Source organism: Lepidochelys kempii, chromosome 15 (assembly GCF_965140285.1).
Source record: "Lepidochelys kempii isolate rLepKem1 chromosome 15, rLepKem1.hap1, whole genome shotgun sequence".
Lineage (NCBI taxonomy): Eukaryota > Metazoa > Chordata > Testudines > Cheloniidae > Lepidochelys > Lepidochelys kempii.
In genome coordinates this window covers 8974288-9511284 of record NC_136394.1, presented here as the reverse complement: position 1 = coordinate 9511284, position 536997 = coordinate 8974288, and the positions used below count along the sequence as shown (strand labels likewise).

The 536997-nt window shown below is 49.5% G+C and overlaps 5 protein-coding genes and 1 non-coding gene across 19 annotated transcripts; 5 read left to right on the top strand and 1 right to left on the bottom strand.

Moving 5' to 3' along the window:
- Positions 1-13910: 13910 nt before the first annotated feature.
- On the top strand, positions 13911-32858 carry VSIG10 (V-set and immunoglobulin domain containing 10). Of its 7 annotated transcripts, none has more exons than XM_073312564.2 (9): positions 13911-14101; positions 17571-17855; positions 25003-25308; positions 26704-26991; positions 27935-28228; positions 28918-29028; positions 29992-30004; positions 31105-31277; positions 32172-32858. In XM_073312564.2, exons 1-9 carry the CDS (start codon positions 14020-14022, stop codon positions 32435-32437), a joined length of 1818 nt encoding a protein of 605 aa, XP_073168665.1. In that variant the 5' UTR covers positions 13911-14019; the 3' UTR covers positions 32438-32858. The 7 variants fall into 7 exon arrangements, 5 of the variants coding, with proteins under 5 accessions (XP_073168665.1, XP_073168667.1, XP_073168670.1 ...); XM_073312566.2 differs by having other exon boundaries at positions 31851-32265; XR_012155026.2 differs by lacking the exon at positions 29992-30004 and having other exon boundaries at positions 32172-32261.
- A 2516-nt stretch (positions 32859-35374) lies between these two features.
- Positions 35375-55710, top strand: WSB2 (WD repeat and SOCS box containing 2). Of its 2 annotated transcripts, none has more exons than XM_073313437.2 (9): positions 35375-35572; positions 42446-42617; positions 45068-45303; positions 47245-47382; positions 48726-48826; positions 49496-49668; positions 50328-50441; positions 51731-51838; positions 53124-55710. In XM_073313437.2, exons 1-9 carry the CDS (start codon positions 35530-35532, stop codon positions 53284-53286), a joined length of 1248 nt encoding a protein of 415 aa, XP_073169538.2. In that variant the 5' UTR covers positions 35375-35529; the 3' UTR covers positions 53287-55710. The 2 variants fall into 2 exon arrangements, with proteins under 2 accessions (XP_073169538.2, XP_073169539.2); XM_073313438.2 differs by having other exon boundaries at positions 35388-35572; positions 47245-47376.
- RFC5 (replication factor C subunit 5) lies at positions 53446-71581 on the bottom strand. The gene is made up of 11 exons (XM_073313439.2): positions 71434-71581; positions 69291-69355; positions 63911-64047; positions 63274-63353; positions 62194-62267; positions 61430-61589; positions 59759-59840; positions 58398-58527; positions 57714-57791; positions 57053-57107; positions 53446-56695 (listed from the first exon to the last, which is right to left on the bottom strand). The coding sequence occupies exons 1-11, from the start codon at positions 71487-71489 to the stop codon at positions 56599-56601; spliced, it is 1014 nt and encodes a 337-aa protein (XP_073169540.1). The 5' UTR covers positions 71490-71581; the 3' UTR covers positions 53446-56598.
- Positions 71582-87106: 15525 nt separating this feature from the next.
- KSR2 (kinase suppressor of ras 2) lies at positions 87107-370565 on the top strand. Of its 3 annotated transcripts, none has more exons than XM_073312611.2 (20): positions 87107-87308; positions 118782-118922; positions 126712-126862; positions 152237-152741; positions 201512-201693; positions 239874-239943; positions 249635-249702; positions 249876-249974; positions 252434-252552; positions 263366-263534; positions 272262-272303; positions 274086-274152; positions 283161-283209; positions 285729-286096; positions 322096-322192; positions 331429-331562; positions 345504-345635; positions 352647-352776; positions 353537-353670; positions 357821-370565. In XM_073312611.2, exons 1-20 carry the CDS (start codon positions 87129-87131, stop codon positions 357825-357827), a joined length of 2844 nt encoding a protein of 947 aa, XP_073168712.1. In that variant the 5' UTR covers positions 87107-87128; the 3' UTR covers positions 357828-370565. The 3 variants fall into 3 exon arrangements, with proteins under 3 accessions (XP_073168712.1, XP_073168711.1, XP_078705049.1); XM_073312610.1 differs by lacking the exon at positions 357821-370565 and adding an exon at positions 243699-243782 and having other exon boundaries at positions 353537-353674; XM_078848923.1 differs by lacking the exon at positions 357821-370565 and having other exon boundaries at positions 353537-353674.
- Positions 118116-118279, top strand: LOC140899030 (U1 spliceosomal RNA). Its single transcript, XR_012155196.2, has one exon. It is a non-coding gene; the product is annotated as a U1 spliceosomal RNA (small nuclear RNA).
- Positions 370566-387500: 16935 nt separating the features above from the next.
- NOS1 (nitric oxide synthase 1) lies at positions 387501-536431 on the top strand. 5 transcript variants are annotated; one of them, XM_073312326.2, is made up of 29 exons: positions 387501-387651; positions 466861-468092; positions 481782-481911; positions 491404-491541; positions 492458-492603; positions 493257-493419; positions 494669-494760; positions 496272-496413; positions 497146-497285; positions 497839-498013; positions 499450-499551; positions 500670-500864; positions 502102-502187; positions 506061-506205; positions 506693-506797; positions 507471-507529; positions 512068-512184; positions 514450-514624; positions 515896-516034; positions 517215-517293; positions 518302-518495; positions 519157-519326; positions 520261-520471; positions 521478-521565; positions 522056-522177; positions 522991-523139; positions 523887-524081; positions 525439-525557; positions 526339-536431. In XM_073312326.2, exons 2-29 carry the CDS (start codon positions 467374-467376, stop codon positions 526352-526354), a joined length of 4311 nt encoding a protein of 1436 aa, XP_073168427.1. In that variant the 5' UTR covers positions 387501-387651; positions 466861-467373; the 3' UTR covers positions 526355-536431. The 5 variants fall into 5 exon arrangements, with proteins under 5 accessions (XP_073168427.1, XP_073168429.1, XP_073168426.1 ...); XM_073312328.2 differs by lacking the exon at positions 387501-387651 and adding an exon at positions 442121-442195; XM_073312325.2 differs by lacking the exon at positions 387501-387651 and adding an exon at positions 442294-442751.
- Positions 536432-536997: the final 566 nt, after the last annotated feature.

Genomic DNA, 536997 nt, shown 5'->3' with positions numbered 1-536997 from the left:
TTTTTTTAACCAAAGTCCTTAAAACAAAAAACCCTACTAGGGTCTGACCAAATACCCCACCCATGGCCTGGGAAGCAACGCAGCCCATCAATGAACTATGGGTGCCCCAGGGTACACTTCCTGCTGACAGTTACAGCCATGATTGGAATCTGCTATTGTGTAAGGGGTCTGTTGCCCCCTTACTAACATTCAGTGGGGGTGTTTTGGTTGGCTAGCTCTCAGTACTAAAAAGGGAAGGGTCTATGGGAAATCAGGACACTGAGACTGACAGTCCCCAGGAACAATGGGGGAGAGGCCAATGCTCCAGGTCAGTCTGAATGATGGGGTGGGCAGGCTAATCAGGGAGTCAGGAGGCCAGGGAGGTCCTGTCCTCCATGTGAGCTGGATTTGCCTGGGTCAGACAGAGTGGGGCAGAGCTAAGGAGAAGGCAGGGGCCCGAGCTGAGCTGGGGAGCAGAGCCGTGCCAGATCGAGAGAGAGCAGCCCCTGTCCTGGGAGCAGAGCTGCAGCCCCAAAGCCAGAGGCACAGCCCAGAGAGAGCAGACTTGCCCTGGGAGCAGAGCTGCAGCAACCAGAGCCAGAGCGGCCAGAAAAGCAGCCCAGGAAGCAGGTCAGTGCTGGGAGCAGAGTCACAGAAGCAGCCGGCAGAGCAGACCTGTCCTGGGAGCAGAGCTGTAGCAACCAGAGCCAGAGGGGCCAAAGAAGCAGCCCAGGGAGCTGGAGGCAGAGCAGCGGCTGGAGCAGTCTGGAGCTGGGTGCGGTAAGCAGCTGGGGAGACCGAGGGGGACCCTGGGCAGTGGGCCCAGCACAGGGAGACGCCTCAGCCAAGAGGCTCTGCAGGCCAGGCTTGGATCGTAACCCCGACAGGGTGGGGGTGACACTGGGAAGAAGGGTCCTACCACTTAGAGCCTGAGAGCGTGTGGCCACCACCAGAACGAGTGTCCAACCTACAGCATCCCTACAGCAAAGCCAGGGCCTGAGAAGGAGGCCTGGGACTTAAAAGGAACAGACTGTGAACTGCCCTGACATTCCAGAGACACTGTTTGTGATGTTCCCTGCCACAGAGCGGGTTGATGTGTTTCCTTTAACCTTTCCTATTTTTCCTTATTCTTTTTCAAATTAATTGTTGATTAAATAACTTGCATGTGTTTTAACTTGTATGTAATGGTCAGTGGGTCAGAGAAGTGCCCAGTGCAGAGAGAGTACCCCGGAGTGGGGACACCCTAGCCCCTATCCTAGGTGACCGCAGCAGGGTTGGGGGTCGAGCCCCCCAGGAATCCTGGGCCCAGCCTTGTTGGGGTTACGAGGACTCTACCAGACAGGAGAGTGGAAGGGGAGTCCTCAAGGGCAGGGAGGCCACTGGGTAAAGGAAGTGGGAGCGAGGACTCAGATCCTTTTGCTAGCCCACTTCACCGGGGTAGTGCAGAAGCCAGGAAAGTTCTCCACAATAGCGGGACTATTCCCCCGGCTTACAATTGCATGGAGGTTGCTTGAGGTGAATGATGAATTTCCTCACTGGTTTAACCTGGCTACTCATCTGATTAATACTAATGACTTACGTCCAGGTTACTATTGTAAAGGGTGTTTGGGTAGCTAGCCCTTTTGTGACACTTCCCTGAATTCTATTCATTTGACACCTTTGCAGTGTTACACTTAAACCATACAGTATAGAAGAAAAACAAATTGCGTCACGAGAATCATGTGCCTACCAAAATACAGTACTGTATGTTAAGGCACTGGTTCTCCTCCCTTTCTACACTGGGACCTCTCTACAACCTCTCTCGTCTAGCTGGCATCCCCCTTCCTCTTAGCAATATTGGAAAGGGCAGGGTGGTTGCAAACCCTGACCACGGTTTGCAGCCTTGGTTGAGAATCTATTAGAGTGTTGTTAGGATTGTGCTGCGTATATATGGGGCAGGTAGCCAGGACTCCTGGGTTCTCTTCCTCACTCTACTACTGGCTCAACTTACGTGTGCCTCAAAATTTCCAGATCAATAAAATGAGGATAATAATTCCTCCCTTATATGGGGTGGCATGAGTTTTCCAAAGGATCCCAACACGTGTCAGAGCAGAGGTTGGGCCTGGGAACCTGTTAGCGACAGAAATTCCCATGTCATTTACTCGTAGCGGAGTGTGGTATTTCCAGTTGCAGTTGCAAAGGGAAGGCTAGTAGGGAAGCAACAAGGTCACTTCCTTACCTGTCTCCCCTGATGCAGGCAGGCAAGTGTGACCTTTTCTCTGGGGGTCCAGGCCTCAGGCTGTGAATCACCTTGTTTCCCCCACAGGGTGACCAAATGTCCCGATTTAATAGGGACAATCCCTATATTTGGGGCTTTGTCTTATATGGACATCTATTACCCCCCATCCCTTGGCCCGATTTTTCAGTCACCCTACGAGAGAAAGACAGACAGACACAGACAGACAGACTTGCTTGAGCTTAACTGGGTGCGAACTCTCTGACTCCACCAGTCTGCAGTGTTCGCCACCCAAACAATCTCCTCTGGGCTCTGCCATCCCTCACTTTGTCCTGCAGGTAAGAATAGATGCACCCAGCCCCTGAGTCCCTCCTAAAGCATCCCCCTGTAGCGCCCAGCCCTTAACCACTGCACACTCCCAGCTGTCCCCAGAGGAATAGGGCACGCTCCCATTGGTTTGATTGAACCGAGATCAGCTCCGCAGTAACATCACAGCACTGAGTTACATTTATGGAGAAAACAATCATAAGTTTATTATCAACGGCTAAGGTGTAAGAACTGGTGAATCAGAACAATGGAAATGGTTAGCTATAAAACAAAATCCTAACACGCAAACCTGGGTCTACACTTAGCAGTGGTCACTCCGCTAAATATAAGGGGACCAGATGTCCTGTTTTTATAGGGACAGTCCCGGTTTTTTTGGACTTTTTCTTATATAGGCGCCTATTACCCTCACCCCTGTCCTGTTTTTTTCACAGTTGCGATCTGGTCACCCTACCTATATAACAATGTAGATTTTCCCCAAAGGTGCAGTCTTTTGCAAAGCGAGCTGGTTTAGGACAACGCAGGATGCAAGCAACCCCCTCTGCCAGTGCCAGGGGTTTTCTGCAGTGAATGAATCACAAAATGTCTCCTTGCATTATATTTATGTTCTTCAAAGTTCATTTTTTGCCCCCCAGAGACAGGACAACCCCCTGGGGTTTAGTCTTCCCACCCTCCTGTTGATTTCGTAAGTATATTGGGCTCCCATTCTGTTGGCTTACAATGCTTAATCTCCACGTGAATGGAGGCAGACAGGTGAGCATACGTCCCTCTGTCTGGCAAAGCCTGTTTGTCAGCCCTGCTAGGACACAGACAAAACACATTTTTCAGCATGTAGACACAGCCCCTGAAATATCATCTCTACCTACGTCTTGCAACGACAAGGAGGGTCAGTGTGGCACAAGCTTTTAGTAGAGACCTCATGTGACCCTTCTTGGAGCAATACTATTAAAGCAATGTGTTAGGCGTAGTGAGTTTGTCAGGCCTGACAGGAGCTGCTGTTAGAGAACAGTAAGCCTTTCGAAAAGGAGGACTTGTGGCACCTTAGAGACTAACTAAGTCTCTAAGGTGCCACAAGTCCTCCTTTTCTTTTTGCGAATACAGACTAACACGGCTGTTACTCTGAAACCAGTAAGCCTTTCGCCAGCGAGCATCACAGTAGCATGACTCTTTGTTGCTGTCAGAGGAGTTATTAGTAGGAAAGTTAGTGTTTTGGTCAAGGTCTGCTTTATTTCCTTGTTGCACATTGGAATTGGGAGGCACCTGCATAACGTGTATCTTGACGTGCCCCGGGTAGGGTCAGTTTGAGAAGCTGCACAGTGTGTGGTCTGATCTGCAAATGCCTATAGATGTTTGAGTGTTTCTTGTCCTTCTTGGTGTCTCTGCAGTAGGGAGTGCTTTGTACAATGATTCATGGACAGCAAGGCCAGAAGCCATTATCCCAGTCACTTCCTATGTAACACCCCATGGCTCCTGCATCCAGCTCGCTAACCTGTGGTTAACCTTGTTGCTGGATGGTTCTGGCTGGCAGAAGTGCCACTTAGCTGTTTGCAGCAGGAGTGGGTTTCTGAGGAGTTGTCTCTGCGTGGACTTGATCCAAAAGCCATCGACATCAGTGGGCCCCACATGTCTAGAATACACTGTTGTTAGTAGCACGTGTGATGTGGGAAATCAAAAGCTGTGCACTCAGGTGGATGTGGACTATTCTGCGTATTTAGAGCTAGACATGCCCTTGAAATCTGTGCGCAGAAGGGCTCCCCGGGTATGGCTTTCACACTCCTGTGCGTAAAGAAGGAGGTCACACAACACCTCTGTCTCTCCCTTTGAGGCCCCCTTGCAGAGCTCAGCTGTATTACCTATAACTCAGTCTTCCTCTGCACTAAGGAAATCTCACATAACGGGGGGAGATGTGATCACGGGAGGCCCTACCAGGCACTGGATAGGGTTAGCAGCGCCCCAGAGCCAGCGTGAAGTTTGGGGTCAGAACCATAGTCTGTTTCACAGGTGGGTTGAGGGGGGAGAAACCTCCCTGCCCTACAAGGCAGCGATCAGAGGGAATCCCTGCAAAGGAGTCCCGACAGGGGCCTGCTATGTCTTTTGCTCTTTGCACAATACACATAAAATAAAGGAATGACACGGGCATGGTGGGGTTCCAGTAACACAGCCTGCAAGCTCTAGCTGCTGTACACACTGCTGCTTTGGCTGGGTTCTGGCAGCTTCTCCAACACAGAACGCGGGGAGCACCACTAAAGGGCTTGCAGACCATTTAAATGGAAACCCTATTCCTGCACACTACAGGACCTTCTCCTGCAAGGGCTTAGCGGGTGCTGAGCTTCACGTCAGTGGGTTACTCACATGCATAAAACCAATCACACACGTAGATCTTGCTGGATGTTGGGTCCCAGCTTTCTGCCGCCTTTGGAAGGGCAATCTTTCCTTTGTCTCTTCGAATGCACTACAGATTAAAATAAATACGGCAGGGTAGAGCGGAGTGCCTGAGGTGTGGCAAACCCATCAATGCTGCAGGCTCAGGAAGTTACTCTGAAGTGGACAAAAACCAGAGAAGAGCCTGGCTGCTTCCTCCTGTCCCGTCTGACAAGCGCCTGGTGGAGAGCATCATTCGTCAAAGGCATATTAACAGAGTAACCATAAGGAATTGGATTGTCTGTTCCACGGGCGACTGGATGGCTCACAAGCTTGGTCGTGACCAATTGAACATGTCGCCTGTGGGTGGCTGGTTCAAATCTAGGCTGGGCTGGGTGTGACTGACACTGGTAGTGGGGTAAGGTTGCTGGGGGACCTATGTGAAATAAGGGAGGTGGGTCTCGGTCTACTGAGAAAGTGGTAAGTGTTTGGTGTTTAAGGTTCAGCCCTCACTGGGCACCACCCTCTCTGTGTCTATAGTCCTGTTCCCTGTGTATTCTGGGGTGACGTATGGCTGCAGCATGTGAACAAATGATCAGTTACAACAGGCTCATCACTTAGGAGACGAGCCCAGATTCACCTGTGTACTGGGACTAGGGACAATACAGGGTCTGGTCTGGTTGGGGGTTAGTTTGTGCCATTGCTCCCATGCATCAGGAGTGAAGACTCACCAGGCTATAAGAACATTGGATAGTTTCTCCTCCCTCCCACAACATGGCCCTGGCCTGCCCAGGAATGCCCCTTGTGCTAGGGCTTCTTGCACCAGGGGTATTTGTGGGGCTTTACAGCCCCTTTATGTGGCCTAGCAGTGAATTGCCCCCAATGTCTGTTGAGTGGCATTTCTCCCATGGTGTGCAGAGCCAGTGCCCAGGTCAGTGCCATCCCCTTGTTACCTCTGGTAACAGCAGAATCCTGTGTTCACACTCCAGGTTTTTTACCCTTGAGAGCAGGGTTCCCTGGCATGCAGCAGCTGGAATTCCTTTGACAATGGAATGGTCCCCTGGTGGCCCCCAGCTCATGGGAGGGGAGCGGCAATGTGTGGCAAGTTAAGACTAGGTTAGGGTGATGCATGCAGAGGGGCTGGAAGGAAGGAGTGTAGAGAAGTATGGCAAAGCAGAGAAACTACGGGAGGATGTAAGAAAGGGTTTGTGATAGCAGGCCACCCCCAGCTCACCTTCTAGCTCCTCAGCATGTAAATGACCCAGCGTACCCCATGCACTCACACATTGGGATGAGGGTGAGTATGCCTAAGGGATCTCTGGCACCCCGTATGCACCCTCTCTGATCTTGACCCAGTGAGTGTAACTAAGAGCAGAATCTGATTGTAAGCCAAGTTCTTATCCTTGTTTGCACAGTCGTTGTTAACGAAGTGACCTAGTAGGAAACTCCACGCCTCCCTGTTTGAAATGAAATGCAGGCCGGTGTTGCATGGAGATAGGTAGGGGAGTGTGGCAGGTCCTTAGGAACTTTTTAAGAGCATACCAGATATTTGGCCCTTTTGGTAAGGAAGTGCTGTATCCTGGAGGGTTAACGGTTAATGGCCCTTCTTCTTCATGGCCATCTGGGACGAGCTAGGTGCTAGGTAGCCAAGGGCAGGGGTTGCAGTGATCAAGGATTCTGATCTATAGACTCATGCTATTCCCTTTGCTGTGAAATTGACAAATTAAGAATCTCTCTCATTGTAAATTTCACCCCCAGCTCCTCAGTCTCTGTATCAGAGTTTAGCCCCTTCACCCTGGCCAGCCTAGCAATGTGGAGTGGAGATGTAGCCCTGTGTGTCCTCCACCATGTGGATGATGCCAGCAGAGGGCAGGATTCCTGTCGGATAAGTGTAAAATTAAAGAACTAAAGTAAGCTAAAGTTTGGTTAAGAAAATAACAGTTTCCCTTATCGTTCATGGCCAGTAAGGAATAGGCCCCAATCAGCAAGTAAACGAAGGGTGTGAGCAAAGCAAGTAGTGTTACGTGTAGTATGGGAAGGATGTATGGTTCCAAAAGTAACTAATAAAGTAAAAGAGCTGTAGTAACAAAATAAAGGAAAACTATCTTAAAAGAAACAAGCCCAAACCTTCCCACTGTCCTGCTGGTAAGCAACAGGTGGTGGGGAAGAAGGTAAGAAAGGAAAGGCCTTAAGAAGAAAGGAGGGTGTAAATCTTCTTGAGATTAAGACTGGAAATAAGGATGAATTGTCTCAAGTTGGTTTTTAGCTGAAGTCAGTAAAGGCAGTGACATCACTTGTTTGTTAAAGGGTATAAAAAGTAAACTCTTAAAGGGTTTCATTAGTACCTCCCTGGCCATGCTGGAGCCAACCAATATGGGTCGAAGCACCCTGGGTTTAGCCCATTTGTAAGTATCTTGATCAAATGCGTATAAATGGTTTGTTACTGTTTGGATGTAGCACATTGCTTTTTAGGCATGGTTAGAGCAATTGTATAAATACCATTTTGGCCTTTGGATTTAATAAAGGAGTTTATGGTTAAATTAGTATTTGCTGGCTTCCCATATCAATATTAATAATTTCAAACAGTATTAATCGTTCCAACAATTCCCAGGCCAGGGCTGGGAGCAAGAGGCTGTTTGCACCCCAGATGACTTGGAGGGATAGGCATGCACCTAACCTACCCATTCAGCAGCATGTTGGCAGGCAGCTGCTGCAACAGCTGGGCTCCCCTCCTAATGCACTCCTTTGTGCTGAGGGTCTGATCCAGCTCTCACTGAGTCAATGGGGGTTGGATCAGGCCCTGAGGATGGATCCTGCCCTGCTTTGCTGGGATTGGGGGAGGGAAGGCAGACTTAGGGAGCTCCCTATGTCCTCTCACCCATTCCCCACACCAGTGTAACAGAGGGCAGGACTGGTTTCAGAGTAACAGCCGTGTTAGTCTGTATTCGCAAAAAGAAAAGGAGTACTTGTGGCACCTTAGAGACTAACCAATTTATTTGAGCATGAGCTTTCGTGAGCTACAGCTCACTTCATCAGATGCATGCCGTGGAAACTGCAGCAGACTTTATATATACACAGAGAATATGAAAAAATACCTCCTCCCACTCCATTGTCCAGCTGGTAATAGCTTATCTAAAGTGATCATCAGGTGGGCCATTTCCAGCACAAATCCAGGTTTTCTCACCCTCCACCCCCCCCCCCCACAAAATTCACTCTCCTGCTGGTGATAGCCCATCCAAAGTGACCACTCTTTACACAATGTGCATGATAATAAAGTTGGGCCATTTCCTGCACAAATCCAGGTTCTCTCACCCCCCTCCCAAAAACCACACACACAAACTCACTATCCTGATGCTAATAGCTCATCCAAAGTGACCATTCTCCCTACAATGTGCATAATTCTTGACATTCTTGCTTCAGGTTGCGGGGTTCCCCGCAAATACTCACCAACAACCACATACCACACAACAGAACCACTAACCCAGGAACTTATCCTTGCAACAAAGCCCGTTGCCAATTGTGCCCACATATCTATTCAGGGGACACCATCACAGGGCCTAATAACATCAGCCACACTATCAGAGGCTCGTTCACCTGCACATCCACCAATGTGATATATGCCATCATGTGCCAGCAATGCCCCTCTGCCATGTACATTGGTCAAACTGGACAGTCTCTACGTAAAAGAATAAATGGACACAAATCAGATGTCAAGAATTATAACATTCATAAACCAGTCGGAGAACACTTCAATCTCTCTGGTCACGCAATCACAGACATGAAGGTCGCTATCTTAAAACAAAAAAACTTCAAATCCAGACTCCAGCGAGAAACTGCTGAATTGGAATTCATTTGCAAATTGGATACTATTAATTTAGGCTTAAATAGAGACTGGGAGTGGCTAAGTCATTATGCAAGGTAGCCTATTTCCTCTTGTTTTTTCCTCTCCCCCCCCCCCCCCAGATGTTCTGGTTTAACTTGGATTTAAACTTGGAGAGTGGTCAGTTTGGATGAGCTATTACCAGCAGGAGAGTGAGTTTGTGTGTATATGGGGGTGGGGGGGATGTGAGAAAACCTGGATTTGTGCTGGAAATGGCCCACCTTAATTATGCACATTGTAGGGAGAATGGTCACTTTGGATGAGCTATTAGCAGCAGGATAGTGAGTTTGTGTGTGTGGTTTTTGGGAGGGGGGTGAGGGGGTGAGAGAACCTGGATTTGTGCAGGAAATGGCCCAACTTTATTATCATGCACATTGTGTAAAGAGTTGTCACTTTGGATGGGCTATCACCAGCAGGAGAGTGAATTTTGTGGGGGGGTGGAGGGTGAGAAAACCTGGATTTGTGCTGGAAATGGCCCACCTGATGATCACTTTAGATAAGCTATTACCAGCTGGACAATGGGGTGGGAGGAGGTATTGTTTCATATTCTCTGTGTATATATAAAGTCTGCTGCAGTTTCCACGGCATGCATCTGATGAAGTGAGCTGTAGCTCACGAAAGCTCATGCTCAAATAAATTGGTTAGTCTCTAAGGTGCCACAAGTACCTTAGTTGGTGAAGTTGGGTGAAGTTCTGTGGCCTGCATTGTGCAGGAGGTCAGACTAGATGATCATAATGGTCCCTTCTGACCTAAATATCTATGAATCTATGAATCTATAAGTACTCCTTTTCCTTAGAGGGCAGGACTGAGGTCTCAGGGTTGGTTTCCTCCCAAGTTTCATAGGCGAGGCCTGGGCTCTGCTGCTGTGACTCCTGATACAGGGGGGTTGTGGTTTTAAGCATAGACGTGGGAATCAGGAAGCCCAAGTTGTAATCCTGGCTGTGACACATAACAAACAGTTTAAGATTGGGGTTGAAGATTATTTTATCCCGCGGCGTTGGAAGAGTTTGTACAGTGGGCGTGCTGAAAGCCATTGAACCACACTGTAAACCTTGTATATGATGGAAACCACTTCAAGCCGGGGTGCTACTGCATCCCCAGCACTGCTCGTTCCAGCTCCCCTGATCTTATCCAAGTGATGCTGCAGAGGCCATGCGGGTAGGCAAGATGACCTGCATAGGAATTTAGCCAAGATACCAGATCAAATACCTCCAACTCTTGCAAAGAGATGAAGGAGACCTTTAAAGACGCAAATGATCCCAGCCTTGTCTTGTGCCTCATCCAGAAGACAGCTCCATAAGTACCATAGCAACATCTAGGTACGTGCTGCTGTGGCAACAGATTGTGAGCTGATCTGGAGGAAACCACCTTGTGGTTCTGGTTTGTTTGTTCAGCACTAATAATCCAAAATTCCCAAACTGTGGCCTGATGGTCTTGGAGAGCAGGCTGACCATACTGTGTGAACTCCCAGAGATAAATAGAACTAAAAGAGGATAAGAATACATAAATCCTTTGCTAATATTACTCTTCTATGTGAGCAATCGCTGTAGTTGCCACAAGATTATGCACAGGACCGTCTCTCCTAAGATGTTCTCTGCTCTGTGAAAAAGTTCCTCAATCTCCAATCTCAGACATTCCCAGCAATACCCACATCAGCCTGGAGATTGCTTTTTGTTGGGGTCTCATCTTGGCAGTTAGCAATGTAGGGGCATTACGTCCACCCAGTATCGGTTTGGAGGGGGGCCCTGCCCCCCTGGGACATTTTCCTCTAATATTTCTGCTGTTGATTGTAACAAACTAACTAAATTTGTTTTGTTGTAGAATCCCCAAATCCAAAGGGCAGATTTAAAATAAAATCCGTCTACCTTTCTCAGTTCTTATTCTTCAGGCTTTACTTTCTCCTTTGGGTCCTTTTCCTCTTTCCTGCTTCCATCTCTTTTCCTTGTTCCCCTTTCATTTTGCTGTCTCTGTTGTTCCATTTCCTTTCTTTCTTCTGAGCTGCTTTCCAGTGACCGGCTTCATTTGTTCTCTCTGCACTAGAGAGCCTCATAGTATTTTAATTCTTGTTTATTATTATTATTTTTATCTTCATCCTTCCAAGCAGCTTTTCTGGCTGTTGAATCCATGAAGTTTGTTCTTCTCTCCCAAAGCCCATGTGTGATGGGGGGAGGATTGGGACTCTGGGGGTGAAATCCTGGCTCCGGTGAATTCAGTGGCAAGCCCCGAATTGAACATCAGCAGGGCCAGGATTTCACTGTAGGAGCTCGATTTTCAGAGGTGCTGAATACTCCCAATCTCAGTTGAAATCAGTGGGAACGGCAGGTGCTCAGCACCTCTGAAAATCAGGCCTTGACTCTCTTTAACCCCAAGGTGGGTTTATCTGTAACTCGGCACCCCCCAGAATGAAACCTTTGGGCAACATTTAGATCTGGTATAAGCAATTGCAACTTAAGACATGTCAGTGGAGGTGCATCCACTTACCAGCAGGTGTGAATTTGACCCTGTGTCTTTCTATGCAGCTCTGTGGCCAATTCACCTCCCCAGCCTCTTTCCTTTCATGTCAGAGGGTCACTTTCTCTTGTAGCTGTACAAGTGGGTGCAGCCGGCAGAGTCATCATTCACCGGTACGTTCCTCACAGCTCATGTGCTGAGCCCTGCTGTCAGCCAGGGACAGCACATCCACTGCTGGGTCTGTGCACTGTAGCCCTCTGCTGACAAACTGTGAGGCCCTTTGCTGTGCCCCCGGGGCGTATTTATTGTGGCTCTTTGTTCCAAGCCTGTTCTCCCCTGAGTTCTGTGCCTGGTGTCTAATCCCTGAGCCAAACCAGGGCGCAGGCTGTTGCTATGACACCTTTGAGAAGTAACAAAGAGGGATAAACAAAGCGGATCAGTGAGGCAGAAGCAGTTGACACAAAGGTAGAGCCTGACTACAAAACACCTGTGAGCAGGGCAGGGCGTGGGATTGTCATGGCCAAAGCGTGCAGGAAGGAACGCATATGAGGACAGAGAGCTTGATATGAATGCTCAGTAGGAAACGCTCCATAGAAAAGGGTAAACACAGGAGGAGGGGAAGATCACGGCCAGTGTGGAGAACACACCTGAGTATCAGTAAGGAGATGGTGTGGCTGAAACTCTCTTTTTCTGCAGGGCGACTAAGCAGGGAGCCAGCTCCCAGGGCACTGAATATGGTCAGACCTCGCTGTGGGGCCTTTCTCTTACAGGGCAGTTGCACAAAAGCAGGCTCATGAACTAATCCATGTTTAGGGTGGGCACTCACGAGGTTTTCCAGGTGAAGGGTGCAGGCAGGAGGGAGGCACGGACAGCATGAGCTGAACAGAGGACAGACACCAAGGAAGACAGAGAAGGGAGCTGTTTCTTGCCAATAGGACAGGGCTCCTCCATGGTGCCTGAGCGGGTTTGTGGCAATGCAATTGCCTGTGTGTGCATTTGGCCACCTCTCTGCAAAGTTAGCAGCCTTTTGTAAACAGAACATCCTCAGGGACCGTGCCAGGTACTTCCCCTTCCAGTGAGAAGCTGACCCCCTGGGTAGCCCTGAATCTGCTACTGCTCGGAAAAGATGCAGCAGTATCAACTCGGGGCCTTAGGGCTATCCAAGTTTGGGGCTTGGAGGTCCTACTGATGTTGGTGAAAGCTGTATCTGCAGATCTAAGACAATACATGGTCCTGTGCGGTGCAGGGTGGTAGGCACTAATGGGAGACGAAGGGAGTGCTAATGATTAATTGTCCTGCATCACATGCACATCTAGGGTGACCAGATGTCCCAATTTTATAGAGACAGTCCCGATTTTCTGGGGCTTTGTCTTATATAGGTGCCTGTTACCCCCCACCCACTATCCCGATTTTTCACACTTGCTGTCTGGTTACCCCGTGCACATCTTCAGTGTAGCATTGTTATAATGCTGACTTCCCTTCCAGGGCCCTATCCAGCAGATGGTGTGGCAGAGCTGGTTCAGAGGAATTTCTAGTACATACCTTGCTGCTCTGTTAGGATCACAAAACTTATCTATAAGCTCTTTGGGGCAGGGGCAGGTACGCACAACAGGGCCTGATTGTGTTTGGGAGCAGTAGGTGCTACTGAGATAGAAAAGGCCTCTTAGACCACTGAGTCCTTTCCCCTGAAAGTGCCCGACACAGTCCCAAAGGCAAAAGCAACCGTACTGTGCCCTTGCAGAGCACCTTTAACTCAAGCATTAGAGCACTGTGGCCAAGTGTTGTTATCCCAGGCCTACTGACAAGGAACCAAGGGCTCGCCCAAAGTACCCCAGCGACCAGTCCCACTGATGGGGAACCAGTGGCTCGCCCGGGGTACCCCAGTGACCAGTTGTAGTGGCAGGGAACTGAGGGCTCACCTGGGGTACCCCAGGGACTGGTCCTACTGACAGAGAACCAAGGACTTGACCAGGTTACCCCAGCAACCGGTCCTTCCTCCTCCAGTGAGCTGGCCCAGGGTACCCCAGCCACCGGTCCCACTGACGGGGCCCCGAGGGCTCGCCCGGGGTCCCCCAGGGACCGGTCCCGCTGACGGGGCCCCGAGGGCTCGCCCGGGGTCCCCCAGCGACCGGTCCCGCTGACGGGGCCCCGAGGGCTCGCCCGGGGTACCCCAGCAACCGGACCCGCTGACGGGGCCCCGAGGGCTCGCCCGGGGTACCCCAGCAACCGGACCCGCTGACGGGGCCCCGAGGGCTCGCCCGGGGTCCCCCAGGGACCGGTCCCGCTGACGGGGCCCCGCGGGCTCGCCCGGGGTCCCCCAGCGACCGGTCCCGCTGACGGGGCCCCGAGGGCTCGCCCGGGGTCCCGGGCAGGCAGTGGCAGAGCCGGGAACGGACAGGGGAGTCCTGGCCCCGAGCCTCCTGCGGGGATCAGGTACCCCAGGCTGCTTCATCAGCTCCACTGACACTCGCCGCCCCTTGGCCTCCTCCCAGCGGGGCCGGGGGCCCGGTGCGCCAGCCTCCAGCGCCCCGCTGGCTCCCAGCAGAGCCGGGGCTGGGATCGGGCCCCCGGGCGGCGGGGGTGGCGCGCCGGGCCCCCCTGCTCGGCTCGGAGCCCGGGGAGGGCGAGCGGCCGGGGCGCGGCTGCGGCGGAGGGAGGCGGGGCGGCTCCGGCGGGGCGGGGCGGGGCGGGGCTGGGTCCGGGGCCCGGCCCCCAGCGGGGCAGTGCCGGGGCTGGCTGGCGGCTTGGCCGGCTCGGGCACTGGCTGCGCGGCGTCTCTGTGTCCGCCCGCCCGCTCCGCCGTGCACCGATGCGGGTCCCCGGCTGGAGCCCGGCCGCCCTCCTCCTCGCCGCCTGCCTCTGGCGGCTGCCGCCGGGCCGGGGCGCTGCAGGTACCGGGACCCGCTCCGGGGCTGGGCGGGTGAGGGGCCCTCGGCGCCGGGACCTGGCTGGCCGGCCCGTGCGCTGCTCGCACCCACCCAGCGCTGTGTCCGGCGCTGCACCTCGGTCCCTTCCAGCCTGCAGGGCCCGCCCGGGGACGGGCCCCCTCCTCTGCCCGGCCCGGCCCGGCCCAGGCGGCATGTCTGAGTGCGCTATTCCCCTGGGCACGGCTCTGGGCCTGGCCCCACAGCGACCCGGGGATGCGCTGATCGCGTCTGGCTTTGTGCTGGCCAACGCCTGCAGGGCGGCCGGGTGGGACCTGCGCCTCCTGGGGAAGCGGAGCAGCTGTAACGTCAAACGGCCTCTGCTCCTTAGCCCTGGCCGGCTGCGGTAACCATCGCAGCCACGCTCCTCGCTGTGCAAAGCGGGGCAAAGTCTCGGGATGCCGCTTGTAGACATTAGGGAAACTGAGGCAGGGAGCCTTCCCGGGGCCGGGGCACAGCTGGGAACGCTGCTTTCAGTCGGACACGATCCAGGCTCGGGTATCTGGGGCTGTTGTCGAGCTACAGGCTGTAGTGTCCGACTCCGCTCCTGGACCCTGAAGCTAGGTTTGGTTTCACAATGCCTTGTGAGGTAGGGAAGTGTTAAGCCTATTGTACAGGTGGGGAAGCTGAGGCACAGAGAGGTGAAGTGAGCTGCCCAGGTTAGTCTGTGGCTATGACAGGAATAGAATCCAGCTGTCTTGGGTCCTAGTTGGGTGTTTTAACCAGAGACTGTCCTTTTCTAGATCTCTGTCCAGCTCCTAATGGAAAGGTGTCTACAACACCCAAATAGTCACCTCCGTAGCTGGCACTAATTGGCCCTCTTGCCAGTCAGTCTCAGCAGAGAAGTTGAGAATTGAAGGGGTCATGGATACTCCCAGGCTGGGAAGCATTTGCGGGGAGGGATGTGGAGTATGGAGGAAAGGTGCCTTACCACTGCAGGTGCAGTAAATACAGCGAAAACTTCAGTGCCCAGCGTTGTCACGCACTCCTGCGTGATCACTGAGTGCGCAGGAAGAAGTGTGTCAGTTTTCTCTTAAAGTTACATGGCTGTTGGAAGCTTCCCCAAGAGCCTTGTTTGACTGACAGGACACTGCCTGTTGCCTCATGGAAAAGCCTTCAAAGCATTTCTGTTAGTAAAACTTTATCGTTCCCCTTTTTAAAACAACCAAATTATGTACTTCAGTGTATCATCCAAGTGCAGAAGTAGCTATAGTTCTCATAGACCAAACAACAAAGAGTTACAGGAGGCAGCGTTGAATGAAGCATCGAACTGGGACTCCGGGGACTGGGGTTCTGTGCCCAGCCCTGTTGCAGGACTCTGAGCAAGTCACTTTCCCTGCCCGTGCCTCAGTTTCCCACCTGTGAAATGCAGATAACTATCCTCTGTAAACTGGCTTGAGCGAGATGGATGAGGAGAGCTATATCAGAGCAAGCTATTATGATTTATTACAAATAATATGATAATACAAAGTACTTTTCATCATAGATCTCAGTGCTTCACAAAATGGGTAAATGGTGCTATCCCCTATTTGTAATTGAGCCACAGAAAGGTTCAGAGACAGAATTTCACCGGCAATTCCTATTGACTTCATTGCTGTTATTTGTATATACACTTGTATTTTGGTCGTGCCTAGAGATCCTGACCAAGATCAGAACTCCTCTGTGCAGTACTGATGCATAGTGTTAGACAGCCCCTGCCCTTGGAGCTTAATATTGAAATAGGGTGGCAGGAGAAACAGAGGCACAGAGAGGCCAAATGAATTGGCACAGCAGGGCAGTAGCAGCGCTGAGAATAGAACCCAGGTTTCCGGGGTCCCCGTCCCGTGCTCTCTCCACTAGGCAGCCCTGATCCAGTGGAATGGGCGAATGCCCAGCCCGTCTCAGAATCGGGCAGTTAGCTACTGGCCTAAGGGGAGTGGACGGTCGGGCTGGGCATGGAACACCGCTCTTCTGGCTCTGGCTCTATGCTGAGGCCCCAAGCACGATGATTTATGGCTAACTGGAACCATTCACGTAGCCTGCTCCTCCCTGCTGCCCTGAACGTGTTTCCAAAACTAGCTCCACCCGGTGTCGAGGAGTGATTTAACTACTTATTATATATATAGCCTCTGGAGAATGGTGCACGTAGGAGAGAACAAACACAACACCATTCTTGTCAGTTCACCTTCCTTGTTCTGTCCTCTTCAGCCTGGTTGCAGTTGCGCTCTGAGATATGTTATCAGGGCTTCCGGTAAAGCACAAAGAGAAGAGACTTTTACCAGATCATCTGTTCTTTCCCTTCCCCCCACCCTCCTCTTTATTGTGTAAACAGCAAGACATTCTATGCAGAGACGGTTTTAGTGGTATGGTCACCACCTGCCTGGTGTTAGACCAGGAGACCTGGCCCGGGTAAGCGAGATTCCAAGGCCTGTTTTCTGAGCGTTCCTCTAATCCAAGCCTGGCCTGCTGCTTTGGGATGCAGTGCTGGGTCTGCTGCTAGAATACGGTGTCTTGATGGGAGTTCTGCTCGCTGGTGTTGGCCTTGGGCCAAGCAAGCCTAGCTCTGGTCAGAGGTTGATGAGGACAGTCAGCGGGAGGACTGGGTGGCGTCTATCGTCTTCCAACAGCTACGGATTCTGGAGCAATATTATTGCACTTTTACGGGAGGCTGGCTGACTCCCCTGCCGGTGTGAGTGTTGCAATTGGAGCTGCTACAAAGGAGGAAAATGGGAATGATGCAGGGAAATGGTGGCTGTGAATGCTGAGATGGATTAGTGTCTTTGAACCCTACTCAGACCAGATAAATGTAGACCCCAGTCACTGCTGGCCGTCCATGCACAGGTCCCAGCAGCCCAGATGAGATTTGGCTCCTCCCAAATCCCTCGCCTGCCGTGCTGGTGGGAGGAAGGCAGCAGCTAGCCCCGTATCTTTCATTTACAGCCCAAGCGGGGTCCCTGTTTCTGCTCACTTGTCAGCACTAGGCATCTTTAGCTGCCCAATGCATCCCAGAATCCTTTGCACTGGTTTGTAGCAATGCTTCAAAGGAGGCACCATGGCAGCTGTTGCAAAGGATACTGAGATAGAGACCCAAAGACAGCCCCTTGTGCAACTGAGCAGAAAGAGGGATGCAGATTTGGAAGGGGTCTTGGGTGGGCAGAAACTCAGCAGCCAGGGAAACATGCCTTAGGATGGGCCTGTTGGTGAGTGGCCAGGGTGGTCCCAGTGTTCTTCCAGCAGCATGCCCACATGTGGCATCTTAGATGGCCCCCTGCTTAATCAGGAGTTTAGCCCCCACTTTGTTTCATGGACGAGATGGCTTCCTCTTTGGTGCATGGCTTGGGGGATGGAAAATCCTTTGCTGAGATGCCCAGGGGGATTCACCTGCCAGCCACCAAAGTGGGTGGTGAGACCATGGGGGCACGGTGCACATTCTAACGCTCTCCTTCTCTGCGTGCAGGAACAGAAGAGGTGATCATCGGGGAGGCCGGAGAGAGCGTCGTCCTCTTGTGCCGAAATGTGTCTGAGCGAGCGGACGAGGTGGACTGGTTTCACGGTGACCCTGGCACCGTGCCCCCACTCTTCTCCTCCAACGCCAAGCTGCCCCAAGATGCCCGCTTGTCCCTGGTGGACAATAGCTCTCTGCACATCTTAGCGTTGCGCCCGCAGGATGAGGGCAATTACACCTGCAAGGACGTGCTGAATGAGATAGTCCGAGAGCACAGAGTCCAGCTCCTGGTAGCCAGTGAGTTCCTCTACGCGCGGTGTCTTGTAGCTGCAGGGGGCTTCACCTCACGGAGTCCGAGAGTTTAAAGCTAGAAGGGACCGCTAGTTCACCAAGTCTGACTTCCTGTACATCGCAGGCTGTCTACACCAGCCAGCGCCCACACGCCAAACCCAACAACTGAAGTGAGACCGAAGGAAATGGGACCCACGGGAGATTAGATTGTTCCATGCTGTGGGCAGAGATTAGGAGGGACTGAGGTACGCCAGGGCCCGAGGCCCCTGCAATGGTAGGGAAATGATTAAACGAGATATACCCAGATAATCCTGGCAAGTGACCCCCACTCACGGGGTGCAGATCCCTGCCAATCTGACCTGGGGGAAAATTTCCTCCCTCCCCCACATGGCGATCTGAGCATGTGAGCAAGAACGTGGCAGCCAAGCCCCTGAGAGAGAGAATGCTTGGTGCCATCTCAGAGCCCTGGCCTGGGCTGCAGATGTGGGCGGCCATAGCAGTTGTGCAGGAGGTAACGTGTGAAATGGCAACCTCACCTCCATGGCACCCCGGTTAGAGGGTGGTAAATACTAGCCACAGACAGCCCTGTGCCCTCCAATGGGAATGGCTTGCGGGGTTGGGATAGAACCAGCCACCTGAAGGGGAGATGGTCTTTATCCCACCCCCAGTCCCCTGAGCCACTTGTCTTTCCCTCTCTCTGAGTCCAAGTTGCCCTTTGGGCTCTCACTGTCTCTCCCCCGTTCCATGCCCGAGCGAGTCCCAGGTGCTGCGTTGTGTAGATACACGGTCTCCCTCCACAGAGAGTTGTTCCTTTTGAACAACAGTGAGGAAACCCTGACGTGTCTGGGCCGAGGCGGGGAGAGCTCAGTCCAGGGGACGATAGGGGATGTGAACGGTGAGCAGAGTGAATGCCTGGGAAGAGTCGGGAGACAGGCAAAGCCACTTGCGTCATTGAAATGGGGAATGCGTTCCTGCCGGCAGCCGTCCCACCTTGGGCTGCCATCCTGGTAGACTGCTCCGGCTAAACCAGATTGGTTGGTGCTTGGTCGGCGAACACAGGCTGCTGCAGGACGTGGGGGTGTTCATTCAGCAGATGGCCCTCTTCCCGCTGAGTCAGTATTGAACCAGTGCCCTGTGGGGTTGTGGGAGATGAGAAATAAAACCAAGGTCCTAGCTGCCTGTTAAATATCCCGTGGGCCTCTTTCCTGGCCAAATTTTAGCTGGGGTGATTGTATTCGGCTGATAGAAATGGAAGCTTCAGCTCTGGACAGAATTCTTTTTTAACTCCCTGTCCTAAACTGTTATGCAGTAGGGCTGGGCATTGTTAAATGGCTATTGGGTTCTTCCCCAGAAGTGGCTGCATTTCACTGGTGAAGGTTCCTGTGTGTGTAGTCTGGGAAGTGTGTTGGAATCCTTTGGAATGAAGGGCACTGTGTAAATATATGGTTAATTTAGGACACCTGCAAGAGGGGTCTTAGTTTCTCTCCATTTCCAGAATCTGCCCCCCACTCCTTCCTGTTTCCAAGCCCGCTGGATCACTGCAGGGTTGTCCTTAGAACTCCATCCAGGGTTTTGCCCTACACGAACTGGGGATCTAGTGGTGGTGGGAGGTGCCGGGAGGCAGCACAAAAGTGCAAAACTTAGAAAACCTGCAGCGCAGGCAGGCAGGACCTCAGCCCCTTGCAGTTCCTTGCTGATGTGCCTCACCTCTCACTCGGCAACAGCCACCTCTAGAGCTTAGAGAGGAGCAGGGTCTGCCAATATAACTGTTAGCCGCTCTGCTGAGTCTAATTGGGTGCAATGGGGACTCTGAGCCACTAGGGCCTGGACTGTGACCACCACTTTCATTGTATGCCCCCCTGCACAGCCCAGTCCGTACTGCCGTGATCTAGGGTCTGGCTGCATTCGAGCTGGAGGAGGCATTTCGAGCTTGCGTAGGCACATCTGCGCTAGCTTTGATCCAGCCAATGTGCTAAAAATAGCCGCAAGGCCACAGCAGCATGACTGGTGGGATGGGCTAGCCGCCAGAGTATGTGCCTTGGGGCCCAGGCGGGATTGTAAGGGCGGGGTAGTCACTCTGCTACTTCGAGCGGACTAGCTCAATCCAAGCGAGTGCGCCTAGGTCCACCCAAGTCGACGCTGGAATTTACACCTCCAACTCAAATGAAGACGTACTCTGGAATGGGGAATAGTCTGTGTCCTGCTACCTCTTGAGCTATCCAGTGCCCTTGTGTGTGACGTTCTGCATTAGCTCCTTTCTTCCTTGTTCGTTACCTGCTGTGTGCAGGCTATTGTATCCTTTGTATCCTTTCTCTCAGCCTTATTTCCTGTTTGTGTTCAGAGTGTTCCTCTGACAGAGAGCTGCTGCACCTATTTTGCCCAGAGCAGCGCTCTGAAAGGTTGCGCAGGGAGAGAGGCCCTTCCCAGTGCAGGGAACTCCACCATGGATTTGACACGAACAGCTGATGTGTGGAGTATTCAAATGCAAGAAATAAACATTAGGCTGCTGCAGCATGTGGGTTAGTGGTTTGAGCATAGGACTGGGAAGCAGAGACTCTAGAGTTCTAATCCCAACCCTGCCGCTAATTCCCAGTGATCTTGGGCAAGTCATTCAACCATTCTGTGACTCAGTTTCCCCAGTTGTAAAAGTATGTAACCACCTCTTAGGGCTGCTTGTGACCCTTAGTTATTTACACTTGGTCGAACACCACAGACATGGTCTGTATTATCATTGCACTGGGGTTTTTGTGTTTGTTTGTTTGTTTTGATATTTTGGTGTTTTACCTAGAATATATAAAACAGGACCCAGTTCATGGACTTCCTGTTAAAAGCTCAGTCTTTTTAGTTAATCCAAAGGAAGGTTAAGAGTGACTTGGCCACTGTCTATAAGGACCTACAACAGGGACAGATTTCTGATAGCAGACAATGCTTTAACCCAGCAGAAAAAGGCAAAATGAGATTCAATGGTTGGAAGCTAAAGCTAGACCAATTCAAATGGAAAACAAGGGACACATTTTCCACAGCAAGGCTCATTAAGCACCGGAAGAACTTACCAAGGGATGTGTTAGTTTCTCCATCGCTTGCAGTCTTTCGGTCGAGATTGGGTATCTTTCGAAAAGAGACACTCTAGCTCAGCCAGAAATGGTGCAGGAATGATTGGGTGAGTTCTCTGGTCTGTTGTCCAGGAGGTCAGACTGGGCCCTCAGAATGGTCCCTTCTGCTTTAAAATCTAAATGAAAATATCAGATAGAATTAATTATAGCACTCAACAGGAGTTCAGTTGTGGCTTTTAGCCATTGTCCCGTGTTTGTGGTGGTGCAGAGGTGTGTGACTTGAGGGGAAACGCACACCCAATCTCCTGGAATGTTCATACTTACTTTGGTATCAAGGGTGGCTCATCACAGGTGAGGACAGTTCTCGAGTTGCTGTTTTGAAATGTGTCTCGATGCCAGTCATGTTCTATTGATGTCAGCCAGGAGTTCAGAGGCTAACAGAACACTAGTTCAGGTGGCAGATTCCAAGACCCAGCACAAAGATGCTTTTCCGCTGAGTCACCCTAAGCTCAAGTACTTGGACCCTGAATAAAGCTGTGGAGTAGTTTCTGATGACTCATGCTGGCAGGTCACTCCACCAAACGTTGGACTGGCTCTTTGGATCCAGGGCAGTGGAAGTTCTGCAACTAGAAACATCCAGTTTTGGCAAGAAAGCGTATACTGAGGCTTATGCTTAGTCACTGGAGTTACCAATAAAGCCAAATCCCGAGAAAGGATGTGTTTGCAGTATAGAGACTGTTCAAAGCAGGGTGGGGATTTCACCTGCTTCCAGCTACTTTTCCCTGAAAATCTGTGTGAAGTGGGTGAGTCAAAGGAAACAAATGTTTTGTTTGTTTATACTAGTATGCAAATGAGCTCTGGGTGAGCCTGTGCAGCCTTCCCTTGTCAGTCCTTAGAGATGGAGCAGGGAACTGGGCATCGGAGTCCTGGCTCTGCCACTAACTCTCTGTGTGATTCTGAGCAAGTTGCTTGACCTCTGTGCCTCAGTTTCCCTATCTATAAAATGGGGATAATAATTCTTCCTGCAGAGGGGCCAGTGAAGCTTAATTACTTCGTGTTTAGAAAGTGGTGTGAGCGCTCTCAAATGGCAAGTTCTACATCAGGGTAAATGTTTTCCCTAGCGTACATAGTTGTTGTTATTTATGAGCAAAAGAAACCTCTCTCTCTCTCAAGCCCTGTGCACAGCATATAGCCTAATTCTGCTTCCTAAACTCCATGCATAACAGAAAGGAAAGGGAGGCTGCAGGTTTGCTACACTCTGTATCCTCCCTAATCAGCCCAATGGAAAAGTCCATACTGGGGCTGTTGATTAATCACAGTGAACTCACATGATTAACTCAAAAAAATTAATCATAATTAAAAAAAATTAATCACGATTAATCACAATTTTAATCACACTTTTAAACAAGAGAATACCAATTGAAATTTATTAAATATTTTGGATGTTTTTCTACATTTTCATATATATTGTCTTCTGAGTTGCAATTGAAATCAAAGTGTATATTATTTCTGATTACAAATATTTGCACTGGAAAAATGATAAACTGAAGAAATGGTATTTTTCAATTCACCTCACACAAGTACTGTCGTGCAATCTCTTTGTCGTGAAAGCGCAACTCGCAAATGTAGATTTTTTTTTTTGTTACATAACTGCACTCAAAAACAAAACAATGTAAAACTTCAGTGCCTACATTTACATTTGTAGGCGATAATGCTGCCCTCTTCTTATTTTCAATGTCACCTGAAAGTGAGAACAGGCATTTGCATGGCCCTTTTGTAGCTGGCATTGCAAGGTATTTATGTGCCAGATACGCTAAACATTCAGGTTTTGGTCACCATTCCAGAGGACATGCTTCCATGTTGATAAGGCTCGTTAAAAATTAATGTGTTAATTAAATTTGTGACTGAACTCCTTGGGGGAGAATTGTATGTCCCCTGCTGTTTTATCTGCATTCTGCCATAGATTTCATGTTATAGCAGTCTTGGATGATGACCCAGCACATGTTGTTCATTTTAAGAACACTTTCACTGCAGATTTGACAAAACGCAAAGAAGGTACCAATGTGAGATTTCTAAAGATAGCTACAGCACTCAACCCAAGGTTTAAGAATCCTAAGTGCCTTCCAAAATCTGAGAGGGGCAAGGTCTAGAGCATGCTTTCAGAAGTCTTAAAAGAGCAATACTCTGATGCAAAAACCACAGAACCCGAACCTCCAAAAAAGAGAATCAACCTTCTGCTGGTGGCATCTGACTCAGATAATGAAAATGAACATGCGTCGGTCCGCACTGCTTTGGATTGTTATCGAGCAGAACCCATCATCGCATGGACGCATGTCCCCTGGAATAGTGGTTGAAGCATGAAGGGGCATATGAATCTTTAGCACATCTGGCACGTAAATATCTTGTGATGCTGGCTACAACAGTGCCATGCGAACGCCTGTTCTCACTTTCAGGTGACATTGTAAACAAGAAGTGGGCAGCATTATCGCCTGCAAATGTAAACAAACTTGTTTGTCTGAGTGATTGGCTGAACAAGAAGTAGGACTGAGTGGACTTGCAGGCTCTACAATTTTACATTGTTTTATTTTTGAATGCAGGTTTTTTTTAACATGATTCTAATTTGTAAGTTCAACTTTCATGATAAAGAGATTGCACTCCAGTACTTGTACTTGCAGGTGAATTGAAAAATGCTACTGCTTTTGTTTTTTTACAGTGCAAATACTTGTAATCAAAAATAAATATCAAGTGAGCACTGTGCACTTTGCATTCTGTGTTGCAATTGAAATCAACATATTTGAAAATGTAGAAAACATCCAAAAATATTTAAATGGTATTCTATTATTGTTTCAGTGCAATTCATCGCAATTATTATTTTTAATCGCTTGACAGCCCTAGTCCATACTCCTGCCCAAAGGAAGCAGACACTCCTTACTTAGAAGCTGCTCCTGGTTTGGGGTGTTGCTGGCAAACTATGTTTGTTGTTTTTGCTGCCAACTGGATAAATGCTCTACAGAGCAGCCCGCAGATCTCCTTTCCCTTGGGCCCTCTCCTGTACAGACTGCAGTGCCAGGCTTTGTTTGACAGCCCCTGTGTCAACAACTGCTCTCTAAAGATAGAGTTGAATTAGGAGTCGGGTTGCGCAGGCTGGTGCGGTAACATAATGTGCTAACCCTGAAATCCCCAAGACTATTACTAGGGGGAGTTGTTTGATTACTGTTTGAGTGTCAAAAATACACGTGAATGGATGTGGAACTTAAAGCAAACAAAATATAGACCGGAAATAAGGAGAAAGCACGCTCCGCCCCACTCTTTGCAACAGCTGGGAGCAGCCCCCTGTCCTGTGTTCCACCACCCCCATCCTCTCACCCCTCTGCGAATGTAGCAGTCTGGAGCTTCAGATGGCTCTTGACTTGCTTTACCCTCGCTCAATTCTTTCACTATTTAAATAATAACCCAAACATAATCCCAGTTGCTATCAAACCAACAGTCCTGGAAGAAGTCCAGAAATGACTTTCCCTAGGTCCTCTGGGTTGTGGAATTTGCCCCCGCAGCTGAATTGCAGTTTGTACGTTGATCTGGGCTGCAGAGCACAGCTGGCACATGCAGCCCTCTTGCAGCAAGCGGAGTAGGGCTGACAGAAACGGAGGTGGCCTGGATCTGGGCCCAGGGGCTCATTGCTAAGACCCCGATCCCGCAAGCTGAAGACCCAGGCTCCCATCCTGCTAGCTGTTCTGTGGCCACATGGGGCGCCAAAGTTTAGCCTCCTGCCTCAGTGCTGGGCTGGCAGGTTTCTTCGTTGCCAGGTGCATTGGGAAGCACTCACGCTTTGGCTGCAATGGGGGCTCCTGCAGCTCAGGGCTGCAGCTGGCTACTTCCCCATGAGGCCTTTAAAAGCCATTGGAGGTAGATCGCACAACATGCATGGGCATTGTCAAACTGGGGGAGGACCTCTTCAGAGCTTGTGGGGGACCCCAGATAACCAAAATTCCCCAGCTAAATATTGGGCAAGCTTTGCCCAGACGTAAGGTAGCACTTTACGCTGCTTTGAGGGGACTGCTTTGTTACACACCCCAGTTCTGGTTTCTCCTTGCCCATTTCAGGTGGCCCCAGCAACGTGTCTGTCAGCATCTCCCCTGCCGCAGCGCTGCCCAATGGCACGGTGTACGTAGACAAACGCGACACTGTGATGTTCAGCTGCACTGGCAGCTCCCACCCGGAGCCCACCATGGCGTGGACTTTCCAGCTGCCCAGTGCAGCCCCAGAAACGTTTACTGAAGTCAATGGTTCCTCCACCGTCTACACCCTGCAAAATCTATCCTCACGCTTCCAGGGGAACTACTCGTGCACAGCAAGGAACCCTCTCAGTGGCAGAAGTCGGACATCAACCAAGGAGCTCCTGGTCTACTGTGCGTAAGAGCATTTGCAGTGTTATGGCTTGGGGAAAGGAATGGGACGGGGGGTGCTTTTCTGGTGTTTTCTTTGCCAGTAGGTCTGGGTGTTAGCACAAGGGGTAATCAGAGTGGGAATGATATCCTGGCTTTTGCCTCTTAAAACCTTTTGCTACAAAAAAATTGGGTCCAAATGTAAACCTCACCCCTGAACCCTCCTAAGGGTGGGGGTGGGTTAGAATCTCGGTATCCAAATCTGCCTCAACCATGCTTGTAAGTCTGATCCAGGATAGGCATATTGTCCGAATCAGGTTTGAACGGATGATCTTGGTGATCTGGGCCTCAAGTCTAACCCTGAGCTGGAGCTGGGTCTAACCTCATCTATCTTGTGCAGCTTTGCACACAACTGGAAATAGACATACTGATCATTTCTGAGGCACCAAATGTCATCCCATGTCATCGAACTGAATGCATTTAGCACGTGTCTTGTCATTTTCCACACGCTGTGGGTGACTTGATAGATTTCACTCGTGACCACTGATGATGATATTTACGGTTTGCAGTGTTATAGCTGTGTTGGTTTCAGGATATCAGAGAGCTGTGGTGGGTGCGGTTATACCTTTAATTGGATCAACTTCTGTTGGTGAGAGAGACAAGCTTTGGAGCTACATAGAACTCTTCTTCAGCTGTGGGAAAGAGAATTCCCGGAGCTGGAGAAGAGCTCAGTGTAGCTCAGAAGCTTGTCTCTTTCATCAACAGAAGTTGCATCAATAAAAGATATAACCTCACCCACCTTGTTTCTATGCTGTTTACTGACAAGTAATATTTGTACAGGGCTCTGAAGCTGTAGGGCCCTATTCTCACCTGGTGTAAACTGAGGTAGCCCCTGTGAAGTCAGTGCAGCTATGCGGATACATGGCACCTGAGATCTGGCTTGCGAGGGACTGTGTGCGCACCACAATGCACCAGGAAGGACGAAGGTGTGATTGCTAAGACATGCTGCTGTATTAACATCAGATAACGCACATGCTAAAACCAAAACGGCCCTGCACAGCATAAGGATGGTTCACTGCCTAGTGTTTAGGGGAACAGACTTCCTTGCTCCCTGTGAGGGCTGGGTTGAGATTGCCCCACTGCCTTTTCTGCTGGGGGCCTCATCCCAGGTCTCCAGTGGTTGCTGTGTGCTGCTATGAAAAGAGCACACATGCCCCACCCCACCCCGAAGACTGGTGTGGGATTGCAGGGAGGGAATTGAGACAAGCGGAAAGAGAGAAGAACCATAAGATTTTTAAAAGGAGCTAGGGGGGAAATAATACCTCCCAGGCTAAAGTGCTGACACTGTGACGGTTTCACGGCGTGGTCAGTCTCAGTAGAGATGACGGCGTCTTTAACCGCGTGTTGTTTTGTCGTTAGATCCCCCGCTGTCGGTCCCAAGGTGTTGGGCTCAAACTGCCCAAGTGGGGTTGATGCTGCAGTTGTTTTGTAACTGGCCCGGGGGATACCCGCACCCCGTCCTCCAGTGGACAGAAGAGGGGCGAGACCTGGAGAATTCGAGCTGGGTCGTTAATGCAACGGGCACTGGGGACACCCACGTGGAAACTCTGAGCAGCTCTCGCCTCTTCCATGGGAAGGTGTTCAAGTGTGTGGGGAGCCACATCCTAAAGCAGGAGGAAGAGGAGCCGACCTGCACTGTGCAGATAAGTGCGTCAGCCTGTCCCTCCCTGGTTAGCCATTAACGAACCTGTGCATGTGGAGAGCCAGGCTGCCAGCTTGGCTCCACTGAGAGCCCCAGACACGGGTCTGAGGGCAGCGAGTCATCCAGGGAATCTGATTCTCCCCTGCCCTGCGCCTCCTGTTGCTATTTCTAGCAGTGGAAAGTGCGGGGAAACACTGGGATGGGAGCGTTTGATATGACAGTAAATGGTTATGTAGGGCCCAAGGCAGTGGGGATCAGATCCTGTGGCCCAGAGCCTCTGCCGGGGCATAACTTGATGGACACAGATAGTTCCATGGAGGTCCGTGAGATCACTCACGTGCATACAGCTGCTCAGGCATGTACGGGTTTGCAGGACTAGGGCCGAGAATTTAAAAAGTCCCTAATGATGTTGGCAACCTTGATTTTTTGGTTGCCCAACTTGAGATCCCATAAAGGGACTGGATTTTCAGTGTGTGTGTGCTAGGATAGGGAAACCGAGGCAAAGAGAGGTGTAGTGCCTTGGCCAAGCTCACCTAGGAGGCCAGTGGCAGAGCTGGGAATAGAACCCAGAGCTTCTGAGGCCCAGTGCAGGGCTCTATCCATCAGGCCTCACTGCCTCACAAAGTAAGGGATCCGGCCCTGTTTCAGCAAAGCATGTGCTTAACTTTGAAGGTGGGCAAGTGCTTGGAACCAGGGCCTAAGAGACTTGCCCAAGGTCAAAAAAGGCAGTCAAGCAGAGCTGGGAATTGAATGCAGATCTCCTGAGACCCAGGCCCGTGCCTCCTCTAATTATCTGGGTGGGCAGTGGCTGCCTGTCAGTGTGGACCCAGGGTTCTTGTACATACACCAATACATGAGGTCATTTGAAAGTTGCTATAGAAACATAAGATCTTTTTACTATAGGATTTTCAACCTCCTTCTCGACTCCCTTCCTCCCTCCCTGTTTAGAAGCCCCTTTGCTGGCGACGGAGCCACTGAAGACCTGCTTTGTGGGTGGCACCGTGTCCCTCACGTGCCAAGTGATGGAGAGCAATCCCTCTGCGAGAATCAGCTGGCTTCGGAATGTGTCCCAGCCTGAGGTGGAGATCCAGTCTGGTGGGAGGTACCTGGTCACCCAAGAGGGCAGCGTCTCCAATCTCACCATTCAGAACTGCTCCCACAACGCTGATGAAGGCTACTATGTCTGCAAAGCTGAGAACCCCGTGGGGCTGAAGGAAGCCTACGTTTCCCTCACTGTGAAGAGTAAGTTAGCAATGCTGTAGCTGGGGAGTGGGATAGCTGAAGCAGGATGCGAGGAGCGGGAGCATGACATGAACAGGAGCAATAAGTGAGTCTCTGATGTAACGACCTGGATTCCTCTTCTCTAGGGCTCCCCGTGAGACGTACAACCCCAGGGAGAGATGAGCTTATGCCTCATTTGTGTGGGTTCATAGTTGTCTCCCATGTACCTCTGTCCATACCTCTGTCCATTGGAGCATTCCCAGCTGCATGGGGTGGGGGGGCGCAGCGGACACTGGCTGGCAGAGCCGCGATCTTAGTCTAGTGAATGGGTCCAGTTGCCGGAAGTGACAGGATCAGTGTGAAAAACGACACAATCCGGCCTGATGTGTGAGAGAAGCTGTTTATGGGTCAGCTGAGTGACTGGTGTGGTCCCTTCCTGAGGCCTATTGTGTAGCTGTATTAAACGCACCGGCTGAAATCTGCAGTCAGTCGGAGCCTAGCCGGGGCAGTTCCCATGGCACACTGCAGTGGTTTTCATCTGCATGCGGTGTGTGTGCGTGATGGCGACGCACCCATCTTGCCAACGGAGCAGGCCAGTTACAGGGTAACCGTTGGCCTCAGGGCAGCACTGTGACCGGCCCCATCACCTGCGTCTAGCCAGTGACAATCCCATAGGCTGAGCTTCTGCGTCTCTCCTCTCCTCCGCACAGAGCCGGTGAATATAGTCGGGGTGGTGGGAACAGTCGTGGTCCTGCTGCTGCTGGGACTTCTGGTCATCGCTGGAATCATTTTGTACTATAACCCCCTCCTGTGCCTGCAAGGTAAGAGGAGCTGGAACCCCCTCCACCCTGGCACCCCCTCTGCCCTCCCAGCCACAAGGCGCACAGATGAGAGCTCTGCTTCTCCAGACCTGACCTGGTGCAGTCCTTCAGTTTTATCCCCACCCTGTAATCCTGGGGCCCTCCCCACCCCACTTACCTGTGTCCACCACTGATGCGCACACCTTACCTTGGGCTCCTTCCCCTAGCCCCTGTAGGAACTGTGTCCACTTCAGGAGCAAGGCCAGAGGTACCCAGAAAGCGGGGGCACTTGCATAGCCGATCAAGAGTGGATGGCATGGCTGTCTCTCTGCGGGACCTTGCCCAGTACTGGAGATCATAGAATCATAGAATATTAGAGTTGGAAGGGACCTCTGGAGGTCATCTAGTCCAACCCCCTGCCCAGAGCAGGACCAATCCCCAACTAAATCATCCCAGCCAGGGCTTTGTCAAGCCTGACCTTAAAAACTTCTAAGGAAGGGGATTCCACCACCACCTCCCTAGGTAACGCATTTCAGTGTTTCACCACTCTCCTAGTGAAAAAGTTTTTCCTAATATCCAACCTAAACCTCCCCCATGGCAACTTGAGACCATTACTCCTCGTTCTGTCATCTGCTACCACTGAGAACAGTCTAGATCGTGTGTGTCTTGTGCTAAACCGCCCTCCCCTTCCCCTGCAAAGTTGTATCTGATGCTGTCGTCTCATCCGTCTCTGAGCTGACCACAGCTGCCTTCTGCTGCTTCAGTGGGACAGCACCACCTCCCCGAGGCCTTCCACCACCTTCCTGGGCCGTGCGTCTGTGTGGCGATTGCCTGGATGGTCCCAGTTCAGTATAACAGACAATATTGCCAAAGGCAGCAAATGATCTTACCGTGAAACTGCCTTTGCTTTGTCTGAGGAACCATGTTTATGAAGGCCTCTTAAATCTTTTTTCCCCCTCCCTCTTCTTTCCCCCTCCCCCACAGGCAGCATATTCAGGTGAGTGTTTTCCTTCCCCCGAGCTCTGTGCAAACCTAGGTATATCCGCAGTCCGGTAGACTTGCTGCGGGTGTAACTAGGATAGACGCGACCCAAGGCAGGAGCTGCACCAACTGAAATCATCGGCTAAGGTGAGTGCAGTTGTACGGATGCCACGTCCTGCACAGAACCAAGGACCAACGCCACAGGCCCCAGTCACTTGAGCTAACCGAGACTCTCTGTTAGCTATTGCTAGTAGCCAGGCTTCTGTCACCTGTGGAACAGCCGCTAGAAGGGATGAGATCACGTGTGTTACACTGACCCGAGTGACTGTGCCGCCTCTAAGGAAGGAAACACCAATCTAAATTCCTCTCGTGCTGTTTGGTTCAACTAAGTTGTGGGGAAGAGGGAGGGATAAGGTAACGGACACTCCTTGGCTGTTCTTGTTATGCAATGACTTTGAGATTGCTGGAGAGGCCCTGGCTTTTGAGTCACATCCCCTGCTCCCTGAAGACAAGGTAATTCTGCCTTGTTCTTTGTAGTTTAGGGAGTAAATAAAAGCAGCAACATGCTGCCTCTCTGGCTGACAAATAGCTTCTCCACCCCAAGTGACATCAACCCCCCAAAACAAGAACTTTCCTGGGGTCGTGGTGTTCTTCACCTCAGCACCCTTTTCTAGTGCTTATTGTTCCTCCCCTCCCCTTCTGGGTTCTGTCCCTGGCTCCACTCTTGTGTGGCTTTGGGTGATTTCCTGCCCCACCTGCGTGCCTCAGTTTCCCCACCTGTGCAGTGGGGAAAGTACTCACCTCACAGGGTGATGATGGGGATTTATCCATGAATGTTTGTAAACTGCTCTGAGGACTTTGGATGAAAAATGCTGCCAAGCTGCAAAGCCCTATCAGCACTATTGCTGTCAGTGAACTCTGAGGGCGTGGTGCTGCCCTAGCAGCTGTGAGTACAGGACTTGACAAAGCAGCCACAACTGGCAACACCCGGTTAGAGCCACAGGTACAATTCTGTAGCCCCCTGGGGGAATGGAGGAAGGCCGGGGGCTGGAAGAAAGAGGGAAGGGGCAGCCCTGCAGCATTCTCCATCACTTTCATTTGCTCTCCTGATCGCAGGAATCAAGACTCAAATGATGTCTTCGTGCTGGTGGATTCAGATGGAGAAGAGGAAGAGGAGGAGGAGGAGGGGCAGAAAGAAGAAGCGACTGGCAAGTCCAATGTGCATCGAGTGACGGCCCTGGTGAATGGGAACAGCACCCAGGCTGGTTATGGCCACCATTTTACTGAGAGTAAGCACCTGGCTTTGGAGACGCATCGCTGCACAGTGAAATAGGCTGCCCCATCAAGCCGCTGAGTAAAATTTCTGTGGGTGGGAGGCCACCACTTTCCCCGTGTCCTTGCTCAGCGGGCGGTGTCCCAGCAGCACCAGCTGGGAGACGGGAGGAGCAGTGATGGACTTCACCTCTTCTCTCCACCCGCACATAGTGCATGCAGTGACACAGCTGCTGGAGTTAGGTGTCGAGGGTCATTTGTATTGTGAGCGTCTACAGGCCTCCGTCAGGACCAGGGCCCTGTTGCTGAGGGCACAGCACACACCTAGCGAGAGAGAGAGAGCGAGAGAGAGAGATCCCCGGCTCTGAGAAGACGCTCACAGTCTGAACGGGTAAACAGAGGAAGGACGGGGGGAAAGGAATGTAGCGAGGCTATTCCACACTCCGTGGCTTGCTCTCCCCTCACCCCTAGACAAATACACACTAATAACATGACTACTACACCTCAGCGCCCTGGGTGCTTGGCTTGGCCGGGCCATGGCTCTGGTCGTAATGGTGTGCTACCGTCTCCTGCCTTGTGATTTCTTCTAGGTGACATCAGTGAGCGGCACAGTGAGCTCTCAACAGAGGAAGTGGAGAGCGAAGAGAGGCCAGCTACGCAGAGGCAAATTCTCCCTTTTCTTGATGAAATGGGTGGAACTGTGGGTGGAAGTTAAACTTCAAATGCATCATTGATATGTGGCTGCATCTAGGCTGTTAAAATTCCTGCAGTGGGATTGGCCTGATCTGGTTGTTAGTTTCTTTCTTCCCTCGCCCCAGCCCTGTTTTTCATTCTTTCGTTTTGTTTATTCTTTCATCTCATACAGTTCTTTTTTTCTCTTTCTTTTTGGCTATTTCTTCCCTTCTCTCAAGTTTTCTTGTTAACAAGAGGAAGTGCAGAGGCAGACAGAGTTCAGGAGGAACGTGTCTCTGCTTCAAAAGATCTTGTCCCCTGGGTATCCTCTTCATCTCTAAGCCTGCCGCTGACCGTGTCCGGGACACGTGTGGAGTTAACAGGAGGGCAGTTCTGTATCACGAAAAAGGCTAAAGGCAATCCCAGCAATATACTTGTATGTGCAAGATGCAGCAAATACTGCGTGGGGGGGAAGGGCTGGAGGAGTTTGCTTCCTAACTGCTAGATTGTGCATGGGTCTGTTTTTGATGAAAACGTTCCGATGCTGGAAGGAAAGGTCAGGATGTACTCTGCGCTGCATGGCTTTCACAGGGCCAACTGGCCTGTTGTTCTGCACTGAGGAAGTGAGAAGACCTGCTTGAAGTTTTACAAGTGATTTTGATCCAGAGACCCGACTCCGCTCTAAAAGCATCATCCAAGCTATGGGATACTCCTACTGCCAGCTCTGCCTAGTGGGGAGGAAGAAGGATGTTCTTGTGGTTAACATGCAGGATCTGGGTTCTGGTTCTTCTCCTGCCACAGACTTCCTGCGGGGCAAGTCTCACAGGCTTGAGTTTTCAAAAGTGGCCACTAATTTTGATGCCTCCATTTTGGACTTTCCAACTTTAGACGACTGTCAGAACCGTAACTTGCCTTCGTGCCCTTCCACTTCAGCCGTGCTACTGCCCCGGGGAGGGAGCAATATGCTCGGAATGGTCTATGACAGGGGTGGCCAAACTTACTGATCCTCTGAGCTGCATACGATAATCTTCAGATGTTTGAGAGCCGGGCGCACCTGCTCAGGCCTTCTACCCACTGGGCAGAAGCCCATAGCCTCACCACCCTGCTGCAGGGCAGGAGCCCTGAGCTCCTCCATCCCTTCACCCCCTGCAGTCTGGTAGGTGGAGAACGGGGGCATGGGGGACTCCACGAGCCACACCTGAACTGTAAAAGAGCCAGATGTGGCTTGCGAGCAGCAGTTTGGCCACCCCAGTCTATGCCAATCTCCGAGTCACACAGGAACGTAACCCACAAGAACGCTCAAAGAGCGCTGTGAGCTGACAAGGCCCAGGATGGAAAGGCGCTGTGGGGCGGATTGCTTGCTCATCAGGGGCTGGAGCCCTGCCTCAGCAAAACCTTCTTACTCAATAAATGCAGCTAGTTATTCCCCATCTGATAGCCAATGGTGTGCTGCCCTTGCCGCAGCTTCAAAGGGAAGCTCTCTCTATTTTCCCGTAAAACAGAATGTTCCTAGCGCTATGTGGATGTGATTTTTGTTTATAGAATAAAATTATTTTTCTGACACATCTATCTGCTCTGCGTTTCTGCCTGGAGACGGGAGGGGGCAGCTGTCCCTTTTCTGAGACATAAACATATTCAATAACTCCGATTTGTCAATGGCTCTCGCTCTGCTGGGGCCTTAGCTAGAGGTGCCTATCGCAGTGCGTGATAGGCACCTCTAGCTAAGCCAGAACCTGCACAGCCAGCCCTTAACAAAGCAGGAAATGGTAATGTTTGCCAAGCTCACTAGTGTTCCTATAAACCTGTCTGCACCAGTTTAGTTAAACACATGCAAAACTCCTCTACGGCTGTTGGGTTAGAAAGGGCATACATTGCTCCAGCTGAAGTTAATTCCTTAATGGACATAAACCATGTCGACATGGCTCCGTCCAAGGGGCCACGCAGGGGGCTGCACTGGTTCGGCTAAATGGCTGCAAGCTGATGTGCAGACAAGGCCGAACGCCCTATGTGCAGGTAGCGCAGTGAGTTGCTCCCCGTTCTACTTTCCCGACCCCCCCTCAGTTGTCTGACACGAATCGAAGCCCCTGCCTCCAGCCCTGCGGTGCTCGGCACAGCTTCTGCTGAAGCCCCATAAGTAGTGGCACTCGATGCATTTTGCTGGCCAGAAGACACGGCTGGCAAGTGCTACCAGGTATTCCCCCTGCTCTGGGACACCCCTGAGTGCTCTCCCAGCCTGGGGCGTGAGAGGAATTGCTCTCTCCATTGGGGCAGAGGTTGCTGTGGCCATAATACTTCTGGGTTGCAGAGTGAAACAACCCTTCCCCAGAGAACCTGCAGACCTGAACGCAGATGCTCTGATGTGTGCTGCCCATTAGGCTCATCTTACTTCCCCCTTCCTCCCGCCCCCATCCCTTCTTCCTCACAGATACATCCTATGCAGTGAGTCTGGCTTGGCTTCCGTTAGAGTCTGATTTTCCTGCCTGTGTGCTCTTGCCAGCTGGCTAGTTTCAACCTCAGGCTCTTCCACTGACATCTCAAGCCCTGTAACATTAATACCAAGGACCGTAGGCTTCTGCTTTGCAAAAACACCTGCTTGCTGGGGTGAAGTGGATGCACCAGAAGCTCAGTGGATTGTTGACAGGAGACCAAGGCCTGATCTCCTTTGAATGTAGTTCTGACCGGTAGAGGGTGGTTCTTTGGCCTCCTTCCCCTTTACCTAGTTTCCAGGGGTTTGGCGATCCCTTGGTTCCTATCTCACAATACAATTTCTGTTTACCCGTGGCTGCAGCCTGGCTTCCCTTCAGCAAAGGGTGCAAAGCGTCAGTTTGTGGCGGGTGGGGAAGTGCACTGAATGGGTGCAGAGTTTTAAAATCTCTCCTGGCACCCTAAGGCCCGGGCTACACCGCTCTGTACTGGTGTAACTGTGCGGGTGAGGGATGTGGCTCCCCCGTTAACAGGGAGACCAGTGCAACCCCAGTGTGCCAGCAAGTGTAAAGGTGCCTTATGCCAGGGGTTCGCCACCTTTTTCCTCCTGAGAGCCCCCCCAACATGCGATCAAAACGCCCCGGCCCCCCGTGCCACAGGAACTGGCTTTCGGCAGCCGAAAGCCAGGCCCGGCGTTAGGGGCCAGCAAGCAGGGCCCGGCCTCGGGGCCCCTGCAAGGCTCAGGCTTCGGCCCCATGTGGTTGGGCTTTGGGGCCCCGGCGAGTCCCAGGCTGGCCCCGCGGGGCGGCCCCCCTGAAACCGGCTCCCGGGGCCCCCGGGCTGAGAAGCGCTGCTCGAGCACAGGCCCCCTCTCGGCTACAGACCCCCGGGGACGCGCCCGCAGAACCGGGGTCCCGGCTCCGGCGGCGGGGCCCGGCCCCAGGCGTCCCCGCCCCCGGGCCGCCCCGAGCGCCGCGATCCGGGCCTGGCTCCGCCGCCGCCGCCCCCCCGCGGCCATGTGACGGGAAGCAGCTGAGCGCGGCCGGGCGGCGCCTCCGGCTCCCTCCGGCCGGCCCCGGCCCCCCGCGCTCATGGGCCCGGCCCCGCCGACGGCCCCGGGCTCCCGTCTCGGCTCTCCCCGGGGCGCCCCTGCCCCCCCGCCCGCCCGCGCACATGGAGGCGCCGCCCGGAGGCACCGCGGCGCAGGAGGCGGAAGGTGAGGGGGGCCCGGGCGGGGCGGGGCGGAGCGGAGCGGAGGGGGGCCCGGGCGGAGCGGAGCGGAGGGGGGCCGGGGCCGGAGCGGAGGGGGGCCCGGAGCGGAGCGGAGGGGGGCCGGGGCCGAGGGGGGCCGGGGCCGGAGCGGAGGGGGGCCCGGGCGGGGCGGGGCGGGGCGGAGCGGAGCGGAGGGGGGCCGGGGCCGGGGCCGGGGCTGGAAGTGGTTTCCGTCATATCCAGGGTTTGCAGTTTGGTTCAATGGCTCTCAGCCCCCCCGCTGTACACACTGCTCCAGCGGCACTGTGGGGAGGGGGGGTGCAGATGGGGCAGGGAGAGGGGCGCGGATGGGGGGTGCGGATGGGGGGGATGTGGGGGATGTGGGGAGGGGGGGTGCAGAATGGGTGGGGAGGGGGGTGCGGATGGGGGGTGCTGTGGGGGACGGGGGGAGGCTGGAGGGGGTGCAGAATGGGCAGGGAGAGGGGCACGGATGGGGGGTGTGGATGGGGGGGTGCTGTGGGGGACGGGGGAGGCTGGAGGGGTGCAGAATGGGCAGGGAGAGGGGCGCAGATGGGGGGTCCTGTGGGGGACGGGGGAGGCTGGAGGGGGTGCAGAATGGGTGGGGAGGGGGGTGCGGACGGGGGTGCTATGCGGGACGGGGGGAGGCTGGAGGGGGTGCAGAATGGGCAGGGAGAGGGGCGCGGATGGGGGGTGTGGATGGGGGTGCTGTGGGGGACAGGAAGGTTGGAGAGGGTGCAGAATGGGCAGGGAGGGGGTGCAGATGGGGGTGTTTGGATGGGGCGTGCTGTGGGGGACAGGGGAAGTGTTTGGAGGGGGTGCAGATGGGGTAGAGAGGGGGCACAGGTGGGGGTGTGGATGGGGAGTGCTGTGGGGGACGGGGAGGTTGGAGGGGGTGCAGAATGGGCAGGGAGGGGGTGCAGATGAGGGTGTTTGGATGGGGCGTGCTGTGGGGGACAGGGGAAGTGTTTGGAGGGGGTGCAGATGGGGTAGAGAGGGGGCACAGGTGGGGGTGTGGATGGGGAGTGCTGTGGGGGACGGGGAGGTTGGAGGGGGTGCAGAATGGGCAGGGAGGGGGTGCAGATGAGGGTGTTTGGATGGGGCGTGCTGTGGGGGACAGGGGAAGTGTTTGGAGGGGGTGCAGATGGGGTAGAGAGGGGGCACAGGTGGGGGTGTGGATGGGGAGTGCTGTGGGGGACGGGGAGGTTGGAGGGGGTGCAGAATGGGCAGGGAGAGGGGGCACAGATGGGGGTGTTTGGATGGGGCATGCTGTGGGGGACGGGGAAGTGTTTGGAAGGGGTACAGATGGGACAGAGAGGGGGCACAGGTGGGGATGTGTGGATGGGGTGCTGTGGGGGACGGGGGAGGGAGTACTGGCAAGGGGAGTGTGTGGCGGAGAAAAGGGAGGGGGGCACACAGGGTGTTGGGGGGCAGTAATGTGAAGAGCAGGAGGCAGCTGCGGGAGGGAGGCAGGTGACCTGGGGTCCTGGGGGAAGTGGAGTGGAGCAGTACCGGCCTGGCCTCACAAACAGCCTGCCTGCTATGCCCAGGAGCCCTGATGGATTTGGGGGTAGCTAAAGTGTCCTCCTTCCTGCCAAGCGTGATCCTACCCCAGCCCCCAGCAGTGCAGCACGGGCAGCAGAGTCCTCGCCCCCAAAAGCCCCCTTGGCAGCTCTCCCTGCGTCCGGGTGGATCTCTGCTTCCCCTGCACCCTGTGTCCTGGGGCAGGCAGCACTGTGCCTTCTCCCTACGGTGCTGAGAAGCTGCGTGAACCTGTCCGGGGGGACAGCAGTGGGGGTGGGGTCACCTCAGTGTGGCTCTTGGCGTGGGGGGGCTTCACCTGCCCTTGTTTGGTGCACATGGGGGCGGATTTTCGAGGGACGCTCCCAAGTCAATTTCAGAAGATCTGTCTAAGATGCATTACCCAGCTGAGTCCTCTGCCAAGCTTAGTGGCTGTACAGCCACTTGGTCCTCGGTTTCAGGGTTTCTTGCCCCTGTTGCTGTGTGAAAGACCCAAACAAACCGAGCTTGGGGGAGAAGGGACTGAAGGCTGAGAGCCGTTTAAGGCACCATGGAGAAGAATCTTTCTCTGTCAGGTGCAGCAGCCTCGGGGTTACCTGAAACAACAGCAGGTAAAGCCTTTCCAGAGAGAGGGGTATTTTGGGGGTTTTTCTGGATGTGGTTACTCTCAGGTCACTTAAATTGTGTTGTTAGCTGGGTGCACAGGGCTTGATGTGTGCTGGCTCCTCAGCAAGGCTCCGTCTGCCTTAAGAGGAAGAAAAGAAAAAAAAAAAAAAAAGCATTTCAGGAAACGATGGCTGGGAACACCTTGTATCTACACGCCAGGCGTTCGATGAGGGTTGGGTTTAAGGACTGGCTGCACACTTCGGAATAGGTCTTCAGCAGTGTCCCGTTGAGTCCATGCCGTCTACAGGGGGGTGTTTTTCTGTCCAGAGAAACAACAAGTGTTGCAATTGCAGTGCTGCATGTGGCGGTCTTATTTCCATCCCGCAGCCAGGGAAATGATCCCACAGCCCCTGCTCCTTGCACCAGGGCTGTGCGCTCTGGGCCAGGAGTCCCAGACTGTGCTGCTGTGGGGGCGATTTTCAGGAATGCTGATAACCCATATATCTCCCGTTGACGCCACACTGCAGAAAACCAGGCCTACTGTGTGTAAATGGTTCTGTTCAAAGCCGTGTTGCCATGAGGATGTGCGTGATGGTTGCAGAGATAATCATGGCAATAAATCATTCAATACACAGTGGCTGTACCTGCAGGAATCTCCTGCTTTTGAGCGGACATGTCTTCACTCGGAAACCGAACCCACGCTGACAATGGTTGTCAGTCATGGAAGGTGTTGAAAATGGTTTAAAGGCTAATGTAGACCAGAGAAAAAACATTTCACAAAGGAGCAGAGGCTGGATGAAAAGCATTTTCAGTAATAGGTGAATTTCCTAGCGTAGATGGCCCTTAGGAGACCTCTCCATTCATTCTGCTGACGTAGGAAAGCCTCTCTCAGGGGTAGCTGTTGCTGGGGTTGCAATGGGGAGGGGGAGAAAAGGGAATAGATAATCTTTATGCTTATAAATGGGTAGCCCTATTCTTACATCATATGTTACAGCAGGCATTTACCTTCACTTTTTGAGGGGTGAAATGTAACTTCATGGTCAATGTCAGACACTGGTATTTTATCAATATACAGTTTGTATTTAAAACCTACCGATCTCCTGCTACAAATCAGTAACTATACTGTATCCATTTGTTGGTATTAGATTTTTCTGTGTGTGTGTGTGACCGGCGTGTTATGGAAAAGCCATATTAAAGTGCACAACTTCTCTGTCCCTGTTGCAATTGTTTATTAAGCTGTACATTTTTTCCGAATGTATCTTTCACATCCATTCTCTGAAATCTAATACTGGGGAAAATTGCAAATGGTCATGATGGCTTGAGGGTCTCAACCAAGATGTTTCCTGTTCTACATACTGATTATGTCCCAGGGTTCCTTTGGTAAGAGTAGTGGCTTGCACTGCTGTTTTGGCCTGGAGTTTCCTCTCCCCGGTTGTGCAATGTGGCGTATATCTGTTGCCACCCTAGAGGTGGCTGCATTTCAGTGGTGGTCTGGGTTTGAAGTTTCTAAAAGGCTCTGGAATCAATTGGGATGAGAGGTGCTATTTACATATAAACTACTGTCACGCTGCCAGTCAAAACCGAATTGGAAAGTAACGTACTGCATTAGTTTTGGGGCATTGCCAGTGTGATTATTGTACAGTTCGCTCTGGTAGCATCTTCCATCCAAGGTTCTCAAACTGCATTGTAAGGTTCAATGAATTGTCACCTCTCCCAGATTTCCAAAGTAAGTGGTGATATCCCCGTTTTGCAGTTGGGGGAAACTGAGGCACAGAGGCGACGTGATTTGCTCAAGGTCAGAGTGAGTCTGTGACAGAATGGGACTAGAAACCTGGTCTCCTAGTCTGGTGTCCGAGGCACTGACATCCAGTCTCACTGAGTGCGGTAGTGCTGGGCCAATAGCTGTTCCGGTTTGGGATAAAGATGAGAATGGAATGGAGAGGGCTCCCTTCTGATTTTTTTTCAGCTCTTCCTGAAATCAACAATCCAAGATTCACTGAGGAACTCTCCCTCATTGCAAAGTATCAAAAAAGGGCACAGTCCCCCTGCATATCCCCCCCCCCCCCCGCCCTTTTCCCTTTGCAGGTCACTTTCCAAATCCCTTGCTGTGTAAAACCTAGGGGTGACAGTGGACGAGAAGCTGGATATGAGTCAACAGTGTGCCCTTGTTGCCAAGAAAGCCAATGGCATTTTGGGGTGTATAAGTAGGGGCATTGCCAGCAGATCGAGGGACATGATCGTTCCCCTCTATTTGACATTGGTGAGGCCTCATCTGGAGTACTGTGTCCAGTTTTGGGCCCCCCACTACAAGAATGATGTGGAGAAATTGGAGCGAGTCCAGCGAAGGGCAACAAAAATGATTAGGGGCCTGGAACACATGAGTTACGAGGAGGGGCTGAGGGAACTGGGATTGTTTAGTCTACGGACGAGAAGAATGAGGGGGGGATTTGATAGCTGCTTTTAACTACCTGAAAAGTGGATCCAAAGAGGATGGATCTAGACTATTCTCAATGATAGCAGATGACAGAACGAGGAGTAATGGTCTCAAGTTGCAGTGGGGGAGGTTTAGGTTGGATATTAGGAAAAACTTTTTCACTAAGAGGGTGGTGAAACACTGGAATGCGTTACCTAGGGAGGGGGTGGAATCTCCTTCCTTAGAAGTTTTTAAGGTCAGGCTTGACAAAGCCCTGGCTGGGATGATTTAGTTGGGATTGGTCCTGCTCTGGGCAGGGGGTTAGACTAGATGGCCTCCAGAGGTCCCTTCCAACTCTGTTATTCTATGATTCTAGGTGCCCCAAAGGGAATGAACAGAACAGGTAATCATCAAGTGATCCATCCCTGGTCGCGCATTGCGAGCTTCTTCTGGCAAATACACTCTTGTGTCTCGTCCCAGAGTTCTGGTTTCAAACGTAGTTTAGCTCACAGGGGAGAATGAGTCATGTGGTGTCAGCCTAACACCTGGAGGGTGTTTCTCCATGTTACAAAACCATTGCTCAGCTTGGCGCAGTGGCTGGCCAGGAAAGTTTTCTGCGTCAAGGCTGCTTTGGAGCAAGGGCCTCATTCTGTTTCGGGCTTAAAGTACTGTCGAACTGCAGAGTTACGAACCCCTCGGGAATGGAGGTTGTTCGTAACTCTGAAATGTTCCAACCTCTGAACAAAACGTTACGGTGGTTCTTTCAAAAGTTTATAACTGAACATTGACTTAATCCAGCTTTGAAACTTTACTGTGCAGAAGAAAAATGCTGCCTTTCACCATCTTAATTTAAATGAAACAAGCCCAGAGACAGTTTCCTTACCGTCTCAAATCTTTTTTAAACGTTCCCTTTTATTTTTTTATTAGTTTACATTTAACACAGTACTGTACTGTCTTTGCTTTTTTGGGGTCTCTCTGCTGCTGCCTGATTGCGAACTTCTGGCTCCAGAGGAGGTGTGTGGTTGACTGGTCAGTTGTAACTCTGGTGTTTGTAACTCTGAGGTTCTACTGTTTGTTGCAGGACTCTAGGCAGTAGGTTGGTCTAGTTCAGTGACGGTAAATTTTACACGAACGTAAGGGGAATCTGTTGTTTAAAAAGCACCAATGCAGCAGGTGGCCGGTTTAATGGGATGCGATGTGACCTAACCAGCTGAATTGCCTCCCGGTGCCCTTATGAAAAGCTCCTAATGTGTACTTCTGGTATGGTAAAAGTACGCTGTTCATTGGTAAGGATGACCTCTTCTGTATGCTGTAACTGAGCTCAATGAGGGGCTGAGAGATTGTGTTGCGGGGAGGGGAGATATAGGCCCATGTGTCCAATCTGAAGAGCCCACCTTGGACCGTGAGACCTCCCTCCAAGGGAGCTCGCTGGGTTGATTCTAGCCATGGGTAACAAGGCCATTTTACGCAAAGCTATAGGTCTCAGATTCAAACAGGGATTCTTGAAGCTTCTGAAGAGGAGCCTGTGACATTGGCAGTTCCAGTCTCTAGCTGGACTAGCCGCGAGAGTCGGATATGTGGTGTTTAACGTCTAAAGTGGCAAATCTTGGGAGCGCTAAAGCAGAACAGCAACCAGAGCCCGGCAGTAGAGCGGTTGCTAGTAGGAGACTGAGCCAGTTAGTAGTTAAATAATTACAGAGCTCATCACCCAGAGCCCTCAAAGCATTCCACACCTGAATATCTTCACAAATCTGGCTTGGGGTGACTTGCTGAAGGCCACACAGTAGCACTGGGAATAGAACTCGGGTCTCCTGCCTCGCAGGCTGGTGCCCTATACATCAGCCTATGCATGATACTCTGCTGTGGGAGGTTTCACGGGGGCTGCTTTTTCTCAAAATACATTGACATCTTCAGCTGGTCCTTAATGTTGATTTAGTTGGGGATTGGTCCTGCTTTGAGCAGGGGGTTGGACTAGATGACCTCCTGAGGTCCCTTCCAACCCTGATATTCTATGATTCTATGTCTTGAAAATGTGGTCTGGTGGGCCCAATGCTGCCCTGCTGAATTCCGTGGGAGCAGGACAGGGCCCAAAGTGACTCTCCCTAAGCTTGCAGAGGGAATGTCAGAGCTGGGGCTAGAATTTGGGAAGCCCAGTCCCCATACTCCAGCCACTAGACTATGCTGTTGCTTGCACGGCCTCATGATTGCTGCCGATCCTCGGCTTGGCAACGCTGCCATCCCCACACGTGTGCGTGGTCTTGGGTGGATGGTTAGCCCTGTCGCATGCTCTGTGAGTAACCATGCCATCTTGTTCCCCAGACGAGCCTCTCCTGCTGGCAGAGCTGAAGCCAGGGCGACCCCAGCAATATGACTGGAAGGCGAGCTGCGAGACGTGGAGCGTTGCGTTTTCCCCAGACGGCACCTGGTTTGCCTGGTCTCAGGGTCACTGTATAGTCAAGCTGATCCCTTGGCCGTTGGAGGAAGCTGAACTGTAAGTACCCTGCGGTGGCTCAGAGAGGGAGGACGTCTCTCCTGCTAGAGTCCATTGGCTGCTCTTCTGTAGCCCTCTCGCTCAGCGTCCCTCAGGGCTCAGCAAGCAGGGGTTAAGGAAGGCGAAGGACTGGAGATTAAACGAGGCCTCCCATAGCTCCTGCAGCATCAGGGTCCATCCCTCCGGGGGGAATTGATCCATGGGGTTAGCAGTGTCCTCCCATAAACCAGCCATCAAGGGAGTCTAGGTGCCCCCTAATAGGTGCTGTAACAGCTGAGTCTGGGTGCTGTTAGGGCCCCTCAGAGAGCTCTGCTGAGCCATGTTACAGGACTCTCTTAAAGATCCCCGCACCATAAGCTCCCAGGAGAACACCCAGCTGGAGCAGTGAAGGATTCCTGTTCACCCTACTGCGTCAGAACCAGCTCTGCTAGACAGAGCATGTGGCGTTTGCAGGACTAGCCACCGAGGCTGAGATTACAGATAAAGCGATAGGTAAGCTTGGGAGCGCTAACGGGGCAGTCAAAAGCCAAGGGATTCCCTATCACCACCACACCAGTTTAACCTTCCTGCATGCAAGAAAAGGAGTACTTGTGGCACTTTAGAGACTAACCAAGGTGCCACAAGTACCCCTTTTCTTTTTGCGAATACAGGCTAACACTGCTGTTACTCTGAAACCTTCCTGCATGCCCCCCTCTCACTATCAGACCACCCTGGGAGCTTGCTGTCTTGTTAACTGGCATTGCTCTGTGCATTCTTCTGGTAACATGTCACCAAATCTTCTGCAAAGGAAATGCTCCCCTGAGCCTGCAGCTATGAAACCTCATCCCTTTTATGGGTTAACTTGCTTGGTTTTGGCTTTTTTTAATTGGAGAATGAAACCTTTGCAAGAGATCACCTCAGCGAGGCAGCCATCCTGTCTTCAGAGACCACATGCCTCAGTTTCCTTCCCTTCCCCTGTGCTGGAAAACTACCTGCATTAAGCAGTCTGTTTTTGTCAGTCCCTTGAATGGTCAGATTTCACTGTAAAGGGGCTGTCCATGAATTATGTAATGCATCAGGGGGTGGGTGAGTCCTTCATTTTTCATGTTTGTTTCAGTGTTACAAAGGGTTACATGGGCATGGTGGGTCTTGAAAATCCCCCAAAATATGTTATGTAATATGTGGACAGTCCCAGACACTTCACTAATCATGCTTCACTGGAAAATCCCCACTCCATTATCAAAGTGGTAGGGTTAGTCACTTAACACAGGAGATGGTGCTTCAAGCTGTTTGGTTGAAAAGCAGCTTTCTATGCAGAGTTCTACGAATACATAGACTGGAGAACAGATTGCGTAAGGAGGTAAAATCCCTGAGGTGTGTCCCTGGGTGGGTGGTCCTTGCCCTTTTATCGGGGCTGTTGCAGCCTCCTGGGAGAGAAGAGAGGGGCAGTTCAGTTCTGCGTTGCTGGCTCCACTGACTCGTAGGCAAACCGGAACATGGGAACTTCACTTGGGGTGGGAAGTCAGGGTGTGGGGGAGTGAATCAAAGCTTGAGAAGGAGGATTCCTTCCTTGACATTTGAAGGGTCTTAGGGTGAAGTAGCAACATACAGGAGGTGCTGGGAGATCTGGTTTCAAGTTGGCACCCCTCCCTACACTGACGGCCTGGCAAGGGCACCTCTCTACCCATGGTACTTGTCTGGCCCCCATCCCGTAGTACCTGAGCACCGCACCTCACCTGTGTGGCAGGGCAGTGCTATTGTCCCCTGCTGCAGATGGGCAACTGAGGTACACAGGCTAAGTGACTCACCCAAGATCACATGGAGTCTGCGGCAGAGCAGGAAACTGAATGCAGGTCTCCTGAGTCCCAGGCCAGTGAATCCCTGGCCCTTCCTTCCTCTTCCCGTATGGCTTTCATTCAGCTGTCCTATGCACCTGCTAAGTTAAGGAGCCAAGTTAATGACCCCAAGCTGAGCTATGTGCCCCTGTTACGGGCAGGAAGGCAGCCCCGTGGTTGGTCTGTTTGGGGAGAGTGAGTAGATCCGGATAGGACAAGAATTTTAGAAGAGTAAGCAGCGACATGCTTTGAACTGTAAAAGCAGCTGTGCTGGAGTGGTCCGAGTTGTCAAAGCTTGTCTGTAATCAGCTCTGCTGAGGCCTTCTAGAGGATCAGCTCCACCTAGGGCCAGACACACAGAAAAAGCCCTGGTTTGACCAGACAGCTTCCTCTGGTTTCAGGCAGGGCAAACGACATTGGTTTAAACTGTGTCTTCACCTGCCTACGCTAGGGAGCTTGCTCCTGAGTCTGGCCACCGCTAGCTGAAATCCCCGGTGCAGACACAGCCCCTGAGCCACGCCTACCTAGCCGCGTGCAGTAGGCTCTAGTTCCCCTAGAGTGAATTAGGGTGGGTGGGGGAGGACGAGGCAGCACCTGCAGCTGCTGTAGGACCCGACAATCCTCTGCTCTCTGCAGAAGCTGCAAAGCCTCTGAACGCAAGAACCGTGGCGTCAAAGCCGACGTGAAAGGCGGAGGGGGCGCGAAGGAGAAGACGCTGGAATGTGGCCAGATTGTGTGGGGGCTGGCCTTCAGCTCCTGGCCTCCGTATGGCGATAAGGAGCAGGACGGCCTGCCGGCTCCGGGTCGGTCCTGTCTGATCCTTGCCACGGGACTCAATGACGGGCAGATTAAAGTCTGGGAGGTGCAAACAGGTGAGTGTGTGTGTGCGGGGGTTGGGGTGGCTTAAATCTGTTGGATTAATCCAGCTCCTGAGGAGAAGGATAGGGGCATCACTTCGTCCTGCAGTAGCCCTGCACTCGCTGTATCCCGGAGGGGGCTAGACAGTCTCTGCCTGCCTCTCCCCCTTCTCCACCACCCATGGAGTTTTTCTGGGCCCCTGAGCATGTTGGACTATAAGGTGGATAGAAAGCTGGCTAGATCATCGGGCTCAATGGGTAGTGATAATGGCTCCATGTCTAGTTGGCAGCTGGTATCAAGTGGAGTGCCCCAAGGGTCGGTCCTGAGGCCAGTTTTGTTCAATATCTTCATTAATGTTCTGGAGGATGGCATGGACTGCACCCTCAGCAAGTTTGCAGATGACACTAAGCTGGGAGGAGTGGTAGATATGCTGGAGGGTAGGGATAGGATACAGAGGGACCTAGATAAATTAGAGGATTGGGCCTAAAGAAATCTGATGAGGTTCAACAAGGACAAGTGTAGAGTCCTGCACTTAGGACGGAAGAACCCCATGCACCGCTACAGACTAGGGACCGAGTGGGTAGGCAGCAGAGCTGCAGAAAAGGACCTAGGGGTTACAGTGGACGAGAAGCTGGATATGCGTCAACAGTGTGCCCTTGTTGCCAAGAAAGCCAATGGTATTTTGGGATGTATAAGTTGGAGCATTGCCAGCAGATCGAGGGACGTGATCGTTCCCCTCTATTCGACATTAGTGAGGCTTCATCTGGAGTTACCTTGTCCAGTTTTGGGCCCCACACTACAAAAAGGATGTGGAAAAATTGAAAAGCATCCAGTGGAGGGCAACAAAAATTATTAGGGGGCTGGAGCACATGACTTATGAGGAGAGGCTGAGGGAACTGGGATTGTTTAGTCTGCAGAAGAGAAGAATGAGCGGGGATTTGATAGATGCTTTCAGCCACCTGAAAGGGGGTTCCAAAGAGGAAGACTCTAGACTGTTCTCAGTGGTACCAGATGACAGAACGAGGAGTAATGGTCTCAAGTTGCAGTGGGGGAGGTTTAGGTTGGATATTAGGAAAACCTTTTTCACGAGGAGGGTGGTGAAACACTGGAATGCGTTACCTAGGGAGGTGGTGGAATCTCCTTTCTTAGAAGTTTTTAAGGTCAGGCTTGACAAAGCCCTAGCTGGGATGATTTAGTTGGTGTTGGTCCTGCTTTGGGCAGGGGGTTGGACTAGATGACCTCCTGAGGTCCCTTCCAACCCTGATATTCTATGATTCCTAGTATTCCCCAGCTCTGATTCTCACATTGCAGCTCCTCTCCGATCCGAGCGGGCCTGGCCTGGCCCAGTGTGCCCCTTGAACCTGTCAGTGCTGCTTCTAAATCATCTGGCAGCAGCCATTCCAAACCTTCCCTCCCAGCCTCTGCTTGCGTGAGGAAGTAGGAGAGCTAGCCATGGCTGTGGTGGGTGGGTCACTGAGCCTGCCTTCTCTGTTACCACTACGGGTCCCTTTCTCCTTCTGGGCAGCAGATCAGAACTACAGCGGCCACTCCCTGCCAGTGGGGATGGCCTGGGGGCAGAGGAGACAGGCAGGTTGGGACTCCTGCCCATTCTCCCACAGGAGTAGCCAGTAACATTGACGTTCTGTGAACTTGACATTTTGCCCACCGTCTCGCTTCCTGGTAGCGTGGGACAGGCTGCGTACATAATCCTTAGGGCAATAGGAGTTTGCTGGTGGCTAACGAAACTCTGCCCCGTGTTTGACTACATCCCTCGCCAGCTTTCGCAATGCCCTCGAAGCTGGAAAGTGCAGCTGGCAGCGAGGGATGTGTGTCCCTGGAGCTGCCCTGACGAGCACGTCTGTCCAACGCAGGCGGCGTTCCTGCAGGCGAGGCGAGACACGCTTGTGTCTGTGCCCATGGTGAGACCGTACTGAGCTGTGTGCTCGTGTCTGCAGGGCGCTTGCTTTTCAGTCTCTCCGGGCACCTGGACGTCGTGAGGGACCTGAGCTTCGCTCCCAATGGAAGCCTGATTCTAGTCTCTGCATCCCGGGACAAGACCCTCCGCATCTGGGACCTGAGCAGAGATGGTACGAGTAAGTGCACACGTCCCCGGGGGGTGTTCAGGTGGTGGGCCTCAGACTCTCAGGTCGTTACGAGTAAGGCTACGATTTGGTCACGGCAGTCACGGATTCCGTGACTTTACCGGACCTCTGTGACTTCTTTGGCTTCAGCTGTCAGTGGCTTGTGGCGGGGGCTGTGGCCGGAGCTGCGTGCCCTGCCCTGCCCTGTGGCCGGGGCTGCAGAGGGGGCAGTGCGCCCCCCTTAAGGCTTCCCAGGGCCGTGCGCCTGTGGCTGGGGTTGGAGCCTGGACTGTGTGCCCCAGCCCCGCAGCTGCGGCTAGCTCTGGAGCAGGTGCTGTGCACACCCCTCCCCCACCCCGTGGCTGCAGCCACTGGAGCCATGGCTGTACCCCCTCCATGGTGGGGTGGCTCGGCCTGTCAATCCCCCCACCATGGGACTCTAGCTATCATTCCTCTCCCCCACCTAGCCCTGCCCCCCCGGTTATTTTTTGTAAAGTCACAGGCTCCTGTGAATTTTTGTTTATTACCCGTGGCCTGTCCCTGGCTTTTACTAAAAATAACCATAGCAAACTCTTAGCTTTATTTATGAGCCCTTGTGCTACACTGGTATCGTCCAGAGGAGGGGCTCTGCTCTGCTTGGATGCCAGCAGGACTTTGCTGTCAGAGGTCCGCGCCCCCATTATGAAGGCGCTGAGCAGTTCGATCCCAGCTCATTGAAAGCACTTTGAACCTAACTCTGTGGAGACTCAAGGGAGCCAGGATCGAACACGCTGAGTTACCGTAGCACAAGTGAGCAGCAAGTGGAGCGAACTCCTGTTTTCCCCCTGCGTGGGTGAGGGATGCCCAGCATGTTAGGAATGCTGGAGGCTGACTGAGGGCATGTCTGCTCTGCAATCCAGGGCGTGGGTCTGGCTTGAGCAGACCTGCCCGAGCTAGCTAGCTTCGCTCTAGGTAGCATGGGTGCCAGAGCAACAGAGCTTCAGCACGGGCTGTGCCAGCCCCCCTGGAACCGTGGGTAATTACTTGCGTGGCTAGCCTGTGCCAAGCTCCATGCAGCCGCGGCTCCGCTACTCCGGTACCCAAGCTAGCTAGATTAAAGCTAGCTTGGGTATGTCTACACAAGCCACAGTCGCACCCGTGATTGCAGTGTAGACACTCCCTGAGAATAAACCCAATGCAGCAGAGAGAGCGTCCGCATGGGGAAATCTATCGGATCTAATCTAGTCTGAGACACCCCACTTCCTTACTTGGAAGGCTGGCTTCAGAGAGAGCAGGTGGAAGTAGGAATGAGCCCTCCAGCTCTCCCTGTCTCTGGACTGGAGGCTCTTCTCACAAACTGTTACTGCCATCCCCAGGTAAGCAGGTCCAGGTGCTGTCTGGCCACACGCAGTGGGTGTACTGCTGCTCCATCTCCCCTGACTGCAGCATGCTCTGCTCTGCGGCTGGAGAGAAATCGGTGAGTCTTGCCTATTATTGGCGGGGAGGGAGCGTGGTTTCATTTCTTGCCCGTTCAGCTGTCGGAGAGCCCACCTGCTCCTCCGTAGTGCAGACAAGCTGGCTTAGTGGTGTGTGCTGGCCCTCAGGTCAGCTCTTGTGAATGGACCGGCCTTGTTTTTATGCCCCTGATTGTTACCCATCTTGCTCTTCTGCCATCCCAGCCCTTCTCCCTGATGCACTGGTGGTTCTGTTCCATGGACTGGTCAGCAGGGGTCACCCTTGTGCATTGTACCCCTGTCCCATCCCTCACAGTATCTGCCCTTTGTCTTTCCCAGGTGCGGTATCCTGTCCTCCCCCACTCCACGGTGCTAGAGTCCCACAGAGTCCAAAGCCTCGTCCTCTTCGCTGTGTCTCACGCCCAGGGCTGCTGCTTGCTCAGCCCATGGGGGATGAGGGGAAGGGGCGGGCTGAGCCGAGAGCTGGTGTGCGTCAGAGTGGTGATGCCCGCATGAGCAGTGCCTATTTCCCCCCCGCCCCCCGGTGTCTCAGGAGCGAACGCTTGGCTGGTGATGTCCCATGAGGGATGATAAGAGAGATCCTTCTCTCCCTAGCATTCCCAGTCAAGGGGCTGCTCCCCTCCCATGAGCTGAAATTGTAACCCTCCCCCTGTGCACTCCCCCCCCCCCAGGCCTTCCTGTGGAGCATGTGCTCCTACACCCTCATCAGGAAACTGGAAGGGCACCAGAGCAGCGTGGTGTCATGCGACTTCTCCCCCGACTCTGCTCTGCTGGTCACCGCCTCCTACGACACCTGTGTGATCATGTGGGACCCCTACACAGGGGAGCAGCTGAGAACGCTTCGGTAAGGAGGGTGGCCCCGGGAGCTTTCTGGGCATCAAGCGAGCACAGGGGTATTGGGGAGAGGGAGCGCTGGCGGAGAGCACGTCTGAGGGTGCTCCGGTATTTGAAGCTACTTGGCCTAGGGGCTCCTGCACGCTGCTAGCTGCATTCCCCCTGCTGTGCATATCGGTCTGTGCCGCTCCTCCCCAGGAGGGAGAAGAAGGTAAACGAATGGCCCTTTCCCATACACGAGGGTAGGTGGCTGCCTGTTACTGCTTTGTGTTGCTCTCACAGCATGGGAGGGAAGAGATGGCCCCAGCACTTTCCCCGTGGTGCATTGGAGTCTGTGATGAGTGCCTGGCCCTAGCCCCCCCACTGCTAGCACTGGGGCACTTTCCTTCCCAGTTTTTAAAGAGCAGCCCGGGGACTGGGCAGCTCTCGCCATGGAAGGACACGCAGTCTGTGGCATGCTCGCGGCCAGGGAAATGCACGTTTCACAGTGACACCTGTGAACTGTGCTCCAATACCAGTGACGAGGACTCTCGGAACGCAGGAGCTCTGATTTACCATGTGTCCATCCCCCCAACAACACCCCCCCCCCCCAGCAGCCGTACGGGCCAGGGCTCCAGTGTAGCTCAAATGGACGTGGTGAGTGAGCTCTTCCTTTTCCCTCCTGCTTAGCCACGTGCCGCTGCCCCCGGCATTGGACTATGGCAGTGACATCCATGCCAGCTCCCTGAGGTCCGTGTGCTTCTCTCCGGAAGGCTTGTATCTTGCTACAGTGGCAGATGACAGGTGAGGGACTTGGTATCTTATGGCTGCCTACTGCAGGGTCTCTGCCAGAGCAGTTAAGATGAGCTGCAGAGCTCTTCTCGGCTTCTGGTCCTCAGCTTTCCAGCAGGGACCTCTGCCTTTTGAAGCTGGCTGCTTCTGCCAGTGCCGGGGCTTTCAGAGCAGCATGACTTGACTCTGGTCTTGGTTTGATGTGTCTTTGGGACCTTGTTCGTTTGTCCTGACACCACAGCTGCCGGGGGCTGTAGACTGCCCATCACAGGTAGTTGTGTGTAACTCCTCTTTGGACATGGCTGCCTGGTTGCCATGGTGACAAGGCCTAAAAGTAGGATGAGCAGGTAAACCGCTGGCTCAGGTGTGTATGCCAGTGCCCTACCCAAGAGGGGGGTTGATGGGTGTCGCCACCATCACCTTCCCAAGACCAGTGTCTTGTTGGGCTACACGCCATGAAGCACTAACAGCATCCTGACTTGCCATAAATTAAGTTCTGCTGCCTCTACCCCCCTGGTGCTGTCAGCTGCCTTGGAAATCTGGGGGGGAACCTAGAGAGGATTCCTTGCAGATCGAGAGCCTATTGTGGGCTAAAATCAGGACTGTAACTTCTTGCTACTGCTTTTTGTCCAGTGTCTGTCCACTGTACAGGCAAACTCCCCAGCTCCTTGTCCCAAGGGGCTTTGCAAGGTTCTGTGTGCTTTTACAGAACCATTCTTTTTGCATGTCGGGGTTGGTGACCCTGGGAATGTCCCTGTGGAGATGGGGCTAACCCTGCTGTTGAATCATCAGCCAGATTACCGTCTGAGCCAGGTCAAGCTGGCAAGGGTGGTGTGTGTTGGTCCTTTTGTCCCAGCTGGTGCTGGTATCTCTATTACTTTTTTTGTCTGGGAGAAGGGTTAGGTAAATGGAAGTTCTCAGAAGCGGAAACCTCTTCCATCCACCCAGTTCGCTTATGGGCCACGGTCACAGTCAAGATACTGGGCAAGGTGGGCCATGGTCTGACCCAGCATGGCTGCTCTTCTACGTTCTTATGACCTTGAGCCAAGTCGCTTTATCTCTGCCTCAGTTTAAGCCCCTCTAAAATGGGTATAATGCCTGCCGCACAGTGGAGTCATGAAGCTGAAGTAGCCTTGTAAATTGCTTGGAGGCCTATGGATGAAATTTTCTTTAGAAATGTGTGTGCTTATTTTAACTTTGACGGCTGAGAATTTATTTTAGCTGATGCAGTTGGAGTAGCTAGTGCCACTTAGGTTTGTAAACTCCAGGGCCATCATCGTGCTTTTCTTTCTCTCCTTTAGACTCCTGAGGATCTGGGATTTGGAATTAAGAACTCCAGTGGCATTTGCACCCATGACCAATGGCCTGTGCTGTGTCTACTTCCCACACGGCGGGTTTATTGCCACAGGGTGTGTATGTTCTGTGCCAGCCCGTGGGACGTGCTCTGCCGAGAGCACACTCTGTTTGCGCTAAGTTTGGGGTGAGGGAGGCGGGGGAATGGGACTCCACCTTAACCTGAAATGGCTGCTGTTGTCTCAAAAGTGGGCATCCTCAGGCCCGGTCTCCGCTATAGGCTTCTGCCAGCACACAGCTGGGCTACACCCCTGACCGACACAGCTGCGCTGGCAGAAGTCCGAGCGTAGATGCTAGAGCAGCCCTTCTATCAGTAGAAGGTGCTTTGCTCCTGGGGGGTGGGGGTGTTTGACCATACCAGTACAAAGCACAGGGCTGCTGGTATAGCTGTGTCCACACTAGCACCTAGCTGGTGTTTTACAACACGATTCCTATACTGGAGTAGGGCTCCAAGTGTGGACATGACCTTGGTGCCAGGAAAGAGCGATGTTGAAAAATCCTGTGCTTGGAGCATTGTCTTCCCTCCCAATTCCCTACTCACCAAGCTTGGTTGGGTTCCTGCCTTATTCTTCCATCTCAGCTAGCAGCCCCCCTGTGCGTGTCCTGTCCCCCCCCCCGGGACTCTAGGGTTCAGCAGTGAGCTGGGATGTTGCAGTCAGCCTTTCTCCTGTGTGTCTGCAGCAGCCTCTGCCGGAACACACCGTGACAGTCCAGCTTTCTCAACCAGGCATGAGAGGCCTTGAGTGCGAGGTTTCTCTGGAGTGTGCAGGATGGGCTCTCATGAAGTCATCCCAGTCAGGGGTGGGGAAAAGGGGTGCGAGTGAGAGCCTGTGGTCTCCCATGGAGAGGAAAATCTGCAAGGAGGTTGCAAGCGCGTGGTCCGTGATTGATGACTATCCACTTCCTAAAAGCCCCGTGAGGGCAGCTTTTTCTTTCCTCCCCATGCAGGAGCGGGGTCAGGGCCACAGTCGCCAACTTTCACAATAAGCCAAAAATCAAGCTCATCCCATTTCAAAACAAGCCAATCCCTAAGAACCCCAACACTCTGTGACTGGCCCCCCCGGCATGCAGTCTGGGACTGTGGGGGGCCCTCTGTACATCCCTGACTCTCTCCCCCCTGGCCCCTGCTCGCTGGGAGCTGATTTAAAAAAAAAAAAAAAAAAAAAAGCTGCTACAAGCCAAAACCTAGCCAAGAGGGGAGTTGGATTAAGCCAAAAACAAGCCCAATTTCTGCTTTCCCCCCACTCCCGGGTTTGGCATGTCTGGTCAGGGCACACATGCTGTTTGTTCAGATGCTGAGCTGCGTGGATGCTAACCTTTATCCTTGGTCTCTTGTTGCAGGACAAGAGATGGCCATGTCCAGTTCTGGAGTGCCCCCAAGGTCCTCTCATCACTTAAGCACTTGTGCCGTAAAGCTCTCCGCACCTTCCTAACAACGTACCAGGTGCTAGCACTACCCATTCCCAAGAAAATGAAAGAGTTCCTCACCTACAGGACCTTTTAAACCCTGTGTAGTACATGGGGTCCAAAGAAACCTGGAGGTGGCTGGCTTCCTTCCTTCCGAGCTTTGTTCTGGAACGGAGGAGCAGCTGGGGTTATAAAATGGTCACAAAGACCCACTATGTGCTATGGTTCTAGTGCAAGAAGGATTTCTGTTCCTCTGTTTGAGGCGTATCTTTGACCATGTAGGTTATTTTAATAAGAGAACCCAGCAAAAACATGCAGTGGGCTAGTTGATTGAGCTTTGAATTTGTTAGAACTCAATTCTCAGACAAGGAGGGGCAAGAGTTCTATGCAAGTGATTTATCCATTCAAGCAATGGCTGTGCAGGGCGTTGGATTCGGAAGGGCCCTGCCAACAGCAACGCAAGCTTCAATTCTCTCTCGGTGCTTTCACGTCAAGTGCAATTGCTGAACATTGTGTGTTAAAAGCTAGAGGGCTCTGAGAAGCCGCCTTCACTGGTATGGCAATCCAAACTCAAACCGGCACTTTCATGAATGGGAAACTGTGTCCCCTAGTTGAATTACTAAATGAGGCAGTGGCTTTCATGTTTATTACTTTCTTTGGCCTGGTTCCAAGATGGCTGAACCTGAACAAGTCTCTGTGTTGTGGGCAAAGACTTCAAAATAAAAGGTTTGTTTCCCCCTTTTGAAGAGTTAGAGATGCTCTTCCTAGAGCCATTTTTTGGGTGACAAAAGTACACGGCCCTGAGGGAGACCCAAATGTTCAGTTGCAGGGGCCTGGTGTGGAGTGAAAGATCCCCTTAATACTAGTGTGGCTGCCAGAATGAAATTGGCTTAATCAGCCCACTTGGCAGAAACACAAGTACTTGTGGTTTGGTTATGTGGTGTAAGGCAGATGTCTCCTGTGTGTGTAATGGAAAGATGAACACCTTAAGGACAGTGACTGGGGGTCAGGACGTGCTCTGCACCAAGCCAGCTGCTGGTCTGGTTTTGTGAAAATGATTTCAACTTTGGGCAGCTTTTTAATTTGTATCCCCCTGGCATACACTAATTGTGACAGAGCCTGGCTAGTTGGCATTATGGGGGAGGCCAAGCATGAACTTGTTAAATTTGCAAATGTGTGTGTGTGTCGGGGGGAGGGAAGGGGCAGATTTAATAACAACCACTAACTACCAGAACTGATTTGTTCACTTATTTTGACAAGTCTCATTGGATAATTCACTAATGTACTATCCCAGTAAATGTTCTGTGGCCCTGTTTTTAAGAATGGTGAATTCTTGGCACTATAGTCACTTCTTACACTTGGCAGAGAGACAGCAGCTGACAGGGCTCTATTGTCCTGTTCTTGTGCTGCTTGCTCACTTTCTCTCCAGCCAAAGTACTGCTTTTTGGAGTCTAATTTCCAGGGAGTTTTCCAGGCAGGGCTAATGACTCATGTGTACTGTATCAAAGAGGGGTGTGTGAGAGAAGCCGTCTCTCATACACCTGTTTCATTTGGGCTAGTTTCTGGCAGCAGTAACAGTACATGCTTTGTCATAATTGCTCCAGTCCCCCTTTTTATAATTACCCATGTATATACTGCCGTGCAACTGGAAGGGCTGTAAGCTACTTCAGAACACATGGCCATGACTGACAGGACAGGCTAACAACTTCCCCTTTTTAGAAAGATTAAATGTGGAATCTAGCCTAAAGAGACTAAGCTTTTAATATCCTTAAATCTTGCAAAAATACCCCCAAACCTTAAGTGCCACTGGACTTTCTGTTAAGGAGCACAAGTGACAGTATGGGTTAATTGGAAGACTGCTTGCTGTCCACACCATGCTGCTGTAATAGTAAAACAAAGGGGAAAGTGCCCCCTTTGAGTGGCGCGCCTCAGATTGGGTGAAGCTAGGTCTGATCCAGCGAACCTAAAACCAATGTGTTCAAGTTCTGAACAAGAGCTCATTAAAAGATCACAGCAGCAAAAGGAGCCCTTTCTCTAATGCTGGGAGCAAGGGTAGTGGGGGGAGGGAGCGTTGTCCCTTTAAACTAGCAGTTTTCTTGAAGATAGATCTTGGCCAGCAACTCTGAGCCCCATATGTGCACTGAACCTGTCTAGCAGAAAGGGGTGGTGAAATCCCCATCTGCACTGAAGAGCAGTCTCAACAAACCAGCCACTTGTTATACCTCAGTACCACAGCTGACCACCTCAGCAGCACCATGGGTACATGGAGCATCGCTCTCTAAGCTAGTAGAATGACTGGACCCTATCACTCACAGCTCTTCAATTGTGAATTTCTTCTGCATTGTATGTAAAGAGCATCCTGGGACACAGATGGGCCCAGTCGAGCATCCTGATTGATGAAGTTGAAGATGGCCTTAATTTTTACTTGACCACGATCTGTAGTATTGCTGTCATGTACACAGGAGCCGGAGATGTTTTTACAAACTTCAAGAGGCAAAATAAATGTTTCCCTTTCCTACAACTGATTACTAGTATGTCGTCATTCCTAGGCTGTAACTACACTAACCTACTGCAATTTAGGACGGCAGGCCTGAAGCACCTACTGTAAAGCCAGTTTACAGAATGTAGGGTATTGATTAAATCAAGAGACCCCTGTATTCTGCACTGGGTAATGGTACACCATCTCTGTTTAAGTAGATCCTTCTGAGACCAGTTTAGGCTTCCTGTGAAATTGTGTCATGGGAAACCTCATTTAAAGTCTCAGATAAGGGGAAAGCTCCAGCACCCTCTGCTATACACAATTCTGCCCCTAAAGTTCCTGCAGGCTAGATGGGTCAAATCTGCTGCTGCTGTAGGAGTGCCGTTCCATTAGTCAGGGAAAGTTAGATATTTAGACTGATGGTGAATTTTGACCAAAGTCTCCCAGTAGAAGCTGCTACAAGTAAGAGCTGGAACAGTGCTAAATATCAGCTCCCAGTAAATGAAAAGAGCTTGCAGCCTTAAAACCCAGCAACAGCCAGCTTCAGCTACACACTGTGTGCCACAAAGTCAACCCCTTCCTTGGGTGTAAGGGAAGAGATGAACCTACCTTACTTCCTTTCAAAGGTGTATTTCATGCTGCAGTGTATACACAGACAGTGCTCAGAAGTTGTCCATCGCCTCACACTTTGCTGCAAAGGGCTAAATTCTGCCCTCAAATGCTTGTGCTGAGTTTCTCTTAAGTCAGGAGCAATGAGGTGCATGTATCTGAAGGCCAAATTTGTCCCCTACATTAGAAGCCCCCTATACTGATAATATAGTGGATAAGGAACTGCAGAAGCCACTGGACTCGTGTGTTCAGACAAGGACATTCTTCTTTTTTACTTCTTCATGGGAGGGTGTAAACTGTGTTCGCAGGAAGCCACTGGACCTAAGCCTCAGCTACGATCAAGTCCCTGGTAACCTGAAAAGCAGCAATAAGGGAGCTTAGCTGAATCTTCTCGCTTGTCCCTGCAGCCAGTCTGTGCCTAAGACAGAAGAAAAGCATAAATGTAAATACTCCATTTGGCCAGACCCTACGCTGCAGGTATTGCTGGGTCTGTCCCAGCACAAGCTGGGCAAGATGTGGGTTTTACAATTAAAACAAAAACAAACAAACAAAAACCCCCCATGGATTTCATGGCAATAGCTTCTGGAAATATACAATTTGTGCTAAAACACATGCAGGGGCCACTGAAGAGAGTGGGCGCAGTCCTGTGGTGAACCAGGGGTGCAGCATTAACAATAAATTTCCCACCGGAGGGGTTCAGACAGGCCAATCATCAGCAGCTTGAAGATAACTGTTAGTGGAGAAAAGGCAGCAGGGCAAGCAAAGGAATACTCACTCGATGTCTGCCATTTTGATCAGTAGCTGGATTCGGACAGAAGGTGGGAAGTCAACTAGGGAGTGAGATGAAGACAGGTTAAGTAAATGTGGCGTTTTAAAAAAAGAGTCAAGCCATGTAAGGCTCCTACATGGACCTGCTCCACCCTGAGAGGAAGAATGGCTATTTGAAACAGTAACTGAAGATGGCTGCATAGCCCTGTGTTAGCTCTGCTTAGGGAGACAGCAGTAGCAGCCCATCTCTCCCGCACCCAAAACACATGCTGCTAATAGCCAATGTGTCACAGCCATAAAGACCGTGCGCCACAAAGCGAAACAAGGCGGGTCAGACAGTGCTGAACAGGAAGTAAAAAAATCCAAGCTGAGCTATTGCTCTGCAGCCAGCTCCATGCCAGTTCTTTCCCCACCTCTGGCCCATTGCAGTCTAACCAGTGAATGGAACCATGTACGGTGAGGAGTTACCCGTGGGGCTTCCTCTTCCCATAGCACAGACACAGTCTTCCTTTGTTACAGCCTCACCCAGGGTCCCCAGACCGTAGCCCGGCCCCAGAGGGATTAGTTGCCTATGGGTTAATGAGGAACACCATCTGCAAGCTACTTTGGTGGATATGCATGTTAGGACAGGGTGACCACGTGTTGTGGTGGCCGCCCAGGAGTATTACCTCGGTGCACAAACAAGTGGATCTGTGTCAGGATGTCATGCAGAGCCAAACCCTTCAGTGTCTTCAGCTCCAGGATTTCTGAGGAGAGAGTCAAGGGATTTTCTTGCACAGAATTCCAAAGCCTAGGAGTAGATGCCACCAAAACAAGGGATTCCTGTCCCCCCCGTTTACTGGATCCTTGGTGGGGTGAGCAACATACCAACTGGCACTCTTGTTGGCAAACATATAGGATCCAATCATGTGTGATGCCGCATGCCCTCAGCTCTGAATCTACAGCTGTGTGGGAGCAGGATCAGGCACTAAGCTCCCTGGCAGCGGTGCACAGTGCTGGGGGGCTGGAAATGAAAGGAGCTGGATCACATCAGCCCACAGGACAGCAACACCCAGAGCTTCACCATGCAGGGAGAGTGGCACTAATGCTGATCACCGGGAACCAGTGTCCCACTGGGAAGCACCACTCCCCGTGAGAGAAGGTGAGATGTAATTGTACCAGCTGGGGATGCTATAGAGATTTACATGAGTTACTTGCGTGGCCAAGTGTCTTATAATGCAAAAGCCTCCCTTTTCCATTAGCGCTATTGGTGAAAGAGGCCACGTGATGCCATCCCATCACCACCATGTTAGTCGGACAGCCCGTCTCACTCGCCCCTCAGGGCGGCGTAAGGAGGATGATCAAAAGGATACTTTTATAGGCAGTGGTGAAGTCCTGGTTCAGCATCCAGTCGAGAGTGTTGGCAATGTCAGACTTCAGGGGATGCCCCGTGCATGTGTACACAGTGTCCTCCGTCACCTTCCCAAAGGCCATGGTAGTGCTCTGCCAGGAGAGGAGGAGAGGTTAGAGGGCAGCTCTGGCCGGTGTGCATCAGCATCGGACCTTTCGGGTACGTCAACACGGGGATAAAAGACCCGCGGCATGGCCACGGCTGACTCAGGCTCCTGGGGTTTGGCCTGTGGGGCTAAAGACTGCTGTGTGGACCTTCAGGCTCAGGCTGGAGCCCAAGCTCTGGGACCCTTCCCCCTCGCAGGGTCTCAGGCTCCACCCAAGTGTCTACGCAGAAATTTTTCAGCCCCAGAGCCCAAGCCCAGCCAAGCCGGGCCAGTCACGTGTTGTTTATCCCCGTGTGGATGAACCCTCTGTGACTAGAACTGCTTTTCCCTCCCCTTAGCCCTGCAGGACCCATGCACCATGGAAGACCAAGCCGGATCCTGTTCTCCTTTGTGCATCATCAACAGAAACTGCTCTAAGTGCACAGATATCACCCATTATAAATCTAGGCTAGGCAACGGGGGCTGTGCGGGTGTCACTGGGCCCGTAAGAACCCAGAGACCGTGTTTTAGGAAGGAAGGACTCTGAGCTTGCGGTGAGTTGCAAGGAAGGTAGTTGGGGGAGCCGTTCTGCTTGTCATCTGAACCAGTCACTAAGAGGCAGACATGGAACCCCACCCACGGTGCCATTTCACAGTCGCTTCAGTACCAGGAGTGAAGAGGAATCTGCCGTGGTCTCTCTCCCACCCCTCCAAAGACAGTCTGTGCAATCAGTAACCGAACAGACTAACTTCCCCACCCGCCTTCCCTGTATACCATCTGCTGCTGCTGCAGCATTACTCAGCCACTTGCCAATGGTCCTCAGCCAGCGCTGGTTCCCCACAAGTCACTGCAGCACTTCAGGGATGCTGTGGGGAGAAGGGCTGAGGGTTCTGGCGGGCTCTGTGGCTGGAATACCATCTCTACCTGGCTTCTCCTGCTGCAGCCAGTCTCGAAGGAGACCCTGGGCTGGAGCCGAGCCAAGGAAGCGCACGCTGGGAAGCCTAGGCCCGCAGTGCACTCTTGCCTACAAATACCATCTGCAATGCTGAGTAAGTGGAGGAAGAGCTCCTGAATCTCTCCCTTAACCATGGGGATGAGGATGTTGCATGTGACCAACGGGTCTGACTCCCTGTGAACCATTCCACGCACGTGTCAAGGGAGGAGACGTCCCTCTGGCCATTACACAAGTGGCACCGTTGCCATTCTGAAATCAGCAATGCGGATACATAGGACTGTACCTGCAAAATATTCAGAGCTCTGCGCATGTCGCCGCTGGAGAGGGTCACCAGCGCTTTCATCCCATCTTCACTCACGTCAGCCCTGAAAGAGACAGATTTCAGGATGCACAGCAGGGGCCCTGAGCCCTGGAGAATTGCTGAGTCACAGAACAGCCACCATGGGACACCCCAATATTTGAACAGTCCTAATAATGTCACAAAGCAATGTACGGACATGGCACCGTGACAGGTTTGGGGCCCTCTGTCTCTATGCAAAATGGTATCTTTGCTTCACTCCTCTTCCCGGCTGCCAGGAGCAAAGACGACAGATCCTGACACCTCAGGATCATTTGTTCAGGCCGAATTAGACTGACAGACCGTCCATCCCCATGTGAGCAGGCAGCATGGGGACTGCTCTGCCAACTGTATTGCCTGGAGCGGGGCTGTGCAAGACAACCTTCAGTCAGCCCAGCAGACTCCAAGAGGTGTATGCAGGGCATGGAAAGAGCCATGAGGCTCTGGAGGCAGAAAGCAGGTATTCCCAGGGGAGAGGCCTAGTGAAGTAGAGGTGAATTTGCTGAGCCAAAGAGAAGCACTGGCTAGAAGCAGGTGTGCAATATCTGCCCCAGCGACAAGCTTCCAGCACACATGGCACTCATGCCTCACCTACAATACACCTGCTAGTCCTGTGGCCAATCACGTCAAAAGGTTCATATAAAAAAACCCAATACTTGGGACTAGGTTGAGCTCAGACTTGTTTCACTTGCTACCCAGCTCTTCAGAAGTTAAACACCAGCCCACAACTCTGCTATGCCACCATGGTTTTAACCACAAACCATGGCTGGTTCCATTTGTCTTAAAGAGCAGTTATACTCAGACAAGGAACTCTGAAGGGACACCCCCTTCTCTCCCAGGGCACAAACCCCCTGGGTGGGCACACAGGCAGATCTTTAGTATGAAAAGTAAGGAGCCAACGCAGCTGTAAGAGAGGGAGTGAGCTGGTTTCCCCTCTGCCTTGACCATTATTAACACAGTAATTAAGCTCTAATTAGAGCCTGGTTTTGCTGTGTTGCACCTGGGCAGGCCCACAGTCAGTGGAGGTGCTATTAGGGCAGAATCTGGCCCTGCAGAACCTTCATTGGTGGGGATGAGGGTAAGAAGAAAATCCAGCTCAAGTTCACACAGCTGACAACCAGTAGAGGGGACCTGAGCAAGTTTGCTCTGGAAAACCACAAACAAATAGGACTCCAGGAGGCCTCTCCTCTTTTCAGTCACTTTTCAGCCCTACATTTGCATTTGAAGCTCCAAAGCAGCTTAAGGAAGGGACCTGCTCAGAGACAGAGCCCCCAAGGACCTGCAGGCATCTCTAGCTGCCAAAGGTTGAAGGGAATTGATTTTGAACGGAACAAAAGAAGAGACAGAGGAAAACTACAGTTCCCTGCAGGGGGAGAAGTGTGTGGAGGAAACTGGAGAGAAGGAAAAAGCCAGCTGTTACTTCCAGAGGTAAGAGGAGGATTTAGGAGAGCCAAGAGAAATTGGGGAGGGAGGATTTATGGAAAGCGGTGAGGACACCTGTGATTGCATGAACAAAGGCAAGAGGCAGCTGAATAGGTCAGATGCTCCCTCGATGCAAAACTCCATTTCCATTTTGTTTTGTCTCCCCTCCCTTCCCCAACAATGTTTTTTACTCACATCTCTTCCTTAATGACATGCTGCAGTCTGGGGACCATGAGTTCTGGAGTCAGGGGGCCAAACCGGAACCTTGTGCATCTGGACTGCAAGGCAGGGATGATCTTGGAGAGGTAGTTACAGATCAGGCAAAACCTGGTGTTCTCGGTGAATTTCTCAATCACTGCAAAGGGGGGAGGAGGGGAAGGGAACTGCCAATCAGAACTTGCACCAGCCTGTGTTTGTGCAGTCAGAAGAGAGTTAGCGAACACACGTAGCATGAAATAGCTTGGAATTCCTGGAGCTAGAGTTTCACCTCCCAGAAGGCTTGACTCAAGCCCTTTATCCTTCCTTCCAAAGAAGGAGTTCCAGGAATTTACTGTGCGTGGCCCCTTTGGTCAAGACCTGGAACACCGAGCCCATGTCGTTATCATGAAGATACCATCCAGATTCCTCCTCTCTCAGCTGCCTTCAGGAGTTAACGTATATTGCTCCTTTCATCCCAAAGCATGGTACCGATGGATATACGCAAACGCACACACGCCACTTCAGCATGGGAGATGCAGTCACTGGAGTGTTAGGCAACAGCTACCTTGCCTACAACACTGCTACACACGCTGTCGTGTCCCATGCGCAGCGTTACTACTCGCTTGCTTGGAAAAAGCCTGAGTAGACAATTTGCTCAGGGTGGGAGGCAAAACTGCATGAAATCACAGCTGGGCCCTGTCTCAACAAGTTACCCTGCGCACCACCGCACCCTTATCTGTCACAAGCCGAATGCCACTCACCTCGCCGTAGGGCATTCTGGGCATCCTGGGTCATTGCATCTGCTTCATCCAGGATCACAAGCTTAAAACCTTTCCTAATGGAAAGAGAGGGGATGGCTGCTTCAGTCATTCCTGCCTGCAGCAGGTTCCCTGCCTCAGCACTCGAGCTGGAGGAAGCCCATGGAGTTGAGCCAAGCTTGGCCCTGGGAGATTTAGAGCTTGGAGAGACCCAATCCTACCAAAGCATTAACTCCTCCTTATACCCATCCCTTTTTTGGCTGACATCCAGTATTTCAAGCCATTGCTCCCAAATGATTCACACCATTTCACCCCAGACTCATGTACCCTTTACATACCCAGAATCCTCTATCTTCTCTCCCTTCCGCAGCACTGTCCACATACGGCCGATAAACAGACATTTCCAGAAGTGGCCATTGAGTGTTGGTGCCCAGCTCGACACACCCAAGGGCCTGACTGCCAGAGTTGCTGAGCTCCTGCAGCTCTCGTGACTTTGGGAGTTGATGTTCAGCATCTCTGATAATCTGGCCCAGGATGGGGCCCCGGAAAAGCAAGGCACTGCATGTCAGGGGCCACTTCTGAGTATGTTGGGCCTTGATTCCATTCATCTTTTAGTCCGTTCCCTCCACACTCTCATCCCAGATGCTCATCTCAGCACTCTCCCCCATCTTCCTATAGTAAAGCGCCCAAAAGAGAATACCAGACTGGAGCTGTGGGGACACGCTCCTCCCCTGTGTGTTACAATACCCCCCAGAGACTGCAATAACTTTCTTACTTATCTTCCTGAATACTCTTATTTCCTCCTCCCCTATCATGCAGACAATACTTTCCACACATCTCCTGTCCAGTCACTACCTACCCCACCCTGTAACTGTGTGTAACAGGTGGTTAGAAAGCATGTGCTTCCCCCCAAAAACTGACCATCCCCTTTTAAGCCAAGAGCGGTATTTCAATGTCATACTTTACATTCTGTGGACTCCTTGTGACTTGGTGCAGGTCAGGGAGGAGAAAGGGGCAAAGCATAGATAAAGGGAGAAACCACCTCTTGGGAGGCGAGGGATACCAACATGTCATGGCACTTACTTAAAGATTGTCCTTGTGCTAGCAAAGCTCAGGATGGGTCCTCTGACAACATCAATTCCTCTGTCATCCGAAGCATTCAGCTAGAGAGAGGGGGAGGGAGATGGCATTATTAATGCATCTTTGCACAGGAAGAGCTTGTCTACACCTGAAAGTTGCACTGGTGACACACTACGGTGGGGATTTAGATTTAGTTAATCTGGTGGAAGCCACTGTATGGACACTTATTCTGGTTGAAGAGCAGCTTAAGTTTACCGAGATCTACTGATGAAAAGTGCTACATATGAGCTATGTGTTGCTATTATTGTTAACAAGAATAATTGGGACAGGTTTAAACTAAATGGACATAAGCCTCTCAAACTAAAATAAGACACAGTGACTTATACTGGTCTAACTTAAACCAGGTCAATTTCCTTGGGTACACCAGGCCTAAGACTGCAGCGTATATGCAGGTCTCGATATCTAGAGAGGCAAAGGGAAACTGATCTTTAGCAGTGTTTGTTTATGGAGAAGCAGCACTCCAGGATGCTAACTAACCCTGGCTAGCCCTTCACTATACCGGGAGCAGAGTTATGGGAGTTGGAAAGTACCACCTTCAAATGAACAAGAGCGCCGGGGCCAGCAGGACATTGTGATTTACCTCTAAAACCATGGCATTGAATTCCTTGTCTTTATAGAGCTGTTTAGCACAGGCCAGAATTGTGGAGGTCTTGCCAGTGCCAGGTGGTCCATAGAGGAGAAGGTGAGGCAGACGATCTTCGCTGATGAACTTCTGAACTGATGAGAGATGGGTTAGAGGGTGAGGAAAAGAAGAGGCCCTTCTAATTAGATACTAAGTGAGCAGCTGTTGGTCTTCCTGCTCTTAGATTTAGGGGGCTAACCTGTAGCATCCCCTGCATGCTGAACTCCAGGAGCACTTGTGCTGTACTGCCAGATGCCTTCAGAGTGCAGCACATGCTCACTAGACCATTTTGAGAAGGGCACATTTGAAACAAGGTTTTTTTTTGGGGGGGCAGCTCAAAAATGCTTAAAAGTCCAGCTTGGTTTTGACACAGTAATCTAGTTTAGAGGTGTGCCCTTTGCTCCAAAGCATTTCATCAGCTATCTAGAGTCCCCTTGCATGACAGCCACCCATGGAATGTAGGGTTCATGAAGCCACAGAGGAGGTGGGAAGAGGAAACTGTGGCTTAGAATATCCTTGCCCTTACAAACAGTGCCATAGGATCTTAAGTGTCCACACAGTGCAGAGGAGGAAAACTTATCTGTGCTTACCTGAAAGTTTCTTTTCTTTGAGTAGAAAGAGCCACAAATCTCTTACAATGGGTACTTCAGCCTGCCTGCCTGCAGCTTGGAGGCAGAACTAAAGCAGGCAGCCATTAGCAGTAGGAAAATGCCTCACACCCTGAAGTTCCCTCTAGCTCAGTGGTTCTCAACCAGGGGTATACATACCGCTGGGGGTACGCAGAGGTCTTCCAGGGAGTACATCAACTCATCTAGATATTTGCCTAGTTCTACAAACGTCTATGTAAAAAGCACTAGTGAAGTAAGTACAAACTAATATTTCATACAAGGACTCATTTATACTGCTCTATAGAAGTACAATAGTTATATTTCAATTGATTTATTTTATAATTATAGTAAAAATGAGAAAGTCAGCAATTTTTCGGTAACAGGGTGCTGTGACACTTGTATTTTTTATGTCTGATTTTGTAAGCAAGTAGTTTAAGTGAGGTGAAACATGGGGGTACGCAAAACAAGTCAAACTCTTGACACTAAACTGGGGGGAGTGGTAGATACGCTGGAGGGTAGGGATAGGATACAGAGGGACCTAGACAAATTAGAGGATTGGGCCAAAAGAAATCTGATGAGGTTCAACAAGGACAAGTGCAGAGTCCTGCACTTAGGACGGAAGAATCCCATGCACCGCTATAGACTAGGAACCGCATGGCTCGGCAGCAGTTCTGCAGAAAAGGACCTAGGGGTTACAGTGTACGAGAAGCTGGATATGAGTCAATGTGCCGTTGTTGCCAAGAAAGCCAATGGCATTTTGGGATGTATAAGTCGGGGCATTGCCAACAGATCGAGGGACGTGATCGTTCCCCTCTATTCGACATTGGTGAGGCCTGATCTGGAGTACTGTGTCCAGTTTTGGGCCCCACACCACAAGAAGGATGTGGAAAAATTGGGAAACGTCCAGCAGAGGGCAACAAAAATGATTAGGGGACTGGAACACATGACTTATGAGGAGAGGCTGGGGGAACTGGGATTGTTTAGTCTGCGGAAGAGAAGAATGAGGGGGGATTTGATAGCTGCTTTCAACTACCTGAAGAGGGGTTCCAAAGAGGATGGATCTAGACTGTTCTCAGTGGTAGCGGATGACAGAACAAGAAGGAATGGTCTCAAGTTGTAGCAGGGGAGGTTTAGGTTGGATATTAGGAAACACTTTTTCACGAGGAGGGTGGTGCAGCACTGGAATGGGTTACCTAGGGAGGTGGTGGAATCTTCTTCCTTAGAAGTTTTTAAGGCCCGGCTTGACAAAGCCCTGGCTGGGATGATTTAGTTGGGGATTAGTCCTGCTTTGAACAGGGGGTTGGACTAGATGACCACCTGAGATCCTTCCAACCCTGATATTCTATGATTCTGTGAAAGGGGTACAGTAGATTGGAAAGGTTGAGAGCTACTGCTCTAGCTAACGACTTCCACAGCTGGGATAATTCCATTCTACTTTCCTAAATTACAGATTGTGTTAAATATTGATCAAAAAGCACAACAATTTCTCGTACTGCAGAGCATGGGGATAACCTCCCCTAATGAAATAAACCTGAATCTTTGGGTGTCAATTTCCATCTCTGTTCTGGATGACCATTTGTCTCCAGGGTGTGCTGGATCTGTGGATCCTATTACTCAAAGAAAGGAGATTTTCAGGTAGAGTGAAAATAAATGTCCCTATTCTTCACCATACTAAGGTCCCCAGCTTCATTACAACGGGGCTTTCATGCAGCATGGCTCTGGGGGCGGGGAGGGGGGAAACAGGATCATCTAAACAGATAGTTGTCTCCACGCCTCAGTGCCCTTCCCCTGGGCACTGAGGCGTGGAGACAACGTCTGCCAAAAAAAAAAAAAAAAGGTATTGGCTAATGAACAGATGACCGATACGTAGTATTTGGTGAAAGTATGCACTGATGGCCATTTAGTCACCTTGCAGCTCTCAATACAAGAGAGGAGACTTCTCTGCCCTGAGATTGTCCATGCCCCTCGCAGACAGGTGTTTGATAATTGACAGAAGGAAGAATAGTTCTTGAATTCGCTTTGGGAATGAATACTGACACAGTCGTGAGGACTCCCGGTCTGAATTCTAAATACAGTACTGGGTCTCATCTGAGAGCACTCCCATGGCCTTAAACAATGGACTTCACCTACTTAAGCAAGCTTCATTTGTCGACATCTTACTAGGACCCAACTGATCATCACTTCCTCCAAGGATCCCTTTTTAACCTGTCTGGTGCTGGTTGGGGGATTGGATTTGGCAACAGCAGCCCTCCTCTGTGAGGCAGAGACAGAGGAAGGTCCCACGCTAGGGTAATCAGACCTAAAAGCCATCGCCTCCTCAGCCAGAAAGACAAACAGTCCCACTGCTGCTCTCCCAAAGTGGTGGGAAAGGCGAGAGACATTGTCCAGCTTTAAATATGCCATTCACTACCTCACAGCTGGGGTCTTGACACACGTGGAGGCCACAGGGTGCTTTGCTGCTGTTTCCACATACAAAGTGGTCAGTCACCAGCCCACCAACCTGACTTAAAAACGAGCAAGGATATTTCTGGCTGGAAAGTCCAGTTTGCTTAATCCAACCACTGTCACATAAATCTTGGAGTTGCTCTCAGGCAAGAGAGAGCAGCTACTGACCTCCCCTTGGCACATGAAGTCAGGCGTGCTGGAACAATTTTTATAGGAGGAGAGCTAAGAGCCATTGACCCAAACTGTAAACCCCGTAGATAATGGAAACCACTTCAAGCTAGGAGGTGCAGCAGCACTCCACGCTCCCCTAGTTCCAGCACCTATGCCCGAGGTTTGTTCCAGCTGCCACTTGCAAAGTGGTATCAGGACCCCTTCAGCTTGCCACATGACCTGTACTACTCTCCTCAGCATCCAGCCAGAGCCAGGACTGTCAATCTACTGGTTTGAGGACTCTAACTAGTCTGAGCTTCCCAGGATCTCCCACGCGAACATGAAGAGAGTTGGGAATAGATCTGCCCAAGCGCCAGATTCAATGCCAAAGGCCCCTATTACCTGTAAGAAACAGACTGGTGTCCTGCTCTCCGTGACAGGGAGGTAGGCTCTGACATTTTGAGGCCGAGAGGCCAATACTCCCCCTACCATCCGCCAGGTCACACTGCCTGTGACAGCAGGTGGAGGGGGTCAGATGACATGTCATTTTATTATTATTTATTTTTGTTGTGGGGCTGATGCCACCCGAGAGCTTCCCTGCCCAGGGGAGGGGGCTGAGGTGACACCAGCCTGGGCGTGGCTGCCCGCAAAGGGCCTGTCTAGTGAGACCACCATTCCTTCCTGTTTAAAAAAAAAAATCTCCCCCAGTTCAAAGTGCTGAGTCCCGCACCAGCAGGGAAGGCGACTGCGTTCGCCTCTGTAGTGACTGGTGCACACAGGGGAACCCTCAGGCCTCCTAAAACGGAGGCCAAAGGAGCTAGAATGTAGTAAATGGTGCGGCAAAGAGGCCCCTTCCTGCTTGTTTGTTCTTCCACCGCAAGGCTGCTCTCCCTCTCATCGAGCCGCTTGGCCCCGAAGCTGGCTATACCAATCCCGACGGCCTCTTTTCCTTCCTGGGACAGGGGGCTGAGACGGCCCCAGCCGGACTGGGCTGTGAGGGGGGAAAACTGTGCTCTGCCCACACAGCTGGCCAAGCTCCCCACCACAGCTCTCGATGAGAGGAGTGAAGCAGGACCCACAGGCCTTGCCTTTTGCCTCTTCTCCGCCTAGCTCACTTCCGGAAACCTGCCAGGGCAGCAGCGACTATAAACACCGCAGAGGGGAAAAAGAGCTGAGGGGACAATCTCCCCAGGAGCAAAAACACAGCCCTAGGATGTGGCTGGGTATAAGAGAGAAATTAATTAGCAGTCATGTGAGCCAGAAATCTGAAGGGGGGAAGATGGGCGTGTTCCTCAGGAAAGCTCTGCAGCTGGGTGGTCTGGCCAAGCTGCTCCTTGCTGGGGAGGCAGATAAAATCAGGGGGAATTTCAGGGCATTCCCCAACTGCCAGTTGACAGACAGGTCTAGTTCTTCCCCCAAGCAGGCTGAGGTACTCACTGTAATGGATCAGTGGCCCCTAGCACCAAGAAGAAAGGATGATGACAAAAAACAAACTGCATGGAACTCAAGACTGTAGAGCTGGATAGACTCTCCAGGAAGAGGCATGTTAGTTTACAACAGTTATGCTGAAAGGCTGATAAGGATACAACAGGAGGCAGAAGGGCATCCAGTAAAGGGTGCAATGAGGACCCCCTTAACAGGTTAATTCTAAGCAACTGTGACACCTTCCACCTCTCTCTGCAATTTCGTACGGCTCATTATAGCATCTAGGTCCCCTCCCATATAAAAGAATCAAAGCATTTCCCCTAAAAAGGTTCATGCATGCCCAAAAAGGGTTTATTAGGAGAGACCCATGTTAAAATAATGGCAACACATCACTGATCGGATGTGATTCGATTTAACAGGCTTCTGTAAGCTTGCCACCAATTATAAAGATGTTTGTTTCCACAGCGAAAGAGAAGCTGCATTATCTAGCGGCTGGCACGTAATGTGGAGCCAGGACTCCTGGGTTCAACTACCAACTCTACCACTGACTTTGTCAGTGACCCCAGGCAAATCATACCACCTTTGCCTCAGCTGCATTATCTGTAAAATGGGAATTATAGTTGTCTACCTCAAAGATATCACGGGAACTCATGTCTGCAAAGGGCATAGAGAAGTTCAGATGAAAAATGGTGGCAGTATTAAATACTCACTGGTGCTCAGAATGTCCTGATGAGAAATTAGGTCACTCAGTGTCTGAGGACGATATTTTTCCACCCTAGAGATAAAGATATTTTAATATAAATGCAGATGAAGAGCTGAAACTTCAGGCATTTCACAAGTGTTGAAACCAGGTGTTCCAGGCATGAAATTTCTCTTTGTTCCCTTCCCAGTGCTGGACAACAACCCACAAGGCTAGATTAACACTCACCTTCAGTCTACTCTGTATTTGGAACGGTGTGCTGACATCAAAACCTAGTCCCCTGGTTCCGGTTACAGTTCAGAGGGGTCTGTTTTCTGAATCTAGTCTAAGATGGCAAAAAACTTCACAAAAAGAGCTAAGCTTGTAATTTTTCTTTCCAAATCCTGGAAGGGGTAGGCTCTGGCATTATCAAATCCAAACCCCAGCTGAATCCTAACACACAGAGCCCAGTCCAAGCACCACCTCATCCCAGCTGAGGACTTTTTAAGTAGGATTACTGCTGCAGTTCCCTCTTAAGTTTGGAAGCCAAGTGACTCTTTTGGCATCTACAGTATCTTTAAATACTCCAAAGGTTTGTCTTGCCCTATACATTTAGAAAAACCCTTGCATAAACCAGTTGCAGTGACATCACTTTATAGATGCTGCAAGAAGCACACAAGTTTAGGGACTAGATCCAATCCCATGCTTTTAACTGCAAGATACTATGCAAGTTCTAGGTCTTCACACTGGCCTTTACAGGGGATTGATTGGAGGTGGGCAGAGGAGATGCTGGAGGCAGCTTGAGCTGGGAGTTGCAGTATGGTCCCACCCCAAAAGAGCAGGTAAGGTGTGTTCTTGTGTGGCCGAGTACAGGACTGGTAGGACACCCTGCTTTATTATTTTTTTTAAACAAATGTTTTGTATTGAGCTTAGAGTGGACCAGGCCGAGTGAATGCAGAACTAGGGAGCCACCAAAGCAGGGTAGCCTTATTTCTATGGATCCCAAGGGTACTGGCTTTGGACAAATTGCCCCCGATACAGAAATCCATTTCCCATGCCAGGAGAAAAATGGCATTTGAAGCCATAGAAGACTTTATTGTTGATTTACCCAAGTGATCTCCCAGATGAGGTCCATGGAGAGGGCAGGCTACTCCAGCTCAGACCAGGCGAGCAAACCAGCTGGTCCCAACTTAGACAAACTAAGTGCCTGAGATCGATTCTGCTTCCCCAGCATCTCCTCTTCCCGCCCCTCGGGAAGGAATGGCTCTCTCAGCTGGACGCTGAGCGTAGGGCACAGGGAGTGGGTTTTGACAAAGGGGGAGGGGGGCACGCTCAGCTTCCCAGCCCCACTGACCCCTGCAAGAGGCCTTACAACCCTGCACTCCGGGGAGAGAGGCTCGTGACACTGCACAACCCCTTGCAGGGAGCAAAAGTTATTCTGACCTCAGGAACTGCTGCTTCCCTGTGGCTCACCCCATGCAAGGCTCCATTACAGAGCTGCTGCCTCCAGCCAGGGGCAAGAGGGAGAAGCGTGCTGGCTTTGAGCGATGCCCTCCGTGCAGACACCGCCGAGAGGACAGCTGCCCCACATCTCCCAGGCCCGCTCCTGCATGCGGCGGGGGGGTGGGGCTGGCTCCCCCCCCGCAGCTGGGGGGGAGCGGAGGGCCCCGATCCCCGCACACCCCAGGCCCGCTCCTGCATGCGGCGGGGGGGTGGGGCTGGCTCCCCCCCGCAGCTGGGGGGGAGCGGAGGGCCCCGATCCCCGCACACCCCAGGCCCGCTCCTGCATGCGGCGGGGGGGTGGGGCTGGCTCCCCCCCCGCAGCTGGGGGGGAGCGGAGGGCCCCGATCCCCGCACACCCCAGGCCCGCTCCTGCATGCGGCGGGGGGGTGGGGCTGGCTCCCCCCCCGCAGCTGGGGGGGAGCGGAGGGCCCCGATCCCCGCACACCCCAGGCCCGCTCCTGCATGCGGCGGGGGGGTGGGGCTGGCTCCCCCCCCGCAGCTGGGGGGGAGCGGAGGGCCCCGATCCCCGCACACCCCAGGCCCGCTCCTGCATGCGGCGGGGGGCTGGTCTCAGCCGCCCCACGGACCCCAGGCCGGTGGCTGCGGGGGCTGGATCCCCGCTGCCGCATGCAGCCGGAGGGGCCCGATCCCAGGCGCGGCGCCTCCCCTACCATGGCAGGTTCCTGCTCCGGCCGGCCGGCGGCGGCTTGGGGGCTGCAGGCTCCATGGGGCCGGGCCGGGCCGCGCCTCCGGGGCGCGCGGAGCAGCAGCAGCAGCAGCCGCGGAGTCCGCCCGGCTCGCGCTCAAACCGCTCCCGGCTCTCGCGAGAGCTCCTGGCTCCGCCCCCTTCTCGCTTCACCGCGCGGCGCGGCTCGAGCCCGGCTTGGCTGGGGCGGGGGGTGGGGGGAACGCGCGGGGCGACCCGGCTGCAGGTCACAGGGGGGGTTCCCTACGCCCCCCCCATGGGGTGTTTACCCCCCCCGAATTTCCCCAGCACCCCCCCCAGTCTTGTGAACTAGTTACGTGCCGTGTTGCCAACTTAGAGATTGTTTGGAAATGTGAATGGAAATTGAAACATTAATCCAGGCTGGAAAAGCCTGTGTAAAATAGTGTGTCTGACAGAGTGTCACAGAGCTGAAAAGTAAGAGCAGGGGCGGGCTCCCTGAACAGCTGCTGTTTGTAGGACCGTGAAGTGCATTCATTTGGGTGATGTTGGCCAACCTAATAATTTCAAATGATGCTTTGTAAGCGAAGTCTAAACCGGCTCTCCCTGGCAGCTAGTGACGGGCTGGGGCTGGGGGGAAGGCTTCAGGACCAGATTGTATTTACAGGCACGCCTAATCTACCGAGGTATCCAGCAAACAGGGCTGTGTTGCCCAAGTGATAGATTCTGGCTGGGGTTGGGTTACAAATCACTTGAATGCAAAGGGGGGGGAGGGGGGTAAAGAAATGTTGTTATTCTTATTGTCGGAGTAAAGGGCAGTAGAACTGCACTTAGCCTATGCTGATTGAGGGCAACAAGAGAGAGGGTGGGGACAGGTGTTTTGCTTGATGGTCTGCCTGACTCCCAAGTACTGTTTGACCTGCTTCTCTCCACTGTTTAAAGACAGAGCTGATTAGGCTCCATAGGGAGCCTTTTGTTGTGTTAAGTGACCCCTACAGCTGAAATCACTGACAATCAGGTCTAAGCACTTAGACCTGCTGTGGGACAGCAGGTGGGTTTCTACTATGGTGGGTTTCTGTGGAAGAGACGGTCCAGTCTGCACTAGCAGTGAGGTTCCTGCACTGAGAGCTGGGTGGAACCTCAAGAGACCAACTCGCAGAGGCCACAGGGGCAGGTGGCAGCAGAAGGTGACGGCGCAGGGCCATTGGCAACAGAGCGATGGAGTGAACGGTGGCACAACGAACAACAGTGGCCAGAGCGAACAGTGAGCAGCAGGAGGAACGAGCAAGGCGCCTTCTTGCCCCACACCGGGGAGGTGAACTCATGTGAAAGCACCTCTGAACTCTGAGTGTCCGCTGACCAAGGACACCACCGGTGAGTTTCAATGAGGCTGTTAAGAATGTTGGAGACTCAACACAGTTCATGCAAACAAACATGGCTGTGGCATCGTACTTTCTATTTAGGCAAGAGATGCCACACACTACAAACTGGAGGCCAATGTTAAGGGCATTGTCACTTGTTCATCCTGAAGTTGAACGCTGGTTCCAAACAAGACCAGCAAATGCTCGCTATCTTTCTGCAAGAAACTCAACTGACTGGCTAGATGCATGTGGTGCAACAGTGAAAGACTCAACAGCTGAAAAAAGTGAAGAACTCTCTCACCACATTCAAAAAATTTGCATCCATGGCTGATGAATGCACCAATGCAAATGGTCATCAAGTATTAAGTCATTGTGTATGTTATCTTGATGTCAGTGGTAGGCCAGTACATGCATTTCTAGATGTTCAAGTTATAGAAAACAGATTGACTGCATCTGTGACAACCCACATCTTAGAAGCGTTAAATGCTTGTCAATTGGACCCCAAACAGGTGGCTGATTGTGCATCTGATGGAGCTGCAAACTTCTCTGGAAGACCTGGTGGAGCACAAGCTTGGTTCAGAGAAAAGTGTAACTCTAGTCTCTCCTATACACGCTGCAGAGGCCGTTTTCTCCAACTAGCGCTAGTACGAGCTGCAGACTCTTCAAAAGACATTTTAAAAGCTATAAATTCAATGTCTTCATTATATTCTTTTTTTCAGCAAGAGTCCAAAAAGACTGAATATCTTGGAAAATACAGAAGATACACTGGGACTGAAGTTCAAATTAGTCCAACCTGGGGAAACCCTCTGGCTTTCTCATGAGCGATCCTTGCCTGTTGTCTTAAAATTACTCCAGCCATTATTACTGGCTTTGGAAAGTATCTACCAAGATGGGATGGATCTAAGTAGTGAGGCTGGTGGATTACTTTTACTACTACATTCAGAGAAGACTATTGCCATTCTCTTTCTTATAAGTCTACTGTTGAAACCACTTGGGTCATGAAACAATGCCATCCAGGCATCTACTACAACAGCAGTAGATCTTTGTCCAGCAATAGAAGCTATGTTTTGGATCAATCAGCGAGCTATCCACTGAAAAAGTACTGGAAGAAGCAGAGACTTCAGTCCAGAAGTTGACTAATGAAGGCATTTATATTGAATCCTTAAGCGAAGAGGACAAGAAGTGTTTGTTAAGACAACTGAAAAATTACAGACTTGATTCTTAAAAATCGACAACAGCGACTTCTAGATTCTACTCAACCTCTACGTAGCTTTTACAGATCTCTGTCTTATAAAACACCGACAGTTGAGTGGAGTGAGTCACTACCAGCAATGGGGCTGCCATGTGCTCAGGCAGAACAGAGAATATGAACACAGAGTGGAAAATCATCTGACGAGTGAATGAAGATTTGACTTCAACTTCTTTTTTTATCATCACTAGTGGCTTGACCTGATCTTTGTGCTGTGTTTCCTGGGCTGAAAGAAGTGGGAATTCATCTCTTGCTACTCCCAGTCACAACAGCTACAGTCGAGCGTTCTTTTTCATCATTGACTAGAATTTTGTGTTCTGAAAGAAGTCGCCTTCTGCCTGATCATGTGAATGAACTAATGAGCATATCAACTGAAGGAATGGAAGTATCGGCCACACGAGAAGCCACCAAAGATGACTGCATTGCATTCAAGAAGTTTATTAACAGAGTTGTGCAAAATTATAACAAGAAACCAAGAAGGACGTAGATGTAGTGTTTCATAGAAGGCTTGAGTAGCCAACTTTAATTTGTGTGATGATTTTAAAATCTAATAAAATGGTCATGAAACATTTTTCAGTTTTTGCTGTGGTGCCATACAGCCCACCTTCACCCCTCATTGGCCCTGACCCCACCCCCCTGTAAATGTGAACATCCCCCCTCCCACCCTCCAATTTCAAATCCTGGGGAAACACTGCAGGGGAGCCCACCCCCCTGGCTGGTGCCCCCCAGGGCTGGCTGTGTCTGGGGTCTGCCTTGCAAATCACTAGCCCCTGGGGCAGGGCCAAGGCTCGCAGCAGCTCCCTACTCCCACCAGGCAGGGGCTTGGCTAGCGGGGCAAGGGCAGTGTCCCCCCTGCCTGCCCCGGTTCCCCCCAGAGCCAGTCTTCCTCTGCTGGCCCCTCCAGGCTGCAGCTCTTCCCTGCCCACGCCCAGGGCTGGCCCCACATGTCGGGGGAGCCTTAGGAATCCAGAGATTTTATTTTTATAAAGTTATTAAATGTTGGGTCCTTTTTGTCTGGTGGAGGAGGCTGGAACAATGTGTGTAGCGAGGGGGGGAGGGGTTGAGAGCCATTGAAAGAAGCTGTAAACCCTGGATATGATGGAAACTGCTTCCAGCCAGCAACGCCCCCCCCCCAGCACCCCTAATTCCAGTACCCCTATGTTGGCTGTCTGATTTCTGCACCATCGGGGTATGGTTCAGTCTGTCTATTCAAGCTTTTCTCTGGGCTAGGAGCTTACTTGTTTTGTTTTTCAAAAACAAAAGCTGAGATTCTCATGAATCCAAGAGGTGGGACTTGAAGGAGAAATACCAAGTATCGGGAGACTCGTGACAAAATCACCAGAGTTGGTGATGCGGGAAACTATGCAGATTTTCTTCCTTTTTAGCTTCTGAGCACCTGGAAATACTTTGCCCCAGCATTGCAGTGAGATCCGTTGAGGCTAGTGAGACATCCCGTGGAGTGCAGGCTCCTGCCCTGGGGGAATTACCAGGGGTGCTGGAACTAGGGGTGCTCCCGCACCCTCTGTCTTGAAGCAGTAGTAATAAACACCAAATACATAGTTTCCATGGTTTCCATCATCAGCACCCCCATTATAAAAATTGTTCTGAGCAGCACCCCTGGGAATTACCAGTGGGGCTTTGCACAGCCTTGGGAGTCTGCCTATGAGGATCCAGTTGTGAGCTTTAATTCATTAAATTGCTTTTTGTAAATCAAAAAAACGATTAGCGCTCTTGTTTTAGAAACAATTTTTTTAAAAACTTCACTTTTTGGAGCCTGAGAGCAATATGTAAAAGGATTTTCTTGAACGCATCCCCAGTTATTAATTCAAAGATATAAGTGTCCTGAGTGGCTTATTTTTGTTAGTCACGAAACATTATCCATACGTACGTATTTTGGAACTCACCATCTGCTTAAGCTGGAAGGAATATTGAATGGGGAGCTGTTGGCATGCCAGAATATGGAGAAATCACTGTACTCCAATCTTGCAAAAGCAAAATCGTGTTAGATCTCTTATAAAACAATTTAGTGTGATGGGAGGTTATCCTTAAATCTGTAAAATAGTGAGAGGAGAATGGAAAATGCTGGGTGAGTCACTTAGAGAGTTTCATATTCTCCCATCCTTAGACAAACTAAGTGTTTTAAATTATGATCATAAACAATGCACAGTTCCAAATGTAAATCAAACAGCATTTTTATAGGTCGTGTGCAAAGCAGGAAACAAAAGGTATGCTCCTTTCTGCTCTATGATGTATAATGGAGGCCTGAAAGCTTAGCATATTAATTTATCAGGGGGTAGCCATGTTAGTCTGTATCCACAAAAAAAACAAGGAGTCCGGTGGCACTTTAAAGACTCTCAGATTTATTTGGACATAAGCTTTCATGAGTAAAAAACCCACTTCTTCAGATGCATGGAGTGAAAATTACAGATGCAGGCATTATTATACTGACACATGAAGAGAAGGGAGTTACCTCACAAGTGGAGAACCAGTGTTGACAGGGCCAATTAGACCAGGGTGGATGTAGTCCACTCCCAAAAATTGATGAGGAGCTGTCAATTCCAGGAGAGGGAAAGTTGCTTTTGTAGTGAGCCAGCCACTCCCAGTCCCTATTCAAGCCCAAATTAATGATGTTAAATTTGCAAATGAATTTTAGTTCTACAGTTTCTCTTTGAAGTCTGTTTCTGAAGTGTTTCTGTTCAAGATGGCTACTTTTAAATCTGTTATCGAATGCCCAGGAAGACTGAAGTGTTCTCCTACTGGCTTTTGTATGTTACCATTCCTGATGTCCAATTTGTGTCCAGTTATTATTTTACGTAGAGACTGTCTGGTTTGGCCAGTGTACATGGCAGAGGGGCATTGCTGGCACATGATGGCATATATCACATTGGTGGATGTGCAGGTGAATGAGTCCCTGATGGTGTGGCTGATGTGGTTGGTTCCTCTGATGGTGTTGCTAAAGTAGATATGGGGACAGAGTAGGCGACGAGGTTTGTTACAGGGATTGGTTCCTGGGTTAGTGTTTCTGTGGCGTGGTGTGTAGTTGCTGGTGAGTATTTGCTTCAGATTGGGGGGCTGTCTGTAAGCGACACCTACTCATTAATTATTGGGAGTGGACTCCATCCACCCTGATTGAACTGGCCCTGTCAAGACTGGTTCTCCACTTGTGAGGTAACTCCCTTCTCTTCGTGTGTCAGTATAATAATGCCTGCATCTGTAATTTTCACTCCATGTATCTGAAGAGGTGGGTTTTTTACCCATGAAATCTTATGCCCAAATAAATCTGTTAGTCTTTAAGGTGCCACTGGACTCCTTGTTCATATTAATTTACTTTTTATTAAAAATAATCTGCTGGTTTATTAATTTAAAACTTGGCATTTCTGATGTTTGGTTTTAATCTTTCCTGTTTTTGCTGGAGGACTTCTTGGATAATTCAGAGATGTGGATTGGGGGCCTTCTCAGCCTTAGTTGTAGGGGTGGAGATCCTGAATCGTTATCAAAGAGAGCTTTTTCTCTCAAGTATACGTTTAGAAGTCTGCGATTTTTTGTTGTTGTTTAACAGTCTCAATAAAAATCTATTCCTCTCTCAGTTAATCAGTTTTCCTTGCTTGGTAACATCTCAGAAGACCATAGTTTCTTACGGAAAATGGAGTAGACCAGATGGGAATTTCCAATCTTTAAAAATCAAAAAGCAGCAAAAAAGAGTGCAAACTACTTTTCCCACTCTTAAGTCTCCTGTAATGATAGCGGCTCAGTGCTACTGCATTGCTTATCTTCCCCATATATGTACGTTTCTTATAATTGGCACACTGCAGCCAGGTATTCAGTATTAAAGGTTTTAGCCACCCCCACAACTCACAAAGGTTTGAAAACAGATTTTAGGTAACATAACATCTCAGTGTAATATGCCTGGAGTGGAATGACACAATGAAACCAAGATAATGTACTTCTCCAAAGCAAGCTATTTCTTTAAAAACACACAGAGGAAAGCAATGATTCCAATCAGAACTCATCAAATCTAATTAATTTTCCTGAGAATCTATTGTAATTAACAGATCAGATGACCACACTGAAGTGCCACTAGGGTACTTCACAGAGCATCTAGTGGAAATAGATATCAATTGTAAAGTACGTTGTAGAATACATGATGGTTTTGAACTTTGCTTTTACTTAGCTCCTCCTTGTACATCATCTGTTCTTCTCTTTTCCCACTTCCAGCTTTGCACTCCAGTCATGCTGCCCCCTTTGCTTGGAACAGGTCATCCTTCCGTTCATCCTTTAATACCCAGTTCTTCAAGCACCTCTTTCTTTCATCATTACTAATAACCCTTTCATTCTGTCTACTTTTGTGAAATTTCTTTGCAAGGAATTTTTGCTCCTTTTTTTTTTTAACCACTCTCTCAGCTTGTTGAAGTATTTCAAATAAAAAAAAATCAAACTTTTTGAACAACAATTTTCCTGCATTTTTGGACTAGCTCTATCCTGAACTGTTGACAGTTGTCTAATCTACATTTGTATTGACGGATGTACATTATACACTTCTTGGGGAAAGGGAACGTGCCTTATCAATCTCTTTAAACAGCAGTATAAATTATGGTGCCATACAAATGTTTATGAATAATCATGTGCTGTATGCTTCACCTTGTGTGAGGATGGAGGAGTTCCAATCAGCGGAGGATAATAAGCCTCAATGGAAGCTCTTCTGTAGTGGAGACAAGTCAAGCTATGTCAAAAGTCTGGTTTCAATGAGAGGCAAAACTTGGTTTGTGGGGTATCCATCCCATCTGTTATCCTCTCTCTTTTAGGTGCTTGCAGGACACCTGTCAGCACTGTGTCTTGATGGACCATAGAACCCCATCCACATTTAATTTGCATGTTTTACAGCATATTACCTATGGTCACACACGTTGAACAATGAAGATAAAACAGGATTATTAAAATAGTGTCTCATTCACAGAGCACTGTGCACTGAGGGGAACATTAGTCCTACTTTCAAGATCTATGTAATGTTTTAGCACTCACCGTAGGTCTTAAGTGGTGTACAAGCCTAACACTGGCCCTCTGACCAGTATGAAACAGGAACTTTGTGGAATAAATAGTATGGGATCATGAGTTAATGGTGATACCTTAATATGGATTCACAAATGGGCAGAGTTAAGGTGGTGTGGGCAAACTTTACTTCCAGATCACTTCACTCTACAATCTTGACATTCTTTCAATGTAGTTTCTTTTATGGAATATTGATTAAAATCACTGCCTAACATCATCCTTTCTTTTCCCAGGGAATGATTAATTCACATTTCTTGTCACAAAAGCCTTTAAAAAAGGCTAATTTTGTCACTGGTGTAATGCCACTGAAGTGGGTAGATTTACACCAGACCTGAATTTTGTGCCCCCTCATTCAAGCAATGAGATGATTTGACTTAAACCTCCTTTTAGTTAGATGCTACTTCTTATGCTATTCTAAAAACTGGTAAATGTCCTATTTGTGATTTAGCTGGACATTAATTATTTATCCATCAATATATGTGTGGCAATGGACTAGATGAGCCAATGGGAAGCTTTTTCACCTCCAACTTCGACGACTCCATGCGAAAGGATCATTGTTTCTGTTAGAATTAAAACAAAAGCATGAAATTCTTCATTTAAAAAAATGGAACTATCCTAAACTTGCTGCTGGATAATACAATCAACACCGCGATTAAAATAGTAGTAATATATATTTATTATTTGCTCAGAAGAACTTGTGTTTAAAAAAAAAAAGTTAATGTTGTTGACAATGTCCTTACCTAGCACGTTTACAAAACCCGGGCACCTTCAAAGAAAGAAATGAATCATTAAAAATATCCTAGACTGTCCATATAAAAAAATATAAACACATTTTTCTCATTTGTCTTAGTCCCCAATCTTGCACACTTAGGCACATGCTTCACTTTACACACTATGGGCCTAATACAGCGTCAGCTGTAGTCAATGGATCAGCACCCATAAGTCTGATCCAAAGCCTACTGCAGTCAATGAAAAGGCTCCTACTGAATGGAATGAGTATTGGATCATGCCCTGTGGGCTTGATCCTGCAAGATGCTGAATGTGTTTGCCCCAGTCCAGCAAAGCAGTTCAGCACATGCTTAACTTTAAGTACATGAATAGTCCTATTGACATCAATAGGACTATCAGCAGTGGGCAAAGTTAAGCTGTGCATAAACCTTATAAGGATTGGGGCCTCACCTTTTATTTAAAAATATTTTTAATTGTTTCTTGGTTTCTAAATTTCCAGAAGTGGATTTTATTGTTTACATTTTTCTTTTGTGTAACTGAAGATACCAGGTTTTGGGGTTATTTTTACATTAACTAGATGTCAGGTCCACTAGATTATAAATGAGTGAATAGAGCTGGCCAAACCATTTTGTGAGAAAACAAGCATCTAGATTTCCAAGTACACTGATTCTCTACCTGGGGCTAATGAACCCCAGGGGGTTGCGAACAGATGGTGGCAGAGGGACAGGAGAGAAGAGGGTGTTATGACCATTCTGCCCTTCTCATATTGCTAGGTGGGATGGGAATGCCAGGGAGATTGTGGCGTGGAAAAGGCTGAATACTGTCCTAGAACCTCAGAAATTTTGGGTAAAAACTTGTAATTGATAATGCACTGAATACAAGGAATACTTCACCCTGTTATCTTTGCTTTGATTACTGAAAGAATTTATCAGTGATAGAAGTCATTGTGGGGAAGGGGAGTGGGGATATATTTTCCACTGGCTTTTTCTTTACCCCTCAGAAATAGTGTCAGGTTTTCAGACACTGGCAATGTCTTACACCTCTTGCTATCCATGACCTCACAATTTGCTTGTTGCACAAGTCAGTGTCAAAAATCTGTCTCTCTGCTGGCATGGCATATCATGGTAGTGCTGCACCTGAGTCCTGGTAACACAGTGAAGCAACTGGGCCAGAATCTCAGCTGCTGTAAATTGGTTTAGCTCCATTGGAATCAATGGATCTGTGTTAAATTTATTTCTGTTGAAAAAACTAATTTACTGCATTTTCAGTGTTGTGATGTAATCCCATTTCACTGAGCAGACAAAGGGACACAGAAATGTTACACTTAAAAAAACCAAACAAGTTATTTTAAGAGTTTGATCTTTTAAAAAAAATTACTTTATTAAAAAAATTCAGAACACATCCTATCTGCCAAGAAGACTTAATCCTAAATATTATAGAAAACATGTTTGTTTGTTTTGTTTGTTTCAGGTCCAAGGGGATTAAAAATCAGCCTTAACTACGGATAGGTTACTCCTTCTACATAAGGTGGTGCCTTGGATTACGGTGGTTTGCAAACTGTATAGGCTAGTCATCATCTGATCCAATTCAGCTGTCAGAAAGGTAAGGTCTTTAATAGTTTTAGAAATAATAGGCTGGCATCACTTTGGTTTTTTTTACGTCCTGATTTGACGCCTTATCATCCATTTCTTAATAGTTGGCTCCAAGCTCTTTAAATATTTCTCTCAATAACAGTGATGGATTCCTGGAGGGAGTCCAGCCTTTGGGTTATTAAATCATTGCCCCCAGTAATCATTTCTGAAAGTTTCTGCAAACTCAGCTTCCCCTCTGGAGCTGCTTCTGCTAAGGTCTTGTCTGATGAAATGGCTCTGGGCAATAGAGGATTTAAATGGAAGAAATGGCTGTTTCAAGGGGACTGTCTTTGACCCCTCAGGCATTTGTATCTTGGATGGGGCAAGAGGGACCACAAACAGAAGCTGGAAGGAGAAAAATATATGCTAGTTCTCAAAGCACAAAATCATGCTCTCGGATCCACTCTCTCCTTACATGCATGGAACTCGCATAGATGTCACTGTTTTTCTGCCCATGTAGATAAATCAGAATGCCACTGAGCCAGCTGCAAGATGCTCTGCTGAGGTCATGATAAGAGGGTTTCCCCTATCAGACCCCAGCAGAAAACTTCACAGAACAATACAACTGCATATTTGCTCAGTTCAACTACATAGCAATAGTCCCTCACCCCCCAAATGAAAAGAAGCAGATTTATCCAGTGCACCCATTTGTTTTTTCAGTTAAAATTCAAACTGCCCTCTCCCCGAAAAAGAGTGTAGTTTCACAAGTGCAAAAAACACCGCATTGCCTTGTGAGATATAGTCACATTTTATTACAAATATGGAGACCAGACTCTTCATCAGCTTTCCTAGCCGTCGAGATACACTTTTTACACGGAAGACAAGGACCAGCCACGGCAATCTCACTTGAAATGGCCCAAAGGGGCTATTTCCATCTAAAACTTGCAAGGTCAACCTCACTGTCAACTGGCTTACTTAAAATCCTGTGGTTAACTTTATGCATTCTACTGGAAAAGGCCAAAGAACAAAATTCAGCTTTGGGGTGAGTTCAGTTCCGCTGATTTCAGTCGAATTGCCACATTCGACAGCAGGCCTGACTTTAGCCCAAATTGTTCAGATGCAAAAGGTGGATTGTGCTTTGGGGTGGGTTCTTAGCACTAATTCTGAATCTGAATCCTTCTTGTGCTGTCAGATGATGCTTAGGGCACCAATAAGGCTCAGCCAACCCTGTGTAACCTGGGTCCCATAAAAGTTTTTCCTCTCGAAGTACAGTATTGTTCAACGGAGGGATTCTTTTGGTTGGCACACCTGCCATGGCAGCTGCTCTGGCTTCATTCTTAGCACGTGGCCCAAATATTTCCATCTTCTTTTCTGGATAATTTTAGAGATAAACAGCAGTCAAACTCCCTGACAAATCTCAGCATTTGTTATAAATTTCTTCAGTTTAACACAGAGTATTTTCCTAAGGCATTTGCTCTTTGAAGGCATTTAGTCGTGTGTCTGTGCCGTTGGTGGATTTCCTATCCATATGTTAAGGTGGAAATAACATTTGAGTTAAAGGTGTGTGTGTAAAAAACATATTATGTAAATTCCCAGTATGTATTATTGGGAAGCTTCTGGGGGACAGGCCTCAATTGATAAACAAATGGGATCACAGGCAAAGCTGATGTCCAGGTATCAATATAGTTGTGTCCCCACCTAATAGTAATTTAATCTAGACAGCATTTCCTTAGTTTGCTTACGAGAATGGCATGTGGGACTGTGTCAAAAGCCTTATTAAAATAAAAATATATCACATCTGCTGCTTCCCCTTATCCACTAGGCCAGTAGCCCAATGATGTCAGTGCAGTTGCACATATGTAAATTAGTGCAAGGCTCCTTTCCTTTCCTTTCCTTTCCTTTCCTTTCCTTTCCTTTCGATCTTCTCCCACAGGCCGTTTTCTTAATTGTCTGATCACAGATCCTGAAAATCTCCTCAAATTGCAAGGTCTGTAATAACATGGATCTGATGTATGGCTCCATCCATCAATCACTGCCCAGGAAAATCATCGAGCCGCAAGTGCTAATAAATACTGTACAAGGCAACAACTTACCCCAGCGCCTTGTGGCGACCATTAGTCTCTGCACCCATGGACCGATGAATATTGCCTACCTGATAAGATAGCAGAATAATACCCAATTTTACATTTTAGCTGATAGCCAAAGTTCAGCTGCTTCATCCATAGTTTAAAGTGGGTCTAATCCTGCACTCCTTACTCAGGCAAATCTCCCATAGATGGAGGGAGTTTTTCCTGCATGAGCTGTACATAACTTAGCACAGTAATTGCATTTAATCATATATAGCTGTGGTTGGGGTGGGCAAAGCCAAGCTTTGGGTTCTGCCATGGGTCTGATGTGTGAATTTGGGCAAGTCACTTAACCTCTCTGTGCCTCCATTCCTTGTTTGTAAAATGGGGATAATGAAATTGACCTTCCTTTGCAAAGTACTCTAAGATCTGCAGGTGAAAAGTGCTATATATGAGCTAAATATGAGGTGCCAAGTACTGCCAGTAAATTATATCTCTGTTTAATAAAATGAGAATAAATGTGCATCTATATCCAAACCTTCCTAGCATTAGGGCCAACATTTCCTGCAGTTACATGCGTGCAAAGACTCCAAAAGCTTATGTTGGCATTTAAAATCCTATTGTGGCAACCAAGAGTATCATTTCTAAGACAAGAAAAGGAGTACTTGTGGCACCTTAGAGACTAACCAATTTATTAGAGCATAAGCTTTCGTGAGCTACAGCTCACTTCCTCAGATGCATCTGAGGAAGTGAGCTGTAGCTCACGAAAGCTTATGCTCTAATAAATTGGTTAGTCTCTAAGGTGCCACAAGTACTCCTTTTCTTTTTGCGAATACAGACTAACACAGCTGTTACTCTGATTTCTAAGACAGTAGCTCACATGAAATCCAAGCAGACAGGGAGTAACTGATTGTATGTGTGTGTGTGTTTGAGGGGGAGATGGTTTGCAGCAAGCATGAATATACGATGCTTGGAATTTTTTTTTGCCATTTGGAAGTAGTTGCTTATGGGCCAAATCCTGATCTCCACAGACAACAATGGGAGCAAAAGCTGGCTCTACAGTGTCCCCCATTCTCTTGCATTCCTCCTGTTGTAGGGCTTTATCCTGTTTGCCTTAATCTCATCGGTTGTCCCAGTGACTTTGACATGGCCACGCAAGTTAGTAAAACAAACAGGACTTAGCCCATAGCTTAACAATATTCACTTCCCTTGGAGGTGAAATGAAGGTGGGAGGGGAGTTAGGAGTGAAGAGCTTTTGAAACTACTGCTGCTATCTCTCCAGCTACACAGACTGTAAGTCTGGCTAGTAAGGAAGGATGGAGCGCTACCCATCTTTCTGTTGACAATTCCTATAAACCTATTTCCGTTATGTTGAAAGGGAAACTATCAATCAGAAAGTTATGGCCCAAATCCTGCTATCCCTACACAGCCCAAACACTCACTGAAGCCAATGGGTGTTTGGTTTGCTAATAAATGCAGGACTTGATCCTGCATATGTATCTTTTAATTCCTAAATATATTTCTGACACCCTATAATAATAATAATCTTTCTGTTCACCCTTTATGATATTTATTTTTATTATTTAGACAATATGTTTCTAAACTATGGACCTAAAATTAGTTGGCATTGTTCCTTTAATTGTCCTGATAATAATCGCTAAACAAGGGGCATAGATGAGAAAAGGACATGTACCTTAAGCAAGGGAAAAAAATGACGACAATAGTTGGAATACATGGGGTGCTTCCTAGGCACCATTATATTTTAATTGTTATTTTGGATTGAAGATAAGATCCCTGCAAGTTTACAAGCTAAACCAAGACGTCGTACTACAGCTTGCAAAGATGATACTGCTGCTTTTGGGGCCATTGCTGTGGAATACTCTAGTATTTTTTTTTTAATAAACGGAGCCAGTTCCCGAGTCCTACAAAACAGGGCAATGGGGCTCATGACAGTCTTAAAATTGTGTGGCTGCACAAGTGCCCAGTCTGGGTAAAGGATCAGTGTTCATGTCATGATTCCTGTCAGTACCTGGACCGGGCGGGGGAAGCTAATGATCCAACCAGGGGACCCAATTTGGCAATGCATCTTGGTCACGTGCCATCTGACTGCGACCCCAATGGATCGCCCTCCTTCGCCTTTTGAACTGTTGGACCGGAGCTAGGAATTCTTCGGCTTAATGGTGAGGGTCTAACAGTAGCCAAGCACTGTGTCATAAGAGGCCCTAATTCGCAGGACAGTCCTGCATTTCATGTGGGACTGAGAAGTTTCATGTGGCTTTGTTGCTCGGCATTCTACTAGCTGTGCCTGTCCTTAGGTGTGAGACAAGGTGGGTGAGGTGATATCCTTTACTGGACCAACTTCTGGTGGTGAGAGAGACAAGCTTTCCAGTTTACACAGAGCTCTTCTTTAGGTCACCTTAAGGTGCCCCATGAGGGCCCCTCTTCAGAACCCCTCCCACACCCACCCTGGGGTGCCCCTGCTGCGCCCCTCTCCAGAACCCTCCCCCACACCCACCCTAGGGTGACCCTGCTGCGCCCCTCTCCAGAACCCTCCCCCACACCCACCTTGGGGTGCTGCTGCTGTGCCCCTCTCCAGAACCTCTCTCCCACTGGGTGCCCCGCTACACCCCTCTCCAGAACCCTCCCCTACACCCACCCTAGGGTGACCCTGCTGCGCCCCTCTCCAGAACCCTCCCCCACACTCACCTTGGGGTGCCGCTCTGCCCCCCTCTCCAGAACCTCTCTCCCACACCCACCCTGGGGTGTCCCTGCTGTGCTCCTCTCCAGAACCCTCCCCCACACCCACCCTGGGGTGCCCCTGCTACAACCCTCTCCAGAACCCTCCCCCACACCCACCCTGGGGTGCCCCTGCTGTGCTCCTCTGCACACACCCCCTACCCCACCTCCCACGCCCTCCCTCGTGGAACCTCTGCGCGCTCCCTGCCCAGCAAGCCCGGCTCGCGTACACCACGGGCTTGCGCCTCTCCCGGGGACTGGCGCGCGCCGCGCTGATTGACAGGCAAGATGTCGGTGTGGGAGCCAGGCAGAAGGGGATGCAGCAGCCAGCACGGGAGCCAGGCAGCAGCAGCAGCATCAGAGCAGGAGGCAATGCAGGCAGCATCTTGGAGGAGCCTTTAATGCACACCGCCCCCCTCCCCCCCACCATCCCCACCGCCACAGCCTCCAGCGCCAGGTGGGCAATGCAAGCCCCTCACTGCAAGGGGCAAAGCCGGATCTCACCCTCCGTGAGCAGAAAGAAACTGCCACCCAAAATTCTGCACGGAGCCGGCGTGTAAACAGAGAGGCGCCCCGGTCGCTGCCGCCGCCGCCGGCTCCTGAGTGCACACACCCAGCATCAGCACCGCTACCTGGGGTGTCAGCATCTCTCCGGCGCGCTCTCCCCCCACCCCCTCGGAGGAGGCACTCGTAGGGGAGAGGACACTCGAATGGAGGCTGCTTGACACACAGTCTGATCCACTCTTGCTATTTATTTATTTATTTATTTGATTGGGGGGGGGGGGCTTGTTGTCTCCAGTGGAAAGATGCTGGCTCCTTTCACATTGCATTGTTGAGGGGTGGGGGTGGGGAGGAGGAGGTGGGGGTGGTTGGGGGGGGAGTGGGACACCACCATCCCTTTGATCTGGGAGGAGGAGGAGGAGGAGGGGGCTGCAAAGCGAGCTATGGATGAGGAAAACATGACGAAAAGCGAAGAGCAGCAGCATCTGAGTTTGCAGAAAGCCTTGCAGCAGTGCGAGCTGGTCCAGAACATGATCGATATCAGCATCTCCAACCTGGAGGGGCTCCGGACCAAATGTGCCACTTCCAACGACCTGACGCAAAAAGAGATCAGAACCCTAGAGGTAGGTTTTACCTTTGCAAAAATATATAGAGAGTATTTCAAGCTCTCTGCCCCCCTCTTCCCCCCACTGCCTCGATTATACTTGTGGGGGGGAGGAAATATGCATGATTTTGTATGTTTCTACAATTTGGCAAACCCAGTCTTCTTTTTCAATTGCATTTATTTCTCTGCCAGTCTTTGCAAGGGAGGTAGGTTCTCCCCCCTCCCCCCCCACTGTGTATTTGTTTATATACAATGGGGGCTTGTGTGCAGTGTAATAAATTAAGGAGCTGCAGTGAGCTCAAATGAGCCTGCGCGTGCTGCAGGTGGCCAAAAGGTGGTTCTTGCACATCAAATGTGGCTGCCTCTAAATAGGGTTCTTTCCCCTTGCCTTCTTCTGTTTTTTTTTTTTGCATGTCAGGAGGCAGGCGTTCAGTTTTGCATTGCAAGCCACAGATCTCTGGGTGGACAGTCCCCCTTAAGGTGTAATGAACAATTTGCATGTTTAAAAATAAATAAATCCTGCCTTGGTGGATGGAGGTACTGGGGATCCCCTCTTGGGAGAAGGCAAGTGATGCTGCGGGGAATCTTTCTAATCTTGCCTTAGGCTAATCAAATAGGTCTTTTGGTTTCATGCAAACAAGGAGGTAAAATGCTTCTTGCCAACAGCCCTGTGTATATTGCGAGAGACCCAGAGAGGGCTGGGATGGCAGTTCGTAAAGGCCTGGTTTGCAGGGGAGTGATCATGAGGAGTTAAAAATAACTTGCATGTAGGCACTGGAGATTCATTTTAAATGCCAGGAGGGCTAGGGGGAAAAGACGGATCCCCCAAGGCGTGAATTGGACTGGGTAATGTGCATTGGGTGGTGCTTGCCAGTAGTAATGGCAGCCCTGCTGGAAGCAGAAAAAAGGGGTTTGCGGGGGCAGGGTGGGTTCCCAGTGGCTGGAATGGTAATAAGGTGAAACAACATGCGGTTGTCATGCATGACACGAGGATGCTTGTCCTCATTCTCCACCTGTAGAGATGGAGGGACAGGGATTTTAAAAGGACTCTGAGGCCTGAAGCCTCCTGTGTCTGGCAGTGTGCTGGTGACAGACCCTGCTGCATTTTACTCTGGCAGCATTGCTATAGAGAAGGTTGTGTCAGCATATCCCTTAGAATAGAAACCCCCAATACAGCTAGACTTTGGCCTGTAATCCAGGGCAGCGGTTCTGCCTGCTTCACCTCAGTGAAAGAACTGTGTTTGAAAAAGATACGCTAGGACTCCCCTGTCTGTGTGGGTTTGCAAAATAAAAAGGACCTTTACAGGTGAAAGAAATTTCACAGAGCAGTTTCCATAGAAGTTAGAAATGGACAAGGGCTATCAGATCATCCAGTCCATCTGCATGTAAATAGGCTCTCTTTCAAAGTATGCTAAGATAATTAGATGTTTACCAGTTTCAGGAGGATTTGAATGTGTGGATGTAACTTTAAATAGATGGGAGACTTTAAATAGAAATCAGAGACTCCACAAAGTCTGCTAGGGCAGGAGTTCTCAATCTGGGGATCCTAGCTAGGGGGAAGAGGGATCCTGGTGTGCAAAAGGTAGAGAACACCTGGGCCCTTTGTTGTTACCAATCTAGTTTATGTGGAAGATGCAGATAGGTTGAAAATTAGCTGCCAAGCATGGAACTAAGCAAGTGACTGTGTCATAACATGGTGTAAATGCTGCTGGAGAAACATGTTGAAAAGGAGATGTTTAACTTCGTCACATGGCTGTTGCTCACTGGGGATTTATTGCCTCTCATTGCTTTTTTTACTATGTGTACGAGAAGGTTATGCATTTTTGTCCAACCTGGAAGCCTAAAGTTAGGTTCCCCAAACCCTAAATGGGCACCTTAATAACTGTTTCTCTTTCAGCAGCTCTGATAGACAGGCCAGAGTTTATTTACGTGCCTGTCTATGACTTTAGGAGCCTAACTTTAGGCCTGCTGGGTAGAAAACTGTGTCTTTCTCTACAAGAAGGCAGTGGTGGTTCTGGCGACAAAGACCCCTGTCCACGAGCAGCTGGACTGACCTGCAGCATGCTTTACGTGAACCACCAGTGAAAACATCAGTGTCCAAATTCTGCTTGGGAAGTGCAAACTGCATCTTCTTGAGCCCTTGCACCGAGGTGGGGATTCGCCGCCACCCTCTGTTGGAGGTTCTTCAGGGGCACCTTTAGTTTCGTTTTGGGGCTTCATAGGAGCCTTATTAGCAGAGGCTATAATAGAGTTGTGCTGAGTCAGTGCATCCCTGGCCAGTACTGCCCACTCTTGGGGAAATACCATCTCTCTGGGCCCCCCATTGAAAGGGAGGAGCCGCTATCTTCCAATGCAACTCTCCCCGACCACCTCACTACCCCTCACTTCGGGGTGAACTTCTTGCTTTTGGAGATGCTGAGCAAACTTAGCCCCAGATGGTAAAGACTTGGTCATGATCTTGCAGTCACTACTCATGGGAAACTTCTGTTGAAGTCAGTGAGGGGCTTAGCTATGTTGAGGAACACATTCAGGGCCTCTGCCTCCACTGACTGACGCTGGTGACCTAGGGTCTGGTTCTTTGCTGTACCTCCAGGAGGTGCAGCATGAAAGGGGCAGGTCAAGGAGACGGAGGGGCACAGATGGCTTTCTGACACCTTTCATCTCTCTAGATTGCGGGCTGCTCTGGGGGCTGAAATGGCCCTCATAGTAAATCACAGAATCATAGAACTGGAAGGGACCTTGAGAGGTCATCTAGCCCAATCCCCTGCACTCAAGGCAGGACTAAGTATTATCTAGACCATGCCTAACAGGTATTTGTCCAACCTGTTCTTAAAAATCCTCCAGTTACCCCTGTGCAGCCACACTGAAAACAACAGGATTTTCCAGACATAGATGGGAGCAGAATTTGGCCTGAAGAATCTTTGCTAGCATTCCAGTGATAGCGCATGAGCCAGAGAACCCTGCTTGGCTTTCAGATCCTAGGCTTAGTTTGTAGGGTTAGAGTTAGCAAAACTCTCTTGTGAATCAAGCAGACAGGATTTTGAACTCCCAGAGAGACAACTCCTAGGGAACCCCACTGTGGCATTTTTACCAAGTTACTGCCCAGAGCTGATCTACAATTTATGTTATTTAAATAGCAAATTAAAATGAAGAACATTTGTGGTCATGGTTACTTGCTATTGAAACTTATGGTCATCATGTGGTTTGGTTTTTAAGAGAGGAGGTTCTTGTGAAAGGGGGAGTGGGCTGGACCGACTACCCTTTGGGATGAGCGGAAGCTGCAAGTATTCATGTCGTATAATTCACAGCCACAACTAGCACCTGAAGGAGGTTCTCAGTGGAGAAGCCAAGGACTTAGTGGGCATGGAGATCACCTATTTAGGATCTCCTGTTTAGGATTCGTCCCTCTCTGTCGGCTTTGCAGCATGTTGGGGTGGAGGATCATGCACTTCTCTGCCCATGCCAAACCTGTGGCTTGTATTATGTGGGAGGTGGGTCTAGAACAGGGGTCGGCAACCTTTCAGAGGCGGTGTGCCAAGTCTTCACGTATTCACTCTAATTTAAGGTTTCGCGTGCCAGTAATACATTTTAACATTTTTAGAAGGTCTCTTTCTATAAGTCTATAGTAAATAACTAAACTTTTGTTGTATGTAAAATAAATAAGGTTTTTAAAATGTTTAAGAAGCTTCATTTAAAATTAAATTAAATTAAAATGCAGAGCCCCCCCGGACCGGTGGCCAGGACCCGGGCAGTGCGGGTGCCCCTGAAAATCAGCTCGCGGGCCGCCTTTGGCACCCGGGCCATAGGTTGCCCACCCCGGTCTAGAAGGTCATAATGATTCCTTTTGCCTTTTAAAATCTATGAATCTTTCCTGCGAGCCAATAGCCTGCTCTCTCTGGCGTTCCACTTACTAAAACATTTCAGTCAAAGCATTCCCGTGGAGAGGCACTGAAGTTTTATTGGAGTCGCTTAGAGTTTACAAAGCCAATGGCTATGCAAAAATCTCTGGCCAAGATTTTCAAAAGTGACCAGTGATTTTGGGTGCCCGTCATCAGTGACCACCATTGGTTTTCAGCATGTGAGTGGTCTGCACTTTCTGGAATTAGGGCCCTTTTCAAGGATGATGCTCCAAAATCAAAGCATCTGGAATCACTAGCTACTTTTGAAGATCTTGGCCCCTACGTGCTGTGGCAGCTAAGGAGAGATGCAGCAATTGGGGGATGAGGCAAATGGGTGATGTGTTAGCAGTCCATCCTCTGCTGCATCTTTGGGAACTTTTCCTCCTCCTTCACCCCTGAAAATCTAATGAGAGGCTAAATAGAGCCATTTTTCTGGTCTACATATACCCTATGCAGTCATACCACACACACTGCATGGTGTCTGGCCACTTTTAACCAGTGCTGCCTTCCACAGGCAGTCAGCAGATATCGCTCATGCTGCTGTTGCCTCTAGGGCCACGTCTACACTACCCGCCGGATCGGCGGGTAATGATCGATCTATCAGGGATCAATCTATCGCTTCTAGTGTAGACATGATAAATCGATCCCCGATCACTCTGCCATCGACTCTGGAACTCCACCACGGCGAGAGGCGGAAGCGGAGTCGACGGGGGAGCAGCGGCCGTCGATCCCGCGCTGCGAGGACTCGAAGTAAGTGATTCTAAGTCAATCTAAGATACGCTGGCTTCAGCTACGCTATTCTCATAGCTGAAGTTGCGTATCTTAGATCGATTCCCCCCGCCAGTGTAGACCAGGCCTAGGAGACATAGCAGGTCCTTATGTTAGTAAGACATTCTGAAAAACCACCCTGAATCATTTCCCACTGTGGCGATCATTATGATGTGTATTACCATAGTGCCTAGCAGGCCAGGCACAGCCCAGAGGCCCATGGTGCTAGGCGTGGTACAAACACAGAACAGAAAGATGGTCTCTGCCCCAGAGAGCTTACAATCTCAATGCACCTTGCATTTCCATAAACCATGAAAGTAACCCCCTGATCGAACCTGATGTTGTCAGAACACCTTAATCTCCTTGTGTCAATTATTATGATGCATGTAATTCTTAATAAGCTGCTGTCTCTGATTTATATTTACAATAAACATGCTCAGAGCATTTAACATGGCCATTAGGTTTCATGAAACATAAACAGGTTTCAAGGGGGGTGAATTCCTATTATTATAGGTCGAACAATTTCCTTTCCCACAGAAGAGAGTTTTATATAGTGATTAGAGCAGGTCTCACTCAGGACTTGGGCAAGTCACTTAACTGTCTATGCCTCAGTTTCCCCATCTGTGTGATGAGGATAATGACAGGTACATACCTCAGAGTAGTGTTACGGGGCTTACTGAATGCAAAGCACGTGGAGTTCCTTGGCTGAAATATGCTCCATCAATAGCAAGTATTGCTAATATAGTGGGTTGGGGTGGGGGCCTTAGAGCATTTTGTTGAGGATGATGACTGGTCATTATTTGTATTACAGCAGCATCTGGAGGCACCAAGATCAGGGCCCCGTTGTGCCCAATGCTGTGCAAACACCAAGCAAGAGATAGCTCTTGCCCAGAAGCACTCACAGTCTGAACAGATCAGATGAAGGGTGGGAGGGGCACAGAGCCACAAAGGGGTGGAGCAATTTGCCTGAGGTCACACAGTGGGCCATGTACCCTCTCCGCTGGACCATGCTGCCTCTGAGGGATGAAGTTTGACACAAGAATCATTCTGATCCCCAGGCGGGTAGAGTGGTGCAGGATTAGTAACCACTTGGGAGGGATTTCCCTCAAAGTGTCAGCCAAGCAAAACGGGAATCCCCTGCTATGTGTCTGGCATGAGTGTGCAGGGTCAAATCGCCGGTGTTTGATTTAAAACGCAGGCCCGGCTGCACTAAGGAGAATGAAACTGTGGACAGCTAGTGATTCAGCCGGCGATCTCTGTTTGAGTCAACAGGTGGTTGTGGTAAGAGTAAGCTGTGTGATAAAAGCATCTGCCCAGGTTTCCATAGAGGTGCTGACTGATGGTGTTTCTATTATAGAAACAAGATGATTTACAGTAAGGGAGTGATAAATGGTAAACCCAGGGCCAGATTCTGGTCTCAGGTACAATCTGGAGTGACTGCATCAAAGTCAGTGGATTTCAAGTGGCATTACTCTGGGTTTACAGCAGCCTATATGAGCTCAGAACTTGGCCCTGGATCCTTGCCACCGCCAAATCCCAAGGACATGACGTAGGCTCAGAGTCCCAGCGAAGAGGTGTTTTGTTGCTTTCCATCTGCCTGCAAAGAACCAAGTCAAATAGTGCTTGATTGTCAACATGTGGCATAAAAAGAACCGGCTAGCTCCTGCGCTCATGGAACAACCCTGGACTTGCGGCCTGATCTGGAGCACATTGAAGTCAATGGAGAAAGACTCCCGTTGTTTTCAGTGGGCTGTCAGGCCTTGGTTACTAAGGAAGCTGGAATGATGGCTCATTGTGTGCATCCGGTGGAGTCCACAATGCGGGGAGCTACGCACTGCACAGCACAGCACGGGGTGTGTTATCGGGGGGTAGGGGTTAAACAACACTTCCGACTTAGCCTGTTTTAATTGCAATTTTTAGAAATTATTTAATGTTTAGAAAAACACTTTAAGTGAGTAAGATTCCCCCCCTCCTGCTGGAATTATGTAGCTACATGATGTGCTCATGTGTGCTGATACTTCAGTGGAGCGGGCTCCTGACCGCAACTTGGGAAATGTTGCCTCCATCTCTCGTGCTTTGGGACTTCAGGCAAGCCACCTCCCCGCTCCATACCTGTGTTTCCGCCTCCCCCTCCAGCTGTCTTGTTATTTAGCGTGTAAGCTCTTGGGGGCTGCCTCTTGCTATGTGTATGTACCTAGCAATGGGGCTTTAATCTCCATCAGGGGCTCTCAGTGCTACTGTAAGGCTAATAACAATCACAGATTTTAGCTTTGATCCTTCCTGTGGATGTGTGCATAGTGCAGGAGAGAATACAGGAAAGATGGGGTAAGATATACCTCCGTGTAACTCCATTCTGTTGAGTTCAGGGGAGGGACATTGGTGTGAACCTGGAGTAATCAAGGGGTGAATCGGGTCTTGTATTTTTCACTTAATCTTGATCAACTAATCCTGATTTGGCAGGGATTAAAATAATTATCTCAATTCAATTTTTTTTTATTATTTTTTTACCATCTTAATAGTGTATGTGATTCTTTTTATTTCATATGGTGTAATTGTAGAGGGAGCTGGTAGCAACCTCTACACTGCGGTTGTCCGCTTTCCACTCAGAGGGATTCTTGCGACCTTTTCTTTGAGGTGCTCTCGGACCCCATTGTTAGCAGCAGTCCTTTGACCAACGCTACTGTCACTCCTTATTTTTAGAGGTGAACTGAGGGAGCCGTTAGATTTTTTTTTTTCACCTCAGGACACAAGTGAAATACCAGCTAGTACCAAAACCTTAGATCCAAACTGTCTGGAGCTTTGGGTGTGTTTATAATCTGGATTTAGAGCCAGATTTTGTAAATGGCCTATCCTTAATAATAGGCCAGACCAGAACATTGGATCCAAACTTCCTCATATTTTGGAATGTTTGACATCTGGATCAAAAATGTTGGCGATCGAATTTTCTTTCTAGTGTAAATGTTTCCTGTCATCAATTTAGCCTCCAGCGGCCACATGTCACTTTGCATTTGGATAATGTAAGGTACTGGCTAGTGTGTTCCGCTGCCTTCTATGGGATAGGATCAGAGCGGATCAACTACGGTTCAGAGACCCTGTACGGCTAACAGTTGAAGAGCCTTCTCTAATTCACGTGGCTTGAGGTCTGTGCTTTTGGAGGAAGTGAATGGGAGTTCTGTTGTTGCTGGTAGTGTGAAGTTCTGAGTGGCCCATGCTGGGCTAAGGTTTTGCATTTGTTATAATAGGACTGGACATCTCTGGGCAGGAGAGACTTGCACTAGAGATGCAGCAGGGATGTTACTGGTCAGGTTTGGTGCGCTGGCAAAGTTGTACAGACAGCAGGTGCCGAGCACCTGCCTACACTATGTGTAGCTCCAGTCAGGGCTGCATTTCCCAGTCAGCATTGTTTACAGCCCTAAGCCTGTATTTCCCAGCAATGTATTATAATAATTTATAATAATATACTGACAGTACAATGACCGTGGTGCGTCTAGCCTTCAACAGAGCTCAGGGCCCCATTGTGCTCATAGAAACACGTCGTGTTCCAGGAAATAAGCTAACGGGACCACTATGGCAGAGAAAGCCCTTCAGAAATGTCACTGCATGTTAGTGTTTCGTAACATTATGTAAAATGCAAGGGGTCCCTTGCCCCAGCTGGCTGACCCAAGCATTGACCTCACTCTGACTTTTTGTTTTCTTCCCTTTATTTTTAAGACCATTAAATTCATTACCCGCCACTCCCCCCCCCAAGTGTGTGTATGTGTGTGTGTATGTTTAGTGCTGGTGAAAGGTGACTGCCCTGGTGGTCGAAGTCCTTTGTTTAACCATCCCATAAGCCAGTAAGTACATCACAGTCCGTTGCAATGCAGCTTTCCCATCCCTGATCTGGCCAGTATGCTTCAACACTGCTCTGCCTCTGATGAGCAGGGAGCTCATTCCTTGGCCCCTCTGATCAGACTGTCGTCAGAGAGCCAGTTACAGCCTGTCAGGATAGTTATGGATAAATTGACTTCTGCCTGGTCTACACCCAGTGCTTGTGCCATACATAATGCTTTGAGTTAGAGCGTGTGATTATTTTTTAAACTGATATAGTTATACCAGTACATCCCCTACAGTGGAGACTTATATTGATACCAGAGTGTCTTATACAAGTAGAGCATATTCCTCTTCCGGTATAGGAATACCAGTTTACGTACAATTATACTGCACCCACACAAGTGAGTTTTAGTGCTTTAACTATACCGATAGAGATGGTGGTACAAGTTTTCTGTGTAGACCAGGTCTCTGACTGTAAGCTCTTTGGGGCAGGGATCTCATCTCCCTATGTCTTAAAGTGCCTAGCACATCACCGGTGATGAATACATAATAACAGTAATCAATAGTTTTATTTCACCTGCCTTCTGAGAAATGGCCGGAGACCCACCATACAGTCATTGGATGGCAATAACTTTCTTTGTTATCTGATGAAGTGAGCTGTAGCTCACGAAAGCTCATGCTCAAATAAATTGGTTAGTCTCTAAGGTGCCACAAGTACTCCTTTTCTTTTCTTTCACTTGTTACTGACCCAAATAGGGTTTAAAGTGGTACCCAACAAATGAAAGGCTCTTATATTGATCTGACTGACTTCAGTGGAGTTACTCCTGATTTCACTATGGCCAACCACAAGCATTCAAAAAGCAGGAGCCAAGCCCCCCAAAATCATGACATTAAAGAAAAATAGTGCCTTTCATTTTACTTGCTTTCTGGTTTAGGGTGCCGTTGGATCATGTTTTCAAGCTTTTCTTTGCAACCGTGAGGGTTAGAAACCTCATTTTTTGTGTGAGCTAGATCAGAGTCCAGCCTGTAATTCGCAGGTCCCATTATCAATTCTTTAAACTACCCAGCCTCTTTGACTTGGTACGTTTTCAAGCGATGTCTTTAACTGGACCACCTCTCGATGTGTTTTCTTAAAATATAAACACCCTGATCAATTGATGCCAGCATTTCTGCACTCACGAGCAAACCCTACACTAATCAACAAGTGTGCTGATGAGGTAATGGGGGTGGGGTGGATTGGAAGCAGGGAAGAGAATAAAATTAATGGAAAATAGATTTTCTTCTCAAGCTACCAAGGGGTTAGTGTAAACAGAGAGTTAAAAAAATATATATGGGGAGGAGAGAGAGGGAAAATGATGATAGCATCGCTCTAAATTCTGAAAAGGTGATCAGTGAGTGTGTTGTTTTCAAGTGCATGACAGAGATTGTAAATCTACAACAAACTGAAATGTGTTATATCCTTGTCCTTTTATTTAATTGTAGAATTGGCATTTGGTTTTCCACGGGAAACATAAACAGGCCCACAGACATGCCCAGCTGTTGTGTACATTTGCCATTTGTGAAGACACCCGCCCCAGCCACACACGCTGTAATGCAATGGGAAAACACACAAATACCATGCCCCTGTGCTCTCCAAGGGAAAGAACACACACCGTGCTTGGTCTGCAGATAGACCGAATAAGAATCCAAGTACAGGCATGTGTGAGGAACCCGATTCTGTTAGATGCTGGGTACCTTCCCCTCCCAGTCTGAGTTGTGGGCACGGCGGCCCAGATCCTCAAAGATATTTAGTTTCCTAACTCCCAGTGAAATCAGCAACCTAAATCTCTTTGGAGATCTGGGCCTCAGCACCTTGCAGGAGTCGCTGTATGCAAAGTGCGTGTTGATTAGTATGCAGCTGCATTATGGGGGGAAAGGTTTGCATTCTTCTGAAGAATCAGAGATTTCTGAAGGCAGGATGCTGGAGTGAATGAACTAGAGGGTTGATCTGCTGTGGCAAATCCGGTATTCCCATGGACGATATTATTATGTATTACCAACGCCCTTTGGAGTCCTTGTCATGAACCAGGACCCCATGGTGCTAGGTGCTGTACAAACACACAACAAAAAGACAGGCCCTGCCCCACCCCAGGATACTGCTTTAGCGGTGTTTGATGTGAATTGTTTGCAGTGGTGGTGGTAGGATGGGGAATAAAGCCCTAGTAGGGGCTTGAAGTATCCACGTTTTGAAAACACATCCCATTTGGTGCATTCCCCAGGCCAAACGTTGCTCTCTAAGGTATCTTTAGAATGAAAGGATTCTCTGGCAGGGATTCCAGAATGGGGGAATGAATGCCACCATAGACACAGACACAAGTATCCTCTCTCTCCTTCCTTTGTTAGGATTTCTGTTGTTCACCTCAAGGGCGGAGGAGTGGAGATTATGGCAAGGCAAGGGTTAAATAACTTTGTCTTGTGCCTGATTTACTGCAAGATTTTGCAGAATGCTTCTAAAATAAGACTACGGGTTTCATCCAGCCCTCGGATATGTGGGCGTGTATTGGTGTGTACTTTGCAAAGTCAGCTACACTTCATCTTGCAAGCCCAGGACTGAGTCCTATCAGGTGTTTGTTTACGGCCATATATGCATATTTCAGAAGTGCTATGGACAGCTAGCTTGATTAAATGCATAAAAATTGAACTGAGTATTCAAATATTGCAATCACACACTCATTTTGTGCACATAGGTCTCTAGTGTGAGACATCTGCACATTCACTTTTCATGCATAAACTAACGGTCATGATGATACCTTATATTTCTATAGGGCCTTTTTTCCTCCAGGATCCTAAAGTGCTTTTCAAATGGTCTGTGCAGGAATCCCTTCCCTCACCATTAAAATGCAGTCACTTCTGGGGTGGAATGTGGCAGCCATTTGACAGAAACACAACAGTTTAGGACAGGAAGTGAAGACGAATGCATCCATTTGAAATTGTAGGGGGGAATTAAGAGTCAGGTTGTCCATATCCCAGCTGGCCCTTGGCCGGGACACTGGGGTTTACCATGCTACTCTTGTGAAAAGGGCCCTGACATCTTTGATGACCACAGTAGTCAGGATTAGGGTTGCCAGGATCATCTCTTTTTTGAGGCGGCTGTTCTGGGAAATGTAAGGGTGCTCAGTACATACTGTCAGCCGTCCAGGCCTAAGGGCTCAGGATCGTCCTGGATGTCCTTTCTTTTGTACCTCACAGGTGGCAACCCTAGTCAGGATCTTAGCTGTACTTCACAGCTAAAAGACAGCCACTGCAGGGGCCCTCACATATAAGGCCCCTGGAGTTATGTTATGTGTGTATAGAGGGCCCAGCACAGAGACTAGGGCCTCCCTGTACTACCACAACACAAATACATACTAGTGCTGGCAGGAGTTCACACAAGGGGGTGTGCACTCCTGGCAAGGTGTAGAGTCCTGCTCCATAGAAGCCCCCTGAGGTGCAGCATTTGGACAGGAAGAGGGATGCAGGTCATGGGCAAGCCATAAAAGGAGTGATGGGTGGGGGTGGGGGTAATCTACTGTTAAAACAAGGATGAGCCCAGTCAGCTACTCCAGCTGCTGTGTTCCTTCCCAGCACCACCCTAGCAATGCGGGCGGGGTTTTAGGGGATTGCATGGCAGGACAGTGTTGCCATGCCCCCTCCTTAGGTTGAGCTGTTCCTTAGACCTCCTTTTGAGTGTACCCTTCAGGTGACCAGCTTGGCTCCCTTCACCTCTCCTAAAGGGGGAACCCCTGCGGCTCTAACCCTCTGGGACTTGGCCTCTGGGCTGCAGTCCTCCTGTTTCCCAACTGTGTTACCACAACAGGCCCAACTGTGTTTGGCACCTGGAAGTCCTTTTCCTTTGGGGAGCTTTGACCAGTAGCTGATTAAATTGACTCCAACAGCTTCTCCAAAACAAGGTATTATTTATTCACCCAAAGGTGCATAGCTTACAGAGAGAAGAGATAAAACAACAAAAAGCCTGGACATGTAGTTTTCCCTCAACTTTACACATTCCTTAAAAGTTTTGGGTAAGTTCCACCCAGCCCAGATCCCCTGCTCCTCACCTGGGAGAACCCCGCAGCACCATCCCCAGCCGCTGCTGTCTGCTCAACCCCCTCTTCCTCCTCCCTAGGCTGGGAGGTTCAATGGTTCAATATCTACTTTGATCCCAGGCTAGGAAGAATAAGCCTTGTTAGCCTATGTGGAGCCAGGCAAGCGGGCATTCCTCCATTAATAATTCTCCCATTGTCCCTCAAGGATCCTTGGGCACACTCTCTGACAGTACCTTCTCCTGGCCATTGTTTCCTTTCCTGTTTGTTTCCCCCTACCAGCCTCCTTTGATTTAACTCCTTGCAGCCAGGCAGGATAAGATCAAACAGGTAAACTGAGGGGCATATGATATTCTTGTAACAAATACAGGGAACTCCCATGTTCTCTACAAGGGCCGTGTGCAGGACTATGAGAGAAACTTCGTTCCACACTAGGGAGCGAGCTCCTCCGGCAGGACTGTGGGGGGAGGGTAGCACAGTGCTGTTCTTTGCTGTGCGGTTGTATTATGTGCAGATCTTCCATGCAAAGTGGATCTGCAACCACTTGTCAGTGTTACCTGCATAGCATTGGGGGGCGAGGGGGCGAAGGCAAGTGGTGTGAGACAGGGAGCAGATGAGGTGAAAAGAGACAGGAGGGCTTTTCTAGGGGGCAGGAGCTGCAGAGGAGAAGGCTCTTTCCCCAACAACAGTGAGATTACGTGGAGGGACAGAAGAGAGGGGCCTCGTAAGGAAGAAGGGAGAGACAAGGCCCTTGAGATAAGCTGAAGCAAACCTACAGAAAGCCTGGCATTAACCATTGCTGTCACAACTCCTCTGTTTCCCATATACCAGTGGTTCTTAACCAGGAGTACACGTACCTCTGGGGGTGCACAGAGGTCTACCCGGGGGTACATCAACTCATCTAGATGTTTATGTAGTTTTACAACAGGCTACAGAAAAAGCACTAGCAAAGTCAGTACAAATTAAAATGTCATACAGACAATGACTTGTTTATACTGCTCTATACATGATACACTGAAATGTAAGCGCAGTAGTTATAGTCCAACTGATTTATTTTATAATTATATGGTAAAATGACAAAGTCAGCAATGTCAGTACTAGTGTGCTGGGACACTTCTGTATTTTTATGTCTGATTTTGTAAGCAAGTAGGTTTTAAGTGAGGTGAAACTTTGGGGTACGGGAGACAAATCAGATGCCTGAAAGGGGTACAGAAGTCTGGAAAGGTTGAGAGCCACTGCCATACACCACATTTACGAGCAACATTTTAAAAGGGTGATGGAAACAGCCAGGCCCAAAGCCCCTTCAGCAAGGTGCTAAGTGGGGATGGAGAAGCTGCAGAAACACATGTGGCTCCCATCAGTTGGGGGTGCATTAGCTGTCAAGAGGGTTCATAGAGCTTTATTCTCCATTGCCTTATACCTTGTGCTGTCATCCGAACCTCTGCAAAGCGGGTGTGAAATGCTACCATGTTATGCTAGTAAACGTGTTATGCTCGCACGATTCCCATTTTGTGGCAGTTGCAGGCACCAGGTGTAGGGCAGTGGAGAGTCAGGCCCAGAGCATTTTGGGTGGGCAGCTTTCAGGGTTAGCAACAGAAACTACATGCCATGTAGTGCTCTACACCTCGCAACATGAGGCCACGCTGACCCTTGTATCTGCAATGCTAATCAAGCAGGCAAGACAATACCTGCGCTCGAAAATACATCAAGACTAATTTTTGGCAGTGCCCGCAATGAGGGTTCCCAGTTAAAAACTGGCAGAGGGAGGGCTCCCACTGCAAATGGACAGCCCCTCTGTCACCTACTTTGTCTTATTCATCAGATTCATGCCTCTTCCTATCTGAGAGAGTCATCTTCACACTCTGACCTAGCCTGAATATTCCAGATGTTTGCCCAGTAACATCACTAGCTCCCTCTTTGTTCTGGAAGAGAGTCAGAGCAGCCTGGATGTTCGGTTCGTCCTTTCAAGAAGCTGGCAGCTCGAGAGTGTGTATTGTAGGGGGATCATTTATCACTATAGTTGGTGTATAGCCTAACAGGGAAAATATGCATTCATTAAAATTTTAAATGCAGCATGTGGCAACCGCGGCCACCTCCTGACATTACTGGAGAGCTATCAAAGGTGGATTACATTTCCACGCCATTTGCATAGTCTGACTAATCCAATACGAGGTTAATTTACTTTAGCCTTGTGCTCCTACAGGTGGTTTCTTTGCAAATTTTTCCATGCACATTTCCTTTGATTCAACCCCCTGATCTTAATCTCCAAGCAGGTCAGGGCAGGGAAGCGGTTTCCAGTGTGGTTGACGTCAGTACAGCTCCATAGATTAGCTGGCAGAGGGTGCTCTGAGAGAGGTGCAGCTGTTGTCCCTCTCCCTGGAGACCAGCTTTATCACCAATCTAGCCTGCTTAGTGTCTGTGCTCCACTCAGGGCGTTCGCAGAAGCTGGTCCCATAACACTGCGCAGCCTTTTGCTGACGGGGTAACGTGCCGCTTGGCCGCACCGAAGGGCAGGCGCATTGAAATAGCACCAGAACAACCTGGCCATGATCACAGTGCACCTCTAAGTGTGAGGAGGGAAACCTGAGCGCAGCCTGCTCTCTGGGAAGGGGAATTCCCAGTGGGGGCAGGGAGGTGAGGGTGGAAATCCCCTTAACCTTTCCAGTTGAGATGCCTGCAATTGCTGGGTAAAGTGGCTTACCACAGGACGGGGAGCTCTCACCACATCAGCCAGGCCTGGGAGCAGAGGGGGAACTCCGCTCTGCTCTAGCAGGAAAGTGCTCTATGCTCCTCACTTCTTTTAGGATGGTTAAGAAGTTCAGCTAAGAGCCGAGCAGAACTCAGACCCCCAGCTGGACACAGAGAGTAGCACACAAAGGGTGAAAGATTCATCCAGGGCTCCAGACGCTGGAAGTCCCACGCGGTTTCTCCAGGCTGCCTTTTAAAACTTGATGGCAACAGAGCAATGTGATGCTTCTTAATGATCATTAAGAGGCCAACATGCTCTGATCCGCTGCATCCGTGAAAGCAGAGGTCTCACCTTTCAGCTCAGCATGTGTCTTGGTAGAATTATTCTTAGTCTCTATACCTTTGGCTTGTCAGGCCATGGTTTTTTCAGAGCATTTTTGTTATGCATAATTTTTTTCCCCCTGCAGCTCAGAGGCCAGCTGCTGCTTATTAGCAAATGCTGATGAGGCAATAAGGCCTAATAATGAAAGTGACGCTGCCCTGGCAAACCTCTGGCAGCTGTCAACTTCTGTAACTGATAAACATTTTGCCCATGCACTGGCCCTTCTCCTTAACACTGAATCATACCTGCTTCGCACTTCTAGGAAACTTCTCTCCGAAGCATCTTAATGCAAATTACAAATATTAATGAAATTCTGACAACAGCACTGGGGAGGGAAGGGAAGGGAAGGTGGGAGGTATTATTCGCAACATTTAACCGAGAGATGTTTAGGACCAGGTTTTCAAAGGTATTTAGGCCCCTAAAGTGTGAATCCTTTTGAAAATCTGATCCTTAGTGACTTGTGCAAGAACATGCAGTCAGTCAAAGAGTTGGGACGAGAATCCAGGAGTTCCAACCCTCTCAGGTCCTTGCTCTAGCCAGTGCAATGAGTCAACTAGCAATTTTGTTTGCATCAATTTAATCTAATTGATCTACATAGTAGAATCTTAATTATTCAATTGTAATAGTGGGGGAAGGGGAGAGACACTTACTAGACACGTATACAGGTTTAACTAAATTGATTTTAAAAACTGATCTGCTTAAACGAGTGCCAACTCCTAATATAGGGCCATTTAAACTGGTTTAACCCTTGCTTATATTGATTTAGCTTGCTCCAGTAAGCTAAAAAGGTGTAAAGAGGGGTGAAACTAGTTCAAGGGCATCTACACGAGGGGTTTAATTAGATAGGCCTCCCTGTAAGGCAAGGAATGGCATTGTGTCTAGGCAGCTCTCCAAACAGGGAACGTTAGGAACCTGGCTATTGTAACAAAGCAGAGTAGCTTCACTATAAAACTGGGTACAAGGAATTTGAATTAGTCTGACCTGAGCATAAATATCCAATACAAGCTAGCTGTATTTTAGGGCTTGCTCCCACTCCAATTGAAGTTGATGGCAAGACTTCCATTAACATCCGGGAGAAGAGGACCAGGCCCTTCCCTGGGGACCGTGCAAGGGAAAGTCTCTCAGCACTGGGCAGAGGGAGTTCATGGAACACTCCTCCCACCACGAAGGCGTTGCACTCTGGCAACGCACTGTCATTTGGATCTACGCCGTTTCCCGCTAATCTTCCTTCTGAGCAGAGACTACCACGCGAGTCACACCGTGGGCATACATGCCTCCAGCTCCCTGTCACGTAGTGCAGGGACTGAGAGCCCCGGGTGGGCAGAACAGAACAGAGCCAGCCTGGTGAGCAATCACCCTGACGTGCTCTGGTGGCAGGAGACCCCAAGCCAGGGTCCTGGCTCTAGGAAGTCATGGGAGATCCTTTCCCCCACCCTCTCAGGCTGGAGCTGGCCGAGCCTGATTTTGCTAAGGTGCTGAGCACCTGCACTTCTGACTGACTTCAATGGGAGCTGTGGGTGTTCAGCACTTTGGAAAAGTGAGGCCATGGATAAGTGGATGGGCCTTGCCCTATGTGTTCTTTGTGAGGGGCACTGCGGGGTGAGCAGGCAGCTGCAGCCTGCATCGAGTGACTTTTCAGGAGCCCCCCGGGAAGAACTCATGCAGTAATTTGGAGGGGAGAGGCCCAGAGAGCTGTGACCAGGACTTGGTCACAAAGCCACTCGCTCACATTTGGCCCAGCTGCCCCTCTGTCATGATGGAGGGGTGAGTGGGCCAAACCTGAGAGGCGCCAGGTCACAGTCTCCAAAGTGGGGAGCCAGGCCCAGCTCCATGGGACAGGAGCTGCTGGTGGAGTGTGAGTATGGGGCAGGGTCGCTCTCCAATATCCCCCTCTCCCCAACCCCTGGGACCTCCCCTCCACACCAGGCTGGGAGAAGTGTATGTTTGCCTGTTTATGCATCCTTGGTTTCATGATTTCTGTGGGTGCAGTTGGAGTCAGGAGCCCCTGCTAAACCCACTCCTGCTAGACGCTAGGACGTTGTCATCATGGTGGTGGGCTAACTTTGGGTCCAATGGTTAGAGCGCTCACTCAGGATGTGGGAGACCCAGGTTCAACTCCCTCCTCTGCCTGATGTAGCGTTGTGCCTTGATGGGTGGGAAGGCTTGCGAGATCTGATGATGCTGAGAGCTATGCTGGCAGGACCACCCAAGGCAGATAGTTCAGAGCAGTGGTTCTGAGCCAGTGGGCCATTTGTAGCCCAATCAACACACAGCTGTAGCCCATGTGACATCCTCAGGGCCATACAGGTAGGATTGGATGCGGCCCACAATGGTAAATAGGTTGAGAACCACTGGTTCGGAGGGTAGGAGCCAGCTTGAAGGCAATCCACTGGCCCTCCTGGGAGGGGGTTGTGAGTCAGGCTAACAATCTGTCCATGTGAAAACGCTTTCGGTTTTGGTAACAACCCGGAGACAAGACCCGTCTGTCATGGATTTGCAGATACAACCATCAGGTGTGGAAAACCAGGATGGGCTGGTAGCACTGCCCAAGCAGCAAATCCAACTGACACCACCTGCCCTTAGCGTGAGGAAGTCTTGTCGGTGCCTGCTGTGGATCAGCTCCCTGACACTACCAGCCTCTGGCCACATAACTGCGTTGCAGGCCTCTCTCTCTGGGCAGGTTAGTGATTGGCACACACCAACCCCACTGCGTCCTCTGAGTGGCCCTCTGGGGTGCTGAGCCCCTGTTCCTCTGCACGCTCACCAAACTCTCAGATCCACTATTCCCAAAGAAACGATACACCCCAGCTTGCGAGATTCAGTACAGGATCCCCACTCTTCTTAACACACAGCCCTGAGATGGTGTCATGAAGTGCAGTGAAAACAAGACAAAATCTATTACCACAGAACAGTGATTCAAGTGCTGGAGAGTAGGAATATTGGAAAGAAATGGTTACATATAAAACAACGTAACATGTTTTTTCGAGCCTAAACTTCCCTAACAAGGCATTCTGCTATCTCCTACAGGCTAGCTTACTCCAAGTCCTTTTCCAAGCATCTTCAACTTGGTTGGCTGAGATCCCTTCTCATAAGATAAGCCTGCTGGTGGCTTGTCCTCACAGATTCAAGGACACCTGTGGGTTCATCTGCACCCCAGATATAGTTTCAAAAGTGCATTTTCTTATTTCTAAACAGGAGAACCCCAGTGTTTTTGTTTTTTTCTGCAAGTTCTGCTATCTATTGATTATCATTTTGCTCAGACTGTGAATGGGCATCCATTGTGAACCATACACTACTCATTTTGCACATGACCAGCCAGAGAGAGAAGCATCTCTTCCTGACAGGAGTATGTGGATCACCTCTTGGTGACCCAGAGGTCATAATTTTTTGCATATATATAATATATATAACCATCTAAGAAAAAAGAATGGTTCCAACCATTATATATATGGAGACATGTTGAAGAGAGGAAAGAATTAAAGAAAAGATTTCCGCAAGAATGAGACAGCAATAAAAGAGTTACTCTGCAGCAAGAATATATGGACAAAGACAAGAAAGTTAAAAGATCAGCCAGAAGAGATAAGAGAGAATGGATGGAAAATAAAGCAAGAGAAGCAGAGGAGGCATATGGGAGAGGGGATTTTAAAAATATGTTGTCTAGTATCTAAACAACTGACATCACAATTTTTGAACCGTTGTAGCATTCTGAAGGCTTGAGATGGTACAATTTTAACGACAGAAGAAGGACAAAGAGCTCATCGGATGGAACGTTTCCAGGTTGGGCCTACTTACTAACATGCGCTGAGAACCTCTAACACACACTGAGAAATGTGACGGAATAGTGGACTTGTATCATTAGAAGTAATTGCTACTGAGGAAGTAACTAAGGCTTTGTCTACACTACACAGCTTTAGCGACATGGCTATGTTGCCACAGCTGTGCCACTAAAAGTCATGTAGTGTAGCCGCTGTTTGTCGGCTCTCCTGCTGACAAAAAATTTCCACCCCCAACGAGCAGCATTAGCTTTGTCGGCAGGACAATGCGCTGTTCACAATGGCACTTGTCACAGCAAAACTTTTGTCTTTGGGTGGTGGGGGCGGGGGTTTAACACCACTGAAAGACAAAAGTTTTGTCATTCAATTGCCAGTGTAGCCTGAGGCTGTAAACCAACTGAAGAGCGGCAAAGCACCAGGCTATGCCAAGGCAGATACTTAGATGTTAAAATCTGGAGGAAATGATGGTGAATTACATGTGCAGGTTGTACAGGATGGCTTGGGAAAAGGAGATCTGTCCTAAAGATTGGAGAAAAGGTGTTATCTGCAAAATCCATAAAAGTGGACAAAGCTTTTATCCAATAATAGGAGAAGGGCCACACTCCCACATGTTCGTGGAAAAGTGCTTTGCATTATTGTTTTGAATAGAATGAAAACCACCATTGATAAAGTGCTCAAGGAAGAACAGGCTGGATTTCGCTCTGGTAGGTCACATTCAGACCAGATTTTCACCTTGAGAAGACTTATTGAGAGAGGCTTAGAATATCAGCAGCAGATGGTTTTTAATTTCCTTGATTTTATGAAAGCATTTGAGAGTGCCACAGATAAACCCTCTGCAAGTGCCTGAGTCACTATGGAACTCCAGAAAAGATTGTTAATTTGATAAAAGCTTTGTATGATGAGTGTGCATGCTGCCTCTGGACAGAGATGGGGGACACCAAATGGTTTAATATTGTTTCTGATGTAAGGCAAGGTTGTGTACTATCCCCACTTCTCTTCTGCATTGTCATATAGTCCTTATAAGAGTGTCAGCTGCTGCCAATGACAGTTGGTTGCTTGGGCAAGAGATAGGCTGCAAGACTTTTTGCAGGTGATCTAGTCAACTGGATACCAATTCAGACGGAATGAAAAGACTCTTCATGAACATAAAGGCAGAAGCTGCCAATGTGGGACTTTCAGTATCAGTTAACAGAAGACCAAAACCATGGAAATAGGAGAGAATGCTGTCAACACTGACAGATGTGTGACTGATAGAGAAGAGTATGAAACAGCTGATGACTTTGTCTATCTTGGAAGTACAATATCTGCTAATGGCCAGCTCATGGAAGAAGTGACGGCAAGAACTGACAAAGCCAGTAGATCATTTCCCCATTTGCCAAGCATCTGGAGGAGTAAGAAGAAACTTTTACTCACTAAAATGAGGTTGTACAATCCTATTGTCCTTCCATCACTATTGTATGCTGTGGAAGCATAGCAGATGGTGGAAGTACACAGACAAGGAAGCTGAATGCATTCCACCAGCATTGTTTAAGAAGAAACTTGGGAGTTCACATAACCAGTGTGGAAGTGTTGCACTGCATAGCCCAGCAGACTGTAGACTTAACAATCAGACAGAGATGACTACAAGCTGGTCATGTCATCAGGCTACCTGTGACAAAAGCACAAGGTACACCTTCGATTGGGTCCCACCTGGACGGAAGAGAGGCCGTGAAGGACAAAGAATGACTTACTGCAGGACAATTTATGATGGAGCCAAACACCTTGCTCTGGACAGACAGCAGTGGGAAATATGGGTTGCCTTATGTGTCATTAGGCAGAGGAAATTCTAAAGCTGATGTGGAGCAGGGATTTGAACCCAGGTCTCCGCCTTCTCAGATGAGTACCTTCATCTCTGGTCTATGGGACAGTCTGCTGTAGGGCTTAGTCTTTCCTCTTGAAGCCTTCTCACTTTGTATGAACTATAAACAGTCATGGGGCCAAAGACAGAATGACTCCCTATGCACGGGGCCAGGGCATGCACTTGGGAGGTGTTCCAGTGACTACTTGATTATTTATACAAAGTGGAACAGCGCCAGCAGGAGAGACTGAGAGAGGCCCACACCAGACTACCCCATTGCCTGGTGGTTAGGGCTCACACCTGGAAGGTGGGAGACCTAAATCCAAATCTTTGCTCCACGTCAGGGAGAGGGGTGGGATTGAACCTGGCTCTCCCACATCCTAAGTGTGCAAACCACTGGGTGCAGCTATCTGTGACGTGAGGCCTGAGGTAGTAGACATGCTCAGAATATACCTACCAGATCAATCCCCACAGGCAAACTAGGAGAGGGGAATGCAGAGTTTGAGAATCCTGCTGGTGATTAGGTGTGAGCTAGGCACCTGGCAGTTGTGCGTATGTCCAGCAGTGGAAGTTTAGACACCTAGGGACTGCAGTCCCTGCAGGGTTAGGCAGCAGTTGATCAGGGGTTTTGAGCACCTAAATTTTGGACTTAGGCCCCTAAATCCCTTTGTGGATCTATCCCTAGGAAAGCAAAGCAACTGCAGAGTCCAGGTCTGATGACAGGTTTCAGAGTAGCAGCTGTGTTAGTCTGTATCCACAAAAAGAAAAGGAGGACTTGTGGCACCTTAGAGACTAACAAATTTATTTGAGCATAAGCTTTCGTGAGCTGATGAGAGATGCATATAGGTGAATGTAATCAGCATTGTGATAGCTTTAGAGCTGGTCAGGAAGTATTGTCCCCACTCCCCTGCAAATTTGACTGAAGTCTTAGTTATTTTAATTTCCACCAGTTTTTCAGGTTTTCATCAAGAGCAGGAGTTCGGTTTTTGACTCAGAAATGGACTCCAGAGATGGACTCTCTCCTCCCACTGTCAGTTTTCCCAGAAAGTTTTGCAACCCAGTTCTAGATAACTCTGCATCCCTGACAGCCTCACCTCACATACAGATCAAGCAGGAGGGGTGACAGACCAGAAACTTGTGATGTTCCACTGAAGAGTGCCCTTGGGGCAGATGTGCCCCTGAAGTTTACCTGTGGAATGTCCTAGTCCAGGCTGCACCACTAATGCAAATGAAACTTCTAAAACTGGAGCAGGCGAGAGTAAGCACCTAAAGCTAATCCCATAAGATCAAGATCAAGATCAAGCTTCTGAGACACACCATGCTTCCCGGCTACACCGCACAGCCAGGCTAAAATAAGCCCCTAAACGATATTAAAACACACAAGAGGAAATGAGCTCCTCAACACTAGACCAGACTTCTGACTCAACTGAGCTCCCCAACTAGATACAAGCAACCACACAGCTAAACCAGACTTCTCCCCAAGCTGTCCTTTCGAACGAGTGTAAGTGCCTCGTTCCTGGAGCAGGCTGTACACTCTCTTAACCCCACCCCTGGTAGGAACAGACCAATCAGTCCCTTCCGCCTGCCGAAAAAAAAGTCTTGTAGCCAGCCAGAGCCCTTTTAGTTTTGAGCAAATGCCACTAACCTGTTGCCCCAAGGTAAAAAAGGAGGAAAATCTGCAGTTGCAAACAAAGGCTAAAATTAGTCTCTGGGGTATTAACAGGAGTGTCTTATGGAAGACCCAGAAGGTAACCCTCCTGCTCTACTCAGCACTGGCGAGGCCTCAGCTGGAGTACCGTCTCCACTTCTGTGCACCCCCATTTAGGAAAGGGGTGGACAAATTGGAGCGAGTACAGAGGAGAGCAACAAAAATGATCAAAGGTTTAGAAAAGCTGACAGTGATGATAGTCTTCAAATATGTTCAGGGCTGTTAGAAAGAGGCTGGGGAGCCATTGTTCTCAGTGCTCATGAAGGTAGGACAAGAAGGAATGGGCTTAATCTGCAAACAGGGAGATTTTGATTAGATGTTAGCAAAAACTTTACAACTCGAAGGGTAGTTAAGCTGGAGCAGGCTTCCAAGGGAGGCTGTGGAATCCTTGTGGTTGGAGGTTTTTAAGTCCAGGCCGGACAAACACCTGTCAGGGATGGTCTAGGTTACTTGGTACTGCCTCAGTGCAGGGGGCTGGATTTGATGACCTCTTGAGGTCCCTTCCAGTCCTATCTTCCTATGACTTTATGATTTTTTTCCTGGAAAGAGCAGTAAGAAGAAGAAAAAGGAGGTGTATCCCTACTGCGTGTGCTGGGTAATCAGGCTCTTTTCCTTATTGGGACTTGGGACTATTAAAAGATTTTAATACAAATAATGATGACCCATTTAACCTCTGATGAACCTCCCTCCTGGGTCTTCACAGTCCGAGTCTGCAATAACTCTCATGGTGTTCTGACCGCGTGTGGGGCAAGGGCACGGCGCTGGAATGGGATCGTGTGGGAGTTTCAGATCAGAAAACAAGCATTGTGGCCTTGTGTGGGTGTGCTGTTCAGCAGTGGGGGAGACGCATTTCAGAGAGTTCTGTGTCCCTCTCTGGGCCTCTCCCTGTGTAGGGCTAAGCCAGGCATGCCTGGCCCTCTGCATGGCAGATTCAGGCCCTCACACCTTGTTTTTAATACCAATGGAGGGCACTTTCTTGTCCTTCTGAAAGGGAATCATAGCAGCAGCAGGAAGGTATTTGGTGCTTGGCCAGCTTGTTCAAACATTGTTACCAGCTCTGGGAGTTCCCGGGGTAGGCAGTGAAAGTAGGGGCTAGTGCATTTTCTCTTTAGACTTTCATAAGCTTGGAGGCAAAGGTGTTGTCCAAGCCCCCGTGTTCCTATGAATCTCTGTGAGTGCTTTTCCTCTTGAGTGCCTTGGGAGCCTGACCAAAGTGCACAGAAAAGAAAAAACAAACAAGCTGGGACTTAAGCTCCTTGTGGGAGTGTAATGAGAAATATGTGTGTTGGGGAGCCATGGGGCCAGTTAACAGGACATAGCTGCTTCCTTCCCACTGCACCACCTGTTGGTAGAAAGAATCAGCTGTGTTTAGCCATCTGTTCTGGACGACAGGTGGGGCTTGTTCCCCTAATAAGAGTGAGAGGCGTCACTTTACCGAGTGCAGCCTTGGAGGACCCTGTGCTTGCACAGGTGTAACTAGGGCAGCATTGGGCTTGCAGAATCTATATGACTGATGACTCTCGGTGCCTAGGCTGAGGGGTTCCTTGTCTGTTCTTGTAAATGGATCATGCTCCCCTAGAGTAGCTGACAGGGGGTGTTGCTGGTCATAGTAAGACCATGGTGAGCAGGGCCTTGGGTGGTCTCTGTGCTTTGGGGAGGATTTCCGCTGTGGGCAAACCTGGTGGCCTCCTTGTCATTTGTGGGTGACATACACCTACTTCTTCCTGCTCCCCAATGGGCTCCTTGGAGACTTGCTCCCCTCCCAACAGATGGCTTCTGCTGTGATCTGCCCAGACAGGGGAGTGAAGTGACTAAAGTGAAACAAGGGCAGCTGAATTGCTGTGCTGAGTGCTTGCAGCAGCCAGAGTTCAAAAACGATGAAGCAGTCGTTCCACTGTGTCTGTCCAGCTCTTTCTAATGCTCCCATGAGAGCCGAGGGTTAGCAAACTTCCACGCAGCCCAGCAGTGTGGTGTGAGTGGGGAATGTCCTCAGATGGCCTGGGTTTATCCAGGTGCAGGGGAACAGAAGCAAGTCCTTGTTGTCCAGAACAACTACCCAATTTGCAATGTTTGTCCTCTTACAAAAGTCTTGTGGTTTTTTTTAAAGCACTTCTTATGTAAGAATAAGAAACCTTTTTAAGGGGCATCATCGAGTTAAATATTATACTTGGGTCAGGATGTCTTTTTACCTGCTCTTCTAAGCAACATGTCTGATTTCGAGCCCTGCAGGAGATTGGACAGTCAAAGGCTCTACCTCGCTTGTCCTTGGGTGGACTGTGCCCTTTGTGTGCGGTCAGTTTACTGGTTCCCTGGGAGAGGTGTTTTTCAAGTCTCAGAAGGACACTGTCCCTGCTGGGCTGGGAACGCTGAGTGCGGCTGTGGGTGCTGCGCTGGCAACCGGAGGCCCCAGTCAAGATCCGAGTCCCATGGTGGGAGGTACAGCGCCTAGCACAACGGGATTCTGATCTTGACTGGGGCCTCCGGGTGCTCGTGCGGCACCAACCATGTGCTGGGTGTTCCTCCGAGCGGTGCTTTGGGTCTCTCCCAGAATGTCACTGGAGCAGTGGGTTCTTATAAAAGATTGTAAAACCATAAAGCTTGGCAGGGGGGATTCGGGGACAGACGCCATACCGGACCTGACCGCTAATTTTAACAAAAACGGACTACAGTTGGAGTGGAGGTGTGTGTCTTTTAGGAAAAAGGCCTTGTGAAAAGAACTCGAACTACTGTGTTCGTTCCGACCTCTTTCCCCCTCTCCCCCATTTTTCAAACACTGCTGATTTTAAAAGGGCTCTAAAGTCAGAAGGGGAGGAGGAGGAGCAAGCACCTCTAGCGTTCAGAGTCCTTGCATGTCTGAGCTCACCCACAGGGCCCTTTAGGGAATGGGACAAGACACACTTCTTGTGCTTCGGTTCTGTCCTTGTTTTGGGGTATCCATTGTCTGTAACTGATCTGTGCAGGGTTAGGAGAGTAGGTGCTATAGAAATCAATAAAACAGTCAGCAGCTCACACGGCAGCTCGTGTGCTGGCTTCTGCTGCTTTGGGAGCAGGTGTCAGCCTGGTGGAAATAAAGGAAGAGTTTGGAAACCCCAGCCTTTCTTTCAAATAAAGTTACAGATCCCCTGGCTGAATTTTCACCCACTTAGGGCCCAAGCCTGCAACCAGTTTCCCTAGTGATGTCCGTGGGAGTAGTCATACTACTTATTTATTGGTTTAGCTTTAAAATAATAAAAAGCCCATCCAAGAGACTTGGTGCTCTAACACATCATTAGCAGCACAGTAAAACTTCAGCAGTATTACAGTGACTATTTGAATGGGAACGCCTTTCCTTTCCAGCTGCCCCTCTGGGAAGCACCCTCAGCCCTCTCCAACCACTTTTGCAGAGTGCCCAAAGGTCACCAAGACAGGCTGAGAATGGGGCCAGGAGCATCCTCTGGTCTATAATGCGGGTGGGGAGGGGGGAGGAGGGGATCTAGCTCAGGTGCCCCTGCTGGCCATAGCTGTGGCCGTATGACATGGGGAGAGAGTCCATCCCTTCGGTAGGCTGGTCCCAGGCTTGGAGGAGCGTGGGTTTGAGCACTCAGTCCATTGGTGCCCGTTTCTGCAACAATCGGAGCAGAACGGTTGCTGGCAGCCAGAAGCTGAAAACCTCACATCCGTTTCAGAAGTGCTCTGCCAGTGCGATGGTCTGACCATGCTCCCCCTGACTCAACGGCAAATCTGTCTTTGACTTTGGTAGTAGCAAAGTGGAGCCCTCGGTTTGTGAAGACCAACTGCAGGGTGGAGGGCCCAGTTCTTAAATGCTGATGGCACTTGACTCTCCCAAGGATTAATAAGCATGTCTCTGGGGTGAGATCAAGCAGGGGGAAAGGTCAGCCTGGCAAAGGAGGTTTTGGAAGTACTTTAAGAGCGTGTCTTCTACCTCACTGATGCCTGTCATGTCACTGGTGGGATGTTGGTAATAGAACTTGCTTCCCTGTGACTTGTTTCAAACACTCTTCTGCGGCTTCGAACTTGAGAGAGGTGAGATGAGCCCAACAACTCTTCCTTAAGGGGACACTGTCAGGTCAAAAAGCATAGGCCTGATTCCTGCCTTGTATCGTTCTGTGCGCCTCGTGCTGCGGAGTTGTTTCCACCTGTGCACAGTGGGTTCAGACTCCCAGGTTGGCATTTCCTGCTGGCAGCATTGGCAGGGCTGTAAGCTCGCTTTGCACTGGGGTGAGGACTGCACAAGATACCAGGGCATGGAGAATGGGGCCTCACGTTCTTAAGAAGCAGATACCCTTCAGGCGATTTATTCAGCACCTTCTGATGATTACAGCAAAGGAACTTGAAACTCCAGCTCTCTTTTCACAGTTGGTGCTGCTTGTTTCCCTTTTGCCCGGAGTGCTGAACTAGACAAGTCAGTTTCACTCTTGGACTCTCGTACAGAGCTTCCCAGCCCTGGGGATCACTGGGATCTTTGCGGAAGAGATCCCCTCTCCCTGACCTGTGCAAGCAGGTGCTATCAATGGATTACTCCACTAGCGCCACCCCCCCATCCCAGGCTGCTACTGACCGGCTCCACTCAGGGCTCCTCAGTAGCTGCCATGGGTGCAACCCTGCTGGAGCCAATTCTGCTTCATGCATAGATTGTCCTCAAGCGGAGGTGGGAACAGTTCTGCAGAGATGCTGCTGTCGAATCTTCTGCTCTTGGTCTTGCTCCTCCCCGTACGCCAGGAAAGGGGTATCCCTAGAGAGCACTCCCCTGTGTCCCTGAAAGATGAGCTCTGCCTGCAGGAGAGCCCCTTGCGGGATGCACATGGAGGAGATGCTTTGGCCCAGTGTCTCTACTGAAGCCTAAAGTAGAGCCGTGAGGCTCCACCTGGTTAGCTAAGGACCCCTGCCCAGGCCCGTTGCTAGCAGGGGACGTGGATGTGTGGTTCCCCTTTGCTGGCCAGCAAGGGAGACCAGAGACCTGGAGACAGCTTTGTGGTTGGGGCGGTGAGTTAGGCAGCCCCGGACTCCCAAGCTGGATTCTCCTTGTGGGTAAATCCACCAACTTCAATAGCATGACTGCAGATGTATAGGCTGGAGTGTAACAACAGGATCCGGGTTCCTGCTCAGCTGCCCCCTTTTCCCAAGTCTCCACCTTGACCCCAGACTTGGGAAACCCCATGCCTGCTCATATTTAAAGCAACTATTACAAAATAATGTTCAGTCCTCAGTTAGGATCCCTTATTGATGCTGGCAGCCCAGTTACGCTGCATGCTGCCGACCCCCTGGACCTGGCCAATAATACCATCCCATCCGAGAAGCGAGCAAATCACTTCACAGCAGAAACCTGGAAAACCTCACTTTAAAGACTTGCTAGGAGTCTGCACCTGTCGTGTCTCCTTTGCAGCCCCTACTCCTGCTCTTAATATCTTTTAATTCCCCCCATGCCAAAACCCACAGTGTACATGTAATCTAGGTCACGTTTTCCTAGTGTTTACATTGATGCATCTCCATTAGCTGGAATGATGTTCTACCTATGTGAGTGGAGAGATTGGCCCAAAGGACACACACTGTTGCTGCAATGCTAAAGGCGATATTTATTACTGAGGCAGCAAAAAAACCCTTAAACTATACTTGACAAAATAAATGAACAAAGCACATTGAGTGATGCATTACGCTAGGTTTTTCAGTTGTGTTCTTTTAGTTGTTAGCCTGCAAAATGTTAGGTTTTCTGGTGTGAGTGTGTGTTAGTATAAAAACAATATTCACTGATCACCCAGGAGCATGCTAGGTGTTATGAATAAAAGACACAGTCAACGTCTCAGAACTACCCATGTCAGGCCCTGAGTCTGCATCACGGTCCGCTAAAGCAGGCCCCCGGGGCAGTGCAGTGTCATGTTGGCTAATGGGACTTGGTGAGGATTTGTGCTTGTAAATCCTGGGGCACAATGGGGCCCACAGAGAGATAACAAGATGAGACAAACCAGAGGGACGTGATAGGGGAACAGGGCCAAGTATTACTAATCCAGTCCCTGGGTTAGCTGAGTGGCATTGCACATATCTTGTGGGGGGTATTTTTGTTGGGTTTACTTGGGGTGTTTTTTCTAATCCTTGCCAATTGCCTTTTAAAAAAAATCCCAAAAACTTTAAGGTGCTATTTTGATCTCAGCTCTCTCTAACTCTAACACGTCTTTCCATGGTCCAGTTATGCAACCTTTACATTGGCGAGCACTTAAGCCGCAACGTAAGGGTAGCCAATCAAGCTCTGAAGTCAAAGGAAGTTCTGCCAGTGACTTCACCGGGAGCAGGCTAGCACTCACTATTTTTAGGAATGCCCTGGGTTTTACCCTTGTGGTTTTTGTAGCGCTGCACGTCACATTCATAATAACGCATCAAGCAGGGGATGCTGTGGAAATGGGAAATGTTCAGCCAGGCATGTATGATAGCTTAGGGCCACCTAGCGTTCCACAGAAGTGGCACAGAATCACCAAGCTGAAAGCCAGGAAAGGGAATTGCAGAGGGTTTCTTTCTGCGATAGTGTCTTAAATGAACCATATTATAAGCTCTATTTCAGTCTAACGCGGCCAGGTACTTAGCGTCGTTCCAGTTCAGAATCTGAAAGTCTTTGTTGGCTAACTGCAGTTGTCAAGGGTGGCTGTGGAATGCTTTGAAATGTGACATGGAAGGTCCTAGCTCTAAATGTATGTGTGACCAGCGAGGAGAAATGTAGGTCTGTCCGTGCACCGAGCACCAAAAGCCCGAACGGCTACCCCAGTCCCCTGCAAACTGAAATGTTGGGCTGATACCTGGTGGCAGACAAGTGTTACGTTAAGGGAGTGTCATTATCCCATTTTACTGAGGCAGAATGTTCCTTGGCTGAGGTCATGCAGCAGGGCCGTGGCAGAGACAGCGGCAGAATCCAGGGATCCTGACTGCCAGCCCCTTGTTCTGACCAAGAAGCCCTGCATCAGAGATGGCCAGGGCTGAAAGTGAAATTGCTCCTCAGGGCAGGGAACACATTCTTTGAGTCGCACCAGGAGGCACGTGGTGAGGTGTTGACAATAATAGTAATGAAGGGCTTTGATCCTGCCAGGCACTGAGTGCTGCGGCCTGGCCCAGCAGTGCACATAAGGGAAGCGTAGAAAATTTGTCAGGAGTCACGTTGCCTTCAGTGGGAGTGCTCAGCGTCACCCAGGAAAGGAAGGGAGCAGCCATGTCTCCACTCCAGGGCATTCTCTGGGAAGGCAGGAGCTGTAAAGGGAACCTGTAGGGCAGGTTTTCAGAGCTTCCCATGGCGTGGGGCACTCAATTCCCAACTGAAAACGGAGTGTCCCTGCCTCGTCTCTGGCGGCAGCAGCTCCACTCCTCTCTCTGCAGGTGCTGTCAACATGGAGGCTGAGCTTGGGCTGAATTTAACCTTGGATGCTTGTGGCACCCACTGACGTTCATTCAACCCTCTGTGGTCTGCACGTGAAATGCACCGGTGCTGCCTCTGCACTGTAGGCTCGTCAAGTCTCCTGCGCTGATTGTAGACGTGGGCCCTGGCAGAGGGAGAGTTGAGCCGTTGGCTGCCCTGAGGACCGTGCGGGGATTGCGTATGAAATCTGCCACTGGGGAGTGGGCAGGTGTGAACTGACATGGCTCTGCAGACGCTCGATCCTTAGATGAGCGTCTGCAGAGCTATTAAAAGAGGGAGGGGGGTGTTTGGATCCCTGACTTTCCAGTGGACAGTCCTGGGCTCCCATCCTACAAACTCTGATGCACACAAGAGTTACCCACAGGCACCAGCATTTGCTGGATGCGGGGGTCTTTCCAAGAACAGCAGTACAGAGCTGGCATTTCTGGAACAGAGCACTAAGCAAGGGGTGGACCTTCCCCTCCTGCTAACTCTTCTTGGGACCAGGAAGAACCAGGCGTGGGAACGCTTACCTGGCAGGGGAGATACCATGATCACGAAGGTAGTTTTCCCAGGGTGAGGCTCATCCATTGCACTGCGGGTGTGCTGACCCCTGTGATTTCCCCAAATGTGGGAAACTCAACTGCATAATTTGTGGCAGTGGGGGACTGTGTCTGCGCTTTCCCCTGGAGAAGAAGGGGGAAAAAAAAAACAACACTGGAAACTTGGCGTTAGTAGTTTAGGAGCTGATTCTGACTTGTGTTGAGCAGCATTTTGCTTTATGAACAGTGCCCCTGACTTTAGTGAGGCCAGATGCAGAGTAAGACGCTAGTCGGTGTGACTGTGGGGGTTGCAGTGTGTATGGCAGGTAAGGACTCTGACCTCTCCAGCGACACGTGCCATTCTCGGCCATGCTGGGGTTTGGTTCCCGCAGGGCTGTGGGGTTGGCACATGCTCTGCATGGGTTTGTGCCTATAAAGATGCAAATCTCAGGAAATATATGCAAATTAGCAATCCCTGGGGAGGTTGGCTGGCAGGTGTGGGATGCAGTGTTGAAACTCTTCAGTGTTAAGTGACTGGTTGCCCTTTGTCTGCAAAGACGGGGGACATGGTAGCTTTGGGGAAAAGGGCAATGTGTGTGTGTTTGCTGTGTGCTGGCTGCCTCGAAACGCCTGTTCCCTTCTCTTCCAGAGCAAGCTGGTCAAGTACTTCAGCCGCCAGCTCTCGTGCAAGAGGAAGGTGGCCCTGCAGGAGCGCAATGCCAAGCTGGAGGGCTTCCCTCAGCTCCTGCACTGGTTCCGCATCGTGGACATCCGCAAGGAGGTCATGGAGGTAAGGAGCCTGCATGCACCCCTCAGCCTGGAGCTCCTGCCTCTTGCCTCTCCCTGCAAGCTCCACCCAGTTCCCTCCCTCCACCTCCTCATTGGTGCCTCCGCGCCTTCTTTCCTGGGGTGCCCCATTCCCCCCTCCCGCCTCCTTGTGTGCTTCCCCTCCTGCAAATCCCTCCTTAGAGCCTGCAATCCTGCCCCCGCCTCCACACTCAGAGCAGGGTCTCTGGCTTTCTACGTGTCCCAGGTGCTGAGCTCAGGGATGGAGAGAGATCACTCGCCACCGTGAGGCCGTACCGTACAGTCCACGCACAGCGTGGCCTAAAGTCTCTGCTCCCGCTGGGCACAGCCAATTCCCAGGCGCACGAGGAGCTCCTCTCTTTTTTTAAAAAAAAAGAACTGAGGAATAAACCAAACCCAGCCCCTGGTCCTTGGCCATAGCGTTCCCCGGGCTGTGTGCCCTGACCCGCTCTCTTCTTCCCGCAAACAAGCCTGTAATACAATCTGAGGCGGAAAACGCCCCTTTTCAGAGGACGGCCTGGTTGCTCTCTTGACCTGGTGGCTCAGTGGGATAAGTGGGTTGAGTTCTCTGAAGTGCCGAAGTGACTCAGAGCCTGTCTGCACTGGGGCTGGAGGTGTAACCATATCAGTGCTCTCTCTGATTGAGCTGGCGTGCTGAAAATCGTGCAGCCGGGGCAGCAGGAGTCGGGGGCTGGGCTAGACAGCCCAGGACGATCCCCTCCCGAGTCCATAGGTGTGTACTCAGGGCAGCTAGCCCCTCCCATGCTTGTGCTGCTCCGGCTACCCTTCTCTTTGTAGCATGTCAGCTCCATCACGGGTAGCTGTCGTCTCCAGCTGGAATTCCCAGCTCCAGGGCAGACACTCCATACTTTGGAAAACATTACTGAGCAGCAGTTAGGAAATAGCTAGGCTCGGGGAAAGCACAGCCTGAGATCTCAGCAGGGCTTCGTCTTCCTGAGGTTGCTAGACAAATTAGTTTCCTGGAGTTTAAGGCCAGAGGAGACCATCAGGATTGTTTCGTGTGGCCTCCTGCATCACACAAGTCCGAGAAAGTGAGCCGGTCATTCCTGCTCTGAGCTCCATTACTTGGGGTTGAACTATATAGTGTATGTTTTAGAAATATTTTAGAAGTTTCCTGTGTGTGGATCTTTCAGATGAGACCTTAAAAACCAAGGTCCTGTCTTGTCTGTATGGAATTAAATACCTTAGGGCACTAGTTTCGCTAAGGGTGGGATTATGTCCCCATTCTCTTGTCCAAAATATCCCCTTCCTTTTTGCTTCCCCTGCTGTGGTGCAGTGTTCAAGGTGCTGTTAGCAGCTGCCCTCCAAACTGCATGGATTGAAGCAGAGGTCCTGTAGAAATATGTGACCAGGTAAATATAGACTGTATCCTTAATGCATTTGCACAAGAGGGCAGCGGTAAGGTTCTGCAGCTGTCTCCTGTGTAATTAATGCTCTCCTAACACACTCTTTTTTGGTAGATAGAATTATCTCTTCCCCTCCCTCCCCCCACACTTTAAAACATGCTGTCTGTATGGGTCTTTGTATGGATTTTTATGTAAGGTGCCTGTCCAGAGGGCTGCGGGGCTCAGCTGACTGGTGATGGGGCAGGGAATGTTCCAACTTGAGGTCAGTGGCTCATATCTGGCCCCCCTTGAAAGAGACTGAACGTGCTGCGTGTGAAGAGGTCTGGTGGTCTGTGTATGGTTCTTGGTGGGGAGGTGGCCAGGTTACAAAAGCCAGCAATACGCCTCGCCCATTGCCTGGCAGAAAGAGGCTACGGAGAAAACACCCTTTGCATTTCAGTAGCACCTTCTAGGCAAGTATTATGGTTTGCGACTCCCTTTGAAGCAGGTGGCCTCGTCATACATGAGGGAAACCGAGGCACAGATGGTCTGAGTGGCTTGTCCAGAGTCACAGAACAAGGTAGTGGCAGAACTGGGAGCAGAAACCAGGTCTCCTGACTCCTCATCCTCTGCTCTAACCACTAGGCTCTCTTTCCTGGACACATGCAAACTGCTCAAGCACAAAGCTGGCAGCGCGTGTGTGCCCTTCTGCTGAACTGGCCCCCAAACTTCTCTGCTTCAAGTTACCCTCTAGGCCCTATGGGCTTTGATCACTTGTCTTCTACCTACCCAGCTCCATAGCTCCCTCTTCTTCTGGCTGCTAGACGAGGGCAGAGGTCATGCTACTACTATCCTGGTCCCTGCAGCTGCTTCTCTTCCAGGCTTCCCACATTAGGGGCTCCTGAAGCCCCAGGGCCAGGCACACCTTGTGAATGCGGCAGCTTCAGCGAGGTGGGAAGCCCCAGGGAATGGGGTGCTGTCACCAGAGCCGCCAAAGGGCCGTGCAGTTGTGTCTGCTGCTGCCTCCAGAGCGGGGCCAAGGCTTCATGTTCCTGAGTGCATGATCCCGTGAGGCGTTGAAGCCCCTTGCAGAAGGCACTGAGCCCCACTAGAATCCAAGGACTGTCCCCGATTCCTCCCCTCTGAGTGCCTGTCTCTAACTGTGCGTCTCTGGCGAGGCTGTAGGAAACCAGCAGAGTTGGAAATGTCCTGAGTCCCTGTAATATTTCATGCTTACACGGCACCTTTCATGCAGAAGGCTTGCCAAAGCGCTTCACAAACCACCATATATATGTAAAGAACCAGTGAGATGCAGCCTGCTCTGGGGAGGAGCCACCCTGCTGTGCAACACTGGGGAGAGGAGAGATTTTAGCCAAGGAGACTGAGGCAAAGCCTTACCTTGGGAGACATGCTAAGTGTGCTTTCGTGTCCTCCCGGAGCAGACAGGACCTTGACCTTTAAGGCCTCATTGAAAAGATCAAGGCTCAGCAAACAGCAGGGAATCCATTTATTGGAAGGGTTGAACCGGCTCTGGTAGGATTTGAACCTGTGACTCCAGGGAGTCAAAGTATTGAAAATTCAATACCTCAGCTACGAATCCCCATCCACATTAGGAGCAGCCCTCCCTGGGCTGGCCTGTCCCCGTTCACACAAGACCCCAGGAATTAAATGCAGCCGAACCACTGGCTGAAGATAACAGGATCCTTTTTACAATTAGATTTAAACACCTAGTCCCTATTTTGTAACCCCTAACTGGGGTGTAAGCCCCATGTTTGCCAGAGCTGGATTTTCATCATGCCTTTTATCAGGGTATTTAGTCTTTAGAATTAAACTATATTCTCCTCTTTTGTTTGTCCAGTGCTGCATTGGTTTCCATTGGGCCACTGTTATCTCTGAGTCCCCTGCTCTACCTGGCTCCCCTAGTGCAGCCCACTGAGGGTGAGAATCATAGACTCTCAGGGCTGGAAGGGACCTCAGAAGGTCACCGAGTCCAACCCCGGCTCAAAGCAGGACCAACCCCTACTAAATCATTGCTGCCTGCCATGGGGTGACACAGCCCGTCTAAGGGTGTGTCTGCACCGCAGCTGGCAGGGAGCGTTCCAGCCTGGGCAGACAGGCTGATGCAAGCAGGGCTCGAGCTGGTGCAAAAAAATTAGCAGTGTGGATGCTGCGTATGTATGCGACCCCCGGGGTCGAAGCGGCAATGCCCACACCACTATTTTCAGTGTGCGAGGGTGAGCGAAGGTAGGGTGTGTCTGTCTGCCCCAGGCTGGGAGGCCCGCTCCCACCTGCAGTGCCTGGGGGGACCGGGCGAGGGGGGAATTGTAATTGGTGGTTGATGAACACCCAGAGGGCTTGATGGACATGATCTGTACCACCTGGGAAGAGTGTGGTCAGGTGGAAGAGGGAATTTAGGAAGGGGAACAAAAGCCAGGCAGGGGAAGAAGGCCCAGGGGAAGGAAGTGCTGGATCCCATCTTGGGAGGATGGGTTGGAGCAGACCCAGCGTGCAGGGGGTATAGCTGCAGGGGACAGGATCAACACCCGCAGTAGGCCTTGGAAGCAGGGCCAGGGCTCAAGGGAAGCTGATGCTGTGAGTTAGGGGCCAGAAGAAAGCTCAGCAAGCAGCGTCCAGGGCAGCGGTTGGTGCGCCTGAGGAAGGGATGGAGAGGCCAGGTGTGGAGGAGGTGAGAGACCCAGACCCCAGCAGCAGAGGGACAGGTCGTTAAGTTGAGGACTGCTTGGTGGATGAGGCTGGGATGGGAGGGAAGCCCCAAAGGGACAGCAGGGCTTCCTGCCGTTGGCTGGAACGTGGGGGAAGGGCGCTGTGACACTGGAAGGGCGACGCTGCTCCAGAAAGGGCTGGACTTTAGGGGAGCCTGACTGGAGGGCCAGGTCCCAATCGCAGGAGCCTGTTGTGAAACCCACAAGAGCCGGCAGCCTGCCACAGACCAGCTTAGAAGTCCCTTCTAAATGCTGAATGAAGCGAGCCAGCGCTGAGCCGAGTGGGGCACCCATTCGCTGCCTCCCTTCCTTCCACCCTGCTGCCCCACTCAACACCCCTCTCTCAAGCCAGGCTTCTGTGCAGCTCTCCTAGCTGTCCCGGACGGCAGCTCCTGCCTGCTCGCGAGCAGCTGTGTCCTGCCCTTCCGCAGCCACTGTCATTGAGGATCTCCGAGTGCTTTCAGCATACTCCGGGAGCCAGGGCAAGGGCTTACTCCCATACTGCAGAGGGGTGGCAGGGGTACCGTGGTTCAGAGCGAGCTGCTTGCTCCGTACCACATCCAGGGCAGACTCGGGAATGGAACCCAGGAGTCCTAACTCCTAGTTCCCCGCTCTAACCGTTAGAGCACACTCGGGACCTGATTCAGTGTGCACATCTCCTGCTAGGCCACATTCAGCCTTAAAGGAAGCAAGAAAAAAATCCCACTGGAGTTACCGCCTCCCCTCTCCAGCTGGCAGGGAAAAGCACAGGAAGATGGGGGAGCTTCCCAAGACAGGCCGGCGCTGCAGGCCAGACAACCCCAGAAGAAAACGATTGCCCAGAGTTCAACTCTTCACCACCTCCCTCGTGAGCAAGCCCTTTGGCCTTCTCTCTCCTGGGAGTGAGGACTCTCTTAGCTCTCCAGCCGTGGCTGTCGCTCTTTGGCCTCCCAGCTCTTGGTCAAGTCACTTTGCTGCTGGTTGCCTCACTTTCCTGGCTGGTGAAACGAGGCTGGGGTACTCAGCCTGCCTGCCAAGGCGGCTGGGCAGGGTAGCTAACGGTACCGCTCTGTGGGATGGCTGGGCTTCCTGTCTCGGGGCAGTTGTGTGTTTGAGCCCTACAACAGGCATGGTGGCAGTGGTGGGGAGAGGTCGGTGCTGAGGAGGTTGTGGCAAGAGGGCGGAAAAGGGAAGCAAGCTAGTCTTTTCCACTCTTCCCCATGAAAGTGGAAAAGATGGCTGCACGTCACCAGAGTTTCCACCAGGGGGCAGAATTGCTTCACTAACGGACTGTTCTGCACCAGTCTGCCTGAGTCCTGTTGCAATACTGAACTGCGGAATGGAGAGATTTCTAGATTTCTCACCGTCTCGGAAATGCGGGGTTGCATTTTCAGTGGTGCGGCGGCTCTGCGATGCCACAGCAGCGAGAGGCAGCGTTGTCTAGTGGTTAGGGCCTGGGGGCTGTAGCTAGGACCTTTCCTGACCACACTACTGATTCACTTTGTGAACCCGGGCAAGTTGCTCAGGCTAAAATGGTTACGTGTCTTTTTCCCCTGGGACCCGTCAGGCCTGACTGTCAGAGGTGCTGAGCACCCGAGCTCCCATTGACAGTGGCTGGAGCTGTGGGTGCACAGCACCTTGGTAACTCAGCCCCACAGCGTCTCCAGTTTGGTAGCTGCTCCGTGGGCTCTTCTGAAGATGTAGGGTAACCTTTTCCATGCTTCAGACTCCTGCCTCGGTGCTTCAGAGCCTTCAATCAGAGGGGTTACGGGAGGGCCAAGCCTTGTCCTGCCGTGAGGTAGCCACCAGCAATCTCTCTCAGGGGCTTGAAATGCATTAAAACGAATGGGAAACCATTGGCAAATATTCTTCTAACTGCACTCTGCAGGCCAGGGCCTGCCTGGCTGGAACACCCCACCAGAGAAATGCCAGGCTGGCCTGGCATTCATTCCCCAGGTAACGCCAGGGGCAGGGTTGGACAAACGCAGTCCAGAGTCCTGGCACATGATGAGGTGGGGCATCCCCATGGCTCCGTCCCCCTCTCAGAGGCATGGCTAATGGCATGGGGTCTCCTTTCTTCTCCTAGGAGTGACAGCAGGGTCCCCATTCCATGGATGGGAGAGAAGTAATGACAAGAACAGGGGTCCATCCTCTCCCTGACAGGCAGGGGGTTCCCTCAATACTTACCTCAGCAGTGGGAGTGTGTCTGCTTGCTGCTTTCCTTCCCCTACTCCACAGAGTCCTTAGTCAAGGTGGTGTGGGTGTGGTTCTCCAGAGCAGTTGGTCTGGGAGCTCACACTACATTGAGGTGCGGAGTGCAGTTCACACCTCTCCAAGCTATTGTTTCAGGTTCTTGGCAGACTCAGGCGGATGGGAATATATCAGCTACACTCAAGTCACATTTTCAGGCTTTTCTGCTCAAATCTGAAGGCTGGAGACTTTTGTTTTAAAGTGAAAACTGCAATTCTGATGCAGTCATGATGCAGTCACTGTAGGCGTGGGCTTGGCTAAGGCACACATGCCAGCTTCAGGGCCTCTGGAGTGGGGGGGAGTAAGAACTGAACTTCTCAAGGTCTGACTTGAGTTCAGTTTCTCTTCTAAATTTTGCCCCAGCACCAGCTGGATCAGCCCTGTGGAGCCCCGTGTTAGAATGGACTGGAATCCAGCGTAGTGCAGTGCCTTTCCCACTGCGCTGTCCCAAAGCGCTTGCCTTGTCAGGGGCGACTGCTTTTTTTGTTGGGCCCATCCAGCAAGGTGCTAAACACCTGCAACTCCCATCGACCACGGTGCGAGCTGAGAGCACTGTGCACCCTGTGGGGTGGGACCCCTAATGGGCTGTAGTAGCTCAGCCAGTAGAGATAAATGTGCCTTTATGATGCTTACTCACTTTGACTGGTATGGTCTCTCTTTCTCTCTCTACAAGGGTGGGTCAGTATTTCAGAGGTGCGGGCACTGGGGCATAGAAAGGAAAATGGACCAGACCAGGGTCACGTGGCGAGTCACTGGCTACATGTGGTACAGAATCCAGGTCTCCTGGATTCCAGACAGGGCTGTAATAGCTCAGAGTGCTTGGCAGGTTCACTGTGCTGGTGTTCTCCCCACCTCTTCCCTCAACGGGCTGTGGGGTTTTTAACTTCTGCCAGGACAGCAACCTGAGACAGAAAGCTGGGATCTTGGTTAGTATCTTGTCTACATGAGATCAGAAAGCAGCTGTTTGGCTCTGCATATTTCCGAGGCAATGAACCGTTCCTTAATGCCGAAGCTCCCTTTTTAGGAAATCTATCAATGCAGCTGTAGTTTCCTCCGGGATGAGAGTGGAGAGATTTCTTCCTGTGTGCATGTAACCATCTACAAATAATTGAAAATAGTATAATAAAATTTCCAATCCCTAGTCTGCACTGGTCCACAGGGTAATGACGTTTACTTGGAGTGTGTTTTTCATCCACTAGATATCTCTGGGCGGTATAGAGTTCCAGGTGTGATTGGGTCCTGGTAAACAACATGAGACAAAACTGGAACTCGAGTTGCATGGAAGCCTGTTTACATGTGCCAGTAGATGGTAGCAGGTTTCTTTCTTAAGTGCCTCCTCTGTAGGAAGGTCTGTGATTCCATGTGTCATGGCACAGGGGACGGGCTTTCCTGTCTCTATTTTCTGAGACTGATTTGCAGTCAGCTCTCAGGATGCTTCTCCCTCCCTCACCCCTCTCCTGTCTCTCATCTCTAGGAAATCACCCCTGGCCAGCTGAGCCTGGAGGACCTTCTGGAAATGACTGATGACCAGGTCTGTGAGACGGTGGAGAAGTTTGGGGCCAACAGCGAGGAGTGCGCCCGGCTGAACGCCTCCCTCTCCTGTCTCAGGAGCGTCCACAAATCAGGTGAGGAAGGGCTGTGCAAAGCTTGCTGCTTCTGCTGGGTCCTGCGGGCTCACTCATCTGCTGGGGAGTCCTTTGAATCTCTCTTAGAGCCCTAAGTGTTCCTTCTCCCTCACCCCTGTATTGACACCCCCCCCCCCGCCCCTGGCTGAGTGTGAGTCTCTTGGCCAGTCTAATCAATGTTAGTTCCGAGCTGGCTGGAGAGGATGGGCCTGCTGTCACTTCATGCCCCCCAGCACCGCCCAGGTGAGCCTCAAAGGAGCTGGTGGTTTCCATCCAGGTCCTGTTGTGTGCAGCACCTGGGGCACCACTTGTTGTCTTGGTTGGAAGCTCCTGTGGCCTGCGTCCAGGCCGTGAATAAGCAGAGACTGTCAGTCTCTAAAGCTGTCAATTGTGTCCCTCTCCCTCATGCCTGGGGGAGATGATGGTGAGGGAATGCTCTGCCAAACCTCTCTGGATGGGGGCGGCTCAGTGACTTGCCCGTGAGTGGAAATGCTGGGGACACGTCTGACATGGTAGTGCGTGGCCTTGCCTGACCCTTGCCTGTGCTGGGAGCTGTTCTTGTCTCCTTACCAAGCTGATGTGTTCACGTTTGGCCTTTCTTTCTGGATGTTTTCTGCTCCCTTCTGGGATGTGAGGATCCGGAGAGAGAGAGAGAGAGACACGCGCGCTATCTGGGAGCAAAGCAGTTGGTGATCAAAAGTTATGACAATACAAATACAGTGAGGTCTGAGGCCATCTGTCTCTCACAGCTTTGACAGCTCAGAAGGGGCCGGTCCTGGCTTCAGCTCACCAGAGACCAGGTTGGTAGTGCAATATGGATCTGGAGTCAGATCTGGATCCAAACTACCTCAAAGCTCAGGAGTGACTTGTCCCCAGGGTGCTGGACCATCTCTAGTCTGGATGTTTGTGAAATGCCCAGGACGTACTTCTGGTTTGGCCAACACCATGTTGAAATGTGACTCTCTGCTGGGGCTGCTGTTCTCCAGCCGTGTCATGGTCCTGTGTGAGCTCAGGCAAGTTGCTTAGCCTCAGATCCTGCAAACGCTTGGCTTGACACACTGAGTTGTCCCAGAGAGGCCATAAAGGGTGCTCATGGCCTCAAAGCTAATCATGTGCATAAGTGGGTGCAGCATCGGGGCTGTTGGCTCTCTGTTCTCCTGCTGGGAGAACTCGCCTATCCATCTCCCACGGCTTGGAAGTTTGCATTGTCAATGTTGGCAAAGCAATTTGGCATCTTTGGTGATGTGATAGAAGAGCCAAGTATCCTTACAGGGCAGTTACCCACGCTGGGGCTGTTAAGTACAAGCATGCAGCTGCAACAGGGCTAGGGGAAAATCTCCCCCCAGCTTGCTCTCTGCCTGGTGAAGTTCCCTGCACTTAACGGGAAGAAGGAACTATTGCGCTGTAAGGAAACGTTCTTTATTTAGCTACATCAGTCTTGGGTAAATCTGTGCTCCAAGCCTCCTTCGTCTGTCCCGCAGAGGGCACCAGAGGTCCTTGAGAGCGCCCTTCTATAAGGATGTGATACCGTTGCCATCTTCATGTACAGCAGGCTAACTAATGCATAAATGTGGAGACAGGCTGCCTGAGAAACCAGAGGGGTTTTGCTGGAACTGAGGTTTCCTCCTAAAATGCGAAGGCCAAATCCAGCCTTTGCCTTGCATTCAGTGGGCCTCTCTGGATTTACACGCACCAGCGCTGAATTTAGCCTGAGATCTTTACCGAAAACGAGTCTTGCTTAGTTCTAATCAGAAGCTTCATGCTGGGCCTGGTCCTCCAGGCCCTCCTATGAGTTCTTGTCTGTTTGCCTGTGTTGGGCCTGCAGGCTGGGCCTCCCTGTTCTCCAGCTGGCAATGAGTTTGGGCCCAAGGCTGAAGGCCTCTATGTGCAGTACATCCACTATTGAACTTCAGCAGCTATTTTTGTTTGTGTTCAGTCCTCTTTCCCCTTAAATTCCACCTGTCTCGACAATATCTGGTGGTAGAGAGTTCCACAGGGTAACTGAGTCAAACAGTATTTCCTTTTACATCTTTTAAAGGTATCTTCTTAATTTCAGTGAGCGTTGCCACAGCCCTGTGCGACCTTCTCTGCCCCATTCGTTCTCCTATATACCTGGATCTCCTTTAAACTAAACAGCCCCAGCCTTTTAAATCTGTTCTTGTATGGAATCTCCTTGGTGCCTCAGTTTCCCTGCCCTCCTGTGAACAGCATCTATAGCTGCTAATAGTAGAATGTACTTCCTGCTCAAATTAGCCCAAGAGGTTAATTCTGCAGAGACACCCTCTGGTGCCTGGAGCCATGCTCCAAGGACTCCTGGTGTTTGAAGGGGGCAGCTGGCCAGTTACATCAGGAAAGGAGGCCAGTCCGGCCGGGCTGTGATAGGTAGGACAGTACTGTGGCTCCCTGTCTCATCTCTCACTCATGTTTGGTCAGCTTCTTTCTCTCTGATTTCCAGTATTTCATTTGCACCCACCAAAAATCTTTCCCAGCTCAGGCTGTCTGGGGGGATTCACAGCGGCATTGCAACCCCCATCCCCCAGGGAATAACTCCTGCAGGCATGGGGTCTCCTTAGCACGTTTTACATCTGGTGCTCAAACCTCTGTACAGCGCGGGTAGGTTTCACTGTACCCAGTTTCCACGTAGGCAGCCAGCCAAGCACTTTGCAAGTGGCCACTGATTTGGGTGCGGCTCGGCTTCAGTCTGATCTTTGAGGTGCTGAGCACCTGCAGCGCCCGTCGACTTCAGCTGGAGCTGTGCTGTGAGCACCTTTAAAATGGAGGGCCTGTGTGTGATGTTGGGCAACCCCAAAGTGGAAGTGGCCGAAGTCAGTGGGCACTGCTCCATACTACGTGTAAATTACTGCCCAGGGCTACCGAGCAGCAGCAGGCCAGTGGCAAAGCCGTGACTAGCACCCCGGTCTCCTGACTCCCAGTCCAGGGCCCTACCCAGGCAGAGCCATGACTCTGCTTTGCCAAGAGAGCCGGCGTACGGATGCCGCTAGCAATTATTCTGCCAGGTCCTCACCCTTGCTGACACCCAGTAAAAGGCTGCACCGGGCTGGTGCTACCCGTGCCCCGGTGAGCCCTGCCCGAAAACGTGTGCCTGCCATATAAGGCAATGGAAGCGGAAGGCGAATTGGCACAGGCTGCATCGGTAGGGGTGACACCGAGCAATAGGTAGCACGCCTTTTGAAGCGGCGACAGGAGCCCCCATCCTAGCAATCTGGCAGTTGGAGTTTTTGCTGCCTTCCTTAAATCTGTGGTCCCTGGGCAAGGAGGAGTTCCCTATCGTGTAAATGGTGGAGGGCAGCTGCGACCAGGAATGTGCACTGGGAGCAGGGGGAATGCGATGGAAACACTTGTCTCAAAGAAGAAACATCTCTCCCTCTTGCGGCAATGCTAACAAGATCCCAGAAAGTAGCTGATTGGGTAGTGCTCATCCAGCTTCCTTCCTCTACCAGGTCGCTGTCCCCATTGGGAGGGCTTTCCGCCCTCATGTGCCATGCATCCTCTCAGCTGGCTTGTCCCCTGCCGACAAGCTGATGGGTTTACTTGTATAGACGGTTCCTGCAACGCTTTCCTGCTCGTGGTCTGGGAAGGTCTTCGCTCCATTTCCCTCTCCTGCGGGAGGAGCCGGAGTTCTAACCCACAAACGCTGTTGGTCTCAGGGACTCCCTGCTGACTCTGGAGTCCCTTCTGGCCCCTGGCATGGAGCGTGAACCAGTGGCTGTCTCTGGGGCAGCCTTTTAAGAGTAGTCCTATGGGAGTCTGGGGACGGGCAGGGAAAAGTCAATACAACCTGCTCCTGCATTCTCCAGAGCGGGGTGGCCTGTAACCCTCCAGTCCCTGCCAAAAGTTGGCCCCTGGCCGTCGTCCTGCTGGGATGTGCAGACTCAGAGTCCCCGGCCCCAAGCATGGGACGAGATGATGTTGTTTTGGCTGCACATTCTCCCCCCCATGCTTTCATCTGGGGGGGCTGGGGAGACCGCCACGTGGGGACGGAAGGTGCGATCTGCCTCACTGTATCTATTGCTTCCTTCCTAACATCCCTCTTTGGAGTCTCTCTGACAGCGGGCAGGTGCGCTACGCAGGGTCTCTGGGTGGCAGCAGAGGGCGCCCTGGGACAACGAAGCTTCTTTGGGCGGATGAGCTGGAGCGTGGCGAAGTTGCAGCTCCCTTAAGAGATGTCTACTCTGCAGTTAGGCACCCCCGGCTGGCCTGTGCTGGCTGCCTCGGGCTTGTGGAGCTCAGGGCTGTTTAATTGTGGTGTACGTGGCCGGGCTCTGGGACCCTCCCACGTCGCAGGGTCCCAGAGCCTGGGCTCCAGCCACAGCCCAACCGTCTACAGTGCAGCTAAACAGCCCCTTCGCCCGAGCCAGCCGGCACGGGGCAGCTGCAGGATTTAATTGCAGTGTAGATGCACTCTTAGGGCTCTGCACTGCTGTACATGGCTCCTCTTGAGCTCTCTCTGCAATTGGCCTGTAGAATATTCTTGGGGTTCGCTCTGACGTGTGGGGGGGAAGAGGGAACCCCACCAGGGTGATGAAACCACTGCCTCCCTCTTAACGATGTTGGATGTTCTTGTGCTTGGATAAGGGCTCTTCTCCCCTGCTCCCTCGACCGCAGCCTATGGCCGAGTCTGAATTTGTGTGTGTGACAGCAGCTGGGGGTGTTGCAAGTCTGGCCTTGTGACGTCCCTGTAGAAGGAGGAGATGGGAGGGGGGTTGTTCACCCCAACGCTAAATTCCCACCAGAGGTTTTTCTAAGAAGCAAATCTGCACCTGTGAGGTAGCTGTGGTCTGCTACCTGCTACCTGTGGAGTGCAGAGCCAATGTGTGGAAGTGGGGTTTACCCCAGCGTTGCTTAACTGGTTAATTACCGAATGGAACTGCACTGCTGCGAACCGCCCTGCCCCCCCATTTACTAGGTAAAGCTGCATTGCTAGAACCTTGCTGTGCACCGGCGTGATGTAACTATGAGGATGTAACGACACTGGTGTGTACTGGTGAACCCCCGACACCCGTGCACTCAAGGGGAGCCCCCGCAGATTTGCCTGGGTACAAGTGAGATCAGCCATCCGGCCAAAGTAGTGAAAGCAACTGTGAAAGGTGAACTCATGCCTGACATTTCCCTCCAGCACAAGTCTCTTTACCATGGTTAACTCCCTAAATCCAAGCCTCTCTGGTGTCTCTGCCCTCCTTCCCTTTGGCATTTTGGCTAATTCTTCCCGATATTTGTCCAAGTGTATTGATTCTTCCCCTTGGAGCCCACTGCCGGACTTGAAATGTAAAAGGCTCCCAGCATTCTCTTTGCTTAAATACCTTCTGCTTTTAAAGCCTTCTGCAAACAAATACGTTTCACCCTCAGTGAGAGCACTGAGCCCAGAAAATAGCAAGGACGCTGTCCATATGTTCCAGTCCCTGTGCTCCCTGGATGCTGGCTTTCTGCGGCTCCTGATCGGTTTCGCACATGGGGAGCAGACATAAGGAGCATCAAGTATTCTGCTGCAGTGGCATTTGCATGTTGAAAATTCTCAGTATCCTTTGCTTCCTAGGATCCAGTGTAGGTCCCCTCTGAACATCCCAGCACGTGACTGCAAGAAGGCAGAACCCTGCTGCTGTTACTTATGCTCTGGTTATTTAGGGACAGATGTTGGCGGGGAGGAGGGGAAATGCTGCAGGGTCAGGAGACAGTGTACAAGGAGAGGTGCTTTCTAGTGGTCTGAACACAGCAGTGAGAACTAGCATTGCTGGATTCTGTTCCTGGCTCTGACAATGAAATTCTCTCTGCTGGGCAATTTACTTAATCTCTGGGCCTCACGCTTTCTATCTGCAAAACTGGAGATGATGATCCTTGCTGACCTTCCAGGTGATGGTGAATTAGCTAACTGGTGACTAGCACTTTAGGAACACGTAGTGCTCCAAATGGTAACTTGTATTACTGTAGCTGCATTTCAGGGGGTGGGGGGACAGTATCAAATCCCATCTGTGTTTTTCCACACTCAGCCACCACAGAGAGGGCAGTAATTAGGCACATTGACAGCCTCCCCAGGATTGTATTGGTGCTAGAAATGTCATTCTTTACAATAAGTGCTCCCCTCCACCCCGAAAGCCGGCACCCGCTGGGTGGGAGGGAGCCAGTCTTAGGAGGCGGTGTCAATCCTGCAGGTGAGTAGTGGCGTTGGAAATGCTGAGCTGTTTTTTGCGTTTTCAGGGCACCCAGACGGCTCCCAAAATTGAGTGGAATCCAGCAAATTGTTTTAACTAAAAAGATGGAGCTTCCCTCCGCCTCCAAACGGTCAAAGAGTTTGTTTTGGACGTTTTCAAAGGGAGCCGTTTCGAACTGACCTTTTCAAAACCTTTCGTTTGACCCGAACAAAAGAGATTTTTTTGTTTGGGTGCGAGAAACTGGGAAAAATCAGTTTTGGTTTGAAACCAACTGTTTTTTTCCCCACCCGCCCCTCGGATATTTTCAGTTTAGCCACAGAAATGAAAAGTCAATGATTCAGTCCGCCTAGTGCCTAGTTTTAATGGTAAATCCCGGGGCGCAATGGTCCCCATTTCATCCCTGGTATATCGAAGTCAGTGGAATTACACCAGGGATTAATCTGGCCCAGAGTCTTTTTGCATATTTTCATTTTACTCATACGCCCAGCAGCCTCCAGTGCTGCGTGTCAGCAGAGCCATGGGAAACCACTAGGTCCCCACCTTGTCATGCAGACCTTCGCCTTACTGCTCCAGGGTGTTGTGCCGGGCCATCCAGTGTCACTGGTCCTCGTTCTGGGGGCAGAATAGTTGTGAGGAGAGGAAAGCAGATGCAGTTGCTGGAGGAAAAGCAAACCACCATCCTGTAGCTGTTCCAATGGTTTCTGGGGCCAGGCCTGCTGGCTGAGCAGTGCTGTGTGTTGGCACGCAGGTTCTAGATTCCTGGGTGAGGAGGGGCTGGGGGAACGTTAAGGCTGCAGTGTGCCCTGAGAGGGAAGGTAGATCTGATATCCCCGAGGAGCAAAGCCAGTTTACAGATCAGTAATTGGGTATGCAGGGAGTCCTGGCCAGGTGGGAGCCACCTGCTGCCAATCAAGCTTGCTGCCAACTCTTGCTTTTTCTTTCTTTGCTTCAGGCAACTGTCTGTTTCCCACTGACCATTCCAGGAGAGAGCACTGCAAAGCTCCGGGTTTCTCCAACTCCATGTCCCAGGAGAGCACACAGACCCCTGGTAACAGGAGATGGAAAAGACACACTTAATTGGGGGCACCTTTGTTCTTCTGGGCAGCCCTCCCCAGGCATTGCCCAATCTGCTTTTAACTGGTGCAGCTGTTGCGGTTCCCACCCCTCCGCAGTGGAATGGAGGTTTGCTTGCTGTCAGATGATCCTTTCCCCCCCGCTCTGTTTAACTCTGTCCCTCAACATGCTGCTCATGCCTGTGTGGTGTTCTCACTCTAGAGGACGGCACTGTCTGATTCCTATGTTTGCACTGAGCTGCTATGCTCCTCAGTGTCTCTTCACAGTCACCGCTTTGTGGGCAACAGCCACTGTCTGGCAGGGGCCCTGTGTGTCCTTTAGCAGCTGGCAAGCAGGGTGCCACTAGTGGACATACTGCCTTCCCTGCATGCTGAACGGAGTGGGCAGAGGGCTGTCTCTCATTCAGGAGCGCCTGACCCTGTACCTGGGCCTTCAGCACCTCAGTGCAGCCCTTTACCCCATCAGCATCAGGAGTGACTCCACTAGCTGGTAGCAGTAATAAGCTATTATCCCCTAGTGGAGCGGATGCTAGGGGGGCATGTGATACACTTTACCAGTGTTTGTACAGAGACAATGCTTTCTGGCTTCCTCCTTGGTGGTGAGTTTACCCTTTCAAACCCAAACACTTAGGCTGAGCACTGATTCTCTGCTCCCCTGACTGTGACCCCACTTTCTCCCCTCTGGTGCTTTGCTAAGTGTGACCTAATGCAGATGCAAATAGCTTTGCTTAGTGAAGTATCAGTGCTCGTCTCCCTGGCTGAGTCCTGGTTCAGGAGTTGCAGGGGTTTCGGAGATTCCTCATTCAAGGGTTCATTAGTTCAGAACCTCTGCCCCCTGCAGCTGGCGGGCTTTGGAAGAGACACTGCACCACACCGTGGAGGTGACTGGCTTGGCCACTGCAACGCAGGCCTGGCCAGATCCTCTGGAGAGTAGGGCTGGGCAGGACAAAGTAGGCCTAACCCCAGCAGAGGCTAAATCATTGGATAAGCCATATGGTGGAGACTTATGTAGTAACTTGCATTGACATAGCTCCTTACAAACTAATAAATGGACTATAGGGATCCCTTGACCATCACTGAAGTGCAGCCACCTCTAGAGTGGAACATGGTTGCTGTTGTACACCTCCCAGGAATGTTACAAAACAGCGTAGTCTAGGAGGTGCAGAATACCATATGTCTGTGAAAGTCCAGGAGGTACATTGGCATGCAGGATGGAATTGCCATGTTGGAACTGAGACCAGACAGCGATGCTATTAAATGCTCCAGGGGATCACAAATTATTGGAAAGGCTCAAGACCATGTTATCTTTGTCCCTTCTGGCATTTGAAGCAGCACAGCGCCCTTTAGCATCATGCAGGGAACTAGCTTCTGGGACTTGGAGGAAAGATCCTTTCACCATCACTGAATTACCAGTACCACCTCCTGCAGCATCTGGGTTTCCCCGTCTCCAGGTTTCTCCCACTGCTGATGTGGAGCGTGGGGCATTAAGCCCTCTGTCGAGAGAGCACTGTTTTCCGCCCCCTCCTGTTTGTTTGGTCACTGCTGCACGCGCCCGCTTCCTTAAAGGGGATGGGAGGGTTAGGAGAATGCACAGGACCAGCCAACGTGAGTCTGACCTTACTGGGTATAACCAGTACGTGCAGCCGCTTCTCGTGGGAGTGCTGAGCTGTACCTAACACTTGACTTTTTTTCAGGGTTGGCGTTGCTAATCATTCTTTGCCCTTATTAGCAGCTCTTGGCAGAGGGTCTCAAAGCGCTTTACAAGCAGTGGCTAACTGATCCTTCTCATGCACCCTAAGAGGTTCATATCGTAACCCACCTCTTCTGTAGGAGACTGAATTGAGGCACAGACACAGTGGGACTTGCCTGAGGTCACCTGGCAAGCCAGTGACAGAGCCAGACACAGAACCCAGAACAGACACCTCTTCTAACCACTAGGCCAACGTCCAGGCCCACAGTGTAAACCGCACTCAGGTGGACCGACACCTACTCCCCTCTTCAAACCACTGGCCAGCACCGTTATCTGGAATTGACATAAGCTTTTCAGTTCAGGACTGGAAACTGCGAAATACCTGTGATGAAACATTACCCGTTGGAAAGGAAGGGAAGAACTAAGAACTCAAACGAACCCTCCCTGTGCTGATACCTTAAGGGGAGGAGGAGAAATTAAATGAATTCTGCAAGAGCAGCGTTGATCTAATAAAGAAAAAGTGGATTGATGAAAGCATCCGACGGCACCCAGCTCTGGGAAAGCTGTCGCGTCATGCTACATGGACTGGTGGGCCCAGGGAGGGAACTGCCTTCTGGGGCCTTTGTTTTAAAGGAGGAGGAATCCAGTGCGGTAATCGTGTTTCCTTTTGCAGTTTGTTTCCCCACGCTCACCTTTCCCCCTGTTTCTCTGTCATGAGTGATGTGACATTCACCAGTGCTTAGCAAACTAACTACCCAGAGAAAAGGCTTGGGGAATTGGGGATTTAACTGAACAGACTGTGTGCTGAGGGGTCCTTGCTGGAGTTAATGACCCTGCTTCTGTCAGGGGCATGAGCCTTGAAACCAGCTCCTCAGGGAGGGTTAGCATCAGCTGCGGTTCTCAGGTATGTTCATGCCCCGAAGTCCAGAGAATCCACAGAACCCACCAGTTGCATCCTAGCCATCTAAACTAGCTTGGCTTTGCTCTGATGCAGGGTTGGATGAGATATCAGGCCTTAGGCTTCAGGGTTTCAGCCAATCTCTAACTAGTAGGAATTCGGATGGGACCTCTGCGGGGGGTGGGGTGGAGGGGACAGATTATCCCACAGCTGCCTACTGTAGGGTTCTTACAGCTTATTCTGAAGAAGCTGGAGCTGGCCAGTGTTCGAGACAAGATAATGGGCTAGACGGACCTTAGGTCTTCTGTGTTGCTACGGCAGCTACTCCCTAGCCCATCTTTGCAGGAGGGGGGATAAGACTTGACATTTCCCTGTTCTCTACAGACAACTCGAGGATGATTAGAATAGCTCCAAGTTTTCAATGGCCCTCTTCCCCTGCTTGGTGCCTTCCAGTTGTGTGAGCAAGAAGGCTCTACCCAGTCTTTAACAGCTGCCTGGTTTTGCACTGCTTGACTTAAAAATCCCCACTAGGGCCCATGTGTCCCAGCTCTGTCCCCTGATTGACGTTACAGCCCTCCTTCTCCCTGTTGGAAGGGGCTTCTGTTCTCCCACCCAACCAATTACTACTTCATCATAAAATCCTGTTCCCTAGGCAAAGGATCTAGTCCCAGAAATTACCTAGTAACTTGTTCTACTCTTTGCAACTCCTGGGAGCACAGTTAAATGTGGTGTAAATCAGGTGGGAGGGGACAGAGAGTAATGGAGATTTATAAAAGAGCAAAGAATGAGCTGGATCCCTTAGTTGTTTCCAGACAACATAACATTTGGGTTTTGAAAAGGTACAGACCAGGGGTAGTCAATATTTTTTTGTCAAGGTCCAAATTTCTTGGTCAAGGTATAGTCATGGTCCAGACTCCACAGAAAATCCTAATAAAAAAATAAGTAAATACATTTTTGGGGTGGGGGTGGGGGGGTGTCCATTCAAAAGCATTTGGAGATCTGGATTTAGCCCGCCGTTTGCCTGTTGACTATCTGTAGGCTTTGTGTAAAGAGCACGATGCCGTTGTGGGGCGTTAGCTGTTCAAACACACCTACCAGCTTAGCAACTAACACTTTCTGAATGAAGTTTTTTGGTTTACAAGCTTAATTTCTGTGCCCTCCATTTCTGCCTTCGTACAATGGGGCTAGTGGCACTTGATCCATCCTCATAGAGCGCTCTGACACTTTAGATAAGTGCAAAATCTTGATAAGTCTTTGTCCTCTAGGGTTTTTTATCTTTGCTTGAAAAGGGTTCTAAAACCACTGCCTAGATTTGCTGGTCTCAGTTACAAGTCATCCGCAGTAGTATCATGATCAGGTCTAATGGGACTGTCCAAAAGGTGCGAACCCTGGTAGGGGAGAGGGAGCAGTTGAAATAGGGATAGTGCGAATGATGTAAGGACCCCTGGGAACCTTCATCCACGCCAGGAGCTGAAGCTGATCCACTCCCTGTTTGAGACCTAGAGCAGTTTAGCGCTGTGGTTTCTAACCTTTTTTCATTTGTCAACCTCTAAAAGTTTCAAATGGAGGTGCAGAACCCTTTGGAAATCTTAGACATGGCCTGTGCACCCCCAGCTTGATGGAAAAACCACTGATCTGGATAATTCCCCTCTCTGTGTTGTTTTTAATTTTAATGTGTGCTCCTACCAGTATTGACTCAGGTGGAATAGCGTCACTTACTGAATCACCAAGGTACTCTGGATGCTCCTGGGCAGTCTCCCATCTCAGCACTGACCAGACCTGACTTGGCTTCTTAGGAGATGTGGGCAGATCACAGCCTGAGGCTGCATGACTGCAAGCCCCTCATCCTAGAATCCCTCCTAGCCAGGGAACATGAAAGCACAGAGTAGCTTGAACACTTTCCCTGTAAGACTTCCTGTGGCAAGAGGGACTCTGTAGCTCTGTGGTGGTCTCCCCTTTGTAATCTGCACTGTGATATGAGAAGCAGAGTCCTGGGCTCTGGAGGACATACCTGCCAGCCGAGAGTTACTCCACGAGTGCTGGAAGGTGACTTTATCCTTTCCTCTTTGCGGTTATTTTTTTCTTTCCCGAGGCTCAGACCTTGGTGGATGACAATGATGTTTCCCCTCCACTGATGTCCGGTACAAAGCAATATTATTCTGCAGGCCACAGCGTCGGGTTTCGCTGGGGCTCCCGTGCCTCTTGATTGGCACATGCTGAATATGCAAAGGGTGGAAGGGTCACACCGTCCAGTGCAGTTTTGCATTTCTAATAGTTTGGTCTCAGGCACTGCATTGTTTGGGAGGGGCGGGGGTGTTTGGATCTGATTTGCTTTTCCCGGCTGTTTGCTCAGCCCAGAGAGCAGAGCAGGCACCAGACATCCAAGGGCTGCCTTCAGTGCCTGAGAGAGAGAGAGAGACTGGGGGACACAGGCTCAAGTCCAGTAGGAATTGCGAAGCTCTGAACAAACTCTCATCTTTGGCTGCTGTCTGTGTTTGGATGAAAGGGTGCTGGAATCCACTGGCTGCCCAGCAACTGCTTGTACGTAGGGCAAAGCAAAGCGACCAGAGATATTGCATATTCAAAAGGCTGGGAGAGCTAAGGCTATGTCTGCCCTGCCCTAAGCTTGGTTTAAACACGGCTGTAGCCAAATGGGGCTGTGGAGAGGCAATGGGATTTGGTCAGTCTAGTGTTGAAGTTACGCAGACTTTGGTGGCTTGAAAGTCTGATTCCAACTGAAAAAGCTCCTGTGTTTATATCTCCCTTAGGGGGAGCAGAGGTAGCAGCTGGTCTGCTGTATTCTGGTAGCAGCTAACTGAAAACGGGCCCCCATGGTGCTAGGTGCTGTACATGTACGTAGCAAGACTGACCCTGCTCTGAACAACATACAAGTCTAAACAGACACGCAATGAAGGAAGGGAAGTATTACCCCCACAGTACAGATGGCAGAGCGGTGGCATAGGAAGATGAAGCGATGTGCCCAAAGTTTCACAGGGACCCTGTGGCAGAGCTGGGAATTGAAACGAACGTAGTTGCTTTAGCCACCAGACTTCCCCTTCGTGATTTACACACCTGCAAGGATGCCCAGGAGGACTAGCCTAATTTTAGTGGGGGAGAGGGAGGATGGGCTCTTCAGTCCGTGATACAGATCACAGGCTCTCACTTTTCAAAATATTTGTTTAAAGTTAAAATTACAGGAACCTAATGCTGCCAAGCGGATAGTAGCTTTGTGAACTGAACAAATGGCTGGAGCTGTACACAAATGCTTAGACTCCATCAAACTCTCCCGTCCCCAGATCTAACATGGCTTTGCTCCCCATCGTGGATGTGGTTGGATCACGCTAGAACTCTGCCAGGCTACGACGAGGCATCGGTGTGTTTCGATAGCCAGCGTAGGGCCTATCGACGCTCCACGTGCAATCAAGTCCGGGGGCCTGGTTGCTACACTTGGATATGTCCAAGCCTCTAGTCTGGCTATAGAACGCGGCTGAAGCCGCGTCAGTGCTAACTGGAACCCTGCTGTACTGGGTCCCCTGACTAAGCTGTGCCTGTGACATACATGGGTGTTACGGTCTCTGGCAGTGAAATATGGTGAAAGGGACCAGATGGCCACGTGGAGACTAGGAAGGTTAATAGAACAACTCCCTCTGCCCATCTCCACTGCATCTAAGGATGGCCCCATCCAATCTAGTGGTCAAGAACATTTGACCATCACAGCAGAGTCATTTGGACACTTGTATTTTCTGGGTGCTACTTTCCAACTGACAAGTATGCAGAGGGTCGATTTGTTCACTCTTAGGTTAAAATATGTTCTATATCTTAAAATGTATTTTTGCGAGATGTGAAAATAAACCTCAGGTCTGTGTTATGCTGGATTTCCTGAACCCACTGGAATGAATTAAAATATACCCTATGGTGTATTTTCTGGTATATATTTTACATATGCCTTGAGTCTTAAACAAAAAAGCTGTACTTAAGGTCCTAATTTATAAATGGATTACTGCCTCTTTAAACCAGTGTGTGTTTTCGTCACAGGTACAATAGTAGAATCAATCTTTAGAAGCCAAGATTTATATTAACAAAGTTGGAATGAGGGACGCTGTTAACCCCTTCCATCCATCTCTCTTTGAGTCCTGACTTAGAGCCATCTAATTTCCCATGGGAAATGGTGTGGGGGGAAGGGCAGGGGAAGAGAAAACAGGTCATTATTGCATGTATCACATGTAAAGCATAATGAAGCTCTACAAGAATGATTTTCAATATTCAGCAGCTACTCAATCTCCCAGGCAGTTAGATTAGGGTGGAGGGATGGAGAGGGTCTCATACCCGCCAAGGACCTGTTTAAGCAAATCAAGGTTATGCACCACAAATGGTCATAGGAGGCTCTGTGGAAGTCCATGGAGTTGGATTTGATAACCTTGCCTGGAGTCAACCAGAGGGCAGTTGTGGCTTAGTGGACTGGGCTGGGGACAGGGCACTTGACCTTTATGCTTGACTGTGCAGTTGACATGGGCTGTGATTTAGGCCAAGTTTTTAATTTTGGGGGTTTAGCTGTATACACCTACTGCGCTCTATGGTGGAGTGTTAAATGCTGACAATACGCTTGTAAAGAACAGTTTCAGAATGCAGTTCCTGCCCTGAATAGCTTACAAGCTAAAGCATGTTAGTACATGAAACATAGTGTGCACAGGTTATTAAAAACCTGCTTATTGGGTTAACATGCGTGTAACAGATTCTTCTCCATCATGGCTATGAAACCTTAGACTTGGAAGCAATATTGTAGTGGCAGATAAAACACTGATTTTGGATTCGAAACAGGATTCATTTAATATTTAATATTACATGAGATCCCAGTAGAGGTGCTGTGGATTTCAGAATTAATGGTGTGTGACTTGTGAATTGTGAGCGGAGCTTATTATCTAAGGGGGAAAATGATCTGTTGTCGTATATTTGTCAGTCAATCCTGGCTCTTTAAGGGGTGTGTGTGTGTGTGTGCATTTGGAGGTAGTGAAGGCGATGAGAAGAAAATTGGAACTTGAAGTGGGATGTGAATAAAAGAGATGGGAGAACGGCAAAGAGATACCGAGGTCAAATCTTAAGCCAAAAAGCGTTAGCTTAAATCCATATTTACCCAGTGGAAGAGGATAAACTCAGTAAGAAGAAGAAGAAGAAAAATAAGCCTCTTATGGGGAAATTGGAACGATCATGAAAAAATGGTGAGGTTAAAACTATATAGATAACGGAGTCAAGTGGTCAGGCAGGCCCTGAGCCTGTGCTCACAAGTTCTGTGCGCCCAACATCTGCCTTGGGGAGTTGGAAGTCTGAACACTTCTGCACTCAGAGAAATGCCTGGATGTGCAGGGGCAACGTGTGGAGGTACCGTTTTGGAGGCTGGGTTCGGAAAGTCAGCCCTTCTGTGGCTTCTCGGCCCTTTGAACAGACTCGCTAATGCTTGAGCGGGGTTGAATTAAGTAGAGTTATGAGTAGACTGGCAGACGGATGATGACCTGTTGAAGATTCCCTGCCATGTAAATGACAGTACGCTATGCTTAGATTTTGGCCTATCCCCTTATGTGTCGTTTTATCATGGGACTTGATCCTGCACTCTATGAAGTCAATGGCAAAGCCCCCACTGACATCATTGACGTGGGTCGGCTCAGAGACAGACCCAAAACACCCTTCATTTAAAAAGGAAAAAGAGCTTTTCTATGGAACCCTGCTGCCTCCCGGCCTTTCTGTTGTAAGTGCAGGTACTTCACCGAGGGCAGGCACAGTCTCTTCTGTTTCTCCAATTAGTTTTTTTAATGGAATGGTTCATAAAGGGCTTCTCCTCCTCTAATTAAATCTGAGAAAGTGAGTGCGCGAAAGATGGACAACTTAGCCCAGAGACAGGGCAGCTGTCACCCAAGTCGTTCTGGGAAGCCACGCTGCTTAATAAATGACGAATGAGAAAGAGAGCGCATCTATTTTGCATCCTCTTTATGCAGAGCTCTAAGGCTTCAAAGCTCTGTGTCGGGGATAAAAGGTCACCCATGTCCCCACGTAGCCATTTCCTCAAGACGTGTCAGTGGCTTGCTGGCAGATGAGCCCTCAAAGGCCGCTCCTTGTGATAGGTGTCTCTGCAGCTGTGGTGGGAGGCGAGAGGATGCCTGTCAGCCCCGAACTTGGAGGAGTCAGAGCGTCCTGTACATTTTTCTCTTTCTCCTGTGAGGGGCTTTTTGCGCTCATGGTGTTGGAAAAGGCCCCTGCCGTCCCAGTCACTCTGCGGGTTTATTAATGGAGTGAAGGCTGCATTTCTTCCCACTCTCTTTCTGTGCCCACACCAGTAAATCACCATGACAGGAGTTTGCTCTTGCTTAACGCCCTATATTGTTTAGCTGGGGGGCAGGGCGGATAATTCAGCTGAAATTGCCGCACACTAGAAATCGTCTCTCTTAAAAAACGATATTAATATTCAGCATCTAAACAAGGGAAACCTACTGTAATAATTGCACAGGCAATTCATCAAGCCTGGCTCACCAGTGCAATTATCAGACAAATACACCAGCTCTGAAATAATGAAGATTGCCCCCGTCCGCCCCCCCGGCCCAAAAATCCATTCCCTCTCCAGATGAGTTGAATGGAGAGATAGATGGCTTCCATTTGTCACTTACATAATGACTAATACCTCTTCATTAAGATGGGTTGGTTTCATGCACATGACTGACTCCCTAAGCATCCAGATGAGAATATAACACACACACTTTGGGGATGTGGCTAAATGCAGACTCATTAGTTGGGATATTTGGGTATATTTAAAGGGACACAGATGGTTAGCACCACTCTTTAGGTTTTGTATTTAAAAGTTATAGAGTAGTTTTCTTAGGGTTTTGAGAAAAAGATTGTACGAAACCTCACAGAAATGTGTTTTTTCAATAAGGTCAGAAAAAACAGGGGGTAGCCTTGTTGATAGATTGGTGGGAAAGCAAAGATTTCCTAGGAACTTCCTTAATTAGAGAGACCATTTTAATTAAATAAGCAACCAAGATGTGACCATGACTCTGACTCTACTCCTGGCTCCAACCACTAGATGAAACAGGCCATGTTACGAGCCCTGATATAAGGTGAAAGCATTACAATGAAAACCTAAAGAACAATCAAAGTTCCTAGGCACATGCTAAAAGCTTAGCAGAGTCACCCATCAGTCTTATTGGGCCTCAGTAGGGCAAAGTCCTGGCAACCCTTCTCAGGGAGGATTGGGGGCCCGAGGGTCCTGTCCATTTGCTGGATCGGAACCAAGGCCCCGAGTCAGTTTAAACTGAGGCTTTTTATCCAAAAGTCCCTTCTTTGTCTTTTCATTTGTCTATTTGTTTGTGAAGGATCCACTTTGTGAACCTCACCAAGTGGTGGTACCTCTCTGAAGGCATTACAGCCTAAGTGAATTTGCCTAATCGTCTCCTACTGTTGTTAATTCCTGGCGGGCTGTGGTCATGCTCCCCCCTGGACTTGCATACAATCCATGGGCTACGATGATACATTAACTAGTAAGATCTTCCAAAGATAGTGCCACTTCTGTCACGCATACCTCCAAGTATCTGGTCTTCCTCTTGATGGGGTGAAGGAGAAGCATTTGACTAGAATTGATGATGACGAGATGGAGGGAGGGAGGATGAGTGAATACCTGATGGACTGGTCTAATGGTTTTATTAGCCTGTATTTCTGAAGTGAAATATGTGGCATGCACAGAACACGTGCTGGTATTTGTATAGTACATGCTACAATATTGCTAGTATTTTTTTCCTTTGCGTTCTGTAGTTATAAATAAAAAGGTTACTGGTATTTTTTTTCTTATCCCTCTGTCTGAAAAGCAAGGTTGCCATAGGTACCATCAGTCCAAGTTTACAGTATGTTGAAAGAGAGAAAAACAACAAATGATACATTTTAGAAACCTTAAAAATGATTCAAAATAGCTCTTCCACTGTGATTTTAAGGTCCTTCCCCTCGGGACCTTCCAGGGCCAGAAGCAAATGCTGTGCACCCCATTGGAAGCTGGGGATCTCCCCCAAAGCTCTTAACCGTAATGGGTTTGGAAAGATCAGACCATTAATAGAGCCCTGCACGGATATAAAATTTGTATCCGCATCCGATCCGCACTCTGCAAAAATGATATAAAGTGGATATCGGTGGATCTGCAGGGCTCTAACCATTAACCCAGGAGTGGTGCAAGACTGAAGGTGTAGCTAGGCCTGGGCCTCCAGCTAGAGTCATCTGGGGTGGTGGTGGTGGGCAATATTTCTGGCAGGTCTTTTAAAATGAAAAGTGGTGGCTATTTGGAGCTACTCAGATATTTGGAGTGTCAGATTAATGGGCAGAGTGCAGGTGAAGGGGCAATAAATGGAGCTTATTGACTAGTTCTGCATTTGATTACAAGGATATCTCCACCACCTACTGTGTGTGGCATAATGTGTTGCCTCTATAAAATATATCTGTGGCTACTTTGTGTTATATGGAATAATAGATCAATGCAATAGGCCCAGTTCTTGTAACCCATGTGGAAGCTGGGCCTCCTTATGCCAATCCAGTTGCAGGACTGGGAGTTGATATTGTGTCTCTGTTCCCCTATCTTGTGTTTCCTCCTGCCCTCTTCCCAGCCAGACCCACCTTCCCTTAGAGCAATAATAATGTCCAAGAAAGCCCATTATTGATGGAATAAAATTGTCTTGAATTTAATAGTTTATGGAAATAGTATTTTCCTGCTCTAAAATGCATTCCCTGTTTCACCAAATCTGCTCAAAGAGAAGGGCCCTGTACATGCACGTGTTGTGTGCATGCAGGCAGTTGTGTGTGTGTTTAAAATACATTCTCCAAGCTTGACCGGGTTATTTTTAGGCATGACGCACCCACCATTGAAAGACCCCGTTACTTTGATGCTGGAGTGCAGCAATCTTGTTACGACATCGTCAGCCATCACAATGAATAGCGGCTAAACACGGATAGGCAATGAGAAGAGAGGACAGAGCTGAGATGCTCAGGGCAAGCTGCATCACAGTCTCTTTGGCAATGAAATATTGGAGCCTTTACTTGTCAGTGGCTTAGGCTGACACACCAGTTGTGGTCTTGCTGTGCTAGATTCCCTGTGGCCAGTCTACTCTGGTGTTTAGGAAGTGTTGGTCATCATTAATTGTCTAATGATTGTTACTGTTTAGCTAGGGAAGGAATTGTCCTAGCTAGAGAGAGCTCTGGTGTGCCAATGGACTATTCCTGACCCACAACTGCCTGGCAGCCTCCCAGTTATGCAAATCTCTGCACACTTATTGGCTGGTGGAGTGGGTGTTCTGAGTTACATAAACTTGTGTGGTTTTTCTCAGTCACCTTACAACATGCTCAGATTGGCTAAGTGATGTTAATAGCTGGCCAGAGCCAGGGGTTAAAGTAAGTTAGAGGACTTTCTGGTACGCCGGAGTTCTGAGCAGGGGGTGTGGCCTCAACCGGAAGAGGAAGGGCCTTAACTCCCTGGGCCCTTTAAATCTTGATTTAAAGGGCCAGGGCTCCAGCTGCGGTAGTGGCGGCTGGGAGCCCAGGGCCCTTTAAATCACCCCCGAGCTACCAGCTGCAGAGGCGGCTGGGAGCCCCGGGGCTCGGGGGCGATTTAAAGGGCCCAGGGCTCCAGCTGCCGCTACCGCAGCAGAGCCCCAGGCCCTTTTAAATCAATGAGGAGCCCTGGGGGCTCCCGGCTGCCACTGCTACCCCGGGCTCTGGCAGAGCTTTAAAGGGCTTGGGGCTCTGCTGTGGTAGCAGCTGCCGGAGCCCCGAGCCCTTTAAATCCCCGCCTGAGCCCTGCTGCCTGAGCCCTGGGATAGCGGTGGCTGGGCTCCATCGGGGATTTAAAGGGCCCCGGGACTCCAGCCACCGTTACCGCCCCGGCCCTTTAAATCCCCTCTGGAGCCCCACCGCCGCTACCCCAGGGCTTCGGCATCAGGGCTCAGGCGGGGATTTAAAGGGCTCCGGGAGGGTAGCGGTGGCTGGAGCTCTGGGGCTCTTTAAATCCCTGCCGTAGCCCGTCACTGCTGCTACCCCAGGGCTCGGGCAGCAGGGCTCAGGTGGGGATTTAAAGGGCCCCAGGGCAGTAGCAGCGGCTGGAGCTCCGGGGCCCTTTAAATCCCCGCTGCAGCCCGCCGCCACTACCCCAGGGCTTTAAATTGCCCTCTCAGAAAGCCGGTCCTGGTAGGTGCACCGGCTCTTACCGGCTTACTTTCACCTCTGGCCAGAGCACAAACATTTACATAATGGCTGCACAGTGGCACAGTTCAGATCCCTGTACCTCCTACAGGCTGCTGCCCCGATAGCTTCGTATCCACATACCTGCAAAAACTCCTGCATCTAAGCCATGGGGCAACTCCTCTCTGCAATGTCCTCTGTACTCTCTACTTTCCTCTCCCTGCTTCTGTTCTCAGCTGCCTGCAAAGCAGGACTTGAGAATGAAAGGTGCTAATTCATGGTACTAGCTGGCTCACTGTCTGTGAGCTGGTAGCACAAGAGAGAGGAGCAGAGCCTGCACCGGGGCAGGGTGCTTAATTTTAAATAACTTGCTGTTATTTAACTCCAATAACTTGGAGTCTACAATAGAGGCAGGGTGCAGGTAATTCGCCAGGCACAAACATAAAATGATTGAGCTTCTCTTTGCAAATTAATTACGCTTTAAAAATCCAGTTATTCTTAAATATATATTTTGTGATAAAAGATTTCTATGCTCATTGTTAAATGAATGCCTCCTTCACAGCACCCCAGCCCTTCTGAGGGCTAGATTCCGCTATGTTACAATGGTACATCCATTTGGAGTAAGCCCTTTGACTTCAGGGCACTCTGGATTTACGTTGTCGTTGTTACTGCAAACAGTCTGTGGGCTGCACTAAAGCAGGGACCTCATTTGCACTGCCTCAGACAGGGTGAGGTTTACGTGTACGTCATTATCTTTGGCTCTTCCTGACCTTTGAGGCCTTCTCTTTACAAACCTAATGTTCTTTCACGTGGTATCACTCCATCTACGCTAGGAGGGTTGTGTAGGGAAGGGTTCCTACCAGTTCCCATGGAGGTCCCCAGTGCAGCCTGCACACTGCCATCCTGGATTTCTCCCTCCGCCATTTGAGGAGAAAACCACTGAAGAACTGAATCCAATCTAATCATTGCTACCATGCTCATCACTGTAATAGCCGAATAATTTATCTGCTGCAGTAGGCTGTTCTGTAGTCTCCTGAGGGAGGTGGCGGAAGCCCCATTGCTCGAGACATTTAAAATTAGACTAGATAAGGCCCTAGGGAAGATTTAGCAGGGAAGAGGCCTGCATTGGAAGGGGGCTGGGCTAGATGGCTAGCATTTGCACTCTTGTGACCTGTCCTTAGAACTGAAATCTCTGAGCTCTGTCTTCAGCTGAAGGAAATGCAGACAGGCTCAATGAAGTAAGTAGAACTACATCTATTTCCATCAGCTGAAGGTCTGTCTCTTTAATCTCAGCTCAAGTAGATCCTACAAAGTATAGCTTGACTTGGTGGAGTCTTTATCCTTGGCTTCACTCCTGCATGTACTGCTTTGTTGGCTTATTCTCTTCCCCATTTCATCTTCTCCTGCTCTATTTAATGAGACAACTTCCTTCCCCTCTTCCGTCCTTTGCCTTCATTTCCTCTCCTGCGTTGGCCATCAGTTAATGCCCTGCATACCCCTGACCCCGTCCAATTCTGGGTACTGTTTTCCACCCCCCTGTGCTTGTCATTTGGAAACCTTCCCAGTCACACCAGACCTGTCCATGGGGCTGCTCCCCAGGAGGGCTGCGAATGTCACGCTGAGGCAAGTATTTCTGGGCCTGAACAAGCTCCTTTCTGTCAAGTTATAACGTACTAAGTGAATGATTTGTCATTTGTCACCTGAAGAATCTGATTGTTGTTTGGAGCTGGTGTGTCCTATCTTCAGATCTCGGCTATTCTCCGTGTCCTGCCTGCACTTCACCCCTTCCTCATTCAGAAATAGCCCTGGGAATCTGGGTCTGATCCAAAGCCTGTTGAAGTCAGTGGAAAGAACTCCCCACTGATGTCTGCGGGCTTTTGGATCAGCCCATTTCAGGTCCCCTGAGGAACACGTCACAGTGAGCATGTGCTGTGTGCAGGGCAGAGGAGGTGCATGGGGACCCCCTGCTCTGCAGGACTCTTCTCGTACAAGCTCCCAGAGCTCAGGCTGATGGGCCGTGCTGTGAAGGAGTGAGGTGGGACTGCTGGATCAGCTGCCGTGCCATTTCCTCCCACAGACCGTTTGCCATGGCAATGCTGCAGAGCTGGTGTGTGAAGATTTTTCTTCTCCAGCCACCATTGCCTGGCCTGCAGGCTAGATGGAGGGTGAAGAGTGAAAAGGAAATGAGATTTTAACAGTTCTCTTTGTTCTCAATTCCATGGGTTTCGTTAATAACATGAAGGCAGCAGCAGCCTCTTCCACCATTGCTGGGTGTGGGCTGGTGTGTCAGCAGACTCTCCATGGTGGCACCAACATCCTCAATAAAGACTCCCCTCTGTGTTCTGCAACAGACGCAGAAAGATGTTTGGAATTAAAATGTGGTTTGGGGCTGTTGTTTTTTTTTTTTTTGGTAACAGACACGTTCCTCTAAAGAAGCCACTGAACTCTTCGAAAGCTCCTCTCTCTGAACCAGTAATAGTAAAATAGTAAGTGGCTACTTGAGCACTACAAACCTCCTCTGATGTTCACACCAGCCTCTCAGAATCTTACTTCCACTCACCTGCTAACTTTTAATCTGAAGACAGACTTTCCCAACCCCCAGTCTCTCCCTTTGATAAGAACGTCTCCCCATGCCTTAGCAGTACAATTCAGAAGAATCCCCCCTCCCCAAAGCTCTTTTTAATCAAACCCTACACCTTTCATTTCCAAAGCCCATTCCTCCTTTTCTTCTCAAGTGCTTGAAATAAAACGATTCCCATGGAAAGGGTGGGCAATTAATAATGAAAGAAAGTGTGGGAGGGCGAAAAATCTCCCTTTTTAAAATAAAAGACTACATTTTGATTCAGGTTTTATTAGAGGAGAGGATCAAAAGAGCTGGGACAAGAGCGCTCGAATCTGATTCATCATTTGAATACCACTAAAGCGTCCCCGCAGACAGACATGTACCCATCACTATGCTAGTTGGCACTTTCAGTAATTAAGTGTGGCTTCTTTTATTTATTCCCCCCGCTCCAAACTGCAGAACTTGAAGTGCATAGTGTGTGTCTGTGTGTATGTGAAAGTGAGAATTGGCTGGGTTGGAAGAGGAAGAGATGCTGGAGCTTGTCAGACAATTGGAGTCCTGGTGGCACTTTAGAAAGGTGGAATCCACTGGGCAGCACTTGAAACTGTGAGTGGACAAAGAAGCAGAAGGAAGGGAAGGCCGGATGCATGGGACCTGGGTGGAGGGGGAAGAGGTGGAGGAGGTGCTAGACAAGACAGAGGGGAAAAAATATCTTCACTGCCAAGTGTGGCTTAAAAGCAAGAGAGCTGAGCGAGCGAACCCTTTGAGGCTGTGTGACTCTTGTGCCTGTTTGCACGGAGCCATCACCTCAGCCCTCCCTGTGAATCTCTGCCGCTGCTCTCTCATGTCCGTTTCTTTTTAAAAATGATTTGTACATTTGAGTCACGGAGTTCAATTTCCAGCTCTGCTACAGCCCAATGTGTGACCTTGGTCAAGTCACTTATCTTCTTTCTGCCTCCGATCCCCATTATACAGATGGGGAAAATACTCCCTTCCTCCCAACCGTCGTCTGTCCTCTCTGCTTAGACTGTGAGCCCTTTGGGGCAGGGACTGTCTCCTCATTGTGTGTGGACAGCACGCAGCACAATGGGGCTCTGATCCCTGACTGGGGCTTCCAGGTGCTACCATGATGCGAATCGTAAGGAGTAGTAACCCGTCTATTGTTGAAAGGAAAGCCCTAGGGGGCTCTGAAATTGCGTGTAAGTTGTTGTCATATTTCAGTCTTTGGGAATAGCTACTCTGAATAAGCATGGGGGAGGGGAGGGCATGTGGTGAGGTGCGTGGTGGGGTCTATGGGATACAGTGAGAAGGCTCTGAACTGGGAGTTGGTGACCTATAGCACTGATCTGCTAGGACTGGGCAAGTCACTTCCCCTCGCTGCCTCTTCTTTCTCTTTGTCTGTCTCGTCTGCCTACATTGGGGCAGGGGCTCTTGGTGGTTTCACGGCACCCAGCACAGAGAGGCCTTGGTCTTGGTGGAGGCCTCCAGATCTACGGTGATCCATACATTTCCATAAGGAGAACACACTTGTCCCGTGTCTAGTCCATAGCCCAGTGCTCTCTCACTCTGGCTGAGGACTGCTCATGCAGACGGGAGGGTGTCAGCTCCTGGAAGGTGGCAGGCCCATTTCCCCAGTGTCCGGAGAATTCCTGCCAAGAGAGGCTCGCGTTGGATCCTCTGGCGGGACTCGGGAGGAGGACGTGATTCAGTCACCATCGTTCAGCACTTTGGTTGTTATGTGTGTGCATCGCACGAGGCTCTCCAGGGATTAAAGTGAAAACAGCCCCCTGCTTTGCACATGGGTGACTCGCGGAGCCTTTTCGGCTTACGTGCTGAACTTGTCACAGAGTGTCCCAAAGGCTGCACTCCTCTTGGACTCTGAACCCTTGTTCTGCAGGGGCGGGTGCAGGCCCAAAGTTGCCTCGGGAACCAATTGGACATGTTTTCGTGTGCATTTAGCACTGCTGAAAGGTTGGCAGCCCTGGAGACGGCAGTGTTAGGGCCCAGAGAGCAGCTGGACAAGCTTTTCCCATTCTGCCTCCACTGAAGCGTTGGCTACCACTTACTTCTGGGAGCGGGGTGGGAAGGAGAAGGTCAAGGCAGTTCATTCTCTAGGGCCCATTCAATCCTAGGATTCTGGCCAAAGTTGACCCTCCCCCACCTCGTGCCAAAAAATCTGTGCTGTGCTACTTGCCCTTGGTTTCCCACCCCAGAGACAGCTGCATTTGAGTGTTTCCTCTGGGGTCCTTTGGGCTGGAACGTGCCCTTTAAAGGTAGAATCGCAGGAGGCTAATATACAGCTCAAAGCAGCACTGGCTGGGCAGGCTGTAGGTAGGAAGCTATGTCCTGGGAGGTTGGTTCTCCAGTATCTCATGCACGGCCTCCTGCCCGAAAGGCCTGAGGGGTTAAGAGGGAACCTGGCTCTGTTCTGACTGAAGTTGGTCTTTGCACCCAACTCTGAAGGTGTTAAGATGTGGGCCCAGTCAGTTCTCTGGCAGAAGCTTGTTCTGTCAGTCGCGATGTCCTGGTCGAAAGCAGCTGGGGCACAGGGTGAGAGGCAGGTGATGCACCAGCCAGGTCCTGGCTCCGTTAGGCTGTTGTAAATAAGGACCAAGATCCTCCCCATGGAGGCCTGATTTTCAGAGGTTCAGAGCACTGGCAGTTCTTGCTGACATCCGCTGGAGTTGGGGCTGGTCAGCACCCCTGAAAGTCAGGCCTGCAATCAGGCACGTGTGTTTAATGCCAGCAGTGTCTAATTGCATGGCGCTCTTTGTTTGTTACCTCAGGAGGCAGCCTTTCCAAGCAAGACTGGACCATCCAGTGGCCGACGCCAGAAACGGGGAAGGAGAACACCCCCGTGTGTCAGCCCGAATCCATGCAGTGGATCAGAACGCACCTTTCCCAGAGCCCCAAAGTGCAGGCCAAGTGCATGCAGCGTTACTGTCACCCGGGTTCGGCCCACGGGCCGACATACGCCCACGTGGAGAGACTGACTGTGGAGGGCTATCCCGGCCTGTGCCCCCCGCTGGAAGCCGGTCACCGCTCCTTGCCGCCATCCCCCCGGCAACGGCACCCTGTTCACACCCCCCCACGGACGCCTAACATAGTCACCACCATGACTCCTCCCGGCACGCCGCCAGTGAGGCGGAGAAACAAGCTGAAACCTCCGGGGACGCCGCCCCCGTCATCCCGGAAACTGATTCACCTCATCCCCGGCTTCACGGCCTTGCACCGGAGCAAGTCGCACGAGTTCCAGCTGGGCCATCGAGTGGACGAGGCGCACACGCCCAAGTAAGTGAGCTTGGGGGCAGTGCCTGGGCAAGCTGAGCCGGGTGGGGAGCTGGGGGTGGGAGCCCTGTGGTGGGGGTAGGAAACGACCGAGTAGCGTACAGCCCTGGGGCGTGCTTCGGAGTGAGTGTGGTTTAATAGCTAGAATGCTGGTATCCCAGCATTTTGGGTTCTGATCCTGGTTCGGGCACTGAGTAGCCCTGGGTGGGTCAGTCCACCTCCCCGTGCCTCAGTTTCCCCCTCTGTAAAATGGCGGCGAGGCCTATCCCACAAAAGTGTTGAGGAACTGAAGGTTTGAGATCCATGGATGGCAGGTGTGAAGGAAGCTGAAGTGTGCTTGCAGCTGCTCTCTGTCAGAGCTGTTTGTGGTAGCCGTGAACACTCCATCCACCGCCCAGCCCAGCCTACCTGTCTGGCACTGAATGTCAGACCTCCCTTGCTACAGATATCCCGAGCCCCAGCCTGCGAAACCTGACCTGGTCCTTAGGCACAAAGCCAATGTTGGCCTGGGCTGTGTGTCACAGCTGAAGTAGTGATGAGTTAATTGGGATGCTGGATTCTGACCACGGAAATGCTATTCGTGGGACAGGTTTGGGTTCTTTCCAAGCTGGGAAAGGTTACTGCTGAGTCAGTGTGCCTAGCCCCGAGGGGCGTGGAGGGCAGGGGCGAGGCCCGCCAGACCTAATGGTCTTTTAGGCCAATGCAATCACTGACATGTACGGGCTTTCTTTCTTATGGTATTTGGTCACAGCTCTGGGGGAGGGGGGAGCTGAGCATGGGTTAGAGGGACTGTTATCTTCTTTAGCTTATGCTGGGCACTGGATCAATCTGTGGTCAGCTCCAGGAGCTGGGAGGGCTGCAAAGGTGGCAGTAAATCACCTGACCTCTGTCCCTCCCCTTCTGAGCTGGGTCTGGTGTCTTTGATCTGTGTAAAGCTCGGTGCATCCCTGCGGGTGCACTTCTGTGACTTAGGGCAAGTCCCTTAACATCCCCGTGACTCCATTTTTCCATCTGTAAAATGGGGTTCCTAGAACTTGCCCTGTTTCAAGTGCTAGATTTTAATGTGTGTGTGAGAGAGAGAAATAACGTTATTCCAGGCCAAGTATAAAACTTGGATTTAATTGTTTTTTTAAAAAAACTCCTGCAAAGAACCTTCCAAACTTCTCTTCCCTCAATGATGTTGTTTGCAGAGCCCTCTTCAGCCTGATAATCTCTGATGACGGAAAGATTTCAGAGGCAGGAAACAATTAAGTCAAAATGACAATAGGCGAGAGATGCTGAAAAGTGGCCTCTTGCAGACATCAGTTTCCCGGTTCCTCTTCATCCGATGATTAAAAGCAGCATTAGACCAGGAGCGCGTTGCCGTGACATCCTCCTGGCAGCTTTCAATGGACAGTCTGCAAGCATAGCTAGTGAATACCCATGGCATTTTTGGTTACTGAGAGGAACACAGGCGTTTACAGGTGGCTTGTTCCTCTGAGCAGCCAAAGAATCTTTCCAGGCTTTTGCTGGCTGAGAGTTTTTAAGGTGAAACCCAGGCAGGAATGTGGGAAGAATTGGGCTTTGCTCTAGTGAGGGGCATTTGGAGTTCATTATTCTTCAGCTAGCAACAGAGTTCACCTAGAGTGACTTGCTGCTCTCATTCCTTGGCCACTGGAAGTTGCTGGCTCTTTGGAAACAGGCAGCAAAATACCTTCACTGCAGTGTAGCTGCTTCAGCGCCAGTGATGGTCGCCCTTTGCTGAGAGAGTTGCTGCTGTTTACTTCTGAGGAAACTGTGTTGTTCCCCACTGCAACCCCCCAGCCATTCGTGTGTCTGCACTTGGTATTATTTATAGCCTTCCCATTGTTCTTCCTTCAAGAGCTCAGGTTTCAGAGTGGCAGCTGTGTTAGTCTGTATCAGCAAAAACAACAAGGAGTCCTTGTGGCCCCTTAGAGACCAACACATTTATTTGGGTGTAAGCTTTCGTGGGCTAAAATCCACTTCATCAGATGCATGGAGTGAAAAATACAGTAAGCAGTATATAGATACGGCACATGAAAAGATGGGAGTTGCCTTACCACGTGCCGGGGTGTGTGTGTGTGTGTCAGTCAGTGCTAACGAGGCCAATTCAATTAAGGTGGAAGTGGCCTATTCTCAACAGTTGACAAGAAGGGGTGACTATCAAGAGAGGGAAAATTACTTTTGTAATGCTAACGAGGCCAATGCAATCAAGGTGGACATCGGCCATTTCCAACAGTTGACAAGAAGGTGTGAATATCAGCAGAGGGAAAATTAGTTTTTTTAGTGACCCAGCCACTCCCAGTCTTTATTCAGGACTAATTTGATGGTGTCCAGTTTGCAAATTGATGGTGTCCAGTTCTGCAGTTTCTCGTTGGAGTCTTTTTTTGAATATTTTTTGTTGAAGAATTGCCACTGGCAACTCCCATCTTCTCATGTGCCGTGTATCTATATATACTGCTTACTGTATTTTCCACTCCATGCATCTGATGAAGTGGGTTCTAGCCCACGGAAGCTTATGCCCAAATCAATGTGTTAGTCTCTAAGGGGCCACAAGGACTCCTCGTTGTTCCAAGAGCTCAGTTTTGTTTAATTTCCCGGGCCTCCTTAGCGCTGTGGATCAGCAGCCAGCAGGGGGTGCTCTCGTGCTGAAGAATCCCTCTGCTTGATTCCTGGCTGCTGGAACTGGATTCAAAGTCTGTTTATAAGTAGGAAGGGTTTCAGTCCCCCAGCCTAGCTCTGCCCTGCTCTGCTGTTGAGTTGTTGGCATGGCCTTTGTTATAACCTCCAGCTTCATGCAGGTCTGTGTCCTGGCTTTTGTTTGAAATGGATCATTCCTTCTTTTGCCAGTGCAGGATCCTTGTGATAGAAACCTGCAGTTTGAGAGGGAATGGGGAAGAGCCAGAGACCCCAAATCTGCCAGGGACTTCACGAGTGCCAGTGATTTTATGTGGAAGGCGCTTGGATTCCATGGTGATGTGTGGCAGTAAAAAAACCCTTCAATGGAGTCTGGCTCCCTGTGTGTACTGCATCCTGGTCTCATGGGAGTGGGCAATACAAGCTCTCAGACTGGGCTAACAAGTGTAATTTCATCCTACAGTGTTCTTAGCCCAGGCATGGGTCTTGAAAGGGTGGGAAGATTCTACCACTCTCCATGGGGATGCAGATAGCTTTCTTTTATCCCGACTTGCTCTGATCTCAAGTCAGTGAGTCCTATTAGCTCCAGTTGAGGAGAATGAGGGGTTAAAGCCTCTGTGATGAAGAAGGAACTATGGGCAGGGAGGGGAGGTCCTGCAGGGAAAACCTAGGAGGAGCCAAGCTCAGGAGAAGGCTTTGGCTGGGCTTGTGATTTGTTAACAATAAAGGTAAATCCCAGGAGGGGGCCATCATGTGTGTGGCCCATGTCCAGTGTGCATACACTTCAGTACCAGGGCTCCTGGACTGGACACCCCAAACTTGGGTGCTCTTTGGATCTGATTCCAAAATGCGTTTGGTCTCATCCTGCCTCTGCTTTACACCTGTAATGGTGGTGCAGGCATTTGTGTGGTACGGCATAAATATATAATTCAAGGCAAAGCAGTGTTCTTTCTTTTCCTGAATTAGAGCTTGTGTATCCCTAATGAATGGAAGCAGAGTGCATTACCCACTTCTGATAGTTCTTTATAGATCCTGAATTCGGGCACACATACTCAGATACAGTAATGGGACTGACAGCTTGTTAAGTCTAAATGTGGCACTGTCTCTCATCAGTCAGTGCCAAAGAGAAGTGTTTCATGCCCTGCATATATAGCGTAGAGCGAGCATCTCGCTCATGAAATGTTGCAGTTCAGCACGCATGCCAAGGCATACATGGAGATTGTGCTCTTTTCCTGGTGCTCCTCCTTATCTTCTTGGCTGTCACTTTGCTGTTGTTTGATCTTCTGCTCTGTTCCTCTTTTCTTCACGTTAAAGGGACACAGTCAAAACTCACACTTCTCTCTGGAAAATTTCTTATTTACTCTGGTAATACCTAAGATCACTGGAGCTGAAAAATTAGAGGGAATTTTCCCCCTCTCTTTACTTTGTTTACTTTGTGCATTTTGCAGCAGTGTCAAGTCTGGAGTCTGTGTCGTTTGTTTCCCTCTGCAGCCAGTCATTTTTCTCTGCTTTGTATGGGTCTTACACACATGACCAGAGGGGAAATCATTTTTTTTTTTTAAATAGGAAAAGCACAAAACCTGGCGGGGGTCTCTCGGACAGACTTGTGTCCCTGAAACTACTTTTTAACACTTTTTATTGCAGATGACTTAATTTCAACTTGACTGTGTGCCTTTTTAAATGAATCCTTCCTCAAGCCAGATTTTGAAGTGCTCAGCACTCATAATTGGGGCCAGATTTTCCAAAGAATTCAGCTCCCGTTTAAGCACCTACCCCCCAACTTATTTTTAATTATACCCAATATTAATAAAAATATTTTCAGAAGATAAAGTTTAGAGAACTGGGAGGTAAGGGGTGTTTTGATTTCATCATCCTCCTGCAATATTTTCAATCCAAACATAGCAGCCTCGGGCCAGTGTGTGACACACACATTGAAACTGGCTAGCGTGCATTAGCTGCCCAATCTGAGCAGAGAGCAAAGAGTAAACAACATCCCTAAAGAGGGAAAAGGAAATTACGTTTTACAAATAATCTCGTATGCCAGTATCATGGATCAGGAGCTTTGCTTGTAACATATAGGCTGAGATTTTCAAAGGCTGTCCAGATCCCATGGGGAGCTTTGAAAATCTCAGCCGTGATTTCGAAGCTGACAGCATCCCTGTAAGCAGTACCCATTTGATTATAGTGATGTTCATTTACAGTCAGAGACATTGTTTACCCTGACAGCTTCCAAATCCCTTCAGACACTGAGGCCCGGATTCTGCAGTAGGTTCACCCTCATGCCTATAGCGAGTCGTATGGAAATCAATGGGGCTCAGGGATCTGCCCGTGCAGAATCTGCCTATGTGCATGAAGCACCATTGGAATGCCAGCCACCACTGGCTTGCGGGGTGGCTGCCAGCTTGGATACAGCAGCCTAAAAAATAAAAAAGGGAGTGTGAAATTTTGCCTTCCGCTCTGCTCTTATGACAACTGCCAGGTAGTATCTTTACTGTCCATATCGAGCAGATGGGACTTGCATTTTTCATGTCTCATTCCAAAGGCTTCCACAGTGAATTCCAGAGAGTGGGACAGAGGAAGGTCTGAGTGTGTCGGCCCTGTGGAGATTTGAGCCTGTAGTTACAAGTGCTCTAGGTTACTGTGCCTGACAGTTACACCACGAAAACATCCCCCGTTGTGGTGGTTGTATTATTAATTTGTATTATGGTAGCAGCTTAGGGATCCAGTTATGGATCAGGGCCCCACTGCGCTCGGTGCTGTACAAACACATGACTAAAAGATGATCCCTCTCCGAAGATGAGCTTCCAATCGAAGTACTATTGTAAGTAGAACCATGCTTACAATTATATTAGAACTATAATTGCTCTTTGCTTTCTCTGCACTAAGAAACCTGCTCTTTCTGCTTCTCTCCAGCCTTTTCTAAAGCCCTAGCTTTGAATCTTTTACTATTCTCCTTTCTCTGTGGCTTTTGTTGCATATTTTTCCTGTATTAACTTGAGTTATTAGGGGTAATGTTATTCTTTGTGCATTAGTAGCTGTTGAATCTCTTCTTTAGTTTTCATGACTTTTTTTCTCAGCTTTTATTTGTCTTCCGTGTCCACAGTTCCAACACAGGAGCTGGCAAGAGAGGAAAGAATCTTTGCTAACTGCCCCTCTGCCCAATCTAATCACATTTCATATTGGGATTTTTCCCATTAAAGAGACGTTCCTCCAGGAAAATCCAGAGCTCAGGGACCTTTGTCTGCTTACGCTGCTAATGCAGCTGAGCTGACGTGTGCAGTGTAATGCACTAGTGCGTGGTCATGCTGGACTGCAATGCTCACTCGGAGCAATTAACAGTACCTGCAGCTTGTGGGTGGGAGAGGAGTTTGCCAAAGGCCGCACAGCAAGAAATGCCCTGGGGTCATGGCAAATCATCCATGATACGGGGGCTGGCTAAGGCATTTTGATGACCACCTTGGTTATTTTTTCCTTTGGCCCGCAGGCTGGGTATCATTTGCCAGGGGAGGGAGCTGTTGTGCTGGGAAGTTATACTCCCGTCCTGTATCATCTAGTCAGAATCAAACTCCTTGCCCTCTGACTCCAGGGCTCACTGAAACTCAGGGGCTGTGTGTCAGCACCAGGCTTGGGGCCCACGGGGCAGAGCTGCCTATCTCTCACTACCTCCTGCCGGTGCACCCTGGAGCGTGCTGTTGGCATTGGTCTCAAAGGGGGCCCATTCTCTCTCTCTCCGCACAAGACGACCACAGCGATAGGGACCATCTGAAGGGGCAGGGCATTGTGTAAAAGGGGCAGGCTAGTGGGGGTTATCCAGGACACACTCCAGCTGAAGTGAGCCTGACAGCGGGAAGCAGAGACCCCAAAATGCAGCCCCAGCCTTTAGCAAATGAGCTGTAGGCACTTAAAGCAGATGCTTCCCAGCTATCCCAATGAGATGTGGCTATGGTTGCCCTGCTCCCCAAAGCCACTGTTAGCTACAGCTCCTACCCGTGGCTTCCTCCGCTGTCTGTACCACGAGCGGCATGAAAGTGTTGCGGCATCTTCCGCATTGTTATAATGATCATTAACATGGAAAGGGGAGAGGAGTTGAATGTTTCTTGGAACAGCTGAGTCTAAGGAGAGAAACCTTTTCTCCTGTAGTGGGAACCCAGCAGTGCTCAGTCTCCAGTGAGTCCATGCCTAATGGCAGTTTTCTTCACTTAGAAGGGAAGGAGCCGTTTTGAATGGGATGAGCGCTTGGGCGTGATGCTGGATTGGTAGATCCACACACGCTGATTCTTGTTCATTCTTCATTCCCAGACCAGGCCCAGGTCCGTTCAGTTGGCACTCAGGACCCTGCCAAGCCAGGGACCGGGCTTTTAAGGAGAGAGCATTCTTCTTAAGTGTCAGCATCCTCGGTGGTGGAGTGGATGTGAAATGCAATGTGCGAGTCGTGGGGGGGCAGCTGCTTCCAGGGCAAGTGCCCTGTGTTTCACAATGCCCCTGGGCACGGATAATGACCACAGACATGAGAGCCTCATGCTCTGTCCTTCCAGCATGGGGACAAAATGATTTAGATGCTGTTTTCAGAAGTGATTAGTTACTGGTCTGCAATGTCCTGTCTCTGTTTGTTAGTATCGCTTGCAAACGACTTCTCTCTGCCTTATGTCCGGTACGTACAGACGCGAAAGTACCTAGCTATAGGGATGGTTCTCTGACTCGGCACCATCTGGTTAATGTCACTCTTGTTTCTCCCCTGGTGTGTTTGTAATATCCATTCTCAGACACAGGACTCAGTGTTGCACGTCTATCCTGTGCATGTGCAGCTTTGTCAGTGGAGTAAGCTAAGTGGACTCTGGGTGTGGAGAGTCCACTGCTCTCCCGGGCTGGAGAGCAACATTTGTTCTACCGATGATAAAAACTCCTTGGCCAAAGGTGCAGAGATTTTCAGGGCTGTGTTTTAGGCTGTTTTGCAGGGGGGGTGTTTCCTTACAGGTGAGCTGCAAAGCTAAAGAAGAAATGTGTGTGCTGTCTAGATGGCAGCAGAGCTTGTTTTGCTTTGGGTTTTTTACACTAGTAATACCAGGCCCTAACTTACCCCGTCTTTTCCCCCCGCACATTAATAATCTGTAGAGAACCTGAAATGGGACAGGGCGGCTGGCGATGGACACCTGACCTGCAGCTCTCCCAACCAGCCATGTTACAACTTTGAAGCAGGTTTGTAACCCGTTACTGGCATGGCACTAAACCATGGCTTGTGTCAGCACACACCTGTTTTAAGAGCTTCCAACCATATTAGCTCCTCTGGCAACCCCACCCGACAACCAAACCCTCAAATGTTAGCAGCCGAAGAGCTACTTGAATAGCTACCGTCATGCCTAGTGTAGGCAGGGAGTCTGAATAAGCCGAAATGCCATTTCAAGTGGGGAAACTGTATCATATCTTGAAAGTAAGAGGGAACTGTACAGCATATCCCAGCCCCTGTACACTACGGCGTGGCTGGACTGCCGGTCCGCACTATACTGTGGCCCAGAAGGCCCATCCCAGGGAACTGGGCTGCTAGCTAGTGAAGCTCTGTCCTTTTGTTCACAAGCTTCCTATTCTACCCCGCCACAAAGGGAAACTTTGAAAACCTTTGTTTGCTCTGCGGTCGCTGTTCTTGCACCTTGTGGATTATCCCTGTAATTGTAAATGGGACCCCCCAGTGACTAATGCATTAACTCGGTCTCATAGACCTGCTAGGAGGGCAGCTGTGAATAGACAGCATCACTGCTTCCTTCTTTGTAAATCTTTCCTTTTTGTAATTAAACATTCCAGGTGAGCTTGGTGCCTTCTAATGAAGGATTGATGGCACCCACCTGGGAGAGAGAGAAGGTTGGAATGTAACCATCCATTCCCAGCTGCTAATTGCCGAGGGGGCCTCAGCCCCTGGCATGCTGTTTCCAGTTTGCTTAACCTCTCTGCTTTCCCTCTTCCTATTGGTGCTCAGACACATTAGGTCACGCTACTTTAATTTACAATTAGCGTGACACGAGCCCTCCACTGCAGTGACTAGCAAGAGGCAAATCCCCACAGGCCAAGGAGTTTATTAAGCTAAATTAATAGAGGAAAGAGAGCACCAATATGAACAGCACCCCAGCTCTCCAGCATCCTACTGGGGGCTCATCTCACTGATGCAGAGAGATGGGGACGGGCTCCGAAAAGCTGCTTGCAGAACAGTGGAGGTTAATTTACTATAATAGCGCTTAATGATTTTTAGGAGGCAACCACTGAATCTTTCTTTCTAATCCCATTAGTGTTTCAGGGATTGTAATTAGTACATTGGAGAGGCCGCTCTTTTTTATAGTCTCAGACAGAGGCGTACAAAGGTTTAAGGAGTTATCTAGTCTGTGTTCAGCTGCTAAGTCCTCAGGTTGGTAAGAGAAGAAAGGTGGCTTTTACATTTATTATGGGCCAGATTCGTCAGTGCTTACTGACACTGAATAATGCCTTACTCTGCAAGTGCTCCTGTTGATTTCTCTAGGGCTTCTGATAGAGTAAGATACTTTTCAAGGGTAGTCTTATTGAAATAAAAAGGATTACTTGTAGAGTAAGATATTGCTCTGTGTGAGTAAGGGTAGAAGAATCTGGCCCTCTATAAACTAATTCCACTTCTTTTGCGAAAAAGGGGTGTCTTTCTAGAAAATATATAATGCAGTCAGAAAGTTTCCTATAGTTAATCTTTGTCTAGCATTTTTTGTAATAGATTAACCACTCATCATGTGCGTGTGTTGTCCCTCTGTCCTGTAACAGAAAGTTAGCTACGTGTGGCACAGTGGCCTAGAACTTAAATAGACTTAGACTTCTCCAAAAATGCCTTCAGAATTCCTGCAGCCCAACTTCTCTTGTGGCTCCTCCCTTCCCAGGTGTACTCTTGTCTTCTTTCCACTCATCAATGTTTATTATTTGCATTGTGATAGCATCTAGAGGCCCCAGTGAAGAAAGAGGCCCATTGTGCTAGGTGCTGTATATACACACAGTAAGAGGCAATTCCTGCCCTGTACAGCTTACATTCTAAGTAGACAAGACAGGAGGTGGGAGAAAGGGAGTATTAGGGCTTGTCTAAATGGGAAGGTTATACCGGTGTAAGATGTCGTATGAATTTAAACTGCTAGAGTTATACTGGCATAACTCCCCATGTAGACAGTCTTATTCCAGAATCGGAGTGGCCTTTTCTAGTTTAATCTATGTCACTTTTATACCAGTCACTTTTTTTTCTCCAGAACAGCATCCACACAGCACACCTATAGTGGTACAATTGCATCACTGTCGTTCTGTGGGTCACTTTCCTCATGTAGATAAACCCTAAGTGACTTGTGAGGCAAGACGGCCGATGTTCGTACGGTGGGTCCTGCGCTTTTCTTGACAGGGGGCTAAGACGCCACCCCTTGCCCCTGCTCTTGGGACGCTGAGGTCCACAGTAGTGGCCCGGGAAGGTGGTAGAGGAGGGAAGCGGGGAAGGGGGTCTGGGTTTGCTCCTCACTCTGAGCCCCAGCCCCTCTCAACCTCTGCGAGTTCTTACCCTCTTCCCCCTTGAGTGGGGAACCTTCGATCCTTAGATGTTGGGGGAGGAAGTCTCCCTCCCCCGCTGGGGCAGGGTCTCCCTTACTTCGGTTCTCTAGTTTTTCAAATCTTACAACACACTCCAGTCCCCTCTCCTTCCTCCTCCTGCCCTAACTGCCTGAAGCAGGGGGTTTTATTAGGTTCCTGACAGGGCTTAATTGACTACAGGTGCTCCAATTAACCTGTAGCAGCCCTCCTTAGTCTACAGGGAACCACGCCTTAATTAGCCTAGGGTTTATATATTTCCCCTCTACCACTGCTCCCTGGCCCGTCTGTATCACACTTGTCTAAGGTCACACCGGGGGTCTGTGGCAGTGCTGGGAGTTGGGGCTTGAGCTCATGAGTCTCAGTCCAGTGCCTTCTCGCTCCTGATTCTTTCTCCTTAGCGAGGTAGCTGTGTTCAGCTCAGCTGGCTGATAACCATCGGCAGTTAATACCCAATTTGTGAAGGCCTATTGAAACAGAATGGGTTGTGGTTCTGGGATGGAGGTTAGTCTAGGTAGAGTTCAGCTGAAAAGAACTGGCTAGGATCCCACCTAATTACAGTCATGTGGATGGTTCCTGATGTTAGGAGAGGATTTGAGATTTTATGGGCTTGCAAGAGCAGGTTCTCCTTTTAGGAGAGCAGTAGCAGTGACCAGACCCTGCCTGGGACAGGCTACCATCTACCACTTTATTCTCGACGATGGCTACTGCATTAGTTTGCATTACACATTTGGTAGATTGTTTCTATGTGGTAACTTATCATTTCCATATGCCTGCATCTGTTAAGGTTAAGCAACACTAACCGTTCCTGAGTGGTGGCTAAATTTCTGGAGCCTATAGCAGCAAATTGCCTTGACAGAGCATCCAGCTGTTGTCCATAATGCTGGGGTATGGAACATTACTCCTAAAAAGGTCCCCCTGGCTTCCAGAAATCTACAGTCCATGAAGATCTCAGGAATGGTCTGGAAATTGAAATGAAATGATTAAAGTGGTTTGTAATATAATGCCTGTTTAGTACCTCATGAGTTCCTTGGGCCATTTAAATTCTTCATGGGTAGTTAGTGATTATTCATCAGCAAGCAGCCAAAAAACAAACTGAATGGAAGGTTTTAAATGCACAGTACTCGGGAGAACAAAAGTTGGGTCCGTTAAAAGTAAACTCCAGGCACCATATAACACAAATGACAAGAGCACATTTAAAATCGCCATCTCTGCCAAACATCCAGGCATTTTAACCACTGCCCTAATGCTGTTCACTGGTAGACACACTGCCCTAATGCTGTTCACTGGACAGCCCAGATTAACAGACACTGAGCAAGTCAGGAAATGGCCCAACTTGATGATCACTTTAGATAAGCTATTACCAGCAGGACAGTGGGGTGGGAGGAGGTATTGTTTCATGGTCTGTGTGTGTACATAATGTCTTCTGCAGTTTCCACAGTATGCATCTGATGAAGTGAGCTGTAGCTCACGAAAGCTCATGCTCAAATAAATTGGTTAGTCTCTAAGGTGCCACAAGTACTCCTTTTCTTTTTTCTTTGAGCAAGTCAGATTTCCTTAAACCTGCTTGTAGCCATTACCAATGCAGAGGGACGCCTAAGGCCTTGTTGACTGTTAGGTTGTCCAACTCTACTGATCTACTGCCAGTTTAATGCACTGCATGGCCTGCGGGGATTGGCTTCTTGCTTGTGATGGCTTGTGTCAGAGGAGGGCTTGTGTCATGCCAAGGGTGTGTCTGCACCTGGAGCTGGAGGAGTAAATTCCAGCTTGAAGTGTAGACATACCCATGCTAGCTCTGATCGAGCTAGCTTGCTAAAAATAGCCATGGTGGCGTGAGCGGTGGGACAGGCCAGCTGCCTTGAATATGATCCTGCCCAAAGCATAGCGTCAATTAAAGTGGTATGACCGAGTGTGTGTGAGCACCAGTCAGGCGTGGTAAACTGTGCTGGTGTAGTTAAGGCAGTAAAACCACCCTAGTGGATGCATTTATAATGGAATCCTTGGGTATGGTTTACAAGAAGGGGAACGAGTTATTCCGGGATTAGGCACCCTTGTACCAGAATAACTGTGTCTACACCAGGGATTGTTCAGATACCGCCATTTTGATACAAAGTCACCTTGCATTCTGGTGCAAAACCTGTGTGCAGAGTGCTCCGAGGAGCTGGAAGATAGTGTATGTTAAAGTAGCGGGATGCTCCAAAGATGCTGCAGGGATTGGATACCCAGGGGTTTGAAATCTCCTAGGCAGCTTTGAAAAGCTCATCCGTAGAGACAGAAGCTGATGTTCATCTCCCTGAGCTGATTTGTATTCACTGACTTCAGCAGAGTAGTCCCTGATTGTCACCAGTGTAAATGAGATGTGTGCTGGATCCGACACCTTTGTTACCTAGCAATTCTCCTGGCATATTACCGTAGCTTTCCATGTACTGATCCCAAAGACATCAGCGTAATTTCCATATTTCTACATGTTTTCACCTAAATCTCCCTGTCCTGGATCTTGACAGATTGCTTTCAAGAGATGCACTCTGATAAAGTTATCCATCCATCCATCCTCCCTCTGCTGGGGGTGGACTGCTTATCCAGTGCCTTAAAACATGTCTTCACCACCATTAACCCAGTCTGCATCCACGTAGCTTTCCCTGATGTTCTTCACGGGGGTCACCATTTAGTACGTACATCAGAACTGGCTATAAAGTCCACATCCATCTTCTCTATTGTCTTTTCCCAAGATGCTCATGTGACTGCACACTCCTGGAGCATGTGCATTTATAACTACGCTGTTTTCAACTGTTAGTATCCTGGATGCTGTCCCAAAAATGAGCAGATTGGATCAAAGACCTAAACATTTTCATTCTGAAAGTCTCACTACGATATTTCAGTAGCTAAATCATGTTGTATTTGCTGAAGGTTTCATGTTATTGTCACACAAACCTGGTTTGACTGATCATTGTGGGATACAAGACCTGGTTCCTGGCCCTAGTCTCTCTTTGCTTTGGCCATTAGGGGTTTGTTGGGCTATATAGGCAGCGAAGTTGGCCCCTGGAAGCAAAGCATGTTATTGAAGGACAACGTCAGTCATTCACGGGGGTTCTGGTGGATGGTGTATGAGGATGATGGCAGATTTGGGAGTGGGAAGATCCTTGAGTCTCTGCAATGGAGTGGAGAAGGAAGGGATTCAAATGCAGGAATTTGGAGAACAAAATGAGCATCTGTGTCTTTTACAACTTGATGAGCTGTCCGGATGTGAAGGAGGGACAAGGATTTTTGTCCAAAGACCTGGAATGTCTCCGGCTTTCTCTAAGCATGGCCCTCATACAGTATCTTGACAGTGATATGTAGCCTCGGTAACCAACTGGCTCATCTCTGGAGTTATCTCAGAGCTCAGGCATGTGGCGCTCCTTAGGTATGTCATTAATGTTAATTACTGCTGCAGTATTCCGTCAAGGGGAGCAGAGGTTTTCACGTGCTTGAAAGAGGAACTTAGGCTGAGTCCCATAAGGAGAAGTTGTGCATCCTTTTACCACTTTAAAAATGGGGGGCGTGATTATGAATTTAGATGAGAATTTATGGATCCACAGTGAAACTCAGAAGAATTCCCTTGTTGCCTAGGTGCTTGCTTGGTGGGCTGTCTCCCCTGTGCCCATGTGGAAAGAGCTGGGATAGCAGCAGCCACATTAGACTGTAGTTTTCCCTGGAGAATGGTCATCTCGAGAATGGATTAAACTGCTTGGCCCATCTTGGAAACTGTCAGTCACCGGGAGGAAAATAGCAATACGAAACACACAATGCCTTCTCAAGACTCTAAGGCAGGATATTGGCAAGAGACTGAAAAGCTCCCTCTTTGGTTCCCTAGTCTCTCTTCATTGGCCCAAATGGTGAGTGAACTGTAGGGATTGTAGATCTCTCTCCATTCTGTCTGACTCAGACTTGGTGACTCCCAGGCCTCTAGTGATGGTCCATAGAACTTGCAATGTCCACACCAGTTTTATTGCTTGAGTCTAGAATGACCAGGAAGGCTGTGGCTCGACTGAACACTTTTATAGCTACTTTGTGTAACATTTGCTTAATAAAAGCCAGGGTTAAAGGATACCAGCATTGGCCGAGTGAGGAGATCTCCAAAGAACATGTGAGGGGTTCTGCTCTGACTGTTTTTCTTATGAATTAGGGAGTTGCACAGAACTGCCAGAAGGAAACTGGGTTCTTTGGAGGAAGTTCCCCTGCACCCAGGCTTGCAGGGCATAAATGCATAGCTTCATCTCACAGGACTGTTTGCAAGTATTTTCTGGCCATTGGGAAAAACTGCTCATGTAGTTTCTTCACAGCTAAACAACTGAAACACACAAATTGGTGTTGATGAATGTGTGTCTTCAGGATGTTATGGTCAAGGTTCCCCTCTGCTTCAGGTTGAGCTTTTTTTTCACCTGATCACATAGTGTTTCCTATTCATTTCTTCCTAATGGGTTCAGCTTTCTGCAAGGATGGTCCAGGTCAAGGAATACAGCATGCTCCTTCTCTTACGCTTAAACAGGATACAGTTGTGTAGATTTTGTTATCAGCCATCTCCTGGCTGCTTATATGTCTTCCAGTTGGGAGCTGCAAGAATCGAAGGGATGGTGGTGAGGAGATGGGACCTGATCCCTAGAGGGAGGAATGCGATCTTCATCTGCCATGTGTTGCAGGAAAATGCTACCTTGTAACAGGAACTCAAGCCTTGATTCTGATCTCAACTCAGGGTGAATTGGGCGTTATTCATGAATTATGAAAACTGATGTAAGTGAGAGGAGAATTGGACCCTCAAGTTTATAATGACAGGTTTCAGAGTAGCAGCCATTTTAGTCTGTATCCGCAAAAAGAAAAGGAGTACTTGTGGCACCTCAGAGACTAACAAATTTATTTGAGCATAAGCTTTCGTGAGCAACAACTCACTTCATTGGATGCACGCAGTGGAAAATACAGTAGGGGGATTTTATATACACAGAGAACATGAAAAATGGGTGTTACCATACACACTGTAAGGAGAGTGATCAGGTAAGGTGAGCTATTACCAGCAGGAGAGAAAAAAAGCCTTTTGTAGTGATAATCAAGGAGGGCCATTTCCAGCAGTTGACAAGAACATGTGAGGAACAGAAGGGGGGGAAAATAAACAGGAGGAAATAGTTTTACTTTGTGTAATGACACATCCACTCCCAGTCTTTATTCAAGCCTAATTCTTACAACTACAATACCCACCTGCTGAAGTGAAGAAACAGATTGACAGAGCCAGAAGAGTATCCAGAAGTTACCTACTACAGGACAGGCCCAACAAAGAAAACAACAGAACGCCACTAGCCATCACCTTCAGCCCCCAACTAAAACCTCTCCAACGCATCATCAAGGATCTACAACCTATCCTGAAGGACGACCCATCACTCTCACAGATCTTGGGAGACAGGCCAGGCCTTGCTTACAGACAGCCCCCCAACCTGAAGCAAATACTCACCAGCAACCACACACCACACAACAGAACCACTAACCCAGGAACCTATCCTTGCAACAAAGTCCGTTGCCAACTCTGTCCACATATCTATCCAGGGGACACCATCATAGGGTCTAATCACATCAGCCACACTATCAGAGGCTCGTTCACCTGCACATCCACCAATGTGATATATGCCATCATGTGCCAGCAATGCCCCTCTGCCATGTACATTGGCCAAACTGGACAGTCTCTATGCAAAAGAATAAATGGACACAAATCAGACGTCAAGAATTGTAACATTCACAAACCAGTCGGAGAACACTTCAATCTTTCTGGTCACTTGATTACAGACCTAAAAGTCGCAATATTACAACAAAAAAACTTCAGAAACAGACTCCAACAAGAGACTGCTGAATTGAAATTAATTTGCAAACTGGACACCATTAAATTAGGCTTGAATAAAGACTGGGTAAAGTAAAGTAAAACTATTTCCCCCTGTTTATCCTCCCCCTCCCCCCGCCCCTGTTCCTCACACGTTCTTGTCAACTGCTGGAAATGGCCTCCCTTGATTATCACTTCCAAACCCCACCCCCCGCTCTCCTGCTGCTAATAGCTCATCTTACCTGGTCCCTCTTGTTCCAGTCTGTATGATAACACCCATTATTTCATGTTCTCTGTGTATATAAAATCCCCCTACTGTATTTTCCACAGCATCCATCCAATGAAGTGAGCTGTTGCTCACGAAAGCTTATGCTCAAATACATTTGTTAGTTTCTAAGGTGCCACAAGTCCTCCTTTTCTTTTTAGTTTATAATGGTAACTCAGTTGTAGCTCTAACTATGTAGCAAGTCTATAACAGAATGTCTGTATTTATCAGGTAGGTTTGGCAGCCCAAGGAGTTGTGTATCTGCCAGATAGTCCTTGTATATTCAGCAGAGAAACATAACAATGGAAGAGAAGAAAGCAAATAAAAGTAATGAAAACAAAGAGTTACTGTGTGTTCCTCAGTTCCCATAGTCAACCTTCCAGCCCCGTCCCAGGCTCTCTGTGGGATCTCAAATGTGTTTTTCCTCTCTCCGTCCTTTTCTCCTTCAGAAGTGTCTGCAGAAAGAGCATGTGTTTGGAGGAAAAGTTCTTTTGGTTAGTTAAAGCTCCCTTCAAAGAAGTCCCAGGTTTTATAATTTGCAGCTGTATTAAAAAGTTACACTCTGTGCTACAAAAAGAGAATAATAGATCAGTAAGACTTGAACCTTAAAATTCAGCTGTCCTGGGGAAACAGGGATGGGCACTTGAATAAATATTTAACCATCTAAGCTTTGATATCAAGAAGCTGGTTTTTCCCCAGCCATAAGAGACACCTTCTCTGCTTCCGTCTCACCCCTTAGAATAATGAGAGACGGATAAAATATAATATCTGGTGATTATTTTCCTTTTTTAATATCCAGGGAATATTACACAGAACTCATGTAACCTCAGGCTTCTAACTAGGAAATTCCTTCCATTCAAAGAGCTCTGGCAGTTTAAATTAGTCTGCTGGAGTTATCCATGCAATCACCTCATAACTTTGGAAGCACTAAAAACAGAGCCTTTCAAGAGCTCTTTCACTTCCCCCTCGTCCCTGGTAGTTGCAGCTCCAAAAGGAGCAACGCTTGCAGTGACAGGATCGGTGACTGAAGCCTGTTTTTATGGCAAGAACAGGCGTTTGGCAGAGTGGCCTTTGTAGAATGCGGATTTTGTGTTGTGGCTGAGGGTTGTCGCAAGAATTCTGTCTGTCTGATCTAGGCAGTACCTAAGACTGGTACAGAGAAGGGGTCATCTGGCATCTGGCATTGGTGGCTCTGACCCTGAATCTTAATGGTCCAAACCCTGAAGCCTGTTCATTCATTAACACTGACATAGCATTGGCCTAGCCATGCTCCCATTGAAGTCAGAAGGAGTTTTACCATTATTTACATCCGTGGGATCACAGCTGGGCCTTTGCAAATCTGTGTTCCAAGTGCCAATACAGACAGTGGCTGATTAACTCTCATGACAGGTTAAGCAGTAGTAGGTCTCACCCCATTTTATAGATGGGGGTGCTGCAGCAGAGAGTAAGACCAAAATTTTCCAATCTGGGTGCCCGAATCCATTCCATGAGCCTGAATGACTGGTCCGATTGTCAGAGCGCTGAGCCCCTGCAGCTCTATCTGTGCGAGCAACAGGCGAGCAGCACTTTGGAAAATGAAGCCATTTATTCAGGTGCCCAAATTGGCTGATTTTAGGAACCCAGGTTTCAAAGTTTTGGCTTTACGCAGTTTGCCCAAGGCCACCCAGTGCTCACTGGCACAGCTGGGACTCGGATGCGGGGCTCCCTTTCATCCAAAGAGCACGGTTTCCCTTCCCTCACCATCCTCTGGAGCTAAGAATTCACTCAGCAGATGCAAAGGGGTTCAGCCCAGAGGCAGGGTGAGGCAGCAACACAAGACGGTTTGCTGCCTGCCCCTTCTGCAGTGAGAGACGGTAGCCAGGTGCTCATCTGCCTTTCAGGTGAATTTCTGACACTCGGTCTCTTTCCCTGCTCTGTCTCTCGGCTGCATCTCGTGCCATCGCTTTCCCTCCTCTCTTGCTGGTCATCGCAGACACTTTGCCAGGCAGGCTTTAAAGAATCCTTATTGAGGTTACAGGGACAAACCATCCCGATGTGTAGAAAGAATAGTAAATATGGCAGGCGACAGCTTGGCTTCACAGTGAAATCCTTGCTGATCTTAAACACAAAAAAGAAGCTGACAAGAAGTGGAAGATTGGACAAATGACCAGGGAAGAGTATAAAGATATTGCTCGGGCATGCAGGAGTGCAATCAGGAAGGCCAAATCACACCTGGAGTTGCAGCTAGCAAGAGATGTTAAGAGTAACAAGAAGGGTTTCTTCAGGTATGTTAGCAACAAGAAGAAAGTCAAGGAAAGTGTGGGCCCCTTACTGAATGAGGGAGGCAACCTAGTGACAGAGGATTTGCAAAAAGCTAATGTACTCAGTGCTTTTTTTGCCTCTGTCTTCACGAACAAGGTCAGCTCCCAGACTGCTGCACTGGGCAGCACAGCATGGGGAGGAGGTGACCAGCCCTCTGTGGAGAAAGAAGTGGTTTGGGACTATTTAGAAAAGCTGGACGAGCACAAGTCCATGGGGCCGGATGCGCTGCATCTAAGAGTGCTAAAGGAGTTGGCGGATGTGATTGCAGAGCCATTGGCCATTTTCTTTGAAAACTCATGGCGATCGGGGGACGTCCCGGATACTGGAAAAAGGCTAATGTAGTGCCCATCTTTAAAAAAGGGAAGAAGGAGGATCCTGGGAACTACAGGCCAGTCAGCCTCACCTCAGTCCCTGGAAAAATCATGGAGCAGGTCCTCAAGGAATCAATTCTGAAGCACTTAGAGGAGAGGAAAGTGATCATGAACGTTCAGCATGGATTCACCAAGGGCAAGTCATGCCTGACTAATCTAATTGCCTTCTGATAACTGGCTCTGTGGATGAGGGGAAAGCAGTGGACGTGTTGTTCCTTGACTTTAGCAAAGCTTTTGACACGGTCTCCCACAGTATTCTTGCCAGCAAGTTAAAGAAGTATGGGCTGGATGAATGGACTATAAGGTGGATAGAAAGTTGGCTAGATTGTCGGGTTCAACGGGTAGTGATCAATGGCTCCATGTCTAGTTGGCAGCCGGTATCAAGTGGAGTGCCCCAAGGGTCGGTCCTGGGGCCAGTTTTGTTCAATATCTTCATTAATGATCTGGAGGATGGTGTGGATTGCACCCTCAGCAAGGTTGCAGATGACACTAAACTGGGAGGAGAGGTAGATACGCTGGAGGGTAGGGATAGGATACAGAGGAATCTAGACAAATTGGAGGATTGGGCCAAAAGAAATCTGATGAGGTTCAACAAGGACAAGTGCAGAGTCCTGCACTTAGGACGGAAGAATCCAATGCACTGCTACAGACTGGGGATCGAATGGCTCGGCAACAGTTCTGCAGAAAAGGACCTAGGGGTTATAGTGAACGAGAAGCTGGATATGAGTCAACAGTGTGCCGTTGTTGCCAAGAAGGCCAATGGCATTTTGGGATGTATACGTAGGGGCATTGCCAGCAGATCGAGGGATGTGATCGTCCCCCTCTATTTGACACTGGTGAGGCCCCATCTGGAGTACTGTGTCCAATTTTGGGCCCCACACTACAAGAAGGATGTGGAAAAATTGGAAAGAGTCCAGCGGAGGGCAACAAAAATGATTAGGGGACTGGAGCACATGAGTTATGAGGAGAGGCTGAGGGAACTGGGATTGTTTAGTCTGCGGAAGAGAAGAATGAGGGGGGATTTGATAGCTGCTTTCAACTACCTGAAAGGGGGTTCCAAAGAGGAATGGCTCTAGACTGTTCTCAGTGGTAGCAGATGACAGAACAAGGAGTAATGGTCTCAAGTTGCAGTGGGGGAGATTTAGGTTGGAAATTAGGAAAAACTTTTTCACTAGGAGGGTGGTGAAACACTGGAATGCATTACCTAGGGAGGTGGTGGAATCTCCTTCCTTAGAAGTTTTTAAGGTCAGGCTTGACAAAGCCCTGGCTGGGATGATTTAATTGAGGGTCGGTCCTGCTTTGAGCAGGGGGTTGGACTAGATGACCTCCTGAGGTCCCTTCCAACCCTGATATTCTATGATTCTATGATTCCTGTTGGTGTCCCCATTCCTATTTATGTCTCTCCTGCTGACAGGATGCCTCTTTGCTCCGGAGAGGCCTCTTCTCTTCTCCCATCTCTTGTTCCAGCCATTGTGGAACTTTCCAGTTCTAACGTTGTCCTTAATACAGCCAAATTCTTTTGCTGCCACTTGAACAACAGCAGAGGGGGAAGGATTGTCACTGCCTGTCCTGGGGAAGATGGTGTTAGGGCAGCTGAAGGGATGGGGAACAGAGAAGGAAATGCTGGAACCCCAGGCAAGGTCAGAGCACTGAGACCGTTGCTGTCCTGCATTTCAGGGTCAGCAGTAGCTGGTCAGTGTGAGAGAGAGCTGGGGGGTGTATGTGGGAGCGTGAGGGTGCTGGGTGCTTGTAGGTCCATCCAGAGCCAGGTACAGCCCATCGCGCCTGTCCTCTGGATATGGCTGTAGTAGTGATGTTGGGCCCCTGAATAAGGGCTGTGGGCATGGTGGCATCTTCCTGGGGTGCAGAATACTTCCTGAGGCCCTGGTGCTGTGGGTCTCTGCTGCTATTTTTGGAGAGTGGTGCAGCTGCTCCCAAGGAGGGCGTTCCCTGCCGGGTGGCTGGGCTGTGAGGAGATTCGGATGTGATGCTGACGCGCGCTCCATGGCTGCCTGCATGTGTGGGAGGCACCCAGTGGCAGCAGGGGATCTGGGGAGGTGCCCAGTGGCAGCAAGGGTGTCCGTGGCAGCCTGCACGCCTGGGGAAGCAGCTGTGGCAGGGGTCCCCTTGCCCGCAGTTTAACTGAATGAGCTGGGAGACTGCATGAGGCTCCTGGGGCTCTGCATTCTGGGAAAGGCAACGCAAGACAAAGTGTGAAAGGGATGAAATCGCCACAAGGTCCATGAACATCCCCGTTTTTGATGCTGTGAGCTGCGATCCAAGTGCTTCCCATCCCTGGCAAATGGCTCTGCCTTTTCATACTCTCCCCATGTCCTGTTAAAGGTTTTCCATAAAGTCATGAACCTTTCAGTCTGAATTCCTCCCTGCCCTCCCCAGTGCTCTCCTATAGACACAGGCTGTAAACCAACCAACGGCCCGTAGCCACAGGAAGCCTTTGACCAAGCTGCCCTCTAACTCTGTCTGCAGGAGCGACTGTGGCTTCCCTTCTTCCCTCTCCCTGAGCTTGGGATCCATCCCTCCCATCAGCCCTCTGGCCGCGGCCTCCTTCCCTGCCACCCAGCCCAGCCCTCTCCCCATTTTATTACCTCCCCCTCTAGCTCAGCAACCCTTTAAAATAAGCTCTTGTCTTGCAATTGAAGTGCATTGGAGAAGAGCAAAGCAGTGAACAAAACAAAGTCTGAATCAGTCAGCACTGTACAGCTGATTCTCCCTCCCTCTCTTAAAGCTCCTCTGGAATTTTATATTAAAAATAATGATCAAATTTGCCAGTGACAACAAATGGCTGTAGGGCAAATGGATTTCATTCCTTCTCTTCAGTCATTTATTTAACAAGGAGACTTGCGCCATGTTTCTAGGCATTCAACACAGCACGTATTATGCTGGAGTAAATGCTATATAAAGGGAAGGAAGTGATGTTTGTGGGCACTATTGCACTCGGCTGGTGCTGGTCGGGGTTCTCAGGGTAAATTGGTTGTTGAGTGTGCATGTGCTTGAGTGGTCCTCACTTGGGGAAGGGTCTGGAATGTGTCCGTGTCATAGGCGTTTGGGCTCTGGGGCTTGGCAAGCTCCACGGGCTCACATGGCTATTCTAGAATGTCACTGAGCCAAAGAGTCTTGTAATTATTATTTTGACGGGTTTTCCCCCCTTTTCTTCCTTACTCCTGGGCTAAGGGCACTGGTCCCTCCCTGATGCATTGGTAGCTCTTGTTAACACCAATTGGAGTTTTGCTCATGGGTGTATATTGAGGGTTTCCCCTTCTGTAATGTGAGGGTGATAACTGTTATCAGGTGCAGTGCTGAGGCTCGATAAATGTTCCAGAGTGCGTTGAGATCCTTAGAAGAAGGCACTACAGTAATTCAAGGGCGCGTCTATTTATTATTGCATAGAGTTAAAGTTTGTGCTGCAAGTTGGAAGCTGCTGCTTTCTCCAAGCAAAATTGGAAGAGACGAAAAGTATGTAATGTCTCCTTAATGATGGTGATGCCAGCAAGAACGAGATCAATAAGACTAAGGCCATTGAGGGCTCAGCACTGTCTGGTGGTGCTTTGCTTCGCGTGAGAGGCCTCTCTGCTCGCACCCCGCATGGGGGTGTGTAAGGAGTCAGAGCCCTGGTGTCTGTTGCTGTTCGGGATGCTGAGATTCATCTACACAATTTCTCAGGGGATTAATGATCTTTGAGGTGGCAGCAGTTCAGATGCTGCCCGCTGTGTCACTGTATATGAATATTAATTTCCTCTAGACAAGATTATTACCAGTTCTTCATTTAAACGCTGCAGGAAGTAAATAAACACATTCATAGACTGGATAATGCTTCCAAAGGAAACAGCCCTTCCCATGCCTTCAAGCACTGGAAAGAAAAATAGAGGCACGTTAATGTGGTCCTGCAATTCTTACTCAGGTGGGCAGCCGTCTGGGTTATTGAGCATGCCCTGTAGGAGTAAGGGTGGCAGGGTCAGCTTCCTAGCGTATGTCTACACGAGAGTCGGAGGTGTGACTCCAGCCCGTGTAGACATACCTCAGCTCACTGTACTCTCGCTAGCTCAGGAACCAATGGGAGTGACGCTGCAGCAGCAAGGACTTAGCACTGGCTGGCCTCTTGAGTCCCTTTGTTCAGTGACAACCCCATTGAGACTGATAGGAGTGAACTCACCTTTCAATAGGTCACACTCGGCATAAGCTGCCCCCCCACCAAAAGGTGTGTGTGAACCCACCCAGGAGCTTTCGGTTGAGTATTGTTTGGGGGGCCGGGGGGGGGAGAGAAGAGCAGAGAGAGAGAGAGAGAGGCAAGCAAACCAGGCAGTAGCGTAGGGTCCTGGAAAAAGCTAGAAAGAGCGCTTGGGGGTCTGGCGTTGGCCGAAGAGCCTTTGGGGGCTGCTGGCTGTGAAACTGCTCCTGTTGTTCTTATTTCCTTCTGCGTTCAGAGCCACAGGCCGTTGTACTTCCCTTGCACATAAACAAGGCTGCATCTTAACTAGTTTTCAGTTTTCTGCGTTACAGAAGGCCTATTTTAAGCTAGATACCAAAACTGTATGGAGGGGACAGGCACATTCACGGAGTGACCTGGCGCTTGTCCAACTTGTAAGATACTTACATCAGAACTATGTCATTTCTCCTGGAGTGCAATGGCATTTTATACATCTCTGCTTTAAGGACAGCATCTGATCCCGGTGTATCATCCCCTCTGTGTTCAGGCAACATGGCTGGTTATCCATCGGTTGTGGAACCGGTAGAAGCCGGATGCTGAGGCTTCTGTAAAACCTGCTCTAAACTTGCCTGGTAAACATCTGTCAAACTGTAACTGTCTGCCACTGAAAACCATCTTTGATCTCCATCGAGGCTTGCTCATGCTGAAATGGCTGACATGCCTTTTTATCTTTTGTGTGCGTTTAGCGTTCTCTAGAATCCAGTAGCTTTTGAGAAGATAATAAATGTTTGACTGATTTTGCACTGTGAGCACAGATGATCTATTCAGCTACCGGTACACGTGTAGACTGACACCTCAGCAATGCACATGAAGCAATTTGTACCTGCTACTTCATTTGAAAAAGAGCATCGTATATTTAGCAAATTTTTGCATAAAATTACATGCACGTCTAATATTCAGCTTGTACCCACTTTCATGTTGAAGTGATGTTGCGTTTACTCTTTTGTGCACTCATTTACATGTATAAGCATATGAAAGGGGTGCATTCATCTCCCCTGTCAGTTCTGTAAACTTACAGTATGGGAGAATGGCCTCTTCCCAGCCAAAGGGAGCTGCTGCTGGAGGGGGAGCGTAAGCAAAGGACTAGCTGTGCGATACACCTAGTGAAAGGGTCAGGAACCTCAGAACTGTTCTAGAGTAAAACAAACCTGTGATAAATTTGCATACTTTACAGTTATATATCTTCCATCTCCAGGGTCCCAGTCTCCTGTACGAATTGCAGTAGAGAAGAGACAGGACCGAACTGTAATGAACGTAAAGGGGAGTGATTCTTAAGTGAGGCTGCTGGCCTCCGACAGATCCTGTGGCGTTCTCTAGCTCCCATGCTGGTGCCCAGTGGACCCACCCTTAGCCGCCAGGGAATGTACCGCTGACATCATTACACCAGCTGGTTTACCGACAGCGCTGCTGTAACGCAGGCCTGCCGCCCACCCCCGGATGCTGGGCGGCATACAGCGCTCTGTACAACAGCCCGGGGAGGGACCTGCCGGCCATGCCCTAAAGGACAAACCATTTCTCTAACAAATACCACAGAGTCTTTAATATCTATGCAGAATTGGCAGGGCCGTCAACTTAGAGGCCTCCTCTGAAATACCCCTAACCTATGAACTGCATTTATGGGTCTTGCCTTATCTACCTAGGAAAGAGGACGTTCTCTATTGTCCCTGGGTGACTAAACCACCGCTGCCCCCAGTCTGGATTTTGAAGCTGTAATGGTTTAACTGGACATAGAGCAGCCGCTAGTATGTTTTTGGGAGTCTGATGTATCCACTCAGTTTTCATTTCAGTCCAGTGTCAGCATATTCCTATACAGGGCCCACATGGTCCCCCTTGAAGTGCAGTAGGAAAATTCCCATTGATTTCATTGGGAGCAGGATTGGGCCCACTGTTCTGTATGACACTGTAGCTACAAGGAAGGAGCAGGAAGTATCTCAGTGCTGAGTATTGTCTCCTCTCTGTATGGCCTCTCTTTAAGCCACCTCTTTATAGCCTGCCTGTCCTGGAAGAGAGTGTAACTTGCACTCGTGGTGTATTATGAAGGTCTGTTAAAACAGAAATGTAAAGCCAGGAAATAGCTGTTTGTTTGAAAGCTTCCTTCTCTCTTCTCATATTTTGTCAGGTCCCCTGGAGTGAAGGTTACATTCTCATTTAGTCAGTTGCCCAGCTGTGACTAAAGGAAAAATGACCCTGAACGGGTAATGTCTCTGCATTGGAAGGTATCATTCAGAGCTAAATAACCCCTTATGTGGACACAGTGGCATTCAGAAGCCTCACTGTGCTTTCTGTTGTGATGCATTTGCATCTCCAGCGGACCTTTGCAGGAGGAATTCTTGTTTTCTTGTCCTAGCACTCAAGAATGCCCTGGTTTCTGAAGATGCCTGAAATGTTATTAATGGGAATATTAGCACAGCCAAATTCCATGGAGAATCTAAATGAGCACTATTGGTTTCAGACCTTCCGCTTTGCTTTTTGATCCCGAGAAGGCTGGGGCTCGTTTTTCTGAAATTACCAGAAGTGTGTTGCAAATTGGCTGTGCTCCAGGAAGTATTCTGTTGTTGTCTCATTACTTTGCTTTGCTGATATGGAAACTTTAATTAAGCTGCTGCTTTTCCCTGCAAAACTCCATTTGAAATATTGTCAAAAGCATTTGCCTTTTACTGGCTGCTTAAGAGAATGGTTGAACTGGATGTAAACCTTCATGTGACCCACAGGCAAATGCTTGCCCCTTGGGTTGTCATCTCTGCCTGGTAAAGGTGTATATAAATACTGCTGAATTACAACTGGTGTAAAGGACTGCACCATTTGCAAAAGTAGTAGACGCTCAAGGCTCCTGACACTGGAATAAACCTCAGGGTGTGACTTCACTAGGCAAAAAGGTGTGAGCTACATTGGTAACTAGCAGGAGGTAAAAAGAAAAGGAGGACTTGTGGCACCTTAGAGACTAACAAATTTATTAGAGCATAAGCTTTCGTGAGCTACAGCTCACTTCATCGGATGCATACAGTGGAAAATATAGCGGGGAGATTTTATATACACAGAGAACATGAAACAATGGGTGTTATCATACAGACTGGAACAAGAGGGATCAGGAAAGGTTAGCTATTACCAGCAGGAGAGCGGGGGGGTGGGGAACCTTTTGCAGTGATAATCAAGGTTGGCCATTTCCAGCAGTTGACAAGAACAGTAGGAGGGAAAATAAACAAGGGGAAATAGTTTTACTTTGTGTAATGACCCATCCACTCCCAGTCTTTATTCAAGCCTAAGTTAATTATATCCAGTTTGCAAATGAATTCCAATTCAGCAGTCTCTTGTTGGAGTCTGTTTCTGAAGTTTTTTTGTTGAAGAATTGCCACTTCTGGTCTGTAATCGAGTGACCAAAGAGATTGAAGTGTTCTCCGACTGGTTTTTGAATGTTGTAATTCTTGACGTCTGATTTGTGTCCATTTATTCTTTTGTGTAGAGACTGTCCAGTTTGGCCAATGTACATGGCAGAGAGCATTGCTGGCACATGATGGCATATATCACATTGGTAGATGCGCAGGTGAACGAACCTCTGATAGTGTGGCTGATGTGATTAGACCCTATGATGGTGTCCCTTGAATAGATATGTGGACACAGTTGGCAATGGGCTTTGTTGCAAGGATAGGTTCCTGGGTTAGTGTTTTTGTTGTGTGGTGTGTGGTTGCTGGTGAGTATTTGCTTCAGGTTGGGGGGCAGTCTGTAAGCAAGGACTGGCCTGTCTCCCAAGATCTGTGAGAGTGATGGGTCGTCCTTCAGGATAGGTTGTAGATCCTTGATGATGCGTTGGAGAGGTTTTAGTTGGGGGCTGAAGGTGATGGCTAGTGGCGTTCTGTTATTTTCTTTGTTGGGCCTGTCCTGTAGTAGGTGACTTCTGGGTACTCTTCTGGCTCTGTCAATCTGTTTCTTCACTTCAGCAGGTGGGTATTGTAGTTGTAAGAATACTTGATAGAGATCTTGTAGGTGTTTGTCTCTGTCTGAAGGGTTGGAGCAAATGCGATTGTATCGTAGAGCTTGGCTGTAGACAGTGGATTGTGTGATGTGGTCTGGATGAAAGCTGGAGGCATGTAGGTAAGTATAGCGGTCAGTAGGTTTCCGGTATAGGGTGGTGTTTATGTGACCATCACTTACTAGCACTGTAGTGTCCAGGAAGTGGATCTCTTGTGTGGACTGGTCCAGGCTGAGGTTGATGGTGGGATGGAAATTGTTGAAATCATGGTGGAATTCCTCAAGAGTTTCTTTTCCATGGGTCCAGATGATGCTGATGTCATCAATATAGCGCAAGTAGAGTAGAGGCGTTAGGGGACGAGAGCTGAGGAAGCGTTGTTCTAAGTCAGCCATTGAAATGTTGGCATACTGTGGGGCAATGCCGCTGATTTGAAGGTATACATTGTCCCCAAATGTGAAATAGTTATGGGTGAGGACAAAGTCACAAAGTTCAGCCACCAGGTTTGCCGTGACATTATGGGGGATACTGTTCTTGACGGCTCGTGATCACTCTTGTTCCAGTCTGTATGGTAACACCCATTGTTTCATGTTCTCTGTGTATATAATATCTCCCCACTATATTTTCCACTGTATGCATACTATGAAGTGAGGTGTAGCTCACGAAAGCTTATGCGCTAATAAATTTGTTAGTCTCTAAGGTGCCACACGTACTCCTTTTCTTTTTACGGATACAGACTAACACGGCTGCTACTCTGAAACCTAGCAGAAGGTAAAATCCTAGTGAAGACAAGGCAGCTTGCAGTCTTCACACATATTAGCAGGTTGAGGTAAGGACTATGGGGGAGGCTAGGGTTTACCTTGACCTGATAACTCCTGGTAAAACTACAAACTACCTTGTGTTCAGTAGGATTTTACCTCCTGTCACTAGTTCCCGCAGGCTGAGACATGCACCCTTTTCCCTAGTGGAGACAAGGCCTGAAAAGGTGACTAAGGTGGAGTCTCTAATTTCCAGGCAAAGCAGACAGGACCTGACATCTTAAGGTTCCCCCCCCCAAGGGTTTTCTCACTAGGCATGGCATGGAACTCAGGTTGTTTATCTGGGAAGGCTGCAATTTGAACGTGTGGTTCCAATGAGTGTGTCTCTTTCAGGCAATGAATCCCTTCATTTCATCATGCGTTCATTCTTGATGACAGTCATGCCAGCTGTACATTTTCCAAAACAAGAAATCCTAGCACTCATTGCAGGTCTTACACATAAAATGGTGCATGAACACACAAAATCTGCATGACTGTACAGTGGTGCAAATACAATATTCTTTCTTAGCAGCTAACAACTCTTTGCCGAGATTCATCCATGCTAAGTCTTTGAACTGGCCATTGAGTATAAAGTGGAGGAAATTAAAACGTTTGAAAGCGATAACTGAAATCTCTCCCAGAAATGGATGAGTCTTCAGTGATTAAGAGGTAGAACCTCATCTACTTGTGTGGGGAATTTATACACTTATTTCCCACTACTCATTTACGAGAGAGAGAGAGAGATCTTTAACATTAGGAATGGAAAAACCTAAATTAGGAATGGCTTAATCCCATCTACGTCTGAAAGTGTTTTGCAAGGAGTGGCTCCTCTAAAATCCTTTAAATTGACCCTTTATTTCTCCCCAAGAAGCCACCTGGTGCGCTTGATCCTCCACCCAGTGAAGGGTTGGGCACAGCTCTGTGGGGAACATTTTCAAATGTGTCCCAGACACTTAAGAGCCTAAATTCTATTGGCTCCCACTGGGACCTAAGATCCTAAATCACTTAGGATTACCTCTCTGTCTTAGGCATTTGTCTGGCACTTATTGCGTTACTCTCTGAATGCTTTTCCTTTCCTTTGGTCTGGTAGAGGCTTACAGATAATTTCCCTCCAGAGTGTAAGCCATAGGAGTCTTGGGTTACTTGGAACAGATCACACGGGAACAGAGGCTCCTCTCGATTGCTCCTTTTCAGTGTATGGGGCAGATTGAGGAGAAGTGGGGGCAGAAGTGTCTGTAAAGGTATATGTACACTGCACACCACTGTCAGTGTATGTAGGGTATATGCAGCTACACGCCACGGTGAAAAGCAGGTTGCGTCCATACTTGCGGCGTGGAGCTACACATGGCAGTGAAAGGCACTGGCAGAGGGGAGGCAGTGGGGAAAGGCGCTGGCTTTAGGGAGCAGCCAGAGCTTTTCCCCATTGCTGGAGCCTCTCTCTGGGATGGGGAAAGACTCCAGCAGGGTGCGACACAGCTAAAAATAGCAGTGTAGACAGGAGAGGCACTGCTTGGTGTGTGGAGAGCTGTGGAGGGTACATATCCAAAGGGTTCAGGAGCGTCTTCACTCAACTTGCATAAGCGCTGTCTCATTGAGTACACTGCTGTTTATACCCATGCTTAGGGGGCAGGCAGGGTATGTATTCTACATGCTGCCATAAGGAGTGTGCAGTGTAGAGGTACCCAAAATCAATTCTGTGGCCCTTATATTCTGGGGCAACGAGGGGCCTATCCGGTCTGGGGGTGGCAGTGTAGAACCCTTTTGTTAGTACTGTGCCAGCCAGGGAGACCCTGTGCAGAGGTACTTTCCCAGGGGACATTTAAACCAATCTAGCAGCGTAAGGAGGGCAGAGAGAGGTGTTAGTGTAAGTGAGCAGCTCTGCATGCGGCCACCGCAGTCTCTGCTGGCCTAGGAAGCGAGGGACAGACTTTGCTCATAAACTCTGATGTCCTGCCACGTGCGAGGAGTTAGTCAGGCTTGGTCTAACTTGAAAATGGGCGATGGGGAGGATCAGATAAAATGCTCTTGAAATCCCTTGTGGCTGGAGAGCAGCAGATGGAAAATTTGCTTCATACTTCAAACAGACCTTGTAAGTTTCAGTAACGCTTCCTGTGTCTTTCGTAGATCATAGGGACGTGTGTGTGGTGGAGGAGGCTGGGAAGAAGGGGGAAGTGAGTCAGGAAGTGAGTTAAAGTTAGAGAAACTGAACTGAAGAGAACAAAATCTGCATGTTGAAAATCGGGGCGCAGGTGTTCTGAAGATAGACTCAAGGGAGGACAAATGCTGGCTCACCAAATAAGGCAGCTTGGTACTTCACAAGATGATGAGTCTTTGCAGCCATAATAGCTACAAATGCCTGCAAGGACTGCAGTTGTAATGCAGCCCCCCTACCCCACCAGGGTGCTTGGGGTGCCATGCAAACAAATCAGTGGTGATGGCTTTTTATGTTCTGCATTCCTATAGAAGCCTCCATCTGAGGCTGCATCTACACTTAGAGTTGGAAGTTTGAGGAGACATAGCCATACTAGCTTTGATTGAGTTAGCAAGCTAAAAATGGCAGGGTAGCCGGGGCGGCACCAGCAGTGGGCTGGGCTAGCTCCCTGAGTGTGATCCTGTTGAAGACCCTAGGTACATACTCGGGTAGCTAGCCCATCTAGGGTGACCAGGCAGCAAGTGTGAAAAATCAGGATGGGGGTGGTGGGTAATAGGAGCCTATATAAGAAAAAGACCCAAAAATCGGGACTGTCCCTGTAAAATCGGGACATCTGGTCACCCTAAGCCCATCCAGCCACTTGTGCCTCCACGGCTACACTGCTATTTTTAGTGCACTAGCTCAATCAGAGCTAGTGCAGGTATGTCTGCTTGAGCTGGAAATCACACCTGCCAGCTCCATACACTGAGGATCTCAAAGCACTTTGTAATCATTAATGAACTAAGCTCACATTCCCCCTGTGAAAGAGATATCATTAGCCCAGTTTTACAGATGGGGAAATGGAGTCACACAAGTTGAGTTGCCCGTAGTTACACAGTGAGCCAGCAGCAGAGCTGGGAGTGTAACCCAGGAATCCTGACTCCAGGTCTTATGTGCTGTGACCACTAGACCTTTCCCCCTCTCTCTAGCCTTGAATGTGAGGGGGAATAGGCTGAGGCAAATGCTCTGGGGGAGTCATTTCCAACCCCTGGGATGACCACATTAGGGTTTGCAGAGCATGGTGGCGGAAGTCTGTGTGCACCACCATAAATCTGTGAAAACGCACTGCTGCTCAAGCAAATTGACGGATTGTGCATGCAGCTGGCCATGCGCACGGGTGAGTGTGGCATTCATCCAGCTGATTTGCATGTAGAATTGTGCATGTCTTGTGTTTCACATGGATCTCAGACTCTGCTCTCCTGAAAATTTGGCTCTGAATACCCCGTCATAGTCCCAAGGTTGGTGTGAGCTGGAGGGGAGAAAGCCAAAGGGCTGGACAGAAAGCTTTCCTGATACACAACTGGGGAGCCACTGAGGAGCATGAGTAGACAACAGAGAAGTGACTGCCAAGTAGAGGGAATGCCCCAGAGGGAGTTGTTCTGCCTCGGGGGTCTTGTGGTTGAGCAGGTGTCCTGCGTGGTGGCCCAGCACAGAAGTCGCTGAGACTGGCTTTCAGATGGCGCGGAATGGCAGGCTTGCGCCAGCTCTTTGGAAGCTAGTCACGGACAGCATTGCAACTCTGCTGAACGTACCGCTTCCCTTCCGGCCCCCGAGGCGTGCGCGCCAGGGAGGGAGCTGGATACGCTGCTTAACAGGCTGTGAAAATGGGCCCTAATGCAAATAGTTTTCTTGATGGCTAAACGATTACTCGCACAGAATTGGAAATGCGGGGAAGGGGCTAGAGCCCATCCCGAATCGATTGACTAGCTCCTCGGACACGCGGACCGGCGAGCGGCCTTTGGAACACATTCTGGAGTTCTCCTCTTACACCACCGAGGGGAGAAAATAACCCATTGATTTATGAGAGGGTGGAAGACTCCAGGCGGGCTTGGTAACTTTTCACCACCTTTTCCCTCACGAGGATCGGGAGGAAGTATTTAGACATAGTTGGAGAGGGAGAGAGAGTGCTCCTCACAGTGCCATTGAGTTAGAATCATAGAATCATAGAATATCAGGGTTGGAAGGGACCCCAGAAGGTCATCTAGTCCAACCCCCTGCTCAAAGCAGGACCAATTCCCAGTTAAATCATCCCAGCCAGGGCTTTGTCAAGCCTGACCTTAAAAACCTCTAAGGAAGGAGATTCTACCACCTCCCTAGGTAACGCATTCCAGTGTTTCACCACCCTCTTAGTGAAAAAGTTTTTGCTAATATCCAATCTAAACCTCCCCCACTGCAACTTGAGACCATTACTCCTCGTTCTGTCATCTGCTACCATTGAGAACAGTCTAGAGCCATCCTCTTTGGAACCCCCTTTCAGGTAGTTGAAAGCAGCTATCAAATCCCCCCTCATTCTTCTCTTCTGCAGGCTAAACAATCCCAGCTCCCTCAGCCTCTCCTCATAAGTCATGTGTTCCAGTCCCCTAATCATTTTTGTTGCCCTTCACTGGACTCTCTCCAATTTATCCACATCCTTCTTGAAGTGTGGGGCCCAAAACTGGACACAGTACTCCAGATGAGGCCTCACCAATGTCGAATAGAGGGGAACGATCACGTCCCTCGATCTGCTCGCTATGCCCCTACTTATACATCCCAAAATGCCATTGGCCTTCTTGGCAACAAGGGCACACTGCTGACTCATATCCAGCTTCTCGTCCACTGTCACCCCTAGGTCCTTTTCCGCAGAACTGCTGCCTAGCCATTCGGTCCCTAGTCTGTAGCTGTGCATTGGGTTCTTCCGTCCTAAGTGCAGGACCCTGCACTTATCCTTATTGAACCTCATCAGATTCCTTTTGGCCCAATCTTCCAATTGGTCTAGGTCCTTCTGTATCCTATCCCTCCCCTCCAGCGTATCTACCACTCCTCCCAGTTTAGTATCATCCGCAAATTTGCTGAGAGTGCAATCCACACCATCCTCCAGATCATTTATGAAGATATTGAATAAAACCGGCCCCAGGACCGACCCTTGGGGCACTCCACTTGATACCGGCTGCCAACTAGACATGGAGCCATTGATCACTACCTGTTGAGCCCGACAATCTAGCCAGCTTTCTACCCACCTTATAGTGCATTCATCCAGCCCATACTTCCTTAACTTGCTGACAAGAATACTATGGGAGACCGTGTCAAAAGCTTTGCTAAAGTCAAGAAACAATACATCCACTGCTTTCCCTTCATCCACAGAACCAGTAATCTCATCATAAAAGGCGATTAGATTAGTCAGGCATGACCTTCCCTTGGTGAATCCATGCTGGCTGTTCCTGATCACTTTCCTCTCATGCAAGTGCTTCAGGATTGATTCTTTGAGGACCTGCTCCATGATTTTTCCAGGGACTGAGGTGAGGCTGACTGGCCTGTAGTTCTGGTTTATTGCCGCAGTCTGCTTTGGAAGAGCGGGACAAAGATGATCTGCTGCAGTAGAAGTGCTGGCGGACTGTAACTCTATAAGTTTTACTGAGTGAGGAGTAGCACGTAGGTTCAGGATGCAGGAGCAGGGCATGAATCAGACGGTGACTCAGTGTAACAATATAGAGCTGGCCCCAGCATAGCGAGCCTTCAGGAAGCTCTGCCAGCTCCAGACCCTTGCCTGCCCACCGGTGTGGGAGGAGTAGCAGCCTAGTGGCAGCCTCTCCTTGCACATCTCTCTGAGCTTAGCCTCTGGCCATGTAGGTAGCACACACAAGAAAGGAGACTTGTTGTGTGCCCTTATTTCCTGGTGCAGGGGCACAGGGACGCTGACAAATGACCTTAAGCTGGGAGCGAGTCTCTCAAGCTGGGTAGACAGACACGTACTAAGTCTGCTTAAGCTAGTGCACTAAAAATAACAGCGTAGATGTTGTGGCACAGGCCAGCCACCTGCATGTGAGCCTGCCCGGCCCCCTGGACTCTGAGCTTGGGTGGCCAGCCCATGCTGCCATGTTCACGGTGCTATTTTTAGTGCACTGCTCCAGCCGAGCTAGTGCGTGTCTGTCTGCCTGGGCTGAGATGCGTGCTCCCAGCTGCCATGTAGACATATCCTAAGAGATCAACATAAGATTAATAGATACCGAGTTCCAAGCCGAATGGATTTCATAGATGTTTGTTTATTTATTTATTTAGGATGCTTTAACAGGTTTACAAATCACTGCCATGTAAATATCAGAGACAAAAGGATAATTGTTATAACAGTGAGCTTTGTTTAGTGCAGTGATTCTCAACCAGGGGTAGGCGTATCTCTGAGAAAACACAGAGCTCTTCCTGGGGATACATCAACTCATCTAGATGTTTGCCTAGTTTTACAACAGGCTACATAAAAAGCACTAGTGAAGTCAGTACAAACTAAAATTTCTTACAGACTTGTTTAATACTGCTTTATATACCATACACTGAAATGTAAGTACAATACTTATATTCCAATTTATTTATTTTATAATTATCTGGTAAAAATGAGAAAGTCAGCAATTTGTCAGTACTAGTGTGCTGTGAGACACTTTTGTATTTTTATGTCTGATTTTGTAAGTAAGTAGTTTTTAAGTGAGGTGAAACTTGGGCGTACAGGAGACAAATCAGACTCCTGAAAGGGGTACGGTAGTCTGGACAGGTTGAGAGCCATTGGTTTAGTGGAACACTCTTCAGTTATATAATCATCAGCTCTCTGTTTAAGAGAGCTCACAGAGTGTACCTCTTGACAGATTGGACCATCATGATCATCCGTTCTAGCCAGCAGCATAACAAAGGCTAGAGGACTTCACCCACTCATTCCTGCCTCCAACCTAGTAACTTGTCCTGCATTGTTACAATTGCACCATTTCTGCAGCTTTGTGAGATCGGTGTTTGTGATAGTCGGTGGTTCTTGTATTTATTGCCTGATCATTTTCCTATTTAATAATGTAAATTGCAGAGGGAAAAACAGCCACCTGCATGTGGCTTTTCCCCCTCACTGGTTACAGCCAGCCGTAGCTGAATTTTACTGCTCCTTAGTTGCTAGTTAGCTAGACTGCTTGATGTCTGTGCGCTGGGGGATCCCTAATGACTAACTGACCTGTGCTGAACAGTTGGCCGTGTCAGGCAGGCCCAGGAGTTCTTTAAGGGCCAGTTGAAATAACAAATGTGCAATGTGAAGAAATAACCAAGTTTAAAAATATTGTTGATTGGTTTGTCTTGTACTGGAACAGTCTCCCCTCATTTACACCCCTCCAGCCCAATGCAGACCAACTTACTCATTTATTCCTGGGATATGGTCAAGGTAAAAATCATAGAGAAACATATGGCCTCAGCTCAGTGCCTGGCTATTAAAAGCCCAATGTGCTTTGCACTGTTGACAGGATTAGTTTCCCTCTTGCATTTCCGTGGGCTTGAAGCAGGGGAAATCAATGAGATCACTGCTGCTAGGCTTTAGACCCGCTTTCTCCTTCAGGATTCTTGACACTGCAGTGGCTGGGTGGCAATCTCGGACAGGTGTTAAAACAAAAAACTTTCTGCGGAAGCTGTTTTTAAGTGACCGTGTGTTGACGACTCACTGGTGCAGCGCCTCCCGTCGGTCGTCCTGGGAATTAACTCTTACAGCCAGGAGCACCCTCTGCAGGCTGGTGTCTTGCTTGCTGCTGGCCTGCATGTCCCTCCTGGATCCCAGTGCCCGTTACCCAGGGGTTCTGCCCACCACAGTACCCATTCACTCTGGGTCTCCTCACCCAGGGGAACCCCAACCCTCTACCCCCCACCTTGCCTCAGTGGCCACTTCCAGTCACCATCTAGCCCCCCCTCCCTAGGGCAGACTGCAGGCTACTCATCATCGGCAAGGGGGGGTTGGACCAGCTGCCTCTGCTATCTCTGGGGTGCCCTGCTGCAGCCCCAGTACCTTTTATAGGCCTTTCACTAGGCTGCAGCTTTGCTCGGCTGGAGCTCCCCAGCCCCCTCTGCCCTTCCCCAGCACTGCTCCACCCTAGGTACCCATCTTAGCTTCCCAGGCAGCCAGGTCCTTCTCTCTCTCTAAGAAGCTAGAGAGAGTGTCTGTCCTCACTTCTGGCCCACAGCCCTCTTATAAGGGCCAGCTGGACCCTAATTAAGCTGGCCACAGCTGTGGCTGCTTTCCTAATCAGCCTAGCTTTCTTCGCTGCAGCCCTCTCTGGGGCTGCTTTAGCCCATTCAGGCAGGAGCGGGGTGACCACCCCGCTACATCGTGGAACAGTCTTTTAACAAAACCCAATCTAAATGTTGGGCTAAACTTGAGTTTGCGGCAGGTGCTTTCCCCAGCCTTTTCCAAAGCAAAAATCCAGGCACATGTGAAGTCAAGACGCCTTCCCCTTCCTGGGCTTTGGCTGTTTTAACAAAGACATTAACAACTTATAGAGTTCAGCTCCAACCCTGTCTTAGTAGGTAGGAGAGCCTGATTGGTCCCCCCCATACATGCACAGATGCTTTTGTTAATCTAGGGCCAGATCTGAAGCTCTTATGTCAAGTGGCACATTAACCAGCAAGCAGACCTATTGAACTCAACGGGACGCGTGGCGGAGTCTGACCCCTAACCGGTGCATGCAGCTGTGTGTAAATACCCAGTCTGCATATGCAGTTGTGGTAGTTGGACTCCAACTGCTCCTGCTGGCCAGGCTTTTAGGTTTTCAAAGCCAGCCCCAGGATCCCTGTTCTTCAGACCCCTCTTGCTTTCTGACGTCCTGGTAACTAAAATGGGAGAAGATGAGCTGTCTTGTCCTTTTGTCTGGCCGTCTGCTCACTGCCTCTATAGCTGGCTCCCGGTTAACTCCCCCCGGTGCACACCTCCGAGATGAATGTGCCAGGGAATGATGGGCTGGAGGGGGAGGGACGGCAAAGCATCTCCGAGAGATTTTGTATTTCTGGTAAACAAGTGGCATCCAGAAAGGGTCATTCTGTTTTTCTTGATGTGATGATTCTTCTTTGCACCTGCTCTGTTCTGTCTGTCTCTCTATCAATCTGTCCTCCACCTGTGGCACATAATTCATTCTCATGATACCCAGCAAAGCTGGCATGTCAGCTTGAAGAGAGTCAGTTCAGAAGGCCAAAGGAGTTTGCATGGGAGGGAGGGAGGGAGGGAATCCTATCGCCTCTTGGGATGGAGCTGTAGCTCGCTGCTGCCTTCCGTAGCTTCGCACACATCCGGCTGTGGAGAACCCAGCCTTGTCTAGACATCTGTGGCTGCTTTCTGTGGCGTGGTCCAAGGCTTGGGGCTGTGACCTCAGCAAAGAAGTCCAGCCACTCCAGGCTGCTCTCCCGAGCTCCCTCCCTCTTGCAGCATGTCTCCCGCTGGGGCTGTTGCGTTGTGTCTCTCGGTGGGTTGATGCTCCCGGGTTCGTGATGGCCTGTGAAAGGGCTCAGTATAGCACTAGCAGTAACTTTCGCTGCCGCTCCCCCATGGTTTACCCAAGAGGTGATGCCATGAACAGGGGCCAGCCACGTCCCACTCCACCTGGCCACACCACTGAAAGCCTCCTGGAGTTGTAACCACACAATGTTTGTGCAGTTGGGCTTTGGGTGAGGTGGCCTCTGGCGCAGGGTTTCTGTGAAGGCATAAGGCTGTTCTGTTGTGGATTGCTGGCGAGCATCACACCGAGGACAGGGTGCAAAGGGACTCTGAGAAGCCACAGTGAAATGAGACTGCTTTGAATGACAGGGAAAACATCCACTTAAGTCCCAGCTTAGAACTTGCTCCTTTAAAGGCGGCTCTACGAAACCAGCGAACCAATGCCTGTTTTCAAGTGTGCTTTGTGCTCACGGGCCAAGATTTTCAAACGTGACCAGTGATCCAGGCTCTACGTTCTAGGGTGCCTCTTTTTGGCTGCTTGACTTAAGACACCTTAAAGGGTCTTCATTTTTCAGAGGGTGGGAGCTCAGCTCTTTCGGGAAATCAGGCTCCTGTAAAATGTATGAAGCGTGGCACCTAAAATCGCTAGTCGCGTGGGCGACTGGTGGGGAGGGACACCAAAGGGGGGAACAGCCAAAGGGGGGCAGGTAGCCTCACCACGTGACACCCCATGTGACTCTTCCCCGCCCCACACCCAGCCCGGGGCCCCCATGCTCTCCCCATCTCGTCCCTTCCCCATCCCACGTTACCTGGGGCGGGGGTGTGTGTTTCTGTCCCACTGCACTGCGTTGGGCAGCGTCCCCTCCAGGCAGCGTGGCTGGAGGCTGCCTGGGACTCGGGAGAGGGCTGCCACCCCGTCTCAGCACATTACCTGGCTGGGGAGGAGGGGCTCTGTCCCGCTGAGCTGAGCATCCCCTCCCATGCAGCATGTGTCCCCTTCCCTTCCGGCTCTGGGTCCACCGGCTGCTGGCCCCTTGCCTCCCCGACGGCGTTTGGGGAGGGTCATGTGACCCATCGGGCCCCTCCCACCCATCGCCCTTGTCTGGCCTTGTATTTTATTTTAACATTGGCCCGCCCCTGCTGGGCCCAGAATCACACCCCTGGTGTGTACTTGTGCCAGAGACATGGCGTGTCATGTTGTCTTCGTCCCCAGACGAAACTGACTGGGCGAGTTTCTCTGTGCAAGCTGTGCAAATTCGGTGAGTGTTTTAACAATCCGGGGTGTTGTACACGGCAAGTTTCATCTTGTCGGTGCCCTTTTAATTTAGCCCGGCACTTGCCCTTTCTCGTTTTAAAGCAAGTGCAACACTGGGGAGCGTTGAGGAGAGAAAGTTGCATTTGTATCTCAGCGGTCTCCGGAGTTCTCCAGCACAGTCCCCGGTTGCGTCCTGGGGCAGAGAGTGCGGCAGCATCATTCAGGGCACGGTTGGGGCTGGGCAGGGAGCTGAGGGGGCAGAAGGCCCCACTGTCCACCCTGCTGGCTTGGATCCGCCCTCATCGCTTCTCTAGCTGGGAGGGGAGAGCGGGAGCCATGTGCGGCATGCGCTTCCCTCCTCCAGCCAGTGGGCAGGAGGCAGACCCATAGCTACACCCCCCCCCCCGAGGCAGCCGGGGACCATGGCCAGAGAGAGGGGTGGGCTATGCCTTGTAAAGGGCTTTAGCAAACTCCTCCCTCCTACTTCCACCTGCCCCCCCGACCCAAGGCAAGAGGGGAGCACTGAGGGATTACGTCCAGCCACACTGTGATTGGGTGCAATTACAGCTCATTTAGACATGCCTGAGCTAGCTTCGCTTGAGCCTGGATTTCAAACCCACCTGGAACCTGTGAGATGACTTGTGTGACCAGCCCATGTTGCTACTGGGAGCCACGCTAGCTAAATTAAAGGGAGCCACATTCCATGATTGCACTATAGACATATCCTTAGAGGGCTGTCAGGGTGCATTGAGAAACCTGGTTTGTGGTCCCATCTCCATCCTGGGGAATTTACTTCTGTGCCTCAACTTACCTCCATAAAATGGGGATCGTGATCCTTCCCCACTCCTAACCCACCTGTGTGCAGGGCTTTGCTACCCTGGGAGGGGAGGGTCTGCGCAGCTGCCCAGGGTGGTGATCTGAACACTGCTGCAGGAAGCGTTAAGTGTATCGTCCCGTTCCTGGGCGGCTCCGTGGCAGCTCTGTGGCAAAGGGCAAGGAGTCATCCCTGCTAGGGGAGTGTTCCTTCACTCGTCTGATCTCTGGGTTAAATATGGAAGAGATTAAACGACAGACGTAACACCGACCCCTCACACGCCTGAACCGAGATAAAAGTTCAAGGTTTGCATTCTGCTCTCTGTGTGTGCGGGTGCTCAGCAGGGGATGAGCGTTAAGTCCATCAAACCAATTGTCAAGCCACCTAATGAGCCGTAATGCACTCTGAGAGCCAGGAATCAAAGCTCAAGGACTTGCATATATTAAGGGCTCCGTCCTGAGGTCCTCATTCAGGCAATCCCCACACTGACATCACTGACAAAGTGGCCAAAGTCAGGATGCAGAACAAGGCCCTACGGGGGTTAATGTTACAGATGGGAGAGCAGGGAAAAGGCAGCAGGGTTTTCATATCCCCACCCCCTCGACCTTTCTCGGGCCCTGGGGAGGCCGCTCAGAACCTTGCCTAGTTTTCTGCATTCCTCCCTCTTGTAACTTTAAGCCCCTGAGGGCCAGATTTTTACATGCCCTTCTCAGTCACACCTAGGAAACTTCCCAGGGTATGCACCTGCATGTACAGACTGTCTTGTGGAGGCAAACTCAGGTGGACATGAGCATGCACAGCATGAGCTTAGAGAATCCATTGAGAATTTCGGCCTTTCCATGTGCATACAAACTTGAGCTAAGATGCTGGGTTAAAAGCCCGTCTGCAGAGAGGGGCAATGCAAGGGAGCAAGGTCAAGCAGGTGCGGCCGTCTGTGGACAGAGGCTGTGGAGACTAGAACTGCCAATTCCCATGGATGTTACCTTGTCTCTCGGCTGGGTACTTCCCAGCCCCGGTGGCGCAGATGGCCCTGTTGCCACTTTCCCATTGACTGCTGCTGGATTCTGGTGAGCTTTGGAGCATCCGGTGGTTACCAGGCTAGTTTAGGTGTTTGTATTGAAGTAGTGCCTGGGGGCTTTGAGGTGCTAGGCACTGTACAACACAGTGAGAGATGGTCCCGGCTCCAAAGAGCTTGCAGTCTGGACCATACACAGGTAAACAGAGGGGAAGAGACTTGCCAAGGACAGTGGCTGAGCTGGGAATGGAACCCAGGTCTCCTGACTCTTTCTCCGGGGCGCAGTCCACTCGGGGTAACATGTTCACAAGTCTCATTGAAAGCCTCGGGGACTTGGATTCCTAAGTCACTTCCACCCTTTTGCACGTTACCCTAGCTGGGAATGTACAGGGACAGATTCACAGCTGAGGATCCGGGTGCTAGGCTGTGTCCCATCCCCCGTTGGGCAGCGTTGGGGCAAAGGAGGCTTACGGAGCAGGAGAGTTGCTCTAGCCAAGGGGTCGGTGACCTTTCAGAGGCGGTGTGCCGAGGCTTCACCGGTTCACTCTAATTTAAGGTTTTGCATGCCAGTAATACATTTTAATGCTTTTGGAAGGTCTCTTTCTGTAAGTCTATGATATGGAACTAAACTATTGTTGTATGTAAAGTAAATAAGGTTTTTCAAAGGTTTAAAAAGCTTCATTTAAAATTAAATTAAAATGCAGAGCCCCCCCGACCGGTGGCCAGGACCCAAGCAGGGTGAGTGCCCCTGGAAATCAGCTCGGGGGCCACCTTTGGCAGGTGTGCCATAGGTTGCCTACCCCTGCTCTAGCCATTGCAGTTCCACACTTGTTGCTTGGCAGCACATCTGCCTTTTGCCTGCTGCCTAATCACACTCCTGTTCCTTTCTCCTTCTCTTTTGCTTTGGATTTGTTCCTTTTTAGCGGGTTGAAGACTTTATATATCCCCCGCTCTCAGCCTGTTAGCTCTACGAAGGGAGGACAAGCGAGAGAGACAGCTTTAGAGGAGTTTTCCCCAGTCCTCTCTTTGTTCCCATTTCTCAAGCGGTTTGCAGCCATCCTTCCCTGAATCCGTGCGACACCAAGAGACGGATGGATGATGTCAGTCAGCTATCATCATTCATCCTTTTAAAATTTCAATTTTTTTTTCAGAGCAAGAGGGGGGAATCTCTGTCCAAAATCACTCATCCTTCCTAATAATGAGAGCTGTCACCAGCCTGGCTTGGCTAGGAAATGATCCTCTCTGTAAATATTTGGTCTGTAACTGATTTATGGGTGGAAAAAAATAAGATTAGTAGTTAATCACCATGCTGCAGGAAGCTCTATTGGGCTGGATGCCTGCGAAGAGCACGTTGAGGAGACAATGCCGGGGGCTCTGTCTGGGATGAGCTCAGAGGCTGGGCTGGAGCTCAGCTTTGTCGCAAGTGGAGTGAACTCACTGGTGTCTCATTGGGCCACGTGTTTCCAGAAAGGCTGCTTACAATTTGCAGTGACCCTTGGCATGGTCCATTAGCAGGGTTAGAACCTAAGAGTTTCAGGTCTGTAGTAAAGATTTCTGATACTTGAGCTGAAGGAGTAACTCTTCCATGGGGACCAGCCCCTACTGGGTATGTGACACATACTCTGTAAATGTGAGTGGCATTTAAATGGTACCACGGGAGCAGCTTGTTTGTGTAAATCTTTCTGAAGCTGTTCTGGAGTGTGTCTATGGAGAGTGCTGTGATGTGGGGATACTTGTGGGAAAGGAAAATGTGGGGATGAGAAATGGAAACAAGGGACTCAAAGCAGTGCTGGAAAAGAGCCAGGACTGGTTCAGGCCAGGCTGCCAACCTGCAGCTGCTGGACTCCCCACGGACACATGGGCTCCAGCCCAAGGCTGGAACATTGGTGTGAACTTTCCTGTGGCTGACTGGCAGTTCTCTGTTGCAACCCTCCTCTCAGAAATTGAGAGACTTCTCTTCTTATTCTCTATCTCCTGCTCTAACCACTTGCTACCCTTCCTCCCGGCAGTGAAATCCCCTGTAGGATTGATTGTCCTGCTGAAAAGGGGATTGTCCTCTCCAAATTCCTTTCTGCCACTGCTAATGGGCTCTCCAGTGACAGGGGTCCTAGGATCTGAGGAGTTCTGGGACCACAAAGGAGTTCAGAGTCTCAGCTGCCCATTGTCTCCAGGCTCGCCTTGAAACTGCAGCTGCTTTCAGAGTCAGCTGTATTGACCAGATGATAATTAGGGATATTTGTAAAGGTCCCACTACGGTTGCAAAACTTAGCTCATCCCATGGTTTTCTGCTTGTCTCTGTAGAGGATAAATCTGTTGCTAGGGGCTGCAGAGAGCTGGACTTGTCACCATGGAGACAGCAGCAGGGGGTACCCTGGAAGCATGGAAGGCTTGGAAACCTGGGGACAGGTGTCTGGGGTTGGGCTGGCTCTTAGCAGGTGAAGACACATGATTACATGCTGGTGTATTCGTCTCCAACTCCGTGGGAGCCCCGTTGAGGGCTTCCTGGGGCCATTACCCCCAAATGCCACAGTCCTTTGCTCCTGCCTGCTTCAGAGGCAGGAGGCTACATTGCAGAACTTCATCTGATGCAATTGTCTGTTTGGGTAGCGAGCCCACACGCTGCGCAAAGTGAACGAAACAAGCCCCTTGATGGCGAGTTGTTTGCACAGAGACATTGAAATGAGCAGCAGCTTTTCCTGTACAAGGAAACAATTAGTGCATTAGAGTTCGGTTTAATTTTCACATGCTATGGAGGACTGTTAAACGCGCGGGGTGCCGCAGGGCGGTCATTTCCTAGCAATTGGCGTCTCCAGATGCCCGTGGCGTTGTCATGGATTTGGGGTTATCGGAGATGTGCTGTGGTTGAGAGGAAGGGGAGGATGCTGTTGTGGTGACGGCCCAGGGCAGCGAGCCAGAGGGTTCTGGTCTTGGCTCCGCCACTGCCTTCTTGTGTGATTTTTGGGAAGCCACTTCACCTCTCCAGGCCTCAGTCTCCCTCTGTGTACAGAGACGGTGATAATGCTGGAGGTGACCCCCCTGGCAGGCTGTGGGGGGAGGGCGGGGGGACATTGCTCCTGTGGACATTGCTATATTGTTAATGGAGAAGGGCTCATGTTATGAAGTCCTTCCTTGTGTTGCCTGAAACCAAACCAGGTGGGAGGGGGAGGGCACGCAATAGCACCCACAGAGCTGTCTGGGCTTTGGGGTGAGCTGAGCTGTTCTCTGGGGCTGGAATGTTCAGAGGGACCAAAGGGAATTAGGTCCCGGAATCCCACTGAATTGCTCGGGGATTTGGTACCTGACTCACTTAGGCTATCCCGACATCTAAACGCTGTAGGCTATCCCAGCCTGAATGCCTTGCAAGGATTATGTGGGGCTTTACCTTGCCTAGGCCCCAGCCCCTTCTGCTTCAGTAAAACTATCAACTCCTCCTCTGTGCCAGGGAGGACGGTGCTAGGGATGGTACAGAACAGAACTGGGCACCGGCCCTTCTGCTTGGGGTCCTTCGTCTCTGGCTCCTGTGTTAGATTGCATACTTTTTTGGCTTCTTCAGCCAAATTCCTGGGGACAGGTGGTGTGAGGAGACCCCCCTCTGCAATAGATTTCTGGAGACAAGAGCATCTTCCCCTGGGGAAGGGGTGCAGTTTAGCTGAAATCCCCCATCAGAGACATCTCCCGCTCTGTGTGTGTGTGTGATTTATTCTATGAGATGCTGAGTTGGGGGAAGGGGGGAAATCCCGTGTATTAGAATCCCTTTGGGGAGGGGCCTGTCTTCCTCAAATTCCCCTGCAGGTATCTCCTGTATCCAGTTTTCAAGGGTCAGTGGACCCTGCTGTGAAGTGTGTGAGAAGCTAGCCTGTCTCGCTTCGGCTTCCCTCAGGAGCTGGCAGGTTGGGTCTGTGGGGGAGGGATGGGGCACCTCCCACGCTGGACTCGAAGGGGGCTGGGTGGATCCCTCAGCCATGGGGGAGGCCATTCATTGGAAGTCTGCCCTGGTGCAGAAGGAGACTCTGATACCATGGCGCATGGTGGGGCTGGGCTGGCTGGAATCTCTCTTATGAGCCACTGGACAAGGGGATGGGTTTAGCGGCTTTAGAAACAAGGAAGGAAATGCTGCTGACACGTAGAAGAGCTGTGCCAAAGCCGCCGGCCCATAATTCAAACGTGCACCACAGGGGCTGTCTCTGCCTGGCCCAAGCGCTCGAGACGACCTCTCGTGGTCGCTGGGCCAATGACTGTAAACCTGACGCAGAACCTCGGAGTAACGCGGTCCCTGGAGCGTTCGGCCTCGGTGCTAAGGTCTGTCAGGAGACAGACTTGGCTGCCAATCTCACGCCCTCTCCAGCCATCACTGACCAAGCATGCTGAGGTGCTGGCCAGACCCATCAGCAGGAGCGACGCTGGGGAGGCCTCTGCTTCTTGCACTGGAGCTGTAGAGGGCTGATCCCTCCGTCATCGGAGGGTTAATATGATTCATTCTCTTCCCTTGCCACCCCTGCATTGTTGTTAACTAATTAGTTACAACCGTGTAACCAGAAAGCAAATGCACCTGATTGAATAAGAGGCTGTAATTCAAGCAGGAGTCGATGCTAACCTCATAAATCGTGAGAAAATGTCGCCAGCGGTTTCTGAGTGTCAGAGCCTGGGCGGCTGATTGATGGCCCTGGGAGCCCCTCCAGGCCCCGGAATTGTTTATTGATAACATCAAGGGCTATTGCCCTGCCTGCTCCCTGCCAGAGAGGACAGAAAAAACGCCAGCAACCACCCAAAAAAACCTCTCCGGGATTAATGAAAGGGTCCTGGGCTTCCTTAATGGACGCTGTGGCCTCAGTGGGAACATTGTGTTTGTGAGAAGAGCAGAAAGTGCTGTAACCGGAGATCCCAGGGACTGGGGCAGTGAGGGAGGGTGGGAAGTGCTACAGAAGAAGCTCTCTCTAGCAGCTCCTCAGGACGCAGGCCGGCTACGGTAGCCAGTGAGGCACCTTCCTTCCTTCTCTCCACCCCACGTGTTAATTGACATGCTTCCAGGCCAAATCCTCAGAGGGGCTGAGCACCCGCAATCCCGTTGACTTCAGCAGGTGGCATGAGTGTTTCACCCCTGTGCAAAGGCCCCATCTGAGGCCTGTGTGCCAGTCGCATCCCACGCTAGCTCTGTTTTGAGGGCTGAAGTGATGCCATGTCCCTGGGCTGACTCCCTCCCTGCATGGGGTGAATTTCACCCAAGGTGCTCACACCACTCAGAGTCTGGCCCTTTATACCCCCTTTGCCCTCCACCAGTGCACACTGACTCCCCATCAGTCCTCGTTTGACAGTGCCAGGCAGGATCTAATTCAATCGGACAAGCTAGCAGCGCGGAGAGAAAAATCTGCATCTTCCCTCCACCTCCAAGAACAGCTGATTGTTACTGGGGAGCCCCGAATTTTTGGCCAGCACATGGCTGGCTAAACTGCCCACTTGGCCGGCGTGTGCCCTGCCTCAGATCAGTGGGGGGGGGGCGTGCTCTTTGGGGCACCCACATAAATGGGTTTATGGACTGGCCTCTTGCTTTGAAAGTTGGCCCTTAGCCCAGAGTCCCAGTGGAAAGTTGTATGGATTTCTTCTGCCAGTCTGGGGCTCAGGAAATGTGGCTTTACCAGACCTCCTGTGTGACTTTGGGCAAGTCACTTTAGCCTCCCTGTGCCTCAGTTTCTCTTCTGTACAATGGAGACAAAAGCACTGGCCTGCCTCCCCCGGCTGTGGTGTGGAAAGCCAAATTAGAGGGTGAGGCACTCAGACATGACAGCTATGGGGGCCGTCACTGCTGGTGTATTAATTTAGATGGCATAAAAGAGCCAAATGCGTCAAAGTTACCCAGGCACTGTCCAGCGTTAACCAGTGTTCCATAAGGTCTGAGCTTTGGTATACAGAGCCCTCAGCCTGCTAGTGCCATGGCAAACACACCATTGAAATTCCTTTTAACCTTTTAGTGAAGACAAAGACAAGAAGGAAAACCAGTTCCATCATTTGAAATGTAAAGTATTAAATAAGACTTTCATTGCACCGACTTTCCTTGTTCCCTTTCCCTTTAGCTGGAGAGAGTTTTGGAGGGAAAAACCCCTTGTCTGACCGTCTCTTCAATGGCCTCGAAGATGGGACTAACTGTCCTTTAGGGGAAAAGAGAAAGAAGTTAGTTGAGATGAGCTGGAGCTGTTGCTGCTGTTGAAGTCTGATCCCATTTCGTCCCAGATGGTGGTTGGGATTTAGTTGGAGCTGGGAGGGGTGGAAGGTGTCATCTGACCTGGTTTGGTCAGGGCATCCCTCAGGTTAGGACGAAGAAGGTCCAAGGTCCCAGGAGATGGTGAGGGTAGCCATGATGGTGAAGCTCACTCCAGTAGCCTCTGTCTTGTTCATCCATCATTTCCCCCTCAGAGTCTCTTTCTTTAAGGATCCCAAAATGGAGTGATGGGTGAAACAGCCCTTCCCCTTAATATTTGTCCACCAATTAGGCCTATGTTGATTTCATTCATTAGTTTGTGGTTCCACATCTTCTGATTTCAACACAGTCCATGGGTTATATCGGTAGCCTTTTGCTATAGACGAATCCATTCTGTCTCCCGTTTGTGCCTTTTCCCATCAACACTTATTGGAGGTTATTGTGACACTTATGAACTTTCACGCACTTTTTACAGCTGTGCTCACAATTAGAGTAAATGTGTAGGCCCTGCCCAATTACCACAACAAAACCTCTGTTGTAGCCCCGGGCCAGATCCTCTGGTGGTCTAAATTGGCATAATTCTGCTGAAGTCCATGGAGCTGCACTGATTAGCACCAGCTGAGAATCTGACCCCAGAATCATCATCTCATTCATCAACTTGCCAAACTGGGCGATACATTTTAAATTGACTGGAATGGAACGATGTTAAAAAACTGCAAAGAAATTCCAGTTGAACACCCACAGGTGCAGTAGAGCTCCTGTCTCTCGACTTGTCTGTAAAACAGCTGGCCTACTGTTGGCATTATATTAATGATAAATGGTGCCTGTTGTCTGTGTGGCCAAAGAATCCAGGTAGGAGATTTTGAAAGATGCCTACGGGATTTGAGTTCCCAGTACCCTAAAGGCACGGGAATTGGGTGTCTAACCTCCCCCAGGTAGCTTTGAAAGTCTCAGCCCTAAAGTTTAGTGGCTCCAACAACATTTATATCTCTGTCTGTCTTGTACTGCTGCCCATCACCATGGTATCTGGACTCCTTCCATGTTAAATCAATAGCATTAGCAAAGTCCCTAGTGCATGTTATGGTGTCTCTGGCTTCTCTCCAGCATTGGGATATAAACTCTGTTTGGGATAGGGTGATTTTTTTAAATTCATTTTGTGGATTTGTGAGGCTGTTTTCAGGGTTTTTTGTGGGAGAGGGTTTGGGTTGGTGTCGATGTGTCATTGTTGTGATGGTGGATAGACCTTATCAAACAGGAAAGTTTGGTACCCAGTTTTGTGCACATAAAGACCCACTTGCATGGGCAGTACAGCTTGGACAGGCATAGTGGATGTGTTTTAAAAACAAACCTTTTGTAGGAACAGCTTAAGCACCGAGTTTTGAATACATAACCCCGGAAGAACGAGGTTGTAAGAGAAAATATTTCCAAAATTCTCACTGGTCAGTGCAGACTCCTGATTGATTTGTTCCTTTCCAAGTCTTGACTGAAGACGGGGTTTGAAGAATGAATTATGGTGAGGCTCCAATACCCCAGCATGGCATCACATTTGTCTGTCACGGGCACTAGAGGTTTTTCAGGTAGCAGTTGAGTGTAATTCCTGTAGGATGCTAAAGATTGATGCTGCCGTGCAGTGTTAACATGCCGTAGTTTCAGAACTGTGAAATGCAATAAGAACATAGCAAGGCTGGAGTGTGAAAAAATGATATGATTTTTATTAGCTTGTGTTACCATGTGGGTAATAATAGTTTGCATTCACATAGCACCTGCCATCCAAGGATCTCAAAGCACTTGATAAACACCTCTACTCCTGTAATGTGGCTTGGAGGTAAGCCTCAGAACTGGTCTGACTTTGGAAATGGGATCTGGTTCAGCTCATTATTAAGATAAGGGGCCACATGCAAATATGGATCTGAGCCCAGGTTTGGATTTCACGGCTTCCTGAAGTTTGGGGTCATTCCAGTGTGTGAGGACAAGGGTTCAGGCCCATGTCTTCCTATGCTTGTGTTTTAGTCAGACGCATACTAGTGTTTCCCTGAGTGGAATGCGTGGCTTGTTGGCACTTCTCCCCCCTCCCCTGTTTAACATGAGAAAACGTATTCTGTTTCCTTTGCTGTTCTTCTTCTTTTTTTCTCCTTCTCTTTCTCTTAGAACAAAGAAAAAGAACAAGCCCCTGAACTTAAAGATTCACAACAGTGTGGGAAGCTGTGAGAACATCCCCTCCCAGCGCTCTCCCCTCCTGTCCGAGCGCTCCCTGCGTTCCTTCTTTGTGGGACACCAGCCTTGCGTTCCTTCCACTCCTCCTGTCCACATGGAAGCCACCTTCTCAGCAAGTAAGTCAGACCAGCTCAGAGGGGAGCCTCTGCTCGGGATCACGTGTCTCTTTCCTTGACGGCTCGTGGAGTTAGGCACCTAGCGTGCTCCAATTCTGCTCAGGTCGACAGGGAAGAGGAGCCTGGAGGCAGGAGGCTCCAGGATTCTGTTCTGTAGCCAGTTGTAGATAAATGGCTTCAAAAGTGCTGGGTACATTTTGCTTGCCTGTGCATTTCTCTCATTGGTTTGGCAGAGGAAAACTTGTTGCTCTAAATATTGATGGTGATCTATGAATAGTTAGAATGAAGTATGGTGTGTGTGTGTAAAGATATATATGCGTACATGTGTATAAATATTGAGGTATTACATATAAATCTGTGTATATAAAATATGAAGACAGACACAAATCCAGCCCTCACTGTAGTCCCAGCCATAGGTATGCATTTCAGTGCAGGTTTTGGAGAATTGTTGTTCTAGGCCCTGATTCAGGAAAACACTTCAGCACTTCGCAGTGGTTTTCAACCAGGGGTACTGTAGCAGGGTGAGCACCCGCTCCAGCCCTGAAGGAGTTGGAAAAGCCCTGCAGAGGGCAGGGGCTGGGGAAGGGAGCAAAACCCCAGCTGACCGGCGGGGGGCGAGTGGCGGCAGCTGGAGGCCATGCACCAATCAGGGCCCAGCTGGCTATATAAAGGGTTTGAGCCAGAAGTTCTAGTAGAGACTCTCTCTAGCTTGGAGAGAGAGGGACCTGGCTGCAAGGGCTGAGAAGTACCTAGATTGGAAGCAGGACTGGGGAAGGCTAAGGGAGCAGGGGAGCTCGGGCCTAGGAAAGCTGCAGGCCTGGGAAGGCCTATTAGGTACGGGGGTTGCAGGGGCAGCCACGGGTAGGCAGAGGCAGCAGGTCCAAACCCCCTCGCCTGTGATGAGTGGCTGATACTGCAGTCTGCCGCAGGGGCTAGTTGGTGACTGGCAGTAGCTTAAGACTGAGGTAAGGTGGGGATAGTGGGTGGGAGGGTTCCCCTGGGAGGGGGAGACCCTGAACTGTGGGGGTACTGCCAGAGGGCAGCACCCAAGACAAGGGCACTGGGGTCTAGGAGGGACACGGGGCCGGGGCGGTGAGACACCGGCCTGATGGAGGTGCTCCGGAGGCTGGATGCTAATTCCCTGAGATGACCAGCAGGAGGCACTGCCAGGTAAGTCTGTGCCTGGTTACAGGCATACCCCTGGGGGTACGCAAGGTCTGCCAGGGGGAACATCAACTCATCTAGATAGTTTTATAACAGGCTACATAAAAAGCACTAGCAAAGTCAGTACAAACTAAAATTTCATACGGATGACTTGTTTATACTGCTCTATACACTGAAATGTAAGTACAATAGTTATATTCCAGTTGATTTATTTGATAATTATATGGTAAAATGAAAACGTAAGCACTTTTTCAGTAGTACAGAAGTGCTGTGACACTTTTGTATTTTTATGTCTTATTTTATGAGCAAGTGAGGTGAAACTTGGGGGTACGCAAGACAAATCAGACTCCTGAAAGGGGGACAGTTGTCTCGAAAGAGAGCCCAAAGGCATTGAAGGATTAATGAAACCTGTTTCATTTTGGATATGCAGGTCTCCCATGGGATTGCTGCCGATTCTGGCTCTCTACTTTGAACATTCAGGGCCAGTTTTTCAATGGGTCTCCTTTACTGCACCATAAGCCTTGTCAGCAAAGACTAGCTCTGTGGCTTGTTTTGCACACACCTTTTTTCAGACCATGTGGAGGAAGCCCACAGCAAACTTGGCCCCTGCGGTAAAAGGTTTGGAACAAACTGTATTGGGTCAGTGTCTTTTTAAAACGTCTTTATACATGGTCTGTTTTCTGCTCCCATTGATGCTAGTGGCAAAAAACCTCCATTGACTTCAGTGGGAGGATTGGGCCCTGTTTGTAATGCCCATAAATAGATGGTGTCAAAGCAGAATGTACCATGTTCCACGCTGCTGGGCTAATTGTGTAAATTCTGCTAGTGTTCAAATGGCAGGGTGGCAGGTGAGTGGGTCACAGGTGGGTGGTTAGCCCTGGATCCAAGGGGAGGGGGAAACACTTTTAGATTCTGACCCTTGTTTCCCAGCCCCAAGCCAGAATTCTGATAAATTTTGGAGGAATTGAAGTTTTTACAGCACAGTTGTAAATATGAAGATAAACAGAACCCACCCTTAAAATGCAGGGAAAGTCACCAGAGAAGCAGAAATCCTACATCTGCCAGGTGCAATGGATGTGTAAGTATGGCACTGGGCCTGACACTTACTTACCGACTCTTTCTAGTTACTAATGTTCAGTTAAGCCAACTTTCTCTAACTCTTTGCACTTGCCTTCTACTGGCTCATCGCTTTCTTCCCTCTCTCCTTCACATTCTCCTTCTCTCGCTCTGTCCTTTTCTTTTTCTCCCTTTTACCTGTTCTTTTTACTTTGTGTTCATTTTCTCCCTGTTTCCTCCTCTCCAGAGGCTCTTGTTCCTCCTCTTTGCTTCCTGTTTTCTTCCTACTCTTCATATTTTCAATCTTCTTCTTTTGCCTTTCTCTGCTCTCCCTTCTCACTCAGTTTCTCAGGGCACTGGGCAATGCTGTGAAATGTTGCTTGAACAACATCTCCCATGGCATTGCATATCCTTACAGAGACACTCTCCCTCCCCCCCTCAAATATATCCTCCCCTGACAATATTTCCACCAGGGAGCACATGCCAAGGAGGGAAGGTGCCAAGAAACTGGCACCTAGATACTGTGGTACTTGGCACCCTATAAATATCTAAAATAGAAGAAATGTGATCTGGAGCAGCTGGCAGCAGGGTCTGTGCACATAAGCCTGTTGTCCTTTTGGCATGTTGTAGTCGGGGGTGGGTGGTACTGCTGTGGGGTAGAGGGGCAGATCCACAAAGAACTTAGGGCGTGGGCAATGGAAAGTATCATTCCGCTAAAAGGCAAACTGGTCCAGTAAGTCAGCTGTAGTCCTACTTTTCTCCGGAGAAACTACACCGCTCCTCCCCATAGGAAGTAATGCAATCATCTGTCTCCATAGAAAGCTGCTTCTGTCCATGCAGCCAAAAATAAATGGACGAAGCAGGAGCGTATGCATGTGTGTGTTCTCTCCTTGCCCCATTGGCATGAGGCCTCTATGGGTGAGAGGCTGATGAGGCAACCTGGCAATCAGGAGGGACAGAATTCAGCATGAAAACGGTTAAATCTTCAGCGCTGCACCTGGCAGATTACACACACAGTGTCTCCTGCTGTTTTTAATCAGAGCGGCGGCCTAATCCTTCAGGCAGGGCGCTGGGAATTTACCAGGCGTTTTCCTGGCCCAGCAGATATCTGGGTACTGCAGTCTGTAGGGAGTGCAGGGACCCTAAGTCACAAGGCAGTGCTGCTGCAGGCCTGGCTCGCTGTTGGAGAAAGCTCAGGATCGTCAGTTTATTTCAGACACACAACTTCAGTTTTTCCCCCAGTTACAGAGAAAGCATCTTACCAGTTATTTAGCATCCAGGGCTTCTGCTTCATATAAAAGGATCGGGCGCCGGGAGTCCCGTTTCACTCCCGACGAAGGGAAGGGAAAGTCACAGTTTGAAGCCCCCTTGGGAGACAGCGGGGATCTGTTGGCTTCAGATTCCATAGGTAGCTGCAGGACAAGAGGCCTCGAACCTGAAGCAGCCACTATGTGAAAAGCACGTGATTGCCAAATGGGCTCCCAGACTCTCTGAGCTCCAGGACTGAAGGCAACAGGTTATAAGTATGTGGGGGTTACTTAAAGCCAAGGTGGATTAATTTAAATCAAGGCAATTTAAAGCGGTGGTTTAAATCACCAAGTGGAAAGTCTTGATGTAAATCATTGATTTTAATCAACTTTTCCATTTGTACTTCACTTATTGTCTAGAGAAAGGTTCATTCTCTTTGGTTGATAAAACCACTGAAACATGTTGATGCACAACTAAATAGAGCCCTTACACTGGATTTGGTACATGAGTTTGCTACCTACGAGGGTACCTATGACTGTATACATTTATTTAAGCAATTATATAGCTTAGTATTTTCACATTTTGATTGTACATTTTGTGTGTATTAGAAAATGGTGAATGATGTATTGCTTATTTACTAGATAATTAACTTTTTGCTCAGGATTTGTGTCCAGCTGCATTAGGACGGTAACTGGAATTTAATTAAACTTATTTTTTATTTAAATGTTTTAAGAGATTATAGTAGGTTTAGGCCTTAACATATTTTGTATTCAATTCAGATTTCATTTTAAACAGGTTTATTTTAAAAAAGAAAAACATATTTTAACTTAAATAACAATCAAAAAATAAAATTTAAATAAACAAAACCAATTTTTGTTTTTTTTAATAACCCATTTTTATCCATCCTGCTTTAACCTTTCCTTCCCCCTCTTTAATCTTCCCCCCCTCCCAGCAAGCATAGCCATCTAGTGGTAACTCTTTCAAACCATTCCCATTATTTCCTCTGGAACACTGTCGGAACGCCAAGTGCTGGAATGCAAATGCCAGAAAAGTCTTAGGTGCAAATGTCCCAGTAGTTTGAGGTTCGATTTCCTCTTGCACAGGAAAATGCTCAATCTATTTGCAAAGCAAGTGTGAAAAACACTTAAGAACTCATCCTCTCTTGGCAAGCTGTGCACTGTCGTCCTCTGCTTGGCCGGCATTTCCAGCCTTGTCTGCCTGCTTGTCCACTTCTTGCACCTTGGTCCCTCCTTTCACAGGGCCCTTAGTGCACTGGGCCACCTCCCGCTGCTCATGTGCAAGGAACCCACTCTGTCTCCCTTCTAATCCCTCAAAGTCTCACTGGTGCCATGCTGCCAAACTGAGTTGTCTGTCCATTGCCTATTGTGCCCTGATGTCTGCTCCTGTCAGATTTCAAAGGATCATCCTCAAGTGTTTGGACAGCACCCAGCATGGAGTGGCTGTTACCTTAAACGCATAGCTAATGATAACCTTGTCAATCACAGTAGCTTTGCAAAGGATCCACAACAGACTCTGCTCCCCTCCTGACCCTCTCAACTATCACTGGTGGCCACTGGTGTTCTTATCACCCTCTAGGCCAGATTTGCTCAGAGCTGAGTGGTTAAAGACGCTGGTGTCTTGTCTATAATGGAGCTTCCCCTGTTGCCAGCGCAGGAGAGCGGCACAGGGCAGTATCGCAACAGTGGGGAGTGTTCAGAAAACGCTCAGTGTGGATTCTGGGATGCAGCTCCCCTTCGCTCCTTGGAACACACTAAGACAACATCTGGATGAAGAGATCGAGGATCAGCTTTGCAGGCTGCCTTCAGAACCGGAGCTTCCTTTGAGGCCATTTGTTTGCGTATGCTGTACGTCGGCAGTGTCATGATGCAGTGCTTCTTGGCTTATGCCCCAGCATGGCATCTGGGGAGAGGGGTTTGCTCACTAGCTGGAGAGCAACCCTGCAGTCATGGCTCTCTTGGCCCTCCTGTGAGGCAAGGATCTTGTGATCCTCCCCCCAAAGCATCTGCCTTCTGAAATGGTTCGAGTTTCAGCAATCTGTTCCTGGCATCCCCTTCCTCCCATGTCTTAGGCTGCCGGGTCAATGGGACCTAGCAGCAGTGCTGGGGGCTGGCGATATTATTTATAGAGATATGTCCAACTACCTGACTCTTAGTGGCACAGCTAGGATATTTGCCTGGAGTGAGGATATTTTTATGTATTGCTATTTTCCGCCAGTGTCAAACCAATGTATCTTACTGCCCAGAATGATGGTGAGTAGTGGACCAGAAACCAAGCAATAAAGCCCATTCTCAGCCAGGCATTGGTTTGTCTCATTGCATTAGGTTCCCTTATGCATCAGCGTTGGGTTGCACCATGGGGTGGGATAACCTGATGCAATGCGGCATAACCCGGAATGTGACACAACAGGATGTGATGGACTAGCAAATGCCTGGCTGTTTTCTGGAGCAGTGGGGTTTTCTCTTCCCCTTCTGTCCTGGTGGGTCATCCCTGACAGTCTGGGGTGTAATGTTTCCATGATCAGTGGATGGAAGCTGTGCCTAGTCTGGCAAATTATTCACAACGGGTTGGTGGCTCTTCACTGGTGGATCTTGCAGTCCACCCTTTACCAAAGCAGTAGTAACGTTAACACGTTTAGCGCCAACCCTGTTCTAGGTGCTTTACAGACAAGATCCCAACACCAAAGATCTTGCATCATGCAGACTCCTGGGAAATTGTCAGTTCCACAGTATAATTTACACTGCCCACCCCACCCCCAATCGATCTTTGGAGGAAGGCCAATTGGAGACAGTGTGGTCTAGTGGGTAGGGCACTAGACTGGGAGTCGGGAGACCTGGATTCTGTTCTGAGCTCTGCTAAGTGATCTTGGACATGTCACTTCATCATTCTGTGACTCTGTTTTTTCTTTCCCACCCTTCGTCAGCCTACAATCTAACTACACACAAGACTTTGGCCAGGGTCGGTCGGCCTGTCTGTACAGGACCTAGCACAGCGGTCTCAACTGGAGCCTCTAGTTGCCACAGTAATACAAATAACATTTGTGAGCATGTCAGGGACAATCCTGCCTTTCAGCCCCTGGCCCATGCCAAGAGTGGCTAGTTGCTTCCGCTCAGTCAGCTGTCTGCAATCGCAACTCAAAGGAGCATGTTCTTCCAAACCTCATCTGTTCAGCTTTTCACGCCTCTGATGGTTTTGACTGTTTGGGGGTAACAACAGGAAATGGGCTGTGTCCTGCATTTCTATCTCTCTCTGCCCCTTGAATTGCCTAAAAGGGACATCTTTCTATGGAGCAGGAAGCCAAAGAGCAGTGACCCAGCAGAGAGGAGGTGACTGATCATACAAGGGGACCGCAGGGCGCCAGGAAAGCCAACAGCTGCTCTCGTGGGAGAGAAATATATCCCTGCTCCACAGTGGGGAGCGATGCCTTGCCATCAGCTGCGGCTGCTGAGCCTGGTCTTACAACTTGGGGCTGACTTCAAATAATCTCCACCTTCCTGAAAGCGCTTTGACACCCCCAGAGAACAGACAACATGTAGACAGCAGCCTGGTCATTGGTGTCAATCCTGAGGAAGGCCGACAATGGCCTCATTTGCATGGCGCTGAAGCACGCTGCTCACCACCCTTCCTGCGAAACGAGCCACCGGGGGCGTTAAAGAGAGTGATTATACGGTGCAGTTTAATGATGCTCGACACCAAGGGTCATTACGTCGGGGAGAGGAGACGGGTTGTGACACACAGCGCAGAAGCATTATTTGTTTGGGGAAAAACTCATCCCTGCAAACCAGCTCTCCTCTGGCCCTGAAGGGTTTGAGTCTGTCAAAGGCAGCGGTTAAGGGTGGCATTGTCCTAAGGGAGACACTCATTACGGCCACCCCTTTGGGGCACTCTGCATTCCCCCTTGTTCTGCCCAACGGGCCTTACTTCCTCCTACCTAGTGACATGGGCCCCATCTCTGAGCCAGCACCTCGCTGTCATTAGTGAATCACTGAACCTCTCTGCGGTAGGTTGGCTTTATTCACCCTGTTGTACAGATGGGGAAACAGAGGCACAGACCAATTAAGTCAAGGTCACATAAGGAATTTGTGGTAGGGTTGGGAATTGCACCTCCATCACCAGAGTCTCTGTCCAGCCTTAACGCCAAGACCATCCTTCCTCCTGGACTTCATGGACCTAATCCCTTGGTGGTAAAAGCAGGCTCCTGAGGAGTATTCACCATTCTCTTTGCTGTCCTCTGGAAGGAGGACTCAATCCATACCCTCAGCTGTTGCCTGTAAAGAGTGCTTAATTTGTGCTAAGGCTTGCCAGGGCTCAGCCCCGGCACCTCTGGGCCTGGCAGTTCCTAGCCCTGGCACCTCTGGGCCTGCTGCATCATTTGTGAATGTAAAAAGATTGCTTGAGCCCTGGCATCTCTTTCTTTGTGAATTAAGCACTGCCTGTACGGGTCTGCTCTGCCATAGCTGGAGACTCTGGGGCAGTGCGAGCACTTTTGGACCCAAATCTATGGGCTTCCCTTTGGAATTTGGACTCTTCATTTCACTGTCCCTTCCATGGTCCCCCTGTCAGTTGGGGGACTCCCCACCCAGCTGCAAGCAGAAGCTGCAGGTTCATCAGGTCCAAAAACCACCTTTCCTGGGCTCCGTCCTATTAACAAAAAGGGTAATTCTGAAATCTCCCTGCATGAACCCCCAACCTAAGCCTTCTCCCTAGGGTTCTTGCTCTCAACTGCTCTGCCCCATACCCTCACATCCTCTCCCACCTCCCACTACATACCCACCCAACCTCTGATCAAGCTGGCCTGTTAGTGTAGCCAGGACGGTGGGAGGGGTTTGTTGCCCCGAGTTACATACCTGTCTGAGCCATATGTGGGCTGGCTAGCACCTCCTGTTGCTTGTGCTTCCGTGGCTACACTTGGTTGTGTTGTTGTTTTTTTTTTTTTTTTTAGCACCCTGGTTCAATCAGAGCTACTGCGGGTAGTCTCCTCAAGCGGGGAATTGCATCCCCAGTTCCAAGGGCAGATGTACCCACCACAGTCATGCCTGCCCCCCACCCCTCAGGGGTTATACTCTCCCTGGGAGGAGGGACCGGGAACATTTTACTCCCTATCTGTGCCACTGTCCTGCTAAGGAGGCTTGTTGATACAGGTCAGCAACGAGGACCCTCACAAATAGCTTAGCTAGGAAGTCAAGTGCATCTCTCTGGTCTTCAGAAGACTGGTTTGAAATGCTAGCTGTGTGTGTTGTAGGATCATCAGAGCAATGCCTGATACAGCATAGGGTTGACAAGGAATTACTTGTTTCAGCAGCTTGTTCAGGCGATTACTGCCAGAAAAAGGCATTGTCAGCACGTTAAGAAAAAACACTTTTTTTTCTGGCTGAAGCATAGTCTTGGGGTGCTTTCCTTTTGACACCCAGCTACTCACACTGCTCATGTGGGCAGCATGTGCCTGTCTGAGCTCTCCGCAGTCTTTATCAGATCCCTGGCTAATGTGGTTTTGGATGCTTTTATTTTTTAACTGCTGATGGGCTCTAATTAGAATGAGTCTTAACAGATGCACAACTCCACAGGGCAACGGAAAAGGAGGGCATTTAATTGCCTAACCACTGTCCTTTCACTGTGCTGCCTGATTCTTGGAGGGGGGACCTCGCTTATGGCACAGGCAGAATTTCCATGAGCAAAGCTTGGTTTGTCTATCTGGACTGTGCCCTTGCTTTAATTTTACTTGTCAATGGCAAAAGGCAACAGAGAGGGGAAAGCCATCACAAATGGGGAGCGTGTGAATTCAAACCTGGCTGCAAATTAGCACAGAGCTGTTGCATTCCGTGACTTCAGATCTCATTGGGTGAGGGTGACCAATGGGTGCCTTTTTACATCTTTGCCACCTGTATTGCTGTTCTCCTTTAGGCTGTATATTCTCTCCCAGGCTGTTTCTCTCGAGCTTTGGTAGAATGGACCCTTTTTTTCCCATTGGCTGCAGGGTCTCTGCAGTTTTCCTGCTAACCAAGTGGCATTATGTCTTGCTTTGCTGCAGGGATTTAACTACCTGGGATAAGCCAACTTGCACCTTTTTGTATTGTCTTTTGTCCCATGATCTCAAAGATCTTTGCAACCATTAACTAATTAAGGCATCACAGCCTCCCCGAGCAGCTGAAGAATAAATCCCTTTCACTCAGAGGAGTCTTTGTTTTGGCTGGATCCAGTTACTATGCCCCAGGGGTCTCCTCACCTCTGCCTTCCAGCACGACCTCCTGTTTCCCATGAATGTGTATTGGCCACCGGTGTTTTTACTCACGGGCGGGTACATGACAGTTTGTCCTGTGAATTTGTTGTGGAGGGTTCCTTTCTCAGGCCTTGCCTGCTTTCTAGGGTGGGTGGCTATATTAATATCCAGCATTCCTTAGCGTCACCTTCATCAGGTGTCTTGGAGGGGGTTGATGTCATTCATATTTTCCTGGGCTTCTGCATCTCTTTGGCACTTGGGATTCTCCCCTCCTTCACCCCACTGCAGCACCTCAGTCTTGCAGACCTATATCCAGCTGCTATTCACAAAGTTTTGCAAAGTTTTTCTTTTGCATCAATTGTCTGTGATTTGCTGGCATGAGTGTGGGGTGGATTAATGATCAGTTCTCCTTGATATGTCCTCCCCGAAGGCTCTGTGTGTGCTAAACAGCTCTCTTTTCCCCTCTGAAGGCAGCAGGACGCACCTTCTCATCCGGTTAGCCAGAGCATTCCCCACTCAGACCATGAGTTCAAAAACCTTCGTTTTGGGGTCTGGCCCCTGAACAGGGGCCAATTTTCTGGCTGCAGAGTCTGTATACACCAGTTAGTGGCTCTGGGTAGAACCCAACTCCCTTTAGAATCTCACCAAACAAACGTTATTTGCCCAAATACGTTACTTGAAAATCTCAGTCGGTGCCAATTATGCTTTGTGTTTTTTAATGCTTAGGAGACTGAAGTGTTGTGGCCCCAGTGAGAACAGGCAGGACCGAGGTGTCACTGAGGCCCGTGCAATGTCAGGGAACTGATCAGGTGGGTTAGGCCCAAATAATCCTAGCAGGTGACCCCTGCTCCATGCTGCAATGGAAGATGAAAATGCCCCCGGGTCCCTGCCAATCTGACCGGGGGAAAATGCCTTCCTCATGCTGAACCTGGCAATCAGCGTGAGCCTGAGCCTGGGAGCCAGGATCACCAGCTAAGCACTTAGGAGCAGAGGATTCTCTGTACCACCTCAGAACATCAGTCCATCCTGCCTGGTGTCCTGCCTCCAGCTGTGGCCAAAACCTGATCCTTTAGAGGAAGGAGCTAAAACCAAACAAACCCACAATGTATTTCACCAGTTGTGTACCTGAGGGGAAAACAGTCCTTCCTGACCCCTGCAGGTGTCTGGCTGAATCCCTGAAGCATGAGACTGATCGTACATGTTAACTCATCGTTCTAGTAAGGTGGGGCATCTCTCCCCATGACCTTGGAGAATAAACTCAGTGAACTCTCCCCTGGGGTCTCTTGGGCTTTGTGGATGGTCTCCAGTCTCTCTCGTGTTGCGTGTGTACACACACACACATACACACACGCACACACACGCTTTCTATCATATGTGGGCTGTAGATGCTTGAGCCCTATGGGGCCTGGGAAAAGAGGTTTCAGTAACAGAAATGTTACACTGTTCTGGGGGCACAGTCTGTGCTCCTCCTCCCCCGGCTCCAGCCTACCACCTAATGAGGGACATGAAGGCAAATATTATGCCACCTTCACTGTGACACCCCCTGAACTGCTCTTGAGCAATGATGGTGCTGCCTGTCAACCTCTGTGTCCCCCTAGTAAACACATTGGGCCTATTTGTCCAGGCAGCTCCCATCGGATCTGAGTTCAGGTCTTCCCCTTTTTTTGCACCTTGAGTCTGTTGGGATTTTCATGCAGACAACAAAGAGCTCTGTGGCTAGTGGCTTTACTTTAACCAAAATGCTTGGGCATCATAACAGTGACACAGGTGGATTATGCTAACAAGTTTCCCTTAATGTGTCAGGCCAACCTTACCCTATTTGGCTTCAGTCCATTGTTCCTTTTCCTCCCCTCCCAGCTTGTGAAGACTTCTCTGGCTTTACAGTCTCACCTGGTCGATCTACTTTGGCACTGGTCATGCCCTCCCTCATCCCTTGAGTTCTTTCCTTGGCTCCGTTGTGTAGATTAATCTCCCAGGGTCATTCCCCAGATCTCTCATGCTCTCTCTCAAGCTTCCCCACTCGACCTGATTTCAGAGCCTCCTTCGGCCAGTGGAACTCCAGATCCAGATGCACCCACACTTTGGGGGTGGGTGGGTTGGAATCTGGATCTGAACTTTCTAATTCAACCCCAGAACTAGTATTAATGAGATTACTCAGAGTGGGACCTGGAAGGCTTTGATGCCTCTTTGCCCTCTCTTGGCCTCCTGCTGAGCCCAGGGGAGCTGGAGAATGGGAAGCCACCTTCACAAGACTCGCTGCACATACCCACTGGGAGGTGATGTGCTTTGCTGGCAGGCCCTCTCCCCTGTGCTTTCGGCATCTCTGGCTCTGTTAAAGATGGACCCAAGACCCAATCCTGGATCCCAACACCCCAATCTTTGGGGAAAGCATCGAAATCCAGCTTGGGATCAGCATTCTGTGCCCTAGGCCCATCTCCAACAGCGACCGCTCCCAACGAAAGCCCTGGGGGAAGCAGGGTCTCTCATGGGGTACCAATGCTGACCAGCCCTTGGGTTATTGGCCAGACTGTCCCTGCCCCAGCCTGGGACTGAGGGGCAGGGTCTGGTCCTGACAGAACATCCTGGAGAGATGAGGTCATGGGCATTGACACACCCCATGGATGAGTCCTGCCCTTTCTGAACTGCTGACCTTTGAGATCTCTGCCTTTTGACTGGCCTCACACTCAACACCTCAACCTTACTGTCTGCCCGCAACCAGCACCAATCCCCCATGGGGCTAGTTCTTCCCTTTTTACCCTGGCCCCTCTGGTTTCCTTAGAGACATTATTGTCATCCCCTGGCACAGGAGCCTCCTCATCTCCTCCCATTAGCTCCGAATGAGTCAGGTGTACTGCTGGCCCGGCTGTTCCTCAAGCCGGGCTAGAGCTGAAGGCTTTGGGCAGGTCCGAATGACCTACAGGAGGCAGTCCTTTGCCTGTGGTGTGAGATTCTCCACTGGCAAACACACTGCCCTGGCCTGGGGATGCAGCCAAGTCCCCAGGAGCTTGGAGCCCTGGTGCTGGGATCCTTCTGGGCTGTGTTTGTTTCAGGAAAGGTGTATTAATACCTCAGGAAAGCGTGTCAGAGCTGCGTTAAATCAGCACTCATGGCTCCCCCTTTTCCAGGCCTCTCAGGTGAAAAGGAATCAGCTGCTCTGTGTCGGGCTTTCCTTTGGCTGTTGCTCCAGCTACATATTCTTGTGGGTCTGGACTCTTGGGATCTACTGCCGGCTCTGCCACTGATCCATTGTGTGATTTGTGGCAAATCACTTGCCTTGTATGTGGTGCAGTCTCCCTATCTGTACAATGGCTAAAAATACTTCCCTAGCATCCAGGTTTGTTTCATCACAAAATTGTTTCTGTGTGAGTTGCAGGTGCTGAGATGCCTACTGTGCTCCTCGTGTCTTAGACATGCCTTGTTTACCGGTACTTTGATTGCTGTGAAATTCCCTGACGCCTCTTCCCCCACCTCCTAAGGAGCAGACATTTTGGCATGTGCCTAAGTGCACTGCAATCTAGGGCTGTGTCCGCACTGCAAGGCAGGGGTGTGATTCCTGTCTGCATGGGCACATACTTGCTAGCATGAGTGCAGACCGTAACGGAGCGGCGGTAGCGGTGCCGGGGAGCCGTCCTGAGTACAAACCCGCCCAGAGCCCACAGGTGCACACTTGGGGGAGCTGGTCCGTTTGGCTACCGCAGCCACGCTACTATTTTTAGCGCACTAGCTTGATCAGAGCTAGCCCGAGTCTGTCTGCACGAGTTGGGAACTGCAGCCCCAAATGTCAGTGTAGGCAAGATGGACTAAGGGTACATCGGCAATGGAATAAGAGTCAGAGCTCAGACACGGCCAGCCCAAATCAGCTCAGGCTGTGGGCCTAACAATGGCTGTGTAGACGTTCAAGCTCAGGTTGGAGCTCAGGCTCTGGGACCCTCCAACCTCATGGGGTCCCAGAGCTCGGGCTTCACCCAAAGCCTGAATGTCTACACAGCAATTTTACAGCCCCACGAGCCCAAGTCAGGGCAGCAGTGGGTGTGTAATTGCTGTGTAGACATACCGTAAAGGCCCCATTGTTAGTGGCCCGTTCCTGTTTCAGTTCTAGCTGAACATGTCTGCGCACGCAGTGCACCGGGATCCTGCTCTTTGTCACTCCCGTGTGCAACCACGCTGATGGTGAGGGGTCTGGTCCTGTGCTCACCTCTGCAGGTGTAAAGCTGGAGTGACTCCACTGCCGTGAAAGGGGCTCCAGTGGTAAGCCGCAGTCTGGTCCAGTTGAGGCAGGTGTTACTCTGTCAGTTAACACCTGAAGGGCATGAGCGCCTCTCTTCCCTGGCAGGCGTACCCTGCTGAGACCAGCTCCTCTTTGGAAAAGCTGAATGCTACAATATCATTAATGCCAGTCCCGCTGTCAGTCTGCTACAAAGCCACCCTGGCAAACATCAAGTCCTGAATCTGGAGGATTTCCTATTCTGGCAATGTTGCCAGAGAAGAAAGAATCCAGCTTTGGCTGATTTAAGCCTAATTGACCCAGTGAGGCTGAGAATGGGGTGGGGGGGAAATCACAATGTAAGTATTTCAACCAGTAAAGTGACTGAACATGACATGCCTGCTATATAAATAGGACTGTCACGCTGCAACAATGAGATGCCATTATTATAAAGTGACTTCTGTTTCCTCTCGAAGAGAGAGTCTCAAAATAGCTTTGCCTTGTGCACCTCCGATGCTTTTGATGAGCAAATTCGTAAAGGTTGAGATTAAATTTCAGTGCTGTTGAGCCTTAAACTCCAATAAAGTATAATACAATAAATGCTGCCTTTGCCATGGTATAAAGCAAAGCAAACCTGTACAGAACCTGGTATCTGTCTAGACGTTGAGGCGGACGTTAATACTTTCAGTGGTGGTTTTGCATTTGAAAACCAGGTGGCAGGTCAAAGCCTTTAAGCTTTAATTCTGCGTTAAAATGATGCCACTACTCTGTCTAGACATAACTATGGCTCAGTGTCTGAGTGCCTTACAGACTTTTAAAGCAGGTCTGCAGCTGAAGGTGTAATGTCCAGCTCCGGTAGCTGTCCAGGTGCTAGCTTTGATTGACCTAGCTGTGCTGCTGAGGCATCATAGGCTAGCAGGCTGAGTACCTATCTCGGGCCTCGGCTGGGATCGCACTCGGGTGGTTAGTCCATGCTGCCACCCACGCTGCTGCAGCTACCCTCCTCCTTTTAGCGCCCCAGCTCAATCGACGCTAGCGCATGTATGTCTGCCCAAGCTGGAAATGACCTTTCCAACGGCAGTGGACCCCTAGGCTTAGTCACCTACGCACCTGGAGCGGGCAGTCTGCATTCCTCACCCACTTCTGAAAATCTGAGTCAAGATGCCTGTGGGCAGGTAGCTCTCAAAGCAGGATTAAAAAGCAGCTCGAGGCATCTCACTAAGGGAGTTCATACCCTCCAGATACCCACCGATGTTTACTTTGCCATCCTCCCTTAACTGTCGCTTAGCCAAGTTATATGGTGTACGTATTTAGTTCCCTTAAATCTTTCTTCAGAAACTGAGCTCTCCAGCTCCCAGTGGATCCTGCTGCTGTTCTCTGCATCTCCTCCGGGTTGTCCATATCTCTCCGTAGGATATTCTCTTTTCTCTACCGTCAATCTGGCAATTCATTTTAAGGGCCTGCCTGAAGAGGTCATTAGGAACATCCTTTCCCTCTGGATGATTAGCTCTTTGACCTTCTCTGAACACCATCCTTGAGGAGACAAGATATCTGTGATGGGCTTAGCTGGCATAATTTCCCCTCATTACTGAACTGGAATTCGGTAGGGTATCTGTAAAACAAAGACACTTCTTGTAGCTAAATGCCTTTCCCGTTGACTTTTAGTTCAATATTCTTATTTCTATTCTCTTGTGTATTCACAAAGTTTTTCTTTTGCATCAGTTGTGTGGTGTGTTTTTTTTTTTTTTTGTTTTTTTTTGCTGGCGTAAGTTGCCTCGGCCTACCACTAGTATAAATCTGCTTGGCGAATGCAGATGTGAGAATAAGCAAAAAATTTTTTTATTTATTTATTTATTTATTTTTTTGAAAGCACCAACCTCCTGCCCCGGGGCTATGGGTATAATTTCTGGATCACTTTGCAAATTGCTGGTCTTTTTATTGATGGATTCCCAAGCCTAGAGGTCAGATGAGTAGAGATCTAGTTCTTGGGTTCCCAGTCTATAAAATGGGGATAATTATCTAGCATACTGGCAGGGGAGGATGCTGGGAAGAGGAATTCCCTATTGGTTGTAAGGCTTTGCAGTTGGAAAGTGCTGATCATTGCTGTTCATGCAAGGACTGAGCGGGTGTCCTGCGTCTGTAGCATTTATGAAGTGTAGCACTGGCCTGATGGCTCTAGAGTAGTGCAAAATATGAAGCCTTTCAGGTGCGTACTTGATTTACCTCCGCCCAGACACATGCTGGGATGCTGAAGACCAACACCCTAAGCTTGATTCAGTACTCGATTGGATAGCCATTGAAATAATTAGAGCACTTGAGTGATGTTGTCATTGGTCCACCTTGGTTGGTAGGTGGGCTGCTGGGTTCTGCACCAGTTGGAGTTTCCTTTAGTCTGTGGTTTCATTTGCAAGCATGGAGGACAAGCCCAGGCAACAATGCATGGATCACCATGGCCAAGTCTGTCTAGCAAGAAGATAGTGTCCTGGCCAGACAGAGGAGGCTTGGTCTAGCCATTTGGGTATATAGTAGCGAAAAGAACTCCTAGAGGAGCCCGAGTCTGTGAACCACTATGACAGTTGCCCTCGTACGTGAGGGTGAGGCAGTGACCAGTTCTTTTGTTTCTCTCTGCCCATTGGCATCACTTCAGTATGGCTTTAGTTCAGCTTCTGCCAGCTGCTCTCAAGCCAGAGGTTGACCTTGCAGTGGGGATAAGTGGGGAATGGTGTTTGCCTTTGCAATGGGTGTCTTGTACCTGTTGCTGGCATTTCAATCCACGCTCCTTTGGACTGTCTCCATCCTCTGCACCCTGGAGCCTGTTGTCAATGTAGAATAGGGTTTGAGGGTGGGGGCATAGGGTGTCAGGGGAAAAGGGAGCTTTGTGGATCCCTGCAGAGGGGAGCATTCTAGAGGTGCATTGCCTATCACCCCCAGGTGCTGGGGGTGAGGAATGTGCAGAACCCCGTCTCTTTCTTGCTGCCTGAGGAGAGCAGGTTAGCTTTTACTGACTGAAAGTGTCAAATGCTGCAGAGTGCCAGGAAAACACAACTGGCTCTTTGCCCTTGGCTCACCATACGTGTCAGTTACTTTAACATTTCGCTCCACCTTCACTGTCATCCATTGGTTCAAATAAGGGGCTGGGAACCAGGACTCTGAGCTCTGTTAGTGGTCTTGCTATGTGACCTTGAGCAAATGCCTTATCCTCTCTCTGCCTCAAGGGCTCCTAGCTGTAAACAGATGGTGGAAGCCTTCCCCCACTGCCGGGGGTTGGAGGTGTAATTCATGTGTCTGAGGTAAAGGTGTTGCCTAAGTGCGGAGTTGTCCTTTCCCAGCTTCAGGATGATTCATTCCAGGGCTCGTTTCCAAGTGTGAAGGGTTTACTTCCATCAATTTCATCCATCCCATTCATAATTTTAAAATAGACTCTCATTGTTTATTGTAGTAGTCAGAGGAAGGTTTGTTTATTTGGCTGTCACCATGATGGATAACAAATTCATACAAATTCCCTGGGTATCCAAAGAGGTGCCAGTGAATGAATAAGGGGAATCTTATGCCAGAATGCAATCACAATAGATACACTTCAATACACATCAAAGTGATTTCAGGGGCAGCTGCTGCTGTTACTGGAAGAGGACTATATATAAAGCCAAACCTCTGGATAGAAACACCAAATGGATAATCCGCAAGGGTCTTAGGGGGACCTGGATTCCATACACCTTGGCATGGGTGGTGGGTATAATAGGTCGGGGGAGACTAAGTCTCCCCAAACAGCCAGGCCAGAGCCCTGCCCACACTCCGCCCTGAGACCCTGCTCCCGTATCCCGCTTTTCCCCCCCCGTGATCCCACCCATACTGCTCCTCTTTCGGCCCTCACTCCACCTCTCCCCTGAAGCCAGCTAGAGCTCGGGGTGACTCTGGGCATGGGCCAGCCAGCGGCCCAGGACTCAGGGCGGCTGGGGTGGGCAAGTGGTGTTCGGGCCAGCCATCAGGCCAGGGTTTGGGCTGGCCAGCGGGCCAGGTCTCGAGGCAGGTGAGCCAGGGCTCCCCTGGCTTGGGGGGGCAGGGTAGGAGTGGGGCCGCAGATGGAAGGGGCAGGGCAGGGGGCTAGCCTCCCAGAACAGGGGGTTCACACGCCACCCATGCACCTTGGCTCAGGAAGGGTTTGCAAATCCTACCCTTCTAGTACCTCAGAAGCATCCCTGCACCCAGTGTCCCATTAGCGGTAAGTGTTGTTGCAGGAAACAGAAGTGTATGAAATGTGCTGGGAGGCGGGTGCTGCATGCTGAGGCTACGAGTGTTTGTGTATTAGCAGCTGTGGCCCTGGCTTGCATTGCTGAGAGAGACCCTGGTGCCTCCCCACACCTGGGGCCACCTGACCCCCCCCCCCCGTCTCCAGTTCCACATGTCACGCTGCATCAAGCTGGGGGTGGCTCGCCCCAGGGGAGCATTGCTGCCTTTTCAGGGAGCTCTCTGGAGACAGCGGCCTCAAATTGCAGCTGGATCTGGAGGAGGAGTCTCACTAGTAAGAACTTTGATGGGCCAACTAGGAATAGCTTCGGCAGCAGCTTCCCAGTGGGGCAGAGGAGCTTTGGCAGCCTGGCGGCTGCCTGGCCAGCAAAGGTGCATGTCCCCAGGGAAGGCAGAGTCAGGGGCCGTTCCTTTCCACCTCACCCCACTCAGTGACGCGTTCACTAAACACACAGACCATTACTCAGCTCTGCCTCGGACTATTATTCCCCCCCCTGGTCTGAAGCTGGAAGTTAATGGAATGATGCCAGCAGGGAATTTGGCTCCCTGTCCCCTCTGTGCCTTGCACAGTGCTGGGCGCATTCTCGGCACTGAACGAGCGGGTCTGCTCTGAGTGGCCACTCTTCTGCTCCCTGTGGGGGTTAGAGTCCAGCCGCCTGCCTTTAGTAACTAAAGCTCAAGTTTTTACTGTGTTTTACTCCAGCTAGCCCGGCAGAGCTGACCCACCTAGGGAAGGAGGATTCTAATCCTGGAGCATTCGCAGTGGGCTTGGTTGTTAAGCTGCCCTCGGCGCCACCCACCCGAGGCAATGGGGGGATCACACAGGGGCTAACTGGAAGGCAGTGGGGCTGCACAGGTTTTTGCTGAGGCCCTGGTTTGCCCTGAAACAGCCATAATGCCTGTGATCTGTGAGAAAGGAGAAGCCCAACTTGTTTCTCCAAGATCAGAGTGAGTTTGCAGGACTGGCAACTGGAAAGCTATCTTCCTGCTGGGAAACGAAGGTGGTTTGATGTGGAGACACCATAAGATGATAAATGGGGACCCTGCCAATGTCACTTTTGCAGAGCCACTCTTCAGAGCGAGCTGTACTTCAACAAAGACTAGCGGTATGAGGGGGAGTTCTGCATGCCACCTGCAAGCCCCTCCCAGCGGCCTCCCTGGCATGTACACAGCTGGCCTAGTTGGCCTTGTGCCATACCTCCTGAAGGAGTATGCAGAACAAGTGGCGTGCCGGGAGATATGCTAGAGACAGGAGGGAGTGTTCCTAAGCCCTGGTTATTCTGCACTAGCAGAGTGACCCACAGAGAAAAGGTATAACTGGGGCACAAGCTCGGGCAGCCTCCGGGCTGCTCCAGCCGGCACAGTGGGCTGAACTCAGGATGAGTGAGGCATGAGCCACCTGGGCCAGTGCAGGGATGACTTGGGGGGGGGGGGGGGCCCTGCTGTACATTGAGTTTAAGAAGCCACACAGGGGCAGCCTGCTGTGGCCATGGTCTCCAGAGCAGGAAGCGAGGATGCTGTGTTGTACAATGAATGCATCACAACCCAGGCACTTACTTTGCATAGTCTGTGTCACCTGCTTTGCCCCGATCACCTTAAAAGGGCACAAGTGCCATTCAGGCGCCTGCACTTGTCCCATCTGCCTGTCACCAGCGGCTTGCTGGGGCTCGCAGGTCCCATCTGTTGTGTCTCCTGTCACAGCCATGCCAGTGCGGCTGTCACCTCTGCATCTGCCAGGCTGCTAATTTTCCTCCCTGCACTTCCCAGCCTCTGAGTGCATTTGATCCCCGTCAGGTGAAGTCTGTTGATTCAAGGATAAACCGTACTCGACAAACCAAAAGCCGCGACCTTTGCCAGCTGTCTATTCGGAGACACCCCTTACATGGAAGAGAACTCGGCAGACGCCCCAGCACACCTGGACCATTGAGCCCTCTCTGGCATCTCAAAATCCATCGTCCCAGATTCCAGCTGGGGTGCTTCCCAGCTCACAGATTTGTTTCCTCGCTTGCAATGTCTTCATGGGATTTATGATTTAACTGCCTTGTGGACTAAGTGCCAAAACCCCATCCCGGGCACACACAGCATGGTAGTCCCTTCCTGCTGTGTAGCCTGGCTCTGCAGCTCGTCTGATGGGGGCACACACAGCTAAGTGGGGGGTGATGATGTGAGATAAGATCACTTGTGAATCAGGCTTCCCGGGAGTGGTGTTTCTAGACAGCCCTGCCCCAGGTTAATTGGAGGCAGGGGGCTAAAAAGAGAGCTGGCATTCAAATGGATGGCCTTTTACAGCATCAGTTTTCTCTGCCCATAAGCAGCGTATAGTGCGCATTAGGGCTCATATGCTCCCCGGACAGGAGAAAGCTGCTGCAGACCCAGCCCTGCCTATCACCTTTGAGCCCTGCACTGCAGCTCCATCTTCCAGACTGTAATCGGAGAGTTTTGTATTATTTCTCTCCTTAATGGATTGCTTCCCAGTAGCCTTCCTTCTCCCTCTTCTGAGCCTCGCCCTGATTGTTCGGCACTGCCCTGAGCAGCTGAACGATGAGGTGGGAATGGGCCGGGAATTGCCTCCCTCTGTGGCGACGCTGCTGGAGGAGGTGGGGTGCTGGGTTGCCAGTTGCCCCTCTCCGCTTCCCCAGGCTAGCGAGGCAGGCGGGGCTGGTGTGAGGGACCATGCAGTGGCTTGACTCGCTTATGCCCAAATCTGGGCCTGACCACAGAGCTTGCTAGGAGAACTGAGTGGTTCCTAGGGAGGAGAGAAGGAGAAGGAGCTGGAGCAAGCTTTGGAACCGAGTCAGTGCAGCGTGGCGGGGGGGGGGGGCGGAAAGGTATACACCACCATTGCCTCCCCCAGACTGGTCCCTAGCTCATGCTCCTGCTGAGCTTCAGCATCCCCTCATGGTGCCACCAGAGCCGGAGAGAACAGCTGGAGCTCAGAGGGGCTCCAGGCAGTGCCTCCCGTGGCTCTGCCCCTGACATGCCTCTGTAGCAGGAGCTGCAAGCTGGGGGCAGCTGGCTTAGTGTGTGAGTGAGGAATCTACCTATGCCAAGTGGCTGGTTGAGCTGGCTTTCCTGTTTGGTGGATGCCATGAGCCAAGAGGTGATGGTGATGGGGCAAAAGAACAGGCAGGGATGCGGTGAAACACCTCTTCAAGCAGCCCAGAACCACTTGCCCCATCCTCTTTGAAGAGGGGATTTGATTCACAACCTAGCTGCTCCAGTAGAAGGCCCCCTGCACTGGCTCTTTCTGCATCTCCCAGGTGAGCTTCCTCTGTCCAGAGCTGACCGCTGAGAGCCTATTTACCACGAGCGTGCTGTGCAGAGCTTAGGCTCACTGCAACCAGGCTTCTATTACTGAGGCAGCTTTTCAAACACCCGCACGCCCTCAGCGGCTACGAAACCCGCGCCGGGATGCATTCTGCATGGAGAGCTCCGCACTGAGAGCAGCCCTTGGTTCTTCTGTGGGCAACGACCTCCAGGCTTGTTAAATACAGCCTTGCTGGCTGATCGCAAATAACAAATGAAACCACACACCCTCCCGCGCTGACTAAAGTTGCTCTGGTTGAAGAGCAATATAATATAGTATAGGTTTCTATATTATATCAATCTAATGTAAATTAGGTTCCAGGCAATAACTGTATACGTGATGCATGGCGTCCAGCAAGGGGAGGGCAAACTACATCAATCGCATTAGGGCAGCGAAGGTTTATTAAGGAGGCTTAGCAAACGGCAGGCAAAAGAGGGACGGACGGACCAAAGGGGGGGCGATCTCAGACTTCAGAGAGCAGGGGCATCTCCTCTCAGATCCCAATTCGCTGATGTTTCATAGCAAACATGCAACACTTCTGCTCTTCACAAGCTGTGCCTTTAGACAAGGACGCTTCCCCCCCCCCCCAACTCCTTCCCCTGGTTGGTGGGGGCTGCAAGCTGATGGAGTGATGCTGTGCATTGCTTCTGACAGCTGCAAGGAGCTTTGCCATGTTCATATCGGCCTTCCCTCTTGCAGGGGTCAAAAATCCAAGCGCTTTTCTTTTTCTTCTCTTTTTGGCCCTGTGAGCTGAACCTCAGCACGCCAGCAGCAGCTGTCACAACCCCCGCCTGTCAGCATGGTGCTTGTTTGTGCCGTCACCCCTCAATATGATAGCCTTGGCAATTGAAACTGATGGAGCAGAGGTGGCTTGCTTTCTCCTCTTTCAGGAAAACTCGTGGTGATGGCAGCCGTGCCCTCTGTCTGCTCTCATCTCATCCCTGCCTCGAGCTTGAGCCAGCGATGGAAGGCTGCCTTCCAATTATTATGTGCTTTAGAGGGATAGTGTGGGCTAGTGGTTAGAGCAAGACCTTGGGAGTCAGGAGGGAGGTAGTACCTGTGACGTTGCACTCCATATGTTTATATGGAGTATGGAAATATGCTTGAGTGTAAATGTAAGGAACTGGAATACACTTCATGCAAAAGGTCTCTTGTATCATTACAAAGCTTATAATCTACTGAGTGTTCATCCTATTTGTATGAATGTGTCATTCTTGTATCTGAAACTAGGACTATGAAGTATAACTCTGAGGCCCTATTGTAATTATGCAAAGTGTAGGCCATTAATGGTGGTTTGGAATCCTGATGGTTCCCATTAACTAGGACAATTGGTTGTAAATGGCTCTGTTTACTTGTAAGCCTTCCTATATACTGTGTGCCAGCAAGTGGGTAATGAAGTCTCACAGGGCATGTGAACATGTCACATAATACTGAAGTCCACCTGTAACCTGGTCCTTTTCCATTTTCCATGGATCCAGAGAGACAAAGGATTCCCGTTTTGTGCCAAAGCTATAAAAGGGGGTGGAACAGAACAAATGGGGCTGCCAGTTATGAGAAATCCTCAAGTTACCACCTGAGCTGGAACTAACAAGGGCTGTACCAGGGGAAAGGATTGGGCCCAGACTAGGAAGGAGTCTAGTCTGTGAAAAAAGCTTATCGGAACATCTCTGAAGGTGAGATTTTACTTGTGAACAGGTTCTTAACATATTAGGCTTAAACTTGCGTGGTTTGTTTTATTTTGCTTAGTAATTTACTTTGTTCTGTCTGTTATTACTTGGAACCACTTAAATCCTACTTTTTATACTTAATTAATAAAAGTGATTTTATTAACCCAGAGTAAGTCATTAAAACCTGGGGAAGCAAACAGCTGTGCATATCTCTCTATCAGTGTTATAGAGGACAAACAATTTATGAGTTTACCCTGTATAAGCTTTATCTAGAGTAAAACGGATTTATTTAGGGTTTGGATCCCATTGGGAGCTGGGTGTCTGGGTGCTGGAGACAGGTAACTTGCTGAGCTGTTTTCAGTTAAGTCTGCAGCTTTGGGGGCGTGGCCCAGACCTGGGTCTGGGTTGCAGCAGGCTAGCATCTCTGGCTCAACAAGGCAGGGTTCTGGAGGCCCAAACTGTTTGGGTTCTGGAGGCCCAAACTGGCCGAGAAAAAGGGCTCGGAGGTAGTTTCAGCATGTCAAGTGACCGTCCCAAGGGGGTCTCTGTGACCGAACCTGTCACAGTACCTTCCTGGTGGGGCTGATGCTTCGGCCATGTCCACGCTATGGGCATTAAAGTGACAGGGCTACGGTGCTGTAGCTATGACACTATAACCCTGTAGCGTGGACACAGACTGCAGTGGGTTTTTCCATCACTGCAGGGACCCCACATCTCTGAGCAACGGAGGCTAGATTGACAGAAGCAAACTTCCGTCGACCTAGCTGTGTCCACACCAGGTGTAGTGATGGCACAGAGGGGTGTGGATTTTTCGTGCTCTGAGTGCCACCGCTATGTCCACCTACGTTTTAAGAGTAGACTAGGCCTTAATTGATGCCCGTGCCATGCTTTGTGATCCTGACACCGCAGGTGCTGTGTAAGCGCAGAAGCTTGGTATCCTGGAGAGAGCATTCAGTCTAATAACCTCTATGCAGCTGGGCCAAGCTGCATTTACTGGTAAATGTTTAAAGCCAGTCAGTGAATGGAACTTTAGCAAGCGTGACACTTCATTAAAAGTGCCTGACACTTCATTAAAAACCCTCCTCCTGTGCAGGGTTATAGACAAGCAGCTCTGGGACTGGCTTTGGGGGTTTCACGGTGTGGCTCCTTAATGACGGTGCTGGAAGCAGCTGCCACTCCACTGGCCCCAATATACATTGGATGTGGACTGTGAGGGTGCGCACGCTTTACCTTCCCAGCTCGACGAGTGTTACGGGGCCCTTGGCCCCCCTGCAAGGTAGGTAAGTAGTAGTGTGCCATTTAACAGGTGGGGAAATTGGGGGACCGAGGTTAAGGGGCTTGCCAAAGGTCCTGCAGCAAACTGGTGACGGACCCATGAATGGAACTCCTAATTCCACACCCAGATGAAATATTACATATACAAACAAACTCTGTCAGTGCACTTACTAGAGACACACCTGAATGAAACCTGGGCCCTATGACAAGACCTAGATCTCAACTTTGCACCCCCCATATTGAACAAGAGGGTTTGCAATTTGGTCTGAACTTGCCCAGTGTTCAGGATGTTTGGGATATTGGGATTCATCCTGGTAAAGAATGCAGACCAATCTGTGAACCTGATCTGGATTTTAATTTGAATGTGGAGTTTTGCATGGCCCAATCTCTGGTGTTCTCACAGAAGGGTCCGTGTCTCTTGGGCTTAGCTTCCCCCACTGCATTTATTTAACTGAAGGTGAGGAGAGGGAGCTAATCTGTGCTAATTCTTCTTTCCATTGATACAACCTCTGAAACCACAAGGCTCCTTAATTCCAAGCCTAGAAAAGTTGAGGAGATCGAAGGGAGCCTGCAGGTACAGCGTGTGATGGTATTCCATGGCCACAGCACAACGGTCTAGCCCAGTGATCAATTCCCTTGCACTGTGTGCGTGCACTTTAGGGTAAAGCAAACTAATTTGGGCTCTTTCCTCTCCAGTCTGCTTTTTATCCACCCCAGAGAATTCCACTCCCAGTAGCTTCCGTTTCCTAATGTGATGGATCCTTGAGTGATCCTTGGCCACCAGGCTCTCCCTTCTCCCTGACTGCAGCTGGCATCTGACCTGGACGGTTAGGACAGGGCTGGGGTTGGGGAGTACTGAGCTTTGCTTGTTGCCGTAGCGGTGCCTAGTGCTGGGCGCTTAAGGCAAGTTGCCCCAGGTATATGGAAGATGGGCTGCCTCATCGTGCTGGGGTTAAGAGAATAAATGGGGTGAATCATTAGGACTTTAGGGCATCAAAGGGACCTGCCAGGGATGGAATCTGGAATGGGTTTTGTGTATTTTCTGTTTTAGATGGCATTACAATCTCTCTGTCCTGTGTTAGTTTGCCTGGTTGTGTCTCCTATGGTCCAGCAACTGGAATGGAGGCCACTGTGGTGGCCCCATTACTTGAAAGGATGCAGCTTGCTTAACATCCTATTTATTTGTTAATTCATAACAATATAACCAAGGGCCCTAAGACCCGTATCTGCAGGGAACGGATTGATTCTAGTACCCTTGCTGGCCTTTTCCTGACCGAGAGCAGTGGGAATGGTGCAGACCCACGGGACCTAGTGAATCAGTGACACGGCTCTGGTGCACAGTGAAAACATGCTCTTGGGCCACAGTCCCACAGGTACTTCAGCAGGCGTAAATGCGTGGTCCCATTGAGCTTGCTGGAATTCATCCTGTGTATGAAGTCACTCCTGTGTAATAACTGGCCTCTAGTGTGTTCAAGCTGCATGTGACCTTGGCTACGTTAGTACTGGGTCCTTGCAGAGCACCGTCTTAAAACATTAATCTTCCCAACCATGCTGCGAGGGCAGTAGGATTATCCCCGTTCTGCAGGCGGGGTCATTGACACAAGCTTTCAGATAGCTCTGTTCCCACTTAGGCACTTAAAGGGAGGTTTCAGAGTAGCAGCCGTGTTAGTCTGTATTCGCAAAAAGAAAAGGAGTACTTGTGGCACCTTAGAGACTAACCAATTTATTTGAGCATGAGCTTTCGTGCATATCGGTATGCATCCGATGAAGTGAGCTGTAGCTCATGGAAAGCTTATGCTCAAATAAATTGGTTAGTCTCTAAGGTGCCACAAGTACTCCTTTTCTTTTTGCACTTAAAGGGAGTGGCCGGATCTTCAGAACCGCTCCCTATCCAGCTGCTCCCATTGTTCCCCCACATTCCCTCTGTCTGCAGCAGGTGGGGGCCCTGCAAACTGTAAGGTTTGTGAGTGGGCCATGGCTCTGTTGCATAGCTGCAGCAAACCCTAACTGCTGAGTTGCGGCTCTGAGGGTTATATAGTTCAGTTTCTCAGTGTTTACATTAAAAATCCAGGTAGCTTCTGAGAGTGGATTCTGATTCAGTGTTGCCCTCCCTAAATATAAATTCACCATGTGTGAAAGGGAGAGCACTGCCCCGTATGAACAGCCCATTTCTTGCTGTTTTGGGGGTGGGGGTGGTGACGTTATGATTTAGTTACAAAACAGGTGTGCAAGAAACCAGGATATTCTGAACCAGCTGTGGCAAGATGTCAGATGTTAGTCTGGTGGGTCCTGTGCTTTTCTTGGCAGGGAGCTAAGCTGCCATCCCTTGCCCCTGTTCTTGGGGCATCAATGGCCACACTAGTGGTCCAGGAAGGTGGTAAAGGAGGGAAGCGGAGGAGGGGTCTGGGTTTGCTCCTCACTCTGAGCCCCAGCCCCTCTCAACCCCTGCGGGTTCTTACCCTCTTCCCCCTTGGGTGGGGTACCTGCAGTTCTTAGATGCTGGGGCAGGGTCCCCCTTACTTCGCTTCTCTGATTTTCTAAGTCTCACAGCACACCTCCAAGCTCCAGTCCCCTCTCTCCTTCCTCCTCCTCTTCTGTCTGCCTGAAGCAGGGGGTTTTATTAGGTTCTTAACAGGGCCTTAATTGACTGCAGGTGCTCCAATTAAGCTGCAGCCACCTTCCCTAGTCTACAGGGAACCACGCCTTAATTAGTCTTGAGTTTGTGGTTCCCTTCTAGCACTCTCCCACTGCTCCCTGGCCCTCCTGTATCACACAGCATTGTGGATGGCTCAGCTGAGTGGAACATCTTTTTCACTTCGGAGATGGCATTCTTAGGGGTCTTGTTTGATGTTGCCAGGGCACTGGCCCTGCAGCGCTCCATCATCTGGCATTAATAGGGTGCTGCAGTGGACCCCAACCTTTCTTGTTGGGAGCCTCCCTTTGGGGTGGATTGTCAGATGGGTGACCCTCATGGCCTCTCCTGATAGTCATTGTCTTCTCTCCTTTTCTAATGAATGCCTCCCTCTTTTTTCCTCCTTTTCCATTTCCATGTATTTCCCCCTTCTCAATCCTTTCGCCCCCACCCCTGCCATAGGGCTTGCTGCTGATGCTTCCTCCTTAGTTCTGCAGTTTCATATCTGAATTTGTTCAGAACTCCTGGCTGGATACCATCTGGCCCTGGGGACTTATTACTGTTCTCAATTTACCAGTTTGTTCCCAAACCTCCTTTATTGACACCTCAGTCTGGGACAGTTTCTCATATTTGTCACCTGAAAAGAAGGGCTTGGGTGAGGGAATCCCTGTCACATCCTCTGCAGTGAAGACTGACTCAACAAATTCATTTAGCTTCTCCGCAACGGCCTGGTCTGTCTTAAGTGCTCCTTTAGCATCTCGATCATCCCATGGCCCTGCTGACTGTTTGGCAGGCTTCCAGCTTCTGATATACTTAAACTAGTTACTCTTTAAATTATTTTTTGGCTTGCCTAATTATACTTTTACACTTGACTTGCCAGAATTGATGCTCCTTTCTATTTTTCCTCAGTAGGGTCTCACTTCCAATTTTTAAAGGATGTCTTTTTGTCTTTAACATACACACTCTCCAAAACCGATCCCTGATTATCCAAGATCCTGGGACATGCCTTGAGTCCACGTTCCTTTCCATCCTACAGCCAGGCCTGAATTTGTGTCCTGCTATTCCTTTTATTTCCGTGCATCATGTTTCTTTTATCACAGAACGTTTGGCTTCTCTTTCTAGATGGTAGAGAGAAGGCTGCTTCCCCTTTCAGAAACCACTAGTGTCAGGTAGGGTGATCAGATGTCCCGATTTTATAGGGACAGTCCCAATATTTGGGGCTTTGTCTTATACACGCACCTATTTCTCTCTTCTTCTTCTTCTTCTCTCTCCCCCCCTCCCCCTGTCCTGATTTTTCACAGTTGCTATCTGGTCACCCTAAATCAGGCCAGGAGAAAGAGAAACGGACATCTCTCAACATCTATGTGTCTCCCCCAGATTAGAGGGGAGAGTCTGCAATTAACTCAGAGGTACCTGAAATCCTTGAGATTGTTTCTGGCTACAATGTAAAGCTTTCCTGTGCCCTTCTGCCTTAACACTCTTGTTGCCTTCTCTCCTGCAGTGGCTCTATTGTGAACATCTCAGATCCTTCATAGATCATCCCTGTAATGAAAATAATTACCTGTGAATCATGTAGGTCTCTTATCGTTTTGTTAGGAGGTTAAAAACCCTGCTACAATTTAATAAATTTTGCAACGAGTACATTATAGAAGGTAATTAAATACTTCAACCATCCTTCTGCTTCTTTTTTTCCCCTTCGCCCTATCATAGCGGGATTTAATTGAGGCCAGCTGAAAGTTAGCTGAAATCAATCGTAGATGATAAAGCAGAGGTTTTAATTTAACTCTGGGACCATAGCTGTAATTGCTTATGTGTTCAATTAATAAAGAACTGATGGAGGGAGGGATGCTCGTTTGTATAATATGATTTACTGATGAGAAAATGCATTTATGAAAATAAGAGTACTTTGCACTCCCAGGGCCAAATCCTGGTTTGGTGTAAATCAGTATAGCTGCATTGAAGTCGTTGGAGCTACGCCGCTTAATGCCCCAGCTGAGGGTCTGGCCCCTAGAATACCCTTCATCGGTTCAGAGTATCTCACCATCCCTGCAAGGTAGGGAAGTATTACTTTACTGGCTGAGACAGGGACTTGCTCAAGGCAACGTAGCATGAACCCAGCATTCCGGACTCCCAGCTTTGGGCCCTCGCTAGGGTTGCCCACTTTCTAATTGTTGAAAACCCAACACCCTTGCCATGCCCCTTCCCTGCCTCTTCCCTGGGGCCCCGCCCTCCACTCACTCCATACCCCCTCCCTCTGTCGCTCACTCTCCCCCACCCTCACTCACTTGCTCATTTTCACTGGGCTGGGGCAGAGGGTTGGGGTGTGGGAGGGGGTGAGGGCTGTGGCTGGGTGGGGTGACTCAGGGGTGGGGCTAGAAATGAGGGGTTCAGGGTGTGGGGGGGGCCCTGATCTGGGGCAGGGGGTTAGGAGGTGAGGGGTGCGGGCTCTGGGTGGCACTTGCCGGCCTTCCTGGGAGCCTCCTGAGGTATGTCCCCCTGTCCTCCATGCACCGCCCCGAAGCTCCCATTGGCTGGGGTTTCCGGCCAGTGGGAGCTGCGGAGCTGGCACTTGGGGCAGAGCTCCCGTGGCTGCCCCTACTCCTAGGAGCTGGAGGGACATGTTGCTGCCTCCGGGAGCCGCTTGGAGCTGGGTGGGGAGCCTGTCAGCCCCATGCCAACCGGACTTCGAACAGCCTGGTCAATGATGATGACCAGAGCCACCGGGTCCCTTTTCAACCCAGCCTTCTGGTTGTAAACCGGGCACCCGGTAACCCTAGCCCTCAAAGTCCCCAGTCCCACAGAGGGACCTATATGGACAGACCCTCAGCCATGTGTGAAGTTCTGTTGCCTTCAGCGGCATTCCACAGGAGTATGAAGGTCCATCCGTCCAGTGTTTTCCCCAGGAATTGAAATTATGGGGCGTGTTCAAATTTACAGGGGGGAGGATCAGGGCCGATGAGGGGTGAGACCATGAGGGTGAAGGTGGGCTGTATGGCACCATAGTAAAAACTGAAATGTTTCATGACCATTTTATTAGATTTTAAAATCATCACACAAATTAAAGTTGGCTACTCAAGCCTTCTATTAAGCACTACATCTACGTCCTTCTTGGTTTCTTGTTATAATTTTGCACAACTCTGTTAATGAACTTCTTGAATGCAATGCAGTCATCTTTGGTGACTTCTCGTGTGTCCGATACTTCCATTCCTTCAAATGATATGCTCATTAGTTCATTCACATGATCAGGCAGAAGGCGACTTCTTTCAGAACACAAAATTCTAGTCAATGATGAAAAAGAACGCTCGACTGTAGCTGTTGTGACTGGGAGTAGCAAGAGATGAATCCCTACTTCTTTCAGCCCAGGAAACAGAGCACAAAGATCGGGTCGAGCCACTAGCGATGATAAAAAATGAAGTTGAAGTCAAATCTTCATTCATTCGTCGGATGATTTTCCACTCTGTGTTCAAATTCTCTGTTCTGCCTGAGCATATGACAGCCCCATTGCTGGTAGTGACTCACTCCACTCAACTGTCGGTGTTTTATAAGACAGAGATCTGTAAAAGCTACGTAGAGGTTGAGTAGAATCTAGAAGTCGCTGCTGTCGATTTTTAAGAATCAAGTCTGTAATTTTTCAGTTGCCTTAACAAACACTTCTTGTCCTCTTCCCTTAAGGATTCAATATAAATGCCTTCATTAGTCAACTTCTGGACTGAAGTCTCTGCTTCTTCCAGTACTTTTTCAGTGGATAGCTCGCTGATTGATCCAAAATGTAGCTTCTATTGCTGGACAAAGATCTACTGCTGGTGTAGTAGATGCCTGGATGACATTAAAAAGAAAAGGAGTACTTGTGGCACCTTAGAGACTAACCAATTTATTTGAGCATGAGCTTTCGTGAGCTACAGCTCACTTCATCGGATGCATACCGTGGAAACTGCAGCAGACTTTATATATACACAGAGAATATGAAACAATACCTCCTCCCACCCCACTGTCCTGCTGGTAATAGCTTATCTAAAGTGATCATCAGGTGGGCCATTTCCAGCACAAATCCAGGTTTTCTCACCCTCCACCCCCCCACACAAATTCACTCTCCTGCTGGTGATAGCCCATCCAAAGTGACAACTCTTTACACAATGTGCATGATAATCAAGTTGGGCTATTTCCTGCACAAATCCAGGTTTTCTCACATCCCCCCCACCCCCATACACACACAAACTCACTCTCCTGATGGTTATAGCTCATCCAAACTGACCACTCTCCAAGTTTAAATCCAAGTTAAACCAGAACATCTGGGGGGGGGGGGTAGGAAAAAACAAGAGGAAACAGGCTACCTTGCATAAAATTAAAAAAGCTTTTAAAATTAAAAAGCTTTTAAAATGTCTTTTGAAGAGTCTGCAGCTCGTACTAGCGCTAGTTGGAGTAGATGGCCTCTGGAGCGTGTGTAGGAAAGACTAGGGTTATACTTTTCTCTGAGCAAAGCTTGTCTTCCACCAGGTCTTCCAGAGAAGTTTGCAGCTCCATCAGATGCACAAGCAGCCATCTGTTTAGGGTCCAATTGACAAGCATTTAACTTTTCTAAGATGTGGGTTGTCACAGATGCAGCCAATCTGTTTTCTATAACTTGAACATCTAGAAATGCATGTACTGGCCTACCACTGACATCAAGATAACGTACACAATGACTTAATGACCATTTCCACTGGTGCATTCATCAGCCATGGATGCAAATTTTTTGAATGTGGTGAGAGAGTTCTTCACTTTTTTCAGCTGTTGAGTCTTTCACTGTTGCACCACATGCGTCTAGCCAGTCAGTTGAGTTTCTTGCAGAAAGATAGCGAGCATTTGCTGGTCTTGTTCGGAACCAGCGTTCAACTTCAGGATGAACAAGAGACGATGCCCTTAACATTGGCCTCCAGTTTGTAGTGTGTGGCATCTCTTGCCTAAATAGAAAGTACGATGCCACAGCCATGTTTGTTTGCATGAACTGTGTTGTGTCTCCAAGATTCTTAACAGCCTCATTAAAACTCACCGGTGGTGTCCTTGGTCAGCGGACACTCAGAGTTCAGAGGTGCTTTCATATGAGTTCACCTCCCCAGTGCGGGGCAAGAAGGCGCCTTGCTCGTTTCTCCTGCTGCTCACTGTTCGCTCTGGCCACTGTTGTTTGTTGTGCCACCGTTCACTCCATCGCTCTGTTGCCAATGGCCCTGCACCGTCACCTTCTGCTGCCACCTGCCCCTGTGGCCTCTGCGAGTTGGTCTCTTGAGGTTCCACCCAGCTCTCAGTGCAGGAACCTCACTGCTAGTGCAGACTGGACCGTCTCTTCCACAGAAACCCACCATAGTAGAAACCCACCTGCTGTCCCACAGCAGGTCTAAGTGCTTAGACCTGATTGTCAGTGATTTCAGCTGTAGGGGTCACTTAACACAACAAAAGGCTCCCTATGGAGCCTAATCAGCTCTGTCTTTAAACAGTGGAGAGAGGCAGGTCAAACAGTACTTGGGAGTCAGGCAGACCATCAAGCAAAACACCTGTCCCCACCCTCTCTCTTGTTGCCCTCAATCAGCAGAAGCTAAGTACAGTTCTACTGCCCTTTACTCCTACAATAAGAATAACAACATTTCATTACATTCAAGTAATTTGTAACCCAACATTCAAGCCCTGCATTCAAGTAATTTGTAACCCAACCCCAGCCAAAATCTATCACTTGGGCAACACAGCTCTGATTGCTGGATACCTCGGTAGATTAGGTGTGACTGTAAATTCAGTCTGGTTCTGAAGCCTTTCCCCCCAGCTCATCACTAGCTGCCAGGGAGAGCTCATTTAGACTTTGCTTACAAATCATTATTTGAAATTATTAGGTTGGCCAACATCACCAAAATGAATGCACTCATGGTCATAAAAACAGCTGTATAAGGAAGCCAGTCTGTGTTCTTACTTTTCAAATGTTTTATACTTTTTCAGATACACGTATTTTATCATTCACTTTATATGCTTTTAAAGTGTGTGTATTAATGTTTCTATTTCAATTCAGATTTCCAAACAATCACTAAATTGGCAACACTGCATGTAACTAGTTCACAAAACTGGGGGGGTGGTTGGGGAAATTCGTGGGGGGGAAGGGTAAAAACCCCCATAGGGGGGTGTAGGGAAATCCCTGCATCCGTCCTGGTCACTGTGGGTTAGGGAAGCTCTTTGCTCAGGTGGTGCTCCAGAGGAAGGGATGGGCAGGAGCTGTGAAATTGACAATGAAGCCAGGCAGCTAGAGCCCAGCTCACCCCTGCTCCTCCGGAGAGCTGGGAGGCTGGACCTACTCCCAGCTGGGTCTAGAAGGCCAAGCAGCTTCCTGGCCCCACCCCCTGGGAATATTGGCTATCTTGGGGGGGGGGGGGGGGCTGAAGCCGGGACAGCTGGACCCCACACTCCAAGGGTGAGAAGCCCTGGGCAGCTTTCCCCCTGCTCCCGCCGGGGAATGGGGAGCCAAGGTCAGGGGGCAGCCTGCTGGGAGCTCAGGAGCCTGTGGAGCAGCTGGGCTCCCAGCAGGGAGCTGCCAGGAGAGCTCTCAGACTGGGCTCTCGGCTCCCCACACTGCCCCCTTAGGCTGGTGGAAGTCCTCTTGTTGAGGACACACACCACAACCGAAGGGAGGAAGTGTGGATGTGCACCACTGCAGTAGTTACTGTGGGCACTGTCATTCAACCTAATATATGTTGATTTAGATTTCTAGTGTAGACATACCCTTAGATGACCAACCACAAAGAGCAAAGAAACAGCTCTAGGACAGCCCATACTCTGAAAACTATCTACACCATTACTTGATGGTTGCTTCTAAATCATGATTGTGCTGGAAGAAGCTGTATACTGGTCTGTGAGCTGGAAGTACGGAGGGCAAGGGCCCGGTCCAATTCTCCTAGAAGTCCAGGGGAGTCTTCCTCTGAATCATGCCACAAATCCATAATAAATACTATTGGTAACGACTGTTTCCACCCCACTTGAGTGAAGCGTGTGGCAAGTTAGCGTTGCACAGGAAGTGGCATGTAAATGTAACCTTCAGGAGTAGCGTGTAATTAAAATACACCTCAACCTGATATATTAAAATGGGATATGAAAGCAAACCAAGGTACTCACTGCTTATTGAAAGTATGTTTAGTGAGGGATTGGTTGGCATACTGAATAAACCGCTGGGATCGCAGCTGGGTTCTGGCTTGCAGCCCTAGATGATAAGTCTGGTGGTCTGGCCTTACGTCCGTGATGGACAGCCTTTTGGCAGCAGAGAATCGCTACTGGTTACCGTTTGTGCGTGGGAGTCTCTCAAACCGTTCGTCATTAGCAGGCCTGCCTCTGCAGTTGCACTTGCCAGAGCAGAGTGAGTGGCTCCCAGCCTTCTTCCTTTCCAAAAGCTAAAGTCGGAGGAAGCCTGACATCTGCTCCCCAGACTGAATGTCTTTCTCGGAGAGATGCTGTAGCTCAACCAGATATGAATCTGGCTGGAGGCAGGAATGACAGGGGAGGTTCTGTGGCCTGTTATGCAGGAGGTCAGACTGGATGACCTCTCACGGTTCAGGCAACTGCATCTATATTCCCCCTCCGTGGTCCAGCAAGAGCACCCACTCTAGGCTTGTCACCTTGCCTGGGCAGAGACCCATGCCTGTCTCCCTCCTGAGCAGGGATTTTCTAGGCTGCACGGTTCCCTCCCTGCACTGCCATATCCCCAGCAAGTCAGACTGCCTAAATAGGCCAGTGTCTGTTCTCTTCTAAGGCTGTGCACCGCTGTAACTGCCAGCCATTATAAGTTACCTCACAACCCTTATAAGCAAGGACATTCATTCTTAAGGGGAAAGTATTGCAGAGAAAACATATAAAGAACCATCAAAGTTCTTATACGCATGCTAAAAGCTTACCATGGGGCCGCATTAGGCAAAAGTCCTTCCAACCCTTCCCAGGAAGGATTTGGGGTCTCCTGTCTGCTGGCTCAGAACAAAGGCCCCAAATCAGTTTAAACTCTCAGGCTGTTTATTCAAAAGTTTCTTCTTTGTCTGTTGGTCTCTGGAGAATCCAGTTTGAACCAATAGAGCCTCTCCATGTGGTGGTACCTCTCTGGAGGTATTACAACCAGAATGAATTTGCCTAATCGTCCCTCACTGTTCTTCATTCCTGGAGGGCTGTGGTCACACTCCCCCCTGGAATTACATACAGTCCCTGGCCCACAATGATACATACACCTAATACAGTAAGATCTCCCAAAGATACAGCCATTTCCTGCACTATCTGTCTCAAGTCCCTTTTGAGTCTTTAAATCTATGGATCAATTCAGTGCCAGCGCAGGGACTGGGAGGGGAGGGAGCATATGTTCCTGCTCTCAGGAAAGCTGGCTCGGCCCTTGATACAGGTTTTAGAGCCACCTGGCTGCAGTGTCCTCTAAGGAGTGCGGCACTGCCAGGGAATAGCCAGGAAGTCCACCACTTTCATATTCTCTTCCACCTGGCTCCTCCCCCTGGACTCCTCAGTCTTTCTCTCAGTCTGTGTGGGCAAGAAGCACTTTTTCCTCACTCCCCTGCCACAATTCAGGGGATTCCTTATTCTCCTTCTCCCAGCCCTCCTCCCTGTTGGCTCCAGGGGAGCTGCAGCTCTGAGCAGTGCCTGGCCCTTAGTTTGTCACTGGCTCGTTGCCCCTCGGTCTGCTAGGCCTGGTCCCTGATCCTCTGGTCTCGATCCTGCAACCAGACTTTCTTGGTTGCAGGCAGGGGTCTTCTCATACGGATCCAGCTGCAGGATTAGATACATAACCAACTCCATAGTCTTCCCCACCCAGGAGAGAAATTTTACACTGCTCATTCTAACCGTTCCTCCAACACCCCCAACTTGTTTGCATCAGAGAGGAAGTCAGTGGTTTGGGCCTGATTCTGCGCTTCCTGACATCACTACTAGTCCAGTGTAACACCAGAGACTTCAGTAGAATAACCACTCCGGAGTTACACTAAGACAAGTAAGAAGAGAATGAGACCCTTTGTGTTTCAGGGGCTGATTGAAAGCCCGTCAAAGTGAGTGGAAGGCTTTCCGTTGGTTTGATGGGCAATTAATCGGGCCAGCTGTGTGTGTGTCTGCATTTTGCTGCGTCAGTGCATGACACAAACACTGTGAACTTGATGGCTGGTTTGGCAATGACTTACCCTCCCCAGCCATATCAGCCATCAAGGTGCTAAGGAACTTGTGTTTGATTTTCTTTACAGGCAGGGCTCCCACTATCCTCTCTCAGAAGGGGAAATACAAAAGAGGTCTTTTTTATTTGTAATCATGCTATTCTTGCCAGCAAGTTAAAGAAGTATGGGCTGGATGAATGGACTGTAAGGTGGATAGAAAGTTGGCTAGATCGTCAGGCTCAACGGGTAGTGATCAATGGCTCGATGTCTAGTTGGCTGCTGGTATCAAGTGGAATGTCCCAGGGGCTGGTCCTGGGGCCAGTTTTGTTCAACATCTTCATTAATGATCTGGATGATTGGATGGATTGCACCCTCAGCAAGTTCATGGATGACACAAAGCTGGGGGAGAGGTAGATATGCTGGAGGGTAGGGATAGGGTCCAGAGTGACCTAGACAAATTAGAGAATTGGGCCAAAAGAAATCTGATGAGGTTTAACGAGGACAAGTGCAGAGTCCTGCACTTAGGACAGAAGAATCCCATGCACCGCTAGAGGCTGGGGACCGACTGGCTAAGCAGCGGTTCTGCAGAGAAGGACTTGGGGATTAGAGTGGAAGAGAAGCCGGATATGATTCAGCCGTGCGTCCTTGTTGCCAAGAAGGCCAGCATCATATTGGGCTGTATTAGTAGGAGCATTGCCCGCAGATCAAGGGAAATGATTATTCGGCACTGGTGAGGCCACATCCGGAGTACTGCGTCCAGTTTTGGGGCCCCCCACTACAGAAGGGATGTGGACAAATTGGAGAGTGCCCAGCGGAGGGCAACGAAAATGATTAGAGAGCTGGGGCACATGATTTATGAGGATAGGCTGAGAGAACTGGGCTTATTTAATCTGCAGAAGAGAAGAATGGGGGAGATTTGATAGCAGCCTTCAACTACGTGAAGTGGGGTTCCAGAGAGGATGGAGCTCGGCTGTTCTCCGTGGTGGCAGATGATAGAACAAGGAGCAATGGTCTCAAGTTGCAGTGGGGAGGGCTAGGTTGGATATTAGGAAACACTATTTCACTAGGAGGGTGGTGAAGCACTGGAATGGGTTACCTAGGGAGGTGGTGGAATCTCCTTCCTTAGAGGTTTTTAAGACCTGGCTTGTCAAAGCCCTGGCTGGGATGATTTAGTTGGGGTTGGTCCTGCTTTGAGCAGGGGAGTGGACTAGATGACCTTCTGAGGTCTCTTCTAACCCTAATCTTCTATGATTTGAACAGTAGTTAAATTGGTTTCTAAGAGGTTGACAGCTGGCTTTTTGTTAAGATAGAGATACAGTCACAAGGATGTGATGCCTTATTAATAAACTATGAGTTGCCGATTAGGCTTCATCTTCCCATTCTTGTTTGGAAATCATTAACTGTCTCTAACAGACTTGTATTCCCAGCTGCCCAGAGACTGTGTGTGTGCTGGATTGAATGTATCTTGGAAGAATAATCAACTGGTGCAAATGCGTGCGTTCGTTTGTTCGTTCTCTCTCTCTGAGTGAAACCCCTCATGCCTGTGCAAAACTAGTTACTTATTGATCTTGTTTGATTATTGTGAGTGGAGGGGAGAAGAAGCTGCTTCCTTAGCTGAGTTAAAGAGTTGACCCTGTGGTACTTGCTTAGGGGCTAGGGAAATGAAGTCCGTAGGAGTTCTGCCTGGGTAAATGAAGTGCAGGAGTGGGCTGCAAATGGTAGAAAGCAAATAACTCTCATGCTGACTGGTTATAATTAGAGCCCTGTGCAGATACAAAATTTGTGTCCACATCTGATCTGCAAACACGGTTCGCGGATATCCACCTCTGCGCGTGCGGCTATCCACGGATATCCGCAGACTTGCAGGGCTCTCGTTATATCCCTGCGGTAACTGATGCTCCTCTCTCTTTGGTTGTAATGCTCCTCCATACTCCTCTGTTCAGAGAGTAACATCTGGCCTTCCCCCTTATGAATCCTTGTTTGTTTCTGTTCTGTCTTCTCACCCTGCAGATACGCTGTCAGTGCCTCGCTGGTCCCCACAGATTCCCCGCCGTGATCTAGGAAACTCAATCAAACACAGGTACGGTATCGCTGAGAAGTGCCACACGAATCTGTCCTGGGAATTCACACTTGAACACAAGGATCCTGTTGTGGCAGGCAACAGCCTTTCTATTCTGTAATACGTCCTATCCTATTCTCTGCAGCCCCTTGGCCCCCATTATGTGGGTCAGAGGCGTGCCCCTGGTATGTGTGTGTGAGAGAGAGCCTCACACCTGACACAGCAATTTATTTGCATTTGATTTTGACCCATGAACGAACTTCAAGACTGACCGCTGTGAAGGCTGAAAGCTGAGATCCAGAAAACGTGTGTAGCACATAGGAAGTCCAGTCATAGACTGAGAGCCCAGTGTGCTAGGTTCTGTACAAACATACTGAAAGACAGCCCCTGCCCCAAGCAATTGACACCAAGCAGAAAAGCTAACTCTCCCTAGGTAGCGCCATTCCAAAGAACACAGGGAAAGCAAGAGTAAGTCAGAGGTGTAGCTGAAAAGCATGTGGTGGGAGGGGAGGGATTCAGAGTACTTTCCTATAGCAATCCAGCTTCAAGTCCTAACCATCTAGAATATTTTTCAGAGTGGCAGCCGTGTTCGTCTGTATCAGCAAAAAAACCGAGGAGTCCTTGTGGCACCTTAGAGACTAACAGATTTATTTGGGCATAAGGTTTCGTGGGCTAAAACTCACTTCATCATCAGATGCATGCAGTGGAAAATACAGTAGGAAGATAGATATACACAGAGAACATGAAGAAATGGGTGTTGCCATACCAACTGTAACAAGACTAATCAATTAAGGTGCACTATTATCAGCAGGAGAAAAAAAACTTTTGCAGTGATAATCAGGGTGGCTCATTTCAAACAGTCGACAAGAAGGTGTGAGTAACAGTAGGGGGGAAATTAACATGGGGAAATAGTTTTTACTTTGTGTAATGACCCATCCACTCCCAGTCTTTATTCAAGCCTAATTTAATGGTGTCCCCTACTGTTACTCACACCTTCTTGACAACTGTTTGAAATGGGCCACCTTGATTTTCACTACAAAAAATTTTTTTCTCCTGCTGATAATAGCACACCTTAATTGATTAGTCTCGTTACAGTTGGTATGGCAATACCCATTTCTCCATGTTCTCTGTGTATATCTATCTTCCTACTGGTTTTTTTCACTCCATGCATCCGATGAAGTGGGTTTTAGCCCACGAAAGCGTATGCCCAAATAAATTTGTTAGTCTCTAAGGTGCCACAAGTCCTCCTCATCTAGAATATTGTATTTCCAGATGGAGTGAAGGGGGAAAGGCATGAGCCCGCCCAGGAGACAAACATCTCTCGCTGGCAGCAGATTTGCCAAGGCAGCTACAGTATCTAATCTGTTTGCGTCACTGCTTCACATGCAGAAGAGAAGCTGTTCATGCTAGAAGCCACTGGCACTGTTTGGGGTTTCACACCAGCCCTGAATGGGAATCTCATTGCTGGGAACTTGCAGTCAGAGATCTCTCCCCTCCCAGCCTTACTGAGTAGGTAGCTGCGGGAGTTTTACATTTTGCTTTAGCACCCGGAGGCCCATGACATGTTCATGCCAGCCTGACTGCTTGGAGAGAGGCAGGTTGGTCAGAGACCCTGTCACACATCTCCTCTAAAATTGTGCCCGCCTGCCAGACCTCCGTGCTCCTTCCTCGAGTCCCATGGCAGCAGTAAGTGGCGGGCTGCCATAACGGAAATGCCCAGCAATCTATTAAGGTAGTAGGGATGATGAAGCAAAGAGAAAACTCGTCAGCTTCATCACCCTCTCCCTAAACGTCATGGAGCTAGATCATCAGCTCCTGCAAATCGGCATTACTCACGTGACGTCACAGCGGCACCACTGTCCCCAGGCTCTAAGGCAGGGATGAGGAAAAACCATCTGGTGGTCATAATGCCCTAGCTCACGCAAGCTTGCTGGTCAGGGGTTTGATGGGGTGAAACATGGAGCCCATTCAAGATGAATCTGTTCAACCACATTACTCAGACTGCACTAAACTCCCAGTTGCCAGCATGAAAGGGCATAAATGGGGCCACCCCAATGCTCTCTATCTCCAAACCAGAGAGAAAACTAGTCGCAGAGGGCAGAACACTTCTGAGCTGCTCTCAGGGTGTGTAATTTACTGAGTTAAAACCTCTGACCCGGGCCAGGCCAGGAGCAATAAGACCCATCGTTTCTCTTTCTCCAGCACAGAGCTGATGGGCAGGGGAGGAGGGGGTGCGGAGGGATCCCCTTCTACTTCCAACATGTAGGCACAGCATTCTAGGGGCAAATTTCACTTCCATTTCAGCTGAGATGTAGTTTAGATAAGGCTTGAGCTGAGGTTGATAGAGATTGTCCGTGATCTGTGGCCTGCCACCCTGGAGTAAACTCCACACAAGCTGTTTGCTGCTTTTGTAGCTAGCATGAGAAAAAGGAATGGAAACTGCCCCACACTGGGGTGGGGTGACGTGCAGGAGCCCAGTTCAGCTGCAGGAAAGGAACGTGGCACTAGGCTGTGGCTCGAGATGGGGGGGGTTTCCAAATCGGAGCTTCTGCCCATCCTCATCCTGCAGCGAGACCAACTCCTTTCCAGACCTCCTCGAGGGTGCTCACAGTTGTGTGTTTTACCTATCCAGTCGTTGTGAGTTATTTGTGTACCGTGGGACCCCAGCAGTGATCGGAGCCCCCTTGGCAGGCAGATGTTCCCCGCCCCAAAGAGCTTCCAATCCAGCTAGACCAGGCAAAGGGGCGAGGCCAGGGAGCTTTTTAATACCCATTTTGCAGATGGGGACTGAGACACACACATGAAGGGACTAGTTGGATCGCACAGGGAGTCCATGAGCTGGGAGCTGAAGCCTCTTCTGAGTGCAGAGCCTTTGTGTTTTAAATTTTCATTCTATTTTTATTAACCTGTTTAAAACCCTGGAAAATTATATGAAACATTTTGTTTGACTTGAAACAGTCGTGCCGTGTCTCTCCCCCTGCCCTGCGACAATATTTTGGTAGGGCCACTGAACTGAAAACTCTGTTCCTGTCAGTCATCCTGGCTTTCACTCGTCTGAGCACCCTGCCTGGCCTGTACCTTTGGAGGGAGGGTGCTGCTAAATCCCAGCTGCTCGGCATGGTCCCATGTGTGCTTAGGATGAGCTTCTAGTGGGTTGACAAAGATCAAGATGAGCCCCGTCTGATTAACACGGACTGACAAATTGACTGATGTGGCTGTGGCTAAGGGCAGATTAACATGAAAGAGGATCTAGTTTGTAATTGTCAATCTCCTTCAAATTTCCCAGTTCCTTCTCCTTACTCCTTTGCTGAAGTCAATGTCTGTCAAATGCCATTTCCGCCCTCGTTCAGCTGGGTGGCAAGGCCCGAGCTCTAGGGTCTGTCTGCACCGCAGTAAGACACCAACGCGGATGAATTTCAGAACCTGGGTCTGCAGATTTCGGCTTACGAGGCTGACGCTGCGGCACTAAAAATAGCCCTGAAGATGTTCTTGCTCGGGCTCTGAAACCTGGCCTGGGGGTAGGTCTCGGAGCTGGAGATCCAGGCCAAGCGGGAACGTCTACCCTGCTACTTCTTGCACCAGGGCTGCTGCGGGAAACTCACTGCTCTGGTTTTTGTTTTGGCTTGACTGATCACTGTAACAGACTTAAACGCTGGTGCTGTGTGGAGGGGGCTAAAGCATAGAGGGTAGCGATGCTTATAAAGCATTTCTCCACCCAGGGTAGGGCACAGCAACCTTCTTTGTTCTTAACACTTATCTGATGTTTTCCTCTGCAGATTTTCCACCAAGTATTGGATGTCTCAGACATGCACCGTCTGTGGGAAAGGAATGTTGTTTGGATTAAAATGTAAAAACTGCAAGTACGTCATGGTTTCTAAGCTGGCTTTGTTGTTGCTTAATGTTGCAAAAGGAATGACTGGGCCGTCATCTCCTGAGCGCTCTGGGTGTGTTTTTTCTGAATGGGGCTCAGACGTCCCCAGGCCTGCCATTGTCTCCCCTCTCATCTGCATGAAAATTCTTTCCATGACTTTGAGATAAGCAAAACGCCCCTAATGGCTGAAGTCCTGAGTTCATCCACCAATTCCCCCATGCCCTGCCTGTGCAAATCAATATCACTGCTCCGAGGTCGGGGGAGAAGTTAGTTCAGGTCCCCAGTCCATTCAGCTCTCTCCTGAGCCTGCTGCTCAGAGTGGCTAAGTGTGAGGATGATTTTCAGGAGCTAAGGCACCTGTCCATTACATGCTGACCTGAGACAGCAAGGGCAGTTCCCACTGAGCACCAAATGCCTCGTCTGCTCTGGCTGCATTTGCCTCACTCACAAGTTGCCTTTCTTTGCAGTTTGGAAGGTCAGGATTCCCCCCTCACCCCCGGCGCGGATCTCCCCAGCTGGTTGCTGCAGCACCTGGCTGACACAGGGCCCAGCTGGTGCCTCTGTTGTAGCAGACTGCCATGCGGGGCAGGGCAGGATTCTGTAGGCCTAGCTGCTGTTTAAACCCCATTGTGTGGTGCATTTTACGTTAGCTTTTCCATTTGATAACGAAGAATGTCCTGCCCCTTCAATGGCTAAACAAATCCAAAAGGGCTTCCTTTGCCCATGCCGGGTGAAGGTGCAAGGTGCTGTGTGTTTCAGCCGAAACCACTGCAAAAGCCTAAAATGTGGCTCACTTCAGCCAGGGCTCCAGAGAGGCGGAGAACATAGCCCCCTAGTTCTCTCCTCTGTAAGCCACTTCCCAGGGAGCCAGACTCAGACCCTGCTTCCTCCAGCACATCCTCTTTCTAATGTGCCGGGCATGGAGCAAAGGAATGAACTCCTCCCTCCTCCCAGCGAAAGAGCTGACCTTGCCCTGCTTCTCCACACATCCCTGCCCTCTGGGCTGGCAACAGTGGGGCCTTCCTTTAACCAGAGGGGAGAGAGGTAACCCCCATTCCCACCCCCTCCTGGCAGGCATGTGTTTGTTTGTTTTTTTGTAGGGTGCACAAAACATGGATTACAAAATTCTGGTAACATTGAATCAATTTGGGAGAGGGAGGGGGAGAAGAGCTGACTTGGAGAGAACTCTAATCCTTGCACTAGTGGAAAGATTGCTTTGAAGGCTAGTAATTTGGGGTATCAGAGGATGGCTGATGAGACGTGTGCTCGGGTTCCTTGATTCTAGTGGCAGAGACCCCAGTGGTGTATTGTGCCCATAAACTCAGAGGGGAGGTAAGGGAAGGTCTAGGGCAGCAACTGGTCAGCATCTGGCTGATAACCTGTCCATTCCTGCTTTCTTTCCGGGAGACTCAGCCCATGGAGTCCCTTGGTTAAATTTGGCCTTCTGTTGTGTTACCTAGCAATAAATCAACTCCTGGCAGTAATTGTATTTGCTGTACAGCTCTGTGATTGAATCTGAAAGTACATTAATAATGGATAACAGGGGTAATTTTATGCCTAGGAATAGCATGTGTAACAATGCAAGCAGAGAGAGGTAGTCCCAGTCTCCTGCTCTGGGGTGTAAAGCACACTTCCTGGAAGAATAGGAAGGAATTCTCTCCCCCCTCCCTGACATGCATGCTGCCCAGCTGGGGAGATGCACTCTCTTCCTCTGAAGTTTCAGGTGTGTGTCACTGCTGGAGGAGGGATAACCAGACCTGAGAGACTCATGGTTCTGACCAGTGTGGCAGACCTATGGTCTGGGTCCAGTTGATCTCTCTGTAGTGTCCTTTCGCCCTAGTACAGAAAATCCACTCCGCTTTTAGGTGATGCCAGCCGAGCCCTTTGGCTGGACATTAAGCCAAGGGAAGTTGTACCTTCCATCTCACTGGGAGCCGCATCAGGCCCCAACTCCAAGGGCACTGTTGCAAGGTGCCAATCACCTCCTGGGAGGTGCATGCCCTCCACTCCCACTGACTGCGCAACTCACAGGATCAAGCCTTTTACACGCAGTTGGTTGCTCTGCGGTATCCCACCACCTCTTCTGTATCCCTCAAGTTTCTTTCTGCAGGGCGACGCTGAAGGATTTCCCAGCCTTCCTGCTCCCGTGCCTGGGGCGTTCCACTCACCATCCTGTAACGCTTTCTCACACGGCGCCTTGGCAGCCGAGCGAACCAGGAGGTGAAACAGCTGTGCCTGCAGATGAGAGTAACTAAGATGAATTGTGCGTTACCCAGAGTGCGGTGTAGCTCAGAGCTTCGGATGCGTCTCTATTTATGGCACCATTGCCTTGAGCTGCCTTCTCTCTTTTATGGCATCAGCAAAAATCTTACAAACTTGTGTTTCTCTGAGAAGCTCATTGTGCTGTAGAGGATCCAAACAAACAAACAACAAAGTTGCAAAACGTGATTTAATGGAAATGGGCTGTTCTTCGAAGGCCACAAAGATGAGCAGGATTTAACAGAATAGTGGGCCAGATTCTGATTTGTTACACTGTTCTGATTCTAGAGTAACCCTGCAGAAGTTACTCTGGATACCCGAGATATCATTTGCTTTTCTAAGGCTAGGGAATATGCCAAGTCACTGCTTTGTAACTGAGTCAATGCTAACTTCTTAATGGTGTTTATTAACATTTTTATGTTAATAAAATATTGAGTTAGTACAAGGAGGGGAGGTTTAACCTGGTGCAATACATGATGATATTTTGCATAGTTAAAGCTGGATCCCATTGTTCTAATAGTGACACTGCCAAGTACTTTTTGTAACCTCCCCTTTTTTTGGTACACCTTTGTAAGCCCTTGAGAATTAAATGTAATTCTCCGTTAATATTGTCCTGTCCAGCTTGACAAACCTCTCACCCCTCCCCTTTTGTGTGCAATTGCGTTGAAATGGATCGTTCTGATTAACAGTGGCAGCTAATGTTGCTCCTTCTCACTGGCAGAAATGGACACACAGCCAAAGGAGGTTTGAGGGACCTGGGTTAGAACAGGGAGGACAGTGGGATTGGAACCCGCTGCTTTAAACAGCAGGGGGGTCTGAGGGGCATTGGCGAAGTGAGAGTAAACGAGAGGAGTGCAGAGCTGTATCTTGGGATTGAAATGCACTAGGCGGGAGGCTGTGTCTGCTTCTGTGTCAGCCTTGTACGAGCACTTAGAAAAAACCACATTAATTGTGGATTTTCACAAAAAACTAAAGACTAACGAACTACTCCAGTTCCTCACCTTCTGCCTACCCAGCCACTGCTGGCACTGTTCTTCCCTGTAAAGAAGCAGGTTACCAAACAAACAACCCACCCCCCAAAGCCTCCAATATCAAATTAATCCTTGGCTCTGCTTCTAGGAATCTTTGTGTAACGAAATCTAACACCATGCGGCTCCTGAATTTTCATTACCCAGCTCATTGACTTGTGGCCGCTTGTTGTATTTTTTTTTTTTTAATTTTTTTATTCCCTTGACCCTGTTTCTTTTATAATATTGTTTTTTCCTTTGCTTTCCATGCGTGTGCACTGAGCGCTTATACAGCCCTCCTCTGCTCTGGCTCATGGGGGCAGAATGGGAGGCTGGGACTCTTACATTCTTAATTAGGACCCAGTGAAAAGGTTTTAGAGGCATAAGAGCCTGCTTATATCTATATGTCTGAACCAGGGGTGAAGCCCTCAGTAGACTCATATTCTTGCCTGTGTTAAATAATAAAGGCTGCACAGAATATTAAATGAAACAATCCTAGCTTGAAATGGTCCAATCATTTCTGTTAAATGTCTTGGTAATAAAACCATAAGGAACACTGCAGCGGCAGAGATAAATTGCAAAACAGAGGGAGGAAGAGCAGGGGGCTACCGAATTATTTCTCCTCTGCTGCCAGATGCTTTAATTAAGTGCAACCCAGCATTAGCTCTGGATAATATTCAGTAGGAAACAGCAAAGAGCTCTTGGCACAGAGTGTGGGTCTCTGCTCCCTTTGTCTCAGGCTAGATTGTCAGAAATGTTAGTTTCCGCAGCTCTGGGCAGTAATGAAATTGCTGGGTTTTCCTAGCAGCAGAAGGGTGCTTGGGCATCTCTTTCAATTCAGCATGGAGCCGCACTCAGCTGCGTGATCCATGCAGGATCGCAGTAGTGAGAAAACCGAGAGGCCCACTGGAATACTGGGTGGCTCTCCTTGCCAGGGTAGATTTAGTTCCCCTCTTGAATGATCTCCGAATGCAAGCTGGGTTGGGCCAGATACATTCTTGGAAAAGCCCATGGTGAAAAAAGTCCAGATGGTGGAGGAAACTCTGTGAGTGACTGGCTAGGTATCGCTGCTACAGTGAGCTGGAAATGAGCCAATCCCCCAACATGGCACTAGGAGAGCACTGCATTGGAAGTGATCACCATTTTGGGTGAGAGGTGAATCAAGGCTTTAACCATTTGTGGCCTAGAGCCCGTGGAACTTTTCACAAAAGCTGGGAGGAAGCCCTAATTGAGTTACATTCCTCCCGCCTAAATTCCGTGGTTACTTTAACCAGCTGAAATTTCCCCCCGTCATAACCTGAGTAGTCAAGTGCCTTTAGATGCTCCCTCCCTCCCAAAGGATTCACTTGACAGTTCAGGGGGGATGGTCCCAGCCAAATACATATGTCTGAGAGTCAGTTACTAATGAAGGGGAGCTGGGAGCGTGAGCAGAAGCACGTTAACCTACCACGTTACGGGGATCTCTGTAAAGCGGAGAATGGAAGCGTCCGAGAGCGCTTGGAGTGCTAGCCGGGGAGGTGCCCTGGAGCTGGCTTTGGAGACTGTGTTTGTGGATAGCTTAAAGAATGTGTTTTGCCGTTTGCTCACTTTTCAGCTCCTCCAGCCCACACCCCAAGTTGGTTGGGAGGGGGAAGGACAAACAGACCTTGTCTAGGTCAATATGTCTGAGTGGGGTATCGGTGTCAGTAATCACGAGGTGACCCAGTTGCTTAGGCCCTGTGAAACTACCCTTTGGCTGTTAAACAGATGCCTGCATTTCTGTGATGGGCGAAATGATCCCGTTGCAGTTCTCCCAAACCCGCGGCTATCTGAATGTGTTATGTTCCTCCAGGATGTTCCGATCGTCAGAGTTGTACTGTATCCTTTACACCCCCACTGCCCTGTTCACAGATGTTCAGAGGCAATAGGCATGATTCACCTGTATGGGACTGATGCATATTTTTCATCTCCTGCATGAGTTGGGTGGGGGAGTATTGACCCCCCAACAGCAAGCAGTGGCAATGCTGCAGCTGTCCTCTGCTGACGGCTCTCCTGGGGTGGGGAGTGGCTCCAACTCTGGCCGTGGTCTCATCGGAGCAGGTGGACTCTGAGATTTGCTAAACCAGTGCATCTCCTAGGTGCCCTGTCTCCTCTCTTCCCAGCCAGTGCCCTCTTGTTTCCGGGAGATGTACCTCCCACCGCCGCTACCTTCTGGAGACCCTTTCTACCACCTGTGACCTGCAGCCCCAGTTCCACCCCTGGACCTAGTACAGTGAAACAAGCCCCATCTTTGGGTGAAAGTTGCCAAAGGGGGGGTGCATCATTTGAAGCAACAGCTGCAGGATCTGGTGGAGCCAGCAGGATGCCGCCAAGCCCTGGTGCATGCCCAACACTGTTGAGCAGACAACGCCACACGAAACAAAAGCAACTTGGAAGTTAGCTTGAGTCACCACCATCCTGTCTGCAAAATTAATTTCTTTCTACATTAAGGTTCCCTTGTTCTCAGCTGGCCCACGTGTGACAGTCCCTCCTCACGTCCGCCCAGGGACTGGGATGGATCCGCCTTCATATTTGTTTTTATTGCTTCTTCTCTTAGGCTAAAGTGCCACAACAAATGCACCAAAGAGGCTCCACCTTGTCACATACTGATCATCCACCGTGGAGGTAAGAACCCCTTTACTAGCTTTGGCTTCCTTGATGTTTTTGCCAGGTAAAAATTTTCAAAAGTGCCTAAGTGACTTAGGAGCCTGAACCCCCATTTATAGCCAATGGGACTTAGGCTCCTACATCACATAGGCACTTTTGAAAATGTTACCGACCATCTTTTCCGCTTATAGGGAGACGAGCTGTCCGATGCGAGGCAGATTTGCATTCCAAACCACTTCCACCCACCCTCCCCCTGCCACCTTTTCTTTTCAGATTCCCCACAACGCGGGGTAAGTGCAACAGGTTTGAGCCTTTTGCTAACGTTGAAAGCTGGCCTGGGTGGAAGTTTGGGACCCTAGATCTGCGGTGGCTCTGTTGATGCATGCGGGTCTCATTTCATTACATGAAACAGCAGCGTTAATGTCAGGCAAAGGCACATTCAGATGCTAATTGTGCTATTGAAATTGTCTGCTTTCCTCTCCTCCAGGAGCGCAGTTCATAAATATGAAAAGGAACGGGGCACATTTACAAGTCCAGAAGGGAGGCTTTGCACCAGGAAGAGTTTTTCCTTTTCATTTGAATTCTGGCTACGTGCTCCCAGGGCAAAACGGGGGTGGTGGTGCTTTGAGATTACCTAGGGGGAATGCTGTAAATTAAATTAAAATAAATTGAAATAAAGATTCCAAAATATGCATATAATTTTAGATCTAATAAGGCCGTTAGAATATGTTAAATACCAACTGATTATTAAAAACATATTCATTGAGAATAACCCTTTTTGCTATTTTTTAAAAAATAAGTTACTTACTGCACCTAACGAGGCCAGTTGTGCTCTGGAATCTAAAATTCAGAATGGGGCATCATCTGATTCAGAGGTGGTTCACTTCTTTTCACAGGTGGGCTGCCCTGAATAGTCACTGCAATGGTAGTTCTGTACTGTGGCTGTTTGAACTCAAACAGACCCTGTGGTTCTCTCTAGCTCCCAGACTGACTAACGGCCAATGCTGCCTAGCGTCTCCCAGAGTCCTGGCCTGGAGCAAGCAGTCTTGAAAGGGACTGATGATTACCTGCCCTGCCTCAGGGCTGCTGTGTCAACTTAGCTGCCCCTTCCAGTTGCTGGCTTTGCCCATCGTTTCTCATGCCAACTTTTCGGCAGGTTATTTCCTTGTTGATTCTAGGCGGAGCTCCGTCCTCTGTCCCGGTGAACTGTTGGCAGTAACCGAGAGCAGGGAAAAGCAGGTGACTGTGCTCATGTAGACTGCAGGCATGAGAACTCCAGCATCACTGCCAAGCACTGTCCTGGGAGATTTTAGACCCTGCGGGGGGGATGCATGTCAAAGTAGCATCATAGCACGTGTGAGGAGCCCTTCCCAGCGGAAGAGCTCTGGGTTGCTGCTCAATAATTCGTCATCAAATCCAGCCTTGGGAAAACTACACTGAAGGGTCATGTGGAAGTAGGGAAGGGCTGTCCTGCTCCCTGTGGGAAAGGGGAGAAGCTTCTAAACATGGAGGCTGTGGGGGTCATAGTAAAGATAGGGTGGGGAGGAGCATACAGGTGTTGGGTACGATTGGCGAAAAGGGGTCGGAGACTGTCCTGAAACAGGAGTGAGGTCCCCATGCTAGGGTTCATCGGAGCAAGGGCCCAATTGCCTTCTTAAGACATGGGGATGGGATCCCGGAAACATGGGTGGTGGCAGGGCAGACGTTTGTATCAGGATGAAGCTCAAGACAAGGGCCTGGAAGATAGCCAGAGCCTAGGTCATTTGTCTGCCTTGGCCACCCCTAGGGCATGTGCTAGTCAAGCAATGGGAGAGGGTGGAGTGAGTCCTCCTTCCACAAGGGCTAGTGCTCACAGCAAGAAAGCAAAAGAGTTTTTTTTAGCAGTCAGCGAATAAACATTTCAGCTCCCCCTGACCCAGGGGCAGGGGGAGTGTGTGGAGCGTGACCTTCCCAGGCAAGGCGGCATGGGCCCACGAGAGGATGAGTAGAGGTTGAGTTTAACTCCTCCTTCCCTGCGGCTTCGAGAGTGCCCCTGCTACATGCAGCAGCAAGGCCCCGTTGTCTCCCTGCTGCACAGCAGGAGGTATTCGACTGAAACGTGTGGAAACCTGACGTAACGCAGAGACTCACACCGCAGACGGGAAAGAGGGTCTAGTCGTCATGGTGCAGAATTGCTAGTGGCGTGTGTGGTTTACAAATATTTACTCCTCTCTGGGTCAGGAGATGGTTCACATAAGCCACCTTCCGCACTGATGAAATTAGCCATGTGGTCAAAATAAACCAACTTGTTCCTCCTTGAGATGGGAGCTGCCTTCTTACAGGATGAAATTCACCCCGGGCACTACTTAAGTCCCACTTGAGCCCTTCGGCGTTGAGTCCGATTGGATCCTGAGTGTGTTGTGATTGGCTGAGGAAGTGGGTGGGAAGGAGTGTAGATACAATCTGGCTTCAGCTGGCGCATTGTGTTCCAAATGTCCCAGGCGGTCCCAAGGCGGGGCAATTGACAGTTTCAGGTGGATGGTTAAGCGGTATAGCGAAGAGGTTACTTTGGGGTTTAGCTCCGGTATTTTTAGAAATTCAAGAAGCAGAAACTGGATTGTCTTCAAGTGCAGGGCTCCTATGCAGAGCGACCTGTACTCCGACCTGAAGTGCTGTTTTAAAGCTTTGATCTCTCTCTCTCCCTCTCCCTCTCTCTCTCTCTCTCTCCCTTTTTTTTAAATTCCTTTCCCCATCTCCCTTCTTGATCCAGCAAGATTAGTCCGGACAGAATCTGTGCCGTGTGACATCAACAATCCTTTACGAAAGCCCCCCAGGTATTCCGACCTGCACGTCAGCCAGACCCTTCCCAAAACCAACAAAATCAGCAAGGTGAGGCATACCTTCCTCCCCCAGTGGGCTGTGCAGTCCTCAGAGCCCTTCTCCATGTTGGTACATTGTGACTTATGCACAGGAACAAATGCAAATGCGAATCCCAGGCAATGAGCGAGATGTCAATGGCTTCAAGACACGCGGGGACATGGGTGGGGTTCCTTACCCCCTGCCTACCCTCTCCAAAAGGACCAGCAAGTAGTCGTGGTGCCTGGTGTTTATGGTATCAAAGTCATGGCCAGAGGTGAAACTAAGCCGGTACAGCGTGCCAGTAAGAAAGTGGCTGCAGGTACGGGCCGGTACATAGACCACGTTAAAGTGCTGCCGTGACGGTGCTTTAAGCACTGTTCGGGGCGGGGGGGCACTGATGGGGAGGGCAAAAGGGGCAGCTGCCCCGGGGCCTGGCGATTGAAAAGGGCCTGGGGCTCCCAGCAGTGGCTGGAGCCCCAGGCCTTTTTTAAATTGCTGCCGGAGCCTTGGGCAGCATGGGCTGGGCAGCGCTGAAGGACTGATTGGGGGAGTCTGGCCCCAGTCCCGCCCGTGGGCCCAGAGCCACCCCTGCACCTTGCCCAGGAGCCCAGCCATCCTGCGTTCTGATAAGTCCTTTAGGTTACTTTCACTCCTGGTCATGGTTACTGTAATCTGCTGGGATATTGCAGTTGGGGAAGTAGGAAGCAGGCACAGACAAGCTGTTAAGAGACCATAGTCCTGCTTCTGTGCCAGTGACCTTAAATGCTGAATGGTGGCTGAGAAATACGGTCTCCAAGCAAGCTGTTTGTCAGAGTTTTCCAAGAGGCATGGGCAGCTGTTTAAGTGCAGTCATAAACTGGCCATTAAAAGTTGCCAAGTGTGCAACCCTAGTGGGTCGGAGCATGTGAAGTTACACAAGAACTGTTCGGCTCTTCACAGTAGGGCAGTACTCCTTAGACAGAGTAGAATTTGGCCTATGCTATCATAGAATATCAGGGTTGGAAGGGACCCTCAGGAGGTCATCTAGTCCAACCCCCTGCTCAAAGCAGGACCAATCCCCAATTTATGCAATTCACTCCTGAGTGCATCCAAGCAAGCCTCCGCCTTGAATTCAAGGGGTTGCCAGGGGTGCAAGTGAGAGCAGAATTTGGCCCCAAATCTTTGGAATCTCACTCCTTATTGCTGTTACTTAATCGGCCACTCTCTTGACTGGACCCAACTGTCATGTGCTGGGCCCTTGTGGGAAGGAAAACTGGTCTTGTGGTGGAAGCCCAGGACTGTGGGAGTCGTGTGACCTGTGTTTCTAATCCTTGTTCTATCACTAACTCGCAGTGTGACCTCGGGCAAGTCACTTAACCTCTCTCTGCCTTGGTTTCCCCATCCACAACATAGGAATGCTACTGATTTCCTACCTCCATGGAGGGTTGTGAAGCTTAATTCATTTGGATAGAAGGCTCCATAAAATTCAACATGCTGTTACTGTTTGGCTCCTTTTTAGTTCCGGGGCAAGAATTTCTTGACCTATTTTCCACAGTAAAAGCAGTGACTCCCTCTGTCCTTCTCCCTTACGGTATATCGCTCAATCCTCCTTCCATCAAAGTCTGTGGGAATGTTGCAGGTGGCCGTTGTCTGCCTGGAAGCATCACAAGTTAGTAGATGTTAATCCTGATGGGAAATGTTGGTGTGCTTTGCTGACTGAGGGCCTGTTTACACGTGGAGCTATTGGGGAGGAGCTATTCCTGAATAACTCCATAGCTGAACACCCTCCTTCTGGAACAAGTGTCCACACGAAGTTGTTCTGGGACAGCTGGAACTTAGGCAAGTGGTGCATTGCCTTACCTGGGTATAAGGGAGCTGTCTAGAGAAATGAAGAACCTAGTGTATGGACTGTGCAGTCCTCATGGAGGAACCTTTGGAACAGCCAAGCATGAGATTTCCCCTCGCCATCAGAAATACCCAGGAAAAGCTCTGACTATTACAGAGCACCCAATAGCACCACTTCCCAGGTGTGATTCTTCTGGAAGGAATGCGTGCACGATTGCTCCAGCACCAGGAGAGTGTTTGGAAGGGCAAGTGCATGTGACTAGTTTTAGGACCCAGTGGGTAGGTGCAGAGCTATTCTGCTGATTCACCTTGGCATTAGACCAGATGAGTCTCTGCAGCTCCACAACAGGGGTAGAAAGGACTGAGCATCTCCACGAGAAGAGAGAGCCAGAGGGAGGGACAGGATATCTGGCTTTTATAAATGCTTAAGTTTGCAAGTGCAGCCCTGCCTTAGAGCTCCAGTAGTTTAGTTAAAATTGAAGGCAAATGCCAGGAAGTCTGTGTCTTCATGGGGTTGGGGGGGAGAGGGGGAGTGTGCCCTGGTTCTCATGGGTGACTTTAATTTTCCTGATATCTGCTGGGAGAGCAATACAGCGGTGCATGGACAATCCAGGAAGTTTTTGGAAAGCGTAGGGGACAATTTCCTGGTGCAAGTGCTAGAGGAGCCAACTGGGGGGGGAGCTTTTCTTGACCTGCTGCTCACAAACCGGGAAGAATTAGTAGGGGAAGCAAAAGTGGATGGGAATCTGGGAGGCAGTGACCATGAGTTGGTTGAGTTCAGGATCCTGACACAGGGAAGAAAGGTAAGCAGCAGGATACGGACCCTGGACTTCAGGAAAGCAGACTTCGACTCCTTCAGGGAACGGATGGGTAGGATCCCCTGGGGGACTAACATGAAGGGGAAAGGAGTCCAGGAGAGCTGGCTGTATTTCAAGGAATCCCTGTTGAGGTTACAGGGACAAACCATCCCGATGTGTCGAAAGAATAGTAAATATGGCAGGCGACCAGCTTGGCTTAACGGTGAAATCCTAGCGGATCTTACACATAAAAAAGAAGCTTACAAGAAGTGGAAGGTTGGACATATGACCAGGGAAGAGTATTAAAATATTGCTCGGGCATGTAGGAATGAAATCAGGAGGGCCAAATAGCACCTGGAGCTGCAGCTAGCTAGAGATGTCAAGAGTAACAAGAAGGGTTTCTTCAGGTATGTTGGCAACAAGAAGAAAGCCAAGGAAAGTGTGGGCCCCTTAATGAATGAGGGAGGCAACCTAGTGACAGAGGATGTGGAAAAAGCTAATGTACTCAATGCTTTTTTTGCCTCTGTCTACACGAACAAGGTCAGCCCCCAGACTGCTGCACTGGGCATCACAACATGGGGAATAGATGGCCAGCCCTCTGTGGAGAAAGAGGTGGTTAGGGACTATTTAGAAAAGCTGGACGTGCACAAGTCCATGGGGCTGGACGAGTTGCATCCGAGAGTGCTAAAGGAACTGGCGGCTGTGATTGCAGAGCCATTGGCCATTATCTTTGAAAACTCGTGGCGAACGAGGGAAGTCCCGGATGACTGGAAAAAGGCTAATGTAGTGCCAATCTTTAAAAAAGGGAAGAAGGAGGATCCTGGGAACTACAGGCCAGTCAGCCTCACCTCAGTCCCCGGAAAAATCATGGAGCAGGTCCTCAAAGAATCAATCCTGAAGCACTTACATGAGAGGAAAGTGATCAGGAACAGTCAGCATGGATTCACCAAGGGAAGGTCATGCCTGACTAATCTAATCGCCTTCTATGATGAGATTACTGGTTCTGTGGATGAAGGGAAAGCAGTGGATGTATTGTTTCTTGACTTTAGCAAAGCTTTTGACACGGTCTCCCACAGTATTCTTGTCAGCAAATTAAAGAAGTATGGGCTGGATGAATGCACTATAAGGTGGGTAGAAAGTTGGCTAGATTGTTGGGCTCAACGGGTAGTGATCAATGGCTCCATGTCTAGTTGGCAGCCGGTGTCAAGTGGAGTGCCCCAGGGGTCGGTCCTGGGGCCGGTTTTGTTCAATATCTTCATAAATGATCTGGAGGATGGTGTGGATTGCACTCTCAGCAAATTTGCGGATGATACTAAACTGGGAGGAGTGGTAGATACGCTGGAGGGCAAGGATAGGATACAGAGGGACCTAGACAAATTGGAGGATTGGGCCAAAAAAAATCTGATGAGGTTCAATAAGGATAAGTGCAGGGTCCTGCACTTAGGACGGAAGAACCCAATACACAGCTACAGACTAGGGACCGAATGGCTAGGCAGCAGTTCTGCAGAAAAGGACCTAGGGGTGACAGTGGACGAGAAGCTGGATATGAGTCAGCAGTGTGCCCTTGTTGCCAAGAAGGCCAATGGCATTTTGGGATGTATAAGTAGGGGCATAGCGAGCAGATCGAGGGACGTGATCGTTCCCCTCTATTCGACATTGGTGAGGCCTCATCTGGAGTACTGTGTCCAGTTTTGGGCCCCACACTACAAGAAGGATGTGGATACATTGGAGAGAGTCCAGCGAAGGGCAACAAAAATGATTAGGGGTCTGGAACACATGACTTATGAGGAGAGGCTGAGGGAACTGGGATTGTTTAGTCTGCAGAAGAGAAGAATGAGGGGGGATTTTTTGATAGCTGCTTTCAACTGCCTGAGAGGTGGTTCCAGAGGCGATGGTTCTAGACTATTCTCAGTGGTGGAAGAGGACAGGACAAGGAGTAATGGTCTCAAGTTGCAGTGGGGGACGTTTAGGTTGGATATTAGGAAAAACTTTTTCACTAGGAGGGTGGTGAAACACTGGAATGTGTTGCCTAGGGAGGTGGTGGAATCTCCTTCCTTAGAAGTTTTTAAGGTCAGGCTTGACAAAGCCCTGGCTCGGATGATTTAATTGGGGATGGGTCCTGCTTTTGATCAGGGGGTTGGACTAGATGACCTCCTGAGGTCCCTTCCAACCCTGATATTCTATGATTCTATGATTCTTAACTGGAGTTAGCTAAGCTAACACGTTAGGTCCAGTTTTCTTTTTGTTAACTCAGTCAGATAACTCAAATGAAAACTGCAGACTCCCTTGTCTTCCCTAGGATTTACCTGGTTTTAGCGTACCCATTTAAAGTGTCTATCATGTCAGCACCTCAGGGCACATTGGAAATAACACAAACATGAAATAGAACAAAATCAAAAACAGACAATAACACTTTCACAGTAATTAGGTCAATTGCTTTTTGGGGGCAACTGCATCAAATTACCCGCCTGAGTGACAGTTCGGATTTTCATGGCAGTACTCAGCTGCAATATTCTGCTCTCCTTTTAGGTCGTCTCTTCCACTGACATGGGAGTAAGAGGTCTTTATTTTTCAGAAGAGCGCGATATTAAGATCAGTCAGCGTGAGATGAATTTTGCCTCGTATACCAGCTTGTGCCCACTGTTAAGAGCTGATGTAAAGAGCTGCACAATGGAAGCAATTTGTAATGTAAAACAAATGTGTAGTGTATTGGTCCTATAAAGCCCAGAAACTATGCTAGACATTCTTGAGCACCCTCTACTGCACCTTGAAGTCTTTAAACCATAATTTGAGGGCTTCAATAGCTCAGACATAGGTGAGAGGTTTATTGCAGGAGTGGGTGGGTGAGATTCTGTGGCCTGCGTTGTGCAGGAGGTCAGACTAGATGATCATAATGGTCCCTTCTGACCTTAATATCTATGAATCTATGATAAGAACACACCTTTTTCTCCTAGCAGAGAAAAGGCAGTGACCTGGTGAGTGTGAGAACTCCAGACAAGCATGAAGCCACAGTCATAAACTTGCCTACCCCAGCCCTGATGGGCTGCACTTACCTACCAAAGAATATGTTGTATGCACTTGCTTCTACATCTTTCTCTCTCCTGTCAGTGCTCCCACCCCTTTCCTCTGCCCCCAGTGGATTCCTTCATCTTCTGGCCTCTCCTCCGTAGCTTTAAGAGTCAGCCTGTCCTCTTAAGGATGGGCTCTTGTAGGTTGTTCTGTGAGTGTCACAGCATGAGGCTGACCTGCGTGGAGGTGAGGAGCTGCTGCTTATGCTTCGTGGCGAATGTTACCTTATGACAGGCCTGCTGGAACACAGTGAGTCCTTGGGAGCATAGTGTGAAAGAAGCACCGGCGAGCCACCTGTTGAGTACAGCCAAGATACATACTGATCACAGCCTGCAAAGATCTCTGTAGGGCACCAAGGCTGCCTACCACACTTCATGCAGTAGTAATCTTGTGTACTTACAGATCACCCGGACAGGAATGAGTTAAATCCTACAACACTCCCATGTGGTATGTAAGTATCACCTCTTCCATTTTTCAGAGAGCAAAATGGATGTTGGGGCACAGGGGTTACGTTTACAAAGGCTGGTTCACGGGAGGCGCTTGGGTTCTGGGGTGTCTCATCCGAGATACTGTGGGCCTGACTTTCAGAAGAGCTGGGCACCTGCAACTCCCAGTGACTTCAGCTGGAGCTTGGGATGTGCAGCACTTTGCAAAACAGGCTTAAGGAGTCTGACGCTGCACATGTGAAGGTCAGGAACCCTTCTGCAAATGTGAGGCTAAGTGACTTGCCCAAGAGGAGTGCATGGCATCGCCAGGCGTGGAGACCAGGAGTCCTGAATCCCTGAGATCTTGCTCCCTTAGAACATGAAATGGACAAAGCATTGGGAAAGGATGAGCCAGTCTTGACCATGGATGTCTTACCTTTATTATAGCTCCCTCCTCACCACCGTGCATTTCCTGATAAGGCTGTCACTTCCCCATGAAGGGAAGAGGGAAAGTGAGCTCTCCCGGACTATTCAGCTGGGAGTTGAGCTTTGGTAAAGTGTCTTCCATCTGAGGATCTCAATCAGTAACAGAGCTTCCCAACAAGTGGCTTAACTGCCATTAGCCTCTAGGGACCTAGGGTCTAGAGATCCGTGACTTGCTCAAGACCATGGAATGAGTCAGAGTTGGACCTACAGCCCAGATTCCCTAATGCGCTGCGGTAACTAGTAGGCTACACTGCCTCTCTGGCTGTATAATCTGATTATTCACAATGATTTTATGCGGCTTTAAAGGAGAGGCTCCAAATCCTGCCTCTTTGATCTGAAGAATAAACTTTTTGAGGTCAGGGCCAGATCCTGCTCCCCTCTAGGTCAGTAGCAAAACTGCCACGAGTAGTCCTCACATTCTGCAGCTCTCCTGGCTGGTTTCTTAGGGGCCCTGCACCTTCCTGTTTGGGTTGCTTGGTGGCATTCCCTCTGGATGCCAATGAGGATCATTCCCCCGTCTGCCATGGAAACATGGTTACTTTGGAGTGTGTGCGTGGTGGGGAGAGAGGGGGGAGGTCTGGCAGACTTTTCCTCTTTGCAACAGCACCTTCCAGTTTGCTCAGTGGTCTGTTCAGCCATCTGCTGGGGCAAAACTTCGCAGATGGCTCTTTGGGTTTCCAGGCACGTCTGCTTCTCCAAAACACCAAGGGACTGATCTATATTTCAGCGAATCTGGTAGAAACTGTATAGAAACCTGTTTAGGGGGATGTAAACCAATGAATCATAAAGAGCTGCGCTAATTGAAGAAGCAGGCCCGGGCCCTATACAATAAGCAGGGATGCTACGACCACTTCTCTAATGAGGTGAGTAGTTACGCTGCAGAGCAGACACTGCAAACACAGAATGTATCGGGCTCTTTCTTTTAAGCGCTTTTCCCCTACTGTTGCTCTGTGTTTTGTATTTCTTAGGAAAGATACAGACTTTTTTACAGTCTCTGGTCCAAATTTTGCTCTATTACCCTGGTGTAAACCTGGAGTATGAAATCAAAGTTTCATTGGCCTCAAGTGTTACTTATGCCGGTGTAACTGAAAGCAGCATTTGGCTCACCACCTTTCCACCCTCCCTGTCAGAGCTGCTGTATATGAACGCCAGTAAGCTGGGGCTGAGATTAGCTGGAACATATAGTATCTAACACTGCACCTGCTGGGCTTTCAGTGTGTTTGCCATCAGGGGAAAGGCAGTGTTTGTCAATGGTATTTTCTTGAACGGCTTAAAAATAAAATGGAATCTGTGCTTTTGAAATAGCTTGTGTCCTACCAGTTCTGCTTGTAACTTTCCAGAGGCAGCAAATCTAACCTGCATTTCTGTGCGCTCCAGGTTGTCTAAAACTTTAGTAAAAAATATTAAAAAATAAAACCTACAGAAGCACAACAGCTTGATCATGTTCCTGCAGGGTCCATGGAAGCCGATAAGGTCAGACCTAACCATGCATCTGGCTGGTTCTTTCTCCTGCTCTGTGACAGTGCTCAGATTTATTCTGGATTAAATTTGCCAGAGCCTGTTGAGTCCATCTCTGTCTAACGGGGAACGTAGGAACCCCAACAAGTGATGGGTAGGCAGCATATGGCTTTTCATTCATTCTGAATGGCAAATTTCAAAATCGGGCTGGCTGGCTGTGCCCATACCTAGAAGTTTAAAAGCCAGATTTTCAGAGATGCTGAGCACCTTTGCAAATCGGCCAATAGGGGGTCTTCAGCTCGTCTAGACCCCCTCGTTCCTCCACCACTCTGCTGTTCCAGGGACTGTTGGATGGATACTGGATGATTCTCTCTGGGATGCAGCCTCTAAACCTGTGGCTCTTGGAAAATTTCAAATGGTAAAATTACCTGATTTGTTTGTTTAGGGTGCAAATGATTTCTGTGGGTCCCCAAGAGACCGCAAACCCATGTGGGGGCTTACAAGTAAAAACAGCTACAGAGTCCTTTCAGTGAATCATGTAATTTTGGGCCTATCATACTTTATCTTAACAGAGGTCATCATGGGAAGCAGGGTGGGCAGAGGGTGAGGCGTTGAACTGGGGCTCAGGTGACTGGGATTCTCTTCCTGGCTCTGCTGCTAGCCTGCTAGGTGACCTGGTGCAAACTACTTCACCGCTTTTTGTGCCTCAGTTTCCCCATCTGTAAAATGGGTCTAATGATGCCCATCATGTAAAGCACTTTCAGAGCTATGGATGAATCGTTATATATGTATTTTACTTTGCCTCTGCCACTCATAAAATCACATCAGCCATAGCCAGTGTGTAAAATTAAAGAGAATATTTCCTATTAGGCCAACCAATAGCTTCTATTTTGACACCTACTTCTATTAAAAAATAGTCCCCCAATCTCCTATTGTCTTCAGCCCAGCCTCCTGCACCAGGTAATGGTGGTAATGCTTCTTTTCAGTGTGAATGTGGTTGTAAGCCCTGTGGGGTAGGGATCGCCTCTTTTATGTCTGTAAAGCTCCTTAGCACCAATGGTGCTATATAAATAAGAGCACAAATCTCCATTTCTACTTGCTCCCAGAGCTGACTTGGAAAAAACCAAACTGCTTTGCCAGCATCATCTCTCATGACGAGGTGCTGTAAGTAAAACATAGCACTGTGTTCCCTGAAATATCACGTTCATGTAGGCTTGTTTGAGCCCCTTTTGGTGACCTGCTTGTGACTCTGGCCAAGATTTTCAGAGTGACCAATGATTTTGAGTTCAGCTTGAGACAGCTTCGAGGGGCCTGATGTTCAGAGAGCGGGTGCTCCACATTTTCCGAAAATCGGGCACTTTTAAGATGCCTGGAGTTGGACAACAAAATCACTAGCAGTTCCGAGAATCTTGGCCTCTACTTTTCCTTTGCGCAGGTCAGGAGGAATGTGGGCATGGCCGGTGTAGCGAGTCTAATATTTCAAGGCAGGTCATACCATGTTCCCAGTTGCATAGATGTCAATATTATGGAATGTCTGGTGTCTTTCCTGTTACTAACTGTTACTGTTGGTTTGGAGGTGGGGGTGGGGGAAGACCTTAATTCCTTATTTTAGATCATGCTGACTTCAAACCTGTCCTGCTGGTTGCGAATTTTAATGCAGTCTGGTTTTAAATAATTTTAAACCAGATTTGTCCACTGTCGGATGGCGAGTTGGAGATCACATTTATGCTGTCTTTCCAGACTGTTTCCAGGCAGATTCTCCTCCACTCAGCACACCAGCGTGCCATTGATTGCAGTCAGCCATTCCTTCCTCCTGGTTGGCCTGCGCCATTGGGAGCAAGCAGTGCTCTATAGAGGGCACTGTCTGTGTCGAGACAGGGAGCATGGCTGGCTGAGGCGCACTCTCTCCTGCGGAGCCAAGTTAAGAATGAGCCGCGTGTAATAAAACACCTTTGCTTGGCTCTCCCTGAAGTTGTGTCTCTTGCCTCCCAAGGAAATCCATCAGGAGTGAGATTAACTGGCATAAGTGGGCAATGAGGAGAATGGGATGGAGTTTTGTCTTGGGAACCCTGACCAGTGCTTGCAAACTTAGGCGCCTACATCACCGACCCAGCGGTTTCATTTCCAGGCACGCCGAGTGTCCATAATGGCGGCTGAAGACAGTAGATGCTGCCTGGGGCCCAGCACCCCTGAACATCCAGCCAATATGTTGGTGCCTGACTTCCCACCATGGCCTTCCCAAGTGACTAGTGATTTTGGAGGTGTTCCTCTTTGGGTGCCCAGCTTTACCACGGCCCTGACTCCCAGAGGGTGATGCCTCAGCAACATCACTAGCCATTTTGGAAAACGCTGGCTCTGCGTCTGAAGGCACTGGAAGCTGCCGGTCCTCAGCACCTCTGAGAATCAGTCCCCTCCGTCTGAAACGTTGGCCTGGACAGAATGATAAAAGTGGTGAAACAGGGCCTTGTCGGGGCTCCCCGCTGTGCTGCAAAGAGGAGCGCCCAGCTGTTGGGGTGAGCACAGCGCTCGTGCCTCGCTCTATAAAGCAGAGCATCCGCTGGGACTTGGGGCCGGATGGAGTGGCAAAGCCGGTACAGGACAGACTGGGTGGCAGTGTTTTTGCTGCAGCCCCATGCTGCTCCTGCTCCGAAAGCCCCAACCAAACGGCGACTTGGAAACTGCTCTGGTGACGGCGCGTGGTGAAGTCGGTCTGTCTGCACCGCTCTCATAGGCCTGTGTTTGTTTTTCCTTCTTCCTCTTCCCCTGCCCTCCTTGTTCCTGCAGGACCATATTCCGGTGCCCTATCAGCCAGATTCCAGCAGCAACCCCTCCTCAACGACATCCTCCACCCCCTCCTCGCCGGCCCCACCGTTACCGCCCAGCGCGACGCCGCCATCTCCCCTCCACCCCTCCCCGCAGTGCACGCGGCAGCAGAAGCAGTTCAACTTGCCAGGTACCTCGCTGCGTGCAGGCTGCCCCTCCCCCTCCCCCCCCCAGGCGGCACCGTCAGGGGCTTGGAATAAATCGCTCTGTAACAAAGGCAGTTCTCAATCAGTCACACGGAACGTGCTGAGTCCCTCGTCCATGGCGGAGTCCATTCCCAAGGTTTGGCAGGGATCTTGCCTGAATACATCCTCAGGGCAGGGAGCCAAGCTTTTGCCCTATTACCATTGTGGAATGCTGGGTCCACTTCTGGGGTGCAAACAGGATGTTGAAAAACTTGTAAAGGGTTCAGAAAAGAGCTTCAGGACTGATTCAAGGTCTGGAAAATTTGCCTGATAGGGAGTGATTGACAAAGCTCCATCTGTTTGTCCAAGAGAAGGTTAAAGAGGTGACTTGATCCCCATCTACAAGGGGAAGAGATGTCCGAGAGCAGAGGGCTCTGTAATCTAGCAAAAAACATAACTAGATCCAATGGCTGGAAGTGGAAGCTAGACAAATCCAGGCTAGAAATAAGGGGATCGTGGGGGGAATTTACAGTGAGAGTAATTCACCACTGGAACAACTGATCAAGGGACATGAGGGCTTCTCCATTACTTCCAGTTTTTAAATCCAGTCTGGGTGTCTTTCTAGAAAAGATGCTCTAGCTCAGCTGGAAGTCATGGGCTTTGAGGCAGGAGTGACTGGGAGAGGTCCTCTGGCCTGTGTAACGTAGGAGGTCAGACTAGATAATCTCAGCAGTGCTTTCTGGCCTTAAAACCTGACTCATCTTGTCCAAGTGCAATGCCCGCTCCTGGGTTTCTTTGAAATTCGCTGGCTCTGCAGTCGGTGGCTTTGCATGCACTCCGCTCTGGTGAACGGCTCCTGAGGGAAGGGTGACACCCTCAGCTGAACGCCATGATTTGCAGAGCGTGGTCAGAGGGAAGACTGGCTTTCTCAACCAGCCTCTCCTCTGCCCCATAGAAGGATGGGGGTTGAACGGGGGTGGGGATTAGCGGTATCCCCCCCAAACCAGCTTCCCCCATTTGATATGCCAATGGGATGACACGGCTGATCTTTAATAACACGATGGCTCCTTCCCTTTCTTTTGCACGTGAGCAGTGTTGACACGTCCGTTGCCATCATTAGAGTCCAGAGCTAGTAGCATGTTAAAATGGACAGGGACAGTTCCCCCTTTCTGAGCTATTGCTCTAGGCTGTATTGGTTCCATTCCATTCATGTTCTGAAGCTCGACTTCACAGCCATAAGGGTGAGGTATGTCCTAAATGAAGGTCTGGGTTCTGGTGCACAAGCTGGCTGCCTCCTGAAAAGGGCAAATCACTGAATCCCCACTGACTGGCCCATTTCAACCTTCGAGAGAAGCACCACCTCTAGGAGCAGGAATTCACTCCCGGCCCATTCATTCTCTTGGCGGGCAGTCCACTCTTCATGGCCCTGGCAGTATTCGCCCATTCTGGTGATGCTGCCAATTAGTGCCCGTTTGTTCCTGGTAGTTCCTGTGTCATAGAAAACCATTAACCAGGATCAACACCCATTTTCTTGTTGAAGGCCTCTAAACAGCCACCCGCCGGTCACCACTTTCACCTACTGTCAGCCAGGGCTTGAATTAGACCAGTGGTCCAGCATCGTGGCCAATGGCTTCTGAGCCACACTGGTGATTTTATTTTGTGGCATGGGTTCTCAGCTTGAGGGTCACCATCAGGCCATGAGGGGTCATACCTGTCCTCATTACCTTTATGGGAGCAAGGTAACATGGAGTCCCAGGAGGGAAACAATTGGGTACAGTTGTCCTAAAGAAACCAGATCTTACACCTTTCTGCTTGGCTACGTTTGATCCTGTCCCTCATCTCCTTGAATCGCCTGGAAAGGCTGAGAGATGGGGTGAGGGGGATTGAGATGAGAATGAGTAATGCTCACCAGAGAGGTACCAGACTTTGCCAAATGGGGGAGCTTGCCAGCAGCAACTGAGGTCTGCCGTCCCTAAGCTTTCGAGCTGCCTCCTTTGCAGACAATCTGTAGCCTTGCCGGAAATTCACATGAAATTGTCGTTCTATTAGAAAGTCAGAATGGACAATTGAGGGCAACAATGAAGCTATGGGAAGTGCTGCAAGGAAGCACTTGAAGCATTGAAGGCCTTGTTGAGAGTTGCTTGGGAAGGAACAGCTAGTGCTTTGGACAATGTGCGGTATTGGGTGGCGTTTTTTTTTTTTTTTGTATCTAGTAACTGCACAGTGCACTCTCTGTAAGATATTTCCCTGATCTAAAACAGGTAAGTCAATGCTTCTGAGCTACATACAGGCCCGTTAGCAGCTCCTCTTTCGCCCCAAGTCATTGGGAAGTTTGTTCAACATTTAAAAAAAATGCACATGTGGGAAGTTTAATGAGTAGGTGAACGAAGTCTCCTAACTCTCCTGTGTGATAGATACAGTACGTCCCGCTTATCCCTATTGCACAAATGGGGAAACTCGGGCAGGGATGCTGAGCAACCAGCTGGGGTCACATCACAAACCACTGGCAGAGCTGGGATTTCGCTCTAGCCCCAGCTCAATCTTGACCACACAGCCTCCTGAAAGCAACCAACCAAAGCCACTGGCCAAGGCCAGGTACAAGACGCGTAAACAGCGACTTCTGGTTGAGGAAATCCAGAGCAGTGCAGAGGCTCTGGTTCACGTCTTGGCTGAACGATAATAGGCAGAACATACACAACGAGTCCTATCTCTAGACGCTGCTTAATGACTTAAGTCCACGCTGTGGGATCCAGCACCAGGCAGGGGCTGTGCAAGGTTTCTTCATGGAGTGGCACCGTGCATCACAGTACAGGTTTGCCACAGTCCTGGCTGTGCCATTCCTTGGCCTCCCATGAGCAGAGGCAGCTGTTTGGGCTGACCTGGCCTGTGGCTTTATGCTTTGGACAAAGGCTCCTTTTGGGGGTAGGATAAATGCAGACTCTTGCATCATGTTGAGTCCTGCGCCGCCCTTAATTAAATCCTAATGCATGGGAGGAGGCAGGCAGGGGCAAGCTTTGAAATGTCCCTCCTGGCTCAGTGCTGGCCACTAAGAAACCACCAAGGTTCCCTGCCGTTTAGGACTGCCATTGCAGTCGCCGGGGTGCATTTGCCGTGGCACAGTGGCTAGGATGTTGGGCAGGGTTCTACTCCCGGCTCTGCCACTGACTTGCTGTGTCAACTTGGGTGAGTCATTGGGCTTCCATGCCTTAGTTCCCCCATCTGTAACATAGGAATAATGATACTGACTCCACCTTTGTGAAGTATTTTGAGGTCTGTGGATGCAAAGCAGCAGATACATGCTATTTGGTATTATTACATCCGGTAATTAATTTCACAGGTAACTGCTAGCAACTGTAGTGACTGAGAGGTTTTAAAAGCACCTACGTGTTGTAGTTTGAATCAGGAATTTAGTGGGAATTTACCAACTTGCCCTGTGCCCCAACTCGGATGTGCCTGGTTCTCAGGAGAGGTTTTGTGGAGTGGGCATAGGATATTCCAAAGCGATACAACTCGGGCTAATGAAGGAGCCCCGATGGCCTGGGTACCCCACTCACTCATCTCATTGTCTCCTCTCCTTCCTCCCGAGTCAGCTTGCTCAGCCTACCTGGCTTCCCAGTGCGACTGTCTAAGCAGACCCAGTGTCCAAGAGGAGCACGGGAGGTTGAGGTTTCATTAACGATCCCATTTTTAGCTTCTGCTCTTCTCCACTGACAGCTCCTTCTCCCCACCGGAGCCCAGAGGGACTAAGATCCTCAAAGCGCTGCCCAGAACAGATTCTGCTGCAGCCTTGATCTGCAGTATTATCGAGGCAAAGCTCTTCTCGTTCTCTGACAAGTGTGGGACGGGATAATTTTGCACTGGCATAGTCCCCTCCTTCTCCTGGGAGATGTGAGAGCCCCGTCCACACTGTCTGCCTGAGGGAGAGATTTCCACACCTGTGTTTTCAATTGTATTTGTTTTTAATGATGATGAATTTTGTTTAAAATGGAAATATATATATAAAATCAGTGCCAGCAGCTTCTTGTTGGAGGCATGTGGCCGTTCGAGCCATCTGCTTGCAGTGGTGGCCCAGATGCCCATAACGTGAGTCATCTCCACGGAATCATGCGCGTTCATTCCAATGAGTTAATTAGACAAATTGGCATTTACACGGAGTAAACTCTGGATTGCCAGTCGCCAAGGCAGTCCATCCTCGCTTCCCCGGCAAGGAGCAGAGAGACCAAGTCAGGAAAGATCAAACTCCTGAAGCTGTTACCTGTGTGGCAACTCAGAGCGAGGGATGCTTTCTTAACACGTTTCGTTAGCAGCCCTGCGCTGAGTGAAACGACACCGAGCAGTGCTTGGGATGCTTTTTCATCTCTGTGCTAGGGCTAGACCCGAGCAGTGCGTCCCACTGCTGTCAAGATGCTAGTCTCAAGAATTTCAGCTTTCTTCAGAAGCTTTATACAGGGTTAGGAGGTTTGAAATGTAGCTATTTCTCCCCGGGAATCCAAGAGGTGTCCACTTTGATCTCAGCTCAGGGGAGAGTCGTTCCTGTCACACTGTAAACTGTGGTCTCAGGAGTTAATCAGGAGATGCTGAGCCAGATCCTTAGCTGGTGTAAATCAGCATAGCTGTATTGGCTTCAGTTGAATGCTGCGGATTTACACCAACTGTGCATCTGGCCCCATGGGTCAAATTCAGCTGAGGGTAAATGGGTTCAGCTGGAGCAGAGCTAGGTACAGCTCCACCGTGGCTTAAGTCGCTGTCCCTTGCGGTCTTTAAAGAGTCCACGGTGCTCTTCACAATAACACAGGGGTCCGTTCTGATGTCTTGGCCAAACTCCTCTGTATATTTATATTTGGGTTCCCTGAGTATCCCCCATTGCTTTAATGGAATCCAATGTTCTTCACTGCCACCCCGTAGCTATTGTGTAAAGCTGCATCAGCGATTCCAGAGGTAACTGTGTTTTGGTGGTGGAAAAAGTGACTCTTCTGCCATATGGACTTGATTCAACTGTGCTGCACCCCACAGACCCTATGGAAACAGCTTGGTGTGGGGCTGGGATTCGTGCCCGGGAGAAGGCAGGTGATTCTGCTGCAGTTCTGCAATGCAGAAGCAGCTTTAAGTTTCAGCCCAGGCTCCCAAGAAGCCTCGATGTGCCCCATCAGTGCAGCTCCCAGGTGCTCTGCTCCAGCTTAGTGTCTGGACAGTGCCAGGGGGCTTCGGGTGGGTGGTTGTGTGCGCTGCTGTGACACCCGTCCCATTCCCACAACCACAGCCAGATTTTCCATTGCCCGGGGACCTCAGTTTGGTTTCTGCCTCTGAAAAGCCTCCATTTTCCCCTGCCAGGTCAGCCATGTCTCAGTTCAGCCTCTTGCACCATCCTGATATTGCACCCTAGACTGGGTTTTCATGGCCCTGGCTAGCTTCTGGGGAGCGGGTGGAGTGGGGGGGGAACTTACTTTTGGAGTGGTGTTTTAATGTAAGTGCAGTGACTGAGGGCAAGTCTACACTACAAAATTAAGTCGACGTAAGTTACATCGACATACAGCCACCGCAGTAATTAAATCACTTTGCCATGTCCACACTATGCTCCTTGTGTCGGCAGTGAGTGTCCTCACCAGGAGCACTTGCACCAATGTAGCTGTCCGTGTGGGGCATTGTAGGACGGCTTCTGAAAGGCAACAACGGTCGATATAAGCAGTGTCGTGTCTACGCTGACACTGCATCAACCCAACTACATCGACCTAAGCGCTGTGCCTCTTGCAGAGGTGGAGTTATTAAGTCGGCGCAGAGGGCGAGTTACGTCGGCAAGAGAGACATTTTAGTGTAGCCGCTTACAGAGTTAGGTCGACGTAAGCTGCCTTGTGTCAACCTAACTCTGTAGTGTAGACTAGGGCTGAGACCAGGCATTTTTAGTACATAATTGCATTTCTCAGCTGTTTAAGAGCACATGGCTCCAGCCTTCTGGCTTTCAACATCTACCTGAGATGTAAAAATCACAAGGAAAAGGGGCCCTCTGTTCTGCATCCTTGGTTCATTGTCACATGAGGTGTGATCATCTCTACCCCCAAACCAGCAGTGTGAGGAGCAGTCCCATCTGCACTTTTTGGGTAGGATCAGGCCCTTTGTTTGTTGAGAAGCACTCCCCCATGATCTGAATTGAAGGTATCTGCTTTTCGTGAAGCTGGAGCCAAGGCTGAGTGCACTGACTCCTGCATGAGTGGGGAAGAAGGTGCACCGTGGACTGTAGGAATCCCATGGAGTTGCACCTGTCCACTCTTGCCCTCTCCTAGAACTGAGGAGAAGACTTCAGTTTGTGAAGTATCAAATGCTTCCTTTCTCACCGTACAAAACACCAACCAACTGCCTTCCTTCTGATCGTCAAAGTGCCCCTCTGTGCTGGAGGAAAGAGGGCTGCCCTGGTCTTTGCCTGTGTGTTCAGTTACCTTTTTTCTGTGTTTTGTGTGCCTTGGAGCTGATGTGCAAAGTTTCAGTGCATATATTCTGTTATATAGTGGCCATCATGTACTGCTGGGATGCTATACCATTTACTATAGTACGCAGACTGAACATCTATATTTAAACAAAATGGTTCCAAATGGGCTGGACAGTCTGCTGCTTTGGGCAAATCCAGTAAAGTGGGCGAAGGCAGAGAGTCCCAGAAAGGAGGAGCTGGAGGGAGACAGGGACAGGAAAAAATTTCTGATGTGAAATAACCTGCATAGAAAGGCTTGGTAGTGGGTCTTGCAGGCAGCCATCTGCTTGCAGAGCGGCTTCTACAGTCTGAGGTGACTCAGAACTGAGAAGGTCCTTCCCAGGCCTGATCCAGTTGGGTACCTTGGGATGGAGAGCAAGGACCGCTTGCCCATCACACCCATCCATAGGGACAGAGTGAAAGGGGTGGGGGTGCTTGAGTATCTCAGATTTAGATTATGAAGACTGTCAGGAAGACCTAGAACTGAATTCACCTGTGTCCCCCTAGAAGCTGTCTGGTTAGCTGCCACTTCCTTCCCTGTTGATCTAGAAAGCCGTATGCAGTTGTATTGCTACCTGAGAGATGCCCCCTTCTCTGACTGCCACTGGGACAGCTGAGACCACCTGGGAGGCTGTTGACAACAATCCCGAGACTGATCACTTAAGGGATGAGAGCAAGGCATTTTCAGAGAAGGGTCTTTGGCTAGAATTCACCTCCCCCATGGTCCTGGTAGAGACCGAGGCCTCTAGGCTATGTCTAAACTTCAGTCAGAGGTGTAGACATACCCAAGCTGACTTTGATGTAGCTTGAAGAACAATAGGGGTGAAGCCAGTACATACCCAGGGTCCTGAAGAGGGGGAGGCCAGCTTGTGTGTCTGCCCGTGCTGCTGTGACTACTGCTAATGTTACCTGAGCTAGCTAGATCCAAGCCAGCTTGGATGTGTCTACACACACTGTAATCCCACCTCCCAACTCAGCATAGACAGACCGTAAGCTCATCTGTTTTCTCATGTGGCCGCCTGAGGGGCTTGTGTGGGAGTTGGGTATATGGGGTTGAGACTGGTTGGGCTGATTTTGATCAATGTGTCAGTGTAGCTGTACGTGGGGAGGGGGTGCGCTATGGGGATGACTGTGGTGAACACATTTCTAAAAGTAGAGCCACTCGCTTCCTGGGCAGTGAGCTGTATCGGCCCAGCTACTGGGCTGCGATGGCGCTGACCGGGAAGAGAGAGGACGGGCTGGTAAGAAGCAATAATATCAAAGGTCGTTCTGTTCCCCACACCTTTTAAGAGCCATCCTTGATTGTTAACTGCCCTCGAGTTACCAGCTGTACCTCTCTTGGGCAGTGTTCATTAGTTAATCGATTGCTTAATGGGTGCCTGGTGCCTTAGATGTGTAGTCTAGAAATTTCAAAGGAAACCAAAGGACTTAAGTGCCCAAATCCCATTGGCTTTCAATTGGGTGGCCAAATCCCTCAGGTGGCTTTGGAAATCTCAGCAGCAAAGTGCTGCATAACTGCTAAGCTACGTACTGAAGACTGTAGAATGAGGGAGTTGAATTTTGTTAGATAACATGGCTCCTAAACATATCTATGTCACGTAAAGCAGCCAGATGCTGGCCTGGTGACCTAGTTGTGTCGTGGCTGTTGTTATTGACGTGCCGTCCACAGACTTGGCATTTGCACAAGGTATAAAATACGCAGTCCCTGCCCTGAGGAGCTTACAGTCTAAGGGCATGTCTGCACTTCAAGTTGGAGGTGTGAATTCCACCTCGAGGAGACATACCCACGCTAGCTCTGATCGAGTTAGCATGCTAAAAATAGAGTATAGCCGCAGGAGCATGAGTGACTGGAAGGGCTAGTCACCCGAGTTCACACCTGTCTAAGATGCTAGGTATGCATTTGGGGCAGCTACCCCCTACATTCTATTTTTAGCACGTTAGCTCAATTTAGAGCTAGCGCGGTTATGTCTCCTCAAGCTGAAATTTACATTTCCATATGTAAATTTGGAAGCATAGACCTACCCTAACTAACAGACACAAAGGAACTGGGGCATGTTTGTGAGAGATTTAACTGACGGCAAGTCCATGCCCTGCGCTGCCATGTGGGACAGTGGGATCAGATGCCCAATTCTGGTCTCTTCCTCCCCGGTCCAGCAGAAGCTGGATGCTCTGTGATACAGGACATAGAGGTTTACAGATGCCACCCTTCCAATTGTGCTGTGTTGCCCTGACGTTGCTCACTTTTTTAACTTCTTCCTTTCTCCATTGCAAGCTTCCCACTACTACAAGTACAAACAGCAGTTCATTTTCCCAGGTAAGTCATTTCAAAGTGATCATAATCAATTGCCGTAACGTAATCAGCTGGGACTTAAAGGGTGGGGAGGGGTTTTGGGTGTGTTCCTTCTAGAAATGAATAATATGAGGATGATTTGACTAAATTACTGAGGGTGAAATTCATACCCTGTGCAGAGGGTCTGCTTAAGACTCTCAGAATATGGTGGTGTGGGGGTGAATGGCACCTGTGCCTTGTGCTGGCTTTCTGCACAGGGGTGAGTTTCACCCTACAGCGAGTAAATTCACCCAAGAGTTTGCAGTGTTTTTCAAGTGGGCCGGTCTCTTCTGAGGCAGTCCTCAGGGCTAGGGTTTTCTGTGGGGAGGAGAAATGTAGTATTAGATGAGGAAAAGGAACGGGCGGGAAGCCCTGTTTGGAGGGTTTTCCCCTGCCCTGATTGAGGGCAGGTGGCAGGAGGTTTGGGAAGCCGTGAGGGTAAGAAACAGGTAGTTGTTTGATGGCTAAATCCATCCCTAGGCAGGTTTGTTTTTTGTGACTGTCAGCTGAGCTATTGAGCCTAGAGAAGAACATCGATGTGACGTTCAGCACACATGGCTGTAAGCCATGGCGTGGGAGGGAGGGGCGGGTCAGCCGCAGGATGCAAGGAGAAGCTTGCCAAGGGCAAGAAGTAGCTGTGGAAGCATCTGCTTCCTCTGGGTGTGACCGTGAAGGGTGAACTTCACATTAAACCAAGGCAGCCAGTGCCAGCCGGAGAAGCTCCTCATTGGCCTTCTTTACTGACTATAAGGTCCAGAGGAACTAGTAGAGTCTCTCAAGGTCTTTTGTCCATCCTCCAGGGGGTCTCCCTACCAGTCTAACACCAACTGCCTCTGTCAAACCCAGAAGTGGCCTGATTCTCCACTGCTTTGTTCCTTGTGGAGTCCCGGGTGCTTGTGCAAGGAAGTGCAAAGTGCTGAGGGATGTGGAGCACCCTGACGTAGTAGCTTTTTATCCCTGCTTTGCCCAGATGTCCAGCAGGTGCAGTGCTGTGGGAAAGTGGGCCTATAGGCCGCGCTCAGTGGGAGCCAGGATGTCGCCACTTCATCCCATAGTTTCTCTTTCGCGACAACCTCTCTTCCCTTTCTCCTCCCCTGCCATCCTTCTCCGCTTTCCCCGCCCTCTCCAGGGCCCTTCCCCTGCCTTCACCTGACTCACTTTGAAACAGAACTTCCTTTTCTCCTTCTCCCTCTTCCCTGAATCCTGGTCTCCTGTCGCTGGCTGGGCCTTCCCCTCTCAGAGGCAGTTCTTCCTCCTGCTGGTTGGTTGGTTGACGGATTGGAGGTGTCGCTGCTGAGGCAGTGCTGATGTCATAGAATCATAGACTATCAGGGTGGGAAGGGACCTCAGGAGGCCATCTCGTCCAACCCCCTGCTCAAAGCAGGACCCATCCCCAATCTTTGCCCCAGATCCCAAATGGCCCCCTCAAGGATTGAACTCACAACCCTGGGTTTAGCAGGCCAATGCTCAAACCACTGAGCTATCCCCCGATGTCAGCTTGGCCTTGGTTTGGGTGCAGCTCTGAGATGGGATAGAAGAGAGAAGTAGAGAGACTGGGCTTGATTCTCCTCTCTCTTACGCAGGTGTGATGCCACCTCGGGGAGTGAGAAGAGATTGTGGGCCAGGGACTTGGGGAAACCCCAGGAAATAATGGTTGTCGCCCTGCCAACAAACTTTCTAACTTGGAAACTAAACTCAGGGCAGCTCTGCTCTACCTACAGCATGTCTCCCTCTCTGTTTTCACACTCTGCTCTCCTTTGTTTTCAGATGTTGTGCCTGAGACACCTACCCGAGCACCTCAAGTTATCCTTCACCCAGTGAATTCTAATCCAATGTAAGTGGGTCTCTTGCCTTGTCTTTTTACTTCCTCTTCACTTCGTGGTCTTCACTCCCTTGCACCCTTGCTTTTGGACACCTGCTAGGGACACAAGCCCCTTCACTGGTTGTGTGACTGACAGCTGCCTGCTTGCTTTGTGCAAAGGTCATTCATGGAAGCGGCAAACCTGTTTATTTTGATAGGCAGACCTGTGCCGATGGATCCTGCTGTCCGACTAGGACCAGTATTCCAGGGGAATGGTCAGAATGATCACACTGGGGACAGGAGCTCTGTCAGTTGCCTGTGGATTAACAGCGCTAAGATGTGAAGATTGAGCTAAAGAGGCACATGGAGTACGCAGTCCCAGCCTCCCCTTCCATCCTGGCTCCCAGTCTCCTTGCCCGTCCAGTCCAGTCTCACCTTGTAATTTACTCCTGTCCCTCCCATGGTCTGGCTTTTGTTCCCTCTGCATTCGAATCAGGCAGCTTCCTCCACCACACTGCCTGGGGGCCGGCAGGGGGTTGCCTGCAATCTGTTCCAGTGCCCAGCCTGGAGCAGCAATTACAGGGAAAGTCGGGCTTCGCCCCTGTAGCCCTGGGATGGAGCGTGTTCAGTTGGTCTGTGGGGATGCGCAGTCTGGTCAGCACTAGGAGCTGTGAGAGACTTGAGCATGCTCAGTGAGGATGGGATCCTCAAAGATTTGAGGGGCTAAAAATCTAAGAAGTCTCTCCTGAGCATGTGCAAACTAACAGTTTTCCAAGGGCTTATAATTTGGCCAAATCAGGGTGTATTTTTGCAGAGATGGCAAAAGGCACATTCTTGACACAAAGGCCAGGCCAGCCTCCTGCCAGATTTCAAACTCCTATTTCAAAGCACAAGGACGTGAGAGCTGTTCAAAGAAAAGGGTGCAATTCTTTTTTCCCCTAGCCTCGTTCTCAGAAACGGCTATACCGTTTTGTCTGAAATTAAATAAACAAACTCTCCGAAGCAGACGCCTATCATGGAAAACTTCATAAGAAAGGCATAGTGGGTCAGACCAAAGGTCCATCTAGCCCAGTATCCTGTCTTCCGATAGTGACTAACGCCAGGTGCTTCAGAGGGAATGAACAGAACGGGTAGTCATCAAGTGATCCACTTCAGCCACACAGTTAAAGTTTGGAAAAATTCTATGCAATTGAAAACAGGAAGCATTGGATAACCTTAATAAAAGCAGCACGCCCAGCTCCACCAATAATATTTGTTAAGATCCCTAAAGTTTGCATTAGGTGTCTAAACAGCTCCTGAAACTTGGTATATAATTGGCAGCTAGGAAAAGCTGTCCCCAGTGGCCTTTGTTTTTGCTTTTACTTGTGGCTGCTTTCCCTGTTTAGCTCAGTGTTCCGTAAGATCTTCCTGGCAAATCTGATCAGGGTTGCATTAGCAGCATCCAGCAGCGCTGTTAAATTTCAGGAGCTGTTGCCATTCCTTTTTATAAACTCCAGTTTTCGGGGATTATGTAACTCAGAAATTTAGCAGATAAGATCTCAGCCCAAACAGAAATGTAGTTTCTATCAGGATTGCCCACACTTTTCTGTTGGGGGGGCTAAAGAATTTCTTCTGTGTCCAAGTGAGGCCATCTGAATGACCCAGGCAGAGCTGGTGGTGGCCTGGCAAATAATGCCAGGATGGTTATTTGATAGCCTGTGTCTGAGTCAAAGTAGAGGTTAAAGTCCACTTTGCAACTCAAGCCAATGCAGGAGAAAGATGGAGATCTTACACCCAAATTCCCCTTGCTTCCTTCAAGCCTATTTAGACCTCGTGAGGTGGGTTGTACAGCTGTCACTCCTGCCTTCTGGTCCATAAATAAATACATTCACATCAGAGGTATGTTGTAGTAAAGTAAGCTCAGGAGTGTGGAGAAATTATAAAGCTTTGGGCCAGATTCTGATCTCACTTACACCAATGAAACTCTGAAGTAAGTGCATTGGCATCAGGGATGTTGCTCTGGATTTACCGCCAGAGTAGTTGAGAAGCACTGAATCGATGTGGAAAGCCGGCTGGAATCGATGCACTATTAGAAATACGTGGTATATTATTACTGGTATTGTTAAAAGCCAGGTGCGGAAACTGGCTTACCTGGCTGTACGGCAGGTGTAACAGATAGAACAATATGGTTGTGTGTTAGGCTGGTATTTGCTACCGTTTTCTGCCAGTTAAACTCTCAGGACTCTCCTCTCATTTATACTGGTTCTGTGCAACTATAACTCCATTGATGCCAGTGGAGTAACTCTAAATTTACATTGGCACATGACAGGGTGGTCAGTTCTTGTCTTAAAATTTTCCTCTGAAAGGTTTCCCCAGCACATTCAACACTTGAGACCCGATTCTCGTTGACACTTAAGACCCCTTTACTCTGCTCTGGCAAAATAGTCTAGGTATAAATGAGAAGTAGCCTCCAGAAATGTAAAATACCTAAAGTTGGAGCCAGAAGGACTGACCAAAGACTAGAGTGTGCAGAGAGGACGCAAAGCAGTCTCTTCACTGGAAGTAAACTGATTCAGCGGTCTGTGATAGAGGGACCTGGGGGATTTAACGGAGAGTATGTCTACGCTGGCAGAGTTACAGCCCTGGCAGTTACAGCGCCGATCAGAGAGCGCTGAAGGGACACCGCTGTTGTGTGGTCACGCTGTCAGCTGCCTGGGCAATAGCATGTTCACACTTGCAGCAGTATTCGGAGTGGTGCACTCTGGGCAGCTATCCCCCAGAGCATCTCTTTCTCTTCTGCCGCTAAGAGTTGTGGGAAGGTGAAGGGGGTCACGGGGCATCCTGGGTCCTATCCCAATGCCCCGTGATGCATTGCTTCGCATCCCAGCAATCCCTGTGCTTCCATCCACATTTGGTGCCATCTTTCAATGGTTTGTGTACTGCGTGCTCTGCCTGTTCGGTCTGCAGGCATGGATCCTGTGCTGTTGACCAATATGCTGCCCGCTCTCACAAACACATGACGAGTGGCAGTGGAGTTATTCCTTAAACCACAAAGGCAAGAGGAGTGCTACATTGATCTCCCCACGTGCAGTAGGTATGACACGAGATTGCTTGTGGCATTTGCAGAGGCGCTGACCACAGTGGAACGCCGCTGTTGGGCTCAGGAAACCAGCACTGAGCGGTGGGATCACATCGTGATGCACGTCTGGGATGACGAGCAGTGGCTGCAGAACTTTCAAATGAGGAAAGCCACATTCATGGGACTGTGTGTTTGAGCTCGCCCCAGCCCTGTGGTACAAGGACATGAGAGTGAGAGCTGACCTGCCATTGGAGAAGCACATGGCGATTGCACTGTGGAAGCTGGCTACTCCAGACTGCTACCGATCGGTCGCTATCCAGTTCGGAGTGGGGAAAGTCAACTGTTGGACTCGTGTTGACGGAAGTGTGCAAGGCCATTAATCTCATCCTACTCTGAAAGACCGTGATTAATAAGAATTTTTGTTATAACCTGGGGATGCATCACTTGGAAGTAACAGAGGAGGAGAAGGACCTCAGAGTATTGGTTGATAACAGGATGACTAGGAGCTGCCAATGTGATATGGCCGTGAAAAAAGCTAATGCGGTCTTTGGATGCAACAGGCGAGATATTTCCAGTAATAAGGAGGTGTTACTACTCTTATACAAGGCACTGGTGAGACCTCATCTGGAATATTGTGCACAGTTCTGGTCTCCCATGTTTAAGAAAGATGAATTCAAACTGGAATAGGTACAGAGAAGGGTTACTAGGATGATCCGAGGAATGGAAAACCTGACTTATGAAAGGAGACTCAAAGAGCTCGGCTTGTTTAGCCTAACCAAAAGAAGGCTGAGGGGAGATATGATTGCTCTCTATAAATATATCAGAGGGATAAATACCACGGAGGGAGAAGAATTATTTAAGCTCAGTGCCAATGTGGACACAAGAACAAATGGCTATAAACTGGCCATCAGGAAGTTTAGACTTGAAATTAGACTAAGGTTTTTAACCATCAGAGGAGTGAAGTTCTGGAACAGGCTTCCAAGGGAAGCAGTGGGGGAAAAAGACATATCTGGCTTCAAGACTAAGCTTGATAAGTTTATGGAAGTGATGATATGATGGGATAGCCTAATTTTGGCAATTAATTGATCTTTGACTATTAGCGGTAGATATGCTCGAAGGCCTGTGATGGGATGTCAGATCTGGTGGGACCTGAGTTGTTACAGAGAATTCTTTCCTTGGTCTCTGGCGGGTGAGTTTTGCCCACGGGCTCAGGGTTTAGTGATCACCATATTTGGGGTCGGGAAGGAACTTTCCTGCAGGGCAGATTGGCAGAGGCCCTGGGACTTTTTTGCCTTCCTCTGCAGCGTGGGGCCCGGGTCACTTGCTGGAGGATTCTCTGCACCTCAAAGTCTTTAAACCACGATTTGAGGACTTCAGTAGCTCAGACATAGGTCAGAGGCTCGTTACAGGAGTGGGTGGATGAGATTCTTTGGCCTGTGTTGTGCAGGAGGTAAGACTAGACTATCATAATGGTCCCTTCTGACCTTAAAGTCTATGAGTCTATGACCCTGGGCAATGTGTGTGACATTGTGGATGGCTTTGCACAAATGGGCTTCCCTAACTGCAGAGAGGCGATGATGGCATGCATATTCCAATTCTGGCATCAGACCACCTAGCCACTAAGTACATTAATTGGAAGGGATATTTCTCAATGGTTCTCCAGGCACTTGTGGATCACCGTGGGCGTTTCACGGACTTTAACGCAGGCTGGTCCGGAAAGGTGCATCTTTTGGAACGCTGGTCTGTTCAGGAAGCTGCCAGCAGGGACTTTCTTCACAGACCAGAATATCACTGTAGGGGAAGTCAAAATGCCCATTGTGATCCTGGGAGACCCTGCCTGCCCCTTAATGAAGCCATACACGGGGCACCTTGACACCAGCAAGGGGTGGTTCAACAACAGGCAGGGCAAGTGCAGAATGATTGTTGAGTGTGCTTTTGGCTGTTTAAAGTCCCGCTGGTGCTGCCTATATGGGAATCTGGACCTGGTCAATGACAATACTCTGATGCTTATAGCCATGTGCCGTATGCTCCATAATATTTGTGAAGGAAAGTGTGAAAGCTTCACTGAGGGCTGAACCACTGAAGCTCAGCACCTGGAAGCTGAATTTGAACAGCCAGAGACCAGGGCTATTAGAGGGGTGCAGCATAGGGCCATAAGGATCAGGGATGTCGTGAGGCAGCAATTTGAAGCGGAAAGCCACTAATATTTGTTGCTGTGCTCGGGAGTGCAGTGCTTGTAATGCTAGGAGGTGATTGTGATTGGTGCAGATGATGCACTATGAAGGTGTAAGAATATTGCCTGTTGTTTTGCAGGGCTCTGCTTGCTTTCAATGAATGGAATAAAGATTGCTTTCAAACCAACACAATTATTTTATTAAAAAACAGCAACCGGAGGAGTAGGACAAACAAAAAATACACATCAGCACTGAGGGGGATGGAGGAAGGGAGGGTCCGGGATGGTTAAAGATTTGTGTATGTCCAGGTATCCTATCCAACCTTGTCCTTTGGAGTACAGTGCAGTGGATAAACTGCTAAACTGCTAAAGTGCAGGGGGACGGGTGTTGAGTGCAGCGGGTCCTGGGAGTCTGCAGGGCTGGACTCCGATGGGGCAGGAGCAGAATGCAACAGGTACAGAGTGGAGCCAGGAGGTTGATAGGAGTGTGTTGGCGGTGTCTGGGGGGCACATGGGAAAGTTTTGCGACAGCGGCTGCAGGGGAGGGCGGGCGCGGAGCTGCTCGGTTTGCAGTGCTTGTAGTGCCTGGAGCATGTCCCCTTGGCGCTCCTTAACGTTTAAGAGCCGCTCTGTGGCTTCATTCTGGCATGCTGCGTTCTCCTTTCGGTCCCTCTTCTCGCTGTCCCGCCACTCCTTCAATTCTTGTTTTTTGGCCGCGAAGTGCATCATGACATCACACAGAAAGTCCTCATTAGTTCTTCGTGGCCGCTTTCTAATTCTGCCCAGTGATAACAAAGAGGGAGGCTGGGCTCCCAAGGTCATATCTGAGAAGCCAAAATGCAACATTTTACAGAAGCCGTATTGTTTGCAGCACACAGACCACTGATTTAAAACACAGCCACTATTCACACACCTGTCACTAACTGGCTGACCCCAGGCAAGCACACGTGAGCCATAAGACCCCCAAAATGGTGAGTAACCGCAGGGGAAATCAGTGTTCCAGGACCGTACTGTTCACTGGGCACGTGGCTCTTGGAGAGCCGGCACCGTGTGTGCGGGGCTTTATAATCATTACTGTCCCCACATTTTCCACAGGCTGTGTTCATTATGGAAGCTATCTCGTTGCTGAGGGTGAGCACGGAATCAAGGGAGGGTCTTCTCCAGGACTGCGGCTTCTGCCCTGGCCCTTATGCGGCTTGCCTGTGTGCAGCGATGGTCCCCCCTCCTAGTGATGGCAGAGTGGTGAGGGAAAGTTACCCTTCATGGGGCAAGAAACAAAGCAGCTCTGCTAAAGAACCTGCGGCAGCGGCTTGCCCAGTATCTCAGCGAGAGTTTCCTGGAGATCTCTGAGGCAGATTCCCGTGACGTGAGGGAGTCAATCCACACCCTGTTCCACCGCTCAGACTAGGCATGTGGTGGTACATCCATCATCCAGACACAAGCCTGCTTTCTGCAACCCTCCTGCCCCTGACAACTCGCTTCAGCGATTCCCAAAGTCGAAGCCACTTACCAGGGCCCTCCTCTCCTGTTTGCGCTTCTCCAAGCTCTGACGGCAGGGACTGGCTAGCCTCCTCTGGGGTAGAGAAGAGCTCCTGGCTGCATGAATCTCTGACCTCTGAGTCATCCTCTGCCTTTGGGTCCCCCTCCCCATCCTTGTTCAAGGTTTCTCCTCCTGGCTCGGTCCACTCTCGACTGGCACGCGAGCCACCGAAGTATCCACAGGGAACATTCGCAGTGGAGCAGGGGTCGCCACCGAGTATTGCGTGCAGCTCTCTGTAGAACCGGCAGCTTGTGGTCGCAGCACCGGAGCGGCGGTTTGCCTCCCGCGCTCTTCAGCTCCTTCACTTTGACCCTACGTTGCAGTGTGTCCCTGTCATGGCCCCTTTCTGTCCTGCATCGTGAAATCTGTCCGTAGGTATCATCATTCCTACGGCTGGAGCGCAGCTGGGACTGGACAGCCTCCTCTCCACAAATGCTGATGAGGTCCAGCAGCTCGGCATTGCTCCAAGCAGGGGATCGCCTGGTGTGTGGAGCAGGCATGGTCATCAGGAAAGATGCGCTGAGACCACTGCATGCATCATCGAGGAAACAGGAAGGGAACGTTCAAAATTCCCAAGGAATTTAAGGGATGGGGATGACGATTGGTCACTTGAGGGCAGGGCAGTAGAGTTCAAACCGATGATGAGAGAGGCGAGAACAGGCATTGTGGGACACCTCCCGGAGGCCAGTTGCAGCACTGTAATCGACCAGGGTGCAGAAAGCTCTAAGCCTCTCGTCGGGGTGGTGTTTTTACAGCGCTGCAGCTGCTCCATTTCTGCGCGCTAAGTGGCTTGGCAGTGTGCACACCTTGGGAGTTACACTGCAGGAAGCTGCTTTACGGCGCAGAAACTTGCCAGTGTAGACAAGGCCTGACAGTAACATACAAGTGTAAGATTGAATCAGCAGCTGCATATAATTCAGCTTAAACCAAGCAGTGCATAACAGCGGTTTGCAGAAACAAATATTTTCATGGTCTCTGATACTCTAATAGCAGTTACACTAAGGAGGACAGGCAGGGCTATGGCATGTGAATGCCCATGGGGCCTGGGCTAGGCTAACCAAGCCCTTGCTTTCCTGCTCTCACCAACCATCTCCGTTGTATCTACTTTCAGTACTGTCATCCTTTAGTACTACCAACGATCCACACTGTTACTGCTAATACTGCTTTGTGAATTCCTTACTGTGAATCCTTATTTATTGCTACTGACACTGTGGTAGTAACCTAGGCATGCACCACGATCCCAGTGCACTAGGTGCCGTCCAAACACAGAACAAAAATACCACCCCCTGCCCCAAAGGGCTTCCAGTCTCATACAATACTGTTCCTGGGCAAGACCCCAAGGCTCCTAATCAGTGTTTTGGTCTGTCCTTCTTCAGGCAAACTCCCTCAAGTCAACAGGAGTTCCCTGGTGTAAGGACAGAGTAAAACCTCACCAAGGACCACAGGATATGGCTTAATAGTTAGTTGGCAGCACCTGGGACTCTTACGTGCTCCAGTCCTGCAAGCAGTAACGTGTGTGAGGACCTTTACTCGCCTCAGTGGTTCTGGTAGCTCTGTGGGCTACTCCCGTGAGTATAGGCTGGCCTTTGCAAGACCAGGGCCCTACGGAGCAAACATCATTAAGGATGTCAGACTCGCAGCCTATCCGAGGCACCATAGTGACATCATAATTACGTCCAGCACTGTAAAGGCGATCTCTGTTTCCAAGCCCTGCTTACCAGGTGCAATGGAGAGCTAGTATCCAAGCTGTATAGGAAGTCTCTACAATCCTCCCTTTTTGGTGACCCAGAAGTTCTAAAATTATGACAGTCAAAAAAAAAATTCCTCTTTTCTCTTATGCCAAAGAGATGGGCTCACCTGTGTCTTCATCTCCCAGTACATGTGCTAGAGAGAACTATGCACTTTCCTGCCTTCCTAGGACAGGGGCATCCTTTGGTTCTCAGCCCCTTTTGTTATATTAATTGGTGATGGGTTCAAGCCACAGAACTGGGGTTGGAACTTTCTTAACTGGAGGGCGGGGGGTGGTGGTAATTGGGACAGGGGTAGGAGAGGGGCCCGTTCAGATCTGTCTCTGAAATTAGCATGTCAGCAAGGCATGTAGAAAGCCCGAGATTCCTGCACGCTGTTTTCTTTTGTCTTGCGAGAGGCTGAGCTGGAGGGAAGCTGGAGCTTACGGCCATGTCCTGGGGCTGCTGTGCAGTGTCGGGGCACAGAACGTAGGGAACGTTCCTTGCACGTGGTGTCATATTAACTTGTTTTGTTTTTAACAGCCTTGAAGGAAATCCATTGCTTCAAATTGAAGTGGAGCCAACGTCTGAGGTAAGAGACATGCGATGCTACCGCAGGCTTTTCATTTCCTTTGGAGAATGAAAGGAAAACTTTACGACCTGAACTCTGTTAAAACAAGACCCTGCCGCGGCCTAATGTTTTGGCATCTTGCCCCCTTTATGATCTATAGCTCTTCTCAGAGACAATTATATGGAGCTGGCTGGCCTCGGCATTGTGCTTTGGTCCATTGACCATTCTATTCTATACATCTCAGAGTCCATTGCACTGAAGCTGGCATAAAATTTGCATCTCCACTGTGAGCTGGCCTGCAATTGCATTAATGGATGGATCAGATTCTACTCCCACTTATGCTGGTTTTAGCGGAATTACAGCAGTGGGAACAAACAGAGAACCAGGTTGGAGGGAGAATTGCCTCCTTGCTATCCCCAGTAGCTCAGTGGGAGGCAGGGTATACGGGGGTCAACACAGACTTTTAAGCTTTTCATAACAGATACCAGAATGGTAGGTCTCTGCTCAGACCAGGTGCAGAGCATAGATCTAACAGGCACGTTTGAAAAACCATCCTAAGGCTCGAAGTGATTGTGGAGCACAGGTTCCACTGACTTTCAATGTTACGTGTGCTCTGAAGTCACTTAGGCACTTCTAAAAGTCCCATCCTGAAAGCAAAAGGGCCTTATTCTCGGCTCAGTTGCATGTATGCATGTTGCATTTATGCCCATGTAACTCCATTCACTTCTATGATGCTACATCAGTGCAACAGAGCAGATGATCAGACCTCAAATGTGTCACAGTAACATCAGAAATTAGTAAAATAACATAGATACATTCTGGCCTCAATCTCTCTAGTTTTCCCTGGTATTTGTAAATCCTTGAATTTGTCTGTCTGTTATAGATCACTACAATACCTGAGTGCCTTCCACCTAAAAGCAACTACAGTAGCAAAGTCCCTTCATGGCTACCTTCAAGTCAATCTGTCCATCACAGTAATGTGTGTATCTGCCAGAGGGTACTGAATGCAGTGAAAAATTATTTGAATTAATTAACAATGAACAATGGCAAAATTCACCCATGAATCATATTTGATCATCTCAAGTATCTGTCTCTCCTGATAGTAAAAAGAACAGGAGGACTTGTGGCACCTTAGAGACTAACAAATTTATTAGAGCACAAGCTTTCATGAGCTACAGCCCACTTCATCGGATGCATTCAGTGGAAAATACAGTGGGGAGATTTATATACACAGAGAACATGAAACAATGGGTATTACCATACACACTGTAAGGAGAGTGATCAGGTAAGGTGAGCTATTACCAGCAGGAAGGGCAGGGGGGCCCCTTTTGTAGTGATAATCAAGGTGGGCCATTTCCAGCAGTTGACAAGAACGTCTGACGAACAGCGAGGGGGTGTATTGGGGGGGGGGGGAATAAACATGGGGAAATAGTGTGTGTCTGTCTGATCGTCTACTTACTGTTCTTCCGAGGGATTTTTTTTCATATGGTCCAAATTCTGCTCTTGTTTACCCTGTTGAAGGCAGTTTGCACCAGTATTAACAAGAGCAGAAGTTTGGCCAATAATATATTTATATTTCAGTATAGTCTGTATAGGAATACCTGTATTTCGTGTGTGGGTGTAGGGGATTAGCCTCTCAAATTTACACAAAACTTGCTAAGACATCTTATAAAGAAAGAAACTCAGGATAGTTCTGAGAGAGTTTCAATCTGCAATTACTCTGCAGTAATCGTGGGGAATCTTAGCGAGGCGAGGCTGAGCTTTGCAGGCTCCAGTGCTGGTGTTGGAAAAGATATCCAAGAAAGTACGCTGTTGCATTTCAACCTCTTGCTTTGAGCGTTTGCCACTGTGCAAGTTTCCATGGAGACTCACTGCAAACAAATGTTTCATTTCCCCTTTCCAGTGCCCCAAAGCACAATCTGGCTAGGTCCAGACAGTCGCTCGCGAGCTTTCTGGTGCTCTCCACGTGAACCTGGTAGCTTTCTCTCCATGTCGGAAGGAGTGCTAGAGACTGGAGCTCTGGCAGGTTTTCATACAATCCAGCTTTCCTGGGCTCTGCTTGTGTCCCCTATTAATGCTAATCCCCAAGCCCCTCACTCTCAAGCAGCCTCCAAGAAGCGCTGGTACAACACTAGCTAATCCCCTTCTCGGCAGAGACCTGGCACCTCCTCTCCGAGTTCCCCTGCCATCTGGTTAATAGACTGCCTTGATGTTGTGGTGTCTTCCAAATCCTCCATCTGCCACCTAACCAGAGAAGGAGGAAGAATCGGGGGAGGGGAGAGGTGGGGATTAGGGCATACCCAGGATGTGGCTTTGAGCATGCCTGGGTTCTTAGAAACACATGTTCTGGCAAAAAGCAATCCTGGAAGGCAGCTTGTGGCCAGGATGGTTGCATCGCTGGGAGCTGCTCCACCTGGTTTAGTGGGTGTTCATTGGCAAGTAGTGGAAACACATGTTCCTGCTCCCTACATGCACAGAGGCTGTGAGAATGATGCTGGCTGACCCCACTCAGGTAAGCCACCCCGTTTGTCTCCCCACAGAACGAGGAGGGGAATGACGAGGCCGAAGAGTCTGAGGATGACTTCGAGGAGATGAACCTCTCCCTCCTCTCCGCTCGCCACTTCCCACGCAAGGCCAGCCAGACCAGCATCTTCCTCCAGGAGTGGGACATCCCCTTCGAGCAGCTGGAGATCGGAGAGCTGATCGGCAAAGGCCGCTTCGGCCAGGTGTTCCATGGTCGCTGGCATGGCGAGGTGGCCATACGCCTCATCGACATCGAGAGGGACAACGAGGACCAGCTGAAGGCCTTCAAGCGGGAGGTGATGGCCTACAGGCAGACGCGGCACGAGAACGTGGTGCTGTTCATGGGGGCCTGCATGAGCCCTCCCCACCTCGCCATCATCACTAGGTAAGCCGCGGGCTCTGCCACCAAACTGGGCAGCTGTCACTAATCCATTAAAGAACATGCGGGGCAGGCCATCAAAGCTATGCAGTAGCCCACGCAGTCCTAGTGAGGGCCTGGGATATGTTGGCCCTATAATACAGGGCATGGCCTTCTCCTGGCTGAGCTGCAGGAGATAATGCTTTGGCACACCGGAGAGAGGCCTGGGCTTTTGGAACCTGTATATGTGGCTGTGATATCTGAGATTAGAGGATCTGGAGGCTCTAGCATCTTCTGGGACACGTGCTTCTCTTCTTGAGGAACCAAAGATCTAGGGATCAGTCCTGCCTGCATTGGAGTTGATGGCTAAACTCTGGCTGATGTAATTGAAAGCAAGGAGCCAGCCACTGGTATGTTACAGCTGTCTGTAGGTTCCTCTTTGGACCTCCTTGGACAACTGAACTGCCCAGTATAGACTATGCTGATTAGTACCTTGTAAAGGCTTCTGAATTTGGTCATGAGCGAGAAGTGCTGTTGGCTTGAACTAGGAGGGACGTCACACGCTTTGGGTGTGAATGGCAGCGTAGACCTCTAAATGCAATTGATGGAATTGCTGTGCTATCCGCTTGTCCTGTGTGTGAAGCCAAGTGATGACAGTTTCTGAAAACTAGCATATGAATGGTGCCTCTCTGCTGGAATTAGGGCTAATTATGTAAGCCAGCTGACTATGTGGTGGTTTGCCACTGTGTAAGGACAACAGACTGCCCTCCGGTTCCACAGATAACTTGGTGCTTTGCTGGTGTTGTGAAATATTCTCAAGCATCTGATTTCAAGGTTCTGCTGGATTTGAAGGTCACCCGCACCCCCATGGGTGTGGTGACCTTCACCACAGCTTTTAATAGTGAACATGGCAGAATTTCCTGGTCCATCTCCTGAGGACCATGCCTCAGGAGGGTATGGCAGGGCCCAAACTAATTACAATGAAAGCTAGCAAATACTGTGTATCTGGGTTCCCCTATAATGCTGTGCGAGCCATCACAGAAAGGGTCCAACTTAGAAACGGAAAATAATCACCCTATAATATTTAACCAATATTTACATGGTCAATGGTCAAGTTATGACATGGGTGGGTAGTTACACAATTATTGATGCTCAGACTGGATTAGTTTCTTCACCCTAGCAGAGAGGCAGGCGGTAGCCAGTCTCTATACAATAATAATACATTTATATAGCACTTTACATGTTCAAGGCACCGTACAGACATTAACCAATGAATCCTCACAATGTCCCCAAGAAATAGGTCTGTACACATTGTTCCCATGTAGCAGATGGGAGAACTGAGGCATGGAGGTGAAGTAATGTGCACAAGGCCACGCAACAAGTCAGTAGCAGAGTCCGGATTAGAACTCAGGACCTCCTGACTCATAACCCTGTGCTCATTCCCCCAGATCTCCCTGCCTACAGCTGCAAAAAAACCCCCCAAATAAATAAAAAAAGAGGGCACAAGAATGTATGCACCTGTTAGAGGCACCTGCTAGAAGGGATTCTGCCTTTGAAAACCTGGTCCAAGTTGACCACTTTCCTCTCCTAACCCTTACTCAGTGGTCACCAAATCTCACTGTGCAATACGATTAAATAATTTATCTTCTTATTGGATGGCTTCCCTCATGTGACAAGCTCCACAAGGCTGCTCTGTTAGCAGGAAGCACTCGGGGCTTCGGCATCAAATCTTTCCACAGACTAAATTATCATTGAAAAGTTCCTGCAAGGTGAGGCTACATTTCCAGACTTCTCTTGGCAGAATTTCAAAACCCCAGATTACGCGCTGACATTGGAAAGCTTCACAGAGCCATTAGCCTTGAAATATTTCCTCATCCCTTTCCCGATCTCCCTTGAAATGGCCCCTTCCCAGATTGATTGATCCCAGTTCAATTGAATAATCAGGCCCTGGGGAGAAGGGATTCTTGCTGGCTCATTTTGTGTGCTGTACCTAATGTAATGCTAGGAGAGGCAGACACCATACCACGTGTCCAGCACTACTGTTATCAATTGCTGCTCTTGCTCTGTTTAGTTAAGTTGTCGTTTGCCTCAGCGTTCTGTCTTTCTAAAACATGGTCTTTCAGGTGGCTTGAGTATTTCGAGAGGAAGAGAAGAATTTTTCAGGGCAATCCGAAGAGCGGGGGTGGAACAACTGGAGCAGGGTACGATGGAGAGGGAAAACTTTGAGTGAATATTGGGTATAGTTTCTTCAAAGTGAGACTTTGGACTCCTCTCCCAAGGGAAGTGTTCAGAGCCCGATTGCTTGGGACACCACAGATTAAACAACATACTGTAGGGAACAGTCCCACACTGGCCCTTGGGGGATAGTTTAGATCTCAATTTGATCCTAGAGAGGCCTCCAGTTCTGGATGCTAAGGAGGAGACTCAGGCCTGGATGTCTCCCACCTGGAGTTGTCACTGTGGGTTGCTGATCTTTGCAACCCTTGGTGATGCTGGATGTGTGCAGCAAGCCAGCCCCAAGGCCATGCAGCACTTATGGCCCAGTGGATCCCCTCAAAATAGGGCTGATGGAGGACTGACGCAATGCCTAGTCCTTCGGCTGGCACTCTGCACAGGGGGGACTTACCTGCAATGCAGCACTCGCTTTGAAGGCAGAGGGGCAGCTCGAAGGAGCATGTCCTGCCGTTCAAGGTACAGAGGGTTGCAGAAACAGAAAAAGCCCCAGAAGTTGTTGACATCTCTAATTTAGTTTGGGGGACGTGTCTCTTTCCCCAGTGGCAAGTGATGAAAGCAGGGTTGGGTTAATCTGCAGATGGTATTAAAAATCATCTTTGGCACATGAAAAGTAAATGCCTTTATTTTTGCCTGGAATAATCCTCATAAACCCTGGCAGTGAAGTTAAACTGGATTTCAGCTCTCTGACCTGTAAGCAAGTACTCAGTCAAAAATTAAAAACCCATGTTGATCCATTTCTGTAGTGTCCAAAGCCATGCTGGCGTGTTACTTTGTATGGAATTGGCCCTTCCAATCACTGGTGGACGTGGCCTGTGTCTGTTCTCCCTTTGATACGAATACTGTTGAATGAAATCCTTTGGATGCGTATTTGCACAGCATTTAGATTCCATTTAATATCAGGACTCATGTAATATTTTTCTAGCTACAAAACATTTTCTGTCCTAATGCCTTTTTATATAATCCCAGCGAGGTGCCGGTTTTGACATCTTGACAAAATAAATATGTGCACTGTGGTTGCCTGATGCATTAATATTGGGTCTGGAGAGCTTTCGGATCTGCTTTTTCCCCGGTGTTTTTAAGGTCAAAGTACAGCTTTATTGGGTTGCCCTAAATAGAGCTCATGTCCCTCGTGTGCCAGCACTGGACTTCTGGAACTGACTTTACTCTGTGTACAAACGAGGCTGAATTGGTTTGTATGGTTGGTACCATTGGTTTGTACGGTTATTTTTAAAATTACAGCTGCTTGTAATGGTGCTGGATGGTAGAGTGCTCCAGCACCCTTGTGCTATGTGCTCTGTAAATGTCCTTTATTATGACTGGGCTGGATAGTTTGGGAAGGTGCAGGGGGCCGGGGGAGAAGATGATTTGCAGATGAATCTCAGTGAATTTTCATTCAAATCCTAGATTTAATCATATTTGTAACACAACCATTATTTCCTCCATTGTTTCCAGACTTCTCATAGAATCTCAGGGTTGGAAGGGACCTCAGGAGGTCATCTAGTCCAACCCCCTGCTCAAAGCAGGACCAATCCCCAGTTTTTGCCCCAGATCCCTAAATGGCCCCCTTCTCTGTTCTCCGGCCCGTTCCTCTCCATATTGGGTCCCTCTCCAGGCTCTGGATGGGGGCTTAGGGGCGCCCTGGCTGTGGAATCAGTGGCATCACATGACACAAGAGTGGGGCTTGTTAAGGAATGAATCTAAATGACCAAGGGCGGTCACAAAGCTTGGGAGAACAGGCTTTCATCCGCAAGCTCCTGATGCTTCAGCCCTTGCTGTCTGAGTGCCGCTCCCCATGGCTTCATGCAGACATGGGGAAGGGCAGGGGTGGATCTGAGTCTCAAGGGACACTTGCAAGGGCTGGAGCAGTTGCTCTTGATGGGTTCAGTCGGAGAGGAAAGCTCTGTGTCGTTGCCAGGGCATTTCTGTTCACCCTGCCTCCTGTATGGGTCTGGACAGAAGGTTTGGTGGTCCATGGCATCAAATGGCGCAGAGAGGCCCAGACAGATTAGTCAATAGGTTGGAGGAGATCATCCACGGGGGGATCAGTGCTGTTCAACCTCATTCCCTGGCTTGAGGCCGCATTGGGCAGGATCCAGGACATGGAGAGCAGAGAGGTGACACTGAAGAGTATTTATAACTAACTTCTCAGCTAGCTTTGAGGGGAGCCTTTGTAGGAGCTTTCTGCTTTACCCTGTGCTCCTGCCGCAGGGCATGCATTGCGGGGGCGGGTGCCTACCCGCATTACCTGCATGTGCATTGCGGCGGTGGGTGCATACGTGCATTTCTTGCTTGTGCATGGCGGGGGTCGGGGCCTATGTGTATTCCCTGCATGTATTTTGACTCCTAGCCCCTAAAAAGGAAACTAGTGTCAATGGGAAAACACTTCATCTAATAAAGTAACTGATCCAATCAGAACCATTGTTTTTAGTCCTGGACTCATTAATATAAGCAGGTGACTGTGTTGTGTAGCCTAAATCTGCCTTTCCCCAGTCCTGTTTGGATTAGGTTTAGGGCAGGTATCATCCTTAATAGCAACATAATATTTGTGATCTCTGTGCAGGAGATTTACCCTTCATAGGCAAAGAGACAAGGTTTTATTTCTTCTTTTAACAGGCTTACCTAGAAGCAAATAAAGTTCTTACTGTGGCCTTCAGGGAGCGAGGAGACAGCATTCAGGAAGGGATTGAGGCACAGTGCTGGGCTCAGGGGATGTCAGTTTGATGGCTTACTTACCATTTGGGGCTCATTAAAGATAAAATCAGTTGAAAAATTCTGAATGTCCTTACCTGATTCCCACATCTAAGCAGCCTGGTGGTGCCCGGCGGGGTAGTGTTTGCAGGGATATGCAGAACTTCAGGGCACAGGCTGTACAGATGCACCGCTGACCAGGCCGTTAAAAGTCCGGTCGGCAGCGCAGTGGGGCTAAGGCAGGCTCCTTGCCTGCTGTGGCACTGCACCGCTCCCAGAAGCAGTGACATATCCCATCTCTGGCTCCTACGTGTAGGGGCAGCCAGGAGGTGCCACATGGTGCCCTCCCCCACCCCCACCCCCTGCAAGTGCTGGTTCTGCAGCTCCCATTGGCTGGAACCACGGCCAATGGGAACTGCCAGGGCGGTGCCTGCGGCGGGGCAGCGTGCAGAGCTGCCTGGCCATGCCTGGCCCCACTCCAGAGTCTGCACCCGCCCCGCACTCCAACCTCCTGCCCCAGGCTAGAGCTCCCTGCCACACTCTGAACCCTTCAGTCTCATCCCAGAGCCCCCTCCTGCAACCCGGAGCCTGACCCCCTGCACCCCAACCCCCTGCCCCAGCCTGGAGCCTTCTCCCGCACCCTGAACTCCTCATTTGTGGCCCCACCCCCTAACCTGCACCGCCAGCCCAGAGCCCATACCCCCTCCCGCACCCCAACCCCCTGAGCCAGCCCGGTGCAAACGACTCAGTTCTGTGCTTTAGCTTCTAGACCGGGGTAGTCAATAGATGGATCGTGGGCCAAATCCAGACCTCCAGACGTTTCTGAAAGGACCCTGAAATCTTATTTACTTCTTATTATAATTGTCGTTTTTTTATGATTTTTCTCTGAAGTCTGGACCTTGACTATACTTTGACCAAGAGATTTGGACTTTGAGAAAAAGTAATTGGCTATTCCTATTCTAGACTATCCTACTTCTCTCTCTGTTTCCTGAAATGTCTCTGAATATAACTGGTCTAACAAGGCAGCACTATTACCCATATAGGAAAGGAATTATACTCGGTTGTTTCATGGCACCAGCATTTGGATTTGACACCTCTCAGGAGCAATGTGGTGGTAATTCCTACAAGAGTTTCCATCAGAGCTGCTAATAGATTTTCCCGGAGGTAATGAACAGTGTGGACATTTAACATTCATCTTAATTTGACATCAGCAAGAATGAGTGGGAGTGGGAGTGTCCTGAGTACTGCATAATAGATGGTGTGAAACCACAAAAGAGAAACAGCATCAAACTCCTCAGCCCTGTGGAACTGAAGGATTTTTTTAAAAAAATCTTTATACTGCAGATGAGAAATTCCAAGTTCCTTTTGCAGGCTTTGAAAGAGAGAGCCTGCACCATGAAATCCTTAATGCAACCGCACCACAAATACACAGAACATTCGCTAGGAATGTCTAGTGGTGAGACTGGGGTGTAGGATGGGAGAGAGGTGCTGGCCATTGGGGTCCTGCTGAACTCTGCCACTGACCTCCATGGGTGACCTCAGGCAAGTCACTTGACTTCCCCCACTCCTCCATGTGTCAGCACTTACCCATCCCACAAGGGGGTTGCGAATCCTGATTGATGGGTTTCCAGTGCTTGGAGGTCTTTAAAAGGGCAAGGCATCAGTATTTGATGATGGTAATGACACTGTATTGGCTCCAGCCCTCACTGAAGGAGGGAGGGTCGCAGGAGTTACAGAGCTGCAGGACAGAGTTTTAGGCTCTTCTAGTCAGAAAGAGGAGATGTGAATATTTACTGTTCCCTCTTCATTCTGTGTCTCATTAAGCTTTGACCAGAAAACTATGGGGAAATATTCATGCTCACTGAAGCCTTTTTAAGAATCTAACGATATCCCCAGCTTTGCAAACTGCTGGCAGGAGGGAACAAGCCTTTGAGCAGTTGATCTTTTATGAAGAAAATATGAGATTTGGGCCAGAGTTTGCTGAGCACTTCGAACTCCCATTGGCTTGTGTGGGAGCTGACGGTGTTTAGCACGATTGAGAACAAGTCCACTTGTAGTTAGGAGCCAGCTCTAGGCACCTGGGTTTGAACCTTTTGACCTTAGACTCTTCAGGCCTACATACCGGTGTACATCCAGAACTGCTCCAGATTTACAGCGGAGTAACGGAGAGCAGAACTGACTGCTGCTTGTGTTTCTGTCAGAGACTGCATGGCATGAGGAAGCAAAAGGTGGTGTATCCTGATTCATAGTCCAGGAGCACCCACAATGGGCGAGGAAGACGCAAGAGAGCACTGAAGAGCAATAACAAGTAAACCTGAAAATACAAAATGATATAAGAAGCATTTACAAAAGCAGACCCATGCACTTTGGTTGTAGGTTGAACATGCTTAGAAGCATGTGACCTGTGAATTGGATTTTGAAAGTAACTTTTTAAACAACCCTCATATTCCAGAATCCACTCAAGGTGGTACCCAAAACCACAAAATACACACAAACATGGCACAGTATGGCAAACCCATGTCACAGGGGCTGGAACTGGGAATGCGGGGTGGGCTGCCGCCCCCCCCCCCAGACTGGAAGTGGGTTCCATCATATCTAGGGTTTAGTTTGGTTCAATGGCTCTCAGCACCCCCACCATAAAAACTGTTCCAGTCCCCAAGCCCACACTGGAGTTTGTAAACAAGTTTTTCTCCTGGTCCCTGCAGTAATGCTGATTAAATAATCATAGAAGGAAGTGTAGTGTTTAAACAGTCAACATTTTGATGAAATATTAAACACAACCATTTTCCTTCGAGCAGGATGGAAGTGGGGTTACATTCTCTTACCCTGAGCTCCCATGCTAGCCTTGTCACTAAGGATGTCTCTCTTTGTAGAAAGATGGCAGTCAGCTGAGAAAAGCCAATCAGAATGAAGGATCTTACGCTCAGGTACTTCTTACTGTTTCTCAATTAATTATGGATGCCCCACAGAAATATCAGGAGACCCAGGCCTCCTTCTCATAGGTGACTTATCAAGTAAACCGCCAAAGATGAAAAGAGTATTTGCTATGATCTTCCCTCATGGCAACGCAAGCATGCTTTAATGACATGGAAATCATTATGCACCACTAATTAGCAGCCGGGATGGGAGGCTGAGTGATGGAAAGAAGATCCCATAAAGTATTTCAGTAGCATGTCATCTAACTTCCATGCACTGCATGGCTAGGTGGTAACCTTGATTTGGCTTTATTCTGAGGCCTGTCATCAAGAATCCCATCAGTCGGAGTCAATTAAAAAAAAATCATAGGGGATTTTTTCTGGCATTATGGGCATTAATCCTTTCTTCCCTAGGCTGGACTGTGTCTATGTAATATCAACCAACCAACCAATATTTTCACTTCCTAGCGCAGAGGTGGGCAAACTATGGCCCGCGGGCCACATCTGGACGGGGGGCGGGGGTTGGATAGGGGGTGGGGTCACTGTGGGTCCTGGGAGGGGGGGACAGGGAACAAGGAGTGGGGGGGTTGGATAGGGGGTGGGGTCCTGGGGGGCAGTTAGGGACGGGGGTCCTGGGAAGGGGTGGTCAGGGGACAAGGAGTTGGGGGTCCCGGGGAGCTGTCAGGGGCAGGGGGTCCCAAGAGGCGGCGGTCAGGGGACAAGGAGCAGGGGGGGTTGGATGGGTTGGGGGTTCTGAGGGGGGCAGTCGGGGAGCGGGAAGTGGGAGAGGGCGGATAGGGGGTTGGGGCCAGGCTGTTTCTGGAGACACAGCCTTCCCTACCCAGCCCTCCATACTGTTTCACAACCCCGATATGGCCCTCGGGCCAAAAAGTTTGCCCACCCCTGTCCTAGCAGGAGCAAAAAGTGTGGGCTTGTCCTTTAACTCAGGCTTTCCAGGATGGAAGCTTTGGGATTTCAGTAACAGTTCTGAGCAGCAGCGATGGTCCTATGGGATACTCTTGTGGAAGTGATTTAGGAAGAGCACTCCATCTTCTTTTACAGTATACAAGTAAAACTGGAGGAGATAGGCTAAATCGATTATATATTGCAAACCCGGTGCTTAGACTCCCTGCAACCTGAACTGCAAATCCCAATTTACACTGGGTACCAAGCAAGTTACTGTGGGGGGTTCGTCACACAAGACCTTTTATAAGTTGGGAGGGGGAGCAAGACTCTCCCTGCTATGAGACATTTCAGGTGCCATGTCTCCTCGTTTCCTGTACTATCGGAAGGTGCTCGTAGGGGTTTATTGCAGCGCCCTTGCTCCCCCAGTGCAACGCGTGCCCATTATTTGCTTGGCGGGTGCCTTGAATCCACCAGATGGCTGCATTTGAGTGGTGCTGCTTCCAGCCTAGCTTTGTGAAGCCCCCTGGAGAAGAGCTGTATCCGTAGGAAATCCTGACATGAACCAGTGCATCCCTAACCCACCACTGTTCCCTTCTGGGTTTATTCGTTTTTTTAAGCAGTGAAGAAAAACAGCGGCGCTTAATTAGCAGTCTGATGGTGTGCCCAGAGATGTCATCGTGAGGAGTTCAAACGCGCGGGAGACTTGTAAATCTCCAAGCTGGCTGGAGTCGCAGGGTCATCCTCCCCCAGGAAGTGTCTGCAAACTAGATGCCGCCTGGAAGCATTTTGAGGCTAAAGGTCGGGGGAGGGGGAAAGTATGAGGGTCCCATCACCAGCTTCTCTTGTCAAGACCCTGAGATTCCCTCCTCACCACATCTCTCTCACCCCCTCTTGAGACCCTAGCTCCATCTTGCCGGAGGGGGCAGATCTTCCCACACTTTCCTCCTTTGGAGCTGTCAGGGGCGCTCTCTGGTCGGCCGTAGGGGTCATTGGTGAGTGACGTGAAGCATTCTCTTCCCTCGATCAGCTGGGAGCATGGGCCCTTCAGAGCTCTCCCTTGCGTCAGCTTGGAGATGGCTGGGCTGTAACCCTGCATGGCAGTGCAGAGTGCTGCGTGGCCGCTGGACTCCTTCATAACCATCCCTCGTGCTGGGATTCAGCCGCCAGGGCAAGGGGAAGGAGCCACTTTCCTCTAGCGTGCCCTGCCGCTCTGGCTTCCTGTGGGGCTTGGTCCAGAAACAGCCCTTGTTTCCCGCTGGTTTCAGTTTTCCTAGAGTAGGCTGGGCTATAAAGCCGCTCTCAGCCTGTCCGTCATCTCACCCCTGGAGGAGCTCCTTGCAGGGAGCCCTTCCTCTCGCCACTGGGATGAATCGCAGCAGTTAGAGCTGGAGCCAGCCCTGTTTGCGCCTTTTATTCCCACCTCCCCAGGGGACGATGCCCGACTGCCTTTGCTAATGCTCGGTGCAGCCTAGCTTTCACAGTCCTCAGCAATGGGGCACCCACCACTCCCCTGCGGAGGGCGCTTTAAGAACTCTCGCTGTCGGGAAGACTTTGTTAGTCAAGCTCAAACTTTCCCTTACGCTGTGTTGTCCCCCAGTTCCTCCTCACGCTCTCCTGCACCACACCAAGTGCTCCATCCCCTGGCAGCCACTTCACCAAGGTCTCAGTAGGCAGGAGTCAGTCCCCCTCCCAGCCCCCGATCAGTTTTCGTTGCTCTTCTTGGAGCTGCCTCCCGTTAGGATGAATTGTCTGACTCTTCTCCACTGGTTTTGAGTCCTCTCCAGTTGTGTCTTCTCTCTTCGTTCAGATGCGCTTTCCTTCGCCACATCCCCCTGCAGTTTCTCCCCTTTCCTTCTTCATGGTCCCTGCTGCTCCACTCCGTTCCCCCCAGTGGGAACATACATTTCCCATCCGTCTAGAGCTCTCAGATGGCACTGGCCTCTCCTCTGATTGTCCCTTCCTGCAGCATCTCTTCTCTCTGATTGGCACACGCTAGCCTCCCCGTGTGGTTGACCAGCTACACAAAACAGCAGGGTGGAGATGGCTCAGGTGTGGAAAGCAGGAAGGCGTCAGTGTTCAATGTGCTGTGATACGCAAGCTGTAAGCTTGTCTCGCAAGGGGCATGGGCGGGGATTCTTCCTGACCCAGTTCCCTCAAGGCAAACACGATGTCGCGTGGGAGCTCTCGACAGAGACTTGAAACTCTCAGCTCTTCAGTGCCTCTGTCTGTGCCAAATCTGCTGACATTCACAATGTCTCATCATCTCTGCTTGTAAATCTTACTGCATAATGGGGGGGGGGGAGGAGGCATATTTCACATATTTAGAAGGGGGGGGGAATGTAGACGTCTATGGAACTCAATTACTCATTGCACAATTCAGAAGATCTTGTATTTCTTTCCAGCACGGGTACTTTGCAGGGTCAGCGTGTGATCATATTTGGAGATGAGGGATAAGTAAGGAGGGAGGGAGGAAGATATTCAAACCTGTAGCTGCTGTTTTGAGAGGGTCGGTTGCTCTGCTGCGTAGGTCATGTCTGCTCAGAGGTTTCTTCTGTATGTTTTTGTTACCTTTCCTTAATGCATAACAATATTTGTCCCCTGTGGTGCTTTCCTTCTGAGGATCTCAAAGGACTTTCCAAACCTATTCTCAGTAGCCCTGCAAGGTTAGAATCATAGAATATTTAGAGTTGGAAGAGACCTCAGGAGGTCATCTAGTCCAACCCCCTGCTCAAAGCAGGACCAACACCAACTAAATCATCCCAGCCAGGGCTTTGTCAAGCTGAGCCTGAAAAACCTCTAAGGATGGAGATTCCACCACCTCCCTAGGTAACCCAATCCAGTGCTTCACCACTGGGTAGGACTTGTCATTCCCACTTTACTGATGGGGAAACTGAGGCACAACCCAGTTGAGTAACTTTCCCAGAGTCACACAGTGAGTCAGGGACCGAATACATATGTTCTGGCTCTCTGGTCCTCGCTCTTCCTATGAGACTACGCCTCACGCCTTTCCCTCAGGCGAGTTCTCTTTGGAAGCCTGCCAAGGGACTGGCGTTTATTAAGATTTCCAGTGTGGGTAGATGGAGAGGTCAATGCGTCCCATCCATCCTTCCCCCTTCATGACTTGTGTCGATGTCAGTGAGCTGGAATGATAAGCTCTTTGCCCTCGGTAATCCCACTGCTTTCGGATGCCTCCATTATTTGGGTTTGGGCTACGGTCCCGCCCCAGACTTTAGCGCCTTTTCTCCTCTCGCTTTCTGCCCCGTCCCCGTCACCCCCGCTAGCGTTTCAAATAATGAAGTCCATAAATCACATAATAAATAGCTATTGACGTCCTGCCCTGGGCTGGATCATGATTGACTGACCCAGGGGAATACTGTTTTCCTCAATCAATAAGAGGCCATGAGGGAGAATACATCTTGATAATGACTGACAACAGGAAAGTCAATACGTGTATTAATATATACGTTAGGTGAGCATACATCTTCCAGTGAGAGACAGCCTGCAGGGCAGAGGGTAAGAAAAGTGACTGAAACATCCTAGCTGCTGTGGGGTGTGGGGTGTGGGGTGTGGGGTGTGTGGTGGTGGGGATGAATGGGGCCAGAGGAATTGCTGCTGGAGCAAAAGCATTCGGGCCTTCCAGAGCTGTGTCAGGAGGCAGTGATCTGCACAGAAAAGCAGCCCACGTGAGGCCACACCAACCTATCAGGGGAGCGATTTTTGGTCAGTGCCAGGAGAGTGCTTTGAGTTTAGCCAGCGTGTTTTGGTCTCATGGGACTTTCAGTGACTTTGTGTGGAAAGCAGCCATGGAAAATTCTCTTGTGCTTTCCATTCATGCTCTGCCCCTGCACTGCTAGGTGCGTTTCTCCCATCATGCCATGGGCTAGAGCCCAGCTTAGAAAGGCATGGAAGAGGGAGAGGTGGTGTCTCCCGCAGATGAGAGTGAGCACTGTGAAAGGCTTCCCCCTCTTGCAGCGCCAGTGTGTTCTGATCTGCTCTGACCCACTGTTACTTGTGCTTAGTTTCCTCGCAGGCCATGCAGAAAGAAGAGAAGGTCTCCTGGTAGAGATCCCAGGCTAAAAAGAACCCTGCTGGGGCATTACTCGGTGGGGAGCGCCAACAGACACCTGCATAAAGCTTGCTCAGCCGTGCTGTTGCAAAGCACATATTACAGCCAGGATTGGTGATTTGTTCTGGCTTCTAGGCACAATTTGAGGTGATGGATTTAACCTGCTAAGCCCTTAACCGGTTTGGGTCCCGAGTTGCTCTGGATCGCCTCTCCCTCCCTGTGAGGCATTGGCCACTCAGCCAAGGCGTGTGCTCTAACAGCCCCCTGATTTAACAAGGAAGGGCTCAAGCCTGGGTCCCAGATCCCTGGAACTCCCTGTACCTGGTGCTCAGCCAAAAGCCCGCTTTGATGACGTCCTGGCCATTAGAGCTGTCAGGAGGGTGACAGTTCTGTTCGGCAGCAGCTTTCGGGGGCTTGACATTTGCTGAACAAGTTGGAAACGAAACCTTTTGACCATGGGCACAAAAATGGACCTCTGCTGAAAGGTTTGGTACCCGAGCTCTTCAATGCAGGGCTGCTTTTTGGGGTCAAGAGAGAGGGACTCTGACGCTCTCTAGCTCAGTGTGTGGGACTCGTGCTCTGCCCCATTCAGAGTGATTTGGGATGAAAAGCTCTGCTCTGAAAGAACAAGGGCTTGAACCTGGGTCTTCTACATCTCAGGCCAGTACTCCAGCCACCAGGTTAGGGAGCGTGTGCCCAGCACAGGCACTCTCTCTCTTCCTCCCCCACCTCCCCCCCCAACCTGGGTCATTGACACTGAGGTCTGAGTGCCTGGCTTAGCCTCACCTGGGTCTGAGCTTCCCCACTGCGGAACCACACCTGAATTACTGTGTCCTCACTGTTTCTGCACTCGCCCGGGTGTGTCTGGGAGCAGATCCCATGGTTTGTTGTATGGGGACGCTGTAGGATTCTTTCCCAATCAATTGTGGGAGAAATTGTTTGCCCTTTGAGAGGAATTATGGGAAGGTTTTGGAGGTCTATAGGCACTTGAGTGATTTTAGCCTGCATCCTCACTAGGGTGACCAGATGTCCGGTTTCCGACCTGAACACCTGGCCTAAAAGGGATCCTGGCTACTCGGGCAGCCCCGGTGACCATGCCGTTGACTGTCTGGTTGGCAGCACTGCGCAGCGGGGCTGGCAGGCTCCCTGCTAGCCTCTGCACTGTGCAGCTCCTGGGAAGCAGCCGTTATTTCCCCCTCCAGCTCTTATGTGTAGGAGCAGCCAGGGGGCTCTGCCCCCGCCCCAAGAACCACCCCCATAGCTCCCATTGGCCAGGAACTGCAGACAATGAGAGCTGTGGGGCAGTGCCTGCGGATGGGGCAGCGTGCAGAGGTGCCTGGCTGCACCTCCGTATGGGAGACGGGCATGGCAGCTGCTTCTGGGAGCTGCTTGAGGTAAGTGCCACCCGGACCCTTCACCCCTGACCCCCTCCCGGGCCCCAACCCCAACCCTGATCCCCACCCTCCTGCCCTCTGAATCCCTCAATCCCAGCCTGGAGCAACCTTCTGCACCCCAAACCCCTCATCCCCAGCCCCAACCCAGAGCTCACACCCCAGCCAGAACCCTCCCCCCCACGCCCCAACCCCCTGCCCCAGCCCTGATCCCCCTCCTGCCCTCCGAACCCCTCAGCCCCAGTCTGGAGCCCCCTCCTGCACCCTAAACCCCTCATCCCTGGCCCCACCCCAGAGCCTGCACCCCCAGCCAGAGCCCTCACCCCCTTCTTCACCCCAGCCCCCTGAGCCAGCCCGGTGAAAATGAGTGAGGGTGGGGAAAGTGAGCAGCGGGGGGGGGAGGGGGGATGGAGTGAGCAGGGTATGGGGGTTCAGAGAAGGGACGGGGCATGGACAGGACCTTGGAGGAGGGGCGGGGCAGGGGGCAGGGCAAGGGTGTTTGGTTTTGTGTGAGTAGAAAGTTGGCAACCCTAGTCCTCACGGCAAAGTGGGTGGGTTAAAGCTGAGCCAGAGTTTTAAGCCACACCCTGAGTTAGGCTAGACTTAAATCATACTAACGCAGGGCATAGGTTTTCCTGTGTGGACGGTGGGAGGGTTTGGACTAAAACCCAGGTAGGAGCCCAGGTTAACTGTGTAGTGTAGACATACCCTGTGCCACACCCCGAGCACCGCCTTTATGTCTCTCTGCATTTCTCTCTCTGCTTTGGGAAGGAGTCTTAGTCTGAACACTTGTGCATTTTATTATTTAAATGTCCCCTGGGCCTGTGCACCCAGCGGTTGACCTTGTAAGCAACTTGTAAATGTCCTGACTTCTGACGTGCTTTTTGAAGCATACAGGATATTAACCTCCCAGAGCAATAGGGGAGGGAATGCTGACACAACCTTCACTCTAACGGTGCTATCGGGCACCTCTTTAATTTAAACCCCCTGGGGCAGCTGCTGGCAAGAATTGCCTGAAAGTAACCTAAGAAGCTGTCTGATGTGATCTCAGGTTCAGCTGGATTCTGCGTTAAGTGGGTTTTATCTAACACAAGGGAGAAGTGACATTTCACTGGTTCATACTGTCTGAGTGCTCCTTACTCTCAGCTAGTGCTTGGATGGTGAATCCAGCCAGAGTCACTTCCTTGTTAACATGCGTTAACATAATGCTGCTGGGTTTACATTTCCAGCTCTGCAGGGGAATAGTCAAGGGAAAGCCTTTTCCTTTTTTTAACTTTAAAGTTTTTTTAAAAGTGTTCATGCTGAAGACGGCAACCCAGGCCCTGATACAACAAAGCACTTAAATCAATGGGACTTCTGTGCATGTCTAAAGTGGAGCACTTTGCTGGAGAGGAGTAGATGTGTTTAAAGGTAAGTACGTGCTTGAGTGCTTTGCTGAATTGGGGTCCTACCCAGGCTTTCTCCTCACACCAGTAAAATTTAAATTCAGTGTTGCCATTAACCTCTACTCCTCTTCCTCTCCTCTCCTCTGCCTTCAGAGTTGTTCCTTATCTGCAGGCTTCCCCAGTGTGGGGATGATCTTGGGAACTAAGCAGATTGTTGGGTCAGGAGGACAGGCTATACTAAAGGCGGAGTACAGAGGGGTTTTGCGGGGGACCTTTTATGCCTTCGGGAGAAGTACACAATCACCACAGGGTGAAATGTTCCACTCCAACACCCTCATTTCCCAGTGGCTGGTCAGATTTGTTTCCCATCTGCCTGTGTGAAGATGAAGTACTAGGAAACAACTCATCAATCTTGTGGGGGCTGCTTAATTTTTTTGCTATCTGTAAGGTGGAGATGAGTTCCAGGCACGCTGCTTTTTTAATCAAAAGGTTTGTCTCTTCACTCTCTTCAAAAGAAGATATTTTCTTCTTCTTCTTCCTAAAGTTCAAAAGACCAGGAAGAACATGGAGCAGAGAATACATTAGGCACCTTCAAAGGGAAGGAAGAGGTCAACATTGCTTTCCATATCCCTGTACATCCTGCCAGCCCTCTCCAAGCCAATTATAAGCACATCTTTTCAAAGGGAAGAGAGAGCAACACGAAGCGACAAGCGTTCTCAGTTGACTTGTTTGCAACAGGGGGTTGAGATAAATTTGGGACTGTAGTTGCTTTCCTGGATCTTAGTTGTTTTCCAAATGGCAGGAGAACAGCTGGTCTTCCCTGACAGTATCTCAGAATGGGAGAAGCTCCTTGAAATAAAAATGCATTGAGTTTGCTTTCTCTAAATAACTTGTTTCTTCTAAAGTCCTGATGGAATTGTAGCCACTTTCCAGGGAGGTTGATCTCCTCCTCCTCCTACCCGTACCTGCGAATCCGCTGACTCCCCTGTAGTTATCTTGCATGCCAGCTGCTGAAAGTTCAGTCAAGAAAATTTTGCTGCTTAAATAATATCCATCAAGGGATGGCATTTTCATCAAGTGGAGGTAGGCAAGGTGGGGAGGTAGCAAAGGAAGGATAAAAAAAGTAATAGTCTTTAGGGCTGTTCCCTTTCTCTGAGCTAATTTCCTCTTCAATGGCAACTCCATATGTAGCTGGAGCTGAACGGTTGCAGGGTTTGGCCAGTAGATGTTTGCCATTGCAATGGCTGAAAATGTTGCTCTGGAGTTTAATGAAATCCCTACTTTGCCATCGGTGTTGCTTTGGCAGTTCCCCATTCTAAACAGACCGTGTGATTGCTATCGAGTTGATAAAACTGGATTCGATGGCCTGGCTTGTCTGCAGGGTAATTAGCCACTGGGCTAAGTGTTCCTATTTAGGACACAGTCATAAGCATCTGTCTAGGCCCCCATCCTGGACACATTCTTGAGTAGCTTCACTCACAGGAGTAGTCCCCTCAGATGAGTTAAAGCAGTGGGTCTCAAACTTTTGTACAGGTGACCCCTTTCACATTGCCAGCCTCTGAATGCGACCCCCCCCTTATAAATTAAACACGTTTTTGTATATTTAACACCATTTAACAACAATACTGGAGGCAAAGCAGGGTTTGGGGTGGAGGCTGACAGCTCATGACCCCACCATGTAATAACCTCGTGACCCCCTGAGGAGTCCCAACCCCCTGAGTAAAGGTTTTCAGGATCAAGGTTTTACTTTGGAATTATATGTATGCAGGATTGTTGTAGGCATGTTCATCCCAGGGTGTTAGACAAGGTGGGTGAGATAGCATCTTTCATTGGATCTTTCGTAGGGGAGAGAGACAAGCTTTTGAGCTACACAGAGCTCTTCCCCCCTCTGTGAAAGGTACTCAGACTACGTCTATGCTAGAAACTTCAAAGCTCTCCGTGGCAGCGTTTGAAGTGTGAGTGTGGTCACGTGCGAGCACTGGGAGAGAGCTCACAGGAAGAGAAAGTCTGTGCTAGGGAAATCTTGCAGCCTGAATAGATGCGCAGCCTTTGTCCGTCTCAAGGGTTGGGAGAAGTGTTATCCTCCCCGTGTTACAGGTGGGCATCTGAGGCACAGAGAGATGGAAGGCTTGTCCGCCTGGTGATCTGGTGCAGCTAAGAGTTCCATAGTGTACTTCGCCATGCTGCGGTTAGAAGCGTGCTTACTGTTTGAAACAGCCGTTGTTCCAAGTGGACTATGGAGCTTTTCATGCGCGTCAGCAGTGTCCACATGGTGACTTGGTATGTGGTGTGCTAGAACGCTGTCAATTTACACCCCAGCTTGCTGCACTTTGTCTCCAGATAGATAAGCCCTAAGTGACAGGCCCAAGGTCGCACCAGAATTCTGTGGCAGAGCCAGGAATCAAATCAAGATAGTCTGAGGGAATGTCTCCACTACAAAATTAAGTTGACCTAACTTACATCGACATACAGCCACCGCAGAAATTACATCACCTGTGCGTGTCTACGCTTTTCTCCTTGTACTGGCGGTGCGCGTCCTCACCAGCTGCGCTTTTATCAATTGTACTGTCAGTGATCGGGGTGGGGGCACCGTGGGATAGCTTCTGAAAGCCAGCAACAGTGGATGGAAGCAATGCAGTGTCTACACGGACACTGTGTCAACCTAACTGCATCGATATTGACTCTGCACCTCTCATGGAGGTGGAGTTAAGTCAACCTCGCACAGCAGTTACATCGAGGAGAGCGACATTCTAGTGTAGACACTTACATGGTTCGTTCGATGTAAACTGCCTTGCTTCGGCCTAACTCTGTAGTGTAGACCAAACCTCAGTGCCAGGCCAGTGCCTTAACCACAACACCATCCATCCTCTCTGAGAGCCCCTTGTTCTCAGGAGGACGGTGCAATAACCTTTGCTGACTCAGGGTTATTTTAATTAAGCATTTGTATGTAAAACAGCCGAACAGTGGATGTCCTGAGCTGGCTTTCTCGGCTCTTCCATGGGGCACAGGTCTGCAGGGATCATGTTTTGGAAAATCTTCTCATTTAAAAAGAAAACGAATGGAAGTCCCGAATTGGCTGTTTGAGGGTTTAACTTGCATTCTAGTCCAGTTTGGAAACTGGAGACAAACTTCCCTATGATTGCTGGGTCAGTGAAGTTGGGCTTTCTAGGATTGTAGACTGATTTTTCCATTATGAGGCGTTACCGGGGGGAAAGGTGCTGGTTCTAGCAGAGGTTTTTGATTCAGGATCACATTGGGGATGTATCTTTGTGTGAAATATAGCATGATTATCACAGGATCCCCTCACGGGGCTGAGACCCTGGAGTTTTTCTCTTCAGGACCTTGACTCTGTGAGCCTTTCCAGTTGGTGGAATTGGCATATCCTGGGTGTGCAATGCTTCATACCAAAGCAAGATGGTGGCAGGGAAGGATATTAAGAGAAAGCAAATCTGCCCTTCTATTTCCCACTTAGGCTCAGTGCGGAGGGGTGCTGAGAGCTGTGGCGAAGCTGGCCACGAGTGACTGACAGCTCATTACACACTGGTGCTCTCTTAACCCCACCTGGGCTGGGGTGCGATGTACCTTGCAGCAGAGACTCTCGGGGGCTGCAGTGATCTATTCTACCTGCCCTCCCTGGGCTCCTAAGGGCATGTCTGTGCTCTGAGCTGGGGGTGTGATTCCCAGCTCAAAGAGACATACTCATGGTAGCTCTGCTTGAGCTAGTGCGCGAAAAATAGTGTGCAACTCCAGTGGCACAAGCGTTGGCATGGGTTCGCCGCCCGGAGTACAATCCCACCCGAGATGGCAGGTATTGCGCAGGCCTGCTAGCCCCTCCCACCGCCACGGCTGCACTGCTCGAGGCAGTCCCGGTATTTCTACTCGGGCTGGGAATTACACCTCCAGCTTCAAGTGTAGGCATGCTCTTAGCTACATCCAGCAGCAATGGCAACTGTTCCCATTGATTTAACTGCTGACAGTGCTCCGTGCAGTGCCTGCCCCAAGGAGCTTTGCTAAAATAAATGAAGGGGCAGGGGCGAGATGAACCTTGGTTGACAGTTGCACAGAGCAAAGTCTCGCCTTTCTCCCCAGAATGGATGCAGCATAGACAGCAGCAGCAGCATCTTCATAGTTTCGTAGATTCCAAGACCAGGAGCAAGCACTGTGGTTATCTAGTCCGACCTCCTGTATAGCACAGGCCAGAGACTTCCCTACAGTAATTCCTAGAGCAGATAGCTTAGAAAAACATCCCGTCGTGATTTAAAAATGGTCAATGTGGGGGATTCTCCATCAACACTTGGTAAGTTGTTCCAATGGTTAATTACTCTCATCGTTAAAAATGTACCCCTTATTTCCAGTATGAAGTTGGGTAGCTTCAACTTCTAGCCATTGGATGGTGTTCTGCCTTTCTCTGCTGGACTGAAAAGCCCATTGTTAAATATTTGTTCCCCCATGTGGGTACTTATAGACATAAATTTCTCTTTGTAAAGCAAAATAGATTGAGCTCCTTGAGTCTGTCACTATAAGGCAGGTCTTCTCATCCTTCAGTCATTCTTGTGGCTCTTCTCTGAACCCTCTCCAATTTATCAACACCCCCCTTGAATTATGGGCATCAGAACTGGACTAGTATTCCAGCAGAGGTCACACCAGTGCAAAATACAGAGGTACAATAATCTCTCTGCTCCGACTCAAGATTTCCGTTTGTACACCCCAGGATTGCACTAGCTCTCATGGCCACAACATCACAATGGGAGCTCACGTTCAGCTGCTTATCCATCACGACGCCCAAATCTTTTTCAGTCACTGTTTCCTGGGATAGAATCGCCCCATTGTAGAAGTCTGGCCTGCATTCTGTGTTCCTAGGTGTATACATTTACATTTAGCCGTATTAAAATGTATATTGTTTGCTTGCGCGCAGTTTACCAAGTGATCCAGATGGCTCTGATCAGTGACATTTCCTCTTCATTATTTACCACTCTTTCAATTTCTGTGTCATCTGCAAACTTTATCAGTGATGATTTTGTTATCTTCCAGGTCATTTATAAAAATGTTAAATAGTATAGGGCCAAAAATGATCCCTGCGGGACCCCACTGGAAACATACCAGATTGATGATGATTCCCCATTTACAGTTACGTTTTGAGATCTATCAGTAACCAGTTTTTAAACCATTTAGTGTGTACCATGTCAGTTTTTATACCATTCTAGTTTTTAATCAAAATGTCCTATCCATGTGCCTCAGCCATGAACTGCAGGGAGGAGAAGGGGTTTATGTCTCCCAGGTACATCCAGTGCTTGACAAGTCTAGTGGAACGGTCAGTGCAGGTGTTGTGCTGATTTCTAGTGAGGTGGCTGCATTTCCATTTGAAACGGAGACCTAGCAAACTCATTTCACCTACTTCACGGAATAGCTGTCTGGTGATGATGAATGTTCACTGCTGCTCCACACTAGTCAATGTGGAGACTGAAAGGTGAAAGGTTGTGTAGGCCACAACCATCCCCATTACCTCCATAATGCAGGGGTACATTTTATAGGTGAGCCAGCTACCTTATTGTGGGTGTGATTCACCTACCATCTGATCATACTGCCACTGAACTCAATGATTAAGCTCAAATACAGTGATGCAGGATTGGGTCCTTCTTGCATGTCCCCCTGCAGTATTTTCAGTTCTGTATAAATAAGTGAGCTGTGTAAGTGGAACAGTTGAGGGATGTAGAATTTATCAGCATTGGGAAAGGGCCACTCGTCACCCAGTGCTGTGGCATTTCTGAGGAATCTGGGCACCCCCATTTCACAGAGATAAATTCCGTCTCTGCAGTAGTTTTATAACATTTTGTACAGCACTCTCAAAACATAAGATGGATGGTCCCTAAGTGCTGTTTCTCTATGGCATCTCCTCAGAGCAGACATGGGCCAAGGATGTGATTTTTATATTGGGGCCTGAAACCCTCCCCCCTCAAATTATGAAATGAAAAAAATAATCAAATCCTAACACCCCACCCCTCCTCCGCCACTAACCAAACCTCTCACCTGCCTACTCTCCCTGCTTAGGTCGCTGATCTTTATTTATCTTTCAGTTTTACAGGAAGTGCTCTTTCCTTCCCTTTCAGCATAGCACTGCCATTTTTAAAACAGCAATCGCTTGATGTACCGAAATCGGGGGAGGCGGGGGGGGGGGAGGGAATTCAAAGAGAGCTTCTGAAAACTCCCTGGGCAACTCAGAAAACTCAGTTCCCCCACAAACCATGGCCTGTGGCAAAGGTCTGAGTAAACACACACCTGTCTGCTTTCAATGTGGCGTGACCGGCAGTAAATTCGGATTGTATCAAGCTAATGATGTAATACAGGAAGTTATCTCTCTCTCTCTTTCACTCTACTCCAGCCACTTTATTGCAGTGCCAGTTAGGAATTAAATACTTTCTTGTTGCTTTTAACAAATTCCAGGTCCATCCTTCCTGGATTCATTTATAGCATCTTTCTCCCCCACTCATATCCACAGATCTGCTCTTTTTTTGTTGCGGTAAAATAATAATAATGAATAAATGCTCAGTAAATATCAAAGCAGTTTAAATGTCAGTTATAACCATATAACTCTGTGAGACTCCTTTTTCCTTGTTGCATTGTCTACCTCTTCCCCAGCCCAGATCCACCCCACTGGTAGTGGCATAGTGGACTTTTTAATTTAAAATGCTTATTAGTATTAATTCTTTTCTCTGTCTCTCTGGGTTTTACACTGCCACCCATCACCTTGGTACCTGAACTCCTTCCACATAAAATTGATAGCAATAGCAAAATTGCTAGTGGATTGCATGATATCTGTGGCACTTGTCTCTTTTCGGGGTAAAAGTCTGACTTTAATTTACTCTCTGTTAGGCTGCTTTGTTTCGGGGTAATTTTTACTTAGTTTTTGGTTGATTGAGGTTCTGTGGTGGAAGGGGGTGTCTGTGTGGTGAGTGTCATCCTTAGGGTGGAAAAAGGTCTTTTCAAAGATGAATGTCTTGCAGCATTTCCCAAGGACAGTCAGACTGGATTCACCTAGATGTGCATGGCATTTAGGCTGCATGCAGCCCTGATCTCTATTGCTCTGTGGGTTGTTTTCCCCCCTTTTCACAGATAGTATTTATCGGCTTGTGCTTCATTAAGTTTCAGTTCAATTTCACATACAGTGTAAAGTCTTCACACTTTAAACTCTGCTATTGGTCAAACTTTAAACTTCTTAAGTGTTCTTCTTGTCTGCAGGATGCATAAACTGTACTGTCACTCTGTAAAGTGGGGAAATAGTAATATTTGTAGTGGGTGGGGGTGGAGTCGCCAGGGTTTATCTTGGAGACATTTTGAGATGCTCGGATAGAAGACACCATAGAAATGCAACGTATTATTAACTAGCCAAATTCCGGCGCGGGTAACTACATTCTGTCCCTCTAAATATCTCTTGCAAGTTCCGCTCTATGGTGGAAGAGTTTTCACTTGTGCTGCTTTGCTCTGGTAAACAGTTTCTGCAATACATCCCGAAGGTGGCTGTAAGTTTGGGGTGTGTTAGTTAGGGGGAGGGGTAGGCTTGAGTCTCCTCTCACCTGCCACAGTTATACAGCTCTGTAACTCCACTGACCGCAAAGGAATTATTCCTGTTTTACATCAGTGTGAGCGAGTGAGGATCAGGGTGATCTATCAAAAATGGTGGAGATGATGGTAAATAATGTTTAAAAATGTGCCCAATTGCCCTGACTTCACTCCAAACTGGAGAACTGTTGAGGGGAAGTGCCCCAGCCCTTCCTCTAAATCGATCCTCTGCAAGTCACTTTTGCTTTTATCCCTTCGTTGATGTCTTCAGCCCACGCTGGTGGAACGTTTATAAAGCAATTTGGGATTTGGTGTGCTTGGCTGAACACTTCTGAAACTCATTTTGAATGGAGAGCACATCCGTAATGATCTGGTTTTAGTAGTTCTAGGAAGATTCCTGCTAGCTGGGGAAAGGATGGAGAGCTGAAGGCTGTTGGTAAACATTTTAAATTACATTGCTTTAAATGTATATTTAGGGGTTGTTGATGGTTATGCGGGCTGGCTGCTTGTCACAGCCATAGCTTCACCGCTGAAACCATGACTTTTAGAGGGTTTTGATTTAAAAAACCTGGGTGTTTTTTTTTACCTGGGCCAGCCTGCCACGGAGTAAGACCCCAGCATGAAGTTGACAAGCTTGGCTCTCCTAGTGCCTGATGCGTGTCTATCTCTGTCTACTGTGTCTGTCTGGAAGTCTGCATGGCTGTCATCTCCATGGCACCTAATCATGCCTGTCAGTGATGTCTCTTGTAAAAGGCAGGACATTGATTTCTATTTTTTATCATTTCCTCATGCCAAACAATTTAAGATTTTCAAATATGATTTGCAACGGTCTCTTACATTCAAATGAAGACTTTTGCGTTTGGTGTGGCAAAGCAGCGCTTTATGGGCCAGTCCAAGGCTTGTTTCGGTTTGGTTTAGAGGGGGCCTCGTGAACAGTGTTGTCAAAGGGTGCAACTGCTTCGCTGACTTCTAGCCTGAATCTTCTAATTCCATGAGAAGGAATTTCCGGTGTACAAGGTGAGCAAGCGGAGTCTATCCGAGGGCACGCTCATTTTATCCCAGCAGTACAGAAAGGCTACAGGTTCTCTGCGAACTGGCTCAGACACAGGCCCTTAGAGGTTCTGGGACAAACTCTGTTTGCATTTTACACTGGTGTAAATCTGGAGTTACTCTGGATTTACTCTGGTGTAACTAAAACCTGAATGTGGCACCATGTCATTAGTTCCATGCTCTGGATTTCCCCCACGGTTTCTCCATGCTCCTCACTTCTAGGGTGCTACCTGTTAGCTGAGTGTCTTTGCAAAGGAGCTATGGTATATCAGACACCACTGTGAAGAGCAGAGTAAGTTAGGTCCTCAAATGACAGAAACAAGGTTGCCAACTTTCTCCTCGCACAAAACCAAACATCCTTGCCCCGCCCCTACCCCACCCCTCCTCTGAGACCCCGCCCCCACTCACTCTATCCCTCCCCTCCCCCCGTCGCTCACTCTCCCCCACCCTCACTCATTCATTTTCACTGGACTTGCTCTGGGTTGGGGTGCGGGCTCTGGTGTGGGGTTGAGCATGAGGGATTTGGGGTGCAGGAGGGGGCTTTGGGCTGGGGGGTGGAGCCAAGGGGTTCAGAGTATGGGAGGGGCCTCTGGGCTGGGGCAGGGGGTTGAGGTGCAGGGCGGGGAGTGAGGGCTCCTGCTGGGGGTGCGGACTCTGGTGTGGGGCTGGGTATGAGGGATTTGGGGTGGAGGAGGGGGCTCTGGGCTGGGGCTGAGGAGTTTGGCGTGTGGGAGGGGGCTCCGGGCTGGGGTATGGGGTTGGGGCCTGGGAGGGGGTCCAGGGTGCAGGCTCTGGGCGGCGCTTACCTCAAGCAGCTCCCAGAAGCCGCGGCATGTCCTCCCTCTGGCTCCTACATGGAGACGTGGTCAGGCGGCTCTGCGTGCCACCCCATCTGCAGGTGCCCCCCCCACAGCTCCCATTGGCTGCGCTTCCGGTGCTTGGGGTGGGGGCAGTGTGCGGAGCCCCCTGGCTGCCTCTATGCATAGGAGCCAAAGAGGGGACATGCCATTGCTTTTGGGAGCCACACAGAGCCATGGTAGGCAGGCAGGGATCCTGCCCTAGTCCTGCTGCGCTGCCGACCGGACTTTTAACAGCCCGCTCAGTGGTGCTGACCGGAGCTGCCAGGGTCCCTTTTCAACCGGACGTTCCGGTCAAACACTGGACACCTGGTACCCGTAATCAGAGAGCCCCGGCTGTCTTCTCACATACCTCTCTCCTCGTGTCTTAACTTGGCAGAGGAGATCAGCTAGAGCTTACAGCGCCTTTGTGCATCGAGGGACAGGATCTCAGCAGAAAGTTCTCAACCCTGGAATTCGCGCACACTCAGTGTAGCGGATAAAGCCAGAGTTGTTGTGCGGAGGTTCATCTGTGGTAGGGGTGTTGTGTCACTTGCTGAGCTGACATTGAGTGGCTCCTGTACTGTACCATTGTCTTTATTGCAAAAGGGCTCGAAGTTTGATTGGGTGTCGCATAGAAAAAAATGCCGAAAAGTTTTGCTCAGCTCCCTGCCTCTGTACATCTCTGTAGTGCAGAGTTCCATGTGCATCCACAATAAGCCAGGCACTCCTTGTTCTGGGGCTAGTGAGAAGAAGCAAGAGTTTGTTTGATGCACAAGGCACCTGCTACTCTGGTATGCATGGGTCGTGAGTTTCTCTTCACTGGCACATTTAACGGTAGCTCAAATCCATAGGGAGTGCTTGCTCAATACAGTAAAGTTGGATTGTGTTTCACAAGCCTGGATTTTCTGTTCACAAACGCAAGTGTATGATTATAGGCCGAGGGTGAGGTGAAGCGAACATTTAGTTATGAATACGCATTTCAGGAGTGAATAAGCCAGTGTTTCTGAAGAGGCATGTCTGCGCTCCTTTTGTTCATGTTGTGAAGCACAGACAATCTTTGTCCTCTTCACCCTGATGTACCCTTGTGATGTGGAGGAACATCTACTCGGGGCTGGGTAGCTATCTCTATCATGCATTTCAACCCAGGTCTCCAGAAGTGAAAAGCGAATACATTATCTGTGCACCCTTGAGGCCTCCCTTTGTTTACATCATGAATGTTATTTGTGCTCTTTGTGCTCATGGAGGGGGACTATTCATGTCAGACAAGAAGTAGGAGGAAACAAAATTGTGGAGAGTTGTCATGAAAAGATTCTGCAGGTGGGTTGTCAGGTGGCTCAGGTGCTGTATAATAGTTGTAAACAAGGCTTTGTGTATTGGTGACTAGCTTCTTCTCCACCAGGAAATCTCTTTGCCTGCAATATTTGCAAGTTTAATTCATTTGGAGGAGTTACTCATCAGCCAATGGAAAGCATGGAGAGCTGAATCACCTGCGTTGATGTATAGTTACTTTCCTTGGGGTCCAGTGAGCTTTTGTTGCAGCATATCCCAGTCCTACATTGCATGGTACTTTGCTTTGTGTGGGTACCTTTTCATGCCAGGCCTGACTTGCACCTGATTACTGCTGCCTAATTTAATATGGACCTAATGTCTAATGTAATGGGCCCAATGAGTTTGTAATCTATCATGCACTTCTAAATGATTGAAGTGATGGGATCTTGTCTGAATAGGTTTCAGAGTAATAGCCGTGTTAGTCTGTATTCGCAAAAAGAAAAGGAGTACTTGTGGCACCTTAGAGACTAACCAATTTATTTGAGCAGAATAGGGACTCAAAAAGTCTGTATTCCCAAGGTTATCTCTGCAGTTCAGAAGTGCTTGAAATGTTTTTTTAAAACTTCATTCTCCCGCAGCTGATCACAACTCACTTTGGGGCTGAGACCAGATCCAGTTCTACTTCATCTCTTCATTTGGTTTATGGAGACGGTTCATGACTTATTTCACTTCCTTACCAAGTTTCTGTCGTGGTCAGTTTTCTTTGGGGGAAAATCTGAATTACACCAAGAAGGAATGGTTGGACGTATAGCTACCGTGATGTAAGGTGTGCTAGGATAGCAGAACAGAGCAGGAAGCATGTTGTGTAGTAGATCATATTATCCTGGTTTCTTGAATAGAGCCATATAAAAGACTCCATATTGAAAAGGTAACAGGGTCAGCTTTTTAGAATATGGCTTACTATTTTGCTCCCACAAAAGTCAGTTGCAAATAACTCATGGCACAAATTTTCACCGGCATTTTTTTTTCAGGTGCAATTTAGATCACTCACTTTCTAAACTACAACAATAACCAGGTTTAAACATGATTGTGGCCAAACTATTTTAGAGCCTCATTTAATTTTCCTTGTTCAGCCTGAACAAAACATGTTTAATATTATGTTAGGCCTGGTCTACACTTGAACATTTTACCCATATAACTGTTTTGATTAGGAGTCTGGGTGGTTGGTTTTTTTAACCAAAATAGTTATACTGGTAAAAGTCCTAATGTGGACACAATGATACTGGTATAAAGGTGCCTGATGCTGATCTAGCTTATTCCCCTTCCTGTATGCGGAAAGTTCCTAAAACCATAGGACTGGCAGGGACCTCAAGAAGTCATCTAGTCCAGTCCCCTGCACTCATGGCAGGACTCAGTATGATCTAGACCCTCCCTAACGGGTGTTTGTCTATACTGGTTATACAGTTATACCGGTATAAGCATGTTTATAATGATTAACTGTGTCCACACTAGAGAGGCTGTTCCCTTTTGGTAGAGCAGTACAACTTTTAAGCATAGACAAGCTCTTAGATAACCATATTTAACCTGGGTATCTATATGGGTTCTCTAATCCGTTATAACCTGCCATTTTTTCCTATCCGTACAAACAATAACATTACAACATGGTTTGGCCATATCCATCTTTCACAGCTGCGTTTAAACCTGTTTGTTTTTGTAGGGTAAATGGGTTGTAGCTTGATAAATACTCGGTCAGTGAGTGTAGATGTAAGTGACTACAAAGGCTGGTGCAAATGCAGAGGATGGGTAAATCTGGAAATCTCCTACAAAACTCCTTGCAGTGTTTTCCTGGTTTTGTTCTATGTGGCGTCACCATGGGAAAGCCTTAGAGAGCCTGCAAGCCAGACTGGTTTGGCCTAAGAGAAGGTTGACACGTTCCACATTATAGGAAGCAAGCCAATGGATATTAAGTGAACTGGGTTAAATGCCACTACATTGATACAACTAAAAGCATCTGACTTTGGACCAAGCCCAATTTGAATGCGAGTCTCTAGCGAGGAAGACTAACGCGTTCTGGAGGTGATGGGAACCGGCGTGTGCATTAATTCCCTCTGCTGGCTGGCATGACGTTAATGAAGGGATGCATTCATTTTCATTTTGTGAAAGAGCATTTTCACAACTGTTCCTTGATTCTCTTTTAATGTGCCCAAGTCTCTCTCTCCTTTCGTTTGTATTCCCTGGTGTCTGACATGTCAGACACGGGCTCAGCACTAGGGCTTCTGAATAAAAACACGAATTTCCCATCTGCACCAGGGGGCTTTTAGACATTGTGGTTTCTGTAACAACTCGATGCAGTGCTTTCTCAGGTATTCATTTCTTTCTTGTAGGAGTGCCAAGATAGCAGATTAGCCTCGCCTTGGTGACGGATTTTTCTTCTCGCTGACCCTGGTGTAACCCCAGCAAAGTTACACTTCACACACACACACACCAATGCGAGTAGGATCAGAATCGGGCCTAATGTGTTTCCATAATCTGTCTGGGATTACAAAGAAGCCCCAGGAGTATGGGTACCCAACTCTCACTGAATCCAATCGGAGTTGGTCATTTAACTCCCTTTGGAAATCCCAGCCCTGGTCATTTATTATATTCTTGTTCAGATATAGTCATCTCTGACAGCCATTAACATGGCAAACGCAGTGAGTTTAGGGTGTACTCTAATTTGCACTCAATGTGGGCATTCAACCTCTCTGTTTTTCTATGAAATATACAGTGTATCTGCCCAAAGTGTTCACCCTGTAATCTCTGAGTAAGACTATGATGTTCTGAGGAGTTCAAGCAAAGCTTAAGCTCTGACCAGCTTAAAAATTGGCCTTCAAATAATTTCACATTCAGAGTCGCATGATTCTGGGGGAGTTGACAACTGTAGAAAGTCACTAATCTGTGCATAGCGAACAGGACTCTTCTTCGCTCTTTGGTTAAGATAGCATTGCTTGCCCATTTTGTTGGCTCTCTTCCATGCTAATTCTTCAGTGCTCTGCTTTATTCGGTCTCTGGTTTTATATGGGCGCTTGCCACTGTGATATCTGAGCAGTAAACACAAATTTACCGGCTGGGGCCTCGTTAGTTGACACCCTTCACACCCCCAACACAAAGCCGGGAAAATGCTTAGTGTTTTCTCTTGCACTTCCTAATATTTGTATTATAAACTTTGGACCGTCAAGCTCAGAGTTTGAGGCTCCTGATCGCCTGGGAGTGGAGTTTTGTGTAAATTATCAGTAAAGGCTACCTTTTTGTCACGGATATTTTTAGTAAAAGTCAGGGACAGGTCACGGGCAATAAACAGAAATTCACGGAAGCCCGTGACCTGTCTCTGACTTTCACTAAAAATATCCCTGACAAAAGGGAGAGGCGGGTTTAGCACCCACTGCCCGTGGGGTTTCCAGGTCCCCCCCACTGCTGCAGTGCTTGGGAGCTCCTGGGTCCTCCTGCCCATGGGGCTGGGCTGCTGCGGGTTCCCCTCACCCCTGGGGAAACTGGTAGCTACAGGGTCGCCCATGCTGCGGCTGGGCAGCTGCAGGGAGTCCCCCCGCCACCCGCTGTGGCTTAGCAGCTGTGAGGTCCCCCCACAAGGGCAGGGGCTGGGAGCTGCAGGGGCAGGACTGTCTGGGAGCTCCAGCCCTGAGGCAGAAAATGTCACAGATGTCAATGGAGGTCATGGATTCTGTGACTTCCATGACCTCTGTGACCTAATCGTAGCCTTAATTGTCAGCATAAATGGGAAAGATTATGCCAAAAAGGTAGAAAACTATTTAAGGTTGGGTGTGGTGGGGTTTTTGTTTTGTTTTTGTTTGTGGGGGGTTGTTTTGTTTTGTTTTTGTTTTTGTTTTTTTGCTATTTTATAGTTTCCTAAAAGGCCAAAGCCGGCATCCATCTCTGAAGTTCTGGCCATCCCACTGGCAGTGGGACTGGCATAATTCTGTTACACAAGGGGGCAGAGAGGGGCTAGGTAGCAGTTGTAGTTATTTATTGCAGTAGAACTTAGGGACCCCAGTTATGGGCCAGCACCCCATTGTGCTAGGCACTGAACAAACACAGAACAAAAAGACAGTCCCTGTCCCACGGAACTTACAATCCAAGTATAAGACAATAGACACCTGTGACACTGGCAGACCAGGTGCCAGCTCATGCCAAGGTCTCCAAGTCTCAACTGGATACTGATAAATACAGAGCTCGAATCAGTCTGGCTCACCTGCATGTTAGTATTGCTAAAATAGGTATTAGAATTATAAGAATGAATTTAGCGTTTAGACTTTATGAATTCTTGAAAGTTTCTGCATGTATTAATCTCACTTATCTGATCTGTATCCCATACTATAAAGTTGTTAATTGAGTGTTTTGCACTGTAAGCCTCCATAACTCTGTAAATCACTAGACAGGAGAGACACACTAACTGGTGTGAAATGCTGCTCTCCAACAGAAGGCGTTATGTCCTGCCCGACAGGGATGGCTCATGGACACCAAACGGACTAGCGTGGAACATTAAAGAGGACAAGTGTCTTTGTTGTTTACTCTCCCATCCCCATGGAGATGAGTCATGCAAGTGAATTCCTCCTGTCAGCTGAGTTTGCAGCTCAGGCAGAAGTGGGGGAGGTAATAAAAACTTCTAGGAAGAAGGAATTGGATCTCTATGCTGCTTGGACTACGAGAGGCAAGGTTTTCTAGGTATTAACCAAGGATCCTCAGCTACTTAGCCTAGGTCAGCCCTAAGAACATATAGAGCTTGCCTATTCTAGAAGCGTCTATTACACTTTGAAATTGAAGCTTGTAACTCATTTGTGTGTGTATGTTTACCTGCTTTAACCTTGTAAATAACTCTCTTATTTCCTTTTCCTATATCATAACTCTTTAGATAGTTTATTGTAGGGTGGCTACAAGTGCTGTCTTTGGTGTGAGAGCTAAAGTGTGACTGACTTGGAGTAAGTGACTGGTCCTTTGGCACAAGGAATAACCTGAATCTGGCTGTGATTCACAGTAGAGACAAGGAGAGTGAGATAATATCTTTTATTGGATCAACTTCTGTTGGGGAGAGAGACAAGCTTTTGAGCTACACTTGAAGTGATTCATGGTGTAAAGGACCATCTATCATACAGGCCCAGCAAGACAGATCTGAGTACCTTAGGGCACTGTCTGTGACTCCATGTTAAGGCTGTTATCATGTCTGAGGAGTTTACACTGGTTGGTTGGTTGGTTGGTGATATGTAAGCACAGCACTCACAACTAACTTGGGGTTTGTGTCCTGGTTCTTATAAGTGTGCCCTGAGGTAGGTACTTACGCTCTTGAGCCACGGCTGGACAGCTTGACAACAACAAATGGACACAACAAGGAAACTATCTAGCATCCACCACGATGGGGTCCTGGTCCATGACTGGGACTCCAAGATGCTACAGTGGTGACCATAGCAATTAATAACCAGACAAAACTGGTCAGTATGAAAAGCATACCTACCGGTCTAATTATTGTCATGTAATCATGCATGCCCCCTCCACGGTGAAGAGCCCAGCTCTGCAGGGGGCTTCCTGCACGGGGGTGGCACATGGGAAGGCTGGAGGAGAGGCAGGGCCAAAGGACGTGTCACTGATTAGATCTGGCCGCCCTCTCTCCTCCAGTGGTGTCCGCTATAGGATAGTGCATGGCCACTGCAGCCGTTGGGCCGGAGTAGACCAGGAGTGGCCACCAATCCGATTTGCAGGCATGGGAGGAGGATGCCTTCTTGCTTTCCCTCCATACGTCCCTCCAGCACCCAGCCTGCCTAGTTAGGCTGGACGTGGAACTCTTGGCCTTTTTTTAGATGCCTAAATGGGAGCTGGACTCTCTCGGAGATGTGGCCCTTAGTGCTGTGCCTAGGAATAGTGGGGTTATTCATGCTTCTCCCTGGTTTGTGTCCTACTGGAAGGAGGCATGAGTTGTTCCTTTTCAGTCGTTTTATTTTTCTTGGCGTCCATCGGGTCAGTGACATAAACCTGCTTGGCAAAGGCCAAGAAAGAGAAACCTTTCAATTTGTTAAGAGCTCTTCTCATTAATTCCAACTGGAGTAATGTCCCAGCTGCACTGAATAACTTCTGAAGCCTCACTGGCCACGTGATTTGCAGAGGCTCGCTGGGACTGAATATGATTGCCCAGGTAATGATTGCCGGGGTCCCTGGGGCAGATGAACTGCCCCATCATTAGCCAGCTGACATGGTGGCCTGAGGATGTGGCCAGTGAAGTTCCCTTCACTCTATAGACCTTAACAGTCTTAGTCTTACAACTTCTTTGGCCCATTATCACCTCACACAGTCTGTCCACTCAACCCCGCTTGACAACACAACCATCCTCTCCGTTCTTCAGACCCTTAGAGTGCAATGGATAGAGTACTGGACTGAGACTCTGGTGATCTGAGTTCTGTTCCTGGCTCCTGCCACAAACCTACTTTGTAACCTTGGTCACGTCACCTCTCTCTGCCCCTGCTCCCCTTCCCACCCTTTATCTTGCTTCTTTAGACAATAAATTCTTCAGAGCAGGGACTGTCCCTACTATAGGTATGTACACTGCCTAGCACAGTGAGCCCCTGATTCCAGGCTGAGACTTCCTGTCACTAATCATTTTTGACTCTGACCTCTGTCTAACCCCCCTCCTCAAGGCTCTGTCTAAATCTTAGCAATTCCTCCTCCGCAGCATTCCAAAGGTTTGGGCTTTCTTGTCTACACACAATGCCAAACCCAACAGAGGCCCTTATCTCCGGCCTTGACTCCTGCACCCTCGGCCTCTCTGGCCTTGACTATTGCAACATCACCTCCTCTGCTGCTAAGATCATCTTCCCAGCCCATCATTCTGACCCCATCACCTCCCGCTGCCCCACCATGCCAGATACAGGCTTCTTGCCCTTTTCCTATTGGCCTTTCCTCATTTAGTCCTACCCTACTCACTGACCTCTTTCAGATCCCTCCTTCAGGCTCAGTGGTATCAGGAAGCCTGAAGAACCCTGGCAGCTGATGACAGCTCGGCAGTGTCAAGCTAGGGCTACTGCCACTCATCGGCTTTTTGGCCTCTGTAAAAGTATCTCCCTGCATGCCTCTAGCTAGATATTGTGCATGCTGCCGGTCCGTGAGAAACAAGGCTCCAGTCACGTTACTCGGGCACCCCATACCCCTTCATTGTGTCTGTTACACCTTGTCTTAAACCACATTTATGAGCTCTTGGGGCAGGGATTGTGTTTCACTACATCTGTACCGCGCCTATCTCAATGGGGCCTCAGCCTGCGTGGGTGCTATCATAATATAAATAAAAATGATGTGATGGGTGAGATTGCTCATTCACCTAGCTGACAGTCAGCTCATTGTATTAACCTATGGCCATATCTACACTACGGGGCTTGTGTCGGCATAGTCACCTAGTGTGTCCACAGCAGATGTTGAAGGAAGGAAGAGTTCTGCCGGTCTAGGAACACCATCTATCCTGCAGGTTTGTCAGCATAGCTGTTTCACTAGGGGGGGTGATTTTATTTTCGCACTCCTAGCTGACATATCTCTGCCGGTCCATGCTTTAATTGTAGACCAAAGCTATGAATTGCCACTTGTGTCCATGCATCTAGAGACTGCCAGGAACATTTAATCAATAGAAATAGATTAGATTAATCACTGAATAGAATAGGAATGAAATGATCTTATAACTCAACCGGTTTGGAACAATAACGATAGTCATGATTAAATGGCCCCTCTATGCGAAAGCTCAACTGCCTGTAGTAACAAGGGCTACGAGGCAACATGGCACCATGGTAGCCAGGGACAGGTTGCAGGAAAACCAAAATCTGCAGCTTGCCCAACCACTGAACCTAAAAGAACGACGGCTCTCGCCCATCAGATATGAATCCTGATTGACCTAGGGCAGTGGTTCTCAACCCATGGGCCACGAGCTGCTTGTGGCCCAATCAGCACACAGCTTCAGCCCATGTGACGTCCTCAGGGCCATACAGGTAGTGTATATATTGTGTGGATGCGGCCCACATAACACAGAGAGCTGCATATGGGCCCACAATGGTAAATGGATTGAGAACCACTGACCTAGGGGCTCTCCAAGGTTCATCTGTAGAAGGAAGAAGGAAGTGCTTCAATTCTGAGTAATGGAGACTTGAGGCCTGGCGAACTTGGCTCATTTTGTCAGTACTCTAGAGCTACTTTAGTTGGGCTGCCCCGCTGCTCACAAACATGGCGTCCAAGTTTCTACTCTCCATAGGGTGACCAGATGTCCTGATTTTATAGGGACAGTCCTGATTTTTGGGTCTTTTTCTTATAGAGGCTCTTATTATCCCCCACCCTGTCCTGATTTTTCACATTTGCTGTCTGGTCACCCAAGCTCTCCACCCACTCTTTGGTGGTGGAGAATTGGCTAATAGCATTTGAGCACATGGGTGTGAATTGCACTGAGTGCTCTCTTTGGACCCATCTGTTCCCCTTTGACTGACTGATCAGGAGAGTCAGGCGATCATTCTCTGTGAAGCTTTCACCTCTGACCTCTTCCCCACCCCATTAGCTGGACCCCAGGATCTCTCACTTTGCAGGGCTGGCAGGGGATCCAGGCCACTCAGTGCTCTTAAGTGATCCAGTAAGTGATATGGACTCAATTGTCCTGAGGTTTCATTCCACTCAGCCTGACCTTATCACACAAAGTGGTAAAGGTAAGTCTTGCACACTCTCCCGAGGATCGGTTCCCAACAGCTACACAGCTGCAAACATCATTTCCACTTAAGACATGGTCTAGAAGTTTTTGAATATTGTCAGTGTTCTGCCTCCACTGTCAGGGTGAAGGAGGAGAAAGATGCTGAAGAAGAAAGGAAGATGATGTGGTGGGTGGGATAAAGGAGTAATTAAAAGCCCAAACTTTTGTTTCATTAACTGTAACAAGATCAAATTAACATCTGTGATTCTTGAAGCCTATTTAAATAGAGATTTTTTTTCCCGGGTGCTCTATTATCCAGACACAGGTATTTAGTCTGTTCTTTCTCAAGTTGCCTGTAATGAGCGTAGGAGGGTATAGACGGGGAAAAAAAGCCCTCTTTCGTGGGAGGAAGTTGAGGCAGAGTCCACCCACATACTCCATTATGATCTTCAAATGTCAATATATTTTTAATTAGTCTATATGCCCCCTTCCCCCTGCAGCTGCTGCTATCAACTGCCTTTGGTAATTAAGGCCCTCTAAATAGATTTTACTGTAACTGGTACAAGAAGGAAAATTGGAGGACATTGTAGAGTGTGCAGGCTTTTCTCTTTCCTCTTTTGGCTCCTCTTAGATCTATGAGAATTTTATCCTGCAGAGGACGCGGTGGAGAGGTCTGCCCAAAAGTCTGATGCTCTAAGCCCAGGAGCTTTCTGACAACTAGGAAATGGGGAACAAAATAAGAGAGAAGAAAGGGTTATCGGATACTGCTCAGGATCTATGTGGTGCTAGCAAAATATACTAGAGAGATAAGATATCTCCCTCCCAGCATTTCAAAGTGGGGGAGAGAGCTCCAAGATTTATTCCAAAGTCCGTTGTCTTTGCTTTGGTATGAAGCCAAAATACTGTATCTATTTTTAGCCCCCTTTACAGGTTCTCTCTTTTTAATCTGTGTTTGGATTTAATGATGTTAGGTTTTTTTTTTTTTTTTTTTAATATCAGCATGTTTATTTATCTCCCCCTCTTTTTCTTTCAGTTTGTGTAAAGGACGGACGCTCTACTCGGTGGTGAGAGATGCAAAAATTGTCCTGGATGTCAACAAAACGAGGCAGATAGCTCAAGAGATTGTGAAGGTACGGTATACCACACGGGCATTCTAGTCTCGCTGGGTGAAACTCCACCACTGCACGTAACTTGAGTTAGCAGACCCTGGCTTTGTTAACACAGGCTTGAATGTCCACTCTTATTTGTAACCCCGGGTTAGGAACTGTTGAACCCTGGTCTCAACCTGGAGCTCCAATGTCTGCACCGCATTATGCAGGCCCGAGTCCAACCACCCATATCCCAGATTTTCTTGCGCCCTCCCAAAATGTGGCTGCACTAGCCCTTTGTTTATGGTGCCGTGTGGGAAAACTTGACTGTCCAGAGGGCAAAGAAAGTCAGCCTGTGGAATTGTGGGATACTTTAGGTGGACTCCCAGAGCACAAGTCAGTGGGGCTATGTCTACACTGCCAAGAAATAGGACTAGAACTCTGGGTCCCACGGTCCCAGGCTTGGATCCTCCACCCCCATGGGGTCCTGGGACCCTGGGTCCAAGCCCTGGGTTAGTGCAATTTGTGTGTAGATGGAAGGGAGGTTAGGCTTGAGCCTGAATTCAAGGGCTTACATTGCAGTGTAAACATACCCTTAGAGGCTGGGCAGGATGACCACAATGGTCCCTTTTGGACTTAGTCTATGAAACTGAAGTCCTACTTAAGCCCTTAAAATGTGGCTTAAGTGGTGCCTAGGTCTTGTGCTGGCTGTCTGCAGGGTGGTGATCTTCACCCGACTTGACCAAATTCATCCTCAGTTTGAAAGACAACAAATTATAGGAGAAATATGAAATATCAACTACTTAAGTACTGTCTGCCAGTTCCTCAGCTAGGGTAAATCAACATCCAGTTGGAAGTTTGGATCTTACTGAAAAATTCTCCATTTTGGCTGTAATTGTTCATGATCGCTGTCCAGAGGGAACTTTTTTTTTCTTACATTCTTAAAATAAATGGAAAGTAAATCAGTGCCGCTACATTTGAGGTGTGTGGGCGTGTTCAAAAACCAGAATACAAATGGACTTCTCCTGCTAAAAATTGCTTGCACCTTTTGCTTTCACAGTGATAACTGAAAACTCAACTTTGACATTTGAAACTTGGCCTATAGAGGAGCATGGTGGGGGAGGAAAATGGGTTGGAAACTAAAAGGTTATGTCTACGCTGGACCTGGAAGGTATCGTTTCCTGCTTGAGTTGAAATCTGTGAGAGCTAATTGACAACAATCCGGATCTTTAGCCAGTGCATGCCAAGGGATGTGCACTGAGAAGCAGAACTGTAAAATCACGCGTGTGCGTGTCTCCGGATGGGAGAGCTTGGAGAGGTTTTTTTTTTTTAGAATGTGCTGCGTATGCTCTGTACAAAGCTTTCGGCCATGTGGAACTTTCTCTGGGTATGTCTGTGCCGGAGCTGGAGGGTATAAATTTCCGGCTCGGGTAGACATACTGATCGAGCAGCATCCTAAGAATGGAAGTATGACAGCGGGAGGGGCTAGCCACCCCAAATATCATCCTGTCCAAGACCCTAGGTATGTCCTCAGGCATCGGGCCCCTCCCTTTGCTGTGGCTACACATCTATGTTTATCATGCTGGCTGTATCACAACTAGCATGAGTATGTCTGTGCAAGCTGGAAATGCCCCTTTCCAGCTCCGGTGCAGACGTGCCCAGAGAAAGCTCAAAACGTTTGAAAGCTTCATACTGAGCATAAGCAGCAAACATTTTTAAAAAGATCCCTCTCAAAGCTCTCTCATCCGGAGAGATGCACACGCACATTTACAGCTGTACTTCTCAGTGGCTGTTCCTTGCCATGCACTGGCCAAAGAGGCTTCCTGTTAGCCCTGCCAGGCGCAGCACTTCCAGCAGGACACCAAGCACCAATGGCTGATTGGTGCCGATCTCCTTACCCGTGTCTCTACGGAGCACTGGCATATGCAGATCTGGAGAGGGACAAACTTTAAAAGCCAGGTTGAGGGATGCAGTTCAGAGCACCTGTGTGTTTCCCCCATCCTCTCATGCATTACTTGCTAGATCTGCGCGGCAATTGTTTGACAAAAAAACATTTTTTGGTTGGAAAATGTGGATTCATCCAAACGAGAACAATTTGGGGGGAAGGGTGAGTTTCAGTAAATGTTGTGTTTTGAAAAATATTTGCAAATCAGTTTCCAAATTGTCAGTATATCCCAGTCTGACTTTTTTTTTGTTTGTTTTTTAAACAAAAGAGTCCCATTGTTATGGTTAGATGACTTTTTGTTTAGAAATGTATGTTAACTTACAGGGGAGGGGGGGTTAAGTTGTTGGGTTTTTTTGTTGTTTTTTTTTAAATTTGAAATCTAAAGGAAATGTTTTGATTGGCCTGATCTGAATTTATTTTATTTTTGGTTTGTGAAAATGTTTGTGATTTTTGGCTTTTTGTCCTGATTCGGGATGGGAAAATGTCTCAAAATCTCAACTTCTCACAGGGTGGGAAAACTATTCCCTGCCCACCTGTGCCCCTGGCATCCTTCACACTTAAAGACGCATGTGTGTGGTGCATGCAGCCTTCCAGTGGTGGTTGTGGTTAGAGAGCTTGGCTTTTTCTTTTAAAAATAAACAAATCAACCAACCCTGGGAACTGAAATGCAGAAACTGCATCCATGCATCGCAGAGACTGCTCAAGACAATCTGCCTCCCTAGGCAATACTTCAGTGTGCCGCCCCCTCCCACCTCCTAGAATAGATTTGCTGAACGCGGAGGGATGATGACTGTCTGTCTGGGGTGGGGCATGGCAAGCCCTCTGATGGGTCTATGGTTATGGTAGAAGGGGCGGGGAGAGGGACATGCTAAGTGCCAGGTTGCAGTGCCACTCTCTCAGGTTTGGCTCTGCTGTCGTCATGACAGAGGGGTGGCCGGGCCAAATCTATGTGAGCACGTTGCGATCTGGCACACCAAGTTACAGTGCTGCTCAGCTTTGTCCTTGCTGCTCCAGGGAGCTGCCTAGTTTGCCTACAGTTACAGCAGCCTCTGGTGCAGCGTGGAAGTTGCACAGTTAAAATCACAAACAGTCCAGGAAATGCTAAGGTTGTTTCCTCTCACTGTGCTGACTGGGCTGCATTGCATGTGAGTGGTTCTCTAGCCCTGTTTACTTTGTAGAACTTATAACCTTTTGAAACACGCAAATGCATGTCATAAAGCAACCTCTACACTCTGCCCAAGTCATGACAGGAGCTTCACTTTTCTCTCCCTGGTTCCGTATTTTCACTTGTGCTCTCCTAATGTTTTAATACCTAGTTTGGGTTTATTTAGGCCCAGATTCAGCAAAGCATTTAAGCACGTTCTGATCTTTAAGCATCTTCTTAAGCCTTATTGAAGTCAATGGGATTTAAGCAAGTGCTCACAGTTAAGCACTTCTGTTTGCCAGAAGCTGGGAATGGGCGACGGGATGGATCACTTCCATCCAGGGGTGTTCGGTTTTGTGTGATTAGAAATTTGGCAGCCCTAGTTCTTATATTCTTAAGCATATCCTTAAGTGTTTTGCTTAATAAGTAGCAGAATTTAACAGCTCAGTTTATCCAAGTTTCTTTGAAATGGCTCGGATTGTGTTTCTGAGGCCTAGTCTAAAAGACAGGCCTCCCCATAATGCTTCCCCTTAGTTTTACACCTTAATGATTTGATTTGAAATCCTTTCAATGATGAGGACAAGCAAAGAGTTAAGATGCAGTTGAAGTCGCTTTATGGAGCTAAGGAAGAATCTCCAAAGATTAAAGATAGGGACCGGGATGGATCACTTCATGATTACCTGTTCTGTTCACTCCCTCTGAAGGACCTGGAATTGGCCACTGTCGGAAGACAGGATACTGGGCTAGAAGGATCCTTGGTCTGACCCAGTATGGCCGTTCTTACTGGGATTGCCAGGTGCCCGGTTTTCGAATGGAACGCCCAGTCGAAAAGGGACCCTGGCGGCTCCCTGCCTTCCCTAGCTCTGTGTGGCTCCTGGAATCAGCCGCCAGGTCCCTGATGCCCCATGGCACATGGCAGCCAGGGAGGTGCCACACGCTGCCTGTGCCCCAGTGCCGGCAAAGCAGCTCCCGTTGGCCTGGAACCGCAGCCAATAGGAGTTATGGGGGCAGCGCCTGCAGACAGGGCAGTGCACAGACCCGCCTGGCCACACCTCCATATAGGAGCTGGAGGGGGGACTTGCTGCTGCTTTCGGGAGCCACCTGAGGTAAGCGCCACCCGAAGCCTGTACCCCTCACCCCCTCCTGTGCCCCAACCCCCTGCCACAGCCCTGGTCCCCCTCCTGCCCTCTGAACCCCTTGGCCCCAGCCCAGAGCATCCTCCTGCACCCCAAATGCCTCATCCTCGGCCCCACCCCAGAACCCACACCCCCAGCCGGAGCCCTCACCCCTTCCCGCACCCATGCCCCAGCCCGGAACCACCTCCTGCACCCCAAATCCCTCTTCCCTAGCCCCACTCTAGAGCCCGCATCCCTAGCCAGAGCCCTCACCCCCCTCCCACATCCCAACCCACTGCTTCAACCTGGAGCCCCCCTCCCGCACCCTGAACTCCTCATTTCTGACCGCACCCTGGAGCCCGCACCCCCAGCCAGAGCCCTCATCGCCTCCTGCATCTCAACCACCTGAGCCAGCCCGGTGAAAATGAGCGAGTGAGTGGGGGTGGGGGAGAGTGAGCAACAAAGGGAGGGGGGATGGAGCAAGTGGGGGGTGGTGCCTCGGAGAAGGAATGGGGCAGGGTCAGGGCAGGGGTGTTCGGTTTTGTGTGATTAGAAATTTGGCAGCCCTAGTTCTTATATTCTTAAGCATATCCTTAAGTGTTTTGCTTAATAAGTAGCAGAGTTTAACAGCTCAGTTTATCCGAGTTTCTTTGAAATGGCTTGGATTGTGCTTCTGAGGCCTAGTCTAAAAGACAGGCCTCCCCATAACGCTTCCCTTTAGTTTTACACCTTAATGATTTGATTTGAAATCCTTTCAATGATGAGGACAAGCAAAGAGTTAAGATGCAGCTGAAGTCGCTTTATGGAGCCAAGGAAGAATCTCCAAAGATTAAAGATAGGGACCAGATCTGTGCAAAGCAAGAAAGAGCTACAGATGTTAACTCTTAGATCTCTAGTGTGCATCAGTGGATCTTTCTTTACTGTACTTAAGATCTGTGGACAGTCTCTGCTGCCGTTCCATCAGGATATCCCCTTCCCTCCTTCCTTAGTGGGTTATTTCACTTTGGCACACAGGCCAGTGTTTTCAAATTTGGGTGCCTGAGGTTAGGCATCTGTGATATACCCAGGGTACAATCCGGACCAGTGGTGGGCAACCTGTGGCCCATCAGCGTAATCTGATTGCGGGCCGTGAGACATTTTGCTGACATTGACCGTCCGCAGGTCCTGTCCGCCACTGTCCTGCAGATCCCCATTGGACGAGAACAGAGATCTGCAGCCACTGGGAGCTGCGGGGGGCTGTGCCTGCGGACGGTCAACATCAGTAAAATGTCTTGCGGCCCATAATCAGATTACCCTGATGGGCTGCATGTGGCCCGCAGGCCGTAGGTTGCCCACCGCTGATCCAGACTAATGAGTAGCTGTGTCACCCCTGCCCTCTAACCTGGGGTGCCCTTTACAATGCCTTGCTTCTGTAGTCTCCAGTCTGGACTGCTCACAAACAGCCTTCAGCGTGCAAATCACTCTCAGCTATGTCTGTGTGTGTGCTGCAGCCAGCCAGCCCTTTGCTCTTACCAGCCTTGATTATACTGCAGGGTGACCTCAACACACTCCCAGCCTTAGTTTTCCCCCCAGAAATGTATGTCCTGTAGTGCCCAGCCCACTCCTGGACAATAGATGTTTATATAAAGTCTGTCATTTCATCAATAGAGATCACACACAAACACACACACACACGCATCTTGTTACCACAAATGGAGTTTCCCAGAAACTTCAATTTAAACACACCAGATTAGATAAAACAAGTTTATTAACCACAAAGAGAGAGATTTTCAGTGAGTACAAGTAATGAGGCATAAAACTCAGAAATGGTTACAAGAAAAATAAAGATGAAACACACCTGGTGCCTATCTTAACAAACTATTTTAAACTCAAAGCAAAGTTTTCTCGCCACATGCTTTCAGCATCACACTGACCGAACTTTGTAGGTCAGGACCCCTTCTCCAGTTCAATGGCTGCTTCCTTTGTCCCTTCTGGTGCAGTGAATCGATGGGCAGAGATGGAGAAAGGAGGGTCCATTGGGGTGTTTGTCCCTCCTTTTTATAGTGTCTGTCCCCCTCTTGGAAAACATTTCCTGCTGAGGTTCAGGAGACAGAGTCTATAGGGAAGGATGTTCCCTGCTGCTTTTCTCTTACCTGTTTGAGCAGCCTTTTGTTTCCCTTCCTGCTCAATGACTTTGTTTACTGCTTAAACTCCGTTTGGAACATGTGTTAAGAACACCATACAGCAGAATCTTATAACTTCACATACAGTGTTGCCACACACATTTTATTAGGACAATAATGATCAGCAAATTATGAGTTTTCAAGTGATACATCCAAAGGCATACTTTGTTCAGAGATTTTTACAATAGTGTGTAGGGTGTGGACACAGGAGTGCCCTAAACGCCCAGGCCTGATTTTCAGAAGCCGACCATCCACAGCTCCCATTGCAAGTGAGGGGCCAACACTCTCCCTGTCCTTAAATTATAGCTGCCCCTGTGCATGTGTCCTTAGCATCCAGGCCAAACTGTGTAGTGGTCAGCCACTGCAGGGGGGACACCATGCTGTATCACCAAACCTTTCACGCTTGGCATGTTGTTCAGTGCAGCCTTTGCTGTGCCTCTGCATTGCACCAAGGCTTTCCTCTCCCAGCCAGCCTAGAAAAGGCTCAGTGTAGCCTGGACCAAGGGAGGAGAGGTGGCTCGGAGTAAGACCAGACGGGGATCCCTGACTGTCCTGTATCGGTCACAGTAATTGGACGACTCTATCCTTTTAGTCGCCTTACTTGATTGAAGATCCTTAAAGCTTATTGGATTATTGGGTGCAAGGGTTCCTGTTGTAATGTGATCCTAGCCAACCTCGGGTTAATTGGTTTAAAAAGCTGAGCCAGCAGGGGGAGCTGACTTTGCACATACACAGGAAGCCTGAGGCAATTAAAATGTAGTACTTAGCAAAGGATGCTTTTATCATTATTGATGCAAAGGCTGGGGGGTGGGGAGGGGGGGCTGTTGGAATCTGGTGTGGGACCTGGGATAACAGATGTGGGGGAGAGGTAGAGAATTTGGGCTGGGCGGCAAAGATGCTGTTTGCTAGCCCAGGGCTTGTTCCACCTTTAGAGAAGTATCCGAGGCAATACGTTGGATAAATTCCTTCCTCCTAAACTGCAGCCCCGGACTGATCCAAAGCAAACAAGTCATGAAGAGCCAAGTCCTCCCCTCAGATACACACATGCACAACTCCCAGGGTGGTTTGAGTGTGTGTCGGAGAGGGGAGTTTGGCTCCCCAGTGCAGGTTCCGGTCCTTGGGTTTGGGAAGTATCTGAAATAGCACGTTCCCTGTGTGTAATACGATAATGCTCTGGTTGAACGGGGCTCCTCTGAAGTTTTATGTATGCAGCATCAGTGCTGTTCCTACAGGAAACTTTTAGCCAAAACCAAGGCTATAAATAACAATGCTTTGCAAAGCCACCTCTTCCTTTCATTGAGAACCGCTGCCTCTTTCATAAACACATGGGTGGCACAAAGGAACAGGAAGAGAATGACCCTTGCTCAGGCACACCCAGTGACTAAGCACTGACTTACCTTAGGATGTTTGCTGTTGTCCACACACCACCCTGGGCTAGCTGTGGCCAAGCCCAATTTCAAAGCCTTTCGCCCAAACATCACCCTTTTTTGGGTACGGCAAAAAACCCTGAGTCTGGACATCTTGCCCAGCAGCTGCCTTCACAGTGCTTCAGTATAATCCTTACAAGTCCCAGTCCCTGGGCCCTGACTCTGATTTTGCTGACTTCGGTCGAAGTTTGGCTGAAAATATCCCTGGGGGATTTGGCCTATAATGAACATTCATAGGTGGTGATTGCTTGCTTACGGTAACTAACTTCTACTGCATGGGCCATTTGGAAGCCGATTGTCACTATAACATAATAGATAGGGGGGGGTGCACGCTTGTGCGTGTGTGTGTGTGAGTGTGAGTGAGCTTGCAAGTGTGTAGAACCTAGCACAGTGATCTTGGTTGGGAGCCACTTAGCACTACTGCAATAAAAACAAATTAATTTCTTTTCTTACCCGTAGTTTTTTGGATTGCAAGAAAGTGAACGCTATTTGTTATGCTGTTGTTTTTTTCTGCATAATGAATTAATCAGGCTGATGAAGTTGGAACCAGCTTAGCAAATAGGCATAAAATGATAACAGAATGGCTCTCTTCTTTGGCAGCATCCAGCCAAGGATCTCAGTACACTTTGTAAACATTAATTGATTCTCACAGCAGCCCTGCGAATTCCTGGCTTATCCTAGTCATCCCCATTTTACAGATGTGGAAACTGAGGCCGAGAGACTCCAAGTGACAAGCCTAAGGTCAGACAGCGAGTCCTGTGCAGCACAGGGAATAGTCATTCCCTTGCATGCCTGGACATCTTGTGACTACCTAAGCTTCTCCTGGGGCAAGGCAGTTCCACACTGCCCTTACACGGGCAATGGCTAGTGGTCATGACTTAGCAGATAGTAACTAGTGAAGCTGCCCCTCTGCATGGCTGCAGGTTCCTTGGTGCAGCAGCACTGTGTGGGAAGAACTGTTTCATTCCCTGTGTCCCCTAGGGCAGAGCTCTGCTGGGGGGTTCACGCTCCCACTGATTCGAGCTTTAGGGTGCAGGAGTGGACTGTGGAGGGCTGAGTGGATCCGGGCTCCTGATATCTTAGTTGCACCCTGCTCATGCTTGCACTAGAGAATAACGGCCCTATGCACCCTGCTGTGTGCCGCCCCAGGGCTGTGTGCAGGGCAGGAGCCAAGGCCGAGGGGTGAAATGATGTCATGTGGTTTTCTCTCACAGCCGAAATTCTGTTTTGCAAGCAAAAGGGGCGATACAAATGTGTGTGCTCCCACCCCTCCTGGACCCCTCGCTTGGACCGGCTCCGCTGCCTGGAAGTGAAGGAGCACTCACGTCTGAAATCCCTTCCCCCTCCATGTGTTTGGTCCATGTAGAGATGGTACTGGAAGCCATCTGTAACCATGCTGCATGCTGGCACGAGCTGGTGTTGTCTCCTCGGGGATCCCAGTTGTTTGTGCCTCCCTTCCAGTTCCTTCTCTCTCCTCTCTTGCAGGGAATGGGGTACCTGCACGCGAAGGGGATCCTTCACAAAGACCTCAAGTCTAAAAACATTTTCTATGACAACGGGAAGGTGGTGATCACGGACTTTGGGCTCTTCAGAATATCGGGTGTTCTGCAAGCAGGCAGGTAGGCTATAGCTGAAGCCTCTGGGGTGCAGGGTATGCTGCTGTGGGTGTTAGTCCTCCACAACGTCATTTGTCTCCAGTAACCTTCCTTTCTCTGCTAATACTGTCCTTCTCTCATCCCTCAACCCTGACCATCTCTAACGGGATAGGCCCAAGGAGGGGCCATGGACCCACACAGGAGTCAGCCATGGAGAAGTGGGTTTGTGGCTCTCTAGACTTGCTTTGGCCTGGGGGAGCTGTGGGGCTGGCTCAGAGAATTACCCTCCTCTTCCTTGTGTTCCCTTTCCCCCTGCAGGGTCACAGTTTGGTTTCTGGGAACCAGAGTGTTGCCAGCTTACCAAGAATGGCCTTTTGAGTCGGTGCCTCCAACCTGTTACCAGGGGAGTGGTGGAGGGAAGGGCAAGGCAAACCACTCTCTAGATGGATTGATGCAGTGGCAGCTTAAAACTCCCAGCACTCTCAGTCACCCTACAGAGGGGATGATTTTGACTCAGAATTTTTCCTGGGGCAGAAGCCATTGTGACTCGCTCTGACCTGCTTTTTCTTTCGGTAGTGATGTACTAACAGGAGGAGTGGGCCTCTTCATTCCTGAGTCTAGGCTGAGCTGGCTGTTGCTGTTGCATTGGGATAGTGAGCAAATACGGAGGGTTATTTGTAGTTAAACCCCAAAGCAGGTGGGCGCTCGCTCAGAATTCAGGTCTAGATACCAACACAGATTGCAACCCAGAGCTCATAGGTCTGTGGACTGCACGTGGGCCCAGTTTTGAGCAAACAGTCCAGTTTATAGCTTCGGTTCACAACTGTGTGAAACGGGCTTCCCTGTGATTTTGGTGCTGTGCCGGAGGGCATTTCTTAGGGCCATCGTGTCACCTGTTGATGTGATGATAACGCCTAGCATCTTTAAAGCCTGTTAATCAACCAATCCTCACAACTAGAACTGGGGGACATTCTTTGGACAAATAATTTAGTTGCCAAGAAATGCAGTTTTCAGTCAAATTTGCTGAATAATTTTAGCCACAAACATTTGGGGGGGGGAGGGGGGCTACATTCACAAGGGACTTTGGCTCATCACCATTCACAAGACAGGAGGTATTTGGTGTGGTGCCCCCCAGCTCCTACCCCTTATAACTTTAGCCCAGTGACACTCACTTGGAAGGTGGACACCTGGGTTCAGGTCCCTGCTGTCCTGAGTGTCCCACACACTGAGCTGAAGGTTATTCAGGTGCCAACACCTCCTCCTCCTTTGCTTTCATGAAAAAGGTTAAAAATGCTTAACGTTTTGTTCAACCCAAAACTACATTTTTTCCAAATTTTGGATCCAACAAAAATTCCCCCAAAATCTCATTTTCACCCCAAAAGAACCTTCATTTTTTTAAAAACTGCCAGTGAACCAAAAATCAATGATTTGCACAGCCCCCTTGTTGGGTATGTCTTTTTCTCCCCATTTCACTACGGGGCGATTGAGGCAGAGAAGCTGTGACTTGTCCATGGCTGTACAATGAGTCAGGGGCGGGAGCTGGGATTGGGGAATGTCCTCACTCAAGCCTCAGCTCAGTTTCACTAGCCCGTGGTAGGTACCCTGCCTCACCCAGCCAGTAATCCATGTGCTGCAGTGATTTACCTGTTCTGTCCCACAGCTACGGTTCCTACATGGAATCAAGTGATCAAAGCCCTCCTTAGTGTTCCTTTCTTAGCCAGAGCCTTGGAAAACGTGGCCCTAATTCTGCAGCAGGAAAATTTTTGCATGCTGTCTGTGGCTGCACTGGGTACATTTCAGTCTGGATCGGCCATGTCATAGAACCGAGGCGGTGCGTCTCTGGGTTTGGAATGATTTCGGGCTGCCTCCAGGAGAAGGGTTTCGTCTCCTTGCTTTGGCAGTTGAATTGCTTTGCTGGTTTTAAGACTGAGAACCATGAGTTGTAATAGAGCAACTGGAATTCTGGACCAGAATGTTGGGGCGGGGGGATCCCTCGGTGGCTTCAATGTCACTTTCAGAAGAGGACAACTCATGTTACAGTGGACAGGTGTTCATCCATTATAGCTCCCAGAGATAACTGTTCTCTGCACTCCCCCCCCCCTTAGCATTGTGTTCCCCAGAGAAGTGGCTTTGACTATTTTATTTATGCACCTCATGTGCAGCTCTTGTGGTCTGTCCCTGCAGATGATCTCTTCTCTGATGAGAAGCACCAGTCCAAAGAGGACTGCAGTGCTGCAGCAGCTGGTTCCCTTCACCTAGGCCAGAGGAGCATAGAACAAAGTCACTTCCAAATTCTTCCTCCCCTGATCTCTTGGTCCTCTATCGATGATCAGCTCTAGACCAGTCTATGCTGCCATCAGTGAAGATGAGAACAGCTGAAGGCAAACTCCACTTTAAGTGCCTCCTATTTTAGATTTAACTTCTTGTATTTTTAAAAAATTCTTCCTATATTAAAAAAAAAATAAAACCCTCCGTATTGTAGAGATTTGTTGCGGTTAATTATTGCTTTATTGCAAAGCCGCCTGTGAGATAAACTGCAGATTTTAATCTTTTTTTAATTATAGTGTGTCAAAGTCAGAGGATTAAAGAGAGAGATAATGAGCCACCTATCTCTATCCCCCATCCCTCTTGCCAGTGTCAAGTTAAGTGGTTAACTGTGTGATGAGCGTTTTTCTTACCACTTGCATGATTAGATCATTGCCAATTTTTAGCACAAACTTTTTTCCCAAAGCTTTAAAAGTCCTAGGAGTACAGCTGTTTTGGCACTTTCCACACTGTATCTGCAAATGTGATACACTAGCAAATGGTGTTTCATGTCCCACTTTAGTGGCTGGGCCACTAGAAGATAATAACTTACTACAGCTACCTGCTAATGAGTTTACTCGTTAGGCTGAAGTGGTGGTGATCTGTGTCCTCAGACCAAAGATTCCAAGTTCAAACCCCACTATGATTACAAGGGGTGATTACAGAACTGATCCTCCACACATTGGCTTGTTCTGATTGATGCTTTGTCTTACTCTTTTTAGATAGTTCCTGACCCCAAAGCAGTCCATCCCTTAGACAGTCACAGTAGGTGTTCTTCCATCCATTGCCTGGGTGGCTGATGCCTTAGACCAATGTTTCCCAAACTTGGGATGCCACTTGGTCAGGGAAAGCCCCTAGCGGGCTGGGCCAGTTTGTTTACCTGCTGCGTCTGCAGGTTCGGCTGATCGCGGTTCCCACTGGCTGCGGTTCGCCGCTGCAGGCCAACGGGGGCTGCAGGAAGTGGCGCGGGCCCAGGGACATACCGGACTGTGTATGTTACAATAGTGCCCAGAGTTAGGGTGACAACCAGTGTGTACACCTCGTCCTGGGATCTGGAGGAACCGCACACAAACACAAACTGAGGATGTTTGACCCTATTGGCGGTGTCCGGACAACACGTGAAGAAGTTAATCTTGCACTGATAGATGAACCCAGGACCATTCTAGTTAAATGTGGGTGTGAGGGTCTTGTTGCATGTTTATATAGTGTCTTTCTTCCCAAAGGCTGTCAAAGCACTTCATAAGCTGTACCCGCCAGTCGAGGCGGGGATGCAGCTAAGCAATGCCAAGCAGTAAGACGGAGTGGAGGGAAGGTTCAGCCAGGACAACAGAACAAACCTGGTTTTATGCACCGTTGGATTTTTAAATCCATGCAGAGCAGAGACAGGGCCTTCACTTCTAAAGGTATCAGCTGAAACACCTACACTCAATATACTCAGTGCATCCTCCTGGGAGAAGGAGAGTCTGAGCCAGCTCTCCCAAGATCCCAAGCGTCCTGTTTTCATTAGGGCTGGGTGACTTAATACCAGAAGACTGGACAACGAAGCCTCCAAGGATGGGTCAGATCTTCAGAGCAGATCCTATGGACACGCAATACTTCTTTATTCCTCTGCAGCCCTTCCATAAAACGAGGGACTAATATCCAAAACGGTTTGAATTCCACGTCCTTTCTGAAGGCGCAGGGTGACAAACCTCTCTGCCTTCCAGGTCTTACCTGGACATTGGTCCTGAAGATGTGGCCACCTGCACACGCCCTGAGGTGGTACTAGGATAGCCTAACCTGTTCCCTGGGGCAAATGGGTTTGATCTCACAAACCCGTCAGTACTGTGCTGTGACTCAGCGTGGGCGTATCTCAAGTGTGTGCGACGTGGCTTTGCAAACATCTGTGCCGGCGCAGCCCACCCCCACTCCCTGCATGACTCAGGCATGCCAGTGGGCTTCGGCACCTGGCTCTTGCTGCTGTTTGACTGCCCTATTGTATTTGCCTTTAGCGGGCTCTGCTAATGCACCTATCAACGTGCATCTTCCCGTTTGTTTGTTGTTGTTTGTTTTTCTTCTGCGGAGTAAATTGCAGGTTTCATGCAAAATGCCCGAGGGTATTTTGACAGAGCCGAAAGGAGCAGGGAATGCTAATGAATTGTGGTATGAGAGGGTCCTTCCAGTTGGTGTTCAGTGACTTCATGAAAAGAGCCTTGCCTGAATTCTCTGTTCCCCACCCCGCAGTTGTTGTTTGCATTGTGGTTGTACCTAAGAGCTCCAGGGAGGGACTGGGGGCACTTTGACCTGAGGAAACACTTGTTTAAAAGATAGTCTCTGTCCCAAAGAGTTTACAGTCTAGGTTATTACAAGTGCACAGCAGGTGGACAAACAAACAGGACTGGAAATGGAGGATAAGCTCAGCTCTGTGGGGAGGGACAGTCATTTCCTATAAATTTGTACAGTGCCTGGCACAGCTGGGTCCCAGCTTGGTAGGTCTCCACACACTGCCACAATATAAATGTTAAATAAGAATAGCAGGGAGACCGTGAACTTTGTGCTACATAACTGCATAAGATGGCAAGGTCCCTGCCCCAGAGGGCTTTCAATATAATTCAGGCACCAGGTCTCTTCTTGCATGCACCACTAACATGCAGCCCGTAGGTTGGTTCTGAATTAATTCTCTATTCTCGAAGGTGCAAAAAACATCCAATTACATAGATCTACAGTCACCAGACCCTGCTGTTTTCTAAACTGGAAAGGGGTGTGATGATCTGATTTCACTTTGCATCACGGCCTCAGCCAGATTCATCCTACATGTATGCAGCAGACTTTTCTGCCTTCCTGAGCGAATTTTTCCACTCATTGCAGTGTCCCTCAACTTTAATAACAACAATACAGGCCCTGCTTTTTGGGTGGTCTTGGAGGTTTGCTGTGGTCCCAATGCAATTGCCTGAGCTGGGAAAGGAGCAGAGGCCAGACCCTACCAGTGAAATTTTTTTTAAATTGCTTTTTTGAGGGATTCTATTGGCAGGTGAGTATGCTCTCCCCGCCAGTTCTGGGGTGGCCTTTAACATTCCATTCCTTTCCCAAAACATTCGAGAAAACTCACTAGGAATTCTCAAGAGCCAGCAGGTTTGCACCTCTAACGTTGCAGTGTGACGGGGCATTCACCTCCTGAGCACCTCCTCTTGGCTGGCTGTGGTGCTGCAATCTCCCCTCCCCCATCCGCTCCTCGTGCCCCTTGCTTGGTAGGTCTTCAGTGGCTCAGCCCTCCAGCCAAGTTACACAGTCAAATGGTGTATTTATGTCCAAAATAACACAAAACAAAAGTCTTCCAATCCCAGGCTCAAGCTGGACTCAGCCCTGCCTCCCTGAGGGGGCCTTCTGTCTTCTGCCTATCCTTGGCTCCTTTCAATCCCGCCCTTTGCTCAGGCTTGTAAAGGAAACTTGTCCCCTTTCTCGGCACTGAGGTCACTTTGCCAGTGGCCAATGGGAGAACCTGCGCTCACCCACTACTCCTCGTCCAAACTCAGGGATCCTATAAACAGCAGCTGCGTTCTGCCTTCTCCAGTTAACTGCTGCTGTTCCCTGGGCCTTTTCCCACATAGCTCCTTTCTCTTCACCCTTCTCTCAGGGCTGAAGTCCTCAGATCCTCTTCCTCCTCACTGAATGCCAGTGCCACCAGAATCCATCTTCTGGTTCTCGCATGAGCTCCTGTGGCCAGCAAGGAGCACCCAGCCTGGCTCCTCTGGCCCCAGCCAGGAACTGACCTGCTCAGGCCCTGCAGTTCCTTTTATCGGAGCCTGCTGGGCTCAGATTGGCTGCTTCCATGCAGCCTCTCTAGGCAGGCCTGGAAGACCCACCTTCACTACTCCTTTCCTGGGGCGGGATGTGATAAGTCTGTGGGACCTCCAGAGGGGGGCCTCGAAGAACCAGGTACTGCCTGTCACATGCAGGCATCAGTATTTGCTATATAATTTCCCTTTTACAGAGTCATAATGAACCAGATGAAGCCCCTCATCTTACAATGGGTCCCACCAAGGAAGAAGGGTGTGCCCATACAGAGACCACTGCAGGCTGGGGACCCAAGTCTGCCAGCAAGTTGTATTTGCACAATACCTGATGCACTACACACTGACACAATAAATTGACTTTTCAATGGATTCCATCACACATTGGTGTATACGGGAGTGAGGTAGCTGATGACCTGGCCAAAACTGGAAGATGGGAAACTCAGGTTGGAATGACAGTGGTTGAAGATATTGATGCCCTAGCAAGGGAAATATTAGCTGAAATTAATGGTCAAAAGATGAAAGATCCTCTGATTGATACCGAAACATCTAGGAAAATAACATCTACAGTTATGAGATTGCAGCTGGGTCACATTGCCAGAATGAAAATCAATACAGAGGGGATCAAAATATATCCACTGTGCAAGACGTGTCAGGAGCAGGCTCTAATGCCTACTCAGGTTTTTGAATGCAGTATTGTAAGGAAAGTGAAGTTTTTTGGATTGAACACCTTGGATCGATCCCTTGCAAAGGAACCTGGACAAGTTGCCAAATTCATTCTCAAACTTCATGGCCTGATCTGATGATTGCAGGACAAGACAACAGTAACGTCACCTGGTGCACTGGTAGAGACCATGCATAAAGTGCACATAAAAATCATTGAGGTTTTGTCTTCACGAGGGGAAAAAAAGGTGTGTTCTTTCTCACCTCTTGGTAACTGACGCAAGGTAAAATCCTAGTGAAGACGAGGCAATTTGTAGTTTTCATATGTGTTACAGCAGGATGAGGAGTAAGGGCTGTTGGGGGAGCCTCAGGTTTACCTACATGTGCTAAAATGTGTGAAAACAACAAACTGCCGGGTCTTCACAAGGATTTTACCCCATTAGTTACCACCTTTTAGCTACCTTGAGGAAAGAACGCACCTTTGTTCAGTGAAAACTCACCCTGAGTTGGCAGGAGCATGCGGCATAATGCATTTGCAATCTAGGTATGTGCAAAAGTGCATTTGCCTGTCTGAGGAATAGGCTTTATGTGATCATTAAAATCTGCCCTGGAGAGACTTACCTTAAGACTTGGCTCAAGAGAGAGTTTTATTTGTTTTATTTTTCTTTAAATATGTGGTTGCACTCAGTAGACCTCTTCTGTGATTAGGAATGCGGGGAGTGGATTTTGCAAAATGTGGAGAGCTCTCCTGCTCTCACTTTTAATGTGAAATAAATAAAACTTGTGTTTAAATCACTAGATTTTACAAGGCTTTAAGTCAATAACACGTGTTCATTTTAGTCTAGGGGGCCAGGTTATTTGCAAAGCCACGAACAACTTATATCAGGAAGCCCCAAACTGCATCAAATTTGCCCAGTTTCGGCTTTCAGTACAATCTCCGAGCCCAGCCCAGTTCATTGGAAGGCTCGTAAGCCCTGAAACCCCAGACTCAAACGCACCTGGATATCAGGGAAGTTTGGAGGTGGATCTGTAACAGAACTTCCCAGCTGAATCCCATCCTAATAATGGGCCAAAGTGAAACCCTGGCACCCCAGAATATCGCTGAACTGGATGGCTTGAGCCCACTGGTACTTTCAGGCAGACCTCCGCTGATCCATGGTTTTGTGTCAAAACTATGGGAATCTCCTGGATTCAACTGAGCTTTGTTTGGAGTTTCTGGACTGACGAGCAGAGATGGGGACAACATGGGTTAAAACCAAAGGAATGGTTCAAACCTGGGAGCTGCAGAACCCGTTTAGGAAACCACTACACTGTATTTGTATTTGTATTTGCAAGGCTTTGCTTTTCAGAGCCCTGTGGGTGCACGCACTGACTGTTACTTGTGCTTGTCTCTCTCCTCCTCACCCACCATTAGAGAAGTGCTGTGAGCACAGACTTCAGTAGCGGGGGGTATCTTTGTGCCTTTTAATTGACCTCGGTGCTTAGTAGCAACTTCTAATTAAGAGCCGCACATGAGGGCCAGCAAAGAATCTCAGAGCCTGCTGGTGGGAGCTGAAAGCTTCCCCTCTGTACCAGAGCGCTCTCACCTCTGACTCCTGGAGCATGGAGGCCTCTGAGACCTGCCGGTATTACTGGTTGCCAAGGCGCACTCCCCCCAGCCAAGGCGAAGAGGCGCTGTCAGGTTTCTAGAGTGATGGCAGAGACTTAATAAGCGTTGGGAGCTGCTTGTGCTGTTGTGAACTCCTAGTTAAGTCCCTTCACGCAGTGGGCTGGGAGGGTTGTGTTTCTAATTGACCTACCTCTTGATTGTTTTTCTCACTACCTGCCTCGGAGCAGTTTGGGGGAAGACAGGGTGGAGAGTTTGCATCTGATTTCTGATCTTGCTCACGGCAGTGTAAACTTGTTGATTTCAGCGGCGTTTCTTCTGTTGTCCAGTGGTGGGATTGAGCTCCGAATCAGACCACGTGCTATAAACACGCACGTGCTGCCTCGTAACAATGGTACATTTTTGTGGTGAAGGGGAATTTTTCAAAACAAATGACCGGATTTGATCATGTCTCACAAATGGAGGCAGGCAGATAAAGACTGGGAAGAAATAGGAAAGGGGAAAAGCAAACCTACCCAAGGGCATGTGGGTTTGTCTGCATGCTCTGTATACACAGCCACACAAAACTGTGTTACCTTCTTAGGTAGGAAGAAGGAACGTTTGCTTTGGGAGTTTATAGCTGTGCCTCCCTTGTGGCCTGGCCAGTCGAGGAAGAGGATGAGGTTGGGTGGAAAAAGACAAAGTAGAGTTGAGCCCAAACTGAAAAGTTTCTTTCAGGATCTGAATTGTCCCCAAGTTTGTTGGGAGGGTGTTTGGTTTGGGTCCTTTGCAGAAACAGGCCTGGGCTGTGACGTTCAGGGAGAAGAGGGCCCAGAGCCTGCCTCTTCTCCCCTGCTGACTGTAACCTAGGGATGAAATAGGGGCAGGGAAAGGTGGGTGGGTGGGCAGGTGAGGGGTGTTCAGGGGGACAGTGGGGTGAAGAGTGCCGTGGGTGAGGGGAGTCCAGCGGAGGGCAACAAAAATGATTAGGGGACTGGAACACATGACTTATGAGGAGAGGCTGAGGGAACTGTGATTGTTTAGTCTGCGGAAGAGAAGAATGAGGGGGGATTTGATAGCTGCTTTCAACTACCTGAAAGGGGGTTACAAAGAGGATGGTTCTAGACTGTTCTCAGTGGTAGCTGATGACAGAACAAGGAGTAATGGTCTCAAGTTGCAGTGGGGGAGGTTTAGGTTGGATATTAGGAAAAACTTTTTCACTAGGAGGGTGGTGAAACACTGGAATGAGTTACCTAGGGAGGTGGTGGAATCTCCTTCCTTAGATATTTTTAAGGTCTGGCTTGACAAAGCCCTGGCTGGGATGATTTAGTTGGGGATTGGTCCTGCTTTGAGCAGAGGGTTGGACTAGATGACCTCCTGAGGTCCCTTCCAACCCTGATATTCTATGATTCATGGGGGGCAGTGGGTGGGGAGGTGAGGGGTGCCTGGTACTTACAGGGTTCTTGGTGTGGGAGGGGCTGCCCAGTATTCATGGGGTTCAGTAGGTGGGAGGCACCCAGCGGGGTGTGGCGGTTGCTGTACTAATTGGTTATGGTCTCAGTGTAGCAGCTGAGGAAGCCGCCCGCTCCCTGCGGGCTGGTCACTGCAGCGGTTGGGCTGGCTCGGCTGCTGGGCCCTGGCTCCCCCCTCATCTTGCTCCCCGACTGTGAAGCAGCAGCCACTGACCAGCAGTTCCCCTCCTCTGCGCAGGTGTGCTGAGCCGTCTGGTGGAAACTCTGTGAGGGGGACCCCCCTGGAGTCTGGCCCGGGCCCCCCACTGCAGAAGGAGAGATGGCAGTTCATGAGCCGCCAGACCTCCTTCCAGAAACAGGGAGCTGGGTCCGGGGAGTCGGCACTTCCAAAATTAGGGTGAAAATTCGGTAAAACAGGAATAATGGCTTTTTTTTATAACCCAAGAACTTTTGGGGAAAAAATCGGTGAAAACCAAAACCGAAGGGGCCTTATATGTGGGCTCTTGTCTGGCTGTGCCCGGTGTCATGCTGAGGGAGAGACTCCGTCCCCTTATGGACATAGCTTGGCTGAGGAGACCGCTTTGTTGAGCAGCTTCAGTGTGGCGTGGAGAGCAGTGCCCGTGGACTGGGGAATACCTGCAAGGCTCCAGCCTGGAAGGTGAAAGGAGGAGGAAGCCTGCCTGGCATGCTTGTATCATCCATTTGCTAAAGAATCAATATGTGTATTGATTAGCCAGGACCTTGAGGAGATAAAGGAACTGACTGGTAGATGAGGTGGGGAGCAGGATTAAAAATTAAGTGAAATTCCTGTGCTACGTGCTGGCGAGGGAGGCCGCTCAGAGTTAACAGTCCTGTCACCAAAGAGATTGGCAAATACATTTACTGGGGCAGCTAGTTATAATGAAGCAGGACGTGACAAGTGGAATTAGAGTGAGTATGGGCTAGTGTTTGGGGAGCCAATTACAAATGACCCTGGCTGGGTGCTCGCAGGGGAGGACGTGTGTGATTTGTGTAGCCTTGGGACACAGGGATGGAAATCTAGCTCATGCAGATTGACTGGGGGGCAGGCAGAGATGTAAGAGTTAGGAGCTGGCCAGGCTGGCTGAGGGTAATGCAGAAAAGTGGAGGGCAGATGTGTGGGTGAGTTAGGAGGCACCTGGAGTTCTGTGGGGTGTCTCTTTATTAAACACCGAGCAAGACAGATTCCCTGACCCATCAGTCCTACAGTCAACAGTAATCCAGGCGAAAACATGTATATGGTATGACACCTTGGTGCTAGAAAGCACAGAGGTCATCGCCTTGGAAGGCGGAGATCAATTTCTGGAGCAGGAAACTTCTGCTTTCATTGTTAATTCTAGGGGTCAAATGATCCTTTAGACTGGACGGTGTGCATGAGGCAGATGGAGATTGGCCACAGGCATGAGTTGAGTATGGTTTAGGAGGCTTCTTTGAAAATGTTTCCTTTAGCATCCTGCTAGAAAGAAATGAGGAAAATCACTATTTACTGGTGAAAATGTCAGTCCAGCTTTACTATTTCTGCGTTATATTTTCTGCTCTGAGATGAAATCTAGCTTTATGCCAGGCTGGATACTCCTCCCACAATCCTGGCACTCCAGCTGGAGCATCTGAGGTCCTTTCATCTGAGCGACCAGCCAACACTACAGCATCCTTGCTCCTAGAAGAAAGCCCTGAGGCTGCCTCCAGTTCCCCTTCTGCAATTAGAAGGGGCTCTTGGAGCAGTAAGATAAATCTCGCTTTTGTCTCACCTATTCAAACTCCCGCCCGATGCTCCCCACACCGGCCAGCAAAGTGGCAAAGGAGCTGAGCTCATGACACTCCCCGCCACTCCCCCCCACCCAGGTCACTTTACACAACCCAGGTAACTCAAGGTGCTATTGCTGAGCTCCCAGGCCACACACCTGACTTCCCTGAGACACAGTTACAAAGCAGGCAATTGGTACATGGTGCGGGTCCCGCTGCTCACTAGTGCTGACCTGAGTTCACTTCATTACCTAACAGTTGTTTAATTGCTGTCAGCGATGGCATCCCTACAGATTATTGCTCGATGTAATGTGGCATCTGGTTTTCATAGGCAGGACTCTAGGGAAGGAAAAGGCTATGCCCTTGCTGGGACGTGAGTGAGGAATGTTAACGTTCTAAGTACCAGGCAAGGTCAGGGTTCGCTCCTGGTGCCATCGCAGATTACGAAGTGTCCTTTCAGGCCAGCCGGTGACATAAAGGCTATTGCTGGAGAGGAGACACTGGAGACTCAGTGGATCTCAGTGGTCATGGATTAGGCCCAGGGTGGTTCAACCAGCCAGGTGTTTGAGACCCGCATTCTATTCCCAGCACTGCCCCGTTGGGTAACCTTGGGCAAGTTACTTTACTGTTATTACCTTTACTTATTATTTGTATTGCACCGGTGTTACAGGTCATCTTCGGCAGCGCCGGCCACAGCGTGCACTAACCAGGCTGGTCTTTCACCCTGGTGGAATGGCGATAATGATGTTCCCCCAGCTATTTATACAGTGCTCTGAGAGCTGCCAACAAGCAGCACTGCCCAAGCACAAAGCATTAGTATTATTATTTATTGATTGATTCATTGATTGATTTTATTATTTCCCCAAGTTGCTGGATGGGCAAAGCTCAAGCCGTCAGGTCAGTGAAAAGCAGCTGAAGGGCTGAGCACCACAGTATTAAGTTAAAAAAAATCTATTCAAGAATAATGTTTGTGAAAACAAGGGGCAAAGTGGCCTATAATTAAATTTGGCATTGCAGTACTGGATGACTGTGTGCATATCCATGCACCCTCACACACATATATATGTCCACAAAGCTATTGGTAATAAAAATATAGGGTGAGATTTTCAAAGCCAACTCAGAGATTTCGCCATGCAAGTCCCATTCAATGAGTGGCCATTGTCTGTCTAGCTCCCCTACTCAGTAATGAACATGTTAGTCCTATATTGCTAACAGCACTGGAATAGCTCTCCTCAAAACTCCTCCTCCCAACTTACAGATATAATGTGACTTTTTTTCCTTGAGTTGCTAGTTCACTCGCCCATCTGGACCTTTCTGCTCTATTTAGATTTCCTGACGATTTCCCTTTTTTAATATGGTGTCTTGTCGCTCTGTAGCAGATGCATGTAAAGGTCTTTTTTGCGGTTCGGTTGCATTTCTTATATTGTTCTGTACAAAATGTTTTGGGTCAGTGAGAAAGCCACTTGCTAGGATTGCTTTTTCATGTGTCTCTGACATATTTCCTGTATAGACTCATAGACTTAAAGGCCAGAAGGGACCATCATGATCATCTAGTCTGACCTTCTGCACATTGCAGGCCACGGAACCTCACCCACCCACTCCAGTAAAAGGCATATATTATGTATATATCAGGCATTGCCGTAACGACAGCCTGAAATTCCAGGGTGTCTTTTCTTTCACACAGGCTGACATTTGCCGGGCAACTTCTTCTCTGTTACAGCAGTGTAAATTTGAGGCCCTTTGCTGAAGTCAGCGGAGTGACTCCAGAATTGCACCAGCATAACAGATCAGAATTTAGCCTTTTGTTCGTTTATCCCTAGCTGCTTTGTTCTGTTTTAGGACCTGATCCTATGTGGATTGACTGCAGCGGCCCTAATTCCAAATACAGTTTATTAGTGGAGGAAGTTTTATCTTTTGCTGGTGTGGATTTCTGAGACGTAGGCTAATGTAAGGGACTCATAGCACTGGGAGACTGTAGGGCAGGCGCTATGCAAGGTTTCTTCACACGACGCTCCTGAGTAATCTCAATCCCAACTGAGCTACATCCTTCCATTTCTACCACCCCGTGTGAGTCCTGGTCTTCCAGGAACAGTCTACCTGTGACCCATTGTATAGTTGTTTTGTGAGATGGCCAAACATGCACTAGGGACAAAAGTGAGGTCACTCATTTTGTTTCTCCTTGTGATTTATTTAGAGGAGTTAGAACACAGGTCCTACCCTAGAATAACCACTTTATTGACCCAGTGGGGTAAACCCGGTTTGCCTCTGGACTGACTAGAGGCAGTGAGGACGTGCAGCCTTAGCCGGTTGCTATCCCAGTTCGTCACCGCGTGGTCAGTGACCCTCGTAGGAAGTATGGTTGAAATGGCAGCTCGGTGATGCTCCCGCTGTTGCCTTCTTGTCGCCTCAGGAGGGAGAATAAGCTGCGGATCCAGAATGGCTGGCTGTGCCACCTGGCCCCGGAAATCATCCGCCAGCTCTCGCCTGACACGGAAGAGGACAAGCTGCCCTTCTCCAAGCCCTCAGACGTTTTTGCACTTGGGTAAGTCCTGTTGTGGGCCCAAGCTAATATCTGGCTCTGTCGGGAGGAGTTTGGGGTTGGGGGTGAGCCCATGGGCTAGCACAGTATTGCAGCATTCTGGTGCTGCTGCAAAGCAGGCAGGAACGACGGGAGGGAAATGAAACGGAACCGAAGGGATCTGTCTTATTGCAGCAGGAGTTCGGTAACTCTCTTGGTCTCCCAGGCGGATTGTTGGTTTGTGGAACAGGCCGAACAGAGCGTTCTAGGGGGAGGAGGGTGTGGGTGGTGTGGAGTCCTTGCCGCGCGGGGGGGGTGGAACGGGACCTTCTTGCCTATAGAAAGGCTGTGGAATGCAACAAAGCCTGCAGTATTCTTTGTGCCATAGAGCCAAGTTCATGGCAGCCCAGTACGTATGTGTTAGGGGTTTGTGGAAAGGCCAGGGAAGTGGCTGGACCAGGCCAATCCAGGATGGCTGGTTCCATCCACTAACTGTATGGATCCATTGGCCATCAGCTCTACGTAGAAGAAGGCACAGAGGAGATAAAGGAAGTGACTGCTGTAGCCTATAGCAGCATCTGCTGGCTGGCTGCCCCACAGCCTGGGATCACCTAGCTTCTGCCGGCTGGCTGCCCCACAGCCTGGGATCTTGGTCAGCGTGAAAGATTCTTTCCCTCTTCTTCATGCCAATGCTTAAACTAGTTTGAAAAAAGTGGGGGCTATCATAATCTGGGAGCCGCAAATTTAGTAAGAGAGTGGTTAAAGCGCACCCATCAGCAACCCAGCTTGATTTTTTAAAATATTTAAATATTTGTTTGCCGGGTCTGCGACCCCTTGTGGCCTTTCCCCACTTTAAGCGCCATTCCCTGTGTTGCGTGGGGGATGAGACAGTCTCCATGCCAGCACTCTGCAGCATGCTAAATGCTGAGATGGGGGCGCTAGAGCAATCTCACTGACCAAACTAAATTAGGGATGGACCTCAGCTTAACCCTTTCTTCTAAATGATGGAGTCTTGCATCAGCCAGAGCCCAACTCCAGAGCTGAGCCTTGTCTCCAGCAGACTGAATTGAAACCACAGTCCAAATGGCATCCCGCAGCTTGGGGCAAGATCCCATTTGACTTCAGGACTTCCACTTTGTGACCAGGGCCAACTCCAGAAAACTAGATCCACCTTCAGCTCTCGGGTTTCTGGTTCAGACCCATCTCTCCCCTATAAATACTTCATAACGTGAACATAGAGGAAACATTTTAGAGAGCCCGGCTGATTGCGTGTGAGGCGGTGGGTAGGAGAACCTAGAAGAGTTCGATACTCTGAATTCTCTACGGACATTGATCTCCATGCTAGATAATCTAGAACAATTTAAACATTATTAGAATTTTGCTCTAAAACTGCGGACAGTAGGGGGAGGGGATGCCAAATGACAGACAGACAGAGTAAATGGTTGTTTCCAGTTAGAGCATCTCGTACACCAGTTAATTATTCACACTATTTATCTAATAGAAAATATCCTTTGTGAAAGTGGCCCAACCATTTCCCTGATAAAAAATCTTCCTTGAGGCAGACATAGGACGATAGGTTTTGTCCGGTGGATTAATTTTCCTTTGTGCCATATTGATGGGCACCTTAAAGACTGCAGCATACGGTGATTAGTTTATGCGAAGCTGTTATCTGACAAGCTATTTCCATTTAAAAAATGCAATAATTAAAGCAGTACATTTTTGGTGTAATGTCAGCGTTAAAAACAACAACAAAAAAAGAAGCAATTAAGGGATCTTCTCAAACTAAGCAAAAGCCATTTGGTTAAGACTTAAAGTTATTATCTGAGAGCTCTATGCCTGTTTAAAGTAGCCGTCAGTTTCTTTTACAAGTTTTCAGTGTTTTTGTTCTTCATGGTTCGTAATATCCTCCCAGATGCTGGGAATTGTGCGGCCAGATCCTCAGCTGCTGTAAATTGATTTTAGTGGAGATTTGCCAGTTTACACCGGCTGAGGATCTGGCTCACAAATTCTTTTCCTGAAGGAATTTGGGACCAAATGAGACCAAAAATGGCAGCAAAGGGAAATAGTCGTAAGACTTGGTAAGGCTGCACTGCCTTTCTGCCCCCTTTTGGTCTCTTTCCCCAGCACACTGCAGGACAGCTCTAGTTTTCTCCTTTTGGTAAACACCAGTGGGCAGATGGTCAGTTTGGGTCATTGATTTCAGTGGTGCTATGACAGCTGACATCACTGTGGCTTTGCTCCCAGATTTGGCTGGTATTCTGGTTCTTCTAGAGTTACTGGTGGCCTGAAGAGATCTAGCTCATGGGGCACTGAGAATTGCCAGGGTACAGGGAAAGGCTGCATGGCCCCTTTCCACTAAGCCTTAGGGAGCAGGGTAGTGTAGGCACTGCTCTGCTACCTTAATGCCTCTTGTTCGTTCCTCTAAGCAGGGATGGTCCTGCTTGTTGGCTGACCTTACTGGGGCTGCTTTGTGACCCAGTGTGTCTGCAGTGGGATCTAGGCTCTAGTCCCGAGGAAAAGATTCTGGCGTAGAAAAATTTGTATGGAGAAACACCGAATGTCCAGGTGATTAAGACCTTGCTTCACAGAAGTCCTCCATTAAGGAGGAGGAAAAATAAGGAATGGAATCAATCAATGTAGCAATGTGAAGTGTCACAAAGCTAAGAGATGCCCTCCGCTCCACTAATTAATGTTATCCTTCTGGTCTGACAGGTAAGGAATAACTCTGCACGGATCTGTGCCAGGGAAACTCATGCTTAGAAAAACAAATTAATTAAAGCTGGGTGCAGCCATCAAAATAACGGTGGCGACTGCAGGGATGTGGTCTAAAATTGAAAAATAAACTCTGGAAAATGAGTTTTCAGAGTGGGCCTTCTGAAAATTCTCTCTGGAAGCCTCGTGTTCTTTGCGTTCTGGAGATGGACATCTGCAATCTTTGGATCTAAAACCTGCTTTGCATTGAATCGCTGACCATCAGTAACGACTCTCAGCTTAGCTGGAAGGAGAACAGCTGCCTGTGAGATGGTGCTGTTAGACTCAGCCTTTCAAGACACTCTTATCCCCCTATCTAGACTCTGTTGCCTGAGACTAGGAAAGGGAACGTATGGATACATTTATACATACAGAGCTTTTTATTTTTCCTTCATCGCAGAAAATACACGTTTATCAAGCAGATTAACGGAAGAAATCGTTCAGGTATGAGAACATTAGAAATACTCCAGACCTTACAGCAATGTTTCCGGTTCCCATTCCGTGCACACTAATTTTTTTCGGGGGGGGGGAGGGTTCTCATGTTGGGTACCCAATTGGATATGACCAGGGCTCATTTTTTCAGCAGCATGGAGCACCGGTAGCTCATGTTGACTTTGGTAGGGGCAGCGAGTGCTCAGCACCTCTGAAAACCAGGATCTGGCATGTCAGATTTGGCACCTGAAAACAGGCATCCAAAATTAATGGACGCTTCCAAAGACTGAGGCCTTAGATGCCATTGCACTTAACATACCACAGTGACAGGCAACTTATGAATACCATTGGCAGACAGCACCACTTCCTCTAATTGTGCAGTATCCAGTCCTGTGGATGAAATTGTCCCTAAATTATTGGATACTGCCAGTTGGACCTGCCCCCCCTGAACCCCAAGACTGGCATAGTTCTGGAGCAAGAAATATTTTATAAAATGCCTACCCCCCACTTTTGTAAAGATGCAGGCTTCTCACTCAAGGCAACTTTAGAATGGTTTGTATTTATATTATTCACAGCCCATTGATCCTTTCAGCTGTAAACCATCAAGAGTTCCAAACTTGGGGTCTGATCTTGCCTCCCCTCTGCTCAAATGACTCTCATTGATGAGAATGGCACTTCTAGGCATGGAAGGATTCAGAATCAGACTGAGTAAATACATCAGCAGATTTGCTCGTCACCTCTCTTCCATTTTGCTGATAGCTACCACCGCTGTCTTCAGAGAGGAAGCCACTTACTCCCCTAATGTAACTAGTGCAGTATGTGAGGAAAGGACGGAGCCATGGTGGATGTACCTGGGGCCAAAGGCTCTGAGCTGCCCCGGTTTAAGCCAGCAGGGAATTTAGGCCTGGTGCCTAGGTTGGTGACTGGCACACTGGAAATCTGCAGCTAGACCTGCCTCATCCCCAGGTCCCCCTTTAGACATTAGTGCCTTGAACATAGTGAATGTGAAGAGAGCTCCTGGCATTTCTGGTTGGTGCTGCTGGGCTTTGGTTCTCAATCAGTTTTGCAATAACAACAACAACAAAAGAGGAAGAAGAAGAAGAAATGAAGCGAAAGTTCAGTAGATGCAGAAACAAGAGAACCCTGCTTACAAAAGAGCTCTGCGTGAAGCCTGCTACGCTGGTCCTGGTGAAATATTCCTTTCTCGAGCGCATTATTTCAAAACAAATCCATTCAGGGCCCGAAGGCCAGCAACACTAACACAGTACAGATAAGAATTCCCCAGGAAACCTTCTGATTAATCCCAAGAGTCCACTTAGAAGCATGAACATTTATTTTTTCAAAAAGTCCCGTTGTCCAGACACCAGATAATAAGCCTGGTTGTCAAGGGGGCAAGGAGCAGATAGCAGGGTGAAGGACGAGCTAGCTATTGAATGGATCTCCTCTTGGAAGTGATGTTGGAGGCTGTCTCTGGTCCTAGAGCAGCAGTGAAAAGTGTAGGCAGTTGGCTATGGGGAGAGAAGCTGATGTTTCGTGCCCTCCCTTCCCACTAGTTCCATCTAGGGATCAGGAGACAGCTGTGCTGCTGGGGCAGGAACAAGGAGCCCAGGCTAACTGTCTGCCTTCTGAGTACCTCACAACTTTGTAACTCTGCCCCCAGCTCCAGCTTTCAAATCCAGTTCTATTGTGAGCAAGAAAGGAAATTTCAGCAGGGTCATGGGGAGGAGGGGAGCTGATGTCCAGGGAGACTTAGATCTTCATTTCACGCTGGCTGATGCTTTTCAGGACATCTCTCATTACCCTGTCAAGGTGCATTTCCCCTTTGACTTGATGGATTTCTGGTTTTCAATTAATACCTGAAAGCTGAAGCGTGCGAGGCTGTATTCCCTTCCTCCCCTTGAACCTATTTTGCATGGTGCAGCGATTGCTGCTGTCATGGACAATCTTTTTTTTTTTTTCTCCCCCTCAAGTCATGTCTTGGTGGTGAATATAATAAATGTGAAGCAGAACAATGCCCCTGGACAGGGCTGTCCGCCTCGGAGCGCTTTTGAAGCCGAAGATTGATGTTTCTTGCAAAGCTGAGGGAGGTGACTCAGAACTCCTCTCCCTCCACAGCTGTGGAGGTGGGGAGTAAGAGAAGAACATTGCCCTCTACTATGGATGGAAGACATGGGGATGGGGTGGCGCACAAGTGGCTTCAAACACCTTTGTCCTTAGCTCAGCTGTGCCAGACATCAGGATCTGAGCCCGAAGTTTTCATTTAATAAAGTGGGGTTGCAAACCTGATAGTTGTGCAGAAAACCTTATAAAATGTGAGCCCAACATCAGCCAATGAGGTGTGGTTCTCCTGACCCAGCGGACCCCGTCTCAGTGGCTTGTTGACTCTGAAACTGTAGGGAGCTGTTTTAAATGTGAACACTGTAAACTGATGGTCACCTCAGCAGATGATACCAGTGTGGGCCTCCTCCACAATCCCAGACCACTTCCCAGGGGCCAAAAGACCCCGCTGGCTCCCTGCTCAGCTGCCAGGTTCTCCACCTTCCCCCCGACAACACAGTTCAGTTCCATCAAGACACCGCCCTGTGGCACACTGGAAACCCCTCATGCCAGGGCAGTGCACAGCAAATGCAACTATGTACAAAATTCAATGTGCGGCCTGGACTATCCATGGCCACGTCGACCAGCTCAGCTGGTGCAGAATGTCCAGTGGGCTGCACCAGGGCGGCGCAGACGTTAGATGCAGCTCACTGCAGAGTACATGGGGCCTTGCCTCACTGTCTGTCTGGAGTGGCCAAGTAGCAAATGGCTGGAGAATCTGACCGACCCTCTCCACCCCAGGAGGTGGCTGGTCCCGCCGGGTCAGGAATGAAGATCCCAGATGGGGGTGTGTGGGGGAGCTTGCATCGCTGTCCAGACAGTCCCTGTGTTACGGGCAGTCTACCTACCACCTATCTGCCTCTGGGGCTGTTGATCTAGCACTGAATTCCTGTTGGGGAAAAAACAGAAAAGCAAAACCTCCTGTTGCTACAGAGCTTGCTTCCAGATCCAGCTGGAGCAGGTGGCATGAATGTGTAAAAGCTATAAGACTGATTTACCCCCTGCATTATCTATTAAGCTGCTCCCCATGCAGCAGGTTCAACCACCATTGCAGCACTGCAGGAGCCTCCCACTTGAAGTACCAGGGTCACTAGTCAGTCTGTTTGTGCCTCCCATCAAAGAGGCCTATTCTCTTCTCAGTGGGCCAGATTCTTAGCTGGTGTAAATGGATGTAGCCCCAGCAAAATCAGTGCAGCTACACCAGTTTTACACTAGTTGAAGGTCTGGCCCAATATGTGCTAAAAAGGGTGGGGGGGGGAATGGCACAGGTGCCTTTTACTGGTAATGAGAGTTACAGTCACATGCAAAATCCCTGCAGGTCAAGATGAGACTGTGATGAGAATCCCCAGCAAAGGGGATGCAGTGTATTGGAACACGGGTCTAGCAGTCAGAAGAGCTGGGGGTTCATTCAGAGTTTGCCAGCGACTTGTCATGTGACTTTGGTCAAGTCACTAGCTTCTGTGCCTCAGTTTCCCCATCTCTGAAATGGCATGAATACCCACTTTTGTGGAATGCTTTGAGATCCCTGGGTACAAGGTGCTATCTACATAGGAGAGGGTAGTGGTGGTGTGAGAACATGCCTTCTCTGAGATGTCTACCCTGGATACTGAATAAGGAATGCCCCTGGCAGGGCATATTCTGTCAGTGCGGATGTTCAGGGAGAGAATGCGGCCTGGCTACAGTGTTCAGAGGTACCCCAGCTGCATCTTTGGTGTCTAGGTCATTCTAACGCCCAGTGCTACTGTCTCCGAACAGCACTATCTGGTATGAGCTGCATGCGCGGGAGTGGCCTTTCAAGACGCAACCGGCAGAGGCAATAATATGGCAAGTGGGAAGAGGGATGAAGCCCAACCTCAGCCAGATCGGCATGGGCAAAGAGATATCGGTATGTGATGTGGCAGTGTGTTCAGGTGGGTGGGGGGAGGTGCTCCCATTGTGACGCACTCTAGCATCTCCAACCGCTCTAGCGTCTCCAAAAATCACCTTTGCTGGGGTGGCCCGTGGGCCAAAGAAAATGCGGTTGTGTTGTGTGCCAGGATCTAACTTCCCTTCCTGCTGTCTCAGCCAGAAGAGACTGCCAGGGTGGTGGAGGCTCATGCAGTCCCTAGAGGGGAAGGAGCGCCTCATGTCACTCCACACCAGCCACCTTTTGACCCACTTGACCTATTGTTGGTGGGCCCCATCCAGCTCTTATTGGCTGGAAGGAAGAAGGTGTTACGGGTAGGGGAGAGCTGCAGGGCTCCAGCAGCAAAGCAGGGTGTATCCCTTCCCCTTCCAGAGAGGGAACACAGCAGCTCCGCCCTTTTTGCATTTACCCAGCCTTTTGTGGGGTCTGGGAGGTGGCATGTGCGCCTTGGAGTGAACTCCACTGTTCCTCCCACCCTTCTTTGCAAGGATATGGGGCCCAAGCTACAGGATTCACGTCAAGATCTGATCTCCCTCAAAGTTAGGGACCTTGTGAATGGTGAGGAGTTTGTTTCAGCCCATGGTAGAGATGGGCAGATGCAACAGTCCCCAAAGCACGCAGGTGCCTAGGATCCAGGGCTTTGTCTCGGCCTGTCTCTATCTGGGTTTGTGCAGTCCCAGTAAAGTGTGTGGAGAGGGCTAGCTCCGTTGTTTCATTGTCTGTCTTGTGCGTGCTGCAGGACATCCTTCTCTTCTGCTGGGCGTATGAACAAGAGGAGAGACCCACCTTCACCAAGCTCATGGAGATGCTGGAGAAACTGCCAAAGCGGAACCGTCGCCTTTCGCACCCCGGGCACTTTTGGAAGTCGGCAGAGTAAGGCTCCTGCCCTGTGTTTCCACTGATTCTCCTCTCCCTGTGCCTGGTGCTCTCGCTCTTCCGTGGGTCAGCACCTTACACAAGTCTGCCAGTAATGCTGCCCATTGGCATTGGGGTGGGTGGAGGAGGGGAGTGGAGCCTGATTAACAGAGAAGTCCTTCACCCCCACCCCCTCCCCCGGGCATTTCCAATGGCAGCAGTCCCTGGTCTGTGGTCCATGGACCATTGATGATATGGGGAACATGTGTCGGTGATGCTTAGGGAGCTGGCTGGTCATATGGTGACCATTTGTAAAATGGGGATAAGGATCCTTACCTCCCATTGTAAAGTGCTTTGAGATATGCTGATGAAAAGCACTATATAAAACTAGGTGGTGGTGTTATGGGGCTGACTTTTCTTTGTACCAGCCGCTGCTATGGGTGAGCATCCTGGAGCCCAGGTAAGTTGTTGGAAACAAGCAGGAGGAGCCAGTTTAGCTGCCTCCAGTGGGATTGCTGCTTGATAAAGCGGAAGAGGGAATGGGCTGCCCTTGGGGTCTGGGGTGACTGGAGCTATCAGGTGCCACTGGGAAAGGAATGTTCAGTGGCAAGGGGAGCACTGGTGAGCGGGGAGTAGGGAAGACCAGGGGCAGTCTGTGTGCTGGTGAATGAGGGGGAGGGAGGTCTTTTGGGTGGTGAATGGGGCAGGGAGAGAGGTGGCCCATATGGTGGTGAATGGGTGTGGAGGAGGTGACTGCATCCCAATGTACCCCACACTCGGAAGAAGTTGGAGAACCCTTGCCCTAGGCCTGCAGTTCTGCGTTTAGCTGTTACATTCCAGGCACAGTTACTCATCAGAGACATACAAGTTTTCCAAAGCATCAGCATGCCTTTGTTAGTTAATCAGACAGAGAGAGGTTACATGCGTTTCCTGCAGCCACCTCCCCACATATCACCTGATACTGCATTAGCAGTATCCGGAGGGAGCTGTCACTGAGTCAGCAATGGACCTCAAACTGGAGTTCCTAAAATGTGCCTTATAGCACAATAATGCCTATCTATGTGTTGCTGAGACATGATATACAGTACGTATGCTTCCAGTACAGTCATAAGTATACTTAACATCGTGGAGAAGACTTGCCTGGCCTTTCCAAAGGCTGTTAATGTGTGGCCCATGGTTGCCTCACACTGCACCATGGCTTCAGAGAGACATTGCTAAGGTTTCAATACGTTATTGTCAAGGATGTTTTCATTTCTGAGACTGAGAAGTCAAGAGAGGTGGCGATTTGTGGGTAGCCCTTTGTCTCCAGGGGGCCATTCACATGTGAGAGTACCGCACGGGTCAGCCTTTCAGGATCAAACAGCAGGAGAGTTTGCAGGGCCAGGAGAAAGCTCTCAGTTCTGACACAAGCATCTGTCAGCCGAATCCTGTCCTCACATCATTTTGGCTTAGTGCTTCGTCAGATCTCCCACTGGCTTCAATGAACACTTTGCCTGAGTAGATCCCACATAAGGGACTCTGGATTTGGCCCTATAATAGCTCCAGGGAGAATGCAGAAAATCATATCCCCAACTAAATTGTTCGATTTTCTCCCCCTAAGTTTCCTCAGTGGGAAGGTCCTTCTCTCACTGTCTATTTTTCCTCTACAATACCTAGTGAATACACAGGGAAATAAATTAATTCACAACATGGGGAGCAGCATGCACAGTTCCAAAGACGTATCAAGCTGGAGGGGAGAGATTTGTCTTTATCTTGGAGTATATTTTCTGCCATGGAAATTGTAGAATGGAATGGCAGGACAGGACACTACAGGAATAATGGATTGGGGAGAGTTGTGCTAATCCACCCACAAAAGGTAACCAAGGCCTTCTTGCATTTGGACTCATCTTACTTGTGCAATCGTCTTTCTGGAAGACAATGAAGAGCCTTGAGATGCTGATTTCTCATCCTACATCTGGCAACCGAATCTCCCAGCCTAGCATTCTAGCTCTGTTCTGTAGCCCCATATGAGCTGCTGAGGCCCTCAGTTATTCCTTGTGCGCCTCTCTCAGAGCTCTTTAAATTGCAGAATGTCTCATGCTCACATTGGAGAACAAGGGCTTGGGAAACTCTTCCCCATAGAATCTCCCTGTTTAAAGTTCTCAGCTACAGAAATTCCTGTTGCCCCACCTTTATTAGTGTTTGGAGGCAGGGCACACCAGCAATCCCAGAGACAATAAAATATCAGCCTTGGGAAGTCTACAGTAGATGGTCCAAAGCCTGCCATGAATTTAGGTGGTTTGACAGGAGTGATGTTAATTGATAGTTTGTGGTGGAACTATCCACGAGTTCCAGGCAGTAGCTCCAGAGATCTTACCAGGAAGGCCAGAGGTTGATGAACCCGAAGTTGGTAGGTTACATGCTTGCTTCATTGCGTTTGGTCATTTAAACAGCTGCCCTTTAGGGTATTGCACTCACTTTGTCCTTGCTATGACAGCTGGCAAACTTCTGGCTGGCAGCTTACCCTAATTACTGCAAGTTTGCCCTCTGTTTCTGGTTGCTATGTTTGGGAGATGATGAGTGGGAGAGGATTTCAGATCCGCAGTTGTTTTCTGTCAGAGGTATCTCTCTGGCTCCCTCGTTAAGGAGAGGTTGGCTGCTGCTTGTCTCCTTGGTGTTGCTGCTTCTTCCAGAGCAGTGTCACAGGGTAATGAGAGTGGCATTGTGCACTGTAGTAATGATTTGCTTACCGCTCACCCGCGCTCTCCCCCACCAACTGGTTCCTCATCTCTCTGGGAGGTGGAATTCAGGCAGACCCGAATATGCCTGAGACCACACGGCTGTCCATCCCCCGCACCCCACCAGTTGCTAAGCCAGCTGTATGCGTGCTGCTGAGGTGAACATGACCAGCTGTTTCCATTCCCCACCCTGCTTTGCACATGGACGTGTTTGCATGGGGGGCTTGGGAGAAGGTGGCTGCTAGCCTACACCCAGCCTTTCAGCAGCATGGAACCAACACCTATAACATGATTGTTTATTAATAAACGCACCCCTGACTCACTGTCCTTGGCCTATGGGCTAAGACGACATATGCTGTCAGTTTGATACACGGTATTATACATCCTCTGGGAACTTCGTGCCCCCCTTGGCAATGGACTAGATGATCTGACAGTTCTCCCCTGACTCTTACGACTGTGATGTGCCTGTTGTGTAATCATCTCTCTGAGATGATGGTCACAGACTGAATGAACAAAAATGTTTCCACGAAGCCCTGCCATGTTTGGGCCCAGATCCTCAAAGGGATCTATGTGCCTAACTCCCATTGATTTATGTTGCCTTCAGACCTTTCAGGGTCTGGGCCCAAACCTCTAGGTGCTAGAGGTAATGCAGATTCTCCCCTTGCTGCCATTGTCAGGCCTAGTAAATCTGTAGCTTTGTATTCCTGCTTATCACCAGTTGCTGGGTAGTGGTGGGTAACGGGGTTCTTGAGTAGCTGTTACGAGAAGGGCAGGATGATTGTGGGAATGGACATGGGGAATCATGGTCAAAAGAGGTCTTGTAGCTAAGGGTCTGATATGGAATAGAGACCTATAACAGGGCTGCCCGGATGCTTGCTGCCGATGTCCTGAAGCGAAGGGGGCATTAGAGATGATAGATCAGGTACTTGGATGCTACGGTAACTGTATAAAAACTTTGTCATTTATCATCGTCTTGTTTACGCAAACACACTGTGTATGTATGGAACAATAGAATTCTACACATGCAGGGCGGGAAGGGACCTCAAGAGGTCTAATCCATCCCTCCGCGCTGAGGCAGGAGATAAAGGGACAACTACATATACAATTTTCTCCCCCACCAATCTGGGCAAGAAAACATCAAACAATAATGTGAACCTAACTGATATGGGGTACCCGGGGGGAGGTGCAATTACTTAAGCCGTCTTACCATCTCCATGGTAACCCTCCTTTGCATAAGAACGAATGGACTTGTTGGAACTTTACCTGCCACATGTTCCTTCTATCCAGTGAGTAACCCCCAGGTTAGCATGAATCCCCTGACGGGAGTAGGTTAATGTTTGGAGAGGTCTGTTCCATGGTGGGGGGCACCTTGGAGGGAACTGCACTCAGCAGAACGTCCAGCTGTCCTTGTTCAGGTGCTGACTGCTGTCTGTCTGGTCTCTCCTCTCCAGGCTGTGACAGACGGAGTTAAGGGACGGTGCCTTTCTCATCCCTTCAGTCCTCCTCCTCCCCTTCCTCTCTCTTTCCTCCATGCACTAAGGAAGACCAGAGGGTACCATGGACTGGGAGCGTGGAAGGAATAAAGACACTTCCTGCTGATTCTCTCCCTGTCCCCAGACGCTTACCCACTCTCCAGAATAACCAGCCAGCTTTGGACAGGAGGAACGCAGAATAAACAGCCAGGATTGGACAGGAGGAATGCAGAATTCCCAACGGTGGTCTTGAAGGAATCCTAGAGGGAAATGTCTGGAGAGAGAAGAGGTTGGAAAGAACAACCACCAAGCGCTGTATAGACTTGTCATGGAGTCCCCCTTCACTCCAGCAAAGGCCGTGAGTGAGGGGGCTGTGAGAGTGTGTGTGTGTGTGTGTGTGTGTGTAATTGATCTTTTGAGATTTTTCTTCTGGTTCATACTGAGCGGGAAGCAACCAGCTTCAGTTGAGCACTGTGGCTTCTGAGACCCCAATCAGCTGTTCAGTGCGAACGTGGGGCCTTTGGGGGATTGTTTTCTTCTTTTTTTTAAAGAGGAATCTTGCTGCTCCATCAGTTTATCACTGGAGACTGTGCCCGCTCGGTGGGGAGGGGGGATTTTTCACCGCTGTCAGCTGACTCCTGCAGGGAAACGTGTCTGCAAAGACAGTTATGAGAGCCCTGCTCCACTGCTGCTCTGCAGAACCTTGATAAACACCTTTCACCTTTCACAAGTGGCTTCTCTACCTCCCGCCCACACTCAGTCACTCTCACCCTGTCTCTCTCTGCCTCTCCGCATGGCACAGATACAAATTCGTATTCATTTTAACGTTTTGCGCTGTCTTGAATCTAACCAGCAAATCTTCCTTTCTTTGCTCCCCAGTGCTGCAGCTTTCCCACTTGTGCCCTCCACCCTCTCCCTGTTTGCCCATGTTATACGTGCAGGGGGGTCTGGTTTTCAGGCACATTGCGCACGACTGAGCAGATGCACCCATGCAAATTGAGGTTCAAGTCCATGCCTGGACCCCACACACACACACAAAGTAGGGCTTTGCAGTCAGGCATCTAGCAGGGCATTGGGAAAATGTGTGCTGGCGGGAGGTCTGAAAACAGACCCCCAGCATGCAGAGTGCACATGTGTCTAGATTTTAGAGAGACACAGACGATAGTCTGAAAATTTATGCGAACAAGCCTATGAAACCCTCACATGTCAGTGCATAAACTGAGCGCTAATTTCCTTTGGTTAGAAGGGACTTTCCTTATGGACAAACCATTCCATAGTTGTCCACTGTGGTTTCTTGCATCTTTTTCCGAAACATCGGGCCCTGGCCACTGACCGACACTGTCTGACTAGATGGACCACAGGTCTGATGCAGTATGGCTATTCCTGTGTTCCTGTCGTGTTTTTCCCCCCAATGTATTTCTTTGGTGGACTGGATGGTTTAGCGGGTTATTAATGGAATAGAAGTTTTCACCTCTAGGCCACCTGTTGCAATCCAGACGGGGCTAGTAGTAGGGTTGCCAATCCTCCAAGATTGGCCTGGAGTCTCCAGGAATTAAAGATTAAATTTTAATTAAAGATTGTCATGTGATGAAATCTCCGGAATACATCCAACCAAAACAGGCCACCCTAGCTAGTAGTGACCAAAAATCACCCCCAGCTGATGGCTGCTTGATGGCCTATGTACAATGAGCTGGTAATCTCAGTTAAGATTGTAGAAGACACAAGCTGCAGCCTTGTTTGCATTCACAGCAGCTAGGCCCAGGGTTTGAACAACTCTCTAAACCCTTGGAGCGAATCCCTCCGAGTCAGGGTTGAAGCTCCTTGATGTGCGGTGCTTATGCTGCACCTGTTCTCAAGTTAGCTAGAAAGCTTCCCTTCCCCGGCTGTGAGTCCTGGATTTTTCAGAGATCACAGCTATTTGTCTGCAACGTTCACTTCTGTCATAACCTGGGTTCTCTCTGTACCTGCCAGGGAGCAAGATGTGTGGCCTGGATCCTTATCCATTTTTCTGTACATTCCTTTCCTCTTACTCTGCACTCTCTGAAGAGCTGCTTCATGGTCAGCATCTTAGTGCTCCTGTTTTCACTGGAGTACCACATACCAGTGTTGCTGTATCAGTCAGTTTGGATGGGGCCTTGAGCCCATTACACTAGATATCAAGTGACAGATGAGAGCAAATTGCATTTTCGGGCCTTTATTAAACATAATTACTTGACAGGAACCATCCTGAATCATTTAATTGTGGTATAAATTAGCTTTAATGGGGAGGTGTTACAGGGCTCTGAAAACTAACCCAGTTCTGTTTTATTTCCATTAATTACTTTAACCCACTTTTCCTTATATTGTAACTGGTTTAACCTAAATAAATGATGGTTAAAAACTTACTCAAAACGTTACATCTTGGGGGGAAATTGCTTTGATTGCGAGACCATACAACAAAGTGGGCTTGTTCTATTAAATTTGCGTGTGTGTTTGTGTGTCTAAAACTTAGAGATGGGCACAGTATGTAGGGATTGATTCTGGATCCCAACTTCCTCTAAGTTCAATGCTGTTTGAATGCAGGGCATTTTGCTCAGGCTTGTTTCTAATGCTTTATGGAGGAGAGTTGCAAAATCACTCAGCACTGGACTAACTGTGCTCCCAGTGAAGTCAAGTAAGTGGGAGGTAGTGTGGCCTAGTGGATAGATTTGCTGGACTGGGAGTGCGGAGACCTAGGTTCTATGCCTGGCTCTGCAAGTCCTGCTTGGTGACCTTGGGCAAATCATTTCCCTCTCAGTGCCTCAGTTTCCCCATCTATGAAATGGGGGTGATGATTCTGAACTCCTTTGTAAAGTGCTTTGAGATCTACTGATGACAAGTGTTGTTAAAGCATTTTACTGTTGACTTCAATGGGAACAGAATACATTCTACCAGCTTTACCATGCATAGTCGCACTCTGTCCTGCACTGACTAGGAGTTGTATGTGAATGGCCAAAGGGTCAAATCTGCCTTTGCTATACCTCTGTACTGTAAATGGAGTGAGCCAGGGCAGCATTTGGCCCTCTGGATGTGAGTTACACACCATGCTAGGCAGCCGCACAGACTGTCCGTCCCTTAAGGCTGATGAGTCTGCAGCTCACTGCTGGGTTGCTTTGCTGTCACCCTAAAACCCACAGAAGAAATAAGTGGGTTCTATCTTCTCTCTCTGTCGAGATGTCGCCATGTGATCATGGCTGGGCCCAGTAGCTTCTGTTCCTTGTTCCTCTCCCATTTCTCACCTCCTAGCATACAGCAGCTTCTTCATTACACCCAGGGTAGCAAGAGAGCTGTTTTCTCTCAGCCTTGCTTTCTTCACCCCTTTGTCTCTCCCGCTTTCCTTGTCCCTTCTTGTGCTGCTCTCCCTTATCCCCCCATCTCTGCAGTCCTCCGTTTATGTGCGTGCATCATGTGCCATAAATGTCATTGCACTAATCCTTGGAGTCTCTCTAAGGAGTTTTCCCCAACGCCGTCTCTGTCTCGGGATGGAAAAGGCAGTCCCTCGGGACTGTGGGAGCAGAGGGGAAGGTTCTTTCCGATCTTTGCTGCAGGGAAAGGCGTTGGGTTTGGACTTGTCCATCACTCCGTCCCCTGCTTCCTTTCCACTCAGTACCTGAATTCGATTCTGGGTTGCTGTCTGTGCATGTGGGACGGGTGCATGGAGCTACTTGTGCGTGTCTGGGGGAGGAGAGGGGAAAGTGCTTGGAGGTTTGTGTTGTGGCATTTGAGTTTACATATCTGAGCACTGAGGGGGAGAAATTATATGTTGGTGTCTTGTCTTTATTGACTTTTTTTTAATGATGGTTTTGTTTGTAGAGTAATGGGCTCAAATAGATTGTTTTGTGCACAAACCAAGAGGTGGTGGGTTCCCTGGACTCCACGTGGTAATAGACACAGTGGCATACGTGCTTTGCTGACCCTAAAAGAAAAAAGGACGGTGATGCACACAGTGCGTTGTGGTGAAGAGTAAGTAACTCTCTACCCAACCTCAAGCTAAAGATATCTCAACTTCTCTGATACTGCCTTCATAGTCAGTCACAGAACATTTCCCACCCTGCTTTGAAAGTTCATAAGCCGTCCCTGTATCTAATTTTGTGTTATCTGCCCTGCCCCCTTCTGGTGGAATGGAGTGGTGCAGCGACTCCTCCTGTTTCATATGTTGAGGGGATTGTCATGTTTGAGAAAGGTGCGTTTATTTATACCCTATTGCCTGAAGGACTCTGTTTAGCTACCTGGCTAGGTGCAGCATGGGCTGCAACAGTTCATTGCCTCCACCAGTGTGCCTCAGCCTTTGCAATGGGCATGGCAGGTTGATCTCTGTGCCCATTCATTCCTCAGCCTTTCTTCTGAGTGCCAACACGGGTGCCAATTGTGGGAGAGGGGTCCCAGCTCCCTAGGTAGGTGGGCTGACATCACCTTTCACAGCAGCAGCCAAAGCAGCTTTAGATGGCAATGACTGTAGTTGGCAAGGACTTTCAGCCACTGCTGACTTGGTGACCCTGGAAGTTGACAAGGACCTTTACATGGGTCGGGTGCTAACCAATCCCCAAATATGCTGCTTCTGGTTGTGACTGACAACTTGCCCCTTTGCAGCAGACGATTGCCATGCAACTTTGCTCCAGGTCTGGCTCACCCTGAGAGAATGCTGTTTCCATTCATCTATTGTCACCCATGTTTTGGGCAGGTACAATGGTTGTCGTTAGAAAAGTCAACGGTGGTACCTGACAATGCTCCATTTTAACACTGTATATGGAACAGGAGATACCCGCGATGTCCCAGGTTCATGCGTGTTAACCCAGCATGCTCCTCCATAGGCACGCCTCTTGCCAGAGGAGTGCCTTGCAAACTTGAGGAGCTGTGACAGCAGAGGAAAGATCTGGTATCGCTAATATTTTCACTGTAACTTGAAAGAGGGAGCCAAGCTCAATTTCCGGCTGTGCCATTAGCTGTTCCATGGCGCGTGTAGGGGGAAAGGATTGATTATATTGTACTGACAGCCCGTGTTTTCTGTTAGACGGGAGACTGTACTGACAGCACAGGATTTAATGGATGGGACGCATCCATTCCTCTCCTCTGTCTCAGATTATTTATGCCCCCCCGTCATGCTGTTCAGCTGCCTCCTAGATCATTGGGAAAGCTAATCTGGAATCCAGCTTCAGCAATCAGAGTCTTCCCAGAAAGGCCATTTTGTTCCTATTAAACCATTTTCATTTAAAATTTGATGGGACTTCAGAGCCCAAGAATTAACCAGTGGAACAGGCCAGAGAGATATAATAGTTGGAGGGACTGTGGACCAAACTCTGTCTTGACATTAGGGAATGCAACTTTCCTTGGCATCAACAGGAGTTGTGCTCGCTTATGCAAGAGCTCAGTTTGGCCCTGTGTGTACAATGTGCTGCTGGGTGGAGAGATGCAGAGGTGCAGCAATTGGCCTGAGGACTCCTGCACTTGAGTGACTTCCTGAAGAAACGTCTCAACGCCTTTTGCCACTTGCCTACAAGAATTTCACCATAATGCAGCAGACCCCTCATCTGTTTTATGAGCCGGCTGAGACCTGAGCAAATGAACCGTTCAGATAGTAACTGGCTAGAGGAAGGGCAGGTTTGTTCATATGTTAGCTCCAGCGTCTATGTAAAAGGCTTGCACCCTGAGGAGCTCACTACAATCAAATGATGGCGAGCCAGAAGAGTCAAGTTTCTTGTAGCATATTTTGGGATGGAAGATGAGGAGCCCGTGGGTGGCCATGTACCTAGCCATTCTTCTCTTCTGCAGGGAGCCTACCCTGTTACTCTCTGCCCGTCCTATCCTCAAAGGCAGTTCAGATAGGAGACCAAAATGGAATGTGTTTTATGCAAAGTAAAGTTCTATATCAAAGACAACCCTAGATCAAGTACATAAAAGATGGTTACAAGGAGGAGGGAGAGGAATTGTTCTTCTCAACCTCTGAGGACAGCACAAGAAGGAATGGGCTTAAATTGCAGCAAGGGAGTTTAGGTTGGACATTAGGAAAAACTTCCCAACTGTCAGGTTAGTTAAGCACGGGAATAAATTGCCTAGGGAGGTTGTAGAATCTCCATCATTGGGGATTTTTAAGAGCAAGTTAGACAAACACCGGTCAGGGATGGTCTAGGTAATTCTTAGTCCTGCCTTGAGTGCAGGGGACTGGACTAGATGACCTCTCAAGGTCCCTTCCAGTCCCATGATTCTATGATCAGCATCTAGTTTGAGTGGAAATGTGCCCATGTGCCCACCCTCTAATTTGGACTTTGGAAAGCCCCTGAATGGCTTGTCAAACTGTGGCTAGATAACATCTGGTTTGCACATGTCACTTATTAGGATGGAAGGCATGGATCCTTCCAGTAGCACTAGATTTTGCATTCATTAGGGTGAGGGGAGCAGGGTATGAAGCCATCAAAAGCTCATAGAGAAGTTCTGTTTGCTCTGTGCTTACCCTAGTTTAACAGACCATTATTCAGCTAAACGACTGCAGCTTCCTCTCCAGTTTGTGGGCTGTCCCCAAAGACATTTACACTTAAGGTGTACATCAAAATTAACCAGTCTGCCTGTCTTCTTCCAGTTGAACGGTTAAACTAGAGGCTTGGGAGAATGCTGCCTTCTGACCTGGCTGCCTGTAAGGTGTGTTGTCATTCACTGATCATGCCAGTGAGCATCGTGCCTGGCCCTGGTCTGGGAAGACTGAGGGCACTAAGTGAGATGATAGGCCTTGTCTATCTCTGCTTTCTACTGCTGTGAAAAATCGGAATCCCGTTATGTGCCCCCACGTCTTCCGTCCCAAACTTGGCAGGCCCGGATAAAATGTGATGTACTGAAAGCACCCCACTCCTGTCCCCCATTTCTGTTTTGAGAGAGGCTACAGCGAAAAAGTCCAGTTCCCCCTCTGTGGGCCAGTGTGTTTGCACAGATTAAATGAGGTTGCTGGGAGATTAACGCCAGATTCAGGGTGTATTAACAGAGAGGAGTGAATAATCCAGCCAGAAAATCAATGTTAGCCTCTTTCTGCTCTCACAGTGGGTCTGCTCGGAAGACCAAACCTCACCTTTTTGTACATTCTGAAAGCAGGTAGGTGCACCATGGACTCTCCTTTTGATGGATGGGAAGTCATTGTGCCCCTACCCCTAAAGCAGGGTGCTACCAAGAAGAGTTCCCCAGGGGCACCATGACCTAAGCACAGGGACAGTCTTTTTTTGGCTTTACAGGAGCAACAGGGCTCTTCTTATCATGTGTTCTCTGGCCATTGCTGCCCAAGCATCTGGGCACTTCAAGTCTTGATGATACTTCTTAATAAACGTCCCTTGCACTCTGCAACAAAAATATCTCCAGTTGTTTCCTCCATATCTTTCCTGCTTTTTTCCCTCATGATAACGTCTCACCCGGGCCATGAGCAGCGAAGGCTGTTGCACAATAGTGTAGATGAAAAAATAGCTGCCCTGTATTTATCATAAATTAGCTCTGAAGAGCAGCTCCTTTCCTCCATTCAGCCCAGCAACAATTGTTTATGCAAACGTGTTATTTGCATCATGCTTTCTTATTTTTGAAAGTCTTAATTATTAAAAAACAACTCTTTTTTTTTTTTCATTCTTTGTTTTTTAATCCCAGCTTTGTGTATCATTTTTTTTCCGGTTTAAAAATATCCAGCCCGTCACCGCGGAGAGAATGTAGGAGAAAATCTCCACAATGCCATGTAATAGGAGATCCGAAGGAGCAAGGAAGTTCATCCGGTTGCTCAGTTTAGCTGTGCAAGCTCTGGTGGAGACATGGGTTATTTACAGAAGTGTCTTGTGACTGCAGAGTGGCAATGAGCCCAAAATAAACCCCAGATCCAGTTCACAACTTCAGATCACCTTTTTAGGGAGCCATATCAAAATAGGCTAAGATTTAGGAAGGTTCCGATCTGGATTTTGCAGCCCCAAGTTCAGGAGTGTTCTGGTGTGAAGTTTAATTTCAGTCCATTTTCGAGAGATGGATCTGAATGCTCTGTTACGCTAAGAGCCCTGTACACTGCTCTGGCAATGTTAAGTTCTCAGTTACATTCTAAGAACTCCAGCCAGGAAATTCAGGTCAGGAGAGATCTGAGTTTGGGTCCCACCTTTTGACAGCACATTTCAGGGATGGGCAAATGGCATCAAATATAGTAAGAACTCATCTGAAATCTTCCCTAAATATGAACTGAAACGTGGGTCATTGCAGGGAGAATTTCCATGCTCTCTTTTGGATGTGGGGTACGAGACTGCAGTGGCATCTTGTAGGTTGGTTTTGCCAGCCACAGTCACTGCATGATACAGACCTGGCTGACCCCAGAAGATGTTTGCAAAGGCAGAATAGAAAAGTGATAGTAGTGATGCTTTATAAACAAGCAACGCAATGCTCTGGCTCACCAAAAAAGCAGTTTGGTTTGTTTTCTTCAGCCCATCTTGCAACAAATGGGGAAAAAAAGAATAATGTGAGTTGAAGTAACTATATTCTTTCACTTTCGTGAGTACTAAAATTTCACCAGTATTTAGGGAGAAACCAACCTCTTTTCCTAACAACACCCTCCATAATCAATCCATCAATCAACATCTTGCACGTGACTAAGCAGGAATTGCGGTCAACCTCGTCTGATTATTTGTTCTCTTGAAAGTAGCACAAAGTTAAAATAGATTTCCAAGACTTCCCCATTTTGGGGCAATCTTCCAGTTCACAGGAGAGGTTCCCTAAAAAACCCATGATCATCCTGGTGCTCTAATTTGAAAAAATAATAAAAAATCCTTTTGGTATAGAATTTTCTCTTACATGACTACCCTGGCTATTGGGTGACCCCCCGGACAATATTTGAAATAGTGGTTTTTTAATTAAAAAAAAAAAAAGCCAGAGCTCCACTTCCGGTATGTATGTTTTGGCTATTAGGTGCCCCAGTTCCAGTTCTGAACAGCAGCTCCTCACTTCTCAGTGGGAATCTTTCTTTAAGAAGAGACTTTGGAGGAAAGGTGACTTTTACGCTCGTTAATGCTTAAGATTTTAAGTGGGAGAAAAAGGTACTAGATGAATTAGAAAGACAGCTCTACCGTTCACACCCAATATTGGTTAATTTTTAATCACCGTTTACTACAGGTACCCAGGTATCATATACCACCACAAGACATCTGGGGCAAGCATGCAATCGCTCCTGTGGCTGTTATAATCATCTGGTGTTACTGCCGTGTTTTCCACAGGCAATGAGGTCCCTTTTCAGAGCACCATGGAGGCAAGGATTGAAAGACCTTTCAGCTCATCTAGTGCACAGCCTTGCCAGGGCAGTTCCCTAAAGCATGTCTTCTAATGCTATGGTCCAGCCATGGGTGACAATTTCTGAGCAACAGAGCTTCCCTTGGGGAACTCTTCCATGGTGCCCAGTATAGACTGCAATAGCCCAGGGATGGTCACCAGGGCTCAGTAAAGAGGCAGGGGTTACTGCTCCCTCCTCATGACAGAGGTGCCTTTCAGCATATGGCCCAAAAGTGCACTGGTCTCTCTCTTTGCTGCTAAATCTCATTTCAACGTCTGCTGTCCCCCACGCTCTCTCTCAGCATTAATAGAAGCCTTAGATATACCAGGCCAGATTTACCCCTGGTGCAGCTCCTTTTGAATCTGGGCCGTAATCATGGATGAAACTCCCTGCCCCCCACCACCCCTTTTCCCCCTGGGCCAAATTCTGCTCTAAATTGTTCCAGGACCACCTGCTGAGATGCTTGGGTGTACATGAGCCGAGGGTCTGGCCCCACTTCTTTGGCTCGCTAGTCTTTGAGCCCCAGTGACGTGCCCCGGCAGTTGGAGAGTCTGCATACAGGAGCTAACGCTGCAGATGAATAATGCCTGAGTGCGGCCAGCAGCTCCAGTGCTTGTTGTCTGGGTGACTGTGTGGTGACCCGGAGAGGTGTGGTGGCTCAGCGGTTGGTCAGTCCCAACTGCAAAGTGATGGTGACTCGTCTCCCCCTTCCCACCGCCCCATTTACTGCAGCTGCTGGGAGGAAAGTTTACTTCTCGTCAGAAAGCCTTTGTACGTCCTGGCTCAGGCACAAATGTTCTCCTCTCTCTGCACGCCCTGCACTCCCATTAGCGTTAATAGGAACTGTGTGTTTGGAACCGGAGCACAACAGACCCCCGAAGTGTCATCTCATAAAAAAGACGACACCGCAAATGGCTGCAGACTCTCGGAATGGGTTTTACGCTCATCGGAGCATGGCTGGCATAGGCCCTTCTGCTCTGTTTTCTTTCCCCGGCTCTTGCGAGGGGACAGGCTTAGTCGCCTGTAACTGCTTAAGTGACAAAGTTTTGCCCATTTTCGCGAGGGGATCAGCAGATTCTGATGCTAAGTGATAATAGTCACCTCATTTGCTCTCCGGTGCTAGCTAGACATGGGCTGTGGCATTGCTCGTTGACTAGGCCAACTGGCATTGGTTTGCTGGGCACACTGGAAACAAGCAGGGGATCACTGTGTCCATCCAACCCACTTGCTGGCCTTTGATGCCAGCTCTGTATTTCTGTAGCAGACGTGCCTATGTTCTGGGGATGTTTTTGTCAGTAGGAACCTTTTAGCCAGTTTTCCATGGCATTGCAGCATGGAGAGAAATGCACCCAGCTGGCTGTTTGGCTGTCCATGGTCCCCCGGGTCAGTTGGATCCCTGGGGAATTGGCCAGAATAGCCATATTCAAGCCTGTTATCAACACTTTTTCTTATGTAAATATTCCTGGGCTCAATTCTCTGCTGATATAACTCACATGATTTGTACCTGGAGGCAGCGTGGCCTAGTGGATAGCATGCTGGACTAGGAGCCAGGAGCTCTAGGTTCTAGTCTGGGCTCTGGCCTGCTGGATGACCATTTCACTGATCTGTGCCTCGGTTTCCCCCTTTGTAATATGAGAGTGATGATACTGACCTACTTTGGAGCTCTACAGATGACAAGTGCTATCGAAGAGCTGGTTATTATTATTATATATGTGTATATATAGAAAGAGCCCTATATATATACACACACACATATATATAGGGCTCTTTCTAGTTTGATCCAGCATGACTGTGCATATAATAGGGGAAGATGGGCATCCCAGAGTATACACACCCAATTCCATGAGTCTTCCCGAAATATCAGTGTGCCTTTGAAGCCATTTTGCTGCAACAGCTTCCTACATAAGCTGCTAGGGGCTGGGGAGGACTGGGTCATAGCAGCACCCACTGGGGGTAGTCCAAAAGCAATCCAGTCAGTCCTTCTGTCCCGCCCCTTCCCTCCTACTCAAAACACACACACCAGGAGTGTCGCTAGCAGTTGGAAATGTGCACGCCCACGAAATGAGTCTTTCCCCCCTCAGCATATCCATAGCCTCCCAAGGCAGACCTGCCATTACCCTCAGTGGGCCCAGTCCCTCACTCTCACAACTCCCATTGACTCCCTGAGTTCAACATGAGCCCATTGCATGCAAGTCAGGGAGATATGCCTGTGTGTTCGTTAAAGGCCAGTTAAGGACCAAAAGGACCTGCTACTCGCTGGGGGAAGTGTAGTCCCCTAGCAAATAAAAAGTACCCCTGCAACATGCATGGTGTATGAATCCTGGATTCATGTCAAGTGAAATTCAGTCCCTGCAGAGCCCACACAAAGACTGTGTCACTAGGGGCTCTGTGAGACTGAAGTGGTGCAAAGACTGTCCTGCTCTTTGGACTGCAGCGAGTACCACCCATTAGACCCTTACGTAGTCAGAAGTATGTCTGGCTATCTTTTTTTAAATTTTTTTAGATGCTGAAGTATCCGCTCTCTGGAACAACGTTTCTTAATCTGCCCCAGTTAAATCAAAGCAATGACCGGTTTCAAAGCGGAGGGCTAACTGCTGAGAGAAAGACAAGTGAAGATAGCACTTGGGTTAGTGCATCTTGGCTGTCATGGAAAATGAGCATACATGCTCTCTGGGTAGCACTGCAGAACGCAAAAGCCCTGTGTCTATTGCCGGATCCTCAGCCATTTTCTTTTTGCGTCAATCTGCTTGCTGTGGCCACTGCTTAAGTCCACACCTGTGACGAGCACTTGGCATGTTTGATTTTATTCCTTTTCTTTGTTTGTTTTCGTTTTGCAAACAGTGACTTTTTGGAAATTTTGTCAGTTGCAAAAGCCTTCTTATTTCCTTTCTCTGTCCAGTACGCTGTTACATTTTCCTGTACATAAAGTATATATAAATATATATACATATCTATCTATATGTATGTATAGAGATATATACATACATATATAACAAACTCTAAATCCTGTACAGTTTCAAACCGAACTTGATGGCCTGCTTTGTTTTCTGTATGTTAGTTATGACTGTTGCAGAATGAGCTGAGATAAAGAGTTTTAATTTTTTGTTTCCCTCTTTTGTTTGGTTTTTATAAATATATATAAATATATATATTTTGTTGTTGTTGTTGCAAAATTCTCGTCACTGGAAGAGAACAATTTGATTCTGGTGCAAAAAAAAAAAAGCTTAACTGAAAAGGCACGCTGGATCTCACTGATGTAAATTTGTACAGGAACATTTATAAAGTTTTCTACACTTTAAGAAAGTATTTATAATTTCAGCTGTCTGAGTGCGAATCTCTGTGAACTGCAGAACCGGTTAGCCATTTGTTCCTGTGGTTTTTTTGTGTGCAGTGTTTGGTGAGGTAACAGTGTATGAATTATTTATGCCAATAAAGACTTTGAAAACTATTGCATCACATGGTCGTATGGGTCTGTGTCTCTTCTGGGTCTAGAGCTCCCGGCTAGGCATCTGTGCTGCTCGTATTCACGTGTGGCGCTCCTACGGTATCTGAGAACACTCGAATACCTCCCCCCACCCCGCCAACCGCCAACTATCTCAGGCTAGATCTTCACTGCTGAGTCAACATAGCAAGATCACTATAAAATCCTAGTGGAGACAAGGCCCAGACACGACTTTACCTCACTACCCCCTTCCCCCACACATGGTATTTACCTTGACTAGCTACATCAAGGAAAGAACAAAAACTGGCTCTGCCTTGCCTCCACCAGGATTTGACAGCCAGCTCGCGTCAGCAGTCTCGATGCACTACACACATCCCATGTTTTGCAGTGCGGCCGTAATCCCAGGCTCTCACACACAAAACTAACTCCCGGCGCCCACACATACTGCCGCACAAATGCGTCCAGCAGGCTGCGTTAAGAACCAGACCCTTTCCCTTCGCAGGTAAATCTTCATTCCTCTTCTCATGCAGCCCCGCATATGCCTCGCAGTAAACAGTGCAATTAATCCGCACTTAAGGCAACCAGACAAAGTGCTGAGCGACAATCCAACTCGCTTAGGAGGGAGGGCTTCAGAACGTTGCCTGACCCCGAACACAGTCATGCCAGTAGAATCCCTGAGGGGGCCTGTGCAACTTCCTACCCCGGCAATACTGACAGACAGTGGGACCGAGCGAGGACGTCAAGCTTATGCCTCTTGTTCCATTTTGTGTGTGTTTTAATTATGCAGCACACTGGGGGAGGGGGGCTTTTGAAAGGGACTTATGGACATTAATGTTCCTACGTCCCCTGGAAATTCAATAGGAATTGGGTGTCTAAATCCAGTAGATACCTTGGAAATCCCAGCCTAAATGTGCGCAGTGTTTTACAGACCCAGATAGGAGACGCCCCTGCGGTGCTGAGCTATTTTCCTACCTAGGTAAATCTTCCCTAGGAGTTAGTGCCCTTAAGTCATAAGCAGTGCTGAGGTGAGTGGGAGTTATCTCCTGGTGGGTGCTGATAGAGGACCAAATGAAGCCCAGGCTGCTAGTGACCCAAAGCCGTTACCTTCTGTTGGCTATTTGCAGCTTGTGAGTGTGCCACATTGTTCCTTGGTCTCTTAACCATCAACACACACCAGATTGTCACCCTTTCACCGTGGGTGTGTTTATTCTTCGCTTACAAAGTATAACACAGCACGTTGCAGGCTTGCAGCCAGAGGTGTCTTCCATGCAGCCTTCGCTCCTCAGCCCAGGCTCTCCCTGTGCGGTCCTCTGCTTCCTCGTCCCACTCACTGAGCCAAGTGCCCCATTAGCCCAGCAGTTGCCACCCACGTGTCAGCAATCCCCAACAGAAACTGGTTAATTGGCTTCAGTTAAGCCTGCACTCTTCCCAGGGCTGCCCTGTCACACTGCCTACGTGGCAATGAGAGTGGGGTTCACAGGGCTGTTTGTCAGTGAACACGCAACACACCTCTCTCTCACGTGTGCACACGCAACCAATACCCTTGTGACCAGTCACAACAAGGGGGCTAAGGACTGATTGGGCCATGGGAATTCTGTTCCCTTTCCATCCTTACTCCAGGTGCTCACCCCGCCCCATAGGCTGTCAGATCAGCATAAAACTCGTGGCATTTTGGACACACGTGACACACTAGACAGTGCAGATGCTGTGCTCAATCTAGTCTAAGGATCTTTGCTGCCCTAAAGGTCCCTCCAGTATAAGGCTCTGGATTCCACCTCTATCGATGACTATGGGAAACAGCCCTCCCTTGAAAATCAGCACGCGGGCTTGTGCTGAAAGATGAGTTATACAAACTCAGCAGAGTTTAGCACTTGATGCCCTTACTTCTACAGAGAGATGGCCCTGAATCGAAACCCCAGCTCCCAACACCCAGACTCATGATAGGAGCACAGGAATCCCCATAATATATCAGACCAGTGAGCCATCTGTTGCCAGATCCTGTCTCCAGGGGCCAGTACCAGTTGCTTCCAGAGGGAGGTGCTTTTAATAACAAACTATGGACTAACTTTCCCATATCCTAACCCTACCCTGAGCTTTGGAATCTGACCCTGGAGCTAAAATTTGTAGCTTGCTCCTGTCGCTATAATGGGCCAGTCCAAAGACCCAATATCTAAACATCCCCCAAACGTTAGAGAGTTCAAAATCTGGATCCAGAATGTTGTGACGTGGGCTCATTTCTCCTGGAGTCCCTGCTCAAATCTTGCTGTGTTCCTGAGTATGCAGGTGAGGGATGGAGGAAAGGAACAATGGAGCACCCCAAGGTGCCGCATGCCTGAAGTCTTTGTGGAAAAGCCAAATGAAATTTGAGCCCCTCACCTTGCTTTTTGTAGATGAGCTGAGTAGCCTCCACCAGCAACAATCACTAGATCTAATTTTTTGTTGTTTGATCCCAGGCTCATCCCTAATGGTGCCTTTTTGCCTTAACACCAAAGAATATGGCATGGCCCAGGGCGTCTAACGGCTGCCTGTGTTCTCTAAAATGCACCTTCAACTGTCCTATTGATGCTCTAAAAAGACTAAGCAGAACAAATGATCAGTGCAAGCAGAACATCCGCTGTCCTCCTAGTCTCATGTTAAAGTTGGGGTCATCCACCAGCACTTGTCCCCTCTTGGCAGTGGGTTTCTAGGGATCTTGAACCCCAGTATTGTGTGAACTGAGAAAAGCACCCCCACCCCCACCCCCCAGCCTTTCATGGCATCCAGTGCAAAGAAAGGAATAACATGCTTGACCTTCTCTCAAACCTCCAGAGAATCAGCTGTTTGCTGTTAGATGATGCCGATGATCATTCATTGTGAACATTTGGACAGGAGCAGCAGGAGAGACCACCGCCAAAGATGCCAGAGCCATGAAAATTATGAGCCGGTTACTCAGACAAATTCTGTTCCCCACAATTATAGAATTTGGGGTGCCCATATGTATTGGAGAATGTGTGTTACACCACAACTAAAGAATGCATCACAGCTGAACCCTGGTGCACCACTGCTAGTCAGGGAGAGGGGCTGAAGGGGGGAAGGTGAGAGCAGGGGAAAAGGAACCAGTGGGGATGGGTGGGGGAGAAATGCTACTAGCTCTGATGGGGAATGTTTCCCTCTGAATTGCAGCTCATCGTAGCCTGGCACCATTATAGGGCAACTGAGTCTCCAAGCATCTTCTGCCTAGTTTGCTTACGTCCCTCAGGCTGTTACTACAGGGCCAACATAACTGTGCAAAACAGCCCATTGAGCAAGCAGCGCTGGCTTCAGCTGCCACGTTTGCCCTGGACCTGTGGCATTGCTCTGGGTCATTAACCTCGCAGTATGCAACGAAAATCACAGCCCTTTCTGTGCTCGTCACCAGCGCCCCAGTAAAGGTAAAACATTCGCCTCTCGCTGCTAATTACCCATGAATGCTCAGCATATGCTGTCGTCAGTATGTCTCCTGAAAGCCTTGGGGAGCCATTAAGCCTCACACGCCTGGGAAGGTCTTTAGTCCCATTTTAGGGCTGGGAAAGTGAGGCACAGGGGGTGGCGTGAGTAACCCAAGGTCACACGGCAAGTCCGTGGCACAGCTGGCATTAAAGCGCAGGAGGCCTCTATACAAGAGAGGGACACTGAATTTCAAAGGTAGCAAAATGTGCCCGAGATGAATGTGCCCCTGTCTCGTGCGTGCTGCCCACAGGGGTTCGACACACCTCAGCAGCTCCCTGGTGTCTTGGAAGGGCTGGTATGGGATTCCCAACCACTGGCCCCCACTCCGCCCCCAAAGGTGCATGCTGTAGGGGGTATAGGCATCCAAGCAGCAGGAGGGAAGGGGTGGTAACTGTAGGAATCCAGTCTCTGTGGGGTCGTTCCTCAGGGCGTGTGTGGGGAAGAAGCCTGTAGCTGCTTTATCTTTTGTTCCGCAGCAGCTCTGCCAGAATGGAGCCTGGCCCATCCCTGAGGACAGAGGAATGGCAGGCCAATTTTTCAGGGTTTAAATGCCCAACTTTAGAAACCCACTTCTGACAATGCTGGCCTGTGTTCTCAGGCTTCACTGCTGGGCCCCGAGCCCTTCCTTCTGATACCCAGATGGGCTCGGATTGGGAGGGGGGCTGGGCTGGCCTATCTGAGCAGCCACAGGCCTGCGTCGTGCTGAGATGCAGGATTTAGACACCAGGGACCAGGTTGTTCCTATCCGCAGCCCGCACGCTTGGGGGCAGGAGCTCGGCGCTGTGACAGCTACCCCCAGATTTTCATAACGGGCACCCTGGGTGCCATGGACGATCAGCTGGCCACTCATCTGGGAGCGGAGCCCGCTGGGAAATTCCAGCGTCAGGCTCCAGCTCCCGTGAGTTCTAACAGCCCTGGAACAGGTGAGCGGCACCTGTTTATGCTGACAGCCCAGTGTGGGCCAGGCCGAGGTGGGTGTGAGCCGCGGGACCATGTCAGGATCCTCCCTCTTGCCTCCCTCACACGGGGCAGCCACAATCCCAGCGCTTGGTTCCCAGGGCTCTGTCTGCCCTCAGAGGGTAACGCATGCCGACCCCTGTAAGGAAGGGAGGCAATAGTGCCCACGGGCACTCCCACTGGGCTGGCACTTGTTGGGCACAACAGGTCTCTCATGCCATCGGGCTCCGTCCTTTCATTTTCTTTTCCTTTACACGTGTCCGCTTTTCACTCTAAATCAATTGCACTGAAATGGTGTGACGGGCGACGTGTGTGCTGCTGAAGCCAGAGCCTGCATGTCTCAGCACTCGAGATCTTGGATCCCAGCTTAAGGCGAAGATCTTCTTCGAAACGGCATCCACTGAAAACCTGTCACACAGCGGCCCCTGCCTGGCCCCTTTCCTACTGATCACCCAACCACTGATGGCCTAGGCTTGACCTAGCACGTGTTTGGGCAACTAGAACCAGTCTGCATATTCTTACAGAGCCACAAGAACATGAACAGGCGAGTGCAAGCCACATTCTGCTCTCGGTTACTCACATAGAAATCTGGAGTGAGCCCCACTGAAGTCTGTAGAGTAGAGTTACCCCCAATTTGCATAGGTGTCACTGATATTAGGAATAGACCCAGTGTGTCCAGACTTCCAGGCAGAGAGCGAGAGAATATCTAATTGAAATCACAGCAGCATCCTTCAGCGCGTGCTGAGATGTGCACATGAGATGCTGAAATCTCCTGGGGTCCTGTGTGTAGTGAGAAACCAGCACAGATACATAGATAAACGCGCCGTGTCTTCCTAAAGGAACTTTACCAATAGCATTTGCAAGTGAGTGAAGATGATTATAAGTAGCTCCCCCCTCTCTCTATGTACATATCCAAATTATGAAACCTTCATATTGTACTGCATTGTCCCAGGAAATAGACTGATGGAACGCAGTGCAGGGACAAAGCACCAAAAGCCAAAGGCTTTAGACGTCTCAGTGTTTACCAAGACCTTGTTACTGTTCTGCAGCTAAACATCTCCAGAAGTGCCCAGTTGTACTGTCATTTCAGAAGGACACCAAGAAATATGGAGACAGCCAAACTAATCTGACACAGGGATTCAGATCTAGGGCTGGTTTCAGAGTAGCAGCCGTGTTAGTCTGTATCCGCAAAAAGAACAGGAGTACTTGTGGCACCTTAGAGACTAACCTATTTATTAGAGCAGAAGCTTTCGTGAGCTACAGCTCACTTCATCGGATCTAGGGCTGCGTGTTAGACTCTGTACCCAGAGATCAGTATAAAAGTGTTGGTAGCAAGGGCATAATTAAGGGTGTGTTTAGATTTTTCGTTAAAGCAGGTACAAAATCTCCCTGTGTGCTTTGATGGTTACATGCAGACTCCGTATTTGGCACGAGAACTTGTTTTTCGGAGAGGTGAATGTACCATATACCGCTTTAGTGAGAGATTGATCAGCTTTTGTGGAGGCAATATTTTTAAATTCTGAATTATTGAAATGTCCCCCTATGTTTCTCAGCTTTCGGTAAGCCACTCCACTCCTTGCACACTCCAGAGTACATAGACCTACATGGGTGCACATACGCATGGGTACCTACGCACACGCACTGTGATGCCATGCGGCCCCCACACAGGAAAGGAATGAGTTAATGTGGTGTTGAGAGGCCAGTTATGCTGCCTGGCTGCACCTGGAGGGTGGGCCAGGCTTAATTAAAGAGGAAGCCCCGCTGGGGAAAGAGCTGGGCCATGACTATAAAGAAGGGAAGTCTGGCCCACCAGGGAGCTGCAGGGAGAAGGTGAAGAGCTCTCCAGTCACTTGCTGGGCTGAAAGAACGGAAAGCCAGGGGGAGAGTTGGCAAGCCTGGCAAGAGGCCAGGAGAGGGGTGGAGCAGGCTCTGGTGGGGAGCCCTGGTGTAATGGCAGGAGATTGACTTCAGGGAGCCCTGGTAGGTGTACAACAAGGAACAGAAAGGGGTTATGTTTGCACCCTTACTTTGGGGGTTTGTTGTGGGAGTCCAGGCCCAGAGAGAAAGGTGAACCTAGAGAGGTTGTGGGAGGCACCAGAGAGAAGTCTGATGGAGTAGGCCTTGACTGCTGATTATAGGGTCTCTGGCCTGGAGCTCAGTGTAGAGGGTGGGTCTGAGTTGCCATACCAGCCACTGGCAAGGTGGTCTGAAGACCCTGAGGAGAGGACATGGACTACTGAAAGCCCTGAGAGAAGGGTATACAGACCACTGGGCTCAGAGCTGAGAGCCAAAGACCTTTTACATGGGACAATGATTTGTTTTTGTTGGATTTTCTGTTCCCCCAGAAGGGGGTTGGATGAAAATGTGACCTGGCCCTTCATGAATGGAGGTGGGCCACTACGGGACTGGAGTGACCGGCAGTGGAGGGCTGTGCCATACCCAGCCCCAAGGGGGTCATGAGTCTTCTCAGTCCCTCACAGGGGCTTTTCAGGGGGCCAGGAGCATAGTGGGGAGCCCAGTGGCTCTGTGTTGCAGCATCTGTACACCAGACGGCAGCTCCAGGGTAGCCAAGTGTCTCTGCTGAGGCAACAGCCCAACCAGGGGCTGTGCATGGTGCTTAGGGTGACCAGACAGCAAGTGTGAAAAATGGGGATGGGGGTGGGGGGTAATAGGAGCCAATATAAGAAAAAGACCCAAAAATCGGGACTGTCCCTATAAAATCGGGACATCTGGTCACCCTAATGATGATGCTGCTGCCTTGGGCTGCTAGGAGAGCCTTGGTGTGGAGACTCTGGGCTCCCACTCCCGCCGGCGGCCTGCGTGGCCCTCATCCTCCCATCAAGGTTCCCCAGCTCACGCCCCCTTTCTCCCACATCCCTCCCTTTGGTTCTCCCTTCACTGTGTGTGGCAGCTCAGGCCAGGTGAGCAGACATGTCGAGCGGGGTTCGGAGGGTGAACAGGGAGGAGGGAGTTGGGGGGAGTGAGGGACATTACCAAGGCATCGGGAGGAGGAGGGTGAGCTGGATGGTGGGCGTGGAAAGGGCAAACTCAGAGGTTGCCAGGGCTGGGTGAGGACTCAGTGATTTCCTGGCTTGTGTAGAACAGTATAAGCGTCCGTGCACTTGAGCAACTGATATGTTTTTTTTTCTATTGACACCAAACACTGTCTGCTTTGTGCCACACTAGTGATGCAAAGCACTTGTCGGGTACCAGTGATTGTTTTCCCCATACCTGTCCAAGGCTGGGTGCTTATCTCTGGGTTCCGATGTGCTTGGACCCTGCAAGCCTCATTCTCCTGGTTTATACTGTTGTTCCTTCTGGGTCAGACTGGGACTCCCGAGCACTTGAGCATGTGCTGAAGTATGCTGGTTTTAATTAAAATTAAGCATGTGTGCTTAAGTGCTTTGCTGGCCCGGGCTTAAAAAATCTGAGTCAGCAAGAGAGACCACAGGGATGGATACCATTGTATTCACACCCTCCCTGTGACGTTTGACCTTAGGACAATGAGCCAAATTCTACTCTGAGCTCTGCTGCCCCTTTGGCTCCAATATGGAGACTTGGCAGCTGGGTAACGGCGAGCACAATGTAAATTTGCCCGGTGGAGCCCAGTTCGCAGACTGGGTGTGAATTCCCAGGGGGAGTGGGAGGTCAGAGGGAGTTTGCTCTTTGATTTCTGCGATGGAATTGGTGCCACCTGGTGAATCTGGTTTATCTGTTATGCCCACGCTCCCACTGCATGCCCTCTGGTGTGAGTCTGAAGAGGAAATACAAGTACTCTCTTCAAAAGCCATTCCTGGGGAAGTGGGGTCTTCTGGGAGGGTGGAGAATCTGTTTGACAAAGTGATCAGGGAGCACTGGAGGCTAGTTGTGGGAACCCAGGAGCAGGAGTGCTAACCTCACCTCTGACACTAAGTCCTTCTGTGGCTGTGGGCAAGGACCCAAATTTCTCCTGCCCTGCTTTCCTCCTCTGTAGATGGGGGGGCGGGGTAACTTACCTGTCTCCGAAGGGTCTAAACTTGTGAAATACTTGGTTGAAGAAAAGTAGCTGGACCAGATAAAGGACTCAATTCTGCAACTGGAGACACAGCATCGTCCAAAGCCCCTGGGCACTCTCTCTTTGAAACAATGCAGGGATGTTATTCGTATGGGAACTTCAGCGTGCATTGTATTTCCTAGCCTTGGGTTGACTCTGGAGGATCCTGTTAGTGCCGGTCTTCCTTGGTACTATAATTGCAGTGTTGCTGCCCTAGCAGGAGCTGTGATTACGGCGGCGTTCGACAATGGTGGTATTGTTTTGCCATTGTAACTTGTTTCCTTTCCCAAATCTCTTGTGCTTTCTCTGGTGTCGGAAATAAGCTCTCGCTGCTGGAGTGCTGAAGGAAATTCCATATTGGCTTGAGACCCCAGAAACTGGTGTGACTTGGATTATGACTCCCGCAGGACCGCACAGTGGAGTTCCAGCCTTGTGCTGCATTGCGTACTCTTGTCGTCTTTCCCTTTTCTACACCTTGGGCCAAACTTGTCCTAGGGTAACTCCATTATTACTCCAGGAATGAATGCCACCTGGTACACTTACACCACTTGCTACTTTTCACCCTGGACTCTCTCACATTGATCCTCTATATAGCCTGTAAGTGGAGCCATAGCTTGGCTCAAATCAGAGTCTCCTGCTCCAGCTTTCATTTATTTCCCTTGGACTCTCTCACTGGGTGTTTCCAGCATGTGCCGTGGCGAGGCCAGGCCATGAGTACTCCTCTTGTTTGTGTTTATTTACAGCTTCTCCCATCCACGGATCTCAAAGTGCTTCACAAAAGTGCTCCTCTCACCTGCTACCAGGTCACACAATGTGTCAGGATCCCAGCTGGGGTCTCTTGACTCCCAGCCCTGTGCTCTAGCCATTAGGCAATCCTGCTTCACCTCTTTTTAACTTATTACTAAAGCCGTGTGAGACCCTCACACCACCCAGGACAAGCCTTATACAGAAGCATTAGATTCCACAGTGAGATGCTGTTGGCTTCTCTCTGGGGAAAGCCAGAGCGTGCCCCCAGGATTGCCTTGCAAGGAGCGGGGATTCCCTTGCCCAATCCCGTTATTTCTTGGGTGCACGGATTGGAGAGGTGCAGGCAGTTGTTTAAAGTATTTCCTTCTCTCCGCCAGCTCCCCAGTCAAAGGCAGAAGCCAGGGCCCCTCACTGTGAGGATCTGGTATCAGTGAACACCATTGTGAAGCCAAGCACTTGAGGGGGTACGGGTTGTGTTCTTTCGCTCACTGGCGGAGCGGTTGTACAGTATGTCTGGTACCCTGGTGCTTGCTCTAGCAGGGGCATGTGCTATTCCCATGCACCAGGACCTGCTCAGCTGACGGACTAGCAAAGCAAGGGGGAGAAGCAGAGGGCCAGTGAAGAGCCCAAGCCCAGATCAGAGGGCAGGCAGCATGCTGGCTGATCAGGCCACTGAAGTGGCTACCAGCCTCCTAACAGGATTGTTGCTAAGACCGTCTCTGAAGTGGAACAGAGCTGGTCCCACTTCATGGGAAATGGCCAACGGGTCGGCTAATGCTTAATCCAGCCAATCAAGCGCAGATAGCGGAAGCTATTGGATAATGGAGTAGGCCGCTCAGGCTGGCTCCCCACAATGTGCATCCCCCCCACACCTTATATTGCCCCTTCACAGGCTCCTCTGGGCCCTGCGCCCATTCTCCCCACCTGCCTCGGGAAAAGGGAAGAAGCTGCTTTTGCCAGTCACTAGCCCCATCCTCCATCCTGATCTACGACTGCTGCTGCCCCCTGCTCCTCCTCTTCCTCAGCCACGCCACCCCATCCCTCCTTAGCACCTCTGCTGTCCTTCTGCCTGCCCCATTCCTACCAGCCCCTCTGTTCTGCCACTCCACCCGTCCTGTCTCGCCGCTCCCAGCTGTCCTGCATTCTGCTCCTCCAGTGCCCCCCTTTCCTCAGTCCAACTCCCACCGCCTTTCTCCTCTTTCCCCGTTCCCATCTCCACCCCACCTCCTCTCACCGCCTCCTCCTGACCAGTCCAAGCACTCTTTGCCACTGGGGTACCCTGATGGGCACCCAGTGTTGGCGGGGGCAAGTTCAAGCTAGATGGGATGCCACGTTTCTGAGAGGAGGAGATCCATTTTGCCAGAAGTCGCTGTCTGGCCAGATGATGGTGGCTCTCCATGAGGCTATTCCCACAACGTGTCCTGCAGGAGGAGGCTGTCCTGGCATGGGGGAAGGGAAGACAGCCCAGGAAAGGAGGAAGGAAAAAAGAAAGGGACACTGAGGCAGAGAGGGAAATGAGGGGGTTGGACCTGCCAAAGGGCAGGGTGCAGAAAATATGAGTTGCTCAGTGCACTGGTAGATGTTAGTCTGGCTCTGAGCTTTAATTTCTCTCTGGGTTTAGCTTTTATGTTAACTCTTCTGCAGAAAAGGACCTGGGGATTACAGTGGACAAGAAGCTGGATATGAGTCACCAGTGTGCCCTTGTTGCCAAGAAGGCCAACGGCAAATTGGGCTGTATAAGTAGAAGCATTGCCAGCAGATCGAGGGAAGTGATTATTCCCCTCTATTCAGCATTGGTGAGGCCCCATCTGGAGTACTGCGTCCAGTTTTGGTCCCCGCATTACAGAAGGGATGTGAACAAATTGGAGAGAGTCCAGCGGAGGGCAACGAAAATGATCAGGGGGCTGGGGCACATGACTTACGATGAGAGACTGAGGGAACTGGGATTGTTTAGTCTGCAGAAGAGAAGAATAAGGGGGGATTTGATAGCTGCTTTCAACTACCTGAAAGGGGGGTTCCAAAGGGGATCGATCTAGACTGTTCTCAGTGGTAGCAGATGACAGAACAAGGAGTAATGGTCTCAAGTTGCAGTGGGGGAGGTCTAAAGGTTGGATATTAGGAAACACTATTTCACGAGGAGGGTGGTGAAACACTGGAATGGGTTACCTAGGGAGGTGGTGAAATCTCCATCCTTAGAGGTTTTTAAGGCCCGGCTTGACAAAGCCCTGGCTGGGATGATTTAGTTGGGGCTGGTCCTGCTTTGAGCTGGGGGTGGGACTAGATGACCTCCTGCGGTCCCTTCCAACCCTAATCTTCTATGATTCTATGTGTGGCTTACTAAAGGAACCGGAATCCTGAATTGCCCCAGAGTCTGAGCTTTGGGCTGTTGGGAATTCACCACTGGAGCTGGCTCTGACTTTCACAGCTTGATTTTCTTCCTCTAATTAGCTGAACCAACCTGTGCTCTCTTTTTTTTTTTTTTTAACCCCACCAAGCATAGGGTTGCTTGGAGACCTGGGTTTAGCTACAATGAGCCCATTGTAAATGCCAGGATGGATTAGATTAGACAGAGCTGACTGTGCAAGTCAGACCTGGGTTCAGAATCCACATGCCTGGAAGTTCAGATCCAGAGTTTGGTGCAGATCCGCTTCTAAGTTAACCAAGCTATTTAATGCAGAAGGGAACCTGACTGTCAAGCAGTGCCCCTGGGCTCTGGTATTGTGTCTGTCACTCCCCGGCAGGAAGCTTGTGAGTGCAGATTTTAATGACTAACTTTATTTTCAAATCCATATGCAAAGGACCAAACAGAATGGTTCTTGCGATGTGAGCTCTCCCTTGAGCTGTGCTAACTGAATATGGCCTCGCTAATTACATCAGTAAAAATAGAGCCATAGAGGTGCCCGGAGCTGGGGCTGGGGTATTTTCCAGTGGTATTACACACAGTCACAGGCATCTCCTATTAAATGACCTCCCATTGCTCAGCAGATTCGGTTTCTCCCATCTCTATTTTTGTATTGCTCTTGTGTAACCATTTGCCCCTCCCACCTGTGGACTCCAGTAATTGGAGCCAGACCTTTTGCCACTTGTTTTGGGAGCGGGTTGTCTGTTCATGACCTCTCCGCTTTCTGAGCTGTGGCCCGGGGAAGGAAGTTGAAATAGGCTTCATGCTTTCTTGCAGAGCCCCAGAGAAGTGTGACACGCGCCAGGCGCTCAAATCAAATCCGCATGATAGCAATAATAAAACATCTCGCGCCCTTGCAAGAGAGCAATTGCGGCGTGCGAATCCTTCTTTCTCCGCAAACAGATCACAAAAATAAACAAGGGGAAAGAATTTTGCATTTCCTCTTGGCGCGTCTCATGCCAAAGGCTTCCCAAACGATGGAGCGAAGAACCCTGAGATGCAGCCTCCGGTGGGGTGGACAGTGGACAATAGCCACCCAGAACACCACACTGTGCGAGAGTGCGGAGAGAGGAAAAACCGTTCAGTTTCTCAACAGCTCCTTATTTGTCTGTTTCTGTTGGGGGCAGAGAGTCTCTTCTGTTCCGTGTGCAGCACCGAGCACAAGGGAGCCCCTGGCCTGCGTGGGGCTGCTGGACCCTGCTGGAATACAAATAATAATGCCAAGGGTGCTAGCATACCTCCCTTGCTCTTGTCCAAAGTTCCCTGGGAGCCTTGGTACCTACAAAGAGAAGACAGGAATTTGTTTCTTAAGGTCTCTTCTGAGACGATCCCTTCCTCCATGAACTGCTTGGAGCGCAGCGCATCTGCCTTTGTAGGATAAAGGGCTCAGTGAACCCAGCTGGTATTTGGATTTATCGCAGGGTGGCTAGATACTTGAAACCTGCTGTTTCAGCCAATACCCCTTGAGCACTGAATGAGCGAACACCTAGCGCATGTACCATGGAAAGATCACTCACAGGGGCTGGCCTTGACACCATGCTTTACAGACCCAAGGCCTGGTTTTGTCCCCAAAGGTGCTGAGCACCTACTGCTCCCAGCAAAGTCCATCAAACCTTCCGTGGGTTCCAACAGGAGCTGGCCCAAGGGACCCAATCCCTCAAGGGGCCGAGCATCTTCTTGCTCTCAGCTCCTGCTGAAATGAGCAGGAGTTGAAGGCGCTCTGCACCTTGCAGGGCTGGGCCTAAACCTATCAGCCACTCCCTGCCCTGAAGCGCTTGCAGTCGCTGTAGAAGACAAGCCCTAGGTGATTAATTGGCACAATAAGATTAATTGGCACAATAAGAATATTGAGAATTTCAATAGTGCTGCATCCCAATTCCAAGCTGCCTCTCTCCGCGGATACTTCTGAGACACTTGGGGCCAGTGAGATCCCAGAACATACGGAGCAGGCTGTGTAGCAATGTTTATTGTTCACTCTCACTTCTTTCCCCCCCATGTTTTACCCCCTCACAATCTCTGCTCCCCCTGGATCAGCAGCTCTCTGGAGCACTGACTCACTCGGGATCAGTTGGTATGTTCTTGGCTGGGACGTTGGAGGACGTCACGCGATGGGGTCTGCTGCCAGCTGCCTCGTCCTCTCTGGTCTCAAGAGACGTCGGCGTGTGTCAGCTGTGTCACCTTCTCCGCTTCCCCTGACCCGCGTGATGGCCAGAATTCACATGGCTGCTGCTGACAGGTTCTAGGCCAGAATAAATTATCCAGTGAAAGGTGGGGGGGAACTACTAAACTCGGAGAGCTTCTGCTACTTTCAGGCTACCTTGCTTCTGGTCTGAAGCCATGCATGGTGCCTGTGCTGAATGATCTCACTCAAGGAAACACTATCCGGAAAATTCCTGAGTGCTCACTGGCTAATTATGGGATGTCGACTACCCTCAGAAGTAGGACTTTCCGCGGATAAAGATGGACGTGTCAGTTCAGATACAATACATACCCGGGTTAGGTCAGGCATTTATAGATAGCTGGTTAGCTTGGTACTGACGCAGGTCATATTCACATTAAAACGTTGCCGTGGGGCAGACTTGCTTATTTCAGGCTGTAAGCCAGTGACTTTGGATACTATGTTGATGGGTGCAAATACAAAATCTTAAGCAGATAGATTGACCGGGTGGCAGCTGTCATATGTGCAGCAGAGCTCCTAAGAAGTCCTCAGATGTCATTTGTTGATGACATCTGCCATATTCTGTCTTGGACTGATTGTTATTCATAGTTTGAAATTCTTTTCTCCATCATTGCCTTGCATGAAATCCTGACTTTTCGGCTGTTCTGATTCGGCAAATCAGACACACGGCACGTTTCTTTTCCCTGGTTGGCCTAGCACCACCCTGCTGTCCAGGGTGAGCAAGCATGGTGAAGAATTCAAAATATTTGCAGTAAATCTATTGTTTCCATAAGCCTTCCTTCCGGCTAACCAGTTTCTTAGAATACTTCCATTGACTGAACACTAATGGGGCAGACAAGGGATGAAGGGATTGTGGAGTTTTTTAAACAGACACAATTCTTTTTCAGTGTTCACCTATCTGTAGGATAAAGAAGTAGGGCCTGACTGTCTCTTCTGCTACTACCATTCTAAGCTGCTCTGCTGTCCAAAGGAGCCAGCACCCCAGTAGATGTGGCCAGCCGGGAATTGCCCTGCATGGAGGATGTGGCTGGGGCCAGGGCATCCCTCTGCTCCAGCTATTCCCAGCTACTGGAATTGCTCCTTGAGGCAGCCTGGCTTACAACACAGTGTGGGGGTCAACCTGAGGGTCGTAAACAGGTGTTAGGCTGGGTGGTTGTGATTTCCTTTCTCATACTGTTAAATAGAAGAGAGTGTGTGTATGTGTCGGTGGGGGGGCATGATGTGGGGGGTCGTCTGAGTATGAAAAAGGTTGTTAGAGAATCCCTGAGGCTGCTTTAACCCAATGCCAGGGACTGACCCCCCACCATCTGGCCTCAGAATTGGGGAACTGGGAAGCTTTGAACTGAAAATTTGGCCCATGGAATCTCTTCTCCTTACCGATCAGAATGTCAGTACTCAGCAGCTCTTACCCTGTAATGCTGCAGTATCCACTGAGGAACCAGCCTCACGCATCGCATCGTTAAGAGCAACTAAATAAAGACCACGCTCTGGAATCAATGTCTCTGAAAATGAGCGTGGTGACTTGCCTCACACTTATCTCACAGCACGCGACCTTTGTCTTGTGACATTTTACTCCATTGCAACGATCTCTGGAATAAGGGCCCTGCCAGCTAGCAATGTGACTGCCTTGTATCATGCTTTGCAGAGCTACCTGTCTCATTTGCTCCCCGCCGTGTGTCGGGAGCCGTGCTGGAACGGCTGCGGCTGGAGAAATTAGATGCACGTGATCACCCTCTCTCCACCGGTGGTGGTGTAGGACGGGGTAAGGTACCCCACATTAATGCTGGCAGGCCCCAGGGGTTGGGCTAGCCAGCCAGGACATGTAAGAGAAATTCCTGCTGTTGCAGATTCTCCATTATTTACAGGCAGCAGAGAAGTGGTTTTTCTGCTGTGTGGTTTCCTGTGCGTGCCCTCAGGCAGTCCTTAGCCTATCTATAGCTGACGGTGCTCGGAAAGAGGCTTGGGAACAATCCTTTTTAAAGATCAGTGTTTTGCTTTAGGACCCAAACTGGCACAGACTCCAGACTGCAGCCTGGAGCCCAGATTCTCAGCCCCTGGGGCCAGGGCAGCAGAGAAGGTGAAGGTTCATTGAAGCCACCTTTGTGAATGCCATATTTTGGGGTGGTCTTTGGGCTGCTCTAGTTTAGGCTCTGTTCCCCATGGTCCCCCTGTGGGGAGCAGAGAACAGCTGGAGTGCAGTGTACTTTGGCCATGGCATTGCCCCTTCCAATCCATAATGCTGGGAGCTAAGGGACAGGGGTAACACAGGCATTGTCCCAGCTCTCTAACGTCCAGGGAGACCCCTTGCGCATGGGGCAGCATAGGGGGCCTTTAGCACACTAAGCCCAGGTCAATGGGACCCAGGCTCATGGACTCAGGTTTCTAACCCCACTCTTAAGCATCCGCACTACATTGTAAAGCTGGGTTCGCAGTTGCTGGATCTCACAGCTCTGGTAATATAGCCATACTGCACTAGGGAGCCCTCTGACTCTGTTCTGCAGCTTGAGCTGCGTCCACACTGCAAAATGAGAGGGCTTGGAACACCACAGCGGGACTTGGGCTCTGACCCACCCACCTAGTCCTTGGGTCCTAAGTCAGTGTGTGGACCCAAGAGGGGCTTGGACTCAAACCTGAATCAGAGCCCGGGTTTAGTGTGCAGTGTAGGGAGTCACTGGGATTCAGGCCCTGTGGGTGGCATGGGTGTGGCTAACTCCCGGTGCATTACATGGGGATGCTGGTTCCTTTAGCACATCACCGGGCATTGAAGAATCACTTGCTGGGATCTGCTTTCGAAGGTCAAGCCTTTCTGGAAACGCACGAGAAAGATCAAGCTGTGGGAGGGCCAGCAGCATCCGAGGCGGGGCAAGGAAGAGGCACATTTGTATAAAATGTGTCAAGATCTGATCTGGAAAACCCTCCGAACTAAAGGTAATGGTGGACAGGTCCCGGTGAAGCAAGAGAAACCCAGAGCCTTTCCTTAACCCAGTGGGAGTGCATAATAAAAGCCAGGCCAAAAAAAGAACAATCCGAGCTGGGGGTGGGCAGCACACCCGTCCCCGGGCAGCCTCTGGAGCCAGCAATGCTGGCTAGCAGGGTGAAGGCACAGGTCGCTGTTCCCAGGTGGTGTCAATTAATCCTACTTCATTCAGAGTAACACAGGCAGCGAGGCTGGTGAGGGCTCCTGCTGATTAATTACCACTTAGTCTCCAGATGGGAAAGGCACTACTAGAGCCGGGGTTAGACTGAAAGGGAATGCGAGAGGAGATGGCTGGACTGGAGCGCTGCTACAGAAGGGCAAGCCGAGTGAGTACGCTCTCTGCCAGTATTTTACAATCCCATTACCTGGAGCTGCGTGGGCTTCCCCGGCTCGGCACGGGTTAGACGGTCTATGGCAGGCTCGAATGCCCTGGGTGAAAGGCTTCGTTCCATTCCTAGGAGCAAGTCCCCAGCTCAGGCTGGGCGTTGGCTGGGGCACTGAGGTGGTCCCTCCATGTGTGGCCAGTGCGCTGGTTTGGTGAAGTTCCAGTCTCTCCCCAACTTCCCCCAAAGTGCCAGGAGGGAAGAAGAATCCACGGTGCTCTATGGGGCTTCCTCTGTGCCAGCGAGGCTCCTTGGTTTTAGGAGCTTGGTAAGGGCATTGCTCGCCGTGCTCCTCGGAGAAAGACAGGACAGCCAAGTGGTGGAAACTGTGACAAAGTCTGAGACCTTCACTATGTGATTTCCCTTCAAGTTTGGGCTTTGCTAGTGTCTAGGTTTGTGTGCTGGGTTGTTTGTTCTCTCTGGGCAGACAGGAAACTGTCTGCGTGTTTAATTTCTAAAAATAGCCCAGGTGGCTCTGCCAAGGGTCTTTTGCACCCAAGTTGTCTGCTTGCCAGCAATCGCAGCACTCTCTGTGTTATAAATCCTGTGTGTGTCCAGGGGGAGGGGGGATTGCTCTCCATAGCAACTACCCTGCTTGCGTCTGAAGGTCATATTATTTATTTATATTTTTGCTTGTATTTCGGTAGAGCCTAGGAGCCGCAGGAGTGGACTGGAACTGGATTGTGTGAGGTGCTGTACAAATAGGTTAAGTTAGGCCTGATGGTGTCTGTCTTTTGGCTGTCATTCCCGCTCCTTCCCACCACACCCCAGAGAGATCCTTGGGTACTAAACCACGGTGCCAGCAGTTAGGTGACAGCAGGTAATTTAACCCAAGCTATGGGTCATAGTATATCAGGGTTGGAAGGGACCTCAAGAGGTCATCTAGTCCAACCCCCTGCTCAAAGAAGGACCAATCCCCAGTTTTTGTCCCCCCAATCCCTAAATGGCCCCCTTGAGGATTGAGCTCCCAACCCGAGGTTTAGCAGGACAATGTGCAAACCACTGAGCTATCCCTCTCCTTGCTCTTCTTGCCATCTGCTTGAGATCCTGAGTAAGAGAATGTCAGTGTTTTGAGGGCTGCTTTACACTGTGGGTGAACAAACTGTGTCCGGGGTTCACACAGCTGTTCTTTGAAACCCTTGTAAAGGGAGAACCGTTCTACCATCTGAAGGATAAAGTTCTGTAGAACACAGGCGGTCATTCAGATTGTAAACTCTTTGGGGCAGGGAACTGGCTTTTGTTCTGTGTTTGTACAGCTCCTAGCACCATAGGGCTCCAGGGCTCCGAGATGCTATGCCAATACAAATAATATTCCTACTACAGCATGTTGTAGGATAGTTCTAAAAGCCTGCAGAAAAGAGACCATTGTGTGTTAAAGACTATCGGTTTCTATAGTGATTTCTGTTGAACGCTATTGGTTTCGTTCCTATCAGGATAAGCAGAGCCCTCTGGAAGATAGGCTGGAGCAAGTGCATGCCACGCAGATGTCACCTTTTTATTTTTCCCCTTGGAATCTCTTCCTTTTTCTCATTCTCCTAGGCACGGATCATGTCCGGGGGCAAGTCAAGCTTTCCAACCAGTAAAGTTTGGGTGGGTTTGGAATGAGACAAACAGTCTCCCCATCCCTAATTCAAACACTTCCTGTTTTGGTGTTCGGGCTTCATTTGGTGCTGAACTTCCCCCACTGCCTTGTTTTCATCACGCAAACTGCAATTTGGGTCCATGCCACCAGCCCAGTTGGTGCCATGGGAAATGAAGCTCGGAGCACTCTCTGGTTGTGAATTGAGGTGGGGGGAAGCCAGTGTTTATTCAGGGAGAGAACCTCCTGCAACCTCTAACCATTCCCAGGGCCAGGTGCTCTGTTGGCTGGCTTGGCCAATGAGAAATCGTTCCTTGCTCAAGGCTGTGAGATACTTTGCTGGACTATGCCAGGGAGATAGTGGGAGGGGGCAGGATGGATGGATGAGGTGCTACCTTGGCCTGTGCAATGTGGTACAATAGTCAGGGTGAAACTGTGTTGTCCCGTATGGGGGCTGGCCTCACATCCGCTAGGTCACTGTGATACCTGAGACTCTGAAGGCCAGCCTCTCCAAGGGGCCTGCAAAATACGGACACACGCTGTTTGCAACAAACCTATTTTCATGGACAAAAACCTGTACTTATAAACGAGTATTTCTATGGCATCCTTTTACCCAGGGATCTCAAAGCACTTCACAGACATTAAGTGAGTCTGGACACATCCCTGTGAGGTAGGTGGTGGTCTCCCCATTTTGTTGACATCCTTTTGTCTGCGGGAGACGGTGGGAACTGCAGCCTACGATGTAGATGGTTTGCAATGTCTCATGTAACTGAATAGTCCAATCCGAGAGTTGCATGATCTTTGGCAGTTATTGCAAATGTCTGTCTTGGTTGGGAGCTGCTTGCTTCCTACAGGCTCTTTTCTCCTCAAGCTCCTGTCATGGACTTTGATACCCTGATGGAGATGATGGTGCCACTTGTTACGATCGCTTGCCAAGATTTCCCAATGGTCAAGATCAATTCCAAATTCCTTCATATCTCACTTGCATGTGTCTTTATAGCAAAGCTTGGGATGTCCTGTTGTTCTTGTTCCCTCTGATAGCTCCCCGTACAGCATGTCCTTGGGTACGCATCCATCTGCCAACCTACTCAGATGTCTTTGCTTGCGTGGGGGCTCTCACACGTGCTAAATTTGCCCTTTGAAGAACCTCTGCGTTGGTGACTTTATCCTGCCATTTGGTGTTGAGTATGCGGCGTAAACAACGTAGGTGGAAACTGTTTAACCTTGTCTCCTGGTGAGCATTTTACACATGGGGGAACGGAGGCACAAAGCGATTCCGTGACTTGCGCAAGGTCACATAGTGACCGAGTGGCCTAGATGAGATTAGAACCCCAGTTTTCATCATTCCCAGTCCTGGGTTAATGTAGTCCTCCCTTTTAATGTCCTGGCCTAGTCCGGCACTTATGTAAAGGAGAGCAACAACCCATGTGCCAGTTGCTTCCCTCAGAATTCTGTGGAGGAACGCATGGACATCGCACCCCACCTCACCCCCCCGCCCAGAAAACCTGTCCCTTCCAGTTCCCTCCGCCGGTGTGTGAGCAGGTAAAAGTGTGTGTGGCTAAAGCGTGTGTAGGCACCAAAATGGTGGTGCCATTGTGACTGCTGAGGGGAACAGGCTGTGAGCAGCGTCTCCCGTTTCAATTACTCTCGCTATTTTCCGGGACGTAAATCCCAGGGCAGTACTGCTCGTGGGGCTGTGGCCTTCAGGAAAACTCTCTTCCCAGGAGCGACTGTGTCTATTTCTGCAAAACTCTGAGGTCGCTTTTGACTCCTTTTCACGCTCCCAGAACTCCAAACAGGGGATGTTTTGATTCTAAACCATAGGCACATAGGATCTGCCTTTTGGATCAGATCTTCACAGCCTGAGATCTGGCAGTGGCCTAACCTGATAGGTACCTGAAGAAGCAGAGGGTTTAGGGCACATCCGCAGTGCAAGGCAAGGTGTGACTGTTGTCCAGAAGGCAGGCATCCCTGTGCTAGCATTCATCTAGCTAGCGTGGGTAACAATAGAAGAGCAGGCATGACAGCCCGGCTAGCCACCAGAAAATACGCCCAGGTTCTCTGGTGGGTTTGTACCCTAGTTGCTAACCCGTGCTGCCATCCCTACACTGTTATCTGTGCTAGTGAGATTGAAGCTGGCATGGATATGCCTACCTGTGCTACCTTCACTCGCAGGGTAGCCAGGCCCTCCCACCCGGCAGTTCCGGGAAACCGATCGTGTGAGATTTGCCCACCTGAGTCTACTAGCAAAGAGCAAGCGCAGCGTCTGCTGATGGCCCATCCCAGGAGAGATGGGAATTCCCGGGAGGCCGGGTTCAGATCCCGAGTGTTGGGAGTGCTTGATTTGAGCCCATGATTGTACTTCAGTCAACGCTGCTAATAACAAAGGGCCATATTCTAACGGCCGGGGTTCCCATCAACTGGCCTGGAACTGGTCGTGGAGCAATGTGCTGTTGGGCAGTGGGTAAAGGCATCGGCATCTGGCCCGGTAATGTGCAGAGCCTAGTTGTTGTACAATGCTGGCTGGGCGTTCAGGGACCACGTGATGAAGTCGGATACCAAGGGAAAAGATGAGGCCCTGCCTACGTCCTGCGGTGCGTCTGCCTGGCCCCCCTGGCTGGGGTCCTATCTGTTCCGGTTCTGCTGGAGATGCTGCCTCGAGGCACAGGATGGGCCTGGACACGCTCTGCTGCTTGCACACTGTACATTGCCCTCAGGGGCTGGCGTGGCTGGGAGGGGGAGATGGGCCAGTCTGACTGTAGGCGCTGCCCACTAGGATGCTGCGGACCCTGGTTCCCTGCCCTCACCCCCAGTCATAAAGGGAAACAAATTCATTTGCTTTGCAAACTTTCAGCAGGGTCGGGTCCTCTGCTCCTTGTTCAGGCAGTGTCCTCTGACGTCAACAGGGGGTCGGCCCTGAGTCCAGAGCAGCCTGGGCGGGCCTGTAGCATACATCCCTCTAGTCTCTGTGCAAATAAATTCTTCCGTTCCCTTTTTTTTCCACAGCCTGAGACAATAACTCTGGCCAGATAAGAGTGTGTGGATTGTTCGGTAAAGCTCCAGGGGTCTCCTTTGCTTAAACCTGCCAGGCACCTGTTGAGTGCGGGTGACTGAATAGGTCACACTTATGCTGATTGCAGGGGCAGCGTTCCCAAAAGGAAAGTCACACCTGGCATTACACCCACTTACAGAAAGAAACACAATGAAAGAAAGGCTGGCCGCGTGGGAAGCTCTCTCAGCCGCTGGCTCTTGCTGAACCTGGGCCAGCAGCAACCTCCAAGGCATCTGAGCTGCTCCATGCTTTGAGAGCTTTCTCTGCTCCACCCACCCTTCTAGGTCTGCCACTCTGGGTGCACCTGGCTACCAGGTTGATGTGTGGGAGTCCTCCTGGCTCTTAAGTTTGAGCCTCCTCCACGCTGGATGTACGGGCCCGGGGCGTGGGACCCTTTGTATATGGATGCACCTAGCGATAGGAAGCCTCAGTTGCTCGCAGGCAGGGCTGGTGGGAGAGGAGATGGAGGGAAGAAAGCTTCAGCAGAAAATCTAAATAAACGGCGTAGCAGATCCCTGTTGCAATGTGGCAGGTTATTACCTGGAACCTAGTGTAACTGGCACAGGTGCTACCCCAGGGGGAAGGATGGAGGAGCCACTCTGTCCCCTTGGCAGGAACCCTTGTGCATCCAGCCATGTTTCTGAATGAGCACCCGTGGCCTGAGAGAGGAAACCAGCTCTGCAGTGGAACGAACCGGACGAAGCCTGGGGAACAATCTCACTCTAGAAATTGATGCTCTCTCAACTGATGGGAAGCCCAGCTCGCAGTACACAGGGGTGCTCTGGCAGGGAGCTGTCAACTGCCAGGGGCACTGTGGTCGATTGGGGACCCTACCACACTCATGTTTCGGGGCAGACATTGCTCTGGTGGATGTGCCCCCGTGTACGAGCCGCATGCTCAGTTTCTCAAGCATGCCAGTTAAACTGGCTTTGTCTCATGTTTTTGTAAGCATCCGGCTCAGAGGCTAGGAGTTCTGCTTATAGAAGGAAAGCCTGGCTTCAGCTTTGGCTAACAGAACATATGGGTCAATGGCCCAGTAGTGGCTTTTGAGGACTTCTAGGCCCATCTTCTTTATGACGGTAGTGCCTCGGCACCATCCAAGAACAGGGCCCTGTTGTGCTAGGTAATAGACTGTCCTTGTCCCAAAGAGCTTATCGTGTAAATAGATCACATGAAGGGTGGCGGAGAGGAATACAATGCAAAGGCAGAGAGAATACTAAGATAGAGGCAAATGCTCTGTTAGTTCCACAATTCCTTTTGTGTATCTATTTTTGTTTGCTTTCAGGCCTCACATTGGATTTTCAAAGAATCCTATTAATAGGCCAGTCCACTGTGACGGTTTCTGCCATACCTAGTTTTTATCTGGTGTCTTTAATCCATCGATCTCCAAGCACTTGGAAAAACAGGGTGTCGTTCTTCCCATTCTACAGCTGGGGAAACTGAGGCACAGAGCAAAGTCAGGTGACTTGCCCAAAATGACACTGAAGGTCAATAAGAACTTGAAGCAGAGCCCAGGTCTCCAGGCTCGCAGGTGAGTGGCCTGTCTGCTGGACCATGCTGCCTGGTTCCTTTCCAGCCTCCTTCCATTATTCATGAATTTGTCTCTTTTTTTTTTACATATCGTCTTTCAGGTTAGATGCAGAGGCCAGTTATGCTGCTGCCCATTGACGTGCCGTGGGGGCGAGAGCAATGATGTCAGGTCTTTTCACTTGTCTCTCAATAGGGAAGATGCCAAACACTCCCTAAAACGCCTGCATTCAATTATGAAAATTACCTGCTTTAAACCTGTTCTGTCCTATTTTCCCCAACTCCCTGTTTTTTTTCATAAAGCTGCTTCATTATGGGTGATATTAACAAACTCAATCATCCCCTCCCATCAGCTCTCGGCTGGGCAGCTCAAGGAAAAGAAGAACCTGGAATTTAAAACCAAAACTATCAGAATCGCACACACCTGCCTAAAAGGGTTTTGTTTTTAGGTTGTTTTGTGTGTGTTAGTGGGCACTGTATTAAAGATAATTAGCCCCTTTGATGTTCTGTGTTTCTCTGACACGTAGTGTTCAGAGGGCTCTACAAAGGGAGTTGGGGCTGTCGTCGTGCATTTCTGTGTCTGAAAGAGCCAAATACATGGAATTCAATGACTCGCACGCAGGACAGCTTGGGGGTCTGAGGAGGGGACATAGGGGAGGTAAGATCTGTGATGGTCTAAAACATGCTGCAAAGATAAATCTTAAGTTTATTTGAAGGTAGAACCTAGTGAAAGCTCTTCAAGCTTTTGTTTAACTGGTGCCTCGTAATGAGGCAACCGTGTAATTGGTAATAATGCAGGAGCCTGGTAGTGCTTCGTCCTTGCAGAAGGTAAAACCGAGAGTGTGTAGATTTTACTTTGTGTGTCTGCAGAAACCTAGCACAGCAGGACTCTGAACTAGCCTGGAAGAGACTTAATGTTTCTAACCTCTACCCCTGGCAGAAGAAGGTTATGCTTCTTGTGGGATCCAGAACCACAGCACTCCCCTCTGCTTAGCCTATGTCCTGGCTAGGAAAACAGGTTGTGTTTGTAGAACATTTTGGCTAACTACTGTGGTTTTAAAGAAGACTTTGCACCTAGTGTAAACTGGGCAACAAGTGATTTTGTTTTTAAATGTGGTCATCCTTAGGACCACAGGAACCATAGTGAAAGACAGTCCCTGCACCAAGGACCCTGCGGTCTAACTAGGCAAAACAGACAGACAAAGGTTGGGAGAAAAGCACTATGATTGCCATTTGGGTATGGGGAACTGAGGCGCAGTGACCCTGTGGCTCAGATTTTCCATTGCCTTGCACCTTGTGGAGTCCCTTATCTCCGTGTAAAATCAGACTGGTAATGAGATAGACCAGTGCAAAGTTGGTCCAAGTGACCCCACCAGGTACAGGGCAATGGAGACTCTGGTCCGAGGTGACTTGCCCAAGGCTAGCCAAGAAGGAGCAATCTGTCAGGTGCCTTGGACACAAGGCCATTAGGCTGGAGAACGAAGGTGAAAGTGTCCCAGGGAGCATCGCTCATTGTTCACAGCACAGTAACTCACATCCCATACGTGAAAGGGCCCCATCAGTCTCTGAGCTAGATGCTGTTGGCATCTTGTGTTACATGTTCTTACAGCTGCCTTCAGCAGCAGCAACAGCCCTAACATGACCACCTCTGGTCTCGAGTCTTCTACCCAGCAGGATGCTTCCTAAATCACCTGGTTCAGGGAGCATGCAGCAATTTCAACCCCCAAACTCTTGATACTCACTATGAAGGTAATCAGCATGCCGACTTAGCTTTACGGTCACTGACTGAGAGACAGGGGACAGGAGAACACCGAGGTCCCCAAAACTGATTTTATCAAGGAGCAAATAGTTTAATTAATGTGGTGGCTCTAGGATGCATGCTAATTCCCTGGGCTAGTTTGACTTCGGAAAAGCAGGTGATGTACTGAAGCAGTGGTAGCTGCAGGCACCTCTCTCTGATGTTTCTCACTTTGTGGGCAAGGAAAATCTATATAAACCACTTTGAGATGCACAGAGTGCATCCGATGAAGTGACCTGTAGCCCACGAAAGCTCATGCTCAAATAAATTGGTTAGTCTCTAAGGTGCCACAAGTCCTCCTTTTCTTTTTGCGGATACAGACTAACACGGCTGCTATTCTGAAACCTGACAGAAAGGATTGCTATCTCTTGATTGAGCTCAGGAGATAAAGTCCAAATGAAATTCCTTCACCACATGAAGGACAAGTAAACGCCTTCTGTGATCTTCGGAGGGTGGGACTCATTAGCTGTTTTTTTTTTTAAACCACCCACCCACCTTTTTATAACTAAGATTCCCTGATAACTCCGTTTGAGTGGAGACTTTCGTTAGCGCATTCCTTAATTCTGGTGCTCAGACAGACAGAAGTAGGGGTCTAACATCAAGGCAACAAGATATACCCATGCTCTTGACTATATAAAAAACCCAATAATAATGCAAGTGAATAGAGTGAAGGTTAATTTGGAGGTGCAAATGCCCTGGGGAGATACTGAAGGGAAAAAGATGGTGAAGTAGGATATTGCTGGCTGGATAGCTTAACTGCTTGCTAACACATTACTTTAACGTTTTAGGGGTGTTGGGCATGGTGATGGTTGTCTGTGTTTTAAACATAGCAAGGAGGTGTAATGCTTGTGGCATTCGCCGCTGTTTGATATCCCTCCAAAAGGAGGTGTGCTCAATTTCTGTTTCGCTGTCTGCAATTTGCAATGAATTTGCTGCCCATTCTGGATTGCTCTTCCGGGGATATGCAGAGAGCTTTGGACTCCTGGGCTGACAAGCCAATATCCTACATAAGAACTACACGATTCTGCACTAATCTTCTCTCTGATTTTTCAAAGCTTGAATCAAGGATAACAAACTGCGTGTAGATTTTAGTTCTTTATATATAATCATGATTCATCCTGACGGATGCCAAACACTTCGCTATCGGTCCAATTCCGCCTTAGATGGGCAAGTCCTGCTAAAGTAATAGGAGTTGCCCTAGTGTATCTGAGAGCAGAAATGGGCACTAAAGACATGAGAATCTTTTCACCTGCCTCTTAAATGCAGCTGGCTTTGGCATGGGACGGCCAATGCTACCCAGCCATACAGGCTCCGCACTTGAAGAATGCTACAGCCAGGTCTCACCACAGAGAGATTGTAGGCAGACAGGATGTTGTCACCCACCCTGAAATGAGGCAAGAACACAGGAACTCTCGTCTCAGAAGAGAGATGCATAAAGATATATTCTCCCAGGAAGTCCTAAAATGCTGAAGATGTTTCTCTCTGTGGAACTTGAGAGTTATGAGTCAGCATGGCAAGCACCTGGAAAATGTAACTGTTAGGGGAAATATTTTTCTGTTACGTTTGTAATCCTTCCTTGTTTCTCCATCATGGCCAAGTGGGGTCTCATCCAATTTCTTGAATGCGAATGCAAAGGGTCAGGCCAACAAGGGAGACTGGTGAGAAGATAAGTATTCAAATATTCAGGCACGCTCAGAATGCCAGAACTAATTCAGCTTGCCAAGGGTTTTCCATAGGGGGTGCATATTTGCTCATGTGCGTCAATTCAGTATTGCCTAGAGGGGATTGTAATGTGAACTGTTTACATCTCCACCCAATAGTGAAACCAAGCTCTTTCTTGGGAATCTGGTGGTGTTGAACTAGGGGTATGGGTGTGTACTGTGGTAAACTGTTAACTGCCAGGTCAACAGAGAGTTGCTTCTTTCCTTGTTCTGTGTTCAGGGAGATAGGTTAATTGGAGGTCAGAGTCAGTGATCCCAATGGTCTCTTTCAGCCTTAAAGCCCGAGTTATCTCAGCGTTACAAAACTTAAGTGAAGTCTTTTTCTCTAACCTTCAGAAAGTGCCATCAGGTTTCCCTTTTATGCTGTCTATAAATCAGTCTAGGGATGGCTCGGGAGGCCTTGGTATATGTCATTAGTACTTTAAGTACAGCTTTAAACATATTATAGGCTAAAATTGCAAATTCTGCACCACACACAGCATGAGACTATGAGCAATAGTCGGTGGCACTTTTCTATTAATTTATGATTCCGAAATATGTGCACCCTCAGGGGTGGGGGGTTTATAGCAAAGAAATTTAGGAAATCTCACTACAAAGCACAAGAGTTACTTGTAGAAATGTGTCAAGGAAGCAGCAAGTCTGTAGATTCATACTTAGCTTTGAGTTTGAGTAGCTTATGAAGTCTCTTCTGCCCGGTAGTGTTCTTTCTGTAAGGCTATTTGGATCCACAGCACCTCCATCCTCTGCCAGCTCCAGTCAGTGCCACATAATAAGAAGGTAGTTTTCCCGATGCTGCCTGGCAATGCAGATGGGGAGCTATATCCCGCTACCAAGCAGAGCAAACCCCTTGACGTGTTCCGAATCTTCATCTATCAGGTTACTGAATATCCCCATAATGCTGTGGTCCTGGAACGCGTCAGGGCTCAGCTCCTCAAACTCCCACTGAGGTGATACATTGGATTTTTCTCTGCTACAAAGGGCCCGGACAATGGAAAGTCACCTTGACAAAAACCGGCCTAGGTAGTTAGAAAGGATTGCACAGTACATTAATCTCAAACTTTCTCACAGTATTTCAGAACTTCCTCTTCCCAGGCAAGCCCAGGTGCTTGTGGAAACATGGGGAGGAAAGGAGGGCAAAGCTAGCCAAGCTCATGATGGGTTTGGTTTGGGCCAAGCTCAGATAACAAGAGAGCCTTGCTCATGTGAGATGTAAGATCTTCTGAAGATCAAAGAACAGAGTCTGTTTTTGGGTTCTAGCTGGAGCAGAAAGAGCTGAAATACCACAAGGAAGGTCCCCAGCCATCCAGGTCCCCAAGAAGCTATGCTCTATACAGCCTCCTCCTCTCCAAAAGCACACTGATGGTCCTCATATTATTTCCGGCCTTTCTTGGAAGCAAGGGCGTGCCAAACATCTCATGAGTGAGCCTGTTCTCATGTGATTTCCAGACTGGTTTTGCAGAGCTAAAATGTTCCCCTGAGTTTCTATATTAGGAGGTGCTTTTCCTGATTTCAACCCAGACTCTGATCATCCATCTGTGGGCAACAGGCAACTCAGACTCTTTGAGGACCCTCATACTCATGAAGTGCCTTCTCCTGGTTTCCCCAATGAAAGGAAGCCGTATAAAAGTAGATAGTAGGACAGGAGAGTGCTCTGGGGCAGCTAGAAGCCAGCAGAAGGGTCATCTGGGGTCCTACTGGAACCTGGTTCCCTAAAGGCAGCTGTATTTAATTTCTAAGTGCCTCATTTCCTAGAGATGTGGTAGAGTCTTCACTTCAGGTAAGACTGGGTATGTTTCTAAAAGACACTCACACGCAAGTTAGTAGGCACAGTGCTGGAATGACTTGGTAAATTTCTCGGGCCTCTGTCAAGCAGGAGGTCAGAGTAGGTAGTCATAATGGCCATAAAAATTTGTGACTCTAATGCGAGGGCCTATGAAAAGAGGGCAATCTCTTGAAAAAGAGACTGCTGGGGAATCACTGCTTTTCCCCAGGACCTTGGGGAATCTGCTTGGGCAGGATCCTGAAATCAAGATATTGTATGTCACTTCATCATTTGAGTAACAAGCCCAGAAACATTGGGTCAGGATGCTGGCAAGCAAGCTTTGTTGGAATCTCAACCCGTAAATGCTATCCAGAGGCATAAAAGCATATGAGAGCATCAAATTCTTCCCTTACGTTACCTTTTCCATTTAATCAGTTGCTGATGCTGCCAGAGCAATGCCACGTGCTTGTGAAGGGGGGGCTGCGTGATGGCGAATGGGAGGGGAGCTGTACACGCGACAATCGCTTATTTAAAATGTGACTCACTCTATGAAGAAATTGTAGAGCCCTCTAACTGAGGATCTAGAGTTACTGTGGAATTCTGTGGGGTACCTCAAAACCATATTGAGAGGGCCCTATACTCCATTAAAGCCTATGAGCCAGATACCGGCAGAAACTGATATTTGGGCCTGGTCACAACTTGATGGCAGGGGTGCTCGAAGGTCGCTGTAAGCCACTTCTATGGCTCGTCAATCATCAGGTTTCTGGGCCAGTCCTAAGTGACAACGTAGAGAGATCTCCTGGGCCTGGTTGTTCTGGATCTCAAGAGTTCCGTGCCCATTCCCCCTGCTTCTTCAGCCATACGCCTTGCACGTGTGGGTGGACCGTAGGGGATGGGGGGAAGGAAGCTATCTGGCCCAGCTGTAGGCCACAGCTGATTTCTCTGTGCCAGAGGAATCCTCAGGGGGCCACCGAGGTTAAGAGATTGCTTTGTGCTACCAGAGCAGGGCAAAGCAGATTTAACAGGGGCAAGGATCTGACCCCATATCATAGAATATCAGGGTTGGAAGGGACCTCATGAGGTCATCTAGTCCAACCCCCCTGCTCAAAACAGGACCAATCCCCAACTAAATCATCCCAGCCAGGGCTTTGTCAAGCCTGACCTTAAAGATGTTTTCAGAGTCCTCGCTATAGAGTGCCATTAACAGTCTAGAACGCTGCTGGCTTCATACCAGTGAAGAGCTGTAGAATTTTTCTATAAACACATGCTCTTGGGAGACCTAGAACTAGAGCTACATGGCAGTAGTGTGGGTAAGGACTAAGGTGGGGTAGCAGATCCTTGAAGGGACAGTTAGGGGTGCTGGAGGCCAGGACTCATGTGAAACCTCCCCCATACTGCTTGTATGGGCCAACGTGAGATTGGATCTCGGGACTGTTCTCCATGAGCCTCTCCTGCTTTTGATTATGCACCGAACGTAGAGTTGAGCTGGCCAGAGAGAGGGAGATCTCAAATGAAAAGGCATTGAACTCCTTTCCGACGAGGGCTTGCTGGCGAGAGGAGTCCATGCAGCCTAATGAGCCATCTGGCCAGGGAATACAACCACATTCCTTGGCAGTAGAGATGGTACAAGTTAGCTCATCAGCCTAGCGTCCTCATGGGACAAGCACCATCTGCTTATTGTTTGGAGTTTGTTTTTCTGCCTCTTTCATTTGTGTCCAGCTTTAATTGACAGCACAGTAGGGAAAGTGTGCTTCCATTCACTGCTGACCTGGCTGGAGTCTGTGCCAGCAGATCTGCCACAGCAGATCATTGTGTTAGCCAGAAATGCCCTCCATAGGCATCGGAGTAGACAGAGATGCTAGTCCTGACATGGAAGGGGCCATGGTCCTGCATTTGGGGAATTCTGAGTTACCCCTAGCACTCCAAGACCTCCTGGCAATGAAGAGATCTGCCCAACATCTCTCTATTCCTGGAAGGAAGAACATTAAGGAGACCACCCCCACCCACCCTCCCCGGAGTTGGGCAGACCCCGTGCGGGTGTGAAATAGAGAACATGGTGAAAGGAGAGCATTGATAGGGAAGTGTGTGAGCGAGATGAACCCCTGGGGATGTGGTCTGGGACCCAGGGAAGAGCACAGGTGGAGGAACACAGCCTGGGGAGTTTGGGACCAGAGAAGAACTCTTTGCGAAGACCCAGATTCTGAACTGGACTTGGCACAGCTCGAGGAGGGGCTGAGTTGGCTTTTTGTCACCTTTACTACCTTTGGATTCTTGAGCTGGGGAGGGAGTAGGTCGGGTCTCCAGCCTTTAGGCTGCTTCAGCCTACTCGGGGCTGCCTGGAGTCCCACAGGCCCTTTCCAGCAGCTGGGACTAGCTGTAGCCTGGAGGGGCTGCAGCCACAGCCCGTCTTCCTGGCTCTGTGGGTATCTACATTGGAGATTCCCAGTGCAGGTAGACATACCTGCAGGATTTGTGATCTTCCTGGCCATGGAGGCATGAGCAGCAGAATGGGCCAGCTATACTGAGTACATACCTAGGTTTTCAGATGGGACTGTACTTAGGCAGCTAGCTTGCCCCACCACCCATGTAGATGGGGGGAGGGCTAGCTCAGTGGTTTGAGCATTGGCCTGCTAAACCCAGGGTTGTGAGTTCAATCCTTGAGGGGGCCATTTGGGATCTGGGGCAAAAATTGGGGATTGGTCCTGCTTTGAGCAGGGGGTTGGACTAGATGACCTCCTGAGGTCCCTTCCAACCCCGGTATTCTATGATTCTATGTGGCTTCCATTTTGTGTGTGTGTAGGGGGGCGTATACAGCCATGACACTGACTCTGGACCACTTAAGGATCCCCCAGAAGCCGGTAGCTGGAACGGGGTCCAGAATCCAGCCCTAAGTGTCTTTAAAAAAATTGCAACATAGCAGATTAAATTCCCTCCTGAAGTTTCAAACACCTTGTGAGAAAGAGAAGCAGAACTTCTAGGCATATGGGGTGTCTACCTGCAAGGGTGTTTGTTTAATCTTCTAGGTGAAGTCTGGGGTTAACAACTGAAAAGTCAAAGCCAACTGGAGGGCTGTGTCAGGCCAGGTTTCCTGTGGGAAACAGCAGTTTCCTTCATTCGCTTCCGCTAGGCCGTGTGCGCCCTGCATTTTAGACTTGGGTCCTGGGTTTTGCTGAGTTCCCGGGGGGGAGGGGGACGCTGGGACAAGGCACATGTGAGTCAGATGGGGAAGGCCTGAGGGAAAAGCAGGTGACAGCACAGAGGGCAACAGCTGTGCGCGTTCACACTAGCTCTCTGCTCTCCGCTGCCCTTAGCACTGGGGATATTCGCTGTACTTGCAGCTGAACCTTCTGTCACCCCGGAGTGGGAGAAGCGCCGTGATGGCTGGGACACACTCAGCCCGTCCCCATAACTCTGCTTTTCCCAGTCACACGAGGGGCCCCTGATCTCTCAAAATGGCCAGCAGGTGCTTTGTCAGAACCAGGAGCCAGAGAACGCCTGGAAACAAGTAAGCCAGGGCGACGCAAGGGAAGGCACGTCTGTTCTTACTGAATGTGGGGTGGGGGGCGGGGGGCCTATGTTACCTGAGGTGTACTGTGAATGATGTCATGCCGTCCCATGCTGCACTGCGGTAATCGGATGCCCCAGAGCCGTTCAGTAGTGTGTATTATTGTGCCCATGCTCTCATGCCGTAGCACACAAGGGCAGTTTGTTTCAAAGCCAGGGGTGATCTCACTGTTTGCTGTCCAGGAGGCACTTATCATGAGGGCGCCACAGCGTAGACTTAGTGGTGTGCAAGCCACTTCATGGGGCTAATGTGCCTCAGCCTAGACCTAGAAGGGGCGTTCCTGGGGCTCAGACGGTCTCTAATGACCATTCACCCCTTGGTTTTTCTGCTGAAAGTGCTGGTGAGGGCCAATTAGTACCAAATGTGGCAAAGGCGTGTGTGGTTGGGATATCTGCCACTTAGAGTTGTACTGAGACCCATCGAACTCATTTCACTGAGGCCAACAAACAGTTGGATGTTAAGAACTTTAAGCCTGATCCAAAACCCAGATGGGGAGGGCTCCGAGTTACTACAGAGAATTCTTTCCCAGGTGTCTGGTTGGTGGGTCTTGCCCACATGCTTGCGGTCTAACTGATCAGTATATTTAGGGTTAGGAAGAAATTTTCCTCTGGATCAGATTGGCTGAGACCCTGAGAGGGTTTCACCTTCCTCTGCAGCATAGTGTGTGGGTCACTTGCCGGTTTAAACTAGTGTAAATGGGGGATTCTCTGGAACTTGAAATCTTTAAACTGTGACTTGAGGACTTCACTAACTCAGTCAGAGGTGAGGGGTCTATTACAGGAGTGGGTGGGTGAGGTTCAGTGTCTTGCAAGGTGCTCGAGGTCAGACTAGATGATCTTGATGGTCCCTTCTAGTCTTAAAGCCTATGAGCGAGTCCCACTGGCTTCACTGAGCTTTCGTCCAGGCCTGGTGTCATGATTGAGAAGGAGGAAGTTCTTGTAGTTTAAGCATGGGACTGAGTCCTGGGCTATATTCCTGGCTCTGCCATGGAATTCCTGTGCCCTTGGACAAGTCACTTAACCTCCCTGTACCTCAGCTTCCCTGTATGTGTGTGGGTTTTTTTAAAGTAATACCATACAAGATGGTTGTGAGGCTTAATGTCCGTAAAGTGCTATAGTAGATCATAATACTTGGATCGTCAGTGTCCTCTGAAGATGTGTTGTTGACTCTTGAAGGGCTTGGAGAGATATGAAGACTGCCTATTTGTTAAGTATTCCAGATGGCCCTTAGCAGAGTGAGAATGGGCCACTTTCCTTATTGCTATGAGAAACCTAACCCCTGTGCTCTGATTTAAGATACCAGAGAGTGGTGCTTTTTATAACCTTGGAGCTTTGCCATTGATTAATGGTCTCTTCTGGCCAGAACCTCTGCTTTTGCTTGTGTGGGGTTAGTTTTGCGGTTTCATGTTCGAACCCCTCCTTCCAATCTCAAAGCCAAGATCAGTTGAAATGAGGCAATTTGGGGTTGACTTGACACCATATGGAAACTGTCCCAACACCCCCGCAGCTTTGTGTGACTTCCATTGGAAACAGGATCTGGGTGGAGGCCTGCTTGGAACTTAGCCTGGGTTTGCCAAAATGAGCATGAGGATGGATTGAGGATGCAAAATAAAACCCCAAACCCAGCAAATCTCTCCGGGATCTGAGTTTTGTCATGCTAATAAATAGTACTTCCAAAACAATGCCTGTTCAAAGCACTGTACTTGCTTAGTGAATAGTAGTGCTGCTTATGTCATCACTCCTATTGACTCAGGCTCCTAAATCAGTTAGGTTTTGCCATGCTGAGTGCAGCAATACCGATATACCCTTAAAATCTAGGCCTCTAATAAAATTTATGGTTTAATGAGGTGCTTGTTAGCTGCCACTTTTTTTATCACCTAAGGAACCGAGCTTTCAGAACTCGGTTGGTTCAGTGTCAGCTCCACCTGGTTTATCTGGACCTATTGACAGTCTCAGCTTGGTGGAGGCAGAAAGTATGCCCAGAGGGAGCTGAGCGTCTGTGAGGGTGGACAAAAGCAACTGGAAACAGTGCAAACTGATTAATAGCCTGTCCCAGTGAACCATTCGCACCACACTGCTTCCAGAGCCACTAAAATGCCCAGTCTCTTGACACGGGTTAGAAACTGCAACACTCATGGCAACAGGTAGCGACCAGCATGGTGCCAATGGCTTGTTGGCCTCTTGCCTATCAAATTTAAAGTAGAAGAACTCAGAATAACTCAATAGAAAACATTACCATGCAAAGAAGAAAGGCACAGACTGCAGTCCTGCTCCTGTTAGACAAGATGGCTCTACCTACGGATGTGAATTGTAGTTCCAGTAAAACAAGCACGCTGGGTGCTTAATTTGTCTTTCTGCTAAGCTCTTGGCCCTCTATGTATCCCAGTGCTCATGGGATACTCTTGAAATAACTGCTGAAGAGTGAGTAAGTAGCCATCAGAACCTTAAAACAAATTGCCTGGCAGCCAGAATTGTTCAAGTCCATTGACTGGGTCTCTGAAACAACCAATGCATTCTCCATCTAGTCTCTTACCAGCCTCCCATACTCAGTGCTCCAGAAATTGTCTAAACTGATGTCTCTTCTGAGTCTTCCCTGCAAAGGCCAAACACACACTCATTGCCCAGCTAACTTATGTTTTTATGTTCCAAAATTTGAATGTGTCAGTTGAAATACCACATATTGGAGACTTTGTAATTACCTTAATGTTTGGTCATTATTGCCTTAATTTTAATTAATATTTGGAAGATGAAAATATTAGTATGTGAATTGTATGTTTGGACCTGTCCTTCTCTCTGACTTAAGATTCGTGTCAGAGCATGAAGAGCAACAAAAATGATTGAAGGTCTAGAAAACGTGACCTATGAAGGAAGATTGGAAAAATTGGGTTTGTTTAGTCTGGAGAAGAGAAGACTGAGAGGGGACATAACAGTTTTCAAGTACTGTGATGGGGCAAGGCCAGATGGCTATGGAAAAGTAGTGGGAGATAGATATATTAGCTTCAGGCTAAACAAATCCCTGGTACCAGGATAAGTGAAATGGCAGTTGCTCCAGGTCAGTTAAGACACCTGGGGCCAATTAAGAACTTTCCAGAAGGCAGGGAGAAGGCTAGGTTGATTGGGACACCTGAAGCCAATCAGGGGCTGGCTGAAACTAGCTAACACCAGTTAGTCAGGTGGGTGAGCATGTCAGGAGCTGTGGGAGGAAGTTGCGCTGTTGGAGAGGCTGAGTAGTACACACCATATCAGGCACAAGGAAGGAGGCCCTGAGGTAAGGGTGAAGTGGAGCTTGAGGAAGTGAGGGCTGCTGTGGGGGAAGTAGCCCAGGGAATTGTACATGTCACGTTTCTAAAAGGTCAGCTACCATAGCTGATACTATTAGGGTCCCTGGGCTGGAGCCCGGAGTAGAGGGTGGGCCCGGGCTCTCCCCCCCACCTTTGCCCCCTGATTAATCACTGAGACTGGGAGACAACAGAGACTGTGCAAGGAAGGATAACTTCTTCTCACCTCCCTCGCTGGCTTATGATGAAAATGGCTCAGTAGACTGTGAGCCTTGTCTCTAGAGAGAGAAGGGTTACGTGGAGGGTCACAGTGAGCCTCTGAGGATAGCGAAATCCGCCAGGAAACAGGGGACCCACGGAGGCAAGGACAGAGCTTTGTCACAGTACATAAAAGGTTGTTACAAGGAGGAGGGAGAAAAATTGTTGTTCTTTACCTCTGCGCATAGGACAAGAAGCAATGGGCTTAAATTGCAGCAAGGGAGGTTTAAGTTGGACATTAGGAAAAACTTCCAAACTGTCAGGGTGGTTAAGCACTGGAATAAATTGCCTAGGGAGGTTGTGGAATCTCCATCTTTGGAGATTTTTAAGAGCAGGTTAGACAAACACCTGTCAGGGATTGTCTAGATAATTCTTAGTCCTGCCATGAGTGCAGGAGCCTGGACTAGATGACTCTCGAGGTCCCTTCCAGTCCTATGATTTGATGAAGAAGTCTTCGCTTTTCCTCAATTCAGCATCTTCCTTCCACCTTTTGTTATGCTTCTCTATGGAGCATAGGGGAGAAAAGAGGAGATAAGACGAAAGTGCTGGCAGGATTTGACTTGCTCATGTCTGTGGTCTGCTAGCCAGCCAGCTTATATGAATATGATGCCCTCAGGTATTTAAGTGCAGGAAACCCCAAATTGTACCGTGAGAGACTTCAGTATTCTAATCCCTTTTGCATCAATCTTTTTATTCTTTTGAGATTGTTAATTCTTCGTGTCTGACAGGTTGTTCTAAAAAAAAATGCTGCCCTGGAGAATACAATGTGGGTTAACCATGTTCAGGTATTATGAATGAATTAGTGTTTGTAAAATGCTTTGAAACTGGCAAGCACTTGGCAGTGGGTGTCATTTAAAAAAAAAACAGCACAAAAAACCCTGCTAGTACTAAATTCACATGGTGCGTACTCTGTGTGGAATCATGCATACTACCATGATGCATTTATGCTATGCCTCATTAAGGGCTAATGCTGCAAACACTTCTGCACATGATTACCTTTACTTACCTAAGAAATAGGACTACTAAGTTACCAGTGTGCCTGGGTGTCTGCAGGATTGGACCCTATATTTTTTCTTTTTGATGGCATATATTGTATAACTCATTATCATTATTATTTATTTGATTAATAAATACATCTGGGCTTTCTCAGGTTTAAGCCCAGGATTTTGGATTTATAAATGAGATTTTTGCAAAACTTAATTATAATAGAAATGTTTTCATTAAATTTCCCCTCTTTAGTGGAAAGGAAAAGTTAATATTTTTGGTTTGGGATTTAAAACTTTTGCAACTGTGCCAAAGCTCTGTCCTTGCCTCCGTGGGTCCTGCGTTTCCTGGTGGATTTCACTAGCCTCAGAGGCTCACTGTGACCCTCCACGTAACCCTTCTCTCTCTAGAGACAAGGCTCACAGTCTACTGAGCCATTTTCATCATAAGCCAGCGAGGGAGGTGAGAAGAAGTTATCCTTCCTTGCACAGTCTCTGTTGTCTCCCAATCTCAGTGATTAATCAGGGGGCAAATGTGGGGGGGGAGCCCGGGCCCAACCTCTACTCCGGGCTCCAGCCCAGGGACCCTAATAGTATCAGCTCTGGTAGCTGACCTTTTAGAAACATGACATGTACAATTCCCTGGGCTACTTCCCCCACAGCAGCCCTCACTTCCTCAAGCTCCACTTCACCCTTACCTCAGGGTCTCCTTCCTTGTGCCTGATATGGTGTGTACTACTCAGTCTCTCCAACAGCACAACTTCCTTCCACAGCTCCTGACATGCACACCCACCTGACTAACTGGTGTTAGCTAGTTTCAGCCAGCCCCTGATTGGCTTCAGGTGTCCCAATCAACCTAGCCTTCTCCCTGCCTTCTGGAAAGTTCTTAATTGGCCCCAGGTGTCTTAACTGACCTGGAGCAACTGCCCTTTCACTTATCCTGGTTCCAGGGATTTGTTTAGCCTAAAGCTAATATATCTATCTCTCACTACTTTTCCATAGCCATCTGGCCTTGCCCCGTCATACAACCCAAACCGTGAAGTATTAGACTAGCGTATAAGACCTAGGAGTTGCAGCTTACTAGAAAATAGATGTGACCCCAACAAATCTATTTTCCTTGTCCAAGCTAAGTGAAATGCAAAGCAAACGCATAATAAAATCATGAACAATAAACTAGATTTTAAAACTTCCTTCCCTTTTAATAACCTGAGGTGGTATTAGAAACCCAGATCATGAAATGTGATGTTTTTTGTTTTACTTTTAATGAATGGGACCAGATCACTGATTGGTGTAAATCAGCATACCTCCATTGACTTCAGTGGTCCTGCCCCCATTTACACCAGCTGAGGATCTCACCTGAAGATTTTTTTTTTAATTAACAGTCTCTCTCTAAAATGGCTTTCAACATATTTTGAGTTCATTCAGAGGCAATGAGAGGAGAGGAAAAGGTGGGCAGGGAATATGGGGGCCCAAATCTGACACACATGCATTCACAAACAGTCAGATGAGCCATCAGAGCAGAAGCAATAGGCCATTATTCCACACTCCGTAAATTCAGTCACTTCTTGGTCCTTTGGCAACCACCCCAGGAACCTCCTTGAGTCCCCAGACCGAGCAGTATCTTTATTTTGGCTTGCTTGTTTGTCGTATATTGGGAATCTTTCTTTTGTGTGTGTGTATAATATACAATTTTTTTTTTGTGGCTTAGAAAACCAGACCCCCTTCTGTGAGCCTTCATAAACATTCATAAACCAGTCGGAGAACACTTCAATCTCTCTGGTCACGCAATCACAGACATGAAGGTCGCTATCTTAAAACAAAAAAACTTCAAATCCAGACTCCAGCGAGAAACTGCTGAATTGGAATTCATTTGCAAATTGGATACTATTAATTTAGGCTTAAATAGAGACTGGGAGTGGCTAAGTCATTATGCAAGGTAGCCTATTTCCCCTTGTTTTTTCCTATCCCCCCCCCCCCAGATGTTCTGGTTTAACTTGGATTTAAACTTGGAGAGTGGTCAGTTTGGATGAGCTATTACCAGCAGGAGAGTGAGTTTGTGTGTGTGGTTTTTGGGAGGGGGGTGAGGGGGTGAGAGAACCTGGATTTGTGCAGGAAATGGCCCAACTTGATTATCATGCACATTGCGTAAAGAGTTGTCACTTTGGATGGGCTATCACCAGCAGGAGAGTGAATTTGTGTGGGGGGGTGGAGGGTGAGAAAATCTGGATTTGTGCTGGAAATGGCCCAACCTGATGATCACCTTAGATAAGCTATTACCAGCAGGACAGTGGGGTGGGAGGAGGTATTGTTTCATATTCTCTGTGTGTATATAAAGTCTGCTGCAGTTTCCACGGTATGCATCTGATGAAGTGAGCTGTAGCTCACGAAAGCTCATGCTCAAATAAATTGGTTAGTCTCTAAGGTGCCACAAGTACTCCTTTTCTCTCTACACAATGTGCATGATAATCAAGGTGGGCCATTTCTTGCACAAATCCAGGTTCTCTCACCCCCCTCCAAAAACACACACACACAAACTCACTATCCTGCTGGTAATAGCTCATCCAAAGTGACCACTCTCCCTACAATGTGCATGATAATCAAGGTGGGCCATGCACCTCACAAGGTGATGGAGAAGGTGAGGAGAAAGGGTTAGCCTATGAGATTTCTACCAAAAGTCGAAGTTGGGACATAAACTCCTACCGGACAATACACCAGGGTGTTATTTCAAACCAGTCTCTCTCACACAGACTTTGACCCAGAACTCTTCAGAGTTTCATAGCAATGTAGCTAAAATGCGAAGGAAAGCGGAGCAGCACTAGGGTTGGAGGGGGGAATGTGTTTACATGTCAGATTTGGAAAGGGTCAGGGGTTCTCAAACTTCATTGCACTGCGACCCCCTTCTGACAACAAAAATTACTACACAACCCTGGGGAGGGAGGGGCAAAGCCAAAGCCCAAGGGCTTCAGCCCCAGGTGCTGTTCCTGTAACCTGAGCCCTGCCACCTAGGTCTGAAGCCCTCAGGATTCTTCTTCAGCCCAGGCAGTGAGGCTTGGGCTCCGGCCCTGGGCTCCAGCAAGGGAAATGCCAGCCCTGGTGACCCCATTAAAATGGGGTTGTGACCCATTTTGGGATCCTGATCCACAGTTTCAGAACCACTGTGCTAGAGAGATCCAGGGTAGCCATTCCAGAAGTGCGGAGGAGAAGGCTCTGTCGCCAGCAGTGGTCCATCCACATGAAGGAACAGAGAGGAGGCTGGTGCTGAGAGCTGGAGACAAGGTTGGTTTAAGAGGCAGGAGGCAAGTCCACCAAGTCGTTATAAAAACAGAAGGCCGACATTTCTGAGCAGGCTTCTGGAGCCTGTATGTGTGTCCCTGCAAATACAGCAAGCGGCTTAAAAACAGCTTGGTACGTGCACTGGACAAAGACGTATTCTTTTCCCTCTCTCAGTCCTAGTGATTTCCTGATTGCTCCGAGCACCTGCCAACTCACCCTACTTCTCCCTTCATCTGTTTTTCTCTCTCCCTTGCTGTCTTTTCACTTAGCAGTTTGGTTGAAATGTCCCTTCTGCTCTCCATGGTGCTGCATGGAGCAATAACTGCTCGGTAATAAGCAAGCTGAGCAGCTGCAGCAGGAAAAGGAGAAAAGGGAGGCTCAAGCCACAGAGGTCTCATGAAGATGCTGCTGAGCCCTAGCCCAGTGCTGGGCATTCTGGATGTGACTGGGATACTGGAAAGTCTCTGGCATGGAGAAGGGCTCTCCTTTCTCTTCAACTCTGTGCAGTCAAATGCTTTTTGTCTCCTGCCTGGGTACAATGTGCCAGGAGTTGAAAGCAGATGGCATCAGCCAGGCACTAACTCAAATCTCCATGACTTATGGCACTTGATTGGACAGCCGTTGTTATTCTTAGTAACCCTCCCTTAGTAACCACTCTCCACGGAGGAGCCGGCCGTTCTTTCTCTTTGGTCGGTTTTCAATTCCTGTTTAAACTCGATCTTTCAACTTTATGCCGCTTCCCATGATACATGTTCCCTGTTACTGATGTTATGGCAGCACACGGGACATGGATCATACAGGACTAGCCTATGCTAAGAGTGGGTGATTCTATCTGGGGAGTTTTTATAAATACTTTTTGCCCCCTGCTATAGAATCTGCCTTACGCAGGAATTCTGCAATTGTTCTTCACGGCAGGCTTTAGAAGCATTAGCAGTTGTTCACTTTATTGTCAGTTGCAGAGCTTAAAAACCACTGGCCAGATCCCCAGCTGGTGTGAGTAAATTCTACTGACTTCAGTGGGCTGAGGATTGGACCTCATGTCCTGTTAGTATTCTATGTTCCAGTACAGCTGGTTTAAAATTTTCAATTGAAAAATGTTTGATGAAAAATGGCCTTTTTTCTCAAAGCAAATCTTGAAAAGGAAATCCTCTTCATGAAACTGTGGTTGTTTGTTGGGTTTGGGGTTTTTTCCATTATTTCATTTTTAACTTTAAAAAAGAAATAACCGGGGAAATGTTCCCAATTCCTAAACGTTCTTCTGACATTGGCCCATCCTTGCACTTCCCGCCTGTCTGCATAACACCGAGGAGCCCACAGCTCTGCAGTGAAATTGTGGGCCTAGGGTGCAGAGGTGTGTTAGCAGGTACATAAGCTAGGGTACTATTTTTAGCTGAGGTTTAGCTGTGGAAGCCCAGCACGGTTTTAAGTCTTGTCCATGGCTTTCTGCAGCTGCCTGACTGTTGGATGGTGCAGTAGCATAAGCAGCAGGGTTCCTCCTTCTTTGTTAAAGCACCTGTAGACATCAGAGGTTAATCACACACACAAAGAAATGGTGGGCCTATACCAGTGGATACGCCGAGCGTGTCTTTCAGCAGCATGTGGAATACGTACCCCCATAGTCCCCCGGCATGGGTGTAAAGGCACGGTGAGGCGCGTCTTTGGCCAGTAGAGAGAAGACTCACCTGGAGGGCGTGGGTATGTATGGGAGTACAGACCCTCCATGATCTACTTGCCCCTGCCTGCCATCAGTGCAGTGTCCCACTGTCTCCCCGCTGCTGGAGCCCTTCCCTCGCCCCGGGGGAAGACTCGGGCAAGAGGCCCTGGCAGGAGCCTGTCACCGCTGCCTTGCCTTGCCTGTCTAGCTAACCACCGCAGTGCGGGTGCAGCCTGCTTTTCACTGCAGCGTGTGGTTATGTGTACGCAACTCACCCTCATCAGTGGCATACAGTGTAGTCGTAGCATCCGCCCTGCCCCTCAGCTGTGGCTTAACCAAGCCACGGGCCCAGTGATTTTAATCTTTCTTCTTAAATCAGTTTTGCCGTCCTTTCCCCCTCAAGAACACTGGCATGGCCAGCCAGGGCAAGGACTCTGAGAACCTGCTACCCTTTTTCCATACCCTTCAATCAGGCTGCATCTAATGCATTTTCTGCCCTCCCTCCATCCTCCCCCACACACCCAGCCCCTCACTGATAGTGCCATATCTTTTATACCCCGAGGGGAAGGGAAATTGGGAACTATCCCAAATGAAACACATTCCCTACACCTCCTAAGTGCCAATTTAAGACCTGTGGGACTGCCAAAGGCTGGGCAGGGAGTCTGCCAAGAGATAGGCAGGGCGGAGAACTTCCTGTGACATGCAGAACTGTGCGTGAAATAGGGTCCTTCATAAGAACTGTGTCCCAACGTGCGTCAGAATTTCCTCCTTGTTGCGGTAAGTCACCTGGGGTGCCAAAATCAGTTGTCAAGTGTAAGGCCAGGTGATTTGACAGCATAATTGCTGTCCTACTCGAGTTAGGCCACCCAGCAAGGATAGCTAACCGACCCGCAATGAATTTGTATTCTGAACTGGGAATAATCGTCACCAACCATTCTGAGCTGGGGATAATTCCCTATCCCCCCCCCCCCCCGATAGCTTTTTTTAAAATAACTCTTCAGAGCAGCTCAGATCTCACGGTTTAACAGACCTGAGTGGCTGTTTAATTTAGGAAACAACAATTTTTTTTTCTGTTAGCAGAAATATGACAGTTCCTGTCCTGGTTGTCATGGATGGTTTAGATTTCTTAACAGGTTTGTGGATCTCTAAATAAGATGCATGTTTCTAAAAAGCAGCAGCCATTTATCAAGTGGTCTTATTCCATTAAACAAATGGAGAGATATTTACCCCTCTTGGTTTTCTGCAGGCTTAATGTATTTGTTAGACAGGAATTATCTTAAACTAATCTAAGGGAATTTGCCAGTATGCAGCCATGCTTCTGACGATGTCGTCTTTTAATTGAACTGCCTGCCTTCTTTCCAAAAAGAGGATTGCCATTTAAACTATTAACACGAATCACTCTTCCAAATTAATTAATCAGAAAACTCTCGTGTTGTTCCCAAATAAATCAAATCCTCAATCAGTGTCTGTTCAAAATAAACTGCACTGTTGTTGTGTGTGTGTTTGTTTTTTAAACAGTGGTTGTTCGTCTGAAACCAATCTGAAACAGGATCTTCTTCAGGAGGCGGTGTGGTCTAGTGGATAGAACACAGACCAGGAAGTCTGGAGGCATACGTTTATTTCCCCACACCTGCTAGACTTGGTGTGACCTTGAGCAGGTCTGTGTGCCTCTGTAAAAGTAGGGATGGTGACACTTCCCCTCCTCCGCGAAGCTCTTTGAGCTTTACAGATTAAATGTATCATATGAGAGAGAAGCATTTTAGTTTTTACTGCGATCTATTGCAACGGCTGGGGTTTAATGTCATCTGAAAGCAGCGTAGGAGTGTTGATTTACACGTTAAACTATTTTGACTTGTAAAGTCTCCTGATGGAATTGCTCAGATGGCAAACCGAGCCAGAGAGAGAGAGTGTGTGTGCGTGCACAGATAAAAAACATAAAATTAACTCTTTTGGCTGGTTCCCCAGGGCCTCTCAGTCCAAACCTGCGTATCTCATCTGATCTCTGTGCAATCACAGACAGCAATGCTCACAATATTCTTTTTTTTTTTTTTTTTTTTTGATGGTCTCTGGCATTCCCTGTTTTTTTCCATCTCTCTCCTCTGGTCTTCGCAATTGTTTGGGTCATGGTGGTTACTAGCTTTCCTCTCCCACGTCTCCAACTCCACATTATGTTCCCATGGCCTCATGGCTCACATCATCAACTCAAGCACCACGGTCCCTGCTTTGCGTTTGTACCAGAACGCCACTCCCAGCATGCTTCCGGCCGTACGACTGCCTCCCCATACGGCATGGCTAGTGCTTGACTCACTTTGGTTTCCTCTAGCTGAAATGCAGAAGTTTCTGCTCCCAGTGTGTCCCCATCAGGGATCTTTCCCTGAAAGACAGCGGATTGATTAGAGAAGGCAGAAGGAAACTCTGAGCATTCTTTCAGAGTTTCTTCAGAGCTGCTGGGCCAGGTCCTCACCCTGCTTAACCTTCCTTTGTGCAAACTTTTAAAGCCGGTCTAACTGGGCAGCTGAGGGTTGCCTGGGGAAATCTACTGGTGGTCTAGATCTGTACTCTACTCCCTTCTGAGACCCACAAGTGGAGGGGGCATGCCTGAGGAGTATTGACCCTCTGTTGTGAGTCAGTGAGGGCCTCCTGCCATAAGGACAATCCCATGGTTGTGGTGCTAGGTTAGGTTATGGGAAACCACGGTTCAATTCCTGGACATGCCACAACCTTCCTGTGTGACCTTGGTCATGTTACTTAGTCTCTGCGCCTCAGCTTCCCATCTGTAAACGGGATAGTAGCACTTGTCACAACACCCCACTGAAGTAGCTGGATAAATCCAGGAGAGTGCGAGGTGCACAGATACTGAGGTAGATGCCTTCTATTCAGCCCCCTCACACTCAGTTCATAACTCGCATTTGTAAACAAAACTAACCAGCACCAGAGGACTTTCTTTTTTTTCCAGTCCTTGAAGGAAAATCTTTTATGCTTTGCCTGATGAGATTGTTGCATCTTTCTCCCTCCCTCTCCCGGCAAAGCTAGGCACCTTGAGTGATTGTGGATTTTGCTAGATTGGAACATGCCCGCTAATTTTCACCAGAGGTGTCACATGTTGGTAAACGCAGAACCCACAGAGACGACTGATTGCTCTTTCTCCCCCTCCCTCCCTCCCACAGAAGACCCACCCGGGGCAGCACAGAGAGGAATTTGTGCAGGGGCTTCCATCGAGCTAACTGACCTAATGCCTGTTCTCTCTCCCCTCTGCCCCTGCCCACCCACTACGATACTGGAGAAGTGCCTCCATGGTTTTCAGGTGAGCTAGTTTTGACCGTGCGATTTGTCCAATTCCCAGCCATCCACTGCACTCTGCCACCATCACGCTGGGCCTGAATCAGGGCTGCCTGGTGGTGTCAGCAGAGAGGCCAAGGTTTGAACTGGCTACAAAGCTTGCATGACTGCTGTCAGAAGTGGCTGCATTTCAATGGGGCTTGGTGCATCTGCTTTGTAAAGCCCTCTGAGATGCTTCAGTGGGGAATAGCAATATCCGTGTGAAAAGCTCCCGCTGAGAAGGAAAACAACAAATTGACATTGGGCAATTTATTCTAGCCTCAGAAATCACCACTTGTTTTACCCAAGAGGGGCCTTCCAAAGAGGATGTTTCATGGTTGCATTTAGCGTGATGGTATGTTAGGACCCAGTCTTGAACCATGTTCCTGAACAACCCCAGGGTATGTCAACCTGTTTGGGCAGTCAAGCTATTTATCACTGTTTTATGGAGGCCTGCTTCTCCCCATCCGAATACCTCTGTAGTCTACTAAAGGACCTCACATTTCACTGTTTTTAAGCAATTAGCCCAGCTCAAGACCTCTGCAATACATCAATTAATACAAGCTGTGGCAGTAAATTAAAGGGAAACAGGAATGGACTCAATGGGATTAGGTCACTGAAACTATAAACTTTGGAACAAATCAGATTTCCTTGGGAAGTGAAATGGACAGCGGCAGTATGTCAAACAGTGAGATGAGACAGGCTCAGAAAAACTTTCCAGGGTCTCTTGATTTGGAAGTATGAGTAAGAACATCATCCCTAGGGAGGTCTCATCCAGCTGCCCCCTCTGCTCTGAAGAGATCCTTGAATGGCTTTAGGGGTGCTTGTGAGAATTACAGACCACAGAGTCTCACATCTGTAAATTGGTTGAAAGGAGAATTAAAAATAGAAGAGCACTTATAAAGCTGGAAACTCATGACACGCATGGTTACTGCAAAGGAAAATTGTATCTCACTTAATCTATTTGGATTCTTTGTAGCAGTGACGTAGTACTGGTTGTCATCACTTATTTAGACTTTGACCAGGCACCACACTGGAGGCTGTTAAAGAAGCCAACTAGTTATGGTCTGAGAGGCAAAGTATTGTCCTGGACCAAAAACCAGCTAAAACAGGAAACAAAGAGTTGGATTAAATGGTCAATTTTCACTACAGCTAAAGGTTACAACAACAAGGGCCTCGAGGGCCTAGACTAAGTCCTGTGTCGTTTATTAATGATTTGGAAAGGGGGCTGAACAGTGAGGTGGCAAAATCTGCAGATGATACAGGTTAGGTAAGGCCAGAGAAAACCTTGAGGAACTTAGAAAGCCCTAATCACCCTTGGCGAGAGGGGTAGTGTGGTGACAGATGAAATTCAGTGTTGATGAATGGAGGGAAACAGTCAAATACACCTTCATAGGGTTCTAAATGATCAATAACAGCTCAGGGAAAGAACCTGGCCAATGTTGCCAATAGTTCAGTGCCCAGTTGCTTTGTGGGCATCTTTCCACCTCAGTCTTAAGTCTGAAATTTGAACCCAGGTGCACAGAAGTGAAAGTGCATTGACCTAATGCCAGTGTATTAGGGGTTTGCGGGAGGGGGTTGTCTCCTTCTGGAGCATCCGGGTTGGTCATGACTGATCTGGAGATGGGATGGGCCAGGGATCTGAGAAGGCAGTGAGCATTCTTTCTCTCTCTCTCAGGTGTTTGGCTGGCTGGTTCTTGCTCATATGCTCAGGGTCCAACTGATCACCATAGGTGGGGTTGGGAAGAAAATCCCCCCACCCCCTGCTGTCAGATTGGCAGTGATCTTGGTTGGGGGGGGGCTGGGGGGACAGGGAGGGGAGAGTTGCCTTCCTCTGCAGCATGTGAATGCGGGTCACTTACTCCATCATTTCCTTACCATTGCCTGGGCCTCGGTCTCTCCTATTTTCCGCCTGTGGCTCAGAAAAGTTTAGTGTCCTGTGGGCTGTAATACCGTAGTCTAGTTTAAATTGTTGGATTTAGTGAGTGGGCACTGGTGGCCTGCGACACACAGGAGGTCAGACTGGATGATCTGGTGGTCCCATCTGACCTTAAACTCTGTGACTATGAGGCACCCACCAGCATCATCCCATCTTATTGGTGAGGAAACTCAGGCTAATTTGTCTGAGATCTCATGGCAGGACAGTACCAGAGGTAGGCCTAGAACCCTGAGCTCTCTGTGGCCTAGTCCCATGTCCTGTATCCATTCAACCACACTACGTCTCACTGAAGCATTAATGGGGCTTATGACAGGTTGGATCACAGAAACCCCCTGGGGGCTGCCAACTGATGTGCCAAGACTACTTCTGCCCCTGCTTTCCCTGCCAGCTTGGGACTCCAGCGCTCTGTCTCGCTGAGCCAGACATGCCAGCCTGCTCCAGCACAGACCCAGGGTCTGAACCACGGGCCCCAAAGCTGCAGACTTAACTGAAAGCAACTTAAGAAGTGTTCCTGCCTTTAACACTCAGATGCCCAACTCCCAATGGGGTCCAAACCCTAAATAAATCCATTTTACCCTGTATAAAGTTTATACAGGGTAAACTCATAAATTGTTCACCCTCTATAACACTGACGGAGAGAGATGCACAGCTGTTTACCCCCCCCCCCCGCCCCAGGTATTAAAACATACTCTGGGTTCATTAATAAGTAAAAAGTGACTTTATTAAATACATAAAGTACGATTTAAGTGGTTCCAAGTGGTAACAGAGAGAACAAAGTGAATTACCAAGCAAAATAAAATAAAACACGCAAGTCTAAGTCTAGTACAGTAATAAAACTGAATACAGATAAAATCCTCACCCAGTAAGCTTCCTTTTACAGATTAGTCTCCTTCTAGTCTGGATCTGCCAATCACTCACACCCCCTGTAGTTACTGTCCTTAGTTCCAGTTTCTTTCAGGTATCCTTGGGGGTAGATAGGCTATCTCTTGAGCAAGCTGAAGACCAAATGGAGGGGTCTCCCATGGGCTTAAATGGACTCTCTTGTGGGTGGTGACCCCCTCCTCTCTCCTATGCAAAGTCCAGCTACAAGATGGAGTTTTGGAGTCACATGGGCAAGTCACATCTCCATGCATGACTCAGAACTTACAGGTGGCAGCCATTGCCCACATGGTATCTTGAATGTCTCCAGGGAGACTTCTAATGTGGATTGGAGCCTTCCAACATCCATTGTTTGTTAAATGCTTCTTGATTGGGTACGTAATTTGCACATTCCTTTCTCAAGAAGCTGAGCAAATGCTTTACAAAGGCTACTTAAAAAATCAAGCTAGTACACAGCCAATATTCATAACTTCAAATTCAAAACTGATACATGCATACAGATAGGATTAAAAGATTCAGTAGATCATAAACTTTACATAGATATGTTACATGGCATATGTAGCATAAAACATATTCCAGTTATGTCACATTCATAAGCATATTTCCATAAAGCCTTATGGGGGGCACCATCACAGGGCTCTCTCACTAGCATCCGATGAAGTGAGCTGTAGCTCATGAAAGCTTATGCTCAAATAAATTGGTTAGTCTCTAAGGTGCCACAAGTACTTCTTTTCTTTTTGCGGATACAGACTAACATGGCTGCTACTCTGAAACCTGTCACTAGCTTCTGTGAGTGTCATCCTTGGTGCTGATAGCCACCATGGCTTCCGTTCACTGGCTTTTCATCCATCATGACTATTGATCTCTCACCCCACAGGGGCAGAGTCCTAAGTTATGGCGCTTCCTAGGCGGTCAGTTCTGCAGCTGTGGAGAAGTGAGCTGCTCTGAAACAACTGCTCCCAAGTTCTGGGAACATCGCTGGGCTTGTAAAGGCCCTGGTAGTGCTCCCATTGATCTCTGTGGCAGATCTGCCTGTCGACCAAGAACAGTACGTGACCTATAAAGATAGTGGCATGATGAGTGAAAACGAGCCTTTCTTGTAAGAGTAGTAACACTCTACTCCTCCACAGTGCTTTTCATCGGAGACTATCAAAGTGCTTTACAAAGAGAGGGAAGTGTCCTCCTTCTGAAGGAGCACAGCAAGTGGGTGGCAAAGCTGAAAATCTCATCCAGATTCCTTTGTCCTTTATACCCATGTAAATCCAGAATCACTTCATTGTTTGCAGTGGAATTCAGAGTTCATCATTGTAACCCGGAGCAGAATCTGGCCCTACGTCTCCTGACTCCCCATGCTGTGTTCAGCCCACTGGACCATGACTGCCCCTCCTCCACAGACCCATTGCTGTGGAAGTCAGCCTGCCTTTTAAGCACACCTGCATGCACCCCCGCTGTGTTGCTGACCTGTGACTTGCTCTGTGACTGCCTCGCGCCCTGCTATGCAAAAGACCCTTGGAGCTAGGACGCCTGGTGGTGCCTGTCTATCTGCCACACTGCCCAAGCCAGAGACGCTAGGCTGGGTAAATCCTGGGCTACCATTTGAAGCCATGTTATCTTTCAGCCAGCAGACAAAACCTCCAAAGAGACGCTGCTGAGTTGCTTTGTATTATCTTAATTAGTTCTTTATACAGACTTATCTTGTAACCCTTCCCCTGCTTTCTTTCCACCTCGGGCATGGCTGTCGCACCAGGCAGAGGGTAAATTCCGAGATGTTACAAAACCTGCTATCGCTTACTGGCTCGACCATTTTCTTTAAGAACTGTTGCATTAATGAGACATTTGCAGGTAGTTTCTGGTGACACTTCAGCACCGAGAGGCAGTTAGTCAGTCCCTGTGAAACTGCAGAGTCGATTTCATCTGTTCTATTCTATCTAGTGTATTCTTGTTGCATTGACTCCTTACTTGTATTGTTTGGGGATGGGACTGGGAAGGAGAGAGTTGGTGACTCTGACACCGGCTAAAACCAAGCATGACGTAAGTAAGCGAACACCCTACTCTATCCCAACAGCTCTGTCCTCCTCCTCTTGATCTGCTCCCACTCTTGATTTTATAGACTCGGGACTCCCTTGATCAGTAGCATCTCGATCATAATGAATTCTGCAGCCTTGATGTAGGAAGCATGGTTCTCTGGGGACTCAACTGAGATCAATCAAACTTCTTTGGCTCTAGGGTCGTCTGATGAGGACCCCAGATACTCTCAAATGAAAGGCCCGGTGGTTCCTGACCTTTTATGGACATCTATGACAGTTCTCAGTTGTACTACAAAGTACCTGTGTGCTTTCTCTTATTCAGTTGTGTTCATTCTAACCTGTAATGGAGCTTGGACTGCTCCAACCTGTGGTCTCGCTTGCATTTCTGACAACCCAAGATCCATTGTAGGTTCAAACATGCACAACCAAATGGGAACTGGGCAGTTGGCCTAGAACAGAGAGGGTTATCAGGGCCAGTTTTGCTTCTGGTGTAGCAAAGGGAGTCTGGGGTGGGGGTGGGGGTGGGGGGGGTTGGGTAGGATTTGTGCTCTAGGACAGGGAGAAAGCCATGAATAGCAGTCTCTGAAGGCTACAGTACCCATCCGGGAATGCATACTCAGGGAGTCATTGCTTTAGACCCTCCTGTATTTACTTTCGCCCCACCCATCTGCACTTCAGAATTCTGCAGTTGGCTCGTTTTTGGATCTTGAGTCTGGTGTGGGAAGTTGGGATGACTGCAGAGAAATCATGAGGTTCAGATACTGGCTAATAGTGTTAGGAAGCCAGTGGTTATTGCCAGACATCCAGTGGGACCTGGTAAATGAACCATAATTCTGTAATGTGATTTCCTTTTCCCGGCCAGACTAAATGTTCTTGGCCACTGGGAATTAACACACACACACAAAAAACCCTGTCTCTCAAGCTGTCAATCTTGATCACATCAAAGATTTGACAAGCTCTTGGATGTCTGTGCCCATTGCAGCTCACTCATACGCTTTCGTTACGTGCACTGGTAAGCTTTCTAATCGCTAACTTCACATTCATCTCCAGGGTCTAGCTGGGACCCTGTGGGCAAGGAAACATATCTGAGGCTGTGATCATCTCCCAAATGGGGTGTGTGTGTGTGCGCGAGATGCCTTCAGGGAGCCAGAGGAGTATGGATAGGGCAGGGGTGGCCCAGGGCCCTTTGCCAAGCAGTGGGCTGAGATTCTCTGTGTGGAGTAGGAAATTGGAGGCCTAGTTCTCCTCTCTGCTAAGGGTGGAGTTTCTCCTATTGACCTCTCTAATTGCAACATCTGTATAGGGCCAGGAGATATCTGAATCGCATTTTCTTCTGATGCGATGAATGGCACTAAAATCAGGGCTGTCCCTTTCCTCACTGCGATCAGTGGGGTTTCATGGGGTATAAGTGAGGATAAAGTGTATTCTGTCTGCTTAGGAAAGGTGGGAAATTTTTATAGATCACTGTCTATTTTCCCAGCCACTGCGACAGTCGAATGTGGTGAATCATGCTCATCCTTGATGTAACTCCCTTGACTTCCATAGGGTTACACCAGAAATGAATTTGGCCCAGGCTGTTCACAACTCACTCTTGGTGTCCTGTGAACCAAAGGTTTGATTCTTTGTCTTCTGATTGACCTTGTGAAGGGTCGCCTGGGCATGGAAACCCCACTGAGCCCTCTGCTCCCACTGTGACACATTAGCAACCCACTGCTGCTGAGGCAGGGCCAAGAACTTGCCTCTCAATTCAACACAACCCCCTACCCTTGCATAGAAGGGGTAGGTGGTAACTGAGCAGTCCATGTAAAGCCACATGCTACTGGAAAGCCAGGAGGTGTAATCAAGACATCGCTGTGTTGGAGTTGCTAAGGGGTAAAGATGCTGGGTATTTATTTGCTCTGGGAAAGATGATCAGTCTCCAGTGAAGTGGAAACCCACTATGGGGACTGTCATTAACTTAAACACTTTCTACTGCTACATCAGGACCATCTGTCCCCTGCTCTGCTCAATGAACCTTTCCTCTCTGAGATGGATGGCAAACCCTGCTTCTGCAAATGCTGTGATTCCAGTGTCTCCGACTCGGTGGAAGACAGGAACCCAACCCCAAAGCAGGAAATACCTTTTAAACATGTAATTATACCACTGATGAGAAGGAGGCGGTGGAGCCATTAAAGCAACATGCTTCTGATTAAAACAGGTCCTCTAACTCCTGTAGAAGGTGGTCCATAGACCATCGGAGTTCCTTCATCTCACCCTTTCAGTAGGTTGACTTCCAGGTTGTGTAGCCTAGGCCTGGAGCAGATGGTGCCTTCTCTGGGAAAGGATCTGAATCTCAGAGGTATGGATTGATGGCAGGGACAGTCTTGCTTGAAATGTGAAAAGTGCCTAGCACATTTTGGGTGCTACCATGATCTAAATTAATGATAATAAACCTATGGAACTGATTCTGATCTCTCAATTCTACCAGGGTAATTCCATTAATGTCAGTTGAATTACTCCAGATACACCAGGGTAGTTTGCCAGAAGCTGGGAATGAGCGACAGGGAATGGATCACATGATGATTCCCTGTTCTGTTTATTCCCTCTGGGGCACCTGGCACTGGCTACTGTTGGAAGACAGGATACTGGGCTAGATGGACCTTTGGTCTGACCCAGTAGGGCCGTTCTTATGTTAATTGAATTCAGGATTGGGGCTATATATTTAATGCTTCACCCTAGGAAAACCCAGCTCCAATGCAATGTCTGTCTCTTCTGGACACTCGTGTGATTTTAGGCTAAGATAAGTGAGGCACAGGGAACTTGCAAAAGCAGCGTATGTACGTCTGTCCAGACCTGCGGCTACTCCAGCTCTCCAGGTGGCCCTCTGTTCTGATCTGCAGGCCCCTCACCAGTCTCCCCTCTGCTGGTCCATCCTGTGTCCCTGCATGTCAATCCTGGCTCTGCATCACCTTGAATTGCCCATGGAAGCAAGGTTGAATGTCCACGGCAGACAGAGTCCATGCTCTGTAATGTGTGTGTGGGAGAGGAGAGCCCCAACACCCTGTCCTTGGACGTTGTGTTCCAGCGTCCAAGTGGTAAAGCAGCAATTGATGTTAATGGGTTTGAGGGAGAAATCATTCAAGCTGGTGCAATACTATGCCGTGGCTCCTCCTCCCTCTAGAAAGTCTTGAGTTTAGAAGCTGATTTCTGCCCATGATTTAACATACCACATGCAAGTAAAACCTGCACTAATGACCGCCTCCACCAGGCAGTCCCCTCCCCTCTTCAGAGCCTCCTTTAAAGTATTTCTGAAGTTTCCAGTACAATTTTGTTTGACTGCTTGATAAAACAACTATCCTTCTAGACAAGTGACTGCTTTGCTGGCCACTGCAGACCCGGCTTCCTGAGATGTTAACAGTCTGGATTGGCATGTGCATTTCAAAGACTGGGGATCAGAGTGGGACTTGTCCATTGCAAATTTAAGTATTGGGTTAGGGCTGTTTTTCTTTCTGTCTCTTCTTTTATCTGTTTTATTCTCCCCTCCCCCTCTGTTTTTCCTTGAATGAGTGTGTTTTTTACTCTTTGTTTCATACCTTCAAGGTGAACAGAAAGCTTTTGACCTGCAGAGTCCTGGGCAATGTGTTTCTCTGGCAGCTACTGACACCCTTGAGAGCATTTTACAGCACTCCCTGTGCTGCTGTAGAGATTAATGATTTAATTTAACTATTGCAGTGGAGACACTGTGTTCTGGTCTTGGCAGGTAAGCAAAACAAAACAACACTTTTTCAATCCTTTTTTTTTTTTCCTTTTTAAAAGGTTTGTCCCTTTTTAAGGCTCCACCTCTTCCACTGGGACTAAATCCTGCAGCCTTCCCTTGGGTGGGAGGCCATGGAAGGGTTAGAATTGCATGGTGGGGCTCTGGAACACTTATGAGTTAAGCCTCACAAAGCCCTTGTGTGATATCCCCATTTCACAAGGGGGCGGACTCCGTCATGGAGAGGTGAAATGACTTGACCGCGGCCACTCAATAAACCAGTGGCAGAATATTTTATCTAGTCCGCGTGTCTCTACATCCAAAGATTAAAAAGGAAAAGCTGGATGATTATTCCTTTGCCATGAGAGAAACCTTATGAAATGCGTGTCATCCTCAATGTCAAAAATCAGTAGAACTAAGCCCCAGTCAAGATGGGCCTCCCTCTAAGCAAGCACTGATTTGGCATGTTAGCAGGCCGCCCTCTGCCAGGCCTGTATCATGTATATCACAGCTCTAGTCTCTCGTGCACAGGTGTACCCTGGGAAAAACATAGTGCTCTTGGAATATTGTGGGTCTGGGACATGCAGACTAAGGATCTGGATCCAGCTGCAGATATTCACACACACGGCACCCCTGCCAGCCAGCCCTTCCCCTCCGCTTCCTCCATGTATATCATCTCCTCTCCTCCTCACTAACATCCTATGGTGGGCACATGCAAAGTATAAAACTAGATTGCAAACCTTACAAATAGTCTGAATTTAACAGCAAAAGAAAACTGTTTCCCTTGAAGTACCTGTTTTTGGTGGCCAAGTGATTCATAGATTCATAGATTCATAGATATTTAGGTCAGAAGGGACCATTATGATCATCTAGTCTGACCTCCTGCACAATGCAGGCCACAGAATTTCACCCACCACTCCTAAAAAAGACCTCACACCTATATCTGTGCTATTGAAGTCCTCAAATTGTAGTTTGAAGACCTCAAGGAGCAGAGAATCCTCCAGCAAGTGACCCGTGCCCCATGCTACAGAGGAAGGCGAAAAACCTCCAGGGCCTTCCAATCTGCCCTGGAGGAAAATTCCTTCCCGACCCCAAATATGGCGATCAGCTAAACCCTGAGCATATGGGCAAGATTCATCAGCCAGATACTACAGAAAATTCTTTCCCAGGTAACTTGGATCTTACCCCATCTAAAAACCCATCACAGGCCATTGGGCCTATTTACCATGAATATTTAATTACCAAAACCATGTTATCCCATCATACCATCTCCTCCATAAACTTATCGAGTTTAATCTTAAAGCAAGATAGATCTTTTGCCCCCACTACTTCCCTCGGAAGGCTATTCCAAAACTTCACTCCTCTGATGGTTAGAAACCTTCGTCTAATTTCTAATCTAAATTTCCTAGTGGCCAGTTTATATCCATTTGTTCTTGTGTCCACATTGGTATTGAGTTTAAATAATTCCTCTCCCTCTCTGGTATTTATCCCTCTGATATATTTATAGAGAGCAATCATATCTCCCCTCAACCTTCTTTTAGTTAGGCTAAACAAGCCAAGCTCCCTGAGTCTCCTTTCATAAGACAAGTTTTCCATTCCTCGGATCATCCTAGTAGCCCTTCTCTGTACCTGTTCCAGTTTGAATTCATCCTTCTTAAACATGGGAGACCAGAACTGCACACAGTATTCCAGGTGAGGTCTCACCAGTGCCTTATATAACGGTACTAAAACCTCCTTATCCCTACTGGAAATACCTCTCCTGATGCATCCCAAGACGACATTAGCTTTTTTCACAGCCATATCACATTGGCAGCTCATAGTCAACCTATGATCAACCAATACTCCAAGGTCCTTTTCCTCCTCCGTTACTTCTAGTTGATGCGTCCCTAGCTTATAACTAAAATTCTTGTTATTAATCCCTAAATGCATGACCTTACACTTCTCACTATTAAATTTCATCCTATTCCTATTACTCCAGTTTACAAGGTCATCCAGATCCTCCTGTAGGGTATCCCTGTCCTTCTCTAAATTAGCAATACCTCCCAGCTTTGTATCATCTGCAAACTTTATTAGCACACTCCCACTTTTTGTGCCCAGGTCAGTAATAAAAAGATTAAATAAGATTGGTCCCAAAACTGATCCTTGAGGAACTCCACTGGTAACCTCCCTCCAACTTGACAGTTCACCTTTCAGTAGGACCCGTTGTAGTCTCCCCTTTAACCAATTCCCTATCCACCTTTCAATTTTCCTATTGATGCCCATCTTATCCAATTTAACTAATAATTCCCCATGTGGCACAGTATCAAACGCCTTACTAAAATCTAAATAAATTAGATCCACTGCGTTTCCTTTATCTAAAAAATCTGTTACTCTCTCAAAGAAGGAAATCAGGTTGGTTTGGCACGATCTACCTTTTGTAAAACCATGTTGTATTTTGTCCCATTTACCATTGACTTCAATGTCCTTAACTACCTTCTCCTTCAAAATTTTTTCCAAGACCTTGCATACTACAGATGTCAAACTAACAGGCCTATAATTACTTGGATCACTTTTTTTCCCTTTCTTAAAAATAGGAACTATGTTAGCAATTCTCCAATCATATGGTACAACCCCTGAATTTACAGATTCATTAAAAATTCTTGCTAATGGGCTTGCAATTTCTTGTGCCAATTCTTTTAATATTCTTGGATGAAGATTATCTGGGCCCCCCGATTTAGCCCCATTAAGCTGTTTGAGTTTCGCTTCTACCTCAGATATGGTGATGTCTACCTCCATATCCTCATTCCCATTTATCATGCTACCATTATCCCTAAGATCCTCTTTAGTCTTATTAAAGACTGAGGCAAAGTATTTGTTTAGATATTGGGCCATGCCTAGATTATCCTTGACCTCCACTCCATCCTCAGTTTTTAGCGGTCCCACTTCTTCTTTCTTTGTTTTCTTCCTATTTATATGACTATAGAACCTTTTACTATTGGTTTTAATTCCCTTTGCAAGGTCCAACTCTACTTGACTTTTAGCCTGTCTCACTTTATCCCTACATATTCTGACCTCAATAAGGTAGCTTTCCTTACTGATCCCTCCCTTCTTCCACTCCCTATATGCTTTCTGCTTTTTCTTAATTACCTCTCTAAGATGCTTGCTCATCCAGCTTGGTCTACAACTCCTGCCTATGAATTTTTTCCCCTTTCTTGGGATGCAGGCTTCCGATAGCTTCTGCAGCTTTAATTTAAAATAATCCCAGGCCTCCTCTACCTTTAAACCCATAAATTCTTCAGTCCAATCCACTTCCCTAACTAATTTCCTTAATTTTTGAAAGTCAGCCCTTTTGAAATCAAAAACCCTAGTTGCAGATTTATTTTTGTTAATCCTTCCATTCAGTTTGAACTGAATTAGCTCATGATCACTTGAGCCAAGATTATCCCCTACAACCATTTCCTCTATGAGATCCTCATTACTCGCCAAGACCAGATCTAAAATGGCATCCCCTCTAGTCGGTTCAGCAACTACTTGTTGAAGGAATCCATCAGCTATCGCATCTAGGAAAATCTGAGCCCTATTATTATTACTAGCACTCGTCCTCCAGTCTATATCTGGGAAGTTAAAGTCTCCCATGATCACACAGTTTCCATTAGTATTTACTTTATTAAAAACATTAAAAAGGGCTCTATCCATATCCAAATTAGATCCCGGCGGTCTATAGCACACCCCAAGCACTATCCCAGGGGAGGCTCTAATAGTTTTCTTCCCCAATTTAATTATTGCCCAGACAGACTCAGTCATATCCATTTCATCGCTTCTTATTTCTTTACATTCTATCTCATCATTGATATACAATGCTACTCCACCACCTTTACCTTTATTTCGGTCTTTCCTAAACAGCACATACCCTTCAATACCTGTAGCCCAGTCATGACTACTATTCCACCAGGTCTCTGTTATACCTATAATATCTGGTTTCACTTCCTGCACCAGTAACTCTAGTTCCTCCATTTTGTTACCTAGGCTCCTTGCATTAGTGTACAAACATCTTAATTTTTGCTGTTTGGCCTCACTCACATTCTGTACCCTATTAGGCACGGTTATTTTACTACCAGTATAACCTATTAGACTTGTATCTACACTGCCCTTCCTCCTACCTACAGCTGTATCCACTCTTACTTCATTTTCTTTCCACTCTATGCTAAATTCTGGCGTGGAGATTACCTGGACATCTCCCAACCATCTCCCCCAAATTCCTAGTTTAAAGCTCTCTTAATCAGTTGTGCCAGCCTCCATCCTAGAAGTCTATTTCCTTCCCTACTCAGATGAAGTCCATCCCGAGAGAACTGTCCTCTATCCATGAATGCCTCCCAATGGCCATACATCCCAAAGCCCTCCTTATAGCACCACTGCCTAAGCCATCTATTGATAGTCATAATCTTGTCACACCTTTGTTGCCCTCCTCTAGGAACAGGCAAAATCCCACTAAAGATCACCTGAGCCTCAATTTCCTTAAGCGTCCTCCCCAGCCTAACATAGTCTCCCTTAATACTTTCCAGTGAGAATCTAGCCGTATCATTTGTTCCCACATGAAGGATAATTAGGGGATTCTTTCCCGCTCCCTTTAGAATCCTTTTTAACCTCAGGTCTACATCCCGTATCTTAGCACCTGGAAGACAGCACACCCTCCTATTTTCTGGATCAGCTCTGGTTACAGGCCTATCTATTCTTCTCAATAAAGAGTCCCCAATCACATAGACCTGCCTTTTCCTAGTGACGGTGCTATTCTCCAGTCTATCCCCTGTTCCCTCTGGCTGCAAGTTTTTTCCATTCCCATTCTCCCTTGTAATCCTTTTTAACCCATCCTGTATCCTCCTGGGGCTCATATTTGGTGTAATCTCCATTAACTCTTCCCCTTTTCCTATAGGACTAACCGCTCTTCTCTTCTTCCTTGCCCTGTCACCTTCAGTGACTACCTGCTGAGCCCCTTCTTCATTTTCCAACTCTGCAAACCTATTCTGAAGGTCTATTTCTCCTTCACTAGCCCGTCTTTTCCTCTGCCTAGTTCTTTTAGTCACATGCTTCCACTGACCACTTTCCTCACCCAGTCTCCCCTCAAAATTCCCTAGTCCTGCTTCCATCTGCAAGTCTGAGCTTTTCCCTTCAGATACCTCATGTCTTTGCTCCATAATCTGCTCAAACCCCTTCCTAAACTCTACCAGACTTTCCACCTGCATCTCCAAACCTCTGATCTTTTCCTCCATCAGCTCTATCAGACGGCATTTCATGCAGACAAAACTCTTACCAGGTGCCCCCTCCAGGATCATGTACATACCACAGCTTCCACATCCAGTCATCTTCATTGTGTCATCTGCTACATGGGTCACTCCCACTGCCACCTCTGAATCTGTCATAGCCTTCCCACCTAAATCCTGTTAATCTTCTCCTCCAACAGAACTCCCACTCAAACTCCCCTGTTTACAGCTCTGTTTGCTAGCTCCTGTGCTGCTGCAGCTGTCTGGATCGAGCACAGGACTCAAGTCGAAGAGCCCGGGGTTCTAGTCCCAACTTTTGCTGCTGGATGACCTCGGGAAGTCATGGCCTGTCTCCGTGCCTCAGTTTCTCCATCTGTAAAATGGGAATAGTGATAGTGTCCTCTTTTGGTGTGTGCATTGAGAGTGACTCATGACAAGCGCCCGAGAAGAGTTAGGTATTCTTTATTATGGTAGCATAAGGTAAGGACTTCACTAGATGATGCAGGGCATGCCTTTCAGTAAGGACCCTCTGACCAGTTTCGAACTTGGTGCTCCCCTTTTAGGATGTATTTAAGCCTGACCTGCCCGTGCTCCCTTCTGAACGTGCATTTCTGCTGGAGCTACAAACAGATCAAACGAAGGGGAGGAAATTGTTCTGCTGATTTCTATTTAAAAATAGAATCCCAATGCATCCGATGCAGGGAGCTGTAGCTCATGAAAGCTTATGCTCAAATAAATTGGTTAGTCTCTAATGTGCCACAAGTCCTCCTGTTCTTAATGTCTGTTGAGTGTCAGCTCTACTGGTATTATCCAAGAGGCTTTCCTCCCCCCCACTCAGTACTAATCTCATCAGGAAGCAATGGAATATAGCAGGGCAGGAAAGGTGCCTTGACAGAACAGCACCTCAGTTAGTCAGACCCAGCTGCGCTGCTGCTCCAGGCAGCTGCATGGCAAAGCGCACGGGGCTCTGTTTCCTATGCACGCTCACTCCCTTTAAGAAAAAACAACAACACAGAGCGGATTAAATGCCCCAGACTGGCAGCCCTGGAAACAGAAGTTCTCTGTTTATTCAGGAAATAAGGTTCAGCGTGAACTGTGGTAATGCACATACCTAGCCAACCGCCAATGGGCTTCTGTTCTGACCTGGAGGGACCCCTTCGAGCAGGGGGGCTGGAACAATTTGTACGGTGGGGACTCTGAGAGCCATTGAACCAAACTGTAAACCCTGCATATGATGGAAACCACTTCAACCCAGGGGGTGCGGCAGCATCCCTTGTTCCAGCACCTATGCCTTCTAGGGGTGAGAGGGCAGTTTAGCCTACATTTCCCCCCCCCCTCCCCCACACACCCCACTTTCAGTCTTTGACTTCTCTGCTAAGGCTGCCAGCTAGGGAGGCGGGCAGGGCCAATTGTCCTGCTGGTTTTTATGATGGGAAGTGCTACCTACTCAGAACTGGACTGAGACCATGAGCTCATGTTTCATAGGAGGCCAGTCTCGTCCTTGCATCCCAAAGGAAGTAACCAGTTCAGGAATCGCGCTCCCGCTCTGGGGCAGCGGAAGGCAGCATGACAGTGGGAGGAGGGTAAACCGTGCCTGCGAGGATGCTGGGGGAAACCCTTGCTCTCCCGAAAGGAGCCCTTGGACAATGCAACCTCCTGTTTTAAGGTGCTATGCGAGAGACACGCATGGTCGAAGCTCCATGGACCTCTACCAGATGGATCTTGCCAGGATCCAAGTGCCTGGCATTCTAGGAATTCACCGCCAAGGCTTGGACACTGAGCCAGTCCCCTCTGCTGTGGAACTGCAGCAATTCCTGGTCACGCCTAAAGGCTAGAATATCCTATTCCCAGCCCTCTGAGCCAGCCTTTCCTCTCCTCAGTCCCTGCTCTTCAATATTAAGGGATGCAGGTGAAATCAGCAGTGGCTTCCATTGCACTAGTGTAGCAGCCACTGGGGGATCTGGCCGAGTCGCTGACTTGCTAAAGACGCCTTCTCTTTCAGGGTGTCATGTTTGGTTTAAAGATAGAGATGGTCCCTGTGCCCCCCCCCACCACCATTTTTGTATTGGGAGGGAACTAAAGCCCTACATCTGCAAGGCAGACCAAAACTAGCCCCACCCGAAAGTTGGGACAGTCCAGGCTCCAATCCCGATCTCAGCCTGGTCGTTCAAACCTCTCTCTGGTTTGAATCAAAGAGCGAGTGCTGAGTTGTGCAGTCTTCCAGTGAGGCAGCTGAGTTTTGTCCTTCTCTCTGCTCACAAAATGCCAGGGGAACTTGGGAAGGTGAATAAGGAACAAAAGGGAATTTTCTTTGTTTTTTCCCTTCCCTCCTGGGAAAGATTCTGTGCGTGTGAATTGAAAGTGAGGGGATAAATTGCCCGGGGCAGCCAAGCACAGTGCAAAGCAGGTGCTGGGGCAGCTTTCTGAGAGCTCTGTTGGTGTAACTCACTCCTCATCTGCAGCAATCCCCGCTGTTCTAACCTGGACACCCAACCACCAGCATCCCACCGCCGCCTCTCTCTGTCAGGTCCCTCAGCCCTGCACTGCAGGGTGCTATTCCTGGCCTGGGCTCCCAGACCACTCCACTCACACACACCTATGTTCCGAATTGTGGTACTCCCTGCTATTGTAATCTTTAAATGAGCCCCAGGCAGCCCTCTGCCCTCCTCCATGTCAAACAATACAAGCAGAGAGCATTGGGTCATGCTCTCTGCTCTCAGTGTAACCAATATAGAGGAACAAAATGTATATATTTCCACCAGGTGCCCTCAATAGACCTTGGTTTCTTTGCTGCCTCCCCCCTGGCTATGATTATGGTTACGGCAAACAGTTACTGTTTAAACAAATCCTGCTCACTTCCTCTCTCCAAGGGCACCTACCCTGGGGACAATAAGATGTTTTGCAGGCTAAGGTTAAGGGGACATTTTTACGAGACTATTGGCAGCTCGTCACTGATTAGGTGGTGATTTTGTAACGTGGACTAGGCTTAGATCACCAACACTTTGTCCCTTCTGAGCTAAGGCAGGATTTGAATCCACGCCTCCCAAGGTCCCAAACCAATAGCCATTGAGAAAGGGGCTCACTGACTTCAGAGGGGATTTGGAGCAGGCCACTAACCCACTTTGGTCACCAGCCCTCTTGCCTTCTACGTTTCTATTGTCACGTTAGCATCCTGTGTGTGTTGACGCAAGGAGCCCTGAATCTGATTAGGGTTTATTGTTTCGTGTAGACCAGAAAGGTAGCTGTGGGCCAAAATTGTCCTCTGCAGGAATCCTTGTCGTGTCAGATGAAGCCAGGAAAAGAATGTTTTAGCCTCTGAAGCAACTTGTTGTGCATAGCCCTTACACATGCTGGAGGTCAGTCAGTGGGCTAGCCCGTCAGTGAGGCCAGGCCGACACTATAAACACACGGCGGTATAACTGTGTTGCTTGGGGGTGTTGATTTTCCAGGGGTGTAGAAAATCCACACCCCTGAGGGATGCAGTTACATCGGCCTAACCCTGGTGTAGACAGCACTACGCCGACATAGCAACCCCCTCTCACAGAGGTGGATTAACTACGCTGACTGGAGAAGCTCTCCCATCGGCACAGTAGCATCTTGGCTGCACCGGTGCAGCATTTAAAGGGTAGAGCTGCCCTGAGAGTGAGCAGGAAAGGAAGTGTTCATTCTGTGGGAATGCCAGTCAGCCAGTCCAGGGAGGGTGATCGGCATTATTTGGGTGTGTGCATTTTCATACAAAGAGCTCATTCAGAGCAGGAGGAACCTAAACGGCAGCCCTGGAAGGTTTGGAGGTGGGTTTGGTATTTTTTTTTTGGTTTGTTTTTTAAATTAAAGGTCCACCTGTTTTCTCTTGTCTTACACTTAGGCTGTAGGCTCTTCGGTTCAGGGGCTATCTTTTTGTTCTGTTCGTACAGCATCTCGCACAATGTGGCCCTAATGCAAGACTGGGGCTCTTAGGTGCTCTGGTAATACTATCACTAATCCTGTCTGGGGGTGAGAGATGTGTTAGGCATGAATTTATTGTGGAGGACCAACTAGCTTTATTCCAAAATTACTCAAATGTGTCATTTTAGGAAAACAAGGAACAGCCAGGGGAATTTTCATACCGGTTCAGGGATCTGACTGCCCCTAATTGAGTCACAGGAGGTTCTCCCCCTGCCTTGGAAGATGAAAGACAAACCGAAGTACTCAAGCTTATTAAAAAAAGAAGAGTAATAAAACAATGGGTTAATTTAGTTATCCTTTTGGTGGTGGTTGTTACTTCTCTTTTGCAGAGAGCTTCTAACAAAGATTAGACCCCTTAAAGGTGGGTCCATGTTGAGTAGGGGTACTTCTCTTTCGGGAAGTGAAATCTGAAGTTAATTACTTCCAGCATTAATAGGTGGATTCTGCTCAGCGTTTTGCAGATAACTAAGGCCTGGAGCTCTGAATTCAGTGCAGCTGTGTGTGTATGGTTCTGCTCATGTGGAGTTCCTTGCAGGAATGGGATCTAAGAGTTGTTGTAAATGGACAGAGGTAGGTGAATTCAGCTAAGTTCTGTGAAATTCAGTAACTGGAAGGAGGATTTGTACATTGCATAAAAAGCCACTTGAGAAATTACCTATTCACGTACTTTATGTTAAGCCATTTGTGTAAATGTTTGCAGCGCAGGGCCTTGAAATGGCAAGGACTTTTATAAACCATTGTCCTTAAAGAACAATTTGGTGACAGGCAAATTAATGAAAATGAATCATTTTAAATGTGAATGAAATGTCACAATGTCGCTGTTTCGCTAAAGTCAGCTTCCATCTCCTCTCCAGGAAATATGGTTTAACTTCATCCTGGTTTAAAAGGGAGAAGCTGTTAATACCTTTAAATTACAACAGCATTTCAGTATCCCATTAAAATCATTCCAGAAATAAATCTAATTCCTGGCAAAGCTTTTGTGAACTTCTTGCCAATCAATGCTAAGGCTGAGTGGAGTCATTCTTTTGTAGATTGCAGAGGCAGCACTGGGCCTAGAAAGGGTTTTGGTTTTGGTTTTTTTGGAGCTGCTGGGCTGCGGCTGATTTATTGTGTGTGTGATCATTGCTAAGGTTTGTTTGCAGTGAGATGAGGCTGATTCAGAAGTGTGTGAGTGATGCAGACTGTGAGTTTTAGTTTAGCGTCCACCACCAGCTCCCCATGGCGTTTTGTCAAAACGATAAGGTACTCCTCTTGCTGAGCTCAGATATTCCCCTTGATTCATTGCCTCAGTGAAAGTGGCTGGGCGACTTCTTGAACTCCTAAATATGCAGCTCTGCGAGTACATATGCATTTAGGTTACTGTTGGTTAGCAAGATTTTGATCGCTCTTTGGGGTTTTGGGGTGGGATCTTTTCAGAACTCTTTTTGAAGTTAAAACTAAACATTTTTCTTTTCGTTTTATTTTGTTTTAGTTTCACAAATAGTTGATGGTACTGGATTTTTTTTTTATTTATTTACTTTAAGTACATACCCATTATAATCCTTCCTTCCTCACATGCTTTGTCCATGTGGACTCTATCATCTTTGGGGCCAGGGATTCCTACTCTGCGTATGAACTGTGACTGGCATAGTGGGGTGCTGAACTTGACTGGGGCCTCCAGGCACTGCAGGAATAGGATAATTTCTAGTTTAAGGATGTTTTTGCTTTGTTTGTTTTTTTTTCTTTGCTTTTTTGGTTGTGCTTTTAAATGTTAAAGGACTATATTTAAATATAGCCTTATATTATGTAGGATTTGTTGTTAATAATGCTTAGATTTTGTGTGTCTTTTGAAGTGGGCAAGAAATTTATCAGGTAACTTTTTTCACTCATGAATAACTTTTCAATGGCCTTTTTTTTGCTATTGGTTAGTCAGTGGGACCTCAAGTCACCCCTTATTTAGTATAAATGTAAAGAAACAGCTTTTCAGCTGCTGTAAACCATCCTAGCTGGATCAACTTCATAGAATATCAGGGGTGGAAGGGACCTCAGGAGTTTGCACCAGCTGAGGCACTGGGCCAAAACACAGAGCTCTCTTTCGGTTGCTAAAAAATATTAAACAAAGCTAGGGGGTACTGAGAAATGCTCCTATTTAAAAATAGAGCTGTGGCAAATGAACAACTTGGGAGAAGCTTGGACCACTTCAAGAATATGAGGCACAAACAAGGTTTCTACCCTTTAAATATGAGGATGAACTAACAAGACACCCTCAAACTCTTGTATGTTCCCTGGATTTTAAATATTTTCCTTAAAGTATGAATGTTTGGGGAACTTCCATTAAAAGTATTTTAATAAAAAGTAGGGCTGTCAAGTGATTTTAAAAAAGTAATTGCGCGATTAAACAATAACGGAATACCATTTATTGAAATGTTTCTGATGTTTTCTACATTTTCGAACATATCGGTTTCAATTACAATACAGAATACAAAGTGTACAGTGCTCGCTTTATATTTATTTTTGATTAAAAATATTTGCACTAAAAATATTTGTAAAAAACAAAAGAAATAGTGGTTTTCAATTCACCTATTACAAGTACTGGAGTGCAATCTCTTTATCATGGAAGTTGAACTTATAAATGTCGAATTTTGTACAAAAAGTAACTGCATTGAAAAATAAAACAATGTAGAACTTTAGAGCCTACAAGTCCACTCAGTCCTATTTCAGCCAATTGCTCAGACAAAAAACTTGATTACAATTTGCAGGCGATAATGCTGCCCGCTTCTTGTTTACAATGTCACCTGAAAGTGAGAACAGGAGATTGCATGGCCCTTTTGTAGCCGGCGTCGCAAGATATTTACGTGCCAGATGTGCTAAAGATTCCTCTGTCCCTTCATGCTTCAACAACCATTCCAGAGGACATGTGTCCATGCTGATCACGGGTTCTGCTTGATAACGATCCAAAGCAGAGCGGACCGACGCATGTTCATTTTCATCATCTGAGTCAGATGCCACCAGCAGAAGGTTGATTTTCTTTTTTTCTTTTTTTTTTTTTTTGCATTGGAGTGTTGCTCTTTTAAGACTTCTGAAAGCAAGTGGGGTGCTGAAGCTATTTTTAGAACTCTCACATTGGTATCTTCCTTGCATTTTGTCAAATCTGCTGTGAAAGTGTTCTTAAAACGCTTTAAGAACATGTGTTGGGTCATCATCCAAGGCTGCTATAACATGAAATCTATGGCGGAATGTGGGTAAAACAGAGCAGGAGACATACAGTTCTCCCCCAAGGAGTTCAGTCACAAATTTAATTAATGCATTATTTTTTAATGAACATCATCAGCATGGAAGCATGTCCTCTGGAATGGTGGCTGAAGCATGAAGGGGCATCCAAATGTTTAGCATATCTGGCACATAAATACCTTGCAACGGCAGCTACAGAAGTGCCATGCGAATGCCTGTTCTCACTTTCAGGTGACAGGCAGCACCATCTCCTGTAAATGTAAACCAACTTGTTTGTCTTAGTGTTGGCTGAACAAGAAGTAGGACTGAGTGGACTTGTAGGCCTAAAGTTTTACACTGTTTTGTTTTTGAGTGCAATTATGTAACCAAAAAAAAAAACCCTACATTTGTAAGTTGCACTTTCATGATAAAGAGATTGCACGACAGTACTTGTGTGAGGTGAATTGAAAAATACTATTTGTTTTGTTTTTTACAGTGCAAATATCTGTAATAAAACTAATATAAAGTGAGCACTGTACACTTTGTATTCTGTGTTGTAATCTAAATCCATATATTTGAAAATGTAGAAAAACATTCAAAAATATTTAATAAATTTCAATTGGTATTCTCTTGTTTAACTGTGCGATTAATCGCCATTAATTTTTTGAGTTAATTGTGTGAATTAACTGCGATTAATTGACGGCCCTAATGAAAAGAGATTCTCTGGGATATTTTAATCATGAGTGTGACTTTTAAAAGACGGGCATTTGAAGTGAAAGAGGGGAAAATGAGGGGAAGATAGAGGCTTTGTCTATGGCATTGATATGCCAGCTAAGGAGTAATTCATCCCTCTGGAATTTCTTATGTGGACCAGATCTCTTTGGTGTCTTTCTGAGACTTAAGCTAGGTTCAGTGAAGGAACCTACCACTTGCGCTGTCTCCTGCTATTTAATTGCCTTTTTATTAGCATTTTTTGTGATCAGCATTTGTATCCACATTTGTCCTGTTCTTCAAAAGTGTTATAAAAGAATAACAAATATATGTGTAAGTTAGCACGTTTAGAAATAAAGGCCCCAATTCAGCAAGCGCCTGGGCATGTGCTTAAAGTTTAAACATGTGCTTGCCTGCTTTTCTGGAAGAGGGCCAAGTTAAGTGAAAAGCTGCAATCCAGTGTGTGGTGTGGGGCTAGGTGCTGTGCTGTTACAAATCTGGGACTTGTCTGCGAGCTAAAGGACAGACACAAAGGAGACTTTTCCTTTAAGGCTGACAGAATGTAGGGGAGAAGGAGAGGAGGAAATTCAAAAATAATTCCTCCTTTGGATGGCTTTATATTACTTTATGCCCCAAGTTGTGTTAGTTTGATAGGATGAGTAATTCTTAAAGGGCAAGTTAAACTTGTGATGACCAGCTAATACAAAATCATAGGATGATCAGATCAGTTACTAATAACCAGTGACTTTTGCATGCATATTGAAGTCTGAAAAATTATCTTAATTTACAAGGGCGTGTGTGTGTATAGAGGGAGAGGGGTGGTTGAGGGTAAGCAGAAAAGAAATCGGTGCTCAGGATTCTTCGCTGTGAGGTCAGCCAGTGGTTCTCGGTCTATTACAGGAATGGGTGGGTGAGGTTCTGTGGCCTGCGATGTGCAGGAGATCAGACTAGATGATCATGATGAGCCCTTCTGGCCGTAAAGGCTAAGAGTCTGAGTCTGTTTTATGCCATCTGTGTGGAGGCACGCACGCCCTCAATAACATAGTGTACGAGCAGCTGAACAGAAAGCACAAACCCAATAACCTTTAGGGGACTTTCCAGCCCTCCCATAGTGGTGTACGGTTGGATATGGGGGCAACAGTGAAGGTTCACTGCCACCTCTAGGCGAGCATAAGCATAGGCACCCTCTGAAGACTGGAGCAGAGAGAGAAAACAATCTTGGGATTTGTCCCAAATCATTGCAATCTCTGTGCCAGGCCACCTACTATCAGCTGCTGTATGTATGTATGCGACTACATAGGCTGTTTAGGCTTTGGTATAAATACCTTTAGCTGTTTCTTTATTCCCAGTGCAGTAATCCCTCTAGGACACTTAGAATTACACATAACAAGCATCCGAGTGAGTCCAGAGCCACCAGGCTACACTGGATTGCTGCCTAGGTTACTGCAGCCATGATCCATGCTGGGGCTACATTTTTTCTAAGGATCTTAAAGAGCTAAGCATTGAGAGCAGCCTGTTCAGGACAGACGGCTTCTCAGTTAGATCCCTTTGCAACGGAGCTTGGCTGGGGCTGCCCCTAAAACTGAGCTACCCTAGGGATATGCTGCCACTGCCTTCATAAGATGCTTTAATATAAATTTCCCCCCCCCCACACACACACACTTAGCCCTCGATAACCAGTTTGTCCTGAGAGGGGTGGGGGGAGGATGTGTTGTAGAGGGAGAGGAAAATCAAGGACAGCACAATAGGAGAAGAAAACTTCTTAGTGAGTGTATGAGCTGGGAATGTTTACACTTGGCTCCTATAATCACACCGAGCCTATAGATAGCCTAGAACAAACTTTGGCCTGTGTTGTTTGAAATGGGGTGGGGGGCTTGAAGGCATGGAGGCAACTCAGGCGGAGGGGAGAGGAAGAGTTATTTTCTATTGAGTTTATTTTAAACCTGCCACTTTGGTGCATCCTAAAAACAGATAATTTGCACTTCCCAAGTATGGTTCGATGCCCTGGGGACAAGACATCACAGGCAGGCATGGTTTAGTGGTATCTGGAAATGGGGTGATGCCATCTCGGGCAGGGACAGCCTCTCAACCCTCTCTTCTCTGGGATGGTGGCTCCTGAGTCCCCTCCAGCCCACATCTGTGCTGAGGTGGGCATTGCTTTCTCTGCTTTTCTTGGGGCCGTCCTGTGTGTCCGGCAGCCACTCCAATTTCCCCGTGTGAGAGAAGGATGCAAGTTGGAGGATCAACGTTAGCATGTGGGTAACCACTCCCTTTCCACTGGAGGAGGAGGGCACAGAGAGTAAGTGCCCACTATGGAGAAATTCAGTTTGAGGGCACCTGTTACTGGAAGAACAGTATCTTCCAGAGGGATTCAAACATCTGCTGTCCCATCGTCAAGCCCTGGGCTGGATTGGAATGGACTCACTGAACACTGATGGGACAAGAACGCTCCTTTGCCTTCTCTGTTCACATGAGTCTTCCTTCTGATTCCAGTTTGCCTTCTACGCCATTCATGATTTAACTTTGTATTAACCCCCAAGCATCTTTCTCCAGACTGACTCACAGCCAGTCTGGGAAGGGAGGACTGACAGACTCTTCCGTGGCATGTGAAGATTTGCAGGGTACACAGAGACTAGGGCCCTGGAATGCTTTTTGAATACCCAGGGCCAAATTCTGCTCTTGGCTACCCTGGATTTACACACTGAGACAGATGGCATGAATCAACATAGCTCCACCGACTTCAATGCAGTTGAAGTTGTCAGGGCTGTGTTGATTTGCACCAGTTCAAGATCTGGCTCATTAACTTTGGCATGGACACTCTAGATTTACACTGGTGTAACTGAGAACAGAGTTTGAGCGGCAGGGCATTGCAATGAATCCACAGATATGCACCTGGGGCTTGATCCTGTGAAGTGAGCTGTAGTCCACGAAAGCTGATGCTCCAATAAATTTGTTAGTCTCTAAGGTGCCACAAGTCCTCCTGTTCTTTTTGCAGACTAACACGGCTGCTACTCTGAAACCTGTCAGAAATGGTGCTACTGAATGGAGTGGAAACAGGCTCCTGAGGAGGAAGGCAGAGCCTCACTAGGGTTAAGGGTAGGCGTGGGAGCAGAGCTGATCTCCTCTTAAAACATGGGCCACTGAGGAGTGTCGGAGCCCCTCAAAGGGGCCAGCCATGTTCCTGTACATCTTCCCCCAGCGCCCCTTGCACTTCCCCTCTCTACATAACACAGCTGGGCACCACAGAGGCCAGGCTTGAAAACACCATCCTGAAGGATCACTTTCACTGGGCAGGTGTATGTGAGCCCTGGCCTGAAGTCGGCAACCTCTGGGTGTCACTCAGCTGCAATCATAGGGGATGAGCTGGACCAATTGGCTGTTTAAATATTCATGTTGATCTGTCAATCCTCCCACCTACCCTCCACTCCCTAACTTGTGTGTTCCAGGCAGGTTTCTCTGCTGAGTGTATTTGAGCAGATGCCTTTGGAGAGCTTACTATTAAATTAGTCCTTCCTGCATCCAAATGGAGATAATGATGTTTTCATTAGCCTGGGATGATGTATTACATCTTGATGTAAGAGGCATGCCAGAAAAAAAGAGAGGTGGAACTGGACTTTTTCTTTTGAGCTGACTGACACAGCTCGCTAGACTTTTCAGCTTCCGCATGCTGGGTGCATTTAATTAGCCTCCCCCCGCCCCCTTTCTTCATTGGCTAAATGTTCTGACATCTCACAGGCTCACTTGTGTGTGGTGGTTGCTTTTTTTTTTTTAATCAACTGTGGAAAGTTTTCTAATTGAATTACTTGGGCTGCTGCTGTTTAGCCTGATTGTCTAGTTGCCTTAAGGTACACAACTCTGCCACTAGGCACTCAGTCTACCAACTCCTTCCCTGGCCAGCTTGGCTGCCCTTTTTACCCACCGGCAACCCAGTGTCCAGGTTTCCCATGGGAGGCATTGGCACATGCAAATCACAAGAGCAGGCCCTTGGAGCCAGGTTTCTTATAGAATCATAGAATATCAGGGTTGGAAGGGACCTCAAGAGGTCATCTAGTCCAACCCCCTGCTCAAAGCAGGACCCATCCCCAATTTTTGCCTCAGATCCCTAAATGGCCCCCTCAAGGATTGAGCTCACAACCCTGGGTTTAGAAGGCCAATGCTCAAACCACTGAGCTATCCCCTCCCAAATTTTGTTTTAAGCAGGTGAACAGAGAACCCTGGAAGAACAGATTTTTGATGTATTTTGAGGGGGGGGGGGTTGCCATAGAAATCGGGAGCAGTTGCAAAGACGGAAGGATGATGTCAAACCTGTGTCTACACGGTGCTTTATCAGGAGCCGTTAATGCTCCACAAAGGGAAGAGAGCTAAAGATAGGCAGACAGCCCCAGGTCCCACCTAGCTAGAGCTCTGTGTCTTGGCTATGAAGAACAGACATATAGTCCATTGAGGGGGAAACCGCTGTACCATCCCGCTCATCCCAATCCAAGCCTTTCTCTCCCCCCCCCCCCCCCTGAGTGCAGGGAGTTGAGTGGCAGAGTTTTTGCTTTGCTTTTCAAACTGGGCTCCTTTCCTCCCCCTGATACACGTGGGGGCGGGGGCCCAACTCCAGAACCATTGTGGGTCTTGTAGGCCACCTGAAACATCCCCTCGCTGTCCAGTCCCCCCACCCTTCCCCTTGGAAAGAGGTGGCTGCAGGGGGGGGGTGGAGGAAGTGCGGGATGCCTCCTCAGGGCCAGGCGAACAGCCCTGTTTCAGCACCCGTGTGAGTGAGAGGAGACCGCTCCCCCTGGGCAGGCTCTGGCTCCAGCTCTGGGGTCCGTCCTCCCTCGGGGGCTTGCGAGGGGGATGGAGTGTGCGGCAAGGCAACCCATGCTCCAGGCAGCCCTGTGACTGGGGACGGAGCTGGCCGCCTGGCACACATCCAGCTGCAAAGTTCCAGAAGTGACCGGGCAGGGGCCTTTCCCTAACCGGGTGATTGGAGGGGCAGCCCTGTTCACCCACCGCCCCCTTTGCACACGCGAGCTGGAGTCTCCTTGGCCGGAGCCCCCTTCGGTTTGGAAGAGGTGCACGGCGGAGAAAGCGGGCTGCAGAGCGCCTGTCAACAAGCGGGGGGAGGGGAGAGGGGGGAGTTCTTCATAGCTCTCTAATTGGAAAAGGAGTTTCAGCTGGGTGGTGATTATTTGGCCCCCGACTAGAGTGACCCCCCCACCCGGCCAGGCGGCTCTATAAGAGGCGCAGGGCGCGGCGCACACAGCGCCTGGCCTCTCTCAGGAGGGCTGCAGCCGCTCGCTCCGCACCCCGCCAAAGCCCTGCTCGGGCGCCCGAGTGAAGTCGGGGTCAGCGATGATCGGATACCGGAGGCACATCAAGGAATAAATTCCTCCGCGGCCACCCGGCTTGAGCTCATCGCTGGGGCTCCCTCCCTCCATATTTTTGCTGCCTTTTCATCTCCCCGCGAAGAGACGCTCGGTGCTTGCAGGGGAGGAGAGGGAGAGGGAGGGGGGGCTGGGGAAAGCGACTTATTCCTCCCCCGGTGCGGGAGAGCGGCGCAGCCAGCCCCACTTGCGGGGGAAGGGGGACCCCGCCTTGGACAGCCAAAGGCGGCTGCTCTGCTGGAAGGTAAGTCCATCGACCCGAGCAGCTCCGCTCGGCGAGCCTGCAGCCAGAGCAGCGGGCTGGCGACCATGCCCCCCGCTTTTGTGCTTTAACCCAGGAGCCGGAGCCAGGGAGGCTCCCCAAGGTAAGCCCCGGCACGACCTCTGGGCGCGCTCGGCTCCCTCTGCCTCTGGGCACCTTTTCCCCGGGAGCGAAGCTTTTCCCCCTTCCCAGGAAAAGCGACCCTGCTCGCAGCAAACCCGCGGTGGGAGGGAGCCGGTCTGGCGGCTGGGGCGCAGGCGAATCCGTGGGGTTTGGCTGGCGTGTCTCTAGCGAACTTTGCAACGACTTTTCAGTTTGTTCAGAAGCGCGCGCGTGTGTGTCTCTCTGTGTGTGTCTAATACACAAAGCTGCAACGACAACTGGTCAACGGCGCTCGCGTAGGGAAAGGGGTGCTCGCCTGGGGGCAGGTAGCGGTAACCCTGCTCCGCACTTTACGACCCGAGATGGGTATAGCATGGGGTGGAATATGTCTGGGGGCGAGCACGCTTCTCTCTGCAGTGTTGCAGAAGAGGCGCGGTTGTGATACTTTCACGTAGCACTTCGCTCTGTCCACATGACGCCGATGCCATGTCCGCGTTGGGTGCTTGGTGCAAACTGGAGCTCCAGGAGAGAAAAACTTGTAGGGAAAGGGGATTTCCCCCCCCCCCCGGCGAATAAATGCGGGGGCGCTTTGTTAGAAGCCAGCCGGCTCTCGCGTTTGCCGGTCGCCCCCGAATTTCCTAGCTTCTCTTCCTGTTCACACTGCGGAGGGCGAGGGCATTTCGGAGCGGGATAGGCGGGTGACGGATTCATGTTTCTCAAGCCTTGGTGCACTTGTGAGAAGGGGTTAGGCGGCGAGCTGGCCGCGCAGAGGAAGAGGGAGCGATCTGGAAAGCCAGCGGGGCTGCGTTTCTCAGCGTGGCTTCCCTCTGAAACTTTGTCTTTGCTCCCAGCTCCTTCCCGGGTCCTGACCCGGGAGCAGGGACATACCAGCAGAAAAGCCCCTCCGCTTTGGTCGGGGGGAACTCTTCAAGGGAAAGCTGGGGGCAGACGCCCTCCGCCCTGCTCTCTCCAGGCGCAGGTGTATTTCCCTGGCAGCTCTAGAGCGCAGGTAAAAGCAAAGGCTCTGCGGAGAACCCCCCGCAGCTCTTAGGGCAGCAAATCTCCCCCGGTCGGGGTGATTGTAAAGCGGCCTTGCTGGGGCTGGTCAGTGCCAAGTTAGATCCGCGCCAGCCACAGAGACCCCGCTATTGGTTTGGCTTCAGGGGGCTCCTGCTCTTTCTCCCGAGTCTCACCAGGGCCGCGCTCTCTTCCCCGCACCGTGCCAGCGGGGCCGGGGAAACTCTCCGCCTGGGGAAAGAGGGACGGGGCTGCTCAGCGGAGAGCGGCCGCGTACAGAGAGAGCTCGCCGGATGCCTGGCTCCGTGCCTCGGGCTGGGGCAGGGACGCTGGAGCGCTGGCGGGGGGCGGCCAGCTCCACTCCCGGGAGAGAGCGGAGCTGACCTAGACACGGCGGCTGGCGCCGGCTTCGCTTCGCTTGGGTCCTTGGGCCGCTCCTGTTCTATTTCCACGTTGCTTTGAAGATTAGCCAGGCTAAAGCCGGGGGAGGGGGTATTAACATGTGCATTGCCCTTCAGCTGCCCCGGCCTCCTGCCCGGCCGGGGGCAGATCGATCTCTCCCCCGCGGAGGAGAAGCCAGCGGCATTGCGCGGCAGCCCAGCCGGGGACGGGGCCGGGGGATGCGCGTTTTGCTCTCAGTGATTTAACACCCATCTGTGTAAGGGGGGGGCACCTGGGGGCCGAGCGGTTGTAACGCGGTCCAGGTGTAGCAGGGCCCTGGGCTCGCCACGCCGAGAACCAGCAGCAAAAAGCAGGCCCCGGGATGGACTGTCCCTGGCTGAAAGAGAAGAAGAAACAGCCGCCTGCGGCCTTTCCCCCTTGGACAGCCGGACTCGGGGCTGCCCGCTCGCTCCGCAGAGGTGCGCGGCTACTCGGTGGGTTTAAAGCGCCCCGTTCCGTTCCCGCAGCCGCACGGCTCGGAGAGGAATGGCCAACTCTGCCCTTGCCTTCTGGGGGCGAACGAGTCCATAGAGCCGGGTCCCCTCCGCTCCTCCTTTCCAGCTGCCACCTTCTCTCCGAAACGCCCTAAGGCCGGGGGAGACCGTGGGGGCTAGAAAGAGCAGCTGGCAACCGCAGGAGTCAGGGGACAACGGCCGGAGTGATCCGAACCCACCGAGCTACCCCGGGCGCGTCCGCCCCAGATGCCGTCCAAGGGGGAGCCGCGGCCCGCTCGCGTTTTACTTAAACGAGTCTTCAGAAGTTCGGCGTGTTTTTAAAGCGTTTCAGGCCTTACAAGTGCACCAAGCTCGGCCACTGCAACCGGCCTCGGAGCCCCCCGCCGTCCGCGTTGTACTGTATTCCCCGCTCCGTCCTTTCCGCACCGAACCGCTCCAACTCGGAAAGGAGAAGCGCTCTGCAGCCCAGACGAGTGGGGGCTGAGCAAATAAAGCCGCTTTCTCGTGCTGGGCTGCGGGTGGACGTGCAGCGCCGGGGTTACACCGAATAACTAACGCTGCTTCCCACCCCCCTCCGCCATCCACCCTTCCCGCGCCCTCTCGCTCATGTTTGAAGCCGCTAAAGGATCCTCCCCGGGCCCTGTGCGCAAGTGACGGGCTGCTACGATTCTGCCAGAGCAGCCACTGGTGGGCTCCCCATTGATCACCCCGCTAGCAAACCCGCCCTGCCAGCATCTTGCCCTCTGCGCCTGGCTTTCCTCCCGCATCCCCTGGCTGGCCAGCAGCCCTGGGGCTGCACTGGGGCGAGCTGCCCGTCAGCGGTAACTTTTCCTTCTCCCCTTGCAAAAGGAGCGAGTCCTTCTCCCAGCGGCAGGTTTTTGAGGGCGCTGCACCGGCCGGCTCGGGAAAAGGGCACGGTGCGGGTCACCGCTTTGGCTTGCAAAGCACGCCAGGGGCAAGGGAGAGTCCTGCAAACCCGCGGCTTGCTCCGTGGAGACCCGGAGCTCGCACCGATCCCCGGCAGTAACGAGTCACGAGTATCCCGGAGTAACTCGGTTCAGAGGCCAGCCTAGAGCCGGCTGGCCGGGCTGGGTTTCCCGGGCTCTGAGTGGGCGGCCCCGGGATCTGTCCAGGGTGCTGACGCCGGGCTCAGGCCTTGCCGGGCCGCGGACTCGGGCAGGGGGCAAGCTCCTCTCGGACTCGCAGGGGCACCCGATTGCCGGATCCCCCGGCCCAGCCACCGCCGGCTGAGAAGGCGGCGGAAGAGTTGGCGCCCACCAAAATACACCCAGGCTTTGCCTGCGAGCTCCAGACCCGGCGTTCGAGGGAATCTCGCTACTCGAGCCCTTTGCACTTGCCGAGTTTCCTCCGAGCCCTCCGGCGCTCGCTCGCAAACGCGAAGGCCCGAAACCGTGTTCTCAGCTCCTCTGTTTACAGGTCTTGGTCTTGGCACCTACAGCCGCTCTCCCCTGTTCCCACCTCTCCTGGCTGCTTGCTCTAAGAGCTAACCCCGGGGGGCTGCCATGGAAGCGGCGCGTTTTATCTTCCTCCTTCTTCCAACCGCAGGTGCGCTCCAGTACCGCGGAGTCAACGCGTTTAGAAGACTCCTGTTCTCTGAGCCCGACTTCAGTCCGGTCCCACTGGCGTCCGCACCTGCCCTTTGAGCCAAAGCGGGTGGGGATTTCCCAGGCTCTTTGCCCGGTCCACTACAATACCATTTCGCTCCCACAGATAACTCCTTCCATGCCCAAACTGATCCACCCCCGCCCGGGAACTGTTCTCCACCCTCGACCGGAATTCGGAGTCAGACTTGGAACGTCCCATAACTGAAGAGCGGGAGCAAAAACCCGGGGTTTGGGTGCTGCCTGTTAGGGGAGGCAAAGCTCAGATCCGGATCTCGATTCAGATTTTGAAAGTCTCCCTCCCCACCCACCCCCAGTCTGGGGTGTCCACCCCTAGAGATGAGAAGGAGCAAAATCCTTGGTAATTTCTCGTCCAGCGTGATGCCCGCTCCATTCTGATTCAAGTTAAAGGCTAGAAAAGGAGAGGTAGAGACTGCGGGGCGGGGGAGGGATAGCTCAAGGGTTTGAGCATTGGCTTGCTAAACCCAGGGTCGTGAGTTCAATCCTTGAGGGGGCCATTTAGGAATCTGGGGCAAAAATTGGCGATTGGTCCTGCTCTGAGCAGGGGGTTGGACGACATGACCTCCTGAGGGTCCCTTCCAACCCTGGTATTCTATGATTCGTCACTAAAACCGCGGTTTCATTTCTTTCCTTATTTGGCTCCAGGAATCATAGACTATCCGGGTTGGAAGGGATCTCAGGAAGTCATCTAGTTCAACCCCCTGCTCAGGGCCAATCGCCAATTTTTGCCCCAGATCCCTAAATGGCCCCCTCAAGGATTGAACTCACAACCCTGGGTTTAGCAGGCCAATGCTCAAACCACTGAGCTATCCCTCCCCCACAAGTTGGAAAGCAATTTTTATCTTTAAAAAATGTAATTTGTTCCTGCAAGAATCGAAGGGGGTGTGCACCACTGGCAGGGCAGGGTTGTATGGAGGGCCTCAGCATCAGCTGCCTGGAGCCAAGGCATGGGGGGATGCTGGGATCTCAGATTTTGTTAACAAATAACACTGGCAGATGCGCCATAATGAATGGAATATCCCATGGGTCAGATCCGTGTTGGTGTAAATCAGCATCGCTTCCATTCAAGTCCGTGGAGCTACACGGATTTACACCATCGCAAGGTCTTTGCTTAACTGGATGCTTTTGATTCTATAGCTAGGTGCATTCATTTCCTTCCTATGCTTTCAAGTTAGGATTTTCCCCCTGAAAATCCTGTCAGGCCCCTTGATAATTATGCACTAAATCCCCGAAGGTCTGATCCACCTCCCATTGAAGTTAATGGAAAGAGAGATGCTAGTTGATTTAAAGGAGAGCAGAATCAGCTACTTGCTGTGAATGGAGCTGTACAGGTGTAGGGGAGATAAAGTGGGGACTTGGAAAAGCACAAAGGCACTGAACTGCCAAAATCCATCTGACTGTCAATGACAGTGGATGCCTGAATGCCATCTGTGCCTTAGAAATTCACCACCCCTCCCCAGGGCAGGGTCCCTGTCCCAAAGAATTTACAGCCTAGGTTTAGCTAGAACTTCCTAGTGGTAACCTAGCTGAGGATCATAGATTATCAGGGCTGGAAGGGAGCAGGCTATCTAGTCCAACCCCCTGCTCAAAGCAGGACCAATCCCCAATTTTTGGCCCAGATCCCTAAATGGCCCCATCAGGGATTGGCCTCACAACCCTCAGTTTAGCAGGCCAATGCTTAAACCACTGAGCTATCCCTCACTCGGATCTGGTCCTCTAAGCTGTTGTTCCTATTTTGCTAATGTAGTCTGTATTTGCATTTCAGGTCAGTAGTGGATCTGTATAAAGGCTCAGGAAATCTGCCTAAATGTTTAAATCAGTGACTGAAAACTATGTATAGTAACTGATAAGTCATGTGAGCTCTGCTTGCATACATTGACATTTACCTTTCCTGAGTAAGGAGAATACTGTTCAATACCTCCACAATAAATCCATGCTGGGAGCCAGATAGGTATCGAAACCGGGACCGTGGTATTTTGCTTATGCATGGATACAATAACCGTGGCATCAAAACAAATTGATGTGGATTATCTGGTCACTCGTGTGTCCATAAATAACCATGTTCTGGCTTAAAAATAGAGAGATTCATAAGCCAATGCCTTTGCTGAAACTAAGGGAGTGTGCGTTTACTCACATCAGCCTGTTCCAAATGAAATTCACAGTGCAATGTGTTCTCTGGTTAAGTGTCACCGTACACCGTGAAGCAAGCAGTGCTGAGTACCAATATGATCATGTATAAATGTTCAGTATTTGTGTGTGACTAGATATAGCATGGATGTAGATTTGGATGCCTCTGTTATGAGAGATACAAACCGTTTAGAAATGCAGTACTTGGGTATCTGAGTATTGCATAAATAAGAAATCTATATATATTTAGGCTAATACTTTGCCTTTCTATTTCCCCTTTTATCTAAGGGTCTCAAAGCACTCTATAAACAACTAAATGGCCTTCACAACTCCATGTATTCTCCCCATTGCACAGACCACTAGGCCCACATTTTCAGAGGTGCTAAGCCCGTGCAGCTCTTACTGGTTTGTGAGGGGAGTCTGTGAATGCGCCGAGTCTTTTAAAATTGGATTGTCTCTCCAATTGGACTTCCCCAAAAATTGAGGCATCCAAAAATTACTGGATACTTGAACATGTGGACCTGGCCAGGTTTATGGAGAAAAAGTGAGACAGGAATTCTGGGCTCTTCAGTCCCTCTGCTTCTCTCCATGGTAGTGTAAAAACATCTCCCTGAGTAGATCCACAGGACACAAACTGGCCCAGATTGAAGAGTTCGTCTGCTCCTGCTCTTTATTTGCCCCCTCCCTCAGTGTACAATAGCCTTCAGTTTGCAGTAGCCTGCTCATTTCCACATCAGCCAGAGGTGATGACACAAGTGCAGGATTATGCCATCTGGGCCAGGGAGTAAGCATCCAGAACAGATACACTTTGAGGGCCCGATCCTGCCTCTCGCTCAGATTGAGTTGTAACTTTCTTGGGGCTTGATTCTGCGCTCTGCATCCAGCACTCAGTACAAATGTTTCCACGCACCACAGTGGGTGTGGGATCAGGCCACTGCAGACTAGTCTGGTTGAAACCATTGGGACTACTCGCTAGGTAAGGCACTACTCGGCATGAGTGAGGTGCCCAAACCTAGCCCTGAAGAAACATTTGTTTTCCAAAATGCCTTTCCACCAGAAGACTGACACTCAGGAACAGAAGACTGGAAGGGACCTCCCAGGCCATACAGTCCACCTCATAGTCCTAGAGGGACCTCCTGGGTTATAGAATCCAGTCTCCAGCTTTTGCAGGCAACACTGTCCTATGGTCTTGTTCATAAACTCCTCAAGGTCTATCTCAAACTACTGCCAACGTCTTTTACTTTTAAACCTCTGCTAACCAAAAAAAGGGAACAAATCCCCAAACTGCCTCCCAAACACCCCACCCCCAAAACCCAACAACAAAACCCCTTCCTCCAGCAGAACTTTGACCCTGTAAAGGGAATTGCCAGACACTCCATGTAGTTCACTCGGGATTTTGTTATTGATTTTGCATGGAAGATGTTCAGGTACTTTCAGGATGGAGGGCGTTTAAACCCCTAAGATAAAAGAAACTGAGATTCTGGGCCTAAATCATTGCTGCTCTCTGCCTTACACCATCACTTGCACCAGTGAAAAGTGGGAGCTACTGGATCCAAATGGCAGCACTGCACACCCACTCCCCACTGCTGTAAATGATGTCTCAAGGTGAAAAGCAATGGTGAAGCTGGCCCCCTGCTTTTATGCCAATGTCCTTAGAGATGGAAGTAGCGATGTTGGGTGGGCACAGGAGAACATGAGCATTTGGAGGAATTATCTCCAGATGGAGTGCTTCCATAAGGAACTGGCAGGAAATCTTGAATGCCACTCTGTCTTGATAAATGACTGCACTTCGAACCAAGAAACCATAACTCCTGCCAGGAGTCGTTTGATGTTTTCATGAGGATTTTAAATAGTGATATGAGTCATTCTTTCTCAAAGTCTGTGACAATGAAGTTTATTATCATTTTCTGTCTTAATTAGGCTGCTTCTCTCTCAGGCTTGTTATATTAGGAACATTTAACAGTGAGCTAGGAAGATTTCTAGAGTCAGCAGTAGAACGAATGTAAGGGACTCTGGGCTTCTGTGAAATTAGTCCGAAGCTTTATCCCTGAAACATCTTAAGTTGAGATTTCTGCCATTGACTTTATTGCTGCTGGCTGGCTGGCTGGCCGCATTAGAGCGATTAAAGTTTGAGCCAACCTGCTGCAATTTTAAACATCTATTAAAATGGAAACATGTTTTCTTTCTTGTGCCTTGATTGGATTTCAAAGCCATATATCAAGTTACATTTTCTCATTTATTTCCCATCCATCTCTTGTACTTTTTGTAAGAGTTGTGGACAAACTGCTGTCATATCAGCATAGATCCATTTGTCAAATTGGAGCCTCCGATAAAATTCCATTCCCCTCAGGAAATTGATATCAATGAAATGTATGTTCTGCAGATGGGCCCATACCGAATAAGAACTTTAATTTTGCTTGTGGATGGGGCAGAATTGGCTATTTTATCCAAATAGTTTCAATATCATATTTCAGCTGCAAACCCCCTCCCCCCAAAAAGCCATGAAATGGAGGTGACAATCATGTTGTTGAAATATGTTTAGCCCTGGAACTCTAAAAAAGCTGTTTCCATCCTCAACATTGTTGTCTTGGCAACATTAAAATGTATTTCTCTCAATCTGCTTAGACAGCTGCAGGTTATTTCACTATATTTCAAACAAATTCCAATGGCACTTTATATATAGGATCCAATTGTGCTCCCATTGAAGGTCAGATCCTAATGTGATGGGCACTGCGACCGATTTCACTGGGAAGGTGTAGAAATGCTGTACAGATGAAATACAATTTGGCTGGTATTACAAGACCTGTTGGTTTCCTAGACTTGGCATTACTTTGTCATAGAATGCACTAAGCGATGATGATTCAGATAAATATGAAACCATGTCCTAGTAACTGAACAAACGTACATTTGTTCACACTGAAGAAATACTGTATCACTTGGATTCAGTTCAACTATATTGGGATGAGGAAACATGTACTGCTTTAATTTAATGAAAACAAAGCCCTGATTAGAGGCTAACGTATTCTCTTAGGAAACGAACACAGATTTATTGATGCCTGAAAGTAGGCAACCGTTTTATTAACTGCTTTCCTGCTGGTGCCCATTCTGTGTACATCCATAATGAATACACACTGGCTGTACTGCTAAATATATCAGGCTAAACATCTGGACTGGGCACTTGACTTCTCCATTGGGATGAACAGGAGAAGGATCCTTCCCATCCCACAAACAGGCTGCGGAATGGCAACCCCACTTATTGCACCCAGCGATTGCCAGGGGCTCCATGGCCCTAGCTCTCCCCCCACCTCCCTCCATGGGGGCAAAGGATCAAATGTTGTACATAGTGGTAGACATTTCATGCCTCCCCCTGCATGTGGCTGCCCAGGCAGCTCCTGCCGATCTGAGCATAGGATACACACTGCAGCCTTGTTCTCCTCTACTCTGTGCAGCAGAACCAGAGAGGCCCCCAAACCCATAGAGGAATAGGCAAGAGTTGTCCCCTAGGATTAAATTCTAGCATCCTTCCTTAGGCACAACTTCCACTGAAATCGGTGGGAGCTTTGACCAAGTAAGAACAGACGGATTTGGCCCTAACAGTCCAGTGATTTCAGTGGGACAATAGCATATTGGGTGTGGTGGAGGCGCAGCAGAGAAAGAGTTAAAATACCCTGCTACAGCCTGCTTGGACTGGCTAGGTAAATTCTAGTGGTCCCACCAAATACTGGGATGGTCATTGGCACAAAAGTAATAGCCAGGTATCAGTAAGCACAGAGCGCTGGCAGCGGCAAATAAAATAATTTCATTTACCTGTAGGTGCAAGTCAGCCTTACAAAACAGTCAGAAAAATGTACCAGCCCAGAGACACAATTTACTTTCCTCTATTAACTGATAACAAATGTTTTACTTGCCTGTCAAAGAAATATTACCCTGTTCAAAGTGGATTTTTGCAAGGCTGGGGTAGATGGATCTTTGGGATTGTCACAAAAATACAATCATGAAAGCAAAAAGGCCTGGGTACAGTGTGTATATACCGCTGCATTTGTTTGAGACGGAATGGCGTTCAGTGCAAAGCAGTTGGCAAAAGTACAGATGACTGTCAGTGAATCATCTCAGAGCTCCATTTTCAGGTCCACAAACGCAGGTTTACAGTAGCTGTGCATATGTTGCGTCCCATTGCTCTTCATCAGAGTCACTGAAGCTCCATGGGCTGTAAAAATTAAACCGGCATAAATCTATCAGCTCCGGGGCTCTTTGTCTAACCATATAAATCCCATGAAAACTGATTTTAAACAAGATAATAGTGTGCATTTAAAGCTGGCACATAAAAATGTAAGTCATTAACATAGCCAAGATATATGAGGGAGAGGACTCAATGAATTTTCTGAAGGCCTGGGTAAAGTGAGTGTCATTCCTGAGGGCAGGTGTGTAATGTGTGTATACTTCTGGTAGCCTGGAACTGATGGCTGGGGTAATTAGGACACTGTATATTACCACATAAATTTTATTTGCCTTCTGTCTTGCTTTTAAATAAAAGCAGCCAATTAACATATGTTCTGGATTTTATTACTTGAAATCGTATCTGGCGATGCTAAAAGCTTTTCTTATCAGTTTTTGTGGGATTTGGGGTTTCTTAAACCAAGGACCGCCAAGCTGTTTTGATTTTTATGCCTCAGCAACCATTAGCTCTTATCCAGGGCCCAATTCTGCCACCGTCAATCATGCTGGCTAGGTGTTTGTTCTCTGAATAGTCCCACTGACCTCAAAGGGACTGCACAGGGGGTAATTTACAACTCGGTGGGAGTGAGTGGATCAGAATTCAGCCCAGAGTTAATCCCTTCCAGCAAAGGTTCTGTCACAAACCATTAAACCTTGCAACACCTGTGTGAAGTGGGTTGATACTGTTACCCTCATTTTACACATGGGGAAGGAAACCAAAGCAGAGAAGTGAACTGATTTTGTCCGTGTTCATGAAGGCCAGCCAGTAAGAGAATGCAAGAGTGCCGGTTCACAATCCCTCCTTGTTCTGACCACTGACTGCAAAACCTGCCTGCATGGAAAGCCCTGGAGTGTCAGTGTAATGATTTTGGGTCTCACTAGACCACAGCAACGTGTGTATGTTGCCAATTCTGCATCCTACAGCATAGCACAGCCATTGCTATCAATGGCAGCAATTCTTTGAGGGGTTTGCTGTGTGTGTGTGAGTGAGTGTGTGTTGCCATTAAATGGATGTACTCTTAGGTATTTCTGTGGCCCCATTACTGTAATATTGGAGCAGCTCACTCTCTCCAATGTTTTTATCATCACACCACCCCCGGAAGGCAGGGCACTGCTATTCTTGCCATTTTACAGATGTGGAACTGAGGCCCAGTGAGACTAAGTGATTGATTTACCCAAGATCACATAGGCAGCCTGTAGCAAAGCCAGGAATAAAGCCTGGGTCTCCCAAATCATAGGCTACTGTACTATTTAAACTGGTTCTTTTTCATATGGAAATGAGAAGAGGATCATCCGTCAATGCAGCATATGTGTACTGCATTAAAAGGCAAATCCTGCTCACCGTATTCACATGAGTAACATCAATGGGACTAAGCAGGATTTGATCCTAGTAAATGTAATGCTATGTTAACTGGTTATCTGAATCAATGCTTTTAGATTCATTGATCACAGATGATGTGTTTTTGCTTGTACTAATAGTTATCTTTAGGAGAATTAATGTGGGCTACCACAGTTTTGCCATCCCATTAGGACCTCTCCTTTGCTTTCCATTAGTGGAACATTTCAGCTTTGGTCCAAAATTTGACCTCTCAGTTCATAAAAGGAGAACTGCAGAAGTTGTGAAAGATCATAGGAGCTGCTTGTGCAGGAAGCTCGGTTTAGTGAGAATGCACTTCAGATAGAATACTGATGTCTCATTTTCCCTGCTGTTCCCTCTGCCTGGAACCCCCTTCCTGTCCCAGTCCCACATGCCTCCATTTAAAAGTTTATAAACAACTCTTTGCACTCAGATGGCACTGTTTCAACCTCCAAGCACTTTGCAAACATTAGAAACCTTACTGTGACTCTGTTAGGTAGGTCAACGTATCCCCATTGTAGACAGGGGGAAACTGAGGCACAGAGTGGTCACTTAAGTCCAAGGTCACACACAGACCATCTCTGATCCAATCAGCACTGAAAAGCACTTGTCCTCTCATCTTTGCCCGGGAAGGTTGGAAGGGATCCTTATTTCCATCCAACTGCTCCTCTTTCTGGAAGGGCTTTGCCCCAACAGACCTTCCTTAAATTTGGGGGGCATGTAAGGAAAACATTTGAATGTTAAATTTTAAAAAAAATCTTGGGTTTAGGGGCAAATATGCAAAGTGGGGTGTGCAAAATAACATTGGCCTAAATTCTGCTTCATTGTGCCTGTGCAACTTCCTGGCCTCTTTTCCGTCACTGAAAGCCATTGCCGTCTGATGCACATTTTAATTGGGGCCCACAGCTCAGCTCCTGGTGGGAAAGTGTTTGAATCATACAAGCCATCCTTGTAGCTGGGTCTATGAGGCCTCTCTGCTGAAACTGCAAGGTGCAGGGGTGCCAGGGGCTTGACAGGGTCACAGAAACTGACCTGTCTTCTAATTTTTAGCAGAGGGGCTCCTCTGGGAAGGTCTGGGGAATGTTACTGGAACAACGCAGAGTAGGAGCTGAGCTGAGTCCATGCTGTCCCGGCTCCGTGGGTGAATCCCCAGGCCTGACAATCTGGCACCTTCCACAAACTAATTTCTCTCAGGATGTTGGCCTCCTTTGTAAAGTGCTCTGAGATCTATGGGTGAAAAGTTCTGTATAAGAGTTGGGCACGGGTATTGTTTGTTACAAACAAAGGATTTGCTTCAGATGATTTACGAAGGAGGAAATTACCTGAGTTCCACAGCTTGTCGAATGGGAAAGACATCGTGAGCTGTGTGCACAAGTGGAGCCAACGCATGGAGCAATCTGTGCTGTCTGGGGCCTCTGGAGCTTTTCCTTAGGCTTCCCTCTTGAAGCATTTGCCTGGAATCGGTGTTTCTTACGGCTACCTCTGACTTCTCCCTGAAAACATGTCTCTGCTGATTGGCATGTGATGGCCTCTAATGGGCTCTTGTGTGTCTAGGAAAACATTTATAATGGGCATGTGTTGACAAGCAGATTCCTAAATTGAGAGCTTGGCCCCTCATTCCCCAAGCACTACGTAGGTGGCCCGATCTGCGCTCTCTAGCTTCCCTGTAATGACACCTGCTGGGCCTTTAGGAGGGACATTGACGAGGCTGGAGAAGACTCAGTGACAGAAGGGGCTGATTCGGATATTTGTTTACAGCCAGGAGACACTCCACTGAAGTCAACTGGGCTGCAGCTGTGTAAAACCAGCATGAGTGAGATCAGAATCCAGTCTCAGGTGTCTGTATAGAGATCGGGAAAGTTGCATGAGGGGAAACGCAAGGAGAAGTCTGACATCTGGGTAATTCTTTCTGACTGTTTGAGAACCTGTCAGAGCTGCAGGATGCTAAGACAGCAAAACCCAGGGCTTTGCAGATGAATTTCAAGCAGATGAGGGGAAGATCTGTTTAATTTCTCACTACACTTTATAATTCTGTAGGAAACAACTGAAAGTTAGTAGGTAGGGAGAAGTGAGAGGCTCTACACTTTTTTTCTTTGCAGGATTGGAAGGTTTTGTGTGTGTGCATGGTCTCAAAATATGTTTCTTAAACAGCTTTCAGTTTCTTAAACAGCATACAGGTCGATATTGCTGTATGTTCCCTTCCCCACCCCTGTGCCCAAAGCATAATTCCCTGGTCAAACGAATCAAATTGGAGGCATTAAGGCCTCTGAGTTCAAGTTTTGCTAGAACTCGGTACCCAGTGGCTCAGGGTAGGCACCTGAATGCAGGGGCTTCATTTCCAGAAGTGCTTCGCAGCCAGCTGCTGCCATTGCTCTGTGGGAATGCAGCACTTCTGGGAATGTGGCTGAGGTGTCAGCAGGCCCTTAGTCTCTGAGGAAGTGGTTTGGCCACTCCCCATCTGTCCCTGGAAACCAGTTTTAGTCATGATTTCAGCTTATGTGTATAACTTCACCTGTAACGCTGCTAGCTGCATTTTCCCATGATATTATTGATCAGCAAATTGAGTTTTTTAAATGATACCTCGCAAGGCACACCCTGTACAAACATTATTACAATAGTGTGTAGGGTGCAAACACAGGGGTATATTCTGTCATGGTGGGATCTGAAGAAGTGATTCCTACCAGATCACTTGCTGGAGCTGGGGAAAAGGGTGGCCTCTGGTAAGCTTTTTGGTATGTGTCTAGGTTCTTATAGATTCATAGATACTAAGGTCAGAAGGGATCATTATGATCACCTAGTCTGACCTCCTGCACAATGCAGGCCACAGAATCTCACCCAACCACTCCTGCGAAAAACCTCTTGCCTATGTCTGAGCTATTGAAGTCCTCAAATCGTAGTTTAAAGACTTCAAGGAGCAGAGAATCCTCCAGCAAGTGACCCGTGCCCCATGCTATAGAGGAAGGCGAAAAACCTCCAGGGCCTCTTCCAATCTGCCAATTCATTCATTCTTTTATTGTTTTTAATGTTCTCTCTCTAATGCTTTCACCTTAAGAATAAATGTGCTTGCTTAGAAAGAGCTGTAGGATAACTCCTCACTGTGGGCAGGTACGTTGTTCATAGCCTTTGAAGCATAAGCAAAATGCAGATGCTGGCCTGGCTAGGCAGTCTGGCTTGCTGGGGATATCCCAATGTAGGCAGGGAACTGCGCAGCCTGGAAAAATGCAAGTCAGGAGGGAGAGAGATGAGGGTCTGTGCCCCAGAGGTGACGGCTGGAAGCTGGACACCTAAGAGTGGGTGTCCTCAGGGGACCACAGAGTGGTAGAGGTTACCATGAACTGTGGCAATGGCCACTGCATTTAGGTACCTAGATCAGTGCCGGGATCTTCTGAAAATTTGGTCTTGCATGATCTAAAAAGATTTGTGGAGGTGGATCTTCAGACTCCACAGTGAAATATAGTGGCTTGGCCAGAGGCCTTGGGAGTTGGGGGCTCCTGTGGCCTTACTTTGGCCAAGTCACTTTGGCTGCCACAGATTGTGGATGCCCAATGTAAAACTCCTTGGGCCTGGTATTCAGAGGTGTTGAGTCCCTATGGGCTCCCAGTAACTTCAGGTGGAGTTATTGCTGATTTACATCAGTGCAAGATCAGGATCTGGCCTCTTCCGTATCTGCTGCCTCCACCTGCCAAATGGGGATAATAAACGTACGGCCCGCCTCATGTGCAAGGATTAAATCAGTGAATGTTGGGGAATTGCTCTCCAAGTACTGTACCGTTCTTTGTATCCCAGTCATGCCTGGGGACTCCAGTTTCAGACCAGGACCCCATTGTTCTAGGCACTGTGTGACCGCAGAACAAAAAGACAACCCGTACCCCCAAGGAGCTGACTAGCTAGGTGCTGTTGCTGTGTAAACGATCACTAATAATGTGGTTATTCACCTCGACAATGACATTGTTCATGTGGTATGCACAGTGACTGTAGAGACTTGTTTACTATATATATATTACTAAGCTAGCCTGTCTCATACTCCTATCCTCTCCTGTGAGCTCGGGGGCAGGGGATAAGGACCGCGGGCGGCCCCACAAGAGAGCCCAGGTCTGAGCTAACCTCCGGCACAGCCACTGGGCAGACCCATCAGAGAGGCAACTCCAGAGCAGAGCTGGTTGCTTTGTGCAGAAGCAGCCGGGTGAGGGCAGCGTCACCATCACAGAAGGGCCCATCAGGCAGGGGGGCTTAAAGAAGGTCTGAGCTTGAGAAAGGGTCTGTGGGAAATTCCCCCGCCACCGCTGATCTTGCTCAGCTTTCATGTCCCTGTCGTAATGCAGGCACAGTCCCCTCCCCCATCTCGATTCACCCCGGCTGGGGACAGGTGGAGCAAGGGAAGTGCCCATGTTTGGCTACCCAGGGAGCGGGGTCTCCCCTCTCTCCCACTCGCAATGAGGCGGACCCTCTCAAACAAGCCCCCGCTGCGGGGAACAGTGTGTACAGTGGGGGTGCTGAGAGCTGTAAACCCTGTATATGATGGAAACCACTTCAAGCCGGGGGTGTGGCAGCCCCCCTTGTCCCAGCACCGCTAGTCCCATTGGCAGCAACTCTCTCTAGGCAATGGCTGCCCTCCTGTCGCTAGCAATAGCAGGCGGCCTCCCTCCTGGGGCAGAATGAGGGGTGATGAGACGCTCTGGATACAAAAGGCTGCCAGGGAGAGGCAGAGACTAATGACCTTAGGTCGCTATGGGACCACCCCCCCTTCCATTCTCAGCCTGCCTTTTGTCGAGCTCCGGGCACAGCCAGTGTGTAGGAGACTCGAAAGCAAAAGACTTTCTCTCTTCATCTTTGCTTAAACGGCTGTTGAGCGGAGGAGCTGGGAGACTCTCCGGACTCCGCCTCATTCCCCTCCTGCCTCTCCCTGGCTAGGTCTCCCTGATGTACGGTCATGAACTGAGCACTTGTTCTCAGTGGAGTACGGGGAGGAAAAGGATCCTAGGACGGGAGGGGAAGCTAGCTAGTGCTGGGTGCGATCTCTTACGCTGGTGAATCAGGACTTACAATAGTGGAAGTGAAATTGGGCTCTGGGCTGGGAATGTGGGAGAGAGACAGATGGACCAACGCGGAGAGAGAAGTTGAGAAATGGCCTTGGTACTGTAGGGTACCAGCCACCAACCCTGCTGTATTGCTGCTCCTTTGCAGCTACGGTGGTATCTTCTGTCCTCGTTGTGTGTAATGGGCACAGGGAGGTGACGTTAGGCTGTCTAGTATCCCGTCTCCCCGACACACGGGTTGCGAATGCTGCAGAGAGAACCATGGGGGATCCTGGAGGATAAAACCCTCTGCCCCAACTGCAGCAGTTGACCCCTCAGCTGTGAGGGCCAGGTCCACATCCCCTGGTCCTGAAGTACAGGGCACGTGCCAGCTGAAGACACCAAAAGGCGCCGTCTGTCTCAAGCGCCCCACAAGGGGGAGGGTCCCAGAGGCCAGCTGCCGCCGGAGCCCAACTGTCTACTCCATAATTTTGTGGCCCTGCAGCCTGAGCCCCGTCAGCTGACCTGGGCCAGCGGCCGGGGTTTAATGGCAGTGTGGACGTCCCCCCAGTGACTTGGAGAATGACCTCACCCCTAAAGGGATGGTTACACTGCGTTTGAGTGCCTTGTCCCAACCACCAAAGATGAGGCATTTATCAAAGATGTGTTATGAGACCGCCACTCATTGCGCTTGTGGCCTCCTTTGGTCCCAGGCCAGGGTTGTGCTCACGCTACACCCTCAGGCTGCCTGGCTCTGGAGCTGGCCTCCGGCTGGAGTGGGTGAAGATCTGCCCTCAGATGGGCCAAGCCTTGCCCTGACTCAGGGCACTCCCCCGGGGTCCCAGAGGGGCTGAGGCAGCCTGGAGCTCACCCCAGAGTGTCTGTGCAGTGCGAGTGGTTTTTTCTCCTTTCATACTCAAAGGAATGGCAGCGAGGGCCCCCAGTGAAATGAAAACGATTTTGCCCAGGACAATTCCCCATTCCAGCTGCTCGGCAGAGTATCCCACCTGGGTCCTAGAGCAGCGCTGGTTAGTCTCCCGTGTGGTTCTGCAGTTCTTTGCACGGAAACGGAGTGCCAGGAGCCAAGCCTGCTTCACGCTGCAGGGGAGAGCTGCCAGGGCCTCCCTCCAAAATATTCCCCCTCTTAGGCTGGGATCTATTGTTCTGGGCCCTGAGGTGTGTGCCTGCCCCATCCTGGTGTAAACGCAGTGGCCTGGGGCAGGGGTGCTGCAGAAAGGAATGGGGAACCTCTTGATTTCTTTCCCCTCCGAAACCAAGGAGGGAGGCAGCACCACTGGGCAAACAGATGTCCCCTACAGGCACTTTGCTGGTACCGTTTGTACGTTGTCCCTGCAATGTATCCTGGGACTGCGGGGGCTACACGTTTCCAAGGAGACTAGAGAGTTAGGTGCCCAACTCCGATTGGATGTCCATGGGCTTTGGGTGCTTAACTCCCTTTGGCACCTTTGAAAAGCCTAGCCCGAGAGTAAAGAGCAGTGTGGGGTTGGAAATCGTGTTGGAGTGTTGATCGTGCGGGGCTCTCCTCCCCTGGGAATTAACTTACACCCACACCTGCCATTTGGTGCAATTTGGCCCATTTTAAATGCAGAATAATGTTTCTGTGCCAATATTTTGCTGAGCCCCTGAGGAAGCTGCCCCTGGCAGGGATGGTGTTGCTGTCTCCAGAATCAGGGTGACTCCATCAGAGAAATGGCTCCAACCCTGTCCTTCATGCTGGCGGTGGAGTGCAAGCAATGTTAACCCTTTGCACACATCAAAGTGTGGGATGGAGCTACACCGCAGAGCCAGGAGGGTTAAATCTCTCCGCATAGGATGGGCTCCAGCAAGTGGACCCTGCGTACTTGAGTGGGTTATTCTTTATTCTTTTGCCCTTTCATTTGTTTGGGCTGAATTTCAAATCACTCTGCCTTCCAGAGAGCTCACTTTGTATCAGGGTAGGAGAGAATGAGCTAATGCTGAGGACCTGCTACACATGGCGGCCAGGACTCTGCTCCTGGGAACTCCTGTTCTTCGCTGTGGGGCCTGGCTGGTACTCTGCTCCCTCCTGCCTTGCTGGGATGCTGCTCCCATGCTGGTAGATTTCCCCTAGGCCATGACATGGCCCCTGAGGTCCTGCTTGCGTTGCTGCTGGGTCCCCCTGGCCATCGGGAAGGAGGGTACTGAGTGAAGCTTATTCCGACTGTAGCTATGATTGTTTTTCTCTGGAATGCATGAAAGTTACTTGAGTCCAGCCAAGAGGCTGCTGTTTGGCAAGCTGCCTGCTCTTTGCTTTGTGCACTAGAGAAGCTGAGTGAGAACTGGCTTTCGGGAGTAAAAATCCAGAATGTGCATGGTTTGGGGGAGCTGAGACCATTTGCTTTGGCATGCAAATCCTTCCATTCCGGGGAGCCAGCGAAGCACGAACAGCAGGCCCCATGTGAAGCAACTGATCCTGCCTTGAAGGAGCTCTTTAATATTCCGATTCCAGTCGCAACTAAAAGAAACTGTGTCGGGACTTGGGAGTGGAGGGGAAAATTTTCAAAAGCATTTAGGTGACTTAGGAGCCTAAGTCCTAGTTTTAAAACTAGCTTAGGCCATTAGGAGCTAAGGGCTAGTCAACACGATGCAGCAATGCACGCTAGAGAGGTGTGAGTTCTGCAGCTCCCCAACATCTTGCACAATAAAGGGTCCATGCAGACCCTAGTGTTGCTTCAACAGTACCATGTTAATACGCAATAGGGAACTTTTAGTGCATGCCAGCAGGGCCTAGATGGGCCAGTTAGCGTGCAGCACGTTGGTGCGCTTTCAAATTCACACCCCCCCAGTGTGCATTGCCGCACTGTGTAGACCAGGGGTCAACAACCTTCGTCATGCGGCCCATTAGGGTAATCCACTGGCGGGCCGCGAGACATTTTGTTTACATTGACTGTCTGCAAAGCACGGCCCCCCCCCCCCCCCGCAGCTCCCAGTGGCCGTGGTTTGCCGATCCTGGCCAATGGGAGCTGTGGGAAGCGGCGTGGGCCGCAGGGACGTGCTGACCGCCGCTTCCTGCAGCTCCCATTGGCCGGGAATAGCGAACTGTGGCCACTGGGAGCTGCGGGGGGGCCGTGCTTGTGGTGGTCAATGTCAGCAAAATGTCTCATGGCCTGCCAGCGGATTACCCTGCTGGGCTGCACGCCGAAGGTTGCCGACCCTTGGTATAGACCAGCCCCAAGTCTCGCTCAGGGTACGTCTACACTGCAGCTGGGTGATGTCGTTCCCAGCGTGAGCAGACTAACACACACTGACTCTGCTTGAGCTAGCTCGGTAGAAACAGCAGTGTGGCCATGGTGTGGGCAGCAGCTCCAGCCAGCTGCCCGGGTACATACCTAGGATCTCAGGTGGGCTTGTGCTTGTTTGGCTAGCCCGTGCCCAAGCCACTGGCCATACCGCTAGTTTTAGCGGGCTAGCTTGAGCAGAGCTACCGCTTGTAGGTCTACCAGTTACGGTGCAGACACCACCTGAAAAACAAGGGAACATAGGAGTCTAAGTCACCTAGGTGTTTATGAAAATGTTACCCACCGGCTTTGGGTTTGTCGGGAGCTGAGACTGATAAACTCACTGCATCTCCACCCTGGGTGATTTTCCATAAGGTAAAGTAGTTTGTTTTGGAATCATTCCCTGAGAATTGAATTTCAGGGGATGGGGCGGGGATTCTTGGACTGTCTCTTCCTCGAGTTGGCATCTAATGCAGGAACACTTTTGATTTGTAATACGGTGAAGGAGGAGATGAATTGGGACCAGATGATGATACCCTTGCTCCAGCTAAGTAACACCTCGTTCCACAGGTAGTCCCATTGCCTATAGTGGGACTAGCCAAGGAGTAAGGTGCTACTCAAGGTGAGTAAGTTAATGTGGGAATCTGTCCCTTAATTCAGTGGCTCTCAACCTTTCCAGACTACTGTACCCCTTTCAGGCATCTGATTTATCTTGCATACTCCCCAAGTTTCACCTCACTTAAGAACTACTTGCTTACAAAATCAGACATAAAAATACGAGTGTCAAAGCACACTATTACTGAAAAATTGCTGACTTTCTAATTTTTACCATATAATTATAAAACAAATCAGTTGGAATACAAGTATTGTACTTCCATTTCAGAGTATAGTATAGAGAGCAGTATAAACAAGTCATTGTCTGTATGAAATTTTAGTTTGTATTGACTTCACTAGTGCTTTTTCTGTCACCTGTTGTAAAACTAGGCAAATGTCAAGATGAGTTGAGAACCGCTGCCTTAACTCTCTCCCACAGTTAGGATTGTTATATGATTTTTCACTCATTCTCCTTGACCCTCGGCATAGGCTCGGTGTTCAGATGGAAAGAAGGTGCGATTAGATGTCTGGCTGCATGTGTGTGTTCTCTCTGCACGCTGTACTGACTTTGGTCAGACAGCCCTTACACCAGGCTCCTATTGAACAGCCCAATAAATCCACAGACTTAGTTTTTAGCGAAGGAACTTCCTTAGGTTAATTGCCGACCAAGCACGGTGCTAATGCCCCGGCACAGAGGTTACAGGTGCACTAAGGCGTGTATGTTTGTGACAATGGCCAGACTTTCCACGGTTCCCTCGGCCAGACAAAGACACTCCCATTGAGACTTGATTTTATACTTTAATACAAACAAATTCCGTACTGCCCCTCTGAAGTACTTAGTGACACCCTCTAAGCGTGTTCCTGTTCTCTGTGGGGAATGTGCTGGTATGGAGGTGTTCTGCTACCACCCTTCTGGAATGAATCTGCGCGAGTGCTTGGTGCCTTGCACCTAGGGTTGCCAAGCCTCCAGGACTGTCCTGGAGTCTCCAGGAATTCAAGATTAATCTTTAATGTCATCTGATGAAACCTCCAGGAATTTGTCCAACCAAAGCTGACAGCCCTACCAGCACCTCTTAGGAATGTAGTTTTTTGCAATATCAGCCCTGTTCTTGCCAGACTCTGTGAGCAGGGCCTGCCTCTAGCTCACAGCCTGACTTTTCTTTATATTAGCAAAGCTTTGACCACTACTTTAGTCTAGGCCTCATATCAGGCCTTTGATACCAGGACTTATGTCTCATGCTCTCTTCCTACTACATTCCCCCACTTTTTGTCTTTCTATGGGATGGAGGTTTATCCATTGTCCTGGAAAAGCATAATGCATGGACTGAAGATGGCCCAGTGAGCTAAACACTGTTATGTGGTCACCTTACTTTACCATTTACACATTCATGCCCCATCTGTTCCTCGGTTTGTACATTTTTTTCTACAACTGAGGGACAGATTTTATTTTCCAATTACGTGTAGTTTTTTATGGTGGGCCTGGGAGTGTTAGGCCCAGGACTTTGATTGCAGAATGTAGTTTTATAACTGCCATGGTATTGTGGTTTGGCCCTTGGGGTACCACAGATAGCTACACACACCTCTTAGGGCAATTACAGTTACCACCTCTATTATTATAATTGGTAGTAGGCTGAGTGTTTTGAAATACTGGGGTAGGTATTATAACAGTGTGTTTTACAGGGCAATGAATTTGAGAAGTAAAAGAAATGTGGAATATTATCATTACAAATGAGGCCTGTACATATATATTTTGGTCATTGGCTGCTACACAGTACTGTCCATTCATGTTCTAGGTTACCCTTCCTGCTGGTTGTTACCATTTGGTAAGCTTTACTGGGCAGGAGACAAGAACAGCTAGCTTCTCTGTTCCATTGGTTGCATTGCTTCGTGATACACCAGTAGCTGACATAAATTGGCACTGTTTTTCAGATACCCTACTGAATGGGCAGTAACCAATTTGTTAAACATTGCTGTTCCCGGGTTTAGTATTGGTACCCAGACACTGAGCAAGACTGTTTTGAATAACATGTGCCTTACTTAGGATGGTCACTGGCCCCAAAGGGTGACTGGTATTACCAGGGAATTTGTTTACCCAATTTTGAAGTTAAGTTACACAGTTAATTTTTTTTACCTATTTGGGTTGGGGGGGGTTGCCTTCACATTGTTTGCTGCCATTTATTTGTTTTTTTTTTTTACTTGTGTGTTGGTTAAACAGTTTATCAACATTATGCACATTGTAAATGTTGCACAGCAATAACACAACACACAACAATAATACAGTTGCTTTTACACAGTTTACACAATTAAATGACAGTTTAACCTGGTTCAGCGAGTGGTTTCTAGCTGATTGCCAACGTAATTGTTCGTATATGGTAGACTGAGGTGTAGTTGACCAGTTATTTATTTATAAAGCATTTTATTTTTCTTTTCTTGATGCTGGGGGGTTTCTTTACTGTGTATTAATATCTTCTGATGTCTTTGGGGTGGGATATTTGGCGGGGGGAGAGGGGTTGGTCTGTGGGATGCAACCCTAAACAGCTTAAGTTAGTTAACATCATAAAGTTTTTTGTTTAACATTTTTCTCGTTTTTAGTAACCCAAATTGAATACACTTAACTTTGTGTGTTTACAATGCAATAGCGACCAAGCTTTTTATAAAACAAGCTCTCCTTTTGCAATTGTTGTACAGACATTCATTTTTCACTTGCGGTGCATTATTGATATTTTATGTACTACATAGAATGTTCAACTGCTTAAATTAATGCTTAGCTTTTTTTATTGCTTTCCCCTGCTGAGCTTTTTGTTGTAGCAAAAGAGTTAATATTATAATTTTTACCCAAGCCTTTTAGAGTTAATTTGCTCGTGATACCAATGTCACTTTTGTTAACTGTTTGGAGGCACAAACGTTAACCACTACTTTCCTCTAACGTAACTTAAAACAGAATAAAAATGAAATTGAAGTGAATTTTAAAGACAGCTTTATGGAAATATTTTGAGGGTATTAAACTCTGATTACACTTGGTTGTGTTTGGGTGACACAGGCAGAAACCTGTTGAAATGGTTTGGTTAGCTTTATGCGTAAATTTTTGTTTTTAAAACATTTTTGCTATGACGTTGTGATCACAATATATTTAATAAGCTGCAAACAAGTTTATAAAAACCCAAATAAGAAATTGACGTTTTGTTAATATTACTTTTACCTTAATGCTGAGGTTTCCCTTACATTTTTTTTGTTTTGTTTTTGATTAGGTTGCTCCTGGGGCCAGGTCTACACTACACTCTCAGATTGGTATAACTACAGGATAAATCCACACCCCTGAGCGCCGCAGTTATACCAGCCTAACCCCCAGTGTAGACAGCACAGGGCTTCTCCCGCCGACATAGCCACTGCCTTTCACAGAGGTGGATTAACTACACCAAAGGGAGAAGCTGCAGCATTTTACACATAGACCTGCCCTCAGTTGTGTCTGCCAGACTGACTTTGGCTTGTGAAGATACTTTGAAGAACAGCAGCCAGAGCCTTTGCTGGTGTAAATCACTGTAGCTCCGTAGAGTTCAGTGGAATTATGCTGATTTACACCAATCAAAGATTTGGCCCCCAATTTTCCTAACCAGGACTTTATTCCACACCTGCTCTAGTTAAGCCGAAAGAACTAGACAGGGGGAGAGTTTGCAGAGGGACAGAGGAAATGTAGCTTGGGATGATTTCAGGGTACAGCCAGGCCTTGAAACACACCTCTGGAGAGGAGAGCTCTGTTGAATGTTTTGTATCAGGGTGTCTAAGGCCTTCAGATCTCTCTATGGGGCCCATACTTAGCTCTGTCCATGATCATGTCTTTCTCTCTCTCTCTCTAAATCCCCCTTTACAGATAGAGACGCTCAAGATCCATTCAGAGCCTAAAAACTAGACTGTGGAGATGTCTGTGAAGTGAGCCAGTTCCCAAGCACAAGATCAAGGGATGATCCGAGGCTGTCATGTTTCCTCTCGAATGTTTTGTCCCTGTGCCCCTCTTCAGCAGAGAGATGCCTAGTTCTCTGCCTGCTCCCGCCAGCCCAGCCCCCTGTTGGTGACACACTCTTGCTGTCCCAGTGAAGGTTACCCGGGCTGCTGGCATCATTCCCGTACAAAAGAGAGAGCGGAGGGAGGAATGAATGAATGAAATTATGCTGTTGAAGACACAGCTGGAACTGATGTGCAACGACTGATGCTCTGCAGATTTTGCAACGAGGCAAGTCATTCCAGAGCCAACAAGTTCCTCCTTGCAAGCAGAGCTAAGCTGTCCCCCCTTCTCAGCTGCTAATCTCTCTGCTCAGCTGCGGGCTAGTCTGTGCTCAGTGGGTCTCGAGGTCTTGGGCTGCAGGCTAGAAGACCAAGGGCTACCATGGAAGAGAATGTGTTCAGTGTGCAGCAGATACAGCCCAATGTCATTTCGGTGAGACTCTTCAAGCGCAAGGTTGGCGGTCTCGGTTTCCTGGTGAAGGAACGAGTCAACAAGCCCCCGGTAATCATCTCCGACCTGATTCGGGGAGGGGCAGCTGAGCAAAGTGGCCTCATCCAGGCTGGGGACATTATCTTGGCAGTCAATGGCCGGCCCCTGGTGGAGATGAGCTATGAGAGTGCCCTGGAGATCCTGAGGAGCATCGCTTCAGAAACCTATGTGGTTCTGATCCTGAGAGGTCCTGAGGGCTTCACCACTCACCTGGAGACCACTTTTGCCGGTGATGGGATGCCAAAGACTGTTAGAGTAACCAGACCTTTGTGCCCAACTGCCAAAGCGGTCGACTTGTCCAATCCAAGAGATCTGCAGCAGGGTGCAGACCATACCATGGGCTCGGCTAGTTCAGCATGGGCCAGGGAGAACAGGAAGGAAGCGGAGTCCCTTGTGCACGTCAATGGTGTGGTTACCAGCACTAAAGGCGAGGACGGGAAGGGAAGGGACAATGCCGGTGCCAATCCTTGCCTGAACGGTGGGGTCGAAAACAACGAACTGCTAAAAGAAATAGAGCCAGTCCTGAAACTCCTGAAGAGCGGCAGTAAGGAACTCAATGGAGACGCGCCAACCAAGGTGGAGACAAGAGATATAGAAGTCCAGGTGGACTGGTAGGTACCTATGTACATTTTTTACCTTTGGTATAGATTATGGTGACACAAGTCAAATGGGTTTGGTGGGGTCAGGTTAGAGCCTTCTCCAGGTCACAGACCTATTGACCACTAAGGCATGATGCTCAGGAGAGAGGAGGCAGGAAAGAGAGAGACCGCTAGAAAGGGAAAAGAGAGAACAAATGGGAGCAGAGTGTGGGAGAGAGGAAAATGGAGGTAAGGGGAGGACAGATGAGTGGGGGAGAAAACCAGAAGTGGGCAGGAAGCATGGGAAAATGGAAAGGGGAGAAAAAGGAGATTGGAAGAGGACAAAGGGATGGGAAAATAAAATTCCACGGACACCAGAGCTAGCAGTGTGGTATACGAGATTGGGCATTGAACAGATATTCGGCACACCTGGCTTCTATTCCTGGTTCTGCCACTGACGTGTTGCATGACCTTAAGCAGAGTTCAGTGCCTCGGTTTCTCCATCTGTAAAAAGCAGCCAATGATATTGGCCCTTCTAGTACAGTGCTTTGAGTTTTCTTCATAGAAGATGCCATATAAGAGCTAAATCTTTTATTATGACAACCCAAACCTTCCAGAAGGGAAGCTCAGCTTGCTGTAAATGAAGCTTCTAATGGCCACTGTATTTCAAAATGCTCTGTGCCTGTTCTGGCACCCAGACCCAGCTGTCAGAAGTCCAGTCCTGCTCCTACAGAAAGCAGTGGGAGTTCATCCACAGATTTCAGTGAGAACAGGTTTGGATCCTAGATGTGGAGCTCTGCTTCTCTAGTTTCACACAAGCAGGAGAAATGCTATAAGCCGAGAATCTTTAAAGGGCCCCTGAGGGCTTGAAAAACTACATTTCACTAGAATGTAATTGAGGAGCTGCGTAATTCCCCCCCTGTGTTTTTAATTGTTGTTAATTGTTCTGGTGTTTGTGTGCTCACAGTAGCAGGCTCCTTCCCAATTAGCTCTCTCCTCCTGGCCATTTATTAGCAATGATGCATTGCCCTTTTCTAGCCCCTTTCCACAAGAATCTCAAAGCATTTTACAAACATTTCGGGTACATCTGCATAGCAAAAACAACCCCAAAGCAGTGAGTCTCAGAGCCCGGGTCAACTGACTCTGGCTTGAGGGGCTTGCGCTCTGGGGCTAAAAATAGCTGTGTAGACATTTGGTCTCAGGCTGGAGCCTGGGCTCTGAAATCTTGTAAGACGAGCCCAAGCTCCAGCCTGAGACCAAATGTCTACACTGCTATTTGTAGCCTGGTAGCGTGAGCCTGAGTCAGTTGACCTGGGCTCTGAAACTCATTGCCACAGAGTGGTTTTTGCCGTGTGGACATACTCTGAGTCTGCCAGGCCCCTTGTGAGGTGGTGATTGTTAATTTACAGCTGGGGAAACTGAGGCACAGAGCAGTGAAGGCCAATGTTTTCAGAAGCGGGTCACTGATTTTGGCAATCCCAGTGTTTGGGTCCATGGCTTGAAATGCCAGCAGGCCTGATTTTCAGAGGTCTTGAGCATCCTAAATTCCAGCTGTAGTTCGTGGGGTCTGCAAGGACTCCACTCCTCTGAAAACGAAGTTGTGGGTGTCTCAGGTTGCGCACTCAGAAACAGAAAGATGCAAAACCAGCGGTCGCTTTTGGAAACCTGTTGACCTAAGGGAGTCACTGGCATCACAGAGAAAGTCAGTGGCAGAATCAGGAGCAGTGGATCCCAGGAATCTTGACCCCTATACGCCTACTTGACCTGCTAGACATCAGTCTCTCTCTATGTCCCTCCTTTGTTCGCGACTGTGACATTGCAACAACTTCTGTGGAATGGTCTGTGACGCCACAAAGACTCACGGTGATATTGCTGAAGAGGAAGGGAAGGCTGATTGTAGAGGAGACCGCACCTGAGGATAAACCCAATGAATGGTTTGCCATGCTAGGATGGCAATAAGCCAGGGTGAATCCAGGGAGTTGGCTGGTGAATTAGTCTAAGTTTGAAAGCTTGCAAGGGTTGGGAGCAGGGTAGGGGAGGGGGAAGAGACAAAAGACACTGAAAGCCATGCAGCTGAAAGGAGCCTTGTCCTTGTAAAAGGATCGAAAGGAAGTGGAAAATTTTCTGTAAAAATTGTTTAAGGAAAACGGTGGCTTTGAAACTTTTGAGACCAGTATCAGCTGTCTGTGGTAAACGTCAACTTTTTGACAAAACACGAACCTGAAACCAAAAAAAATATTTCTACCTGGAAATGGCACTCCCTGGTGCCTCCTGGGAGTTACAGTTTGGCTGTCTCATGCCTCTGTTCTCCTCTCTGGCTGGGCTCACTAGCTGGAGTACCTAACTTTCTGCAAAAAAAAAAAAAAGTCCAACCAGCTCCAATAAACTCCATGATAAAATGCCCATGTTTTCTTTTAAATGCTGAATCAGTAGGTTTCATGCAGAATCATGGTGAGGGAAGGTGAACGGCTTCAATTCTCCAGCTTCTGAAGAGAGGCTAAAGAGCAGAGAGAGCTGTCTCCCACTTTATTCCCGAGGGTGCTGAGCCCCACCTACAACTAAGTAGTAAGAACCCTCAACTCTCATTGAAGTCAGTGGGAGCTGAGGGTGCTTCAATCCTAGCTCCTCAGTGGAATCTGTCCTAAGCAGCTATCCCAAGAACCAGCAAGAATTAGTGGCCCTGAAGAAGTTAGTGTTTAACTACACCTCAAGGAGCACACTAGCATCCTTGGGTCGCTTTAAAGTGGGTCTCTGGAGAAAAACTCTGGCACAGGCTTCACTCGGAGGCTAGTATAAGGCTGAGAGGGAGCATGAAGTCCTGTAAAAACGAAAAGGGCACTGCATTGGGGGTGAAATCCTGGGGCGCGGTCATGCTAGAGGTTTTAGACCGACATAGAAGAGCAGAAACTCTGCAGGGAAACTGGCAGAGAGCAGCTCTGTGGGTCAAAGAGTGGTTTCACCTTCGAGAGAGATGTGGGACAGTCACCCCAGTCCCTACCCACCACTACATTGGGCTGAAGATGGTCAACTCATGTCCTGTGCTATCTGCTCAGTCTAAAACAGAGCTGGTGCACTGGGGAGGCCTGATCATATGGAGAAAGGGACAAGCACAGAAAACCCAGGGAGACTGGACAGATTCTGTAGTGGCAGACCCCATTGAAATGCCTATAAAATGAGTAACCCTTAGAAGAATTAGACAGTGGTTAAGTGCAGCTGTGACCTCTTCAGATCTCCAGTTGGTCCTAGTCAGAGTGGGAATGGGAGATCTCCAGGTGAATCCCAATTATTGCAGGTGCTGATGTTTGCTCTTTCGTCCGAGGTCAGTACTGAACATATGCCTCCATGTGGCGTTAAGGGGGCACTGTGATGTTAAAGAGGCCATCTTTTGGACAAGAGCTAAAGCTGAGGTGCCGACCACTCACGGTCACTAACGGTCCGGTGGCATGCAGTCTCAGAATGAAGGTGTTAGTCTCAGCTAGAGTCTAGTGTTACTAATTGTGTTCTGCCTACCTAATTCCCTCCCGCCTTTGTAACTGGGTGCCATGTTGTTCTCTTCCTGAACCATTGTGTAACATTGCACATGTTTCAGAGTAGCAGCCATGTTAGTCTGTATCTGCAAAACGAGAAGGAATGCCACAAGTACTCCTTTTCTTATTGCACATGTTGTTAAGCGACAGTTGCTCCGTAGTCCAGAGATGGTGGCATTTCAGGATGAAGCCAGTTCCCTTTTGCGGAGCTTTGGAGATTCTTTAGCAGGAAAGGAATGGCGCAAATGTGGAGTTCATTAATCATGGGTCAAGTAATGAGGGTCTTACTCAAGACGGTCTCCCTCTGAAATCAGTGAATGTTTTTCCTGAGTAAAAAGTGAGTAAGGACCTCAGGGTTTTGACACCAACAGACCCTGATCGTCAGCGAGCGGGATTGAACCTGGGACCCCTGAAGCCTCTATTGCATGAGCTAAAAGCCACATGGCCTTTAGCTAGGGCTGTAGAGCAGACTCACTGAGCTCTCTCTAAGTCAGGGGTGGCCAACCTGGGGCTCCGGAGCCCCATGCGGCTCTTCAGAGGTTAATCTGCGGCTCCTTGTCTAGGCACCGACTCCGGGGCTGGAGCTACAGGCGCCAACTTTCCAATGTGCCGGGGGGTGCTCACTGCTCAACCCCTGGCTCTGCCCCCACTCCACCTCTTCCCCTGTGCCTGCTATGCCCTTGCTCCTCCCCCTCCCCCTCCCAGCCTCCTGCAAGCCACGAAACAGCTGATCAGGAGGTGCGGGTAGGAATGGGGAGGCGCTGATTGGCGGGGCTGCCGGTGGGCAGGAGGCGCAGGGAGCTGATGGGGAGGCTGCTGACGAATTACTGTGGCTCTTTGGCAATGTACATTGGTAAATTCTGGCTCCTTCTCAGGCTCAGATTGGCCCCCCGGGTTCTAAGTGGTCTTGGTGCCACTAGATGGGACAGAACACCACACCCAGGAGGTGTGTGGGTTACGTAAGCGATACAAGAAGTCACTAAGACTGCACCTGGCAGAAGGTGACTAAATTGCGTCCTAAGCTTCCTTAGTCTGTATTCACCTGGGAAGATGCCTCAGTTATTAGATGCCATCCAGTCACCCGTAGTTAGATAGAAAGATGGTAGTTTTAGGCAGTAAAGGCCTAAAGAAGAGTAACACCATAGTAAGAGGTAGACTGGTGTGGAGGACGGAAGTTGTTTTACAAAGGATTGAGAAATCTGGCTTCATTCTGTACCTGAATGACATGCAACATTTTAAAAATTCTTCATGAAGGAAAATTCTGGGGGGAAAAAGTTCATTTGGGGGCAGTCAAAACATTCAGATTCTGACTTTTTCATTTTGTACTATGATATACATAATATTCTAAACACATTTTTTTTTTAAAAAATTACAAACAAAAAATGGAAACACTTCTTTCTGGAAGTGTTGAAACGGGATGTTTTGAGGTTGTCAGAATGGCTTTTCCTCTAAAACTAAATGCCAGTCTAAATTACCCACGTTCGTAAAGTGTTTTGATTTTGAGGGAACCGCACAATCTGACCGAGCAGTGTTCTGTTGACGTTTCACCGACCAGCCCTAAAAAGGCAGACTGCTTAGGACTAGTCTTACAAGATGCTGTAGTGTTTTTTCCCTGAACGGTTACATTTGTTTTTGTGCCTTGAATTCCATCTATTCAAATGTCCAACCTGCTTAATAGTTGAGAAACCCACTGGAGCAGGGCTATCCAAAATCCTGTGCGTGGGTCCACATGGCCTGATACATTCTACAGTGTGGGTTGTCCTCTTTAGGGCAGATGTTCTGCCAGCAGGCAGCATTGCAGCCAGGCTGCTGTGCCCAAGAAGGGAGCATTGCATGCGGGGGTCTATCCAGCTGCAGCTCTGTGTCAAAGACGGGAATGACTTCAGTGTGCTGTCTGATGTGTTTAAGGTACTCTGTGCAGTCTCCTGCAAGCTGGGAGATCATGTGCTCTATTGATATGGGTGAGTCATCAGGACACCTGGGTTCTATTCCAGACTCTGCTGTTGATTCACCAAGTGGCTTTGGACAAATCATTTGACCTCTTGGTGCCTCCATTTCCCCATTAATTAGATCCTGTTTGAAGAGTCCTTTCAAATGATAAAACTCTCTATAAAATACTTCATAGCAGCATCATTAAATTGCCAGGGAGGGAAAAATTGGAGCGCACTGATGTAGTGTCATGTGGCTGAGCGAGGGGCTTGATTTACTTCCCAGGAACCTATGGCTGCTCTTACTGAGGTCCATGGCAAAGCTCTTTACTTAATTGAGTCCAGGCTTTAGCCCTGGGGCTGATACAGCTCATGATGATTCACTGACCAAAAATAAGGGACACTTGAGAATATGCAAGGTCTCGGTTCCCCGGGAAACAACACAGGAATACGTCCCCTGAGCATACAGAACTCTTAGGATCCTAAGAGGAGTGAAGAGGGTAACCAAAGGTGGAAACTTTGGGTATGTTGAACCATTGTCTTTAAAGAGAAGAGCAGCCAGCTGCTCCTGTTCGTGGCAGCCAGCATTTGTTCTGCTCGCGGTCTGATGACTGGGCTGCGGAGAGGAGAATGTACAGCCGGTAAGTCACCAGGCACCAGTAATTATATGGAACATACCCATCACAGGAATGTAAATAGAATGTAGTGTAGCAACCCTAGCCCAAGTTTAAGGCAGGTGGAGATGCTGACAGGAAGCCACAAGATCACCGCACCCTGCAACTTATGTTCCAGCAGGACTGAGCATATATTTATTGGATGTCCCCACAGGGAAAAAGACCTTGACTGATACCCGAGGAGAATTCCTTGACTGATGCGGTGTTGCAGTGATATGACTGTTTCTCTCTTTTGTTTTGTTCTGCCCCTTTGAGTCTCCAAGGACTCTTCTCTCTAGAGAGGGGACTCTCTCTCGCTCTCTCTTAGCTCTTTCATGGAGATCTTTCTTTTGTCCTTTTTGTGTGCTGACTTAATTAATCTATAATAAGACATTTCATGCTGACCAGATCTTCTGGTTGCTCTTTGTGCATTGGAAACCCAGCTGGGGAGAACATTCTATGATGCGGTTTCTGAACCTGGCCAAACCCCAACCAATGACAAACGGCGTTTTGTGTCAGTAAAGGCTTTAGGGTTTGGCCCGATGTCTGTTCTCCTCTAACACCAACTAGTGAAGGGCATGTTCAGAATCTATTCAGTACCTTTAACAAACTCTTATTGAATACAAAGATACGGCTCACAAACTTCTAAACGCAGCCACCGCAGTTACTTATTTGTGAATCCAAAATCTTAGCAAAATTCCTCAGCCCCACAGGCGGTTGCATTTCATTGCTCTGGGCAGCATGGGATCGCCTCTTTCTGCTGGTGTGTAAAATGCTTTGAGATCCTTTGGCCTGATTGTGTAGAAAAGCAGGTCAACATTGGTCTGACCCCAGGTAATGGAGAGGAAAGACTGGGGAGTCAGTTCTTCAGCACTGCAGACCGTAAGCCGCTACCTGGCACGGCTGGTTGTGACTGGAGCTGAGGGTGGCAACTCCTTCTCAGCTGGAAATATTCCCCACAGCCGGAAACGCCACCTGAGAATGTGGAAGACCCAGAGAGAGAGTGAAAGAGAGTCAGTTACCAACTTCCCTGTGGCCCATATTATTGATGGTGGTGGGTGATTCGGCCAGAGGAAAGCTGAAAGCAATGCCCCAGGGCAAAGTGAGGTGGGAAAAGAAACCTATTTCTCTTGCATAGCCGAGAAGAACACACACTCTCTCTCCTCCTCATGCACAGAGAGCTCACAGAGGGTTTTGGCTGCATTCTGCCTGTTCCCAACAGCATCCTACCCTTCTGCTTTCTGCACTAGGTGTTACTTACGGCATCGGTGCAAAACTTTAGACTTCCAAGCTCTTATTGGCTCATCCAAATGAGCTGCTAGGAATCAGAGCAGTCAGTTCTCTCTCTTGTCATTGCAAGGGAAGTTCGAGAACTCCTACTGCCAAGCAAACTCAGTAGACCGAATAGGTGAATGGACTGGGACTCAGAAGATCTGGTACCAGAGAAGTCAATGGCAAAACTCCCCTTGACTTCAGTGGGGCAGCTTTCCAGCCCTGGGTAGTATCTACTGCTCTGCAACTGACCTGCTGTGTGCCCTTAGGCAAGTTCCTTGACTTTCCTGTGCCTCTGTTTCCCCTTCCACACCCCTGAGCAATGTAGTTCTACCCAATTAAGTATGTAGCGTAGACCTGGCCTAGGTGTCCTTACAGTACCTAGTTCAGTGGGGTCCCAGTTCCGGTTGGGACCTCATTGGTGCAACCCAGGGCTGCCCGGCAAGGGATGGAGGACAAAAGGAGCAGTTTGCCCCAGGTCTCCCATTTGAAAGGGCCCCCAAGTTGAATTTGAGGGAAGGGCAGCCTGGCCAAACCTGAGTTGCGCTGCGATCCCATGCACCAGGTTGCAATGCCCAGCCCTGCAAGGACAGGAGTTGCCACTGTGGAGTGAATACAGGGCGCACTTACTTCCCGGTGCCCCGCTTTCCTCAGGCCTCCCCTCTAATTGGTTTTGCACCCTTGGTTTCTTGATTTCAGTGGGGAGTATTCTTTTTGAAATCCTTCATTACCAAGGTAGTAATGAAAGATTAGCCGCCCAGGCTACCAGCCAATCAGGCACTCGCTCAGGCTCTCACACTGCCCTCCCAGCAAACACACACTCGGATACTTACTCAGCAAACACGCACTCGGATACTCACCAAACCCAGGCAAACTCCTGCTGTATGCTGCTCTGCTGTCCCCTGCTGCTCAGCTGGTTCGCCGCCGCAAGGGACTTGGTGGGATAACTCACATGACTGGAGTACTGTCATGGATGGTTATAAACTGTTCAGGAAGGACAGGCAGGGCAGAAAAGGTGGGGGAGTAGCACTGTATGTAAGGGAGCAGTATGACTGCTCAGAGCTCCGGTACAAAACTGCAGAAAAACCTGAGTGTCTCTGGATTAAGTTTAGAAGTGTGAGCAACAGGAGTGATGTCGTGGTGGGAGTCTGCTATGGACCACCGGACCAGGGGGATGATGTGGATGAGGCTTTCTTCCGGCAGCTCGTGGAAGCTACTAGATCGCATGCCCTGGTTCTCAGGGGTGACTTTAATTTTCCTGATATCTGCTGGGAGAGCAATACAGCAGTGCATAGACAATCCAGGAAGTTTTTGGAAAGCATAGGGGACAATTTCCTGGTGCAAGTGCTAGAGGAGCCAACTAGGGGGGGAGCTTTTCTTGACCTGCTGCTCACAAACCGGGAAGAATTAGTAGGGGAAGCAAAAGTGGATGGGAATCTGGGAGGCAGTGACCATGAGTTGGTTGAGTTCAGGATCCTGACACAGGGAAGAAAGGTAAGCAGCAGGATACAGACCCTGGACTTCAGGAAAGCAGACTTCGACTCCCTCAGGGAACGGATGGGTAGGATCCCCTGGGGGACTAACATGAAGGGGAAAGGAGTCCAGGAGAGCTGGCTGTATTTCAAGGAATCCCTGTTGAGGTTACAGGGACAAACCATCCCGATGTGTCGAAAGAATAGTAAATATGGCAGGTGACCAGCTTGGTTTAACGGTGAGATCCTAGCGGATCTTAAGCCTAAAAAAGAAGCTTACAAGAAGTGGAAGGTTGGACATATGACCAGGGAAGACTATAAAAATATTGCTCGGGCATGTAGGAATGAAATTAGGAGGGCCAAATAGCACCTGGAGCTGCAGCTAGCGAGAGATGTTAAGAGTAACAAGAAGGGTTTCTTCAGGTATGTTGGCAACAAGAAGAAAGCCAAGGAAAGTGTGGGCCCCTTAATGAATGAGGGAGGCAACCTAGTGACAGAGGATGTGGAAAAAGCTAATGTACTCAATGCTTTTTTTGCCTCTGTCTTCACGAACAAGGTCAGCTCCCAGACTACTGCGCTGGGCATCACAACAGGGGGAATGGATGGCCAGCCCTCTGTGGAGAAAGAGGTGGTTAGGGACTATTTAGAAAAGCTGGACGTGCACAAGTCCACGGGGCCGGACGAGTTGCATCTGAGAGTGCTAAAGGAACTGGCGGCTGTGATCGCAGAGCCATTGGCCATTATCTTTGAAATCTCGTGGCGAACGGGGGAAGTCCCGGATGACTGGAAAAAGGCTAATGTAGTGCCAATCTTTAAAAAAGGGAAGAAGGAGGATCCTGGGAACTACAGGCCAGTCAGCCTCACTTCAGTCCCCGGAAAAATCATGGAGCAGGTCCTCAAAGAATCAATCCTGAAGCACTTACATGAGAGGAAAGTGATCAGGAACAGTCAGCATGGATTCACCAAGGGAAGGTCATGCCTGACTAATCTAATCGCCTTCTATGATGAGATTACTGGTTCTGTGGATGAAGGGAAAGCAGTGGATGTATTGTATCTTGACTTTAGCAAAGCTTTTGACACGGTCTCGCACAGTATTCTTGTCAGCAAGTTAAAGAAGTATGGGCTGGATGAATGCACTATAAAGTGGGTAGAAAGTTGGCTAGATTGTCAGGCTCAACGGGTAGTGATCAATGGCTCCATGTCTAGTTGGCAGCCGGTGTCAAGTGGAGTGCCCCAGGGGTCGGTCCTGGGGCCGGTTTTGTTCAATATCTTCATAAATGATCTGGAGGATGGTGTGGATTGCACTCTCAGCAAATTTGCGGATGATACTAAACTGGGAGGAGTGGTAGATACGCTGGAGGGCAGGGATAGGATACAGAGGGACCTAGACAAATTGGAGGATTGGGCCAAAAGAAATCTGATGAGGTTCAATAAGGATAAGTGCAGGGTCCTGCACTTAGGACGGAAGAACCCAATGCACAGCTACAGACTAGGGACTGAATGGCTAGGCAGCAGTTCTGCGGAAAAGGACCTAGGGGTGACAGTGGACGAGAAGCTGGATATGAGTCAGCAGTGCGCCCTTGTTGCCAAAAAGGCCAATGGCATTTTGGGATGTATAAGTAGGGGCATAGCGAGCAGATCGAGGGACGTGATCGTCCCCCTCTATTCGACATTGGTGAGGCCTCATCTGGAGTACTGTGTCCAGTTTTGGGCCCCACACTACAAGAAGGATGTGGATAAATTGGAAAGAGTCCAGCGAAGGGCAACAAAAATGATTAGGGGTCTGGAATACATGACTTATGAGGAGATGCTGAGGGAACTAGGATTGTTTAGTCTGCGGAAGAGAAGAATGAGGGGGGATTTGATAGCTGCTTTCAACTACGTGAGAGGTGGTTCCAGAGAGGATGGTTCTAGACTATTCTCAGTGGTGGAAGAGGACAGGACAAGGAGTAATGGTCTCAAGTTGCAGTGGGGGAGGTTTAGGTTGGATATTAGGAAAAACTTTTTCACTAGGAGGGTGGTGAAACACTGGAATGCGTTGCCTAAGGAGGTGGTGGAATCTCCTTCCTTAGAAGTTTTTAAGGTCAGGCTTGACAAAGCCCTGGCTGGGATGATTTAATTGGGGATGGGTCCTGCTTTTGATCAGGGGGTTGGACTAAATGACCTCCTGAGGTCCCTTCCAACCCTGATATTCTATGATTCTATGGTAGTAATTTTGGAAGGGGGGGAGCCCTCGGTTTCAGATTTTGCCCTAGGTCCCCCAAAAACCTCTGTGTGGTCTTGGTGCGACATGCATACAAATAAATAATAATAATAGCCTTGGAGGCATCAGTAAGACTAATAGGGCTTGATTGTGCTAACAAACAGAGAATAAAAGGAAGTATGGTCCAATGGTTAGGGGCACTAGCCTGGGACTCAAAAGATCCTCTGGGTTCAATTCCTGGCTCAGCTTGACTTCCTGTGTGACCTTGGGTGAGTCACTTAGCCTCTCTGTGCCTCAGTTTCCCATCTTTACAATGGGATAACAGCCTTGCCCTGCCTCATGGGGGTATTGTGAAGGTAAATACACTAGTGCCCAGAAGGGTGTTTGGATAGTAGAGTAATGGGGGGGCCATATAACTACCAAAGCTCAGTCCCTACTCTGAAGAGTTGTTGTATTCTCTTCCTGCGATACCAGCTCTTCTGTACAGCCCCAGAGGGGTTTGTGGCATGGCCCAATAGGTGTAAACTGCCTCAGGAGCGGGGCCCCAGCCTGGCTGGCAGGCATGGCAACAGCCCAATGCAGAATGTTCGCAGTGCGTTTGGTGCATGCGATATTCTGCATGTAGCACGTACGCATCCTTTTACGCTGGTCTTTGACTTTGAATAGACCAGATTAATGGCGGGTGAGGTTATTTTATCTGATCAAAACCCTTTCACATGTGCGTAAAAGCCAAGTTAGCAAAAGAACAATTCCGTCCTTGAAGAGATGACAGATGGGAATTTCAATTAAAAATCCAACCCCATGTTGGGCTTGAATTCTGTTGGAAATATAAAGTGGAGGCTTTTACCCAAAGGCTACCCAGTGTTTAGAAAATAGCCCCGGGATGTGGTGTAACATCTTGGCTGCTGGAGGGCTCAACTTCATTCCATAAATGAACTAGGAACTTCTGGAGCAGTTGGAAGACAAAGAATTAAACTGAAAGCTGCTTTACTTCCTGTATACCAAAAACCACATGCATGGGGAAAACCTCCTGAAAGTTAATTTGCTCGGGGTGTTTCCCTTCTTTTTAAGCTGCAAGTGGCTTCGTGATCAGGGCACCTATTCACATTACATTTTGAGTGCCTCATTCCTGATGAGGGGCCGGATCCCAAGCCCACTAAAGTCAATGGGAAGACTCTCGCTGACTGCAGTAGGCTTTGGATGAGGCCCCAGATTTGCAACAGGAATAGTTTTTCAGTGCTCGATGTTGTCAGGGGAATACAGATCAGTCCTATGGAGAAAGAAAGGAATTGCCAGAGCGGATTAGAACAATAGTCCAGTCGTTTATAAAACTGTAACAGTGGGCAACTAAATAATAGCATTCTTACGGAAGAAATGTCTTCCCAACCCTGGGCTGTAAACAGCTGGGTTCTGTCCTAAATCATGAGAGCTGATGTCATTTGTACATTTTTATCCTAGCTGGTTTGACTGGATTATATTCTTATAACTCGTATAACTATCTAATTCTTCATTATCTTTGTTTTAGTATTCCTATTGCAGTAACGCTTAGACACCTTATTGGAGCCTACTAAATAATTATCCTCAATGATATCTTGTGGTGGCAAGTTCCACAAGTCAATTCTGCATTGTGGTTTTTTTTTGTTTTTTTTTTTTTAAACAAAACCAGTATTTCTTTGTGTCAGTCTTAAATTAAGTCTGATCCAGCACGGGTAACAATTGCAATGTTCTTTTTCTTGCAGTACTTGTCTCTTAGCACATTAATCCTCCAGTCCTGGAAACACGAGTAATTTTACACATGTGAGCAGTCTCACTTCAGTGGAATTCACTGTGTAAAGTTACTTACATGCACAAGTATTTGCAAGATCAGGCTCTGAAAGCATCAAACTCACCTCCCTGAGAGCCATGTCAGTTTGTTGCTTCCCACTTATGTTCCACTTAAGCGACAAGTTCCCCCCACCCCAACAAAGCTATTTTAGAATAACCGCCATCAGCCCGATATTCTATCCCCTTTCCTTCCAATCCTGTTTATAAACTAGGGCCCCTAATTTGTTTTGATGCATTTGTGTATTAAGAGCACTTCGATTATGCTCTTTGTTCTTATTCCATTGGACAGCATGGGGCAGAGAGCATTGTATATATAACTTAAAATGAGGTCTGGCTAAAGGTTCTCCACTCTTTATTGGTTCTCACGGTGGCTGGGGTTGGGAGTGGTAGCACTTGGCGTAGCGAATGATAGGGTTAGGAATATGCCTTCCCGGGAGTGCAAAGATGTAAACTGGATGATTATCACTTCACTACCTTGGCCTAGTGAGGACTTCAGCTTCCTGCCAATTTTAGGAACTGGCAAAACTCCCATTGTTTGTTGTCACGCTAACACAGGGTGATCCTTTGCCAGTGTGGGGAGTTTTCAATTCCTCCCCTCAACCCCGCCCCTTCAAACTCTTGCAAGTTTTCAATCCTGCGGGAAGCTGCCCAGAGCCAGCCCTGTAGCTAAGCAATTGGCAAAGGGTAGCAATGGTTGCCTGCTGGGTGCACCCCGGCTCCGGTTCGTTCCCCATGCGGTAGGCAGGGAAGTTTTGCTCTAAGGCTGAGCAGTCTGAGGGCTCTGACGGGGAACAAGCTGCACGTGGCTTTGGGAACTAAATGACTAATATTCCCCACCCTCAGTTTCAGGGAAGTGGACAAGTCCCAGAAACCTGCGCCAGCCGGTGCGGAAAATGACCGAGTTTTCAATGACTTGTGGGGGAAGAGTGACACGCCCATCGTCCTGAACAACCCCTACTTGGAAAAGGAGCAGGTAGGTGCCTATGTCTTGTGGGGTGATTGGCGGGGATGGGAGCCGGTGTAGAAGCATAAGTCTGGCTGCAATCCGCTTGTAATGGTTGCTCCATGTGGGAAGGGAGCACATGCAGGGACTGATCCTGCTCCCTCAAAAGCCATTGATTTCCATGGGAGACGAGGAGCTCAGCAGGGTGGGGTGTGGGGTGTGCCCTGAGAGCAGTGGGCTTTTATACCTCAGCTGACAGCAGCCAATGCAAGTCTCCTTTCTCGTAAAGCCACAGTCAGACGTGGTCTGGCTCCTGGGTATAAGGTAGCATAGGAGGAGGTCACTGAAGCCTGAATCGCTCCTTTGGGTCGGGTCCCCATAGGAGCAGCATTTTCCGTGCTCCAAGGTGCAATGCTCAAGCCCTTCTCTGAGCAAGTGACCGCACAGGCCCAATCTCGACGGTGTGGCCCGGTTACTCCAGAGCAACCCCATTTGCTGCAATGGGATCGCACTTGTGCAGCTGCGAGCTAAGTCTGGCCCGTTCAGTCCAGAAGCCATGTAGCTGATGGGATCCCATTGCTGACGGTAGGGCTGCAGCTTACACTGGGTAGGAGTCGCTGCCGAAGGTTCTCCTCGGTGTGTAGAGCATAAGTGGCAGAAGAGCTGTGTCCAGTCCAGTCCTCAGCAGAGCTGAGGATTCCCCATTGTTCCAATCCGTGTCCAGAGCGGGACAAGAAAAGAGCCAAAAGGGATGGCACGTTCTTAACAACAGGCATCTTGCCAGCAAAGCCCTTAGTGGTGTGAAGCATGTTTCTCATTGCATTCATATAATTTGATGTAGCACTTCAGATAGTATTTCATAGAATTTCAGGGTTGGAAGGGACCTCAGGAGGTCATCTAGTCCAACCCCCTGCTCAAAGCAGGACCAATCGCCAATTTTTGCCCCAGATCCCTAAACGGCCCCCTCAAGGATTGAACTCACAACCCTCAGTTTAGCAGGCCAATGCTCAAAACGTGCTTTTCATCTCCTAGCACTTTGCAACCATTCGTTGCTTCTCACACCACCTTGCCATTTAGGGATCCAGGGCAAAAACTGTGGATTGGTCCTGCTTTGAGCAGGGGGTTGGACTAGATGACCTCCTGAGGGTCCCTTCCAACCCTGATGTTCTATGAATTCTGTGGTGTGGAATTTGGCTTCTGGACTTATTGGGCCATATGCAGTTCTCAGGTGGGACCAGTGTCAGAAGCAGGGCTAGAACTTGGCAGTTCCTGGCACCCAGCCCTGTGCTCAGACCATCCCATTCCCGAGGTTCCCCCAGCTGTAATTCACGGTCGGCCATGCGTCAAAGAACACTTTCCAAAGGGAAAAACAGATGAACATTCAAATGAAGAAGTCCAGCAAAACCAGTATTGCCCCTGCTCAGCTCAGTCACTTCCTGAAACCAAGGGCCTGACCTCCTCCCCCACTTCCCGTCCAGGAAACATCGGCAGGGCAGGCACTTTTTGATGGCGTGCACATAAGGCTATCTTTCTTTCATACCTATATTGATTGGCTCCTGCCCTCTGGGCTGGCGTTAGACCACTCTCGCCAGCCCAAGTCTTATTAATCTTTTATATCCATTATTTATATTCCAGTAGTGCCAGTCCAGATCAGGGCCCTGCTGTGCTGATCAGGATCAGGGCCAAACTGTGCTAGGTGCTGTACTAACAAGCAGGGTGACATGGTCCCTGCTCCAAAACATTCACAGTACAGGAGAAGATGTAAAATAGCTGCGATCGGCACGGTCCTTCCACCGAGCCATTATCCAGCCCTGGGAGGGGGCACGACTTGCTCCTGTCACGTGGGGATTCTGCAGCAGAGTTAGGGACGTAACTCAGAGGTCTGGACTCCTAGTCCTGTGCCCGAACTACTGGATAAGTCTTTCTAAAATAGCCTCGTTCTGTGCTGCTCTGTCCGTACAACACAGGGTCTCCATTGCTTGGGGCACTCCCTGCTCATTGATAACCTGACCCTAAAAGGTGCTGAGCATCTTCCACCAGTGACAAGTGCCCTTAACTCCCACTGAAGTGACTAAGATGCAGGGGTGCTTGGTACCTTTGTGGAGAGCTTAACTCTCCACTGAGCCCTCGGGCACACTTCGTGAAGTGATGCAGTGCAGGCAGGCATTGTGGGGGACAATGATTTAGAAGTGTGGTATTTTCTTGTGCCTCCAGGAAATAAGGGGCCCCAGGAGACCTTTCTAAACATCTCAACCTGTTCCTGGAGTTTAAACCTATCCAGGATGGGTGACACCTGCCAAAATTGCATGATCATGGGTTGGTTTTTAGCTCCGCCACATCTGCTATGATCTTTCTAAGGGCAAGATCCCCTGTCGAGTCCCAAAATAAAGATTTTTAAAAATAGACTGTAAGGGCTTTTAAATATTTATTAATACAAGAAACACCCCAGCACACAATCTAGGGGGGCGTGCACACAGGAAATACTGCTCTTCCCTGAGGTTCAGTGGCTGGTTTAGAGTGAGGAAAGCCAGACAGTTCAGAGTAAAGTCTGAAAATCTGTCCTTATCTCACGCAAATGCAGCCCCGTATTGCAGATGATCTGGTTCTCATAACAGTGTAGCTGATCTTGCCATATGTGCTGTAATATTTAGGCACAAGGAGGTGAGTCCAAGAACCACAACACACCTCACTCGGTCGCCGGAGTGACCTCCCTGTTTAAACCTCACTCTTTCCGTTTAGTTGTCAGTAGGTGCTGTGACTCCTCTCCCAGCCAAGCTCAAGTTACTGCTTTGCTCCTTTCCCCTGTGCCTGTAAGCGCCGTCTCTCTGTTTCTTTGCTGAGCTCCTTGCATGGGTCTGTGACTATCAGCACTTTGAAAAAAGAAAAGGAGGACTTGTGGCACCTTAGAGACTAACCAATTTATTTGAGCATGAGCTTTCGTGAGCTACAGCTCACTTCATCGGATGCATCAGTATGAATCCGATGAAGTGAGCTGTAGCTCACGAAAGCTCATGCTCAAATAAATTGGTTAGTCTCTAAGGTGCCACAAGTCCTCCTTTTCTTTTTGCGAATACAGACTAACACGGCTGTTCCTCTGAAACTTATCAGCACTTTGTAACCTTCTGTGTTCAGAGCTTAATTTCTCTCCATGTTAGTGCTGCTACAATCCCCAGCCTTAAGCTGCTATTAAACTCATTTTTTTTTCCACTCGATGTGCAGGCTTCCCTTTTATCCGTCTTATCCCTGTCATTATACATCCTCCTCCACTCGCAGTTTTGGTCTCTCCATACGCTCACCACTTCCACATCTCCTCTCCCTCCCTTCCCTGCCCCCCCGCCCCGCAACAGCCACCCTGAGAACTTCTGCTGTGCCATGCAAGGCTGGTCTGTGTGGGTTCAGGGCCGGGAGGGGTTGCATCTGAAGGTGGACCTTACAGCCTGTGACAGGAGCTGACTCAGCACCCTGCCACTCAACTCCCCACCAATGTAGGTTAATTGGGACCTAAAAGAGGATACATTAACATGTGGAGGGCTAATTAGAGGGGGAAGCAACTCCAGCCCCTGTGAGCAGATAAATGGAGAGGAAGGAAGCCCTGGAAAGGGGGGTGGAGAACCTGAAGGAGAGCAAAGCTGGCTGCGGCTAGTCCTGCCCCCTCTCTCCCCACAGGTAAGAGGGGGAGCTGACTGGGACCTGTGTATCTGTACTACAGTCTGCTAGAAGGCTACAATAAACACGGTGGTGGTGACGGTGACCTGGAGTGAGAGTGGTCTGTGTCTAAGGTGACAGAGACTCACGGAGGATCACCCCATGACACAGCCGCATGCCTGCTTGTTATGCACGTCCCTGGTGCTGACCCTGACTGCAGTCTGCACTCAGTCTTCCTCACAGCCATGTCTGGGATCTGTTTCCTCCCAGATACTGAAGCTTCTCTGGGGCTTACCAAGGGTCAGGCGTTCGTTTAGATGATCAGTGTTATGTGGTGCCGAGCCAAGTGCTTGGACTGAGTGGTCTCTTGGGGCCCAGTGCTGCGAACATGGCCGAGCATAGCGCTTGCTGCCATGGGCAATTCCATTGATTTATAGAATATCAGGGTTGGGAGGGACCTCAGGAGGTCATCTAGTCCAACCCCCTGCTCAAAGCAGGACCAATCCCCAATTTTTGCCCCATAGCCCTAAATGGCCCCCTCAAGGATTGAACTCACAACCCTGGGTTTAGCAGGCCAAAGCTCAAACCACTGAGCTATCCTTCCCCCGGAAGAACTCAGTGGGAAGGGCTGTGAATCAGCACCACGCTCGATAGCGCTGGCAACACTGGGCCCTCGTTCGGCCAACGCAAGTGATAGGAAGTTTGCACCAATCTTTTTTCAAAGCTCGATTTGATTGAGTAGCTCACCAGGTGAGTGAACGCTCATCAAAATACCTGTATGGCACAATGTCGAAGCTGATTGGGAGCAACTCTCACTTCTGACCTTTGTGCAAACTCATGCAATTCCTTCCCTGTGCCATTCCCAGATCAAAGGTGTCAGAGCCCAGTCCAAGACCCACTGAAGTCAATGGAAAGATGCCCCCTGACTTCGTTGGGCTGGGTCCTCAGTGCACTGTCTTTAGTCAATACTAGCTCTTGTGAGGAACCCTACAATAACAAGAGGTGGGGGGCGGGTCTATCTGTTTGTATGATAGAGAGAAGAATGTTGGGTTCAAGCTTCCAAGGGCTATAGGGCCCTAGAACAGTGTAAAACAAATCATTATTCATAAAAAGAGTCTCTGAAAGAATTAACTGATTTTTAAGCTGGTTGTACATAGAGGCAATCTTCAGCTGCAGCCAGCCGCTTGGTGAGACAAAATATTGGGCCTGATTCACCTCCCATCATGCCCCGTCATTTATGTCCTTGCTAGGTTAGTGCAAAGTGGGTATGAGGTGCCCCCAAGTCTCAATTCTCCACTCACTGATGCTAATGGTGGCAGGTACCTAGGGTCTGTGCAGGACAGAAAGGACCCAACTTGCACATCTCTGATTCCAGAACTACGGGGGGAAGTTCAGCCCCTGACCCAGCTCTCCGAGCTCCCTGAAGTTGTACCACAGTGGTCCCTAAAACCCTGCTTGCCAAGGAGTAAGACCAGTCCAGCCAGACCCCCTCCCTTCTTAGGCCTGGCTCTGCCCTAGAACCACCGCTCCTTGGCCCACTCTGAAATGCCCTTTGCACTAGGGCCATCTGTAGAGGGGAAAGGCAGCCCCTGCAGTAGAGGCCCCCTTGTGTCAGGGGTATTCCCTGGCCGTGGGGTACCTATACCTGCAGTCCAGCCCCTTTGTGCCAACAGATAAACTCCCCTGTTTTTTCCACACACCCGAGGAATCCAAACACTCGGGGGCTGGATTGCATTCGCACATACATATGTAATAACCACAGAAGGATCACTAATCTGCACACTTAGTACTTATGATAACATGCTCTGTTGTAAAAAGTCCTTTGCATAATGCATGTGCGCCCCTGACTGCTACATTAATCTCGCCATTTGTCCCACACCTGAGTGGCTAATATCAGTGCTACCTAATTAAAACATAAAAGGTGATAATATCACCCCCCTGACAGAACCCCGGGTAATGTTTGGTTTCAAGCATGCAAACCAATGAGGCTGAGTGGAGAGGCAAAAAGCACTTCGCATTTTTCTGCTGGTCATCAGTTTCTTTCCCGTCGCACCGCACACAATTGCCAATCCAAGCGATAGAGCCTCTCTTGGGTGCTTTCTCCCAAGCCGTTAGAGGACACATCCTTCCCTGTTTAGCGTGGCATAATGAATCACTGCCGCTGTCTTTTCACATATGCTTCCCCACTGCATCTAACACACTCACACACTCCTTCAAGTACTTCACTAACCTCACAGAATGCCCCAAGGGAAAACATCAAGCAGAACAGAGTATCTAAGGTGGGCTCAAGCTTGAACAGCTGGATCCAAATTTCAAATAACCCAAAGTTCACTCGTGCTTGGCAGCAGGTTTTTAGTTGGGGCCACTGCTAAAGATCGGAACATTTGTACGATTGCCTTTATAATGCTCTGGGAACATGTGGGTACTTTAGCTCCATGGATCTGGTTAAAGATCTGCTTTCTGCAGTCAGGAAACATGAATGTCACAGTAATGCATAAGGTGTTTGCTCGTTCGCTGCAATGTGTTATGTCTGGTGGGGGTGGGGAGAAACCTTAATTTTGGGAGGTTTCAAGTGTCAATTTTAATTAAAGTGTTATGAATCCCATGGATTTCATGGGAAATTCATCCCCAGAGAAATAAAGGGCCAAATTCGCATCTCAGTGCATTTCAGTGGTGCAGTTCCGGTTAATTCAGCTGGCATGCAGTAGTGTTGCTGGCCCACAAATGGTTGAGCTTTGTTGAAGGAGGCAGGTGTGTAGGAAAGAAGATTACAGCGTGGCCATCCCCAAGCATTCAAAAATTATGACTCAGGCCCCCAAAAGCCATGAGCTTGGCTTAAAAATCCAAAATTTTGAAAATGATAAATGTTGGGGCTCTTCTGATTTGCCTACAGGTTTTGTGCCATTAGGGTTCCCATTTTCAAATTGTATTCTGCAACCATGAGGGCTAGAGGCTCACTTTAAAACAATGAAAGCAGAGAGCATCATTTAATCACGTGACTCCAGGAGCTGAGGCGACCACATGCTGCCCAACAGAGCATGAGCAGGGAAAGCGAGAGACTCCAGAGTCCATGAGAACTAAGGAATATGATCCGGTAGTATCAGATGGTGTTACCTTTCTCCTCCGACACGTGCACATGGAGGAAGGTACCAGATGCTGCGACTGATCCTGTTGTCATTGTAGTGAGTAGCAAAATCCCCATTTTCCGGCATCAAAGACACTTTTAAAAACTTAACTTGTCGAAGGTTTTTGTGAAATCGCCGCCGCCCAGATCGAGCTAGTACAGTATGGTCATGTGGCTGCTGCTATCTAGCCTGCCTCAGGAACCCAGGTCATACATGGCTACTCCTGCACTTGCCACAATGTGGTTTCAGAGCATTCCTAAACAAGACGCATGGGCAGAAGCTTTGGCTTTGCTGTTCTCCATTAAACACTTCCGCCTTTCTGTAAAGCAGATACATTTTCACATGGAGCAAAGTGATCTAGCAGGACATTCAGGGCAAATGCTGTTCTCGGTTGCTGGAGCTGTTCCACTGAGAAGAGGGAGGTTGGCTTTGGATTTTCATCAGTGCGACAGAAAGCAGAATTCTGCATAGTGCAACGAAATGCAAAGCAGGCTGAGGCCCAAGGAGACAGTTGGAGCTCTCATTCTAATTCCTGCTGCAGCTCTAAGAGCGGATGCTGCTCGAATGTCTGATGACTTGCCTTCCCTGGTGGGTTTTAGTACATAAGCCTTTTCTTGTGGTGGTCAAGTGATGGCTGGGGGTCCTTCACCAGTTATCTTCACAGCTATCTGGCCTGTGAAATGTGTCAAGTGAGTGACCCCCTCTGAAGAGTGAAGGCAGTTTCCTTGTCTGCATTTCAATGTGGAAGGGAGGAAAAGTTAGATCTCAGAGCCGCAGATGAATCTTAAGTGACTAGATCCTTTAAAGGGCTTTCTAATAACATCGGATTAAAATATTTAATCGACGTGTTGTTCATATGGGTTCCATCATTTTCCTTCCAGTGTGTGCTCACCGGCAAAGCTAGTCATGTTGAAAAACGGGCTTTCTTCATCACAGCTGATCTTTCCCCCATTCAGTGAGGTCATAATGCCAAATTTGTGCCATCGCAACCATTTCATGATGTGTATAGATGTCACGAGCATAGGACTCCAGCATCTCTACAGGATCATGGAGAAGGAGCATGAATATCCTGCATTTTTCCATATTCTTTTTATTATCAATGCAAAGAGTTTTGTTTTTTTAAATCTTGGTATAAATTAGCCCTGGTCCACACTACAGCATTAGGTTGACGTGATGCAGCTTACGTCAACCTAACTCTGTAAGCCTCTACACTAAAATGTCATTGCCATCAATGTAACTTGCCCGCTGGGCCGACTTAATAACTCTACATCCACAAGAGGCATAGCGCTTAGGTTGATCTAGTGAGGTTGATGCAGTGTCAGACACTGTGTTGCTTACATTGACCGCTGCTGGCTTTCAGAAGCCATCCCACAATACCCCACACTGACAATTAAATCGATACATGTGCTCCCGATGACGATGTACACCAGTGATACAAGGAGCATAATATGGACATGAAAAAAGCAATTTAATTACTGCAGTGGCTGTATGTTGACTTGCATAACTTGAGTCAACATAATTTTATAGTGTAGACATAACCTCAGAGATGGACCTGAACCACAAAGTTCAGATTCAATGTCTGGATCCAGATCCAAATTTCCCCAAAGTTTCGGCAGTTCAGATCTATTTTACAGAGAATGCCTTGAGATGCCAAGCTTTGCTCTGGCTCCAAACTTTCCCCAAACTTGAGTGGATTTGGATAGGATGCCCCAGTTTGGGACCAGATCTTTTCTCCGTGGAACATCCAACCAGGCCTTAGTAATACCGCGTGATAACACTGCGCTCTGCTGAAAGATCTAATTCCAAGATGGCATATCTCCCCTTCCAGGAGCAATCTGGTGTGGAGCTTTTCACATCTTCATGGAGTTTGTCTGCCAAAGCAGATTTCCTCTGAAGTTCACTAGAACTCATTTTTCCCTGGTGTCACTACAGGATCTCTGCAAGCCAAGTGTGTTCATTGCTGTGTCTTGCACAATGAGGTTCCCTCTGAGATCCTGGTTTGGCACACACCTACATAGGATATCAAGGAGACTTAGGAAGTGGGGGTGAGAGGGGCGTGGTCCAAGTACACATAATTCAGAAGTCCTTTCACTTCCTCCCGATGCTTCTCCTTAGCCTTACATTTCTCCAGCATAAAGGGACACTGGGGAGGCCTGCTTTCTGTTCATTCCCGTAGAGTTATTGTCAGATATTAAGACAACCTTCCTTAGAGAAGCCAAACCCACCAGCACTGGCTTTGGTGCATTTAAAACTATGGCAGATAATCCACTAGTGAAGGTAATGTAGGGAGAAAATCTGACATTGACAGGGAATGGACTAAATGATCTATTAATTAATTTCAGTGACTCTTTCCTCTTTCAAGGTTAGGCTTCTTCTGAACAGAGTTAACTTTGCAGCTATCCAGAGTAAATTTTTTGCCATCCTTTCACCTTGGTATCTATAGGTGCAGGGGCTTGTTTGAAGGCTCTGGGAGGGTTTTGGAAGGAAAGGTGCTCATGGGGGAGGGTTGCGTAGATGGAAGTGGAGGTGTCTGAACTTGAAACTGCAAAGCAGACTTTGAAAATAATTTTATTGTGTACAATATTCACTAGGGTGTAGGTCAAGACCACACAAGTCTCACTTATGTTATCCAGGCCTCCATAGGTGAAGAAGTCCATTAATCCAAGATCCATCTGCTGTTGCATCCTACACTTCTCCTGTAACTAATCAGTGAACAATAGTCTGACACATCATCATTTTTTCTCTCCTCCAGCCACCACCATCTGGCAGACAGTCCCCAACAAAGAACTTGGTGAATGGAAGCCCTTCTAAGTGCCCACGATTTGCCAAAGTCAAGAACTGGGAGACTGGCTCAGTGCTTCATGACACTTTACAACTCAAGACAGCCATGGTGAGTGGGACTGACTGTTTTGGCCAATGTTTTCTGAGTGTAGTTGACCAAATCAATGTCTCTAAACCCGATTTAACTGGAAGAATTAGAGTTGCTTTGAATAAGTGAGCCCATCTTGTGGGCTGCCATGGGGCCTTCAATGAGCTGCTCTGTCGTGGGCTAGGCTAGAATTAATCAAAAAGAGGCAACTCAGCTCTTCTGAACCTTCAAATGCTGGTGGAACATGAGGGTGGGGATGATTAGAAATGCCACCTGCATTATCCCTCTTTCAGTCCCGGTGTTCTCTTTTCTTGGCAATAGCAGTAAATGAAATGGCTTGTGGGGTAGACTTCTAGGCCGATCGGTTGTAGATTCCGCAGGGAAATGTTGCAGAGGTGCTTACCCCTACAGTAGGGGGAGGTATGGTGTAAGGGAAGGGCTACTATAGAGTGTGGAGATGGGAAAGTAAGGTATGGAGGTGGGTGTCTGTTACCTCCCAGCAGTTGCCAGTGGCTGGATGTAAAGCATTGAAAAGAAGGCATTTGCCTGCTGCTGGCAGAAAGGAGGATGCAATGCGATTGTTTCCTCCACGGATGGTATGGAGACCAGCTTGCAGGAGAGAGGGTGAACATGGAGCTGTAACAGAGATTTAGGTTGGACTCTTATGAATCTCACTTGCCCGAGGCACGGTTATAGGTCAGATAGGGTGAGGAACATCCCTCAGTCGTATGCCTGAGATCAGTGCCTTCTCCCTCCCCCCCGCCACAAAATAAAGTGCACATGTGAAAGCAACCACACTGGAAATATCACCATTTGTGCCAAATCCAGAGCTGGCATTTCATCAGCGTTCGTGCAGCCCATCCTGTTGGCCATGTCAGCGTAACCAGTGGTGCATCCAGTAATCTATGGTTCATATGCGGCCCTTCCGTCCTTGCAGGCCAGTGCGTGCACAGAGCAGATCTGCATGGGCTCAATAATGACACCCACCCAGCATGTCCGGAAACCAGAAGACACCAGGACAAAAGAGCAGCTGCTCCCCTTGGCTAAGGACTTCATTGATCAATACTACTCCTCCATAAAGAGGCAAGTCTTCTGGCACTCGCGGGTGGTGTTGCTGGTGGGTTTTTAACAGGAGCTACGCAGTGCAGTAAAATACCTCTGACTTGTTACCGTCAAAGCTGGGTGCAAACTCAGACTTGGTGGTGTGATCAAATTGCAGTGCCCAGAGTTAGCCGATAGTCGGATCACTAGCTCTGCACGCACCAGCTCCGTGCACACCCAACGGCCAGGCCATTTGAAATCCGTGCTAGCCTCCAAAGAGCACAAGACTGCAGACGTGCATTTATAGGTCCATAATGGTGCGGCTCTATGTTGGACAACCTTGTGCTTCCAGTGGTCTGCATCCGTGCTCTGTGTGTATGTCTAGCTGGGTACGCAAGCAGGTGTACATGCATGTGGCATACTGATCTGTCTGGAGACCGTCATGCACAGGTGCAGCCAGGGAGATTCCCTTCCACAGAATTCCATCCTACAATGTGGCATCTCAGAATCGGACCCGTGGCTCAGAGGGGAACTTTTGACCCCATAATAATCATGATTGGTCCAGAGTTACCTCCAGCTGGCACGTGTGTACGTGTACCGGAACCAGACTGCATACTTGTGTACAAACAGCATCCAGCGCTATCCGCTGCCCTACAAATTGGAGTTGGTCACTTCCCCTTTCCCCATGTTCACAGGTTTGGCTCCAAGGCCCACATGGAGAGGCTGGAAGAAGTGACCAAGGAGATTGAAACCACAGACACCTACCAGCTGCGGGACACAGAGCTGATCTACGGAGCAAAGCATGGCTGGCGCAATGCATCCCGCTGCGTAGGCAGGATTCAATGGTCCAAGCTACAGGTAAGCAGCAGAGTGCTCTGGCTACAGCTGGCAGATTGCTCTTAGAGGGATTGATGAGTATGGAAGGTAAATCCAGGGAGACCCGGCTGTTTCTCTGCATGCTAAGGACACAGTGACGCATGCTTGTGGCTCTGGGCAGTAAATGTAAGGAACATGCCATCCTTTCACCAGGGTATCTGTAGGTGCAGAAGCTTGTTTGGAGGCTCTGGGAGGAGAGCGCTTTGGAAGGAAAGGTGCTCATGGGGGAGCATTGCATAGATGGTGGTGGAGGTGTCTGCATTTGAAATTGCAAAGCAGACTTTGGAGGTAACACTATCATCTTCCGCAATATTCTGGGCTCCTACTTGCCACATGCTACTTTCAAATCTGTAGCCTTGCCGTGGATGGAGGCCACGGGGGGAAATCTCTGGTGAAGTCAAAGAAGCTATGCCAGGGTTGTATGGAGCCCCAGCCCCAATGTACTTTTGACTCAGAGTTGGGAGGGAGGCGTTGTCTGAGTGCATTTCTTCCAGTGACATTGGGCAGTGGCTGCAGTCTGAAGCCAGACGCCAGCGGGCACACACATGAAGCCGTCACTCCAAAGCTGATGAGCAATTTCATACAGGGCCTCAACACGGTTTGGAGCTAGGAGGCCCAGCCTCTCTCACACAAAATGAAGCTTCCTGCTGCTTTTGTTTTAATTAATGTCTGGGGGAGCACGTGACTGTGAAAAGGAAAGGACTGGCTACAGCCAGGCACAGTGCAGGCAGATGCTTGTAAGCGTCCCTGCACGGCTCTGCAAAGGAAGGTCAGTCCTTGCTTACCTTGGCACTCACCCCCTTCCCCTGTCATGCCACTGCCCCTCAATCCTGGCTTCAATCACTGATCTTTCGGCCCTGGGGCTCCCTTAAGAAGAGACTGCCAGAGCCAGAGTTGATGGTGGCTTTGGTTTGCTGACCACGTGTGTTTGTTGCTCTTTATGACGCTGGGGACTGCAGTAGGCTGACAGCACTGAACAAATTTCAAGCCTGGCTCACCCAGGATTTGAGTTTGGCTCCCCAGAGTGGAAAGGGCTGAGGTTCGAGGTGCTGAGATACTTCAGTGGCAGGGAGCATGTATGTGCTAGACACTGCATACAGCTCGCTAGATCCTCGTCTCTTCTATCGCGTCAGCCCCAGGGCTTTCCAGGGAGCTGGGCCTGCTCTGGAGGAGACGCAGGCTTCTTTAAGAATGAGCGAGTTCTGCAGACCATCCCTTTCAACTGTTGCAGGTGTTTGATGCCCGAGACTGCACCACAGCTCATGGGATGTTCAATTACATCTGCAACCACATCAAATACGCCACCAACAAAGGGAACCTCAGGTGAGTCCCCCGCCCGGGCCAAAGGAGGGAGCCCTGGCTCTCAATGGGAGGGGACTGTTAACTTTTTAGATCTACTTAACGTTTGTGTTTATGGCTTGGAGTGACAGTAGTGCTCTCTCCCAATCACCTGGCCCTGACCTAGGCCACGTGTCCTGGGAGCCTCTGACCTGCCATTAGTCGGAGACTCGGGGTCACAGGCTCCTTTGTGCTGCGTGTTTCTGCTGCAGTTCTAACCGCGCCTTCCATGTGCCCAGCCTCACCTTTTGCACAACGGCATACTCCCTGAGACCATTGACTCGCCACTCAGCTGGGGGGGGTGGAAGTGGGCTGAGCCACCAGCCCAAGCGTGAGGACAGACTGTCTCCCTGCTCTGGCCGGCTGTGAGCTGCCGTACCAGGTTCTACAATAACTCGGGCCAGACTGAAGAGCCTTCCTGTGAACTGCTACAAATGCAGCATGCAGGCTCGTCCTTCACTTCCCTCCGGCAGAAGGCTACCACGTGCCTGTGACTGAATCGCTGGAGCGTCCCAGGTTCCGAGTTGGAGTGTCCGGATGCCGGGGGCAGGAGCTGCTGAGGGGACGGAAGGAGTGTCCCTCCTGTCCATCTTGCCTGCTCGCCCTTGGGCCAGTATTTCTTCCAACTGTAGAGAAGCAATAAATTAAACCTCTCTGTTGCCCCTCTACCCACTCCACCTAAGGGCAGGAAGTAAAACGTAGCCCCAGGGCCCTCCTGGGCTACAAATGCTGAATTCTGCATCAAACCTGCGCGTGTTTAAGAGTGAATCGCAGTGTCCAAGCGATCAGTATCCTGGCGATCATGACACTTAGTGCTTGTGATTTACCAAGGAGGGGAAGTATCAGTAGCCCCACTTCCCAGTGAGAGAGACTCACTCACTCTGCCCAAGGTTATGGAGTAAATCAGTGGTGGAGAAGGGAACAGAACCCAGGTCTGCTGGGCCACTCTGTCTCTAGTTGCTGAGCTGTAGAGAAACGTACAATGTATTTCTCCTGCTGTCTCCTGCTCCTCTCTCTTTCCTCACCCGCTGGATGGACCTCCCCCTCCTCCTCCCCCTTATTTTCTGGTGGCCTGTTTGAGCTATAGGCTCATAGGTCACTGGAGCGAAGGGAAACCACTGAAAAGGAGATGAATTTGCCAATGAAACAGAACTCTCCCTCTGCCCCCACTACCTATTTGCCACACCTCGGTACCTGGTCTACAGACAGGACTGTTCATCTCAGGGGGCACACCCACATCCATAAGGCACAATGGTAGTAGCTGGAAAATCAGTTGGAAAGCGGGCTCTTCTCTTTCCCTGGCAGGTACGGAGGTTAATCTGGTCTCGGGCATGTTCACAAGCACAAACCATGTGGCAGAAAGCATAGCGGGAATGCTGGCAAGGGCTGTCCATCATCCCATGCAACCCCGCTCTATCGCTGCAACGAGCACATGCCCTCCCGGCTGCCGCCTTTCACATCGCTAATGCCAGCGCCTTCCCATCCGTTCCTTTCAGGTCTGCTATCACCATATTCCCCCAGAGGACGGATGGCAAGCACGACTTCCGAGTCTGGAATGCCCAGCTCATCCGCTATGCTGGCTACAAGCAGCCAGACGGTACCATTCTGGGGGACCCAGCCAACGTGGAGCTCACAGAGGTAAGCAGTGCAAAAGAAAAAAAATGAAAAAAATCCATCCTTCCCAGGTCCGTGTCCAGCAGGGGAGTGCACCACAGCTGACCTCCCAGGGTGCTCAGATAGGATGGGGACAGCTGCGATATTCTACTACAGTGTTTTAGTCCATCTAGGAGACCCACTCTGATTTGCTTTGCTTTTCCCAAGACAGGTCATGAGATGCTCTGTAGTACCACTAGAGGGACCCTTAGTATTGCCGTGTGAACTTGTATTTGTGCTTGTGTGTTCACGCACCACTGCCCTCTGCAGGGTGGAATCAGAACTTCTCACTTGTGTTTCACAGTCTCTGTACTGCTACAGACTAACACCACTGTAGCTCAGACAGTGGTTTGGAGCAGGAGGTCCAGGTTCTAAACTTGCTGTCACCTGCAGGTCCCAGGTGGCTCATGGCACACCACACAGTGACAAGTGTGAAGTCCTAAGTGGCCGGGGATTTCTTCCCATAGTCAGTCTCTGTGCACCATAATGAGAATGTGCTTATCACCTACCTCTTGACTGCAGAACACTCTCCTATTAGCTCACACGTGGCTCAGACTCAGTGGAGACATCCCTTATTAAAACAAAAAAGTACAAGAGACTACTGTTGTACTTAACAGCCTACCGCTTTGCAACCCCCACATCCGGCCCACAGTGCCTGAGAGAGTGCTGGGCAGCCAGCTTGGTGAGAATATTAACGTGAACTCTGTTTGGCTGCAGATCTGCATCCAGCAAGGGTGGAAGGCTCCCAAGGGGCGATTTGATGTCCTGCCGCTCCTCCTCCAGGCCAACGGCAATGATCCCGAGCTCTTTGAGATCCCCCCGGAGCTGGTGCTGGAAGTACTCATCAGGCATCCCAAGTAAGCTAGAGCACGTCTGGGTGCCGCTGTGGGGGAGGTTCTGCAGAATTCTGCTCTGCTGGAACCACCTACGCCTTCTCACAGTGTACGGCACGGCCTTTCCTGTGGCCTTGCCCGGGGGGCTAAATGGGATGGGGGGCACATTCAGACCTAGAGTCCCACCAGCATGGAGTTGTGCCCATTTCTGCCAGTTGGTGCAACCCTTAGAGCTTCCTTCCCCTCGGTATGGAAAAACTGACACGGGCTTGAAAACCAGTGACCCTGGTCCCTTTCTCATGGATGGATGGCAGGGCTGCTCTCGCATCACTTCAGTTTCTCCTGTCCCTCTGCCCTGAGCCTCCTGCCATTCGCCTGTTCTCCCCGCCCCGCCCCACAACTCCCCTGCTGTGCTCGTTCCCAGGAAGGTTCTGATGGTTGCTGAGAACTGACTTGTTGTAATAAGACAAAGCTGCCTTCAGGCTTCTGTGGAATGACTGTTAGGGGTAAATGCCCCCTTTGTTCCCCTCCCCGTGAGGATCCAGCAATCCGGCTGACCCCACTGTGTGCTCGGCAGGTTTGCCTGGTTTAAGGACCTGGGGCTGAAGTGGTATGGTTTGCCGGCGGTGTCCAACATGCTGCTAGAGATCGGAGGCCTGGAGTTTACTGCCTGCCCCTTCAGCGGCTGGTACATGGGCACTGAGATCGGAGTCCGCGATTACTGTGATAACTCTCGCTACAACATGCTGGAGGTAACCCTGCCCTCGGCTATTGCCTGCCTTGCCTTGGGGCAGCTGTGGGGCTGGCGGGGGGGCTTTGGGGTGTACAGAGCTACTGGGAGCAGAGCCACGCTGGGTGCGTCCCTGCTTTGTGGGGGACAGTAAAGGAAACTGAAGGGCTGCCTTAAATAAGCTCTGAAGATAAAGGTGAATTCCAGCCATGCTGCCACATCAGGGCAATGTGCCCCGGGGAGCCCTGAGCCCAGCAAGTCCCTGGTATGTTACTTGGGGTGGGGAAAGTGGAAGAAACGTTGGTACTAAACACACCCAGATTGGGGCTTCCCCACCCCATGCTGAGGAGTCCCCGGGGGGAACTCTGATGCTCCTCCCCCCACACCCAGCCAGCTCTGCAGCTTCCCTTGGAGACCTGGGGGTGCCACACCCGGCTCACTCCTCTCCCCATCCTCTTTCAGGTGCCCTGCCCCATGGTGGAGCCGTGCCTGCTGTCAAGATGGCCTTCAGTGGCTCAGGGCATGGGGAAGCAGGGCACAAACCCCAAATTGGCTGTGACTTCTATAGCCCGGGCTAAGCACTGGGGATCTTTCAGTTATGCTTCGTTATCCTTGCCCCTCAGAGTCCCAGCAGCATAAAGAGACAGTCCCTTCTTGTTAGGGCCTTTTTTCCTTTCCCCCTTTGCTCATTGAGCAGCAAACTCAGCTGATGGAAGGAATTCACTGGCATCACTCCTCTTCATGGTGGAGTAAGAGCAACCAGCGAAGCCTTTTGTCCACTTCAGTGTTCCACGGTAGTTCATCTGGGGTCGATGGACCTTGCTTGTGGGGCAGGACGTATCGTCTTCTGTTAGAGATCAGCATTTTACACGCGTTAATGTCTCTCTCCTGTCTGGCAGTGGTAACAGCCACAAACGCTTGCAGTACAAAAGGCTCAGCTGTTGCCTTATACCAGGGGCTACAGCTGTTACACGTGAGATTCGTGCAGGCAGCGACTCACACGCGTTCCGTAACGTCGAAACACTCGGCACAGGGTTAGAACTAACGCCCGGTTTAACAACCCTACCCCCCAGGCGAACCAGCCAGGCTCCAGCTCTGTATTTGTCAGTATTCCAGTGAGGCCTGGGGACCTGGGCATGAGCTGGCACCTGGCCTGCCAGCATCACACCTGCCCTCCCCGCTGCGATTGCCCAGAGCCCCTGTGCGAGGCTGGGCACAGCCAAGCCCTGACTGTTCAGGAGGGAACCGGGCCAGCAGGATGAGGTTCTGTGAGACAAGCAGGTCCTTTGCCCTGATTCATACCCAGCAGCCTTGCCTCCAGTCATGGAAGTTCTCCATCAGATGCGGAGATGGGGCCTTGCCTTCCCTTAGCTCGCTCCCTAGGGCAGAGACCTTTTCAGACCTTGCCTTGCGGCCAGGACTGAGCCCACGCTCACCGATTACTGCACGTCTTTGCAGGAAGTAGCCAAAAAGATGAACCTGGACATGAGGAAAACCTCGTCACTGTGGAAAGACCAGGCGCTGGTGGAGATTAACATCGCTGTTCTGTACAGCTTCCAGGTACTCGAGGGGCAGGACTTGCTGCTGCTGGAGCTTCAGCACAGGCATCCCCAAGGCTTTGGGGTTGGGGATGAGACTGGCCCCGTCAGGAACTGGCGTGGGAAGGGGCCATAGAGAGATCTGCCCCAGGGCCTCAGCAACTAGTGGTTTAACGTGCTTTCATGCGGCACTGTCCTGACACGGAGGTGAGGGTGACTAAAGTCTGGGCAGTGCTGCTCAGGAGGGGCTATGCCACCTTTGGGCCCTCCCTAATTCGGGGTTGTTCCAGGTGCCGGGGTTGCCCCCAATGGAATTTAGCACGCTCCGGCCACTGGGCCCGGCACCGACGGGTGGTGTAGGGCTGTCTGCATCAGCCCTGTGCAAGCTTTTCCCTGGGGGAATTTCCAGCTCCTTTACGTGGCATGAGTGGCACAAAAAGGGTCAAGGATCTGGCCCTGGGTATCCACATTTTGATTTAAAGGGATTTGAGATTTTGTCTCATCCAAGCCAAAACTAGTGATTGGGGCAGAATACTGCTTGGCACCAGGCGAACAAGGAGAATATCTCTCCACCTTAGTGTGTCTGCTCTGGGAGGGCAGGGGATACACACGGGTAATATCTCTCTTAGCCAGCTGCATCTTCCAGCAGCTGTTTTCCTGGGAGTTTTATACGAGTGAGCTGGGAGAACAGTCCTAGAGGAAGGGAACAGTGGCTGGTCCCAGAGCTGGACTCCAAGGGTAACAATGACCTTTGACCAGCCCACAGCAGAGCTTAGGAGATTCAGGGTCCCTCCTACCTGTCAACCAGCTCAGCATAATCAACTGTTCCACTGTGAAGGCTGTCTCCTCAATCAGACCCCGCCAATGGGCCCTTCCAGTTGGTTCCTCACGCCCCATTGCCACTGCTGGACATCTTCCATTGGAAGGAGGAACTGAGCTTTCAGCCTTTGACTTCTCCTAGACAGAAGCCGATTGTTGTCCTAATGTCCCCTGCAGTTCTTGGTGGGGATGCTCCTTTTTAGCCCTCACGGCAGACTCGGCTCCCAGCCCAGGGTCCTCATGCTGCCTCCCGACTCCTGTCCTCACTGCCCAAGGAGCATTAGCCTGCAGTTACTACTGGCTCTCTCCTCCCTCCAACAGAGCGACAAGGTGACCATTGTGGACCATCACTCAGCCACAGAGTCCTTCATCAAGCACATGGAGAATGAGTATCGCTGCCGTGGGGGGTGCCCGGCTGACTGGGTGTGGATCGTCCCACCAATGTCCAGCAGCATCACCCCGGTCTTCCATCAGGAAATGCTCAACTATCGGCTTACGCCCTCCTTCGAGTACCAGGTACTATCCATAGCCGGGCTTCTGCCGGTGCCGCACACCCTGCCCCTCGCACACAAGGGTGCCATGATAGGCAGGGGCAGCAGGGTCTACGTTCTCCACCCCAGCTGTGGACTGGCTCTGCATTCCAACAGTTGTTCCTCTGCAAGGCGGTGGTGCTTGTTAACAAGCCTGATTGTTACAAGGCATCAAGGTATAATCAGAGTCAGGTGTGCAGCCCCCCCTGCACAAGTTGCCTTCCCCCAGGGATGGTGGCTCTTTGCATCTCTGCCAGAGCCCGGAGAATCATCACGGTCCCATCTTGAGCCCTTCATCCCAGCAGAGCACCTTCTGGAGCTCATCGGCCCTGCTCCTCAGTCAGCCGCGGGGGGCTGCTGTCGGTCCCTGCCAGTCACCCCTTCCCTTCCGCCGCCATCTAGCAAACGAGCAAGCTGCTTCTGCCAGCTTGGGGATGGAAAATCTGACTCTGGTCTCCCGCCTGGGTGTGCAGAGCATAAGCACTAGGCCACAATGTTAGCAACAGAGCACTGAGCCCTTCAAAGAATGGGACAAGGGACCCTGAGCAGATGTACCTTCGTTCACCGAATGTCTGTGCACCTGTGGCTTTCGTTCAGTGTGGCCATTAGTCTCGATCCCATAAGGAATCACCAGAAAAGGGAGCCATTTGTTCATCTGTATTCTCCATCTCCCATGAGCCCAGAGCATTCCCTGCCTTGATTGTGGAAATGGCACTCGGTCCACAGGAACTGCGCAGCCATTGATCCTTTTACCTAGCCTCCACCCCTTATTGAGGCCCTTTGGAAAAGTGGAGGGGTGCATTCCTGCATCTCCCTGCTGACAACACTCCCTGGGACAGCCTCATTTCCAGGAGGCACAAAGGGCCTGGTCCTCCACCATGTTGTTACAAGCCAGCAACACCCTCGCTGCCTTGCGACAGCATGTTGAAACCCTGGGGCATCCAGCCATACCTCAAAGACATGGGCATCTCTAGAGAGGGTCATCTCCAAGCTTAAATAGCTGGGTTGTGGAGGGTAGGATGGGGCTACAGACCAGCCCCCAAAATAAAGACCGATGAAGAGGGTCTGAGGCCAGCTGGTCCCTAGCAATCGGGTGTTGTGAATGTCTCTAAACAAGCAGTCTTTACAAGCGAATGCAATTCCATTGCCGGGCCCCACAGACCTGGCACTTGTTGAATAACACAGCTCTGTCCCTCAGCTGATGACCCTCTTTTTCCTCCTAGCCTGACCCTTGGAACACACACATCTGGAAAGGGGTCAATGGGACGCCTACCAAAAAGAGAGCCATCGGTTTTAAAAAGCTGGCCAAGTAAGTGCCCGGGAGTAGCTATCCCCACACACCAGGAGCCAGAGCACTGAGATGCGGCACACAGATCATTTACTGTTCAGATTCTGTGAGGTGGGGTTGCCGTGTGCTACTTGAATTACTGCTGCGTGGGCAGCTCCTCGCCCACCAGGATTCCCCCATTGTCTTTTGAAGGCCTCTCCTTTTGCAATGTCATCTTGTGTGGCCCAGGAGAGAGGTGCCTGGAGAGGTGGGCAGCAATTGGGGTCTGCCACGGGAGCAGTAAATGGGAGGGTGAAGGTATAAAATAGCTAAAAATCCTCATCGGGTCTCTTCCCACAAATCAGTTCATTCTCCAGCAATGTGTCTCTAGTTGTTCCAGCACTTGGAGAGAGACTTCAAATGGCTCCTCTTCCTTCCTCTCTCTGGGGTTATAAGGCCTGATTCTCCTTTCTTCTCCCCCTATGACAATGATGTAACTCTGTTGCTGATACTCCCAGTTAGCGCTGGTATAAGTGAGAGGAAACTCGTGCCCACAGAATCCTTTTCTTTGCTATTTGGGATGCTTCAGCCAATCACTCCCCTGCAGTTCGTGGGGGCCGAACCCTTTGTCAGTGTGAAAGGAGAATGGCATGCAGAGCCTTTATACATATGGACATAAGAGATGGGCTCAAACTAGGATCCTGGCTCTGGACAGCCCTTGACATTTTGGAATCGAAACTTGGGTCCATATTTCACAGCTAGTCCCCATCCCTTCCATGGGCAGAACAAGCCCCCTAGAGCTGGATACCCCGGAATGCTGAGCAGGGATCTGCCCAACTGAGCTGAGCAACTTTGGACAATCTTGGTATTTTATTCCTGGTCTGGAAGCCTCCCCACCATGGGGGTTGGGTTGGGGGAGATGTCCCAAGAGGGGAGGCAGAGTGGCCTAGTGGAGAAAGCAGTGGATTAGGACTCAGGAGACTTGTATTGTATTTCTGGATCTACTCCTGGCCTGCTGGGTCACCTTGGGCAAGCCACGGCATGCCTCTGTGCCTCGGTTTCCCCATCTATAAAATGAGGAGAATACTGACCTCCTTTGTGAAGTGCTTTGAGATCTACTGATGGAAAAGCACTGTATAGGAGCTAGGTGATATTATTATTAGCCAGTAACATGCGCATTATGTCACAGGCAACCTGGCCATGGTCAATGATGCTACACAATCATCTAGACACTGCTAAGCCGGTGCCCCTGTTGTTGTGATTCTATTCTCATCCGATGTCCCCCAGCCCTTCCATTAAGTTAGTTTCCATGGTTGCGTCCATGAAGCCACCGCACCATGAATACATTCTTGGGGCCAGTGCCTGGCACATGGGTTTCAGCGGGAGTCTGGGGGAGGTAGAGGGTTCGAAAAGATTAAGTGAGCTATTAAGTTAGAAGAGGACACAATGGCTGTTAATTATAGCTGCTCTGTGTGTGAGTACGTAATTGATAAACAGCTTTATAAAATGTGAACTTGGCAGGTAGGATTTTTAAATAATATCCCCTCCATTGTTCTTGGTGTGTAGGTGGTTTCAATTTTTTTTGTCAATTTACCATTAATTCCGCCTGGCTCTGAGCTAATCTGCTTTTTGCCTGCTCCCGCGCACAAGATGGGAACGGTTGAGCGAGCAAAACATTCCTGACCAGGTGGGGTTTCATTACAAGATGATTTAGATGCTGTCCAGAACTGGTTGAAAAGGAGCCAGACAGTTCATCTCTCAGCTTCCTCCTAGACCCATCTGTACTTTTGCTAAGATCTGATCAGTGCCAGGGCCGGGGGGAGGCCAGTGGCATCTGAAATGAGTGGGTGCAATTGACATGGAAGGGTGAACTCAGGAGCCATGTTGTAGCAGCAGGTAACAACCAGAATGAATCAGACTGAAAGCAGGATAGGAACCGCCCAGAGGCGAGTACCTTGAGACTATATTGTGGGGGGGCAAAGAAATCCAGTTCAGGCTTTTCCTTTACCACATTCCAAAAAATCTCCTCTCTGTCTGAAACCAGGGCAGATTTTGATAGTGGACACCCTTCACCTGTAACCACGTCGGTGGGGGAGGAGGGGGGAGGAGGGGAAGGGCTGGGCTTCCCTAATCAATTCTCATTGACGGGTCTCTCCCTGAAGCATCCAATGTAGCTGCAGCTGGCTCCCCATCAATGCACGTCTGTTCTGATGAGGGCACTAGAATCTCACCAGGCTGCTGGAGCAGGGCTGACACTTATCAGACTTTACGTTGTGTTCCAATTTGGGCAACCGTGACTTTTTCAACCCACCTCTCAAATGTCAACAAACTAAATCAAGCTGCCACGATTTCCGTGGCGTCTCCGTACCGAGATGCCGTGGCTGATTCTGCCTGGTGTGCTGCAAGAGACACTGGCTGGATCGGGGCCCCGGCTCTAGCCTGCCATTTTGATGGATCCGTTTACAAACTTGGTGTGACTTTAGAAAAAAGAGAAAATGTTGAATATTTTTGAAAGCAGAACTCCAGTCCCTGCAACCCAGCTCTTATGAGTAACTCTGCCATAACAAACAAGCGTGGACAGCGTTGTATTCATGGCCTTACAGTGCAATAAGAAATCTGTCTCTGCTACACTTTTTTTGCCCCATATTTTCCACGGTTGCTACCAGCACTGGCAGGGGCAGAAGCACTAGTGTGGACAGAGTGGTGATGGCCACTGATGTGGTAGGTGCAGTGTCATGCTGGGTGTGTCTATATGGGAGCTGGAAGGTCGGGAAGATACACACGTGCTAGCGTTGATCAAGCTAGCATGCTAAGAATGGAGAGTAGCAAGCGGGACGAGTCACCCCAAATACGTGCGTGCTGTCTCAGACCGGATGGTACTCCCAGATGCCCAGCCCCTCCTGCTACTTGCACCACTGCATAGACTCATGGAAGATCAGGGTTGGAAGGGACCTCAGGAGGTCATCTACTCCAACCCCCTGCTCAAAGCAGGACCAATCCCCAATTTCCCCTCCCCCCGGATCCCTGGGACATGTCCACTGGGACATGACGGTGATCAAAATGCAGGGTTTTAAGTGAACAGACACCCTGGCTGATTGGGGAGAGGTGCAGGTTCAGTTTAGTTAATAATCCACACTATTCCCAGAGCAGCCCAGGCCAGATGTAAGTCCTGGGCCCTGTGCACCGGGAAGGAAGTGTGTGTTTTTTCTTATTCTAACAAACTCAAAAGCCTTGTTGACTTTCCTGTTCTCGGAAACAAAGAAACAAGCCACTTCCCAGATACTGTCTGGGCGTGCACGAGTGCAAGATACAAAACATTTTCTGGAGGTCTGAGATCTGACAACATGAGAGCGCAAGCTGGCAGGCTTCCCTTAGAGCCAGCAGCACACTGGTGTGTTTCCATAGGCAGCAGGGGACTGGTTCCCACTGCCTTGAGCCCTGTGCAGTTACTTATAGCTGGGCAGAGCGTCGAAGGCTGCCTCTCCACCAATGTTCCCTCTAATTTTTGACAGGCCGTGTGCGCAAAAAATTTCTTCTGTGCAAATTGTTGTGCTTCTGTGCAAATTTTTGTGCATGCAGTGTTTCGCCGTGTGCGCGGGGTTTAGGATCTATGCGTTTGCACACGCGCACAGCTTAGAGGGAACAGTGCTCTCCACCCAGGCAGGGGTCTCCAGCCGCCTCGCATGGCTGTAAATCGTGGCTGAGTGGGGCGCAGTGGCTGTTTAAAACCATTCCTCTTACTTTTCCCCAGACTCTAGAACTCTCACCCCACGTTGTGAACTAATAACTCCCCCGTGATCACACAGCCATGCTTGAAATCCAGGAGAGAGAGAGAGACAGAGGGAGATGGGGGGGAATTGCATACTGGGCTTCTCATGTCCAAGTATCTTATCAAGGCTTCTACTTGCTTCCCAGAGCCGTGAAGTTCTCTGCCAAGCTGATGGGGCAGGCAATGGCCAAGAGGGTCAAAGCGACCATCCTCTATGCCACGGAAACGGGGAAGTCCCAGGTCTATGCAAAAACCTTATGTGAAATCTTCAAGCACGCTTTCGATGCCAAGGTAGCGTTACCAGCTCTCTGCCCATGGAGAACAGTGCACGGGACTATGTGGCTTACGTACACCAGGCCCAATGCAACGAGTTGCTGGGCTCCCTTGACTCCCAGGGACTTTCCTAGGAATTGCAGACCCACAGCACCTTGCAGGACTGGGCCCTGGGACTGGTTAAGGGACCGAGGCCTGGATGCCAAAGAAGCTGCCTTCAATTTGAACACGTTTGGAGAGGCTTGTGGGCCCAGTTTTGCCCTCTGTTACTCATTTAGCCCCATGGAAGTCCCCAAGGAGAGCAGAATTTGTCTCTCCCTTAAGTCTCTGGGCCTCCTCCCTTAGCCTTATAGATGGGATCTCAGTGCCAAGTTCTCTGCCAGATCCTCGGGCCAATGGTAGAACTGCACAGAGGCTTTGGCCCCTAGCTGTAAAGCCCAGACAGCTGAATGGCAGTGAGTCTCCCTGTGCAAGGGGCTACTACCAGCATCTCTGTCTGTCTCAGGTGATGTCCATGGATGAGTACGACATAGTCCACCTGGAACACGAAACCCTCGTCCTGGTGGTCACAAGCACCTTTGGCAACGGAGACCCACCAGAGAATGGGGAGGTAGGAAAGACTTAAGAACTATCCCAGTACCGCACATGGCAGTAATGGTGGGCCAGGGGGAGTGGCACCCACCTGTAGGCCCATTCATTGTGGAGAGTGGGAATCATAGTGCAGTGGTCAAAGTACATAGCTGGGCATCACGGGACCTGGGTTCTGTCCCAAACCTGCCCCCCACTTGCTGTGAGACCTAAAGTTTGCCTTAGTTTTCCCATCTGTAGAATGGGAGAACATCTGTCTTGCCCCCAGGGGGGCTGTGAGGTTTAATTAATTAAAAGCCTGCTCTAGATCCCATCAAAGTCAGTGAAAGGGGTTGGATCAGGCCCTAGAGTCCATCAAAGTCAGATTCAGTGGGTTGGATCAGGCCCTCAATGCTTAGAGACCCTTTGATGTACCGCACCATACAAGGGCAAATTATTATTAACCTGCGGATGTGCTTGGTGCTGTATGAACCCTCAAGGCTCTGGTCCTGGCCCCAGTGGGCTTACAGAGCAATAGATGAGTTCAGTCCCAGTGCACGGGGCAGATGCCCCACGGCTGGGTCCCACTGGTGAAAGCAGGTGGGGGCCTCTAAAGCAGGATGGTGCAGCCACCCGGACCCACACTTACATTTGGGTGTCCTGTATGACAGTCTGTGGAAGTGACGGCCCTGCTGTGTTTCTCTCTCTCTCTCTAGAAATTCGGCTGCGCGATGATGGAAATGAGGAATCCCAACTCTCACCTGGAAGAGAGGAAGTAAGAGACTCAGACAAGAGCCCTGCCTCACTCCCACCACAGCAAAGCTGGCCCGTCCCTGGGGAACCAGGCACCACATCCATCCCTTGGGTTAGCTGGCCTCTACCCCAACAGAGGTTGCACGTTTATGGCCTGGGGAGGGACTCGTGTGTACTCAGGCAGCCGGTCCTAGCACTGGCCTTTCCCCTCTGGACCAGGCTGAGGTCACAGGTGAAACAAACCTTGGCAATTTCACTCCACTCCACTGCCATCCAAAACTGGCTTCTGGGTCTGTAGGGACCCAAGCAAGAGACCAGGTCAGGTGGGCTCTGCTGAGGGAGAAGAATGCAGCCTTCTGAGGGGGTGTGGAACTGGGCCTGGTATACCCTGTGCTTTGCTAGATGAGGGGGAGAACCAGGTCAAGAGCTGCCTGGTGGCCCTCCCAGAAGAACAGGACTCCGGACAGTTGCTTGTATGTAAAGCTGATCCAGAATTCCAGAGTTTGGAGGATTGCAGTGCAGGCCTGGCTCTACGGCAATGAGTCTATATACCTTCCCTGGCATGAAATCCCCTTGCATGTCATCCCCTTTCCTCCCTCCAACAAGACACTGGGTCTAGCCCAGCAGAAGTTCCTGGCTTGGTAAGAGATGGGGCTGGGAGAGGGGTGTTACACTCTCCTTGACGGATACCATTCCTTTCGGTTAGTTTGCCATGGGGGCAAAGCCGGTCACCCCTGCAGAATCGTACGGCTCTGGCCTGGGCAGGAGAGCACTTGTTGGGAGAAGCGCACTGGAGAAAGAGGAAGGATGGTCCACTGGGGAGGGTGCTGGCCTGGGGCTCAAAAGACACATATTCAATCCCTTGCTCTGCCACAGACATCCCATGTGGCCTTGAGCAAGTCACTTAGGGTACGTCTCCATGGCAAACAGAACAGGACACGGCAGCAAGTCTCAGAGCCTACGTCAGTTGAGTTGGGCTCACGCAGCAGGGCCCAAAATAGCAGTGTAGATGTTTGGCTCTGCATGGAGCCTGGGCTCTGAAACCCAGGGAGGCGGAAGGGTCCCAGAGCCAGGCTCCATGCAGAGCCCCAACATCTGCACCACTAGTTTGAGCCCCACAACCCAAGTGGGCTGAGCCGGGCTCTGAGACTCGCTGCTGTGAGGTTTTTCTGCGTTGTAGCCGTACCGGCTCTCCGCCTCCGTGAAGCGGAGAGAGACTTTGAGAACCGTGAGGTGCTCAGATCCTGTGGCAGTGAGGACACAAGGCAGACTCCTGTTGCCGCAAGATTGAACGCAGAGACTGTGAACTCAAGATGGGCCCGAGGCAAACCCAGAATCCAGCTTCTCCAGGGGTTCAGAATGTGGATTCAGATTTGGCAGTTGTGTCTTTCTTTAACAGCAGCTGTAGCAGGGAGTTACCTGGTCTGGCATCAGGCCTGTCTGCTGCCTCAGTTTCCTCCCTCAGTGCAGTCATCCTCAGCCTCATAGGCTGCTGCTGTGCTCTTATGCAGGAGTCTTCAATGCACTGCAGCCCTGAGGTCACTCAGTCCTCGGGCTTAGCCAGAGTTCTCTCTTGCTGAGGCAAAGCCGGACCTCTAAGGCCCCTCTGTCCTTTTCACAAGTCTTTAGCCCTTTACTGGGCTCAGCTCCAGCCCTCTTGGGCTCCTACCAGTCCCTTCCTCCCCTTGTTAACTGCTGATGGCTGCAGCCACTTGCAGGTTGGCAGCTTGGGGGGCACCCATGCCAACCCTCTATTACAGGTCCCCAGCCATAGGACTCCAAGCAATAACCCAAACTGCCCTGTCGTCCCTGCACGGGGCCTCTTCCTGCTTGATCTCCCAGGTCTGCTGTCCTTGGAGTCTTTCTCCTGATTAGTCACCTGCCACCCTTATATCTCACAGCAGGCCTGGTTCTTAGTCACACGTGACCCCTGCACTCTCATTCTCTTTGCCAGGGAAGGTGGGCTAACCTTTTAAAGGGCCAGCTCACCCTGCGACCATGCCATACAGATAAACACCACTAACACAGAAATGGAGCCCAAACTGGGCTCACTGCTGGCCTTTGCATGGACTGCTTTTCATAGCATAGACCGCATCTTCACAGAGTCTCCTGGCTCTCTCCCCTCCCATTCGCTGTCTCTCGGCCCTCTCCCCTGCTATCGATAATGGGCTATCATCCCTGAGGCAGCCCCAGCAATGGCTTACATGGAAAAGGACAAGAAACTATGGCATGTATTTTAGCTTCTTTTAATGCAAACTAGCTGCTGCAAACAAAGAGGAGCCAGCACCCTGCAACCAGCCAAGTGTCTGTGGGCCAACAGCAAGTGCCCCATGAACTACCGGTGGTCCAGGAACCACAAATGTGTAGCTTCCAGAGTAGCAGCCGTGTTAGTCTGTATCCGCAAAAAGAACAGGAGGACTTGTGGCACCTTAGAGACTAACAAATTTATTTGAGCATCAGCTTTCGTGGGCTACAGCCCACTTCATCGGATGCATGCAGTGGAAAATACAGTAGGATGATTTTATATACACAGAGAACATGCAACAATGGGTGTTACCATACACACTGTAATGAGAGTGATCAGGTAAGGTGAGCTATTACCGGCAAGAGAGAAAAAAAACCTTTTGTAGTGATAATCAAGATGTGTGGCTATGCTTTGAACATACAGGAGTAGTTAAATCAGATTACCACTAGGTGGCAATGTTTCACAGCTTTCTCTTCTTCCAGGCAGCTCTGTATCTTTGTACTGCCAACCCTAAACATTGAGATTATTTAAAAATGGTAAATGTGTTCTTTTTATTTGCCTTTAAGCCTTGAAGGATCACCTTTTCAGCTCTTCTCTGCAACTACAAGGGCTAGTAACTTTCTTTAAAATGCTGAGATTCTCACACAGATCCAGATGCTGGGGCTTCAAGGGAGACCCCGAATATAGAAAAACTCCCCATAAAATCGCTTTAGGTGGGCTGAAAGGCCTGGGGATGTTAAAGGGGCCTGGCCTCAGTTTATTGCCGTGTTGTGCAAAAACACCTCTAAGGCGCACGAGTGCTGTGGTCAAGCTAAGGTTGTGTCCTTCCTTGAAGGAAGTATGGTTTGGGGTTAGAGCAGAGGACTGGGAGTCAGTTTTCTGGCATCTGTTACTGGCTCTGCTACTGAAGCAAGATGAGACTTGGGCAAGTCACTTGACATCTGCCAGAGTTAGTTAAACATTTGTAAAGAGCTTTGAGATCCAGGTTGCTGCAGAATGGCAAAGTGTTAAACATTTATTGGTGGTGGTTATTATTTCAGGGGTGACGTACAGCATATTCCACTTAATTGAGACATCCACTCCCTATGAATCTCTTGAATTAACGTAATGAGGATAGTGAATGGTAGCATCTGCTGCTTAGTCAGGACAGAATTAGTATCTGGCCAGTGGTAAGTGTGTTTTAATCAGATGTTAAAGAGGTAGGAAAGTCTTGGCTCTGGTCTTCTCCTTCAGAAGTTAAGAAATGGTGGTCAAGTGCAGCGGATAACATGCTTGTGCAGAGCAGTAATGTTAGTTATTTGCACACTGATTGTGGTGGTGTTGCAGCCCCAAAGTAGCCTACCTGCTATGCGGACATGTCATGTGACAGATCCCTACAGGGCTTGCAATTTGAAAACCCATTATGGTTTTTAGTGGCCTCTTCCCCTAAACGGGACAGCTGATGAACCAGGACAATAGGCCACCCCCAGAGGTGTCTCCGTGAAAAGGATTCCGCTGTGTTGTTCGTGTGTGTCGCCTCCACGCCGGACGCTTGCGATACACCATATTACGGGGTGTCCTGGCAGGAGGTTGTAGTTGAGCTGTGAGGTGGGCAGCAACATATAACTCAAGCGTCTGAGCTCGGCACTGGCTGCTGCAGTCACGGCCAAGAACAATTTGAGCTGTTGGCTACTATCTTTAAGGGCCTGAACGTCCTAGAGCCTGGCTATCTGACAGACCGTCTCAGTCCTCCATGTCCCACAGTGAGCTCTGGGGACACTCTTGCTGTTAGCATGGACCTCTCCTGTAAGAGTGGCTGGAGTTTTTCAGTACAGGACACTCCCAGCTTGACCACTGTCCCTTTGGGGGAAGCCACCAGAACCCAGGGACAGTGACCTTCAGATCAGGAGGTAAAGAGCACTTGTTTATGCGCTAAGGTCAATGTTTCTGCTTCCCCCACCGCAGCAGATGCCGTGAACTGGGGACCTCCAGAGTGTGTGAGTCTCTGCAGCTTGAGCCAGGCTGGCCAGCTGGGGCTTGTCACAGACTCACTTCCTCTGTGCATCGGGAGGCATGTAACGTACACTGAGGGTGGATTGCACCCACTGCAGGGAAGGGAGGGCAGCTCCCTGCTCCGCTGTTGGCATCACTAACAGCCTCCCCTGGGGCAGGCAAACAGCAGAGCCCTGAACTCCGGCCCTGACTGGTGAGAGCTGTCCAAGCTGCGCCCCAGTACCCAGCACTCGCCTGCCCATCCTACCGCTGGCATGGTGGCCCAATAGTAGGTGTAGAGATGCCGCGGTTGCCGTAATGCTTGTTGTCGTTGCTGTTTGCAGGAGCTATAAGGTCCGTTTTAACAGCGTCTCCTCATACTTGGACGCACGGAAGTCTTCAAGTGACGGGCCCGAAGCCAGGGACAACTTTGAGAGCACAGGGCCTCTGGCTAACGTCAGGTGAGCAGGATGGAGAGGGAGGGAGCTGCTAGCTTCTTGAGGGCTCAGCCTGTCTCCAGCAGGCAAGGAGAGAGACGGGAGAGTGCAGCTGCTGCAAAGGACCCAGTACCCATGTTTTAGGGCATGCCTGCCCTGTAGCGCTCTCTTTTGGCCTAATGTGGCCCTGGAGGCACTCCCTGCCTTAGTTTCCCTTCTCTCGGGGCCCCTTAAGAATTCCAGAGAGTCCAGAAGGGTGTAACATGCAGTTCCCCTGCTGGATTCTGCTTTATTAAATCCCCAAATAAACTTGAAATAAAGACTCTCCCTTGGGCTCAGGGGTCGCAGAGCCACTGAGGCTGCCGTCCTCCTCTTCAGAGCTGTGGGCTCTGGGAGCTCCTCGCTCTGGGCGCCCCTCCTTGGAATTGAGCCCGGATGGCTTTTATCTGGCTCAGGTGCTCGTTGTTCAGTTAACTACCTAGATGGGTTCCTTCCCCTTAAATTAGCTGGTTGGGGTAGCCTGGACCGGGGGCCCATTACAGAGGCCAGCAACCCCATGATATCTGCCAAGCGGTCCTGCAGTACCTCAGAAGCGGTGAGCACAAACCTCTGGGCAGTCTGAGAACCAGGGCCCAAGCCCCAAACTGGGTGTGAGTTCTGTACTTGGATTTCACCAACCAACCATCCATCAAGTGTGAACTCCTCAAGCACTAGAACAGCCTAGCCATGGAGTCCCAGGTCGTTCCCTTGGCTACTCCGAATCCTCGGTCTTGCCACCCAGCTAAGCCTGCCTCTGTGATAGATAGGCTCTTTCACCAGCCATCGCAGCGCTATTCAGGTTACGCCCAGTCCCAAAGGACCAGTCACTTACCCCAGGTCAATTGCACCTTAGATCTCACACCAAAGACAACGCATGAAGCCAACCCTATAATAAACGATCTGAAGATTTATTATATAGGAAAAGGAAACAAGAGAGTTATGCACAGGTTAAAGCAGGTAAACACACACACACAGACAAATGAGTTACAAGCTTAACTTTCAAAAAGTAATAGAAGCTTCTATAAGAAGCAAGCTCTATATGTCCTCTAGGGCTGACCCAAATTAAGCACTGGGGATCTTTTAGTTACGCCTCGTAATCCTTGCCCCCCAGAGCCCAAGCAGCATAAAGAGACAGTTCCTCCTTGTTGGGGCTTTTTATTTCCTTTCCCCCTTGCGCTTTGAGCTGCAAACCCAGCTGATGGGAGGAATTCACTGTCATGACTCCTCTTCATAAAACAGGGGAGGAGAACAATCAGCAGAGTCTTTCATCCCCTTGAGTGTTCCGCAGTAGTCTGGCGTTGATGGGCCTGTCTTGCTGGCCAGGCCGTCACACCTTCTGCTGGAGATCGGCACTTCACCCTAGTTCACGGCTGTCTCCTGTCTGGGGATTTGCAGAGGCTCACCACGCAGAACGCTCAAGTATTACCTTAGAACAAGGGCTACAGCTGTTACAAGTGAGATTAATGCAGGCAGCAGCTCACACACAATCCATAAGGCCTAAACACATTCTGACACCTGCCAGGCCGGCTCCAGCTCTGTGTTTGTCCGGGTTCAGTGGAGGCACGGGGACCTGGGCCAGAGCTGGCACCCGGTCTGTCAGAGCCACAGCTCCCTGGAGCAAAGATCTCCTCGAAGCAGCTGTGCAACGGGTAAATAACCCCAGCTCCCTGAGCTAGCCTGGCTCGATGTCTCTGTTATATTCACCCCCTTCTCCTGACTGACTTGGTCAGTGCACCCTGACCTCCTGGGTCTCTAGTCACAAGGCATCACCCCAGACCCGCCAGATTAACAAGCTGCGACTCTCTGTGCTTGGCTCATCTACTTCCCATGGGGCGTCAGCCCTGGCTCCGGCCTCTCCTGCCTGGCACTTTGCTAGCCAGACCCCACCAGTCCCTGCCAGGCAAAGCCAGCCGTGTCCCTGCTGCCCTGGCATGGGGTGGCAATGCCTGTGGTGGTTGATGCCCCCGTGGCTGTTTCCTCCCAGAACTGGTGAGGCATGGTTGCCTCTGTAAGGTTTCCTCCCTTGGTTGCAGACAGGGGAAGGCTGAGGCCTGACGCCCTGGTTTTGGGGGGCCCTGAGGGCTGCAGAGGAGTTTCCGTGCCTCTCTTTTTCTGCTGGCGCTGCTGGGCCCCCAGGCTGGGCAATGCCGTGTGGGTGCGAGCCCTGCCTCTGCAGGGAGACGCTGCCCGCTCTGCCTCTTGTCTCTGCTGTCGCCCTCGGGTAGCTGCAGCTTTCCGGTCTGCTTGCAGGTTCTCGGTGTTCGGCCTAGGATCGCGTGCCTACCCCCACTTCTGCGCCTTTGCCCGTGCCGTCGACACCCTGCTGGAGGAGCTGGGAGGGGAGCGCATCCTCCGCATGGGGGAGGGGGATGAGCTCTGTGGCCAGGAAGAGTCTTTCAGGACATGGGCCAAAAAGGTCTTCAAGGTAGTCTGCTTCCTTGGTCTTTGGGAAGGGGAGCGGGGGGTGGGGGAAAGAGCCTGGGAGGCTGCCATTGGTCAAATCTGTTTTCAGTTAGTTGGGCCTGAGCTCGCCCCCGGGGTCCCCAGCACCCTGGCACAATGCAAGCCGTTTGGAGTTCACATCTTTAGCCACCCCTGCTCTTGTGAGGGTCCTGCAGCGAAGCAAAGATTCAGAGACCGGGCTCCTCAGGCCTCCTGCCCGTGCACTGCAGCCCTCGGGGGCCTGGACAGGGCGTGGGGACCAAGCTGGTTCAGGTGGCACAGGGGGCAGTTAGGAGCTCCACTAGAGACCTAGAGCAGAGCTGAGGATAATGCAGAGCCTTCTCGCCGGGCTGGGTTGTCTTTGAGGGTTTGGAGGAGGTATCTAAGTGCATTCTGGGAGGTGGGCTCTAGCTTTGGGTCTGGATCGTGAGCTGCCCAGTATGCTGGGTGTTTGGACCCCGGGTTTTGGTTCAGCCAATGTATAAGGAGGGGAGCCCTTGGCCAAATGGGGATGTGAATCCAGTATTGCCAGCCCCACATGTTCAAAAATCATGTCAGGTAAAAACAAATTGGAGACCAAGTTAACAATAGTCAGCGCTGAGTTCCATTTACCAGCCTTCTGCTTCTTGAGCCATTAGTGGTCATGGCTTTAAGCTTTCCTCCACCCCATGAGGACTAGACTTTTACTCCTTTTATTTTTAAGAAAAGTTGATCGTCTCTTATAATAACCTGACTCCAGGAGCTGGGGCATTAAAGAGAAACCTCAGACACCATGAGACTCGTGGTCAAATCACAAAAGCTGGTGAAAGAACCTGGGTGTGGAATCTGGAGACCTTCAAACTCTGGAGGTGGTGGGAACCAAGGCTCTGGTCTGGCCCATTATAAAAAGAAGGGGCCATTTCAGATTCCAAACACCCCAAACTCTGGGGCGATCGGAACCGGGCTTCTGGTTTAAGCCCATGTGCAACAGAGGAGGGCGAGTTCTAGGGAATATTCCCCTGTGCGTGTGAGTGGCGGGGTGGGGTGGTGACACTGACACTAACAGATGTGCCCATGCAGAACATGTGCCCATGCTTGCCCAGCCTCCGTGCATTGTGCTTCACCCTAGTCAGTGCCATCCCGCTCTCCCTTCCATAAGCATGTGGGCGGGAGGGGTGTTGGCTGAGAGCAGACGGGGGCACCTCCTAGGAGCCAGGCTGGGCTGAAGGCCTGGCTGAGCTGGGGGGTCCCCTGACAGCCTGGTGTGCGCTGCAGGCAGCGTGCGATGTGTTCTGTGTGGGAGATGACGTGAACATTGAGAAGGCCAACAACTCCCTCATCAGCAACGACCGGAGCTGGAAGAGGAGCAAGTTCCGCCTGACCTATGTGGCTGAGGCCCCCGAGCTCACCCAAGGTACGGCCACTTGGTCACCGGGGGGCTTTGAGCAAGGGGCAGACGCCGGGGCAGATGACAATCCTCGGGGCCAGTGGTGGGCTTGCCTGGGGGAAGGGTGCAGGTCGCCCTGGACAGAGCTCTGCTGAGACCCTCTCATGCCTCTCTCTGGGTATTTGACTCTCTCTTCTCCATATCTCACCGTCTCTCAGATGTGTCCTGCCTCTGCTCTTCCCATGCTCCCTCCATTCTCTCCCTCCTGCTCTGTCACCTCCCTCCTTCCGGTTCCTTTCTCCCGCTCTCTTTTCTTCCCATATCCTTCACCCGACGTCCAACCCTATCGCTGGATAGAAAACTCCCCCTTGTCCCCACCCCCTCATTCAACTTCAAGCCCCTCCTGTCCCCCCGAATGGCGCATTGTGGCCTGGGAGGAGAATTCCATTGAAGTTCTGTCTGGTTTTCCCTCTTCACCACCCGCTCCAGCTGCAGTCAGGGTCGGAAGCCCACGCTCGGCTGGAGGAAGGGGCTGGCGACAGGCAGCTGCCAGCCTCTCGAGCTGGCAGCGGGCCTGTGCCAGGGCAGTGGTATGCTAGGGCGGCGCTGAATCCGGACTGCCGCCTGCTGCCTCCTCTCGCAGAGCAGACGCAGTCACTGCTGAGAGCAAGTGGAAGAAGTGGAAATCCCGCAGTGCTCTAAGCCACCTGTTTAAAACTCTCCCATCCAGGATGGGGCCAACCCACTAAAACACAGCACGATAGCGTGGCTCCTGCAGCTGGTATACGGAGCGCTGCCTCAGCTCCTCCTGAATTCAGACGCCCACTTGCCAACCAGATGGTCTGGGTGGTGAGAGGAATGAAGAGTGTGTGTATGTGCCTGGGGCTGGCGGGGTGGTTGTTTCTCCATCCCCCTGGTTACCCACCTGCTGAGAGCAGGGAGCTGCTGCAATCATGTGCTCCTTTCACATGGCCCCGAAAGCTCCCTGAGGCTTACCAGCAAAGGCACTCACTGTGGGTCTCCCGTGGGGTGGAGCAGGAGGGCCCAAGCCAGGGCAGCCCTGGAATCACTCAGCTGATGCTTGCCAGACCAGGTTCTGAAATGCTGAATGTGGTGGTGCCCAGCCAGCCCCCGGGGGCGGGGATGCAGGCAGCCTGCCCTCGCCAGTCTCTGCCGCTTTCATCTGATTGAATCTTCTCATCCGCAGGTCTGTACAGCATTCACAAAAAGCGAGTCTATGCCGCCCGGCTTCTCACACGCCAGAATCTGCAGAGCCCAAAATCCAGGTAGGATTGACAGCCATGCACACACGCAGTCTGCCCTTGTGCATACACGTGATCCACATCCCCCGCACTCTCCAACTTCTTAATTCCAAGCATCTCCGCTATCCATCAACCAGGCCAGGCCTAAAGTGTGCCCTGCGTTACAAACCTTCCTTCTAGCTTGGTGGAGAATGTTCCCTAGCATCTAATGCAGTGAATCCTCTATGGAGATCTCGGGCATGCTCCTGTCTGTGCAGACCACCCCAAAGTATCCCCAGCAGTAATGCACCTGAACATGCTTCACCTTTGCTATGTGGGTGGGAGAAGCCGTCGACTTAGCGGGGTCCACACCGGCGGTTAGTTCGGTACAACTGCCTGTGCACCACACCCCCACCGAAGTCAGGGTGTAGTGGAGACCTGGCCTCACTTCCACGTGCTTTACAACGGTAGGGCCCCAGGCACTTCAGTGGAGTTTCTCCTCATGGACACCTGTGGCCCCCACTTTTGACGTGACACACCAAACCAGTACATGGGCTCCTGCTGCTAGCGCTGCAGCCGGTCGGGGGCTGACCGGTTTCCTTGAGACGTTCCTGCTGACACCAACCATGCTCGTGCCGAGAAAGGGGCAGTGCCCTGCACCCAGGGTGCTGCATTCGTGGCATGCCAGGTGACGTGGAAGTTCCACAAAGGACAATGTTGGGCCAGTGGGTTCAGCTTTCCAAGCTGGGTGCAGAAGAATGGCTAGGAGCGGAGAACGCCACCACAGGAGAGTGGGGCGGGTGGCTAGTCTGAACAGAGGGCAGATTCTTTCCTAAGCTCCCGTTCTTGTTTCCTTTTTGTTAGTTCAAACATACGATCATCTGGGCAGCCTCTGGGCTGCTCCTGTGCCCTCCTTCCTGCTCCTTAGAAAATCACACCTAACGAAACAGCTCCCAGAGCTGGGCCCCGTTAGCTCCGGGCTTACAGCTGTCCAGAGGGCTCGTCACAGTGCTGGGTTTGTTTGGTTTTTCACGCCCCTCTTCCCCCCCGCAGTCGGTCAACGATTTTCCTGCGACTTCACACCAACGGGCAGCAGGAGCTGCGCTACCAGCCTGGAGACCACCTGGGAGTGTTTCCAGGCAACCACGAGGACTTGGTCAGCGCCCTGATGGAAAGACTTGAGGATGCACCCCCAGCCAACCAGCTGGTGAAGGTGGAGCTCTTGGAGGAGAGGAGCACAGCTTTAGGTAACCAGGGCCAGCAGACACCCTGATTGGGGCTGGCTGGACCCCATTTCCCCCCTGCCCTTGCAGAGTCTCTGGGTGCCATGTGGATCCTAGCGGGGTGGGGGTGGGGGGTTGGACCACATTCCCTGGTGCATTCCCATAAGGACTGTAGCTGGTTTTAGCTTCCCCGTCATGAGAGAGGGTGCCCAGATCCACAGCTGAAATGCGCTCTGGGGCTGTGGGATGCTTAGAGCAGCCATGTCATGGAAGAGCAGGGCTGTAGGGGAGGGTTTTCTGTTCCCTCTGGCCAGCTGAAACCTCTTCAGGATGCAAGACCTGAACAACTGGTCCATGGAAAGTAGAGTTGAAGGGTGTTGATTGGCCGGGCTCTTCCATACTGGACATTCTATGGGCCTAATGCTCCATTGCTCTGCGCTAAGCGGATGGCCAGTGCTCTCTCCCCAAAGTGATACAGCATCTGGTTCTCCCAGTCTTGTATCGTTAGTGTGGCCAATTGTACAAGGTGAGGTCATAGCGAGCTCCAGGAGATCACGCCAGACTCTTCTTTCTAGCCCTTCCTCATTCATTGTCTCCCACTGGAGTCTGAGCCTTCATTGGCTTGCCCAGGGTGGGCTGGCAGGCTCAGCTGATCACAGCATTGTACTGGCTTCTCTCCCGTCAGGTGTCATCAGTAACTGGACGGATGAGAACCGCATCCCACCCTGCACCATCTTCCAGGCATTTAAGTGCTACCTGGACATCACCACGCCTCCCACCCCGCTGCTGCTGCAGCAATTTGCCTTACTGGCCACCAGTGACAAGGAGAAGAAACGTCTGCAGATCCTTAGCAAGGTAAATCCATAGGTCTGGTTGGCAGCCTCTTCCTAATGTAGGAGGTTTACTTGCCCCATGCTTCTGCTTAACCTTAGACAGTGGTAACCAGAGAGAGCTCCCTCCCCATAAAAGAGAGAAAGAGAGAGAAACCGCTCCCTCTCGGTGAACACTCCACCTCTCTATCTGCCTCCTGAATGTCTTAGGATGAATCAGGATGAAGAAAGCAGCTTGTCTATGTAAACTGCTGTCAGTGACTTGCCTTCTCAGATCCTGGAGCGGTTCATACCGAAATGCAACCTGTGGAAATTACATGTCCCCAAGATACATTCTTTCACCCTGACCAATGTGGTTCCCCCCGCACTGGCTCCTTACCCAGGGCTACTGAGACAGTTTAATGGGTCAACGTCTTTGCACTGATGTAGCCCCCTCAGCGTGTTTTATGCTCAGTGAATTTAACCTCGCAGCTCCTTGTCTTATGGAGGAGGGCTCTCAAATTAAGTGACGTGCCCAAGATCACACAGGGAGTCTGTGGTGGAGCTGGGGATTGAGCGTACAGCTCCTGACTCCCTGTCCTGATCTCTAGACCCTCCTTCCTCTGAAATCAGCATGGGTGTCTGGCACCACTACTGCTGTGTCTGTGTAGGAGAGTCTCTCAGCCTGGGATCCCTTGTGATTGTGCAGCACGTGCGACTTATAATGGGAGAAGCTCGGAATCCACTGAAGGTTCCATCAGGAACGTTTGAGCCCTGAGGAGCAGACCCTAGGATGGGTGGCAATCAGGGCTAGAGCCCTGGGTGTCCTGGAGCCCTGTGAGAGGCAGTCGCAGCCACCCGTCCTGGCATCCCCAGCCAGAGCTCTCTTTCGTCGGCTCCACCCTGCCGTGGGGCCCGCGTGGTGCAGTGTGTCTGGCTTAGAACCGGCGCTCACCCGTTCTTTCCCTCCCGCGCTTCAGGGCTTGCAGGAATACGAGGAGTGGAAATGGTCCAAGAACCCCACCGTGGTGGAGGTGCTGGAGGAGTTCCCGTCCGTGCAGATGCCCTCCACCCTGCTGCTCACCCAGCTGCCCGTGCTGCAGCCTCGCTATTACTCCATCAGCTCCTCCCCCGACATGTCCCCGGACGAGGTGCACCTCACCGTGGCCGTGCTCTCCTACCGGACTAGAGGTACCATGCCAGCAGCGCTGCAAGGGGCTCATGGTTTGCATGGTGGCGACTGGCTAGAGCCGTCCCATAGCGCTGGGCGAGGTGGACACGCAGGCCCCAGGCAGCGTTGAGATGGGGGCCCTCATCTCCACTTGCGTTGTGGGTGATGGCCATTAACACATGGGGGCACGTGTGAGTGTTTGGGGACGGGGGAATCCCTTGTTAAAACCTTGCTGCCTGCTCACGTGGGGCTCCCTCGGGGTGGGGCTTGGGGGCTATGGCAGCCAGACGCAGCAGCAGAAACCGGCGGCTTTCCAGCTCTTCCAGGCCGCTCTGTACTTCGCAGCACACAGGCTGCATGCGCTTGTCTTGGCTGCCTCACAGCAGTGGAGGTGGGGAGAAGAGACTCCAGATTGGCCCCCGGGTGGATCAGCCAGGCCCCCTCAAGCAGGCATGTGACCCTCCTGCTTCCCACCTCTGGGCAGCTTACAGAAAGTTCATCTTCCACACAGCCCCACAGCCTGCTTGTGTTGTCAGGAGAATATCGGTGTGGCACAGAAGCCTATTGCCATCTTCTCAAGGCGTGTGGGAGGAACCCTAGTTGGGGAGGGGGTACCTGCTTGATAAACCTCCAGCAGGAGCCTGTGGCCAAGGTTTCTTTGCAAGCACTCACCCAGCTGGAGACAGCTCTGAAAGGTCCCATTTGGCCCTCAGCAGAGGGAGTATCTTAGGGTCACAGCAAATTCACAAACTGCCCTGCTCCAGCCAACGGCACCTCCCTGATGTTTGCCTGGGAGAAGCCAGCCTGTGCTGAGTGCTGCAGTGGTCCAGCCTGCCCTGAAAAGCAGAATTGGTCCCAGGGACCACCCAGTGCCTGGCCATTCTGACCCTGAGTCACAGGTTGGCTGACGTCGCAGTGAGGATTGGGGGAGGTTTGGGCAGAGAGGTAAATGGCCAGGGCATTCTGCAGCGATCCATTCAGCAGTACTGGGGCAGGTACAAACCCTCTCCTCCTTTCCTCTCCTAGATGGGGAAGGACCGATACACCACGGGGTCTGTTCCTCTTGGTTCAACCGGATACAGGCTGATGAAGTTGTGCCTTGTTTTGTAAGAGGGTGAGTGGCATGTTCACTGCATGTGGAGTCCCCGAGAGCCAGGGAGGGTGTAGACCATTCCAAGACTGACTGATCTGTCGGCTATTCACAGCAGAGAGCCCCCGAATCCCTGTCTGTAGCCCGCCATGTGCACTCACAGCACTAACAGGGATTTCTACCAATGAACTGCTTCCTCACCCTGAACGGGGTAGGGGCTGAGGCCCTGTTCCGTAGAGCAGTCTGCAACAGCACCGTACAGACCATGGGGCGGGGCGTGGTACCCGATGCCCCTGAACAGCCGGGGGCACAGAAGAGAGCGCGGTGGGGACTGCAGGTGGGGACTGTTACCACGCGTTCTGCTTCGAACGCCACTTTCTGCCCCCACCTTCCCCACTCAAACGTCTGCGCTCGCATGTCTGCGCTACGGTTCTACCCCCGCAAGGATTTCAGTGACCCAGCCTGGGCCTTGTCCCATTAGGGGCATCACTAACTTGACAACTTGTCTGTCCAGAGCTCCTGGGTTCCATATGCCACAAGATCCCCAGGTTCCCTGCATCCTGATTGGCCCAGGTACGGGAATCGCCCCCTTCCGGAGCTTTTGGCAGCAGCGGCTCTTTGAAATCGAGCACAAAGGTGGGTCTGGGGGCTTCAGCCTCTGGTAAGTAGGGGGCGAGCGAAGGCCTCCACAGCATCCTGAGCGAAGCCGAGGGCAATGCCCCTGCTGCGGGCATGTGACCGTGTCGCCCTCCAGTGGCTGGTCCCGGTGGGGACCGGAGCCTATTACTTGCAGCTAATAGACTCGCTCTGTTAGCTCCAGGGGTGGGCCCTTGTGTGTTCAGCGCTCGAGGCGTCCAGCTGAGTGGCAGATGGTGCGTACGTGTAGCCGTGGCTCTGTTTCGCTGACCGTGAGATGACCTGTCCTAGAGCTGGTCTGACATTGTTCCACTGGCCTTTTTTTTTTTTTTTTTTTTTAATGAAAAATGTCATGAATTATTTTCTTTAGATTACACTTCATTCCATTTTTCCTGGTTTTTCAATGAAAAATTACAAAATGGGTTAAAAATAATATTTTATTGCAAAAACAAAAAAAAGTGATTTTTTTTTTTTAAATTTCCCACCCAAAAACCCTGACCTGTTTCACCCAGCGCTAGTTACTTGGGAGCCTGGATCCATGCGCACGGCTCTGAGGGGTTACACAATCTCTCCAAGTATCTCCTCTACCCTCTACCCTTCCCCCTCTGCCATCTGCTGTCCCAGGGAACAGAGCTATGTATCCAAAATAGCCTCCCTCAGAGTGCACAGAATGGCTGGCAGCCGGCAAAGAGGGAATCCAAGCACAGCCTGTCTCCGCTCCGTGCAGGAGGGTGTGCGCGAACCCAGGCTTGGGAACCGGGGTGCGGGGGATGGTTTCCTGACTCACGGCTATTCCACCTGTCTCTGCTCCAGCACTGAAGCCCTGTCCGATGATTTTGGTCTTTGGGTGCCGACAGTCCAAGATCGACCACATTTACAAAGAGGAGACCCTCCTAGCCAAAAACAAAGGCATCTTCAAAGAGCTGTACACAGCCTACTCCCGGGAACCAGACAAACCAAAGGTAACCCTGCTACGCCACCTACATCCAGCCCTGAGTCGCCGTGACCAGTCTAACGCAGATGGTGAGCGGAGCTCCGGCATCCCCAGGGCTGTGGATTCTCCCAGCCACGTAGGGGAAATGTCGTCAGACCTCTCGTGCACGCACCTGGAGGGATTTGCCTGCACTAGTTTGAAGACGTGAGCTTGGCCCGAGCTTTTCACAGCTACGTGGGCCAATGAATCTCCCATTTAAGAATCCGCAGGGTGTTCCCTGCTTACAGGAAGCAGCCAAGGCAATTTCAGCACGATAGCCCTCGGACTCGTTAACCAGCCCTCTCCATCCTGTTAATGTCCACGAGACCTAAAGCCACTTGTGGACATTAACAATCCTCTGGCGCTTTCCCCTAGCCGAGTACTGACCCCAGGGCCTTGGCTGAGTCCCGCTGTGTCTCTGCTTCCCCCTGTAGGTACAGTCACACCGGGAGCCTGCTTCTCAGGGGTGCTGTGCAGCTGGGGAGTTCCACTGACTTCAGCTGGAGTTTCTGGCGCTTAGCACCTTCGAACATGCGGGCCCTGATTGTCTTCAGTTCTCTTCCCAAACAGTTGTGCAGCATTGCCATGCGTTGTTAAATGGCTGCTGTGTTCCACCCCAGAGATGGCTGCCCTGCGCCGATGGGTGGAGGGGTGAAGTGACGTGTAAAGCTGGGCTGGGACCTTTGGGAGCTGTGGGTGACAGGTGCTGTGCAACGTCCGTTCCTGTCTCCCCCAGAAATACGTGCAGGACGTGCTGCAGGAGCAGCTGGCTCAGTCGGTGTACAAAGCGCTGAAGGAGCAGGGAGGCCACATCTACGTGTGCGGGGACGTCACCATGGCTGGGGATGTCTTCAAGGCCATTCAGCGCATCGTGAAGCAGCAGGGGAAGCTGTCCGTGGAGCAGGCCGGTGCTTTCATTAGCAAGCTGAGGGTGAGTAGCCCCTCCCCAGCCTGCCGCAGGGCTCAGCGAAAGCTTGGGCCAAGGGCGTCAGGGCTTCCTCTTGAACGGTCACGGATGAAGGGATAATTGCGGCCATGAGCTCTGAGAGTGGTCAGTAGGCACCACCCCTTCCAGCCTCTTGACCTGACCTCGTGGGCCCAGGCTTTCTGACCAGGTAGCTCAGTCCTGTTCTGCCGACCCTCCAGGGCCCCTCGCTTGCCAAAGGAGCTGGGTGATGGGTGAGCTATTAGAGGACCAGCCCCTGCAGCAGACCATAGGGGCCCGGGACTTGCCTCAAATCTGTAAATCGGCAGAATGGTTCTTGCTGTTACCAGCCGGCCTCGGTCCAGCACAGGGAGTGTGTCTGAGGGAGCAAGTCTGTGCAAAGGCCTGGTTCCTGGAAGAATTCTTGTCCGTTGGGGGACAGCTTCTTGGGGAGCTCGGCTTCTGCAGATTAACCCCGTTAGCCTTGTCCACACTAGCACTTCACCCACTGCTGGCCTAGCTCTGGTGCAGCTCTGGTGCCAGCGAAATGCCAGGACAAGCTGCAGTTCCGGGTCCGTTTGCAATGCTGGCCCTACCCAGGAGACGTCTCTGGAACAGTCGGCAATGTCCAGCCGGCTAATAGCCTTTACCCCCCCGTGCGTGTTATTTACCTATCTAAAAATTGGTTACAGCGTCCTCGCTGTAATAAGCGAATAAAACAAATCTATGGCCACCTAGCACCTTCATGGTTGTCACATATTGTACAATACGGCCATGCAGATCCTACTGCTGCATAAGCACAGGCCTATGCCACTTGAGCTAACAGGAAAGCTTCTCTAGTTGTTAGCAATATAGGGCCTATGACATACAGTTAGGCGGTTCTGATTCCATCCAGTGCAGGGCACTGGTACGCATGCATTGCCGTCTGTTCGCTATGGCAATGTTCCTGTGAGGCTGTAGTGCAGTCTCCAATTCCCCTGGGCTTTCTCCCTCTTTCTCTCTCTTTTAACCTTAAGGCATGTGGACAAGTAGCCATTTAGAGAGGCAGCGCAGGGTAGTGGACACTGGACAGAGTGCCAGGAGACCTGGATTCTATCATGGCTCTGTCCCTGACCTACTGGGTGATCTTGGAGAAGCCACTTTCCCCGCTCTGTGCCTCAGTTTCCCCTTGTAGGCTTTTCCTTTCTTGCCTATTTAGCATGTAAGCTCTTCGGGGCAGGGACTGTCCCACACTGTGTTTGCACAGCACCTACCACAATGGGGTCCCACCTCAGCTAGCATCTCTAGGTGCTACAGAAATACCATAAGAAATTGTGACCACACCCTTCTCCCGGTGCCATGCCTCTGTTGTCCTTGGTTTCAGGATGACAACCGATACCATGAGGATATTTTTGGAGTCACCTTGCGTACATATGAAGTGACTAACCGCCTTAGATCTGAGTCAATTGCGTTCATTGAGGAAAGCAAAAAGGACACGGATGAGTGAGTTGACGTGCTTATTTTAACCTGCGCTATTGTTTCTTAGACGCGCGTGGGTGGTGGAATAAAACTCGGAAGGATCCTTTTATTTATTTGCATGTATGAAGCCAGGAATAGCAGAGACAGGAACAGGCCCCTGATCTGAAAGGTCGAATCAGACAAAGCTGCAGTACAGTTTCTTTGAGAGAACGATCAACTCAGTGGGCTAAATCCATTCCAGAAGGAACTGGCCAGGTGAATCTGACCCATTGTATCCGCGAACACAGCCTTTGCCATTCCACGAGCCCCTGGCACAACAGACAAGCTAGAGCGCGTGAGTGGGCAGGCACAGCTGGAGCTGGTTGAAAATTTCCCGGTGGAATAAAGTTCAGTGGGAACGCGCCAATTGGACGGAATTGACTTGTCCTGTGGGAATGTGTCCATTTCGTCAATGGACACCAGACCAGCCAGCTGTCAGGCTCCCTGGGAGCCACAGCTCTCCAATGCCTGGGCTGCACACCTGGTAGGGGGGCAAACTTGCCGGCTACCCGGGGAGCCAGACGGCCAGTTCCCCAGCCAAGGGAGCTAACTGAAGGCCCGATCCCGTTCACACTGAAACCAAATGGCAGAATACTCATTGGGATCTAAGGTGGCTTTACTGGCTCCATGCTGAAGCTCAACTGGCTGGTGGCCAGATGTGCTCATGGCATTTAAAGGCTAACTGTCCCGTGCCAGTAAGGGGGACTGCTGGGCTAAGCGTGGAAGGGAGTATTGGTAGCTAGTCATTCTCCTCTTTCCCTTGCAGGGTTTTCTGCTCATAACCAGAACCCCTTGCCCCAGATGGGATGCCAAACCAGCTGCAGCGGCAGCTGCCCCCCTCCAGCTGGAGGGCGCTGGGTTTTGTATTTACACGGACACGGCAGCTCCTTTTCTGCGGGGCCTGCCCACGGAAAGTGCTCTGTCTCTCGTCCTGTCGTCGTGTCCCGATGATGATGGTTTCCCTTTCCTTTCTCTCTCTGTTGTCCTGTGGCGGTTTCTTTTCACTCCTTATTTCCCTCCTCGGAGTCCCCCGCTGAAGTGCGATGGCTTTATAATCCGCAGTGGCTCTTACGAAACTACGTTTCTTCTTCTCTCGGTCCAACGAGGGTGTTTTGCGGCTGCATGAAATCACCACCTTCGTGATCATCTGCATTCGTTGGTATCTGGGGGGATGGGGCTGGAGGGCAGGGAGCTGGCCGTTCCGGATCAGGCAGTGAGGACTGGAGAGACCCCTTTCCCCACCTCGACGTGGAACTTGGCTGAATGGCTGCATCTTCCTCGCTTTGCTTTGGCCTCTCCGGGCCTGGCCCATGTGGAAGTTGGATGGAAAAGAAGTACCGCCCCCTTTCTTGCTGGTGATGGAGGCCCCAGAGCTTTGTTCTGTTTGAGGGGTGGGGCTCGTCTGTGTTCAATGGGTAACAATTCACCTAAGTGAGCTCTGTGCTGTTTGTATTGTCAGTCCCATACCCCACCCCCTCTTGGCTCAGTCCTCTCTTGCCTCTGTGTCCTGTGCTGATCCTGCTGGTGCAAAAGTCTTCGCGGGCAGTGTGCAAGCACAATATATGCAGGCTGGTGTTTCTGCAATGGGGCAGCCCATGGGTGCTCTCTGGTCCCGGGGAAGCATGGGATGTACTGCCCACTCTGCATCCGAACCTTCCCAGCCTCCGCTGGGAGTTGAGGGTAAACGTGGCCAGCCGGCACGAGAGGGCTACAGGTTAGCTGAGATCCCTGGAGGAAAGATTGTGAATCAGGTGTGGGTTGCGTCCTGTCGCTTCCCTCGATTAACAGGGCCCTGGCAGTGGGCACGTGAGTCCTCTCCAGCAAGGCCAGAGAACATGTAAGGTGACACGGCTGGGAGTCGGAGTAGCTCTGAAGCCATCTCTGCCCAGGTCCAAGCGACACCTGCTTATAAAAAGGTTGCTAGGAAGCCAGCAAGTAGCCACTCTATAGGGTCTGCTACGGGCGTTTCTGACCCCGCAGAACGTCCCCTTCAATGAGTAACAGTTGCCTTGAATACTCAAAGCATGGCAAGTCTGTCCTAGCGCGATCTTGTGAGATGTCCTTTCTCAGCAGCAGCCCCCCCAAGGAGCTGCAAAGCTCTCGTGGTGCCAGGCTGGCTGCAACAGGTGCCTCCGCGCTGCAAAACCCCCCAAATCCTCTCCCTGCCCACTCTGCCTGCTGCACACTCGGTGCCACCGTTCAAACTGCACGAGGCCTCTGGGCCGGGAGCTCTCAGGAGAGCGGGGGAGCAAGCCCAAGGAGAGAGGCACCGGTGCTGTCTAACGCCAGGCTCTGCGGTGCTGACTGCTCAGATCCGCTGCACAAATCCAGCCCCGCGAGAGACTCTTACAGGGACGGCTACCGTGCTGGCAGCCCCGCGGTCGCTCCCCTTTTCCAGGTAGAAACTCTGCGGCCCCCCCACACACACACACCGGCACATGCTTGTGCTCACACTCTCTCTCTCTCTCTCAGGGGGAGCGGCTTTCTCTAGTTGCCAGGTTCTTTGGGGGTGTTGGGAGCCCTCGTCCCTTCCCCCACCTGCACTGTACATAGCCATCTACTGTGGCTCGACTGCAGGCAGCAAGAGCAAACTGGTGCCTTCAGATAGGCACTGGACCCCCTCCTGCCGCCAGCATAGGGAATTACCAGCGAGGGGTCAGGACTTGGGCACGGCAAAGGGAGAAGGTCCCCGCAACCGCTGTCACCGAGGGGTTGTTTTCAGAGACCAGGATCTGCCACTGACTCCCCCTGAGCCAAGCTTCTAACAAAGTGAGTCCAGCCAGGTCTGAAGTCTCCCCCGGCCTAAGTGCGACTTGGCAGCTGGGTTGCTTGACTTCAGCTCGCGTTCACTGGTCTCACGCTGTGCAGTGACTACGTGGTTGCTTTGGTTTTGCTGCCTCGACCCTCCAAGGTTGGGAGGCGCTCGTGTGTGCTGCCTACTGCCACAGCAACGTCCCTGGTCTTTACCCTCCCTGCCCACCACAGATGGATCTGACCCAAAACCCTGGGCCCAGAGGCCCCAGAGCTTCGGGAAAGCTCGGCTCCAGGCTTTTTGCTGCCCCAATCCATCTCTTTGGAGCGTATTGCTCAACGAGCATGCCGGACCTTAAATAGGGACATGCACAAATGCTGCCACCTTGTGGTAATTTGCATGCATGCTGTTCTGTGAGGGTGGCCCAATGTGTTGCCCTGTGAGGATGAATAAAGATCCCTGGCTAAGCCCCTGTTCGGTTACAAAATCACGGCTGTAGCGTGGTTACAGTGACATGGTTCAATTTGCAGCAAGGACTGTATGTCTGCACCCGCCCTGCTGCCTCACAGTGTTTGCCCCCCAGTGCCTCTGCAAGGACTGCCGGGCCCAGGGGCCATGCGCACAGCGCCGCGCATGGAGAAATGGATTCTGGGCTGTCCCACTGCACAGAGTGATGGGGTGAAAGAGACCAGCCCGACTAGGGAGAATAGGGGCTCCTGCCCATACTGCAAACCCCAAAGGTGCACCAGCCTAGGTCCCTGGCAGGGGGCAGCTGCCGCGGTTACTAACCAGGTGGTGTGCAGGCATAAACCACAGCTGGAGCCATCAGTACCATGTGCTGATTACAAACCCTGGTGGCTGTTGTGTAACTGGGGCCTAGAGCTCTAACCAGTTTCAGGGAGTTTTTTCGTGGGGCCGAGAGCTCAGGCAGACAGCGACCCTTCCAGCTGCGTGTCCTGGTCCCCTGGAAGCTGATGGGAGGAGCGCATTAAGGGCAGAAGGATGCCTTTGCTAGAGATTGTGCCTCACAAATCTGTGTAGGGATCCAGTCCCTGGGGGTGGGGGAAGAGATGAGAGAGCCCTTACTCCACCCTTCCCCACACACACACCATCCCACACACTGGGGAAGTTTGGATCCGGATCCAGCTCAGAATTCTATGGCTGACCTTCCTGTAAGGTGCCAGAGCAAAACCCTGCTTCTCCCTTCAACACCCCACCTCCCCCAAACCATGGGGAGAGTTTGAATTTGGATCCAAACTTTGCCCCAGGCCCATCTTTCCTGGAAATATCAATGCCGCCTGGAAGCAAAGGAATGCCCAAAGAAATGTCCTTTACCCCTTCCTCTTTCCACCTGTGTCCTTCATGTTCATTGCTGCTGTTCATTTTCCCATTCAGTCCTGTGCCCCTGTGACAGCCCCGCTCTGGAATTAGCTTTGCGGGTACCAAAGCTCCCTGTCTGTATCTGACTAAGAGGCTGGCTTTGGCAGGATGGGTTGTGTCTCTTCTTCCTCCTGCCCAAAATACCTATGAGCCACACGAAAAAGCGCAGCAAGGGAGGAGGCATGGCATCCAGATTCAGCCTCTCCCATTGCTAGAGGCTGGAATGTCCCCAGGTGCCTAGAGGAGTTAGGCCCCCAAAGCCTGTTGAAATTAACTGTGAGTTGAGCACCTGAGTTCCTTAGGTCTCTTTTCAGAGTAGCAGCCGTGTTCGTCTGTATCCGCAAAAAGAACAGGAGGACTTGTGGCAGCTTAGAGACTAACCAATTTATTTGGGCATAAGCTTTCATGTGCTACAGCTCACTTCATCGGATGCATTCAGTGGAAAATACAGTGAGGAGATTTATATACACACAGAACATGAAAAAATGGGTGTTATCATACATACTGTAAGGAGAGTGATCATTTAAGATGAGCTATTACCAGCAGGAGGGCGGGGGGTGGGGGTGAGAGAAAACCTTTTGTAATGATAATCAAGGTGGGCCATTTCCAGCAGTTGACAAGAACAGTAGGAGGGAAAATAAACAAGGGGAAATAGTTTTATTTTGTGTAATGACCCATCCACTCCCAGTCTTTATTCAAGCCTAAGTTAATTGTATCCAGTTTGCAAATTAATTCCAATTCAGCAGTCTCTCGTTGGAGTCTGTTTTTGAAGATTTGTTGTTGAAAGATTGCAACTTTTAGGTCTGTAATCGAGAGACCAGAGAGATTGAAGTGTTCTCCGACTGGTTTTTGAATGTTATAATTCTTGACGTCTGATTTGTGTCTATTTATTCTTTTGCATAGAGACTCTCCAGTTTGACCAATGTACATGGCAGAGGGGCATTGCTGGCACATGATGGCATATATCACATTGGTAGATGTGCAGGTGAACAAGCCTCTGATAGTGTGGCTGATGTGATTAGGCCCTTTAGTACTCCTTTTCTTTTTGCGAATACAGACTAACACGGCTGCTACTCTGAAAGTCCTCCTTTAGTTCTCTTTGAAAATCCCAGCCTTAGAGAGCTAAAAGCTGTGTTACATCCAGCCTGCTCACCTGGTGCATCCAAGAGACAGAACAGGGATGGGGGAAGGGACAAGTGAGTGAGTTGAATTCAAGGGCTCCAGAAGCTGTCACCTGCTTGCCCTGCCTCGCTGGGATAGTTGACTTTTAACATACCGGGCTGGCTTTCTTTTTAACTGAGCAAGTTCCATTTACTTTAGTAGCCAGTTTGCTCTCCTCACCTGCAAGGGTTTCATATGCTTAATTTCCTCCCCCAGAAAAGGGGACATGATCCTGCTAATCTCCTCTGTCATTCCACAAACACAGACCTTTCATCTGCCACCTGGACACAGTTCAGCTGGGTGAAATGGGTGTGTATGTATAATATATACGTAGCACATGGGTGGTGGAGAATGGAGATAGCCAGGTGATGGATTGAATGTATCTTGTGCAATTGATGGCTTTGCCTGCTCTCTGTCCATTCAGTCCAGTCCCCCCTGGCTAGTTCCAACGCTCCAATCGGCTGAGCCGCTCCAAACAGCTCCTGTAGCAATAGGAGAGTGGTCATGATGGACCAGTGGGCTGATCCGGTCGGGCAATTCCCATGAATGGCAAAGACTGCCATCACCACCACCAAAATGCTTCACAGGGCCTCAGCTCACTTCTTACTCCAAAGGGTTAACAGCCAGGTGGTTCCTTACTAAATCTGGTCAAGACTGTTTGAATTTGCCAAGTGTGCATGAAAAAAATGCTCCCCATTTTTCCTGACCAGCTCCACTCTTTACCTTAGACTGATGAGCCGGCTAATCCTCAGCTCCACAGCAACTGTCCCCAAGACTTTGCCTCCCCACAGCAGCTGCCTGGAAGTTTAGACAGGGGGCAACATACTGGCCAGTCTTTATATTACAAGTGTACAGCACCCTAGGGGAGGGGAGCAAATAACAAAATCACTTTCTGCCCCCAAAGAAAGCAGAAACAGAGCTGAGGACAGGCTGCAGCACAAGAAGCCTCTCCCTGCTATATTTTACCCCTAATCTATACTCAATATTGATTAGTAATTGACCTCTGTCAATTGCCCATTTCCCTATTCTTCCCCTCCCTTATCAATTCACACCCCTAGCCTGTGCCTGCACCTCCCACTGGAGAGGCCTTCCCAGCATCCAGCCCTTGCTCAGCCATGCAAAAGGGGGGCAGTAGCACTTTAAATCATAGACTCTTTAAATCATAGAATATCAGGGTTGGAAGGGACCTCAGAAGGTCATCTAGTCTAACCCCCTGCTCAAAGCAGGACCAATCCCCAATTTTTGCCCCAGATCCCTAAATGGCCTCCTCAAGGATTGAACTCACAACCCTGGGTTTAGCAGGCCAATGCTCAAACCACTGAGCTATCCCTCCCACTTCAGGAAAGGTAGGTTCTGGAGATGGCAGTGGGGCATGAAGAACCTAAAGCTAGGAGGATGCTAATGCTCTGGGGACTTGCTCCCTTCTAGATGGCTCTCTCCAGCGATGATTCCAGCCCAAGGAGAGACTGAGGGATGCAGGGAGCAAGGAACTTCACCTTAAAGAGCCAAATTCTGCTCTCAGATCGATCGGGCACTTCCCACAGGAATCAATGGCAGTCAATGTATACCCGCCTAAATGGCAGCAGAAGTTGGCCTCTGTTCTGAGCCCCGTTCTGAGATCATTTACCCGAGCGCGATGTGACTAGGAAGAGTTTGCAGGACCAACTCCTTAGAAGCAGGAGTGTGTACACACTGGGCGCAATCTCCATAAAACACATACGGTGCACGGAGGCCTAGTTATTACTGATGGGGGTAGAGGGGGTGTCCTTGTTGAGGCGTCCGTGAGCTAAGCCAAATACACCAGGCCAGATGCTAAGCTGCTGTAAATCTGTCTAGGACCACTGAAGTCCATGGAGTTGCTCTGATTTACCCCAATGGAGGATCTTCTCCAGGGGCTGCTGATATTCTGAGAGGGAAAACTTTATGCTCTAGGCTAATGGTGCTGCTCCCGTCAGGCTACACAGGTGTGGCTATTGCTAGAGTGAGATCTGTTGCTAGGTTTGGCATTATTATTATAATTTCTTAATTACTCGCATAGTTCCCTTGAGGATCATGGCCCTTCTCAGAACAGATAGAGATGGGTGGCGCTCAGCATGGCCCTCATTTGCTTCTGCGGGGAGTTTCAGCACTGGCATCAGTGTGAGCAGAGTTAAGGCCACGCTGAGTGCTTATAAAAGCCCATCCCCAGTCAGCACTGTTTATCACCTGCGTTGAGATGGCAGATTCTCGTGAGGTACTAAGGACCCCCAACTTCCATGGGCTTCGTTGGGAGACGGGGCGATCATCACGCCTCAGCATTGAGCCTGAGGGCAGGAGAGGTTACAGTCATAGAATATCAGGGTCTGAAGGGACCTCAGGAGGTCATCTAGTCCAACCTCCTGCTCAAAGCAGGACCAATCCCCAACTAAATCATCCCAGCCAGGGCTTTGTCAAGCCAGACCTTAAAAATATCTAAGGAGGGAGATTCTACCACCTCCCTAGGTAACGCATTCCAGTGCTTCACCACCCTCCTAGTGAAATAGTGTTTCCTAATATCCAACCTAGACCTCCCCCACTGCAGCTTGAGACCATTACTCCTTGTGCTGTCATCTGCCACCACTGAGAACAGTCTAGATCCATCCGCTTTGGAACCCCTTTCAGGTAGTTGAAAGCAGCTATCAAATCCCCACTCATTTTTCTCTTCTGCAGACTAAACAATCCCAGTTCCCTCAGCCTTTCCTCATAAGTCATGTGCTCCAGACCCCTAATCATTTTTGCTGCCCTCCGCCGGACTCTTTCCAATTTTTCCACATCCTTCTTGTAGTGTGGGGCCCAAAACTGGACAGTGATTATAACTTTGCATGCACCAAGCTGCACTCACCCCCAATGCATTATTCCCTAATAATCTTGTTCCAAATCTATCCCAGGCTGTGGGATTTCAGCTCTGGCTTCTCCCATACAACTACCTTTATTTACTAAAACTTCAGGGGTGATGGAAAAAGCTAATGAGATCGTGGATTTAAAGCGCTTCATTCCAGGACTGAAATGGGCTCTAGTGGGGTCAGAGTTTTCTGGGTTTTGCTAAAGCTATGAGGATGGCATGTGAACTATTTACACATCACAGCACATGCCTCTCTTCTCCCTGCTTAGACAGTATTACAACAGGATGGACACGGCCTGGACTCTAAAATGCCCCGTGCGGGTACTGTTGCCTATAAGGGCCAATGACGAGAAGCTGCAAAGCTCATTTCAAACACAGTCGTTTATAAACTCTCTGCTGGTGAGAGCTGCTCACAGTGAGTTGCTGATCACACAAGAAGGTACCTTTCTTTCTCATTTGTGTCACAAAGTGTGGGTCAGATTGTGTGGGCACGACTCAGAGGCAGTAAACCCAGCTGTGTATGGGTCCCCCGCTGGTTTAAGGGATCCCACAGGTTAGTTCTTTGCAGCAGCTTGCTCTGAATCACCACTGAATAGAGCTAGTTGGAAAATGGTCTATATGTGGGGGTGGGACTGGGTTTCTATGGAAAATGTGGATTTTCTTGGGTCCTATTGGGATCCAGGAAGTGGGCGGGTGGAAATGCAAATCCTGAAAACTGAAATCTTTGGGGTTTGAGGCATTGGTTTTTTGATGAAAAATCAAAAATTTCCATGGAAAGTGGGCACTTTGAGACTCCCCCCCCCCGCACAAAGTTTAGTCAAAAAATCAATTCTCCAACCAAAAAACGAGCTCTGACAGAAAATTTTCAACTAGCTCTACTTGAAAATGTAGCAAAACAGACAATAAATGCAGCAACCCCTGCCCCATCTGCTCTGGAGTTTACCCTGAGTCTGAAAGAATTGGGGTTTTTTAAGTCGTGTGTTCAAAAAATGTAAAAGTTTGTGTTTCCACAAGTGCCAACCAACAAGCAGCTTTAGCTTTACTAATGAGGTTCCAGACATTTTGCATGTGTGTGAACTGCTCCCGTCGATTCCAGGGTGAACTGATTGACCCATCCAAGGCTGTGTTCGACTCCGCTAAAGAGTGCTGAGTTCATAGCAGAATCCATTCATTTCAAAAACAACTGCAGCTGGTTGAACAATGCAAAACCAAAAAATGGGGACATTTTTGTTGAAATTTTTCATTGACATTTTAAAATTAGACCGAGTTTTGACCAGCACTTTATCCAGTCAAAAAACATATAGCAGGGCGGGAGAGGGAGATTGTAAAAATGTCTTCAAGAGTTGGGGGGAGGGGGTTAGTTAAAATTCAATCTTTTGTCCAAAAAAATCCTTGAAAAAAATCAAAATTTGAAAAAACATCTACCAGCTTCAGGAAAAATACAACTTTTAAAAAACTGTATCTAAATCCACCTTTAACTAACAAGCCTGCATGACTCCAAAGCAGCCATTCATGTCTGTGTGGGGTATAGAATGGAGTATTAACAAAATTCACTCTGATGCTTCTGATGTAGGAATGCATTTCAGACCCTTCCTTAAATGAGGTTTGCTGATATGCAGCCTTGAAGTGACGGTTTGAAAGCCAAGAAAATGCAGGGCAAACATCAATTCTGGTTACAGTGTTGTAAAATAGACAAATGTCAGGAACTCCCAAGTTTGGGTCAACTCCTGACCTGGAAGAAATAGCTTTGGCCCGTTTGGGAAGCCCCTCAGAAATCCTGGTTTCTTATATTTTGAAAAGAACTGAAGAATGGTGAAGATTGAGTTCTTGTTTCTGGCAAAGTCTGAGTTCTGGGCTGTATGTGGTTCCCCGGAAGCAGGGCAAGAGTGCCTTTCAAGCAGGACTGGTTGAATGGCACTGGCTCCCATCTAGTTAGAAACACAGGCTGAAATTCTCCTAGCTCCCAAAGGATTTTGGGTGCTCTGTTCCAATTGATTTTAAAAGGAACTGGGTATCCAATTCCCTTAGGCAGATTTGAAAATCTCAGGTTTTTAAATGACTTGTCTCATGAAGAGCAAAGGCGCAAAAGTGAAATGGAGACATTTGTGAAATGTGACAAAGGTTTGGCGAAACCTCTACATTCTAGAGGTTTCCTGAATCCTCTAACTGTCCTGGGTTTTCCCGTGTTAGCTGGAACTCCATCTTTTCCAAATTCTCTCAGCCTAGTGACCCTTCGCCTTCCCCTCGTATCATTGTGCCTTCCGTTTATTTTTTAAACGACGCCATGAGTTAAGACTGGAGCATCAGCTTGACTCTCACTTTGTGTTTCCTGAGGTGGGTGGACAGATTGGTATATTTTGTAGCATTAAATGTGATTCAAATGTAGGTTTCTTTCTGAGGAAGGAGGGTGGGGGTTGGGAGCGGGAGTGAGGGTGGGCAGGTGTTGTATTTGATCATATCAGTGCTTTAAGCAGTCAGAAACATGGTTTCCCCTACCTCTGAGCTCTCAATGCTGCTAAAATCTCTGCCATTCATACAGTGTACTCCAGCACCTCTCTCATGGACTGACTCCTGCTCTGTTTGCAAGGTATCCACACTGTTCTAAAGCATGCACCTCTCTGTATAGTTCCAATCTTTTGATTTTATGGAATAAAATACCTATGCCTGTTTGCATTACAGTCAAAATAAAAAAGTGGATGAAATCTGGTGGACTGTCTTGTTAGTTGTTTTTTCTTGTTCTCTTGACACTGGAAATGCCCTGTCTACCTCACCACATCCCACTGTCCCTCCACTGACTAACAATAGTAGAAAATACTGGTGATGTAAAAAAGAACACCGTGAGATCTCTTGTATTTCTCTGTGACAGATGCTCACTTTCTTGCAGGGCTGCTTGGTTTCTGAGCATTACATCATAACCCCGTTTGCAGTGTGAGACCTCTGCGGGGTACTTACACTGGAAAAACATCTAAGCTGAACAGGGTGAGAGGCCTACTCTGTCTGTTGGACACCATCCATTGTTGGAGCTGCACAATCATAGTGCAGTGAATGCCAGAGAGAACTGGAATGCTTGTCTGGCATGAAGAATGGTGGCTGGGGGCAGGTGAGATGGGTAGAATCACTGTGTAGGTGTAATGTTGCCCATGCATACTGTACTGTCTGCTGATATATATTGCCTTTACTTAGATACAACTGCTTTTAAACACACACACACACACACGCCTGAAGCCCAGATCCTAACATGCCTGTACTTGGGGGACATTCAGTTCAAGATC

Coding starts and splice junctions, on each gene's coding strand:
- WSB2 (XM_073313437.2), top strand. CDS start 35,530: ATGGAGGCGCCGCCCGGAGGCACCGCGGCGCAGGAGGCGGAAG. Junction 47,383..48,725: donor CCTGAGCAGAGATGGTACGA/GTAAGTGCACAC, acceptor TGCCATCCCCAG/GTAAGCAGGTCCAGGTGCTG. Junction 51,839..53,123: donor GGCGGGTTTATTGCCACAGG/GTGTGTATGTTC, acceptor CTCTTGTTGCAG/GACAAGAGATGGCCATGTCC.
- NOS1 (XM_073312326.2), top strand. CDS start 467,374: ATGGAAGAGAATGTGTTCAGTGTGCAGCAGATACAGCCCAATGTCATT. Junction 502,188..506,060: donor GGTTTTAAAAAGCTGGCCAA/GTAAGTGCCCGG, acceptor CTTGCTTCCCAG/AGCCGTGAAGTTCTCTGCCA. Junction 520,472..521,477: donor GCTCTCCTACCGGACTAGAG/GTACCATGCCAG, acceptor TTCCTCTCCTAG/ATGGGGAAGGACCGATACAC.
- RFC5 (XM_073313439.2), bottom strand. CDS start 71,489: ATGGAGCCTGCAGCCCCCAAGCCGCCGCCGGCCGGCCGGAGCAGGAAC. Junction 58,528..59,758: donor GAGCTCTGAATATTTTGCAG/GTACAGTCCTAT, acceptor CTCTCCTGGCAG/AGCACTACCATGGCCTTTGG. Junction 57,792..58,397: donor CTTCACCACTGCCTATAAAA/GTATCCTTTTGA, acceptor CTCTCTCCTCAG/AAATCCTGGAGCTGAAGACA.
- VSIG10 (XM_073312564.2), top strand. CDS start 14,020: ATGCGGGTCCCCGGCTGGAGCCCGGCCGCCCTCCTCCTCGCCGCCTGC. Junction 14,102..17,570: donor GCCGGGCCGGGGCGCTGCAG/GTACCGGGACCC, acceptor CTCTGCGTGCAG/GAACAGAAGAGGTGATCATC. Junction 25,309..26,703: donor CAAGGAGCTCCTGGTCTACT/GTGCGTAAGAGC, acceptor TTTTGTCGTTAG/ATCCCCCGCTGTCGGTCCCA.
- KSR2 (XM_073312610.1), top strand. CDS start 87,129: ATGGATGAGGAAAACATGACGAAAAGCGAAGAGCAGCAGCATCTGAGT. Junction 274,153..283,160: donor CCAGTGAATTCTAATCCAAT/GTAAGTGGGTCT, acceptor TGTTTTTAACAG/CCTTGAAGGAAATCCATTGC. Junction 331,563..345,503: donor GGTGTTCTGCAAGCAGGCAG/GTAGGCTATAGC, acceptor TTGTCGCCTCAG/GAGGGAGAATAAGCTGCGGA.